General features: G+C 41.0%; 4 protein-coding genes, 2 long non-coding RNA genes and 1 other non-coding gene across 19 annotated transcripts; 3 read left to right on the top strand and 4 right to left on the bottom strand.

The window, feature by feature from the left end:
- Positions 1-114,819: 114,819 nt before the first annotated feature.
- On the top strand, positions 114,820-165,193 carry WDR41 (WD repeat domain 41). Of its 7 annotated transcripts, XR_008957551.1 has the most exons (15): positions 114,828-115,170; positions 117,410-117,525; positions 128,488-128,536; positions 129,689-129,820; positions 132,290-132,352; positions 136,350-136,461; positions 140,781-140,843; positions 145,661-145,771; positions 151,604-151,788; positions 154,893-155,014; positions 155,944-156,044; positions 156,817-156,950; positions 159,389-159,591; positions 160,983-161,056; positions 164,999-165,193. XR_008957551.1 is itself a non-coding variant. In XM_057307259.1 (13 exons), exons 1-13 carry the CDS (start codon positions 115,120-115,122, stop codon positions 159,539-159,541), a joined length of 1,392 nt encoding a protein of 463 aa, XP_057163242.1. In that variant the 5' UTR covers positions 114,820-115,119; the 3' UTR covers positions 159,542-165,193. The 7 variants fall into 7 exon arrangements, 4 of the variants coding, with proteins under 4 accessions (XP_057163242.1, XP_026354530.1, XP_026354531.1 ...); XR_003316193.4 differs by having other exon boundaries at positions 160,983-165,193; XR_008957550.1 differs by having other exon boundaries at positions 159,389-161,056.
- On the bottom strand, positions 162,211-493,091 carry PDE8B (phosphodiesterase 8B). 5 transcript variants are annotated; one of them, XM_044384105.3, is made up of 23 exons: positions 493,011-493,091; positions 475,598-475,676; positions 283,912-283,971; positions 271,605-271,795; positions 268,175-268,234; positions 265,880-265,937; positions 259,405-259,493; positions 252,977-253,055; positions 249,405-249,545; positions 247,814-247,902; positions 245,663-245,723; positions 192,541-192,583; positions 188,674-188,751; positions 178,996-179,072; positions 177,428-177,592; positions 175,015-175,060; positions 174,457-174,592; positions 173,385-173,583; positions 170,861-171,078; positions 169,107-169,227; positions 166,849-167,016; positions 164,541-164,670; positions 162,211-163,971 (listed from the first exon to the last, which is right to left on the bottom strand). In XM_044384105.3, exons 1-23 carry the CDS (start codon positions 493,073-493,075, stop codon positions 163,862-163,864), a joined length of 2,463 nt encoding a protein of 820 aa, XP_044240040.1. In that variant the 5' UTR covers positions 493,076-493,091; the 3' UTR covers positions 162,211-163,861. The 5 variants fall into 5 exon arrangements, with proteins under 5 accessions (XP_044240040.1, XP_044240041.1, XP_044240043.1 ...); XM_044384106.3 differs by lacking the exons at positions 475,598-475,676; positions 493,011-493,091 and adding an exon at positions 409,603-410,051; XM_044384108.3 differs by lacking the exons at positions 475,598-475,676; positions 493,011-493,091 and adding an exon at positions 409,603-410,051 and having other exon boundaries at positions 283,912-283,968.
- LOC130542761 (uncharacterized) lies at positions 419,913-441,302 on the bottom strand. Its single transcript, XR_008957552.1, has 3 exons — positions 431,550-441,302; positions 430,634-430,773; positions 419,913-423,291 (listed from the first exon to the last, which is right to left on the bottom strand). It is a non-coding gene; the product is annotated as an uncharacterized LOC130542761 (long non-coding RNA).
- On the top strand, positions 490,394-490,531 carry LOC113255382 (small nucleolar RNA SNORA47). The gene has a single exon (XR_003316263.1). It is a non-coding gene; the product is annotated as a small nucleolar RNA SNORA47 (small nucleolar RNA).
- Positions 493,047-505,012, top strand: ZBED3 (zinc finger BED-type containing 3). Its single transcript, XM_026498749.4, has one exon. It carries the CDS (start codon positions 493,047-493,049, stop codon positions 493,746-493,748), a length of 702 nt encoding a protein of 233 aa, XP_026354534.1. The 3' UTR covers positions 493,749-505,012.
- AGGF1 (angiogenic factor with G-patch and FHA domains 1) lies at positions 498,304-540,006 on the bottom strand. Of its 3 annotated transcripts, XR_007190419.2 has the most exons (16): positions 539,412-540,006; positions 536,617-536,719; positions 535,401-535,609; positions 534,076-534,237; positions 532,445-532,633; positions 528,207-528,537; positions 526,473-526,581; positions 525,437-525,488; positions 520,626-520,727; positions 519,560-519,725; positions 517,899-517,981; positions 512,593-512,720; positions 510,612-510,711; positions 508,868-509,070; positions 506,155-506,317; positions 498,304-498,736 (listed from the first exon to the last, which is right to left on the bottom strand). XR_007190419.2 is itself a non-coding variant. In XM_026498748.4 (15 exons), the coding sequence occupies exons 1-14, from the start codon at positions 539,619-539,621 to the stop codon at positions 508,870-508,872; spliced, it is 2,145 nt and encodes a 714-aa protein (XP_026354533.2). In that variant the 5' UTR covers positions 539,622-540,006; the 3' UTR covers positions 502,984-506,317; positions 508,868-508,869. The 3 variants fall into 3 exon arrangements, 2 of the variants coding, with proteins under 2 accessions (XP_026354533.2, XP_026354532.2); XM_026498748.4 differs by lacking the exon at positions 498,304-498,736 and having other exon boundaries at positions 502,984-506,317; XM_026498747.4 differs by lacking the exons at positions 498,304-498,736; positions 506,155-506,317 and having other exon boundaries at positions 506,883-509,070.
- A 1,638-nt stretch (positions 540,007-541,644) lies between these two features.
- On the bottom strand, positions 541,645-565,298 carry LOC130542762 (uncharacterized). The gene is made up of 5 exons (XR_008957553.1): positions 565,218-565,298; positions 562,853-563,764; positions 559,044-559,208; positions 548,384-548,575; positions 541,645-543,802 (listed from the first exon to the last, which is right to left on the bottom strand). It is a non-coding gene; the product is annotated as an uncharacterized LOC130542762 (long non-coding RNA).
- Positions 565,299-576,716: the final 11,418 nt, after the last annotated feature.

The following is a 576,716-nucleotide window of genomic DNA, read 5'->3' as shown; positions in this document are numbered from 1 at the left end:
CCAGTAGTTTATTTTTGCTTTTATTCCATTGCCTTGGGAGATAAACATCTAGAAAAAGGTTGCTGTAGTGTTACATTATTACTTTTTGTTCTTTTCATCACCAAGTGCCATAGCCTTTTTTTTTTTTTTTTTAATCCTTCACCTCCCCTCCTGTGATGGGACCCTGTGTTTTGGAAGGTTTTCACTACCATATAGTATTTATTAAATAAATAATTTTCTCATTTGGAAAATCAGTCAAGGATATCTGTCTAGCTGTCTAGCTAGCTATGTATCTGACAGGAATCTGAGCTTCTGATTAGCAAGAGATAACCACTGTTAACTGCATAGAGTAGATACAATTTCTACCAGCAGCTAATATATTTATGTTTTAGTTAACCTCATTGAGGGAACATATGTAACTTGCTTTACTCTTTTTAGAAATACTAGTAATAGTTTGAGGTTGCTCATTACTGCATTTACACATCCATAAATGTCTAGAGATACTAGGTTTGAAATTACTATATGATTTCTTTTTCAGGAATGCCTGATCTAAATATTAACCAAATGTTTTGAGAACCTGAACTTATGGCTTACTTAAGACCATAAGAATTCTGAAGTCCTAAGGACAGGCATTGACATTATGCTTCAGCCCTCATCAGCAGCATTAGTGTTGAACCATAGTTGTGCAAATCTAGGTTGGGCCTTATGGAAAAGAAAAAATAATTACATCAGACTGGACACTTCCTACTGTTGAGGCCAGGAAATGCAACCCAAACTAACATAGGAAAAAGGAAATTCATTGACTAACATAATTCCAGAGACTGGGTTGGCTTCAGGAGTTACTTGATTGGAGCTCAAGCGTTGTTCACAAAACCTGGTTCTTCTTGTGTATCTCTCAGCTCTAACACTGCAGTGTCAGAATGAACCCATTACATTCTTAAGCGGCTTCTTCCCTGTGGTTCTGGGTAATAGCTAATGCAGCTCCTGTCTGCATCTTTCCAGGTTCAAGTCCAGTGGGAAAGAGAAAGGCTCTTCTTCCCAGGATTCCTAGCAGGAATTTGAGTCTCATTGGCTTTGACAGAAATACATGGTCATCTTATACAAGGGACTATGCTCAGAGAAATGATGCACTGATTGTTTAAGCCACGGCCAGTAAATCTAGGTGTGAAGCTCCATCCATGGGCTGAGAACTGGGGCGGGGCATTCTGCAGAGGCAACTTGGGATAAAGTTAGGAAAGGAAGGAGGGGTAGGTGTATGGTAGTCTGATACCACATGGCTACACTCTAGCACTTAACATGTACTTGTCATTTCCTATTTGCTAGGCACTGATCTAGATACCTAAACATTGTAGTTCCATTTAATTTCGTTCTCACGGTGTCTCTGTGAGATAGTTATTTCTCTCTCTGCTTTACGATTAAGAAGGTTATCTCAGAGAGGTTAAGTCATTGCCCAGTTTCTTATCAGTGGTAATTTCTAGAACCAGACTTTCTAGCTAAAGTCTTTCTGAATCCAACTGTAGTGCATTTCCCACCGCTGTCTCTTTGGTGTGCAAGCAATACTCTCAGCAGTAGCTGCAGTATCACTGGAAAATGACTGTAATCTCTCTTAGTAATGATTTGAAAGATTGAAACCCTCATTTGGATGTGTTTATAAAATGATGAATTATATTATTTTTAGTTTTTCCTCGTGTAGGCCCATGTGGGCTGCATTTATTGATCTAACAAATATTTGTTGAGTGCCTGTTTTGAGCCAGGTAGTGTTCTAGGAACTGAGGATAAAGTAGCGAACAAAACAAGTATCCCATCTCAAGGAGCTTATATTCTGGCGTAGACGAAACACATAAAGAGCAATATAATATGAGATCAGGTCATCCTGAATCTTCCCTTTTAATTTAGATTATTGAAGGAGCTTCAGCCCTCACAGACATTTGCTGGGTCAGGCAGAACCATGAAATTTCATTCATAGTTTGTCTAGTATTGACTCATAAAACTACTCATTGAGACCAAACTCAGATGAGGGCCAGAAGCAAGTTTAGAGGAATAAGCTAAGTATCTAAAATCAGTCAAGCTATAAGGAAAGCCAAATGAATTAAACATTCATTTATATTCAAAATGTCTTTTCCTCAGTTTTCTGATTTTTTAGAGTTTTTCTCTCCTTCCAACCACTGCCTTCCCTCCATACGCACAGAATTGTAGATTGGTTAGAGCAACGATTCTCAAAAGTAACTAACCTTCACTCTCTAGAGTTCCCTTTTAGGAGGTTTGGGAGATTAAAATCATTTTTATTATAAGACTAAGATGTGATTTACCTTTTTCGCTGTGTTGACATTTGGTCTGATGGTGCAAAAGCAATGATGGATATAACTGCTGATGTTTTAGAGTGAATCAGTACAATGACACCGAACTGTACTGGCAGTCATGGTATTCTTACAGTAAAAAAAAAAAAAAGAAAGAAAAAAAATTGCACTTAACATTTTAGATTTTAGACACTTAAGAACATTTTGATCAATAAAAAATTAATTTTAAATTTAATTTTACTATGTTTCAACATTTGTGGCTCGCTTCTATGACGAAGTTACATGTGGATGAAATAGGCATCTGCGGGCTTGCCTGGAAGCCTTAAGTGCCTAGGTTCCAAATGAAATGTTTGGGATTTAACGTTTTCATAGTTGGGAACTGCTTCTACTTTTTAAAATATTTTACATTTTAAATCAGGGTAAATATTATTATAAGGACAGGTAGAATTAAGAATGGTCTTACCGTAGTGAAATGGAGTAATTTTGCTCTTTAGAAGACTGAATGATGGAATTCGAACCATAGGTTATGAAATTAAGCCTACAAGCCATATGTGGAAACACAACAGGGGCATTGAACAAGAAGTGCCTGAATCCCCAAATTTTATAAAATGGCATCATATGTTTCTGGGCTGTTGGCATTCAAAGAAAAAATAAACATTCCATAAAATTGTCTATTTTCTAGTTAAACTGATGTCCTATAACTGTATCTGAAAAAGCTAAGTTGTAATTTTGAGGACACCGTGGATGAAAGAGAAAAAAAAATTACTACCACTAGTAACAGATGTGAAATTACATTAGATAAATATAATCATTAGTTTCAGTCTCACCCTGGTTAATTTGTTTGTGGAAATGTGCAACCCATTATTCATTAGATAATTTTTCACACATTGATTAGAAAGCCATGTCGGATTGTGACCCTGCGCATTTGGGCTTACCTATCTTGCAATGAAGTATACCACTTACAATAGTGGAAATGGGGGACAAAATGTTTATCTCAAGCTGATTTTGTGCCAATAAATAAAGTAAATCAATAGCCAGTGAAGTGTGAACAACATTTCTCTGCTGTATAATATGGTTTTGGGGGCAATTTGACATGCTACAAGGGGAAACAAGGGTCTTGAACAGAAAGGTAATAAAAGCAAATCATGCTGGTAACTGTTATTGAAGTCCTGTATTTTTCTATACTTGGGCAGCTTTAAGATGTGAAAAATAACACACATAAAATTATAAAAATATTGAGGCAACTTTCCCCCATATTTATAAACATTCTTTCTTATAGCTGAACTTGATTTTATTGGTCATGCATTCTATGCCTGTGACAAATCTTTTCTATTTTCTATTTGATCTAATTTAGTGCACAAATTCAGATAACTTTAATATATTTATAGCAAATACAACACAAAGACCTTAAATTTCAAATAGACTTTATTAGCACTCAGTAAGACTTCACCTGACTTTTACTTTCTAATATTCAGTTAACTACATACAGTAATCAGAAACCTCTCAAATTAAAAAAGTTGTTTTCTGCCCTGCAAAAAGCTTCAAAGAGAAACCCCCATTTTATTATCTTGCACCTTTCTTACCATTCTGAGCACCACAGAACCATAGGAAAATGAAGCTCTTTTCTAAATCTCTGAAGAATAATGATATAAGTGCATTTGTAAAGTGTATCTTCTTGCCAGTTTGAACCTCTGATGTTGTCTTTTAAATTAAGATGAAAGTAACACGTTTTTCCACATAATGCAGGCTGCATTCAAGTAATTAATGGTTAATTAAAAGCAGTTTTTTTCTCCTGTACGTCAGACAGTGAAGGGCTACATATGCTCTGTTACCGTAGAAAGGAGAAAAGGCTGTGTGGTTTCTAGAAGAAGCATTTTGGCCCTCTCGGTCTAAAATAAAATCCTAGCCAAGGAAGCCTGAAGTTTCAAAGGAGAAATGGTTACTGGCATCATAGAAATTGTGTTTTGCCACCCAGGAATGTTACTTCCTTGACAAATTCTTTTGTACTGTTAGAATTTCAAAAAACCATTGGCATTTTGATAATGAGTGCTAACAGGGGCACCTGGGTGGCTCAGTTGGTTAAGTGTCTGGCTCTTGATTTTGGCTCGGGTCATGATCTTGGGGTTGTGGGATCAATCCCTGCATTGGGCTCCGTGCTGGGTATGGAGACTGCTTGAGATTCTCTCTGTCTCCCCCATTCTCCCTCCCCTCCTTCTCACTCGCTCTCTCTACAAAAAAAAAGAGGGTGCTAACATGTAGTATAATTATTTATAGTCAATGAATTCATGTGAAGCGTCCTACAAAAAAATATACACACACACATATGTGTTTATATATTTATATGTGGCTTATTTTGGGGGAAACAAGGATCTTGAACAGAAAGGTATGTGTATATTTGTGTGTGTGTGTGTGTGTGTGTGTATGCGTTTGCGTGTATGCGCCTTACTTTGAGATTACCCTTTCTCCTCTACCCTTTTTATTTGAAAGGGGCTTCAGTCTACTGTAGATGAATTTTAAAAATCTAGATTTAAAAACAACTGATGATGAGGATGTGGAGAAAGGGGAACCCTATTACACTGTTGGTGGGAATGCAAACTGTAGCATAGTATGGAGCTTCCTCAAAAAGTTAAAAATAGAACTACTGTACAACCCAGCAATTGTACCACTAGTTATTTATCCGAAGAATACAAACATAGTGATTCGAAGGGGCACATGTACCCCAGTATTTATAGCAGCAATGTCCACAATAGCCAAAATATGGAAAGAGCCCAGATGTTCATCGACAGATGAGTGGATAAGGAAGATGAGGTATATAGATATACATAGGAATATTACTCAGCCATCACAAAGAATGAAATCTTGCCATTTGCAATGATGTGAGTGGTACCAGAGGGTATTATGCTAAGTGAAGTAAGTCCATCAGAGAAAGACAAATTCCATATGATTTCACTCATATGAGGAATTTAAGAAACAAAACAGATGAATATAGGGAAAGGGAAGGAAAAATAAAATATGATGAATATAACAAGGGAGGCAAACCATAAGAGACTCTTAACTCTAGGGAACAAACTGAGTGTTATGGGAGGTGAGATAGTTGGGGGGATGGAGTAATTGGGTGATGGACATTAAGGAGGGCACTTGATGTAATGAGCACTGGGTATTATATGCAACTGATGAGTCACTAAATTGTATCCCTGAAACTAAAAATACGGTGTATGTTAATTGAATTTAAATTTTAAAAAAATCTAGATTTAAGCAGTAATGGATCCAGAGGGTATACTGCTAAGTGAAATAAACCAGAGAAAAACAAATACCTAATGATTTCACTCATGTGTGAAATTTAGGAAACAAATGAACAAGTCAAAAAAGACAAACACCAAAAAAACTCTTAAATACAGAGAACAAATTGGTGGTTGCCAGAGCGGAGAGGTATGTCGGGGAATGGGTGAAAGAGGTGAAGGGCCTTAAGAGTACGCTTAGCATGATGAGCACTGAGTGATGTATAGAACTGTTGAATCACTGTACTGTACACCTGAAACTAATGTAACACTGTACATTAATAACACTGGAATTAAAAAATAATATGTTAGTAATAAAAGATTGTTTTGATTTCTCATTTGAATGTCAAACTAGAAGTATAAGTATTGTGAGACCATGGGTGAGATAGAATAACATTAGATGGAAAATCAGATCCATATTCTAGGTTATTGCTCTCAGTTAAGACCTGTAACTTTTCTGGTTTTGGTAGACAAGGTGAGCTCTAAGTCTTTTCCAGGTTTAATATTCAATGCATGGAATACATTTATAAAATACCATCATACTGTATATTGATGAATAAACTTTATGATTCAGATAATAGTCTACATTTAATACAGACATTTTTCTATGCCCTTATGTATTTACACCACTTATAGTTGACACTGCTTAATACGGCTGCATCATATTGCACTATATAGATTTATTGTAAATCATGTAACAATCTCCCTGTTCCTGGACACAATCAAAGCTATCATCATATCTTTCTTATAATGCTGCCATAGTTTATTAACTGACTTGCCTTTTCTGCTCTTGCCCCTGTATCATCTATAATCCTCACAAGATAATTTATTTTCCTTTTAATGGCAATCAGATACAATATCACCCCGATCAAAACTCTCCAACCATCCTTAGAATAAAATCCTAAATCATTACGTGGCCTATAGGGCACTGTGTAATCTAGCACCGGCCTACCTCTGGGACCTTACTTTTATAGTCTACCTCACTCTCCGCACTCCACCCACTGTTCTCTTAGCTGTTCTCCAATTCTCCAAGCATGTCCCAACCACAGGGCCTTTGTTCTTGGTGTTTCCTCTACCTGAGACATTCTTCTTTCTGATACTTGGATAATTTGTTCCTTTATTCCTTTAGATCTCTGCTTAAATGACACCTCCTTAGATAGTTCTCTGGATATTCTCTCTAAAATAACATTCCTCCACCATTCTCTATTCTTTTGCTGGGGTTTTTTTTTTTCCTCCTAGCACTCATTACTACTTGACATGATGTTATGCATATCTTTTGAAAAATTTTCTGTCATCAGTTCATAAACTCCGTGAAGATAGGACTGTATCTGTTTTTTTTTTCATTGTTACATCCCTAGCACAAAGAACTATGCTTACCTCATGGAGGGCACTTGAAAAATATTTGTTGGGCGACTTGAGGCTTTGGTATTCTTCTGTTACGGATGTAGTAGGATGAGGAAAGTTTTTTTGTCAATTATCTTTGTTGGGAAAAACATCTTGATGAGCTTCTATTCATGGGATATGTGGCTCTGGGGAAATGAATTGAAAGAAAAAGACAAAGACATAGTTACATTACCTTAAATTGAATAGTAATTATGGGTAGAAGAGCGGAGAATGAAGAGGCAAGGGGATGAGTGTGGAGAGAGACAGTCAGACTATAAGGCAGAAAGCTAAAGCATGACTAGGTAGAAATGACTGAGATTTTTAATAGAATGGGAGTATGTCATATTTATATTATAGTAATTTGGCAATATAAGCCTTCTCCCATTAACCCCTGAATCTCCCTGGCACACAGATGCCTGATGTCAGTGGCAGTGTTTTATTGGGGGAAATCAAGAAAAGCCAGGTCTTATATTTGAGTCAAAACCCAGATGGTGATAAAGGAACAGTTTGTACATGGAGAATGAGTATTCAACAGAAATCAAAACGAAGCCAGAAGTTACAGGGAGGCCACTGGATTGTTCACTGGAAGTAAGAAGGGGAATTAAGTAGAACTTATATAGCTCTCAAGGCTGAGTTATAGAAACAACACAGTGGTAAATCTTTGTAATTCTTTATACCATGTCCATGATTTACTTAAGATAAGTTTCTAAAACCGGAATTGCTGGATTAAAGTTTTTTGGCATTTTTAAGCCTTTTTAAAAATTTTTTTTAAATTTTTTTTTATTTTTAAGCCTTTTGATATGTGATCATACTGTCTTCCAGAAAAATGGTACCAATTTAAAATCTGAAATGTTTTATAAAAGCAGGAGTTATTAAAAGAAACCTCAGGGGCTTCTGGGTGGTGCAGTTGGTTGAGCATCTGAGTGTTGATTTTAACTCAGGTCATGATCTGAGGGTCATGAGATCCAGCCTTGCATCAGGCTCTCTGCTTAGTGGGGAGTCTGCTTGAGATTCTCTCTCTCCCTCTGCCCCTCTCCTTCATTCTCTCTCTCTCCCTCCCTCTCTCTCTCTCTCTCTCTCTCGCTCATATAATCTTTTTTAAAAAAGAAAGAAACCTCAATATTATAGACCTACCAGGCTGGCTATAATAAAGAAGATGGAAGGGGTGCCTGGGTGGCACAGCGGTTGAGCGTCTGCCTTCGGCTCAGGGCGTGATCCTGGTGTTATGGGATCGAGCCCCACATCAGGCTCCTCCACTAGGAGCCTGCTTCTTCCTCTCCCACTCCCCCTGCCTGTGTTCCCTCTCTCGCTGGCTGTCTCTCTCTCTGTTGAATAAATAAATAAAATCTTAAAAAAAAAATAAAAACATTTAAAAAAAAGATGGAAAATAAGTGTTCATGAGGGTGTGGAGTGATTGGAACTCTCACCTATTGTGGAAGAGAATGTAAAATGGTATAGCTGCTTTGAAAGATAGTTTGGCAGTTCCTCAAAAAGCTAAACATAGATTTACCATATGACCCCAGCAATCCCACTCTAAATTATATACCCAAGAGGGATAAAAACATATATCCACATACTAATACATAAATGTTCATAACAGTGTTATTTATAGTAGCCAAAAAGTAGAAACAAAACAAATGTGCCCAATAACTGATGAATGAACAAATAAAATGTGGTTTATCTATACAATGGAATATTATTATAACATGAATGAACCTTGAAAACATTACCCAAGTAAAAGAAACCAGTCACAAAAGCCTGCATATTGTATGATTGCATCTGAGATTTGAAACAGATTTGATGTGATGAACACAAGGCTGGAAGAAGTAGAGGAACGAGTAAGTGATATAGAAGATAAAATAATGGATACTAATGAAGTTGAACAAAAGAGAGAAAGAAGAATTATGGAACGCGAGAATAGACCTAGGGAACTCAGTGACTCCATCAAATGTGATAACATTCACATTATAGGAATCCTAGAAGACAGGAAAAGGGGGCATAAAATTTATTTGAGGAAAATAACAGCTGAAAACTTACCTAACTGGGGAAGGAAACAGATATCCAGATCCAGGAGGTACAGAGAACTCCCATCAAAATCAATAAAAGGCCAACATCAAGCCATGTTGTAATTAAATTTGCAAAATACAGCAATAAAGAGAAAAATCTTAAAAGCAGCAAGACAAAAGAAGTCCCTAACATATAAGAGAAGACCTGTAAGTCTAGCTGCAGATCTCTCAACAGAGACTTGGCAAACCAGATGGGAGTGGCATGATATATTTAAACTACTGAATCAGAAACATCTGCAGCCAGGATTACTATATCCAGCAATGCTATCATTCAGAACAGAAGGAGAGAGAGAGTTTCCCAGACAAACAAAAGCTAAAGGAGTTAATGACCACTAAACCAACCCTGCAAGAAATACTAAAGGGGACTCTTTGAGTGGAAAGGAGAGACCAAAAGTGGTAAAGACAAGAAAGGAGCAGAGAAAATGTCCAAAAACAATGACAAAACAAGTAATAAAATGGCACTATATACATATCTGTCAATTGCTCTGAATGTAAATGGACTAAATACTCCAATCAAAAGACACAGGATGTCAGAATGGATAAAAAAACCCCCACAAGACCCATCTATATGCTGCCTACAAGAGACTCATTTTAGACCTAAAGACACCTGCAGAGTGAAAGTGAGAGGATGGAGAAACGTTTATCATGCAAATGGACTTAGAGCTGGAGTAGCAGTTGGACAAACTACACTTTTAAAAAATTTTATTTATTTTTTTGGACAAACTAGACTTTATTTATTTTTTAAGATTTTATTTATTTATTTGACAGAGATAGAGACAGCCAGCGAGAGAAGGAACACAAGCAGGGGGAGTGGGAGAGGAAGAAGCAGGCTCATAGCGGAAGAGCCTGATGTGGGGCTCGATCCCATAACGCCGGGATCACGCCCTGAGCCGAAGGCAGACGCTTAACCGCTGTGCCACCCAGGCGCCCCCAGGACAAACTAGACTTTAAACCAAAGACTGTAATAAGAGATGAAGAAGGGCACTATATCGTAATAAAGGGGTCAATCCAACAAGAACATCAACAATTCTAAATATTTATGCACCCAACATGGGAGCACCCAAATATATAAAACAATGAATAACAAACATAAAGGAACTCATTATATTCTATATTATAATGATATAATAATAGACTTTATTTAGCACCCCACTTACGTCAATGCACAGATCATCATCTAAGCAGAAAATGGCGTTGAATGACACACTGAACCAGATGGTGATGAACATAGATGCAATAATCCTCAAGAAAGTAGGGTTAGGGTGCCTGGGTGGCACAGCGGTTAAGCGTCTGCCTTCGGCTCAGGGCGTGATCCCGGCATTCTGGGATCGAGCCCCACATCAGGCTCCTCTGCTATGAGCCTGCTTCTTCCTCTCCCACTCCCCCTGCTTGTGTTCCCTCTCTCGCTGGCTGTCTCTCTCTCTGTCGAATAAATAAATAAAATCTTTAAAAAAAAAAAAAAGAAAAAAGTAGGGTTAGAGGGAACATACCTTAATAGAATAAAGGCCACATATGAAAACCTCATAGGGTAATATCATCTTCAGTGGGGAAAAACAAAGCTTTTCCTCTGTGGTCAGGTAAAAAACAGGGATGTCCACCCTGACCACTGTTATTTAACGTAGTACTGGAAGTCCTGGCTGCAGCAGTCAGACAATAAATAGAAATAAAAGGCATCCATACTGGCAAGGAGGAAGTCAAACTTCCACTATTTGTAGATGACATAATACTTTATATAGAAAACCCAAAGACCTCACCAAAAATTGCTAAAACTGATACACAAATTCAGTAAAATTTCAGGATACAAAATCAACCTAAAGAAATCTGTGACATTTCTATACATCAATAATGAAGCACAGAAAGAGAAATCAAGGAATTGATCCCATTTACAATTGCACCAAAAACTGTAAGATACCTAGTAATAAACCTAACCTTTAAAGAGGTAAAAAAAAAAAAAAATCTGTACTCTGAAAGCTATAGAACACTTAATTATGGGGGCGCCTGGGTGGCTCATTCGTTAAGCGTCTGCCTTCGGCTCAGGGCATGATCCCAGGGTCCTGGGATCAAGTCCCTCATCGTGCTCCCTGCTCCCCTGGGAGCCTGCTTCTTCCTCTCCCACTCCGCCTGCTTGTGTTCCCTCTCTCCCTGGCTATCTCTCTCTCTGTCAAATAAATAAATAAAATCTTAAAAAAAAAAAAAGAACACTTAATTATGAAAGAGATTGAAGAAGACACAAAGAAATGGAAACCCATCCATGCTCATGGATTAGAAGAACAAACATTGTTAAAATGTCTATATGACCCCAAAACAATCTACACATTTAATGCAGTCCCTATCAAAATTACCACCAGCATTTTTAACAGAGCCAGAACAATGTTAATATTTGTATGGAACCCATAAAAGACCCCAAATAGCCAAAGCAACCTTGAAAAAGAAAAGCAAGATTTATTTTTAAGTAATCTCTACAGCCACCATAGGGCTTGAATTTACAACCCTGATATCAGAGTCTCATGCTCTAATGACTGAGCCAGCCAGGTGCCTTGGTATTAAGTTTTTTTTGAAATGTTTGTTAGAATTCACCTGTGAACTCATCTGGTCCTGGACTTTTATTTTTTGGTAGTTTTTTTGATTATTGATTTAATTTCATGACTTGTAATTGATCTGTTCATATTTTTATTTCTTGTTGGGTGGGTTTTGGAAGATTGTGTGTTTCTAGGAATTTATTCATTTCTTCTAGGCTGTCCAGTTTGTTGGCATACACTTTTTTGTAGTATTCTCTTAAAATACTTTGTATTTTTGTGGTGTCCCTTGCTATTTCTCCTCTCTCTGACCCTTTCTCCTTTCTCCTTTTTTCTTGATAAGTCTGGCTAAGAATTTATCCATTTTGTTTATCTTTTCAAAGAACCACCTCTTGGTCTTATTGATTTTTCTCTATTATTTTTTAGTCTCTATGTCATTTATTTCTGCTCTGATCTTTATTATTTCCTTCTTTCTCACCTTGGGCTTTGTTCTTCTTTTTGTAGTTCTTTTAGTTATAAGGTTAGATTATTTGAACTTTTTCTTGTTTCTAGGCCTGCATTGTTATACATTTCCCCTCAGAAATGCCCTCGCTGTGTCCCAAAGATTTTGGACCATTTTGTTTTAATTTTCATTTGTCTCCATTATTTTTTTATTTCTTCTTTGATTGCTTCATTGACCCATTGTTATTTAGTATTACATTGTTTAGTCTCCACATGTTTGTGTTTTTTTCTGAGTTTTTCCTTGTGATTTATTTCTAGTTTCATACCACTGTGATTAAAAAAGACGCATGGTATAATTTCAGTCTTCTTAAATCTATTGAGGTTTGTTTTATGATCTAATATGTGTTTTCTTTTGGAGAATGGTCTATGTTCACTTGAAAAGAATGTGTATTCTGTTGTTTGGGGATGGAATGCTCTGTGTATCAGTATGTCCATCTGGTCCACTATGTCATTGACATGTTTCCTTTTTGATATTCTGCCTGGATGACCTATCCATTGATGTTAAGTGGATGTTAAAGTCCTTTACTATTATTGTATTGCCATCATTTTCACTCTTTATGTCTATTAATATTTGTGTTATGAATTTAGGTGCTCTAGTGTTGTGTGCATTGATATTTAAAATTGTTATGTCTTCTTGTAGTGTTGATCTCTCCATCATTATGTAATGCCCTTATGTCTTGTTACAGTGTTTGTTTTAAAGTTTATTTTGTCTGATAAAGGTATAGCTACTCTGGCTTTTTTTTTTTTTTTTTCGGTTCCATTTGTGTGGTAAGTATTTTTCTGTCCTTTCACTTTCAGTCTGTTTGTATCTTTAGGTCTGAGGTGAGTCTTTTGTAGGCACTGTATAGATGGGTCTTGGTTTTTTAATGTAATTCGCCATTCTGTGTCTTTTGATTAGAACATTTAGGCCATTTATGTTTAAAGTAGTTAAAGTATGTACTTATTGACATTTAAAAATTTATTTTCTGGTTCTTTTTGTTTCTGTTTCTAGTTCTTTTTTGTTCCTTCTCTTGATCTCTTTGTGTCTTTTTCTTTTTCTTTATTTTTATTTATCTATCATAGATTCTGGTTTTATAGTTACCATGAGGTTCACATATAGCATACTAAATAAATAGTCTCTATTAATTTGATGGTCTTTTAAGTTCAAACATATTCTAAAAAAAAATTTTAAAAAAACAGAAAAAAAATCCTCTTTCCTTTTTTTCTTTGCCCCTTCTTTTGCATTTTTAGTCCCTCTTCCATGTTTTATGTATATGTTGTCATATTTTACAGATTTTCATTCATAATTTTCTTATGTGTAAGTATGGGCATTTCTTTTCCACTTAAAGAAGTCCCTTTAACTTTTCTTGTAAGGCTGGTTTAGTAGTGATAAACTCCTTTATCTTTTGTTTATCTGGGAAAACCTTTACCTCTCCAATCTGGATGTTAATCTTGATGGAGTACTCTTGGTTGTAGGGCTTTTTCTTTCATCACTTCAGTATATCACTACACTTTCTTCTGGCTGCAAAGTTTTTGCTGAAAAATTCACTGATAACCTTATAGGTTTTCTCTTGTAGGTAACTTTTTCTCTCTGGCTGCTTTTAAGGTTCTCATTCTGTCTTTAACTTTATTATTACATGTCATGGTATGGACCTTCTTTGATTAATCTTATTTGGAATTCTGTGTGCTTCTTGGACTTGGACATCTATTTCCTTCCCTACGTTAGGGACATTTTCAGCTATTATTTCTTCGAATAAGTTTTTTATCCCTTTCTCTCTTCTTCCTCTGGGACCCATATAATGCGAGTGTTTGTTCACTTGATGTTGTCCCAGAGATCCCTTAACCTATTCGCATTTTTAAAATTCTTCTCTCTTTTTTCCTGTGCTTTCCATTACCGTCTCTTTAAGATTGAAATATGTTTTTCTGCACCTGCTAATCTAGTGATTCCCTGTAGTATGTTTTTTTAAAATTTCAGTTACTGTATTCTTCATCTTTGATAGGTTCTTTTTCATATTTTCTATCTCTTTATTTAAGGTCTCACTGAGTTCCATTCTTCTGTCCAGCCCAGTGAGTATCTTTTTTTTTTTTTTTAAAGATTTTATTTATTTATTCAACAGAGATAGAGACAGCCAGTGAGAGAGGGAACACAAGCAGGGGGAGTGGGAGAGGAAGAAGCAGGCTCTCAGTGGAGGAGCCTGATGTGGGGCTCGATCCCATAACGCCGGGATCACGCCCTGAGCCGAAGGCAGACGCTTAACCACTGTGCCACCCAGGTGCCCCCAGCCCAGTGAGTATCTTAACAGTCATTACTTTATATTCTTTATCTCCTTTATCAATTAGTTCTTTTTCTGAGGTTTTTTTTCCTTTCCCTTCCTTTCCCTTCCTTTCCCTTCCTTTCCCTTCCTTTCCTTTCCTTTCCTTTCCTTTCCTTTCCTTTCCTTTCCTTTCCTTTCCTTTTCTTGGATCACATTCTTCTGTCCCCCCGTTTTGCTTGACTTTCTGTGTTTGGTTCTATGGCTTAGGCAGAACAGCTACTTCTAAATGTGCAGCGATGGTCTTGTGTTTGATTGCCTCCTATGTGGATGTGTGGGCTCAGTGACTTTTGCTGGCTGGCTGGGGCAGTGGCTGACATGATGTAGGGTCTGTGGGCTTTCAACATAGTGAGCATCTGTCAGGATAGCTAAAGCTGAAGTGAGTGCAAGCCAGGGTGTTCCACGGAGCTTTCTGCAGGGTTGTTTTTGGCAGGGTGGCTGGAGTTGATGCACTGTGTTGGCCAGGAGGTCCCTGAACTCTGTGCAGAGGGTACCTTGGCAGGATAGCTGAGCCTAGAGTGGGTGCAAGCTGGGGTGACCCGGGGCTCTCCACACAGAGGGCAACTTGGTAGGATAGCAGAAGCTGAAGTGTATATAAACCAGGGTGTTTCTGGACTCTCTGTGCAGAGGATACCCTGATGGACATCTGGAGCTGAGGTGCAATATAGGCCAAGAGGTCCTGGGGTGCTTTATGCAGGAGGCGACCTGGTGTGATAGCTAAAACTAGAATGGTCAAGGAGTAGTTTTGTCCCTGGGTTCTGCACACAAAATGTGCCCTGGCAGGATAGCTGAAGCTGAATTGGGTGCAAGCTGGGATATCCTAAGGTGTTCACAGTGGGTACAGGCCAGGTGACTAGAGCCTAGGCTGGCATGGGCATGAATGTTCCAGGGTACTCCACACAGGGGGTGCCCTGGTGAGGTAGCTGAAACCAATGCAAGCATGGGCCTGGGGTTCTCAGGACACTGTGCACAGGGGTTACCCTGGCAGGATGGCCAGATCTGAAGACATCAACTGAGAGGTTCCAGTGCGCTCTGCACCGAGGTGCCCTCGCAAACCTTCTGAAGCTGAAGGATGTGAGCCTGGAGTGTTTGGGGAAGCTTTGCACCCGTGTCAGCTTGGTGTGAAGCCTGGGGCTGCAGCGAGCACTAGCCAGGGGTGTCGCAGTGTGCATTGCCCTTTGGGTGCCCCTGTGGAATGGCTGGGGCTGGTGTGGGCTAGGGGTGGGGCTCACTCAGGTGGCAGGCCGGTTAGGTTACCCAGACTGTGTACTGGTCTGTGTTTTGAAGATGAAGGGAGAGTGCAGACCATGTCTGTTTGAACCTCCCACTGGGTGAAGATTCCAGCAGCTCCCCCACTGTTTGGCAGAATTCTAAGGCTTATTCTTCTGTATGCTAGTTGATCTTTTAAACCATAGCTATTTAAAATTTTTAGTATTTAATTTATTTTAATTCCAGTGTAGTCAACATACAGTGTTATATTAGTTTCAGGTGTACAGATTCAACATTTCCATATTTTACTCAGTGCTCATCAAGATAAGTGTAATCTTAATCTCCTTCACCTGTTTCATCTATCTCCCCACCCACCTCTTTTCTGGTAACCATCTGTTTGGTCTCAACTAATAGTTGTCTGGTTTGTTTTGTTTGTTTTTGTCTCTTCTTTTTCCTTCGTTCATTTGTTTTGTTTTCTAAATTCCACATATGAGCGAAATTGTATTTTTCCTTCTCTGACTGGCTTATTTCTCTTACCTTTATACTCTAGCTCTTCCATGTTGTTACAAATGGCAAGATTACAGTTTTTTAAAGTTTTTATTTAAATTGCAGTTAGTTAACACACAGTGTAATATTAGTTTCAGGTGTACAGTTTAGTGATCTGACACATGAAACACCTGGTGCTCATTACAACAAGTGCCCACCTTAACCCCACCACCTATTTAACCACTCCTCCCACACTCCTCCCCTCTGGTAACCATCAGTTCTCTATAGTTATGAGTCTTCCTCTTGGTTTGCCTCTCTCTGCCCCCCGCCCCATGTTATGATCATTCTTTTTTATAGCTGAATAATATTCTATTACACATACACACACACCCCACATCTTCTTTATCCAGTCATCTATCAGTGGACATTTGGGCTTCTTCTATAATTTGGCTGTTCTTAATAATGCTTCAGTAAACATAGGGGTGCATATATCCCTTCGAATTAGCATTTTCCTATTCTTTGGGTAAATTCCCAGTAATGTGATTCCTGGAATGTAGGGTAGTTCTGTTTTTAATTTTTTTGAGGGAACTCCATACTGTCTTTCACAGTGGCTGCACCAGTTTGCATTCCCATTAACAGTACACGAGGGTTCCTTTTTCTCCACATCCTCATCAACACTTTTCTTGAGTTTTAGATTTCAGCTATTCTGACAGGCGTGAGGTGCTACCTCATTTTGGTTTTGATTTGCATTTCTCTGATGATGAGTGATGTTGAGCATCTTTTCATGTGTCTGTTGGCTGTCTGGATGTCTGTTTTGGAGACATGGCAGTTCATATCTTCTGCCCGTTTTTAATCTGATTATTTGTTTTTTGGTGTTGAGTTATATAAGTTCTTTATATATTTTGTGTACTACCCCTTTATTGAACACATTATTTGCAGATATCTTCTCCCATTCCATGGGTTGTCTTTTAGTTCTGTTGATTGTTTCCTTTGCTGTGCAGAAGCTTTTTATTTTGATGTACTCCCAATAGTTTATTTTTGCCTTTGTTTTCCTTGCCTTAGGAGACCTATGTAGAACATTTTGTTACAGCCGATGTCAGAGAAATTATTGCATATGCTCTCTTCTAGGATTTTCACATGTCATATTTAGATCCTTAATCCATTTTCAGTTTATTTGTGTGTATGGTATAAGAAAGTGGTCCAGTTTTGTTCTTTAGCATGTAGCTATCCAGTTTTCCCAACACCATTTATAAGAGACTTTTTTCCATTGCATATTCTTGCCTTCTTTGTTGAAAATTAATTGACCATATAATTGTGTGTTTGGGGTCTCTATTCTGTATTCTGTTTCACTTATCTATGTGTATTTGTCCCAGTACCATACTGTTTTGATTACTATAGCTTTGTAATATAACTTGAAATCTGTGATACGTCCGGTTTTGTTCTTTTCCAAGATTACTTTGGCTATGGCTATTTGGGGTCTTGTGGTTCCATACAAATTTTACAATTATTCGTTCTAGTTCCATGAATAATCCTGTAGGTATTTTGATAGGGTTGCCTCAAATCTGTAGATTGCTTTTGGTGGTATAGACATTTTAACAGTAGTTTTTCATCTAGTCCATGAACATGGAATGTCTTTCCATTTCTTTGTATTGTCTTCAATTTCTTTCATGAATGTTTTGTAATTTTAGAGTACAGGTCTTTCGCCTCTTTGGTTTAGTTTATTCGTAGGTATTTTATTATTTTTGGTGCAATTGTAAATGTGATTTTTTTCTTAATTTCTCTTTCTGTTGCCACATTATCAGTGTTTAGAAATGCGGTGGATTTCTGTACAGTCATTTTTTATCCTGTGACCTTATTGAATTCATTTATTCTAGTTTTTTGGTGGATTCTTTCATGTGTTCTATATATATTACCATGTTCTCTGCAAATAGTGAAAGTTTTACTTCTTCCTTACCCATTTGGACCTTTTATTTCTTTTTTGTTGATTCATTGCTGTGGCTATGCTTTCCAGTACTATGTTGAATGAAAGTGGTGAGAGTGGACATCCTTGTCTTGTTTGGGAACTTAGGGGAGAAGCTCTCAGTTTTTCCCCAGTGAGTATCATATTTGCCATGGGTTTTTCATATAAGGCCTTAGATATGTTGAGGTATGTTCCCTCTAAATCTACATTGTTGAGGGATTTTTTTTTTTTTAATCATGAATGGATGTTGTGCTTTGTCAAATGCTTTTTTTGCATCATCTATCAAAATGATCGTATGGTTCTTATCCTTCTGTTATTATGAGTTGTACCATGTTGATTGATTTGTGAATATTGAACCACCCTCGAAATCCAGGAATAAATCCCACTTGATTGTTGTGAATGATTTTTTAAATGTATTGTTGAATTTGATTTGCTAGTATTTTGTTGACGGTTTTTGCATCTGTGTTCATCAGAGATTTTGGCTTGTAGTTGTCTTTTTTTTGGTGGTGTCTTTATCTGGTTTTGGTATCAAGGTAATGATGGCTTAATAGAATGAATTTGTGAGTTTTCCTTCCTCTTCTATATTTTGGAATAGTATGAGAAAAATAGAACTCCCCTTTAAATATTTGGTAGAATTTACCTGTGAAGGTGTCTGCTCCTGGACTTCTGTTTGTTGGGAGGTTTTTTTGTTTTTTGTTTTTGTTTTTTTACTAGCAATGAAATTCACAGTAATCAGTGTGTTCGATTTTTCTTTCTTCCTGCTTCAGATTTGGTAGGTTATGTGTTTCTAGGAATTTATCCATTTCTTCCAGGTTGTCCAATTTGTTGGCATATAGTTTTTCATAATAATCTTATAATTGTTTGTATTTCTATGGTATTGGTGGTTGTTTCTCATCACATTTGTGATTTTATATGGGTTCTCTCTCTCTCTCCTTTTTTAATGAGTCTGGAGTAGAGGTTTATCAATTTTGTTGATCTTTTCAAAGAGCCAGCTTCTGGTTTCTTGATATAGTCTATTGTGTTTATTTTTTCATTTCTATATAATTTATTTCTGCTCTAATCTTTATTATGTCCTTCCTTTTGCTGAGTTTGAGATTTTTGTTCTTCTCTCTCTAGCTCCTTTAGGTGTAAGGTAGGTTGTCTGAGACTTTACTTGCTTCTTGAGGTAGGCCTTTATTGCTGTCAGCTTTCCTATTAGAACCGCTTACTTGTATCCCATGGATTTTGGAGAGTTGTGTTTTCATTTTCATTTGTCTCCATATATATATTTTTTTTGTCTCTTTGGTTTCCTAGTTGACCCATTCACTGTTTAGTAGCATGTTACTTAATCCCCATGTATTTGTGGTCTTTCCAGATTTTGTCTTGTGGTTGATTTCTAGTTTTATAGTGTTGTGGTCAGAAAAGATGCATAGAATGCATAGTATGGTTTCATACTTTACATCCTTTTATTTTTGTGAGTCCTTTGACTGATTTTATAGATATATTTACTTTTGCTGCTTTCGTATTTCCTACTTTTCATACCTTCGTATATGGTCTTTCCTTTCCACTCCAAGAGTTCCCTTTAGTATTTCCTGTAGGGCTATTTTAGTGGTCATGCACTCCTTTAGCTTTTGTTTGTCTGGAAAACTCTGTTTCTCCTTCTATTCTGAATGATAGCCCTGCTGGAAGGAGTATTTTTGGCTGCAGATTTTCTGTCTGCTCTTTGAATATATCATGCCAGTCCCTTCTGGCCTGCAGAATTTCTACTTAAAAATTCGCCTGTAGCCTCATGGGCTTTCCTTTGTGTATGGCTGTCTTTTTTTCTCTTGCTGCTTTTAAAATTTTTTCTTCATCACTGCTTTTTGCCATTTGAATTACTTTGTGTGTCTTTGTGTGGACTCCCTTGGGTTGATTTTGTTGAGGGATCTCTTTGCCTTCTGGATCTGGATATCTGTTTCCTTCCCCAGATTAGGGAAGTTTTCAGATACTGTTTCTTCAAAGAAATTTTCTGTCCCCTTTTCTCTTCTTCTTCTGGGATCCTTATAATGTGAATGTTACTCCCCTTGATGGAGTCACTGATTTCCCTAAGTCTATTCTTATTTTACATAATTCTTTTTCTCTCACCTGCTCAGCTTGATTACTTTTCTTTTTTTCTTTTTTTTTCTTTTTTTTAAAGATTTTATTTATTTATTCGACAGAGCTAGAGACAGCCAGCGAGAGAGGGAACACAAGCAGGGGGAGTGGGAGAGGAAGAAGCAGGCTCATAGCAGAAGAGCCTGATGTGGGGCTCGATCCCAGAACACTGGGATCACACCCTGAGCCGAAGGCAGATGCTTAACCGCTGTGCCACCCAGGCGCCCCAACAGCTTGATTACTTTTCATTACTCTGTAGTTCACATCACCAATTCGTTCTTCTGCTTCCTCTCACCTACTATTTATTCCATCTAGTGTATTTTTAATTTCTTGTATTGCTTTCTTCATCTCTGATTGGTTCTTTTCCTCTCTTTTTTAAAGGTCTCACGGATGTCCTCTTGCTCTTTCCTCAAGTCCAGAGAGTGTATTTATGATCATTACTTTATTTTTTATTTTATTTTTTTTTAAGATTTTATTTATTTATGTGACAGAGAGACAGCCAGTGAGAAAGGGAACACAGCAGGAGGAGTGGGAGAGGAAGAAGCAGGCTCCCAGCGGAGGAGCCTGATGTGGGACTCGATCCCGGAATGCCAGGATCACGCCCTGAGCCGAAGGCAGACGCTTTAACGACTGCACTACCCAGGCGCCCCTATGATCATTACTTTAAATTGTCTATCAGGCATATTACTTACAACTGTTTCTCTTAGGTCTTTTGCTGTGTTTTTGTCCTGTGTCTTTCACTTGAGATACATTCCTCTGTCTCATTTTGTTTAACTCTGTGTTTCTCTGTTAGGAAAGTCAGCTTTGTCTCCTGCTCTTGAAAGTAATGGCCGTATGAGGATGTGGTCCTGTAGTGCCCTGCAGTGCAGTGTTCCCTGTTCACTGGAACCTGATGCTTCAGGGGTTCTCCTCTGTATGTTGCATGAACCCTGCTGTTGTGTCTTGGCAGCTTTTTCATTTGGTCCAGTCATCTGCAGTGGCTTTTTCTGCCTGCGTTGTGGGCAGTGTTTGGTCCCTGTGGTGTTAGTCTGGGGCCACTTTGGACTTGAGTTTAGTCAGACCATGCGTTTGCCAGAGATGCAATAGCCGCCAGACTGCCAGGCACCCTCCTGTGTTGTGGGAGCCACGGATGAAGTTGTTCATCTTAAAAACAACAAAGAAAAACCTGTGTTGTTCCCTGAGTAGCTTTTGTTGGTGGGTAGTGCCTGCAATGAGATCAGATCAACTGTCTGCCCCCAACTCTTTGCTGGGACCACCTTCTGACTAGTAAGGTTATCTTCACCTCACCCCAGGGCAGGAATCACTTGGGAGTGGTGCTGGCCCCTGTCTGGTCTGCAGCACACTGTCAGGCTTGTGAGCCTTGTTCAAATGGACTCCAGCCCAGAGCTTATTAGAGGGGGCAGGGCATATGATGCCAGCAAGGTTTGCCCTGAGACCAGACCCACCAGGCTGGGGCCACAGTTTTAACAAGGTGTGGGCAGGTCTTCTGTGGGAAGGGACCTGCAGTGCTGGGACTGAGGCAGTGGAAGCTAACAACTCTGACTCATGAAGCTAGATGGTGGAAGCTAGAAGATAATGGGATAACATCTATAAAGTGCAGAAAGGGAGCACTGGTGTGGCTCAGTTGGCTCGGGTTCTGATGTCAGGGTTGTGAGATTGAGCCTTGCCTCTGGCTCCGTGCTGAAGGCGTGGAGCCTGCTTAAGATTCTCTGTCCCTCTCTGTGCCCTTCCCGCGTCTCTGAAAAAGAAAAAGTGCTGAAAGAAAATAGCAACCCTAGAGTCCATACACAATGAAAATTCTTCAGAAATGAAAGTGAAATAGAGACATTTTCTGATAAAAATAATTGAATTTATTATCAGCAGACATGGATTAAAAGTGAGTTCTGTATAAGTACTGCACGATGACCGTGCCACTGGGGTACTTTATTTTATTATTATTATTTTTTAATGATTTTTTATTATATTATGTTAGTCACCATACAGTACATCCCCGGTTTCCGATGTAAGGCTCGATGATTCATTAGTTGTGTATAACACCCAGTGCACCATGCAATACGTGCCCTCCTTACTACCCATCACCGGTCTATCCCATTCCCCCACCCCCCTCCCCTCTGAAGTCCTCAGTTTGTTTCTCATAGTCCATAGTCTCTCATGTTTCATTCCACTGGGGTACTTTAAAAGGGAGTTCTTAAGCTAGAAGGCAGATGATGACTGAATGGAAACACAGTAATCCAGGAAGAAATGAAGAGCACTAGGAAAGGTAAATACGTGAACAAAATTAAGTGGCTTTGGATTATTGAAAATAACAATATAGGGTTTAAAATGTTTGTAGAATTGAAAAAAAAAATATATATATATTTATCTATTTCATGGGCTGGGTAAAATATATTTTAAAAATAGCACAAAATGGGGGCACCTGGGTGGCTTAGCTGTTAAGCATCTGCCTTTGGCTCAGGTCATGATCCCAGGGTCCTGGGATCGAGCCCTGCATTGGGCTCCCTGCTCAGCGGGAAGCCTGCTTCTCCCTCTCACACTCCGCTTGCTTAGTGTTCCCTCTCTTGCTGTCTCTCTCTGTCAAATAAATAAATAAAATCTCAAAACAAAAAACAAAAAAATAGCACAAAATGTGATATGGGGTACATAATGTTGAAGTGTTGTAAAGTCCTTGCATGGTCTGGGTTAATGGTAAAAATACTAATTTGTAGTCGATTATTAAGGACGCATGTTCTCATTTCTAGGGAAACTGATAAAAAATAATAAATGAGTGTATAACTAATGTGCACTAGAAGGTTAACTCATCAGGCCTGAGTTGATCAAACTCTGCACATTGCAAGGTCTTCAGGACTGGCCCTTGACCAGCTCCTGAGAAATAACCTCTAAGCCCTTGGATATCCTGTCTTTGCTTACCTGGGGCTGTGGGCCATGCCTGCTAGTTTTTTTTTGCTAACAGTGTGAATTATGGTAAACACATGCTTTTGTTATCTTTGTTGCTGGGCCATGCTTTATCAGTTTGGGGGTGGTGGTGGTGGGAGGGGCTGCACTGGAGACTGATTGACTGTAGTCGGTCATCCAGGTGCTCCATGCCTGTGTGTGATGACTGATCCCCAGCTCTGCTCCCTCCCCTTTTTCCCCCCCTCAAAAAAACCCCCTCTTTATATGTCAATAATACCTCCATAGAGCTGGGATAGACCCCTGGATACTGAGGCCTGGGTGAGCTTCCCTGGCCCTACCTCTGTTGGCAGTTGTTTGCATGTGTTGTTATACATCATTGCTGGGAGAACTAAGTGCTGTTATTACTTTGACTCCATTGGGAAAGGTCACCTGGAAAGTTGAGCCTGGTTTCTTCTGGATTCCAGTGTGCACCTTTTTCCTTTGCTGATTTTAACCTATGTATTTCCATTGCATTAAATCATAATGGCGTGCATAAGTTTTTCTAGGTTCTGAGTTGTTCTAGGAAATCATTGAACTTGAGAGTGGTCTTGGGATCTGCTGACACAACAAACAAGTTGTTGATTAACAGCTAACAAATTAACACTAACAAGTCAATAGAGGGGAAAAAATGGAATAATAATAAATTCTTGATAAAAAAGTAAGGAACAAACAACAGATGAGGCAAGTGGAAAATATGAATTAAGCTGGGAGATTTAGATTCACATATAATTATACTCAGTGTAAGTGGGCTAAATAATTAAAAGACAAACTGTCAGACTCAATTTTTTAATCCAACTGTATACTGTTTACACTGTCACATCTGAAATATAAGGACATGAAAGATTTAAAATAAAAGGATGGGAGTAGATATTCCAGGCAAACGCAATCCACAGGAATGCTGTTGCAGCCATACTAGTATAAGATGAAGTAGATTTTACTGAGGTAGAGACTTTTAATGTTAAAAAGGTCAATTCCACAGATAGGTAACAGTCCTATATTTAATAACATGTCAAATAAAATTTACAAAAAGAAAATTGACCATTCCACAATCATAGTTGGCTCTTAATTTATGTCTCAGTCACCAATAGAAGTAGGAAAAAAATAAGTAAAAATGTAAAAGATTTGAACAATCTTAACCCAATGGACATAGTTAGAACCCAGCATTCAATAACTGAAGAATACACATTTTTTCAAGTGTGCATAGAACATTCACTAAAATTGACTATCTGCTGAGATATAAGACAAATTTCCATAAATATCAAAGGACTGAAATCATACAGCGTATGTTTCTTGGTCACTGTGGAAATAAGGTAGAAATCAATAAATGGAAAATAACTAGTAAGTGCCAAAATATTTGGAAATTAAGCACCACTTTATGTGTAACTCATGAGTGAAAGGAGCAATCATATGGGAAACTAGGAAATTATTGAGCTATATGATAATGAAAATACAGCATATCAAAATGTGAGATACCTCTATGGCTGTTTTTAGTGGAACGCTTATATCTCTAAAGGCATTATACTGGAATGAAAGGGCTGACTATCAGTAAACTAAATATACATCTTACAAAATTAGTAAAAGAACACTTAATGAAACCCAAAGAATGTAGAATAAGGAGAATAATAAAAGAACAGAAAGCAATTGAATAGAAAACAAAGGTACAGTAGAGAAAATCCACCAAAAGCAGTTCTTTGAAAAGACTAATAAATTTGATAAACTTATACTGATGAAGAAATCAGAGAAGGCACAAATGACCAATAACGGTAATAAAAGTGAGACGTTGCCACAAATCCTAATTATTAAAGAGACAACAAAGAGAATGTTATTTACTCCTTTTTTACGTATAAATTTGAAATTTTCAACAGAACAAATTGAAAAAATAAAATGGAACCAAGGAGGATTAAAAAAATTCAACTAAATTTTCTGTTGCAGAAATTGAGTCTAATCAGAACAAGCACTCAAAAAGAAAACTAAAGTTTCATATGATTAACTAGTGAATTCTTTCAAACATTAAAGTAAGCAGTAACTCCAATACATTAACTTTTCCAGAAAACAAAAAAGAGAGTGCATTTTCCAACTCATTCTGTAAGACTAGAGTAACTTTTATACCAAAACCCAACAAAGACAAGAAAATACAAGAAAAGAAAGTAAAGGCCGATCTCTCTCACGAACATTGTAGTGAGGAAATACTTTCTTGACACAGTTACTACAATGGCGTCTGTCAGGGGTCAAAAGGGAAGAATGGACTTAACCTAGGGGAGACTCCTCTCTTTTATCACAGAGACTACTAACCCATACTAGCAGCTCTTTCTCTTTGCTGTCCTACTAAATAGAATTCCTTATTGTCTGCTTTTTTATCTAAAACAACCCACTGTCAGTTCCTCTCTGCACTTCTTAGTCTTTCTTTTTAAAGATTTATTTATCATTAGAGAGAGAGCACAAGTGTACACACACACACACAAACGGTAGGGGGAGGGGAGCGGGAGAGATAATCCCAAGCATATTTCATGCTGAGCATGGAGCCAGATGTGGGCCTCGATCTCATGACCCTGAGCTCATGACCTGAGCTGAAACCAGGAGTTGGTTGCTTAAATGCACCACCCAGGCACCCCACTTCTTTTTAGTCTTGACCTAGTTTTCCAGCTGCTTTCATTCAAACCATTCAGTTTAAGCGTGTTGATGGGGAAGCCCCCCCCTGAAGGTCATATAAGGCCTCAGACTATTTCCAGCTCTGTTTTTGTTTTCTACTCTTTCACCCCTATGTGACACCTGTGAGGTCCCTCAAGGTGTGCTGTATTCTTCCTCCATGGACTTGTATGTCTTAATAAATCTGACTTGTTTCTTCTACATCCAGTCTGGATGTTATGTAATCAGTTATCTGAACATATTGAAAAAGGAGATGCCTGCCAAACCACTGTGGGCATTGATAAACTAATGAAAACAAATACGGACATGTAGACCTGCAAATCCAGAATAAAATATTAGCTAATCGAATCCAGCTATATGTAAAACTAATAACATCACAGTCAAATTAGGTTTATTCCAGGAATGCAAGATTAGTTCAACATTAAAAAAAATAATTGAAATTCATGTTAACAAAATAAAAGACAAAAAACCCCAAATGATCATCTCAATAGATAAAGAAAAAACATTTGATAAAAATCTAGCACTTGTTTATAAAAGCTTTTAGCAAACTAGGAATAAAAATCTACATTCTTAAACTCATACAGAATATTTACACAAAATAGTGTAGTAAACATTAAATTTGATATTGAGATATTGAAAACTTCAGATAGAAACACAAGGATGACAACTCTCACCATTTCTATTCAAAATTATACAATGCTATACGGTAAGAAAAATAAAAGTTATAAGAATTGGAAAGAATATGTCATTAGCCATATATGACATGATTGTATATGTAGAAGATAAAAAAAGTATAGATAAGCTGTTACAAAGCTAATTTAACAAGATCAAAATACAAGATCAATTATATTTCTATGTGTTATTAGTGAACAGTTATACATTTTGATATGATAGCTTTCCATTACCATTGAAAACATCAAAAACTTAGGAATAAATCTTAAGAAGAAATGTAAAAGATCTCTACAGAGAAAACTGTAAAACATGGCTGGGAGAAAGACATGAATAAATAGAAAAATATACATGTGTGGGGTTGGAAGATGATGTAATTTCCTTCAAATTGACCTGTAGATTCAATGCAATCCCAATTAAAATCCCAGCAGTTTTTTCTTTTTTAATAAAATGCAATATCTGTCAAAATGCTAGAAGCCTTTTTAAAAAAAACTTGATAAGCTGATTCTAAAATGAATACCTCTGAAAATCCTGAAAAACAAAATTTAAGCATTTATGCTACTAGATATTAGATTATAAAGCTACAATAAATAGAATGGAATTGGCACTGTGGAATAATATTGCCATTAACATTCCTGTGCAAGTATTTGTTTAAGTTTTTTTGGATATATACCTAGGACTGGAGTTGTCTTTGTCTGGCTTGTTTTACTCAGCATAATGCCCTGAAGGTCCATCCAAACTGCAAATAGCAGAATTTCCTTCTTTCTCATGGCTGAAGAATATATTATTGTGTGTGTGTGTACCACATCTTCTTTATCCATTCATCTGTTAATGGACACTTAGGTTGTTTCCATATGTTGGCTGTCATGAATAATGCTGCAATGAACGTGAGCAGATATTTCCTGACTCCCTGTTTTCATTTCCTTTGGATATATACCTAGAAGTGGGATTATTGGATCACATGGTAATTGTGGCTTTAACTTTTTGAGGAATGCTCATACTTTTCCATAGAGGCTGAACCCATTTATATTCCATTTCTTCTTTGTTTGCTGGAATTCAGTGGTGAATCCATTTGGGCCTGGGCTCTTCTTTGTGAATAGCTTTTGATTACTCATTCAGTTTCTTTGTTATTATCCATTCAGATTGTTTACTTTTTCTTGATTCAGTTTTTGTTGTTTGTGTCTTTTGGGGAATTTGTCCATTTTATCCAAGTTATCTAATTCATTGGTATACAGTTCTTAGTATTCCTTTGTAATCCTTTTTACTTCTGTAAGGTTGGAAGTAATGTCTTCTCTACCATTTCTGATTCTACTAATTTGAGTCTTCTCTCTTTCTGGTTAATCTAGTAAAGGTTTGTCAATTTTGTTGATCTCTTCAGATAACTGGATTTTACTTTTAGTGATTTTTCTCTATTGCTTTTCTATTTCATTTATCTCTAATATTTATTATTGATTTCTTCTGTTTGTTTTAAGTTTAGTTTCCTTTAGGTTAATGATTTATGGTGGGAGATTTGGTTACTGATTTGAGATCTTTCTTAATAGATGCTTTTGCCACTGTAAATCTCCTTCTGAGCACTGCTTTAACTTTATCTCATAAGTTTTGGTATGTTGAATATTTTCAATCATCTCTAAGTATTTTATGATTTCTCTTTGATTTATGTTTTGACTCATTGGTTATTTAGGAGTGTGTTGTTTAATTTCCATGTATTTGTGACTTTCCAAGTTTCTTTTTCTATTGATTTCAAACTTCATTCCACTGTGGCCAAAGAACATACTTTGTATTACTTCTAACCTTTTAAATTTATTGAAGTTTGTTTTATGGCTTACTATATGATCTATTCTGAAGAATGTTTCACACGCACTTGAGAGGAATGCATGTTCTGTGATTGTTGCGTAGATTATTCTCTAGACGTCTGTTAGGTCTAGTTGGTTTGTACTGTTGTTTGTGTCTTCTGTTTCCTTATTGATTTTCTGTTTTACCCATCATTGAAAGCATAGTGTTGAAGTCATTTGTTGACTTGTTGAGAATTGTTGAGTTGTCTATTTTTCCCTTCATTTTTGTTAGGTTTTTGCTTTGTGTATTCTGGAGCTCTGTTATTGGAGGCATGTACTTTTATAACTATGTTTTCCTGATGAGTCAACCCTTTTGCGATTATGAAAGTCCCTCTTTATTGAATTATATGTTTTTGTTTTAAAGTCTTCTGTTTTGTTGTTAGTATAGCTGCTTCAACCTTCAAGTGGTTTCTGTTTCCATAACATATATTTTTTATTCATTTACTTTCCGTGTGTATCTTTGAATCTAAAGTGTTTGTGTAGATCATTTTTTTTTTTTACTTTAACCTGGTAATCTCTGCTTTTTGATACATTGCTTAATCCCTTTACATTTGGTGTTATTATTGATATAGTTGGATATATATCTGTCACTTACGTTTTGCTTTCTATATGCCTTATGTATTGTATGTTCTTCTATTTCTCCTTTACTACTTTCTTTTGCATTATGTGGATGTTTTCTAAGGTAGCATTTTAATTTCTTTAATGATTTTTCTTTACTTTACTTTTTTGTGGTTTCTCTAGAGTTTACTATATCCATCTTATTAGAATAAACTTCAGATTTATACTATTTTAATTTCAGTGACATATGGAAATGTTATTCCTATATTGCTTTATTCCTTTCCCCCCATTTATGTGGAAGTATTATACATAGTATATCTGTTAAGGTCATAAACACAATAGTACATTATTTTAATTATTACTTTACCATCTGTAGTAATTTTTTTAGTCCAATACAGCATTACTCCCACCCACCTCCTTTTTGCTGTTACTACCAAATACATTACACATATATCGTATTTATATGTTATAGAACCAACAGTACACTGTATAGAGTGTTTTTTATTTTTTATTTTTTTATAATTATTTTTTATTGTATTATGTTAGTCACCATACAGTACATCCCTGGTTTTTGATGTAAAGTTCCATGATTCATTACTTGCATGTAACACCCACTGCACCATGCAATACGTGCCCTTCTTTTTTTTTTTTTTTTTTTTTTTAAAGATTTTATTTATTTATGTGACAGAGAGACAGCCAGCGAGAGAGGGAACACAGCAGGCGAGTGAGAGAGGAAGAAGCAGGCTCCTAGCGGAGGAGCCCGATGTGGGACTCGATCCCGGAACGCCGGGATCACGCCCTGAGCCGAAGGCAGACGCTTTAACGACTGCGCTACCCAGGCGCCCCAATACGTGCCCTTCTTAATACCCATCACCGGCCTATCCCATTCCCCCACCTCCCTCCCCTCTGAGGACTTTCCCAGAGTCCAAGTCTCTCATGGTTCATTCCCCCTTCTCTTTACCCCCCCTTCATTCTTCCCTTTCTTCTCCTACCGATCTTCCTACTTCTTATGTTCCATAAATGAGTAAAACCATATGATAATTGTCTTTCTCTGCTTCACTTATTTTGCTTAGCATTATCTCCACCAGTCCCGTCCATGTTGCTGCAAATGTTGTGAAATCATTCTTTTTGATGGCTGAGTAATATCCCATTGTATATATGTACCACATCATCTTAATCCAGTCATCTGTTGAAGGGCATCTCGGCTCCTTCCACGATTTAGCTATTGTGGACAATGTTGCTATGAACATTGGGGTGCATATGGCCCTTCTCTTCACTACGTCTGTGTCTTTGGGGTAAATATCCAGTAGTGCAATTGCTGGATCATAGGGTAGCTCAATTTTTAACTTTTTAAGGGACCTCCACACTGTTTCCAGAGTGGCTGTACCAACTTGCATTCCCACCAACAGTGTAAGAGGAATCCCCTTTCTCCACATCCTCTCCAGCAATTGTTGTTTCCTGCCTTGTCAATTTTTGCCATTCTAACTGGCGTAAGGTGGTATCTCAGTGTGGTTTTGATTTGAATTTCCCTGATGGCTAATGATTTTGAACATTTTTTCATGTGTCTGCTAGCCATTTGTATGTCTTCATTGGAAAAGTGTCTTTTCATATCTTCTGCCTATTTTTTGATTTGATTATTTTTTTCCCGTGTATTGAGTTTGAGAAGTTCTTTGTAGATCTTGGATACCCGTCTTTTATCTGTAGTGTCATTTGCAAATATATTCTCCCATTCCGTGGGCTGCCTCTTAGTTTTTCTGACTGTTTCCTTGGCTGTGCAGAAGCTTCTAATCTTGATGAAGTCCCACAAGTTCATTTTATCTTTTGTTTCTCTTGCCTTTGGGGATGTGTCATGAAAAAGGTTGCTTTGGCCGATGTCGTAGAGGTTGCTGCCTATGTTTTCCTCTATGATTTTGATGGATTCCTGCCTCACATCTAGGTCTTTCATCCATTTGGAGTTTATTTTTGTGTATGGTGTGAGATAGTGGTCAAGTTTCATTCTTTTGCATGTAGCTGTCCAATTTTCCCAGCACCATTTATTGAAGAGACTGTCTTTTTTCCACTGGATGTTTCTTTTTTATCAAAGATTAGTTGCCCAAAGAGCCGAGGGTCCGTTTCTGGGTTCTCTATTCTGTTCCATTGGTCTATGTGTCTGTTTTTGTGCCAGTAGCATGCTGTTTTTGTGATCACAGCTTTGTAGTATAGCTTGAAATCCGGCAACGTGATGCCCTCAGCTTTGTTTTCCTTTTCAACAATTCTGAGCAGATCAACAGAACTAGAAGCTGGTTCTTTGAAAGAATAAATAAGATCGATAAGCCACTGGCCAGACTTATTCAAAAGAGTAGAGAAAGGACCCAAATTAATAAAATTATGAATGAAAGGGGATAGGTCACAACCAACACCAATGAAATGGGAAGGATCATTAGAAACTTTGATCAACAGCTTTATGCCAGTAAATTAAACAACCTGGAAGAAACCTATAAACTACCAAGACTGAAACAGGAAGAAATTGATTATTTAAACAGACCAATTAATTATGAAGAGATTGAAGCAGTGATCAAAAACCTCCCCAAAAACAAGAGTCCAGGGCCTGACGGATTCCCTGGGGAATTCTACCAAACATTCAAAGAAGAAATAATACCCATTCTCCTGAAGCTGTTTCAAAAAATAGAAATGGAAGGAAAACTACCAAACTCATTCTATGAGGCCAGTATTGCCTTGATCTCCAAACCAGGCAAAGACTCCATCAAAAAGGAGAATTACAGACCGATATCCCTGATGAATATGGACGCCAAAATTCTCAACAAGATCCTAGCTAATAGGATCCAACAGTACATTAAAAGGATTATCCACCATGACCAAGTGGGATTCATCCCTGGTATACAAGGTGGTTCAACGTTCACAAATTGATCAGTGTAATAGATCATATCAACAAGAAAAGAGTCAAGAACCATATGATCTTCTCAATTGATGCAGAAAAAGCATTTGACAAAATACAGCATCCTTTCCTGATTAAAATAGTTCAGAGTGTAGGGATAGAGGTTACATTCCTCAATTTCATAAAAACCTACAAGAAGAGCCTACAGCGAATATCATTCTCAGTGGGGAAAAGCTGAAAGCCTTTCCCTTAAGATCAGGAACACGACAAGGATGCCCACTCCCGCCATTATTGTTCAACATAGTACTAGAAGTCCTTGCAACAGCAATCAGACAACAAAAAGGGATAAAAGGTATCTAAACTGGCAAAGAAGAAGTCTAACTGTCTCTCTTCGCAGATGACATGATACTCTATATGGAAAACCCAAAAGACTCCACTCCCACACTACTAGAAGTTATAGAGCAGTTCAGTAATGTGGCGGGATACAAAATCAATGCTCAGAAATCAGTTGCATTTCTAGACATGAACAATGAGACTGAAGAAAGAGAAATTAGGGAGTCCATTCCATTACAATAGCACCAAAAATCATACGTTATCTCGGAATTAACTTAACCAGAGATGTAAAGGATCTATATTCTAGAAACTACAAATCACTCTTGAAAGACATTGAAGAAGACACAAAAAGATGGAAAAATATTCCATGCTCATGGATCAGAAGAATAAACATAGTTAAAATGTCTATGCTACCCAGAGCAATCTACACTTTCAATGCCATCCCAATCAAAATACCTATGACATTTTTCAAAGAACTGGAATAAACAGCCCTTAAATTTGTGTGGAACCAGAAAAGGCCCTGAATCGCCAGAGTATTTTTTATGATTATTTTTTAAATCATTTAGGAGAAGAGAAAAAGTCATTTATATTTGTTTTACAATTATATAATTACCTTTACCATGTGTATGTATTTGAGTTACTATCCAGGGTCACTTGTTGTCAGCCTGAAGAACTTTCTTTAGTATCCCTTGTGAGTCTGCTAGCAACAAATTCTCTGTTTTCTTTTTTAATCCAGAAAAGTCTTTATTACACCTTCGTTTTTGAAGATAGTTTTGCTGGTTATAGGATTCTTGTTTGACAGGTTTTTGGAGAGCTCTTTGAATATTCCACTGCCTTCTAGCTGCCATTGTTTCTGCTGTGTAGTTGTCTGTTAGTCTTACTGGAGTTTTCTAGTAAGTGATGAGGCATTTCCCTCTTGCTGCTTTCAAGATTTTCTCCTTGTCTTTGACTTGAGCATTTATAATATAATGTGCTTGTGGATCTTTGCATTTATTCCTCTTGGAGTTTGTTGTGCTTGAGTGTGTAGATCTCTTTTTTTCCATAAATTTGGGAAGTTTTAAGACATTTCTTTTTCTTCTCTCCTCTCCTGCTATTCCCAGTATATGCGTGCTGGTGATTGTGTATTCATGCTCCACATTTCTCTGAGGCTCTTTTATTTCACTCTTTTTCCTCTGTGAGCTTTGGTCTACATGATTTCTATTGATTTATCTTCAAGTTCACGAATTTTTTTTTCTGTTCAAAATCTATTGAAGTCCTATAGTAATTTTTTAGAATTCAGTTATTGTACTTTTTAAACTTCAGAATTTTTGTTATTTTATAATTTCTGTCTCTTTTTGATATTCCCTATTTGATGAGACCTTGTAGTCATACCTTCTTTCTTTAATCATGCTTTCCTTTACTTCTGTGACTATGTTTATAATGGCTACTTTGAAGTCTTTTACTGTTAAATCCAACAGCTGATTACTTTCACCAGCAGTGTCTGTGTCCTGCTTTCTTTCTGGTATATGGGTCATATTTCCTGTTTCTTTGATATCCCTGTAATTTTTTGGAAAATGGATATATTAGATATTGTATTGTAGTACCCTGGGGACTGGGTCCTCTCTTCCCTGGACCTTGTTGTATTTTGTTTGTATATTTAGTGACTAGCTGGATTATTTTAGTGAATTCCACTTACCCCAGCCTCCCTACAGTTTTAACCCTCTGATGCAGCTTCTCAGAGTTGCAGCTTCCGGTGTGCCCACAGTTATTCGGAGATGACAGTGGTATTGGTAGGGTTCTTTTCTCTTTGCCTGACCGCATCCAGCTATGAAACTCTACTAATTGCTGGCTGATTTCTCTATTGTTTTCAACAATGCTCTGGAGAAGTAAATTACTTTACAAAGGTATCCAACAATTTACATCCCCTTTGAAGGAATAGTTTCTGAAGTTAGTGTTTTATATTTATTCTGATACCAGGGGGGCTTCATCTGGCTGTTTTATTCCCCTGTTCTCATTTGCAGACTAGTTACCTGCAGTCTAGTTTGTATTTTGTTAAATACATTAGTCTCCCCCCAATTGCATTTCACCACAACTTCTGCTATTCATGAGAATGCCCTAAGGTTGAATCTCTCATACTCTGTTGCAGATGTGAGTTCATTTGGGAGGAGATCAGGCTTGCTTCTCTCCACAGGCAAAATCTCTGAGGCAGCATTCTGCAGCTGGGGGTAGGGACAATGGAAATCTTCCTGAGTGTTACCTCTGCTCTAAGAGCTGAGCGCTCACTGGAGGGGGGCCATCAGCCTGAAATCCTCTTGGCTTGCCTCTCCTGTCATAGTACAATCACCTTTTGAGTTGAGGCAGGGGTAATCAGGTCCCCACTATTCTCAGCATACCATGCCCAGATGGAGACTCATTTCCATGAATGGGGGTTGGGTCAAAGAAGGGAGGTTTCACCTCTTAACCACATTTGCTCACTATGTGGCCTCAGCAATAGGTTTCTGTGGGCAGGATGAAAAATGGCAAAGTTATTCTCCAGGAAAGCAAGCCATCCAACTGGTAGATGGGGGCAGAGGGAGCCCTGTGTTCTTAGCTGCAGCAGTCTTGAGTCTCTGCCTCATTAAGCTGGGAGTGGGAGGGAGGGAGCAGTCTTAGTTTAAATACCATAGACTCTGGCGTTTCTTAATGAATTTTCATACATTTTTTTGGAATAGATGTTTCTTCATTTGCTGTTTTCCCTTAGGACCATTTCCAGAGGCCCTCGAGGTTGCTTTTTAATAATTTTCACCAGTTTCACTGGAGAGTGAGTTAGTGGAGCTCCTCATGCTGTCATTCTAGAAGTCATTATTTGAATACTCTTTTTCTCTCTCAACATTATTTAAAAAATATTTATCTTTATTGACACATACTTCTAGTTAGTTCATTTTCATTATACTATTTTACTGCTACTGCATACTGTTCTATTCCATGAATAAAGTACGGTTTATTTAGCTATTTCTCTAGTCAGGGATAATCAGGTTGCTTTTACCCTTTCATTAGAAACAATGCTGCAGTGTGCCTTCTTATATGTATCTCCTTGTGCACTTGTGCAAAAGCCTCTCTATGGTAAACCCCTGAAGTAAAATTTCTAGGTTATTGTATAATGCTATGGCCAACTTTATTTAGTATTGACAAAGTATCGTCTGGAATATTTAGATGAATTTATACTTCCTCCATTCTTAGCAACATCTAGAGTTACCCACCTAGTAATTATTGTAATTCTAATTAATGTAAAATGATTCTCTTTGTTTTATTAATTTGCGTCTCTTGATTACTACTGAGATTGGGCAACTTCTTACATTTTATTGGTGATACTTCTTTTCTGCTTTGAAAATTATCTATCTATATACCCTTTGCCCATTTTTCTGGTTTTGTTTTGTTCTATTTGATGGGGCATGCTGGGTGGAATGGGGATATTGATTTGTAAGAGAGATTTTTATATTGTGGTACCAATTCCTTTTTGGCTCTTTGGGTTGCAAATTAATTATTCCGATTGGGGAGCCATAGCTGATTGACTTACAAGTGACACATGACCCAGGGTGGGCCAGTATAGTTCTTTCCTTAATAATATGAAGGAGATTTAGAACATGGAGAGACAGAGATCAGGAATTCTGTTTTTAATTAGGCTCTGGAAAAAGGATCATCTCCTGAAGTCCCCTGTGATGTCCTTGTTCCATCATTTCCAGTGTCATCTCTTCTTTGAGTCAATATCCCAGTATCCTTTCAATACCCACCTACTGTGCAATCTTGGGTCAATTTCTTGTGGCTTATAACTGCAAAAGCAAATTTTAAAAAGTAACTTTAATACTAATGACACATTTCTGGCTTGAGTAATTTATCTGTTAGTTAACAAAGTAGGGATCATAGGAGAGGAGGAGGGAGTAACATTTGAGGAAAGGTAATTGGTGCAGTTTTGGACACGCTGAGTTGTGGTACCTGTAGAGTACCTCAGTACAACTGCCCAAGAAGAATGTGAGGTATGAAAAAAAAGACTAAGAACAGAAATCTAGCCAACAGTCACTCTTAAAGGATAGGAAAAGGAAGAGGGGTAAAGTTAAGAGAGGTATCCAGAGCTCTAGGAGAACTCAGAGCATCTAGGGATAAAAGAGATTCAAGAAGGAGTGAATAGTTAACAGAATGATTAAGACGCTGGAGTTTCAAGGAGGAAATAGTTACGATAGGTGGAGTAAGATTTGACAGTGAGGAATCATAAGTGACCTTGGCCTGTCAAGGGCTAGAAATTAGACTGGAGAAAGTAAAGGAGTAAATGTGATGTTAGAATGTTAAGACTAAGGGTAGAGTATTCTTTTGAGGAACTTGATATAAAAGGAAGCAGAGAGATAAGATGATATCCAAAAGGGGATGTAAAGTTGGGGAAGGGGTGATTAAAGATACGAAATACTGTACACATTTACATGTAAAGGGAAGGGACTAGAAGGAGAAGCAAGAAAGACAGAAGAGAACGTTATTTCCAGGAGACAGGAGGGAATGGGGCAGAACACAGACAGAGGGGTTCTTCTAAGAAGGAAAGAGAATAAGGATGTGTTTTGTCACATGGCAGATAATTACATACTGTTTAAGACATGCTATGAAGTATGTGCAAAGTGATCAGAGCTATAAGGGAGAGAGCTACTACATCTCTGTCTGTGGTGTCAGGAAGACTTCATCCATTTGATGAAGCTCAGTTTGATCTGCTACAACTGCCTGCCTGCCTGTCTGTGCAGCCCGAATACCCAGGGAACCGCAGACATGAGCTCCGTCACTCCACGGTCCTTGGGATCAAGGATTCTGTAGACCTGATGCATTTTTTAGGTTCTTCTCTAACGATATTAAAATATGGCAGGTGATACAGGAAATACATCTTGCTAACCTTGCACTTTTTCCGTATCTCTATAGATATGCATTCCTTGAGGAGTCTGTTTTTCAGCCAAGTTACTGAGTCCAGAAGGTTTTCTTGCAGTACTTCCCTACTTTTTCTATGTGGCGACATACAGGAAGAACACTCACACACACACACACACACACACACACACACACACACACAGAGCAACAACACCACCCCCCAAAATGGTAATACTAATCCTGCACACTGGGATGAACATACTTCTCACAGTTGGTGCTGGGGACTCCTGCCTGTCTGCCCTAAGAGCTTCGCTGTCCTGAGCGCACCTGAACACACCTGGAACTCCTTTGGTGTACTAAGGCGTACCAGTTGAGATCTCTGCTTTAAGATGCATTCTTCCACACTTTTTTTTTTTTTTTTTTTTTAGTTTCTTCTGTGAGGTGAAGGACTTTTCCCTTCTGCCATTAAAATCCTTACCCAAATGATTCAACATGTAATTTGGAAGGATGCTTAAATGATAGTTTGCTGTTCTGTTATATATCTCCTTCATAAATTAAAGAACCATACACATTCAAATATATTTCATAGGTCTGTAAATTATCTCACTGTGAAGTTCTTTCCTGTTTCTCACTATATGAAACCTAGTATAGGTGTCAAAACTTATTCTTTGAGTCCTTTTTTTTTTCTTCCAGAAATTACAGATACTTCTTTCACAAATTAGAGTGGCTGGGAGAAACTGTTCATTACACCAGACATTATACCACAATATATGCTTAATGCATTGATAAAGAAGGTTCAGTGTAATAAAATCATTCATATATCCTAGTAGGAAATAAGTTATCTTTGTTTTTTAATTTTCTAAATGCATTTTAGGCCGTTCTGCCATGGACAGAGGCTTGTATGGAGTGTGATTTTTGTAATTAAAAAATTCCTCATTTCCACTTGTGCATAATGTTATCTTTGAAATCTGGAGATTAAGAAGTATCATTAATTGTATATGCCCTTTGTATTTAGGAAAGTTGTGGGAAGATAAGAACTTGGCCTTTCTCATTTAAATTGTATCAAGAAGAAAAATACAGGAATTTTTTATGCAAGGAAGTGTTGAGTTGTGTGGGAAATTGTGTTTTAAGACCTACTGTAGATGTATGTCGGTGTCTGTGAAAGAGAGGGTAATTAGTGCCTGCACTCTCAGTCATATCAGACTAAAGGTAATGGGGTGTAAGAAATGGTTCATTAGGCTCTCTGAAGTACTTTTACTGTGTCCATACTATTTATACCAGCAGAAAAAATTCAGTCTTTAAAATCAAGTCAAAGCATTAGCCTTAGATTCTTCGGTATGAGAAATAACATTGAGTAATGTTCCCTTAAAGTCAAATGAAAAAATATACATAAAAAACCTACACAGTGTTTATTGGCTTATATGTCATCCACACTGACTAGTTACAGTGTTTGACCTCCTCTCTTTTTGACTGCTGGCTCTGTACCTGCCGTGTCTCTAGGAGTTTGGGGTGTAGGAAGAGGTGAAGTCAGAAACCAGTTAGCTAGTAAACGCAATCAGTATATGGGAATTTTAATTGAAAAGGAACTTTATTGTAAAATGTCTCCTTACCTGAGGTGGGATGGGGAGTATAAATGAGGAAACAAGCAATAATAAGGCCTTGATTCTCAGTCCTAAAAAATGGCCTCTGGTGGTAGATAGGAAAATAGGGTTAATTAATAGAGGTTATAAGTATTTATCCACTACCTCATTCGAATGCTGCTCAGAGAGGTGTTGAGACAGAGGTGTAAGAAAGGGGAAGGGTAGTGTGTTTGGTGTTGTGTGGACCACGTCATCTAGTTTTAATGGAAATTTCTCAAATGTGTCTCTTTTAATCCACCCCCCGCCACGTCAGCCATCCTTACTACTTCCTGAAATACTGCCGAGATGCACTTCTGAGTTTTGGAGCCCATGCTGGGCGGGCATTGGTTGAAAATCCTGTGCCTGCATGCAGAACAATTTCTCATTTTTTGGAAGAAGAAGGAACTCCCAGGAAGAGTTAGTAGGGGGAAGATCTGTCACAGTTAACAACTTGGGATAAATTACATATTTAATTCTTCTGTGATTCCCTTCTGTAAGTTTAGAGAATAGGGATAAAGTTGAATAAGCTGTAATTTCTGTGCTGACTGGGGTCTATGAGTGTTCCGGTAATGCTCTGAGAAACTCATCAGATGGGGAGAATCTTGCAGTAGATGACGACAGGCACTTGACTAGTGCCCGGTTTAGTCTTTTAAGATCTCATGAGTTTCTGGACGCCCTAAGCCTTGCAGGTAGCTAAGCAAAAGTCGTGGAAACAGCTCTATCCCAAATAGGAAGGGAACTTTGACTGTAAATTCTTTGAGGGCATTGACATCTGAACAGTGGCTCTGTGGCACCAAGTGCAATTGTTAGTAAATACTTTTTTGGTTTGATTGATATGATAGGAGAGGAAGATTAGTAAAGAGGAAGAAAAAAACCACAGGAAATACACAGGAACTGCTTACTACTTTGCTCACACAGAGACCCTGTTTTATATATCACTTTTGGGGCTGGATTAATCTAATCAAAGAGATACGCAGTGAAAATCAAATACTGTTACTGAAAACCTCAATTGCCAGCAGATACTTTGGTTAAATAAATGTCAAGAAACTAACTTGAGGGATTTTTTTAAAAATGAAATTGGCTGCTTTGAGAAACTTTGCCTTGCTTCAAGTAAATGTTTCTGAAATGTAAAATTTCAGCATAGCAGGGAATATGTTTTTTGATAGGCAAAATTTTCAGTACTTTTGATGACTGACTTCTTACTACCTCATTCTCAAGACTGGTCTTGTCTTCATCTACTCTCAAACTGTGTCAGAAAATTGGGAAATGGTTAGGCAAAAATTGTCACTGGGAAATGCATATAATTACTCAATGCTCTTTATCAGATATTAGAAGTTTCAAATTGGATTGAAAGTCTGCAACATGAAACAAGAAAATAAAACCATCTTGAACTAACATTTTTAATGGTTATAGCTCTTACAAAGCAGCAATGACTACTGAATACTTTTTTATATAAATTTTCCCAGTTTCATTGAGATAGAACATTGTATAAATTTAAGCTGTAAACTATGTTGGTTTGATATGTGCACATATTGAGAAATGATTACCACAGTAAAGTTAGTTAACATATCCATCACCTCACATAATCACCATTTTTTGTGTGGTAAGAAATGTTAAGATTTACTCTTGCAGCAACTTTCAAGTATACAACACAATATTGTTAACTATAGGCACGATGCTGCACATTAGATCCTCAGAACGTATCCATCTTATAACAGGAAGTTGTACTCTTTGATAACTATTACCCATTTCCCCCATCTTCCCTGCTCCTCAAAACTACCAGTCTACTCTTTCTTTGAGTTCAATTTTATTGTTGTTGTTACAGAGAGAGTAGGGAGGGACAGAGGGAGAGAGAGAATCCTTAACAGGCTCCATGCCCAGCGCAGAGCTGGTCCCAGAGCTCAATCTCATGACCCTGAGATCATGACCTAAGATGGACACTCAACCTACTGAGCCACCCATATACCCTGAGTTCAGTTTTTTTAGATTCCATATTTAAATGAGATCATACAGTATTTGTCTTTCTCTAATTTATGTCAGTTAGCATAATGCCCTCAAGTTTCATCTATGTCATCATAAATGGCAGGATTTCCTTCTTTTTTATGGCTGGGTAATATTCCATTATATGTATATAAACCACGTATTCTTTTTTTTTTTTTTAAGATTTTATTTATTTATTTGACAGAGAGACAGCCAGCGAGAGAGGGAACACAAGCAGGGGGAGTGGGAGAGGAAAACGCAGGCTTCCAGCAGAGGAGCCTGATGTGGGGCTCGATCCCAGGACTCTGGGATCACGCCCTGAGCCAAAGGCAGACGCTTAACGACTGAACCACCCAGGCGCCCCTAAACCACGTATTCTTAATCCTTCCTCCATTGACAGATACTGAAATTGTTTTCATGTCTTGGCCATTGTGAATAATGCTGCAATGAATATGAGCTGTAGCTATCTCTTCAATATAGTAATTTCATTTCCTTTGGATATATACCCAGAAGTGGAATTCTTGGACTGTATGATAGTTCTATTTTTAATTTTTTGAGGACCCTCTATACTGTTTTCCATAGTGACTGTACCAATTTATATTCCCAACAACAATGGACAAGGGTTCCCTTTTCTCCACATTTCTTGCTCACACTTATCTCTTGTCTTTTTAATGACTGTTGTTCTAAGAGTTGTGAGGTGATATAATGGTTTTATTTTGCATTTCCCTGATGATTAGTGATGTTGAGTGCTTTTTGGTATGTTTCTTGGCCATTTGACTACTGAATACTCTTTGAGAGTTTTTTAAGTTGTTATTAAATCATGTATCTAGAGCAGATACATGTAAAAAAATTTGAACACAAGATTTCAAATTGGAAGAGCTGAATTCACATCAAATGCCTTGCTGCTTCCTCACTATCTCTGTCTCTTAATTTCTGAGTATTTCACTCATCTGTGAAATGGGTAGAATAACAAATAACAAATGAAAAATAGTACGTCTCACAGTGGAAGTACACTGTTGATTCTAATGTGCTGTAAAAATAGGAATAGTGGCTGCTGTTACTATGGTTTTATAAAGTGAACTTTCTCATCTTTTTAGCTTGTCTCGACAGTTCTCCATATTGTTTCAAGTTTCAATATCCATTTCATCTCAAGCACACTAACCCAGTGAACTTAAAGAGACTTGGTTTTTAGGCCTTCCATGGTTGCTTGCAAAACCGTGTGACTGAGAAGCCTAGCATTTTTCTTGCTTATTCAGGCACTAAAAATGCAAATATTAACCCAGTTTTTTCCATTGGTAAAACATTGTTCTCCCTTTCACTGAGAATTGGGATTTCAACACATTAACGGCAATTAGTACCTGAGCCAAGAATTCAGGTTTTGATAAAAACTATGGTTGACATTTGCTCCTGGAAGAGAGAGTGAAAAATGGTCCATAAAGTTTCTATTAACTTCAAAAGCAGCAACATCTGGTCGGGTCCACAAAGCTTCAGGGTCTACCGTGGAGGAAGAGAGTGCTCTTTGCAAGCTGAGAATCCAGCCAGCAGTCCAGTCCACAGTCTTTCCAGCTTGACATTAAAACAGTGAAGGGGAAGAGCATCATTTCCACCAAAAACTTGGAGAAGACTTATAAACCAAGATGTGAATCCAGTATTCTGCTGTAGACTGAGGAAACACGGACGTGCCGCCACCTGAAACAAGTACTGCCAGATGCGTTTATTTCACAAATGTTACTCCAATTTCTCCTATTCCTCCTTTTTTTTTTTCCTTTTTGCTTCCTACTACAAATGTTTGCATAACTCATTTTAGAAGTGGGGCACCTGGGTGGTTCAGTCGGTTAAGTGGGTGCCTTTGGCTCATGTCATGACCCCAGGGTTCTGGGATGGAGCCCCATGTCGGGCTCCCTGCTCAGCGGAGAGTCTGCTTTTCCCTCTGGCTCTCCTGCTCATGCTCGCTTGCTTATCTCTCTCCCCACCTCTCTCAAATAAATAAATAAAATCTTAAAAAAAAATTAAGTTTAGAAGTTTATATCCTATAACTTTCTGGCTGTTTGCTGATGGAGGCACTGACTATTAAAAACAAACACACACCTTTTCTAAATAACCTGTGGTTTTTCTCAGTTACATAGGTTCCCCCCCCCCCCCCAGATTCAGGGGAATTCCAGACCGTTTTGCAATTAGTTAAGGATTATATTTCCTTATTTTTATTAATTTTATGTAAAGTGGGATTTATCAGCAGAGCATTCATTGACACTGACTTCAATTTATTCTGATGAAACTGACTGACATCTGTGTGTGCTGTTCATCAGTCATAATTTAAACCATTCTTAATTGCATTAAATGTAAATTAAGACATTCAATTTCAGCCATTATTTTTCATAAAACACTGTGAACTGAGTTTTAGTGGGTCATGAGATCTTACATTCAAGATAAATAGGGTAAATTCAAAACCTACCACTGATGTTCATATTTCACCCTTTGTCGACTATTTCTTTTGTTGCTTACTAGATTGGAACAATTAATTTACTCTCCAAAGAGACGGATGGCTAAGGAAGATGTAGCTGAAGTTTTTAACAAATGATTTTATTATTTTTAGAGCTTGCTTATGTTTTAAATAATGTGATTTTTAAAAATCCTTAACTATTTATGTCAGCCAAGTTATAATTTGAATCAAAAGTGCCAAACTAAGTTCTCCTATTTGGAATTCGTATCTTTAAATCCTTAGATTTTAAGAATTTAGGATTATTTTTTTTAAGAATGGCTCCTTTATACTTATATAAAATTTTAGCACTGTGAATTAGAGATACTAATGTAAAATTAGCAATATCTGTGATATATGACAGACTATATGACATAATACAGTAAAGTACGCCCTCTCCTCTCCCACCTTCTTGATAAGTGTTGCTTTTTCCAAGTAATACATTTTGGTTTCATTTGTAAGCAACTGTCCTCAATGCCTGTACTTCTCCGCATTGAATGAAAACAATCGTCTTTTAATCATATAATGATTAGAGTGACAATTATAACCATTAATAGTAAATAATAATAGGCATTTGTATTATGTATTTTCATGAGAAAATATATAAATCTGTGGTTAATATTCACCCTCAAAGAAACATTGAAACAGCACAGCTCATGATGAAGAGCCTGAGAGAAATCAGGCCCAAGTAAAAATCGTGTTGTTAGCAAGTAATGATTTTCAACAGAATTAAATATCCAATAGCTGTGCCTGAGAGGTTAGGTTTGGTTAGGTTCCTGTTTCTTATTTTTATCTAGGGGGATATGGGAACACTTCTATGGATTGGGTTTTGTATCATTTGTTTTGTTTTTTTACGTTGTTGTCTCTACATAGGTGGCTACACACTGGGTAATTCAGAGATGGAAAGGAAGTTCCCAAGATCTCTGGATCTGCACATTAACTGAAGCTGTACTGTACTGTGCAGCCCACCACCCACCCAGGATATGTAGATTTATTTAAGAGAACACTCCTCTGCTGTTTAGCCCAATTGATAGTAAGAGATTTCCTGCAATAACAAACTAGCTAGAGCTCTGCGATGTCATTAAACCTTTTTGCTTTCCAAATAAAAGTTGGTCAACAAAGAGAAGGAAACTGTCACACTTGCCTTAGTTACTCATGTAGTAAAATTTTATATGACTATTATATACGACATTTACATTCCCATGTCAGTTCAACTGATGGAGAATGAAGTGTTGCAATAAGTCTGGAGATGGGTAGTGATGCAATCATCCTACCCGTTTCTTGCTATTAATATATGTCTCTTATTCATTTTTAAAGATAGCATAAATGAGAGTACTGAATATAAATGGCTTTTGTAAGTCATTCAGGTCAGTGAAGCATGTCATTGTTTGCGACCTGAGTTCCATGAGAGCCCTGGCTGTTGATAGGCACACCATATATTTTTCTCATAAATGAAAAACACAAACAATATTCACAGTGTTTAATGAATAATATAAAATAATACGAGTTTCCATAGAAAAAATAGTTGCATGTATTTAATAGTATGACCTTAGTGTGTCATCTTTGGAATAAAGCCTATATAGAAAGGCATTGTATAATTTATTTCTCCAGATGTAACATTAACAAACATTTTATTATGATTTATTTTTGGCTCCTTGAAAGATGAAGTAAGTTCTTTAGTATTAGCATTGCTAATGATTTTAATGAGGCATTAAAATGTTGCAGTATTGTAGGAACATTTTTCTTTTTTAAAACATTATTTCATTAATATTTCACAGGAGTTTTAATGTTAAATTGATGAAAGAACCTGAGACCATAATCCACAACACGTCAAAGTGCTTGAATAGTGGGAAAGAACCAGAGAAAGGCGGGGCACAGTGATGTGGGGAGGTCTGATGAGATGCCCCTGCACTGGAAACACTCCATGACATTACAGTCTATTATTGCCGAAATGAAAAAAAATTTATTTTCTTGCTCAGGGTTTTTCTGCCACAATGCACAGAAATCTAGTACACATAACACATACTGTTACATTCCCAGATGAGGTGTAGGGAAGCCAAGCACCCAAGGAGGAGTTTTTCTTGTAGAGGACAGTCTGTTGATGGACTTCTGTGGTAGAGTAATCTTCCTCGTTGGACACTGACATTTCAATCCTTTCTGCTACATACTGTTTAATAATTTCTAGTGCTTTCATGGCATCCGAGAATATGCAGAATGCTTATGGGCATTACATTATTTAATCCTCACAAAGACCCATGTGAACTATGGGAATGTTAAAGGCAATCATCTTTTATCCCAAAGCATAGTACCTGTGCAATGAGTTACTATTTGGATAACTTACAGTTCCTACAAAGTGACTTTTCATAAAATATATGGACCAAAAGAAATGGGGTCACAAGATTTTGTTCCCAGGTAGCAGAGTTCTCATTACAAGTCCATACTAGGAAGAATGACCGGCTTTATTTTAGGCATTTGAGAAAGTTTAAACAGCAGGTGAACCAAGGACTAAGCAACCTTTGCAGCTGTACAGTGAAAATCCTGGCACAAAGGGGAACTGTTCTTGAATAAATTCTCCAATGTCACAGGCAAAAATAGCCCTTGTCATGGTTTGGCCTCAGCAGCTCCTTGTTCTGCCTGAATCAGAGCATGGCAGAATCATATTCTGGCTGGACAGTATCACTGTCTTGTACATTTCATTATCTATAAGCCTGATCCTGCCCTTAAGGAGCCCTCAAGGCTACATCTTAAACCTCCATACGCCCCGTGAGCAAACACTTTTTATCACCTCTTGCTTTAGAGGAAGTGTATATTGGATCTTTAACATGGTCTCTGTGTCAGCATAGCTGATTTAGACTCAGCTCACCTGGGGGGCGTGGGACCTGAAAAACAAACAAACAAAAGATCTCTTGGTTCTGGAACCAGGTGCAGGGATATCCTACTCTATTTTCATGCCCCAGACAGTGACTTTCAAAGTGTGGTCCTTGGGTCTTTCATACCTGAGTAACTGGGGTAGGAATTGGGATGAGTAGGGTGGAGTAGTGGGTGAATAAAGGGAGACGGTGAGGGTACTTCTTAAAATGCAGATTCTTGGGCCCAAACCTGTAGAGTCAGACTCTCCTTAGGGAAAATTTGGGAATCTTTATTTTAAACAAGAGTCTTAGATGATTAAGAATAGCAGTCATTCTGGGGTGCCTGGGTGGCTCAGTCATTAAGTGTTTTCCTTTGGCTCAGGGCATGATCCCAGAGTCCTGGGATCGAGCCCCGCATCAGGCTCCTCCGCTGGGAGCCTGCTTCTTCCTCTCCCACTCCCCCTGCTTGTGTTTCCTCTTTCGCTGGCTGTCTCTCTGTCAAGTAATAAATAAAATCTTAAAAAAAAAATAGCAGTCGTTCCTAGTCTTGAATTATTTCTCTTATTTCTTGATAGCTGGTTTATGGTAAATCTATCATATTTACTTCAGTACATAATTAGTTTGTAAAGATGCCACTTATAAGTGATAGAGAGTAGTTCCATTCACAAAATATTTGCACTACTGCTTGGAATGAGGGGTTTGCACTAACTGTAATTTTGCCGTGTGTTATGGGTCAAGTAGCTTTGTGAGGATGAAAAGTGGTGGTCCTGTTTCAACTTCAGCATCAACCAGCTGTCTTGCAAATGCGTAAACAGTAGTTTGTCATGGTGGACAAGCTGGAAGTGCAGATCTCTTTTTTTCTATTTTCTCTCTTTACCACCTTCCCTAGGACCCTCGAAGATGTACAGAAAAAACTAAAAGCTGAAATGTAAGCCAGTCAGTGATGCTGTTTGTTAGCTAATATGAAAGCTTCATTGAGGAGGAGATGGCTTAATACCTTGACTAAAATTAAATTTTTGTATTATCTGTGGATTTTCAATTATTCATGCTATTCCAAAACTCCAAACCATGAAAAATCTAGAGCTGGTTATTACCTGTTCTAGTAGAGCCACCAGTAAGTACGTGGAAGCCATTAGCAGTGTAAATAGAGCAATGGACTCTCTCTCTCTCTACCTCATTTGTTTTTAGCATTTTAATAGGGCTCAAATTTTCAAGTGTCTGGCCCAAGATATGAAATTTGGTTCAGTACTACCATATTGGACTCTCTTCTAAATGTTGGAACTTATTTTTTTTCCATTGACATGAGCTGATAGAAATGTCTTATTCCATCATATGGAGTGCCATTTAACTCTGGTGACTTCTGGTGCCCCTCAGATCATGCTGACTGTCAGGAAAACCAGACCCCCAGGCCTAAGCACATCATGCACAGACTTTGATTGCATCCAGTTCGTGCACCCGAAGGTATAGCAGGTTTGTGTGTCAGAAGTATGTCATAAGTCTACAATGTATAAACAAGATAGAAAACAAGTCGCTATCCGGACACAAACAAATTTTGATGTCTATTCTTTTTTTAAAGATTTTATTTATTTATGTGACAGAGAGACAGACAGCCAGCGAGAGAGGGAACACAGCAGGGGAGTGAGAGAGGAAGAAGCAGGCTCCCAGCGGAGGAGCCTGATGTGGGGCTCGATCCCGGAACGCCGGGATCACGCCCTTAGCCGAAGGCAGACGCTTTAACGACTGCGCTACCCAGGCGCCCCAGATGTCTATTCTACTTTCAAAAGCATATTCTTTTAGCCCCTAGGTTCTCCCTGCCCACTGCCAGCTAACTGTGTGTGTGTACACACACACACACACACACACACACACACAGAGAGAGAGAAAACACCCCTCATTGAATTAACAAATCCCATTCCTTAAAAAAAGGCAGAAAAGACCCAGAAATACTGAAAAGGATAACCTCAAATAAAATGTGTTTTGGCCTGCTTTCGTGCTCTTCAAAATGGAAAGTTTGGTTCAGAGGGAGTTTTTATTTGCTTCCTCTTTGTCATAGTATTTTGGTAGGTACTCATCACTGCAACTAGTATGTGTGCATTTAGAGTCATCTAAAGAGTTTTATAGTATCAACAGAAATAGAACTCCAAAGAGACCTAAAAGACATACAGGAAAGTGAATAGAGAACAGGTACCTTTAAATAAACAAACATATGAAGATTAATAAACAGAAAAACACCCTCTTAATAGTAAGTGGAAAAGCTAGATGGCCACTAAAGCCCCTTCTGGTGCTAATGATCTATGGTTCTGTGGTGCACTGGTTAAGAGAATGAACTTTGGAAAGACTGTCAAGATGTGAATTTCAGTTCTTCCACTGTGAACTGTCTGAGGCTGTTAAGTTATTTAACCTTTCTGTGTATTTTGTCATCTAAAATGAGTTTAGGGTTGTTGTGAGGATTAAATGAATTAGTACATACATCTGTTATGTAGTAAGCACTCAGTGAAGTTTTATTAATTATAATAAGCTATTGAGCACCTATAATGTACCATGAGATACTATGAAAAGAAACATGGAAAAAATATTTGACATAGTTTTTTCATAATAAATTTACAATATATGCCTATGGACTGAAGATTTATAAAAATGTGGTTCAAGAAAAATTATGAAACAGCAAGGTGCTGTTTCATACATCACAATAAGAGACAGAAGGGAAAAAGTATAGGGGAGTAGTATGGTCAGAGGACATGTGATGAGAAGGCCAGATGGAGCTCATCTTTGAAGGATGGGTGGTATTTATGTTGGTGGGATGATGAAGAAGGAATGGTTTTAAGCAGTGAACCGAGGAATTGAAGTGGGAATAAGATTGAGGACACTGTAGTTGTCAAATTAAGAATTCAGCCAAAAAGTAGGGTAGGGCTAGATTATGGAGACTTGGACATTGGCAAAGGAATTTCAGTAGAAATTCCGTTAGAATTTCTAGCAGTAGAAAACGATTAGAAAGTTCCAATCACTTAGATATAATCACTGATGTGCCATGATGAAATTTAAATACACCTTGGCTATTGAAATTGGAGAGACTAGAGACACGGAATCAATTATAACAGTGGTTCCAAATCTGTTGTGCATGAGAATCAATTGGAGGGCTTTAGCCTGGGGTAAGGAAGCCTGTGCTGGTCTGAGAATCTGTATATGCAAAGTTTTTTTTAAAGTATTGTAAATATATTGAAGTATTGTGATATGAAAGTGTTTTAGCACCCAGGATTTGAGAAGCACTGAAGTAGGAGTCTATCTATTCATTCTGGGCAGAAGGCCCTGGACCAGAGTCATGGCCATGGGAGTGAAAAGGACTATTTGGATTTGAATGATGTCTTAAAGAAAGAAATACATTGGTGGTGGATTGACTAGAGGGAATTAAAAAAGAAAAGTCTCAAAGATTACTTTTAAATTTCTACTCTGATGGACGAGAGAAGAAAGGTAGTTTGAAGGAAGGCATGCTGATATAAGTTATGAGCCAGTTGAGTTTGAATAGATGGCAGTTTGTTCAACAGGGCATACATATCCTGGAGGCAGGTAGAACTTGAAGGCTGGAACACAAATCAAAGGTCAGGACTGGAGACAGGATTTTGGGGTCATTGGCATAAAGTTGGTTGCTGAAGCCATTAGAGTAAATACACTCACTGGGGGGAATAAGTGGAGAGATGAGAGATGAGAGACCAGTGTTAGGAGAAGAACCTGGGTGTGATACCATCCACTGGAGAAAGAGACAGTAAAGGGGCTTAAGTCAGCAAAGGAGACAAAGAAGGTAGGTCATTCAGAATGTGAGATGATTGAACTGGAAGCTCTTGAAAGTTTTAAAAGTGGTAATAAAACTCTGTAGATCATCTGAAGGGTTTCTATGAAGTCTTAATGGGCTTTTTTTTTTTTTTTAGATTTTATTTATTTGACAGAGAGAGACAGCGAGAGAGGGAACACAAGCAAGGGGAGTGGGAGAGGAAGAAGCAGGCTCCCAGCAGGGCAGGGAGTCCGATGCGGGGCTCAATCCCAGGACCCTGCAATTATGACCTGAGCTGAAGGCAGATGCTTAATGACTGAGCCACCCAGGCGCCCTAGAAATGGATAAAGTTTATATTCTGTGAATTACTGTGTGGTCCCGTGAAGGAATATAAGGATATCATACATAGAAGGGATCTGAATAGTATGTGTAGGGGACTGTTGGTTTGGTGAGCTTGGATGTAGAGTTGTCTTAGATGAGAATAAGGTCTGGCATGTGGTTTTGCTGATGGGAGGCAGAAATCAGAAACTCCAAAGTGAGATTTCTGAACATTAGAGGGGCCATTGACTTGTATGTAGTGATTGAAGAAATGAAGGTTTAGGAAGTCATCAGGCATTTATGTTAATGAAAAATCTGACAGCTTTGAGATTTCATCAAACAGGAGACTGTTACCATGTTGTACTCATGTATTTGTCATTTATTAATTCATTCAGCAAACACATATTGAGCACTTACAGTGTGTCAGGCACAGGGCTAGGTAAGGAGATGATTTTAAAGACAGAAGGGGACATGTGGCTGGCTCAGTTGGTGGAGCATGCAACTATTGGTCTCCGGGTTGTGAGTTCTAGCTCCATGTTGGGGGTAGAGAGTACTTAAAAGATAAATAATAAATTTAAAAATTTAAAGATAATATGGGTGTGGTACTTGCCCTTAAAGAGCTTAGAGTCTGTTGCAGGAACTGAGAGAATATCTATCATACAAGGTAAAGAGCAATAATAACGGTAAGAAAAGCATAAATCAAATATCAGTAAGTTCAAAGGAGGAGAGATTTCTTCCTGGGAGAATCAGGAGTTTCTTCTGGAGGAGGCAGCATTTGAGTTGTCTCGAAGGATGAATAGGATTTGGTCACTTACAGATGTACTACTCATATGCTTACTAGCCTCTTGGCATGAATTACTCTCACCTAAGTGAGAGCAAGTAACATGTAGGATTAGAAGGCAAAAATTCACTTTTTTTTTCTGCATATGTGGAACACCTTTCAGTAGTCAAAATTCCTAAGCAGAATGATACATAGGCCAAGATGTTATATTTTGTCTCTAAATTCATCTCTTTCTATAACAATTATCATACCATTTTGTGTTTTCTTAGGAGGAAAAATTTGGACATACACAATTTTCTGTTGAAGACATCATTAAGTAGCAGAATTTATTAACAACTATGGTTGAACCAAAGGACACATCAACTGATTGTTAGTTCCCTGGCACCAAATGAAGATATATTATCAGTATTTGTGTTAAACATTCCATTTTAACAGTGCAAATACATATTCATTAGCAGGCAGAATAACCTTAGAGCTTGCACTTTGCATATGCTTGTTATTTTCATGAAGTCTGAGCAGGTTTTAAAACTTTGCGTGACCTCCCGCATGTAATCTCAAAGTCTGTCATTCACATGTAGAAAACTCACCTCTCTATTTAGCCTGTGGTTGGTAAGAGATAGACATTTACAGGGCCCCTCTGCCCTTGAGCTGTTCCATTAGTGCATGGAAAGCACCTTGCAGCCTGTGACAAGCGCAGCAGATCGGCACTAAATCAAAAATCAGTGCCAGCCAGGGATCTAAGCCACCATGAAGGTCACAGCCATCAACTGCATGCCATCTCAATCCAAACAAAACACATTGGATACAGGGGGGATTTTCACAACTCACAATAGGTGACAAACACTTCATGTTAGAGTAATCCATAGCAGTGAAACTGGGAACTGACCTTTTAAGTACTTTTGAGTATTTAATCAAACTTTGAAAAAGCTGGAGGTAATTTTTAGTAATATTTTACATTTAAAAACAACAAAAACAAAATAAAACCTTCACAGCGTAGTGTTATTGTAATGGGGATTTTGATGAAAAATATTTTTTGTTTTGGTATTCATGTGTGCTTTTAAGAAACAAAATCATCAGAAACTGTATATAAAATTTTTCATTTGCTTTCTTGAAAAATGTGCAGTTGAACTATTATGAAATGAACAATTTATGCTTTAAGCTGCCCAGTTTTGCTTATTCTGAGAGTTTATAATTAGCATTTATATTAAATAGGAAATATTAAGACTAGCCTGACTTGAGTACAACTCTATCAGCAGTGTAATTCAACTGAATTTGGTGAATTTGAGTCTACACATTCTAGAATTTCTATAATATCTAGTGAAGGTTTTAAATTATATTACATTATTTAAATGTTATGGATCAAATTCCCTTTTCACCTATAACACACACACACACAAATCCAGAAGGTAAAAAAATGTATGAAAATTAATTTATAAATCTTCTACCTACTTGATGGGTTTTCTTTTAAAGCATTCTGAGAATTAATTGCATAGGTTAATAAGAAGAATTGGATAGCCAAACGAAATAAGCCAGATTTTGCTAAATTAACTTGGAAAATGCCTATGCTTTACAAAATGTAAAGCTTACATGCAAAAGTTATTTTCAAAATGGAACTAACATGTTAATGTGACATGATTGAATTATATCACAGTGCCTTGGGGGTGGGATGAGGCAAAGGTTAGTTCTTCTACCTTTGATGTGATAACTGACAAGGGGCTAACATAAGAGATACATACATTATTCTTACCAACATTAACTTTTGTAAATGATAAACAGCAAAGCAGTGGATGCATAGCAAAAATGAAATTCTGTTTATAATCTAACCAGGTTCACAGTGACCAAGACTATTTTGAGAATATGCCATTTCAGTAACCCAACTATCTCTACCGTTGAGGGATTTCATCGTTAGTTTACACTAGCTGGTAAAGTTTCATGAAACTAAAATCAACAGTCCAGCAGGAGGGTATGTAATGGAAGAATGCCATCTGCTGGTGAACCCTGTCAAATCTGTATTTAATTAGGAAAACCGGAGGACACATTCTTCGCAGACCAGGAAGAATCAAAGTTTGTGGAAGCATTTTTTTATTTCTGACAAATCTGCTGTCATTAAGCTGATACATACCTTTGATATACATTATTCATTTTTAATTAACTTAATTACTGATTTCATGGAGTCACTAGTCAGGAAAGCCTTTAAAGGAAATGGGCGCAAAGGGCTTTTTTTTTCCCCTTTTTACCAATTTACAAAGTTTTTGTGTTCATCATTCATCAGTAGTCAGCCAGTGAGTCTGTTATGTTTAAAAGCTCTGGCTTTTCACTTAATGCATCCCATCTGTTTCTGAAATAAATTGCAATAATCCGTGTTTAATTTTAATCAATGTATTACTAAATATGCAAATTATATTAAAAGCCATGGTTTGAAAAAGCTTTCATTTGTAAATATGGTAGCTTAAAACAGGAAGCATATCTAAAAGCCATTTAGCTACAGTAGCCTAACTCTTACACTGTAGCTGATTTATAAAGCAGATCACAAGTTGATCTTTCTCCCACAAGGGGATATGTAAAACTGTTGCATATCAGATTTTGTTAACATCTGATGGGCTAGTGCTAACACTGTAAGAGACTCATCCTTCAGCAACCATGTCTTTGACATTTAAATTAATTCTTATTCCATTCTACATCTTTTTATTATTATTTTTTTACACACCCTAACATATGAATTTGCATGATTGGTATATGAATCACAGTTAAAGCAATTTGAGCAAGCCTTTCAATCAATCTTAAATTTTTAGTGTCTAATTTACTTGTGATTTGCATAATTAATTGTGGAAGGGATCCTTTGGGAATCTCTCTTTCCCCTCTTTTCCTTTCCTACCTTGTATCTTGTTCACTGACTAGACAGAGTGGGCATGATATTGGAGTTCTTTTAAGGCCTGCTGGATGATTTCGTTAGGAATCTAGAAATTACATGTTACATGCTGTGGCTGATGGGGCTGGAATAAGGGGTAAATTCTGAAAATTGTATCTGTTATCTGCAGAGCAGTCTATTAACATAGCTGTCACTGAATTGTATCTGTAATTTATCAAGCAATTACCTTAAAGGAGAGTTTTGGAATTTTTTTCTATATGCAGGTCATGAGTTTATAGGAATATATATAATCATGTTAATATACTGAATTCTTTTTTTTTAAATTTTATTTATTTATTCGACAGAGGTAGAGACAGCCAGCGAGAGAGGGAACACAAGCAGGGGGAGTGGGAGAGGAAGAAGCAGGCTCATAGCAGAGGAGCCTGATGTGGGGCTCGATCCCAGAACGCCGGGATAATGCCCTGAGCCGAAGGCAGACGCTTAACCGCTGTGCCACCCAGGCGCCCCAATATACTGAAGTCTTTTACTAATTGTTGTACTGGTTTGGGACATTACCTAGAGTGCAGTCTTATCAGTCATAGGCTGGAACAGAGTTTCAACTGTGTTCTTAAACACAGTCATTAAAAATAAAATTACTTAAGCATACATTAAAATATACAAAAAACAAAGGTAATAAATGCTCAAACATCACTTCTTAATTACTGTGCTATATTTTCTTGTTATTTATGCTCTTAAGGTTTTTACATCTGTTTCTTCTATCTGTATGGTGAAAATACTAGATAATGATGTGCTACTGTGCATTTTTCTGAATTCCTATTTAGTAACATCAAATTGGTACCTTGAAATAGGCCTTGGTGAGAGTATTTACACCACTGAAGTTGGCAAATGCTACACATCAAGGCTTTTTCTCCTTTGTGCAGCTAGTTGTTCACCAGCACATCACTCTCTCTAACTATAATACAGGCACAGCGACTCAGTGTATGTTCTCTGTTATTTATTCTTGGGCTCTTCTAAGAGAAAAACAATAGTTCTCACAGATCCCTTTACAAAAAGCACAGTATGTATTTGACTTCCTATGGAATCTTAGCCCCAACTTGTTAAACTTTAAAAATTAAGTTTTTCTTCCTATGATAATAGATAATATGGAAAATACAGAAAAATATTTTTTCAGTGACTGCATTATTTTGAAAGGAGTAAAGTCATTCCATATTCAGAGTTTACTGAACAGTTTGTGTCTTGTTTATTAGTTTACCAATTTATTGCTGTTAAGCAATCCTGAGATTAGAATGCGTTATAAAAATTGTTTGTGAAGTCAACTCACTGCAGCAGTATAAATAGTAGAATTATGCCAAGGACCATCTTTGTTAGCGATAAACTTATTTCTCTATACAGAAGATTTATTAATCATACCTCAGGACACTTAATAATCAGTGTAAACAAATTAAAAACCTCAGCTTGTGATCCAAGGTCATTTTCAAATTGGAAGTGACCTCAGCCCATCCTAAGAGGGCTAATGATGTAAAAATCAGTAGGGCCAAGTCCTCTGGGGAACACAGCGCAGGTCTGCAAGGCTCTTCTGGTGAATGCACCAATCTGCTCTGCTTCCACAGGCCCTTTGTGTAGCCAGACTCCCTGGGAAAGGTGGGCTGCTTGCTGTTGCCTAGCACTTACATAAGAATTTTGTTTTCATTTTCCTTTCCTCTTTTCTGTTCTTGCTTTTATACTCACTGAAAAGAAGTCATAATCCACTAAAAATATAACCACAGTTAAATTTTTCTCTCCTGAACAAAAAGAGAATTCATATTCAATGATTTTCTTCTTGATAAAAGTTTTTTAAGTTAAATATTAATTAAAAATATGTTAAGACCTGAAGAATAAAATTTTTATGATTACCTATGTGCCTACTCTTATATATGTTTAAATAACATTTGAAGTATCTTGTGTGCCCATCCCCTCCCCATCTACTTAAGGTCGTCATTATACTGACTTGGACTTTTCTTTTGCTTTCCTTTACTCACCATTTTGGCATATTTTTTCTTCTAAACAACATATTGATTAATTCTGCATGATTTTGATATTTATATAAAGAGAAGTATACTTGTATATATTCTTTTATGACTCTATGCCTTCTACCATTACTCATTAATTTTCACTGTCCTATAGTACTCCACTGTATGAAGATGCTACCATTTATTCTATAAACATATAAACATAAACATATCTGGAAGAGTTTCTTTAGGTAGTGTCAAATTGTTTTCTGAAGTGATGATACTAATTTATACCACAATAGCAGTGCATGTGTATTAGTGCCTCACATCAATACTTAATATTGTCAGCATTTTCAATTCTTACTAGACTTGGCGTATTTGAAATTTTATCTTACTGTGAACATCTTTCATCTGTTTATGCTATGGCTACTTGTACTTCTTTGTGAAATGCTTGTTCAAGTATTCTTTTTTCTGTTGGGTTGTATGTCTTTTACTGATTAATAGTAGCTCTTTATATATTTTGGGTTCAACTTTTTTTGGCCATTTAGAGGGTATTACAAATAATTTTTTCCAGTGGTTGTCTATTCTTTTTTTTTTTTTTTTAAAGGGGCACAGAGGGAGCAAAGGGAGAGAGAGAATCTTTAGCAGGTTCCATGCCCAATGCAGAGGCTGACATAGGGCTCGATCTCATGACCATGACCTGAGCCAAAATCCAGAGTCAGATGTAACTGACTGAGCCACCCAGGTGCCCCTATTTACTCTTTTTATGATATCTTTTGGTAAACAGAAGTTTGTAACTTTTCCCTACTGTGTGCAGTGCCACTTTAGTCAAAAATCAAGTCTGTTTCTGGGATATTTTATTCTGCTGGTTATTTTGTCTATTTGTGTGCCAGTACCACTGTCTTAATTGTTGTAGCTTTATAATATGCCATATAATACCTGGTAAGGGTAAGCTTATTTGTTTTTCTTCCTTAAAAGTGCCTAGGCTATTCTTGGCCCTTTTAATATAAAATTTAGAATCATCCTGTTTCCACAGAGAAATCTTGTTAAGATTTTGATGGGAATAGCGTTGAATCTTTATATCTTTATGAACTTGTTTTCCAGTTCAAGATTATAAGAAATATCTCTATTTAGTAGTTCTCTAGTCTCAACAAAATTTTATAATTTCTCTATAAGGATCATATACATCGTTTGTTAGAATGATTTCTAGGCACCTTACATCTTTTATGTCACTTAATGTCTCTTTTTGATGTTAGATAATTGTAGATTCACATGCGGTTGTATGAAATAGTATATAGAGAGGTCTCTTGAGCACTTTGCCTAGTTTGTCTAACCTTTCATAAAACTGTAGTATATATCACAACCAAGAAATTAACATGTTACTGATTTTATTCATATTTCCGCAGTTTTAATTGTACACGTGTGTGTTAAATACTGTACACTTTTATCACCTATGTAGCTTCATGTATCTACTACCATTGTTCAAGATACTGAACACTTGAAAACACCCATTTGAAGAGACATATGCACCGCGATGTTCATTGCATCATTGTTTATAATAGCCAAGATAGGAAAGCAACCAAAGTGTCCATTGATAGATGAATGGATAAAGAAGATGCAGTGTATGTATATATGCATATATATGTGTACACACACACACACATACATGATGGAATATTACCCATCCATTAAAAAATAATGAAATCTTGCCATTGGTGACCGCATAGTTGAACCTAGAGAGTATAATGCTAAGTGAAATAAGTCAGAGAAAGACAAATACCATATGATTTTTGGAATTGGCTTTTTTCACTCAGAGGCTCATCCAAGCTGTATGTATCAATAGTCTGTTCATTTTGATTGCTTAGTAGTATACCATGGTATTTGTTTATTTATTTATTAAAAAATTTAAAAAGATTTTATTTATTTATTTGACAGAGACAGCGAGAAAGGGAACACAAGCAAGGGGAGTGTGAGAGGGAGAAGCAGGCTTCCCACCGAGCAGGGAGCCCGATGGGGGGCTCGATCCCTGGACCCTGGGATCATGACCTGACCCGAAGGCAGATGCTTAATGGCTGAGCCACACAAGCGCCCCTACCATGGTATTTATATACCACAGTTTCTTTAATCATTTACCTGTTGATTCTAGTTGTTTAGCAATTACAAATAGATTTGCTATAAACATTGTTGTTTAGGTTTTTGTCTGAAAATAATGTATTTTTTTTCTGGCATAAATGCCTAGGAGTACAGTTAGTGAATTGTGTGGTAGTTGCATGTTCAGTTTTTAAGAAAATAGTCAAATTGTTTTCTAGTAATCGTACCATTTCACATTCAGTAATGCATGAGTGAGCGTTTCTCTGCTTCTTTGCCAGCATTTGGTGTTAACATTTTTTATTTTAGTCATTTTGATATGTATGTAGTAATCGCTCATTTTGGTTTTAATTTAAATTTCCCTAGTGGTTAATGATGTTGAATATTTTTTGTGTGTTTATTTTTCATGTCTATATCTTCTTAAGTAAAATGTTCATTTTTTCTGATTTTCTTACTGTAACTTTTGTTTTTTACTGTTGAGTTTTGAGAGTGCTTTATATATTCTAGATAATAGCCCTTTGTTAGAGATATGATTTGTAAATATTTTCTCCTGGTTTTTAGTTTGTCTTTTCATTCTCTTCCCCTGGGCTTTCACAGAACAAAAGTTCTTAATTTCAATGTGGCCCATTTTATCAATTTTTCCTTTTATGTCAAGTCTGAGAACTGTTGGTTTAGCCCCAGATCCTGATAATTTTCTCTTAGGTGATTTTCTAAATGTTTTATAGGTTCATATTTTATATTTAAATCTGTGATTCATTTGGAGCTGATTTTTGTATAAGGTATGCAGTTTAAGTTAAGTTTCTCTCTTTCTTTGTTTATGGATATACAGCATAGATTATTGAAAAGTTGTCCTTCCTTCATGGAATTGGTTTTGCACCTTTGTCAAAAGTTAGTATAGTGTATTTGTATGGGTCTATTTCTGGGGTTTCCATTTTGTTCCTTTGATTTATGTGTCTATTTCTCTGCCCATATCACACTGTCTTGATTACTCTAGCTATATAGTAAGCCTTAATATAGACAGAATAATTTTTCCCAGTTCTTCTCTGTCAAGATTGTTTTAACTACTCTAGGGCATGTGCCTTTCCATATTATTTTAGAATAATCTTGTCTTTGAAAAAAATCTCGCTAGTATTTTGATAGGAATTACATTAGACTAAAGACCAATTTGGGGAGAATTGACATTCTGGCTATAATGAATGTTCCAATTCATGAATGTGATATATCTATTTTAGTTTTCTTTGACTTTTTAAAATCAGCATTTGATAATTTTTAGCATATAGGTGATATACATGTTAAGTGTATAAGCAAGTTTTTCATTTTCTTTGGAGTGATTATAAATTGTATTGTGTTTTTAATTTGTTTTGACATGTTTATTAGTATATTTGATTCTTGTGTTTCCTTTATATTTATTTCAATTACTGATATAGTTAGATTGATTTAAAGTTTTATTTCGTGATTTCTATTTGTCCTACCTATTCTGTGTTTCTTTTTTTTTTTTTTTTTAAAGATTTTATTTATTTATTCGACAGAGATAGAGACAGCCAGCGAGAGAGAGGGAACACAAGCAGGGGGAGTGGGAGAGGAAGAAGCAGGCTCATAGCAGAAGAGCCTGATGTGGGGCTCGATCCCAGATCGCCGGGATCACGCCCTGAGCCGAAGGCAGACGCTTAACCGCTGTGCCACCCAGGCGCCCCTCTGTGTTTCTTTTTATCCTCTGAATCAGTAGCATATTTTTTTCATTCAGTTTCTCCCCTCTTAGGGAATTTTATGCTCTATTATTTTTATTTTGATAGTCATGCTAAAATTAGCTTTTGAATTTTAACTTATGAAAATCTAACATTAATAAATATTACCCCTTTTTAAACATACAAGGTTCTGTTAACATTTTAACTCTAATCGCATCACTCCTGGCTTACATGCTTTGACTTATATGCTATTGTTGTTACAGATTATAATTTTATTTATCTTTTTTGTTTAGCTCCATGAAACAGTACTATTGCTATTTTATAAGAAGCAATGTTTAAATCTAATCACATATCTACCATTTTCTCACATGGAGATGACTTTTCTTCTATCTGAAGTGTATACTTCTGAAAGAAACTTATCCTTTTGTCATTATGACCACGTGCATGTTAGACCTTCTTTCTCCATGGTCCATGTCTCTTAACCTTTCTTTTGTATTTTCTATATCTTTGCTTGGTTTGTAGAAATATGATTCTGCTGCATTTTGAATAAATTACTGTGATCTGTCTTCTAGTTCACTAATTTTCTCCTTATCTCTTATTAACCTGCTATAGAATTTATTCATTGAATTTTAAATTTCAATTATTGTATACTTGTTTCTTTTTCAAATGTTTAGTTATAGTTTACTTTCTCATTTTTTTACTCCTATCTTAATTCTTTTTCACTAAATATATTAAAATACTTATATTCTGTGATTGATTTTCTAATATCTAAAGTTTTCATACATTTGATCCTGTTCTTTGTTATATCTGTTGGTTCTTATTCATAGCAGTTTGTGTTCTTGTGTGTTTTGTGAATTTTAATGACCATGAGTTGACATTTCTTAGAATAGTGGAAATTCTTCGAAGCTTGCCTTGGAGGGAGTTACACCAGAGAGGACTTAGATTTCCTTCTGTTTTATGTCTGGGACTGCTCCATTCTTGGGCTGAGGTCTTTTTAGACTACCCAGGATACAAACCATAACTTACTGCCGTTTATAATACTTGGGTGGTTTTTGTTTTGTTTTATTTTGTTTTGGGGTTTTGTTTTATTATGACTCTCCATTTATTCTGCACTAAGGTCAGGCAATTTTCCCTGCAGTTCTTTTTGGGAGCCTGAGGGAAACAGATTAGGATTATTTTTAATATAACTTTACACAGAAGGTGTAACGCTCTGTGTCTCATCTTTATTAAAGGAATCACTTATTATGCTTTATAACTTGAGCAAGCCCATGTTTTTTTTTCTTCCCTTTCAACTCCTGGGAGGCTGTGGAAATCTAAGATCAAGTCCTTTAAGTAGGTATGTGCTCTCAAAAGAAGAGTAGATTGCTGTGCTGCATTTGCCTCTCTGGGCTCTCATATTCACTTAGTTTTGACTTCTCAATATTCTTTAGTATCTTGCCAGGTCACTGATGACTTTAAAAAAAAAGAGGTTTTAATAACCTAGCATTTTAATATTTTCATTAGGAGGTCAGGCAGGTATCTAGTTCACCACACTTCTAGAAATGGATGTTCATTTTTCTTTTGAAGGCAATTAAAGTGAAGGTTATAGTTATCCTTAATAGTACTCACAACGACTTAAAATCATTTCTGTACCTAAGATAGATACTTTGGTTCAAAATTAACAAAGGGCATATAACTAAATAAATCATCTATCACATATAGATATTCAGTGTGGGGGGATTTCCTTTATTGATAAATTAACAAAAGTAAATGTTAGAACAAATGGGAACATTTGTACTGTTATGGCCTCTCTTCCATTTTTTTTTTTTTACAATTTTTTTTTTTTAAAGATTTTATTTATTTGACAGAGAGAGAGGCAGCGAGAGAGGGAACACAAGCAGGGGGAGTGGGAGAGGGAGAAGCAGGCTTCCCATGGATCAGGGAGCCTGATCTGGGGCTCGATCCCAGAATGCTGGAATCATGACCTGAGCCAAAGGCAGACGCTTAACAACTGAGCCACCCAGGCGCCCCCCCCTTTCTTTTTTTTTTTATAATTTTTTTTTATTGAGATGGTATGAGATGTTTTTTACAACAATCCTGTGAAGTTGCTATTTTCATTTTGCAATCAAGATGTTCTAAGAGTTGAAGCTTGTCATGAATGAGGATCATAATAGCTGCATTATATTTCATTGACTTAATGTATTTTTCTTTGTTTTAAAGTTTTTATTTAAATACCAGTTAGTCAACATACAGTGTAATATTAGTTTCATGTGTACAACTTAGTTATTCAGTACTTCCCTACAACACCCAGTGCTCATCACAAGTGCACTCTTTCATCTCCATCCCGTTTCCCCCATTCTCCCCTCTGCTAACCATCAGTTTGTTCTCTATAGTTAAGAGTCTGTTTCTTGGTGTGCTCCCCTCTCTCTTTTTTGTTCCTTTGCTTATTTGTTTTCTTTGTTAAATTCCACATATGAGTGACATCATATGGTATTTGTCTTTCTCTGACTGACTTATTTCGCTTAGCATTATACTTCCTAGCTCCATCCATGTTGTTGCAAATGGCGAGATTTTCATTCCTTTTTACGGCTGAGTAATACTAACTCTTCTTTATCCATTCATCAGTCGATGGACATTTGGTCTCTTTCCATAATTTGGCTATTGTTGATAATGCTATGAACATTGGGGTGCATGTATCCCTTTGAGTTAGTATTTTTGTATCCTTTGGGTAAATACCTAGTAGCACATTTGCTGGATCGTAGGGCAGTTGTGTTTTTTTTTGTTTTTTTGGTTTTTTTTTTTTTTTTTTTTTTTTGTGAAGTGAAAGTGTATTAAGGGAAGGTGAGAACAGAAAGGAAAGGAAAAAAACTCTCTAAAGTGAGAGGGGTCCTGAATGGGTTGCCACTGTGGGCTTTGTATTTTTAACTTTTTGAGGAAGCTCCATACTGTTCTACTGCAGAGTGGCTGCACCAGTTTGCATTCCCACCAACAGTGTAAGAGGGTTTCCCGTTCTACGCATCCTCCCCAACACCTGTTGTTTCTGGTATTGTTAATTTTGGCCGTTCTGACAGGAGTGAGGGGGTACCTCATTGTCGTTTTGACTTGTATTTGCCTGATGATGAGTGCCGTTGGGCATCTTTTCATGTGTCTGTTGGCCGTCTGGATGTCTTCTTTGGAGAAATGTCTATTCATGGCTTCTGCCTACTTTTTAACTGGATTATTCATTTTTTGGGTGTTGAGTTTTATAAGTATTTTTATGTATTTGTCTTTAATTGTCACTTGTTAGCATTCTGGTTAGTTCCAGTCTTTTGGAGGTTTTTTTGTTATAAATACTAAGGTCATAAATATTATTGATACACATTTTCATCCTCTTTTTTTGTTTATTATAGCATTCTTAGAAAAAGGGTTTTTGGGTAATAGAGTATGAAAAACTTTAATTATTAAAAAGTCTCGTTAAGGTATGGTGACGAGATACTACAGTTTTCAGCTGTCGTGCAATAACCCTCAGACAATCATGAAAACTTTATGTTGTGGTTGTAGTGTAGTGATCCTCAGGGATCTTCACTAGTAATTTTTTTTCCAGGGCTTTGACTGCTCTTGCATCTGCTCATCTGTAAAAAGACTCTTTCCTTTTGTTGTCAAACTGTCTCCTCCATTATAGATGCCCATAGACCTTAGATCTGAAACAGGTTTATACAAGTTGATTTCAATACAACATTTTGAATTTAGACAAAAAACTGTTTGAAATGGAAGAATGATACAAATTCTTAGCACTATATTTAAAAAAGGTTATTGGTTTCCTTGGGCCTGGGCTGCATGGCTGTAACCAGGGTACAGAGATACAGGAGCCCCTGGCTCCAGGGGCCCCAAATAGAGCAGGTTCAGCCACTTGCCACTGACAAAATCCAAAGGCAGAGAGATAAATGAGGGTGAAACAGGAAGAGAATTTATTTCAGTGAAGCTAGTACTGGGTAAACAGTAGACTAGTGTCTCAGAGACTGTCTCCAAAGTGCTGAAAATACTTCCACGTTTATATAAGGAAAATGCAGGACGAAGGTCTGTGGATACATGCGGGTGGGCAGTAAAGGTCAGGTCAATCATTGTCTTGGAGTTTATTTCTTGGGGTCAGTTACTCATGGTATTGTTGGCTCAGGGTAGTCCTTATTGCCTGAGAGGGTAGTTTCGTTTCCTGTAATGGGACGCTTTTCCCTCTGTGTCTTTTTTTTTTTTTTTTAAGTAGACTCCACGCCCAGTGTGGAGCCCAGTGTGGAGCCCAGTGTGGGGCTTGAACTCATAACCTCGAGATCAAGACCTGAGCTGACGTTGAGAGTCAGATGCTTAACCAACTGAGCCAACCAGGCACGTCTGCCTTCTGTGTCTTTTGCCCGAGTAAGAGACAAGCTGGAAAGAAGAACTTAGTTAGAAAGTACAGACGCCTCTAAATATCTATCCACTCTTGAAAAGTTGTGAAAATTGAGATTTAAAAATTGAGATTCTTTGACCGTTTCCATTAGTTAGCTTGCAGCAACAAGACCAGCTGGGGGTCTTGGTGCTTGTACCTGCTAAGCTATGTCCACAGAATTAACAAAGTAAGACTCATTCCATAGGGTCCTGCCAGCTGCTAGAGTGACACCCAACCCCACTCCCACCTCCTTTTACAGAGTATGGAGAATATGAGATACCATAACCGTTTCCCTCTGAGGTGAGTATCTTTCCTTTTTCCTCCTCTCTGGGTTGAGGGAGGCTAGGAAATAGTCTTAAAGATTGCTTAGGTTTTACGTTGTGTTTTATCTTGTGACTCTGTGTTCTCTTTGTAAAGGCCTAGTTATGTGAAGGGAAAAGAACATCGTCTTGTTTCCCCTCCAGGGAAGAAAAAATAATCGTAATCAGATTAATTTAAATTTTCTTTTTGGGGACTGATGCGGTGCCATTTTAAAGTCCTGACCAACAAGCTGTCAGGAAATCTCATTGGATCCAAAGTTGGTTTATGAGGATATCCTTCTATCCTGAAGACTATCATTGTTATTATTGCTGCTCTAATTATTATTATCATCTTTTTTATATTGCTGTATTTTTTTCTGGGCTGTTGTAGAAAGTAGCATGCGAATTTTAGACCAGCTCTTTGAAACCAGTGCTGTTATTATCCTCATTTTACAGGAAACTGAGGCTTAGGTTAAGTATCTTTTCCGATGCAACGGAGCTAGGATTCCAACCCATTCTTGCTCTTAGCCAGTTCTATGTACTATAATTATATTGCCCCTCTATTAATATTAGAAAATAATCCATCTGAAACCTCTCAAGCTTTCAATTCAAAGTGTAACCCACAGACCCGCATCAAAGGCATTACCTGGCTGCTTATATTTAAAGAGGCAGGATCAGCCCTACCCCACACCAGACCTACTGAGTCATAATTTGCACTTTTAACAAGACAGCTCACTTGATTCTTATGCACATTAAAGCTTGAGAAGCACTACTCTAAAACAGTACTGCAGAGGTAGGTTAGCTTGATCAAGGAAGACATTCTGGAGGTGGGACTTTAATTGATACTTGAAGATGGGTAATTCCAACTTTTGTCTATAGATGGTATGTAGTAATACTGAAAACTACTTCTGAAAATAGGCAAACAAAAACCTCTTCAGTTTTCTAGTCATTACTTGATTGGTCAATGTATTTATCCTGATGTCCTTATAAGACACATAGTAGATATTCCATAAATACTTTAAAATGTGTTTTTTTTTAAGATTTTATTTTTTATTTGACAGAGAGAGAGTCTGCGAGAGATGAAATGTGTTTTAAGACTCAGCTTCTTAGTGTGATATGTAGGCCCTCTCATCTGACTTCATTATACATTTTTAGTCCTCATCCCACTACACATTCCATCTGTTTTATATTTCCGTCACATTTAAATAATTTTTCATTCACGTATTCATCCATATAGCATATAGCTCCATATTTGTTGAGCCTCTGTATTTACTGGGCATTGCAGAAGCAGTATATATTGACTCTATATATTATCTCGTTTTCTGTATTCTTGATCCTCTGGCATTTGAGACCTTGATCCTGAAAAATCTGTCCCTCCCAGGGCTATCTAATTCCTAGAGGTAGGAAACACCTGGCCTGTGAGCATGCTTTTGATATGCAAGCCAACCAGTGCGGAACCCACATCCAACATGAGCTTTATCAAACTCACATACACGAAGCATATATTTCCCCTTGACCTAAATCACTTTAGGACCAGGTACTAGACAACTAAGGACTATCCCTGTAGCCTAAAGCCCTCTGAAATTATTCAAACTGTCCAATCCTAAATTTACTCAGAGGACCTACCCTGCTGTGTCCTTTCCTTCCTAAGACCGCTCCACTAAAGACACTGGGCCATGCTCTCCCCACTTCCCCATCTGCCAATCTTAGTACTTCCCTTTGTGGTCCTGTGGACCATGCCATGCCTTCTGTTTTTAGGTATCTGTGAGTATCATCTCCTTCCTTCATCACAATGATTTATGTGTTTTTGTGTCTGAGTGTATCTGATGAAAACAAATCCCTAGTGCATTTCTAGAACAAAGTGGTTAACAATGGTTATTCTCATGGAAACTGCATTCTAGGTAGGGGAAGAGAGGGGAGGCAAAAGATGTAGGTAAGTTGGTATTCACTCTATATGCACCCAAATGTACTGATTATTATAGCCAACATTTGTTTTGATTGGTCAGTCGCCATACCAATCATTAAAGATTTTGAATAACATCTCTATTAGGTCAACTCTAATCCCATTTTTCTTACCAACTAAGTTTCTTTAGAGAGTAAGAGATGAGGCAGGAATGAAAACCTTAGTCTTGGGATTTAAAATCCTATGTTCTTTCTCTTTTAAAATATAATTCTGAACTACTTAATGCTTAAGCCCCTTTTGACTTTGTTGGTAATGCCCTTTTCCTTCTCTTCTCTGAGTTTAGACATCTTATTTCTAACTTAACTGCTACATCTTCCGTAGAGACTTTTCTGGTATCCCCAGGTAAATTTCACTACTTTTTTTTTTTCTTTCTTTCCCTTTGCTTATGCATCTTTTAGAGTTCTGCTTTCATTTTGCTTTGTTTACATATCTGTCTCTTCTATTACATTCTCGGCTCTTTGAGCACAAGGGAGATATTTATATTGTTATCCTCAGTACCTAGCACAGCACTGCACACACAGAGTAGAAACTCAGTAAATGCTGAAATGAAAAGACTAATCATCAGGAGACTTGTAGAAGGGCTTGCTCCTTGGAACCTAAGTCTTCAATATAACTTTCCTCATCAACTGGCATAAACTTGTATTTATACTTGGTAAAGGAGGATATTTGAGGTAGGCCAACAAAATAGTGAGGTGTTCTTTGTGTATTCCAAGGAATGGGAAACTTACTAGACCAGTAACTCCAGGTTCACTGTGATAGTGAAATCCTTGGACAAGATTTTGACTATGGAATTCATACTGTAAGGGCAGATGAAAGAAAAAAAGAATTCACTGGCCCATTTCTCAGTAGAACTAAGCTGATCTCATCTGAATTGGAAAGGCAAATTCTAGCAAGTAAGCTTCATTTGTTCTGATTTTCATAATTCAAACTTCTGCTGATGAGCCTATACCATAATACTCTAATCGAGGAGCAGAGACAATTTTGTCTTGTCATCTGGTAGCTATTCATTAATATTGGTGGCTGATACAAGCTAGATAAATTAATAAAAATAGTTTTTGTGAGTCTAGGATAAACGTTGAAGCTAGACCAACTGTTCCTTTTTCTGTAATTATGGTGTTAAGCACCTTATATTTCTGTGACTCAGGTAACCACCGTGGGAACTACTTCACTGGTGAGATATGGCAGAAAATAAAATCTTTGGTATTAGCCCTCTGGGCTAGTCATCCTTGCCTCTGAGCTCTGCCTACATGGAGGCGTTCGTGTACAATACAGACATAACTGACATCAAAGCAAACATAGTGCGATAGCTTTCCGAGAGAGAAAGCTTTGTCGTTACCTTAGGGCCTGACATTACTTCTGACATTCTAAATCTCAGCGTTTATGAGAAACATCAATAATAATAACCACCCTTTGCATGGGTACAGCACCTTTCTCCCCAGGCTCTGAGTGTTTCACAAACATCGAGTGTTCTGTGCAGAAGGGGGGGATGGAGTGGGAGAATCTGGCCCCAGACAATTAGGAGCTAAAATCTTTCTCTACAGTGAGCATGGAACATAAAGAGGACAATTTAGGATAGGAAATGAAGGACATTGGGTCCAGCTGAGACTGTAAGGGGAATTTAGCAAGACGGTAATGACCTGACTCAGAGTTTGTGCAGCTAAAATTCACCATGACTCAAAACAAAACAGAACAAAACAAAAACTAAAAAACACCTCAGAAATAACTGGATCCATAAGTATCTCTGGTATTTGCTCATAACAAAGTATCAGATAAAATATAATCATAACTACTGGCTTCACAAACTCATCTAATGTAACTTCAAAACTATTTTGTCTTAAATTGTTCACATTTTATAAACACAGTCAAAATATTCCTTTTGTTTTGGGGAATTAAGACATTAAAAACACCACCACCATGTATCATTTGCTGTTTTTAGACGTTGGTTGTTGAGGACAGGATCTATGTCTGTCTTCGTGTTGGTATCCCTAGCTTCTAGACTATGCCTTTCCATATTAAATGCATAATAAATGTTTGCTTAAACTAAAATTTTGCAGGTGCTTTATAAAAACTTTTCATAGTCTTTGCTCATTTACCTTTGGTTTTCAATTTTTTTTGTTTATGGAAGAAAAATTTTCACATATAATGGTACAGATGTAAATTTCTTCTACAATGTCATCTGGAATTTTATGTTTTAAATATAATTTTCACAGAAGATCTACATAAATTATTAAGCAAAAATTACATTTACTTTTAAAAGAAGTAAAGAGTTTTTCAAAACTATTTAAACTTCTTTTCTTGGAATAGATTTAGATTCAACTTTAGATTCACCTGGGGTGGTTGAAATTTTCTCCAGAAATATATTTTGTAGGTTAATATTTATGTAATAGCTGAAATGGTAATATGCCTTTCAAAGTTGCACACAGATGGTATTTGTAGAGCTCATTTCTTTGGTGCAGTTTAACAGCCGCACAAAGTGATTCTGTAACTTTTGCAAAGAAAGATGCTGTGCTGGTGAGAACAGCTTTTTAATATTTTGGAAAGCACAGCATAGTATAAGAAGTAGCCACTGCAAAGGGAACCTTAAGAAATAAATCTGGTAGGTTTTAAAGATATGGGTGGGGTCCCCACACTTTCTTTTTTCCCCCCACATCTTAGCCAACACTTGTTATTTCTTGTCTTTTTGGTAATAGCTACTCTAACTGGTGCGAGATGTTACCTCAGTGTGGTTGAGATTTGCATTTCCCTGGTGATTAGCGATACTGAGCATTTTTACATGTGTTTGTTGGCCATCTGTATGTCTTTTTGGGGACAATGTCTGTTCAGATCCTCTGTCATTTTTTTAATTGGGTTGTTTGTTTTTTTGCTACTGAGTGGTAGGAGTTCTTTATATTTTGGATATTAATCCTTTATCTGATAAATGATTTGCAAGTATTTTCTCCCATTCAGTAGGTTGCCTTTTCATTTTTGTTGACGATTTTCTTTGCTGTCCCAATTGTTTATTCTTCTTTTGTTGTCTTTGCTTTTGGTGTCAAATCCAAAATACCACCACCAAGGCGATGACAGAACGCTTATCATCTTTGTTTTCTTCTAGGAGTTTTATGGTTTCAGGTCCTATGTTCAAATCTTTCATCCACTTTGAGTTGATTTTTGTGTATAGTGTAAGACAGTGGTCCAGTTTCATTCTTTTGCATGTGGCTGTCCAGTTTTCCCAGCACCTTTTATTGTAGAGGCTGTCCTTTCCCCATTTTGTATTTTGTCTTTTTCGTCATAAAGCAATTGACCATATATATGTGTATTTATTTTGGGGCTCTCTGTTCTGCTCTGTTGATCTATGTGTCTGATCTTATGCTAACATCATACTATTTTGATCATGATATTTTTGTAATATACTTTGAAATCAGGGAGCATGAGGCTTCCGGCTTTTTCTTGCTTTCTCGAGATTGCTTTGGCTGTTCAGGGTCTTTAGTGGTTCTGTACAAATTTTAGGATTGTGCAGTCCTTTGGGTCTCCTGGACATAAGCCCTGTTGATTTTCAAAGCCAGACATTTTGGGACTCCACTATCCAATGCTGGTCCTAAAGCTCGGGATGTCTGATGCGGTGTATAAACCTCTCAAGGAGAGGTTTGTGTTTGTGAGATCCTCCCTGATCTGGGGATTGCTACACTGGGGATGGGGTATTTGGTGAGACTACGTGTCCACTTCCCCCATCTACTTTTTTGTTAATTTAAATTTTAGGTAGTTAACATCCAGTGCAATATTGGTTCCTGGAGTAGAATTCAGTGATTCATCACTTACATACAACACCCAGTGCTCATCATAACAAGTGCCCTCTTTAATGCCCATCACCCATCTAACCTATCCCCCACCCACTTTCCTCCACCAACCCTCAATTTGTTCTCTATCGTTATGAGTCTCTCGTGACTTGATTCCCTCTTTTTTTTCCTTTTACTCCTTCCATATGTTCTTTTGTTTTGTTTCATAAATTCCACATATGAGTGAAATCATATGGTACTTGTCTTTCTATGACTGACTGACTTCGCTTAGGATAATACACTCTAGTTCCATCCATGTCGTTGCTGATGGCAAGATTTCATTCTTTAGATGGCTGAGTGATATTCCATTGTACGTTTGTGTGTGTGTGTATATCTATATATATCTCAATCACATCTTCTTTATCGAATCATCAGTTGATGGACATTTGGTCTCTCTCCATAATTTGATTATTGTTGATAATGCTGCTATAAATATTGGGGTGCATGTATCCCTTCGAATCTGTATTTTTATATCCTTTGGGTAAACACCTAGTAGCGCAATTGCCGGACTGATATTTCTTGTGTTGTTAATTTTAGCCATTCGGACTGCTGTGAGGTGGTATCTTATCATGGTTTTGATTTGTATTTCCCTAATGATGAATGATGTGGAGCATCTTTTCATGTGTCTGATAGCCTTCTGGACATCTTCTTTGGACAAGTGTCTATTCATGTCTTATGTCCATTTCTTAACTGGGTTATTATTATTATTTTTTAGGTGTTGAGTTGGATAAGTTCTTTGTCGATTTTGGATACTAACCCTTTGTCAGACACATCGTTCACAAATATCTTCTCCCATTCTGTAGGTTGCCTTTTAGTTTTGTTTATTGTTTCTTTTGCTGTGCAGAAGCTTTTTATCTTGAAGTCCCAATAGGTCATTTTTGCATTTGTTTCCCTTGCCTGTGTTGATTTGTCTAGTAAGAAATTGCTTGTCAGAGAGGTTGCTGCCTATATTCTCTTCCAGGATTTTGATGGTTTCCTGTCTCACATTAAGATCTTTCAAGCATTTTGAATTTATCTTTGTGTATGGTGTAAGAAAGTGGTCCAGTTTCACTCTTCTGCATGTGGCTGTCCATTTTCCCCAACACCATTTATTGAAGAGACTGTCTTTTTTCCATTAGATATTCTTTCCTGCTTTGTTGAAGATTAGTTGTCCATGGAATTGTGAGTCCATTTCTGGATTTTCTATTCCATGCCATTGATCTATGTGTCTGTTTTTGTGCCAGTACCATACTATCTTGGTGACTACAGCTTTGTAATACAGCTTGAAATCTGAAATTGTGATGCCTCCAGTTTTTTCTTTTTTAGAATTGTTTTGGCTATTCGGAGTCTTTTTGGTTCCATATAAATTTTAGGATTTTTAGCTCTGTTAAAAATGCTGGTGGTATTTTGATAAGAATTGCTTTAAATGTGCAGTTTGCTTTGGGTAGCAAAGACATTTTAACATTTTTTTTTTCCAGTCCATGGGCATGAATGTTTTTCCATTTCTTTGTGTCCTCTTCAATTTCTTTCTTTTTTTACATTTAAATTCATTTGGTCAATGTATAGTACATCATTAGTTTCAGATGTAGAGTTCAGTAATTCATCAGTTCCATATAACACCCAGTGCTCATCACATCACGTGCCCTCCTTAATGCCCATCACCCAATTACCCCGTCCCCCCTCCCATCTCCCCTCCAGCGTCCCTCAATTTGTTTCCTGTATTTAATAGTTTTCCATGGTTTTTCTCCCTCTCTGATGACTTCCTAGTTTCTCTTCCCTTCCCCCACGATCCTCTGCACTGTTTTTTATGTTCCACATAAGAGTGAAACTATATAATTGTCTTTCTTTGATTGATCTCTTTCGCTCAGGATAGTACCTTCCAATTCCATCCGTGTAAATGTAAATGGTAAGTATTCATCCTTTCTGATGGCTGAGTAGTATTCCATTGTGTGTGTGTGTGTGTGTGTGTGTGTGTGTGTGTGTGTGTATGCCACATCTTCTTGATCCATTATCTGTTGTTGGACATCTTGGCTCTTTACACAGTTTGGCTATTGTGGACATTGCTGCTATAAACATTGGGGTGCAGATGCCCCTTCGGATCATTACATTTGTATTTTGGGGGTAAATACGTACTAGTGCAATTGCTGGGTCATAGGGTAGCTCTATTTTTAACTTCTTGAGGACCCTCCATACTGTCTTCCACAATGGCTGCACCAGTTTGCATTCCCACCAACAGTGTAAGAGGGTTCCCCTTTCTCCACATCCTCACCAACATTTGTTGTTTGCTGACTTGTTAATTTTATCCATTCTGACTGGTGATATCTCATTGTAGTTTTGATTTGTATTTCCCTGATGCTGAGTGATGGGCATTTTTTCATTTGTCTGTTGGCCATTTGGATGTCTTCTTTGGAGAAATGTCTGTTCATATCTTCTGTCCATTTCTTGAATGGATTATTTGTTTTTTGGGTGTTGAGTTTGATAACTTCTTTATATATCTTGGATACTAGCCCTTTATCTGATATGTCTTCAATTTCTTTCATAATTATTCTATTGTTTTCATAATACAGATCTCTTACTTCTTTAGTTAGATTTATTCCTAGGTATCTTACTGATTTTGATGCAATTGTAAATGGGCTCAATTCCTTGATTGCTTTTTCTGTTACTTCATTATTATTGTATAGAAATGCAACAAATTTCTGCACATTGATTTTATATCCTGTGACTTTGATGAATTCATATATGAGTTCTAGCAATTTTTTGGTGGAGTCTTTTGGGTTTTCTACATAGAATATCATGTTGTCTGCAACTAGTGAAAGTTTGACTTTTTCCTTGCCAATTTGGATGCCTCTTATTTCTTTTTGTTGTCTGTTTGCTGAAGCTAAGACTTACAGTACTGTGTTAAATAGTAATGGTGAGAGTGGACATCCCTGTCTTGTTACTGACCATGGGAGAAAGCTCTCTGTTTTCACACTGAGGATGATACTAGCTGGGTCTTTTGTATATGGCCTTTATGACGTTGAGGTATGTTCTCTCTGCCCCTACTTTGTTGAAGATTTTATCTGGAAAGGATGCTTTATTTTGACAAATGATTTTTCTGCAACTATTGAGAGGATCATATGGTTTTTATCCTTTCCTTTATTAATATAGTGTATCACGCTGATTGATTTGAGAATATTGAATCACGCCTGCATTCCAGGAATAAATCCCACTTGATTGTGGTGAATAATTCTTTTAATGTACTGTTGAATTCAATTTGCTAGTATTTTATTGAGAAATTTTGCATCCATGTTCATCATGTAATTCTCCTTTTTAGTGGGGTCTTTGGTTTTGAAATCAGGGTAATGCTGGCCTTATAGAATGAGTTTGGAAGTTTTCCTTCCATTTCTGGTTTTTGGAGCAGTTTCAGGAGAATAGGTATTAACTCTTCTTTAAATGTTTGGTAGATTTCCCTGGGAAGCCATCTGGTCCTGGACTCCTGTTTGTTGGGAGATTTTTGATTACTGCTTCAATTTCCTTGCTGGTTATGGGTCTGTTCAAATTTCCTGTTCCTTTCTGTTTCAGCTTTGGTAGTTTGTATGTTTCTAGGAATTTATCCATTTCTTCCAGATTGCCCAATTTGTTGGCATATAATTGCTTATAATATCTTTTATAATTGTTTGTAGTTCTGCAGTGTTGGTTATGATCTCTCCTCTCTCATTCATGATTTTACTATTTGGGTCTTTTTTCTTTTTGTTAAGTCTGGCTTAGGGGATTAACAATCTTGTTAATTCTGTCAAAGAACCAGCTCCTAGCTTCGTTGATCTGTCCTACTGTTGTGTGTTTTTTTAAAAATTTTTATTTCTTTTTTTTTTGTTTTTTTTTAAAGATTTTTATTTTTATTTATTTATTTGACAGAGATAGAGACAGCCAGCAAGAGAGGGAACACAAGCAGGGGGAGTGGGAGAGGAAGAAGCAGGCTCATAGTGGAAGAGCCTGATGTGGGGCTCGATCCCATAACGCTGGGATAACGCCCTGAGCCGAAGGCAGACGCTTAACCGCTGTGCCACCCAGGCGCCCCTAAATTTTTATTTCTGTAGCTTTTATTTCTGCTCTGATCTTAATTATTTCTCTTCTTCTGCTAGTTTAGGCTTTATTTGTTGTTCTTCCAGCTTTTTTAGGTATAAGGTTAGGTTGTGTATTTGAGACTATTCTTGCTTCTTGAGAAAGGCCTGTATTGCTATATACTTCCCTCTTAGGACCACCTTTTCTGCATCCCAAAGGTTTGAACTGGTTTTCATTTTCATTTGCTTCCATGTATTTTTTAATTTCTTCTTTAATTTCCTGGTTAACCCCTTCATTCTTTAGCAGGATGCTCTTTAACCTTCATGCATTTGCAATCTTCCCTAATTTTTTCTCTGGTTGACTTCAAATTTCATAGCATTGTGGTCTGAGAATATGCATGGTATGATCTCAGTCTTTATGTACTGGTTGAGGCTTGATTGTGACTCAGTATATGATCTGTCCTGGAGAATGTTCCATGTGCACTAGGAAGGAATGTGTATTCTGCTGCTTTAGGATGAAATGCTCTGAATATATCTTTTAAGTCTATCTGGTTCAATATGTCAGTCAAAGCCATTGTTTCCTTGTTGATCTTCTGCTTAGACGATCTGTCCATTGCTGTGAGTGGGGTGTTAAAGTCCCCTACCTTTATTTTATTATCAATGAGTTTCTTTAAGTTTGTTATTAATTGATTTATATATTTGCTTCCACGTTGGGGGCATAAATATTTACAATTGTTAGATCTTCTTGTTGAATAGACCCTTTTATTATATAGTGCCCTTCTTCATCTCTTAGTATAGTCTTTCATTTAAAATCTAGTTTGTCTGATATATGTATGGCTACTCTAGCTTTCTTTTGATGTCCATTAGCATGATGGTCTCCCCCTCACTTTTTTAAAAATGGTTTTTACTTATTTATTCATCAGAGAAAGAGAGTGCACAGCAGGGAGAGTAGCAGGCAGATAGAGAAGCAGGCTCCCCATAAGGAGCCCATTGTGGGACTTGATCCTAGGACCCTGGGATCATGACCTGAGCCGAAGGCAGACACTTAACCAGCTGAGCCACCCAGGTGTCCCTCCTCGCCCTCACTTAAAATCTGAAGATGTCTTTGGGTCTAAAATGAGTCTCCTGTAAGTAGCATATCTAGTGGGTCTTGTTTTTTTTTTTTAATCCATTTTGATATTCTGTGTCTTTTGATTGGAGCATTTAGTCCATTTACATTCAGAGTAATTATTGATAGATATGAATTTAATGTCATTGTATTACCTGTAAAGTCACTGTTCCTATAGATTGTGTCTGTTCCTTTCTAGTCTTTGTTGGTTGTGGTTCTTCTTTCCCGCTCAAAGGATCTCCTTTAATATTTCTTGTGGAGCTAATTTGGTGTTCATGAACTCCTTTAGTTTTTGCTTGTCTTGGAAACTCTTTATCTCTCCTTTTATTCTGAATGACAGCCTTGTTGGGTATAGTATTTTTGGCTGCATATGTTTCCCATTTAGCATGTTGAATATATCATGCCACACTTTTCTGGCCTGACAGATTTCTGTGTGCAGGTCTGCTGCTAACCTTGTGTCTACCCTTGTAGGTTTAAGGACCTTTTGTCCCTAGCTGATTTCAGAATTCTCTCTTTATCTTTGTATTTTGCAGGTTTCACTGTGATATGTCTTGGTATTGACCTGTTTTTGTTGATTTTGAGGGGACTTCTCTGTGCCTCTTGGACTTGCATACCTGTTTTCTTCCCCAGTTTAGGGAAGTTCTCAGCTGTAATTTGTTCAGATAGACTTTCTGCCCCTTTTTCTTGCTCTTCTTCTGGGATTCCTATGAAATGGGTATTATCATGCTTCGTGGAATCGCTGAGTTCCCTAAGTCTGTGTTTGTGATCTGCTAGTTTCCTTTCCCTCTTCTTTTCTGCTTCTTTATTTTCCATGATTTTGTCTTCTATATCACCTATTTGTTCCTCTGCTGCTTCCTTCCTCGTTGTGATTGCATCCAGTTGGTTCTGCATCTCAGTTAAGCATTTTTTATTTCAGCCTGACCAGATTAGGTCTTTCATCTCTGTAGCAAGGGTTTCTCTTGTGTCTTCTATGCTTCTTTCAAGCCCACCTAGTATTCTTATGACTGTTGTTCCAAATTCTTGTTCAGATATATTGCTTATATTTGTTTTGAGTAAATCCCTGGCTGTGATTTCTTCTTGATCTATTTTGGGGGTGGTTGGGGGGTAGAAGATGGCATCACCCCACCCTCTCATCCCTGGGGTGGGGAACTTGAAACTGCAGCTGTTCAGGAGGCCCTCACTGAAAAGTGAATGATCTTCTCTTCTGTGTCCTAGGCTTTTGTCAGATCCCTGTTCTCCCCATGTCTTTGCTTAGCCATTGGTATGCTCAGTGCCACAGTTCTCCTGTGTTTTATTTCTGGACAATGGCTGGGATTCAAAACAACAAATCTTAAAAGTACCCATAGGACTCAGACCCACTCCCTTGCCCTGGCGGAGAGCCTCAAAGCACTGTGCCCAGCACCTTTCTGTCTCAGAAAAGCAGTCTCATGCCTGCAGGAGTGCCCAGAGTCTATGTTGAAACACAGCAAAAAGCTGCAACCAGATTATCCATGCTCTGTGTGTGCCTCTGTTTCCAGCTGTTAAATAGCTTCTCAGACCTGGGAGGTCTTTTGTCCTTGGAGAGGCAAAATACCCTCCTTCACATGCACTCCAGGAAGGGGAACATTCTCTCCCTGTGCAACCCAGGGGATCTCTACACCATGGCATCTTGTGCAAACCTGACACACTGCTCTCTCACTTTCTCTCTCCCTCTATTCCTGACTTTGTTCCATGGAAAGGATTACCACCCTTTCATAGCACTATGGCTTTTCTCTCTCCCAATTCACATCTTCAAACCTTGCATCTGCCATGTTCTCTTCTTCCATTTGTGTAGATTGTTTTCTTAATCCTCAGATTGATTTCCTAGTTCAAAATGATTTGATGTTGATCCACTTGTGTTCGAGGGACAAGATAAGCCCAGGGTCCCCCTACTACTCTGCCATCTTAACTCCTCCTAGTAAATTGTATTTTTAAAAAAATTATCCATTTTATCTAAAATTTCAAATTTATTGTTATGTCTTATTTAAAATAGCCTTTTAATATCTTTTTAATGGTTCATATCCATAGCTATTTCTTCTTTTGCATTACTATGTTGAAATCTGTGCCTTCTCTTTCTCTCTTCCTTTATCTGCGTTGATCAATCTTGTTAGAGGACTGTCAATTTTGATAGTGTTTTCAAAGGATCAGTTTTTGTTTTGTTGAGTTTCCGTTGTAAAATCTTTACTGTTTTACTAATTTTGATATAATCTTTATTTCCTTTTTCTCTTAACTTTAATTTTCTATTCTTCCCTTAATTTCTTGTGAAAAATTCTTACCTCATTAATTTTCAGTTTAACTTCTTTTCTAACATGTATTTAATGTTAAAAATTTCTTTTGAAGCACTTCTTTAAACTGCATTTCATGAGTTTTGATACTTCATATTTTTAGTTCAAAATATTTCCATGATTTGTCCTTGGTCCTTGCATCACTTAGAGATAGATTTCTTTCTTTCCTTCTTTTTTTTTTTTTTAAATGTCAAACTCCCCATAAATGTAATGTAGTTCAAATAAAATTCTTAATAGCATTGTACATTGACCCAAACAAACTGAATGTGAAACTTATATGAGGAGATCATGGTCTAGAATAATTCTGAAAAAGTAGAACAGGTGGGGGGGGCTTGTCTTAGCATAACTGTGATAATATAAAACTTTAATAATGGGAACAATATGATATAGATTTAATGCCAAGTATCTATGAGAACTAAGGCCTTAATAGAGGAATGATTAGAATTTAGTTGGAAAAATAAGGTGTTAGTAAATAAATGATATTAGGAAAAGGGATCATTTATACAGGAAAAAACTTGACTTTCATATGAATTAATTTATCTGTTTTCATTTATATTTCCATTAATAATATTTCATAGATAGCTTCTAAAGTATTTTTTCCACTAAACATTATCTTTTCTAAAGCAGAAATTTACTTAAACTTGTATCGTCCAATTTTGTTTAACCAAAGTGTTTTTTGTCAGAATTGAATAAGATCTAAATGCTATTTTGGTTAATGTCTGACTTAATGAAAGGGAGTACCTGAAATTCTGGCAGAATTAAACTAAACAAACCATATTCAGATTTTCCATATCATTTTATTATAAAGTTCCGATTTCAATGTTGACGTTTCTTTTGATGTTTTATATATTTGCCTCAGGCTATCACATACTTTTATAGTTTAAAATATGTTTAATAGTTTAAACAGAAGGGAAGTATTTTAAAACAACATGGTATTTATTTCAAAAGCCAATTCATACTCAAATCCATTTCTGGTAAATTAAGTATGAGATAGAAAAAGGCAAAGAATTATAGTCTATGATTCATAATGACTTAAATACAGACCCATTTATTGGGCTTTGTAAGCAAATTATATGATATTGAAAATGCTGTTGATCACATAACTTTAGCATTAGTACTTTAATATGTAAGGCCGACCTTGGCAGTGAGTAGTAGGCAGTGGTCCTTATACATTAGCATGCAGACTAACCACTTGAGAAGGCTGTTAAAAATGAATATTCCCATATACTGCCTGAGAAATTCCAGGTACAGATTTTATAGGCAAGGCTAGAGCTCTTCATTGGTAACAAGCATCCACATGACTCTGATGCAAGAACGCTTTGACCACGTTTTAGGAAAGGTGGGGATCTCCTTTCTGGTTCTTCTTTTGACAAGCAGCATTTCCATCTTCCTCTTCCTCCTTTTTTGCTCCAAAAATTCGAAGAGGGAGGTAGTTGAAATGGACATTGGCTAGGGTAGATAGGGAAATACCAATTCCCTTTATACTCTTTTATCCTAAGGTCCTTTAAAGTATATTTGTCTGTTAATTTGAGGTTCTCTGTCATTTTATGCAGTGACTTGATCCAAAAGACCTGGGTGTTTGGTGTAACTTTTCAAACATGATCTCTGAGTCTTGAATATCAAAACTATAAGTTGGTGTAATTCACATCAGTGCAGTAATGCTGAAATAAAAAAGCATACATACAGTAAGTGTGATATAGTTGGAAAATCATACCTTTCTTCATTGTTAGATTTTATTTATTAAATATAATTAAAATATCCTAAAGATAAATTATATTCCTTGAATACAGGTAATTAAAAATTATTGAAAAGAGAACCCTATTACTGTAAACTCTAAATAAGAATTTGAATTCAAATCTTCTACCTGAACAGCGTATTCGTACATCTTTGATTGCTTGATGAACTAGATATAACCAGAAAGACCCACTTCTCCAGCCAGAACAACAAATAGGTTGATATCTTTTCTGTTTCTTTAGTTAATCACTTGATCACTCCTCTATATCCATTAGTCATATAAGGTAGCAGTCCAGAATACTCCTTTTAGGATACCTTTTGGCCAGTTGTCCCATATTTCTGGGGATTATTCAGGTCCAGAGTTGTGGAGCTGCTTCCAAACATGAGGTGGCGAGCATTGGGACATTTTGATCAGTTCACTGTTGGTTGCTGATTCAGGGTTGCCATTGTGTCTCTTTCTAGAGGTCGATTGCTTATTTTCCAAAAACTTGGGAATTTTCAAGTTATCTCTTTTTTAATATTGTCATTTAGCTTAGTTATATTGTAGTCATAGAACATCTCTCTGTGATTTCATTTCTTTGAATTTATTGAGACTTGCTTTGCAGCACATGCTCAATTTTTTGAAAATGTTCTATATGTATTTGAAAATGTATTTGAGTTGGTAGGATAATCTGATTATATCAGTCAGGTCAAGTGTCTTCTTTTTTATTTAAATTTTATATATATATATGGTCTATGTATTAGTTTCTCCTCATGGTTGTCTATCAATTTCTATTCATGATTTTGCCTCTAGTTCTATAACTCTTGCTTTATATATTTGAGGCCAACAAATTTAGAATTGTTTTATCTTTCATATGAGTCAAGCTTTCTATTCTTACAAATTATCCCTATTTCTAATATTGCTTTTTTGCCTTAAATAGTATGTTGCCTGATATTACTCCAAATACACCAGCTGCTTCTTTGCAAGTGTTCGTATGGTATATGTTTTCCTTGCATTTTACTTTTTATACATTTATATCTTCCTTAGCATATGTCTATTTGGAATAGCATAGAGTTAGGCTTTGTTTTTTAATCCAATCTGACAGTATTTTTGCTAGAGCCTTTATTCCACTAATGTTTATTTCTCCCAATTATGGTATCTCTGCTTTGCTGGGGTGATCTAGAGTTAGGCTTTTATTAAACTAAGGCTTATGGAATGGCCTTTCTGAGATGTTTACAGCAGACTCAAATTTTCCAATTGTGTCCTAGTCATCTTGACGAAATTTCCTTATTTGTTTAAAATACTCTGTGAAAAAGGAAGGAGACTGTGGATGTGGTTTCAACCTGAGAGTTAAAGAAATTAGATTCCATAAAAGGGATTGCTATTAGAAGCACTGGCCGAGAAAGGAGCCATATTAAGTTTACAAATACAGCTGAACTCAATCTTCACTTTGGCACTGACGCAGAGAAGAAAGTATCTAGGCTTACTGAGTTATGAATACAGCTGTATGAATCACATACCACGATATATATAAATATATACATGCGCACACACACATATATACGTAGCAAATGTGGTTTTATCTAATATAAAAAGGGTCTTTTTAATGGGACTTTACTGTAATTTTAATAGACTGGAGAAAGTAATGAGAGAGCCATAACTTATGTGTATTGGGGTGAAAAAGCAGGAAGAATATCTGAAGTAATCATTGAAGCGTTAAAAATATCTCAAGGCTGGGATAAGGATTGGGGAGGTATGCCTCAAGTTAATGACTTTCATATAAGACCCCTGTAAGTAAGGTACAAGTTCAGAACAGAAGTTGTAAAAAGCAAGAAAAATAGTATTGCTAAATCTAAATGTTGAATACTTTTTTGTAGTGAAGTAAAAATAACTATTTTAATTTTTTAAAGATTTGTTTTATTTATTTGAGGGGGGGGGCAGAGGGAGAGAATCTTCAAGCAGACTCCTGGCTAAGCGTGGAGCCCAACGTGGGGTAATCATATGACCCTGAGATCACGACCTGAGCTGAAATCAAGAGTCCGACACTTGGGGTGCCTGGGTGGCTCAGTTGTTAAGCATCTGCCTTCGGCTTGGGGCGTGATCCCAGGGTCCTGGGATTGAGCCCTGCATAGGGCTTCCTGCTGTGCTGGGAAGCCTTCTTCTTCCTCTCCCACTCCCCCTGCTTGTGTTCCCTCTCTTGCTGGCTGTCTCTGTGTCAAATAAATAAATAAAATCTTTAAAAAATATTAAAAAAAAAAAGAGTCTAACACTCAACAAACTAGGGCCAACTAGGGCCCCCCAGGTGCCCCTAGAAATAAATATTTTAAATGAGTGGAAGAACTGTAAAAAAGACGCTTTTTGAGACGAATAAGGAAATTTAAATATTGATTGGATGTTAGATGTTATTAAGAAATCATCATTGAGGCACCTGGGTGGCTCAGTCCGTTAAGTTTGGGACTCTTGATTTCAGCTCCGGTCACGATCTCCCAGGGTCATGAGTTCGAGCCCTGCATTGGTTTTCGTGCTCAGTGGGGAAGATTCCCCTCTGCCCCTCCCCCTGCTCATGCTCAGGCGCTCTCTCTCTCTCTCTAAAACTAACAAATCTTAAAAAAAAAAAAAAGAAATCGTTGTTAATTGTGTATGTGTGACCATATTATGGTGATAGAAAAAATTGTCTTTACTTTTCACATATACATATATAAGAATTTAGGATTGAAATGACATAGACATAATGTCAGGAATTTCCTTTAGAATTTTGTCCTAACAGAAACAAAAAAAGGAGATAAAGCACATGTATCCAATGTTAAAAACTATTGAATTTGATCAATAGGTTATATGAGAGTGTATTATACAATTTTCTCTAGTGTATGTTTGGAAATGGTAATTAAATTTTTTTGAAGATTTTATTCATTAGAGAGAGAGAACTAGCAGTGGGGAGGGGCACAGGGAGAGAGAGAGAGAAGCAGACTTCCCCCTGAGCAGGAAGCCCAATGTGGGGCTGAATCCCAGGACCCGGAGATCATGACCTGAGCCAAAGGCAGATGCTTAAACCAACTGAGCCACCCAAGCACCCTGTAATAAAATTTTTAAAGAAAAAATACATTCCTGGGAAGGCACTGTATCACCTTAATGTTCAAAGAAATTTACATGTTTTCGTGATGGATAAAATTGTTATAAGATTTTAAAAATTACTGGGGTCTAGAAAATAAACTAGAGAATGCTAAGGGATTTTCTATTTCATTTTTGTATCTTGAGTACCTAGCACACAGCTAGCTTCAAAGGGGCGTAATACATATTTGTTGAATGAACAAATCCATGAGTGAATGAATAAAAGAAACTAAAGGAATCTTGTGGCATTTAGTTTAATTTCATGGGACATATGAAAATAATATGAATCCATCCTTACTGTTAAGTTTAGAAAACTTGGGCTCTTCAGTGGAGTTCATTTACATTGGCCCACTCACTTTCCCTGTTCCCTCCTTATTCCGTCCTCAGCAGTTCATCTCCTGAAGGTTTAATTTGATCAAAAAGCGTTAGTTTATGTGCTCCGCTCATTACCTGGGTTCCCATAGCTGTAGTTCTAAAACCAGGACTGAGGGAAAGGGAGTTTGGGAAACTGTTGCTGAATTGTGGTGTATTTTCCAAGAGGGTTGATTTTACCTAAATATTTAGGAAAACAGAATGTAAATGGTAGAGAGTTTAGGGCAATGTTTTATATTAAAACAAACACAGATGTTTTATGGAGTGGGACGTTCAGTTAATACAAAATTCTAAGATGTATCTTAAGATTGAAGGGAGCCTTTTGGGCTGTGACTGTCTATCCTACCCAATCTGCTGTGTCAGTGACTTATTCTTTGCTATGATAGAATTGCTGGGTAGAAAATGCCTGAGTTGGACTAACCTAAGACATATGTAAAAACTCTAGAGTAATAATAAGGAAAAAATTTATTTTTAAGCTGTCACATTTTCTTTTAGGAGTAACTTGATAGTTTTGTCCCTTTGTATGAACACATGTATCCTGCTGTTTTGAACTGTGAAATATAATTTATAAAAAGTATAAGAAAACACATTGAGTAAAATATGTAATTTTTAAAAAATAATTTGAAATAATTGTGAATTCCCCAGATAATCAGATGCCATATTGCTCTTTAATAAAAGGGTTAGATAATTCAAGTTCTTAGTTCATTCAGATCCTCTTTTTTCCCCCTTGTTCACTTAGGCTTCAAATGAATGGGGGTTTAAAATCTTCAGTCAGTACAGTGAATATTCAATGTTCAGAGTCCTTACTTAACTGTAATTTGATCTTTATTCTTTATGTTCTTTTTTTGTTTTGTTTTGTTTTGTTGGTTTATATGTGGGTATATCCAAATCTGTTTCTCATCATTTCTAAGACTGTTGAACTAAGAAAGTGCGTGGTACTCCAGAGGTCTATATTGGTTATAGTGACACTAAATTCAGATATTCCTAATTCAACTCAGTTAAAAAAATTATTAAGCACTGAATAAAACCAGGCACTATAATAAGCAGGGCACTCGAGTGGCTTTCTGTAGATTGTAGGTAATCAATAAAAGCTTACTAACTAGAAATAGTAATAGTAATGCACAAAGTACTTAAACTCTGTGCCTTTGTTCTACCATCTGCAAAATATAATTACTTCTTATCAAAGTTATAAAGCAGAATAACAAACGAGATGCTTTCCAACCCCCTGATAAATATAAAATTGATGCTGTTAGGGGAGAAATGTTTAGATTATTCTAAAAATTATTACTCCATTTTATTTTTCAAAGGCATAAAGTGTTTACCATTTTTCTAATTTTCCATTTCCCAAGTAACTACTGCCATTGTTGTGTATTTTTTCTCAAATGAGTGCTCTGCATCTGTCACCTTCACTCCTTCACTGCACATCATACATTCCCTTGTTGCCTTACTGAAACTACACTTTCAAAATCTCTAGTGACTTCCGTCCAGTCAGAATGTTTACCCTTTGGTCAGACACCTCAAAATCCCTAACCTTTTTCCAGCATATAATTTTTCTGGTTACACCCTTTAGGAAGTTATGTCTTATCTTGACTTTGATGGTGCTGTGGTTTTTGTCCTCTCTTGGATGTTTTTTCTGTGTCTTTTAAAGATTCCTTTTTCTCTGGAATTCTCTGGGACTATCTTTCTTGGATTTTTTTTTCCCCTCTGTAATTAGCTGCTGTCTCAAAGTTCCAATTTTTAGTTCTCTTTCCTATGGCTCTTGCCCCAGTACCCAGCAGAACTGCAGTCTATCTGTAAATCTGCCAGGTGGGCATCTTCACTTGTCTCAAACGCAGACTGGTATGAAATTGAGTGCATTTGAGGCATGCTGTTCCTCCTAACCTTACCTCTGATGTTCTTAGTCACCTGTAGGTCATGAAGCTCTATTGAGTCTTCTGGAAGAATAACTCTTGTAATTATCTAAAACTTAGTAGGAACCAAGTAACTTATTCAAAGTCACTGAGCTAGTAGGTGGACCCAGGAATAAAGCTGAAGCCCTAGAACTTCAACACTGAAGGCCTATTGCTTATAAGGCTCATGATGCCTTATCTGAAATTCTTGGTACCAGATGTATTTCAGAAAATAAACCTTTGGGCAGCACAGCAGATGTAATCAACATTTCTGCACTAATATTAGAGGTCTTTTATGAGTCTATGTAGTGAGGAAGTAAGAAAAGACATCAAGTTATAAAATTGAACAAGTAATGGATTACAACTTCAGTTCCCTGGTTCTGGGTTCGGTCATAATATAATTTCCTTGTCTGTGGAAAAGGAGATTCAGTGAATTATTACAAACGCCTTTTTTAGTTCTCAAGTGCTATGATTATGTCCTGTCATTTTATTCACTAATTTTTCTTTACACTTAGCCCATCTGCCTTATCAAAATCCCTACCTCAAAGTCCTGAATTTTGGTAGGCTGTGGTTGCACCAGGCTTATAATTTACGTAGGGGGCAATGAAATAAGGGCATATAGAAACAGGGAGAATTTGAGTTGACTAAGAGAGTACAATTTTGTGATTTTTTTCCTCACTGGAGAATGGTTAGAACAACTACCCATTTTTCTCCTGTATAGATAAATGGGCAGAAATAAGTTTATAACAGTAATAAGTATATAGGCTATATAGTAAGATCTACTTTAAGAACATCAAATCGGAAACTAAGTAATTATCTAATTATTTGGGACACTGTAAGATAGTCAAATATCATGACTCCAAGGATTTTGGTCCAAATAATTCCATTTGTTCAATTCTCCTGAGAACTGTTTGCTTTTTAAATTAAATTTCAACAACATCTCAGGTATTCTTCATAATCCTCATGCTTTGTATAATCTTTTATAATTATATTAACAAACTTAGAAAGAAATGCATTTCCATATTATAGGTGTGGAAGCTGAGATTCAAAGAGGTTAGGTAAATTGTTTAATTTAGACTAAGTGGCAGAAATGGCTTAATAACCATTTGTCAGAATTTAAACTCTATTCATTATCAAACCAAATTTTCTGCTTTTTTTTTTTTTAATAAAAACTATTGTTAGGTCTTGCTATGTTAAATACTACCAAGTATAATCCCCACAAGTATAATTTGAATCCACTTACCTACGAGTGGCTTTATTTATTTATTTATTTATTTATTTATATTTTAAAGATTTTATTTATTCATTTGACAGAGCACAAGCAGGGCGAACGGCAGGCAGAGGGAGAAGCAGGCTCCCTGTTGAGCAGGGTGCCAACCTGGGGCTTAATCCCAGGACCCTGGGATCATGACCTGAGCTGAAGGCAGATGCTTAACTGACTGAGCCACCCAGGCGCCCCTCTAGTGGCTCTTTTTAATAGCTATAGTGGTATTCCATAATGTTTGGGAATAGGGAGCAAAGTGACCTGCAGTGTTATGGGGTTCAGGTGTCAAAGGAAGTTCCTTTCCAGGATGGATCAGCAGCAGAGGAGGAGCAGGAGGGGAAAAAATGAGGAAAGACTTGATTACATGGGAATAAGGCTAGTAAATTTGGTGATGGAGATGGTCATTCTGTGTACACCAGTGTATAAAGCACTTCCTACTTATGCAGTTGAGTTTCCAGTCTTTGAGCTCTGTTTCTTTGCATGAGTGACTTTGAGCAAGTTCATTTGTTGTTGATTTGTTGTTTTCATTTGGACAATTTAACTAACTATACTTATATCTTACTGCCTCACAGAGAAAGTGTGAAAATTAATGGGTTAATGCTGGAAAAGAGTTTAAAGATCTTTAGACAGTAGTACTGTTATCAATCCTAACATAGAAGCATTTAGACTCTAGAATAATGTTAAAGCAATTACTGAGATATTGTCAATGCACATTTATTAAAGTAGATATTTTTTCACATTATATCTGTGGTTTCTAATTTACAAATCTACTTTTGTTTAATCAAACAATTCTAAATGGGCATGGAACCCAGTCAGAGAGTGATCTCACACCAGAAGGCCAAGATAGATAATTATCCTGGCTTTCTCATCTGACTGTTAGTTTTGTAATTAGGCATTTTTTCCCCAGTGAGGCTATGCATGGGCTCTCTGAAAACAGCACTTTAAGTGACTTCAAGGAAAGTAATTTTAGAGACTTAAATTTTTTAAGTTATTTTTCTTTATGAAAAACTAAAAAAATTTACATACTAGAAAAGCATATTGAAATATTGGAAAAGTAATGTCCTTTAATATTTTCAGTGAATAATACAGGGTCTTAGATTAATCTTCTAGAATTTTGAATGTAATTGCTTTCTTGTATGTATCTGTGTATGATAGATAAGAGAAAAGATTTCATACTTTTTGTTACCATGAAAGTTGTAAATAAAAACTCATGAAAAAATTTAAGTGCATGCCTAGAATTGGAACACTTTTGGCACGGACTCCATATTTAACATAAAAATACAAACCTATGTAATAAAGATGAAAAAGGAAAGATTTAAAAAGCTTGAAATTTACCTAATCTAGATGCAAATGAGACTGTCTGTCAATATTGCTGTGGAAAAAATTTTCAATCTGGTGTAAGTTTTCACAAGAAGCTGTTTTCCAGTTGAATCTTAAATAATTATGTCTCAATAAATATTATGTTTGAATATCTTAGTACATTAAGTTGGAGATAATTTGATACAGCAGTGGGTAGGTTAAATTTGGAAATAACAAGAACTAAGTACTCAGAGTTAGATAGCAACTTGAACTTTCAATTTAAAATTATGTTGATTACTTAGTAAGTAAAATGAATACAAGATTTAATGTCCTATGGATAAGAAATACAAGACCTATCTATATGCTGCCTACAAGACACTGATTTTAGACCTAAACACACCTGCAGATTGAAAATGAGGGGATGGAGAAACATCTATCATGCAGATGGATGTCAGTAGAAAGCTGGAGGAGCAATACTTCATATGGGACAGAATAGACTTTAAAACAAAGAATGTAAGAGAGACAAAGAAGCATACTATATAATAATAAAGGATACAATACAAAGAGAATATATAACAGTTGTAAGTATTTATACAACCAACATGGGAGCACCCGAATACATAAAACAGCTAAAAACAAACATAAAGGAACTAATAGACAATAATACAATAATAGTAGGAGACTTTAACAATCCACTTCTATCAATGGACAGATCATCTAAGCTGAAAATCAACAAGGAAAGAATGGCTTTGAATGATATATTAGACCAGATGGACTTAAGATATATTGGAACGTTCTAAAACACAGAATACATATTCTTCTTAAGTGTGTGCAGAACATTCTCCAGAATAGATCACTTATTAAACCTATAAAACCAGACTCAGTCAATTCAAGAAGATTAAAGTCATACCATGCATTTTTTCCGAGCACAATGCAATGAAACTAGAAGTCAACCATAAGAAAAAATCTGGAAAGACCACAAATGCGTGGAAATTAAATAACATGCTACTGAACAATGAACGGGTCAACCAAGAAACCAAAGAAGAAATCAGAAAGGACATGGAAACAAATGAAAATGAAAACACAATGGTCCAAAATCTTTGGAATGCAGGAAAAGTGGTTCACAGAGGGAAGTTTATAGCAACACAGGCCTATCTCGAGAAGCAAGAGACATCTCACATAAACAACCTAACTTTACACCTAAAGGAGCAAGAAAGAGAACAAACAAAACCTAAAGTCAGCAGAAGGAAGGAAATACTAAAGATGAGAGCAGAAATAAATGATATAGAAACTAAAAACACCAATAGAACAGACCAATGAAACCAGGAGCTAGTACTTTGAAAAAATCAACAATATTGATAAATCTCTAGTGAGACTCATCATGAAAAAAGAGGAAGGACTCAAAATCACAAATGAGAGGAGAAATAACAAGTAACACCATAGAAATATGAGCAATTATAAGAGAATATTTAGAAAAACTATATGCCAAAAAATTGAACAACCTAGAAGAAATGGATAGTTCTAGAAACATACAACCACCCAGAACTGAAATGGGAAGAAATATAAAATTTGAACAGACCAATAACCAGCAAACAAATTAAATCAGTAATCAAAAAACAAAAGTCCATGACCAAATGGCTAAATGGGTGAATTGTACCAAACATTTAAAGGAAAGTTAATACCCATTCTTTTCAAACTATTCCAAAAAATAGAAAAGGAAGGAAAACTTGCAAATTCACTCCATGAGGCCAACATTACCCTGATACGAAAACTGGGTAATGACACTATGAAAAAAAGAGAGAACTACAGGCCAATATTTCTGATGAGCATAGATGCAAAAATCTTCAATAAAATAGTAGCAAGCTGAATTCAACAATACATTAAATAATTCACCATGATCAAGTGGGATTTATTCCTGGATTACAAGGGTGGTTCATTATTCACAAATCAGTCAACGTGATGTATCACCTTTACAAGAGAAAGAATAAGAATCATATCATTTCAATAGACACAGAAAAAACAATTATCAACATACAACATCTTTTCATGATAAAATAACCTGCAACAAAGTAGGTTTAGAGGGAACATATCTCAACATAATAAAGGCCATGAAAACCCCACAGCTAACATTATCTTCAATGGGGAAAAACTGAGAGCTTTCCCCCTAAGTTCAGGAACAAGATAAGGATGTCCACTTTTACCACTTCTATTCAATATAGTACTGGAAGTCCTAGCCATAGCAGTCAGGCAGCAAAAAGAAATAAAAGGCATCCAAATTGGTAAGGAAGAAGTCAGAGTCACTATTGGCTGGTGACATGATATTTTATATAGAAAACCTGAAAGATTCTACCAAAAACCTACTAGAACTGATAAATGAATTCAGTAAAGCTGCAAGATACAAAATCATTGTGCAGAAATCTGTTGCATTTCTATATACCAGTAATGAAGCAGCAGAAAGAGAAATAAAGGAAACAATCAAATTTATAATTGAACCAAAAAAATAATAAGATACTTAGGAATAAACCTAACCAAAGAGGTGAAATGCCTGTATTCTGAAAACTATGAAACACTGATGAAAGAAAGTGAAGATGACACAAAGAAATGGAAAGACATTGAGTGCTTATGATTTGGAAGAATATTGTTAGAATGTCCATCCTACCCAAAGCAATCTACACATTTAAAGTAGTCTGTATCAAAATAATAATTAACAGCATTTTTCATAGAACTAGCACAAATAATTCTGAAATTTGTATAGAACTACCAAAGATCCCAAATAGCCAAAGCATTCTTGAAAAAGCAAAGCAAAGCAAAGCAGGATGCATCCCAATTTTGGACTTGAAGTTACATTACAAAGCTGTAGTAATTGTGCAGACTTTCCAAGATGGCAGAGTAGTGGGAGACCTTAGTTTTGTTTGGCTCCAGGAATTCAGCTAGATAGCTATGAAATCATTCTGAACACCTGTGAACTCAACCAGCGATCTAAGGAAAGAATAGCTGCAACTCTACAAATAGAAAAGCAACCACTTTCTGCAAGAATGACAAGGCAGAAAAACTCACCTCAGAAAAGAGAATAAGAAGCAGTCCTGACTGCCAGGGACCTAATCAGAAAGGATATAAGTAAGATGTCAAAACTAGAGTTCAGAATAATGATTATAAAGATACTAGCTGGGCTTGGAAAAAGCATAGAAGACACTAGAGAAATAAAAGAGCTAAAATCTAGAAAAGTTGAAATCAAAAAGGCTATTAATGAGATGTAATAAAAAATGGAGGCTCTAACTGCTGGATAAATGAGGCAGAAAAGAGAATTGTGATATAGAAGACCAAATGATGGAAAATAAAGACACTGAGAAAAAGAGAAATAAACAGCTACTGGATCATGAGGGGAGAATTTTAGAGATAAGTGATACCATAAAGCGAAACAATATTAGAATAATTGGGATCCCAGAGGAAGAGGAAAGAGAGAGGAGGGCAGAAGGAATACTGGAGCAAATTATAGTGAAGAACTTCCCTAATCTGGGGAAGGAAACAGGCATTCAAGTCCAGGAGGCAAAGGGAACCCCCCTCAAAATCAATAAAAATAGGTCAACACCTCAATATATAATAGTGAAGCTTGCAAATCTCAGGGACAAAGAGAAAATCCTGAAAGCAGCTCAGGACAAGAGGTCCTTAACCTACAAGGGTAGAAACATTAGACTGGCAGCAGACCTATGTGGGCCAGAAAGGACTGGCATGATAAATTCAGGGTGCTAAATGAGAAAAACATGCAACCAGGAATACCTTATCCAGCCAGGATGTCATTCAAAATAGAAGGAGAGATAAAAAGCTTCCAGGACAAATGAACTAAAAGAATTACTAAGCCAGCCCTGCAAGAAATATTAAAGGAGATCCTTTAAGTGAAGAGAGAGCCCAAAAGTAACATAGACCAGAAAGGAACAGAGACAGTATACAGAAACAGTGACTTTGTAGGTAATACAACGGCACTAAATTCATATCTTTCAATAGTTACTCTGAATGTAAATGCCCCAATCAAAACACGCAGGGTATCAGATTGGATAAAAAAGCAAGACCCATCAATATGCTGTCTGTAAGAGACTCATTTTAGACCCAAAGTCATCTCCAGATGAAAGTGAGGGGGTGGAAAATCATGTATCATGCTAATGGACATCAAAAGAAAGCTGGGGTGGCAATCCTTGTAATTGTATTAGACCAATTAGATTTTAAACCAAAGACTGCAATAAGAAATGAGGAAGATCACTATACCATAATTAAAGGGTCTATCCAACAAGAAGATCTAACAATTGTAAATATTTATGCCCCTAAAATGGGAGCAGCAAATTATATAAATCAATTAATAACAAACTTAAACATATTGATAATAATGCAATCATAGTAGGGGACTTTAACACCCCACTCACTACAATGGACAGATCATCGAAGCAGAAGATCAATAAGGAAACAAGGGCTTTGAATGACACACTGGACCAGATGAACCTCACCAGTAAACTCAGAGCATTCCATCCTAAAGCAAGAGAATACACATTCTTCTTGAGTGCACATGGAACATTCTCCAGAATAGATCACAAAATAGGTCACAAACAGGCCTCAACTGGTACCAAAAGATTGGGATCATTCCCTGCATATTTTCAGACCACAATGCTTTGAAACTTGACCTCAATCACAAGAGGAAATTTGGAAAGAACTCATACATGGAGGTGAAGGAGCATCCTACTAAAGAATGAATGGGTCAACCAGGAAATTAAAGAATTTTAAAAATTCATGGAAACAAATGAAAATTGTTAAAAACCTTTGAGATGTGGCCAAGGTGGTCCTATGAGGGAAGTATATAATATATAGTATATAGAATATAGAAAGGTCTCAAATACACAACCTAACCTTACACGTAAAAGAGCTGGAGAAAGAACAGCAAATAAAGCCTAAACCCAGGAGGAGAAGAGAATTAATAAAGATTAGAGCAGAAATCAATGAACTAGAAACCAGAAGAACATGAGAACAGATGAATAAAACTAGGACCTGGTTCTTTGAAATAATTTATAAGATCAATAAACCCCTGCCCAGACTTATCAAAAAGAAAAGAGAAAGGACCCAAATAAATAAAACCATGAATGAAAGAGGAGACATCATAACAAACATCAAAGAAAGTTATAAGATTATATTATGAGCAACTATATGCCAACAAATTAGGCAATCTGGAAGAAATGGGTGTATTCCTAGAAACATATAACCTACCCAAACTGAAACAGGAAGAAATAGAAAACCTGCACGGACCCATAACCAGCAAGGAAATTGAAGCAGTAATCAAAACTCTCCCAACAAACAAGAGTCCAGGGCTGGATGGCCTCCCAGTGGAATTCTACCAAACATTTAAAGAATTAATACCTAGTCTTCTGAAGCTGTTTCAAAAAATAGAAATGGAAGGAAAACTTCCAAACTCTTTCTATGAGGCCAGCATTTCCTTGATCCCACAACCAGACAAATACCCACCAAAAAGGAGAATTATAGGCCAATACCCCTGATGATTATGGATCCCAAAAGTCTCACCAAGATAGCCAATAGGATCCAACAATACATTAAAAGGATTATCCACCATGACCACGTGGGATTTATTCCTGGACTTGGAAGTGTGGTTCAACATCTGCAAATCAATCAGTGTGATATACTACACTAATAAAAGAAAGGACAAGAACCATATGATCCTCTCAATAGATGCAGAAAAAGCATTTGACAAAGTGCAGCATCCTTTCTTGATTAAAACTCTCCACAGCATAGGGAGAGAGGGAACATACCTCAGTATCATAAAAGCCATCTATGGAAAGCCCACAGTGAATATCATTCTCAATGGGGAAAAACTGAGAGCTTTTCCGCTAAGGTCAGGAACACTACAGGGAGGTCCACTATCACCACTGTGTTCAACATATTACTAGAAGTCCTAGCCTCAACAACCAGACAACAAAAAGAAATAAAAGGCATCCGAATTGGCAAAGAAGAAGTCAAACTCTCAGTGTGGAAAACCCAAAAGACTCCATCCCAAAATTGCTAGAACTCATACAGGAATTTAGCATTGTGGCAGGATATAAGATCAATGCACAGAAATCAGTTGCATTTCTATAAGTAACAATGAGACAGAAGAAAGAGAAATTAAGGAGTCGATCCCATTTATAATTGCACCAAAACCCATAAGATACCTAAGAATAAACCTAACCAAGGAGGCAAAGGATCTGTACTCAGAAAACTGTAGAACACTCATGAAGGCAATTGAGGCAGACACAGAGAGATGGAAAAATGTTCCATGTTCATGTATTGGAAGAACAAATATTGAAATATCTGTACTACCTAGAGCGATCTATACATTCAATGCAATCCCTGTCAAAATACTATCAACTTTTTCCCCAGAGCTGGAACAAATCATCCTAAAATATGTATGCAACCAGAAAAGACCCTGAATAGGCAAAGGAACCAAAACCATGAGAGACTCTGGACTCTGGGAAACAAACTGAAGGTTACAGAAGGGAGGGGGTGGGGGATGGGGTAATGGGGTGATGGGTATTAAGGAGGGCACGTGTTGGGATGAACACTGGGTGTTATATGCAATTAATGAATCGTTGAACACTACAACAAAAACTTATGTACTATATACTGGCTAACTGAACATTAAAAAAAAACAAAACTCAAAGCAGGTAGCATCGCAATTCTGGACTTCAAGCTATATTACAGAGCTGTGATCGTTAAGACACTATGGTACTGATACAAAAACAGGCACATAGATCAGTGGAACAGAATAGAAAACCCAGAAATGGACTCACAGCTCTGCGGTCAACTAATCTTCGACAAAGCAGGAAAGAATATCCAATGGAAAAAGTCTCTTCAACAAATGTATTGGGAAAATTGGACAGCCACTTGTGGAAGGATGAAACTGGACCACTTTCTTATACCATACACAAAAACAGACTCAAAATGGATGAAAGACCTAAATGTGAGACCGGAATCCATCAAAATCCTAGAGGAGAACACAGGCAGCAACCTCTGTGGCTTTGGTTGCAGCAACTTCTCGCCAGACATGTCTCCAAAGGCAAAGGAAACAAAGGGAAAAATAGACTATTGGGATTTCATCAAGATAAAGTTTTTGTATAGCAAGGGGAACAGTTGACAAAACCAAAGACAACCGACAGAATGGGAGAAGATATTTGCAAATGTCTTATCAGGTAAAGGTCTAGTATCCAAAATCTATAAAGAATTTATCAAACTCGACACCCAAAGAACAAATAATCCAATCAAGAAATGGGTGGAAGACATGAACAGACATTTCTCCAAAAAAGACATCCAAATGGCCAACAGACACATGAAAATATGCTCCTCATCACTCGGTATCAAGGAAACATAAATCAAAACCACAATGGGATACCACCTCACACCTGTCAGAATGGCTAAAATTAACAAGTCAGGAAACAACAGATGTTGGTCAGGATGCAGAGAAAGGAGAACCCTCTCCACCTGCTGGTGGAAATGTAAATTGGTACAGCCACTCTGGAGAACAGTATGGAGGTTCCTATTAAAAATAGACCTACCTTACATCACAGCAGTTGTACTACTAGGTATTTACCCAGAGGTTACAAACGTAGTGATTTGAAGGGGTACCTGCACCCCAGTGTTTATAGCAGCAGTGTCCACAATAGCAGAGATATGTAGAGAGCTCATATTTCCATTGACAGATGCATGGATAAAGAAGATGTGGTATATATGTACAATGGAATATTACTCAGTGATCTAAAATGAAATCTTACCATTTGCAAGGATATGGATAGAACTAGAGGGTATTCTGCTAAGTGTAGCAACATTACTCAAGATCTAGAAGCAGCCCATGTGTCCACTGATTGATGAATGGATAAAGAAGATGTGAGATACGCACACACACACATATATATTCATTTATTTATCAAAGGAATATTACTAAGCCATAAAAAATGAAATCTTCCATTTGTAGCAACATGGGTGAAGCTAGAGATATACATATAATACTAGGCAAAATAAGTCAGGGAAAAACAAACACCATATGATCTTACTCATATGAGGAATTTAAGAAACAAATGAGCCAATGGGGGATAAAAGGGAGAGAGACAAACCAAGAAACAGACTCTTACTAGACAACAAACTGATGTTTACCAGAGGGAAGAGGGTTGGGGGGTTGAGTGAAATAGGTGAATGGGAATTAAGGAGGGCACTTCTTATAAAGAGCACTGGGCGATGTATGGAATTGTTGAATCACTATATTATACACCTGAAACTAATATAACACCATATGTTAACTAAATGGAATTAAAATAAAAACTTAAAATTGTTTCTAAAAATTTTTTTAAAAAGTACAAATTCTGTAAGGGGTTAAAGTCCTTAGAAACTCAAACAGTGGAATTGATTACAGTTTCTAATACTCAAATACAGTTTGGTAAGTTCGGCATTATATATTTTCAGCATAATTTATAGAAGATTGATGTGTGAAAAACTGAAGTGTACAAGTACATAGAAAAGTAATTTAAACAGATTTATCTTGCTGAATATAAGTAACTGGGCAGGACATTGTAATAAAGATTATTTTCATTTTAGTATTCATTACAGTAATTTACTATTGAATTCATGTGCCTGAAATTAATGAATATACAATTTCCATTATTTAATACTCGCTGAAAAGCATACTCCCTGTACCAACTCCTAGCATTTAGATAACATTCTTAAAAGTGTTTTTCAGTTCAATAAACGTGTGTTCTTTGAAATCAGAGAAACAATCTAAGAAAATTAATAATTTTCAGAAGTCACAAAGAAAATTAGTAACAGTTGCAAATGAAACTCTCCTTTGAGATTGTTCATTTGGGATTAAATTTATACTGTGCATATATATTTATTTAAATATACATTATGGATTCTTAAAGATAAAGTAGTATCCCCGAGAAAAATTTTCATATTTTGATTTTGTTCTGGAAATTTTGGTTTAGAGACTATCTTATTTGGAAAATGTTTTCTCTTATTTTAATCAAAACACATTTTAATTTCAAAGCTACTTCAGAATTAAGAGAACTTATTTAACGTAAAGAAGTAGACAAATTAAGAAAATAGTATTTTTCATATTCACATTTATCATTGGAGTAAAGGGAATTTCTTGTTGAAGTAGTTTCTGATTTATGCCATAGGAAAACAAATGACTTGGGAAAAACAAGGCTGTAATGCCATCTGGGGGCTTTTAGGGACATCACACTTCACAGAACTAAGAATCATATAGGGTAATTCACAGCTACCTTCACTTGCCCTTCATAATAATTACCATTTACAGTAATTACATGGAAGGAATAATGGTTCAAAATATCCTGTCCTCCACAATCTACATTTCCAAGATACTTCTTTCCTGTAGCCTGGCAATCTTTTTTTCCTCTCAAGAGGCAGGATATGTACTACATAAAATGTCTAAAATTTTATGTTACATTATGAGATTCAATAGGATTACAAGGTAAAACCAAGTTAGAACAAAGTTAACAAAAAGGCATATACTTACATGTGTCTCTGGCAGTGGAAATATGTCCCTTTTTGGTGGGGAGTTAACCTTAAAAACTCATAGAAGGGTTGGTCATACCAGCAGAACAATTTTATCAGGGTAGCATTTGAGAAGTGGTTACAGTGCAACACCTGTTTCTGAGGGAGTTCATTTGCATTCATCAATTTTAATAGTCTTAATGCGTATTGTTTGCTAAATATTGTTAAGGAAAAAGAAAGATTCTTTGTGCCGTCAGGAGGTAGTATATACAATACATACAAGATAAAAACATGGAAGAGTTGTTGAAATGTCCTTACAGTATTTTTATTTGTTTCGTTTTACAACAAAATGTTTGCTTTCAAGAATTATGAAAATGAGTTTGGTGATCTGATACTTTAACTGTATCTTTCGCATTGGTTGATTTCCGAATCCCTGCTGCTATAAGAAATGTCATATTTAATGAGAAGCTCATTATTCTATTTGCCAATTTATGCCCATCCCTTTTTCTTCTTGTTAATTACCAATTAACCTAATATATAGTAGATGTTCAATAAATGTGAATAAGTAAGTCAATATTTTAGAGTTTTTCTAGTTGTCCTAACAAAAAATACATCATAATGGAAAAGAAGAAAGTGGCTATTTGTGGGATGAAGGATTTCGTCCACTGTATGTAGCCTGACTCTATTGCCATATATGCACATGTTCAAAGGACTCAGGTCGAGCTTTGCAGGGGCATTTAAAACAAGCAGAATAAACTTGCAATGAAATCTGATAGATTTTTAGGCAGTTGGTCACTATCGCTCTCTTAAAAGCTCTGATTAGAGTGGATAAGGTTGGTCATCTAAAAATGGATATCTGTAAATTATTTGTAGACTGTTTGAACTGTATTACATTACTATGGCAGAGGCTAATAGTAGTTCTTCAGTACGTCCATCTTTGTCATCAACAATAGAGTTTTTATCTGGGCATTAAAATAGTGGCTACGGTCAGCAATCAGACAACAAAAAGAAATAAAAGACCAAATCGGCAAGGAAGAAGTCAAACTGACTCTTCACAGACGACATGAGACTCTATATAGAAAACCTGAAAGACTCCACCAAGAAACTGCTAGAACTGACACATGAATTCAGTAAAGTCACAGGATAGAAAATCAATGTACAGAAATCTGTTGCATCTCTATACACCAATAATGAAGCAGCAGAAAGAGAAATCAAGGAATTGGTCCCATTTATGATCGCATCAAAAACCATAAGCTAGCAAGGAATAAACCTAACCAAAGAGGTAAAAGATCTATATTCTAAAAACTATAAAATGCTTATTCAGGAAATTGTAGGCGACACAAAGAAATGGAAAAACGTTCCATGTTCATGTATTGAAAGAACAAATATTGTTAAAATATCCATCCATCCAACCATGGCTCAGTTTTAAGCGTCTGCCTTCCACTCAGGTCATGATCCCAGGACCCTGGGATCAAGTCCTGCATTGGGCTCCTTACTTGGCAGGGGGCCTGCTTCTTCCGCTGCCTCCCACTCCCCCTGGTTGTGCTTACTCTCTCTCTGTCTCTTTCTGACAAATAAATAAATAAAATCTTTAAAAAAATACCACTGGCATTTTTTCACAGAGTTAGAACAATCTTTAAATTTGTGTGGAACCACAAAAGACTCTGAATAGCCAAAGCCGTCTTGAAAAAGAAAAGCAAAGCTGGAGGTATTTCAATTCTGGACTTAAAGCCATGTTACAAAGCTGTAGTGATCAAGACAGTATGGTGTTGGCACAAAAACAGACACACATTCAGTGGAACAGATCAGAAAATCCAGAACTGAACCCACGAAGATATGATCAACTAATCTTTGGCAAAGCAGGAGGGAATATCCAATGGAAAAAAAGATAGTTTCTTTTACAAATTGTGTTGGGAAACCTGGACAGTCACATGCAGAAGAATGAAACTGGACCATTTTCTTACACCATACACAAAAATAAATTCAAAATGGATGAAAGACCTAAATATGAGACAGGAAACCATCAGGATCCTAGAGGAAAACACAGGTGGCAACTTCTTTGAGCTCTCTCAGCAACTTCTTTTTTTTTTTTTTTTTTAAGATTTTATTTATTTACTTGAGAGAGAGAGACAGAGCTAGCAAGAGAGAGCACAAGCAGGGAGAAGAGGGAAAAATAAGCTCCCCACTGAGCAGGGAGCCCACTGCTGGGCTTGATCTCAGGACCCCAGGATCATGACCTGAGCTGAAGGCAGACACTTAACCTACTGAGCCGCCTGGGTGCCCTGCTGCAGCAACTTTTTGCTAGACATGTCTCCAAAGGCAAGGGAAATAAAAGCAAAAATGGACTATTGGGATTTCATCAAGATAAAAAACTGCACAGCAAAGGAGCAATCAACAACAACAAAAAAGGCAACTCACAGAATGGGAGAAGATATTTGCAAATCACGTATCTGTTAAAGGGTTAGTATCCAAAATACATAAAGAACTTAAAGAACTCAACATCAAAAAAACAATTGTCCAGTTTAAAAATGGGCAGAAGACATGAATAGACACTTTTCCAAAGAAGGCATCCAGATGGCCAACAGACACATGAAAAGATGCTCAACATCACTCATCATCAGGGAAATGCAAATAAAAACTACAATGAGATATCACCTCATGACCATCAGAATGGCTGTGGTTAACACAGGAAACAGCAGGTACTGGTGAGGATGCATAGAAAGGGGAACCCTCTTACACTTGGTAGGAATGCAAACTGGTGCAGCCACTCTGGAAAACAGTATGGAGGCTCCTCAAAAAAGTTAAAGATAGAACCACCCTAAAATCCAGCAATTGCACTACTAGGTATTTACCCAAAGGTTACAAAAATACAGATTTGAAGGCATACATGTTCACCGATGTTTACGGTAGCATTATCAACAATAGCCAAACAATGGAAAGAGCCCAAATGTCCATCAACTGATGAATAAAGAAGAGGTGGTATGTATATACAATGGAATATTACTCAGCCATCAAAAAGAATGAAATCTTATTTGCAATGATGTAGATGGAGCTAGAGAGTATTATGCTATGTGAAATAAGTCTGTTATAGAAAGACCAGTACCATCTAATTTCACTCATATGTGGAATTTAAGAAACAAAACAGATGAACATAGGTGTTGGGGGAGAAAAAGGGGCAAGCCAGAAAACTGACTCTTAATTATAGAGAACAAACTGAGGGTTACTGGAGGGAAGAGGGGCAGGGGGCTAAGTGGGTGATGGGGATTAAAGAGGGCACTTGTGATGAGCACCACACATTGTATGTAAGTCATGAATCACTAAATTGTACACCTGAAACTAACATTACACTGTATGTTAACTGGAATTTAAATAAAAACTTGAAAAAAATAATAAAATAGAGGCTTTGGCTACCTTCCCTAGCTTCCCTTGCACCTGCCTATGTCCATATGACTAAGTTCTAGCCAATGGGTTGTAAATGGAAATATCTCGTGGCAACTTTTAGAAAACATTCTTAAGAGACAGGTGGCACATGCCACATACCTCTTCTTAATCTCTTCATCTATTCTGCTGCCTAGAACCAAGATGCTACTCTCTTGGGCCGTAATAGAGAGGTTACACAGAATAAAGCTATATGCAAGGAGCGAGGATCCTTCGAATGCTATAACAACCCTGAATCACTTACCAGGGAGAGAAGTCAACTGTTATTATGGTACTTGTTTTAGGTTCTCTACAACTTACAACTAAATCTAATATCAACTAATTGCCATGGAAGATAGAGATTGATTTGTTGATGACAGTAAGAATGTATTCATGTTTTCATATTTTTTATAATATCTAATATGCATGTTTACTGCATTAAATTTGTCCATCCTCTCAGCTTAGAAGTATCACGATAGTAGAAGTATTGATGGAAAAGAAATGCAAATAATAAATATGAAAATTCAACCTAAAACAAAAATTGCAATTAAAATAATAAATTATCCTTTACTGGTAAATTTAAAGCACTTTTCAAAAGTAAATTGGAATATGAGTTTATTACTTTTGGCTTATAATGCCAAAAGTAAATTTGGGAATAACATGTATTGGGAACCATAAGAGAGGTGCCTGGGTGGTTCAGTCAGTTAAACATTTGCCTTCTGCTCAGGTCATGATCCCAGGGTCCTGGGATCCAGCCCTGCGTCGGGCTCACTGCTAAGTGGGGAGTCTGCTTCTCCCTCTGCCTCTACTCCTCCCCCTGCTCGTGCTCTCCCTTGCTATCTCTCAAAAGAATGATACCATTAAAAAAAAAAAAAGAACCATATGAGTATAGTTGCCTTTTGATCCAGCAATTCTGTTTCTGTAAAATAATCGTAAATACTGAAAATGTTATGTACAGAAAGATACTCACTGAAGCATTATTTTATTTTTATTTTTATTTTTAAAGATTTTATTTATTTATTCAGCAGAGATAGAGACAGCCAGTGAGAGAGGGAACACAAGCAGGGGGAGTAGGAGAGGAAGAAGCAGGCTCATAGCGGAAGAGCCTGATGTGGGGCTCGATCCCAGAACGCTGGGATCATGCCCTGAGCCGAAGGCAGACGCCCAACCGCTGTGCCACCCAGGCGCCCCACTCACTGAAGCATTATTAATAATAGTAACAAATTGGAAAAAATCTAAGCGTCCAACAATAGGGAGTGGTTAAATTATGATAATATATATCAGACAGATTATCAAATGACCATTAAAAATGAGGATTACTTATTCAAATTTATATTTGTTGGCACTTAGTGGCATGTCAATAGATATTTGTTGACTCTGAATACCTACTATGTTGCAAGGTTTGTTCAGACTATATAATGATGAAGAAAAGTAGGTAGACATGGTCTTAGTACTCATGGAGCTTTTATATTTTATAGCCTTATGAAAAAGACAGGTGATGAAATAATTACATTTATAGTTAGTGCTAAATAGGAAAGGAACATGGTTCTATGAAAGCAAATAGTAAGATAACCTGACCTGGAATCATATGTTAAGATAAGCATCATTCATTAAAGATGTGACATCTGGGGGCGCCTGGCTGGCTCAGTCAGAAGAGTATGTGACCCTTGATCTTGGGTCATGAATTCGAGCTTGGGTGAAGAGATTACTACGTTAAAAAAAACAAACAAATTTTAAAAAAATGTAACCTTTGAATTGAGGTCCAAAGAATGGATAGAAACATTATGTAATGACATGAAAAGTGCTTACATTATAGTAACTGGAAAGCACCAGGTACAAAAATGAATCTGCAGTATGATTATGTGCAGAAACAAATGTACAGAAAGATTGGAAAGGAAACATGAAAATGTTAAGAATCATTTAAATGATGGTAAGATTAGAGGTGATCTTCCCCCTCGTGTATTCCCAGTTTTCTATAATCGTGTCATAATTTTTGTGAGATTTTTTAAAGAAATGCTATTTTTCCATTATGCTAACATATAAAACTATTAGCATAACTCATCTAGGGAAGCTTTGACTCTTACAGTACAAGAACGAAAAAAATGAAAGTTTTTATAAAGCAAGATAAAATAAATGATTAAGTAGTCATTGATAAAAGCTGTCTGTGGGCATGTGTGAAGGGTAAAAGAATTTGGCTATTCCCAGAGTAAAGGGAGGAAAGTTTTTTTACCATTCATAAGGTCTTTTGTAATTGAAGGAGCTAGAAAAAGAAATTGGGCTCATGAACATTTAAAAGGCATACTTAAACTCTGGCAGATACTATGTGGAAATGATTAAGAATTTTTGGAAAGTGTTCTTTTGGTGTATGTTTAAATTTTTATGAAGGAAAAAACTAAGCACCCCTTTTAAAGGGCTAGTTTAGGAAAAAAACTGGACAATTGCTTTATGTCATCTCTAATATTGTGTGCAAAATAATTTCTGTTCCTTCACTCAGTACCAAGAGGAAGAAGGCAGATGGATGAATGAGGAATAGTAATTTAGTTCCCAAGGAAACCCTTTGCTAATTGGAAAAAAAAAAAAAGGCTGTTTCAGGATCTGTGACTATGGCGATGTATCTAGACAGCTGTGAATTTTCCTGCTGTTATTTTCTAATCTTGAAAGGAAGGAGGTTGCATTGCAGATTTTAAGTTTAAGAGCTAATTTAGTTGTATGGTGAACGCTGACCACTAGCAACACGAGAAAGGCAATGCCAATGAATTCAGGTTACTTCTGTTAGGAGCACAGACGTGTAGAGTGCCAAGCAGTAATAAGACACTGGAGTCCATGAATTAGGCTCAGGAATCTTTATAAAATTTCATTAAATGGGGGTTAACAGAAGAAACTATGTAAAAAAGTACATACGGCATGTACTTGACATGTATTCACCCAAGAATATAGAGGTGGAACAAATCCATATATATTATATATATGTTATTATATACATATATATTATTATACACCAATCACTTAAGTATGTTTTAGCCAGCATCTGTGGAATAAAATCATAATTATTTAAAGTCAGCCTTTAGCCTTCAATCAAGTAGGAAATTTATAAGCCTTTTTATTATGCCTTAATCAAAAAATTTCCACTGCTACTTGAGATTCCCTGGGGGCTTGGCACGTAGTAAGAATATTATATGTGAGTGTTCGATATGATAATGCACTTATATATTAATTACTAACTTCTGTTTTCAGAATTTTAAAAATAATTTTACTGGCAGGAAAGTTGAGGTCTCCAGCTCAATTTTATGTCCTGAAGACTTCGCACTGTTCTTGGTCTCTTTGTGACTACTCCCAGCCTGCATACTCATGTACATAGGCATACAGGCACACACATAATAACAGACCAGGGCTTTTCTTAACCTTCAGTGCATAATATAATCATATGGGGAATTTTAAACATCTGATGCTCGGATTTCTCCCTATACTAGTTACACATATTGTGGGTGGAATCTGCTATGATTTTTTAAAGCTCTCCAGGTGATTCTAGGGTATAACAAAGTTAAGAATTACTGTAATTAAAAGGGATTATAAATAAATAAAGAATTATTGTTCTAGGTAAACAAGTAAACCAGCAAAATTATAAATTCATTTTAGCTTTTTCCCTTTTTAATCTAGCTAAAGATATAGTACTTTTGTTCTGTATTGACAGTTCCTGGCTATGTATCCCAATGGAATATTATATTCATTGATTGATTAACTTTTTGAACCATAAGGATGGTAGAAGTGGAATAGATGGTAAAGTAATTAAAATATACATTACCTATTTACTGATTTATGAAGTGTCTGAAGTGTGCTCATCTGTAGTATTAATAATTAGGGTGGCTTATGGGTAAGAATCCAAACTTAAGTAATTCTTCTTCGTAACCTAAGTGGAGATTTAGTATCTCAGAAGTTTTATGTACCAGAATTCTAAACAGGCACAGTGATAGTAACAATAAAGCAATTAAGCTTATGTATTCTTGCAACTTTCTAGCTGCTGACAGTGAACTAACCTAAGCTGACCTTTACTAATAGAACTGCAGATGTGATAGAACTGTGGATGGATGTTTGAACAGATTCGTATTGCTAAAGATTACTCCACGGGCTACTCGGAGAGCAAATAAAAATTCTTTGCTTGTGTTGTGCAGAGATTTAATGTGATACACTATTGACTGACTGTGGTTGATTAATAAGTCATTAAATAAGAGTCTGAAGCTAATTTACACAATGGAAAATGTTATGGTGGATTTCTGTCATCACCAATGCACTCACTACAAATACTATAATTATGAATGAAAAGCCATTAGAGTTAGAGACCAAGAACTCAATTTAAAATTCTGCATTCTGTTTAATCCCATAAAGTATACAACAATTTCTTGAGTAGGAATGCAAAGTCCTTAGCTGAACAATTCCTTGTTTGAGCGGGAGCACAGGATATATTGGTGCAGTGGAGTGTGTTGAAAAGAGGTCACCCGGAGAAAAAATGAACTGGTTGTATTTGTTAAAGGGGAAAGTGAAAAAGAGCTTTAAATAAGAATTATGATCTGGAGGGTCTTTCAGTGGGAAGTTATGGAAATTATAAGTAACACTTGGTTTAGTACAAATCCTAATTAGTAGTAAGGGTATGGTTTTTAAAATTCTGATTTAAAATCTTGAGTCAGAAAAACTTGTGTCTACTTCCATCATTTACCAGACCATATAACCATGATTAAGGTACTTCACATCTTTGTGACTCAGTTTTATCATCTGTAAAATGTAGGTCTTTCTCCTGCTAACCTCATAAGGTAGTTATGAGGAAAAATTAGGACCGGTAGAAAGGGATCGAAACCTGATAATTTTAAGTAAGTGTGTAGCAAACGTTGTTACCCTATACTAATGGCCATTACCTTCTTTATTCTTTTTGGCAAAACTCTAATTTTGTTTAGGTATTTACCCATCTCCCATGAGGTAAATCATGAACTAATTTAATGTGGTGATCCCAGTTGCATACTGGTGATTGTTTTAAAAAGCAGAAGGAGAACCAATCCTGGTCAATGAGATGTGAGGGAAGTTTCTCAAGAGGTTCTGTTAAACAGTTACTCTCATGTGTTGGTAGAATACAAGATTCTGTGACAGCTATAGATTGCCAGTAGATATCTTTATTAACTTAAATTTTTAAAATAGCTTGATTGAGATATAAATCACATACAGTTCACCCATTTAAGGTGTACAGTTCAGTGCTTTTTAATATATCTATAGGTAAGTGCAAATATTACCATAGTCCATTTCAGAATGTCTTTATAAACTTCAAGGAAAAAAATCTTGTATCCTTTAGTTACCATTGCTCTGACCCACTTTCCCCAGCCCTAAGCAACCACTAATCTTCTTTTTTTTTTTTTTTTTTTTAATGATTTTTTATTATATTATGTTAGTCACCATACAGTACATCCCCGGTTTCCGATGTAAGGCTCGATGATTCATTAGTTGTGTATAACACCCAGTGCACCATGCAATACGTGCCCTCCTTACTACCCATCACCGGTCTATCCCATTCCCCCACCCCCCTCCCCTCTGAAGTCCTCAGTTTGTTTCTCATAGTCCATAGTCTCTCATGTTTCATTCCCCCTTCTGATTACCCCCCCTTTCTTTATCTGTTTCTTCCCCTACCGATCATCCTAGTTCTTATGTTCCATAGATGAGAGAAATCATATGATAGTTGTCTTTCTCTGCTTGACTTATTTCACTTAGCATTATCTCCTCCAGTGCCGTCCATGTTGTAGCAAATGTTGAGAACTCGTTCTTTCTGATAGCTCAGTAATATTCCATTGTATATATGGACCACAACTTCTTAATCCAGTCATCTGTTGAAGGGCATCTCGGCTCCTTCCACGATTTAGCTATTGCGGACATTGCTGCTATGAACATTGGGGTGCATATGGCCCTTCTCTTCACTACGTCTGTATCTTTGGGGTAAATACCCAGTAGTGCAATGGCTGGATCATAGGGTAGCTCAATTTTTAACTTTTTAAGGGACCTCCACACTGTTTTCCAGAGTGGCTGTACCAACTTGTATTCCCACCAACAATGTAGGAGGGATCCCCTTTCTCCACATCCTCTCCAACAATTGTTGTTTCTTGCCTTGTCAATTTTTGCCATTCTAACTGGCGTAAGGTGGTATCTCAGTGTGGTTTTGATTTGAATTTCCTTGATGGCTAATGATTTTGAACATTTTTTCATGTGTCTGTTAGCCATTTGTATGTCCTCATTGGAAAAGTGTCTGTTCATATCTTCTGCCCATTTTTTGATTTGTTTATTTGTTTCTCGTGTATTGAGTTTGAGAAGTTCTTTGTAGATCTTGGATACCAGTCCTTTATCTGTAGTGTCATTTGCAAATATATTCTCCCATTCCGTGGGCTGCCTCTTAGTTTTTCTGACTGTTTCCTTGGCTGTGCAGAAACTTTTAATCTTGATGAAGTCCCATAAATTCATTTTATCTTTTGTTTCTCTTGCCTTTGGGGATGTGTCATGAAAAAGGTTGCTTTGGCCGATGTCGTAGAGGTTATTGCCTATGTTCTCCTCTAGAATTTTGATGGATTCCTGTCTCACATCGAGGTCTTTCATCCATTTGGAGTTTATTTTTGTGTATGGTGTGAGAGAGTGGTCAAGTTTCATTCTCTTGCATGTAGCTGTCCAATTTTCCCAGCACCATTTATTGAAGAGACTGTCTTTTTCCCACCGGATGTTTTTTCCTGCTTTATCAACTAATCTTCTTTTTGTGTCTATAAATTTCCCTATTCTGGACTTCCATATGAATGGATCATACAGTAGATGGTCTTTTGTGACTGGCTTCCTTCACTTAGCATAATGTTTTCAAGGTTCATCCATGTTGTAGCATGTATCAGTTGATTCCTATTAATAGCTGAATAATATTTTATTGTATGGATTTACATTTTATTTATTCAATTGATGGACGTTTGAGTTGTTGCCCCTTTTTAGCTGTTATGAGTAAGTGCTATAAACATGCATGTACACATTTCTGTAGGAACATGTATTTTCATTTTTCTTGGTTATATACATAGGAATGGAATTGCTGGGAACCCTGAAAAAAATGGAATTTCAGGAAGATGGCAAAAGATACTTCAGGGTGACAGCTGTGCATTGGGCCTAAAACAACCAGCTCAGATGGGAGCAGAAAGTCTGATGTTTTAAGGAGGAAGGTCTCTAGGAGTAAAATGGAACTGGTATCTTACAGGTTTGATCAATCGGAAAATTATATTGAGAGCAACAAAGTAAATCATTGGTCACTTAGCTCACTAGAAAGAACCAGGGAAAGAGACAGTAAAGAAGAGCCTTCCTGAGAACAGAACAAACCTTAAACAATGACCTCAAAAACTGCCCCTGTCTGAATTTTATTGGATCAGACTGTGAAATAAATTATACCCCTGGGGCCTTGTCAAAAACAATCAGCCAGCAATTAGTGGAGAATGACTGCTGGTTGTAGTATCAAAAGGGGCAGAACACTTAAAAGAAAAATCAGGGTGGGAGGTCTGGGTGGCTCAGTTGGTTAACCTGGAATTGAGTCATAACCGGGCTCCTTGCTCTGCGAGGAGCCTGCTTCTCCCTCTGCTTGCCTTCCCCCTGCTTGTGCTCTCGCTCTCTCTCTGACAAAGAAATAAATAAAATCTTAAAAAATAAAGTAAATTTTTTAAAAAAAGAAAAATCAGGGGAAGAGAGATCTCTGCTGAAACCATTCCTGCCATGGTGACTGTTGCATACCCAAGGCTCTATCCTGTGATGAGCTACAGAAGTTCTCATACTGTGTTTGTGTCAGGAAGAGGGGGGATAGACCACTAGTCTGTTAGAGTAGCCACAAGTCAGTTACTTTAATGATTTAGCCAAGCCACTAAATTAATACAAAGCAAACAACAACAAAAACAAGCACTAGAGAAAAAGAAATCTGTATCCAATGTTTATATAGTACATTACCTGAAAGTCCATTTTTCAGTAAAAAATCATGGCACATGCAAAAAAAAAAAAAAAAAACAAAAAACAGGAAAGTATGACCCATACACAGGAAGAAAAAGCATGTAATAGTAACTCCCTGCGAGGGATGCCAGACACAGGATATAACAAAGAGTTCAAAGCAGGCTTTATAAATACGTTCAAAAAGCTAAAGGAAGCCATTGCTGAAGAAGTAACAGATTATGTGATGACAACATCTCATCAAATAGAGCATACTCATAAAAAGAGATAAAAAATTATAAAACAGAATGAAAAGGATAATTTGAACTTGAAAAGTAAAATAACCAAAATGAAAAATTCACTAGAGGGGCTCAACAGTAGATTTGAGCTGTCAGAAAAAAACAATCAGCAAACTTGAGGATAGATTGATAAAGATCTTGTAAGTTAAAAAGAAAAAAGAAAAATGACAGAACCTGAGAGAAATGTGGACACATTAAACATACCAACATGCATGTAATATGAGTAGCAGAAGGATGAGAAGGAAGAAAGGAACAGAAAAAAATATTTAGAGAAATAATGGCTGAAAACTTCCCAAATTTGAGGAAAACCATTAACCTATATCTCCAAGCTCATAAATTCCAAGTGGGATAAATACAGGGAGATCCACAACTAGTTACATCATGGGAATGAAATCCTATTACCCTACCTTACTCAGTAGTGAGTAAACATTTATATCAAATGTTATAGCCATTAGACTGTAAACACTGAATATTGATTTAATCAAAAATTTGTTATACTTTGAGAGGATGGTGAGAACTACAGTTGGAGTAGTGAGGTGAGGAAAGTTTAACATGAAGGCTTAATGGTGAAGGTTTACATTTAGTGTTAATCCTCACCTAACAAAAGAGATGGAAGATCTCAAAATGACGCAAAGAGAGCAAAAATAAAAGCAAGTGATAGAAGTATATGCATATTTTCAGAAATATGCAGGTAAATTGAAAAAGAAGCAGCTAAAGCCTTGGAAGTGGTTGCCTTTGGAAGCAGCACGGGGAGGGGGATTGGGTGGGACAGTGTGTTCCTGTTTTTCATTGTAAGCCCTTAGTATAATTTGACTTTATGTATGTACATGGTTTTACATTCATAAAATACAAATTAACTTTTTTACCTTACCATACTTTGGTGATATTTTTTCCCCCAGCTTTGTAAAGTGAGGTATAATTGACATACAGCATTCCTCCTTTTTTTTTTTAAAGATTTTATTTATTTATTTATTTGACAGAGACAGCCAGCGAGAGAGGGAACACAAGCAGGGGGAGTGGGAGAGGAAGAAGCAAGCTCCCAGCGGAGGAGCCTGATGTGGGGCTCGATCCCAGAACACCAGGATCATGCCCTGAGCCGAAGGCAGATGCTTAATGACTGTGCCACCCAGGTGCCCCAGACATACAGCATTCCTTACGTTTAAGGTGTATCATGTGATTATTTGATACATGTATACATTGCAAAATGATTATCACTGTAAGTTATCACTCGTATCACCTGATACAATTATCGTGTGTGTGTGGTGAGAACATTTAAGATCTACGGTCTTAGCTACTGTCAAGTATATAACATAGTTTTGTTAACTGTAGTCACCATGTTACACATAGATCCCCAGAACTTAGTCATCTTATAACCGTAAGTTTGTACTCTTTGCCCAACATCTCTCTGTTTCCCCCAAGCTCCTGGCAAGCACTGTTCCACTCTGTTTTTATGAATTCGACTTTTAAAAATTCCATATATAAGTGAGATCATATGATACTTGTCTCTGACTCATTTCACTTAGCATCATACACTCAGGGTTCATCTATGTTGTCACAAATGGAGGGATTTCCTCCTTTCTCATGGCTGAGTAATAGTCCATTGTGTGTGTAGGTGTATGTATCATGTTTCTTTGTTTAATCATAGTTGGATGGACAATTAGGTTGTTTCCATGTCTTGGCTATTGTGCATAATGCTGCAACGAATATAGGGGTGCAGCTGTCTCTTCAGTGTAATGAAAGTGGGATTGCTGGATCACATGATAGTTTTTTTAAAGTTTTTGAGAAACCTCCATACTGTTTCCATAGTAGTTGCACCAGTGTCTATCCCTGCGACAGTATACAGTGTTCCCTTTTTTCTGCATCCTCACCAACACTTGTGATTTCTTGACTTTTTGATAATACCCATTCTAACAGATGTGAAGAGACATCTCATTGTGGTTTTGATTTGCATTTCCCTGCTAATTAGTAATGTTGAGAATCTTTTCATGTACCTTTTGTCCACTTGTATGTCTGCTTTAGAGAAATACCTATTCAGGTCCTCTGCCCATTTTTAAATTAGGTTTTTTTGTTTTGTTTTGTTTTGTTTGTGTCGCTGAGTTGTATGTGTTCCTTGTATATTTTGTATATTAATCCCTTATCAGATGATTTGCAAATATTTTATCTCATTCCATATATTGCCTTTTCATTTTGCTTATTGTTTCTTTTGCTATACTGAAGCTTTTGATATAGTCTCACTTATTTTTGTTTGTATCGTTTGTGTTTTTGGTGTCATATCCAAAAAAATCGTCACAACTAATGTCAAGGAGCTTTTTCTGTGTTTTCTCCTAGAAGTTTTGTGATTTCAGGTCTTATGTTTGAGACTTTAATTCATTTCAAAGTAATTCTTGTGAATGGTGTTAGATAGGAGAACAGTTTCATTCTTTTGAATATGGTTATTCATTTTTCCCAGCACCAGTTATTGAAGAGACTTTTCTTTCCCTGTTAAGTACTTTTGGCTCCCTTGTCAAATACTGGTTGGCTTTATATGTGAGGGCTTACTCTTGGGCTCTCAGTTTTGGTGCATTGGTCTGTATCAAGTATCAAGCTGTTTTGATTACTCTAACTTTCTTATATAGTTTGAAATCAGGAAGTGTAATGCCTCCAGCTTTGTTTTTCTTTCTCAGTATTGCTTTGGCTATTTGGGGTCTCTTGAGATTCCATATGAATTTGATATGATCGTTCTATTTCTGTGAAAAATGTTCACAATTGCCATTTGAAGTTTTATAGTAGTTCTTTAAAGTTTTTGTCAGATAATTTCAGTATCTCTGTCATCTTGTCATTGGCATCTGTTGATTGTATTTTCCCATGTGAGTGGACATTTGTGTATTTCTTCATATTCCAAGTAATTTTGGATTGTATTTCTGGACCTTTAGACTATGACACTAAGAAACTGTTTTATTTAACTCCTGGAAGAGAATGTTGGGTTTTTGTTGTTGTTGTTTGTTTGTTTTTAGCAGTTTACCTGGCTTGATTCAGGCAGGAGTTCCAACCTTCCTTCTGTGACTGTGATTCCACTGTTGATTCAGTTTTAAAGTTTTGCAGTGTTATTTGAATTTGTCCCATATGTGTGCCACCTAGTAATTAGTCTTGGACCCCAGTGAAATTGTTACTTTAGTTCTCAGTGTCTTCAGTATGCTAATTAGGATAAGAGCCAGGCATATCCAGGGGAGAGAGGTGAGCCCAGGAGTTCATACAGAACTTTATGGAATTGTTTTCCCTTTCCACTATCTCTGTAATAGTTTCAGGTTTTTTGAGATTTCTCTGTTTGGATCTCTGGTCAGAAACCACCTGCTTCCACAATTGTTCCCCCTCTAGTGCCAGTTGGTGGAAGAGTAGACAAGGGAAAAGACTGATAAGAGACTTGGGATCCACCATCTTGCTGCCTTAACTTCATCAAATGAAGAAGGTTCTTTTCCTTTAGGATTTTGGCTCCTGTGGTCTCCTGTTGGTAGCCCCTGTTGCTGCTACTGTCGCTATGGGAGATCTTGGAGTCTGACTCCTTCAACCAGAAAGAGGGGGATTCTTCTGCATCTTTCTCTGTCTGCATGACAGTGTTCACTTCCAGATTCGAGGCTACATTGGATTCAGGCTGGAGAGGTATTGGACGTAAAAGAAATGCAGACTTGATGGTGTATGAATTATAGTTTTCTTCCCTATTCTACTTTTTTCTCAGGTGGCTGAACTGCTTTATCCTCGGGTAGCTGCATTATCCATTCTGTCCAGGTTTTTACAGTGGTCAGTTGGAGAAAAAAGGTATTGTGTGTTTATTCCATCTTACCTAGAACTGGACCCCTGCTACATTTTGAGAATATAGTGGATATAAGCCCTTTATCAGATAATGATTTACAAGTATTTCCCCTGGTTTGTGGCTTATCATTTCATTCTCTTACAAGTGTCTTTTAAAGAGCAAAAATGCTGATTTGATGAAGTGTAGTGTATCTTTTTTTACCATTTGTACTTTTGAGATCATATCTAAGATATCTTTGTCTAATGCAAGGTCACAAAGATTTTTTTCTATGCTTTATTCTAGAAGTCTTATAGTTTGGGGTTTTACATTTATGTCTGTGATCCATCTTGAATTTTGTATATGGAGTGAGATGTAGATTTAAGTTCATTTATTTGGATGTGGATGTCAAAATGTTTCAGCACCCTTCACTGTAAAAACTACTATTTCTCCACTGACTGCCTTTATACCTTTGTAAAAAAAAAAATTGGTTTCCCTGTATAAGTGGCTCTCTATTCTGTTCCATCATTCTACTTGTCTTTTGTGGTAAAATATACGTAATATTTATCATCTTAGCCATTATAAGTATCATCTTAGCCATAATTCATGGCATTAAGTACATTCACAATGTTGTATAATCATCACCATTATCTGTATCCAAAACTTAATCATCCTCAGCATAAACTCTTTATCTATTAAGCAATTTCTCAAATTATCTCTTCCTCCCAACCCCCTTTTTTCCATTTTTTCTGTATATGAATTTGCCTGTTCCAAGTGCTTCATATAAGTGGAATCATACAATATTTGTCCTTCTATGCCTGGATTATTTCATTTAGCAAAATGTTTCAAAGTACATCATGTTGTAGAAATACAAAAATTCCATTCCTTTTTATAGCTGAATACTTCCATTATATGCATATACTTGGAAATCATTGAGTTTCTTAGTTTTGTAGATTGATGCCTTTCATCAAAATTAGGCCATTTTCAGCCATTGTTTCTTCAAATATTCTTTCTGTCTCTTTCTTTCCCTGCCTTCTAGGACTCCCACAATTCATATGTTGATCCATTTGGTGGTGTCCCTCAAGTCCCTTAGATTCTGTTAATTTGTCTTTGTTTTTTGCTTCTGTTCAATTATACTTTCTTCACTACTTCTTTTTTCTGTTTGTTCAAATCTGTTTTTGAACCTCTCCAGTGAATTTTTCATTTCAGTTATTGTAACTTTCAGCCTCAGAATTTCTTTTGGTTCCTTTTTATAATGTATTTTACTTTATCGATATTCTTATTTCATTTATGCCTTGTTTTCCTTTGTCCTTGTCTTCCTGTAGTTCTTTCAGCCTCTTTAAAGAGGCAGTTTTTAAAAAGCCTTTGTCTAGTAATCTCAGTGGTGGGGCTTCCTCAGGGTCATTGTCTGTCAATTTTGTTCCTTTGAAAGGGCCATACATTTCTATTTCTTTGTATGTCTGTGATTTTTTTCTTTTTTGAAAACTGGACATTTGATAATGTGTAAACTCTGGCAATCAGATTTTCTTCCTTCTCCCGAATTTGGTGTTTTTTGTTTTTTGTTTGATTGTGGTTTGGTTTTGGTTTGCTTTGGTTTGGTTTTTGATTGTTAAAGAGTGTCTCTGTGTTGGGGGTTAGCCTGAGTTGAAAGCTCAAGGTCTCTTCATGTCTTTTCGAGCCAGTATCTTTCCTTGGGAGGGTGTGATGGTGGCTTTCTAAATTCCTCTATATGTTTATTTGCTTTTGAACGACCTAATCCTTAAATGTGTGACTCCCAAAAGAAGAAAAAGGGGCAGGGAAGAAAAACCAAACATGTGTCATTCCTTCAAATGCTCTGGATGTAGCTGCAGTCAATAGGGGTTGAAACAATGGTGACCAGACTCTGTGCTAGCCAAGATTTCCCCCGAAAGCTGCAAACTTTTAAATAATGAGAGCTCGAAGATAGTTAATACAGTTCCTGCCAGTACAGTTGTTGTGTAGCTAGAGAAAGGGATTCCTGGAGTAGAAAAATGTATTTGATTATTTGTTCCACAACAAACTATTATGAAACTTTTAAAAATTAATAGTAAATACCTCTAAATAGAGTGCATGGCCCTCTATTAGTGTGTTCAGAACATTCTGCCTTGATCCTAGAGAACAGCAATTTTATTGTTTTTTGCATCTCAGTACATCTGTACCCAGCACATATTTGTTGAATTAATGCATTGGGTGGAACAGCTGGATAGGTTCTCTGTACGAATTTACTGATAGGACCCTCATTTGCACCTAGTAATCACATATGCAAATATAAGTATGAACTTTTATAGGCTTAAGTATAAGTAGTCCCTAGACCGGTTATTGTCAAACCTTGCTACTCATCAGAATCTCTTGAAGAACTTTCCCCAAATCCTAATTCCTAGGTTTTAACCATAGAGATTGTTTCAATAAGTCAGGGGTGGGAGCCAGGAATATGTATTTTTCAAAAAACTACCTGCATTATTCTGATAGGCAGCCAGAGTAGAGGACCACAAACCTTTGACTGCCTAAGACAATCTAGTAGTTACAGTAGAGGATATAAAGTGCTTTCTATTATTTAGGGAGATTCTGGGTTAGACATTATAGCATACAGTCAAGAGCAGTAGTTTTGGAGTGTGGAGATTGTATTCCATTCTCCGTGTAGTTACTCCCAAGCTGCTAGTCTTAGACAAACTAATCTTTCAGAGCTTTGGTTTTTTTTTTGTTGTTGTTGGTGGTGGTGTTTTTTTTTTTTTTTTAATAGAATAGGGACTACAGAGTTACCATTAGAATTTATGTAAATCCTTCCTTAGCACAGTATCTCAACTACAGTACACAATAAATCTTGGTCAGATTTATTCTGGTGTACACATGTGCCACTGGATTAGTTCGTATGCAGAATATACTGAAGTACACCTTCTCCAGTCAGTTCTTTAGGAAGCTGGCGGGGGTTGGGTGCTAGTTTTCCGGTCCCCCAGCCAAGTGAAGGTCAAAAGCCAACCAAAAAGGTGGGGACTATTGGTACTGGTTGGTTTCCGGGCTCCAAGTGCTGTGCTTCACATGTCCACCAGGGGCCGCTGAAGCTACCTAAGCTCGGAGCGCAAACTAGGCAAGGCCTCTGCGCGTGCTCATTGGGTGCTGCGCGCGCCTCTGAACCCCCTGCGCCACTCTAGATTTCGGCTGCTGTTTTCGTGGTGGCTGCCCCAAACCAAACCTCTGTGGCTGAGTACGGCAGCGCTTTGGGGACAAAAATCTTTCTCTTCTGTGGGCTCTACCTTGTACTTAATCCTTCCGTGGGCAAATTGGGCGAAGTATTTGTGTCTCCATTGCGCAGCTGTTCAGGAGGTAGGGGGAGGCTGAGCCTGGCGCTGAGTTTGGGCTGACTGGGACCTGGAACCAACGAGTCAGTGCCGCTGCGCGGATGTTGCGATGGCTGATCGGGGGAGGCCGAGAACCCCAGGGACTGGCGGAGGTAAACCCCCAGGCGACCCTGACTGCCCCTACAGCGGTTGAACTTGCCCGAGCCCGTTCCCGGTCCAGACACTGGAGACCCATGCAGAGGCGGGGCCTCAGGGTTCGGAGGCCGTCGAGGGCTTGGTTGGCGAGTGGGTGGGGGAGGGGGTGTGCGGTGGCAGGGGCGGGTGGGGGACGCTCTGACTAGCTAGTCTGAACTGATTCCCCTAAGACCTCGAGAATTAAATATCCCCATTTCAAAAGGAGGAAACGGAAGCTGATATGATTCAACAATAGGCTCGAGGATTCGTCTTCGTGCTTAAACTAGCTTCGTTTCAATTATAAAAGTATCTGACTTACTAGAAACAAGTGACTGCAACTTTCTAGTTTATTGGTGTCACTTCACAACATCAACTCATGTTTGCTCAGGGAATAGAAAATCTATTTGATTATTTATCCAACAACAAAAAAATATAAAATTATTTTAAAAAATTAATTTGCTTCAAAGTCAATAAAAGAATTTTGTAATTAACTCCTATTTTTGGTTCCATAGTCAGGCTTGCTTAGTGGGCCTGAATAATTGGATTGACTGTAATTTACCTTTGAAATACTGAGAATAAAATAATTTTGGAATCTTAAAAGGATTGAGGTCTGGAATTTATTTCGGATGCCACCTGAGAATTAGAATTTGTATTTGGATTCCCTTTTATTTCTCATAGCAAATAGTTGTTTTGATTGTTAAAAAGTTGGGGTTGTTGTGAGTCAGCAGCCTTACTTCTTACTTTTAACTTCCTCATAACCTTTGCAGTTGGGGCTTACTGTCTATTAAAAGAAATTTTCAAATCAGGTTCATTTCAGATAGGCTGAAATCTTAAACATTAGGGAATAGTTGTAGATAATTATGTATGTGACATGATAATTCTGTATTAACCTGATTATTGATTAATCATATAATTTCACTAACTAATTCTGCCATGCCTGGTAAACTTTCATTTGAGGGAAGTGGTATGCAGTTTTCAAATTTCTCACTTTTGCTTTTCTCATCAGAACCACCGCTAGAAGTAAGATGGGATAAGTAAAAAGTACCCACTGCTTTGGGGGTGACTTTTTGGGGAAAACATTTATGCATATTACGTTACACATTTTTCATGTTAAAGTATTTCACTTGTATAACCATTGTGAATTTGTACTTTGTCAGAACCAATGATTTTCCTTAATTTATGCAAGAACTGCTTCTAGTTTTAGCAGCATTTCTCTGCAGGGATGATTTTGCCCTTAGGGCATATTTGGCATATTTGATTTTCAGGATGGGGGACATTAGATTTCTGTTAGCATCTGTATGTAGAAACGAGAGATACTGCTGAATATTCTACAGTGCATAGGATAGTCCTCAACAGCAAAGAATTACCTGGTCCAAAATCTCAATAACAGCAGGTTTGAGAAATTGCAGTTTAGAGGTAATAAATTATTTATCATGAAATAGTACTGGGTTTGACTACAGAAAGGGGGTTAATAAGACCTTCCTTACAGAATAGTTGAGTGAATTATATGTCGTATGTGCTTTGCACAGTGTCTGGCATATGGGCTGTGACGTAATTCTCTGTAAATATTAGCAATTATCTTTATCAGTATGATTGTCCAAACTCGAATTTATTGAATTTATCTGCTCTGAAGGATTTCATGCCTTTGTTTATTCAGTCAGCAATCATGTATTGCGTGCCTGTAGTGGTTTGGGCACTGTTGTAGTCTGTATTTATCCTTTTGACCTGCAGTTTTGTTTCTATCAAGTTTTAATTGAGAAACATTCTAAATACTGAGTTGGATTGGCCCATTGATTTTTAGGTTGATTGAGGTATAATTTCTTAACATAAAATTCACGCTGTGTTTAAATTTATGGTGATTTAAAAATACTAAAATTTATGGCAAGAGTGAGATTTTTTTCCCTCTTTTACTTACATTGTTTTTAGTTAATCTGAAGAATGATGATCTGAGTTTAAGGATATTTAGATCAGTTCTAACAAAGAGGAGAAAGTTCATGATGTGGATTCGTAGTAAGAGAAATGTATGTTAAATTGGTAGTTAATTGATATTAGGGAAAATAGTATATGGTATTAGAACACGGTATCTTACAGCTTTTTAAATCTTGTATTCTTAGATGTATACCATGCAGTTTTATTTCAGTATGGTCTTTTGTTGTAAATCATTTAATCTCTTTCTCTTTTATTTCTGTTTTTCATTTCTTTTTTCTCCAATACAAGAAGTCTCCTTTACAGACAATAGGTGAAGAACAAACCCAGAACCCCTACACTGAACTGCTTGTACTGAAAGCTCATCACGATATTGTACGATTTCTTGTGCGGTTAGATGAATACAGGTAAGCTCTAATTGTCCAATTGCCTACTGTTTGGAAAGAATTTTTAGGGAATCGTATATTTAAAAACAATGTCATAATATCCTTCCTAAAAATTTCAAATCTGATCATTACTAACATTTACTAGAAATCGACATCTGCATCTTGATCAAATATGTGGGAAGTCATTTTTTGCCCAGAAGTCAGGGTGTCATATTTGGTGACTTGATGGTTATTCTTGTTTGAGGTTTTTTGTTTTCTGTTGTTAGTGCTTAGAAATATTTGTTAGTTTTGAAGAAGGGATTGACTCTAAAATTTGAGTGAGAGTTATGTTAAGGTGAACCTAAATTTGAGAAACAAATACAGGGAATGTTTACCTATGAAGTACCTACCAGGAATGTGCTATTTTTAGTGAAAGGTAAGTAATCTGAATCTTTTGTTATTGAGGAAATGTATTTAAAATATGCATTATTTACTTTCTTGTCAACATGTTCAATCTTGTGTTTAATTACAATAGAGATGAGGTTTATAGGTCTTAGGACTGTAGATTTAGCTTATTACTGATCTTTTTATCTGTTGATTAAGCCCTTATTCAACTAAATGCTTATTCTTTGTAGCATATAGCATAAAAACAGAGTTAATTTTGTAACTATTTAATATTTATCTTCTCTGGAATCTAAACTTCATGGGGGAGGCGTGTTTTTCGTAGTCATCACAGTATCCTTAGTAACTGGCACAGTGCCTTACATGTAGCAGGTAATTAACAGATAGTTGTTAAATGAATGAATGGCTCCCCAGACTATTAGGTGTGCATGTTGCCTGCCATCCTAACTCCCTAACCTCCTGTCTGTTTTCCCTATCAGTTTTTCCACTCTCATCTCTAATTTTCTCTTTTACCTTTGATACTTTTTTCCCCCCATTTTTGACTCCATGGGTGACTGCTATTGTGATTATTTCTAATTCTGACCATCACTTCTAATGTCTATTAACCTTGTCTTCTCTCTGCTTTTTTTTATGTCTTTGGTATTGCTTTTCCCATGTGTAGTGCAAGTCTGACACTACCTGGAGTTAGGTCAGATTTTACAGGTTAGGGGCATAGTTCTGCACAGCACTCCTCTCACCTCAGTCATCAGCTGCAGTCTCCAGGGGTGCCAGGCCACGACCACTTCTGATCAGCTGGCTACAAATTCCCACTACCCTCAGGCTTGATACTTACTAGAAGCACCGACGGAACTCCAGAATGCACTATTCTTAGGATTACAATTTTATTATAAAGGATACAGTCAGGACTAGCCAAGTGCAGAGATGCGTAGGACCAGGTCTGGGAAGGCCTCAAGTGCAGAGTTTCTGTGTCTTTAGAACATGCCTCCCTTTCAGCACATCAGTGTGAATTACCATCAAGGGAGCTCACTCAAGCTCTGAGTATCCAGAGTTTTTATTGGGGTTCATTACTAGGAATGATTGAGTCATTTGCCACCTGATTGAACTCAATTTCCAGCCCTTCTCCTTGCCCTGTCCCCATACTCCAATGCCAGGTCGAAAGGTCAGGCTAATATCTGTGGCTCAACCCTCTAATTACATGGTTCATATTTCCCACATGGCCAGATCCTATCCTTAAATTGTCCAGAAGGCCCACCCTGAATCATCTGATTTGCATAAACTGAGGAGAGGTCTGAGGAGCCCAGCTCCATTCTAGAAAGCAGGGACACAATCCAGCCAGATTATTTTGCAACAGTATGTTTCTTAACTTTTGCTTGAGAAGATTGATTTCTTATATATATTACTGGCCTATCAACACTGTTTTGTTGTGATACGAGCCAGCCAAATCATAACACGTGAACAATAGTATAATAATCTTTAGCCTTTTTGGTGGTATTCATTGTTGATATGTTCTAAGAGACATTGTTTATTTAGTCAGCAAGGCAGCAAGTCAGATCTTTGAAACTAAACATTTCTGGAAATATAGAATATTTGGAAAGCTGAAGTTTTTTGTTATTTTACCATATTAAGTTACTAGGTAGGTTTTAAAAAACCCAAATAATTTTTTAGGCCATAATAACTAATATTTGGGTCTTAAAGAATCCTCAGATCATATTGTCTGAGAAAGTTAAATAAAAAATATATAGCATACCTTTAGGATGCGATCTTTAAATTTTTATATAGAATAAATGTATATAGAATGAAATTTCCATTTTCATTGTTATCCGTCCTGTGAAATGTCCTGTTGGCTGTTATTACATAGAGCAAGAATCTGCAGAAAAGGCCGTCTCGTAGAGTGATGATCATTGTGCAAATGCTGATATTTGATTACATTTTCCCCACAGCGATGCTCCTGCGTAAATCAGTTGTTTAATGAGGTAGTAAATGTTCTGTAAACAGTAAAAAATTATGGACAAGTGTATCAGTTCTCTGTTGCTCTCTGATATACCACCCCAAACTTGGTGGTTTAAAACAACCTGCTATTTACTTAGCTCACTAACTGCAGGTAGCTATTGGGTGAGACTCAGCTGGGTGGGTTTGTTTTTTTTTTTTCCCATCTGTGCCGGGATCAGCTGATCTTGTTGAGGTTTATTTAATGCGTCTCTGGTCAGATAAATTGGCTGGGGCTGGACGGTTCCTACTGGACTCCGCTGGGATGACTGGGCACGCTCTTTGTGTGGTTGCTCAGGGGCTTGTGCACACAGTGATCATGGAGTTTGAATACGAGCGAAGGGGCGAGCCCTGATGTAAAGCTCTTCTCAAGACTCTATCCTGTTTGCTGCTGTTTCATTAGTCAGAGTGAGTCAGGAGCTGGCACAAATTCAGTACGTGGATAAGTAAACTCTACCTCTTGAGGGGAGAAGCGACTAAGTCCTGTTGCTAATGCTGGTGGACATAGGAAGGGAGAATAATTTGCTACGGATCACAGGGAATTTGAATGTTTAGAAATAGATGAAAAACCTACGTTTTGGCTTTTGCAATAAAGTGAAGATATTACTACATGAGTCACATTTAATTCTTTGTGCTCAAGTCATTACTATGTCCAAATTTACATCTCGTTAGATACAAGGTTTTCTGTCAAACACCTGTAGAAGTTTTGGTGTGTTTTGTTTTAAAAAATTTAATTCTGCACTGAAAATAAAAAACTCTGGAGGAGTCAGTACTGGTAAGAAAGATACAAGAAATCTACAAACTATATAAATCTTTATTTAAATAGAAATAAGAGCATGGCATTTTCATTCTTAATTTAGTAGTTCAGGTAATTTAGAATTCACCATTGCTAATGTACATTATTTGTATATAGTCAAATTATAGAAATATATATTATACTTTTTATGTTTTTATTTAATTTTTGTGGACTTTACATTCTGGTTTTTTGGTCAGCTGTTGTAATCCAGGTTTCACGCTTCATGTCTTTAGATAATATCATTTTATTGAGAATTTTGCAGAAGGATTTTCTTGTTTTCTTGGTGGCTCAGCTAAAATCAGTGAGTGGAAAATTTTCACAGATTGGTTTTTGAAGATACCAGATAAATCCTGTATAACCTAACAGACAGCTGCCTTTTCTTTTCTTCTGTAGTGTTTTTTGAACATGAAGTGAGGGTCATATTGATTGGGAGATCACTAAAGAAGGCTAAGCCTCAGCTAGAGTCTTCCAAAAAATGGACTGTGCTAAAATTGCATGTAATACTCCAGCATTTGACATATTAAACTAAACTGAGTTCATAACACATTTTAAGAATAGTTTTCTTGGTTGCTTATTTGACCATTCCTTGCTCCTCCAGGAAACAGACAAGGTTATGTAGGATGGGATCATGACTGGAAAAGAATCAGGTGACCCATGAAATGCCAGACTGGAGAATAGAATGTACCCCTAGGATAGCTGGTGAAGCTGTACATTCATGAGACACTAAACAAACTCATGCAGGTTGATAATTCATTAACAACAAACAGTATGTTAGATCTTTAAAGAAATACTCCTAAGCTAAAATTCTCTTCCTAACATTCAGAGAATAGAAATCTGTGGTCAAGGTGATATAGACCCTTTTAGTACTTGAGTTCCCTGCAAAGCAGGTAGCAAAATGGAATTAAGCACACAAGTGGTTTAATTAGAAACATCAATGAAGGGAAAAGGGAAGAAACAGGATCAGACAAGGGGAGCTATCTCAGACTGTGGTATAGATCTGACAGTCTCTCTAGGCCCAGTGGGGAACTCTGGAGGAAAGAATGCCCGTTAGAGGAATTCTGTGTTGGATAGAAATAACGGGGACTTTTAACCCTGCCTTGCTTAGTCACTGGCTGAGGGTCATCCAGGAACGTGCTTCTGGAGTCCACCACCTTGCTTAATTTCCTTTGTCTGGGTGCCAACTAAGATACTATGACTTTGGCTTGAGAGCTGAAATGGACCCTGAAGTCAACAGCTGGAGGAAGGTAACCACATTCCTCAGAGCCTGGGCAGCTTCCTCTCTTGAAGGGATGTCTGCGAGATGTATATTGCCTTTCCTGTACAAACTGTATCTCGGGATCAGTAATAATCGATGAGAGGAAATTTCTCTTTATGGAAGAATTCAAGCTAGGAAGGATCATGAAATTGGAATATTGTAATTTTGCAACCTCTAATAACAAATTTAGACAGTTTATTAACATCACATCCTCACTAAAGAAAGACTACCAGAAATTACATTTCCTGTTGGAGTATATGAACTTCCTGTGAAGTGGCCCTACCAAAAAGTCAGATTTAAATCTGATTAAGTCTCTAGATCTATCAATTTATCAGAAATACAGGGGACAGAGGTGCACGTTGAATGACTGCGTAGGAAGGAAGCTAGCAAAATCCAGACTGAGAACTCTATGAGACAAATTTTTTTTTTTTTTAAAGATTTTATTTATTTATTTGACAGAGATAGAGACAGCCAGTGAGAGAGGGAACACAAGCAGGGGGAGTGGGAGAGGAAGAAGCAGGCTCATAGCAGAGGAGCCTGATGTGGGGCTCGATCCCACAACGCCGGGATCACACCCTGAGCCGAAGGCAGACGCTTAACCGCTGTGCCACCCAGGCGCCCCGAGACAAATGTTTAATTGCAAGGAGAAAAATAGGAAGAAGGAATCAATAGAAGACACTTCATAGATATATCAACCCCTGCAATTATGAACTTTATTTAGGTCGTCCTCATAAACTTAAAAAAAATCCTGAGACAGGGAAATTTGATCCTTGAGTATGTGGTGACATTAAGAAATTAAATGGTAACTTTAGTCCTGATGTAAAGGACCTCTAAAAGATCCATACTGAAATATTTACTGATGAAATGTAGTTACTGGATTTGCTTCAAAGTAATCTGCTGAGGGGGGCTTGGGTGTGTACAGATGAAACAGTATTGGTTATGAGTTGATAATTATTGAAGAGAGATAAAGAGTACTTGGGATTTTTGTTATACTGTTTATACTTGAATGTATATTTAAGTTATCCATAATGAAAAATTGAAAAATGATACATATTTGATATAGAGGAAATAAGAATGTCAATTTAAAAGGTATTTTTGTTTCAGAATAAAACTTTTTCTTAGATATTAGGTGCAGGAGTCACACAGGTGGACCTGAACATAAAAACTAATAACTGGCAAAAGGCTGGGTTAAAGGATGTTGGCTTTGATATATAACCTCAGTGGGATTTCTTATACTTCATCCTGAGTTAGGTAGACTTATTCACTCAAATCACTGGTACACACCTGGACATCTGCAAGCCTCCCACTAAGATGTAGACTTACCTGAAAAATAAGAGCAAAGCAGAATGTTTTCCCTATAGAAACAGATAAATCCTTAGAGAAAACCCCGTAGGGTCTAAACTGAGCATGCTCAATTCATTCTCATTCACTCATTTATTTGACCAGCGGGGCAGAGAGAGGCCAGGGATGTTTCTCTAGTAGTAGAAATTCTTTTACAGAAACTTGAGCTCAGATGAATGGAGGTTTCCCCTACCAGAAGTCCTAGGGAGTTTTGGTTTTTCTAGTATTTGTAAACTTTGATGTTGTAGTTTAGCTTTCTGTTTGTGATTTGGGGGAGGGGAGAATTTACAAAGGTATACCTTTCCTAATGACCATGAAAATTATGGAATCATCCACCTTCATTGTATATGAGCAAAAAAAGGACCTTAGACATTCAGATATTAGAGTCATGTTAATATATGCATTTTTCTTAAGCAAGAAAAAAAGTTTGATGTTCCAGTAAATCTATTGAAAGGACCAGTGACATCAGTGTCTATGGCTCATGAAAACGCTTTCAAGTTCCCTTCTGCTTCTCTTACAAGTTTCCACGTACTTCTCTGATTTTCTTCAAGTAGTTCTAGCATACAAGATAAGTAAAAATCTATTTTAAATGAAAGTTTTGTATTTTTTTGGTTTGGTTTGGTTTTTGGTATTGTACCATTTTTCATTTCTATTTTATTGTAAAAAATATATTCTGTTTTAGTTGTACCATGCATTAGAAAGTACTTCTGGATTAGGTGGGAAGTTAGTTAATCACAGGGATTTTTTGTTTTGCCATAATAGTGTTCTATTTATTTTTCCAGTGTTTTATGGTAGATATTGAATGCAGGAAGTTTTATGGATTGTACCTTTCATTATGTCCTCTAAGGTTATATTTGAATCTGTAGCACCTTTGACCTAATGGAAATAAATTCAAATAAATGAGAACTATTAAAAATCCCTTAAGTAGGGGCGCCTGGGTGGCACAGCGGTTAAGCATCTGCCTTCGGCTCAGGGCGTGATCTCGGTGTTATGGGATTGAGCCCCACATCAGGCTCCTCCGCTATGAGCCTGCTTCTTCCTCTCCCACTCCCCCTGCTGTGTTCCCTCTCTCGCTGGCTGTCTCTATCTCTGTCGAATAAATAAATAAAATCTTAAAAAAAAAACAAAACAAAACCAAAAAATCCCTTAAGTAATAGACATAGGAATTACTTGTGAAAATATTTTGTGTTATACAAATCTTTGTGAAGCTTTGCTGTACTTTTCAGTTCACAGTTGGCAAGAATGAGAGTACTTTCTCTGAGATGTTCAAAGGGAAGGTGTTTAAAAAGAATGATTTCTATAAATTGAAATGAGTACAAATGAGAATTCTCAATGGATTCGTGATCTGGACCGTATAGCATTACTTAGTAATGTAGACTGGGTTCTTTAAGGGCAAGAACTATCCTATTGATCTTTACTTTCAGTATCAAATATACATATAATTATATTTAATGCTTAATATATGGTTAGTGTTTAATATGAGCGTGAATCAACTCTCATGATAAGCTTAGTTCTCATAATTAGGGTAGGAGAGGATGGAACATTCTAGAAGCTCTGCTCTAGGTCTTCATTAAATCATGCTTCACCTTGTTACACTTCTTTCCATGCGTGTAGTTTTTGCTGGGTCATTTAATTGTACACTCAGTATTTTTGAAGACATGGTTTCAAGTTGAAGGATACTCATAAGTATGGGACAGGATCATGAAACAAAAAGGAATTTTTTTCTTTTTTAAAGATTTTATTTATTTATTTGACAGAGAGGGAACACAAGCAGGGGGAGTGGGAGAGGAAGAAGCAGGCTCATAGCGGAGGAGCCTGATGTGGGGCTCAATCCCATAACGCTGGGATCACGCCCTGAGCCGAAGGCAGACGCTTAACCGCTGTGCCACCCAGGTGCCCCAACAAAAAGGAATTTATTTGTGTGTGGTTTGTTTCCACGTTTTAAATTTTAAATTTTAATTTTGACAGTATATTGATAACAATGATAAAAGGAAAAAATGAGTTTACATTAATACACTTAATGGTTATCTCTTTTAAGGAGCCCTTGCAACACTTAAATGTTTGCTTATTCATTAATTTATTCATTGAAAAAGCATTTCTTTGGTGCTTTAAACCTGCTAGAGATAATCAGAGATTTGTTGGACTAGAAAGTGCCACATCATAAACATCACTAAGTATGGCAATTACTATATTTCATTGATTCTAAGAAGCCTGTTTTTTCCTATTTTAAAATCTTTGAAATTTGGAGACACGTAATTGGTGGTGTCTTTCAGTTATAATTGGCCGTATTTTTTCTTTAATAGTACGTAAAATAATAGAATGTCTTACACTTGATAGCTTAGATTTGATGAAATACATTTCTAAACAACCACTGAAGATCTTGAAGCAAGAACCACATGTAATTGATCTTGACATTTCCCTGTCATCTAGCATGAATCTCACTAAGTACATTTTGTACTAATCAGTAAAGAAGCATTTCTCCTAAAACCTTAACTATAAACTTGAATCTTTGGATTCTACGAATTTAGAATGTTTTACAAAATTATATGTAATTTTAATGCAATACAGCCACAATTCTTCCTTCCATTGAATAGTTTAAACATTCCTGGCATTTTAATTACTCCTTTTTTTATAGTTCATTACTTCTTTTTAGCAATTACAATGTATCTTACTATTAGGAATTCTTGGGTTGAATTATAATTTCTGATTTGCAGATGGGTGAAGTGTATGCTTGACTGATTCGGATGAACTGATTATAGTTTAAGATAAACTGATAAAGTGTAGCTAGTTTTCAATTATCCATCCTAATAGCATGGATAATTGTAATTTGCGAATGATCTCCCAACCCTTTAGTCGTTATTTTATGGGAGATACTAATATGTAGCAAAGTTAGAGTGATTTGCATTTCTAAGTTTCATGTTTTCTCTTTAGAGAAGGTAATAATACTGAAATGGGGGGGAAAAAAGGCAGCAATAGGATATATAAGAAAATTGAAAGGCCTGAATAATCCACCAACTGGGTAATTGACCTCTGAGCAATAAAAAATTGGCTGTGATTTCATGCATTACTTTTGAGCATTGTTTAGATTTAACTTTTGTTCACTACTGATTGAATTAAAGTTTGAGGTGAAATGCTCTATATCTCATTTCTAAACTCTCAGCCGTTCAATCGTCTTTCATTGTGAACTCATGAGATTCAGACATGATAAAACAATAATGAGAAGTTAAAAATCAGGGTTGGAAAAAAGTATGTATTTTAAACCTGCAGTCTTCTAAAGGGAGAAAAGCAATTATAAGAGTTTCAAGAATCAATAGAAATTGATGTTTTATACCAAAGAAAACTTAAGACCTTGAGTCCTGCCTCCCTACCATCACTATACAAATAAAAAGAAATCAATAGGCCTAGAAACATAAGCTATTAAAGATTGACGTCCAGCAGCTGTTTTTGATACTTAGGCATTGTTTAGTATTCTAATTCAGAAAAATGTATGTTATTAAATAATAGATTGTATTTTTAATTTAAAAATGAGTGTTTTCCTTTAAATCTCCAGATCTTTTATATACTTCATTTTGAACTAAGAATAAATGTTAGGCATGGATTTAAAAAATAATTCTGCATGTGATTTCTCATTAGTTACATAGGAAGTTCTCAGGGTCCTTCCATTAAAAAGATATGTAGTTCTCTATTAAAAAATTGTTAACAGACTTCGGTGAGGATGTGTTTGACCAATTTCCCATCTCCTGAATAATCTCTTAGCTCCTATAGGAGGAGATATAATTGAAGGATTTAGAAAGGAGTACTGAAATGAGTATGGGAATTGTCAGAGCCAGTGAGGACAATAGTTACTTATGGGACTCTGAAACTGAGCATGAGAAATTAGAACTTGAAGCTCAGTTTGGAGTTTTAAGAAAATTGTTATATGACTGAAGTAGTGAGATTTTATGAATCTCATATAGTGGTAAAATTCGTCAGAACAGATAATCTCAGGAACAAGTAACTTTTGTGTCCTAGTGTATCAATTCTGCAGCGATAGACCTGGATGGCTAACAGTGTTTCCTGTAATGAAGACATTCACGGTGTACCCAGATTTTGTGAAACCCACTCACAGTCTTGCAAGGAAGAACACATTTTTTAAATGTCATTGCTAGTGGATTATCATTTTAATGGTTGTTAACTACAAGGGGCCAGTTATACACAGTTCATAGCTGGCTTTCTATAACACCACTCGTTTCTCTCCTATTCAAAAAACAAACCTTGAATTTAAGTGAATGAAAGTGATATGGGAACAACTTTGGGTCGATTTTGATTCATTAAAGAATCATTTACAAACTCATATACTACGTTATTAATAAATTACTTGACATGCTTGTGGTGTGATTGCTGTATACCACTGTGTTGGTATATTGCTTGAGAACAGTGCTTTCTTGATTTTACTATGATGCATTCACTGTGGTGAGTAATCGTGTACAATAAATTATTTTTCTTGGCACTCTTTGTATCATGGATATTGTCTACTCTACAAAATGTATATGATTGTTCCTTTATGTATAGTGAATGGGAAGTAAACAGGAGAGAGAAGCTATAACTGAGTTCATCACAGCTTTTTTCATGGCAGGAAATAAATTTTCCTTTTCGTTTTTGTGTTTCAAGTATTTTCACTAAAAACAAGCAGAAACCCTCAAAAAACCTGGAAGCTTCCGAACTAAGAACACAGTATTTACATGAAAAGACCAAGAGCCACGTGGAGCAAAGGAGAGATCTTGGCTTTAGATAGTAAAGTTAAAATCTCTTTACAGAGACAGATAATAGAAACAATGAGCTGCTCTAAAGACATGATTCCTTTGTTCCACACTTAGAATATCACTTCCTATCAGTGAAGCTCTTCCTCAGTTTGGTGTCATATCACCTAAGTAAGGGTTTAATCATATTTTTAAAGCCAGGAAGGACTTTAAAGAGTATTTATAGGTCTCCCCCTTTCTTATGGTTTTAGCAGTTGATCATCGTAAAGCTGTGAATGGTTTTGTTTATCTTTGGATCTCAGTACCTGGCACAAAACCTAGAAGGTAGTCCATAATTATTTGTTGAATTAGCTTAACTTAATCAACATTAATATTAGTCACGATACCATTAATAAATTCTGATAGTTCTTAGTAATTTCAGCATATAAATGTCACCAGATTTTTTAAAATTTATTTTATTTTTTTTACCTTTTTTCTCTACCCAGATTTGCCTCTGCTGGTGATGATGGAATTGTAGTTGTGTGGAATGCCCAGGTGTGTATTAATTCTGTGTGAAGACTGTATAGTTGAGTTTGTACTCATAAACACTGTCTGGGTATATACCTGCATGTAAGTATACTGAAAGTAATTAATACTTGAAAAAGATTACTTAGGATGAATCCATTTAAAATGGGGACCAATATTTCATAATAGGGAAAGTTTTAATCTTACTGAACAAAATTTTAAGTTTGTCAGCAGCTATGCACTGACTCCGAAAATGAATCAAATGTTGATTTTTGTGGGAGATAGAATTTTTATTTCAAAATTGTACGATAGTGTAATATGATATTCTTATGTTTGACTTTAATAGTCAATGTAATAAAAGGCTAATTTTTTTTCAAAAATATTTAAGGCTTCACCAGATTTTTAAGGCTGATTCTTTTGATACTCAAATTATTCTCTTTTGAAGCATTTATCTTCTGTTGCTTGGATTGTTATCTAGTCTGACTCTGTCAGGTCCTCATTTTTCAATGGCTTTGCCATTGATTAAAGCAGTTATTTAACATTATATTTACCACGTTCATGAAATCCTGCAACCTTGGAAGGATTTGCAATTTACGTTATATTTACATTGGATTTTTATATGTTTACTACTTGGGAAAGTCAGTGAGAGACTGATAGCTGAAGACACTGGATAGATAGGGATAGCTGTTGGTGTTAGACATGGAGTTGAGACTGACTTTATGAGTGGTTGAACTACTGTTGGGTATGTACAATATATGTATTGAGTTGTTATGCTAACTTTTATTTCCTTCAACGACATTTTAATTTTGGAGATTTAGATAACAAATACTTGGCTAATGAGGACTCCCTGTTTTTTTTCGTATAGATTAGTTACTTATATTTTTATGCTTAATTTACACAATTCTTAAAACCACACGGTATAGTTTTAAGAATATTCCTTTAAATTTTCACATAAAATATGCTAAAAATTAATATTTTCTATTAGAAAATAATTAAAATTATTTATGGCTACCCTTTCAGTACTATTTAGATTCTATTTGATTGCTTGAAGTTATAACATCTAAGTAATTAAAAATGAAATTATGTATTTTCTACATGGTGATTCTTCTTAATGTTGTCATTTAAGGTTATTTAGGTTATAAATATGATATGAGCCTATTAAAATGTTTATTGGTATTTCAGACAGGAGAAAAACTTCTGGAACTTAATGGACACACTCAAAAGATAACAGCTCTTATTACATTTCCTTCCTTGGAAGCTTGTGAAGAAAAAAATCAACTGATCTTGACAGCCTCTGCTGATAGAACAGTTATTATATCCTTAAATCTGGAAGAAAGTGAAATAGCTATAGTGACCCAAGGGACTAGTACATACATTATTAGTTTTTAGCCTTTGGGGGCTTCTCTGTACCTTCATTTTAGCAAAAATGATTTTGCTCTAGCCTCCATAACACACTTCTTAAAAGTATTAGTCATCTGAAAAGTATTAGACTGGAATAGGTTAAAGGCTTATTATTGATGGAAACCCCATGACTAAAGCTGTTCTTTCCAGAGTTACTATTATATCAAGTTATAGAAAATGGAGAATTTGGGAGAATTTGGGCTTAAAAGTACTTATCTCAGTTCACTTTTCAATTTAGAAAAACAAAGATGAGTTAGACTGGAGAATAATTCACATTTTTGTCTGTACAGCATTGAATAGCAAAAGAAATATAACGGCCCCAACCCATAAGAACCTTTTGAACTGAGCTTGGCAGAAAAGTGAATTACCATCTGCTCAGTGTTTAATATTTAGTATTTAAGAACAATTTTAAAAGAGTAAATTCTCCCCTCCCGTACTTTTAGGTAAAAATTTAAGGTTTAACAAAATGGTAAAATTTTTGAGAGAGCACTTATGTGTGCCAGGCATTGTTCTATTTAACATATATTACATATGTTTACACATATATTCCATATTACATATATTAACATGTTTAATTCTTATAATAAGTATTTTTATTCTCATTTCCAGAAAAGAAGAGAGGCACAGAGAGGTTAAATAACTTGCCCTAGGTCATATAGCCATTAGAGCGCAGATGGCAAGCAGTCTGACTGCAGGATCGGAATTCTGAACCACTGTTTAATACTGCCTTCATAAAATACTTTCCTTAAACAAATTCAGCCTTTAATATTTATATGAGGAGTTAGATTTGTGAAGGCCTTAGCCAAATACTTAATTGAAACTGTAATCTTACTTTTTTTAAAAAAAAGATATCAGATTTTAGCTTTAAATAGTCTGTGCTTATCTGAGAATTCTGTTTAAATAGTTTGAAGCATTAAGGAAGTAAGTTTTAGAGTATGCCCAAAGGAGTAGGTGTTTCTTGGGCTTATGCAGAACCAGAACAGACCTTATTATACACTTTTTTTTTTTTTAAGATTTTATTTATTTATAGAAAGAGAAAGTGCATGCCTTAGCATGAGCAGGGGGAGGGGTGGAGGGAGAGGGAGAAGCAGAATCCCCTGCTGACCAGGGAGCCTGACACGGGGCTTGATCCCAGGACGCTGGGATCATGACCTGAGCTGAAGGCAGATGCTTAACTGACTGAGCCACCCAGGCGCCCCATAACACACTTTAAATGAGCTCAGTAGCTCAAGTGATTTCTGGACACATTGCCAATAGGTGAAAAAATTTGAAGGTAAGATTTACATGCGGTAAGCTGTATTTTGTGGTGATGACAATGTTGCATAAGCAGTATTACACATATTTGAGTCGGAATAACTATTACTACTGTTCCATTGAGACAAATATTATTTTAGGACCTAAGCTTTTTGTTTGTTTTCAGTATCAGTATAATCCCCCAAAAAAGAATTTTAAATACTTTGTTTTTATTAGAACATTCCTGAGGTACTATAATAATGCTTAGAGGCAATTATTAAATTGCTATTATAGTAGAAAGTAGTTGAGACGATATCCACATGAACTTTACTTTTAAATGATGGTATAGAGTCATTTTCTTTGTTGAATTTTCTTGTGAAAAACAATTCCAGGCTGCTTAAGCCTCCACTATTAACAAACTTCATTAATTAAATGTTGAAGATAAATTTTTAATTTTTGTCAGGTGATAGTCTTAAGTCTATCCATATACGTGTGTGTATGTATTTATATATTTGTATGCATGTATGAAAATGTGTGCTCAGACATACTGTAAAATGTATATGTGACCTTAGGAAATGGGGTGAAAAATTTGAAAATCATTATGCTCCTTAAGTCAGACTAAGCTCGGACACTTAATGGAGGTCTTCTAATTATTTTAAATATGCTTAGAAGTAATACGCTGTAACTGGCTTCTTTGAGTTAGTGTAACAGTAGCAAATCAGGCCATGCGTGTTGAAGGAGGTTTCAAGTAAGAATTAATGGAGTTGATAGTTTTCAGTATAAATACTTTATGTTCAGTGTTTATTTGATTTTGGTGGACTATTTTGGAGTATAAGTCTTAAAATTTAAACACTTGACGCATTTAATGTCTATAAATATTCAGTATTCAGGCCATTCATTCTGTTGACATTTTCAGATAGTTTCATAGTAAAATTTGCCTCGAACTTAGTTTAAATTGTAAGCTTGCTGTGCTAAGTTGTAATTCACTGTATGATTTAATTTTGGTGGTAGTATAAATGCTAAATATTTTATGCTTTATTTCAAGATTTTTCTGAGTGTGTAACATTTGTAATTTAATTGTTAGAAAAGTTATCTCCTAATTGAGATTTTAATGTTCTGTTTAGAAATTATTTCTTAACGTAAGTGTAGTTATGGGATTGTGATACTGGCAGACAAGTTCAGAAGGTATCCTGCTTCCAGTCTACTGTAAAGGTAAAATCTTAAGTTGTTATTTTATGGTAATAATGTTTTTGTCTCAGAAAAAATGTTTAATAAGTTAGATGAAATTACTTTTGTTGGTTTTAAGAATTATTTCTTCTACACATACCTACAGTCATTTGATTCTTCTAAGACTGGATTTGTGAGAGCTTGTATATTAAATGTTAGAATGTTTGAATTTGAAATTAGATCAAGGGTTGAATATATAGCAACATAAGGAAAAGGATAGTATGTTTCTTGTAGGTCATTCTAGGAAGAGATGTTACTTGCAGAATGACTATACCAGTAGCTAGTCTGGGGTTTTTTGTACTTTGAGCTAAAAACATGGATTTATTTGTCCCTCAATCTCTGCTTTTTATAAAGTCATAAAGATGAGACAAATCAGTTACTTAGTTCTAAAGAAATGTCATGTGGCTAACTGGCTGCTACTATTAGGTTCATTCATTTTACAAACAAATATTAATTGGAGCTTATTACATGATAGGAACTCTGCCCCAAGTTGGAGAGGACTTGGTTACTTTGATTCCTACAGAAGAAATTACCTTGGATGTTCTTAAGAAAGTGCCACTGTTTTTCAATAATGTCACCAAGTTTGGGGAAAGAGTCTTGTAAAATACGATGTTTCCTTATTTGTTTTAAAGATAATTTGTCTTTATATTGGAGCGAACACTTTTTTTAATGTAGAAAGAATTGCTCTGTACCAGTAATGGAGGTATTTGATTTTTTTCCTAAAAGGCAGCGTCTGTGGTAGCCATCTGATGCTACTATTGCTATTCTTATTATCAATTTAGTAGTTTCAGGGGAAGAAAGTGCCCAGAAATGCTTGTATCCAATTTAACAGTGGACTGTCTTTGAGGAAGTTATTAAAGTATTGATTTGATGAAAATGTCTATGCTTTATTCGATCTGAAAAGATGCTGTTTTGAAATTCCTTAAAAAATATTCTTGCTGTTTGACAGAGTTCATAAGGTTTCAAATGAAAATACATGAATTGAAGAAATAGGGACTAGGAACAGGAGAAAAAGTTTGGTGTATTTTGGACAAATTCCTTTGGTGAGCTATTAATAGGAACTGATCATTAAGAGGTATCTTCTTGCAGTATGGTCAAAGTATGTTTTAAAGAAGTTATAATGTTAGTTAGATGGTTGTATTTACTCCTGCTGTGATCATGTGTCACATAAGACATTGTTAAAAATAGTATTTCACTCATTTTATTTCAGTGGTTCAGTTCGTCTTGAAGAGATAATTTATCAAATTCAGATCCCTAATGTGAGAAATATTATTTTTTTTAGCTAGTAAAGTTTTCATAAAGGTTTGTATTAGCAAGGAAATGGTGAAGTTGGCATTTTTATTGTTGGTGAGAGTATAAATTGATGGTATTCCTAGAAGGCAGTTTGACATTATTAATGAAAATTGTAAAATGATTACATGAATTGACCCAGAGATTCTACTTACAGAAAACTCTTTAAAGGAAATAATAATAATAATAATAATAATAATAATAATAAAAACTTAGAGATTTATGAACAGAAATGTCTACTGAAGATATATTTTATAAATGGATGATTGACAGTATCCTAAATGTCTTACTTAAATTGCAGTAGATACATATGCTAAAAATGGTATTTCAGAGAATTCATAAGGAGTTTGGAAAATTCTAATAAGATGTTAAGTGCCAAAAGAAGTATATCATCCTTAAAGAAATACTAGCAAGCCAAATCAACAACATATAAAGAGGATTATACACCATGATCAAATAAGACTTATCTCAGTTTAACATCTGAAAAATCAATAACTGTAATATACCGTAGTAAGAATAAAGGACAAAAAACATGATCATCTGAGTAGATGCAGAGAAAGCATTTTGCAGACTTCAGCACCCTCTCATGGTAAAAATAGTCAATAAACTAAGAATAGATGAGAACTTCCTCAGTGTAATAAAGGACATTTGTGAAAACCCCAAAGCTAACATCATATTAATGGTGAAAGACTAACTGGATACTTTTTCCCATGAGATCAGGAAGAAGACAAGGATGGCACTGTTCAGTGTTATCGGCAATAAAAAAGAAATAAAAGGTGTCCATATTGAAAAGGAAGAAATAAAACTGTATTTACAAGTGACATGATCTATATACTAAATCTTAAATTCATAGCCAAAACAATTAGAACTAATAAACAAATTTAGCAAGGTTTCAGTATACAATATCGGTATACAAAATTAACTGTATTCCTATATACTAGCAATGAATATCCAAAAATGAAATTAAGAAAAAAAATTAAGAAAAACTAAGAAAATGAAATGAATTCATGGTAGCATCCAAAAGAATAAAATACATAGAAATAAATTTAAGGAAGAAATGAGAGTTGCACATGAATAACTACAAAACATTTTTTGAAAGAAACTAAAGACAATCTAAGGAAATGGAAAGTCATTCCATATTCATGGATCAGATTTAATATTGTTAAGATTGCAGCACTCCCCAAAATGATCTGCACATTGGACACAGTCTCCACCAAAATCCCTGCAGGCTTCCCCCCCCCCCCAAAATTTTAAGAGAATATGTGAAGAACTCTTAAGATTCAGCAATAAAAAGACAGTCCAATTAAAAATAATGTGAAAGATATTTCTCCAAAGAATATATGCAGATGGCCAAAAGCATGTGAAAAGAAGCTCAGCATCATTAGGTATTAGAGAGGTGCAAGTGCAAATCATAACGCAGTACTATTTCATATACACTAGATGGCTAATATCTAAGACAGGTAATAACAAGTGTTGATAAGGAGACAATGGAACCTTCATATGTTGCTGCTGGAATTGTAAAATGGTATAGCCACCTTGAAAGTTGTTTGTTCATCAGAATGTTAAAAAGAGTTATCATTTGGCCTAACAATCTCGCTCCTAAGTGTTCCTATTTCATTGTCAAGAGAAATGAAGATGTATGTCCACACAAAAACTTGTACGGGAATGTTCACGGCAGCTCTATACATAATACAAAAATAACCTAAATGTCCTCCAACTGAGAATGGACAAATGTGCTGTGCCCATACAGTGGAATATTATTTGGCAAAAAAAGGAACAAAGTACTGATATATTAAACATTCAAAAATTAGGTTAGGAACTCTTGAAATATAAATGCATTATTTTCAACACTTTTTATTCCAACAGCTTTAAAAGCAGCCCCACCCTCTGCCTAGACAAGACTACCAGACCTTTTCCTTTTCTTTTTTATTCTTCTCTGTCACTCTTACTCTTGTGCTCACTCAGAGTCATGGGTGGGCAGAGTACAATTAAAGATGTGGACTTTAAAGTACTATTCAAGGTAAAGCACTTCTAGAGACTTGAAACACTCATTTTCCTAAGTTAAGGATTAGGAGATATTAATTTGAGAATTACATAAGAACTAAGGTCATATTTCCAATTTTATTTTTAAAGGAAGTTTATTTAAGCCTTGTGTATTAATTATCTATTACTGAGTATCAAATTCCTTCAAAACTTAGTTGCTTAAAACAATAAATATTACCTCACAGTATTTGTGGTCAGAAATAAAGAGCAGCTTAGCTAAGTAGTTGTGGTTCAGTGTGTATTATGAAGTTGCTGTTATCTGAAGGCTTGACTGGGATTGGAGATTCCTAGGGGACTCACGTGCTTGGTAAAGTAGTGCTGCCTATTGTCCAGAGGTCTCACTGTTTTGCACGTGCATCTTTCTCCATATGGCTGCTTGGATGTGTTCGCCCTAGAGCGAGTGATCCAAGAGAGAGCTAGGAGGAAGCCACCATGTCTTTTATGACTTAGTCTTATAACCACATACCATCCCTTCTGCCACATTCTGTTTGTTAGAAGCTAGTCAGTTAGGAGAGCCCGCATTCAAGGGTGGGACACTTAAGCTTCACCCCTTAAGAGAATAGGAGAAAAGAACTTGTGGATATATTTGAAAACCACCAGTGAATGCTTGAAATTCTAAACTGATTTACATTTTGCATGAATTTTGCAGTGTTTAATTGTTCTTCAGAGACTAGATGTTTGGCTCTCTGGTGGGAATGACTTATGTGTGTGGAACCAAAAATTAGATCTCCTGTGTAAGACCAGTCACCTTTCTGATACAGGTAAGAAAACAAATTAAAGTAATTATGAACCATGATTGATAGGCCTTAAAAGACAATGAATGTTCCAAGAGGCTTTCCATGAATACAGAGGCTAATATAGGGGATTTTTCTTTTCAATTCTGACTATATCCTGTAACCGTATTTCTCCAACTCAGGTTCATGGTTGTGTAAAATATTTTTCCATCCCAAATTGGAGGGAGAAGACCCTCCCCCTCTGGCCTTCCCTCCCCTTCTACAGCATTTCTCAAAAGTGGTCAAGAAAAACCTTATCATTTATGCTCTTGGGCTCTGTTCCTAAACTGAGTTTGATGAGCACATTGACATGTGGAATTAAACCTTTCTGACTTTATAATAGCATTTCCTTCTTTATTTGTGGGGCTATTGGACTTTGAATAGATTCCAAAGGATGACTTCATTTTATAATTGGTTTTGCTATGAAGTTCATACATTTTGCAAACTTACTAATAAAATTCTTTTTTCTCAGAATTTGGTTGATACTTTTAGTTTTAACAGAAGAAAATCAGTTTTGACTTCTGATACCAAGGATCTTAAAAAATAAAATTAAAAACCGTTCAGAGCAAAAATATTTAAGTATAAATGAGTGAATTTGAGTAATAACTTTGAAGTCATGTGATATACTGTTAACTATGTTTCTGAAAGTTATCAGATACACCCATGGACAGTGTAGAAAGAACATTATTAAGCATATTGATGTCTTAAAGGTAGCAGGAGCCCTGTGAATTGAATTTACAGTTTGTAATTGGAACTAACTCATCTCCACATAGATACTATAAAATGTCAGAAAACTAACGTGATGTCTTAGCAAAACTAAATCCATACCGTTCAAGGATTTACAATTTTACCTCTCCACTGAATGTTTGATCAATAGTAATCTTGGTGATACCTAGATTGTATTTTCATATTTCCTATTTTTTTTTAAAGATTTTATTTATTTATTTGACAGAGATAGAGACAGCCAGCGAGAGAGGGAACACAAGCAGGGGGAGTGGGAGAGGAAGAAGCAGGCTCCTAGCGGAGGAGCCTGATGTGGGGCTCGATCCCATAACGCCGGGATCACGCCCTGAGCCAAAGGCAGACGCTTAACCGCTGTGCCACCCAGGCGCCCCTCATATTTCTTATTGATGAGGTTGTGGGATATAGGTGAGGTTCAGTGGGGTAGAGTCCAGAGCCGATGACCAAGAAAGAATTCTTGAGGCGTCTTTGGTGCAAAATTGGTGGTTTATTAAAGCTCGGGGACAGGACCTGTGGGCAGAAAGAGCTGCTGCCCTGGGGTTGTGAGGGGTGGCTGATTATATAACATGGGGTTGAGGGAGGTAAGGAAAAAGGGAGGTTGAGAAAGTACTTTCATATGTTAAAGAAGACTTGCAGGATACTGGAGGCCTTGCTATTGTCAAGTTAAGGTTGTTGAGCCCTCTAGAAGGTGTTAACAGTACGATAATTGGGAGCTTCCTTGGGAGCTTCCGGGGAGAATGTTACTTTCCTCCTATCACATGTCCTTGTCAATGGGCTGCAGGTTTAAAAGAAATTCCGTTTTATTTACATTTCCTTCTGCCTCAGCATCCCTCAATTTTATGGAGGGGATGGTAATGTTAGGGCTTCAGGAAACTGAATTATGGGTCTCTGGAAGTTAGGCTATTGATAAGAAAGCTTCTTCCTTGTAAATCACTAGGACGTATAAACTGAGGGAGACTCAGGTCTTGCAGGATTGTGATCTCTTTTAGTTAACCATTTGTTTTTCTTTTCCTTAGCTTTTGGGCAGCCAGGAGTGCCTGGGGACATCCCATTGGGGGGGCGGGTTGCAGGGTGTCAGCCTCTGCCCTGTCCTCAGCTTGCCCTCTGTTCCCTCATCACTATTATCATGAGTTCTATTTATTTACATGTATATTTTCCTTTGTGTTTCTTACACTAGCTTGTGGCTACCTCTGAATTTTATTCCATGAATTATTAGTAACTCTGTTGTGAGATACTGAAAGCAGGGCTAACAAGAATGTTTTACATGTTAATGTAAGGAACTACCTATTATTGTAGTCTCCCTTTCTTTTGCAAGTTACCTTTGAGTACTGCCAGGTAATCACAGTATTGCCCTATTTATCAGTGTCTCAAGACATAGTGGAAACCTTTGAGAAAATCTTTTAGAAAGCTTTGAGAAGACCACAGGTAACCATTGGTGAGCCTTCTGTGATTTGGGTTTTCCAAATTACAGGATGCCGTTGAATTAGCAATGCTCTTAGACCTTTAGCTCAGGAAGCTCCTTTCATAAGTCTGGCTTGATTTAAGGTTAGCAGGGCGCCTGGAGGCAGTTATTCTGTACTTGGAAATAAGCAAAGATAGTCCTAGTACAATGCAGTGGAAAGAACCTTGGCCTAGAACACAGGATATCTTCCTTTTCCAGCAGCTTGTTCTGTGATTTGTGTATTAAATTGCTACTTCTAGATTGCTGAGTTCCCGGAATTTTCGTTATTTGAGAAACTTTTTTTTATTCGAGTACAGTTGACACAATGTTACATTAGTTTCAGGTGTATAACCTAGTGATTCAACAATTGTATGTTATACTGTACTCACTACAAGTGTAGCTACCATCTGCCACTGTACGGTGTTATTTAATACCGTTGACTGTATTCCTTGTGCTGTACCTTTTATTCCTGTGACATTGTTTTAACAAGCTGTTTTCTGTATCTAGAATTCTCCTCTTGCTACTCCCTCACCTGCTCTCCTGTCTCCTCCGCTTCTTTAGCTTGTACCGCTGCTCCCCCTCTCTCCTCCTCCACTATCCCCACCTCCTTGAACATGGAAAAGTACAAAGCATACTGTCAAAACAGCCCTACATGGAGAAAAGATTTAGGTTAGAAATATTCCCCATATCCCCAGAGTGCCAGTTTTTTGATGGGTGGGAAGTTAAAGCAAACGAGTAGAATATTTTCCAAATTTGTATGTTTTAAATTACATATATATTTATGTGTTTGTGTATATGTGTATATAGATCTAAATTACATATATTTCATAATGGAAAATTTAATAAGTTTTTTTTTTTTTTACCACCTTGTGGTAGTTCTGAATCTGATATATCAATTCTTTAAATCTTGCTGACAAAGTTATAATTGTAACGTCTTTACAGAAGTTAAGGTTACCCTAAAATCGTTTCATGATTTAGTTATAAAAAGATACTCCGAACTCTCTTACTCTTCCAGTAATACAAGGAATTTTGTGAAGGTACTAATTAATTATAAACATGCTATTTGAGGGCCGTGTTCTTAGCTCTTCACTGTTGTGACTTAACTCATTTACTGCCAGGGAGCCTGTTCAGGCTTTTTAAATTTACATTGAGAAAAATGCCAACTTTACATCTTACTTGAGCTAGCCATCTTGTAAATGGTAATGATGAGGGAACAGAAGGCAAGCTGAAGACAAAGCAGAAGCTGACACCTCACACCCCCCCCCCCCAATGGGATGTCCTGGCTGAAGGGAAAGAAACAAATAGTTAATTTATGGAGATCACAGTCCTGTAGGACCTGAATCTCCCTCAGTTTTACAAATGTCTTAGCAATTTACAAGAACAAAGCATTTCTATCAATGGCCTAGCTTTCAGAAGGGAATGTAGACACAGTTAAAGGGCCTTATAGTCTGCAGCCCATTGACAGATACTTGAAGCAGGCAGAGTCTAATGTTCCTCCAAGAAGTTCCCAACTATCTTCATGTTAACACCTTGTTAGAGGAAAAAACAACCTTAACTTGACAATAGCAAGGTCTCAGGTATCATGTGAGTTGTCTTTAACATATGAAAATCCCTTTGAAACCTCCCTTTCCTTACCTCCCCCAACCCCATAGTATATAATCAGCCACCCGTCACAACCTGGGGCAGCAGCTCTTTCTGCCCAGGAGCCCTGTCCCTGTGCTTTAAGAAACCACCATTTTGCACCAAAGACGTCTCCAGAATTCTTTCTTGGTCATCGGCTCCAGACTCCACCCGAGTGAACCTAACCTCACCGATATCCCAAGACCACATCAATAATGGTGATTATCTTAAGGGATTCCTGGTAAAAAAGTTGACCACGTTGGTAAAAATGTTCAAAGAGCATGTCTTGCCCTTAGTAAGTCAGTGTCTTCTTTAGGTCTCACATAGTTTTCACAGAATCATTTTCCATGTGTAGGTAAGCATGGAAATGTGGTGTAGCAAACTGTCACCTTTGTTGTTACCACCCCTTTTATGGGAAATGACTGACATGAATCTGAGAATGTTTTTATTTTTGATGTCATCCTGGAAGAATATAATTTGACCTTTGTTTTATATATTTTTTAAGGGATCAGTGCTTTGATTGAGATACCTAAGAACTGTGTTGTGGCAGCAGTTGGCAAAGAACTGAGTGAGTAGGACTCTTTTGCTTTTATTTCTTTTTTAAAAAATTTAAAACTAGACTTGTATACACATTTTGGAAAGACACGTAAGTTTTTAATTTAAGGGACATCTGCCCCTGCCCCAGTGTTGGCCTCCTGCCGATTGTTGAACTGATGTGGAGACTGAGACATTCAAGCCACTAGCGGGTTTTTGTTCTGTGCTTGATCTAACTTAGCCAAATGGGGGCAGGATAACCCTACATGTCTGATGGTAGAGAAGGCTGTTTACATCCCGTAGTCCTCTCTGCTGCTGATCCATAGTCATACACTTAGCAGACATTTTAACCACATAAAGCAGCTATCAGCATTCTGGAAACTAAAAACTTGAGTTGGATGGTTGGAGGACAGTCTTCGTGGGAATTCGCTAAGGCAGCCACTATGGCGTTTTTGCCTCTGGAAGCTAGAGTGGGGCCCGTTTTCTTGGGAGGACTTTATATCGTTTCCTTCAGAGCAGAGGGAAGAGGGTAGCAAGAGGAACTTTGTAAATGTATTACTTGATTATAAACATGTATTTGAGGGCCACTTAACTGTTGACCGATGGCTCTTTTACTGCTGGGGAGCCCAGAGTGAAAAAAACCCTTTTGTTCCCACTGCCTTTTGAATGGAATTTGGGTGCTGAGAAGTGATAAAGTAAGCTTGCTGTTTGAAGGCTGCTTTTTTCTAAAAGAATTTTTCTTATGTGGGCATTTGATGTTGCTTGTGCTATTTTTTCCACAGACCAGACCTGAGACTTGCAAATGCCAGTACAACCTGAGCGAATTATTTATCATTTATTCAGTGCTGTTTGCAGCCTCCATTGCTTTGCAGCCAAGTTTGTCTTTCTTCAACTGACCTTTCACATGTAATCATGTCAGAGAACTAATTTTCTGGGCCCTGTGCATACCTTTCTTTCCATAGTTTAGAAAGATATGATAATTCTGTGTTTAGTTTTTTCTTCTCCTTGCAGAAATTTAGTTTTCCCATATTTTTGATGGAGCTGGAAACCTTGCCTAGCTTTTCCCTGCCTTTCTCCTCTTGGAGCCAGCCAGTCACTTTGAGTTTTGCTGATTTGCTACCTAACTCAGTGGTTCTCAGCTTTTACTGTGCGTTAAAATGACCTGGAGTGCTTGCTAAAAACACCAATTACTGGGTCATATCCCTAGAGTTTCTAATTCAGTAGGTTTGGAGTGGGGCCTGAGCTTCTGCATTTCTAACGGGTACTTTGGTGCTGCTGAGGTTGCTGGCTGGGGGCCATATTTTGAGGACTGCTAATTTTGAGCCTCTTCTTTCTGTCTCACTGCTGTTGCTCTGTTCAGGCTCTCATCTCTCCCCTCTTGCCTGTTCTTTTGTGCTAGTCTCCTAACCTACCTTCTTTCCTCTCCTCTACTGTAGTAGTTCTCCAGTGCCTTTTCCTCCTCTAGTTTAGGGCTTCTCAGAAACATTTTCCAGGAGGTGCCAGAGATGTTCTGTCTAAAAGGCTGGCTACTCCCCTGCTTAAAACCTTCATTGGCTTCTATTGCCTACAGCGGTCATTTCTACACTTTCAAATTTCTAGTAGTACAAGAGTTCGGCTTTTTGGAGATCAACAGAGAGTTGCCAGATTTGTATTTTGCTTAGTAAAAACATTAAAAACAAAACCAAAAAACTATCATTTACCACCCTCATTTTGTAAAATTATTTTTTAACAAAAAAGTGTGAAGAACATAATCTCAGCAAAGAATAGGACTTTAAATTGAAATATTTAGTTTCATACAAAACTTATGTGACCCTTTTTTCTCATTTTTGCCCTAGACGAATGAAATCTTTGCCCTAGAGGACCGGTGTGAGACACCAGTAAGATAAAGTCTAGACTTTTCAACATGTCAGATGGAACCCTTTGTCCTCTTCCTCCTGCCTCCTTTACTGTATCACATGTTCGTCAACACTGAATTGCCTGCGGTTCCTACCTGAGCTGTTTCTCACCTCTGTGCCTTCGCTTCTCCTGTCAGTCTGTATCAGGGCTTTTCCTCCTACTCATTGCCCGCTTTGATGTTGCTAATTCCTACTTACTTTTTAACAGCTCAGCTCCAATATGACTTTTTTTTTTGAAGATGAAGGCTTGCTTACCTAATAATCTCTGCTCTCAAAAGTTTCTGCTCTCAGAAGTTTTTCCTCTGTATTCTCATAATCCCGTATATGTCATTTCACTTACTACTTTATTTTTTATTTTAATTTTTTTTAGAGAGAGGTAAGGAGGGGCGGAGGGAGAGGGAGAGGGCTCAGTCTCACAGCCTTGAGATCATGACTTGAGCTGAAATGAAGAGTCGATTGAGCCACCAAGGCGCACTTTGCTTACTACTTAAAAAAAGACTTTTGGCAGCTGCCTGACTGGCTCAGTCAGAAGAGCGTATGACTCTTGATCTTGGGGTGTAGAGATTACTTAAATAAATAAATATTAAATAAATATTTTAAAAAATAAAAAAATACTTTTGTTTACTTTTTCGTTCTCTCCTTGCCCCTCCCCTTCAGAATGTGAGCTCCTTGACCACTAGAGATTTTTATTCATCTTTCTGTTAACAAATGAGAGATTTTTATTGAATGGATGACTAATTGAGTCAGTTCATTGACAGTAATAAAAACAACAGTAATGCCTCATTGGAAGTTAGAATATCATCTTAAAAAAGGGAAGGAATTAAAGTGGGTTTTATTCAGAAAATAAGTTGTAAAAAATATGTAATCTTAAAAATAAGGTTCTGCGTTTTGTTTTATCAGAAAATACAGTGCCATTTTTCCTTATATAAAAAGAAATTTCAGGGACATCTGGGTGACTCAGTTGGTTAAGCCTCCGACTCTTGATCTCAACTCAGGTCTTGATCTCAGCGTCATGAGTTCAAGCCCTGCGTTGGGCTCCACGCTGGGTATGGAGCCTACTTAAATAAATAAATAAGTAAAAAATAAAAATAAATTTCATTCTCATAGAGTATCTTTTCTATTTCCAAGACCCAGGTTGTGCCCATGTTCTTGGTTTTAGATGGTCCATACCAATTTCTCTTTTTCTGTGTGAGGGCATGCTCCTTTCAACAGGAAATATAATTTCTTTCTGTATTTTTTTTTTAAGATTTTATTTATTTATTGCGTGTGTGCACGAGGCGGGGGGTGGGGCGCAGAGGGGCAGGGAGAGGGAGAGAATCAAGCAGACTCCGCACTGAGTGCAGAGCCCAGTTCAGGGCTGGATCCCACGACCCTGAGATCATGACCTGAGCTGAAACCAAGAGGTGGATGCTTAACCGACTGAGCCACCCAGGCACCCCTCAATAGGTGATAACATTTCTGAGTGCACCGTGTGTTTCAGTGACTGAGGCTTTGCTAGCTAAGCAAGGCTGTCAGCTCAGAGACTTCATCTTGGTTTAGAAGACCAGGCTATTTTTTCTTAGCCATTTTTTAGAATCGACTATTGCTTGCCTTTTGTCCTTGGATCTAATTTATATTTGTTTTATTTCCTTGAAGTTATTACATAGGTGACCCTGTAACTACTTGTCTGTAGCAGCCATTATGGATTCACTGAACAGTTTCACATTATATTTAGTACTTGGTAGTTTGTAGAAACCTACTTGGTAGGTTTCCTTTTTTTGTCAGTATTTCAGGTTATTATTTGTGTAAGTTTGATTAAATAGTACATTGCCTGTTGTTCCGCAGTCCCAATCTCAAGGTGACTTAGTAGTCTTCCAACTACAAGTAGAATTTTTACACAACTTTGGTAGGTCTCAGGAGGCGTTCCCTTTGTATTTACTGAAAGTCCTCCTTTTGACAGCCATAGTTTGAATGTGAATGGTTGTCAGGATGAAATAACTTGGCTAGAGATTTGTCAGTTGGTAACATATTGTCCAGAGACAGAAAAGGAAATATGGTATGACCTGTTTTCCGGAGAGGAATGTGAGAAAGAAGAGAGATGTTAGTAATTAGCCACCACATGGAAAGGAAATGACTTCTGAGACCTTCCCACTTCTCAGGTATCAGTCATCGTGATCCGTGAGCATCCATAGCACGGGGTACAGTGGCTTATCTATAGTGCTTAATACATTGATCCTAAGCTTGTTTATGAGTCTCACTCCCGCTCTAGACTGTACTTCAGGGCAGTGACTGGGCCTTCCTCACATTTGATGTCTAAGTTGCTAGAACATAATAGATGTTTAGTAAATATTGATAGAATCATTCCCGTTGATTTGATTTTTGGGTTTTCTGTATTGATTAAAGTTAGGATTTATACAAGTGTAAATAAAAGTATTTGTTAAAGTTAGATAATGAATAAAGCAATGCACTGAACATCTATTATAGTCAAAAATATACTAAAGGAACACATTGAATATCTGACACACAAAAACTATAAGGCGTGTTCTCAATTTATAATTCAATAGTGTATGCCTAAGTATCAAGAAAAGTTAAATTATTAGCAGCTTAAAGTCTTCACTAAGGTGAAGTTAAACGTGAATTTGTTGCTTATTTTGTAGTGGTGCTTACTGACCTGAGAACATGAGTAGAGAAAACTGATGATGGAGATGATTCTAGGTTGTGGACTAGTCCACTGACCAAGGAGAGAGGGAGGCGGGATAGCCAGACTTGCCCTGAAGCCCTAGATAGGATGGAGACTTCTGCGTTTAGAAGAGTTTTAATAAAGGAAGAGTTGTAAAGACACACTCACTTGGGATTTTTGGAGATGGGTCTTTCAGTATTTTAGATCTTTCTCACTTAATGAAATGCTAGCTTTTTGAGCAGAAACAGAATTCTGTCTTCTTTGACCATGTGAATAAAATTCTATATTTTCATTTAGTAATTTTCCAGCTGGTAGCACCCACAGAAGAATCACTAGAATGGGATATTCTTGAAATTAAGCGCCTCCTTGATCACCAGGATCATATTCTCTCACTGGTTAACGTCAATGGTAAGCTGATTGTGTACAGGTTTATATTGTCAGATTTTGCACTTGTTAACAGAACCTGTCCTGAACTTCAGTCTTGTTTTGTTCTAGGGTTCTGTAATTACCATCATTAAAATAATGCTTGACACTAGTAGGGGTCAGCAGTCTAATATACTCTGAGGTTTAAACCAGTGGAACTGATCAAGTTTCATAGGTTGGTCGGTCTAAGGTGTAGACGTAAGAAGAATAGAGTGAGGCAGAGAAAAAAGATGACGGAGGGAGCATGAGTATCTCAGGTCCTGCATGGTAGCTGTGGGATGACTGTCATAGGCTAGAAATACTAACCCTTTACTACGCGTTTCAGCTTTTTTGGCAAATGTTTCTGTCTAGTTTTTCTTCTGTAAACCACACATTACAATATCCTATAGCAAGATATACACTTAGAGCAGAAGGAGCAGGATTCAAGCGCGTCGTAATCATGATTGAAGACTGCCAGAGAATACACCAAGATAAAGTAAAGGTCTGCAGAAGTTGGGTCATATCTCATGGTTATATGCTTTGACTTTCCAGACATCTTATTTGGAGTCACAATAATGTGAATCATTATCTCCTGTGAGCTGACTCTGTCATCAGATGGCAGGGTAGGATCACAAACCACCAGTCCTGGGATTTGTTGGCTCACTTTCAAATAAAGTGATACCTTGTATCATCAGACCTCCGCGGGGGGGTCTGTATTCCAAAGTCACGTGAGAGGAGTCCTGGGTGGCTTTAGTTTGATGGTAGTCTGAAGGAAACCCTAAGAGAATTGTGAGGATGCTGTGAATGTGATGTAGTGGGAGGACTGGACTGCACTCCTTGACCCGAGACCTGGGTTGGCTCTTTTTTGAGCAATACTTTGCATAACCATGAAGGAAAAGGAAAGAGGGGTACAGACAGCACCAAATGTAGTCTCCATTTTTATGCCATTGAATCACATTTTCAGATACGTGTGTGAGAATGTCCTTTCCAGCTCCATAGTTCTCTTCCCTAATAGCCATCTTCTTAGACAACCCAGCTGCAAGTCTTTCTAAAGACCACATTGTGGTGATAGAATTGTGTTTGGAGCACCCTTTTATTTTTCTCTGGGGTCTCTTATTTTCTCTAGCCATGGATGGCAGCACAAAAGACAAGCTCTTATTTGGGAGACCCTCTGACACCAAGCCCTTAACTCCAAGAAGCTGCTAAGCAAACCACAACAGTGTCCTGGCCCCTTACGCTGGTCAGGCCTAGTTGTTCTGTTTTAGTGATGAAGCATTGGTACCATTGATCCAGCATGGTTCCTTTAACGGAGGTGATGGGATGTTACGTAAGAGGCCTTGACCTCATGGCATTTCTCATGCTGAGTGATACATAAAGAAGCTTGTAAGAGTTTAACCAAGAAAGTGTTCTTCAAGTATTTCTTTGCTAACTTCTTAAGGGAAGAAAAATGGAAATCTAAAGCAGAAAAATTGGTAATGAAAATGACAGGGAACCTCTAGTACTTTTTATTTTATTAACTCCCTGACTGTAAAATTACACTACATAATAAGCCAGAAGCATATTGAGGAATCATATATGGACAAAGAGTCTGTTAGAATTTGAAAATGGGGGCGCCTGGGTGGCACAGCGGTTAAGCGTCTGCCTTCGGCTCAGGGTGTGATCCTGGCGTTATGGGATCGAGCCCCACATCAGGCTCTTCCGCTATGAGCCTGCTTCTTCCTCTTCCACTCCCCCTGCTTGTGTTCCCTCTCTCGCTGGCTGCCTCTATCTCTGTCGAATAAATAAATAAAATCTTTAAAAAAAAAAAAAAAGAATTTGAAAATGATATTGTGATAGTCTTATTTTGTACGTAGGCATGTTTGCTATACTGCAGATTTCAGTGATCCTGAAATGATTCTGTTGTACAATTCCCGGCTCCAGTCTCAGCCCTGTATCTTCTCCCCACAATTACCAGTGGACGATGTGGCTAGTTACTGGGTTTGCACTTCACAGGGGAAGTACATTTTCATTGAGGCGGCCCCAGGCAACCTTAGGATGGTAGGACAGGATTCCCACAAATGTGGGTAATGAGTAACAGGTTTGCCAAAGATACCTGAATGCCTGAGCAGAAGGTTTTCTAACACAGACGTACAAGATAACCTTGTTTATGTCTTCCAGCACAAGGCTCTGGCGCTTCTTCATTTTATTCCTTTTCTTGTTTTGACAGCATGATATGGTAGTCACAAATTATTAGTACTTGGAGGGAAGGATAGGTACAAGAATAAGATTTCACACTAAGTGACTTTTGATACTTATAGTGGATGAAAATCCATCCATATATAGCATTGAGGTTGTTTTGTGTGAAACATTTTGACCTGTTTGTATATATTATACAGTGATAAATTACACTGACTTAGCTGAATGCCAGTATTTTTTTCTAAGTGAAAAATTCCAACTGGGCACAAATACTTTGTTTCTAACGCATAGATGAATGACAGACAGTTGGGAGGATTAAGGCAGAGCAGGCAGCTGTGTGCTGTCAGGTTAGCTGTTATGACACATGCAGAGTCAGTGTCAAGAATCTTCACTACTGAACTTCTCTGGTTCTTTTTTAGTTGGAATGAAATTGGAAAGAGGAGGGAGAGGAATGGAAAAGAAGGTCATGGAAAGAGTAGTATCACCTTAACTGTCCCACTATTAAAATTAGAAACTTGTTTCTCTGCACAGATGAGAAGTGAACTTGTTTTTTCACATAGCGAATTCTGTAGTCTGTTAATAAACTATAGAAGTTGGACTTTGAACCAAGACAAAATAATGTTTACATGTATGATTGTTGGTAATTTTTTATTTCTGAGAGAGTGTTCATCTGGTTATTAGATATTTATGTCATGGTTCATTTGATAAATGGAATAATCAAATCATAATTAACTCATCTTTGTATTCTTAAATTACAAATAACTGGATATCTAATACCATTATTATGGAATAATACTGGGGGCTCAAAGTAATCCTAGGGACTCAAAGATAACATTTGATGTCTTCTTAAAACGGCTGTACATTTATTATTGGATTTTTACAATCATCCTCATTTAATGCATGAGAAATCCAAGATAGAAGTTAAATAATTTTCTGAGGACCAGGTAGCTAGTAATAGAGCCATAATTAGAACTTAGGTTTTTAGACTCACATTGTATTATTCTGTTCTACCTTACCAAAAATATGTAAGGATTAAAACAAGTTAATTTCTTTAAGATAATTTTTAGTGTCATCAGTTATCCCTTTTCTATTAAATATATAATTTATAAGGTTTCTTAGTTGGCTCACTTAAAGTTATAAAAACTTGTTATTACACAAGTAATACATAGTCGTAGTAGAGAAATGAGAAAATAGTGAGAAACATGAAGAATGTAAAAATGAAAATTGTCCCACACTGCAGATGTAAGCACTGGTCATCCATATCCTTGTAGGCATTTTGCTGAGCATATGTATATGTATACACATATGGCTTATGGTTTTATAATAGTATGTCCTGAGTGTATTTCTTTTTTTTTTTTTTTAAAGATTTTATTTATTTATTTGACAGAGATAGAGACAGCCAGCGAGAGAGGGAACACAAGCAGGGGGAGTGGGAGAGGAAGGAGCAGGCTCATAGTGGAGGAGCCCGATGTGGGGCTCGATCCCAGAACGCCGGGATCACGCCCTGAGCCGAAGGCAGATGCTTAACCGCTGTGCCACCCAGGCGCCCCCTGAGTGTATTTCTAAAGCAATAGAAACATACTTTTACAACTTAATTTTTAATAATAGCATTACTGTTTTATTTTGTAGAGGTCTTATTTACTCAGACCCCAACTGGATGTTTAGATTATCTTCACATTTTTAATATTATGTATAATAACCTTGTTTTACATATATCTTTTATCTGCTTTCCTCAGGATAAATTCCTAGGAGTGGAATTGTTGGATCAATGGGTTTACATTTTTTTTAAAGGTTTTGATGCATATCAACAAACTTGAAAGGATTGTGGTAGTTTGTACTAGGACATTAGTAGGACCAAAGTATGTTGATTTCCTGTGCTGTTGCCAGCATTGTGTATTTTCCTGTTTTTTTTAAATCTTTCCCAGTTTTAAAGTCAGTAAGTAGTATCTTACTGCTTTTAGATTTCTTTGATTATTAAGGAAATTGAACATCTTTTCACATGATTACTGACCATTTATATTTTTTGTTTTGCCTGTTCAGGTCTTTTGCCCATTTTCTCTCCTGGAGTATTTATCTTATTTCTAGTGGTTTCTAGGAGTTCCTTATGTATCAAGTATAATAAACCCATTTTGACACCTGAGTTGCAAATGTTTCCCAGCCTTTTGTCATTTAAATGTAATTTTTTGCTAAGCAGATATTTACACATGTATCTTTCCCCACCCTGCTTCCTTTATAGCTTATTTTAGCACTCCACATTTATAAAAGCGTTTACCTTTATTTTTTTCATCCTTTAAGCACTTTTTAAAAAGGATTTTATTTATTTTAGAGAGAGGGAGCGAGCTTGCCTTCAAATGGGGGGGGCGGGGGGGGGAAGGAGGGAGGGAGAGGGAGAGAGAATCTCAAGCAGACTCAGCTCACAACCGTGAGACCATGATCTGAGTTGAAACCAAGAGTCAAATGCTTAACCGAGAGAGCCACCCTGGCGCCCCTCCTTTAAACACCTTTAATGTTCTAATATATTTGAAACTTACTTTGGCATATGTAAAATAATAGAAAAAATATATTGGTCTTTGCTCCCAGTTCCTGGCACAGAGCTCCTAAACCCCTGTAATTTCCTAAGTGATAAGAGCACAAGGAGCAAATTTTGTGCTAATATTTGGTCTGATATTTCCTGACATAAGAGCTCCTAAATCTCTTGGGATTTTCCGGGTGTCTTGTTGTAATGAGACCATTGTTTCTTAGTGGGCTTCTGGATGGGAGCTGGTCACCAGAAAGACCAAATGGTGATTAAAAACTTGGAATTTTTAGCTCCACCCCTCATTGTCCAGAGAGGGGCTGGAAATGGAGTTAATAATTGATCGTGCCTACATGATGAAGCCTCCATAAAGTCCCAGTGCTGGGGGGTGGGGGTGCTGGGAGAGTGGCACACTTGGAGAGGACACGGAAGCTCCACAGCCCTCCAGCCCTTCCCACACACCTTGTCCTCCACATCTCCTCCGTCTGGATGCTCCTCTCTGTCCTTTATCATAGCCTTTTGTAATAAGCTGGTGGAACCGTTTTCCTCAGGTCTGGGAGCTGCTCTAGTAAATTAATTGAACCTGAGGGGGAGCTGTGAGAACCTCTGACTTACGGCTGATTGGTCAGAAGCACAGGGAACAACCTGGACTTGCAGTTGGCATCTGATGCTACCTGTAGGCAGAGTGTCAGAATGAGTTAAATTGTAGGACACTCAGCCGGTGTTGCAGAATTGCTTGGTGGGTAAACGCCCACACACATCTGGTGTTACAAGTGTCGTGAGTATGGTAGTAGTGTGACAGGAAAAGAGAGACACAGGAGAAGGGTCCATTTTCTAAACGGTATATGATCCAAGGTAAGGTTCTTTTATTTCTCTTCTCTAGTTAGTTAACTAAATAATCCAGTGTGAGGCATTTCTTTCCTCACTGAATTGAACTGCTATTATCACATACTAAATAACCAAGTAGACTTGAGTCTCTCTCTGTCTCGATGTTCCGATATAGGCAGCTTTCTGTTTGGCTTGTCTAGGTACCTCACTATTCTAAATATTGTTGTTTTATAGAGCGTTACGACTAGGCAGTCCATTCCTTTTTTACCTTTAGCCTACATAAAATGAAAACTGATGAGACGAATATGAACTCTGCCTAGATGTGAGTTTCGTAACTGGCTCCCATGTTGGAGAAATGATCATCTGGGATATCCTGGACTGGACTGTGCAGGCCTGTGAATGCAACTTCTGGGACCCATCTCCACAGCTGGACACCCAGCAAGAAATAAAACTCTGCCAAAAACCAAATGACATTTCTATTCATCATTTCACATGGGATGAAGAGGTAAAAAAAAAATAATAATAATAATAATGAGAAAATACCTGTAAACTTGGCTTTTTTAGTAAACCCAGTTTCTATTTTTTTTTAAACTTAATCTCTTGGATATAGAAAGGTATCATTCCCCACGTTCAGGTTGTGCTTTAAAAAAAAAGGGTCTGTTTCTTGGTTTGTCTTTCTCTGACTGAATTATTTTGCTTAGTATTATATACTCTAGTTCCATCCATGTTGTTGCAGATAACAAAATTTCATTCTTTTTTATGGCTGAATAATATTACATTATATATCAGGTTGTGCTTTAAAGTGTCCTGATATTTTTCAAAGATTGCGTAACTTGCATTAAAAAAGCATTTTAATCTTAGCTCCTCTCTGTGAGGCAAGGAAGTGATTAAATAGTCCATAGATTTAAGAACACTGTTGAAATTTTTGGTTGGATTAAATAATCCCATAGGATTTGAGGATAGGGCTTAAAATGGGCTTTGAGAACCACTTTGGGAAAGGATCCTTTTGACATGCTTGTGCATTTCCTGCAGAGGTAAAGGAAATTAAAAATTTTAGGAATGTTTTTCTCTTAGTGTACTAGCATCCTGGGGCAAGATGATTATGTGAGAATTACTAAATTCATTCCTTTAGACCTTGGTGGTGATGCTGTTGAAACACTTTACATCTTTTTTACAGTGAGAGATTGGTACCAACGGATTATTGAATGTTGGCTCTGATCTGTACATTTCTTCTTTTGCCCTCACTGGCTTAGAAAATGTGTGCAAAGAGGGCTTACTTTTCTAAATGTAATCACAAGACATATATTTAAGAGTTGTGACCCTTGAGTTACAAAAGGGGGAGGCTTTTTTTTTTCCACTTTATTTTGTGCCTTTCTATACTGTTTACCTTTTGTAATCATATGCATGTTTTTTTTTAAGTTTATTTATTTACATAATCTCAACACCCAGTGTGGGGCTTGAACTCACAACCCCCCCCCCCCCCAGATCAAGAGTCACATGCTTCTCCACCTGAGTCAGGCAGGCAGCTCTGCATGTTGTCATTTTTATTTTAAAAACTCATTGATAGTGTTCTGGATGGGGAGAGCATGGTCCATTTTTTGTTTTCTTTGCACCTCTCTTATTGGAAAACAAAAGCAAAACAATACTAATATGCCCAAAGATTTTTTTTTTTTAAGATTTATTTATTTAGATAGAGCAAGCTTGGGGAGGGGAGGAGCAGAGGGAGAGAGAGCATCCTGAAACAGACTCCTTGCCGAGTGGGGAGCCCAATGTGGGCCCAATCCCAGGACGCTGAAATCATGACGTGAGCTGAAAACTAGAGTCAGCTGCCTAACCAACTGAGCCACCCAGGCATCTCCAAAAATTGTTTTTTCAAATCCACACTTTATTTTGGAAAAAAAAAAATATGTATGATAAGCACGGAAACTACATTTCTAAGAGTTGTGGCCCTAAAAATTATGTATATTTTTTTCATTTGATAGCTCTTCTGTTTGTAAAAATTAATGTTTAAGGTGTTTTCATTTTGTATTTTTAATCTCAAAAATTCTGATTAATGCTTATTAACTGCTATAAATTCTTAATAAAGCATTACTCAGTTTTCCCTAGTATTTCTTCTTTCTGGGAGGTTTGTTTTTTCTACAGGGAGCCTTTTTTTTTTTTTTTTTTTTTAAGATTTTATTTACTTGAGAGAAGAGTAAGCATGAGCTGAGGGGAGGAACAGAGGGAGAGGGAGAAGCAGACTTCCCGCTGAGCAGGGATGTGGGGCTCCATCCCAGGACCCTGGGATCATGACCTGAGCCAAAGGCAGCCGCTTAACCGACTGAGCCACCCAGGTGCCCAAAGGGGCCATCGGTTATTGATGATAGGTGATTGATGCCGTGAATCTGTTGAGTAATAGCTGCCCAAGAGCTCATTAACTCTCTAGTTGTGTTTATAATTTTCTTTGTGACCTTTGGTAAATCATTTAAACTCTACACAGATTTCTTGGTTTGTACAAGTTTTGGGGTTTCCTTTGCATTTGTATTGCTACTTATAGGGCTCTAGACTTTAGCAAGTTGGCCAGGTTTCATCAGTGTCCCTGACACTGGTCCTCAGTTCGTCTTGCTAAATGCAGAGTACCAATCCCTAGGGTCAAGGGGATCATTCCAGATTGAGACTCTGATAAGCCTTAGGGGCATGCTTTGGCCCAAATACTATAGGTCTGAGTTGGGTTTGTAGCCTTTGAGGCTGCATGAGAAGATTTTTTGGGTATAAAACAGAGAGGCAATGTAGAAATTTTTGAAAGGGCTGCCTTACTGGGGTACCTATTGCATAAGAGAATGATTCTTAGGAATGCAAAATAATTTCAGAAGCTAGGTGGTGTGGTGTAAGGCAGGAGCGAGGGACTGGAGTAACTAACCTTGATTCTAGTATCTGCTCTGTGTCTTAACTTTCTCTGTGACTTCAATCTTCTTTTAAAATTTTAACTTCCTTATCTGGAAAATGGCAATAGTACTTGCTTTCCCTACCTTAATGAGATGTTGTGGGGTTGTAATAAGATAAATATTGGTGAAAGTACCTTCAAAAGGTTAAAGTTGTTTTAGTAAAAAGGTACTTCTAATAATACACTTGGAAAATGTTTTTGCAGATCCTTCAGAGGATCCTAAGATGATAGTTCCCCTATAGCATATGCTTGTTGTGTCCTTGCATGCTTGACGGTGTGGAGTGCAGGTAATTTTGCTCACATTGTCCAGGCAGAAGAAACTGAGTCGTTTCCCAAGGATAGAGTGTTATGTGAATGAAAACCTAGCTTCCGCTGTAGGGCCCGTCTGCCAGCCGTGGTTGCTAGATATAGTTGTCTAGCTGTCATATTTCAGTGAGGCAAGAGGGTGGTGCTGAGGGGCGTAATATGCAGAACTTCCTCTGGGGTAGTGGTTGTGTCTTTCTACATTTTAAATGCTCTGCGCTTTCCTTTGTACTTCAGGGGGCAGGACGGTAGTTAGGACTAAAAGCTAGGGATAGGGAAGGTAACAGTGGCTTTCTGATGTTACAGCCGGGCTGGAAGTCTGTTATACTGTGTAGTGGTAAGTACTAATTTTATGCCCATTTCTGAACTTTTCTCCCAACCAGAACGTATTTGCTGCAGTCGGAAGGGGTTTATACGTATATAACCTTCAAATGAAGCGGGTGATTGCTTGCCAGAAAAGCGCCCATGACTCTAATGTCCTGCATATTGCCAAACTTCCAAACAGGTATGAGTTCCCATCTGTTCTGTGACAAATGAAGAAACTCACATTTCCCTGCACCACCAGTGTAGTTTCTCAAGTGGCAAAGTTATCTGGCTCCCTGGTTTGCCATGGTAGGTTTTTTGGGAAATGGAGACTACCCACGGCTGTCTCTAATGGAAGAGACGTATTGTGGCAATACGTTACAACGTTTACAGGGAGCAGGGCTCAAATTAATTACATTGAATTTTATTATAGGAAGAGATAATGTTAAAATTTGATATTTATTTAAAAAGATAAAGACTTTTGGGCACTGTGTGCTCATTTTTCTTTTTATATTTTCCATAAACTCATCTCTTTGTTGTGGTAGTTGATGTCCAGGAAGAAATGGTCATCTCCTTGTGTAAGGCTGCTGAGCAAGGGCTTTCCTGTCAGGATCAACTGCCTGCTGAGTTTCTGGGGATGAAATTACAGGAAGGGAATACTGTTTTCTATGCAGGATACTTTTAGCGTGAGCCACCCTGAGAAGAGATATAGTGAGAGGAGGGAAGGGGGGACGGGTCAGGATATTGTGAAAGTGTAATTCATGCTGTTTTCCTAAATGGGTTTTATAAAATGGGATGAAGTATTTATCACATTTGAGCCAGTTTAACAGTATAACGGGTGCCCTTCCCGAGGACTGCTTTTACTTTGCATTGTAAAGCCACGTTAAACTGTGACTTTTATCTGCTCCTGCCCAGAGCTGAAGAGAAGCGGTTGAGGGCTCCACTGGTTTCTTTCACTGCAAATTTAGCATTGGCCCTCCATGGTGCACTCTCTTTTTATCGCTGATTTTCTCTTCTGACAGGCAGTTAATCTCATGCTCAGAAGATGGCAGTGTACGCATTTGGGAGTTAAGAGAAAAACAGCAGCTTGCCGCTGAACCTGTACCAACAGGTATGTGTCTTTTCTCACAGGAAAGGCAGAAGGTCGGCAGTTACGTGCAGCCACAAGAATCATGTCCAGTATGCTCCAAATAGGCACGTGTACACGAAGCCTCTGCGAATTGGGATCTCAGGTTCATATCTTAGTATTGCTCTACTATAGAACTGCCTGTTTTTTTCACTTCAAGTCAACTCGTGTTTTATTGTTTTAGGGGAAACTCTTTTCTGGTAATCTGAACAAATGGCCCATTGAAGTAATTATTCATTTTATATTGTCTGTCATAATGCTTGATACACAAAGAGGGTTTGTACCATCAGACATCAAGTTACAGTGTTCTTTCAGCCTTGAAGCATTAATATTGAACTCAGTTTACGGAAAAAAACACTTTTGTGTTTATATCCTAATCTCATGATCTCTTGACCTGCAGGTGTTTGGTTTGAAAAACAAAATCCTGGTTCATTAGCAGCCTTTGCGTAAGCAGTCAGATGCTGGTACCTCTGGAGTTTGTTCCGGTTCTGTGAACTGCTAGGATATTGTTTCTGGATACACATGTTACTTTTCCTGTACCCTTTTTTGGTCTGTGTTGTGACTTTTGGGGCGGGGGGACACTGAGATTCAGGCCTTTTACTGCTCTCCTCTTTCATTCCCAGTGCCTTTTTGTTGTGTTAATACACCCTCACCAGTGGGTGAGTAGGGGCAGTGAAAGAGACAAGCAGCAAACCTGGTGGTTAAAATGAAGTAACAGATGTACAAAAACCCTAGCTTAGTGCTTCATACCACCCCTTAGCCCTTGACTAAAATAAACACAGAACATCTTTGTATTTAAGTTTTCTGTTTTTCTGATCTTATATTCTCAGTAAGGAGCACAGTAATTTTGGAAATGACCAAAATGATTGTTTTTCTAGGTTTTTTTAACATGTGGGGATTTGGAAGAGTGAACAAACAAGCCAGCCAACCTGTTAAAAAGCAACAAGAAAATGCCCCTCCATGTTCATTGGAGCTTATTGGAGATTTGATTGGACACTCCTCATCCGTGGAGGTATTATTTTTAATAGGCATATAACGGTTTAGGGCAATCCTGCGTTTGCATCTTAGCGCTCTTCATTCGTTGGTATCGTAGAGACCTATAGGTTTTTGTTTTTTTCCCTGTATGTTTTTGCTGAATCTAAACGTGCATAGGTTATAGTATGTGCGGTTAAGATCTCCCTTTACAGAGACACGATGTGAAGAAGCAAGGAATGTGTTGCTTCTAAAAATGGGCTCAGTCACCATTATTTATGAGATGGAGACAGCCAAGAATCGGGCGAGGTGAATCATGTTGAGTACCTACCAGTAGTAGAGGGTGCGTGGGGGGTTGGGTTATCTATGTAGAGTTAAAGCCTCGCAGAATCGAATTCCAGGGACCTTTGTCACACTTGTGAACAGAGCACTGGTTTTACCTCCTTTTGAAGGATATTTTGTTAGCTTTCCTAAGACTTAGGGTCTTGGTTATTGTGCATATATGAAGATATTAGTTGAGAATTGTAAGATGTATACAGTTCTCACTTGCGGAAATCTAGATACATTAATATTTGCTATATGCACTATGGCCTATAATGAAAGGAATATGATCAATCAAGACAAAGAGGTGATTGGGACTGGTAATAGTATAAGCAGAGCCCTAAGTAATGAATTTCTTAAATTGTTCTTCCCTGTTTCACAGCCAGGGAGGAGCACGTTACTTTTCATGCGAATGTGCATCTATGCTTAGGGGTAGCAGCCCCGCACTCCTCAGTCATTTCCTCTGTTTTAGGCAGTATACTAGACACTGGAGTTTACCAAGAAACATGTAATATAATCCTTGCCCTCCTGCATCTTATAGAGAGGAAGGATACGGCCCAAAGAAGTTGTTAACCTGAGTGGCTAAGGACAGGCCCAGAGGATTGTAGACCGAGAGTGCTCAGGAATTAGAAGGTTGGGGAGGATTAGATAGCCTTGTGACCCTAAGTTCCTAATGTTGGGTCTTGTTTATCTTTGCTTTCCTCTAACACGTAGCCCAGTTGTTTGCTTTTGTGGCTGTGGTGTAGTTTGGGGCTGTGGACAGAATGTGGTAGAAGTGCGAAGATTGTACGTGCGTAGTGGCTGGAGCAGCGGTTGTCTGTGCACAGACACTAGTAGGAGATAAAGCCTGGTTTTGCATCAGATTATGAATGTGCTTGCATGTAAGGCTGGGGAATTTCGGTTTTTTAAATAGTAGGTACCCAGTGAAGGTTTTTAAATGATGGGGTAGGGGCACCTGGGTGGCTCAGTCTGTTAAGCATCTGACTTCAGCTCAGGTCATGATCTCAGGGTCCTGGGATCGAGTCCCACATCAGGCTCCTTGCTCAGCAGGGAGTCTGCTTCTCCCTCTCAAGTAAATTAATAAAATCTTAAAAAAAAAAAAAAAATAAAGGGTGGGGGTAACCTTCAAAGTGGCATATTTGCCATAAGGTAAGCCTGAGGAATTTTCCTGAAAGTGTTGACATTGAAGCTTTTCTTTTTAAGTATCTCTGGCTTCTTTGAGAAAAATCCTGGCTCCCTTTTAGATGCTACCTCCTGAATTTCCTCATTCCTTTTATGTTTTTACCCTTACTCTGTAGCCAGCCTTGTTACCTGTATTTTTCTCCCCTCTTTCCCCCTTTTCCCTTACAGATCATCAGCCGAGGCCTTATCCTGCTTTGTTCAAAACTGTTACTTCAGAGAAAACGCCCATTCTGTTCTTTGATATTGTATTTCTCTCCTTCGTTTCACTCTTGCTCTGCTGCCCTCTTACAACACTTTATTCTTCTCTTCCAGCCTCTTTCTTCACCAGGCAGGACCTTCCCTTCCCTCCCACCAGGGAGGAAGTTTTAGGTTTTTGAAGCTTAGGTGACTATTTCAGTGGTTACTGATCTAGGTCCTCTCTTTCGGTGACAAATCATAGTGTGAACTGCAGTTTTTAGTACCTGGTTACGTAGTCTTCGTTTCAACTACGATATGGTTTTCACAGCTGACCTAGAACCTTCTTCATGGCAGGGACCAGAGCATATATAGATGGGGATTCTGTAAATGCTTACGGATTAGAGAGCTCAAGCCAGTGTTTATCTTGCAGAATTTGGAATTTAGTCATTTACTGGTAGCCATTTGTCCATAAATAATGAGGGAGGTATAAACGATCAAGTGCTGGCAGGACTTCTGACCTACCCTTAAAGCGAATGCCTGAAGAACTCTAGTCAAACTGAGAAGATGCTGTAGGAATTCATGTGCTTCACGAAAATAGATGTTATAGTTCTGATTATTAAAACAGGCTATTAGTCATAAATGTGAGACCATTATACAATTTCTCATGAAAAATGAGTTTTACATTCAGATTCAAGTAAGTTTGCTAGTTACCTATCTTAACAAGCACGTTAGTCTAGTATTAGCCTCGCCTTTTCGCTTTGAAGTTCCTATAATCAGTAGCTGTAAATTTCTTTACAGATGTTTTTGTACTTTGAAGATCATGGACTAGTGACATGCTCTGCTGACCATCTCATTATTTTGTGGAAAAATGGAGAAAGAGAATCTGGATTGCGCAGTTTAAAGTTATTTCAAAAGTTAGAAGAGGATGGTGACTTGTATCTTGCCGTCTAGTTGAAGGAATTTGGAATACACGTGCGTGAACCTCGAACATCAAATATAGGGTAATACTCAAATTTGTAGTGCATTATTTTTTCTAAAGAGTTCATGTTTCAGTAATCTCCACACCCAGTGAGGGGCTCAAACTCACAAGCCCCAGATCAAGAATTGCAAGTTGTTTCTCTGGTATTAGTACAAAGTATACATTGTAAGTTTTTGTTTGGCTTTTCACATAGCAGTAAACTGAAACCACTGCGGAGATGGGTCTAATTTCAGCAGTGAATTTTCAGAAAGTATTCACATCAGAGCACAAATAATGATGATAAAGAATTTTAGCATAGTGTCCGTATAGAAAATTTTTTAAAAATTACACTTAAAAAAATCCTATACCAGAGATTGTATGAACTTATGTTTAACGAGAGAAGTGCTCAATCTAATTTCATTGCCTCTAATAATTACATTCTTATCACGAAAATTTTTTAAAGTTACCTTTGTGAATTTTGAAGTACCTGCCTTTATTCTCAAAATGAGTATTTTTTTTAACTATACCTGTTGTAAAAATTTAACGGGCCTACTTTTAAGAAAAAATGAAAAATCCACTGAATAACAGGTAGGATGTAGCAGATCTCGAGACCTCCAGGAGCTGCTTGTTTTATGCTGGGTTTGATCCGCTTCGTGTGAACCTAGACCCTGTGAGGAGGTGGAAATAGAACAGCAAAACTGTGGCAAAGTTTTTTTGTTCTTTGGTTTTCCTTAGACCCCGTTAGATTAAGAATCTGTGTGATAAATATATCCTACCTCCTACAGATTCGCTGGTCCTTAGAAACCAATTAAGAACGTTCTGTGAGCAAACTTGAGTCTCGCACTGTTCAACTTTTTTTGTTGGTCGTGCCAAGTAATTTAAGTCCTTTTGTTTTGTTTTAGTTTAGCTGCTGTAATTTCTGTAAACTCAGATCGGTAGGAATCTTACCAGGGTGTATTTTCTTTCCCCCATGTGAATTGGCCGAGTAGCTATTCACTAGATTGGGACTGGACCAGCACTTAGCCCTTACGTCTGCCGGGGATGAGAGCTAGGTCAGTAAAGAGGTGCAGTGTTTCCCAAGTGCCTGATTGATCCCGCCATTCCTCCGATAGGAAGTACTTGAGGAAGGCTTCACTTGTGTAGTTACTTGCAGTGACCACTCAGATTTAATCCTCTTTATCAATCACCCCACCAGCTGTAGAACAGGATCCTCTTTCTCCCCTTTGGTACGAAAGAATAGAAATTAAGAAAGTGGAGATAATTGAGTTATTCTTGAAGTGCTGATCACAGAATCCTAGTACGCGGTCGGAGAACGGATTCTTCTCCTTTGCACTCTGCCGACGCACTGTTAGCCCACTCGTCTGTAACAGAATCTTTGTGAATCGTTGTTCTTACTAGTTTACCTTTGACCATTGCTTCCACAACTACCTCCAGACTGGAAGAGCTGAGGTCATCTACGCCAGACTGATGCCCTCATGTTAGGAGTGAGGAGACTGAGGCCCAGGAAGGTAAGGCCTTGCGGTCCGCCCTCTTCCCCGGCCTTAGTGCGTCAGATGGTTGAGCACGTCAGTTAGGCATCGCAGTCACTGTCAGGCTTTAACATTTTCCTCGCTAGCCGGACGTTAGCCAGCTTTTTCATTTTACAGGAGGTCTTTTGAGTTTTTCAAGTAGTTTTCTTGAGTTGTAGGAGACCTCTTCTATGACTTATATAAGGAATTCATAGATTTTTAACCGCCTTATTTCCTAATAGTTTTGGGTTAGTATTTGCACGTAGTACTCTGTCCCCACGGAGTGACAGAGCCCAGAGGTGAGTTTTGGGAGCAACAAGTACTGTAAGTACCACCATCAATCCTCGTATCTGTCTGGAGGGACGCCCCCAACAACTCAGAAAGCTGGGAGATTCTAAGAGGGCTCAGGCGTTGTATGCAGACTCCTGCTAGAGGTTGAACTGGAAGCACCAAAAGTAACACTACGTAGTGGGCCTTGTCATTTTTATTTACAAATCCCCTCTTCCCTCCCTCTCTGGCTGTCTTCACCTAATACAAGCAAGAGCCTGAATTGCAGGGGCACCGTGTCATTCCTTTCTCAGCCTGAGGCTTGTTCTTTGCTTCCAAGACTAACCAGCCCTGACTGAGGAAGCAAATTTTAAAATCTAAAATTGGAAGTAAAACTTAAAACATTGTTACCTGTACAAGAATGACCTTATAACTAACTTCTAGTTAAGTAGTAGTCCTGATGTGACTTCCACCTCTATTAGATAGCATTCTCTGAATTAATTAATAGGGGTCTCTAGTAGTTTATACCTTCAGAAAGACTATGGAAGAATGCAATAGTTAGCAATTCAGAGAATTACACACTGATTAAGATCATAGCCGTGCTAAAGCTTTGGTACCTGGCAGTCTTAAAGCCTTTAAGTTCTTATGAAATTAATTTGACATTACAAGGAATAAGCTGTAACATTCCTACAGAAAATGTCAGACATCTGATAAATGTTACTTACCGAATGGAACTGAAAGCGACACGGCGAGGTAAAGCTTGTCCTTGTCTCGGGCAAGCTTCTGAAGCCTAGGCAAGTTATTTAAAATGGGATTTTGACATCCTGAATTTAATGTGTCTGAAAATGAAGTGTGTGACTCATGAAATAAAGGACACTAGAGCGAAATTTTGAAATGAAAAGTTTAGGCCAAAGGGATAAAATAAAAACAGCTGTTGGGAATGAAAAATGGCTGTAGGAATTTAGTTACAAGTACTTCACAAAAACATTTTCGTCACATTTACATAATGCAGCATTACAACACAAAGCTAGCTGCTGTCCTGACCAAGCACATTCGCCTTTCTAGCAAAAATAATTTAGATACGTTTCTTTGCATGGAATTGTCATATATGATTTCATTTTTTGGTACAAAACATAGAAAAAAACATTGGCACATTATGTAGTGATAAGTCATTTTCTCCTTCCCATATACTGATTTCAAGTGTTCTGCATTCCAATTTTCATTTGAAAAAAGTACTATTCAACTAATTCAGCCTCTGTTTATACCTCTTAAAAATGCAGCATGGAGTACAGAGGATTTGAAAAGGAAAACGAAGGTACTTTGATATTTACAATACATAGAGAAGGGTTTGGTAAAAGAGAAAGGAAAATCTCAAGTCTGACTTTATGTAGATCACAGAAAGTTTTCAAAAGAGCTGTATAAAAATATGCACTTGTGCTTTAGAAGCTTTTAGCATACAGTTAAGAGCATAAAATAGTATTTACTGCTTCTCCTTACGCCTATTTTCTGATCTATTTACACATCTTGCAGTCTTGTCTTTTTTACATCATTAAAGCAAAATGGCAAGGTCTCAAATATAGATAGGTTAAAAACATCTGAACCTTGGAACTTCCCCGTCCCTCCCCAAATATGTACGTATAGATGGTACACTGCACAACCTACCCCACGGACTTACACCCAGTAAATTTAGAGTGCTTTAATAAAAATTTTAAACAGCAAATGTATATAAATTTTCTTTAAAAAAAGCTTATCCAAGGGCATTCAAATTTAATGGCTTTTATGTACTCACTGTAATGCCTTGTGACTGCCTCTGTAAACCAGAAGGAAGGGAAGCTCTTGGATTCCCCCCAGGCAAGGTGTCAGTCCCGTCCCCATCATGAAGGGCTTTCTGTTAAGATGAATTCCTTTTCTGGGAAAGAGGGCTGCTGCCGCCAGTCTATGGCAGGCACGGGCCGAGGCTGTGGGCTACCTTGGGTGTCACACCACTGAGCAAAGGAACTGCTTAGCCATCGAGGTGGTAAAACTAACTAGTTTATCAGTAATTTGGTCCTAGTTGTTTTGCTCGTTTTTTTTCCTTAGGTATTATGAACCCTTCAGACTGAGACTCTTGAGGAAAATAGTCAAGCTAAACAAACAGTGACAGGGACTTTTATGGTACGAGACGAGCGGCACGCTAGCTAAGCTACTTTGTCATCCAGCAAGATGGGCTGACAGGCACCAGGTCTTTGCTGCTTGTGTCCTGCTAGTTAGAGTAAATGAGCTCTATGGTTTGATGAGGACACACAGGATGACAACAGGACAAAGGATTTTGCCATGTGTTTGTTCTGTCACTAAGTGTTCAAAAGAACATGTGTTTTTCTTCATGGAATGTAACTCTAAAAATGCAGTTTGGGGACTTGAATGATTCCAAGTCCAGTATTAAACACCAGCTCCTTAATCTACACCTGTCCTTGTCACTAGAAAGGAATGCCTCTTATTTACATGACTGGATTCACAGTGCCCTTCGCAGATCACGAGGTCCCCTTCTCTGTCTTGGCTTTAGCTGTCAGATGGAAGCCTCAGACTTTTGCACTTGAGGTCATCTAATGTCTTCCAGTGTTTGTAGTTATCAGCCAAATGTTGCATCAGGGCTGGCAGATGGGCAAAGGCTGCAAGGACAGCAAAGAATCACACGTTAGGTGGCCGGAACGTGTGTAAGACCGGGGCTCTTGGGACAGAGTGGGGTTCAGAAGTGGAAGAGAGGTACCCTAGTGCACATACTAGCATGAGAAGGTAAGTTACTGATACTAGTTTCTGAAATACAAACAGGACCATCTATTTAAAAATTGAAAAGTCGCTTAGCAGCAAGATTACAAAATGTATTCAGTCTACTCTGATTCGAAGATTTTGTTGGTGTTCTTTCTTGAATTTCCTCCAGTGACAGGCTAAACCTGCTGCAGGCTGTGGAAACCTATGCTTCCCAGAGGTTAAGACTTGTTGCTGCAGTTGTCAAGCATCCGTTGAGTTTTCTGTACAGAAGGTTCTCTGCAGAAAGTACACACGTGCCCCTCCCTACCTGGCTACTGCCAGCCCACAGCTAGCTTTTCTCACACACACACACACAACCAAAAGTAACGTTTCACTTACACCTTCGGGCCCAACCTGTGTCACTGTGGGTTATCATCATAAAGTATAACAAAGTATTCTGTGGGGGGTGACAAAACACCAGCTCCCTTACCATCCCAAGCATCAAACATGTCTGTTATGAAGTAGTCAATGAAGGAGATTTGGGATTTGGGGATGCTGCAGGTATTCCGGTCAAACACTGGCATCACCACAGGGAGCCCCTGTCTCTTCTCTTCATCAGTCTACAAGAAATGAGAACACACAGAGGGGTGGGGCACACGAGGAGCTGTCACAGTGGCATCTCATTTCTCAGAACAACTCAGAAAATGGGTCCTCATGTAACTGTAGGTACGAAGACAGGTTCAGTAAGCTCCTGAGGCTTACGTAAGTCAACCACCTGACGGGCTGGGGTGACTCAAGTCAGGTCTGCTGACTCGGAAGGCTCTTGTGCTATACCAGAGCCCCTCCTGAGGCACTGATCTCAGGGTTCTTACCCCCTTGCCGGCGATCTGTTTCCAAGGTCCTAGTTGTACCACTAAGTACTGACACTGGTAATACTGCCATTTACAGTGAGGGTGCAGAAGCGATGGTGGGTGAAGTACTTATGCCTCAGCATGAATCCAGACACTGGCACCAAACTGTACCAGGAGTCACCGTAGTCTTGACTGCCATGAGCCTGAAGTTTTAAAAAGCCAAGTTTACTTACGAATATCCTCATTGAAGCAGTAGAAATTGTTAAACTTAATAAATAATTTTGACCTTCGAGTATGTGTCCTTTTAAAATTCCGTGTTTTGATAAAATGGGAAGTACACATAAAGCCCTTACACTGCGGACCACAGCATAATTCGGTTGTCTTGAGGAAAAGCATTTCTGCAGTTGAGCCGCACCAGCCTCTTTGTGACGGCACACTACTTTTACTTGAGAAACTGGCAGACTGTGATTGTTCAAGTTTGGGTACCTGTCATGTGGCTCTCTCAGGGAGTGTGTCAGTCTGAGTATTTATACATGAGCGTGTATGTTTGTGTAAGGCCGTCGTGTCCTGAGCTGAATATTAAGATCCTCCTTTTCCGGGTGATGTGCTGAACCAGAGGCCAGCTTGAGGAGAGGCCTCGTGTCTAACTTTAGATTGTTAGGCCACAATGCTTGTGAACATCAGTACATTCCTTTTAGGGAGAAGGACACCTGAACGAGGAACTTACATTAAATAACTTAAAAGTGCTTCTCTCCCATTCCCCGTTCCCGTACTTAGAGAATAATTAGGAGTAGGGTTTTAAGCCCTCTCTGTGGATCCTGGGAGGCCCATTAATGGCCTCCTACCAGCTTTCGGCTCAGCTTGCTCATTTCAGGTTAATCGATGAGGCATCTTTAAAATGTCCACTGTTCAAGGAGTAGTTTGGGTTTTTTACTCTTACCCCCTTCTCTCCGGCAAGCTCAGAACTGCCTGTCCTACTTTTCTTCAATTTCGGAGCTCCTCTTCCTGGCCTTGAAAGCTGCAGTTAACTTACTTAGGACTTACCTAGTCACCGCCCGCCCCCCGTCCAGCCCTTTGGGACATGACGAGCCATTCTTTATCCGGCCTTCCTGGTACACTCCACCATAGCGGCCCTCCCACAGTGCAGGACTTGTGGCTGTGTGTATGTTTCCGTTTCTGTGACACACACACGCACCTCAGTCCTCAGAGCCTCTTCCCTGGAAGTAGGCCTAGATTTCAAAAGGCATCTTGCGGTCTACTAATTTCTGGATTTTTTTCCTTCAATTCCTTCACCCTGGCAAAGTGAACTACGTCTTGCTACTCTCCTTCTATAAAAATTCTGTTTTTCTTCCTTACTAATTTTACACGTGATACTTTCTCTTCCAAAAGTCCTTTCCTATTTCCATATATCTAAATCTTCTCAAAAAACAAAAACGCAACTTTAATACCAGTTCCCTCAAAGCTCCTTTTAAATCATCTAGGAAACATATCTGTTTGAACTCAGATAGCACTTAGCATACCTCCTTTAGTGATGTGTGGACCTATCCATGTCTACATCTCTCCCCTCCTGTTTGTGAGCTGCCCATGCGTGGGAGTGTGTCTTGCTCCTATCTGTGTCCCCACAGGGCTCAGTGGAGAGACGACCTGGTAAGTGAGTGGATGGTAGCCCAGTTTTTGTGGAAGTTCAGGATCTAACATTTTCATGCTGAAAAGATACTTCCAAAGGCTCAGTTTATCCCCTTTCCCCCAGAATGACTTTGGTCAGTGACCAGTCACATCAGTCACTCTTGAAGGAACCAGAAGTCTACTTCTGGCCGGGTGAGCCATTTCTTTCCAGGGAGGATTCATTTACTAATGGATGGCTACTCAACTGGAAAATCTGCAGAGTTCCATGACCTGGAGCCATTTCCAGAAGAGAAGTAGAGCTTCCCTAGGGAGGCAGTGTACCTGTGCAAAGTACTCCTCCGAGATCCTCCCAGCCCATTCGATGCACAGGTCCAGGGGGCGACATGGGTTGGCTACATCAGCACACTTTATCATCATACGTTTGATCAGGATTTGGTTTTCCGGAAAGTTCTTCCCAGTAGGGTTGCATTCACAGTCGCTGCCCTCGCTCTGGAAAACAGATGGTCATATGAGGGTTAAAATGATGTTATGACCACAGTGACCTGACATCAGATGGTCAGCACCCAGGCTCATTTAGACCTGACCGGGACTCAAGTTTTCCCACCCTTAATTCCATATATAATACACTGACCTCTCCTCGTACTAAAATAACCTCAGTCAAGACAAAAGCAGTTAAAACATCAAACTCCCTATCGCCATTCATCCAGTCCTTTGCTGCCATCCTCTTCCCCAGAGGTGATTGTTACAAGCAGGGTTTGGTTTTGTTTTTAGTAGTTTGGTATGTCGTTTTAAAGGAGGGGTTTCTCCCAATTTTATCAGGATGTGTAAAAACAACTTCCAGGTTTAAAAAAATATGTTAAAGATAGGAAAGAACACATACATATGACCCTTCAATCATTTCTTTATCTACTTCTTATGCCTGCCATCTCCCTCTCCTATGACCTTCTGTCCCACCCCTTCCTGCTTTCTTTCTCTTAAAGCATCCGTCCACTCATGCTTTCCAGGCTGCTGTTCTGAGTGGTGGCGAGTCATGAGCCGTGAACATTCTGGGGCGGGGTGGGGGGACTCGGAGCAGAAAGTGGCCCAGGGCAGGATTGGGTGTATTCAGTCATGTTTACAAAGGCCAGTTGCACAGGAGTACAGACCTAGTGATGGATGTCAGGGGTCCTGAGCCAAGTGGCCAGCTCTGTGAGGAGGCTTACATAAATGCAGTGACAGGCCAATGGCACAAAACCTGGAAGACTGCTAGTTTCTGCTTGCAAACACATCAAATTGAGATTTCCAGAGCTCTGCAAGCTGCAAAACTGTGTGACATTTTAAGAGTTTTTGTTTTGAGACTAGACCTATCTATTAAACCATCAGTGGACAGAAAATTAAGTTCTGAGGGTTATTCTTTTGATACTGCTTACAGTAGACACTGGTAAATAATAAATCTTGACACAGAGTTGGGAGCTTATTTTGATGGGTGACTTTCCTCAACTCTAAATTCTGTATAAATTTTCCCTCCTGATTCCCCAGATCCTTACCCCCAAAGTCAGTCCCTGGAAAGAGAGGGCCCTGGCATTACGCTGTGGGACCGTTGGGGGATGAAGTAGACCAGGTGAGGTGGACACTGTCCCTCCAGCTACGCTGGTCATGTGGTGGGTCCTACACAGTCTCCTTACTGATCACATTACTTTTAAGACAGCCATTCATCATCCAGCTACACATGCAACCTCTTCTCAATGGAAATGAGCAGAAGGCTTTCCTGATTTCACACGGCTGGAGCAGCTTCATGGTTTCGGAGGTCAGTTGATACCACTTTAAACAATAGAGACGTGAACCTTCTGTGCATGTTTCTAAAACCCAAGTTTGGAGGGCCTTAAGGCAGGACTAGGGTGTATCAGTAAATTTTGAAAAGGAAAAACGACAAGTGTTTTGTTTTCAGCTAGCACTCACCATTGGACTCTGGAGTCTTTAGGTACTGATGTTTTTAATGCAAGTCAGCAGCAATGTAGTTCTTTAAAACATCCACTTTTCCCCCTAATATTAAATTTCAGCTTCTATTGTATTTATTGATTTGAGTTATTCTAATTCCAGTATAGTTAGTAGACAGTGTTGAATCACTATATTATACACCCGAAACAAACAGTTGTATACGTTGCTCTTTTATCCCCCTTCCCTATTCTCCCTTCCCTCCACCCACATCCCCTCTGCCCACCACCAGTTCGTGCCCTGTAGTTAAGAGTGTTTCTTGATTTGTCTCTCTTAAACTAGCCGCTTTTGAGGTCTCAGATGACAGAGAATTAGGGCTTTGGATCCTCTAAAATACCACCATTTAGGCTAGCCTCTGCTGTCTGCAGGCCTCTCTCATTCTTTGGGCCTACCTCCTCCTGTCACCATGGGCCTTATTTCAGGACCTTTCTCCCAAGGAGCTCAGGATAACTGTGGACACTGTGGCCAGTATTTCCAGCCCTTCTTTACCAACTCTGAACAGATAACTACCTTGTATTCAGGACAAAGAGAAAGTGCGTTGAGGCCAGAGTAGCCTCTAATGGAAATAATACTCTGATGTATCTTATTTCGGAGGAAATGCTTACCTCAGCTGCCATTGGCTTATTGATGCTGTTCACAAATTTGTTCACATGTTCAAAGTGTTTGGTCATCTCCGTTGCTAACACCATGTCAATAATAGCCTGGCGCAGTGTCCGATAATGGTTCCTAAAATAACCAGAAGACAAAGAGCCTTGTTCATATCAGGTCCAGAATCAGAACTGTTCTGCCACCATTTCACCACACTTCCACAGTGTGGGTGGAAGCTGGGAGCACGGAGTTGAGAAAGGAGTGCAGATCATAAAGCAGTTTACCTGCTCCTCTTCCCGGTAAGCCGGGACTCCATGCCATTCCGTTGTCCCCAGTGCAGCTGACCCTTCCTTGTAGGACGTGTGTGTGTGTGTGTGTGTGTGTGTGTGTGTGTGTGTGTGTGTGTGAGGGAGGGAGAGATGTCACATAGTTGGCACTTACTTTACAAAGTGGTTTCCTTCTACCTTCCCGTGGCAACATAAAAACAGCGAGGTGGGAGGAAATGACAAGTTCCTTCCCGGCCAGACTGGCGCAGCAACCTGATGACTGTCCCCACTGCAGTCGGCTCAGACACTGGTGATTTTATTACAGAGAATTGTCAGTACTTCTTTAGATGATGGCATTGGAATAATGATTTCCCATGAATAAGTAATTCTCTAAATTAGATAGAAGTTGTAATGCATGGAGCAATAAACCTGCCCAAAATTACTCTCCAGTTCCTATAATCTTTTTCTAACTTCCAGCAGCCAGAACGGAGAGCTGAGTAAAATTGCTCTTAGAGAAAATTCTTCCAGTTAAAGTTCTAAAAACAGTCCTTGACACTGATGAAACTTCCTGAAGGTGGACTAACTGGTCTCCATGTTTTCTCAGGTTTCTGGAAACCGAAGTGTTAGGTTCATGTTGAGGCATGGTCCCTGACGCCAGAGTGAGCTCCGCTCTGTGTATACTTGCCCCTGGAGAAGTCTGCTCTCCAGCCTGGCTGCTGCTTTGTGGGAAGCAGCCGTAGCCTGACTGCAGGGTTAGGGCAGCCAACAGGAATTGCTCCTGTCTGTTCCCAGCCGGCCCCCTCTGCCCAGACCGGAGCACAACAGCCAGGAAGGGGGAAACCTGCCCAACCTTTTGGGCTCTGACAACTCTGCTGGGACCTGTAGAACAACACTATCTCCTCATGAGTTAGGTTTTTAAGTGGCAAACATTGAACTGGGGAAAGATGAGGAAGGATGCATTTTCCTTGAGTTATACAAAAGGTGGGATGTCCTCCTGGGAGGGTAAAAATATCTGTTGCACTTACTAGTAAGACCGTCAACATGTGTAAGTATTTTGTGGTTATGTGAAATGTGCCCATGAACCCACTGAAAACCAAATGAAAGAAAGATAGGGGCGCCTGGGTGGCACAGTCGTTAAGCGTCTGCCTTCGGCTCAGGGCGTGATCCCGGCGTTCTGGGATCGAGCCCCACATCAGGCTCCTCCGATGGGAGCCTGCTTCTTCCTCTCCCACTCCCCCTGCTTGTGCTCCCTCTCTCGCTGGCTGTGAAATAAATAAATAAATAATCTTTAAAAAAATAGAAAGTCAAAGATAAAAGTCTGAAAAGTACAGGTAAGCTTATAAGGGCAAGATGAGTATTTTATCGTCTGATACAATGGTCCAACTATTGATATATCTCCTTTTCCTTACCCCACGAAGCAGCTAAGTACTTGGAGAAGTTAGGGAAAATGGAATTTCCCACTTACACTTCACAAAGCTGAGCGTAAGAACCCAAGCGCAACAAACCTGTCGATATTCTTGAAAATGTTGCATTTGCTGTCCTTGACTGTGAGCTGGAAAGCCAGGGCGGTGTGGTGACTCTCCAAGACAGCAGTGTCGTTATAGAGCACAGCCAGTTCACTGCCTGCGTTGCACAGGAACGAGTTGGTCCTCCCCGGGTGATCCACATCGTGGACTGTGGCGGCAATCAGCGCTGCCACCTCATCCAGCTGATCGAGGCTTCCCTGGGGCCGCGGGGAGGGAAGGTGGAATGTTATCCACCGGATGTCAGAGACCTACACTCATCTGTCCCTCGGGAGGGATGGGATTATCAGAATATTTTCTTAGCCTGATGAGCCTTCTCTGGTTCCCTAGAAGTTGAGGGGCCACCTAGGATACATCAGACACTCCGCAGCCTAGCGCAGGGAAACAGAAATCTGAGCTGTGATACGTGACAGGTACATTACAACGGATGCCTACGTTCTCTTCCCAGCACCCATTCACTCCAGTTCTTTGCAGGAAGAAGCCAAACAGGCTTTTTCAAATGCTTGCCCTGTGGTATTGCTATGACACTTTCCTATGAGCGGAGACAGCATAGAGCGGCCTGTGATCACAAGTATTATTTTATCTGCTTGCTTACAGGAAGAGTGAGAGAATGGCAGTAAATAGCACAAATACATCAAAACTCTTCATACAAAGGTTAAAGGATTAGCGCCAAGCAGAACAAGAGAATCAAGGATAAGAGAAAGAATTTTCCCAGGACAACTAAGGTTAAGGCAGCTCTTGCAGTTAAAAACAAAATTCAGCTCTAGGCTAGCAGATGGCAAAGGCAAAGGGAGACCTTTCGTGAGCTCTTGTTACGTAATCTGAGAACACAAACCAGAGCGTAAGGGCATACAGCTGTTTTCTCAGATTATGGTTTTAGGAGGTTATTAAAGGGCTACTAGCATGTAAGAGATCGTTCAGTAATCATTGAGTGTGGGCTTACTGGGTTCCAGCTAGTCGAGTGCTGGCACTACACTGATGAACCACACTGGCGTGCTTTCCGCACTGATGGAGTTGACAGTTTACTGGGCACGGCACAAACCACACACACACACAGAGAAGTAAAAGTAACTAAATCTCTGAGCTCAAAAGCCCCCCTTCCAGCCCAATTCTCCAAGGTTTCTTGCAGTTCTACATTTTCTGATTCTCTGGCAAGACTGTCAGAATTAGAATATGTCTTTTGAATTTGAAGTGTATTAAAGTCTTAGCCTTGTTTCTTTTGCTATTTGAGAAATTCATTCAGATTTTGAAGACGCTAGCAGAACTCACAGTTTAAAGAAAAATTCTTAGGGGAAGGAGAGTAAGAGATGATAAAGTGACCGAGAACTCCCTGACTTATCAAGCATTTAATCTCTCTTTTTCTAGAGTGGTTCTGCTTAAGTGAGGTTCATCTCCTACTCTAGGCTGCAGGGGCTGCCATTCTTTGGTCTTGGCATTAATGCTGCAGGTCTTATCCTCCACTGGCAGGGTGTGGCCTCGGCAGTGCTGTGTCTCACGCACCGTATCGTGGAGGACCGAGAGCCTGGAGGAGGGATCTGGAGGTGCCATGGCTCCTCCAAGAAAGGGCTATACAAACATAGGCTCATGTCACCTTTTTTAACCGTAGGTGATAAAGATCTTCAAAAGCATCACTCTTGGACCACATTCCTTACTTTGTTGATGATTGAAGTGAATACCAAGATCAGCTTTGGCAAACTCTCCCCATTTTGGTGCCATTTTTGCTCCCCCTATAGCTGACCCACTGCCACTCTTCTGTGTACCCAGGGTCTTCAGAATAAGGAAATGATCTCATGTCAGGCCATTGCAGATTGATATGAATTTCAGTCTCTAAATAGCAATTCTCCCAGGGGCATCTACGTTTCAAGCTTCAGTTCTAATTGTAACAAAAGAATTATAAGCTTCACTGTGCAAGTGAGGGTAGTTGGGAAGGAGGGGAGAAGGGGAACTCTTGCCAGCTGTATGTGGGGTGTGCATAGGGCTGTCCTATAAATCAGCACCTGTACATGACACTACTGACGTCTAAGTAAGATTAAGGGACATGGAACTCTCTCAGAATTCTGTAAGTCATCAATATATGATACACACATTCACACCTACACAACACACACACACACATAAATATATATGATCAGTAAAATGTGGGATGGCTCATTACTGTCTGGATTATAATACGCCACTGGCCAAATTCGGATCCTAAAATGTAACCTCTAGACCGAGTAACCATTTGCTGTAATAATTAAGTTCTGTCCTCCATCCCTCAACAAAGGGCTCCTTGTGAATACTTGGAGAATGGGTTCATGAATCGACCAGGCATGCAAAGGAGTCTCTGCAGTGACATCAATAATTACTTTAGGCATCTGGGGGAGGGAAAAGGCCCTGTCTTTACACCACCAACATGACCAGTTAATCTGATAACTCAAAACTGTCAGATTGGTTGCAGTTTATATATATAAATCAATGAGCTATTTGCCTCATATATTTAGTAAGATTGAGCTCTTGGATGTACCTTCACTCGTTCCTTTCCAAGGAAGAAAGCAGTGGCGTGCAGGACATCGGCGGCATGGGTGGAGTTATGGTAGGCATTGGAGGAGTGGTAGTTGGCTTCAATCACTTGGAGCCAGGCCCGAAGAGTAGTTTCAGAGCAGTGTAAAAATTCACATACTCCAAACCGAGAAAATACCTTTAAGCCCAGGTAAACCAATGGCCTGGAAAACAGGAAAACAAACCCTGATTCATTGTGTTCACTGGTCTAGAGACTGCTTTCTTTGATGACACTGGGGAATAGAGACATTTTTCTTGAGCTGTTTTACTTCACATGCATGAGGGCATAAAGATATCCCCTCCCCAAATTAGAAGGGGATAGGACATCTCATCGGTCATTTCTTTATAACTAGGTGCCTCCTGGCGATCAGTACATACAATTTCTAGATTGTCTTTAAGTCGTACGGCCTTCAGTGAAGGCCAGCCAAGATAGATCCCGGATAGTCTCTCTCCATCTCTATTTCCACATAAGCTCTGCACGTCCTTTGCATCTACTGAGTCTAAGGACAATGGTCTCTGCAAAGTGCTATCATTTACAGTCATGTTACTTCTGTACAGGTGAGAAGCACTCACGTCCCATACACCAACAGCCCCAGGAGAAAGCCGCCTTCTACTATAGAAGACGTCTGAGTTAATCAATCTTTCCCTGCCTCCCGGACAGATCCAAAGTCCAGTCTGTGGTGCTCTCAAACTCATTTTGTAACGTGGAACTTCAACAGTTTGGGGCTGAGAGTACCTGGAACTCTTGGGTCACTAGCACAAAGGAATGACCTGGATAAATCTGAAAAGGACACGTGATAAGTCCTCATCCTCGGTCATCTCCAGGCTAATCCCACATCTTACCCACTCTGTCTCCATAAAGGAGCTCACTCAGGGCCCACAGTCTCTGCTTGTTCGACATTCCAGCATGGCATGACAGGTAGAACCTGTGAAGTTTCTTGTGGCAAGAACTCACGTCTCCCTCAAAGTTTCCAGATGTGAAAGTCTTGAGCGTGGCCATCAATCTTTCCCCACCTGCAGCCAGAGAAGCCACATACCTTTTATGTGTAACAGCTTCCAATTCAAAGATGTTGAACTCCCAACTTTCCTCATTATCAAGTAATTGAGCGATACAAGGGGGGACATCGTTGATGGTTATTGGCATCGCAAGGTGACTGTGACTCTGGTGCACATCTGAGCAAACAGACGGGGTTGGGGAGGCTGGTTAATTGCAGAATCTTGAGTGCCCCTGAGCATCTGTCATCATCTTCATGGTTACTACTAGAAAGGAAGTCTTGAACTTCTACGGGTAGGAAGATTTTTCACATCGGGGTTCTTCTCTTACATTATGAAACTTCCAGATCCCCCAACAAGAAATGAAAATAAATTATTCCATTTAACTGTGTTTAAATGTACAAAGATCTGCAATTCTCAGTGCTCAAAGAAGTAATTTTTATGAGGAGACCTGGTTTCAAATGCAGACCACAGAGGCCGTGAACTCCAGTGAGACCAACAGAAAGTAACACCAGGACCCTCCCCAAACAATACTCCCAACACAGTGGAAGGCCCAAGTTGGAGACCGGTTATCACCGTAATGTGGACAGATGACAACTTACTCTTAGTGAATACATACTCGTTTCCTGACAACCTTCTCAAGCCATCCTGGAATGAAGAAAGCTACTGTTAGAAGTGTGCTTTCCATGCTCTTAGCATTTTTCTTTCATTTCTTCCATTAGTCTAAGAGACCTGCATCCTTAACAACCCAATCTGGAACTCCAAGTTGAAGCTCAAAATTAAATGAGAACAGTTTCTACAAGACAGAGGATATTCTCCCTTCCACAGCTATTAGCCCCAGGAGATGGAGAATTGAGAATAAAATAGATAGGACTTCATTCAGGTTTCACACCTGATGTCTCGGTTGCCTTTTGTCTCACGCCATCTTTGTCTTCTGGCATCTTGAAGCACATTTGTGCAATTACTGAAGGGGCCCTGCTTTTGGATGTGGGTTATTTTGAAGGGACCCCACTTACCCTTAAAGGAACTGTGTTATTCTTGTGTTCTCACATTTACATATTGGGGAACCAAAGTCATGGGCCACATTTTGGGGGATGATTTAATGTAAAGATGACTTGAAAAGCGTGGGCTGATATTTGACCAATATCTACATTTTTTCCCAACTGTATTTTCTGTTTTGCAACAAGGGCATTGCAACTAGCCTTTTAAAGAAGAGTTTCTGGATTTGAGATCTTTGGTGGGGAACAGCCTAAGAGAGTGGAAAAAATTCCAATGATCTCCATTTACTAGGCTCTTAAACTAGGCCCCAGATGTTCCTGCATCTCCTTTTCCTTCCCTCTGATTTCTACCCTTGAGAACCTAATTATTTAGATCTTTGCTTAAAAGTAATTTATAATTGTTTCTCTAGAAAGTGCGCTAAGTTTTAAAGTATTATTGAAAAGGGGTGCTTGGGTGGCTCAGTCACTTAAACCTCCAACTTTTTTTTTTTTTTAAAGATTTTATTTATTTATTTGACAGAGAGCAAGAGAGAGCGTGCACACAAGTAGGCATAGTGCCAGGCAGAGAAGCAGGCTCCCAAGGGGAGCCCAACCCAGGGCTCTATCCCAGGACCTTGGCATCATGACCCAAGCCGAAGGCAGATGCTCAACCAACTGAGCCACCCAGGTGCCCCAAGCCCCCGACTCTTGATTTTGGCTCAGGTCATGATCTTAGGGTCCTGAGATCGAGCCCCACGTAGGGCTTTGTGCTCAGTGGGGAGTCTGCTTCTCTCTCTCCTGCCCCCCGCACTGCTCGTGTGCTCCCCCTCTTTAAAGTAAATAAATAAGTCTTTTAAAAAATTTATAAGTATTAATGAAGGACTCCCCTAAATTCACTCCTTGGATCTTTAGGCCAAGATCTTAATTTTTAAAACGCTATCAATAGCTAAGTAACAATGGCTACAACTGTCTTGCCTGTAAGGTGGTATCACAAGGTACTGTTTTTGCTTTGTCTTTCTTTTTCTGGTTCCCTAAAACCAAATAAAAGTAGGTGGAACCCTACACTGGTTCCTCACAGCCTTACCTGCAGAGGAACCACAAGATGGTACGCCAACAGGGGGAAGGAGGGTAGGTAACTCTCAGTGTTCAGTGTTCTCCAGGGCTGAAGTCTACACTGCATTGGGATGGGACAACCAAGGCCAGCCCGGGGACAGGAAAGCAACAGGAGGTCACTCAAATTACAGGCTCATTAATGACCTTCACAGCAGGAACAAGGAGAATGGACTATAAAGCCAGTCAACCCAGCATTTGGTGACAGGGCTGGACAGAACCTTCCAAAGTAAAACACATAGATGACTCCTGGAGTCACTTGCTGAGAGATGATGATTACTACCAAATAGATCACAGCAAACACATGAGAACACAGGAGTCCTTAGAAATCAGCTGCTCTCGGTGGTTAGAGATGGTGGTCTTGGCGAGCTGGCAGGGGTACATCCCTCCTCCCCTCACCCTTTGTTGCCAGAACAGCTCAGCTCTGCCTTTATGGATTCTAAAGGGAACTTCTATATAAGCTTTGATTTAAAGAAAGGATTCTATAGGATTTTTGGGAACTAGTGCTGTGGTCTAAGTACAACAGTTTCGTGATACAAAGAGCCTGCAGTCCAAGGGAACTCAGCTATCACCCTCAATCCAATACTGCCCCAGGTCGAGGGGAAGACATCAACACCGGCTCCACTGTGCCTACCTCACCCTTGATCAACTGCCTACTGCTCTTTATGGTAACGAGGATTCTGAAGGACTGTCTCCCATTGCTGTGGCCAGTTAGCTTCATGGAAAGATAAATTCAAGAATTCCTTGAATTACACCGCACATATTACCCATAAATTCTGATGCAGATGCTTCTGGTTATACTGATGTTAGCCCACACGACAGGTGTTTCTGCAACTATAAGCACCAGTTTCTGTGTTACATATTCTGTGTACCCTGGAGGGCACTTCATGTCTTTCCCCTGCATTTCTGGGTTTTCCTCCTCACTCACAGTCATCAGGCCTCCAACAAGATCGCTGGTGTGGGGATCTTCATCTTTGGTACCCAGCTGAGGGGAATACAGTTCTGTGGTCCGTAAAATTTCTAAAACTCTGTCCAAGGCTTCTGCTACTGTGACGGGGCTGTTCTCTTGGGCTGCATTGATTATATTTATAACCTAATGAAGTAAAGAGAGAAAGAATAAATTTGAGGATATTAGGATTCTAATTCCCAAAAGTTAAACGTATGCCTGTAAACAGTAAGAAACCAGTTGGTAACACATTTTATTGTTCAAAATGATCCGTGTTTCCATGGAACCGGTCCATTCTTCCTGCGGCGAGCCATTCATCCCCCTCTCCTGGTGGTGCTCCCACCTCGGAGGCTACATTTTCTCCCACTCCTTTGCCGATACTTCTCTAGCTCTCTCTACAGGTTGCAGCTCCTTGGAGACTGGTGCTGGGCTTCTCTCTCTCTCCAGTCCTTCCAGAGACAAGCTGTTTCCATGATTTGGGACCCATATGACCCACATGCCAAGGACTCTCAAATGTGTATACAAACTATACACGTTTGTATAGTCAACTGCCCACCCAGCTGCTGAAATACCTAACTTACGTGTCCCAAACTAAATTCATGATATTGCTCACTTCTCCCCAAAGTAAGCAAGTGAACAAACAGAACGAAAAATCAAAGACAAGAGCTCCTTCTCTGGTTTCTACACTGGAGCAAAACAATACTCGTGTCCACTTGTGCTCAAAGCCAAAACCTGGAAAGTCCCAGCTGACAAACGGTTTTCCCCATTTCTCTGTCCACTTTCCTAATGTCACTCATCACCAAGTTAAATTGATTCTACCCCTAAATATTTCCTCATCTATTTATTTTTATCTCCACTGCTGTAACTCTAGTCCAATTAACATCACTTCTTGGCCTGGAATTCTGGAAAAGCCTGTAACTGGCCTCTTCTCTTTCATTCTTGCCATTTTCTAGTCCATTCTCTTCATGGCAGCTGGGTGTTCTTTTCAATAAACTTACTTGATCATGTCTCTCCCCCACTTGAAACTCTTCAGTGATTTCTTCTGCACAGAACTAAAATATGAACCCTTCCTGGCAGCTTCGTGTCACCATCTTCTCTCCCCCCCCCCCCCCGCCAAGTCTCCAAGCTCTAGCCACCCACACTTTCTTTCAGGTCTTCAAATACTCCAATCCCCCTTTTCTTATCTCTTTGCTTCTTCCCTTGATGTGCTTGCTGTCCAGAATTCTCTTCTCCCACCTCTTCTTCTACCATCCTTGCATGCTTCAGTTCTTACTTCAAACATTATTTCCTCTACAGAGAGTTCTCCCTAATCACCTCACCCAACATAAATAGGGCCGTACTCTAATTTTCTTTTAGAACCCTATTGTTAGAACCCTAAGAACCCTTACTAACAGTCATTGCAATTTATAAGTACAAATTTATTTATGTGTTTATTTAATATCTGTTTCCTCTCTATGGTGTCAGTAGTAAGTCATTCATCACTATCTCCAGAAATTACCCCAGCGCCGGGTAGCCCTGATTGCAGAGTGGAGGCGGCAGCTGCCACTCACCTTTGTGATGGGAGCCTCGATGGTCATGGAATGGATCCTTGCCATGGATGGATAGCGACGGTTCTGTAGGCTTGGTGCTGAAGAGAATAAAGAAAGTTGTGTCTGGTTCTGGTGGCTTAGCTTGGCTAAATGCACCAAAGGAGCCCTTCATGGACCGGGGACCTGATTCTCATAGGAATACTCCCCCAATGCCTTCCACAAAGCAAAGGATTTGCCCATCTTTTAATCATAAAACGCTGAGAGATCAGGCACTACTTGCCAAAGTCTAGAAAGGGTGTTCTGGCCTGGAACCTTATTTGCAGGCAGGTTTTATGAGTCCCAGTTCCAGAAGGGAAATTTCAGAGAAGGTTAAGGGGATCCTGAGCCCCCATCTCACTTTCCCATTAATCACTGAAGCCCAACTTTGGCAGCTCTTAACTTTCAGTCCCCAGCTGTTGGCCGTGTAACTGGATAACTGCAGTGTGGGAGAGGAAGCACAGGCCACGGTCAGAGTGGGGTGCAGATGAATGAGTCCACTCTCAGTAGTAATTAGGGCCAGGCGCTGGACCTACTTGAGCCCGTAGGTTCTTAACACCCAGAACCCAGTAATGGTTCTAGCTCTAATTTATAGAAACATTTTAAGTTAATTTTGAAATTACTTTTTTGTTCTTTTAAAATTCCAGTACAGTTTTAAAAAGTGTTAGTTTCAGGTGTATCATATGGTGATTCAACAATTCTATACATTACGCAGTGCTCATCATGGTAAGTGTACTCTTTGTCTCCATCACCTGTTTCACTCATCCCCCCACCAGCCTCCCCTCTGGTAGCCACCAGTTTGTTCTCTATAAGTAAGAGTCTGTTTTCTGTTTTTTGTGGGTTTTTTTTTTTTTTTGGATTTGCTTCTTACATTCCACATGAGTGAAATCATACAGTGTTTGTCTTTCCGACTGATTTATTTCACTTCGCGTTATACTCTCCAGATCCATCCACATGGTTGCAAACAGAAAGATTCCATGCTTTGTTATGGCTGAGAAATACTACATTGTGTGTCTATGTGTATATATATACATATATATCAATATCAATATCATATGATATATATTACATATATATTACATCTTTATCTTTTTACTACATTGTGTGTATATAATGTATATTATATATACACATAATATACACACACATCACACATACACATTACACATAATATACACACATATTACACATAATATACACACACATTACATATACACACATTACACATAACTTACATATTATGTATGCACACAATTACATATACACACATATTACATGTAATACACACATATATGTATGTGTGTGTGTATATATATATGTATGTGTGTGTGTGTATATATATATATATATATATATATTACATCTTTTTAAATCCATTCATCTATCAATGGACACTTGGGCAGCTTCCATAATTTGTCTGTTGTAAATAATGCTGCAATAACCAAAAGGGTGCATTTATCTTTTTGAATCAGTGTTTTTGTATTCTATAGGTGAAGACCCAGTAGCGGCATTACTGGATCTTATGGTAATTCTTTGAGGAACCTCCATACTTTTTTCCATGGCTGCATCAACCTGCATTCCCACCAACAGTGCACAAGGGTTCCTTTTTCTCCACATCCTCACCAAAACTTGTTACTCCTCATGTTTCTAATTTTAGCCATTCGGACAGGTTTGAGATGATATCCCCTGATGCTGAGTGATGTTGAGCATTTTTTCATTTGACTGTTGACCATCTGGATGTCTTGTCTGGATAAACACCGTCATGTCTTCTGCCCATTTTTAATCAGATTATTTGTGTTTTTGTTGTTGAGTTGTGTTTTTTTTTTTTTTTAATGTATTTGGATACTAACCTTTTATTGGATAGGTGCATTTGCAAACATCTCCCATTTAGTAGGTTGTCATTTAGTTTCTTGATTATTCCTTTTACTTTGCAAAAACTTTTAATCTTGGTATAGTCTGAATAGATTACTTTTTATTTCCCTTGCCTCAGGAGACATATTTAGAAAAATGCTTCTATGGCCAATGTCAGAGCAATTACTGCCTCTGCTCTCTTCCAGGATTTTTATGGTTCGAGGTCTCACATCTCTGTTTTACCCATTTCGAGTTTGTGTGTATGGTGTGAGAAAGTGCCCAGCTTCATTATTTTGCATGTAGCTGTCCGGTTTCCCCAACACTATTTGTTGAAGAGACTTTTTCTCATTGCATATTCTTTCCTGCTTTATCAAACATTAATTGACTATATAATCAAAGGTTTATTTCTGGGCTCTCTATCCTGTTCCATTGATTAATATATCTGTTTTGTGCCATACTATTTTGATTACCACAGCTTTGTAGCATATCCTGAAATCTGGGATTGTGATACTTTCAGTTCTGTTGTTCTTTTTCAAGACTGCTTTGGCTACTTGTGGTCTGTTATGATTTCATACAAATTTTAGGATTATTTATTCTACTTCTGTGAAAAATGTTGGTATTTTGATAGGGATTGCATTAAATCTGTAGAATGCTTTGGGGAGTATAGACATTTTAATAATATTTGCTCCCCCAATCCAGGAGTATGCGGTATCTTTCCATTCATTTGTGTCATCTTCAGTTTCTTTCATCAGTGTTTTATACTTTTCAGAGTATAGATCTTTCAACTCCTTGGTTAAGTTCATTCTAGATATTTTATTTTTGGTGCAATTATATATCAGTTTTCCTACTTTCTCTTTCTGCTACATTAGTAGTGTATAGAAATGCAAAGGATTTAGATACATTGATTTTTTTATCCTGTGACCTTGCTGAATTCATTTATCAGTTCTAGAATTTTGGGGGGTGGAGTCTTTAGGGTTTTCTCTATGTCATTTGCAAATAGTGAAAATTTTACTTCTTCCTTACGATTTTGGATGCCTTTTATTCCTTTTTCTTATCTGATTGCTGTGGCTAGTATTTCCAGTACTAGGTTTAATAAAAGTCACAGTGAACATCCTTGTCCTGTACCTGATTTTAGAGGAAAAACTCTTCTGCATTGAGTACGTTGTTACCTGTGGGTTTCTTATATGTCCTTTGTTATGTTGAGATATGTTCATCATGAATGCAGGTTGTACTTTGTCAGATGCTTTTTCCCAATCTTTTGAAATGATTACATGGTTTTTATCCTTTCTCTTGTTGATATATCATGTTGACTGATTTGCAAATATTGAACCTCCCCTTGCATCCCAGTAATAAATCCCACTTGATTGTGATGAATGATTTTTTTAATGCACTGTTGAATTCATTTTGCTAATGTTTTACTTGGGGATTTTTGCATCTAAGTTCATAAGAGATATTGGCCTGTAGTTCCCCCTTTTTTTTTTTTTTGTAGCATTTGTATCTGTTTTTTGTTTCAGGGTATTACTCTCATAGAATGAATTTGGAAGTTTTCCTTCCTCTTCTATTTTTCTGGAGTCATTTGAGAAGAATAGGTACTAACTCTTCTTTAAATAATTGGTAGAATTTACCTGTGAAGCTGTCTGGTCTTGAACTTTTGTTTGTTGGGAATTTTTTGATTACTGATTCAATTTCATTGCTGGTAATTGGTCTGTTCAAGGTTTCTATTTCTTCCTGATTCAGTTTTGTGAGGTTCTATGTTTCTAGTAATTTACCCATTTCTTCTAGGCTGTCCAGTTTGTTGGCATATAATTTTTAATAATATTCTCTTATATTTCTGTGGTTTTGGTTGTTACTACTCTTTCACTTCTGAGTTTTGTTTTGTTTTGAATCTGGGTAGAGGCTTATCAATTCTGTTGATCTTTTCAAAGAACCATATCTTGGTTTCATTTATTTTTTTCTTTTTTAGTTTTCATTTATTTCTGCCCTAATCTATTATTTCTTTTCTTCTACTGGTTTTAAGTTTGATCTGTTCTAACTCCTTTAGGTGTAATGTTAGGTTGAGATTTTTTTTCTTTCTTAAGGTAGGTCTGTATTGCTATAAACTTCCGTCTTAGAACTGCTTTTGCAGTACCTGAAGATTTTGGACCATTATGCTTTCATTCTCATTTGTCTACATACATTTTCTTATTTCCTATTTGATTTCTTAATGGACCCATTCATTGCTTAGCAGCATGTTATTTAACCTTCATGTATTTATGTTCTTTTCAGCTTTTTTCATGTGGTTGATTTCTATTTTCAGGCCTTGTGGTTGAAAAAAGATGCATGGTGTGACTTTGATCTTCTTGAATTTGTTGAAATTTGTTTTGCGGCCTAATTGGTGATTTTTTCTGGAGAATGTTCCATTTACACTTGAAAAGAACGTGTATTCTGCTGTTTTCAGATGGAATGTTCTGAATATATCTGTTAGATCCATCTGGGCCAGTGTGTCATTCCAAGCCACTCTTTCCTTATTGATTTTCTGCTTGGATCAGTCTGTTGATGTAAGTGGGGTGTCAAAATACCCTACAATTATTGTATTACCATCAATTACTTCTTTGTTATTAACTGCTTTATGTATTTGGGTGCTCCCATATTGGATGCATAATTATTTACAATTATTCTATCTTCTTTTTGGATTGTTTCCTTTATGATATAGTATCTTCGTCTCTTGTTATAGTCTTTGTCTTAAAGTCTATTTTTTTTCTAATATAGGCATCCTTACCCCAGCTTTTTTTTTTTTCCACTTCCATTTGCATGATAAATGCTTTTCCATCCCCTCACTTTCCATCTGCATGTGTCTTTAGGTCTGAAATGAGTGTCTTATAGGCAGCATATAAATGGGTCTTGTTTTTTTATCCATTCCATAATCTTATGTCTTTTGATTGGAATGTTTAGTTCAAAGTAATCATTTATAGGTATGTACTTACTGCCATTTTGTTACTTGTTTTATGGTTCTTCTCTGTTCCTTTCTTCTCTTCTCTCTTCTCTTATGGTTTGCTGGCTTTCTTTAGTAATATACTTGAATTCCTTTTTATTTTTTGCATATTACTGGGTTTTTAAAAAAGATTTATTTATTTTAGGGAGAGAGAACATGAGCTGGTGGGGGGAAGAGCAGAGGGAGGGAGAGAATCTCAAGCAGAGATTACTTAATGTAATCTATTTATGATAGGGATTTCATCTAAAATCAATTCAGTCTAAAAAAAATATATCTACCCACTGAGCACAGAGCCTCACCAGGGGTGGGAGTATGTGGTAGTGTGGGCTTTATCTCACGACCCTGAGATCATGACCTGAGCTGAAATTATGAGTCAGATACATAACTGACTGAGCCACCCAGGCACCCCTATTACTGGTTTTTGATTTGTGGTTACCATCAGGTTTATATGTAACATCTTATACACACAGCAGTCTATATTAAATTGATGGTCACTTAATATGAACCCATTCTTTTCTCCTCAACTTCACTCCCATGTTTTAGGAATATGGTGACGTCCTTTTATTTTGGGACTCCCTTGACGGGGTTTTACATGTATACTTAGGTTTGCTGCTTTTGTGCTTCCTACATTTCATACTCTTGCTTATGGTCTTTCCTTTCCACTCAAAGACTCCCCTCTAACATTTCTTGTAGGGCTGGTTCAGTGGTGATGAATCCCTTTAACTTTTGCTTGTCTGAGAAACTCTCTCCTCCTATTCTTAATGATAGCCTTGCTGGATAGAGTATTCTTGGCTCCAGGTTTTTTTCTTTCAGCACTTTGAATATATCAAGCCACTTTCTTCTGGTCTGCAAAGTTTCTGAAAAATCAGCTCATATCCTTATGGGGTTTCCCTTGTATGTAATGGTTTTTCTTTTCTCTTGCTGCTTTTAAAATTCTCCCTTTCTCACTACTTTTTGTTATTTTCAATTAATATCCATCTTGGTGTTGACCTCCTTGGGTTGATTTTGTTGGGGGCTCTCTGTGCCTCCTGGATCACTTTTTCTGTTTCTTACCCCAATTTAGGAAGTTTTCAGCTATTATATCTTCAGATACATTTTCTGCTTCCTTCTCTCTCTCTTCTCCTCCTGGGATCCCTATAATGCAAATGTTATTAGGCTTATTGGTGTCACTGAGTTCCCTAAGTCTGTTTTCCTTTTTAATTATTTTGTTGTCTCTCCTCTTCAGCTTGATTGCTTTCTATTACTCTGTCCTCCAGGTTGCTGATCTGTTCCTCTGCTTCCTCTAGTCTAGTATTTATTCCATCTTGTGTATTTTTAATTTCAGTTATTGAGTTCTTCATCTGTGGTTCTTTTTTATGGTTTTTATCTTTTCTTTAAGGGTCTCAACTGAGATCTTCCGCTCTTTTCTGAAGTCCAGTGAGTATCTTTATGACCATTACTTTAAATTCTCTATCAGCCGTATTTCTTTTCTCTGTTTTGTTTAGCTCTGTTGCTATGATTTTGTCTTATTCTTTCGTTTGGGACATATTCCTGTCTCCTCATTTTGTCCTTCTGGGTCTGTTTCTATGTATTAGGAAAAGTCAGTTACAACTCCTGCTTTTGAAAGTAGGAGCCTTGTGAAGGAGAGGTCCTCCAGTGCCCTGCAGTGCAGTGACTCCTGTTCACCAGAACCTGGCACTTGAGGAGTCTTTCCTCTTTGTTGTACGCACCCTACTGTTGTGGCTGAGCTGCTTTTTCCTTTGGTCCAGTTGACTGCAATAGCTCTTGGCCTATTGTGGGTGGGGTTTGGTCCCTGGTGTTGTTAGTGGGCCAGTCTGGGGCTGCCTTGGGCTTGAGTTGAATCAGGCCAGGCATATGCCAGAGAGGCAGGATCACGGACTTTCAGGGCACTTTCCCTGTGTTGTTCCCAGAGAAGCTTTTCTTGGCAGACAGGGCTTGCAGTCAGACCAGATGTCTGCCCCTAGCCCTCTGCTGGGGCTGCACTCAAACTGGTATGTGTGTTTATCTTCCCCTCTACCCAGAGCAGGAGTCACTTTGGAGTGGTGCTGGTCCATGTTGGGGCTGCTTGCACCTGCCAGCCTTGTAGCACTGCTTTGGATGGGCTCTGGCCAAGGGCCTACTGGGAGGCAGCAGGTTCACAGGAGAATAGGAGGTCCACAGTACAACTAACCCAACCCAGCCCTCCTTTGACAGCACCTCAAACCCTGGGCTGAGGCTGAGCTTGCTCAAGCCTCTGATGGCCTTCATTTGCTGAGTGCCCTGGGGGCCCACAAAGCTGAGCCACCTCTGCTTCCAAATCCCTGGGGTTCAGTGTGGCCTTGGGCAAATCAAGCCGCTTGGGTCCATCACCTGTGCTTAAAATGGCAAGGCTTAGGGGGCTTAGGGCTCCAAGTAAGGGCCCCCTCCAACAACCACATCTGTCAGAGATGGGCCCTAAGGCCTGGTACTGTCCTTCCAGTTGTGCCACCAGGAATTGGGAAGAGGCACATCCCTTTCTGACTCGGGTGGACCCTACGTTTGAGTTTGTGTGGGTCTGCTGTGTGAAGAGACCTGGAGCTGGGGCCTGGCTGGAGAGGGCGAGTTTGCCAGAAAACTCAAAGGGGAGATGCACCGTTAGCGAGCTAGGCAGTGAGCGTGGGCGCTGCTCTGGTTCCCGCAGGTGTCCACGTACCAAGGCTGTGGACTGGGAGACGAACTTGGTGCCTGCCACCTCTTTTGTTTCAGGAGAAGTCTTCCAACGATCCCTGCCGCTCCAGCACACTTTCTGAGGTTAGTGAACAACCTCTTTCATGTGTACCCCAGGCATTATTCAAGCTATTATTTCTGAGCGGCTGTTTGTTATGCTATCTCTTTAAGGGCAGGGACTTGGTTTCCTCCCACCCTCCTGGCTATCTCAGCGTCAACTGATTTTTAAAGTTCCAGATGTTAAGCCCACTAATTTTAAGAACTCACTAAATTTTGCCCTTTTGTTTTTCAAAGCCAAATGTTATGGGGATTCCCCGTGCCTGGGGTGCCTGGCATGACGGTCTTTTCTTTTCCCTATTCCAGTTCTGTGCCATCCTTCCCTCCCAGGGGTCTGTTTAACTCCCAAACACGTCTCCACCCTTCCTACTCTCCTCTATGCGGACCCTTCTCTACATTTAGCTGTGGAGTTTGTTCTGCCAGTCTTTGAGCTGTTTCCTGGGTTATTTGCACTGGTAAAGGTTTTATCTAGCTATATCCATGGGAGGCGGTAAGGTAAGGGTCATCCTACTCAGCCATCTTAATTTTTTTTTTTTCTTTTTGAACAGGTAATGCTTACTTGTTGGGTGGAAAATTCAGAGGAGAGAAGCTCTCATCAGATCTTCCTACCACTGCTTGTGAGGCAGGCAGGAGGGATAAAATCCTCATGCTACAGATGTGGTGCCTTCATCTAGCCAATATCAAGAGAGCCTTCCTGCTGCTCCGCCATTGCTGCGGCCCTCCTCTGCACCCTGCAGCCCCGCCTTCTCCATGTTCTGCAGAGATGATGATCCCATCTCAAACTCTACGCTGAAAATTGAGATAACCCAGTTCAAATTCTCTCATCCATTATCCTCCCCATCTAAAATGTTCTATGTACATCTTGCTTTACATTCTTCACCCCAGTCCTGTGCACGCCCTGTGATTTATCCATCTTCCTCTATGAATTATTCATCTTGTCTCTAGAGTCTTCGGTCCTAGTTTCGCCACTTCCCCCATACTCAGGTTTCGCACTGTGACCCAAAGGATTGAAAAGTCCTTCACTTGCCCTTCCTGTTTACTCCCTGAAGTTACCACCCTACTTCTCTCCTCTCTACCTCAGTGACTAACCACCCCTCCTCATGCCCCTAGAATGAACATGTGAAATTCACTAGTTCTCAGTTTTTAAGCTCGCCGATCTCTGCAGCATTTCTACTGCTGGCCATCTCCTTTCTCTTGCTCCCCTCTTGTTCTTGGGTCGCCGCCAGCTCTCCTGTGCTCTTCACGGGCCCTATTTCTCCTGCCTCTCCTCTCACTGAAGGTGTGCTTTCAAGTCTTGGACTCAGACCCTCTTTTCTTTTCTCTCCTCTTTCTCTTCCCCTGTCTCCATCACACACGCACACACCCCTTAGAGATTTCCCCCTACTCACAGCTTCATCTGTCACCTCTAGGACTCCTGAATCCATATTTCTAGCCCTGAATACCTGTCTTATATTTTACCTTCCTTCCCATCTCCACTAAAATAAAACTCATCATTTTCTCAAGTCCCCATCCTAGCCATACATGGAGACTCCTGTTTTTGAAACTTACTCATTTTTCCCAGGTACCTAGGACTGAAATTTCAGAGTCATCTTTGACTTTGCCATCGCCCTGCAAATCCAAATGATTACTTAGGCCTGCCTGAACTCACATAATGTTCTGGTAAATTCTGCTTTGCAGGATTTCTGCAAAGTTCTGTCTCACAATTCTTCTGTGACGTTTTATGAAGGGTTAGGGTATGTAACAGGTACACTGCAAACTGGGTTTGCATTGAAGTTGGGAAGCCAGGACTCTAGGGTTCCCTCTCTGCCGCTAGAGCGACCTAGCTATCAGAACTCTGAGCTGCTTGGTGGTTATGTGGCTCAACACACTTTAGGCCATCAAGGAATAAGCATGGAATCATTTCAAAGAGAAGACAGACTGTAAAAAGTAAAGAAAGAATAAAAAGGCCTAAGATTTTTTAGTTTATAGAGACAGAAAGCAAGTTCCATTAAAACCCTACTATTTGGGGTTTTGTTTGTATGCTGACAAGTTCTTGAGTGTATTCCTCTGTCATCATCTTATACTTTAAAAAGGTCAAGGAAATCTGAAAAACTTCTTACCATCACTGCCTCGAGAGGATATCGATTTCACATCAATGGACTCTTTCCTTCTGTTCTTGTATCTGAGTGAATGAGACTCTAAGGATTTCAAATTAGTAACAGAAAGTGAGTAGTTTTCCGCTTATTTACAGGTGAAATTTAGACATATTTCCCCCTCATTATCTAAAGAAAATGAGGTTCCTTTCTAAGCACTACAAAATATTCTCAAGGAACAGCAAACGACTTTTTCTTCAAAGCATCCGCACAAAATTATCAGTCATATTAATTGTAAAACGATACTCTTTTCTTGTGGCATGCCATTATATCGTGGTAACAGAGCTTATTAACAAGGGCTTTTTAATTTCATTAATAAAATACATTTTTAAAAATAAACATTAAAAGGGGTGCCTGGATGGCTCAGTCGGTTAAGTGTCTGACTCTTGATTTTGCCTCAGGTCATGATCTCAGGTCATGAGATCCAGCCCTGCACTGGGCTCCACACTCAGTAGGGAGTCTGCTTGAGATTCTTTCCCTCTACTCTGGCCCCTCACTTGCACACGTGTGTGCGTGCGCTTTCTCTCCCGAAGATAAATAAATAAATCTCTAAAGAAATAAACATTAAAAATTGGAGTAAATGTTGGGGGCGTTCATTTCAACCAGAAGGACAATGTAACCAGGTGGGGAAGGCTTTTACGGGGATATCTGTGGATATAAAATACTAGTGAAATGCAAAGAAAGTTGAATTTATTTGAGAAACTAATATGGAGTAATTTAAGGGCCCTCCGAAAGTTCAGACCTCCAGATGGTCTTCTAGGTTCCCCTGAGGATGTCACTTCATCAAATGACATACTGCCAATCCCAGGAAAGAAGAGAAGGCATGTTTTCAATCCCAACAATTTTCATAACTTAACTCTTGCTTTTGTCCCTATTTTCTGAGGGGGCGGGGGGAAGCAGTTAAATTCTACCTAAGTCTTTGCTGACTTTGAATTTAACACTCAGAATGTGCTGTCGTATTAATCCAAGACGGAAGCTCACAGTTGCACGCTACCAGTCAGGACCAAGAGATCTGGCTTCAGACATGTGCATCTTTAGGGCCCTGGATGCTATGGAGTAACCCAGTGGTGAGGAGAGAAACTTAACCTACACAAATTGCTCCTTACTGGGCTAAGACAGGAGGCAGACGTGCAGGTTCAGCAGGGAGAACATGTTTCTCAGATACCAATATTCCAAGAGAGAAAAAAAAATTTCCAATGTTCATATTCCAAAAAAGAAAGAAAAAAAAAAAGATGCAATAATGCTCTTTTAAGGATTGTCTATTAGCACCGAAAAAGGTACAAGAGAGAACAGTAAAGAAAATGACCTCCAGAGCCCAACTGCCAAAGTTCAAGCCTCCACCATGCCATCTACTAGGTGTGTAACCTTGGGAATGTTATTTCTCTGTGTCTCAATATCCACATCTCTCAAGTGGAGACGGTCACAGCACCTCATTCACAGGCTGTCGGGAGACAGAACGGAGTTAATCCACGGTAGCGGCTAGCACGGCACCTGCCATGCAGTAAGTATGTGGTGCGTGCTGGCTAGCCGTGTTCATTACATCTGTTCATTTGCAGCTATACCTTCTTTCTAGGCACACGTGAGATCATGTTACAATATTGTTCTACTATTTGCTGTTTTCACTTCAAAATATGTCTTAAATACTTTCTTTTGGATCACGTTTTTAACCATTTAGTGTCCTAAAAACTGATTCAATTAAAAAAAGTTAAATCAATAACTAAACCTAAATTATATTTATACAACATAAAGTAAAAACCGGAACTATTATGAAGTTGATCTGAACACCATAACCATACAGCCTCGTCTCAAATTATATAACTTACAATATTTACACTGTCCGTTTGCCTCATTTTGTCTTCCAGATTCTGCCTTTGTAATTCTCCTGGTCTTAGATAGGAGTTTCAGTATTTATCAAGACATCCATGGGTAGCAGTACTTTAAATGACACTGTTAGGATCACATAGCATCTTTCAAATCCTGAAAAACTAACAGTGGTCACTCACAAGACCTCTTCAAGGACTTTAAGTCCTCTTGAGGGACTTAATAATCTCATGCTCCTGACACTCATTTACCATATAATAAATTAAATCTAACTTAATAAAGATTTAAGATTACACCCAAGATTTTTAAAACTCAAGAATTCCTTAAAATTTAGTTTCTAAATAAAACTAAAGTAGGGAAGTTAGTCTCACAGCTGGCTGGCTGAATTCTAAATCATTCACTAGAAATTATTCAAAGATATCTAATGCTTATTCTTCCTGATTTTATCTCAGCTAAAAACTAAGAGAATATAGCAATAGAAATTATTAAAAGTTTGGAGAAATTATTCTTCCCTAAAGGCCATTTAAATCAAATAATTCATTATTCATTATCTCTACAGATGCTTGATCTTGTGGAATGAATTTAAAAACTAGAGAAAATAAGGATAAAGGAGATTCAAATAAATTTATTCAATGACAAATAGGGATATAATATCACAATTTTTAAAAGAATAACTATCATGGACTGAGCCCCTGCTCTGCACCAGACATGGTGTTTCAATCTCTAAGTATAGAAGTTATATGATCATTACAACAATTCTGAAAGCTACATAGTGTAATCCTCATTCTACCCGTGAGAAAACGTAAACTAGGAGAGACTGCGCAGGTAGCTCAAAGTCAAAGAGCTAGTCAAATGGTGGAACCTCTGTCTTGTAAGATGGGACAGTTTCAACTTAGCCATGTTCCGTGAGCATGTTTTTGAGTCTATTATGTGCAAGGCAATGCTGGGCCCTGTAAAGGGTATGAAAATGCAACCGTTTTTGGCACCCAAAAGCTCATAAGTTAGTTAAAATATTACCCTTGCTATAAGCGATACAAGAAATAAACTAAAACATCAAAGAGTGACAGAGAGAGACAGAGACAGAGAGACAGAGACATACCCTGAGGGAGGGAATGGGAAGGGGAGAGTAAGGAAAAGGGTAGGGGAATGGAAGGACGATACCCATCAGTTAAATGTTAGGTACTGTTAGATATTATATACACTTTCTCCTTCAGTCTTCCAAGCAACAACGAGATGGACACTGTTAATTCGTTTTACAAGCAAAGACACTAAAACTCAGAAGGATCAACTTAAGTCTGATTATGTTAAAATATGGACCATCCCAGAATCAAGGAGAGGGACTAAACTGTAGCCCAGGGTCTAACCTTATGCATTAGTGGCTGGGAAAACCACTAACAGAGCAAAGAAGATCATGTGTGTATGCAGGAACAAGAATTTGAAATCTTTGAGAGCAGACTGTTTTTTCCCCTCTAATAATCAGAGAATTCCAGACCTTTCAAATGCAATAGTCATCTGGTGTAACCTTCATTTGAGGGTAGAGGAAACAAAGGGTCAGACAGAGCACAGCCTGAGGTATAAAGCGAGGGAGTGGGGACTGAAGTGGTTCCTCGGTGCTCTTGACTTCCCGGACAGGGCGGTCGTGCCTTCTAACCACCTGGTCACCGAGAGCTACGAGGGCAGGGTGGACGGGCCAGGGTTTAACAACATTGGGTCTCCCCTGGACTTCTGGGCCAGTCTCTCTTCTGGGTTTATTTGCCCTACAAATTCTCTAGCCAGCGAAATGAAACTAGGAAGGGGAAGGCATTCCGTAGGAAAGGCTGCCGTGCGTCCAGAGTCCGCAGTTCTGAAAGGCCCTGCTTTTGTTGCGGCTCTCCAGCCTTCCAGTGTCGGCACGCGGGTTTTAGCAATCCGGATGCCGGCGTGGTGTCAGTCTAGATTCCTTCAGAGCAATTTACAGACTTGAACCCACCAGAGCCCCTGGAGTGTGTAAGAGTGAAATGGAAGTATTCTCACCTGTCTGAGAATTGTCTCCTGAATCACGATGAAGCTTGTGAAGCTAAAGTTGTTCAAAAGTTTGGTGAAACAAGAGAAAGAAATTTTAAATATGGCATTGCTACATTTCCAGCCAAACAATTTCATTAAAAAGCTCTGAAGATTCGAGGAATCAAGAAGTGACACAGATAATATGAACAGATGAAAGATTTACACCAGGTGATAATACTACAAATGCTCTGTTACAGTCAGACACTTGGAGACTGCCCGCGCCGGACGGCGAGGAGACGCCCACGGGACGTGCTTTCTACCGAGGACGTCGCATCTCCACTCAGCTGCGGCCATTTTGACCACTGCAGAAATGCGGAAAGACAAAACGCTGTAACAAAATTTTTTATAAGGCTAATATATAACCTATTTAGATTTCAGACATGTTATAAAATTTTTCGGTAGTATAAAAGTAATCTGAATTGAAGCCTAGGATTTTTAGAAACCTCTCTAAAAAGCTCAAGTGTTCCTCAGTTATGGACAGAGTCGATTTACAAAATATTTATTCACAAAGAGATAGGAACTTTGGATGCAGCTTAACACCTAGTCCCTTCTCATTATCAAATTTTTGTGTGTCCTAATGATTTTATGCTAATGTTCAATAAATGTCTGTCAAATGATCAAGTTGTGAATACTAGAAAGTAATAAACCTGCTTTGGGATCTTGCATGTTTTCTGTTTATAACTAAGACACTGTTATTGGGGTGCGTCTTGCTATGTCACGCTTAAAATCATGTTCCTTTGCTGCTAAATCATCCATTTCCAGTTGCTTGGACAATCAAGTCTTTGTACACAGTCAACGAATGGGACAAGTTGAACAAGACAGATGACTGTGCAGGGCTCACTCTGAAGGAGGTTAGTTTGGTTTAGCGACACCAACTGTAATAGCCGCAAGCTCCCTATGCATCAGATGACAGGTACACCGCTCCAGCTTGACCCAACCACAGAAAAATAATCACGTAACACTGAAGTGTTAAAAAAGGGGGGGCTTTCTATTGTCTCATACCACGTAGTCCAGTCCACATAACTACAGAAACAATTACACGGCCTGTGTGAGATCTTGGTCAAAATGTGAGTAAGGGCTCTGACACATTTTTCCCATAATTATGGGACCTTGTTAGTTCTGTGCACAATGGTTTTATGTTTTTTCTTTCCAGATAAAGGCCATTTGCTACAGAGTTGCTAAGTGCAGTGTGAATTTCTGATACTGTGCCAAATGAATAGAACTTTGCCTTGCAAATTATTTTCTCAGTCAGCGTTGGCTCAGAACCAAGTAATCTTAAACTACTTAGCTTTTCTCTCCGAATCACAATACAGCTCTCCTTTAGGAGAGATGCGCTAGGCTTTCCCAGAGCTCAGGTTCTCTCCGTTCCTCTTCTGAATACCACCCCCTCCCCCACCCCCTTTACAACTGAAGATTCACTTGGATGGAAACATTCTTCAACAATTCCAACTTTTTTTCTTGGAGGTCTAAACCCACCAATCATTTACAACTTGCCATGAATGATTCCACTAGAATTATTTTCTCACATTTCTCATCTGCGCTCTCTGAGGAAGTCATCAGGGAAAGAGCTGCTCTGTAGTCGGCTGTTCTCCAGTAGGCAAACTTGGCGGGGGGGGGGGTAACCTAGGCCTGAGGACTGTGGCGCAGGGAGAGAGATGGAGTGGCTATCCCGTCACAACAGCACCATCTCCTACACGTCTGCCGTGTGCTAGCACCTTCACACGTGCCATCAGGCTAGTCAGGACAATACCCTGCAAAGGAGGAAGGATCCTCATTCCTCTGACAGACGGGGAAACTGAGGTTTCACTTGCCTGAGCCTCCCAGCCAGTACTCGACAGCACGCAATTTCCAACCCAATCATCTGGCTCTAAAGCCACTTTCTCTTTGTCACAGTGCTCTCTACAGGGAGAACCCAGAAGGGAAGCTCTGGGCCCAGGCCTGTGAAGCTGGGGTCTGAGGACAGCAGCCTCTGTGTGAGAGCAGGGCAGCTGTTTGGAATATAATTTCCCTTGAAATTTTGGGGAAGGCTTGACTCTCTGCTGTCGATGTTTTGTCACATCTATGCTAAAGCAAACAATCATAATTCAATGTCCCCATGTCAACAACTGTCTGGGGAGTTTTTGTTTTTCCTTTTGTGAAAGAAAGCTTAAAGTATAAAATGTGTCCATATGAAGTCATGACTGGAATTTGGGATCCGTGTGTCCCCGGGGACCCCAAAGCTTTAGCACTAAGCTCCTACAACGTAAATACTGCTGGCCTTGGCCTGCACTGCTCCCGCCAGAGCTCAAAGCTGAAATCTTTTAGCAAGTCCTTGGAAGCTTACACCTTGTTTTGGTGGGGTGGGGAATTTATCAATTCAAACCTTTAATTATTTAAAATATTATAGGTTCCCACAAATGTTGCTGTCCTTGTGCTAAATGCTCTGTTTACAAAAACCTGATTATGCTTGGCTCTAAAAGGCACTAATAATTCTGGGTTTTGTGTGTATGTGCATGGGAGAGAGAGATTTCAGGGTCATCTGATTGTTTTCCTCTTCAGGAATAACCATTTAAAAATTTTATTGTCTCTACACACCCACCACAGTGTCTAAAACTAAAAAGAAATTCTGTCAAGGCTGTGGAACAACTGGAACTCTCATACACTGCTGGAGAGAACAGAGAATTGTACATTGCTCTGAAAATAGGTGTGGCAGTTTCTTATAAAATTAAACATACACCTACCCTATGACCCAACTCCTCAGTATTCAGTTCGACTCCTAAGTAGTTACCCAAGATAAACAAAAGCACATGTTGTTCACAAAAAGACTTCTCTAAGAATGTTCAAAGGAGCCCCAAATTGGAAACACCCCAGAAGTTCATCAACGAGGGAAACACACTGTGGTCAGCTGATACAATGGCATACTCTTCAGCAATAAAAAAGAAAAACGAAAAACATTACTGCTATATACAACATAGCTGCATCTCAAAGCATGGTGATGAATCACAGAAGCCAGACATAAAAGCGTAGCCACTGTATGCAACTCTAGGACAGGCGACACTCATCTGTGGTTAAGTATTCAGAACAGGGGCGCCTGGGTGGCACAGCAGTTAAGCGTCTGCCTTCGGCTCAGGGCGTGATCCCGGCGTTCTGGGATCGAGCCCCACATCAGGCTCCTCTGCTATGAGCCTGCTTCTTCCTCTCCCACTCCCCCTGCTTGTGTTCCCTCTCTCGCTGGCTGTCTCTATCTCTGTCGAATAAATAAATAAAATCTTAAAAAAAAAAAAAAAGTATTCAGAACACTCTTCCCTTTAGGAGTGGGCAGGGTAGGAGCAGAGGCAGGGATAACTGGCAAGGCCAGGAGAGAACTTTTGGGATGGTAGATTTGGGACCTTGATGGGGCCTGGGTTACAGAAGAATGTGCATTTGTCAAAACTCAAGGAATGTCACTATATATAATTTTCACCCAAAAAAATGAAAAAACCTGGAAACAAACTTTAAACTCTAGTTAATAATACACATGGTAAAGTGCCAAGGGGTGAAATGTCCTGATATCTGTAACTTAGTTTAAAATCTATCAAAGAATGAGATGGACTGTTGAATAAATCAAGGATGGATGGACAGATAGATGATCAAGCAAAATGGTCATTACAGAACACAGGTGGTGGCTGTGTATCTACTTACAATTCTTCTGACTCTTATATAGGTCTAAAAAATTTCATAATAAAATGTGGGGAGATTATATATTCAGCTGAGAATATGGAAGGAATATGGAAGGATGGCTAAAAATTACAAGTCTGAACTATAATGTAACAATCTGTAAAAAGAAATAGGATGAAGGAAATTGAGAACAACTTGAAACTAACTGAGCAAGGTGAATTACATGTCATGGTCCCTGGGACTCCTGACCTACCACGAGCCTGGGCATGAAAATGATGTTCCACTTCAAACCGTAACGAGTGAATTGTAAAGAGCAGCTGTTTTAGAATCATAGATTTACCCAGTTAACTACTTAATAGATGGATTTTAATGATTTCACTGGCTGATTTTATGGATTATGTAGTTATGAGTGAACCTAAATTCTCTTACATCTTATGGGGGAAAAACCTTGAGAAATAATTATATGAAAACAACACTCTTAATCCAATATGTTAAAATTAATTTTTTAAAACTGTAAAACCATGAGACTTTTTAGCAGTTAAAAATGAGTCAAGGCTAGGATCAGTGCAATAATAAGCAAGCAAGCAAGCAAGCAAGCAAATAAACACTAGATAACTCCTTCAACCTTCATTTCAGAATCACCCTGGGAATGTGAACAGCATTTGATAGAAATGTCCAAGGCTGCTTTTGTCATTACAGAATGGCCAAGTCATCAAATGCATCAGTTTCAATTAAAATCACCAGACTCCCAGTATATAAGCCTGGGGGGTCCATCTGTGATGCTTCCTTTTCTCTCCCCCCTGCCTAGTCCATCATCGAATCCAGGAAAATCTCCCTTCTCAATACCTCTGGGATTGCAACCTTCACCTCTCTCTACTGCCCACGTGCAGACGATTGTCAGCTCTCAACTCACCTCAGCCATGCCCCCCCCCCAGCCCAGTCCATTCTCAACTCTTCAACCAGTGTAACCTAACACATTTAATGCTAGCATCCTCCTGCTTAAAACTCGCACCTCCCACTGGTCTTAGAGTCAGCCTCATGGAACAGCCTGGCTATGGGGCTCTGCACTGTAGCCTGGTCCCTGCTGCTCCACTGGGCTCCTGTCTTGCAGGCCACACTGGCCTCCATTCCACCCTGCTAGTTTTCCCAGGCTCTTCACTACCACAGAGCCTTTACACATGTGACTCCTCTGCCCAGGAGCATCTTCCAAATCCACTCTCCTCCCTTTGCCTCTTTGCTCTCTAGATCTTCACCAAAAGGTAATTTCCACAGGGAAGCCTTCCCCTCCTCAAATAAAGAAACCTTTAAATAAATAAATAAATAAATAAATAAATAAATAAATAAATAAGTAAATAAGTAAATAAATAAATAAAATGTCAAAGTTTAAAAATAAAGAGTATTTTAAAAGCTGGAAGAAACAAGTAGTTACATAAAAGGGAAACCCCATAAGGTTATCAGCTGATTTTTCAGCAGAAATGTTGCAGGCTAAAAGGGAGTGGCATAATATATTCAAAGTACTGAAAGGAAAAAACCTGCCACCAAGAATACTATGCATGGCAAAATTATCATTCAATATTGAAGGAGAAATAGAGCTTCCCCAACGAAAAAGTTAAAAGCATTCATCACCACTAAACCTGACTTAGGAGAAATGTTAAAAGAACCTCTTTAAGTGGAAAAGAAAGGGCCATAATTATAAGAATACTATGAAAGGAAATGAGATTCACAAAATAAAAATTTCTAAAAAGATGTACACATACATAAAATGGCAAGTGGGATAGTAAAATAAAGTTCTCTCAGAATATGTTCAAACTTAAGTGACCAGCACCTTAATATAGACTATTACATACTTCGGAAACCTTGTACTAGATACACATACACAAAAAGAGAAAGTCAAGCATAACACTAGAGAAAGTAAAAAACATAAGGACAGAGAACGAGATAAGAAAGGAATAGAATACTAACAGAAAAACGAGAAAACGACAAAACAGTAGTAAGTACTTATCAATAATTACTTTTAAATATAAATGGTCTAAGGGCTCCAATTGAAAGACACGGGGGACTGAATAATAAAAAAGAAGAACAATACCCATCTACATGCTTCCTAAAAAGAGATTCACTTCAGACCTAAAGACACATACAAACTGAAGTGAAAGGGTGGAAAAAGATGTTTCATGTAAATGGACGTGAAAAAAAAAAAAAAAAAAGCCAGGGTAGCATACTTGTATCAAAGTAGACTTTAAACGAAAGACTGTAACAAGAGACAAAGGAGGACACTATACAATGATAAAGGGATCAACCCACCAAAAGGATATAATTATGTTAAATATCTATGCACCAACAAATTTAAATATCTATGCACCCAACATTGAACCACCTAAATACAGAAAGCAAATATTAACAGGCCAGTGATGGGTATGAAGGAGGGCACATACTGCATGGTGCACTGGGTGTTATATGCAAATAATGAATCATGGAACATTGCATCAAAAACTGGGGATGTACTGTATGGTGACTAATGTAACAAAATAAAAGAAAGCAAATATTAACAGACATAACGGAAGAAACTGACAGAAATACAGTAATAGTAGGGGACTTTAACACCCCACTTATATCTATGGATAGATCATACAACAGAAAACCAGTAAGAAAACTGCTTTTGAACAACACATTACACCAGATGGACTTAACAGATACATACAGAATAATTCATCCAAAACAGTACGATCACATTCTTTTCAAGTGTTTATGGTACATTCTCCATGATAGATCACATGTTAGACCTCATAACAATTCTCAATAAATTTAAGAACAGTGAAATAGTATCTAGCATTCTTTGCATCCACATAGTATCAAACCAGAAATCACTTACAAGAAAAAAAAACTCGTAAAAACCACAAAGACGTGGAGGGTAACCCAACGAACCACCAATGAGTCAACAAACAAATCAAAGAGGAGACCAAAAAAATACCTAGAAAAACTTGAAGATGAAAACATTGGTCTCAAATCTCTGGGACACAGTGAAAGCACTTCTAAGAGGGAAATTTATAGCGATACAGACCTCTCTCTAAAAACAAGAAAAATCCTAATAATCTGACCTTACACCCTAAGGGACCTAGAGAAAGAAAAACAAATGAAACCCAAAGTTAGTAGAAAAAAGGAAAATATGAAAGAGCAGAAATAAAAGAAATAGAGACAAAAATACAGTAGAAAAGATCACCGAAACCAAGAGCTGGTTCTTTCAAAAGATAAAAAAATTGATAAACCTTTACCCTCATTAAGATAAAAAAGAAGACCCAAGTAAGTAAAATCAGAAATGACAAAGAAGTAACAACTGATACCACAGAAATACGAGAGCCCTATTAAAAATTATATGCCAACAAATTGGACAACCTAGAAGAAATGGATAAATTCTTAGAAACAGATAATCTTCTAAAATTTAATTAGGAAGAAATAGGAAATCTCAACAGATTGATAACTAGTATGAAATTGAATCATTAACTAAAAATTCCCAACAAAGAAAAGTCCAGGACCACATGGATTCACAGTGAATTCTACCACCCATTTAAAGGAGAGTTAATACCTATTCTCAAATTATTACAAGGAAACAGAAGGAGGCACCTGGGTGGCACAACGGTTAAGCGTCTGCCTTCGGCTCAGGGCGTGATCCTGGCGTTATGGGATCAAGCCCCACATCGGGCTCCTCCGCTATGAGCCTGCTTCTTCCTCTCCCACTCCCCCTGCTTGTGTTCCCTCTCTCGCTGGCTGTCTCTATCTCTGTTGAATAAATAAATAAAATCTTAAAAAAAAAAAAGAAGGAAACAGAAGGAAAGCTTCCAAATACATATACAGGGCCAGCATTACTCTAATGCCAAAACCAGACAAAGGCACTAGACAAACAACAATAGAAAACAACTATAGGCCAATATCCCTGATAAACACAGAGGCAAAAATCTTCAACAAAATATTAAGAAACTGAATTCAACAATACATTAAAAGAAGCATGCACCATGATGAAGAAGGATTTATTCTGGAGAGTCTAGGATGGTTTAATACCTGGTGAAATCAATAAATGACACATCAACTAAATAAAGGATAAAAATCACACGATCGTCTCAATAGATGCAGAAAAAGCATTTGACAAAATCTAACAGCCGCTCATGATAAAAACTCTTGACAAGGTGGATATAGAGGGAACCTCAGCTTAATAAAGGCTATATACAACAAACACAATTAAAATTACACTCAGTGTTGAAAACCTAAAAGCTTTACCTCTAAGATCAGAAACATGACAAGGATGTCTGCTCATACCATTTTTATTCAACATAGTAATGGAAGTCCTTGCAGCCACCAGACAAGAAATAAGATGTATCCAAAGAATAAGAAGTCAGACTGTCAGTCTTGGCCAAGGGCATACTATACATGGAAAACCCTAAAGACTCCATGAGAAACTATTAAAAGTAATGAGTGAATTCAGTAAAGTTGCAGAATACAAAATACACAAACATGTGTTACATTTCTACACACTAATATCAAAGTAACAGAAAAAGAAATTAAGAAAATAATTCCATTAACAGTTGCATCAATAAGAAAAAAAATATCTAGGACTAAATTGAACCAAAGAGATGAAAGAGCTATACTGTGAAAAGTATAAAACACTGATGAAAGAAGACAAACAAATGGAGAAGCATTCCGTGCTCATGGACTGAGAGAACAATGCTACACTGTGCATATTACCCAAGGCACTCTACAGACTCGGCACAATCTCTATCAAAATACCAACAGCATTTTTCACAGAATTACAACAGTTATTAAAATTTGTATATGGAACCACAAAAGGCCCTGAATAGCCAAAGCAATCTGAAGAAGCAAATATGAAGGTATTACAATCCCAGATTTCAAGACATGCTACAAAGCTATAATAATTACAAAAGTATGATAATGGCACACACACAAAAAATAGATACCTAGGGCAATGGAACAGCATAAGAAAGCCAGAAATAAAGCTACACTTACATGGTTGATTAGTCTATGACAAAGGAGGCAAGAATACACAAAGACGGTCTCTTCAATAAATGATGCTGAGAAATTACACTACTAGGTATTTACCCAAAGGATACAAAAATACAAATTTGGAGGGCTACATGTATCCCGATATTTATAGCAGCATTATCAACAATAGCCAAACAATGGAAAGAGCCCAAAAGTCCATCGACTGATGAATACATAAAGAAGAGGTGGTAATATATACAACAGAGTATTACTGAGCCATAAAAAAGAAAGAAATCTTGCCACTTGCAATGACGTGGATGGAGCCAGTCTATCATGCTAAGTTAAATAAGTTGATCAGAGAAAGAAAAACACCATATGATTTCACTCCTATGTGGAATTTAAGAAAGAAAACAGATTAACCTATGGAAATGGGGTAAAGAAAAAAAGGAGAGAGGGAATCAAACTGTAAGAGACTCTTAATGGAAGGAGGAGAAAAGATGGCAGAGTAGTAGGGGACCCCTTTCTCAGCCGGTCCCGAGTCGAGCTGAATATTTACCAGACCATCCTGTACATCCACGGAATCATCCTGAGACGCAGGAAGACACATCTGGATCTCTACAAACGAACATCTCCAGCGCCGAGTATTGAGGTACAAAGCGCGGAGCCGCGAAACCGCGCACAGATATCGGAAGATAAACGGAAGGGGGAGGGAGCTGCCACGCGTGGGCGCCGGGAAGCGGTAGCCACCTGCACGGGGGAGCGGGCGGACCAGCACCTGCGAGAAAACAGACTGGGGCCATGTGCCGGGAGCGCGTGCGACCAGTCTGAAAACTGGAGCTCTGGAGTGCACAGTCGAACTAGACTGAAACCGGGAGCTCAGGAGACCAGAGGTGGCTGGCGGTGTTAGAAGCACAAAGGACTGAGACGCGCCGGCCCTGGAAGTGAGGGCTGGGACAGCGGCTGTGGGGCGCACAACCCGGGACACTGCAGGGTTTTTAGCAGCACCAACAGAAACAGAGTTAAAGTGGCCAGAACCCCAGTGGAGAGCGGACTGCGATCTCTCTGTTCTGAGACAGACGCTGAGATTCGGCCACTGCTGCCCTGACTCTCAGAAGAGGCACAGCAAACCGCCAGGGAAAGCCGCCAGAGAACAAAAGCCTGGAAATACCGGCTCACAGTGTGCCCATCCCCATCCCCCCTCGCAGGGGACACGGAGACTCTACCCAAACAGGGTGGCCTGAGTATCGGCGCGGCAGGACCCTCCCTCAGAAGGCAGGCTGAAAAATCAAGAAGCCCACATCCCTATAAAACAAGGGCGCACTGCCTGGGTCCTGGTCAATAATTTGGGCTCTGGGCAACCCCGCAACTTCTCCTCATCAGAATGACGAGGAGGAGAAATCCCCTGCAGCAAAGAAAAGATAATGAGTCTGTGGCCTCTGCCACAGAACTAATGGATATGGATATAACCAAATTGTCAGAAATGGAGTTCAGAGTAACAATGGTTAAGATGATGTGTAGGATTGAAAAAAAATTAATGAAAATATTAACAAAAATATAGAATATCTAAGGGTGGAAATGAGAGTGAATCTGGCAGAAATTAAAAATGCTATGAATCAAATGCAGTCTAAACTAGATGCTCTGATGGCCAGGGTAAATGAGGCAGAAGAATGAATTAGTGAATTGGAGGATGGGATGGTAGAAGAGAAAGTTAAAACAGAAACTTGGCTCAAAAAAATCCAATCTCAAGAATGTAGATTACGGGAGATAACTGACTCAATGAAATGTTCCAATGTCAGAATCAGCATCCCCGAAGAGGTGGAGAAAGAGAGAGGTCTAGAAGAGATATTTGAACAAATTGTAGCTGAGAACTTCCCTACTCTGGCAAAGGAAACAAGCATTCATGTCCAAGAGGCAGAGAGGACCCCTCCCAAGGTCAATGAGAACAGACCTACACCACATCACATCATAGTGCAATTCACAAATATTAGATCCAAACATACAGTATTGAAAGCGGCCAGGGGGAAGAAAATCCTTACATACAGAGGGAAAAATATCAGAATAACGTCAGACCTGTCTACAGAGACCTGGCAGGCTAGGAAGGGATGGCAAGGTATTTTCAAAGCTCTATCTGAGAAGAACATACAGCTAAGGATCCTTTATCCAGCAAGGCTGTCATTCCGAATTGATGGAGAGATAAGGACCTTCCAGGATTGGCAGAAACTGAAGGAATTCGTAACCACCAAACCAGCCCTACATGAGATATTAAGGGGGGGTTCTATAAAAGTAAAAAGGCCCCCAAGAGTGACACAGAACAGAAATTTACAATCTTTAGAAACAAAGACTTCACAAGCAACATGACATCATTAAAATCATATCTCTCAATAATCACTCTCAATGTGAATGGCCTAAATGCTCCCATAAATTCCACAGGGTTGCAGATTGGATAAAAAGACATGACCCATCCATCCTGTCTACGATAGACTCATTTTGAACCTAGAGATACATTCAGACTGAAAGTGAAGGCATGGAAAACCATTTTTCATGCCAATGGACCTCAAAAGAAAGCTGGGGTAGCAATTCTCATATCAGACAGTTTAGATTTTAAACTAAAGACTATTGTTAGAGATACAGAAGGACACTATATTATTCTTAAAGGATGTATCCAACAAGTGAATATGACAATTATAAATATCTATGCCCCCAACAGAGGAGCAGCAAGATACACAAGCCAACTCTTAACCAGAATAAAGAGACATATAGATAAAAATACGTTAATAGTAGGGGACCTCAACACTCCATTCTCAGCAACAGACAGAACACCTAAGCAGAAAATCAACAAAGAAACAAGAGCTTTGAATGACATACAAGATGGACCTCATAGATATATATAGAACACTACACCCCAGAACAACAGAATACTCATTCTTTTTGAATGCACATGGAACTTTCTCCAGAGTAGACCATATACTGGGTCATAAAACAGGTCTCAACCGATACCAAAAGACTGAAATTATTCCCTGCATATTCTCAGACCACAATGCTTTGAAATTGGAACTCGACCACAAGGAAAAATTTGGAAGAAACTCAAACACTTGGAAGCTAAAAACCATCCTGCTCAAGAATGATTGGGTAAACCAGGAAAATAAAAATCAGTTTAAACAATTTTTGGAGACCAATGAAAATGAAAACACAACGGTCCAAAACCTATGGGACACTGCAAAGGCGGTCCTAAGGGGAAAATACATAGCCATCCAAGCCTCACTCAAAAGAATAGAAAAATCTAAAATGCAGTTTTTATATTCTTACCTCAAGAAGCTGGAGCTGTAACAGAAGAACAGGCCTAACCCACACACGAGAAGGCAGGTAATCAAGATTAGAGCAGAGATCAATGAATTAGAAACCAGGAGCACAGTAGAGCAGATCAACAGAACTAGAAGCTGGTTCTTTGAAAGAATAAATAAGATCGATAAGCCACTGGCCAGACTTATTCAAAAGAATAGAGAAAGGACCCAAATTAATAAAATTATGAATGAAAGGGGAGAGGTCACAACCAACACCAATGAAATAGGAAGGATCATTAGAAACTTGTATCAACAGCTTTATGCCAATAAATTAAACAACCTGGAAGAAATGGATGCCTTCCTGGAAACCTATAAACTACCAAGACTGAAACAGGAAGAAATTGATTATTTAAACAGACCGATTAATTATGAAGAGATTGAAGCAGTGATCAAAAACCTCCCCAAAAACAAGAGTCCAGGGCCTGACGGATTCCCTGGGAAATTCTACCAAACATTCAAAGAAGAAATAATACCTATTCTCCTGAAGCTGTTTCAAAAAATAGAAACAGAAGGAAAACTACCAAACTCATTCTATGAGGCCAGTATTACCTTGATCCCCAAACCAGGCAAAGACCCCATCAAAAAGGAGAATTACAGACCAATTTCCCTGATGAATATGGACGCCAAAATTCTCAACAAGATCCTGGCTAATAGGATCCAACAGTACATTAAAAGGATTATCCACCAAGACCAAGTGGGATTCATCCCTGGGAGGTAAGGGTGGTTTAACAGTTGCAAATCGATCAGTGTGATAGATCATATCAACAAGAAAAGAGTTAAGAACCATATGATCCACTCAATAGATGCAGAAAAAGCATTTGACAAAATACAGCATCCTTTCCTGATTAAAACCCTTCAGAGTGTAGGGATAGAGGGTACATTCCTCAATTTCATAAAAACCATCTATGAAAAGCCTACAGCAAATATCATTCTCAATGGGGAAAAAGCTGAAAGCCTTTCCTTTAAGATCAGGAACACGACAAGGATGCCCACTCCCGCCATTATTCTTCAACGTAGTACTAGAAGTCCTTGCAACAGCAATCAGACAACAAAAAGGGATCAAAGGTATCCAAATTGGCAAAGAAGAAGTCAAAATGTCTCTCTTCGCAGATGACATGATACTTTATATAGAAAACCCAAAAGACTCCACCCCCAAACTACTAGAAGTTATAGAGCAATTCAGTAATGTGGCGGGATACAAAATCAATGCTCAGAAATCAGTTGCATTTCTATATACAAAAAATGAGACTGAAGAAAGAGAAATTAGGGAATCCATTCCATTTACAATAGCACCAAAAATCATACGTTATCTTGGAATTAACTTAACCAGAGACGTAAAGGATCTATAGTCTAGAAACTATAAATCACTCTTGAAAGACATTGAAGAAGACACAAAAAGATGGAAAAATATTCCATGCTCATGGATCGGAAGAATAAACATAGTTAAAATGTCTATACTACCCAGAGCAATCTATACTTTCAATGCTATCCCGATCAAAATACCAATGACATTTTTCAAAGAACTGGAACAAATAGTCCTTAAATTTGTGTGGAACCAGAAAAGGCCCTGAATCGCCAAGGAATTGTTGAAAAGGAAAAACAAAGCCAGGGGCATCACATTGCCGGATTTCAAGCTATACTACAAAGCTGTGGTCACCATGACAGCATGGTACTGGCACAAAAACAGACACAAAGACCAATGGAACAGAATAGAGAACCCAGAAATGGACCCTCAGCTCTTTGGGCAACTAATCTTTGATAAAACAGGAAGAAACATCCAGTGGAAAAAAGACAGTCTCTTCAATAAATGGTGCTGGGAAAATTGGACAGCTACATGCAAAAGAATGAAACTTGACCACTCTCTCACACCATACACAAAGATAAACTCCAAATGGATGAAAGACCTCGATGTGAGACAGGAATCCATCAAAATCATAGAGGAGAACATAGGCTGCAACTTCTTTGACATCAGCCACAGCAACTTTTTTCATGACATCTCCAAAGGCAAGAGAAACAAAAGAAAAAATGAACTTGTGGGACTTCATCAAGATAAAAAGCTTCTGCACAGCCAAGGAAACAGTCAATAAAACTAAGAGGCAGCCCACGGAATGGGAAAATATACTTGCAAATGACACTACAGATAAAAGACTGGTATCCAAGATCTACAAAGAACTTCTCAAACTCAATACACAAGAAACAAATAATCAAATCAAAAAATGGGCAGAAGATATGAACAGACACTTTTCCAATGAAGACATACAAATGGATAACAGACACATGAAAAAATGTTCAAAATCATTAGCCATCAGGGAAATTCAAATCAAAACCACACTGAGATACCACCTTATGCCAGTTAGAATGGCAAAAATTGATAAGGCAAGAAACAACAAATGTTGGAGAGGATGTGGAGAAAGGGGATCCCTCTTACACTGTTGGTGGGAATGCAAGTTGGTACAGCCACTTTGGAAAACAGTGTGGAGGTCCCTTAAAGAGTTAAAAATTGAGCTACCTTATGATTCAGCAGTTGCACTAGTGGGTATTTACCCCAAAGATACAGACGTAGTGAAGAGAAGGGCCATATGCGCCCCAATGTTCATAGCAGCATTGTCCACAATAGCTAAATCATGGAAGGAGCCGAGATGCCCTTCAACAGATGACTGGATTAAGAAGCTGTGGTCCATATATACAATGGAATATTACTCAGCCATCAGAATGAACAATTACACAACATTTGCAGCAACATGGATGGGACTGGAGGAGATTATGCTAAGTGAAATAAGTCAAGCAGAGAAAGAGAATTATCATATGGTTTCACTCATTTATGGAACATAAGAAATAGGAAGATTGGTAGGAAAAGGAAAGGAAGAATGAAGGGGGGGGTAAACAGAAGGGGGAATGAACCATGAGAGACTATGGACTCTGGGAAACAAACTGAGGGCTTCAGAGGGGAGGGGTGGTGGGGGGGATGGGCTAGCCCAGTGATGGGTATTAAGGAGGGCACGTATTGCGTGGTGCACTGGGTGTTATACGCAAATAACGAATCATGGAACATTGCATCAAAAACTGGGGATGTACTGTATGGTGACTAATATAACAAAATAAAAATTATTAAAAAAATAAAATTAATAAAGTAAAATTAAATTAAATTTAAAAAAAGAGACTCTTAATGATAGAGAATAAACTGAGGGTTGATGGAGGGCGGTGGGTGGGGGGTGGGCTAGATGGGTGATGGGTAGTAGGGAGGGCCCTTGTTAGGATGAGCGCTGGGTGTTGTATGTAAGTGATGAATCACTGAATTCTACTCCAGAAACCAATAGTGCACTGTATGTTAACTACGTGAAATTTAAATAAATTACTTTTAAATTAAGGTATGTATATTGCTTTTTAGACATAATGCTACTACACACTTAACAGACAACGGTATAGTAGAAACGTAACTTTTATATGCTCTGGGAGACCCAGTAATTCGTTGGGCTTGATTTATTGAGATACTCACTTCATTGCAGTGATGTGGAACCAAGCCTGCAGGGTCTTCAAAGTATGCTGCGTATTGTTTGTTATGTGTCACTCTCACCCCCAAGTATTTCAAAAAGGGGGAAAACTCTGGTTACCATGAAGACAAGTACTATTCTCTAAGATAATTAGTGTAGCTTGCTAAGTCAACGTATTAAGAAATGTTTTCTTTTTAAGATTGAACATACCTGATCAACAACTTCAAGACAAAACCGAAGGCTTTTGTGTACGTGACAAGACTTCAGTGATCCAGTGAAGTCTGAGAGCCGGAGGAGAGATGCGATCACAGGGACAGAGCCATTTGAGAGCCACCCTTCATTTACACGTCATAAGAAGGACAGTGCGAGTGGCATGACACAGAATTTCTTTGATCATCTTTCTTCACTGAAGATACTTTGATGAGTATTTCCTCGGGTGCTAAAAGTATTTGATGCATAGATCAAAGATGTTTTCTGTCTACTCTATTTTCAAAAACTATTTGATAATACACTCCTAAAACTCCCCCCCAAACGGCAAACCAATACCGAACAGTGTTCCCCAGACACGGCAATAAAATACCCCATACAACATTCTGGATCCCTGTCCTCAGTGATCAGCTTTTCACAGCTGCTAAACCATGGGCCGGCCGCTGCCACGGTTTTCATGTAGTCCGAGTCTGGGTTCTCAAAATACTGCAGCACCAAGACAAAGGAGAAACTGCATCCATGATACTGGTGTCACCTCTCTACTTCAGTTAGTTTTATGAGCCTAACATACTCAATACGACATCATCCCTCCCCTTTTAGCTTAAACTTAAAATATTACTTATGTCAAAGCAACATGCATGGATCCGATATAAGTGATAGTGCATATGAACTTCTCAGATTATACAAAATTAAAAAGAAAAATCCCAAGTTGTTTTTTTTGTTTTGGTTTGGTTTGTTTGTTTTTAGGTAATCTGCCATATGCCAAACTGGAACAGATGATCTCTCTCTGCTGTTTGGTATTTTCTGGGAAAAATCTAAGCGTCCCTCTTCTGTGCAATGCCAGATCTAGTATGTTCCGGTATCACTGGTATTTGTCAGTCAACATTTTCTTCGCTCAGTGTTAGTGCCCCCCGGCCCCACCGCCAGCGTGCCCTGGTAAGATCCATTACAAAGCAGCATTCAGTAGAAAGCCAGTGATAATTCCCCTTTTTATCTGTACCTCATGGAGACACACTTAATTCAAGGTGCCATTCTGGTTTACATGTTTTATCTTTTTTCCCCTTGTCCAGTTTCTCTTTTAATGGCTTTGAAATACCTACAATATAAGCACCACTATACTTCAAACCCGGCAAAGAGTGAGTTTTCTAATATGGAAATATGATCGTGCTTTTCAAACTTCAGCATGAATCAAAATTGCCTTAAGGGCTTGTTAAAATAGGTGGGGGGGGGCACCCCTAGAGTTCCTGATTCACTGGGTCCGGGTGGAGCCTAGAATTTGGCTAACAAGTTCCCAGAGGAGGCCCAGGCTCTGGATGCGGGGGCCATGCTGTAATACCTGGGACTCCTTACTCAGAGCGCACCGGGCACCGGCAGCTTTGCTGACACCCAGCAGCCCGTCAAAACGACCAACTCGCAGACCCACTGAATCGGAATCTGTATTTTAACAGTTAATCTCCAGGTGATTTTAACATCACAGTTTGAGAAGCACTGATTTAAGTGGAAAAATCTCAGGCTTGCCAACAGATGCTTTTTTTTTTTTAAAGATTTTATTTATTTATTCGACAGAGATAGAGACAGCCAGCGAGAGAGGGAACACAAGCAGGGGGAGTGGGAGAGGAAGAAGCAGGCTCCTAGCAGAGGAGCCTGATGTGGGGCTCGATCCCAGAACGCCGGGATCACGCCCCAAGCCGAAGGCAGATGCTTAACCGCTGTGCCACCCAGGCGCCCCCAACAGATGCTTTAATACCTCCGTTTCCAGTTGTATGAACCTGGGTAACTTACGAGCTTCACTGAGTCTCAGGTTCCTAATGGGTAGATGGGAGCCAATGCCTACTATTCAGGACCTACAAAGATCAAATGAAATAGCGTGTGCAAGATGCCAAGCCCAGCAGCTTCCAGGCTTGTCTTTTTTTTTTTTAAGATTTTATTTATTTATTTGAGAGAGAGAAAGAGAGAGAGCAAGTACAATCAGGGGGGAGCAGCAGAGGGAGAGAGGGAGAGGGAGAAGCAGACTCCCCGCTGAGCAAGGAGCCCGAGGCAGGGCTCCATCCCACCACCCTGGGATCATGACCTGAGCTGAAGGCAGACACTTAACCGACTGAGCCCCCCGGGCGCCCCCAGGCTTGTCTTTTAGCAGAATCACCTGGAAGGTTTGTGAAAGCACATTGCCAGGCTCCACACCCATAATTTCTGTTTCTGTAGATCTGGGTTGGGGCCCAAGAATTTGTGTCTCTAACAAGTTCCCTGTGAGGCTGAGGATGCTGACCCAGTGGACTTTCTTCAAGAACCACTGGAATAGCCCCTGGAGGGCACCCGGATGATGCTGGTTCCCTCAGCCGTCTCTCTCACAGATGTATCCTGTTTGTCGAGAATCTGGATTCAGGGAGATTTATATTGCTTATTATTTCAGTACTGATTTTAGTTTACAAAATCATTTCCTTTAAAGCCTACATCGAGCATATGTGGTGTGTTTCTCACTTTTCTGCTCTCATTCACTTAGCCTGTGTCCTCTCACTGCTCAGTGACAAAGAGAAACATATCATTAGCTTCAGAAAGAAATTTCATTTGGCTTAAAGTTTCCTGCTCTTAAAGAATTGTGATGGACTGATGGCACTTTTGTAAAAACACTTTTATATGTAAACTCCTATGCCTGCTAGATTTTGTCAGGAGAATGAGGGAATTGCAAAGATCCCAGTTTCCCACTCCTATTCCACTAGTGCTCAATGGAGAGTCGTTCAAGTGTTTAGTGACACCGGGGACGCATTTGCACTGCCATTAGCCTAAGACAGAAGCAATCAGCAGGACCTTCGCTTCATAAATCAGGCCCTTTGATAGCTACAGCAGAGACAGGACAGCACAGAGGAAATATTAGTAATAATGAGAGAACAGAGGAGTAAAACAGCTTTATCGTTGTGTGTCCTGAGGTTCTGAAAATGCTGTTCAGAATCTTCGTTTACATTTTGTGATCACCTCAGAAGAAAAAGGGCACGGCTAATTGCTATCACACTTTCGAGTTCAACTCAAGAAGTATTTGTTGGGCCTAAGAGACAAAGATGGTTAGAACACAGGCCCTGCTTTCCAGTGATTCACTGTGTCACAGGGGACAAAATACAAATACTGCCACACCGCCATCTATTCATTGAGAGTTTGTTGAGTGTCTACTATATGCCAGGTCATGCTTTAGGCACTGGGGACGTGTCAGAGAACAAGACAGGGTCTCAGTGAGCTGGTTCAGACGTGCCGAAGATAAGGGCGCCTGAATGGCTCAGTCGTTAAGCGTCTGCCTTTGGCTCAGGGTGTGATCCCAGAGTCCTGGGATTGAGCCCGGCATCGAGCTCCCTGCTCAGTGGGAAGCCTGCTTCTCCCTCTCCCACTCCCCCTGCTCGTGTTCCCTCTCTCGCTGTCTGTCAAATAAATAAATAAAATCTTAAAAAAAAAAAAAAAGAAAAAGAAGTGCCAAAGATAGTATTTTGTAAGGGGTGGGATGCTGACAGTTAAAAAATAAGTTGAGGGCATTCCGAAACATGACACCAAGTAACAACCCACACCACGGAAGTATAATTGTAAGAGGATATTATGAAAAAGTATACTCCAAAAAACTGGACAACTGAGAAGAATGGATAAAGCCCTAGAAACATATAACCTTCCAAAACTGAAGCAGGAATACAAAACATGAAGAGACCAGTTACCAGCAAGGAAATTGAATCAGTAATCAAAAAACCTCCCAACAACAGGGACGCCTGGGTGGCTCAGGCGTTAGGCGTCTGCCTTCGGCTCGGGGCATGATCCCGGGGTCCTGGGATCGAGCCCCACATCCGGCTCCCTGTTCAGCGGGAAGCCTGCTTCTTCCTCTCCCACTCCCCCTGCTTGTGTTCCTTCTCTCGCTGGCTGTCTCTATCTCTGTCGAATAAATAGATAAAATCTTAAAAAAAAAAAACCCCAAAAAACAAAAAACTCCCAACAACAACAACAAGTCCAGGACCAGATATCTTCACAGGCTAATTCAACCAAACATTTAAAGAAGAACTGGTACCTCTTCTTCTTGAACTACTCCAAAAAATAGAAAAGGAAGGAAAACTTCCAAATTCATTCTATGAGGACTGCATTACCCTGATACCAAAACCAGATAAAACCACCACAGAAAAAGACCACTATAGGACAGTATCTCTGATGAACACAGATGCAAAAATCCTCAACAAAATACAAGCAAACCAAATTCAACAATGCATTAAAAAATTCAGGGGCATGTGGGTGGCTCAGTCGGTTAAGCATCTGCCTTCGGCTCAGGTCATGATCCCAGGGTCCTGGGATTGAGCCCCTCATCGGGCTCCCTGCTCATCAGGGAGCCTGCTTTTCCCTCCTCTGCTCTTGTGCTCGCACTCGCTCTTTCTCCCTCTCAAATAAATAAATAAGATCTTTTTAAAAAACTCAGTTGCCACGATCAAATGGGATTTATTCCTGGGATACAAAGGTGTTACAATATTCACAAATTAATGTGATACAGCACATCAGTAAGAGAATAGATAAGAACCATACGATTATTTCAATAGACTCAGAAGAGCAGTTGACAAAGCACCACATCCATTCATTATAAAAAACCTCAACAAAGTAGGTTTAGAGAGAATATACCTACACAATCAAGACCGTAAATAAAAACCCACAGCCAAAATCATCTTCAATGGGGAAAAACGGTGCGCTTTTCCCCCAAGTTCAGGAACAAGAAAAGGATGTCCACTTTCACCACTTGTATTCAACATACTACTGGAAGTCCTAGCTGCACAATCAGACAACAGAAGGAGATAAATTGTATCCAAATTGGTAAGGAAGAAATATAATTTTAACTATTTGCAGATGACATGATACTATATACAGAAAACCCTAAAGATTCCACCAAAAAACTACAGAACTGATAAAGGAATTCAGGAAAGTAACAAGATACAAAATCATTATGTAGAAATTTGCTGCATTTCTATACACTAATAATGAAGCAGGAAGAGATATTAAGAAAAAAAAATCCCATTTACAATTGCACTAAAAATAAGATACCTAGAAATAGAATTAACCAAAGAGGGGAAATACCTGTACTCTGAAAACTATAAGAACACTGATGGAAGAAATTGGAGATGGCACTAAGAAATGGAAAGATATTTCATGCTCACAGATTGGAAGAATATTGTTAAAATGTTTATACTACCTAAAACAATCTACACATTTATTGCAATCCCTATCAAAATACCAACAGCATTTCTCACAAAACTAGAACAAACAATACTAAAATTTGTATGGCAACACAAAAGCTCCTGAATAGCCAAAGCAATTTTGAAAAATGAAAAAAAAAAAAAAAAGTCGGAGGTATCATAATTACAGACTTCAAGTTATATTACAAAACTGCAATAACCAAAACGGTATGGTATTGGCACAAAAGAAGACACACAGATCAACAGAAGAGGATAGGAAACCCAGAAATAAACCCACAATTACGTGGGCAATTGCCTCTTTGACAAGGGAGGCAAGAATATGCAATGGGAAAAAGACAGTCTCTTCAACAAATAGTGTGGGGCAAACTGGACAGCTACATGAAAGATAATGAAACTTACATCATACAAACTCAAAATAGATTAAGAAGCTAAATATGAGACAGGAAACCTAGAAGATAGCACAGACAGAGAAATTCTGTGACACTGGCCATAGCATCGTTTTTCTAGACAGGTCTCCTAAAGCAAGGGAAATAAAAGCAAAAACAAACTATTGGGATCCCATCAAAATAAAAAGCTTCTGTGCAGCAAAGGAAATGATCAATAAAACTAAAAGACAACCTACTGAATTGGAAAAGATATTTGCAAATGACATATCCAACAGTTAGCTTCCAAAATACATAAAGAACTTATACAACTCAACACCCAAAAAAACAAATAATCCAAATAAAAAATGGGCAGAAGGCATGAACAGACATTTCTCCAAAGAAGACATACAGATGGCCAACAGACACTTGAAAAGATGCTCAACATCACTCATCATCAGGGAAATGCAAATCAAAACCACAATGAGATATCACCTCACACCTGTCAGCATGGGTAAACTGAACAATATGAGAAACAGGTGTTGGTGAGGATGTGGAGAAAAAGTAACCCTCTTGCACTGTTGGTGGGAATGCAAACCGGTGCGGCCACTGTGGAAGACAGTATGGAGGTTCCTAAAATATTTAAAAATAGAACTACTCTATGATCCAACAATTGCTCTACTGGCATTTACCCAAAGAATATGAAAACAGTAATCTGAAAGAATGCGTGACTCCTATGTTTACAACAACATTATTTATAATAGCTGAGATATGGAAGCAGCCCTAGTGTCCACCTATAGATGAACAGAGAAAGAAAATGTGGTATATATGCATACAGTGGCATATTACTGAGTCATAAAAGAATGAAATCTTAACAACTGTAATGACAGGGATGGAGTTAGAGTATTATGGGTGAAATCAGAGAAAGACAAATACCATATGATCTCACTCATATGTGGAATTTAAGACACAAAACAAATGAGCAAAGGGGAAAAACAGAGAAAGAGACAACCAAGGAAGAGAATCTTTGCTATAGAGTACAAACTGATGGTTACCAGCGGGGAGGAAGATGAGGGGATGGGTGAAATAGGTGACAGGGTTTAAGGAGTGGACAGGTCATGATGAGCACTGGGTGATGTATGGAATTGTTGAATCACTATATTGTACACCTGAAACTAATATAACACTATATGTTAACTCTACCAGAATTAAAATAAGAAAAGAAACAGACTCTTAACTATAGAGAACTGATGGTTAACCAGAGGGGAGGTAGGTTGGGGGAGGGGATGGGTGAACTAGGTGATGGGGATTAAGGAGAGCACTTGTGATGAGCACAGAGTGATGTAGGGAATTGCCGAATCATTATATTGTACACCTGTAACTAACATAATACAGCATGTTAACTAGTGGAATTAAAATAAAAATTTATTAAAAAAATAAAGAGAAAATGTTACACCACCACATAAATACAAAGAAGTATAAGAGACAAATCTGAAAAAATGCACACCAACATAATGGATAACCTAAAAGAAATGGACAATTTCTAGAAAAACACAATCTTTGAATCAGGAAGAAATAGAAAATCTAAACAGACTAATTACTCGTAGCAAACTTGAATTTGTAATAAAAAAAACTCCCAACAATAAGTCCTGAACCAGATGGCTTCATAGGGGAATTCCTACCAAACATTCAAAGAAGAATTAATACCTCTCCTCAAACTATTCCAAAAAGTACCAGGGGAAGGAACATTCCCAAATTCATTCTATGAGGATAGCATTACCCTGATACCAAAAGCAGATAAAGACACTACAAAAAAAAAAAAAAAAAAAATTACAGGACACTATCCCTGATGAACATAGATGCAAAAATCCTCAACAAATATTAGGAAACCAAATTCAACAATACTTTAGAAAAATCATTCACTACAATCAAGTAGGATTTATTCCAAGGATGCAAGTGTGGTTCAATATTAACAAACCAAAGTGATACACCACATTAACAAGAGGAAAGATAAAAACAATATGGCCACACTACTAGCCATAGAGAAAACATCTGACACAATTCAACATCCGTTCATAATAAAAACACTCAACGAAGTCATTATAGAGAGAACATAAACTCGACATAACAATGGCCATATATGAAAAACTCACAGCTAACACCATGCTCAAAAGCTAAAAATAAAAGCTTTACCTCTAGGAACAAGGCAAGGATGTCCAGTCTCACCACTTCTATTCAACATAGCACTGGAAGTCCTAGCCACAGCAATCAGACAAGAAGTAAAAGGCATCCAAATTGGGAATAAAGAAATAAAACTTTCACTATTTGCACATGACACGATACTATACACAGGAAAGCCTAAAGACTCCACCAAAAAATTATTAGAATAAATGAATCCAGTGATGTTACAGGATACAAAATTAATACGTAGAAATCTGTTGTATTTCTATATACTAACAATGAAGTAGCAGAAAAAGAAGAAAACAACTCCATTTACAATTGCATCAAAAAGAATAAAACACCTAGAAATAAATTTAACTAAGGAGGTAAAAGACCTCTATTCTGAAAACTCTCATACACTGATGAAAGAAACTGAAGACGAAATAAACTGTAAAGATACACCATGCTCATGTATTCAAAGAATACTGTTAAAATGCCCATACTGCCCTAAACAATCTACAGATTCCATACAATCCCTATCAAAATACAAAGAGCATAATTCACAGAGCTAGCAAAATTATCCTAAAATTTGTAGAGAGCCACAAAAGACCTCAAATAGCCAAAGCAACCTTGAGAGAAACGAACAAAGCTGAAGGTATCACAAGTCCAGATTTTAAGATACACTACGAAACTATAGTATTCAAGACAATATGGTACCGGCACAAAAACAGATACACAGATCAATAGAACAGGATAGAGGGCGCAGAAATAAACCCACAGCTATACAGTCAATTAATCTACGATAAAGCAAAAATATACAATGGGAAAAAGACAGTCTTCAATAAATAGTATTGGAAGAATTGGACAGCTACATGCAAAAGAACGAAACTGGATCATTTTCTTACACCATATGCATAAAGAAACTCCAAATGGAGTAAACACCTAAACATGAGTCCTGAAACCATAAAACTCCTTCTAGAAAACAGGCAGTAATCTCTTGGATATCACCCTTAGTAATGTATTTATGGATAGGTCTCCTCAGGCAAGGGAAACAAAAGCAAAAATAAACTACTGGGGCTTTACGGTAATACAATGTTTTGCATAGCAAAGGAAAACATCAACGAAGAGGCAACCTACTGAACAGAAGAGGAATTTGCAAATGATATAGCTAATAAAGGGTTAATATCCAAAATATATAAAAAATGTATACAAGTCAACAGCACAAAACTGAACAATCCAATTAAAATATGGGCAAAGGACCTGAATACACATTTTTCCGAAGAAAGCATACAGATGACCAAGAGACATGAAAAGATGCTCGGCGTCACTAATCATCAGAAAAATGCAAATCAAAACTGCTATATCATCTCACACCAGCCAGAATGGCTAGCATGAAAATGACAAGAAAAAAATGTTGGTGAGGTTGTGGAGAAAAGGGAACCTTCATGTGCTGCTGGGGAATGCAAACTGGGGCAACCACTGTGGAAAATAGGATGCAGATTCCTCAAAAATTTCAAAATAGAAATACTGTATTACCCGGGAATTACACTTCTGGGTATTTACCCAAAGAAAATGAAACCACTAATTGGAAAAGCTACATGCACCCCTATGTTTATCGCATTATTTACAATAACCAAGATGTGGAGGCAATTCAAGTGTCCATCAACAGATGAGTGGATAAAGAAGAGGGAGTATATAAATTTGTACAATGGGATATCACTCAGGCATAAAAGAATAATGAGATCTTGCCATTCGTGACAACATGAATGGACTTGACATTATGCTAAGTGGAGTAAGTTACACAGAGTAAGACAAATACCATATGATTTCACTTATATGTTGAATCTAAAAAACAAAACAAATGAACAAAAAAGACTCCTAAATACAGAGAACTGGGGGTCACCAGAATGGCGGTGGGTGGAGGGATAGACAAAATTGATAAAGAGGATTAAAAGACATAAACATCCAGTTGTAAAATAAGTTTCAGAGATGAAAAGTTTAGCATAGGAAGTACAGTGAATAATACCGTAGTAACATTGAATGGTGACAGTGACTACAGTTCTCATAGTGAGCACTGACTAATGTATAGAATTGTTGAATCAATATGCTGGACCCCTGCAACTATTATAACACTGTATGTTAATTATACTTCAATAAAAAATGAAATAACAAAATAATAAATTTTAAAAGAGAAAGGCATAGACTCTGGTATGATTTGAGGAAAATATGAAGTCATTACATGACAAAGCAAAAGAAAGGTGAGGGATCTGAAGCTGGAGAATTTAATGTCAGCCAAGGATGGTTTGACATTTTAAGAGGCTTGAATTTTAAAATGCCAAGGGAGCAGGAGAAGCAGCTTCTGCTGAGCAAGAAGCAGCAGACAAGTTCACAGACCTCATGAAAATCACTGAGGAGCAGAGATACCTCTGTGTACAGATTTTTAATACAGATAAAGGGTTCTACTCTAGGAAAAAAAAATGCCACAAAAGATATTAGTAAAGAAGAGAAGAGAGCACCAGAATTAAGGCAGTAATGGAAAGGCTAACTCTACTATTCTGTGCAAATAAAGTCAGATTTCATGATCAGGACTTTTCTATCTCTGCCACTGCTAGCCTGAGTCTTGAAGGCAGAGAGTGATACCAGCTGCCAGCTCTCCAACAGCTCTACCCCCAGGAGGACTTGAGCTTACTTGACTGTAGGAATACAATACATAACACATATAAATACGACTAGGTGTTCATTGATTATTTTATCACAGTAAGGCCTCTGTTCACCAGTAAGCCACTAGTAGTTATGTTCTGGGGGAGTCAGAAGTTTTACGTGCATTTTTGTGTTGGGGGTCAGCACATGCAACCCCCACACTGTTCAAGGGTCATCTGTGTTGGTCACCTCCCTTAAGGCCCTAAAGGAAGGAGAAGACACTGGAAGCTCCTTGGAACGGTGACCGCAGTGGGACAAAACCTGACCTAACCACGTGCTGGGCTCTGTGATGTGGCCCGTGCAGCAGAGGCTCAGAAGGGACAGAAGGCCTGTGGAGGGGACATTCCGCAGGAGGAGCTGGATCCTAAGTCTGCCTTCGAATATGTGTCTGGAGCTTGGGGGCCAACACTAAAAAGTGTGCCAAGAAGCTGAGCCTTCCAGAGTGGACGGTCCATGGGGGAAAGCATGCGCCATGTCAGAGGAGGGCCAAGGGGCCCCGTGCTGGGACAGTAAGTCACCTGGACAGACCTCACAGGCAACAGGGAACCAGTGAAAGTTTTTAAGATGAAAATAAATGATCCGAGTGGCATCCCGGGAAGGTGAATGTGGCACGGAGGCAGGACTGATGGGAGCAGAGGCATGGCTTTAGCTCAGCGACGCTGGAGAAAGTTAACATTCTTCTGGAGGAAGAAAAGATGGATCTGAAAGCCCATCATGAATCCCACTTTCTTCTCTGAATATGCTACCACAAATGCGATGCCAGAAGTCAAGATTTCGCCAGGGAATCAGACGATTTCCACGCTTGAGGAACTCTATCCTCCCATGGGGAAACATTACGAAGGCCACGCCGGCTTCCTTGGCCCCTGCTGAGGAGCTGGACGTGGCAATCACACTCCAAAGGGATGCCCAGTGGAGCCAGTTTATGAGAAGTGTGAAAAAAATAAGTAAAAAGAAAAAGAAGTGTGGGCTGTTTGTGCCAAGATGCATGCACAGACAACTCACTCAGCTCTGTGACTCAGTGACGTTAGAACCTTAGCAAGATGGAAAACTTCCCAGCTACCATTGGTACTTTGAGAATCAAAGGTCAAGGACACTGCCAGCAAGACAGGCTGGCGACTGTGCTTTGGGCCAGAGATTAGTTCAACCACAAGAGGGGGCAGCTCTTCCACGCAGCCCGCCGCACAGAGCCAGGCGCTAAGTGCTCTGCACCACCGGACCCAGAGGAACGCGACCAAGTCCCAGGACATAAAACGCGGGCTCACCTCCGGCTGCTGCAGGAGAAGCAAAGTCATTATGAAACCAGTTGCTTTTCCTTTCATTTTTATGGAGAGATACTTGTTTTGTGTTTTCTTGGGAAACCAAATTTTATATGCCCTCTTCTTTCTAAGTTTCCAAATAGCTGTCAGTATTGTCTAAAAAGAACTTTAGAAAGGTCTTTTTTTCCCCAGCACTTTACCCTCTTGCTCCAATAGAAGCTGAGGAGCCCCAAAGGGGCTTTTTGCCTATGGAAGGGCGTTGTGGGCTGACTCACGTCCGCCACCGGCACAGATGTCCTGAGTGGACACCCTGCCCTGAAGAGCCCCTGCTGGCCACCAGGAGGCTGCCAGTCAGGAGCAAAGCCTAGAACCCTGAACCCCCCACGCCCCGTTTTTAAAGATGCTGCAGTTTTCATACCACTTTAAACTCCTAATCCAGGAAACAGGTCCAGAGCCGCTGCTCCAACAATCCCTGTTAACGGACTTATCAAAAGTAGGACGACGTGCCCAGGTGCCCACCCCAGGCTACAGCCCTGCCTCTCGACGGCCTGCCAGTCATCATGGAGCTGCTGCGCCCCGAGAGAGCTTCCAGTCACCCTGAAGCCTGAATTTCCATAGCGACGAACTCCCCAAGCATGGGCACAGAGGCTCTCCAGGCCCAGGGCGAGAACCAATCACTGGCCACAGGGCTCCTGACCTGCCCCCTCGCCGCTCTGAAGCAAAGCTGCCCCTGCCTGAGCCTGGCCAGTCTGCACAGCTCAGCCTCCCCAGAGCCCAACCAGGGGACTGGGACTGTGCAATCCAGGGACAGGGTTAGGCTCCCACCCCTCACACAGCCCATGTACAGAGAACACTGTGCTTCTGTGGCTCGGAGCAGCCAGGCCACCACCTCAGTGGGGGCCCCAGCGACAGGGACAAACCAGACTTGCCATCTCAGCCCCGGACAGTCCCAAGGACAATAATTGATCGAAAATTACTTTTAAAAAAATAGATGTTCTCATGGCCTAAAGGGTGCTAGACGAATTTTTCAAATTTAAATTGAAACAGAAAAGTTAATAAATCCCACCTACACTACTGCTTTCCCTTCCAGATCTCATAGCCATGAAACATTAATGCAGAAAAGAAATGGAAAAAAAAAAAATACCGTCCGCTGAAATGGATAGCGGGGCCTGGGAGGTAGACTGTGGAATTTCTTTTGTTGCATGTGTCCCAAATCTGACTGTAACTGGGAAGTCAAGTGCCTTCAGGTCAGGCCCTGCAGAGAGAGACACTCCCATGCCTGGAACCAACCTCAGCAAGAGTGACAAGCAGGCAGAACATCACCCACCATCCGGGGAGCGCCCCCCACACGCCGGGCTTGGGGCTGGGTGTTTCCTCAGGAGACAGGCAGGGTGCCCTCTCCTCCCAGAGCTCACAGAGCCAGCAGGGACGGCAGTTTTTCCCAGTCAGCTTTCTCGTAGGCCAATGCCTGTCCTAGAAGCCCTTCCCGCCCACCGGCTGGAACAGAGTCCGTGGTCTGCTCTGTGTTCCTGTGTCCAGATGCGGACTGTGGATAAGCACACACCGGAGCCACTACTACCCTAACCCCGCAGCTGCCCTTCCCCTGGACGCGACCGTTCACTCCCACGTGTTCTCTGTGTGCCCTCTGTGGACCAGGGCTCAGGAAGGAGTTCTTAAGGATGATGAAGACCTGGGCTCAGCTCTGGCAGTTCCCACAGAGGCCTGGCCATCCCCGTGTGAATTGTACACACGCTGTCCTTCCATTTGCCTACCCTTTTGTGGTTCTTTGGTCAAACATACTCCTGTCCCTTCGTAAAATGTCCAGCAGGAAACTTCCCGAGACTCATCTAACCCATCACGGCAGATCCAAAGCGCTCAGCGGTTCACTCTACAGCCTGTGGTTCTCGACCCTGACAGTAGCCTGGGATCTCCCGGGAGCTGTCTGCAGTGAGCATGCCCAGCTTCTACCCCAGACCCATTCCATCAGAGCCCCCAGGGCCCAGGAGTCACAGTATTGTTTTGTTTCCATTTTGTTTTGAACTCACCAGTTAATTCCAGTGTGCAGCCAGGGCTGAGAAACACTGCATTAGCCTTTCACAGCCCTCACCTTTTAGTCCAAGAATTTACGGGTGCTGCTGCTCTCTGCAACTGGTGGGCAGATGAAACATTCCTCCCACAGGGATTTCCAGGGCAGAACAGGCCCAGTGTTCCTCCGGGGATACAACTTGCTCATTAGGAAACTGGCTTTTACTTCTTTTGTAACTCCAAGGCCAAGGCTCTGTATTTCAGACGTCAACTCCTTTTGACAGTTCTAATGACCTAAAAACTTCTCACAAAACTCTAGTAGACTCCAAGCCATGTGAAGGGAGGCCACGCCCGTGATTTCTCCGCATAGTACCGTAGTCCCGGCTCACACTCAGAATGAAAGATAAACAAGCACCGGTGGGACGAACGGCACCAGTGGAGACCAGGCCCTTTGCTTCCTTCCCTCTCAGCCCAGGTACAAATGTCTCACTTGTTCAGTACCCATTCTACAGCTGTGTGGTTTCAGATAATCAGGAAAAATATCATTTAACCCACTCCTTACATTGTAACTCTGGGCTTAGGTACAGAACGGTCACTAAGAAGAGGAATCAATGCAGGTTTTCTCCAGTCTCCTGGAGCTCAGCTCCAAAATCCTCACCAGAAACTCAGGAAATCTGAGCAAGAAGTTGACTTCAAGACTCAAATTTCTCCCGAATGGGGCAGAACAAGTTTAATGGAAAACCTTCCAAATTCCTCCTCCACCCCACTTCCTTTACCAGTGATAGCACTGGAGGGGTCCATCCCTACTGGAATTCTGTTCTTAACAGTTCTCTAAATAAGGCACCACATAAAGGAAGGCCCAGAAGATTGAGTAAAATCCTCCAGGATGAACACTGCTCTGACTACAGTCGAAACAACAGATCCTTTCAGCAAAGATGCTTGAGTTACTATGGTTAGGTTTTTGTTGTTGTTGTTAAGTAAGCTCTAGGCCCAATGTAGGGCTTGAACTCATGACGCCGAATCAAGAATCGTATGCTCTACCAAATGGGCCAAGCAGGAACCCCCCACGTTGGCTGGGTTTTAAGTTTTGACTGGCTGCGTAACTCCAAGATACAGCGGGGAGATAAGTTGTGAGATGCCACAGTGAGAGCTGACAACGCACAACGCGCACCGCGGCAAGGCTCATGGCCACCCGGCCACAGCAGGAGGCGCTCCAACGGCCCTAGACAAACAGCAGAGGCCTGAGGCTCCAGCGCTTCCAAAGAGAGGGCAACAGCTCCTCTGCACATTTTGCTACATCACCCTCTTAGCATTCTACACAGACCCCCAAACCATCCTGCTGTAACTTCTTGCACGGCTTGTCAAAGGCTCACATAAACTTGGTTTTATCAGTCAACAGGCTGGATGGCAGCAGGGAGTACATGGTATCATTTACTCCAGTCCAAACACCCACCAGGGTGGCGCTGGACCCTGAAGCACCTGGAGGAGGATATGGATTGTCAGAGGAATCGAGACACAGGCGGGCGGGCAGCTGAGCCCCAACCTCACCCCTAGCTTCATCTCCCCGACACTATAAGACATCAAGGGATCAGGCCAAATCCAACCATTCCTGCTTCTCCTGTCTCTGGTTGCCCTTTCCTTCTGCATGGGATTCTTCTCTCTATGAGGATAAATTCTATCTCACCTCTATCAACACCTTCTTCATTAAGTGGTCCCCAGCTTCCCGAGTACGGATAGCCCTTCTCTCCTGTGACTGCTCAGACATGTACCTAATACTTCTTTGAGAATTTCTTTTATATATGTTAACTACTTAGAATTTGAATCCTGGCTCCACCACGTATGACCAGCGTGAAACTTGGACAGGTTGCTTAACCAGCTCAAGCCTCAGTTTCTTCATCTGTAGAATGGGGATCATGGTGTCTACGTCACAGAGGTGCAGTGATTATTACAGGAGCTAATGTATGAAAAGTACTTACAGAGTAAGGGATACAAAGTGTTCAATACAGGACACATCTTATGATTATCGAAATGTAAGATCTTCTGCAAGCTCCACTCATCAACTATTTCCTGGGTTCAGACAGCATCAGTGGGAGACGGGGACGTAGGGGCTGGCAACATGTCGCCCTTCATGAGCTGGGCTCCAGCGTGGGAAGGGCTAGATGTCCTCATAGACCAGAAGAGAGAGAGGTTGGGGAAAATCTTAGAGAAACATGACCTGAATTAGGTGAGCAAGGGTTCTCAGGAGGACAGGGGGAATGAAGAGCAGGCTAGACGGATGGAAAAGTACAGTGACCGGAGGGACAGAAAGGCTGGGTTTGTTGAAGGGAACTACATGGAGTTGGTGTGGGAGATCAGAGTGGCAGTGAATGACACAGGCAGTAGGCAGAGACAGATGACAGAGCACTTTGTGCGCTCCTAAAAGACGTGCGTGATTTTGTTTAAATAGGGTCCATGCCCAGCATGGAGCCCAATATGGGGCCTGAACTGATGACCCTGAGACCGAGACCTCAGCCAAAATCAAGAGTCGGACACTTAACCGACTGAGCCGCCAGGCATCCCTATTTTTTATTTACGTTTTTTTATTTATTATTTTAGATGATGATGAGCTACTGGGAGATCCTTCAGAATGGGGACTGTGGATGGGATGGCATGCCAGTCAAGATTTAACAAGTAGCGCACTGAAAAATACATAAATATCCACACCTAAGTTTGCTGTAAATACTACTGATTAAACAGGCCAGTAAACTATGGCCCAAGGACTTTGTAAGTATATTTTTACCTGGTTTTGTAACTATAATTTCATTATACTATAGCCTGGATCATTTATTTACATATCATGATTGGGTGATGGCTGCTTTCCTGCTACAGTGGCAGGGCTGAGTAGTTGTGACAGAGGCATAGACAGGGCCTAAAATATATACCATCTGATCCTTTAAGAAAAAAATTTGCCAACTTGACATAAAAGATGTGCAGCAATTCCTAGATACTAAAATATAAAATATTCTTACCATAAATTTTACACAGCCAATTGATTCTCACCAAACACTTTTGTTGACTTTTTGCTGACCTCTTGTATGAGAAGCTTAGCGATGGTTTCAGCTGATGAATGAGTAGAGTTTCAACGTGAATAGGAGTTGACATTTTCACGGACATTAAGCCGTAAGATGAAAGCACAGTAAGAGCTGCATAGGAACTCCACTCATTTGTTAATGATGTGAAGAACTTCTTCCCTGAATCATGTAATAGTTTCTCAATACTGGAAGGATATTGCTTTAATTTTTTCTGCTATTCACAATGACACTGCTACAAATTTAATGCACATTTAAATTTAATGTGTATTATTAACATTTTCTCCACCACTTTTTTAAGTCTAGAAAATCAACCAAAAAATAAGTCCTGGGAATTTTTAGGTTTAATAAGGTGACGTAGGAGACTCTAGAACTTACCTTCTCCCATACACACACTAAATCTACGACTACATATCACCTCTGAAGGAAATCCAGAAGTGAGCTGAACAACACCTATACATCAGGCAAATGCAGAGAAAAAACCTACATCAAAGTGGGTAGGAGAAGCTGAGAAAGAATCCTGCCATAAGCCCCACCCCCAGTGGGTCAATACACAATCAGGAGGAAATTCAATTTCCAGCTTATCTCTGTGCAGTGACAGTTCTGAACCCCAAATCTGGCATTCCACTTTTAAGACTTCCACCTGAGAGATGGACACACAAAAGATCCAGCTTTGTAAGCCAATGGGGCTTGCATCCTTGAGACCCACAAGGCTAGAGAAAACGAAGGGTTCTTAAAGGGCTCATGCAGACTCACGGTGGCTAACATCTAGGACCCAGAGCATAGACAGCAAACTGAAAGCACCCAACCTCTCTGGGAAAGAGGCCTATTTGCTTATCTTAAAAGCTTTGGCTTGAGGGGCAGGTATGTATGTATGTATGTATGTATGTATCTATTTATTTATTTAAAGATTTTATTTACCTTAGAGAGAGACAAAGAGAGCATGAGCAGGGGGAAGGGGTAGAGGGGGAGGGAGAAGCAGACTCCTCACTGAGTAAGGAGCCCGATATGGGACTCAATCCCAGGACCCTGGGATCATGACCTGAGCTGAAGGCAGATGCTTGACTGACTGAGCCACCTCGGCGCCCCAAGTGGCAGGCTTCTAATTTAACACATGTCTATGGGCTGACTGCAATACTCTCCAGAGACTGGGAGGCTGGCAGACACTGTCTTTCCAATCTTCCTCTGTCCTGCCTCATGTCACTGGTATCGCCCAGAAAGGCACTTGTGCACATATACAGAACCCTGGTTTTTATGGCTGTCACCCAGGGACACCCCTTGATCACCCAGCTCCAGTGGCCACTGGGACTTATTTTTGCAAATCCTACAGGACTGTAACGAATAGACACAGTTCTTAACACGCTCCCTGCCCCCTTTATCCCCCTATCAGCACACAGTGCAGAGATAGCAGAGGGGCATGTCTATCTTCTAGTCCTAGCCTGGAAGAGGAACATTTTCATACTTTAAAAGCTGCTGCCTGAGGGTCAAGGCTTCCAATCAGCTTGCGTCTTCCTTCTGACCAAGATCCTCTCTTTTGGGACACTAAGAGGTCTTGGCACACCCTAAACTAATGGAACCACTTTTTATTCAACATAGTACTGAAAGTCCTAGCCATAGCAATTGGACAAGAAAAAGAAAAGATATTCAAATTTGAAAAGGAAAAAGTAAAATGGTCACTATTTGCACATGACATGATCTTATATATAGAAAACCCTAAAGATCTTATATACAGAAAACCCCAAAACCTGTTACAACTAAAGAATTAGGTGAAGTTGGAGGATTTCAAAAATAATATACAAACATCAGTTGTGTTTCTACACACTAACAAACACACCAGAAAGAATTATCAAGAAAAGAATTCCACTTACAATTCCACCAAAAATAATAAAATACCTACGAATTTAACCAAGGAGGCTCTTTCTCTTCAACAAGGTGGCCAAGTTGTTTGGTGGTGGTGGCCCTGTAGCAGACGCAGAGATGCAGATCTTTGTGAAGACAGTGACAGGCAAGACTATCACCCTTGAAGTGCAGCCCAGTGACACCATCAAGAATGTCAAAGCCAAAATCCAAGACAAGCAGGGCATTTTGCCTGACCAACAGTGTCTGACTGTTGTAGGCAAACAGCTGGAGGATGGCTGTGCCCTATCAGACTATAATATCCAGAAACTGTCCAGAAACAGCTTGGGAGGTGATGTCATCAAGCCTTCCCTCCACCAGCTGGCCCAGAAATAGGGCTAAGAGCAGACGAGATCGGGCGCGTTCAGGGTGGTATGGCCATAGACAAAATCGGTAGGAGAAGAAAGGGAAGAAGGGGGGGGATAAACAGAAGGGGTAATGCACCATGAGAGACTATGGACTTTGGGAAACAAACTGAGGGCTTTAGAGGGGAGGGGGGTGGGGGATTGGGATAGGCGGGTGATGGGTAGTAAGGAGGGCACTTATTACATGGTGCACTGGGTGTTATACGCAAGTAATGAATCATGGAACTTTACATCAAAAACTTGGGATGTACTGTATGGTGACTAACATAATAAAAAATTATTATTAAAAAATAAAATAACTAGAGTTAAGATGGCGGAGGAGTAGGGGACCCCTTTTTCAGCCAGTCCCCTGAGTCGAGCTGGATAGGTACCAGACAATCCTGAACATCCACGGAATCAGCCTGAGACGAAGGAAGATACATCTGGATCTCTACAAATGAACATCTCCAGCGCTGAGTATTGTACAAAGCGGGGAGCCGTGAAACCGCGCACAGATATCAGAAGATAAACGGAAGGGGGAGGGAGCCGCCGCGTTCGGGCGCCGGGAAGCGGTAGCCACCTGCACGGGGGAGCGGGCGGACTTGCGGATCTGCACCCGCGAGAGAGAACAGACTGGGACTGTGAGTGGGGAGCGCGTGTCACCAGACTGAAACGGAGCTCCGGTGTGCTCACTGGAACCAGACTGAAACCGGGAGCTCTGGGAGTGCGATGGGCGGCGGGCGGCTGGCGGTGTTAGAAATACAAAGGACAGAGACGCGCCGGCCCTGGAAGTGAGGGCTGGGACACCGGGCATGGGGCGCACATCCCGGGACGCTGCAGGGTTGAGCAGCACCAACAGAAACAGAGTTAAAGTGGCCAAGAGAGCTCAGTGGAGAACGGTCCGTGATCCCTCTGTTCTGAGACAGAGGCTGAGATTCAGCCACTGCTGCTCTGACTCTCGGAAGAATCACAGAAAATCGGCAGGGAAAGCCGCCAGAGAACAAAAGCCTGGAAATACCAGCTAACAGTGTGCCCACCCCCATTCCCCCTGGCAGGGGACACGGAGACTCTACCCAAACAAGGTTGCCTGAGTATTGGCGTGGCAGGCCCCTCCCCCAGAAGGCAGGCTGGAAAATCAAGAAGCCCACATCCCTAAGATCCCTATAAAACAAGGGCGCACGGCCTGGGTCCTGGTCAATAATTTGGGCTCTGGACAACCCCGCAACCTCTCCTCATCAGAATGACGAGGAGAAATCCCCCCCAGCAAAGAAAAGATAATGAGTCTGTGGCCTCTGCCACAGAACTAATGGATATGGATATAACCAAATTATCAGAAATGGAATTCAGAGTAACAATGGTCAAGATGATGTGTAGACTTGAAAAAAGTATTAACGAAAATGTTAATGAGAATATAGAATCTCTAAAGGCGGAAATGAGAGCAAATCTGGCAGAAATTAAAAATTCTATGAGCCAAATGCAGTCAAAACTAGAGGCTCTGACAGCCAGGGTGAATGAGACAGAAGAATGTATCAGCGAATTGGAGGATGGGTTAGTAGAAGAGAAAGCTAAAATAGAATCTGGACTTAAAAAAATCCACACTCATGAATGTAGGTTACAGGAGATTACTGACTCAATGAAACGTTCCAATGTCAGAATCATCGGCATCCCTGAGGGGGTGGAGAAAAACAGAGGTCTAGAAGAGATATTTGAACAAATTGTAGCTGAAAACTTCCCTAGTCTACAAGGGAGACAAACATTCATGTCCAAGAGGCAGAAAGGACCCCTCCCAAGCTCAACCACGACAAACCTGCGCCACATCACGTCATAGTGCAATTCGCAAATATTAGATCCAAGGATACAGTACTGAAAGCGGCCAGGGCAAAGAAATTTCTCACGTACCAAGGCAAAGATATCAGAATTACTTCAGACTTGCCTACACAGACCTGGAATGAGAGAAAGGGTTGGGGGGCATTTTTAAAGCTCTTTCAGAGAAAAACAGGCAGCCAAGGATCCTTTATCCAGCAAGGCTGTCATTCAGAATGGATGGAGAAATAAAGACCTTCCAGAATCGCCAGTGACTGACCAATTTCGTAACCACGAAACCAGCCCTACAGGAGATATTAAGGGGGGTTCTATAAAGGTAAAAAGGCCCCAAGAGTGATACAGAACAGAAAGTCACAATCGATAGAAACAAAGACTGTACTGGCAGCATGGCATCATTAAAATCATATCTCTTAATATTCAGTCTCAATGTAAATGGCCTAAATGCTCCCATAAAACGCCACAGGGTTGCAGATTGGATAAAAAGAAATGACCCATCCATTTGCTGTCTACAAGAGACTCATTTTAAACCCAAAGATGCATTCAGACTGAGAGTAAGGGGATGGAGTACCATCTTTCACGCAAATGGACCTCAAAAGAAAGCTGAAGTAGCAATTCTCATATGCTGGGGTAGCAATTCTCATATCAGATAAATTGGATTTTAAACTACAGACTATAGTTAGAGACGCAGAAGGGCACTATATTATTCTTAAAGGAAGTATTCAACAAGTGGATATGACAATTATAAATGTATATGCCCCCAACAGGGGAGCAGCAAGATACACAAGCCAACTCTTAACCAGAATAAAGAGACATATAGATAAAAATATGTTAATAGTAGGGGACCTCAACACTCCACTATCAGAAACAGACAGAACACCCATGCAAAAAATCGACAAAGAAACAAGGGCTTTGAATGCCATACTTGACGAGTTAGACCTCATAGATATATATAGAACACTACACCCCAGAACCAAAGAATACTCATTCTATTCTAATGCCCATGGAACATTCTCAAGAATAGACCATGTTCTGGGACACAAAACAGGTCTCCACTGATACCAAAAGGCTGAAATTATTCCCTGCATATTCTCAGACCACAACGCTTTGAAATTGGAACTCAACCACAAGGAAAAATTTGGAAGAAACTCAAACACTTGGAGACTAAGAACCATCCTGCTCAGGAATGATTCAATAAACCAGGAAATCAAAAATCAATTTAAACAATTTATGGAGACCAATGAGAATGAAAACACAACGGTCCAAAACCTATGGGATACTGCAAAGGCAGTCCTAAGGGGGAAATACATAGCCATCCATGCCTCACTCAAATGAACAGAAAAATCTAAATTGCAGTTTTTATATTCTCACCTCAAGAAGCTGGAACAGCAACAGAAGGACAGACCTAATCCACACACGAGGAAGCAGTTGACCAAGATTAGAGCAGAAATCAATGAATTAGAAACCAGGTAGAGCAGATCAACAGAACTAGAAGCTGGTTCTTTGAGAGAATCAATAAAAGTGACAGACCACTGGCAAGACTTATCTAAAAGAATAGAGAAAGGACCCAAATTAATAAAATTATGAATGAAAAAGTAGAGGTCACGACCAACACCAATGAAATTGGAAGGATTATTAGAAACTTTTATCAACAGCTTTATGCCAATAATTTAAGCAATCTAGAAGAGATGGAGGCCTTCCTTGAAGCCCATAAACTACCAAGACTGAAACAGGAAGAAATTGATTTTTTTTTTAAAGATTTTATTTATTTATTTGACAGAGATAGAGACAGCCAGCGAGAGAGGGAACACAAGCAGGGGGAGTGGGAGAGGAAGAAGCAGGCTCACAACGGAGGAGCCTGATGTGGGACTTGATCCCAGAACGCCGGGATCACGCCCTGAGCCGAAGGCAGACGCTTAACCGCTGTGCCACCCAGGCGCCCCAGAAATTGATTTTTTAAACTGGCCAATTAATTATGAAGAGATTGAGTCAGTGATAAACAACCTTCCAAAAAACAAAACTCCAGGCCCAGACGGTTTTCCTGGGGAATTCTACCAAACATTCAAAGAAGAAATAATACCTATTCTCCTAAAGCTATTTCAAAAAATAGAAACAGAAGGAAAGCTACCAAACTCATTCTATGAGGCCAATATTACCTTGATCCCCAAACCAGGCAAAGACCCCATCAAAAAGAATTACAGACCGATTTCCCTAATGAACATGGACGCCAAAATCCTCAACAAGATCCTGGCTAATAGAATCCAACAGTACATTAAAAAGATTATCCATCATGACCAAGTGGGATTCATCCCTGGGATGCAAGGGTGGTTCAACATTCACAAATCGATCAGTGTCTTAGATTTTATCCAGAAAGAAAAATTCAAAAATCATATGATTCTCTCAATAGATGCAGAAAAAGCATTTGACAAAATACAGCATCCTTTCCTGAATAAAACCCTTCAGAGTAGAGGGACAGAGGGTACATTCCTCAATCTCATAAAAACCATCTATGAAAAGCCTACAGCAAATATTATTCTCAATGGGGGAAAAGCTGGAAGCCTTTCCCTTAAGATTAGGAACGCGACAAGGATGTCCACTCTCGCCATTATTATTCAACATAGTACTAGAAGTCCTTGCAACAGCAATCAGACAACAAAAAGGGATCAAAGGTATCCAAATCGGCAAAGAAGAAGTCAAAATGTCTCTCTTCGCAGATGACATGATACTATATATTGAAAATCCAAAGACTCCACCCCACACTGCTAGAAGTTATAGAGCAATTCAGTAATGTGGCGGGATACAAAATCAATGCTCAGAAATCAGCTGCATTTCTATACACAAATAATGAGACTGAAGAAAGAGAAATTAGGGAATCCATCCCATTTACAATAGCACCAAAAACCATACGTTACCTTGGAATTAACTTAACCAGAGACATAAAGTTTCTATATTCTAGAAACTATAAATCACTCTTGAAAGGCATTGAGGAAGACATAAAAAGATGGAAAAATATTCCATGCTCATGGATCGGAAGAATTAGCATAGTTAAAATGTCCATGCTACCCAGAGCAATCTACACTTTCAATGCTATCCCGATCAAAACACCGATGACATTTTTCGAAGAACTGGAACAAATAGTCCTTAAATTTGTGTGGAACCAGAAAAGGCCCCGAATCGCCAAGGAATTGTTGAAAAGGAAAAACAAAGCTGGGGGCATCACAATGCCGGATTTCGAGCTGTACTACAAAGCTGGGATCACAAAGACAGCATGGTACTGGCACAAAAACAGACACACAGACCAATGGAACAGAACAGAGAACCCAGAAATGGACCCTTGGCTCTTTGGGCAACTAATCTTTGACAAAGCAGGAAAAAACACCCGGTGGAAAAAAGACAGTCTCTTCAATAAATGGTGCTGGGAAAATTGGACAGCTACATGCAAAAGAATGAAACTTGACCACTCTCTCACACCATACACAAAGATAAACTCCAAATGGATGAAAGACCTCGATGTGAGACAGGAATCCATCAAAATGCTAGAGGAGAACATAGGCAGCAACCTCTACGACATCGGCCAAAGCAACCTTTTTCATGACACATCTCCAAAGGCAAGAGAAACAAAAGATAAAATGAACTTGTGGGTCTATATCAAGATCAAAAGCTTCTGCACAGCCAAGGAAACAGTAAAAAAAAACTAAGAGGCAGCCCACGGAATGGGAGAAGATATTTGCAAATGATGCTACAGATAAAGGACTGGTATCCAAGATCTACAAAGAACTTCTCAAATTCAATACGTGAGAAACAAATAAACAAATCATAAAATGGGCAGAAGATATGAACAGACACTTTTCCAATGAGGACATACAAATGGATAACAGACACATGAAAAAAATGTTCAAAATCATTAGCCATCAGGGAAATTCAAATCAAAACCACACTAAGATACCACCTTACGCCAGTTAGAATGGCAAAAATTGACAAGGTAAGAAACAACAATTGCTGGAGAGGATGTGGAGAAAGGGGATCCCTCCTACATTGTTGGTGGGAATGCAAGTTGGTACAGCCACTCTGGAAAACAGTGTGGAGGTCCCTTAAAAAGTTAAAAATTGAGCTACCCTATGACCCAGCCATTGCACTAGTGGGTATTTACCCCAAAGATACAGATGTAGTGAAGAGAAGGGCCATATGCACCCCAATGTTCATAGCAGCATTGTCCACAATAGCTAAGTTGTGGAAGGAGCCGAGATGCCCTTCAACAGATGACTGGATTAAGAAGTTGTGGTCCATATATACAATGGAATATTACTCAGCTATCAGAAAGAACGAGTTCTCAACATTTGCTGCAACATGAACGGCACTGGAGGAGATAATGCTAAGTGAAATAAGTCAAGCAGAGAAAGACAATTATCATATGATTTCTCTCATCTATGGAACATAAGAACTAGGATGATCAGTAGGGGAAGAAAGGGATAAAGAAAGGGGGGTAATCAGAAGGGGGAATGAAGCCTGAGAGACTACGGACTCTGAGAAACAAACTGAGGGCTTCAGAGGGGAGAGGGGTGGGGGAATGGGATAGACTGGTGATGGGTAGTAAGGAGGGCACGTATTGCATGGTGCACTGGGTGTTATACGCAACTAATGAATCATTGAACTTTACATCAGAAACCAGGGATGTACTGTATGGTGACTAACATAATATAATAAAAAAAAAACATTAAAAAATAATAAAATAAAATAAATAAAAAAAAGAAATAGGACTAAGAGAAGATGATCTGCTGCAAATATTTTGCTCACCTGCACCTCTGTGCTGTCACCTGCTGCGAGAAGTGTGGCTACACTAACAATCTGTGCCCTCAAAAGATGGTCAAATATGGCCCCTCCACCAGCTCTTCCTTTGCCCACAGGGTGGCCTCTGGCTGAGCCCAAGGCCCTGAGACCTTAATAAAGCTCCTCTTTCATTTAAAAGAAAATTTAACCAAGGAGGTGGAAGACCTTTAATCTGAAAACTGTAAAAGGTAAGACACTAATGAAAGAAACTGAGAAAGACACAAATATTTGGGAAGATGTTTCCTGCTCATGGACTGGAAAAATTAACACCATTACAATGTCCATACTACCCAAAGCAGTCTACAGATTCAATGCAATTCTTGTCATATTCCAATGGTAATTTCACAGAATAGAACCATCCTAATATTTATATTAAAGCGCAAAGGACCCCGAAGAGTCAAAGCAATCTTGAGAAAGAACAAAGCAGGAGTCATCATACTCCCCGATTTCAAAGTGTATTGCAAAGCTATAGTATTCAAGCCAGTATATTACTGGCATTAAAATAAATACACAGATCAATGGAACAGAATAGAGAGCCCAGAAATAAACTCACAAATATATAGTCAATTAATGTATGGCAAAGGAACCAAGAATATATAATGAGGAAAGGACAGTCTCTTCAATGAACGGTCTGTGAATACCGGACAGCCACACGCAGAAGAATGAAACTGGATCACCATCTCAGACTATAAACAAAAATCAACAGAAAATGGATTAAAGACTTAATTACAAGATCTGAAACCATAAAACTCCTAGAAGAAAAAACAGAACATCAGGATCTTGACATCTGTCTGGATGATGGTGTTTTGGATGCGATACCAAAAGCAAAGGCAACAACAGAAAAACAAACAACTGGGACTACAGCAAACTAAAAAGTTTCTCCACAGCAAAGGAAACCATGAACAGAATGACGAGTCAATCTACTGAGTATTTCCAAGTCACATATCTGATAAGGGGCTAACATGTAAGAACATATAACAAACTCATACAACTCAATAGCAAACGATCTGATTTTTAAATGGACAGGGGCGCCTGGGTGGCACAGCGGTTAAGCGTCTGCCTTCGGCTCAGGGCGTGATCCCAGAGTTATGGGATTGAGCCCCACATCAGGCTCCTCTGGTATGAGCCTGCTTCTTCCTCTCCTACTCCCCCTGCTTGTGTTCCCTCTCTCGCTGTCTCTCTGTCGAATGAATAAATAAAATCTTTAAAAAAAAATAAATGGACAGAAGATCTGGACAGACATCTTTCTAAGCATGACATACAGATGGCCGACAGGTACATGAAAAGATGCTCAACATCACCATTCCTCAGAGAAACATAAATCAAAGCCACTGTGAGATATGAACTCACACCTGTGAGAAGTGTAATTACCGAAAAGACAAAAAATTAGAAGAAATTTGAGAGGATGTGGAGAAAAGGAACACTTTTATGCTGTTGGAAATGTAAATGGGTTTAGCCACTATGGAAAACAGTGTGGAGATTACTCAAAAGATTAAAAATAGAACTACCATATGGTCCAGCAATTCCACTTCTGGGTTTTTATTAGAAGGAAATGAAATCACTCTCTGACAAAATATATGTACCCCCTGTTCACTACAGCATTATTTCCAATAGCCAATATAATGTAAAAAATCTATGTGTCCATCAAGTGATGAATGGATAAAGAAAATGGGAAATATGTATACAATTGAGTAAAAGAAAGAAATCTTGCCATTTGCAACAACACGTATGGACCTTGAGACAGTATGGCACATGAAATAAGCTAGAGAGAGAAAGAAAAACTCCATATCACCATATTATCTCATGTGGAATATGTGGAATCCACAAACCAAACCCCTATCTCATAGATACAGAGAACAGACTGGTGGCTGCTAGCAGCAGGGAGTGGGTAAACTGGGTGAAGGTGGTCAAAAGATACAAAGTTCCGTCATAAGATAAATAAGCCCCGGGAATGTAATGTGTGGCACGGTGACTATAATAATAGCGTATTGCATATTTGAAAGTTACTGAGAGAGTAGATTTTAAGTATTCTCGTAAGAAAAACTATTTTAACTGTGTGGTGAGGGATGTTAACTAAATTTACCGTGGAGATCGTTTTGCGATTCATGCATGTGTCAAATCATTATGCTGCACACCTAAAACTATACAACGTTATGTGTCAATTCTACCTCAATGAAACAAAACAAACTCAACCAATACAGATGTACTGTGATCTAGATTAAGCCACAAATATTGGGGCACCTGGGTGGCACAGCGGTTGGGCGTCTGCCTTCGGCTCGGGGCGTGATCCCGGCGTTGTGGGGTCAAGCCCCACATCGGGCTCCTCCGCTGGGAGCCTGCTTCTTCCTCTCCCACTCCCCCTGCTTGTGTTCCCTCTCTCACTGGCTGTCTCTGTCTCTGTCGAGTAAACAAATAAAATCTTTAAAAAAAAAAAAAAAGCCACAAATATCGATTAAAAGTTTTTGGGTTTTGTCCACTCCAACATGGCTTTCCTGATCCTATTTCTCTACGAGTTTCTCTGTTCAGAATTTACAATGGGTTCCTGTTGTTACAGAAAGAATTTTTGTAGACATGAATAGCTAACATATACATACATAAACATTGCTTGGAGAGCGAGGGGGGTTCCCATTCATTGTCTTCACTGTAATGGCATTAAAAGGAGCACTTCTAATAAACCAAGCAGGTTTTATCTAAACACGCAAAAAAAGTCCTGATTTGTAGTGTTTGCCAATTTCCCTGGTCTAAACATACCCCCAGCCTGGCTGCTGGAAGCTACCAACACGACTTGTCGTTGACCGCGGCAGCTCAGCTTCCTGTGGTATTTCTGTCCCACAGAGGAAACAAACGTTGATGTCCTCACAAGCATAGGTAATAGTACAATGTCGTAACACACTCAGGAAGTAAGTGATGGCTTTTGAGAACTTAGTTTTGAAAAAATGGACTGCATGTTTCCATAGTTTAAGTGTTTAATAATGGGTGGTTTAACAACTTGCTCACACAGAAAATAAACCATCAGCCCTACTGAGCCTGGATGAGCTGGTGCCAGGACACCCCTCAATGGCGGCAGACAGCAGACAGGAAGCTGGAGCAAGACAACCAGAACGCACAGTGGGATGAAAAGAAGGCCATGGAGTCCAGAGCTGTGAGGAGGACACACTCTTCAGACTAAGTGGCTTCTGGATGCGGGGGACGCAAAAAAGGAAGTGTGCTGAAGGGGGTTCCCAGGTTTAGGGTGAGGGTGACTGACTGGGTGCCGGGGTCCCATTAGCCACCCAAGGATTTCAGTGGAAGCGGACGTGGGGAGACACCTGTTACCTCAGCCTCGCCCGGCCTTGTGACTTCCACTGGACCACAGCGCCTGGAGGCAACTGATGCCCACTCCATGGACGAGTGAATGCTCGGCTTAGGCCCAGCCTGCCCAGAACTGAGACCTTCTCAATGTGAAGTGAATTCCTTCTGAGGAGTCAGTCACCAGCTGTTGCCTCAGAAAACAAAAAATTTCCAGATAGTGCTAATATCCATAAATGGCATAAAAAATGGTAAGTAAATACAACTTTTAACAATCAGGTCTAAGATAACGTGAAAGTCTCTTGGGCTCCATTAGTCTAAGTCTGCACAGTGAGCAGAATCTTCCAACAGCCTGAATGACAAATCAATAAAAATGCAGCCTTTAGAATTTCAGTTAAAGTTAGGAGAAAAAAAATTCCTTCTCCTCAAAGGCCAACATAGTATCCCTTTAAATCCTAGTGGTCTTAAATGTGTCTATGCCTGTTTACTGCCGTTACCAAACCTATCTTTCTTCAGTCAAACTGGTTTTTCTGCAAGCTGACACTTCCCCCTGGAGCGGCTGAACACCTCTGTGGTGGCAGAGAGGACAATGCTATGGAACCCCATCACCGTGCACAGCGGACAGCCCCGGGTCCGGGGTCCTGTGGACCACACAGGGCCAAGCTGCTCTGACAGGGTGAGGGCACCTGTATCTACCTGCTCCCCCACAGTGCTCATTGTAGGTGTGCACGTCCAGAACATTCCGGGTTCACCCTCCCCCTCAGCAGCCAGGTAACTCCCTCTCAGTTTCAGACCCCAGCGGCCCTTCCCGAAGCCTGTCGTGATTGGCCACGGCAGCCACCCGCTATGCCAGCCACGAAGCTGTGTGTCTCCTCTCCTCTGACCCAAGACTTCCCCGCACATGTAAGCCCATCGCTGCATCCTCAGTGTCCCTGCCTGTCCTTGTTCCCTGCTGGGACCGCCTACTGAGGCTCCGTGCCCTCAGACACGCAGCAGGTACTCCATTCAGGTCTGCTCAGGGTTTGGCAGTTCCAACTTAGTTCTCAGGAAAAATTGTGGTTTTGCAACATCAGAGGCCTTTCTTTAAATAGCTTCATGTAAATATGTACTAAAGCTAACCGGAAAAATTATGTTTACTTAGCGGCTTTAGCAAATACATCGACAAATATTTGGAGCATCTACTGAGTCACGTCCCCGTGCACAAACTCAGCATCATGCTAACACGCTGATGGCACAAAAAACATTTCCAAAGGTGAACAGGCGCTTCCAGGGATTACTGAGGTCATGTTTCCAACTGCATTTCCCTTTTTCTCCAACTTCCCTTTAAGAAGTCAACCTTGGACGTGTGCCTTGGAAAAACATGGAAAATAGTTAACGGCGCATGAGACTTATTAGCTCCCGAGAGATCGACACTCTACGCATAATACTAATTCGGGGCTAGACAGAAGCTTCCTCTTCCATTTCCTAGGCTTTCCAAAGGTTGCTGTGTTAGGGAGTAAAAATCAGTTTTCAAAATAATTTCTGGATGTCTACAGGGCACACATGGTGGCGTCCCTGCCCCAAGGTGAGAACTGATCCAAGGCAGCCTAAGATTAACAGTCCAATGGGTGATGCAGAAGAGAAGCCTCCCCATCACCTCATGGCAGGTACGGGCGAGACACGGCTGGCAGGTTCTGGAAGCTTTCTTGGAGGAGAAGCTGGGTTGAGTCCTGAAGGACAAGGAAGCTGCCAACAGTTGATGCCATTAAAAACATGTGATGTATATCAAATATTGGGCATTTAGGACAAATTTAAACATTTTTATCACTAGGGATTAGCAATGAGCAGAACCCATCCTGTGATTTGGTGTGCCTGTCTCCCCTGGTTCCCTGCGGCGGCCACTTCTGTTTTGTAAAGAATACCATGAGCTATGAGATGGTCTCAGTATTAAGGACCCTGTTCTGCCATACCTAGAGGACAAGTCCAGAAATCAGGAAAATACGGGGTCCTCTGCAAGCCAACGTCCTGAGCAGTGTGGGTCAGGGTCCCCGTACTCAGGAGGGGAGGGCTGGATGGCCAGAAGTGAAAAAAATCTTTTCTGAGTAGCTTTAACCCAGAACAGACCCTGTCCATGAACCAGTGATCCGAGCTCACAGTACCAGAGCCTGGCAGCCATTCGTCTTGTCCGGTAGCTCTGCAACCTCAGAGTGAGTCAGCATCACGTGGAGGGCTTGTTAAAACAGACTGCCCAGGCCCTGTGTTGCGGCTTTGATTCTCTAGGTCTGACTTCGCACTTCTAACAAATTCCCAGGGCTGCTGCTGCTCCAGGGAACCACACTTGGAGAACCACTGATCTAGACTGACGTCTGGCCAGTCAGTGACCTCCCCAGACAGCTTTTCCTACTGAGTCCTCAATATACTATTTGAATACCTCCCTTAGTGATGAACTTACTACCCACAAACTACATAGGGGTCCGGTCCATTCTAATAATTCTTTCCAATGTTGAGCCTAATCTGATTCCTTTAAAATTCCCACTGTTTTTGCCTTCCTTGGGGCCCAGTCCCTCCTTCCCCACACGAAGTCTTAGCAAACTGAAGACCTGTTCTTTCTCCTTTCTTACTTGCTACTATTCAATACCCTTTGTATCTTGTTTTAGGTACTTCTGACAGGCTTAGTCATATGCATTGTTACTGTAGTAAAGTTTTATTTTTTTTCCTAATCTTCAAAAATTTCAAGATTAAACAGCAGACTATGAAACAAAATATAAATGAACCCCCAAAATTGAGCTCAAAGCAAGTTTCCATCACAGCAAATGTAGAAAATTCAGCTCCTACTTCTGCTCCTACTGTTCTCAAACAAGTTACATAGGTGAACGTGCTTTTAAAGCAATGACTCCCAGGGGTGCCTGCGTGGCTCAGTCAGTTAAGCAACCAACTCTTGATTTCAGCTCAGGTCATGATGTTGGAGTTGTGAGGTGGAGCCCTGCGTTAAGCCTACATTGGGCGTACTAAGCGCGAAGTCTGCTTTTTCTCTCCCTCACCACTACCCTCTCTCTCATAAATAAATCAGTATTTAAAAAATAATAAAGCAATGACCCCCAAACATCCATCTCCACGCTGATGTTAAGCTCTGACGATGCTCCCATCAGTTTGCAATGGAAGAAGCAAGTTTATCCATTAAGTCAAACTTATTCAAGTTCAATAGCTGTTCTTCATTCAGACATTATGTCCTTCCCACTTTTATCATTGCTGAAACAACTTTTCTTCCCTAAAATGAGGAAGTAGAGGTTGTCAGTGGAATTTTAAAATCAGGTACTTCTCCCCACCCCTAGCGCGCCCCGGGTCTGGAAAGTCCCGTGAAAAATGCAGGTCCGACTGCTCTCATTCTGTTCTCACTCGGCCCTTATCTCGGAACCTTGGTTAGCCAGACAGCACCACGCTCCTCGGAGCCTGCTCACGACCCTCCCCTGCTCTATCGCAGTGCAACACGGAGGACTTTCTGCAGCTGTTCATTGGTGTCTGTGCTCCCTAACTTCACAAAAACTAGCGACTTCCTCTTCCCGGACAGGCAAGCTCTGCACCTCTCTGGGGCTTCTCCATGGCCTGGGAGCCATCCATCCACGAGAAGAGGGCCCAGTGAGCCAACGCTAAGGACGCAGCACTGACAGCCGCACCGCCGCCCTCTGGCCCGCTGGCCGTCATACTCCGCCAGGGCTCTGCACCCGCCACTGGCATGCTGGCTTCTGGAGCGCTGTGTATTCTCACGGCCAAGGCTTGGAGGAAAAAGTGGAAATGGGGGATGCACTAAGGGTGGGCACTGTTGGGACACCAGTGGGGAGGCCCCGCTGCTTTGTCCGGGCCAGCTTAGGAGAAGCTAGTGTGAAGTCGGGATCTGCAAGTCTCCTTTCCCTGTACGAGCCTGACTCCTGGACCATAGTAGCAGATCTCTGAAATTCCACTTTGAGTCATGCATTTGGATTTGGTTGTAGACCCCATGAAAAGGCGAAAGCCTTAAAGGACTAGGTCCTCTTGTCTTACCGCATGAAGGGGTTGAGACAGGCTCTGCACCAGGGTGCACGGGTGGCACGAAGGCAAAGGGCCCCAAGAAATGTGTTTGCGCATGGAGGGAGCCATTTCTGGGATCCCAGAGACTGTCCCAGGCCTAGCAGAGTGGGTAGTCCAATAAGAAAATTATCCTCTGGAAATGGGGTTGGCAGACTTTTTCTGTGAAGGGCCAGACAGCAGACATCTTGGGCTTCGTGGGCCACGTAGCATCTGCAGTAACTTGTCTGCTGTTGCAGTATAAGAGCGATAGAACAAAGCGTGTGGCTGTATTCCAACAGAGCTTTCCACACAAAACAGTCCACATTCAGCCTGCAGGGTGCAGTTTGTTGCCCCTTGTCCTAGATGACACCTAAAAAAATTCTAGCCAGTCTCCTTTGGTCCTTTATTCTAGCTTCTCCTGCTCTTGGCTCCTACCTCCCCTGCACCATGCTCTAGAAATCTATCTTGTTTATCTGTGACCCCCACGGCTTCTGGGGCAGAGACTGTGCTGGGCACATTTGGGGAGCAAGTGTGTGTGCGGTGGAAGACAGTGTTTACAGACGACAAACCTCACCGAGCACTCCCAGCCCCTTGGCAAAAAGCTACAGGGTTCACACAGGAAAAGGGATGTTTTCTGATGACAGGCACTACCCGAAGATAGCACCCTGGCTTACAACCTCATTCCTTGTTAAAATGCAAGCCCATGGGCGGATCCTGACGTCAAGGCTAAACCCCAGAAAGCAGCGCGGCCAGAACCGCCTTCAGACAGGCTGCTCCCACCCTCTGGGGAGCCCTTCCCGTCACAGACCCATCACCATTCACCTCAGCCTCCTTAGATGAGGAGGAAAAACACTGTGGCTAGCCAGAGACATAAAAATTCTTTGTTATTGGAAAATCTAAGTGTCTCTCCAGGCCTGTGCAGCACCATTAGGTGACGTCAATGGCTCAGGGTATCTGAGCTCTACGTTTCCACTCTTCTCAGAACAGCAGCTAATTCACGGCAATAAAGACATTTCTATTTAGAGCATCAGAAAAGAGGTGGCCCTGCGATGCTGCATCCCTAAGTCCTGTACTAGGGTTTGCCTCCTTTCTCTGTGAAGCAGGAAGGGTTTGGAGGTGGCAGGAAGCCAGGACCTTGACATTCGATTCCAGTCAAGCTAACCCACAGTGGCAGGACCGACTATGCACCGGGCAGGACAGCCTCACCAAGACAAGCACAGGCAGGGGGCCCCACGGGAGAGGGAGGCCAGTGAGGCACACAAATGGCCACGGTAACAGTGGGGGTGATACACAGCGAAGAAGGTACCTGCGGGCTTGAGGCGGGGGATGGCGCTTGACATTCCCTGGGATGGACCGTGAAGGATGGGTAGCATTGGGGCACATGTGGTTGCAAGGAGACTGGTGACAAGGAGACTGCGGTCCGACTGACTGATAAAGACAGGAAGGAGGAGGAGCAAGCCTAGGTTGGTAGGGGAAGGCTGTGCTTAATTTTGGACGTGAACTGCCCTGGGCTCATTTCTGGTCTGAGTGTGAATGAGCCCAGGGGCATCTACGCTTCACCGCCTGTGACAGGTTAGCTTGCCCTGCTTGGGTTCAGTAGTTTGTCTCTCAAGAGCCACCAGGATGCCCTCCACCTTCCCCTCCACCCACGTCACCTCTCACGTAGACCTCATCCTTCCTCCTGGAATGTGTCAACTTCGCTGCTGGGAGAATTTGTTTTTCTATGAAAGCTAAATTCCCTTCCTTTCCCCCAGGTCCCCAAGAATGCGTCTTTCTATGTGATGATAGAAGTGAAAGCTTCCTGATCCTCGATGAAATTCTCAGTGTCGAAAGAAGCATTTTATGTTGGACTAAATCTTGGACGATTCCCTTTGCTGTTCTAGAATATTTTGCTTGAGTAGCCAAATCAATCTTGAGAAAGAAGAACAAAGCCAGAGGCATCATGCTCCCTGACTTCAAACTACATCACAAAGCTATAGTACTCCCAACAGTGCGGAGTTGGCATAAAAACAGACACATAGATCAACAGAACCGAATAGAGAGCCCAGAAATAAACCCACATATATGTGGTCAAATAATTTATGACAAGCCAACAATATACAATGGGGAAGGTATAGTCTGTTCAATAAATGGTACTGGGAAAACTTAACAGCCACATGCAAAAGAATGAAACTGGGCCATTATCTTAGACCATATGGAAAAATCCACTCAAAATGGATGAAATATTTGAACATATATAATATCTGAAACAATAAAACTCCTAGAGGAAAACACGGGGACTAAGCTCCTTGACATCAATCTTGGCTATGATTCTTTGGGTATGACACCAAAAGCAAATGCAACAAAAGAAAAATAATTGAGTCTACCATCAAACTAAAAAGCTTCTGCACAGCAAAATAAAGGCTTCTGTCAACAAAATAAAAAGGCAACCTACCAGATGGGAGAAAATACTTGCAAATCATATCACATTAGGGGCTAACAACCGAAATATATAAAGAACTCCTGCAACCCAATGGTGAAACAAACAAACAAAAAAATCCGACTTAAAAATTGGTAGAAGATCTGAATAGACATTTTTTCAAAGAAGACATAAAGATGGCCTACAAGTACATGCAAAAATGCTCAACATCACTAGTCATCAGGACAATGCAAATCAGTAACACAATGAGTTATCAACTCACCTCTGTTAGAATGGCGAGTATCAAAAAGATATGAAATGACAAGTGTCGGCTAAGATGTGGAGAAGAGGGAACCCTCATGCACTGTTGGTGGGAATGTATCCTGGCACAGCCACTATGGAAATTCCTCAAAAAAATTAAAAATGGAACTACTGTATGTGCTAGTAATTTACTCCTGGACATTTATCCGAAGGAAAGGAAAACACTAACTCCAGGAAGATAGTTGCATTCCTAGGATCATGGCAGCATGGGTTTGCAACAGCCAAGACACAGAAACAACCTGACTGTCCATTGATGGATGGATGGACAAAGAACATGTGGAAAATATACACAATGGAGTATTACTCAGCCACCAGAAAGAAGGAAATCTTGCTATTTGCAACAACATGGATGGACCTTGAGGTCACTATGCTAAGTGAAATTAGATGAAGAAAGACAAATACTACACGGTATCACTTACATGTAGAATCAAAAACAAAAACAAAAAACCGATCATATAGATACAGAGAACAGGTTGGTTGCAAGAGGCAGGGTGGGGGCAGAAGGGTGCGGGGTGAAATGGGTGAAGGGGGTCAAAAGTACAGACTTCCACTTATAAAATAAGTCATGGGGATATAATGTACAACATAGTGACTATCCTTAACACTGTAATGTAAATTTGAAACTTGCTAAGAGAACAGGTCTCAAAAGAAGATCTCATCACAAGAAAAAATGTTGTAATTATGTCTGGTGATGCATGTTTACTTGACTTATCATAGTGATCATTTTGCAATATATACAAGTATCAAATCATTATTTAAAAAAAAAAAAAGTATGAGGCACGGGTACCTTTGATGGACTGAGATACCAGCTGAAAATCCTGCACAGGGTCACAGCACCCAGGCCCGCCTCCCCTCCGGAAGCGGTGTACTCAAGGGGGGTGAGCCCAGGCGTCCACGGTCCTATCACCCGGCAGTTCCTCTCCTTGCCTGGTCAGCCTCCACCATCTGACCCCACACTCTCCAGCTCCCTGACATGCTCCCCTAAAATGTTTTATGCCCCCAAAACCTTCCCATCCTTTGAAGATATTATCTCTTCTTTTAAAACCTCCATAAACGTCAAAAGCTACATTTAGTGTTTTCACACATAGATCACTGATAATTACATTACCTCAGAACTTTTTAACCAATAAATTTTAAAGCATGATGCAAATACACACAATCCAGTATCAAAAGCATAATGAAAAAAGAAAATATAGGAGTATCAGCATTGCTCTCTATGATAAAACTATCCTCAAAAGTTCTTCAACATAGCAACATAGCAACTAAAATTGTTACTCCCAAAAACAAGATTCTAATGTCTTGTCCTACATGATGTAATGGTAAAAACCAATAGTGCTCAGAGCACTAATTTTTACTAACTTGGAACAATTGTTTTTGATAGGAATTTGTAGGAGTGAAATGCTCAAACACATATATGCTTTTCATTCGTTTAAGAAATTAAGACAGAAAAAATAGAACAGTTTTTATTTGGAAGAAGAATTTTCTGCTCTCATCAAATACATTAGTCTTCAGTTGCACGGCCACGAGCTAAATCGTAACTGACGTGCCTTTCTAATAAAGCAGCAGAAGCTTGCAGCAAATTTTTTTTTTTAACTATTTGTTAAAGGAGCCTAATTTTGCCATAACCCTCCTAAATGGGCAACTACAGGAAGCTACGGAGAAAGACAGGCAGAGAACAGTGGTGAGAAACGTAACGCATGGTCAAGGTGACAAGGCGAAGGAAGGAAACGGAATACCGTACCTGCTTATTATTGTCAGTGGTACAACACAGTTTCTTGAGGGAGACAAAATGCCTAATTTTCCTAATAACATAAATGATCAGTTATTAGTGAGGCAGATAGGAGATGATTCAACAAACCAGCAAATGAAAACATCAACAGAATTTCTTAAAGCAAAATCCCAGGGTGCATTCTAGGGCAGATTTAAATTTCAAACAAAACGCAGTCTATGGAAAGCCCATTTTTCACGCGTAGGCCACACATGCCTTTGGAAACTTGGGCTTCCCTTTTAGCCACACTTGGCTCAGAAGCACTTTCCTAATGGGTCCTTGGTCTTGCAACAGACTCCTGAAACCGTCTCCCAGGTATCTTCAGTGATGGCATGAAATGCTACTCCAGACAAAATTGGTTTTAATTCCACTGACACTAATACTTTTACAGCTGATGTAAAAAGCAGAAGACTCATTGGGACAATAACCAAATTACATGGCCGCTGTTTTTACATTAATATTCCATATTCTTTCACGGCACAGTCATCGCAATGATGGCATTTTTCAGGCAGAGAAAACTCGTCTTAATTCAAGGTTATGGATGGAATCCCAGAACGACCTACAGTCTTTCTCATGACCACGAGGGAGACCAGAAAGAGACTACAGCTGCCTCCGCCTGGCACAAAAATCAGTTCAAGGTAGATTTTTCTACTGACAGTGGAACCAGGAATTCTAGAGGGCTATGTGAGATTTTATAGCAAAGAGTCTCCTCTCTGTTTCTCTTCCTTTGAATCAACTTTCTCTAGAAGACCCTGAAGAGAGCATAGAAAATACCGTTTATTCTGTAACGAGCTTCACTAAACAGGAAGAGGTCAAATTTACCTACTTTTAGTAAGAATTTCCTCTGATAGTACACTGCCCACAAGTGGGGGGGGGGAAATAACACTGTGTCTAGACAAAGGAACTTCTCTCTTATCTGTAAAATCAGATCAGAAAAGTTCATTCTGACAGAAATTACCAAGCAATAATGTCTCCTCTGCCTTCATTACCTAAGAATTCTGGTCACACACACACAGTCCATCTTAGCTCAAGTTTTCTGAGAAGACGGTCGAAGGATGATGATAATGTGTGACAGTCATCATGGCCTCTGAGCCGGACGGCTGGTGGAAATGGCCATGCCAAGGGGGCCCGGGAGGCTGCTCTCTGTGCTCATGACCCTTGTCAGGCCTGCCAGGGGCCCACCACCCTGAGGGAAGCTAAATGGCAGGAAATACAAGACAGTGGTCTCTGAACTGAGGGGTAACAATTTCAAAACTTACCACACAAGGAAAACTGGAGAGGGAATGACATACAGGTATTTTGCTCACTTTACAGAATGTTTTGTTTTCTAACCACCCAAAATTTGGAAGGAACTCAGGTAGTCCTAAGAGTCACAGGCAGGACTTTCCACTTCCGGTTACTAGGCTGACAACTCATACCTCTTCTTCCAAAACATCACAAGACAGCATGTGTCCCTCGTAAACTGTGCTGTGAAGCTAGTGTCGACCTTCAAGCCAGTTTACCAAAGGCTCGTCTGTGATACACTGTTTGGGGATCCTGCCTGGCTTTGTAAACCCTCTCACAAAATTTAACTGGGAGAAGGAAAAGAAATCACATATTTACCTTCTTGAATAGTCTTCTCTGATAATCTGAGGTTAAATGAAAACAGATCACCTCAGCTTCTGGTCAAACACACCTTTCTCTATGAAACCATGACCTCCAAGGCTCTCTTGGCCCAGAGCCAGCCCGGAGAGAACCACTACAGAGCCAGTGCCTCAAGGAGAGAAGGCTGGCTCCCAGGACAGGGCAGAGGCCAGCGAGCCCTGTTGTTTTGTTGTTGTTACGACAGGGGAAGGCCTAGACACAGCTCCTTCAGAGGGTAGTCAGGAGAAGGGAACCACAGATGATCAGGTGAAGGTGGGCAACTGGGGAGATGCTTTGTAAAGCCCATCAACAGGAGCAGGGAGGGGGAGGGCAAGCCACATTGGGGGCTGTTGCCAGCCACGTGGAATTCTCCACAGTATATTCTATGCACAGTACATCCACTGTATTTGGGGGTCTAACGCTTACATTGGCATTTCGATATGCAGACCCAACGCCCACATGAGCCCTTCAACTAAACGAGATCAAGAAGTTCACGCTCACCCTCCTTGGCCAATCACCGGGGTGATCTTCACGTGCTGTTGGATGCTGTCCCCGGATTTCCGTCTGGCATAGTAAACCCCCTGCCACTCCTACATAGACAAAGAGAGCTCTTAAAATCCTTCCACCGAAGCTTATGGCTGCCTCTCCAGACACTCTTGCCAAGCTGAGCAATACCATTCCACTAAACACTGCTCATCATTGTACCCATTGTGATGCTTACCACCTAAGACTTGCGGTCACGCATGAAGACCCCAAAGACCAACGTGTCCGCCTCCAGGCTGGCCTTCCAGGGTCCAAGGACAGTTGAGGAGTGGGCGGAGTTGCCCCTCTCAGCCCTGTGGGTGTAGGGGCCCCACGTCAAGGGATTCTTAAAATGTCTTCCTTAAAATCTTCACAGCAATCTCTGAGCTTGATATTATTATCCTTGCTTTATAGAAGGGGTAAGCCAAGGCTCAGAGAGTCTAAGTAATTTTCCCACATTAAGGAAGTGGAGAACGTGGTTCTAAATTGTCTCCTAATTCTCCTTGAAACCTGTCCTCTTCCTACTCTCCTACGGAGCATCCTACCGAGACTTCTCTGGCATCAGTGTGGCTCCTGGCAGTTTCCATGGATCAAGCAAAGGGGAGTATGAACATTCTTGCTGCCTCTGGACCTCAGGGAACCAGCTGGGACAAAGAGCCTGGTGCCCTCAAGGGGGATCCAGTGGTACCTCCACCATTTCTGGAGATTTTCTCTACAGCCTCTTCTTGCTCCCTCTGTCCCAAGAGTGGCTAACTGGTGTGCGTATGGGGTCACCAGGTGCATGGGAGTACTCTCCTAGCAATTTTTTTTTTTTTTTAAGAGTACTTGATAACGTCCTGATTCCATTTCAGGCTTGCTGCCCCTAGGGTTACAAAATTGATGTTGCCTGTCATATAAACCCAAACTTATTTTATTCCTAAAAAGTGGTCCCTAATTAAAAGAATACAGTGCTTATCTAACTACTTCCTATCAGAGAAAACAAGATGAAGGAAATCCTATGAGCAAGCATTCTGAATGCCTAGAAGAAAATGCACAGGGACTTCCTGCTGGAGGGGAGGGCTTGAGGCAAGGTGCCTATGGCACTCACAGCCCTGTCTTCAGCTTCTGGACACACTGACATGACGGGGAGACGCGAGGTGTCGGTCTCTACCCAGCTGTGATGAGGAAAGAGAACAGAAAAGGGAAAACTGACCAAGAACTGGGCCCACATGTAAATCCTGGTTTTACATACTTTGAGTCCCCCCAACACTGGACACACTAACAACACGACAGCTGTGTGGGGGGAGCCCTGTCCAGAGACAGGAATGACGCTGCCGCGATGATGGGTGGGATATATTCACCCCAAGGGTAAACTCTCCTGATGCAAATTCAGCAGATGCTATAGCATCGTGAGGACCACATTCGTCTGGTATCCAAAATTAACCCAACAAGTCACTCATTTTGCAAACAGAAGAGATCTTTCACTTAATGATCATGTTGGGAAAGCAGCTAATCTTAAGGACATGACATGGGGCTCACAGGGAAAGAAAAAAAAAGCATTGGGAGGGGTTTGCAGATCTGTCTCACCAACCTTGCCCTTCTTGATGCATGTGTTGATGGTGTCGAGAAGGTCGGCCCGGTTCTTATCACTTTTGGGCAGCTCAGCGAGCTCTTTCCCCAGCAGCTCGCCTTTGTGGTAGCCCATCATCCTTTCAAAGGCTGGGTTGACGTACTGTGAACAGGGATTGGTTATAGGTCAGTGCGGGTACGCTGTGTGCCCCCAGCGGTGCTCGCTGGCACACAGAGCAACACGTCAGACTAGCAAGTACGAAGTTCCCTGGCCGAGCGCTCTCCGAAGCAGGTGCAAGCTGGCCCCCCCATATCACTACGCCCCCCAGAGCAGGTGCCTCACTCCTGAGCAGCCATGTATTCATTCAGCAACCAGCGTCCTAGTTCCCTCTGGGACTCTGGAAGGAACTCCTTAGCAGACCGAGAGCAAGAAGCCCTCGTCTAGCAGAGCCAGCTTCGTGGGGGCCTTATTCATCTTCAACTGCCCATGAAATAAAACACTCAAAACATAAAAATGAGTTAGAATAAAAATTCATGAGCTCAACGGGTGTGGGTTTATAGTAGTCACATCTCTGCAAGGCCGACATTTGATCTCTCCTGCCTCCTTTCTAATTGTCACTACCTACCAACCAACGCTATGGCTTGGGGCCCCTCCCCAGCTCAAGTGAACAATAAATCTAGTTAAACAGTTTGTGCAGAAAGCAGCCCTTTCCATGCTGGGCATGTGTGGGCGTTAGAAGAGGCTCCCTTAGCACATTCTGAGGCCAGCAGACTAACGGGTTTCTTTCCCAAATTCTGCCCGGGGCCCTGGAATTCAGAGCTACTTCCTTGCCTGACTCCCAGCTCCCGTCTCCAGCTCTTCTCAAAGCTGAGCGAGGGGAACGAGACGAAGAACACGGGGAAAATAGGAGCACGTGGCCACTAGGTCGTGGATTTCCTTGGGCATCACGCACATCCGTCTGCTGCAGACACGTTCTTGCAAACTGTAATCACAGCTGCTCTTGTGCTCCACTCTGAGGACAGCAGTAAGGAGCCCAGTGATGCGGGGACACTCGGGGAGCTAGTCCCTCGAGAGCAAAGCTGCTACAAACACCATGAGATCCGGGAGCTGGAGGGATTGGGGGGCTGCTCTGGAGCCATAGCAGCCGGCCTTGTACAAAAGAAGAGGACGGGTGGTGACATTGTCTTCACGGACCTCCCATCGCTGACATGTGGCGGTCGCCTCCATTCTGGGGCTGGGCAGCATGGCCCCTGCTCAGCAGGTCGGCCTGCCCGTGTGCCGAGCTCCCTGTGCTGTCCTCTCACCTCTGGGCCTCCGCCCGTGTGCTCTACTTACAGGGTCCGTGCCATCTCCATGCCTTGCCAAGCCTGGCTTGTCCCTCCCCTCCTCTAGCAAGCCATGCTTGTCCCCCTGCCTAGTCTGAGCTGGTGCCACTCCCACAGGCTCCCACTCTCGCCTGCGCAGGCGCCCAGTGACTTCTCACGCTCAATCCCGGGTTCTGTTTATTTTTCTCTCTCCCCAACTAGACATAAAAATCCTCAAGGGCAAGGCTACTTGGGCTAGATCTCTTGTTGCTCAGGACTGTTTAGTAAATATGGGATACACGTACTGTTTTCCTTGATGGCTAAATTCTCATACATTTTCCTGTGTGTTTATTCTTCCTTCACTACTAAGTTGAAAATACGGGTAGGAGTCATGGCCCTTTGCTCACGCTGGGGTCGCTGGAACCTCAGAACACAGCAGGTACTCTAGGACATGGACGCTGGAGCCGGAGCTCCCAAGTTCAAATCCCGGCTCTGCCATTTCCTAGCGCCATGACTGTGGGCAAGTTACTAGTCTTCTCTCTCAGTATCCTCATCTGTACAATGGCTGCAACAGTAGTTGCCTGGTTCATAAAATGGTTTTAAGAAATAAATAAGAATGTCTAAAATGCTGAGTGAGGACTGTGCTTGGCACACAGTAAGCTTCATGTAAATGTCGTAAAGTAAATAGTTTAGATGGAGGGACGAATAGGTAAATATTTTTCCTGAACTTAACGGCTACCCCCTAACCTCCGCAGCACAGCCACATGGAGGCCCACATCCTTCAGCAGCAGGGCCCTGAGAAGGACTCTGGTATGGAGTAGGAACACACATGGAACGTTCCGTCCATGAGGCCTCCTCTTGAAATCCAGAACACAGAGGTCATTTTACTTCCCCCTTTACACATAACGTCCTCTATTCAACTTTCTCCTTGCTTTTGAGTTTTATATTCAGATCACCAGCAGATTTTAAAGGGGAAGTCCATTCCTTCCTGTTCCCGGTTAAGGTGGGGAGAGACGACACCACCGCAGGACCGCCCCAGAGACAGAGGGTTTCCCCCCACCTTAGAATGCTCACTCTAGAAGGACGGACTCTGTTCCCTGCTCAAGGGGTCATCAGTTCGACTACCAATGGGGAAGACAGGGAGAGCAGGGAGCCCCTTCTGCTCGTCACCGAAATCACAACCTGGCTGCCGGCTGTCGGAGGGCAGTGCAAAGCAAACGTGTTTCACGAATGGAATTGCTCGGTCCCGTCTGGATGTGAGGGGAACGTGAGATCTGTACTTGGTCGGTAGCAAACATGTCTGGTTTCTCTTCAGTCCAGGATGCAGATCTGTGTGCGTGCCGGTAGGCAGTAACAGGTAGCATCATGAGGAAGCTTCCAGACCCACATCACGGAACAGCCAGAAAACGTCTATATATACAGCCAAACAGGGAACCAGGAAGGATATGGCTACATATTTTGGTTCCAATACTTACTACCAGGGTATTCTTTGAGTAAATTCCTTGACCTTGCTGGGCCTCAGTTTCCCCAGCTGTATTATGGGGCACCCTCTTTCACAGAGTTGAATGGAAAGGAGGTAACGTTACGGACCTGTTTATGACAGGACCTAAGCAGGGTAGGCTGCTGATGGCTGGGTACGAGGGCAGGGTCTGTCTGTGTGCCGTGGGGGCTCTACTGTGGGGCATGGTCTTTGGTTTCTACTGACGACCTCAAGTGCTCCAAGTGTAAACTCAGGACCATTATGCAAACCCGCTGTGGGCAGGCTGGTATCACCAACGGCTGAGTCTACATTTCAGAATATTATTTAAGCGTAAACCTCTTACCTTCCAACAAATACAGTAAGATGACTTTACTTCAGAAAAGTTTTGTCTACTATACACATTTCCTTCGGAAGATAACTTTACAAGACAGCTCTAATTATAATACCAACTGTAGGCAAATAAATGAGTACCTTTGAAATATTTCATTCCCATAGGCATTTCTAAGCATTTACTCCATAATTCTGACATACTTCTGTGTCACGTAAACGCGGTCCTTACAAATGGTCAAAGAACTTACCCTATCTGGGTCAAAAAAAAAATCACAGGTTCTAATCTAGCTAATTTTTTATTCTTCTTGGCTATCTAATTCTTAAACGAAGTCCATCAGTTATATTTACATACTTTGACGTTCCTTTCTCCAAAGAAAATATACAAAAATGTAAGGCTTATGGCAAAGTTCCTTGAAAAAGGATGGCTCGAACTTGAAAGGTTCTATTTTGAGATCTCCAGATAAAAAGTGTCTCCCTACCTGAATCACATGGTCATCGCTTGTAATTTCTATGGCTTCATGACAGTGGTCTAATGCCGTAAACACCGAATTACAGGCCCTGCAAACAAAAGATTGACATTAGTGCAGCTGTATAACCATTAGCATTTCATGTGTTAATTTATCAAAGCAAACAGTTCCCCCGAATTAATTAAAACCGTGCCCTTTTGGAAGGAAAATAAACACCCTAGCCTTTCAAACTAAACTAGTTAGTTTGAATAAATAACAGCATATATTTCTGTGACTAAAACACAAAGAACGGTCATCCAGCCAACTCTTCATGTATCACGGCACGAAACACCCATGTGCCGAATGAAACCTTAATACTGACACAAGGGAACCAGGGCAGGGGACCATCTTCTAAGTCTCCTACGTCTATGTCAGCCCTGTTCTGTTTCATTCCTAGTGTGGTCATGGAAAAGTCAAGACCTCAGCAATTAGGAGAACTCAATTAAGCCCAAATTGAATCTGAGGTATTCTGTCTGCCCTTTTGCAACAGACACAGAAACATTTTTCCTCCTTTCTTACTTTCGTCATCTCTGATTAACAAGCCTTTATATGGTACTTGGCTTTCAACCACACCCACTGGCGGAAGGCAGGTACCGCAGAGTCCCCTCGCCTGGTTAACCCTACAGCCCTCCACGTAGGCACTATTCTTGGGGACCTTTCTTGTCTGAGTGGAATATTCGGAATCATTTCAACTTCTCAGTCTCTTGGTTAGAATTTTAAGTACCTTCTAATCCAGTGCAACTCCAAATACAGCAAGTTATTTACTACCTAACACGGAAAGGACGTAGCTAGTTACTAGAGCTTTGTTATCTGTACTGGCTGTTTAAAGAAGCCCAGCGAGGGCTTTCTTACCCATTACCAAAAAAAAAAAAAAAAAAAAAAAAACCAAAAAACAAAACAAACAAAAAAAACCAACCAACCAACCAACCGAAGAAAACCCCCCAAAACAAACTAACAAAAAACCCATATTTACTTGATTGATGTTGCTCCTTATGAAACATACTCTTAAGATGTTATTCATTTTTTCCACTCATAGACGCATCTAACTTTGCCATCCTGTTTTAAATTATTGACAAGGGAGAGGGCAGATAAAACTGAGTCAAGTCTGGGTCTGTATTTTGCCAGTTATGGGACAACTTTTTATCCTTGCTGGCCCCCAGCTCCCTCATCTATAAAATGAGGGTAACAACACCCATTTTACAGGTTGCTATAAAAATCAGAACAGTTTATGCGAGGCGTTTCTCAAAGTGCTTCGGGTAATGTAAGAAATGTAATGTAAGAAATCGGCACACAGTCCTTAGTGTCATTTGTAAGATCCCAGGGCAGTATTTCCTTACTCAAAGGCCAGTGGTGAAAAGAAAAGTGAATCACAACCTATCTTTTCTCATGAGTATCCCTGAAATATCTACCCAAAAGCGTGCTCAATAATAGCACGGTAACATGCAGGAGGAGGAAAAGATTTTAGTCCACCGAAGGGTACTGTTCCCATGCTGCAGAGACGAAGTACCAGTGTGGGCAGGTGAGTAGGCAATCGTGCTGGGGAGAGCAGAGGGTAAGCCTAACTCCTCTCAGATTCCTGATGGAGGCAATAGGTTTCCTTATTTCAATTGCTCCAGTCCAACTAATTTGAGCCATGGACTATCTTTTTTTTTTTTTAAAAAAGATTTTATTTATTTATTTGACAGAAAGAGAGACAGCTAGCGAGAGAGGGAACACAAGCAGGGGGAGTGGGAGAGGAAGAAGCAGGCTCATAGCGGAGGAGCCTGATGTGGGGCTCGATCCCAGAACGCCGGGATCACGCCCTGAGCCGAAGGCAGACGCTTAACCGCTGTGCCACCCAGGTGCCCCTGAGCCATGGACTGTCTTAATACCATCGTTGCATTTGTACACAATATCATTTAAGATTAGAAAAAAAAGAATAAAAGGAGGTTTTAAAATTATTACCGAAGTCACTACTACACAAAGAGGCAAGCAAGAGCTAGTCTCATCAGTAGTATCTCCCAGGCACGTGGGTCCCGAACCCGGCTGGGCAGGACAGGACAAGGTTTCCTGACCTCCAGGAGTCCCATGTGGAAAAGCACACTGTGTGCGGACTAGACCTCACACGGGAGAGCTGGATAATTAAGCTATAACACACTTCATCAAGTAATACATTCCTCTCCTGCCCATTTTCTGAAAGAGCCTGTCTGTCTCACCTAAGCATTTAAATGGGCACTTCAGGGTAGCAGAGTTTTTGTCAATTCGAGGGCTACCCTTACATAAGACTTGAGCCCCAACTGCTGAAATTTGTCTGTGAGATAGTCACTGTGTGAGGATGCACAAAGCATAAAACCTTCAGTGTCATGCCCGATGGAACAAAGCAAAGTCTTATCAACAGTTGAGGGAGGACACCACGAGCAGGACCAGTAGGCCGTTTTTCCCCCGGGACAGGCTGGATGGCACTGTTCAGACCTAGGCTTTAAACCAATTTGGTTGATGGTTCTATTTAAATAAACCTGCAGCAAAATGAGGTAATCAATTTAAATCATATTCCTAGAGTTTGGGAACTTAATTGCTCGTATTAATTATTAATACTCTCCATGCAGAAGAGCCTCCGCTGTATTAATTTTCTGTTCTCAGGAACCATGTAACTGTGCCTCAGATCTATTTTTGTATCTTTCAGGTTGAGAAGTTGGAAAATTGGAAACAGCTCAAAGGGAAGGTGAACTCGATGTGGAAACCCATGAAGTGCAGGCCATGGAATCACAACCCCTCACCTTCGTAAGGGCCCTTGAAGGTCCCGGGACACAGCAAACATTACAGGGGCCCTGGTGTGACGTCTACGAAGACCAGCAGGATGCCTGGATCCCGCCCCAACACAGCCACCGACATGCTGGGTAGCTGTGATCATGTCAAGAGTCTCCCTGCTCTGGGTCTTCCTCTGTCCCCATACTGGAGCTGGGACGGTCGGGCTGCAGTACCTTCTGGACCCCCACCAAGGATACGCTAGCATCTACTCAAAACACACACACATTCACAAACTGACTGCTGGCAACAAGGTAGGACTGCACAAGGTGGTGGCTTGAGGGAAACCTCCATTGGAACCTAAAGCCCCATCCCAGCAAGGCCCCGGAGGGGCAGGAAGAGGGAAGCAGAGGTGGCCAGGGGGTCACAGCCTTGTTCCGGGTCAGCACCAGTCCTGGGCCGCGAGGCCACAGGTGCCAGTTACTTTAAGGCTTCAGAGCTGGGCTCTACTCCTGGAGCACAGTGCCTGTCACCAGGGCCCATGCCAGGATAAGGCGCTCTAGAAATGTCTACGGGTAGTGAGAAGCATAGCATTCCATTGAATACAAAGTTCTAGCCCCTCAGAGACTTAGATTGTTGCTGAAATTGGGGACTGCTACTGTCTTAAGCTTGGGAGTAAACTAAACCTGATGGTTTGAGTCTCAGTCCTGGCTAACAGATCTCAAACTAATGTGAAATAATAGCTGGCCCTGCATTAGTATCAACGGATCAGTTTAAATTCCCACGAAGTAGCTAAATCTCATCTGCATTTTGGACAACACAGCTCTTTTCATGACAAAGAGACAGAAACATTAGGAGAAGTAAGCGGTCATCATCTACCCCGTATTTCCCCAGACCGTCCCCATGACTTGTCCTGTTTAATACCGTAATTCATCAAGCATACAAGCATAGCATTTATTTCTTCTCTCTAGAAGTTATTCTTTATCACGGAATTTTAAAATTATTTGATCACATGGTCCTTCTTCTGTCTTGGTTAAATTTCATTACCACGAAGGAAGACCTGGACAAAAGTTTCCACCTTTAACATCTGACATCATCCTTGCGGTACAGCCTGTCCTTGCAGAAAGCTAGTAATGTCACATATTTAGCTGCAGCTGGGGGAGGAATTGCAAAGAAAAGTATTATATAATTAGACTATAATTATTCTGGCATCATATAATAAAGAGCCTCATTTTCCCCATCTGCAGCGAGTGACAGAATGGCCTGCCTGTCTCTGGGATGCAGGTGGATTCTCTAGATGTCCTCGTGTGCGGAAGGAGCTGGGAGATCACAGAATGGGTCATCACCCTCTAGGGTCCCACCATGCACACCTACCCTGCTCCAAACAAAGGGGAAGGAAGTTAGAGATGCTTGAGGCAGAACCACCCAAAAAGCAATGGAAGAAACTGACCACTTAGTCCAGCCTTCTGTGAAGAACACTTGCTCTCCTTTTCCCACTGCAGGGGCTACTCAAGACTGGGAGGAGAGGCCCTTTACCAGCCAACCTTAAGCTGCTATGGAAAGGGATCTGCCCAGGGGGCAAACCTAGCCTCCTGACACCACTGCCTGCCTGGGTCAAGTCCATTCACCAACTTCACCCTGGTCTGTATTACTAACTTGAGCTTTTCATGATGACCTCCACAATGGGGCCAGCCCTCCGGCCAGCTCCAGTCAGGGAAGGGGGAGAAGTTACAGGATCTACGTAGCGCTATGTACTTAGAAACTTGCCAAGCTCTGAATCTGTGGAGAGCTTCCAAAGTATCCAGTGCCCTGGCTCTGAGCAAATTTCATCAGCACAGTAACCTGAGGCCCTTTCTTTTAACCCTTGGCTGGCTGAGGTTTATTTCAGATCGCCGGACCCGCCCTCGCCCTGCTGTGGACAAGGCAGCTTCTGACTTCCTACCCGTGCCATCCCATGTAAAGTTGCAGAAGAGAACCCGAAACACAGTGACTTAAGATTCAATGAGGGAATTACCCACCAAAGCAGTAAGGGGACTGCTGTTCATTTCTGTTGTCGATAATACACAGTTGAAGAATTGAAACAAAATGAAACCCCTCTTTTTCTAATTCTACCTATTTTGAAAACATCTAAAATCACGGTCTTTTTATCTCCAATGAAAAACAGCAGAGACCCCGAGGAATAAAAACAATGTACAATCAATATCAGAAATTGCTGCAGTAAAGGCAAGGAGTTTTCTCGAGACATTTTATGAAGTTCTCTGAAGCTGATAAATACAAGGATACAAAGAAACCAAGGGCTTTCAACTTAACATATATTCAAAAATCCTTAGCAATATTCCTCACTATAGACTGTTAAAATACCTGAATTTCCACTAGCTTGACTTTAAAAAAAAAAAACTTTCCCACCTAAAAAAGTGACTATTTATTCCCATACTGGGTTTTTCTTCTAAGATTTTATTTATTTATTTGAGAGAGAGAGAGCACAAGCAGGAGAAGTGGGGGCAGAGAGGAAAGGAGAAGCAGACTCCCCACTGAGTAGGGAGCTGGATGCGGGTCTTGATCCCAGGACCCTGAGATCATAATCTGAGCAGAAGGCAGATGTTTAACTGATCAAGCCACCCAGGCACCCCTCCCAACAATACTTCTTGAAGCTCTCTGTCCACCAAAAAGTTACTTCCCTCATCAGGGTAAACCCCAGAAAACCTGCCTTTGTAGGTTTATGTCAATCTATTTTACTTCAAAGGATGGCAGAAAGAAATTAGATTTATAAATGCTTTTGTCCTCTTTGAATGCAAATTAAGTAATCAAGATAAGTATAATCATTACACTGAGATGCAATCTTATTTTTCACTGAGCCTGAAATCATCATGACCCCTGGGTTGGCCAGAGGGAGAAGCCATGCCAAGGACATTCTGGCATCTAACAGCCCGGAGCTCTAAGGACGGTAGCGTGCACCCCACAGCCCCAGGGCTGTAGGTTGGCAAGAGCCTCTCTCTGCCCTCCTCTCTCTACTTGAGGGGGATAGGTTGAAGAAATCAGGGTCTGAGAATGTGGTAGAGTGGAGCCTGCACAAAACCAGGCATGAGCCAGGGCCCTAATATCTCCAGATGTCCCAGAAGCAGCTAGACGCTTACACAGTCCCATCTCAGAGGTGAGCGTCAGGAAAAGCCTACTTTTAAGGTACTATATGCCCGTAAAGAGACTTATGATTTCTTGAACATACTTCCTTGCATATTGAAATCACAAACAGACCTCATGAAATTGCTATCATGGTGACATAGCAATTATTATGGTTAGCATAATAAATATATAGCCATTGGTTTGGCCCTATTCATAACAATCCAAGCAGCATTTATAAATGTTAAAGTAGTAAATAGAAAGTAATCCTCAAAGGCTACTTTTAATCTCAATTTAAGTATATGAAAATTATATAGTACTTTTCCTTGAGTCTAATTTTAAAAACTGCTGTAAATAGAAAATACTGTGAAAACATGAAATGCTTTCTCGTTTATTTCATTGAAGCAAAGGGCTCCCCATTTAGACTCTGCCGTTTACCAGCTACCGTCACCTATTTAAGAGTCTCAGAATCCCTGGGATTCATCTAGGAGCCTGTGCACAGCAGCCTCCTGCCTGTACAACACTGGCACCCCTGTGTTCCTTCTGCTTTTGCTACATACCGTAGTTTGAACTGTGAGCGAACTTCCCCGTGTTCTATTTGAATCAGTTCATTATAGCAAGCAATTATGTTGCTATTCTCCATAAATCTCTGAAAAGAAAACAAAGAGAATATGTAAGACCTACAATCACTTCTTAGAGAGTCAAATGAACTTAGTTTTTCCCACCCCAGGTAACTCTGTTACATAAGACAACTTGAGAAGTTGAAATGAGTCGAGATGAAAAATTTAAAAAAAAGTCAAGCTGTTTGAAATGCTTGCTTAAATGTATGAGAGACAGCAGACCAGATTATACTGTATTTTTAACTCCCTTGCTGACAAAGGTGGGGAAAACCTTCATTACAAATACTCACAGGAAAATAAACACTAAGGGCACAGGCTAGTTCCCCAACCTTGTGAATTACTGCAACATGCTTACTTCACGTTGCATTAAGAAAAGTCTTCTAAAATCCAACCCTGAACGTGTTCAGTATCAATGACCCTTTTCGAGGGAAGAGACCCTTCTTTGCTTACTTCCCCATCTTCTGTCAAATGCACCCTCCTCTCTCTCTCACACACACATACACACACTCTCTCTCTCTCTTCCATGCATCTAGCATGGATGGCTTCTCCCTTGGGAAATACCTCTGGTCTCCCTCTATTCCAGGGGGAAGCTGCTAAGGGGGAAGCAAAAGGAGAAGCCATGAACGCATGCAGAAGAGAAATACTCTCTCTTTTTTTCGCAAACCAAAGCTAAACATGGTCAGGTTCAGGCTGAACTTCTGGATGGGTGAAGATTATGTAACAGCCTGTAGCCAAGCTCTGAGCATTGTTAGTGGATGCTTTTCTAAGATACTAAAAAGGATCGGTGATAAAAATAAGTTTAAAAAATGTCGCAATAAACACAGTTGGGCAGGTTTCTTTTTTTAAGACACAAACTTAAGTAGTTAACTTTTGTTGTCTGTTTTTAATTATAAAAGTTACTCACATTAATATAAGATGCATAAATTCAGGGGTGCCTGGGTGGCTCAGGTCATGATCTCAGGGTTCTGGGATCAAGGCCCCGGGGCAGGCTCCCTGCTCGGCAGGGAGTCTGCTTCTCCCTCTCTCTCTGCCCCCTCTCTACCCCCGCCCCCCACCCTGGCTCATTCTGTGTCTCAAATAAAATCTAAAAAAAGATGTATAAATTCAGAAAAATACAAAGAAATAAGACGCCAAGTCACTAATAATGTCGCTAGAGCTATCGTTACATTTGGTTTATTTTCCTTAGGCTCCAAAGCCTTTATGTACCTATAAATGTAATACATTAATTACAGTATATAAAATCAGTATATAAAGTCAGTATATAAAATACCGTATTTTCACTTTCATTTCTAATGACTTTTATTTTTCTTTAGCTCTGAGCACTAGACCCTGTAGTGTTTAGTGAACAGCTTTCTACAGGTGACGGTTTACTAAACACCGGAGCACCTGCTTTATATTGCAGTGGGTGCTTCACGCGTGTTTCTGTAGTCCAGAGGCAGGAGATTCCACCTCTCCTTGGAGGATTTCCTAAGCTACAGTTAACTCGTGTCACTGAAATAACGTGAGTGAATCAAAAGCAGTGGTCTTCAAACTTCAGCATGCTAAGAATCACCAGGCAGTCTGTCCAAAATGTCGATTCCCGGGCTCTACATTCAGACGCTTAAGCCTGTTTCTTTGCGACAGAACTTCTCAGAGCATTCGCTATGCTCAGGGGCCATGTCGCTTGTGTGCACTGGGTGTATTTCCAGGGGTGGCAAGAGCAAGAACAGTCTTCACCGATTTCCCAAGCTTCTTTGACCACAGACGCCTTTTTCCCGGCACTCCTGTCGGGAGCTTTTGGAACGCTAGTGCTCCACGGTACAGTTCGAGACCTCCTGCTTTATTGGACCCAACGTGGAGTTTGGAGTTAAATAACACATTGTTCCCTCTTCACTTTGTCATGACGAGGAGCTCTGGCAAGCTCTTTAGTTATTTTGAGCCTATTTCCTCCTCTGCGAAAATGGTGAAAATATTTAATCTCTCGAGTGTAGAGGAGAATTAAGCAAATCCCCTCAAACGGAGGCTGACCCACAATCCGTCTAGGCTCTGCTCCCCCCCCCCCCCCCCCAGGAAGCCTCCCCGGGGACAAGCTGTGTCCCAGCTACGTGCCCCGGCAGGCCCGGCCTGCTGTGTTGCCTAGTAAGTGCTCCACGAACACGTGGTGGCGAGTGTCGTTTCCAGTAGAAAAAGGGGCACACCGAGGTTCACAGAGACGCCGCTGCGGTCGCCCTTCGCTAAGGAAGGTGCTGCTCTGTGAGAGGCCCGCAGCGGACTGAGCCCCATGCGGTCGGCCGCCTACACGCAGCTACCGGAGCTTCAGGGAGGGCGGCTGTGAGGTTGTGATGGCACGATTTGTTCCTGGATCCCCATGCACGGACCCACAGACTGACGCCCCGGCCAATCGGCTAGCGACACAGAGCTGAGGTTCGGCAGATGATTTAATACACTCAAAACAAGCCAGCGATGAGAAACGACCTCAAGGAAGGCAAGAATAGCGGGCCTATTTGGAAGGGTGCTTGGGGAGAAAGCTGCCAAGGACGAGATCTTCCCCAAAAAAGGAGACTCGCCACTGGAGAGCAGCGTTCGCTGACCCTGAGCCACAGTAACCCAGGAGGGAAAGGCTCAGTAGGCGCAGCGTGCTCCCCACAAAAGCTCAAGCTCGCGGGGGCGCCCTGACCTAGCTGGCAAACGGCCTTGATCTGACCCAGCACTGAAGATGACTGGGTGCTCCCTGACAGGTACCATTTCTCACGCTCCCGTGAAGGGTGTCGTCCAAGCGTCTGCCTGCAAAAAGCAGCTGCGCATCCTGACACGAAACCTACTAGAGCCGCTGTTACAAGAGGGGACCGACAGGTTCTAAGAGAAAGAAGAAGGCAACCGTGGACTTCCCCTCCTCAACGTGCTGAGTGGTCTTTGCACCCAAAGAGGGCCAGGTGTTTCTCCTGGTAGTAAATGTGTCATCTCAGCCCTCCGGCCAAGACACCGATCTCTAAACCAGTCAGAGGCAGGATCAGTGAATTAAAAGCCGAATTCCAGAAGGACAGCTGACAGCACGTGGCTCCTCCCTGGCAGCACCTACAGGGTGTCGGGCCATTCTCTCAGCTGCCAGAGAACGAGGAGAACCCCTGCCTCCTCACACTCCCAGAGATCCCGCCTCGCAGGTCAAGAGCGATGTTGGGATGGGGGTCAACGTTTAACCTAAAATCCGGCAAACCTGTGAATAATTTTACACTATTTCTGAGTAAAAAAATGAGTAAGAGTTGGTCTCAACCAGATGGCTTGACAGTTTTTCTTTTGCAATTCTTCATTCCAAACCTCAGAAGCATGGTCTTAGGCATTCTCATTAAGACACAGCACCTAAGAACAGCATTCAGAACCAAATGCCAGCCTTCGAGAAAGGAGATGAACAAAACTGTCAGGAGAGTAGTGACCCTGCTGAGGAGGCACGCTCGTTTCTATGACACCTGTGAACCGCGATGCTACCTTTAGTATTTTACATCTACGACAAGGATCTTTTTAAACCCAGGACAGCAAAGTAGCATTACATATGTGGGTTCAACCTATTGGGGTCCTCTGGGCCTCATGGATCTGGATGTCCATTTCTCTCCCCAGGCTCAGAAGTTTTCAGCCATTATTGCTTTAAATATACTTGCGGTCCCTCTTTTTCTTCTTCTGGAATACCTGGGAGAATGTTTTAGGTATTTTTTTTTTTCCCCACTGTGTCCCATGGTTACCATAGGCTGTCTTCACTCTTCCTCATTCCTTTCTTTTTACTCCCCTATAATGGGGGTAATTTCCAATGTCCTAGCCACCAGGTCCCGGATTCTTTCTTCTACATGGTCAACTTTTGAAACCCTCTCCTGAATTCTTCAGTTATCGTGCTTTTCAGTTCTAGGATTTTTCTGTTTGGGTTTTATATTTTTTGTTTTTGTTTTTGATGGCTGCCATTTCCCTGTCAAACTTCTCATTTTGTTTGTGCAATTGTTTTCATTAGTTGTCTGTGTTTTCTTGCAGTTCACTCAACTTCCTGCAGAGGATTATTCTGAATTCTTTGACAATTCATCCATCTCCGTTTCTTTAAAGTCAGTTATTGGAGCTTTATTAATTTCCTTTGGTGTTGCCATATGGACCCGATTTTTCATGATCCTTGGTTCTTCACGTTGGTATCTGTGCATACGCGTAACCGGGCTCATGTTGCAGACTTCGTAGGTTCGCTTTGGCAGACACAGTTCTTCACCCGTCAGCTTGGTTTGGACTTCTGAGTGTGATTTCTGGTACTGACCTTGGGCAGTCGGAGCATGCTATTATGGTCTCTTTCAGGGCAAGGCAAGTATTCAAGCTCTCAGGAGGGGGTAGGGACGTGTGCTACCGGCTGAGTACAGTTGGACAGGACTGCCAACTTGGTTCCCTACCCTAGTGAAGCTATAGGATGGGTTCTACGGTTGACTGAAGTTTCTGGTCAGGCTTACTAGATGGTCAGAACTGGGGACTATATTCAGTAGATGAGGCTAGGAACGAGCCTTCTAGCCCTGGCAGGGCAGCAGGATGGGACCCAAGGCCTGCAGAGCTCATTTTTTAGCGACCCAAATTAGGCCAGAGGGTGCAGTAAATTTCCTGGTCAAGTGAAGTCCCCAGTCCTGCTCTATACTCTCCGTTCTCGCACCACTGTGTGTAGGGCTGCCGAGTGGGCTAGGCAGCTTCCAGTAGGCTCTGGTTCGGTTCCCTGGTTGGACAGGCTGAAGGCTGTATTCAGTGATGAGTGGGGCTATGAATTACATTTCCTGCCTCAGCACAGTGGGGAAAGAATCTCTAAAGCTAGTAAAACTCTTTGTCTTAACTCAAGCAGACCTCGCCAAGTTCCCTGACTGAAGAGAGCCACTGGCTTTGTTATGCTAACTATCAGTTCTGCTGGCCTCTCACTCAACTGGGCCACACAGCTTCCAGGAGTTATCCCTAGCCCTTCTGGGCAGTAGCCACTCTCTAGAGCCAGTGTGGCTAGGTCTCCCCTTCCCTCCCTGTGCAAGAAGGGGAGGTGTCACCCAGGCTACTCTCAATTTTCTAAACAGGCTCTGCAGATTGGGAGAGGCTGGGAGCTACTCTCAACCTCGGCTATGAATTAATCCCTCTGCCTGTGCCAAGTACGTAGCACAGAAACACTCCCGGCTGGGTATGGCCTTGACTCTGGGGACCGTCAGCTCTGCATGCCGCCCTCCTGGCTCCAGAGCCACTGGGCTGTATTGCTTCCAAGAGCTGTTGCCAGCCCTTCCGGTCAGACAGGGCCTGAGGACGCACTCCGCAGTGGCTGGCGCTATGATTCCATTCCTCGCCTGGGCGAACCAGTTCCAGGGCCAAACTCCTCAGCTGAGGACGAGAGTCAGGTCGATCTGCACCCTGCAGCGTTCCCTGGTCAGGTGTGCTCGTGGCGGGGTCCTGAGAGGAGCAAAACCACTGCTCGGGGCGACTCCTAGGGCACTGCCGGTGTGACCTTGGTCTGCCAAGACCCACCCCCCTTGCAGTGGCGGGAGGGGGGGGTCAGACTCCCAGCGGTAGAACCACGCACACTCCCCTGCAATCCGTGGTGCAAGATCCCAGTAGGGGCTCCCACGAAGCAACCCATAATGCTGGAGCGGGGGAGCTTGTTGCCACCACTGGGTTCTCTTTCCACTACAAGACGAGGGAGCCCTGTGTGGTGCCACGGTGGCCGGGGGGCAGTGGCCAGGGGTCTCCGGGAGCTGCTTCCCGCACCTCAAACAGCCCGCCTGGTCTCTGTGATTCAGGGGTGCGTGGGCCTCACCTCCATGTCCGACGCTGTCCATTCGTTCAGCAGCCTCTGGTTCCTGAGAAGTTGTTCTTGTGAGGAGCGAAATCAGGAACCACCCGCGTCTGTCTTGGTGACATCACCCCTGGAGTCACCCAGCTTCGGCTTCCCCTTGAACACCGGCGTTACTCCTACGCTTGTCACCCAAAGAACTTGTCCTTGCTGACGTTTATAGTTTAAACGTAGGAGTCCACAGACGCCAAAGCCGTTGGGGCCTATCCCTGGGGTATAGGCTCTGGCGAGGCCCTGATCCACACAGAATCCTGGGGGCCGATTTGGTGGACTTCACGGTGTCTATACTCACATACGTGTGTTGAGTCTCACTGACAGGACTCACTGAAGTGAGGTTACTCCGGGACGACAAAATTTTGACCTGCTGTAGTAAGAGGAGTTTTTAGGTCATTACACTTCTGTAACTGGGACACATGAAGTTATGAAGGAAAAAGCTTGACTAGCAATTGCTGGTTACCATCCTGTGAGAACAGTGACTTCCTTTCCCTCACAGTCCTGGGGCTCAACTCTCTTAAAGCTCGCGTGCGGCTCTATGGCTGTGCTGTTCCCGAGTCACAGGGGAGGCACCCATACCACGGCGAGATGCGGAGTCTCGTACATACGTACCCTGTTGAAGCCTGCATGCAGGAGAGGGAGGACTGAGGCCTCTTCACGGTCACCCAATCTGCAGCAAAGCAGAAAATGCAGTCACTCAGCAGATACAAACCAGGGTTCCTCACACTGAAACACGGAGAGAGAGCAATGAGGCAAGCATGGCACTCGCTCTAACAGTGGCCTTCTGACCAGCATGTGCCCACGGGATGCACCGGCCTTCCGGGACCCACACCTGCCTTCCAGATGCAAAAAGAACACCAACAGTAGAGAAAACTCCAGCAGTGTGCCTGAAAGCATCGCCACAGGTACACATGAGCGGCCATCTCCAAAGCGGGGCTACCCTTGAAAGCTGCAACAAACGGATGGGACAAGGTAGGTGCAATGCTCATCCCAGACACCACTGCCCTTCAGGCTGTCCCCAAACCTTCTGGAAGCACAACTGCCACCCCAAGACCTGGCTGGGTCCAACTCTCAATGTGAGTAAGACAACGGACACTACAGACTACAGGACCCCACTGCTAATGCAGAAGAAGGGGTCCTCATCTCACAGGAAGGTTTCCTACACGGAGCCTACAGCTGGATCTCGGAACTTTAGTCTGAGCAGAGTGTCTGCTCGTCATGAGGACAAGCTGCAGCTCTGCCTCTGTCACTCAGAGAGAAGGGGCGTCCCTGAGATACCCAGCAAGTCACATGGACTGTATACCTTGGGAAACAGAGAAGGGAAATGGAACAAGATGCTGGGGGAGGAGCAGGTGGAGAACAGGAAGGGAAATGCCGGGGCTTGTTTGTGGCATGGCCTGTAGCTCACGCCTTCCCTCCAGAGAAAAGCAGCCCCCCCTCGCTTCTCTACTCAGGACCCATGGGTTCGACCTTCTTTGACGGATAAATGAGGAGGGGCACAGTAAGAGCCTGAAGGTCTTGACATTCTATTTCATAAGCTGGGTTGCACAAACTCAGCATTCATTTTATTACTGTTCTCTATCTTTATAAAATATTTTATTTTAAAAATAGGGGGGAAAGGGTGGAAAATAACAAGCCATAGAAGTCCTTATTTGTCAAGGGTTTGTGAGCTTTTCTGCTACATGACTAGAACAAAAAACTGTTTCACTTTTGGGTCCGTGGAATGAGCCAGCCTTGGGGAATATGGCGTGTGGCCTGGTATACTCCTGGAATCCATGCACAAGACTCGGACACCCTAGTAACCCCACACAGTGCCCACAAGACGAAATATAAGCAAGGGGGTGAGAAGGCTAAATATACCTTGGTCCCCCTCACTTGTTCCCCCTGAGACCCCATGTCCCACCAGAATGAGATAAGGCACCAATGGAAACAATTTCTTTCCATTCCTTGGCCCAGAGCCCACGGTAGGAATCAAGTGAAGTGACACAGCTCTTAAAAACAGACTCAAGGAATAGGGAAGGTAGAGTCTTTGGTTGGGGTAAGACTTTGAAGCCACGATTTCCTCCTATACCAATATGGCTTTGGAATGTGGTATTTCAAATCTCCCCTGGGCCAGAGACCCAAGTTCTCCTGTCTCTGGTGCTGGCTTGTCCAAGAACCTGTGCCAGCTCCCACAACGAGGCCAAGTCCGGTAGGTCTTAGGCCCTCATCAAAGGCCTTATTCTCTCCAAAGTGAAGGATGGCCATTAAACAAATACAACAATTTAGATACTGCAAGAATTCCAACGACTGTAGCTTGTACAAGCAACGTGTCTTCCTTTCATTCTAAGGGGTGGCCATTCAGACAACAAACCCAGCAGAGCAGCTTCTCATCCCACCGTCTGGTACCTACAGCCCAATCCCCTTCTTTTGCCCTCCAGTGTGGGCATACATCCTACCGCCCTGCTTCTAGACACAGAGCAGTCCTGACCCCAACTATACAATCCTTTCCTTCCAGTGTATTTTGTGCTACTTTGTTGTAATTTCTTTGCTGTAATTTGTTTCTTCTTCAGTGAAAAACAAGCAGCCTCACACCTCCTTTCTTCCAAGAAAAAAGATGAGCGGGAAAAAATTCTCCCCAGACATCTCCCTCAGATCTTCTCTTCATTTCTAGCACGTAACGAGCACCCATTTTTTTCCTCACGCGTACTAGTATGGGTTAACAGCAGTTAAGGAAGACAGAGAGAAACCTAAATATATCCAGAACCTTGCAACGCAAAGAACACCCCCGCAAAGCGAGATCTAGAAAGTTGGTGCTGTAGAGCCAACGGCATGCCCACTGCTTTGCTGGCTCAAAGACTGGATTCCATCAGACACACGTTCAGAATGAGCAGTCCTACTGCCAGCTGGGGGTGGAGGTGAGCTTACGCTTGTGAAACCACCGCAAGGATCACCGTGTGCTCGGAAGGATTTGTGGCCCGGATCGACCTGCAACGAGAAGGCTCCAAGTCAAACCAGGTGATCAGGGCTTTGTGACAATGAACGAACGAGGAATTTCACATTGAAAAATGGCACAAAACCCAATCTTCCTCTCAAGACAAAGTCTGAAAACATATGAAGACAACAAAGAAAGATGCCCTTGGAGATTAGGACAGTCTCTTTGTTTTAACAAAACAAAACAAAACAAAACAAAAGCTTTTTTTTTTTTTTAAATGCCTGGGCAGTTGTCCAATGGGTCAGATCTGCCAATTTTCCACTTCAAAAACTGGCAAATTCCACTTAAATTCCATGTTTTCTGACTGAAATTCCACTCTGCAAAGAAACTGGCAGTCCTACAGCTCTTCGGTTATCGGTTTGTACTTAGGGAGCTAATTGCATTGCATCTTTCTTTCTTTTAAAATAGTAGACAGCTCAGAAAGATGACCTATAATAGAAATTAAAATACTTGCTGGCAGCTGGACATAACTCGGGTTGAAACCCATAAGAGTGGTGCAAAGAGCCGCCTAATTTGTTTTGGTCGTGCTGTTGTGTGAGCTGAAATGCTTTCACCAAGTGGGTCAAGAACAAGGGCTGCGCAATGCTGTGCTGCGGCCACCGTCCCTGCTGGCCCCCCTGCCCCGTACCATGACCACCTGTACGTCATTTATTCCGCAGGACTGCAATAGGATTAGAATACGGAAGGCTCTAGTATTTTGAGGTCCATGCGTCTTCTTACAACATGTGCTATTATGTGCTACAGCCCCAATTCTGGATTATCCTGGTCAGGGCTCATGAATTGGATGGACTACTAATAAAGGGCCATGTACTTGAATCTTAGTACAAATAAGCATGCTGGTTTTGACCCATTTCCTCAATCTGGACTCTGTTTATTTCGAGATCTCTGGGAAGAGAACAACCATCTCCAAGAACAGAAGGCTCAAGGCTGCTCTTGAGGACTTTGGGAGACAACAGGTGTTTGTTGATCTTTCTAGCTATTGGCGTCTCAGCTCTTCTGCACTTCAACATGTTTGCCCTGCTGCTCCCTTAGAAAAAACCAGCTTGTATTGCTTCATTTCCTTCAACTCTCACGTTTCCTGACCTTTCTCAGAAAAGGTACTTCCCCCAATTTCCTATTCCTGGAGACCTCACTCTACGTAGGTGGAAGGCTCAAGAAAGTGACCAGCTCTTGTCTTCCTGGGAAGTAAAGGTTCCCGTGGGAGATAAATGGTATTTGAACAAACTTCTTAAGTTAAGGGCCTTAACTGACTGCGGGACAGGAAGAGTCAGTCAAGACCCCCTTTTAAGGCTAGCACAGACTACTTCCTTCTCAGCCACCCAGAGCACAGGCCTTGGGAAGGCCAAGGTACCATTTCTTTTCTACCTAAGAGCCTACTGAATTCTCAGCAGAAATACCAGTTACCACCTAATTAAAAACAAAAACAAAAAACAAGCAAACAAAAAAACTCCCCGCATAGCAAGTCAGAGGTGTGCCCTCCTCTCTAGGGAGATACTAAGCACCTCTCGGCCTTGCACAGCCCTTCCAACCTTGACTGAGAAGTCCAGGCTCTGCTGCTCAACTGTGTTCTCAGGGGTGGGCCTCAGAGACTCAAACACGGTTATGAATGTAATTGGGCTGGAGCCCATGCTCTCTTCTTTTGAAGCTGGCTTCCAGTTTGGGGGTTGCTTCCTGCTCCTTATCTTGTCTTTCTTATTCCCCAAAGGAACTGGTATGGTCAGGGAGACCTGGACCTCTTCCTGGTTGAGAGGAAGAAAGGGGACTGCAATGGGTGGGGCTGAGGTCCAAGGACATGTTCAGCTAAGGTCCAGTCTAGCTCAAAAATCCCGGGATCTTGGACCATGGGTGATAGTAAGGGATGCACACCTGCCAGGAGGGGGACAGGTCCTGGCGGCCGTGCAGTCAGAAGTCTGGCTGCTCTGAGCATAACCAGTAACAGTAAACACACCCCCCTGTACACAACCTGACTTCTGACCTACACAGATCCCCCACTGTTTTTTTGTGCAGCCAAGATAAAAGTACATTTATTAGGTTAAAAAAAAAAAACAACAAACCTAAGTTTCCTTACATACAAGGAAGATTGTAAAGCTTATCTGCTAAATTTCATCTTCACTGAATAAAAAATTTCTTTCTACACCTGAATCTTGTCTTAAATCATTCTGTGTATGCACAAAGGACTGTGGTGTTTCTACTACAAAATCCTTTAAGAAAAGTCAAGACCAAGAAAAAGTAGATCTATTTATAAAGGACCGAATTCTATCCCATAGATCATTTAAAAAGAAAAGGTATTTTTTCTTAGCATTTCTTACCTAATATTTCTTAGTATTTCTTTTAATACTAAAAGTACCATCCAAATATTTTATGATACATTTATTGACATATATAATATTTTAAAAAGAAAATATTTCTATGAACAGTAAGATTATTTCAGGCCAGTAAGACATTTTAAAATAGGTTCTGCAAGAAAAAATTCTTCTTTGAGAAATTGAGAAGGATCAAAGAATAACAGGGCAATGCCTATGATGAGAAATGTCTCTTAATCCGATCATTTCTTGTCAGGGTGCCAAAGGATCTAAGAAGCCACTTCTTTACCTTTCATTTCACTTACTAATATTCAAGAAAATTCCAGCTCCATATGTAATTGAAGTCTGTGCTGGTCTGGCATTTAATTAGTGACCTCTTGCTGTCTAGCTTCAAAGCATTCCGCTTCTGCTAAATGGATCAGTTCATCCACAGCGAACTCATGACTGCATTTATTTATGAACAGGCATGCGTTTCCCCCCGGAGTGCAAGCGTTTCTGTAAACAAGTGGGGAGTTTGGATCCCTGGAAGATTCTCTGTTGCTGCAAAGTGGATGCTTTTGCTCCACGCAGGCTGTAGGCTCTAGCCATCTGGGTCAGGCAGGGAGAAACGTATACTTCACACATTGCCGATGTTCATTTTGGGACGGAATAATGAAGTTTAAAATATCTGGTTTAAATCCAAACCCTATCTGTGTAATAAAAAACTGTGTAAATTTAAACGTCTCATGTGTGTGTGTGTGTGTGTGTGTGTGTGTGTGTGTGTATGCACACCCGTGAATGATGACCAATACTTGGGGGAAAAAAACACCTTGACATTTTCAGAGGCACCCAGCTCACACCTCTAAATTCACTGGAACTCCAACGTGGAAAAACAGAAAAGGGGAGATGGGTCCACAGGAGGAGCTATATAGCTTCCACCCCAGAAATCGGCCAGGACCGCTCAGACACAGCAACACACATCTTAGAAATGCTTGGGATGGAACTAAAGACATCTCTAAGTGACGGTCATTTTAGGCTATGAAGTGAACGTTTAACGAGCATGTGACATGAGGGAAGGTACCTGCACACCGCTTCTGCATCAAAGTTTCGAGTCTGTCTGTGATCTATTACGATAATTTCATGATGTTTATCTAGAAAGCATTCAAGGGCTGACTCTGGAGTCCGAGCAATATTGCATCTATAACCAGCTCTGTCACAGGCCCACCAGAATCCATCACTCTGACTATCTTCCTTTGCAAAGATCAGCAAAACCTGAAATACACACAGAAAGGCATCTTACAAGCAATCATCATCCTTACAGGCTGTATTAAACACAAGCCTACAGTACTGGTTTAAAATGCGGCATCTGGAGAAGAGCTACTGGGTTCAAACCCCAGCTCCTGCAACTGGTCCCAGTGTGTCTTTGAACAAGGTATTTCATCCCTTTGTGGTACAGCTTCTCCACGGTCAGATGTGCCACCCTAGCCAGGTGCGACACCTGCATGAGCACGGAATAGGTGCTCGGTCATTCCGGGGGGGCTGTTACTCATTTTTCAGTTCCCGATTGGCTTTGTTGTTAAATATATTAAGCAGTGAAATTATTAACAGGATAATTAACACAGCTTGGACTACGGGTTCCCACCTATGCATGTTTGGTTCCAGTGCAGGTGGTATTGGTCTCCCAGTACCTGGAGGCCAGCTCTCTGATCTTAGCAATTAAATCCCTGTAAAGACACAGGAAATGGAAGGAACTCAGAGCAACTTCAAAAACTAATTCTAATGCCCAAGCCCTGCGAGAACCTGGAAAGAATGACCATGCAACAAGAAGTTGATGGAGCTAAATTGCTGAAAACGTGTCTCTTCTTGCCTCATTGAGAAGTGCAGTCCCACTGGAAAGAAGGTGGCCGGACCTCACCCTGCTCGCCCTCACCAGCCCCTGGGCTCCAGCACCCAATGCCCTGGCAGAAAGCCACAGACAGCCTTATCACCACCTGAAATGGTTCATGTGTTTGCTTGATCATGGTCTCTTTCCCACCGCGACTGAGCTTCAGGACCACAGGGAACTGCCTGCTAAGTTCCCGATTACCCCCCGACCCCCCTCCCGCGCTCAGCACCAAGCCGGCACTTACTAGCTGCTCAGTAACTATCTGGTGAGGTAAAGGTTAACTACCTGCGGAGTTTCCTGCAAAACACAAAAGGGTTTTACTACTATTAGAAATAAGAGGTGCAATGGATAGACCTAATTATCTCAAGACACGGATAAAACGTTGAATGTTCTTCCAGCATCCACTCCTGGTTTAAAGAATTAGCAACAGAAGGGTTTTTCTTCCTCAGCAAGAAAAGCCTTTAAACCAATAACCAGTATCATTCTTGATGATGAAATATAAAATGTGTTTCATTTAAATTCAGAAAGACAAACTGTCCAACCAGCATATTTTTAAAATATTTTATTAATTGAAAATTGGCAGTATACTGAAAAATAGACACAACCATCTAATAAGCCTAACGCACCCATCACCCAGCTTCAGCAATAACCAATCCCGGGCCAATCTGGCTTCATTTCTATCCCTGCCCACTTTTCGACCCCGGCATTACTTTGCGGCAAAGCCTGCATATCACGTCATTTCAACCGTACAAAGCTATTGAAGTTAAAGACTGTTTAGGAGGATCTGGGGGGCTCAGTCAGTTAAGCCTCTGCCTTTGGCTTAGGTCATGATCTCGGGACCCTGGGATGGGCTCCCTGCTCAGGAGGGAGTCTGCCTCTCCCTCCCTCTCTGCCTGCTGCTCCCCGTGCTTGTGCCCTCTCTCTGACAAATAAATAAATACAATCTTCTATAAAAAACAAAACAAACAAACCCCACAATACCATTTCATTCCTAAACCTCCCCCATAGCTCAACATCATTAAATATCTGAATGTACCATAAATGTCATTTGTTTTACATTTGTTCAAGTCATTTCCTGTTTCCCAAATGCCACATTTCCAGAAGGGATAGAGTATTTTTCAACAGAATTTTGCCAATTTCGTCTTAGCACATGGGTTGAAATCACACCCTAAGAACGCATAAGGCAGCCATACTTATTAAGAGCTCACCCTGGTCCGTCACTCCTCAGTCCGGAGTGCTTCTAAGAGTTTTTGACCACACAGCTAACTTCTAGGAAGAAGTGGGAATGGCTCTTCCAAGAGAACTGAAGGGCATCACCTAGTGGATTTGATAATGAAGAGAAAGCCTTCAAATCAAACTATTGATAAGAGAGCTACAATAAAAAGTCAGGTAGAATCAATTAGTTTGCGTGTAAAGTCAATAGCCCTCTACTCGGGGTAGCTATGGTGTCAACAAGAAAAACTCCGTATACAGAGCCTCAGAGTCAGCAATGGTGAGACAATTTCTTCTCTGGCATCTGTCTGGCTAAATGAGGGATTGCTAAACAATAATCTCACCGCTTTATATTTCCTTTATACCACTTGGCCTCAGTTGACTAGTACCGTAAGAACCCAACTGTATTCCCATGTTGGACGTTGCTACAGATTAATCTCATATACCTTACATATCTTCACACTAGACTGTACTACTTTTGGAAAAATAAGGTCATTATTGAACAAAAACTTCCCAGGCACCTGTTATGTTCCAGGCGCTGTTTTTAATTGCTTAGAATACACTGATGAACAGAATAAAGACCCCTCACACTATAGAGGTAGAAGGACCAACAGCACGTGTAACAAGCAAGCAAACGGTACAGCAGGTTCGAAGCAGTAAGGGCCACCTTCAAGCAGGAGGGAGGGTGAGCAGCAGCCGGACCGGGCACCGACTGCAGCACTCAGGCCAGTAGGCCTCACTCACACAGTATCAGAGGCAAACAAGGAAGAAAACAAAAAGGAAGCCAAGCTGCTCTCTGAAGGGCATGTATTCTTAGCAGAAGGAATGGTTCTATTGGCCCCTACAGTGGGACGTGTGCCTGAGGTATTCAAAGAACTATAAAGAAGCCCGTGTGACAGAGGGGAGGGTGAGAGGGAAAGTCTAGCTCACCGCAGAGGGTTACATCAAGGCAAGGCCATTTCAGCAACTTAAAGTAGATTTCGCATGAGAGCTCACACAACTGACTCAAAGGGACAAACTCTCTTCATCAGGTCTTGTTATTTTCCCGTAGTGCTGACGCTTTGACATCTAGAGCCTTCTGACCCTGCGGAGACTGTGCCTCTGAGCGTTGGTCAATTTGTAGAGGTAGCAGAAGACTTGCCTAGGAAAGCACCCTTCAAAGGCAAACCAATCCAAAGCCCACACTCCTACCACATTTTTTGGTCATGCTTCAACGCATGGAACCACTCTCCACCTGGCCTCATCACTCCAGGGCTAAGTACTGAACAACTAGGGACAACGGTTATATGCCAGATTGCCCTGCAATGCTTCATACCAGCCAAGCCTGCTTACCCTCCCTTACCCATTCCTTCCCACAGAAGTCGGGGGGAGGCTCTTGCCCCTATTTTCCCCTTGCTCTCTCTGCCTCCTGACCAACCCTGGTGCTGTGTGTGTGGTCCTTCATGGCAAGGCACGGGCCCTCCACTGAGTGACAGACTCTTTAATCATAGTCCTTTCCTGATCTGTTGGCCTCACCGTACCTGAATATTAAAATCTACATTTTAGAACAGGACTATTTATATTATAAAAGCACTCAGAGGATTTCTTTGGGTAGTTTTTAAAATTCTTCCCATTTAAGGATGATGTGTGGAACTTTTAAATTACTATACTATACACCTGAAACTAATCTAACACTGTATGTTAACTACCTGTAATTAAAGTAAAAATTCTAAAAATAATATTCTTCCCGTCTATTTAAAAAAAAATCAGAAAAAACTAGTTTTCAATAATTAAACTCCAAAGTGAAAAATCTACAGGAATAAGAATATATACATTTTGGAGTAGAGTACTATAGTAATTGCCTTTTTTTTGGATGTAACCAGGCTCTCACTCTCCATCCTTATCTCCCAGCACAGCTGGGCTGATGATACTCTGTTTACAGAAATTTGGAATTTGAACAAAAGAGACACAAAGGCTGGGAACCTCATGAGACCTGTGGCTCGGTAATAGTAGAGACAATAAAAAGCCTTCAGCTCCTACTGCGAATGTACTCAGAGATGGCTCACTGCCACAGCTTCTCAACTCCGTCTTGAAATCTAAGAAGGAAAAAAACTGCACGAATATGTTTAATTCATTTATTTACTTGGTAGTCTAAGGCCGCTCTCACTTGTAACCAAAGAACAAAACCAAGAAGACCTTATTAAGCACTACAGTCCCTCACTGTATTTAACCTTCTACATAGCAGTACTTCGTCTGTCAGAGATGGCCATTTTTAAATATTTATTGGCCATTCAGAGGCAAATCTCTAAATTTCAGAAAATATACTTTAAAAAATCAGTTTTAAAGCATATAAATCAATTTGATTTGTGAAGAATAAAGGTAACGGACTCTCTTTATTTGCTCTAATACGCAGACCATTCATTCAATGAGTATGTACTGATGATCTATCAGATAAGACCTGGGAGTAAAAAGCTGATAGGCATGGACAGTCTAGTTTCTGCCCCTAGGAAGCAAGCAGGTCGGACAGTCGGGTAAAGATAAACACAATAAATACACTAGTGAGTGGTGACCACACCAGGTCACGGACACGACGCTTGGACAAGAATCTAGGTACAGGGGAACGGGCAGAAGGAAACAATTTTGTTACATCAACTTAACTGCACTGCCATAAACACAACCAAAGAGGAGAAAATCTTATCTGGGGTGAAGCCTGGGACAAGGAGGCGACACCTTCCTTCTGGAACAGAGCTGGGTCTACTTGGGTCCTGTCCAGGATCAGAACACAAGTACAGGCAATCCTTGCTTCACGTGGTAGGGCCAGACTCTAAAAACCACCACAAAAGGCAATCTTAAACAATGGCAAAAATGACTGTCCTAGGACCTTAGAAATTTTTTCCAAACATGAAAACTTTCTGTTGGTTATAACTGTATGAAATCAAGTAAAACATTTTTTCAGGATGCTGTAAACTAAAGCATTAGAAACTCTGAAAACTAAAATATTTTCTTTTTAAAAAGAACTAAGAGTAGCTTCAACAGTGTATGCCTTCTCCAAATTGGAGAAATTAAGGATACAGAGTGCAAGCATCTTTTCTATGGCTTGGTGTATTATAAAGCCCTAAGCCTGGGTCAACTCCAATGTTCTAGCCAATATTTTGTCCGCCCTACTTTCAGTGCCATGAAATATCCGCCTGAGTTCCATTAACATATAGTTTTCTACTTCCTCGGTGATGTTTCATTCTTTTCACCGCAAGCACTTGCTGATTTTGACCATCACTGCAAGCTGAGCTGCTCCGGCTGCAGATGGAGAATCCCTCCACGTGACGGCATGCACATCCTCACGGCCAGCTCTCTCTCCTCTAACCTCATTTAGTCAACCTCAACTTCCCTCTGGCATTATTACTTTGCATTTCTTTGATGCACTTTCATCTCTGTTGGCTACTTCCTTCCCTCTTTTGATGATCTATTCGAGTGTAATGCCATGTAGGAGACCAGACGGCAACAGCTACACACTTCGCTGTCTGTGCTTGAACGGAAGAACAGGTGGGCAAAGACCAGTCATGAAGACTTGGAAAAAGGTGATGTGATTGGTTACTGATGGGGCTACACATCGGTCACTACCATCGTGGTATGTGGACTCAGGCGCAAGCCACAGAATCCGTATTTACTGCAATTGCTCAGTTAGAACCCCAATGTAATTGCCATCTAAAACATGTTGTGGGGATCTGGCATGACTTAACTCCGAAATCTGTACATATTAAAACTGTACAAAGCAAGGGCTACCTCTACTGCTTTTCAAATATAACTCCAGAGACCCCAAACTCCAAGGCCCCTCTCTTCCTGCAGAGAGAGTACTACCTAAAGATTATTAGAGCCGCGGTGTTTTATTCATCTCTCCATCCTAGCTAGAGTGATGAAGTAAGGGCTGATCCAGGGCAGGGCTAAGAGAATCCAGTGCAGTGGTCTGGTGTGAGCAGCTGCAGAGGGGTAACACAGACCACAGGTAATTAGGGTGTGGGTGGGGGGTGTCCCAGTGGCAATGACAAGAACAGAGGCCAGGGCTCTCTGGACTCCTCTGAGACAAAGCGATTCTGGGGGTGATCCATCACCCCCCATTCCACAGATGAGGACAACACGTTCCCAAAGCCAAGCATCAGCGGAGCTGGGCCCCCATCTCCCAGCCCCCGCTTCAGTGAGCTTGCCATAGCTCCAGGGGATGTTCTCTTGCTTTGGGGGAACCCTCATAACCCTTCCTTTGACAAATTTAATCCACAATAGTATCTTTGAGGAGAGCAATAATCGGTCTAGGATAGTCAAATTGGAATGTGACTATTTTCTCTGGTGAAGGCTACTTATGAAAAACATGAAGATAAAACTAACTTCTCAACCTGAAGAACATAAACGTTCATTATCAGTATTTTTTTATCAGTAAGAAGGCCTCGACACATTTCCCCGTGTATTCCCAATGTCTGCTATTATGCATCGATTTTCAAGATACTTGGTTTGGCTTTAAGCAAATCTTGCTAACAAACAGCTTCTAGAATAGATCACATGTATAGATTATAGTAGTTGTACCCACACATTAAACCATTGTCAATGGGGGCGGGGGTTCAGTAGGAGCAAATGGTTTGAAAACTTTCTTTAAATGTCCCTAGAAAAGTGATGCTAATAGCAGTTATAGTTTGATGAGCATTTAAGCGCCGCCATTATACCAAAAGTACTTTAAACACAGAATCTTATTCAATAACCCTTTAACAATTCTTGGAGGTGTGAATTATCCCCATTTGTAAATCTGGAAACAAAGGGTTGGAGTGGATAAGAGCCTCCCCTACAGCCACACAACTATCAGTATATGAACTGCAGCCTCACTCCACCGGCTGCTGCGTAATCACGTTAGTTTTTGTTTGTTTTGTTTCTACCCCCTCAAATACGGGACCAAAATTCCTACCACCTCTGTAGTTCCATGTAGGTGGCGGGGCTGGCTGGAAGCTAGGACTTGGCGGTACAGTTAAGGAGAGACAGGATGGGGATATGTAAGGATAGCCCCCCATGAGGCCACCTGAGCTCTAATAACAGTTCCAGACAATCTGTATCCGTCTAACATGGAAGAGTAAAATTTTAAAGCTAAGTACTGCCTTGGTAGGAAAAGCTTAGGCCACAGTTCTGAGTATCATTTGCAAATCCAGTTGAAAAGTCCAGTTGGAGTGGCAGGAGAGGGGAGGACGGCACTCTAAGCAGAAACATGTCAATTCTACACACTCAACAAGTAAATATCCTCGAGGCATTGAAAAAAAGTCCACTTCATTTTGAAATGTCAATATGAATCTATTGCCTCGTAACATTTCCCCTACTTTTAACTTTCTTGCCGAGACTGGAAAACAGGACTTTTACTGTGAGGCACAGCCACTCACCCAGGAGAGATGTCCTCTATGATACCATGCTGTACTTTTCTCCAACACCCTCCCCATTCCCCCTCTCACGCTGCTCCTGCCAGCTCACTGAGGGTGAGCGGAGCCCCATGTTCCATGTCCTGACACGGGAGCAAGTTCCCCCTAGTGAACTTAGAAATGCACTCTCAAAAGCAACCCTATCCTCAAGTATTCTTATCAACACGTACCTTCCAAGCCCTAAGGACCCTGGCTGATGTAGCTGACTAATACTTTCAGCATGCCACTGCACTCACAACAGGTATTTTTTGTCAAGTCAGGGGAAAACAAAAATCAAATACAAAGGCGCTAGGACATAGGATTTTTCTATGACAGTTGCAGTATCAGTAGCAGAAGCACAAAAACACTTAACTAGGTGTCACTGTCCCTGCAGTTGGAGTGTTACAAATACCGCAACTGACTGAGCAGACCTGTCGGGGTGGTCAGGGAGCGCTGTGCAGCCTCTCTTCCGTTGCGGCCCCTATTACGGAGCCTTGAACATACAGGTGCTCTGTCCAATGTTTTTGGATGGATCCACAGAACTACATTTCAACACGACCAAGTAGGAATGGCATCCTTAGTTCTAAGGTGAGCTTGCGATCTTTTTAAAAACATTATTCTTTCCCTCACTCAGAGAGGGACTGTTGACCACTTGCATCTGCTGTCATTTGGGGCCAAACTCATGTGATGCGAATCAGGCAGGGTACACAGTAGCTCTAGAAAGATTCCAGGTCTTGCACTGGGTGAGGAGTTCAAGTATTCATTTTGTTATTTCATAGCTTATGCATACAGGCTAACAATAAATCCAAAAGTATGGACAACTGTTTTTCAGTAATGGAGTATAGTAGAGCTGTTAATGGGAATTCAAATTCTACCAAGGACTAGATCACATTTGGTAGGACAGAATACAGTATCTGTTATAAAATTTGACTGGCAAGCATGCATATTAAAATATTACTTAAGGGTAACCAACAAAAAGAAAAAGAACCACCACCCAAGTTTAAAACAAAAAATTCTGAAAACTGCCAATTTGACATAAAGCAGAAATATAAAGAAAAATGTTAAGATAGCAAATATAAGACTAATTTTATCAGTATTCACACTCGATGTAACCAGACTGAATTCACTTATTAGAAGACAAAAAAATAGATTTTGGAAAAATAAAAGCTATGTGCTGCTTATAGTAGGCATATTTAATATGAAGTTATAAAGCAAAACTGAAAATGAATAGCAAAAACATACCAGAAAAAATGAACCAAGAAAGGCTGGTGTGGCAACTTACCAACAGATACAACAATGTAAGGCAAAAGTTTAAAAAGACACCTCATAATAAAAGGGATGGTCACCAGGAATATATAATAATCAAGAATAAACAGTAACACCAGACTCATCATCAAGTATTAGCAGATACTGATAACATAGCCATTGCCATAGAAACTGAAAAAAATTAGTCAAAAAATTAAAATATAGTTTGAATAGCATAATTGGTAAGGCTGAATTACTTCAAGTATGTAGAATCTCCTATTCAAATAGAGAAACATCTTTAAAAGCTTTCTGTTGAATATTAATTTCAAAATTGGTTACATTATTGCCCAAACAAGTTGCAACAAAGAATCAGTAACAAAGGCATCAAATGCAATGGAGGATTATATAGTCTTTTCAACAAGTGAAGCTAGAACTAGACATCAATAGGAGGATAAAATATGAGCTTTTAGCTCCTTATCATTCCATATCCCAAAATGAACTTGAGATTGATTATATATCTAAAATTGTTAAACAGTAGTTTCTAGGAAAAAAAAAAATAACCCTAAGAAATTATCTTCTCAACCTGGGAGTAGGTAAAGATTCTTAGAATACAGCAAGCTATAACCATCAAAGAAAGGATTAATTAGGTTACATCAAAATTAAATTTTGCTCAAAAGCCAAAGTTAAGAAAATTTATAGAAGAACCAGATTGGAAGAAAATATTCTCAAAATCTGACAAAGGGCTTGTGAAAAGAGTAAATGAAGAACCACAATTCAGTAATGTTTTAAAAGTCAATCCTATTAAAAATAAAGAGACTTAAACATTCACAAAAGATAAAAGAATGGCCAATAAGTCAATAAAGTGCTCAACATTATTAGTTATGGAGGAATGCAAATTTAATTCACAAGATAAATGGCTAAAATTAAAAGACTGAAACACCAATTATTACCAAGGATTTGGAGTAACCAGAACTCTCATATTGCTTGTAGGAGTATAAAACATTAACAGCCCATTTGATAGGACATATGGAAGTCCCTTAAAAAACTAAATACATCATTGTTTTGGAGTTTCTAGCAAAACAACTAGGCTAGTAAAATGAAATAAAACTTATTCAAATTGGAAAGGAAGAATTAATGGCATGACTTTATATATAGATAATTCTAAAGAATACACAAAAAAGTCTAAGAGCTAATAAAGGAACTCAGCAAGGTTGCAAGATACAACATAAATAAACAAAAATAGTGTTTCTATATACTAGCAATGAATAACCCAGTAACTAAATTAAGGAAATGATTCCATTTGCCACAGAATCAAAAAAAAAAAAAAAAAGTAGTTTAGGAATAATAACCAAGTGTCAAAGACAGACATTGAACACTAGAAAACATTATTGAAAGAAGAAAATTCAAAGAAAGGTAAAAACCTCTGTATTAACAAATTGGGAGACAAAACTGCTAACAGGGTAATACTTGCAAAATTAATTTATAGACTTAATGCAATCACTTAGGGGACTCACACTTTGAAGCACAGCAATCAAGAAATAGGGCAGACATATACACCAATGGAAGAGAAGTGAGAATCCAGAGATAAACCTTCACAGTTATGGTCAGTTGATTTTTGACAAACATGCCAAGACAATTCAACAGGAAAAGAATATTCTTTTTAACAAATGATGCTGCGACAACTCAACATCCACATGTGGAAGAATGGAGCCCTATCTCACACCATATCCAAACAGTAACTGAAAACGGACCATAGAGCTAAACGTGGGAGCTAAAACTCCTTGAAGAAAACAAAGCAGTGTATCTTTGTGATCTTACATTAGGGAATAGACGCTTACGTAAGACAACACATGATGTTGAATAAAGAAAAACTTCCTAATGGTGCCTGTAGCTTGATGCCTTTCAAATAAATCTTAAAAATACCCCAAACTAATTATGAATGGACACACACATATGTAGAATAAGTACACAGACACCTAGCATAATAAATTTCCAAGTACTGGTTACTTCTAAGGGGTGGGGGATTTCGGGGTGGGGGGGGAGGGCAGGAGGATAATTAAGGGTAATGTTGTTTCTGAAAAAACAAAAAACAAAACTTCAAATAGAAAAAGTATACTGTTAATATTTGATGAACGTAGTACGGCTATACCCATGTACCTTTATGAATATTTGAAATACTTTACGATTTGACAAATTACATCTTTTTTTTAAAGGAAAAAGACATCCTTATCATGATCATTAATTTCCAGTACAGCACAGGGCAAAAATTAAGGTAAATTAAACTAATTGATCTAAAACTCCATTAATCACAAGAAATATTCAGGAAATTGCTTTGGGAATAAACACTATTATTAGATCCTTTGTCATTGCCTTTATTCAAAATGGAGAACAAAGTACATGCCCCCAGAATAACTGGAATTTTCCACTTGTTTGTATTCTATACAAATAGTTGTGGCTTAGGTTTATTTTAGTAAATTCTTTTTTCCCCCTCTACTCCTAAATTTGTTTTCATCAAATTTTCCCAAGCTTGAATTTCTTCCTTTTGTTTTTTTCCTTTCCCTAGATTTGTATTTCTTTTCCTAAGCAACAATAAAACATTATTTTCTTTTCCATTTGCTCATAAATCAAACAGTACATTTCCTTGTTTGGTTTTTCACTTTCAACTACATGTTGGGTTGCTTACATTTTTTTCTGCATATTCACTTTTCCCAAGTACAAGACATGCTTCCAGGTGTTAACAAGCTACCTTTTTACAGGGAGAAGGCTCACTGATACAGGCCCATCAGGAAGATGGGTATGCAACAGGGATTTAACAATAATCACTTTTCACTTAAAAGGGTACAAACCCCTCCAGGCCTGTTTCTCTGAAGGGGCCATTGGATGCTGAGGGCTGTAGAGAGGACAATTGTCAAGTTGCTGCCATTATTACAGTGAGGTGAATCCCACAGGCACCCAGCCTTCTCTTCCTAGAGCCAGCCCCCTCCGTGTTACAGAGTCTAGACCACTGCCTGGCTCAAGTCACAGGGGACAAGAAGGGGGAGTCTCCTGTCATCTTTTTGACCCAGCCAACAGCAGTTGTCATTACAGAGACGGTCCACTGCCAAGCAGTCTCCTGGGCACTTAATACAATTTCATTTAACCCATCATTCCCCAAGCGAGAGGGCAATTATCTCTACTTTACCGACAGGACACTGGGTGGAGAAGTCAAGCAATACAAGCGAGATCCCACAGCTTTGTCACCTGGCTGGAAGAGCCAAGGTTCACATCCAACCGTGGCTCGTGGCAAGTGCCCTGCCGTCTGCCACCCACAGCTTCTTCACTCTCCAGCTACTGCAGGGTGTGGAGTAGACCAGTTTTCTGGTGCAAGAGTTGCTCTCCCTCCCAACCACGCACCCTACCTACTGTATTTATGCTCACGACAAGTCAATGTTTAAGTCCTCAAGGAAACAGTTTGATTCGTCAAGCATGGCATTAACAGAAACAAGCATTTCCACAGAGGCATCGGTACACAGGAGTTCTGTACGCACAGGCGGGTTCGCAGGGGCAAGGCTGGCTACCTGCTGGAGTACGGACAGCGCCCCTCCGAGGGTGCTCCTCTAACCACGTGCTCCCGAAACAAAGCCCCACGCATAACGCAGGCCTACCTGAATAGGATCCTGTGTCAGTCTCATGGGCCCAATGCGCACCTCCGCAGATGAGACCTGCTAAAGAAACGACACCACGTGAGATGTGCCACGTCGAACTACAAGAACTGACCGGTTCTTCCTTGCTTAGCATACTACATGACGCTGCTTTGCAGACATGAACTACAAGGATCCAACTTACTGACACAGAGACCGTTTATAAAACACATACAGCATGATCCTGGTTTCGGGTAAGAATACATACATTTATATGCATTGAAAATGTCCTGGAGGATAGCCAATACTAAGTAGTGGATTTCAGGTTGTTTTTACTTCGAGTACATGGATTTTTATAATAAGCAAGTACTGCTTTATGGGAGAAAAACCCATCATTACTTTCTGCACACCTACTATGTGTTCAGCACCGTGCTAGACAGTTTTTATTCAAACATCCCCAGTAAAGCTTTTTCTCAAATGTGAAAGCTAAAACATGTGAAGAGCTGCTCTTCTATTTACTTAATTTTCTTATCTTCATGCTTTTGTATGAGGCATACCCATGTTTACCATGAATAAAGTCATTTGAATTGCACTTCCTCCAATAATCCGAGCAAGCCCATACCATGACTGCAGAGGCCAACCGTGCCCCACGACTCAGTCCAGGAATGAGCTTAGGTGTTCAGTGGCCAACAGCATCTAACTGCCTTCAGCTCCGAGCACAGAACAAATATTTGTCAGTAATAGCTTAGTTTGGATTTCTAGAAGTGACTCTTACTAGGTAACTCTATGGAGGCTCTTGACCTCACCTTCAAGGATCTAATTTTGTTTTTCTCCAAGAGGAAGCAGTCAGTTTGCACCACTTGGAAGCTTATCCTGCGTTCTACACACGAGTTTGGCCCCTGTCAGTCAGACGGTACACCTTCAGCAAGCATAGAAAGTCACAGGACTGGAGGTAACTCAAGAATGAGTCAAGGGCCAGAGGAGGCATTTATCAGTGAACAAAAGCAGAACTTCAAGTTACGATTTTGAAAACTAAAAATTTCCCTTTCTCCTTTCTTCCCTTTTCTCTGTGCTTAATTCCTGGTGGGCATGGTGTGAATCTTCTCCAAAACATGACTGAATGGATGACATTTTTTTCCTCTTTTAGGTTAATCCCTCAACCCTGGCTTCACTGCGCGAGGCCATGATGCTGGGGGCTCTGCCTCTGACCAACCCAGACAGCATACAACTCAAGTCCTCCAGTGACTGCTCAGCAGAGGCTATTGGTCTTCTGTGCTGGGCTCTGCTGGGTGAGGCAGCCTCCAGACAGTGGGCCCTTTTAGGAGGCCTGGCACAATTCATACCGACTTGGGGCCTGGAGTCCCTGAGCCCGTGGACCAGTGACGAGTTCTTTCAGTGTTTTACTGCTGTCTTCAGGCAGAAGAACACGTGATCCTATGCTTCTTTCCTTCAAACAAAACCATATCCAGCCAAGTGTTCTTGCTGACACCAGCACCCAGCACATAAGCACAGCCTCAAGAATGATTCCACAGAAAAACCAGCAGTACCTGCCTCCTGTGTCACCGGCACTCAGCACCCCAACGAGCACCCCGGCTCTACTACAGTGTTTATTTCTCTGAAACAGACATGGTCCTGCAAAAGCAGTGTAACTGCCAGAATTTTACTAAAAAGTTCATAATTAAGAAGTGAAACCAATTTGATACAGTAAGATCAAGTTGACTGATTATCTAGGGCATCTTTTCATGGTCCCTGTGATCGCTCTTGGGTTCACTGCACCCACCACACACCTAAATCCCGTCCAGTAAGGCTATAGGTTTTCTCCAGCAAAACTGGCTCCCCAAGGGGTCATCCAGGGGAAGGAAAAACAACAACAAAAAAAAAATCAATGAAATATGTAGTATAAAGTTTAAAAGGAATAAAATAAAAAGTGACTCACTTTGGAAGGCTAAGGGACAGGGGGAAGGATCCCTGCTAGAAGGGCACAGACCACCCAAAAAACAATTCACTCTTAACCACTACTTTTCTGTCTAACTTCGTAAATAACCAAGATGTGCACAAAGTAATTATATAGGTACTTGGTGTGTGTGTGTTCGTGTTGATTGAGAGCTCACAATACTTTCCTGATGAAATCTCTCTAAAACAAATACCGTGAAACAGTGTAATGACTATTGGCACACAAATGGTTGGATTCTCTTAAAGAAAATAATTCTCATTATTGCCTCCTATCCATTTAGGCCCATAGGATCCTACTGTATTTCAGTTTTTTATGTAACTGAATTTAGACAGGACCAAGGTCGAGTCACTTTTTATGTAGGTCTCTTGGTGGGATAAAAGCCCTGAAAGGCAGCATTTATGGGTCTTTATTACCAACATTAAAAAGGAAGTCAATTCCATTTTCCTTATATGTAAGGAAATAATGACTAATTTGGAGTAATTCTGAAATAACGTCCTTGCATTGTTGACAACACTGGGAAATCTCTTCAACGATGAGCAGTTTTTGTCATGCATTTTATGTCTTTAGAAAACATGACCTTTTGTTGGAACTATCAAGGAAGCTCAGCATGTTAGCTTCCCAGGAACTGTGAAGCTCTGAAGAAAGAGGAAGAGGAGCTCTGATGGGAGGAGAAATACCTTCCGAATCGCTTCTGATCACAATTCAGAAGAAGGGGGAAGAAAAAACCCTGAAGTTTATTACCTCATTGGTATGTGGTAAAATTTTTCAGGTACTTTTCTTATTTTTAGGATGTAAATATTACTCTTTTTTAATTTTTGAGCTAATAAGGAAACAGGCCCAGAGTTGGGAAGATGGTGAAAAACTGACATGTTAAAACTTCTATCACAGGTTAGATACTGCGGTAGAATCTTAACATATATTTTCTCATTTAAATCTCAAAATTCATGTCATTATTTTAGCTCTGAATTAGAATAGGCTCAATTATACTGTGGGATCAAAGAGACCCCAAATCTCAGTGGCCTAATAACATAAAGATTTTTTTTTTATTAAAGATTTTATTTATCCATTTGACAGAGATAGAGACAGCCAGCAAGAGAGGGAACACAAGCAGGGGGAGTGGGAGAGGAAGAAGCAGGCTCACAGCAGAGGAGCCTGATGTGGGGCTCGATCCCACAACGCCGGGATCACACCCTGAGCTGAAGGCAGACGCTTAACCGCTGTGCCACCCAGGCGCCCCAAAGATTTTTTTATTCATACAAAATTCACTATGGTTCCAGGTGACTTTCCAAAGCAATTCCTCCTTGTGCTTACTTAGAGGTCCAGGCCAAGACAAAGCCAAGGGGAAAGTCACAGGAGACTCAAGCATGGGTTTTTAAAACCTCAGCCTGAAAGTTACACACAGTACTTCCCCTCACCCACTGGCTGCAGGTAGTCACATGGCCCCACTTCGCTCTAAGGCGGTGGGAAATTGAAGGGAGCCAAAGGGTAGTGGTTACATAGGCCTTTTTAAACTTAGCCAGGAGAACATCTGAGGATCCTGTGAACACTCCTCATGCCCCCTGCTTTTGCCCAGGGACTGTGATAGGCACTTTCACAGGAGTGACCTTAGTAGGAGACAGGCAATGGCCACTGAGTGACAGCATGGAAATTTCAAAGTGACACCTGTCCTAGAACATACCCTTTTCCTGCTCAACAGCCAAGACACTACATCCTTTTTCACAATCATGAGCCCCCTGCTTGCAGCCAGTCCTTTAACCCCTGCCTGACCCAGCTCAGCAGGAAGCTGCCACTGGAGGCAGAGCCCAGGAGACAGTACTGCAAGTTTGGTCAACCTTCTCCAAGACCCCTGCCTCTCCCGACTCTACCCACTTCCTCCCAAGCCCGCTTCACTGTGCCACCTCCCAGGTCACACCCTCCACCTCCACCACCCAGCTTGGGGCCTCCGTTCACTAGCTCCTTTACTCCTGACCTACACCTAGCTTCCTATCTCTGCGCTTCCCTCATCCTTCTTAGGCTGAGCTCCCATTCATCTGACCTTGGCTTCCATGTTCAGGAGAGGCCAACTATCTCAACAGACTGGTGGCACTTCTCCTTGCCGGCTCCGCGGGCTGGCATGAGGCAGTGACCAGCAGAGGCCACGCTGTAGCAGGTCCGCTCACAGGAGCAGCCTCCTGCAGAGCTGGGTTTCTGACACAGGAGCCGACCGCCTACATGTCATCAATCCATGAAAGAGTATTCATGAACAAGAACAGGAGACCATTTACTGATGTCTCTGGAACCAAGCCAAGAGTCTCTGCTTCAAAGAGTGAACTTTGAGCAACTGCAGACGCACAAATCCCCAGTGAGTGGATGAGCTCTGATTCCAGGAAGTAAAGAAGTTGGTCAAGGTCACAGAAGGAAAGGATGGGGTCATAGATAACCTAATTCCAGTGCCCAGGGGGAGAGGAGGATGGGACAGGAATGAGCAGAGACACACTTCCTAGCCACTCTGACCACACAGCTTTCCCCAACAGCCCAGCGAGGAAGGACTGCCGACTGACAGTGCAGTTTTAACTGTCCCATCTTTCCAGTGTGTCAGACATTCACACGTACACACCTGTATACAGGGAAACACACGTATACCGCAGCAGGGTCACCAATTCACATTCAGGTGAGTTGGCTCTCTAGGGAAAAGTCTTATTTTGTAGCATTTGCTGATTCTCTGGCATAAATACCTTCACTTTAGTTAATCTCAAGCTAGCAACATAGATCCCTCAGTGTGCAACTGGGACCGTATCTTTTCATTCTGAGTGAAAAGGGTCTATGAGTGGCAGACTCATTGAGTATTTTTTGGTCTATGAACGTCTACCCTTCACTTTTGATAGTTTAATGAAATACACAATTCTGGTTGATAGATATTTTCCCTCAAACTTTAAAGATGGGAGAAGGGAGAGAGTATATCTGGTTTTCAAGGTAGGGAGATCAAGGAAGTCTCCATTAAGGCAAACAGGTCATGAAGAACAAGAGACTGGCCTGGGGGAAGAAATTCCAGACATAAGAAACAACAGAAGCAAAGGCATGGAGGCAAAAATACGAAGGTACAATGGCAGAGAAAGTGAAGACTGGGAGGACTGGGGGCAGTCCCTCAGCGCATCTTGGGAGCTATGTGCCATCTCCCCCCTGCCCCGCTTTCTTTCCTGTAGGCACAAACCACACTGTGGGTTTCTGAGTGGAAAACTAACAGGATCCAATTTAGGACTTAGGGCATTAAAAAAAAAAAATCAACATCTGGTTTATCTACTTTCTGGATAGTTAAGAACAGATTAAGCAAAAACAAAGCAGACACTGCTATGAGTAGGAACTAGAGCAGTGAAATCGAGTGGGGAAAATGTCACAAGAAACAAGAAGACAGTGACCAAAACCCCCACACAGCTTGGCCTCATTTAAATGGAGAGGAAAGTCCAGGATGAAAACTGGTGCGGGTCAGGCGGATGAAAGATCATCGGGAAAGAAGTCCAGGTAGCAGAGGCTCGTCTGCCGGTCTTGGCACCACACTTCCTGCCGGTGACTGCCACACCTCTGGGTATTTCCAGCTTCAGGAATTTTGCTAGAGAGCCTGGACTCGGGGTGTTAGAGCTTCCCTCAAACAGGAAGGGAGAAGTCCAGAAGAAAAGCAGCGAACCTGGGAGAGCCCTTGCTAACCCCTCTGCCCGGCCCAGCTTACTGCCCCTTCCAGCGGCCGCTCACGGCCCCCCCACTCTCTGCGGGCTGGCCGAACCCAGCTGCACCAAGGCACCCCTAACGGCTCTGCTCAGCGCCCTCCTCTACGGCAGAGCTACCGACTTTATCACTCATTTAAGCCTCCTCCTCCTTGGCAAGACCCAGTTTCCTGAGGACGTAGCGTCAGTCCTCCTCACAATTTCATCCCCAGCCTCTGCAACGGAATTCAACTGCCTAAAATCACATGGGTTTTAAGCAACAGAGTCAAGAACTGAGACCTGATGTTCCTCCCAGCACACCCAGTGCAATGTTCTTCGGTTACGCTCTAGAATTCAGAGAACTCTGACCGCTTTCTTCCCTGAGGTTCTGGGCTTCATTCTGATTTCGCCAGATGATCCGGTACCCAGCAGTCCCTGCGCAGGCCCTGGTCCTCTGCACTACTGCTGACGGGGCTGCCACTAGGATTAAGCAGCAAAAAGTAAGGTGTGTGTCTGTACCTGTGTCAGGGCCACCGTGGCGGACTTCGGCCTTCCAAAAAACAAGCTCCAAGTCTGACTCTTCCCACTTCAGGGACTTCCTGTTTGGAATCCCATCCTCCCCAGCTGCCGCAGACGGGAGCATTCACACAGGTGTGTATACACGCACAGCTCAGGGCAAGGGGGAAGGACGACTGCACGGTGAAGATCACGGCAATCACAAAAGGCTTCAGCTGCGGGCTCAGGAGCAGGCATTTTTAAATACCTTAATCAACTCTGCCTGCTGCCCGGTTGGCTCTGACTTTAGTATTTAATTCTCTCAAGGTGTCCCCTGCCCACCCTCCATTAATGGTCAGGCCAAAATTCTTTATTCCTCTGAGCAAGCAAAGGTTGTGTTTGACTTTGGCTTGCCAACCCCCACCCCCTTTTTTTTTTTTTTGAGTGCGTGTGCACATGCAAGCAGGTATGGGGGTGCAGAGGGAGAAGGAGAGAGAATCTGAAGCAGACTCCCTGCTGAGTGCAGAGCCCTATGCCACGCTCAATCTCACAGCCCAGAGATCATGACCCGAGCCGAAATCAGGAGTCTGATGCTTAACTGAGCCACCCAGGGGCCCCTACTTTTGCCTTTTTAATAGGCCCATGTCAGCCCTCTGGCTTTCAGTCCCAAAGGCACCAGCCCTGACTAGGAGGCCGCACACCCCCACCACGCCCTGGTCTGCCCTCCGCAGGCCCCCTGCCCTCAGCCTATCTAGCACGCTTCCTTCTGTCTCTTTGTCAGCCTCAGGGCTCTGGCAGCAGGCTCTGCTGTCACACCAGCCTCCAGCCCTCCCCTCGTTTTGCTTTTGGCCACCCTAGACAACCTCCTGTCAACTCAACTGCCCCAGACCTTTCAGTGCCCAAGAGTGGTTCTGACACTCCCCTCCCCTTCCTGCTGCCAGTTCGCTCAGAGACCTTCTCAGCCTGTGCTCCCTGTTCCAAGTACCTGGGACTTACTAAATGCATCAATGCCTGGCTCCTACTTCAAACCACAAGCATCAGAAACTCTAACGATGAGGCCCAGGCATCAGCATTTTTAAATCACAGGTGCAACTGGGGTTGAGAACACCGGTCTATTCTGAGCAGACAGGTCTGTTGTCAACAGCAAACTCAATTACTTCATTAATTTATTCAACAAATGTCACCTGAGCACTTACCTTGTGAAGGGCACCAAAATCCACCCAGATACTCCCCTCCAAAATCTCACGATTACTTAGGCAAGAGAAAGATACACTCCTTCACATTTGCTGATTTCCCCAAATCAGTATCTCTAAATTAGTATCAAAAAAAAATTGTTTTTAAGTCTGTTACAAACATATGTATGGAAGATTACTCATAGGCATCAGATACCCCCAGTGGGTGACAGATGTACCGTGTTTTGTGCTCTGTTACTTCCTATTAGTATAGTACATTCATTTGCAACATGAGGTTTCATCACAAATACCAACCTACAGATAACTACTCATCAAAATAGACTACCATAAAAGAGAACAACTTGACTCTGAAACTTAAAACTTCTATTAAACAAAAAATTAACCAAAAGCATAAAACACTCCAATAAAAAACAACGGAGAGCTCAAGAGACAGAAGATCTAAAATTCAGGAAACAATCAAGTATTAGTAAGCAGAACTTAATAAAAACGCCTAAAACCATCAGTGAAAAGACAACCAAAAAGAAAGTTCAGCAGAAGACAGGAAACGTAAACTCAGAGAAGGAAATTAAAGCATGAAAAGATGCTCAATCTTCAGTAATCAGGAAAATAATTTTCAATTGCAATGAGATACTATGTCACACCCAGCCATTTATTAAAAGCAACAGAATGATAGAATTAAGTTAAACAGTGTCATGGGCCAGAAGGTTGACCCATAGGAACTCATTCATTGTTGGTGGGTGTGTGAATTGGTTCAGCCACTTTGAAAAATATTTTGGGGATTTCTAGTAAAGATGAAGAAGCGTGTATCCTACAATCCAACTCCTATGTGATTTCTGCGGGTTTCTCTGTGGTATACAAGGAGGCATTTACAAAAGTATTTGGAGCAAATTTTTAACAAAAAATTGGAGACAGCCTAATCCACAATCCATGAGCATCCATCACCAGAAAAACTATTTTGAGGAATATCTGTCCAATGCATTACATTATACTATGAAAATATATCAACTAAGAGCTACCCATTCAAAATGGATGCATCTCACAAGCCTCAAGGAAAAAAAAGATTTGGAAAAATACAGACCTTAGAACACCCCTGAAAGTTTTAAATGATTTAAACTACTGAATAGAGGGCAGCCTCGGTGGCTCAGTCAGTTAAGCATCTGCCTTTGGCTCAAATCATGATCTCAGGGTCCTGGTATGGAGTTCCCCCCCTCCCCCCAGTCAGGCTTCCTGCTCAGTGGGGAGTCTGCTCCTCCTTCCCCCTCTGCCCCTCTCTCCCTGCCGCACTCATGCTCTTTCTCTCTCAAAAATGAATACCACAACAAATAACTGAAGATAGTTTAGGAATATTTTAACAGTACAGAGAAAAGCTTAAAAATTCCCAGTTAAGGCAAGAGGTCCCACTGGTGGAAAGGAAAGGGGGATTTATGTAGGGAAGGAACTGCCAGGGGCTTCAACAGTGGTTGAACAGGGTTTTTTTTTTTTTTTTTTTTAAAGCAGTGAGTATTGACTACATAGGTGTTTATGGAATTATTTTTTCTCATTTGTTGTCTATCTTAAATACTGCAAAGTAAATGTATAATGTATTTCGTTTTACTAGAAAAGTCTTTTCTATTTTTGAGTTAACATTAACTGAGCAGTAACCACTAGACAAATAGCCAACATGTACATTTCTTTCCTACTATAAAATCTTTATTTGGTAAAATAAGGTAGTGTGTTTAAAATTCCTCAGAATATGGATAAAATTTCCTTGAAACTCAATAAAACGAAATCCTAGAAAAGTGGGCTGGGACTCAGGGGTCCTTGCTCAAAATAACTGTACCTTGCTTCATTATGAAGGGGCTTCTGAATCCCCCCAAGCACCAGCTCATGTAATGGTCACAGCAACCGCACTTCTTTAACCGCTGAAGAATTTAAATCTCTGGGTGCCTGGGGGCACAGTCAGTTAAGTGTCCAACTCTGTTTTTGTTTAGGTCATAATCTCATGGGTTGTTAGACTGAGCCCTGTTGGGCTCTGTGCTCAGCGCGGGGGTCTTCTTGGGACTTTCCTTCTGCCCCTCGCCCAAGCTTGCACTCCCTCCCTCTCTAAAATAAAAACTCTTGGTGGGGGGGAGAAGGGGAGACTTAAAGCTCCATCACAGTTAAGCACTTCACCCAAGGGGCTCGAGTTGAGATTTAAGCCCAGACCCAACTTACTTAGAAGGCCATGCTCTTATTTATATGTTCACTTACATTTTGATTTGTTCTAGAAAAGTCTTAAGATGCTACGAAACTTTTAAAATGATTTATAATTAAATGAACGCTCTGGCTGAAAAATAATGAGCATAGGGCAAATGAAGTGGGGACATCAGTATGGACAGTCTACGCCACAGCCAACATGGCTGTCAAAGAGGGAGACAGGGCCTCATGCACAAGATGAGACAGTGATGGACTTCCCAGCACTCGGTCTTACAATGCCCCCTGCCCATGCCCTCACCTCCATTCCCCAGTCCCTGGTTAACAAGGCTGTTCTTTGTCAACAGGGAACATGCTATCTCAACTAAGTGGAAAAGACGATCACCTACCACACTGTGCCCGGCAAACACTGCAGTGAGAAAGGACAGAGGACATTGAGGCCATCCTCAGGTTAGCACTGAGGGGGTAAAAAAATAAAATAAAAAAATAAAAAATCAATGCTAAGACACCTGGATACCATCAGATCCTAACACAGAAAACATGGCCAGCATAGTCTAATGGGGGAGGCATCCACCACAACACACGAATCAGATGAAAGAAATTATTTAAATGGTATAGTAGCTTCATCTATTGCCAAGGGCAAAGAACTCTGCCTGATACCAATTAGATGTTAAAATGAAAAGAAAAAAAAATGATCAAGAACACAACCCACGAAATGGGTGAGTACCCAAAAAAGGTGAGTGCAAAGAAGCCTTACGGAAAATCGGCTTTGGAGGAAAACAAAAAACCCTAACTGCACTCATATTAGAATTATGTCAAAAGGTTTCACATTATACGTGCAGTCCAAGAACCAAGGCATCACCGTTCATAGACTTAACCATTGTGCCAGTATCACCAGGTTGAGTGTTTATAAGCATAACACTATTCCCAGATCCCAGAGGTCAAACCCAGAGTCTGACATGGAAAGCAGAGGAATTTAAAGGGAACCGCAAAATGTGACATCCCTCAACAAACTTCCTTCCTTTTATTAGGGATATTACTGATAATAAAGCTGCCGGATGGCTTCAAGCATTTACAATTACATTGCGTAACAGAGGACGAACTAAGCACAGTGGATCTCTAATTATTCAGGAGGCAGTTACCCAGACTGTGGAAAAACCCAAGCATTTCTGACACTCTTCCAGCCTGCTGCATGCCTTCTCGTGAACGTTAAATGAAGGCAAGAGAAAGTGAAGGGGGATGATATTCCAATCAGTCAATTCTGCTACATGGTCAGCAGTTCTGGTAAACAGATCGGATGGGCAAGGGAACAGAAACCATCCGCTAAAAATGAGTTTGAGATTTCCTGTGGGTTTCAATTATCCATACTGCCTCTGTCCTAAATTCTGTCATTGGTAAGCTAGAGTTGCCTTAGAGAGCCAATAGCAAAATGTCTCCCCTGCTCAGCTCCAGGACAATCTCACACTAGGGCCCCGGTGACCCCGAAACAACTATTTTTTCCACAACACCTAGTATTGCATCAAAAATTCAACCACATGTACTTTCCTGACTCTGGTGTGTCAGGGCCACTCATACTGGTATAAAGCGCAACCATCAGTCCCTGAGTCCATGGATCACGTGGACATCGGGATTAAAGAATCAGTGTCAAGCTGATTCCCAATTTAAGACAAAATCCCATTTAAAGTTAAGTAACTCAGGGGCGCCTGTGTGGCTCAGTTAAGCGTCTGCCTTCGGCTCAGGTCATGATCCCGGGGTCCTGGGATCTAGTCCTGCATCGGGCTCCCTGCTCAGTGGGGAGTCTGCTTCTCCTCCCTCTGCCTGCCGCTCCCCCAGCTTGTACTCTCTCTCCCTCTGTGAAATACATAAATAAAATCTTAAAATTAAGTAATTCATGAGAAGTCACTCACAAAATACAAATGCCCGCTTTTTTGAAGAACAGTTTGACTTATTTGGTAGAATTACTTCTAAACAGTTATTCATAAAAAGTACAATTCATATCCTAAAAATGTAAGACTTAAGTGAGACACTACACGATTAAAACTGCAACACAATTATTAGTCAGCAAGCAAGACAGCCGCCCTGAGATTGTATCCCAAGGGCCCTGTGACCCCTCCTCTACCTAAGATTATGGCCAGTCAAGTCCCCACCGTACCCTGGCCCTCTTGTTCCACTGGGGCTTAAGTAAGAAGTCAACGGGACAGCACCCACAGTCTTATTTCTTCTTTTCCGAAAATATTTTTAAGATTCAGAGACAAGGACAACGGAACACCATAAAGGTGGAAGCAGCGTCTTCAGGGGGACGTGGCTGAGCTGAGGAAGGGCCCCTACAGCAGCACTCTCCTTTCCCCCAGAAACCCAGAGATTTAGAAAGGGGTATGGAATAAATGTGTCCACTGGTGGAGTAAAAAACAAGAAAAACTCCAAAGCATGCACACGCGTGCACACATACACACACACACACGATTAAATCCCCAAAGACCACTTTCGACTTAGCCAAAGTACATTTCCTTAAAAAAGTAGCTCAAACTTACAGTCTATCTTGGATCCTCACATCTTCCTCTTCCCTTGGCCGGAAAAAAGACTGAAAAACTCCACTCTCAAGTAAGAGAGGAAGGAGAGTGAGAAGCTCCCTTTTATTCTTGTTCTAAAGCTCTGCCCACGTGCTCATTCTGGTGAGTCTCGGGCTCTCACCTTGTAGCACTCAAGGCATTAAAATACCATCATCAGAGAGCGCAGCGCTCTGCAATCAGTTCAATAATGGTGGTAAGTAATAAGCCAGAAGGACCTACAGGGTGCTATGAGAACCCATGCAAGATGCATTTAGCTTCATCTGGGAATTCAGGCAAGCTTCTAAGAAAATCACAACAGACCTCAATGATGAAGGAGGAGTGGGACCTAGTCAGGTGAAAACCATTGTAAGGGGCATTTCAGGCCCCTGGGAACGCTATGAGGCATGTTAAAGAAAAGCAAAGCAGTGGTCTGTGGAGGGGCGAAACTGAGGTTGGAGAGGGTGGAAGGAGCTAGGTCAAGGGGTCATGGTCTTAATGTGCTGAGAAAGGTGACAAAGTTTTAGTATGTTGCATTAATATTTAGCTGAATCCCTCTGGTTGAAGTTCATAGATTAAGGGGCTTAGGACTGGAAAGCCAGAGATCAGAAAGGAGCTTCTGTGACGGTCTAGCCCAATGGTTCTCAAAGTATAGTCCTGGAACCACCAGCTTCATCTGGGACTTACTAGAAATGGCAAATCTCAGGCCCACTGTAGACCTGCTGAACCATAAGCTCCGGACGCAGCAATGTGTGTATTGACTGGCTCTCCAGCTGATGGGACGCCGCTAAGGCTGGAGAACCACTGGTGTAGATAAGAGATGACGAGCACCTGCATTAGAGGCAGCGGTAGGAGATACAGATAAGAGGATGAATTAGAGCCCAATATGGTCATAGAATCAACTGAGACTTATGTGGGCAAGGAAGAGAAAGAAATGGAAGTGTGAGGATTTGGTCTGAGCAACTGGGTGAGGCTGTAAAGAATCCAGGAGGTCAGGTATGCTTACGGGGGATGATGAGTTAAGGGGGGACATGCAGAGTTTGAGATGCCTCTCGGACATCCAGCTTGCCATGCTGCAGGATCCATGAGTAGGAAGCTCAGAGACAGAGATACCAGCAGAGAGGAGGGGCAGATGAAACTACGCCATCACTAAGAGCAGGAGACGAAAGACAGAGTTCTGGAGACACCAGTATCACAGGGCTGAACAGAGGCAGAGAAGTCTGAATCAGAGCTGGAAAAAGGAAAAAAGGAAACCAGCTGATGCCCCCAGGACCTCAGTTACTTCCACAGGGCATAGCTAAGTACTTTTTCTCCCCATAATTCAAGATTAGGGTATCTACCTACGTAACTCGCTATAACCAGTAAAAGAAAAATCAATACGTGATCATCTCAAGAAATGCCAAGATGGCATTTTGATAAAATTCAACATTCATCTTACAAATCCCTTTGTTAATAGCTTCCCAGCATCCATTTCCTCTCTCTTGCATCCCAGGCCTTACTGACTCCTGCTTGGGGATCTACATAGTTCTGAACAAAACATGTGAATTTACATAAATATGACTAAGCCTTTAATTTCCCTGGCTACAGTGATTGGTTAGGGATAGTCAAGTGACTTAGGCTGGTCCAAAGCAATGCTGAGAAAGAGCTCTTCTCTCTCTCCCTCTCTCGCTCTCTCTTCATTCTCACTGGTAGTCAAAAGAAACATAGCCATGTTGTTGCTCCTAACATTTGGTACCATGTAAGAATGGACACGACACCACTGGAGGGCAGAGTAGAAAAATGGAAAGAAATCAGATCTTTTGTGGCACCGTCAAACTACCAGATTACGTCTTGGCCAAAGCCATTTCTACCTCTGAACTTTTCAGTTACGTAAGCCAAGAAATTGCCTTTTATTGCTTATGTAATAAAATTGCTGGAACAAGGCTGAATGAGTTTTTCTGTGCTTAACACAGGAAGAATCCCAGTGGAAACAAATGACTCCCTCCTGTTGATATTAGAATGAGATCTGATCATAGATACCCTTTGGGTGGAGAATGCCACACAAGTTACACATGTAATGGTATGTGGCTTCCCAAAAGCAGGGATATGAAACCATCATAACTCAAACAACTAGAATCAAGACCAACATCTGAGCAGAGGAGAAATGGTATTCCAACTGAGGGATAACAGAGCTAATTTCCACAACTATCTCTGGGTCAAGAACACTTACAGAATTCCAGGAAAACCAGAGGTCTGAACAAAAGCTACCACCACCCACGGTCTCACACGCCAACCACCAGTCCTTAAACCAAAGCTTCTCTAGTCATACATGTTGTCAGAGGATTTCTCAAGAAGGGTTTATAGGAAACTCATTCCCTGAGTCCTGGCATGTTGAAACTCTTTGTGATTTTTATATTTGAAGGTAAGTTTGGCTGAATATAGAATAATTGCTTCCTTCTTTCTTTTCTACATTATCTTGAACATATTCCTCTATTGTCTCTGACTTTAAGCATTGCTGTCAAGGTCCAATACCAATTGGATTTTCTTTCCTTTGAAAATGACTTGGTCTTTTTGCTTGGATACCACCCCCCAATTTTTTTTTCTTTATGGGCAATTATATTACTAGAAGATGTATTGGTATTGTCTGTTCTGGGTCAATGTTCCCAATAGGTTATATTCCCTTTCTGTAAGTGGATTCCAGCCTTTTTCCAGGAAGATTTTCTTTATTTGATAATATATGTTCTATTTCATTGATTTAGCGTTTATTTTTTTCAGAGACTCCTATATACATATAGATCTCCTCTGCCTATATTCCACATCTCAATTTTCTTTCAAAGCTTCTATTTCCCCTTTCATTTCTGTTTTTCCTTCTTCCTTTCCCACTTCTGTTCCCCCACAATGTGCTCTGTGTTGTTTATTCATTCCTACAGTGCTTCCAGTTGGCTCTTCATTCCTTACTTTTTTTTTTTTTTTGCTTTTATTTCTACTTTTCTGAGTTATTAACTCTTTTTCATATGTCTGTTTAATCACGTAATCTGTGTTTTTCTAATTTGGATTTCTGCTGTTCTTTTGTAGCTTTTGTTTTCTTAATTTCTTTTTCCTAATTTTGAAATATTAGGTTGCAGTTTTTTCTCTGTTTTATGAGCATATTTTCTCACATGCCTCCATTGTCTGCCACTTGGAGCCTGTGAAGCACCCTTCACTTTTGGCTGTTGTTCTCAAACCAACTCTCCAAGCCTTCCACTCCTTGTGGGACCACCCCCCCCTTTCTTGGGACGAGTGCTTACAGGCCATATCTGGGCTGCCGGCCCCCAGGACCAGTAGCCCTTCCATCTTTCAGCCATTTCTTCCAGGGAGCTCCTTGTTACTGTCGGTAGTTTGGTCCCAACTGCTCATATTGTAGAGTTTACAGACATACTCGGACACTTTGCTTTGTAAAAGATGCTCCTTGTGGGTTACCTGATTCACTAATAATACTGCTCTGTCTTTCTTTATGAGGGGAATTAAGGGGCCAAAAAAAAAAAAAAAGGAGATTGTAAAAGCAGGATTCATGAAAGAAAAAATTGGTAAGTTGCACTTTATTAAAGCTAAATCTTCTAAAAGCTGTGAAAAAGACTGAAAAGTTAAGCCACAGATAGTGAGAAAGTATTCTCAAACATTTATCTAATAAAGGACGTGTATCTAAAATATACAAAGAACGCTTAAAACTCAACAATAAGAAAACAAACAACCCAACTGAAAAATGGGCAAAATATGTGGACAGAAACCTTGCCAAAGAAGATACACAGATGCAAAGATGTTCAGCATCATTTGTCTCTAGAGAATTGCAAATTAAAACAGTGAGGCTACCACTGCACACCTATTAGGATGGCTACAATCCAAAACCCCGACAATGCCAATCACTGGACTATTATTCACAAGGGCAAAGACAAAACCAAAGAATTTTAGAATGAAGTCTTTCATTCAAACACTTCTTCAACAAACATTTATTTTTTAAAATTTTAATTAAATTCTAGTTAGTTAATATATAGTGCAATATTGGTTTCAGGAGAATTCAGTGGTTCATCACTTACAACACCCAGTGCCCACCATAACTCGTGCCCTCCTTAATACCCATCACCCATCTAGCCCATCCCCACCACCTCCCTCCAACCTTCAGTTTGTTCTCTATCATTAAGAGTCTCATGATTTGTTTCCCTCTCTCTTTTCCCCCCTTCCCATATGATCATCTGTTTTGTTTCCTAAATTCCACATATGAGTGAAATCATATGGTATTTGTCTTTCTCTGACTGATTTATTTCACTTAGTATATAATACACTCTAGCTCCAACCACGTCATTACAAATGGCAAGATCTCATTCTTTTTGGTGGCTGAGTATTATTCCAGAGTGTGTGTGTGTGTGTGTGTGTGTGTGTGTGTGTATACACCACCTCTTCTTTATCCATTCATCAGTAGATGGACATCTGGTCTCTTTCCATAGTTTCACTATTGTTGATAATGCTGCTATAAAGATCGGGGTGCATGTACCCCTTCGAATCTGTATTTTTGTATCCTTTGGGTAATACCTAGTACTGCAATTGCTGGGTTGTAGGGTAGTTCTATTTTTAACTCGCTGAGGAAATTTCATACTGTTTTCCAGAGTGGCTGCACCAGTTTGCACCCCCACCAACAATGTAAGAGGGTTCCCCTTTCTCCACATCCTTGCCAACACCTGTTGTGTCTTGTGTTGTTAATTCTAGCCATTCTGACCATTGTGAGGTGGTATCTCATCATAGTTTTGATTGCATTTCCCTGATGATGGGTGATGTTGAGCATCTTTTTACGTGTCTGTTGGCCATCTGGATGTCTTCTTTGGCAAAGTGTCTGTTTGTGTGTTCTGCCCATCTCTTAACCATGTTATTTGTTTTTTGGGTGTTGAGTTTGATAAGCTCTTTATAGATTTTGGATATTAACCCTTTATAAGATATGTCATTTGCAAATATATTCTCCCATTCTGTAGGCTTTTAGTTTTGTTGACTGTTTCCTTCACTGTGCAGAGGTCTTGATGAAGTCCCAATAGTTCATTTTTGCTTTTTTTCCCTTGTCAACAAACATTCATTTACTGAGCACCCACTATATTCCAGTCACTAGGGGAAAAATTGCTCACTGCTATGCAAGCTAAATAAAAGGCTTGATTTGGATTTGAACTCAGACTCTTTGACTTCAAAACCTATCTTCTCACATAACATACAATACTACATGCCAGACTACCTGAATGGCATCGAAGAGACTGAAATAAATGGAATGTTATACTGCCTTCCTGGATGGGAAGCCAGTATTCAAAAGACATCAAGTCTCCCCTTAATTAATCAATATGTTAACTGCTATAACTATCCTGGCACAACTTTTTTGTACCTTGTAAAATATTTCTCACATCCATGTAGAAGAATCACTACCAGTAACTGACAAAATTATAAAGAAAGAGTTATAAGTATTTTGCTCTGACAGACTTAACAATAGACTTCAAAGATACAACCACCAAAACATCATGGTTGTAGCAGATATGAATGGAAGACAACAGAAAGCCTAGGAATGAAATACATAAATATATCCATATATACATTTGTGTGTGTGTGTGTGTGTGCACAGTGCATGTGTGCATGTGTGTGTTCCTAAGCTTTCTGTTATCTTTCATTCATCTCTCCACTAGAACCATACCATTTTGGAGGTATGATTTTAGTGAACAGTAAAAGTATCACTTTATATCAATGAAGAAGTGAATAATTCAATAATTTCACGAACTAATGATAGGATAATTGGTTAACATGTGGAGAAAAATTACGTTAGCTCCATATTTCACGAGACATATCCAAATTATTTCCAGATAGTTTAAAATTTTAAGTGGAAAAAAACCGCTCTAAGAACACGGAAGAAAAAGTATAGATGAATACTTATATCATTCAAGGGCCTGGAAGGCCTTGCTAAGAATAACATCAAATACATAAACGCTAGGAGCACATGGGCAGCTCAGTCGGTTAAGCGTCTACCTTCAACTCAGGTCATGATCCCAGGGTCTGGGATCGAGCCCCATGTCAGGCTCCCTGCTCAGTGGGGAGTCTGCTTCTCCCTCTGCCTCTCCCCCCTGCTCATGCTCTCCCTCTCTCCCTGTCTCTCTCCCTCTCCCAAATAAATAAATGAAATCTTAAAAAAAAAAACCCTCAAGGAAATGATTGTTAGATTTTTACTAATAAAAATAAATATATAAAAAGTATAATAAATATAGAAATACAAAAGGAACTGAGAAAAAATATTAATAATGTATGATAGGAAAGAAAGTGCCATACTTATCAGAGTTCTTTAAAACTCTAGTGGGATAATGACTTAAAAGGCAGGCAACCCCATTAAAAATGGGACAGTAAAGGACAGGCAATTCACAAAACAAACACACAAATAGGCTATAAAAATTCTGCAACCATGCTCAGTCACTCTGGCAACCCAAAACTGTAAATCAAAACTAGATTCTACTTTGACTCATCAAATTCCAAAGATTTGATAATGATGATCTCCAATGCTGTTGAAGGTCTGGGGAAAGAAGTATTTTCTTTGCTGGAGGGAGAGGAAAGCTGTCCCAGTGACTCTGGATCCCTTAACACACACCAAACGCCTTCCTGGGCTACAGTAACGTACACAGCTAGAGCCTTCAAATGTGTTTGAGACTCTTTCAATTGCCAACACTTTTCCTGTTTATACATCCACCATGATATTGATCGTGTAATAATTTTGCCACCATAACCACAAACTGTCTGGGGCAGGAGGATCCCCGGAGACAGATGACAACTCCACCCAACCACAGGCAGAGAACCAGTAAATGATCAGCTGTGACACGTGTATCCTGACACCCAGCACCCATATCCATCTGCTCCAACAGGACTCACAGATATTTGGTGAGTGGGTGTTTAATTTAATACATGATGAAAATGCCAAAAAAAAAAAATCCTTTGTAAATGGAAGATTATTCTGCTCCTTGGCACAAAATGCAGGATGCTGGAGAACTAAAGCTGCCAATGTTGCTATTCGGTAAAAGGTTTTTAATACGACACCAAATCTGGAATTCCTTTTCCCCACGTGTCACTAAGGGGCAATAACACGTGCCCCTGGGAGGGCAGATGCCAGGTCTGTATTATTCTCGGGTGGATCTCCAGTGCGTGGCAGCAGGCATTTGGTAAATGATATATATTATGATGATGATATCTCATTCATTCTTTGGGAAAATCCTTACTGAGCCCCACAGTGAGCCAGAACCTAACTAGATGCCTTACATTTATAATCTAAGTTCATAAGCTGCATCATCAAAGCATAAGCTCTTTCTTTAGCTTGCATCAAAATGTAGTCCCAAAACACTTGACTTGCTTATATGAAAACACAAATGCCAACTTCTAGATCAGCTAACTTTACCCTCCCCCCCATACTGCAGAAAATCAAGAATCGCTTTACAGTCTTACTTGTATTATTACAAAATATTCTTCCGCATATTACCTCCTCGGTAAACAATAATTTCCAAGAATTTGGGAATTGGAAGGCTCCAAAGGGATCATCTTGTTTAACCCTTTCATTTTACAGATTGCCAGATAAGGCCTAAGAGGGTTGGGGGTGTGTTCAAAATCATACACAAACAAGATGTCACAGTGGATAAAATCGAGGTCTCCAGGCTTACGGACCAGCGATACCTCCACCCTGCCCTGCTGCTTTTTCCTGGTAATTACCAAAATGCCTTGCCTGTAATAACAGAAGCACAGAATACCACATTCTTAAGGCCTTGCAAAGAGAAGATGTTGGAATAGATTTACTTGTGGTCAGCTTTATTCCCAATCCCAAACTCATGATTTTGCTTATAATTTAATGGAAGAATCTATAAATACATACCATGTACTTGAGCAAATGGCAGACCGACCACAAAGGTTAAAAGCCTTTACTAGCAATTCTGGAAGAGATTATGGATTATTTTTTAATGAAAAGGCTAATCGTGACTTTAAAAATGTCCTCAAATGTCTCATTTTATCAATTTCCTCTACAGCTTATTTTCCAAAGCGTTCTACAAAATCTGACCTGCTACATCCAGCCATAAAAGAAGACAGACTAATTAAGCAGTGTCTGAAGCCACTCTACTAGAACACATGCCTTCCGGTGTGGACTCACCTACTAGCCAAAGACAAGATATAAATGGCAATGTAAAAATCCAGAGAAGAAAAGGAAACAGACGGAGGTAAGGGAAAAGCAGGTAAGAGCTGACATTCATAAATGGCTAGGTAAATTAAGGACAAATTTCCTATAAACTGAAAGGATCCTCTTAGACCACTGAGATGTCTTACTAAAGCTGAAATGTACGCCTGGGTCCCTGAGTAATAATAAAAACTTATTGGGGCCAGCAAGGTGTAATAGGGAAAAACTTACTGAGGATCAAAGGCCTGTGTTCTGTCCCAACTCATACATTAACTAGCTGTGTGATCATGAACAGACATCATGACATCACTCTAGGTATCAGTTTTGTAAAATGAGAGTTAAACTCAACGCTTCCCAAACTTACCCACAGACATACCCTAAAAACAAAGAATGATGATGGTTGGGAATGTAGGCTGCTTGCAGCCCCAGATTTCTCTAGTCTGTGTCTTCTATTTAAAAATATTTAAGGAGGGGGTGAAACACATGGGTGGCTCAGTCAGTTAAGTGCCCAACTCTTGATTTTGGCTCAGGTCATGATCTCAGGGTTGTGAGATCAAGCCCTGTATTGGGCTCTGCACTGAGTATGGAGTCTGCTTAAAATTCTCTCTCTCCCTCTTCCTCTGTCTTTCCCCCCACACTTGCTTGCTCATTCTCCTTCTCTCTCTCAAAAATAAAAATAAAATAAATAAAATAAAATAAAATAAAAATATTCATGGAGATTCTACTTCTAGGTCCTGTATGACCTGGAGCAACTTATGTAGCCTCTGTGAACCTCCATTTTGTTGGACTAACTCTCTTACAAGAAAACTAGAAAATGTGGACAGAATATTTTTTAAAACATCAAAGTATTAGAGACACTGCAATACAGTGAGCCTTTGTGAGGCCAAGATCTGGAAGACAAAAGGAAGGTGAGAAGCAAGAATGTGGCTTTTGGTCCCCATACCCCCTCAAAGTTATCAACAATGCTGATGGCAGCAGCTGACTAGATGAGCAGAGCTTTCATCCATCTCACAGAGACAGAAGGACAAAACTAGAGTTCAGGGCCTGTTAGGGAGCAAGGACCTTTGTAAAAACCTTAGGTTTCCTGTTAGGACCTCAATGCTCTACTGTGTAAAAATAGAATTGACCTTGAAATAGATCAGCCTTCACATGGGATAAAACCCTCTGAATCATTTCAAGCACTGATTAAATTATTATCACCTGTCCCTTGCCCAGCTGCCAACTAGATGTAAAAGTAAATTCTGCCTGGAGGAATATGCCATCACATAAAGTATCAAACTATCTCTGAAGCTGCTCACATACATTGCCCAACACTCAATAAAAATAACTAGGATATCATGGGGGGGAAAAAGATAGATCAAAAATCAAAAAGGGAAAATAGGGGTGCCTGGGTGGCACAGCGGTTAAGCATCTGCCTTCGGCTCAGGGCGTGATCCCGGCATTATGGGATCGAGCCCCACATCAGGCTCCTCTGCTATGAGCCTGCTTCTTCCTCTCCCACTCCCCCTGCTTGTGTTCCCTCTCTCGCTGGCTGTCTCTATCTCTGTCAAATAAATAAATAAAATCTTTAAAAAAAAAAGGGGAAAATAATTAAATAGACACATCGAAGATCCAGATAGTGGAGTTACAATATACAGAATTTAAAATAATCACAGTTAATATGTTCAAGGAATTAAAAGACAAGATACAAAATTTTGGCAAAAAGCTAGAAACTATTTAAAAAATCAAGTGACAATTTCAGTTCTGAAAAATACAGTAATTAAAAATAGTCACTAAATGGGTGAGTAAATAAGGATAGGAGGCTCAGTGAAGAAAGAGAATTGGGGGATGGAATATATGTCAGAAAACAAAGATCTAGACTAAGGTAGAGCAAGACAAAGGACAGAAAATACAGGAAAGAGTTCAAAAGACATGTGGAACACAGAGAAAATGTGTCATGTATATACTTGTAATGTCATTCCCAGTAAAATTAGAGAGAATGGGGCAGAAATATTTGAAAATAGCTGAGATTTTCCAATACTGAAGGAATAAGTCAAGCCACAAATTTAAGAAGTACAATGAACCCTAAGAACAAAAAATACAAAGAAAACAACACCTACTCATATTATAAGAGAATAATTGAAAGCAAAATACAAAGTGAAAAATATTTTAAAATAGCCAAGGAAAAAGACATATTGCTTTAAAAGAGCAATAATAATAAGACTGATATCTAACTTCTTGATTGAAATAATGGGAGGCAGAACACAATGCCATGTATCTTCAAAATGCTGAAATAGATTACAGGCCAGCCTAGAACTCAATACCTAGTAGTGTGAATATGCTTCAAAAATAATAACAAAATAAAATTTTCAGATAATCAAAAACTGAGAGAATTTGTCACCAGGAGTCCGGCACTAACGAAAAGACTAAAGGGAGAACTTAACAGGCAAATGATCTAAGATGAAAGCCGCAGATGAAGAAAATAATGAGTGTCACTGGGAAAGGGAAATATGTGTGTAATTCTAAATGAATATTGAGTGTAGAAAATAAAAGAAATGTCTTCTTCAACTTAAAAATGTAAATAATTAAAATACACAACAACAAGAGCATAAAATTAGTAGGGAAATGTAAGTATTCTAAGGTCCTTCTGTGGTCTGGAAGAGGGGTAGAGTTATTAACATTAGACTAATAAGAGTAATTTTGCAATTTCTACTAATTACAAAAGAATATTAAACAGATTAAGTAGCTAAGAAGCTACTATACTGGAGAGATAGAATAAAACACTAAAACTCACAGTAACCAAGAGAATAAAAATACAAAATGCAGGACAGGTGGGGAAAACAAAGCAAAGAGTAAAATAATAGCATTAAATGCCAATATATTACTAATTGTATTTAATATCAATGAACTAGGTTCCTCTTCCAGTAAGAAAGAGTGAACTCTGAAACCACCAACCCTCTCACCGATAACAGTGATAAATTCTAGACAAAAGTAACAGCCTGAGGGCTCTGGAGAATGAACAAAAGCAGGCAGTTTAATGAAGAGGTCTCTAAGCTTGGAAGAACAGTCCAACACCTGTTGAGTTTCCCAGTTTTTCAGTTTTGCCTTGAAGGCAGGCCACAGTCACAGCATGGCACGGGAGGATCAAACTCTAACAGAGACTTTACCATCCGCCTTGCCTAAGGAACCAGAAGACGGAGTGTGGGGCCGCAAGGCTGCTAGACAGTGAGGGAGTTTTCCAGTGAAGAGGAAACCAGACGGGGAGAATGCTAAACTCTGCCCAGATCTCTGGCTGAAGCTTGAACCACACATGCACAGGGCAGATTCCAAGGAGCCCAGCTCCAGATAAAAAAACTTCACTTATATTTGAACTGCCATCCACCTCAGATGAAATCGTGTTTACAGTTTGAGTCCAGTCAACTTAATCACCTGCTAAAACAAACAAAATCAACGCTCTTCATGAGGCTGTGACAGAATGGGGAGTCTTGCCAACACATCATTCACGACGTCCCTGATACAATCCCAAATCACTGCACATAAGAAAAATCATCCAGGTGCTGGAACTATCAGACTATTTTGAAGCTGCTATTATAATTACACTGAGTGAGGTAAAGAAATATATGCTGGTAACAAGTGAAAAGAGTAGAAATCTCAGCCCCAAATAGAAAATATAAAAAAGACGAAATGGAATTTTTAGAACTGAAAAATACAAATCAGAAATAAATATTCAGGGCACCTGAGTGGCTCAGTCAGTTAAGTGTCCAACTCCTGGTTTCCACTCATGTCATGATCTCAGGGTTGTGAGATCAAGCCCCGTATGGGGCTCCTGGCTCCACACTCAGTGTGGAGACTGCTTGAGATTCTTCCCCTCTCCCTCTACCCCTCGCCCCGTGCGCTTGCTTCTGCATGTACTCTCTCTCTCTCCAGTAAATAAATAAATAAATAAATAAATAAATAAATAAATAAATAAATAAAAAAAATCTTTTAAAAAAGAAAGATTTATTCCCCAGATGAGATAAATATAATAGAGATTACAGACAAAAGAATCCATGATTATGAAAGAGATCAAGAGAAATTATCCAATCTGAAGAAGAGAGAAACAGATTGAAAAAAAAAAAAATAACAGAGACCTAGGGATTTGTGGGCAATATAAAAAGGCAAGTGGAGTCCCAGGTGGAGAAAAAGAGAATGGGAAATAAAAGTATTAGGGGAAAAAACAGGCTGAAATATTTCCAAATTTTCAGAAATATGTTTACAGGTTTGAGAAGTCAGCAAGATCACAAGATAGAGATGAAGAGAGCTCCACGGAGGCACATTATATTCAATCCGGTGGACGTTCAAGATAAAAGCAGCCACAGGAAACCACACACTACACACGGTGAGACAAGCCAAGCGACTGCTGAACTTGCGTGAGACACAGCGGAGACAGAAGACAAAGGACCAACAACTTGAAGTAAAGACAGTTCTAGACAAAGGAAAACTAGACAATTCACTACCCACAGACCCGCAGGACAAGAAATGCTAAAATAATTCTTTTAGGTTTGAGGACATGACAGAAGGAAGCATTACTGTTGAGGAGTAACTAAGGAGCATCAGAAAGAGTAAATATAAAAGGTTATTTTAGCTTATCTAAATGGTTATTTAATGGTTGAAAATAAAAACTCTTCTGAGAGATAATATGGGAAAGTAGCTGACCTACCTTGGGGTAGGTAAAGATTTCTTGAACTACACTGTAATTCTATTCATTGAAACAATTACATATTTATTGTCAAATGGGGATGATTTTGAGAATGAAAGGCAGCACAATTAATCATTACTCTGGAAGACTGTGCATAAAATGGGACAGTTGGGCATGAACTTAAAATACAGAGACATTACCTACCTGCTCATAGATAAATAAACAACAAGACTGGGCCCATACGTGCACCAAAGATATGTACCAGAATGTTCAGAGCAGCGTTATCTATAACAGTCCTAAATGGAAATTTACCAAATGTCCATTAACATTAGAACACAGAGTGGTACAATCATGCGAAGAAATACTATACGACAATGAAACATATGAAATACAGCAACACACAGCAACACGGATTCATCTCTGAAAGGTAATACTGAGCAAAAGAGGCCAGACATAAAATAATACACTCTGTATGATTTCATTTACATAAGACTCAAAAACAGGCAACACCACTGTATAGTTTTACAGATCCAACTAGTAAAATAGGGAGTAATGATTAAGAGGTGGTTTCTGGGATACTGGTTCTATTTCCTAACCTGCATGATAATTACAAATATGTTTACTCTGTGATAATGCATCAAATAGTATACTTAGGATTTTTAAACTTTTCTGTCTGTATATTGTTCTTCAACTAGAAAGTTTATTTAAACAAGTAACCTAGGTCTAAATATAAAATGCAATGCTATAAAACTCCTAATAGATACCATAGGGGAAAATTTGCATGACCTGGGGTCTGACAACAGCTTTTTACATAGAACACGAAAGGCACAACCCATGAAAGAAATAATTGCTAGGCTAGACTTCATTGAAATTAAAAACATCTGCTCTGCAAAAGACAATGTCAAGAGAATGAGAAGACAGCCACAGACTGAGGGAAAATATTTGCAAAAGACACATAAAGGACTGTGGCCCAAAATATAGAAAGAACTCTTAAAACTCAACAATAAGGAAACACCCTAATTAAAAAATGGACCAAGGACTTTAACAGATGACTCACCAAAGAAGATATACAGATGGCAAATAAGCATATGAAAAGATGCTGCGCATAATTCATTATTGCAAATTAAAAAATAATGTACACACATCTGTGAGAATGCCAGAAGTCCAAACACAAACACCACCAAAAGCTGGCGAGGATGTGGAACAACAGAAACTCTCATCCATTTCTGGTAAAAATGCAAAATGGTACAGCTACTTTGGAAGACAGCTTGGCGGTTTCTGGCCAAAGTAAACATACTCTGACTATACGATCCAGCAATCGTGCTCCTTGGTGTTTATCCAAAGGAGTTGAAAACATGTCAACATAAAAACATGCACCTGGATCTTCGCAGCAGTTTTATTCCTAACTGCCAAAACCTGGAAGCAAGATGCCTTTAGTCGGTGAATGGATGAAGTAAACTGTGGTGCAACTGACAACAGAATATTACTCAGTGCTTAAAAAAAAAAAAAAAAAAAAAAAAGCTCTCAAGCCATGAGAAGGCCTGGAGGAATGTTAAATGCATGTTACTAAGGGACAGAAAGCACCCTAAAAAGGGTACATACTGTAGGATTCCAACTGCATAACATTATAAAAAAGGCAAAACTATTGAGACAGTAAGACCAGTGGTGGCAGAGGCTGGGGGGAAGGTGGGACGAGCAAGGCGGAGCACAGATGATTTCCGGCCCAGTGAAACTATCCCGTCTGATGTTATAATGGGGGATACACGTCATGATACACCTGTCACACCCAGACAAGGTACAACCCCCAGAGCGAGCCCTACTGTAAACTACGAACTTGGGTGATTCTGATGTGTCAGTGTGGGTTCATCACTTGTGACAGACACACTTCTCTGGTGCAGGACGCTGATAATGGGGGAAGCTGTGCACTTTATGGGAAATCTCTGTATTTTCAGCTCAACTTTTCTGTGAATCTGAAACTGCTCTAAAAAGACACTATACTAAAAAAATTAACTACCTCAGTGCTTACGAACATAATGTGAAAGATATCCAAAATTCATAAACTCTCATCAATAGTGTATATCCACCCTTTTATTACTAAAATATATTTAAAATACATGGAATTTAATAAACTCTTAGTCTGGGAGAATGTACAGTGTACCTGTGGTGTCCTGGTGCAGCAGGCCCAGGTTGGAAAGCTCTGGAGGAGACACTTCCCCCCAAAGGAAGCCCTGGGGAGCACTCCCGAAGGTCAGACTAGGGGTGAGGTTCTGTTCTCATGACACCTTCCTTTGCTTGGCATTTTATGGTTCCATTCAGGGGGATTCAGAACAGCCTTACCCAGGAAGCCTTCTGAAGCAGCTCAGATCTTCCGACCCATCTGGCACATACTGCCACATCGGGCTCCTGCCTCAGGCCGCCAGGCAGAGAGTTCTCGATGTCCAACTTTCCCGAGTCTGCGGGACCTTGCTCCACCAGGACACAGAATCTTCTGTCGGAGAAGATGACTCAGAGCTTAACAGCCTTTCCCCAAACTCCAGCTGCTGTCCTCCAAATGTGTTGCCGGCACAGCTTCCACAGTGGAAAGAGAAGGCTCCAGAAGGTACCAGGGCCAGCAGAAAGAAGGAAAGGTCTCCAGGTAGCATGGGGGTGTGAGGATGCCCTCCAGTGCACTCTAATGCCTGACTTCTAGCCTGGAATGTCTAGTGATATATCACGACAGGATCAGCAAAATTCAAACTCAGGCAACGTTTGCTAATTTCCAGCTCTATTCTTGTCCAAGGGGCAGCACGACGTAGGGGTGAGAGCCAGGCTACCTGAGAGAGTCAGCTGGTTCCTTAGAAGCTCTCCCCAGCTGTCCCTCCTTGGGAAGGTGCATCCCCCAAAGCCAGGAGGGAAAGGAAAAAAAGCTGGGACCATAGTGCCAGCCTGGGGCGGTGCTTGGGGGATGGAGACATGCTGGTAGTCCAAATCTCAGGGTCTGCCTCTGTCCAGATTAAGGAGGCACGGGTGACATAAGGATTGTCACTCTCACTTTACTGAAAATGCAAAGTTAGTTCAGAGAGGCATGTTCAGGGTAAGGAGTCAAGGGCAGGCTTTGGATGCAAGACCTGTCTTCCCCTGACACCTTTGTCACCACCTAGATGGGCAACCCTAAAGTGACTCACTCTTTCTGAGTTTGCATATTTGTAAAACATGAATACTAATATCTGCATCACAGGGTTCTTGTGATAATTAAACAAAGCGATGTCTGGGAAACACTTGAGACACAGCACCTTGCCCAAAGTCCCCAATAAATGATGACTTTAATAAAAGGGGGTGGGAGGGGCACCTGGGTGGTTCAGTCAGTTGAGCATCTGCCTTCGGCTCAGGTCATGATCCCAGGGTCCTAGGATCAAGCCCCGCATCGGGCTACCTGCTCAGCGGGAAGTCTGCTTCTCCCTCTCCCCTGCTCGTGCTCTCTCTCTCTCTCTCAAATAAATAAATAAAATCTTTTAAAAAATAAAAATAAAAAAGGGGTGGGGGGGGGCTACAGTAAGGTGAGAAGGAGCTCCAAGGACGATTGTTCTTTCAGTGCCCGTGGCGCACACCCATAGACACTGGGAAGCTGAGAGCTGCAGCAGCGTCACGGACTCCAGACGGATTAAAGGGATACCACATCAAGAACATCAAGAGGGAAAAATACAGTATCAAATAAAAGCAGCTGACATGGGAATAGCAGCTCTTGTTCAAGTCACACCTCACCTTTTTTTTAAAAATTTTTTAAAGATTTTATTTATTCATTCAACAGAGAGAGAGACAGCCAGCGAGAGAGGGAACACAAGCAGGGGGAGTGGGAGAGGAAGAAGCAGGCTCACAGCGGAGGAGCCTGATGTGGGGCTCGATCCCAGAAAGCTGGGATCACACCCTGAGCCGAAGGCAGACGCTTAACGACTGCGCCACCCAGGCGCCCCACACCTCACCTTCTGTAAACGCAATAAAAAATTATCCTGTTTATAATCACATCATCAAAGAATTGGAAATACGGAATTAAACAAGTTTATTTTTTTGGTGATGTCCCCACTGAATCTAAATCCTCTTTTCTTATTTTTATTACATATATGCACTCATCAGAACTACACATAATCACCAGTAGTTAGTGAAATGTAACACAGAAATATAGTTATGGATGCAACAGAAACAATAAAGAAGGCAATTAAAATGATTCCATAAGCTGGTTTATATTTATTTCATTTCAGAGTTTATAATAATTAAGGTACTAAACCAAGCACTGTCACAACCAGGAGTAACAGGAGCCACAAACAGTGGGTGAACTTGGAGCATTTTTTGAAATACTGACTTAAATTAAACTGGTGTTTATTGGAAAGAGAGAAATTAAAATGATGAAGATTGAGTTTATTCTGCTTTCAGTGTTAGTATTAATATGCAAAACTATCCACTGAAATATTTTTAAAATGTATCCCTCTTGAAAACAGCATGGAGTCTTGCTGTGATCTCAAGTAGAATTCTTCAAAGAGACTTGTCCCTGGGATTTCCATCTCAGGGGAACTCAGTGGTTGAAAAACTAAGATGGATAGTCTCGAGCGAGGCCATCATGAGGGTGGAGGATGTTTAATGACAACTTGGGATGATATCACACTCTCTTCCTAGCCAGGAGTCAGGTTCCTACCTACCAGGACCTAGCCAGAGCACGAAGTGCAAGACAATGGCCCAGGTACTGAACAGAGGATCACCCAGGGGGCTTTTTTCTCTAGAAGAGGTAGAGGTAAACGTGGGCTCTAACTCAGCTGATTATATGTACAATGAGGACAAAATCAGAAGCCACAGAGACCCAGCGGTGGTCCTAGGAAATGGCAGAGAGTGGTAGGCAGAGACAGAGAGAAATGTAAGAGCATTTGGTGCCCAGGGAAACAGCTCTGCTGACCTCAGCCTCCAAACCCTGGCCTCCTGGCCTCAGACAATAATGGAGGTTCATGAGGCTGGCCTTGACTCCAGAAGGATGTGTTCTGCAGAGTTTGCTTAAGAAATGAGAAACTGTGCGGGGCGCCTGGGTGGCACAGCAGTTAAGCGTCTGCCTTCGGCTCAGGGCGTGATCCCGGCGTTATGGGATCGAGCCCCACATCAGGCTCCTCTGCTGTGAGCCTGGTTCTTCCTCTCCCACTCCCCCTGCTTGTGTTCCCTCTCTCCCTGGCTGTCTCTCTCTCTGTAGAATAAATAAATAAAATCTTTGGGAAAAAAAAAAAAAGAAATGAGAAATTGTGAACTGTATTTCCAAAAGGATTAAAATGATAATTACTTTAACGTTTTTAGTGGTTAACAGAGTAAGTCTCACCCATATGGAAAATGTGCTCACTGGGAGTCCTTGGTGTCCGACTGCAGCAAGTAAAAGAGGCAGGAGAGAGCTGTGATGTGGGGGACACTGCACTGATAACTCAGCGTCTCTCATCTCCAATTCCAGGAAAATAGATGGAAGAGAACAAAGAGAAATAGCAGGCAAAGTACCAGATATAATAAAAACTAGGCACAAATTTCAGAAATACAGCTTCTGGAAAGTAAGCCTAAATTCTGGACAAGAAGCAGAAAGTGTGTTTTTCTTCTCAAGAGGAACAAATCCGGAAGTAAAATCGCACCAAATACACCTAGGACATCCTGCAACATTTGATGCTACCACTATTAGGAGATACGCTGTGACGGGGGTTAGGATGGAAGCACGGAAACAGGAAGCACCAACAGGGAACCCAGAGAAGAACTTCCTGCACTGAAGACGGTCTGAGCTTTTGCTCAGAATCTCAGGCATAGAGATTCTCACAATCGCAGGCATAGAGAACAGCTATTTCCTACACACGCACTGACAGAGGCCATCTGAGCAATACCTCATTAATATAAATCTCACCTCACAAAGATGACTTCAGAAGAGTGAAATACACAGATGACTTTATAATAAGATTTTTAGAAGTTCGTGATATTTTTTTATAAATGCAACTTTCTGAGAATCTCCTGTTTTCTACCATAGCGCCCCTCAGAGAAATCAGTCTTACTTGGATAACGTCAGTCGCTCACACGCGGTAGGAAACCTGGGAGAACAACCACCCTAACTCTCTTGCTTTGGACCCGGGAGAGCAGTGACTAGCACTCCCGTATCTAGAGACCGGGAAGGGGCTGTCACTGGAGCGACTGTCGGATGACGGCACGGGAAGTGGCTGCCCTGTGGACGTGGAGCAAAACTGAAATGTGCATAAAAGAACACCGTAAGGGCACTTCATAATGAGAACTGTGCATTGACAAGGCGAGGTCTTTCTACTTGAGAAAGAGATGTACACATAATATGTTTAAAGGAGATTGTTGTCCAGTATCCTACCGCTTTATCTTTTATCCATTCATTTCCAATATTTGCTTTTGGTATCTGAGGGGCTAAGTACCAATTATCTGAGAATTTCACTGAGCTCACTTGCTGAGCCCCACCTTCTTGCCATCCCCAGAGCCCAGTACAGTGACTGAGACACTACAGACACGTGGTCCCGGTGTTTCCGATGCTGAACGGATTAAGGATTAACAAAGGAGTGAAGGAAGGAAGGAAGAATGACCAGTGAAGCCCTTTATTCATTCAACAGGTATTTACCGAACAATCAACTATGTGCCAAGACGGAGGGGTAAGCAGACAAACATGATAATGACAGACTGTGACAAGTGCCATAGAGGAAATAAATCTGATAGTACGATACAGAGTAACTAAAGGGAGAAGATGCTCTAGGTAAGGTGATCTGGGATGTTTTCTGAGGAGGAAGCCTTTGAGCCGAGACCTAAAGTGTACAAAGACATTATTCTGCCTTGAGGGGGTAGGGAAGTGTTAGCAGTCAAGCAAAAGGAACCATAGGTACAAAGGCCCTGGGGCCAGAAAAGACTTGAATTATTTACAGAACAGAAAAGAGACCAGTGTAATACCACATTTTAAATGCTAAATGGAGTAGTGCACATGGAAATGTCATACCCAAGAAACCACTTTCAGATAATTTTACTAAGCTCCACAGAAGTCTACAAACAAATGGAGTGGAGGCTTAAACAATCACTCGAGTAATTCAGGCAATTCATCACACGATTACTATACCCATATTTCAGACTTTATTATTTCATGTAATTAAGTTGAAACATAACATAAACACACACATGATATTTGCTTCAGTTTAGAGGATAGTAATATAGATATTTACACCCCATTTATATCATTTTTAAGTTCCCTTTGGTGTGTTCATAGGATAATGATGACTTTTGAGCTTTCCAGTCCCATGTAGTTAGATTTTTTTTTTCCTTATTGAGATACATAAATGAAATTCATCACAGTCCACACGGTCCACACGGCTTAGGTGTGGTATGCCCTTGGGCACTCAGGTATACCAACTGCTAAAATCCTAAAATCCTGATGTTTTCATAAGACACTTACACTGTAGTTTTTCCAGCTAGGGCATTTTAAGAAATATCTTGTAAGCACTTTGCACTTCGAAGACAAAGACTTATAATCCTCATAACAATTTCTCACAATTTGTCAAGTCTGACTTGTAGCGTGGGTGGATTCTTACAAGTTCACAGAGTAAGAAAAATTGCATAGCAGTTAGAAAGCAAATCCACAACTGCTTCAGACTCTCTGGTAGTATTTTAGTCAAGTCAAGCTGTTCTTCTCTTACTCCAGGCTTCACGGGCTGAAGAATGCTGCCCCCAAACTGACCACAGGCCGCCTTCACAGCCCTGCCCACAGCTTGCTAACCCCGTTGTGTTTGTGCCTTCGTCAGAGCAACCTTAAGACTTTCCCTTCAGAGTCAAAGAGATGTTAAGTAACAGGCCCAAAGCTATGTTAAATTTTTAAAAAGCAAATGGCAGAAAAATGAAAATAAAGTAATGGCCCTGTTTTTGTAAAAGAATCAAATAAAGAGTGTATACAAAAACTTATATAAATCGGCCTGTCACTATGAGTAAGGAGTAAGTCTGAGTCACCATTCAGTAAGGAGAAACTACATAGCTACCAGGGCTTACCTCTGGGTGGGGCTGGAGGAGTAGGCTATCAGGGAGACAGACTTTCTTTCTTTCTTTTTTTTTTTTTTAATATTTTTTTAAAGATTTTATTTATTTATTTGACAGAGATAGAGACAGCCAGCAAGAGAGGGAACACAAGCAGGGGGAGTGGGAGAGGAAGAAGCAGGCTCCCCAGGGAGACAGACTTTCATATATGTATGGGACAAATGGAGAAACAAATATGTCTGTGTGTGTGTGTGTGTGTGTGTGTGTACATATAAAATAAATATATATATCTTTTGACTGGTGATATTATGGGTGATTCTTACTTCACTTCTTGTTTCTCAGTATTTTCAAAAGATTAAAAAAAAAACAAAAAACAGGCCAGGGTGCACCTGGGTGGCTCAGTCAGTTAAGCGTCTGCCTTTGGCTCAGGTCATGATCTCGGGGTCCTGGGCTCGAGCCCCCCATCGGGATCCCTGCTCAGTGGGCAGTCTGTTTCTCCCTCTCCCTCTGCCTCCTTCCCTCTGCTCTTGCTCTTGCTCTGTCTCTGTTTCTCTCTCAAATAAATAAAATCTTTCAAATAAATAAATAAATACATAAATACATAAATAAATATTTTTAAAAATAAAGAAACAGGCCAGTAGATTAAATTTCTGATACATAACTTCATCTAGTTGTCAACGAAATTTCTCAAACACTTACATGGGCTTTTATCTATATCACAATCTGCACAGGTGAAGTATGCTCTTGGGCACTCAGGTGTAACAACTGCTGAAATACTAATGTTTCCATAAAATATTTAAGTTGTAGGTGTTCCAACCATGACACCTAAATATTCTCTATTTTTCCATCTATTATTTCTCAGAACTGTGCCTTTTCTAATGATTTGATGAGGGTAATCAATTAAGATATTTGATGAGATCAATAAAACAAATCAGTCCTCTTAACTGGAAACCGTAATGTACCAGAAATGTCAAGATGTTATTTGCTTCTCCATGTGTCCCATACATTAAGCAAGAAACCTGGCACAGCATGGCTGTGTTGCCAGGGAACCTACAACTTAGCTCACGGCAGCAGCCCCTGTGCCTAGCACAGTCCCTGAAACACGTTAGATACTCGACAAATATTTGTGGAATGAATGAATGAATAATAGTCAATGTGTGAACAGGCCCACGGGAAAGTAGCCAGAAGTAGTAGAAAGAGCATGAGCTTTGGAATCAGACCGATCTATGCCTGAATCCCAGCCCTGCCACGTACTACATACATGACCGTAAGTGAAATGATTCACTTCTCTGAACTTCAGTTTCCTTACCTGTTAATGGGGATAATAATACCTCCCCACCTCATCAGGTTTTTGAGACAGTTGATTGAGATAATATACACGTACCAATGGTGTTCGTTAAATGGTAGTTCCTCCTTTTCATGGGTACTTAAACTTTTGTCTAAAAATGGAACCACGTGCAGTCCTCTCTTTTCATCACAGTGTGTTTGTGAAAAATAAAAACTTATTTTTATAAACTATTTTGTCCACCTAGAATGTCGCTTACCTTATTTATTCCTGTCAAGCCCAGACTCAACCTCAAGGTCAAGTTGAACAACAACCTTTGCTTCAAAGCTTTTATCACCTACTCCTACCCCCAGCCAAAAGCGAATTATTCTCCCTCAATAAACATATTATCCCACCTCTCTTAAAGCATGACTTACATAGTTTACAGTCATGTCTACCGGGGACGTCTCCCCTCCTAGGCTGCCAGCTCCCTGAAGGACAAGGGTAATTTCTGTTTCATGACTGTATCCCTCAAAAGCATTGTTCATAGTGCTTTCCAGGTAACAGATGTTTAGGGAATTTTTTAAAACTAAATTAAGAAACTTGATTATATTTTCCCATGGGAAGAATGATATAATAGGCTATTACATGCCTGTTCAAGAAATTGATTTGAAATAAATTAGAGATAGAATTAACAGGATAGGAGCTCAGATTCAATAACTATAAAAATAACTATACAAATGGTAAAATTAGGCTCCAGGTTCTATCAAATGTGCATAAATGGGAGCTGTGCACAGTACCTTGATCACAAAGCTTCAATACAACACAACAAAGTATCTATAACCTGAAAAAAACCACTCTGCCACGTCATAAATTTGTCCTGACTCCTGTAACAAATACAAAGCTTTCTTAAAAGTAGGATACATTGGATAAGCTACTTTGTTTTGATTGATGCCTTTTTTCTTCCTCACCTTGTCAGTGACCCTGTAGCAAACAGATCCATTCAAAACCATTCCACTGCCTCTCTCTTGCCTTCTTGCCCTTCCTTTCTCAGCACAGAAAACTCACAGTCACCAGATCGATATGCGTCTTGCTAGGACTTTGGTTATTTTTGCTCCCTTTATACAGTGCCACTTCTTATCAGCCTTGGGTTCTTCTACTCTCAGCTACCCCCGTGCCTGTTCCGGGGCCAATAGCAGATGCTGGTGTTCATGAGTACTCTGTGTCAGGCATCACGCCAAGGCCTCCAAAGATCCCATACCAGCCACAACCTTGCAGCGTGGCAAATGGGACCATGGAGAGTGGGGGCTCTCAATCACACCGGGGCTGGGGGGGGGGTCCAAGGAGGCTATTCAGAAGAATAGCTCTCTAACGGAGGTTTTAAAGGACAAGCCAGACAAAGAAGAAAGAAAAGTAACTGCATGTACAAAGGGCACCAAGCTATGAAAAAGCAGGTCATGCTCCCTTTATACAGTGCCACTTCTTATCAGCCTTGGGTTCTTCTACTCTCAGCTACCCCCGTGCCTGTTCCGGGGCCAATAGCAGATGCTGGTGTTCATGAGTACTCTGTGTCAGGCATCACGCCAAGGCCTCCAAAGATCCCATACCAGCCACAACCTTGCAGCGTGGCAAATGGGACCATGGAGAGTGGGGGCTCTCAATCACACCGGGGCTGGGGGGGGGGGTCCAAGGAGGCTATTCAGAAGAATAGCTCTCTAACGGAGGTTTTAAAGGACAAGCCAGACAAAGAAGAAAGAAAAGTAACTGCATGTACAAAGGGCACCAAGCTATGAAAAAGCAGGTCATGCTCAGTGCACTGCAAGTCCTTTCACACCAGATCAGCCAACTGTGGTAGGACACTCCCAAGAGACTGGGGAGCTGTGACTATGAGAAGAAGCAGAGTCAGCTGAGGTGACCTGGGCGTTCTCTCTGGAAGGCACAATTATATCAACTCATTTGAAGCCTTTACGCAGTAAAACCTTAACCTGTGACTTAATAGGTATCATAACCTTCTAGAAAGAAGCTTTCTCTCTCTTTTTCAAAAAGATTTTATTTCTTTGAGAGAGAGAGGACACGAAAGAGAGAGTGAGCGAGCATGAGTGTTGAGGGGGAGAAGCACAGGGAGAGGGAGAAACAGGCTCCCTGCTGAGCAAGGAGCCCGATGTGGGGCTCGATCCTGGGACCCTGGGATCATGACCTGAGCCAAAGGCACTTTACCGACCGAGCCACCCAGACACCCCAAAAGAAGTTTTCTCTTAATACAGCCCATTATATTCCTGTGACTGCTGTTCCAATCCATCCTCTTGCTCCTGCCCTCATCCTGCTCCCCTGATTTTGCCAAAACCAGAGCACCAAGCCAACATCCTATCCTCCAGGGACAGTGAGGGCATTGGTTCAGACCAGGGTTCTCAAGCTTTCACATGTACACACACCACCTGGGCATCTTGTTACAATGCAGGTTGGTTAGTCTTTTTGAGGATGGGGCCTAAGAGTCTGCATTTCTAACAGGCTTCCAATGCTGCTGTTCCTAGGATCACGCTTGGAGTAGCAAGACTCTGAGAGAGCAGATTCTCCAAGTCACACCGACTGGATTGACATTCTTCCTCCCCCCTAAGATCCCCCTGCTAAGATAACCTGCTCTAAGCTCCAGTTTTATCATCGTAAAGTGGCTGCTGAGAAAATTAGATGAGGATGTATAAGACGCATCTGGCACCGGTTCGGCCTTCCAGAAATGGTGGCTCTTATTGGCAGTAGTGAATACCTTTGGGAACTGTCCAAATGTCCACTTTCATATTCTCAAAAATAAACTGTCCCTGTGACTTTGTCACTACCTTAATTTCATAGTTCAACTTGAAATTGGAAAGATTTTTCTCCATGCCTTTGGCTGTCCCGTCTACACCCCTAACCCACCACATTCTCCACTGTCCATCATTGATCTGGCAACAGGGAAATCCTATGGTCTCTTATAAATTGTCATTTTCCTTTACTTCTTTTTAAAAAAAAAAAAAAAAGATTTATTTATTTCAGAGAGAGAGAGAGCGTGCGTGTGTGCTGAGGGAGGGGCAGAGGGAGAGGGAGAGGAAGAGGGAGCGAAGCAGACTCCCTGCTGAGCACGGAGCCCAGCAGGGGGCTTGATCTCGCAACCCTGAAATCATGAGCTGAGCCGAAATCAAGAGTCAGATGCTTAACCAACTGAACCACCCAGGTGCTTTTCTTTACTTCTTGACGTTGGTGGCCCATCACTGGAGTGACTCAGGAAGAGGCAAGACAAAAGCAGGGCCTTGCCATTTAAATGCAGTTATACCACAGCCCCTTACATTTTATAGTCCCCTCTATTGGGAGTTTGGTCGATGTTTCCACAATGTCCTCATCTCAGGAATTCCATGAATAGTGATGCCTCCCAGGGCCAACTTGATTCCTGAGCAAATGGGAGGGCTGAACCTCTGCTCTACACTGGGAAGGGCACTGTTTTCAGGAAATTTTTGATTTCCTGTGTGACTCCGGAGCCCACCTGACTCCCGTCCAGCTGGTGAGGAAGCAAGGCCAAGAACGTAGCCACGCCGAGAAAGCGTGGACCCGGCCAGCCCTGCTGGACACCTCAGATGGGAACGGTATCTCTGGTTGGCTCTTCCTTCTGCCAGAGGAGTTCTCCTCATGGTCCAGTGGAGGGAGATTTCTTGGTCCCAGATTTGGATGTGGAGCCAAGGTTTAACATCAAGAGCCATCAACAGTCTCTATTCTCTGTGCCAGGGTGACTAATTAAGATTGAGATTCAGAAGCTCCAGGAGCCCTCATCCAAGCACCATCATCACATCTGCCCATCTCTTAGCAGGTGCTAGCTCCAGGGCTAAGAACACAAAGTAGAGGCAGGCATGAAGGTTTAAGAGGAACCATGGGAGGAAATGAGACATAGAAAGCACAAAGGTCAGTGAAGCTGTTTAATGATCAGTGGCAGTCACTACCCTTTAGCCAAATCACCTCTCCCATTGCTAGTGCCCAGTCACCCTTCCACCAGTTTTGTTTTGTTTTTTCTTAACCTGGTAAACAAGGACAATCACTAAGACAATTTGGCATGTAAATACACACTGTTCTGTAAGGAGATCTCTTCAAAGATTCTGCTCACTGTTGTGTGTTACAGGAAACACTCTAATCTCAAACTAAACAATTTCCCAATTCACCTGGAGACAATGCATTTGCTCACTAAAGGCACTGCCTTCACCTGAACTCTGCCTTCTGACTGCTCTTGTAGGGGATCTCCTTGTTTCAGGTCACTCTGCTTCAATGTCATACAAGAAACCCCATGAAAGTTGGGGTGGGGTCCCACTTGCCTGGGGATTGCATTAACATGATGCCTGATGAGGCGTGTGAGTAACGTGATTAAGATCTTGGTTAGGATCCCCCCTGCTTGTGTTCCCTCTCTCGCTGGATGTCTCTATCTCTGTCAAATAAATAAAATCTTTTAAAAAGGGGGGGCACCTGGGTGGTACAGTCGCTAAGGTCTGCCTTCGGCTCAGGGCATGATCCCTGTGCTCTGGGATCGAGCCCCACATCAGGCTCCTCCGCTGGGAGCCTGCTTCTTCCTCTCCCACTCCCCCTGCTTGTGTTCCCTTTCTCGCTGGCTCTCTCTCTCTCTCTGTCAAATAAATAAATAAATAAAATCTTAAAAAAAAAAGATCTTGGTTAGGATGAAGAGCAGGGAACAATGCAAGTTAGAGAGGGAGGAGACTCAGGGCAGTGGTCTCCAAAGCGGGTGGGCACCAGCAGGGCAGCTCCACCTGTGTCAGCCTCCAGAAGAAAGACTCATCCCGCCACCCTTGCTGAGGTCTGCCTGGGGTGGGATGTTCAAGGCAGCAGTCCCCCCCCCACACCAGGGCAGGGGCAGCAGGGAGCGAGACACACACTTAAAAACGAGGCGACGCCCTCACTGCTGTTCAATGTTTTCCTGCTATTTTTAGCAGTGGTGCTAAACCTCCATGAAGTGGGAGTCCGTGAATGGATCAAATGACCGACAAGTAAATCGGAACGCAGGAAAGTGTGCCAAATGGGCTTACAGGAAATAGAATAAATCAAATTCTGTAGTTAATTTTTGAAAACTCATGAGTACACATATTTTGATGTTTTCTTTTTTCATCAATATTTTGTACTAATTATTAGCCTACCAAACGTTCTTGTTCAGGAAAACTCTTCAGAGAGAAAAGTAAGAAAATAAGAACTAAGACTACAGATTGCCCTATCAAAATTTGTGAGGGAATATTATGCTCTCTTATTCAACACATTCAAAGCCCTCTACACTGGAGACTGTGAAATGATTTGTTTGCATGAAATTCGTTCACTAAATATCGTCTTTCAGCATTTGAAGTTTTATTGTTAATAATCTTCTCTGGATTTACAACGTTGTGTAATCCGATGCTCAATAAGTCATTCTTTCCTCAGTTCTACAGTGACATGTATTTTTCCACATTATGAATGCCCAGTATATGAACAGAAACACGTCCTATGCGCTTACCCCATCCCAGGAAAACAGTACTGAGAGAAGCTTGAGCAAAGGCTAAGTTCTCCATTTGGTTCAAGCCTGGCTCAACATTTGGAACGAAGACCTTGCAGATGACTTTGACGAGGTTTTCTTTCTTTTTTTTTTTTTTAAAGATTTTATTTTATTTATTTGACAGAGATAGAAACAGCCAGTGAGAGAGGGAACACAAGCAGGGGGAGTGAGAGAGGAAGAAGCAGGCTCATAGCGGAAGAGCCTGATGTGGGGCTCGATCCCAGGACTCCAGGATCACACCCTGAGCCGAAGGCAGACACTTAACCGCTGTGCCACCCAGGTGCTCCTGACAAGGTTTTCAAAAGCTCAGTTCAACACCCTATAGTATTTATAACTGGTCAAGTGGAATTCTCCAGAGAAACAGATCAACAGACCCAAGAAATCCTAAGCCCCGTGCACTTCACCCTGGAGGGCTGACGAGGACTCGCAAACTCGGAACGCCAAGAGGGGAGGAAGAGAGAGCTGATTCTCGTTAGTCACAGTAGTTACGTTCTACGAGTCCCCGCAAACAATGAATTAATACACACCGAAGCACTGTGCCTAGGACAAACACAGGGCTAGGTTCCTGCAAGCCTCTGTTTACAACATTCTTGTCATCTCATCCAAATATAACCCTGTTTTCGGTGTGTTTCTGTTGAAACACATCTCGTTTACTAAGGTGATTCATTAACGGCGAACCCACGGCCTCCAGCACTGTAACTCTTGCCTGAACGAAGCTTCTCTAGCACGTGTGCTTGCTTCATAAGGCACATCCCAGCCTTCCTGCACTTAGAAACACTAGACACCACTCCAGCACGGTGCTGGAGGGCTACGCTAACCAGGGAAATCACCAGCGGAAAGCGCAAAACTGTCACAAACGCGACAGTAAGTAGACAGGGAGAAAGCATGCTCGTGTGCAGTGTGAGAGCTGCAACAAGAAGGCGGAGCCTCGCCTTGTTCAGCCGCAGCTGCGGACAGACCCGGCGGGTGACTCACATTTTTCACCGCGCTGCCTGTGTCCACAAGTGACCACAAAAGCACTGTATTGATTTTAGGGGTGCAGATAAATTTTAGAAAGCAAGCAAATTCTCAAATACAGAAAGCACAAACAATGAGGGTTGACCGCACGTCTCTTCCACCTCGGGGACAAGGCTGCTATGCAGCAGGCTTCCCAAAGGCCGGAGGCCCTTCCCAGGCCCACCCCAACATGCTAGGGCCATGTCCCCTTATTCCCCGAGCAGCCTGGTCAAAGCAGAATTTGAGCTGAGCTCTCCAAAAGGGCTCAGGAGCAGGGCGGTTCTCATTCGGGGTTCACAGGCTGTGTGTACTCTTACCTGTTCCCTAGAAAAGAAGAACAAATAAAGAGACTACTCCATATCTATACATCTTAATCAAGGACAATGTGAATTATCTCAGAAGAGCTTGCAGCTTAAACTTCAGCCCATTTTCCCCACAGGATATTTAATCTTGAGAGAAGAGCCTCTTTATCAAGCATTTTGCCTTTTCTAATTAAATTCTGGAAGAACACTCAGAAGAGTTACTCTCCTTACATGTCCCTGGCACAAACAAACAAGAGGTGACCTCAGGTGGTAGAGAGCCCCGAGAAGGAAGGCACCTCTTAGAAGAGCTACTTAACTAAATCAAATCATGAGATTTTCAAGAGGCCTATCATTCTGGAGAGAAGACAGTGATATTTTATGGGTAAGAATTTTTAAAAGTTCAAAGGTAGCTTACAATTAAAAAAAAAAAAACAACCTGTAAGATCAGGACAGTTAAAAATACAACTTAAAAATCGAAAGAAGAACTGTAAATGTTATATTAAAGATATTGATGAATTGAGTTACTTTGGTGAAACCAAAAAGACCCCTCAGCTCTGGGCTTTCGGGCAGCAAATGGGAACAGGCAAGATTTTGATAAACCGTTTTCATCAATAGATAAAAGCTAACATAACAGCAGTTCATCTAATCTAGAAAGAAGATATTTTGTGGGCATTCAAGTCCAGCATGTATTTATTGTGCCAACACCACCATTATTCATGCTGTCTCGGTTTCTGGGCCAGCTGATGTGCTCTAGGCATGGCCGCAGCCGGCCCTCAAGAGGACCGTGAGCTACGTGCCAGCCAGACGAGTCCACGGCCAGAACGACAGATTGCAGGGCTGGAGGCCCCTTCACACGACATCTTATAAGAACACTCTCAAGCCGGTCACTAACAACATAGAAAAGGAATACGTTGACAAAAATCCGTGACACCTGAAGGTCTAATAACCTGCATAAACAACCAGGAGACGGATGCACTTCAAAGTCCAAAGAATGTCCCTGGTAACAACCTACAGTAAGAGTAGTTAAAGGTCTGATTAGATTTCCCGTTACATATTTGCCACTGGAGCCAATTTTGGACAAAATGGTTTATACTTCTCCTGGGTAGGGTTGTTTCACCTACTGAACAGAGCTGATCTACCACCCTATCCTACTATTAAGAATAATACACTTGTGGGGCGCCTGGGTGGCACAGCGGTTAAACGTCTGCCTTCGGCTCAGGGCGTGATCCCGGCGTTATGGGATCGAGCCCCACATCAGGCTCCTCCGCTGTGAGCCTGCTTCTTCCTCTCCCACTCCCCCTGCTTGTGTTCCCTCTCGCTGGCTGTCTCTATCTCTGTCGAATAAATAAATAAAATCTTAAAAAAAAAAAAAAAAGAATAATACACTTGTGGCCTAGAAAAATGATTTTAAGGGCCTTGATTTCTTTCAAAATAAATATAGATTTGATCATCACAAACGGGAATAACTACCCTTAGGACATTATGATAAACCTGCACATGTCCTTCTTGCTGACTACGTCCAGTTGCTACTACTTCCTGGCACTCATCTCCACTCCCCTGAAATGCCCTCCCACCTTCCCCGCTTCTGCTCCTCTGAACAGGACTCCATTCCCCAGAGTTCTCGAATAACCAAACTTCCTGGTTAGCTTGGGATATTCACACCTGGTTCATACCCGATGTAATTAATAAGCCCTCACTTTCACTCTCAAAAGTGTCCCCACTATAAGAAAATAATACAACAACAAGTGTTGGTAAAAATGTAGAGATTTTGTAACCTCGTATACTGTTGATTGATATAAAAATTTGTGCAGGTGCTTTGCAAAACGAGTCTGGCCGTTCCTCAAAAGGTTAAACATGGAAGCAATTCACTCCGCAGTTCACGCAACAATTCCACTTCTAGGTTTACACCCCACAGAAATTAAAATACGTGAATATATAAGCTTGTGCATGAATGTTTGTATCGTCATTTTTCATAATAGCCAAAAAGTGGAAACAACCCACGTGTCCATCAACTGATAAACGGATAAATAAAATGGTATATAACTCAGCCATAAAAAGAAACGAAGTATTGATATACACCACATGCATGAACCTTGAAAACGTTATGTTGAGCGAAAGAAGCCAGTTACAGAAGGCCACATACTGTAGGAGTCTCTTTATATGAAATGTCCAGAATAGGCAAATTCATAGAGACAAGAAAGAGTTGTGTTGTTCCGGGGCTGGGAGGTGGTAGTGAGAAGGAACATGGTAGTGACGGCTGATGCATCTAAAATGGGTTACGGTGATGGCTGCACAATCTGGAAATACACAAAGTACCGCTGAATTGTACACATTAAGGGAGTGAATTGTACGGTAGGTAAATTAAATCTCAATAAAGCTGCTATAAAAAGTAATAAATAAGTCACATGATAATAATAACCCCCATCAGGAAATTAGTTATATATCTCTACACAGCACCAAATACCAGGTAATCAGAGGGGATTTGGGAACCTTTACCAGTGACCTGGTAAAACCTGCTCAACTTTAATAAACCATGTGAATAAGCTCATTACGATATTTTCATATCATCCTATTTTAATGGGGTGGGGGAGGGAGCAGGATGAAGAGTTCCTGTAATTTAGTCTTTCCAAAGAAAAGAATCAAATTTGTTGTCTGTGAAAAATTACCAGAATTTATAACGCCATTTCAGAAACAATATATCAAATATAAAACTGTTAGTACCAAAGAGTAAAAACCTTTACTCACTTCAATATGATCCAAGAAACAAAGGTTTTTATTTATTTAAATATGTTCCAAGACATATGTTCCACTGAGACATTCGAACATATTAATTTACCCACGGCAAAATCAGCATTTGAATAAAATTTCCCATTGCTCTTTACTCACTAAAGACAAAATATTCCCTGTCTCCTGGACCAAAGAGTATTCTGTCCTCAACTCTCCCTAAATCTTTGCCCCCCTGTTCTACTTGCCACTGATCATCCAAAATGCTCCTAACGGCCTCTGTATGACCCACTATTCCTTACGCTTGGTTTTCTCCATTTGCTTCTATTTTGGTGAAAACTTACAACACTGTCTACAAAGCACATGTTACAGTCGACTTGATCGATTTCTGTGAAGCGACAACCATGCCCATTTCAATTAGTCTCCAAGAGAGCCTTTAAAAATTACTATTACATTAAAAAAAAAGAATAAAGTCTTCTGTGGAGGATATTCTACCTCATGTCAAATAAAATGGAAAAACAGATGAGTACTAATCCTCTTGAAATCAGGTAGGAGAGCCTGAGTGGATGGGGAGGGCACCTACTCCTAAACAAAGAGGGTCCTTAAATCTTGTGGTTCACAAAACAGATTTTGGGAAAGAAATCAAGAGTCTCCTTCAAGTCCCTCTGGCGTCCTCTCTAGGACCGGTCCTGACAGTGGTATGTTATAAGTGCAGTCAAGACAAAAGTAGAAAACCAAGGGGGCACAACCAATTCCTTATATGGAATAAGAAAGGGAACACAAGGTGCCAAATTAAATATAACCAAAGAAATTTATTTTGTGCACGAATACTCGATACAGACACGAAATGCACACACCTGATAATAAGGTAGAACTATAAAGTATGGAAATCAATTTTTGTGCAAGGGGTACGCAATCAACCTTGTTACTTTCTACTCTTATGCAATCATGTGTTTTAAAAAACGAACCCCAGCATGATGCCTCTAGCAGAGATTACTTATTCAATATTTCATTAGGGGTACAAAGTGATAGGGACGCCTGTTTCCCTCTCTCAGTTCTATTTTTGAAAAATAATACTGATTATGCTTAATAACCCCATGTGGAGATTGTGGACAAGCAAATCAATGACCACTTTAATACTAAAGAACATGTTAAAAAAACACGGAGGCTCCTCTGTCCCCTTTTGTCTCCGTGAGCACTTTGTTTCATCTGTCCTCCTATTGCTCTTCATTTTCTGTCTTTTTTGGCCCTTTTTTCTCACCAGATGTTTTCACCAGCCCCACCCCCATTTCCACATGCAGGGTTTCTTCATCTTTACCACCCACAATATAGACATGAAGTATACTGTTACCATTTATGAAGTGAGTAAAGATATGCATTTCCTGCCACTGTTTTTAATACATAAGTATTATCACAGAAAATGTTTTTCGTGTACAAGAAATACAGCCCAACTTATTTGATCCTGGGCAAAGACGCAGAGAGGAAAAATGGAAAACAGGAGGTTGTCAGTAAGCTGCAGAGGAAAGCCCTCCAAAGTTACACAGGAGGGGCACCTGGGTGGCTCAGATGGTTAAGCTTAGGCTCAGGTCATGATCTCAGGGTGCTGGGATAGGCCTCCTCCCGGCTCTGCACTCAGTGGGCAGTTGCTTCTCCCTCTCTCCCTGCCCCTCCCCTTGCATGTGTGCTCGTTCTCTCTCTCTCTCACTCTCTCTCTCTCAAATACATAAATAGACCTTTTTTTTAAAAAAAAGTTACACTGGAATAAAAATGATTTCTTTGTGAACACAAGACACTTTTCTGAATCCACACATGGCAAATCCCCTTTCTGCTAAAGGCAAAGTAAGGGAAAACTTCTAAAAGTTAGGTGCAGGGCCCAGTCAGACATCTGGATTTGGAAGAACAAGACAGTCCTTCCCCTTTCTCCCTCTTGCATATCCTTGGAAAGCACATCACTGGACTCTCTCACACATCCACTAGCACTTTACAGACCTAGCTGTGTTGAGCAAACCCACTGGCCAACAACCTGGGCAGCTCCCATGAAACACAAGGGGTATCTGGCCATGAACAGACAGATACCCTCTGATGTGGGGAAAAGACTAAGAGTCTAACTATCAGTTACACTATTTTCTTAAAATGCAAATGACCAATTAGAAACAAAATGGCATAACTGAGAGCAAAACACAGAGAAATATATGTGGCTCCCAGAGTCTTGTCAAACTGTTATCAATCAGTGTTTAATTTCATGTTAGTTTCCAATATACCTTGATCTGCGTTAAAGAGACATTTTTAACAACCACTTCACGTCCACCTCTCAAAAGGCCTTGGGTTTCCACCCAGGTGCTAAAGGATTAGAGTTCCTTCTTAGCATCTTTCCCCCTCTCCATGGAGACGGCATTCCTCACCATCACATCTGTATGTATAGTACAGTGAGATCTTTTCAGGAAGACTACAGGTTGGTATTATTACCTCCACAGGAGAATTCTAACAAGCCATTAGACTTTTCCTAAACTTTTTAAAGATGTCAGGCCATTTTTATTTTTGGACATTTAAAAGTAACAGAATACAGCAATCTTTCAAATATTCTTAATCAATGGTCTCTCCACAATCCCACAGAATTGGAGGGTGGTCTTGATCAATATTTCCTACTGTGTTTCTCTGTCTACAGCTGGTATTAGGACAGTCATGATTTTATTTTTCATCACTTTTCCAATAAAGAAACTGGGTACTTTGGGGAAATGGACCAACAATTGATTAAGAAGTGAGCCTCAGGGGTTCCTGGGTGGCTCAGTCGGTTGGGCGTCTGCCTTTGGGTCAGGTCATGATCTTGGGGTCCTGGGATCAGGCCCCATGTCAGGCTCCCTGCTCCCTTTTCCTCTACCCCTCCCCACCATTTGTGCTCTCTCTCACTCTGTCTCGCTCTCTCAAATAAATAAAATCTTAAAAAAAAAAAAAAGTGAGTCTCAGTGGAAATCATCAATAAAATGCCTGAGAATATATATTTATTATGAAATTAATATTCAAATTCTATGAAACTGATGTCTATGGATGTACTTAATATTTCCTAATTTATCAAATCATCAAATTGTACATAAACATTTTCCAGGAGTATTTACATAAATGGTAGCTAATTTTTAAATGTCACTTTTTAGGGGCGCCTTTGGGTGGCTCAGTCAATTGAGCATCTGACCCTTGGTTTCAGCTCACATCAAGCCCGGCTCTATACTCAGCAGGGAGTCTGCTTGAGATTCTCTTTCTCCCTCTCCCTCTGCCTCTGCCCCTTCCCAGCTTATACCCTCTCTCACTCTCTCTCTCTCTCAAATAAATAAATCAATCTGTAGAAAAATAAGTAAAATAAATGTCACTTTTAAAAATGCCTCTTCCAGGAAGAGGCCTCTTCCTTTCCAAACCAGACTGTAAACTGATGAGCTGATCTCTGAGAAACACTCTTAATTTAGCAAGGTCTTAAATTTCTACTGCCGTATTAGAGTTTTTCAAAATAATCTTGAATGACCAAATTAGCTGGTCCTTCACATTTCAGTTAATACAATTAACTGTAAATGATAGCTTTATACACATACTCAAACATTTTTCTACATGTAACAGGATATTAAATGGCCAAAAGCTGAAATAAGAGTCACCGTACCATACTTAGCTACAGAGGAATTACTAGGATAGGGCTACGCACTACCTGAGCTCATTTGAGAGACTCAGACCATTTGAGAAAAGGCTGGAGATTTGCTGGCTGAATGAGGAAGAATGTTTAAACAGTTGTTGGCTTGGTAGGGATTGCAGTGGAGTTTCCCCTCCTTCTTAGAGCTCGGAAGCAAGAGAACATCCCAGGGAGGGCAGCAGCAAAAGAATTCCCCCCAAGACAGCAGAGGTGCGGAAAGAAATCTGGTGTCTCCCTTCCAGGCAGAATTCTTGCTGAGCTGCAGAAGGAAATGCACAGACTTCCAAATGCTACCAGCAGAAAAGCTGTGGAGCAGGGGCATATACGATAGCGACAAGGGTTCCGGAGAGCTGCCCCTGATGGGAGAGGGCGAGAGGACAGTGGGAGAAGCCTACATTTCCAGTTTGGTGGAATGAGGGTTTGTAATCTGTCCTATGAGCCAAATAGACAACGGAGAAGGCAGCAGCAGACTTGAATCACCTTGAAGGGACCTATCCAAGATGCTGGAGCTGTACTGCTCAGAGCAGGACCCAAGAGAGAAAGGCATGATCAAAGGTCAGCTGGAGGGGGGGCCTGGCTGGCTCGGTTGGTGGAGCCTGCCACTCTTGACCTCAGGGTTGTAAGTTCAAACTCCACGTTGGGTGTAGAGATCACTTAAAAATAAAATCTTTAAAACAATTATTAAAAAAAAAAAATAAGGTCAGCTGGAGAGTACTTTCCCCCAGGCAAAAAATGGAAAAAGGAAGAGCCAGAGGGTAAGACAAAAAAGTGAAAAAGTATTCCACGAGAGAAGGTATTCAGCAACCAAAAAAACCTTAAAAGACTAAAAAAACCCCACAATTACCCCCATCCCCCCCGCCTTTTATCTCTTATTCTCTCTGCCCAGAGCCTGAGGAACCGGAAGCCTGTGCGGTAGTGGCGTGAAGTAAGGAGAACTGGTATAAAAGGCCACACACACCTTCCCTTGCAGCAGGTTTTCAAGACAAGGTCAGCCTTGAGCGGAAGGAAGCATTAGCAGCATTGCTTTGGACGATGGGTGGTGGGAGTTTCCATTTATATCAGATTGGACTTTTTTTTTTTAACGATTTTTTATTATATTATGTTAGTCACCATACAGTACATCCCCGGTTTCCGATGTAAAGCTCGATGCTTTATTAGTTGCGTATAACACCCAGTGCACCATGCAACACGTGCCCTCCTCAATAACTGAAAATAAGACTCAAAGCTGCGACAGATCCCTGAGATGCAGTCCAATGGAAAGATTTGATAGAACAGGTTTCAAAGACAGAAACAAATCTGTTTCTGTATCCTATCAAGTCAAGCCTATCTTTTAAAGTATGAGGTTCACTTTTTGTCAGTTATTATTTTCAGTTTTAGGCCACAGAGAAATTCTAAGAGCTACCTAATGATTAATATGTATTAAATCAAAGTTAGAAATCGAGGCAAACACTTTTGTTCCCAAACCTGCTTTGTGCTTTTGTAAACCCCTTATCATGGTCCACAAGATCTTATGCAGCCTAAGCCCTGCCTACTTTTGTGGCCTACCATCGACCATGCTCTCTCAACTCACCCTGTTCCATACATATTGATGGACTGCTTTGGGTTCTTCCAAAACAAACTCTTCCAGACCTCAGGACTTTTGCACGTACCTTTTTTTTTTTTTAATTTTTTAAATTTATTTTTTATTATGTGCAATTAGCCAACATATAGTACATCATTAGTTTTTGATGTAGTGTTCAATGATTGCACATACCTTTTCCTATGCCTGGAACATTCTTCCCCAAGTCCTTATTGAGAAAAAGGTGCTAAACCTCTGACTACAAATGTAGATTCATCTATTTCTCCTTTAAGTTCTATCAGTATTTCTTCCAATATATTTTGAAGCCCTATTATTGTATTTTAGTATTCTTTCCTCTTGATTCATTGACCCCTTTTTTATTATAAAATGATAATATTTATCACTGTTAATATTCTCCATTCCAAAATTTACTTTGTTTGCTATTACTGTAGTCACTTCAGCTTTCTTTTGATTAGTGTTAGCAGGATATGTCTTTTCTATCATTTGACTTCTAACCTATTTGTGTCTTTGTATTTAAGGTGGGTGATTTGTTATCAGCATACAGTTTTCCATATTCTTTTCTTGAATCCAATCTCATAATCTCTGCCTTTTGAGGTGTTTAAAACACTGGCATTTGATATAATTATTGATATGGTCATGTTTAGATCTATCTTTTCACTCCTTTCCACTTGTCTTCTCTGTCCTCACTTGCCATTTTCCCACTTTTTTCTGCCTACTTTTGGACTTACCAAGTATTTTAAAAATATTTAGTGAATTTTATTTTCTATGTTGTTTTATTAGGTGTAACTTTTCTCTTCCTTTCTTTCTTGCTTGCTTTCTTTCTTTCTTGCTTTCTTTTTTTTTTTTTTTTTTTTTGGTGGTTGATTTAACTTGGCATATTCTATGTTCACTATGATTCAGTTCACTTTGTTATCCTGGCACCTGGAAAAATGCCTCAAATCTACATGAAGTTCAGTAACTTGTTGCTGAAAAAACTGATAACAGAGTTAAGCAATATACCAATTAAACAAAATACTGAAAACATGGAATATTCCTGTTAACTGAATTTCTAAACAAATGAGCGTTGTTCAGAAAACTACATGCTTCTACCTTTTTCTGGTTTGATTTTTTTTTTCTAAAATGTAATAGTTGGGTCTCAGGCTTTACAAGTTTAGTGTACTGGAAATAAGTTTGCAGTACCTCATTTTCACCATTGTGAACACCAGTGAAACTGATGTCTGAACACAGAGATGGAAGGGAAGGTATAGAACAGAATAAATCAGTATAGAGCTCAGGATACGTCCTAGAAGTTATTTATTTAGTTTCTCTTTGTTTGAAGAAAATTGTAATGTGGTATGCTTTCTCTATAATCTGACCTTATCCTCAACACAAAGAGGGAAAAAATATTCTTCTTGTTGCTGAAGACTAAAAGAGCATATTTACTGTATGGTTAAAAAGAGTAAAAGAGAAAAATCATCTCTATGCCAGACTCACAGAAACCACTATAGAATTTTAAAAATGAAATTGAATCAAATGAGATTACAATAATAATGTACTAGTAAATGTTGAATTTATAATAAAATTGCCCACACATTTAAATGTAGTCACGACATGATAAATAGACCAAACAATGCATTAGAACCGCTCCCACAAGGGTTACATTTCTTTTGTGGTACATAAAAATATGACTCTGTCATTGCTTTCACATATTATTTCCAGTTCACAATCCTCTAGGGCAAAAACTATCCTGAAGATGTGAAAATAAATTGATTACTGTAAATAATAATTAAATGATGATAAATTGCAAATAATTGTAAATAACCATTTCTACAGAGATAAAGGACGCTCACAAATTTAAATTACACCTTGTCTGAACTAAATCCTTAAATAGCGATTAATAACAAATACAGATCACATTCTAAATCTGTAAGTCCTTGTTACAAAGAGAAACCCCCCAAAACTGAACAAGTTCAAGTAATCAGCTGAACTAGCATTTTCTGTATAAAGCACAGCAATGATAAACATCTATTAGCCAGAAGGTATCCTCATGCAACTTCTAGAAGATGGGATAAAGGTTATCAAACAAGGTCCTTGAACAATTGGTCTCTTTGGAGTTTACTTCTCCTTCATGTTTGGGCTCTGTTGGTGTAACCATATGCAGTACTTGCTCTCTAATACTTTACGATCAACATTGGGCCTGTGATGTGTGTCTGCGAAGGGGTATACAAGCGCATATGTACATACACACAGACATATGCATAACATACACGAGTGTAGTCCTTCACTTGTGGGTGGAAATACAGAACACCTCCAAGAACCACTCGCCTCCTAACCGAACACATGTCAGGTCCCAAGCTGATCTATACTATAAGCACCCATATCACCTATTCCTTCCCAGCATAGTCAGACGGGCAAAAGAACAAAATAAATACCTAAATTAGAAATCAACAAGGAGGTCTCCCAACTTCCTACGTCTGAACTCACTCAGTGACTCTAAAATGGGGAAAACAAGAAAAAGCCTTTTGCCGAGGCCTAGAAAGCGTGGGGCAGCTGAAGCCTAAGAGGCTAGAATAGGTCCTAGTTCTATAATCTGTGGTATACAGCATCTGGGGCTAATATTTGACTTCCCAAGAAAGCCAAGGAGACAGAATACGTGCATCCACATATGCGGGGATGTGCATACACACGTGTATTCTGGGAAGAGGTGCTACAGCTCCCAGTTTACTGTGAAAGGCCCTATGGATAGAGGACTCACAATCCCTCTGGACCTGAAGAACTAAAATATTCTTTTTTTTTTTTTTTAAGATTTTATTTATTTATTCGACAGAGAGAGACAGCCAGCGAGAGAGGGAACACAAGCAGGGGGAGTGGGAGAGGAAGAAGCAGGCTCATAGCGGAGGAGCCTGATGTGGGGCTCGATCCCCTAACGCCGGGATCACGCCCTGAGCTGAAGGCAGACGCTTAACCGCTGTGCCACCCAGGCGCCCCAGAACTAAAACATTCTTAATCCTTACAGGCTGGAAAAGGCTGGTTCACCCCCCCGCCCCCACTGCCTGTCAGGTTTGGAGAACTAAGGCCTTCCTCAATCATCACGGGGACAGGTACAGTTCCTTCTCCTTCTCCTTCTCGCCCCCGGCAAGGACGGCCTGGTCTTCTATCCCCTCCAACTGCGACCCTACATGGACAGCTTCCACGGCCTCAATGCATTGGTGCTGAGGGCATCCAGCCTACAAGCAGGCAAAGAAAATCTGCAACCCCTAAAAGGGACTTAGTCCGGGCGGGGGGGGGGGGGACAAACTGAAATTGGATGAGTCTCACCAATAAGAGACCAAAGAAAGAAAAAAAAAAAGATTAAAAAATTAATGGACAAGGAAATGCAAATCCTCAAAGTGATGTAATTAGGACACAAAAAATATTTTCTGAAACTAAAAAGATTTGGGAAAATTTTTTTAATTCCATAACCTAACTGAAGGAGAATATTCACTCCCAAGAACAAAATAGAATAGGACTTGGCAACTTTTCTGTAAAGATCGAGTTAGTAAATATTTTTTACTTTGTGGCCGTATGTTCTCTGTTGAAATTGCCCAACTTTGCCACTGTAGTATGTAAGCAACCACAGACCATACACACATAAATGTGCTTGGCTGTGTTCCAATAAAACTTTATTTATAAAAACAGGCAGCAGGATGGATTTGGCAAGCAATCCCAAGTTTGTAGATCCCTGGCCTAGAAGGTCAAATAAAAAATCTATCACAGCACAGAAGACAAAAAAGAAAAGAACTAGATCCAGAATATTTAAAATGCAAAATCGGTAACTCTAGAGAAAAAAAAGATCCAGATGAAAACATAGCTGAAGAACTAACACAAGAAAACTTAGAAAACAAAGAAAGCCTTAAACCTTCAGGCTTACACAGACATACCCTGCTGAAATATTTGAACTACCAAAATGAAGAGAAAATTTTATTAATTCACATTAAGAAAGACAAAGGTACCTAGAAAAGAGAGAAAATTAGTATTAGATTTTTCACCAACGTCCACACTGAAAGCTACAAAATGGAGGAACAATTTTTAACAAGGTGATAACACAAGATAAACACATCAAAACTAGCAATCTTCCTGTCTACTAACACTAACCTGAAACAGAAAACCGATTCCATACATGAAAGCGACAACAGCTATAAAAACCAGAAAGGAAACAGATAAATATTTTAAAAATACATATTTTACAATTAATATTGAAATTTTATTGAAATTGAAACTTTAATTAATATATAAAATTCTGATCCAAATCCCAAGAGAATTTTTAGAGTAAATGGAAGAAATTATTTTAAAGTTCATATGAAAGAGTACATTAGAATCGACAAGAAAATTTTGTAAAATAAAGAACAGTGAAAGGAGATGTTCTTCACCAAATATAATGATATGATAAAGTCCTTATATTTAAAACATGATGTTATTGGCATGGGAATACACAAATTTATTAGCAGAACAGAATAGAGAATCTAAAAATAGATCCAAATATATGTTGGAACATAATAAGTGATGAAAATGGAAATGAAGGAATTGTTTCATAAATGATACTGGCTACAATAATTAACTATCTGAAAGGAAACAAAAGTTATATGAGATAAAATATATAGAGTTCAAATGGATTCAAAATATTTTTTAATTGTAAGAAACTTAGGACACTACGTTACAACCTCAGCATCAGAGATAATTTCTTAAGTAAGTCAGGAAATACAAAACCAGAAAGGAAACAACACATTTAATTTTAATAACTGTATGGCAAAGATATCAAGTCAAATGACAAATGGTAACTAAGGAAAAATCCTGCCACACAGATGACATATGAGGCTAATTTCCCTAATACACAAAACTCTTCCAAAACTGATAAGAAAAAGGCAAGTATTCCAACAGAAAAAATCTACAGGGGATGAAGAGAAAATTCACAGAAGAGGAAATGCACGTGGCTAATAAATACATGATAAGATACTTGACCTCACAATAATTCGGAAAATATAAATCAAGACCAGACATCATTTTTCACTGTTCATATTAACGAGAACGTACAAGACTGGTAACTTCAGTGCTGGCAACAGTGTAGGGAACCAGGCATTCATATACTGCAGGTGGGAGTGTGAATCCCTCTAGTCTTTTTGGAAAGTAAGATACCCTGCATCTACAACTTCCACTTTGGAGAATTCATCCACATGAACTATAAGAGCACAAACTATAAAGAGAAAAGTAATAGGCTCATTTGCTTATTAGCTGCCTTGTTTATCGCACCAAAAAAACAACTTAAACATTCATCATGACGAGACCAGCAAATGAATTATGACAAATCTACACTATGAATATAGAGCATTCCATGTTATTAAAAAGAATGAGTTGGATCCATATGTACTGAAACAGAGGGACTTTCAGGATGTCAAGATATAAGCATTTCTGCCACTGGCATGACTCTGTGTGTGTGTGTGTGTGTGTGTGTGTGTGTGTGATATGATCGTGAATAGAAGGCTGAGACGATCACATATATACACTCAATGTGAACACTGGTTACTTTGGGAGCAGGGGAAACAGAATGTTGGCTTTTACTTTGTACACATTTATGTTGTTTGTTTTGTTGCAAAAAGTATTAACTTGTTCTGTAACTTGAAAAAAATTCAATAAAGTTAAAAGAAATCATGAACTTCTGGTTTCCCATGAGATAATGACAGTTGACTAAAGGACAGTTGAATCTCTCCCAAAACCATAGAGATCAACTGGGAAAGCAAATGAAACCACCCATAACTCCTATCTAGAGCCAAGGCTCAAAAGAATAATCGGCAGGGCCCACCACAAAATGAAAATGAGGGGCCCCAGCCAGGGCACAGATACCAATCTCCCCTTCCCAGGGGCCTATCACTGCCAACAGCCCCAGACTGGCAAGCTGCCAGGAATTCTGACTCTGTGCTAGGATACACTCTGCGCTTGGATCCGCGGTAGACTCGAGGCCCCCGCTGAGCTACCCACTGAATGTACCGTGACACTGACAAACGGGGACGAGGACAGCCGCCGCTTTGCCCTGATCCCAACCTCTTCTGATCCCGCTCCCCTGGTGGGTCTGGAGGACTGGACAGAGCACAGGCCTCCACCTGCCCGTACAATTGGGCTGCCCCAGCCAGAGAGGGGCAATGGTCACAGACCAGCGGCAGGAGCAGGTGGCTGAACTGATCCAGGAAAGGTAGAGAGATAAGGAGGAGGCAGAATGAAAGAAGGAGGCAGAACCATGCATGAATTGGGGATTCAGGGCCCTGATGCGTGTCCAGCATGCCATCAAACTTCATTAACCAAACCTTAATCCAAAGATGAAATTATTAAGAATTCCAAGACAGTGACTACAGAGCATTCAACCCCTTCTGACAGCAGGGCCCTATGGAAATGCATGGTGGCATGCCCATGAGGCCAGCCCTGCCTATGGCATAACCAGGAGGTGGAGCACACTAGAAACTTCAATTTATCCGCAGGGAGGAAACAAATATCTGAAATCAGCAGAAACCTGGCCAGAGAAGAGAGGTGGCAGCAGAACAGATGAAGATCACCTCCAGAAAGAGCTTTCTACCCTGAGTGTGGAAATACTGGAAAGAAGCCTGAGACTTAGGTGCAGGGGAAACAAAAGGGGGGGCTGAAAAGTTCACAGGACCGAAGATGGCTGTCTTGTGTGGGCACCATTTCCAGAGGGAGGATGGTAACTTGGGAGGTCACATCCTCCCAAAGCTTGATGGTTAAGGGGGAAAAAGAAGAAGTCCATTATAGAAATTCAGGGTCCTTTGGAAAGCAAAGAGAGCCACAAAATCAGAAGACACATCAACCCTCCCTCTCTCCCCAAAAGGCACCATTGATGAAAGAAGCACTTCCCTGAACAGACAGAGGAAGGCACACACAAACTAAGAAACGTAGTGGGCTCTCACTTCTGTTGGCAAAGTCACCAGTCATTGCTTGTCCAGCCAGGAAAGCAGAAGATATTTCAAGATGAACAGAAAATGGCAGATGCGAAAGAAATCAATCAACCTTGAAGAACTAACAGTGAGAAAAAGAAAATTAATTCCGATTATGATTCCTTTCATTTCAAGTTACAATGAATGTTCCAACCATTTTTCAACTGTATTTCAGAAGTAGCAACTTGATAGAAAAGAAAAACAAAACAAAACAAAAAACAAAGACTGGAAGATCAGTCCCGTTCTGAGAAAGGCAAAAGGAAACTAAGTGCATGCGTCATTACACACCTGGTGTTGGGGGTTTGGTGTAAAAATACACTGCCTGCAGAAAAGCAGCAATGAAAAAAACCATGAGAGATGGGGATCTTGAAAGATAGCACCAGCCTATCATTCTTCAGAGCAATTATTTCCATTTTTTTCTTTAGTGACTAAATTTTCTAAACTGAAAAGCATTTATTCAAATAGTTCTGAGATCTTTTCTACATTTGAGACTGTTTTTCATGTGGCTGCTTTCTGAGCACAATTCATATCTACTTTAAAATTAAGAGATTCACAATGTCCAAGGTATCTCTCAATTTCTGAAGAGTTAACACACAAAGTTCTTTCAAGGAGTCCCAGTGTATGTAATCTGGTTGCTAAGCAACAGAATTCTTTTGGAACTGCGACCCACAGTGGATAAGGAATGGATCCGAAAGGTATATTATAAAATTTTCCAAGTAAAGATATAATCATAAAGATCACATCGATATTAACAAAAACACATAAAATACAAAATACTCAAACTTCCTTATAGTCCACTCAACAATCACATTAAATCTATCCACTTACGAGTTATGTATATATCAATTTAAATGAGAGAAAAATACCATCTTTTCATATAATGCATTTGTGACCAATGATGCCCCCTAAGATTGCCCTTCTGTAAAGGTCAGTTTCAAGTTTCACCTCAGAGCTGTACAAAGAAAACTTCAGGTTACAGGTTTCCCCCAATATCTAAAAGTAGAGCATGTCTCTAAAACCTTTAGAAAGCCAAAACGGCATAGAGTGAAGAAGCAATTATCATTAATTTATATGGGAATTTTTTTGAGCATCTCCAGACGCCAAACATAACCTCTCTTAGGCTTTCCTGATACCTTAGGACACATCTTGCTAACAGATGCACAAAATAAATCACAATGCAACACAGATGTTCACAGACACAGTTCAAGGCCACGGTGGCCTGATGCTCAGATGCTGAGTGTAGTTTCCAGGGAAGGAGATTGCCCCCCGCACCCGGGCTGGAGGTGCGCGCTGTCTCTATAAGGGCTGGCTTCGGAACAAACACTGAATGCTGTTTTTGTCTTTCACCTTCTTTTCATAAAAATGAAAATCCTCTTTGGATTTCTTTTGTTTATGGAAGACAGGGACTAATGCTGGTCTTTCATAAAAGGGAAGTGGCCTAATGCAAACTTTGGAAAAGCAGGGATACTTGTATCCTAAGCTTTTACTCCAAAACTTGTGCTCCAGCCTTCTAGGCTGCCTTTAGAAAATGATGTCAAATAAAGAATGCTGAAAGATAACTATATTCAGAGTAAGTTGTCTTCATGCCAACAAAATGTCAAATGAATAGAATAAATATATACGTGGGGCAATCTTCAATTTCTTTCTCTCTCATACTTGGAAAGCTTCTCTAAGAAGCAGAATGAAAATGTTAAAATTTTGAGAGGCTTTTACCAGTCCTTTGGGGGCCAATCCTTCAAAGATGGGAATTTGGAATCTAAGGATGTACAGGGGGAAAACTGCTATAAAGATACACATTAATAACATGAAATGGGAGTTATCACAGTCAACTATTTTTCTCCGCAACCTCACTTGCATTAACAATTAGGTGTCTCCAGGTAAAGAACATATTTTTCAAGCATTACCTGATTACTGCAATGATTTATCCTTTAAAATGTATACCTATCCATACTAACATTGCAACATACTTGGAACATTGTTTTCTTCATAATTGCTTTGAGCCAATATATTCCTATATGAAAACACAAGCTGCCCTCACAAGAGTGCTTCATGTCTCCCTAAAACAAGAGTGTTCCCTCCTGTTCCTTGTACGCTGATTAATGTTCTTACTGCCTTTTTACTGAGTTGCATTTATAAGGAAAAAGTCAGTTCTATCATATAAATGGTATTTGCTCTCCAAAAATATAATGCTGTAGGATAGGATGTGAAGTCATAAGAGACTAAACTGGTAAATTGGAAAATGGAAAGGTTGAAATAGGAATTATCTACTCAAACTCTAATGCTTTGAAGATGGTAACAGAAAAATTAATGGAAATGTTGATCTGAAATGTTTTTTTTACCAAAGCACCAGCTATTAATCACCAAAAAAAAACTTCTCACACCTCAAAGGCTACCTCTTGCAGGAGGGAGGATGAAATAGTTATGGCTATCCCCTTCCAAACAGAGTATCAACACCTTTCTACTCATTCCTAGGAAAGGAAATAGGCAGATACGAAAGTATCTTCCTCAAACAAACACCAATTAACAGGGCCACCAATCTTACTGCATCCAAATCAGAATAGGGAATTGCAACTCTAGTAAAGGGACACTAGGAAATGAGGACCAATTCCCAATAAGGACAATGAAAAATACCAAATAAGATACTATAAAACATCCTCTCAAAGGCCTCAAAGAAGTATCAATATAGTGAGGAATTACCGGGCCAAACTCTAGAAGATCAGAACCCAGCTGGGTAAGTGTACTATCAAGGAGTATTTCCTAATGTAAAACAAAATTGTGAAACTGAGCTTCTTATTTTAAAAGATTCAAGGGGAAAAGAAAATTAAGGCCAAGGCCAGGGCTCCAAAGGTGGAGAATGTAGTGAATAACCAGCCCCAAAGGGGAAAAGAGTGAGCTGAAGCAAACCTGCCGTTGGGCCGACTCGAAGCCTGCTTTGCACCAACGAGGTCATCCAGGGAATCTGAAGCCTTGAGCTCAGATTAAGCCAGTCAGCACCACAACCACCGACCCTTAGTGGAAGCAGAAGAAAGGCTCTGAAGGATGATAACTTGGCACGTGTAACAAGATAAATGAGAACCCATACACATAAGAGAAATAGAGACAGCCTTCACGTTTTCTAATTATTAGATACAGACAGTAACGCAACTATACTTACATCATTTAAAGATATTGAAAGCAAAGCCTGAAATTTTCAGAAGAGAATTGAAAATTATCTTTTAAAAAGTGATTTGGTAGACCTAAAAAAGAACCAAACAAAAATTCTAGAACTATGGAAAAAAGTTATCAAAATTAATAAATCAGTAGAAAGCTTTAACAGCAGATAAGCTACAAATGAACAGAGAATTACTAAGGTAAAAAATGCCAGAGAAACTACCCAGAATATATCACAGGAAGACAAAACGATGGAAGAAGGAACAAGAGATGTGGCAGAGAAAGTCCAACGTGTATTTACTTGGAGTTCAAGGACAGGGGTCAGAAAATGAGGGAGAAGCATCACGTGAAGGGGTCAAAGTTGAGGCTATTTTAGAACCACTAGAAGACATCAGTACACGGACTTAGAAGGACTAACAATTCCCAAGCAATCTAAATAAGAAGAGATCCACGCCTACACACATCGCAGTGACACTGTAGCAAACCAAAGACAAAAAAAAAAAAATCTTAAGAGCAGCCAGAAGAAAAAATACAGATGACCTTCAAATGAATCACCCTCAGAATAGATACTTCTCGGCAGCAAGAGGGGAAGCCAGGAGACAGTGGAGTGATATCTTCAGGGTGCTGAAAGAAGATAACCGCCAAACCAGAATTCCATATGCAGTGAAAATATGTTTCAAGAGTGATAGTGCAATAGGATATTTTTAAACAAAAATAGAGTTTGCCAGTAGGGGCCCACACCAAAAGAGATAGGGGTGCTCTTCAGGTGGAAGAAAAATTGTCCCAGGTGGAAGGAATGCAAGAAGTAACAAACAAAAAGGGACACAGGTGGCTGGACCTCAGTAACATTGACTGAGTAACATCTCAAGAGGCTTAACATGTCCAGGGAAACAACACGTAGGACAATAGCGTGTCAGCCAAACGGAGATAAGCCTTCTGTGTTACTGGAGGCAGGAGCGCTGCTGACTCACTTTTACACTTTGGTAAGTTAGAGGTGCAAACTCTATTTTCTCTGGTAACCAAGAAAAGACGAGAAACACGTTACTGGGAGGGAGAATCAAACGACTAAAAAAAAAAAAAAAAAAACCCAAAATGAAATCCATCTACAAGAAGGCAAGAAAGGAGGGAAACAAAACAGATGGAACAAACAGGAAACCAAAAAAAGTGGTAGATTTAAACCCAAATATATCAGTGATTACATTAAAATATAAATAGAAGAAAAGAAAGTTGGTAATGGAATCATAAAGCTTTAGAATTAATAGGGGCTTTAAAGCTGTTTTAAACTCCAGATTTCACCTCTCTCTCCTGCTTAACCCTACTGCTATTAGGATAACATCTAAATGCCTAAGCACTCCTCTTGTGCAGGGCTGCCTGCCTTTCCTAACTCCTTTTTTACCCCTCTTGGTGTCCGACAGGACTATCTGAGGGGCTGTGAAATGTTCAGTAAAATCTAAAAGGCAATGCAAACTTTGATGATATTGTATGTTTTGTGCTTGCCTTGGTAAATTAAGTTAATTAGTTAAAATATCCTGATACTGGATAATTAACCTCGACCACTTATTGTGCAATTCCACAAGACCAGAATCACGTGCATTTCATTCATTTTGTAAACTTGATACCAGAGTGCCTGGCACACAGTAAGTACCGAACAGCTGACGAATGAATGAACTACATTAATGTGGGACGCTGCCCAGCTAATAAGTCTCGTTGGCCCACATTAGCTTGCAAGTTATATAGATTAGAGCTAATGCCCGGAAGGCCTGCAAGTGCTAAAACCAATGTTCTCATTCACCTCCTATGTGATCATCACCATGACCATTACCATCCTAGCTAATCGTCCATACATCTCATTATGGGTAAGGGCCTGTGCCTAGGAACTTTTCATATATGAAATTGCTGACTACTCCTAACAACCCTGTAAGGTAGGTACTGCTACTATTCCCATTTTATAAATGAAGAAACCAAGGCACAAATAAGTTAGGGAAACTTGCCCAAGGCTGCAGGACAAACAAATGGCAGAGCTGAGCTATGAACCTGGGCAGTCTGACTCCAAAGTCCACGCTCTTAGCTATTGTTCCCAAAAAGCTTCCCTAGTTATCAAACTGTCTGTAAAAACCCATAATGTGGCTGAATGATGCCACTAAAGATGGCTATTTACTCAAGAGTACCTGTATTACGTACTTTCGTAACTTGACCGAGAAGGAAATGCACCTCGTGATGTTCAGCCAAAATGCACTTGTAGAATCATGCTACAGCACCCGTAGCCTTTCCTATACTCTCCCTGCACCTGCAAAGAGAGAACTCAGTGGCCCCAGAAACATGTCTTATTCTCTGGAGTTGTCCGCCAAGCCCAAGCCCACCAGCGACCCAGGCTGAGAAGTCAGTACAAGATGATTATGAATCATCCAAAGCTACGAAGAGGCTGAGCCCTCCCCAGACCCCACCCCACTGTTGGGTTGGAGAGGGGGCTATCACTGGGCAGGCAAGGGTGAAGTCATCGTCACGTGGGAAAGCAACCTCTGCTTCCACCCAGGGAGAGCCACGCTGATGAAGACGGGAAGGAATCCAGCACCTCCAGAGGACTGGCTCTTTACAAAGATGGACGCTTCACACAGAAGCACAGGACGCAGGGGAAGTGTGACCCAGGTCCCCCATCTGCACACAGCTCAGGGGCAGGAGGGCCTCACCCGGTCCCTGAATCACCAAAGACAGAGAAAGGCAAGGGCCCCATCAACAGTGAGCAAGGATTTCTGAATCACATGACCTCGTCTCTACTCCCAACTTTCAAAGAGAAAAATCTTCAACAAGGTGTTGAACCACTCTATTTGTTCCTTTGTAAAAGTTGGTTCAGGGGCGCCTGGGTGGCACAGCGGTTAAGCGCGTCTGCCTTCGGCTTAGGGCGTGATCCCGGCGTTGTGGGATCGAGCCCCACATCAGGCTCCTCTGCTATGAGCCTGCTTCTTCCTCTCCCACTCCCCCTGCTTGTGTTCCCTCTCTCACTGGCTGTCTCTATCTCTATCAAATAAATAAATCTTAAAAAAAAAAAAGTTGGTTCATTTCCCACCTAAGGAGCCTAGCTCAGAGCCTGACGAAGAGGAGACGTGCCATGATCGTGAGCTTCTCATTCCTCCTTCCAGTTTGCCAGCATGTCCACAGGTGCAGGCTTGTCCCCTTAAACATTAGTCTTCTTGTGTTGTTTGTGCTTATTCTGTTCTTTTTGAAACCGAGGCAACTGAGAACAGCAGCAATGTCATAATTGTGTAACGGGGACGTATGCACGCAGCCTGACCACCAGAAGGAATCTCTGCACACTTCTTCTTATACGAGGCCTGCACCAACCTGTAATTGCTGTTTTTGTTTTCACAAGCCTTCCTGTTCTCCAAAGAATCAAATCCAAGCCTGCAGACGCTTTAGCCACATGACTTCTTACGTGCTGGAAAACTTGCCCTAAAAACGTAATTCCTTTCGTTCTCACCAGTGGATAACCAAGTGCCTCTCCAGTGGCGTGCTTCAGGTGACCAAGAGCAAGCAGCCTCGACTGTTGAGAAGTCTGGATGCTGCCCAGGCCTCCCCCAATTCTCCTTACTCTGCATAGTAATTGCTGCAAATGCGGCATGTTGCATCCCACACATTTCTGAGACATCCATTACTTCAGAAAATGCTGTCAGGTAAATTAAGGACAAAGACGAAACTTTGGTTCTAAATTTTCCTGCTTTCTCCTGGAGTTACAGCACTTTCTTTTAAGGTGTTTTTTGCCACTTGGTAGATGTGGCCATCAGAGGATGTGCACTATGGCCCGGAGCCAGGACAACCTCGTCTAAGAGTCAGAGGCCAGGCTAGTGCTCGACTTTGCCACTTACAAGCTGTGTGCCTTTTCAGCCTCTCAACTTCTCGGAGCACAGATTTCCTTACATCTCACAGTAACACGGAACAACTGTGATGAGTAAGTGAAGTGTTTATGGTGTTACCTTTGGTAAACAGAAAAGAATTAAATGCAGTTTTCCCTGTGATGAAAATATGGGCCATTCTACATGCTACTTATTTGGATAGAATTTATTAACTACTAGGGGCACCATCTGGAGAATTCTGCTTGTGCTGTTGAAGATGTAAAGGTCTTAGCAGCCAGGTCCTAGGTATATTGACAAATGAACACTGGGAAGCCAAGTGCATTAGTCAGTGCAGGCTGTGTAACAAAAACCACAGCCTGAAGGCTCAAAACACAGAAATTTTTCTTGCAGTTCTACAGGCTGGAAAGTCCAAGATCCAAGTGCCGGTACATTTGGTTTCTGGTGAGACTCCTCTTCCTGGCTTGCTGCCTTCTTATTGTGTCCTCGCAGGGCAAAGAGAAGCATGAGCTCTCTGATGTCTCACTGATATGGACACTAATCCTACCTGATCAAGGCTCCATTTTTAGGACCACATGTAACCTCAATCATCTCCATAAAAGCTCCATCTTCAAGTCACGGTAGGGGGTAGGGTTTCAACATATGAATCTGGGGGAGGGGCACATAATTCAGTGCCTAGCACTACGTTTGATGTGTCAGTTTCCAGAGGTTTTCCGGCATAGCTAGAGATTCCTTTCCCCACAGATCCCTGAGCTTCTACAAGTGCACCTACCATGCTGTCTGTGTGGCCTTCACACCTTTACTTCCTTACGGTAGATGCACATGGAATCTTTTCCTGTAGGGGTGATGGACACTGGGGGGAGGACGTTTTTGTCACCCAAGGCCAACGGTCATGTTGTGGATGAGGAATCGATCGAAGCTCATGAAACAAGCGACTTTAATTTGGGGTTTTGATTTACTCCTTGAAGATCTGAAGCACACCACTCACCGGCCAGTTATGCTCCCTCCTTGCTCCCTGTCAGAAAGGAGGCTCCTGGTGCCTCTGCACCTGGGCCAAACAATACCCATTGACTTAACCAATATTTTCTGGGAACTGACCACAAGCCAGGTACTGTTCTGGGCCGTGGGGACCCAACAGTGAATGACACAGGCAACAATCTCTGCCCTCTGGCAGAGCTGGCCGTCTAGTTCACGCTGATTACCCCTCAACTTTCCGTCCTTGTGCTCAGTTTCAGAGTCAGAGCTGGGTTTGGAAGCCCAGCTAGGGACTGGGTGTGACTCTGGGACATCGCTTCACCTCTCTGCACCTCTGTTTTCTCAGATATGCTACGGGGAAGGGCAGGCATGGCCCAGACATGCTGTTAACTCCAACAGTACCATGTGAGTAACAGGCTTTGGATTTTTCTATTTGCCTACTTAGAACCTCAGACTTTCCTGCATGGGTCCCTGGACAGCATATTTTGGGAGAGGGGCAGAAAGGACCTATAATGGTCAGACGCAGGATATAACTTCCACCTTTCTTGAGAGAAACAAAATCTCTCCAGAATGCTGGCCCCCAAGGAGGAACAGGGACACATTTTACCCTAGATTCAGGAAAGGGACTCCCCCAGATGTATAGGACAACTTTGCAGGGATTTCGTAAGGATTAATGATGCTAGCAGAACCCCTAGCAGAGGCCCGGCATGTGGTACATGCTGCATTAAAGAGATACTGATGAGGGGCGCCTGGGGGGCTCAGTTGGCGAAGCATCTGCCTTCAGCTCAGGTCATGATCCTAGGGTCATGATCCTAGGGTCCTGGAATTGAGCCCTGCTGCGCAGGAAGCCTGCTTCTCCCTCTCCCTCTAACCCTCCCCCAGTTCATGCTCTTTCTCTCCCTCTTTCTCAAACAAATATATAAAACCTTAAAAAAAAAAAAAAAAAAAAAAGAAAGAGAGACAGAGGTACTGATGAATACATGAGACAGTCTCACCCAGGACACATGAGTTCCCCAGAGCATGGCTCTACCTCCCCAGTGGACTAAAAGCCATGGCTGTGGCCCCATATGGTCGTTGGGAATGCCATCATGGTGACATGACACGCAGGGAGGCCCACGTGAGAACGACACAGCCCGAGTTTGGGATCCTGAGGGCCCAGGCACCACGGCAGTGCCGGCGTCATGGCTCCCGCGTGGAGCCCTGGAGTAGAGGCAGGAGCTTTGCAAAGAGGCCGGGGTAGGGAGCTGATGGCCCAGGAGAAGGAAGGGAAATGTATGCCTGTGTGTCCCTATGCTGGGGACGGAGGGTCTCAGGAAGCCACAGGTCTCACAATTCTGAGGGTGGGATGTTACCCAGAGGCCAAGTTTTGGGGGCTACTAGGGCTCTGTAGTACCTGGCCTAGAGAAAATTGTCCACAACACAAGGATGAACACTAACTATCTTTTCTGGGCATTATATTTATATATAAAGCACCGTTCACTTGTTTTACACATAAATATAATCCTTATAACTACCTACGAGGGGGATACAGATGTGAAGGCACAGACAGGTTCAGTAAGTTGCCCAAGGTCACACAGGTGGTAATCAGCAGAGTGGAAACCAAACCCGGAGCCCGAGAAGCCCTTACTGGGAAGCACCTCATCCTGCTCGCCGCCTCCCTCTCCTCAGTGAAGCTCCGAGCCGTCCGCAGGAGCTCACGGTTCCCCAGCCTCTGGCGGAAGAGCGCGGGCTGCCTACATGTGCCTGTAAAGGCCCAGAGAGTCAGCATTTTTGGCTCTGCGGGCCACTTGGTCTCTGTCACAACTACGCCACTCAGCCACGGCGGCGTCAAGTCACCGCAGACGATGCGGAAATGAATGAGCGCGGCTCTGTTTCAATAAAACGGTATTTATGTTCACTGCGATTCAAATTCCATATAATTTTCACCTGTCACAAAAAAAGGTTCTTCTTCCACTTTTTCCCCCCACTATTTAAAACACGGAGAAGTCTTTCTTCAGCTATAAGCCATACAAAACAGGCGGCGAGTCAGATTCGTAATGGCCGAAGCCCGCACCTCCGCGCAGCCGTAGATGCAACTAAGGGTGACTCTGCCTTTGTTTCCCCAGCCCTGGCCTCGGAGCGGGGGGGGGGGGGGGGGGGCGTCCCCACGAACAACCTGACTTCCCTGGGCCCTGAGAGGCACGAGTTCTGTGCAGATCAACAAGGTCGATCTGCAGATCAAGCATGCCGCGTAATGAAGCCACCAAACAACCTAGAACACGCTCCTGTTTTTATATTATGACCAGTTGAGGAGGAAACCAAACAGGTGGTGGGACAGAGAAGGAGGGATATAAACTACACGGTGGTAAAAACACAGATTTAGTCAGAATGAATACTAGGTATCCCGAAGCCTCCGTTTCCTTTTCTATACTCTACCATCTCCCGGGGCTGCCTTGAAGACGAGAGCAGATAACCCGTACAGGACGGAAGCACGCACAGCCTCCCCCATGGGATGAAGACCAAAGAGAAAGGGGAGATGAGGCAGGCATAGGAGGCCCAAGGAGGACCACCTCACTCCGTTGTCTGAGCTCCGACTTCCCAAAGGACAGGCCTTGTCGGAAATTCAACGAGTAGTCGGTGGTAGTACCGATGAAGAGGAGGAGGAGAAAGAGGAGGAGGAGGACGTTACCCACCTGCCTCCTAGAAGAAGCTCATGCTTTGCATACAAAGTCATTGAAAGGTTACAAAGCTTTTTGATGGAGATGCTCTGGTTTCGATTTGACTGATATTTTAATAGAAAACTTAAAACAGAAGGGGTTGCTGTCTTTCCTAAAGTCTCACTAGTAAAATCTAACCACGATAAACCGGATTTCCAAACCACACTTTATTATTTTGCCAGATTAGAAATGGATCTAGCTTCTTTCAAGGGTTTACACGTGGCTGAATTCCAGACAGCTCTGGACCCCCCACTATTTGGTTTGTTTTCATCTACTAGCCTCCACAACTAGTAATCCTTGTAACAAACATACTTTAAAACACGGGGATGTAGATGAAATACCTTTAGCTCATATCTGTTATCTTCTCCTTAGGCACCTTTGCTGATGATACCTGGTCATCTCTCCTTTCTCTAATTCTCTCTGTAATTAAAGGGTCTGCTCCAGTGTTTTCTCTCCTTCACTGGATAACTGTAGTGTGGGAAGTAACATCCTATCTTTCTGAAATTAAAATTCCCACTGTCAATGAAAATAGCCCCGTCTCTTATGCCTGTGTGACTTAGAAACTTTCCACCTGTCTTTGTAACGCACACAGGCTCCTCCAGCTTCAGATCTTTTGTGAAGGTCTCAGGGGAGGTTAAGCATGTTCCTGTTCAGAACTCTCATTCCTGTAATAACCCAGGCTCGTCTCTCCTGAATGCTCTTCTACTTGGGTGGCTTTTCAAGCCTGTTTATTTAACGCTGCTACTGGTCCATTATCCCCTGGGAACACAATGTCTTGAAGGGGGGTCCTCGAGCTAGAGAACAAAATGCAGCACTTGGACATCAGTCTATCCAAGTCCATCCAAATTTAAGTGGTTTTGTTTCCTTCACCAGTACTTTTCCTGTGATTCTTCCATTTCACAAGCTCTCCAGTGACAGCACAGAAGTTAAAATGAAGGCTTTTTTTTTTTTTTTTTTTTTTTTTTTGCATTTTGTTTTAGTCATTCAACTGAGAGTTTTTCAGAAGGGCAATTTAAGTTTTAATTAAAACTTGGGGCTCACAGAAGGACTTGTAGACTGGATTCTACTCATGTATAAATAAGCTTAGCCCACAGTATAACGTAGCGTACTTCTGCCTTTTCACTGGTCAAATAATCCTATACCAACATCTTTGCATCACGGGAGGCAAGTTATTAAAAATTTCCAGTCAAGTACGCACTATAAAATGTTATGCCCACATTTAAATTATTCAAAAGCATCTGAATTTCAATTAACTAAGCAAACAATTACTTAGTGCCCATTTAATGCAAAAGACCAATAAGCATGTAAAAAGGAATAAAGAGAAATATAGAATTCTTACCTTCAAGAGTTTCCTCATTTGCATTTTTACAAAATAAAAATATTTTGCCTTTCAAATACAGATTTCTAAATACGGAGGAATAAAATATTTAAGAAGACTTTTGAATAATATATAATTACAACCAGACAGCATTTTGATAAATATGTTTACAAAACTTCCTAGGAAGTGATCAGACTGTTATTCATTTCAGTAAATACATACTGATTTTTTAAATATAAAAATGAAGGATGAAAAAGAGAAGAGTAAGACAGCTGCAAACAAGAATTGCAATTAACAGGGATGCCTGGGTGGCTCCGTCGGTGAAGAGTCTGCCCTCAGCTCAGAGTGGTGATCCCTGGGTCCTGGGATGGAGTCCTGCATCAGGCTCCCTGCTCAGTGGGGAGACTGCCTCTCCTTCTGCCTGCCACGCTCTCTCTCTCTCTCTCACACTCTCTGACAAATAAATAAAATCTTTAAAAAATAATAAAATAAGCTATTAAAAAAAAAAAAGAATTGCAGTCAACAGAGGAAAGAACAGCCCTTGAAAAAAAAGAAGTCTTTGTCCAGGGCGCTCACTAGTAGGCCACCTTTGGAGGGGCAGCTCTTGGGTGAAACATCCAGAAGACCGGGCGAGAGGCTTACCATAACTCCACCACCTACACGCCACTGCTATTCTTCAGTAAGTACTGATGGTAACTCATGATAACATTCATTCTTTTTTTTTTAATGTTTTTTTATTAAATTATGTTAGTCACCATACAGTACATCCCTGGTTTCTGATGTAAAGCTCGATGATTCATTAGTTGCGTATAACACCCAGTGCACCATGCAATACGTGCCCTCCTTACTACCCATCACCAGCCTATCCCATTCCCCCACCCCCCTCCCCTTTGAAGCCCTCAGTTTGTTTCTCAGAATCCATAGTCTCTCATGCTTCATTCCCCCTTCTGATTACCCCCCCTTTCTTTATCCCTTTCTTCCCCTACCGATCTTCCTAGTTCTTATGTTCCATAGATGAGAGAAATCATATGATAGTTGTCTTTCTCTGCTTGACTTATTTCACTTAGCATTATCTCCTCCAGTGCCATCCATGTTGCAGCAAATGTTGAGAACTCGTTCTTTCTAATGGCTGAGTAATATTCCATTGTATATATGGACCACAGCTTCTTAATCCAGTCATCTGTTGAAGGGCATCTCGGCTCGAGCCTTCCACGATTTAGCTATTGTGGACACTGCTGCTATGAACATTGGGGTGCATCTGGCCCTTCTCTTCACTACGTCTGTATCTTTGGGGTAAATGATAACATTCAAATACCTATTCAAATACTTTCATTAGCAGAAATATAGTTCAAAGCATATTGCTCTTGAAACTCAAGAAAGAACATTAATGGATGTTCAATATGAACTGAAATACTGAGAGGAGGAGAGTGGTTAGATGCCACTTTTAAAAAAGATTAGAAGTAATTGGAGGCAGTAAATAGGCATAATCATTTACTTATGTCACAAAACAATCCTAGTAAGAGTAATTGCTAATATTTAGTAACCAGCATATGAAGAACATTACCTACATTACCTCATTGAATCACACAGCAACTGTGTCATGGAAACACTATGATTATCATCCATTTACCCATGAAGAAATGGGGGTTGGGGATGTTCAGTAGCTTGACCAAGGTCACACAGTTACTAAGTAATGAAGCCAAGACTGGAGTTCAAGCATGTCTAATGGCAAGGCCAGCTCCCAACCACCTTCCCTGCCTCTCTCATGGGATAAAGCAAGTTCACATCAGCCATCTGATGATTTCTCTGGGGAAATGGGAAAGCTACATTGATTTGCTAAAGAAACCACAAGCATCTGGCCAACTTGCATTTCAGATTTTGCTTTTAAAGTTTCCAAAGTTATCATTTAAAAAACAGAGCTGCTATAGCTGCTAAAATGCCTCTGGAAAAAACACCCGCAAGAACCCACCGCCTTGCTCGCTGTCACTACAAACAGCAACAGAACACTTTCTTACAGTTCAAATCCTTCCTTAACTTGATCCAACACCAAACTCATGCATGGCGCATACCAACAAGCCTCCCAGAAAACAGCTGGAGGTTCTGGTTCTGGGTAAGAGGGAGTAAGCACACTGCATCTTGTCTCTCTCACCTAATGCAATTACAGAACCTGGACAGAACGCATGCAGCAGTTACTTGCGCACTTTGAAAAGTAAACACTAGCAGGTGGACTGGAGAAGACAACCAGAAATCAAAGTATCATCAAACTCGTGATGAGGTGATCATTTTCTCCTCACTGGTATCCGTTGGCCTGTATTCAGTGCAGTCTGAAAACCATTAGTGCTCTCAAAATCAGCTCCAGAAGACGCTCTAGTTCTGGCTCAAAGAATGGGAAAGGGGTTTCCTAACACTTGCAGGAAGGTGGGGGAGAGACTTCCCATTTTTTAAAAATCTTCCTCCATTTTCTCATGTCCCAGCCTTCAAGTGATCCTGCGAAAGCAGCAGCAGGAATCCACGGGAGACTAAAACTCTAAAGGAAGAAAACGTTTCTCTCGAATCAGAGAAGCTGTGTCTAGAGAGGGTGTTATCATTGCTCTTTTTTCTCCCTCCACCCTCCCATCACTTGACTCCGAATGTGGCCACAGTTATGGCAAATGTGCAGCAGAGTGAGGTAAAGAAAGGCCCAGAGCTCAGTCCAGAGGACCAAGAAGGGGAGCCCTAGAGAGCTAAAAAAAGAAAAGAAAACAAAACAAAAAACTAAGCATTGCAAAGAAGGAAGAGCTTGGAAAAGCAAAACCGTAAAGCTGTTTATGTACTCTTGGGGTCACCTCCACGTTGCACACACATGGATCTCATGCTAAAGAGCATACCATGGACTTTGGCAAGTAATTTATGAGACAGAGCCCCTCCCAGGTCACAGACTGGCCACTGGGTGGCATCCACACCAGACTATGCAAAGAGCATTGTAAAGTCTTTGAACATGGAACTCACATGGAAACCACAACTTGCTGAAGATGAATAGGAATTTGTAGCCTGTACCCAACTGGGTTGATTCTGTGCTGAAGCAAAAATATCAAGATTCACCATAAGATTTAATCAAGATACGAAGTCTGATAATACAATCCAAAATTCTAGACATAAGAACCAGGGAAGTGACAACTTGCATGGGAAAAGATAATCGAAAGATGCAAACATCTAGATGGCAAAGATGCTAGAATCATCTAACAAAGGCTTTAAAGCAACTATTACAAATACAGTTCAATAAGGGTTAACACTTGAAGCAAATATAAAGGTAGAAAGTCTCAGCAAAGAACAGAAGATAAAAAGAAGAACCAAATGAAAATTTTAAAAATGAAAGAATAACCAAAGTGAAAAACTAGCTATATTGGTTCGATATTAGAATGGAGATAAAGGAAACAGTCAGTGAACTGACAGATAGATCAATACAAATTATCCAATCTGAACAGCAAAGAGAAAAGACTGAAAAAAAGATGAATAGCACAGGGGTGCCTGGGGGGCTCAGTCAGTTAAGCGTCTGCCTTCGGCTCAGGTCGTGATCCCAGGGTCCTGGGATCGAGCCCCGCACTGGGCTCCCTGCTCAGCAGGGAGTTTGCTTCTTCCTCTGCCCCTCACCCCCTCCCTGCTCATGCTCTCTCTCTCTCTCAAATAAATAATCTTAGGAAAAAAATGAATAGCACAATAACACACAGAACATCATGTCATTGCAGTTTGAAAGGAGAGGAGAAAAAGAATGTGAAGAAATAACAGCTGAAAGATTCAAGAAGCTTAGCAAACAACTACTACACAGAAAAGCAACAAGGATATGGAAGAACTGAACGACACCATCGAACAGCTGAACCTAACTGACGTTGGCAGAACAGGTGCCCCAGCAGACATCATCCCGTTTCTTTCCTTTCCTTTGCAGAAAAACTTCTCAGTATTGGTCTTCATCTTACTTGATCTACTAGCAGCACACTGCATGGTTGATCACTCACTCTTCTTTGCAACATTACTTCTCACTTGGCTTTCAGGTCACCATACTCTCTTCCTCGTACGCAGTGGTCACTGATTCTCAGGCACTGGATTCCCCCTCATTAACCCCATCTCTAAGTGCTGGGCGCCTCTGGCCATCGTCTAGCTCCTGGATCTTCTTTCTGTGCACACTCACTCCTTTGGTGACTCCATCCCAGTGCATCTATGTAGCGACCAGTCTCAAATTTATGTCTACAGGTAGGACTTTGCCCCTGAACCCCAAACCTATATATTCCACATCTCTCCACAGAGATGTCCAAAAGACAACTCTAATTTAACATATTCAAAACTGGTCTAGACATTATCATCTCTGCTTTAAAAAGTCCTAACCACCACCTCAGTGATTTTGAATTACTCAAGGCAAAAACTTTAGTTTACCCATGGCTCTTGTTCTCAGCATAGAGGCAATAAAATGTAACAGTCAAAAATAGACTCTGGATCTGGACCACCTCGATTAGAATCCTATTTTCATCACTAGCTAGGCTGTGACACTGCACAAATTACCTAAACTTTCCGTGCCTCGGTTTCTCGCATCTATGGAATGGGGATAGTAATGGTACCTACTTCCTCCTAGATACGTTACAGGAATTAACTGAACTAGTATGGGTAAAGTGCTTAGTAAGCATATTCAAACATTGGCTATTACTTTTAATAACGTCATCATCACCATCTTATATTCCCACATTTAATCCATCAGAAATTATGCCACCTGTGTCTTCGAAATATATTTGGCATTTGACTACTTCTTACTACCTTTGCCGCTACCAATGTCAACCAAGCCATTGACATTTCTCTCCCGAATTATTCCAAGGAGCTCCTAACTTGTCTCTTTCAGACTATTTTCAATGCAGCAGGCAGAAAAATCCCAGCAAAATAAATCACTCCTCCGGTCAGAACTCTCTAGTGACTCCTGTCTGGTTTAAAGCAAACATCAGAGTCCTTAGAACAGACAAAACTGATACACGATGTGCCCACCCTTCACCTTTCTGCCCTCCCCTCCCTATTCCCTCTCACGTGTTCCACTCACCAAACACAGGCCTGCTTGTGGCTTCTCTGCAAGTGCAAACACATTCTAGGCTCAGCCACTCTGTCTAAGACACTTTTCCTCCAGGTATCCACATGGCTTTCTCCCTCTCCTCTTTCAAGTCTCATCTCAAAAGTCACCTTCCTGGAAGACCCTCTCTGGCAATACTTCCCAGCAGTTCAGAGCCCAGACTCCATAGTCAGCCAGCCTGGGTTCCAATCCTGACATTGCCACTTCCCGGTGGGGTGACTTTAAGTATGTTACTCACTCACTCTGGGCTTCAGGTTCCTCGTCTTTAAAAGAACAGTTGTGGCGGCCTAATACGGTTGTGAGGATTCAGTGAGGTAGCTAAGCAGCTAAACTGCTTACAACAGTGCCTGGTACACGGTGAGGGCTGTCATATTTATTAATCTAAGAAGCTATGCATTATAAGACACACCATTATTTTACCTGCCACTGCATGAAATAGTGTCAATCGAAGGAGCAGAAATACTGCCAATTATAAGGTGCATCCCAATTTCAGAGCTGCAAAAATGTGTTTGAACAAGTGCATTTTGACATCAATGAAATCGATAGCTATTTTGGAAGGACATGTCCTTCCCCTTCCCGCATCGTCTTCCTCCCTGACACAGCTCACTGACATATTTGTCTTAGTCAGCTCAGGCTGCTGTAACAAAGGGCCATGGACCAGGTGGCTTTACACAATAGACATTTCTCACGGTGCTAGAGGCCAAAGTCCTAGAGCAGGGTGCCAGCATGGTCAAGTTCCAAGGAGAGCGCCCTTCCAGGTTGCAGACTGCACTCTTCATTATGTCCTCATATGGCAGAGAACAGGGGAGGGAGCTCTCTGGAGTCTCTTTGATAAGGACGCCAATCCCTTTCATGAAGTCTCCACCACCGGACCTCATCAACCAACCAAAAGCTCTATCTCCCAATACCATCACACTGGGGATTAGGATTGCAACACAGGACTGGGGGTGGGGGGGCACAAGTATTCGGTCCACAGCAACATTTCTGTTACTTACTTCTTTTTTTATTGGTAGTCTCCCCAACTAGAATGTGGGCTCTAAGAAGACAGGAACTTTCACCTTTTTTTTTTTTTTTGCTGCCGTAACTCAGTATCTTGAGCATTACCTGACACATATTAGGCCCCCAGTCAATATGTGCTGAACAAATAAATGAATGAAAGTGTAAGTGAAAAAAGAGAAGACCATGAAGGAAATGTTTCCTACTAATAAGAAGATAAGCACAGAATTTCCAGTTGTGTTTAATGAATGGATGAAAGTGGTGAATGGATGACGGCACAAGCTGCGTAAGATTAGGGACTCTGTATTCCCTGGACTGGGGACATAGTCGGCACTCAGCAGTTACTTGCCGCATAACAGACTGACTGAATGAACGCACTGTTTGCAGTCTTCTGGTCCTTGATCTGTAAGACAGTGAGTCCCCAACAGGAAGAGCATAAGCATAGCCCAGAGAATTGGATTCCCATGCTGGCAGGCTGAGTGCTGAGGAACACGTGGGAAATGGGGGCAAAATGCTAGACAGTTTAGAGCAAAAGCTACTCTGACCACCTCTTCAATTGAATAATATACTAAAAGGCCCATGAACATAGCCAGTTTTTGGTCTATGCCCCAACTTGGAGTTCACACCAGTGCGCGCGCGTCTGCACGCGCGCGCGCACACACACACACACACACACACACACACATCACCACATACGGGTAGATACTGGAAGGAAGGCAGGGACATGCGTTTATTCTGTGATACAAGAGGGGCCCCCAGGGCAGCTGTGGTGCAAGGTCAATGACAGCCCCTTGGCTTCTGTGGGGTTCCTCTGAGGCTGTTGTAGTGAATGCTGAGGTCAGGAGGACTAAGGGTGATCTTCAGACATGGGGGGGAAAGGGGGTGGTGACTAGAAGGGGGGGTCTTTCCAATGGTGGAATGACCACAGCATTCACCAAGTGTCAGGCGCTACGCTGAGCATTCGCACATATGCTTTCACCTAATTCTTACTCCTCCCAGAGCTAACAGGTATTACTCTTACCCCATGAAACAGAGGAGAAAACAGCCTAAGTAGGCCACTGATTCTTAAAGATAACATATACCCTGGGATGGTCTTAGCCTCACCTGTCTGGACTTTAGGGGTCTAGGAACCTGGAGGAAGACTGCGGAGGAAAAGGGATAAAGGTCAAACTACTGCAGAGAAGCATGGGGTAGGGAAGGCCAGACCGAGGTCTCCAGGAGACTGGACAAGAGCTGCCAGCGCCTGAGGACAAACCAGAGAGTCCAGCTTCAGAGTGGTCCCCCTGCTTGTTCTCCTTTGTCATCCCTGAGTCTTCGGTGAAGTCCTCCTCAACCTGACAGTCTTGTCTCATCTCTGCTCTGGGGAAGCCCAGACAGAACCCTAGGTGTGCGGGTCAGTCAGACTATTAACGTAGGGAGGACGGCCCCACTCCCACCCTGAGGCGTGCCTGGGAACAGAAGTAGTGAGGATCAAAGCAGAAGCCAAAACCCTGTGGGATGGAGCCAGGAGCCACCCAGTCCTTCCAGGGCTAGGTTCTGGGGGCATTTTACCAACGAAGGTGGTAGTCCCAACCGAAGGTCAATACCGGAAGGTCATACAGAAACAATAAGCATGTGTACCATGTTGTCACCAAGAACTGGATTCCTACTCTAAAATTGGGGAAACAGCCAAAGGTATAAGAAGCAATGCACAAGAACACAGGGACCGCAGCAAGGGGATCCCAATATGGCTGCAAGACGTCATTCTCCTAGTTGTGGCCATTCTGGACAGCCTAGGGTTCAGCTCCTTAAAGGTACCTCCTGGCTCCTGACAATTCTTTTCTACATGATAGGTGTACCAGAAGTACCCTGCACAAAGCAGGCGTGCAGTAATACGTACTAAATGAATGAATGAATGAAAACAGATTTGGGCCTTAAATACCGCTCAGTGAAATGCTGATTTAAATTGGCTTGTTTCCATTATCAATCTGAAGACTCATGGCTAGAGTCAAAGTTTTCCCCCCTTAAATGCAAAAACACTCAAACATACATTAAACTTGGAATTATTCATACAAAATATTTTGAAAGGTCTAAAACAAATGAGCAGATTTAATTCAAGGCAGTATGAGTCTACTTCACGTGCAGAGGCGCTCACGCGTGCACGCACACACACACACACACACACACACACAGCTGGAGGGTGAGAAATGAAACCCCAGGAGCTGAATTTCCATGGAAGCAGATGAACCACGAAATACAGTATAAAATCTCCGTCAAGTTCAGTTCTTCTATCCTGACGAAGTACTTCCATTTGAATTGATCCTAATAAGCTTGCAATCGAGATATAAGCAGCATTCACCATACCTACAGTGCTAGAAAGTTTTGTCCTCCCTCCACAGAAGAGGGAAATATTTCTTCCTTAAGGGCCCTTAGAACTACCCCAGGAAGTCAGGGCAGACTGCTCCGACATCTGCTCCGAGCAACTTGGGGTGTATGCATGGCTGCTTAACAGAGAGAGCAAGCCTAGGGCACCATTTCCACATGACGGGCCCTGTGAAAGAGCCATCCCTGTCACCTCTCGGCCTGCTCGTGGTGGAGGGGGCGTCCTGCGGGGGGTAGAGGAGAAGCAAGCCCAATCGACCAATCAGCTAAACCGGGGTAACCTTGCTGAGACTCACGGTGTGGGTGTGCTCCCTTCTGCTTCACTCAAGAGCTCTGGAGCTGGGGTCAGTAATAACACTCCACAGCAGCAAGCCACAGGGTGAAATCATGGTTTTCTTACTCCGAACACAAGCAGGAAAACAAACTGATTAGCTCCCATCGCTACATACAGCCAAGCCCCCGACCAACGTGAATTACATTGCCAGGGAAATCTTCCCATACAGAAGATTTGCTACTTACAGCAATATTCCCCTCTAAGTTATTGGTTTTTTCATTACACTTTCTTACTATTTTTTTAATCCATTAACCCTGGATTACAGTTTTTTTTTATCATTAAAAGATAAATTAGTCAGACAAGGCAATGATGCACTTGGTTTCCATGACAACGCTTCACAAAAAAGTTCAACCTACTGCATCACCACAAAGCACTTTGAAAATCATTTCCTAGCAACCCCATAGGCACCCAGAGACACAGAGCTTCATCTGCCCTTTCCTCGGACCTGGGAGAATTACACACACGACGACAGAGAAAACAGGTCACTCGGTTACCACAAACATTTCAAGTGGGTGTATTTCATCAGTGTGTGGCACAAAATAATTCCCAGCTGTCTGCGGGAGACGTGCGGCTCTCTGGACGTCTCTAACACTGCATCTTCTCCTCGGTGGCAGGCTACAAAAATGCTCAACTAAACTCCACCCGGACTAATTTGACGTGAAGACAAGTGACCGCCTCGGAATAATTCACAAATATCTATGCACTATTCAGAAAAAGAAGAATTTAAAAATCACGCTCTGCCAGTCTGGAAGACACAGTCTAGCTCTCTGTGCTTCAGTGTCCACGCAGTGCTATGTACTGTACGGTGGAAAATAAGGGGGCAATGCAAAGTTCAAGAGACTTCATAATGAAGTTCATCGCCTAAAAGATAAGACGTTTTTGCATTAAGTAAATGTGAAAAACAGTGGAATTCTTTAAAACTGACAAACGAACACGTTTCTCTACTTGCAATATTTCTTGAAGTCCTCCAAAATAACACCTTCTAAAATCACAGAAAATAGAATGTGCTTACTGTAAAATATTTGGTTATTGTACAGATTGATTCTCCAATTGCAAACCACCAGCCCCATGCACTGTCTGTTCTGCTCTGGGCCCTGCGAGGCTCACCTCTAGAGTCCGTACCACAGGCCTCCCTTCCCAGCTGGCTTCACGGGGGCTGCACCCCGTGGGAGGCACTGGCAGGGCACTGGGGGGTGGAGAGAGATGGAGGTTGGGTCCTTCCTTCCCCACTCCTCCCTGCCTCAGTACCCTGTCCTGGCCATAACTTGTGCCTTCGTAAACAAAGCTCTTTCCTCTCCCGGCCCCTTCGGCTGGAGGGCCAGTAAGGGTTTCACGCAGTTGCCAGGCGGGGCACTTCTCTGTCCCTTGTCTTTCCTAATCTCTGCTCACACCCCGGTACCTAGAATCTCCATGTAAGTCTCTTCATGAGAACCAGCTGGGGTAAACTGTTCCCCCTGGGACCCTGACTGATGCAACTTTAACAATTGCAATCAATTCTGAATTAACATGTAGCAAAATCTTTTGTCACACAGCTCCCTTTTGACATTATTACTATTATCATTCCTACCTTCTCTGATTATCATACAAAAGAAGCTAGTAAAGAAGGTTTGAATTTCTCATCTTATTTTAAGACCAAATCTGACTCATTTCACTATAACCTGGGAGGAACAGCCTAAAGAGAAACAATGTTTCCTTAGGAACTTTAGGTCCATCCACAAAGCAATGCTCTTTAGTCAAAATAAGCAGCAAGAATTGGGTAAGTAGGAAGGGAAGGTTTCCTCAGACCTCCCCCTAAGTCCTTTTGGGGGCGGGGGGGGGGGGGGGGGCTTCATAGACTGGCTTGTTTTGTTTGTTGTACTGCAAATCTCCATACCGGCAGCTGCATCCGCGTTCACAGCAACACGTAAAAAATGCATTCCAAAAAACTACGCATGAATTTTGCATGAGCCACCATTTGGGAATTATCTTTACCACCATTCCATCTAAATTAGCAAAACAAATATCAAGACCCAACACACGCTGTGTGACTCATTGTGCCCAAACCAGAAAACCAGCCCCACATTTAATTCCAGTGTTTCCAATGATTTCATATTCGTATTAAGCTTCTGAACCAAACCTACGCCTTAGTTTCTGGTTTGTAAAACTGGTGACCTCTCAGTCGTCGCTGCGAGATCTGAACCGCATTCGCTCAGTAGCGCCCCCTCCGGCAACAAAAGAAAGTGCCGTGAAACTCCAAGTCTCTTGCCTTTCCTCCAGATCGTACCAATAATTAGCTTCTCTTAGACTGGAGTCAAGGCGATGACTCACACAGGTAGCTTTTCTTTTCTTTCTTTTCTTTCTTTCTTTCTTTCTTTCTTTCTTTCTTTCTTTCTTTCTTTCTTTCTTTCTTTTTTTTTGTTTTTTTGTTTTTTTGTTAAAGCACAATCTGGGGCCCATTAGATTGTGATTCTAGAGCTCTGGACTAGGACTCCACAGGGAACTCTGGCATACACGGGTATATGGCTGTACACATGAGTGTAAGGCCAGTGGGGAATTTTGCCTGTGATCTGCCTTCCTGACATAGGAGGCTGCAGTGTAAATAAAACTGACTAGGAACAATAACACACTAATTCTGGGGGGTGGTCCCTTGGATCTAGCAGAGAATTGAGAACAAAATTCATGTCAGACTTCACCTATGGTATCCATTTAACTCTTAAAAACAACTCTGAGTTAGCCACCAGGGACATGTAAATCAAAACCACACTGAGACCCAACTTCACACCCACCTGAATGGCTAGAATAAAAAAGGCAGATAATATCAAGTGTTGGCAAGGATGTGGAGAAACAGGGACCCTCCCACATGCTAGCAAAAATGTAAAATGATGCAGCTGCATTGGAAAATAGTTTGGTGGTTCCTCAAAAAGTTAAACATAGAGTTACCATATGACCAAGCAATTCTACTCTTAGAATTACCCATGAGAAATGAAAGCATATGTCCACACAAAAACTTACACGAGACTGCTCACAGCAGCATTTTGCATAATAGCCATAAAGGAAACAACCCAAATGTCCGTCAGTGGATCGATGGATAAACAAAATGTTGTGCAATGAAATATTATTTGGTAATAAGAGGGATAAAATGCTGACACCTGCTACAACCTGGATGCACCATGAAAACATCAGGCTAAGTGAAAGATGCCAGACACAAAGGGCCGCATCCTGTATGAGTCCATCTATATGAAATGTCCAGAATAAGCAAATCTGTGGAGTCAGAAAGTACATTAGTGGTTGCCAAGTGCTGGGAAAGAAGAGAATTGGGACTGACTGATAATAGGTATGGAGTTCCTTTTGGGTGTGATGGAAATATTCCAGAATTAGACCGTGGTAATGGAAGCACAACATAATGAATATACTAAAAGCCACTGAACTGTACACTTTAAAATGGTGAATTCTTATTTTTTTTCAGATTTTATTTATTTATTTATTTGACAGAATGAGAGAGAACACAAGTAGGGGGAGCAGCAGGCAGAAGGAGAAGCAGACTCCCCGCTGAGCAGGGAGCCCGATGCGGGAGGCTCCATCCCAGGACCCTGGGATCATGACCTGAGCTGAAGTCAGATGTTTGACTGGTGGAGCCACCCAGGCGCCCCTAAAATGGTGAATTTTATGTTATGTGAATTATATCTCAAAGAAAGTCAGTGATATGACACTTCATACCTAGTGTTTATAGTAGGACTTGCACTCAGGGACCACATTACAAGATTCCAAGCACTAGACAGGACTGGTCAGGGGCTCCCCACCTGTGGTCTTAGCTTACTGAGATTCTAACACCAACTTTTCTTTTATCAAACTGTTTGTAAGGAAAATGAATTCTGTATTTGATTCTATCTCCTATCACTGAGGCATATGGTTTGCCTAGAAAGTAAATTTACATAGTGACACTGATTAAATTATGAACATAAACATTGTAAAGAACACTTCGCGTTAAGCTGTAGTCAGTCAATAAATTTACAAACCTACATGCACACTTACAGATCTCCTCCTTCCACTCTTCTTCTCCCTCTCTCCCCTTCTCTTTCCTCTGATCCTGAACAAGGATGTTCTGCCAAAACTAAGCCAAAACCTGGGCATCATTCCAAATGCTTCCATTTCCCACATCTGCCTTGTCCCAACATCAAATAACTTCTTGATTTAAAAACACGAAAATCGATTGCCTCTTCTCTATTGCCACTACTTTAATCCAGGCTCCCTTCATCTCACGCCGTGAATTATTGTAGAAACTATCGAAATCAATCTTTAATCCAGGCTGCCTTCATCTCACACCGTGAATTATTGTAGAAACTATCGAAATCAATCTTCCACAATCTTCTTCAATCAAGTGATGACATCATTCCCCTGCTAAAATCCTCCCTATAATTCCCTTGATAAAGTCCTCATTTTCTTTTTAGTCTAGCAAAGGAAATATCCCCCAATGTGACCTTTGCCTTATATTTCTGACTTACGTGTCTTCCACACACAGTTTACACTGAACTATTGGATGGTGGTCCACAGACATCCTATCCTATTTCACCCCCTCGGTGTCTGCTCACATTGTTCCCTCTACTTAAACATCTCCCTCCCCTATCATGTTAATACACACCAAATTAATCTTTATATGTCCTTCAAGAAGATTACACTCAGACAATGCATTACTTGAGAAGCCATTTCCACGCCAGGCTGAGTCAGATACTTTCCCTTCATGTTCCTGTGGAACCCTACCTCTTTCAGACACTACAGAGCTATAGTAAACACCAGTATAGCAAGCAGACTCTAATATTGCCCCCAGTGATTCCTACCTCCTCATATTCACACCTTTGTGTAATCCCTCTCTCTTGAGTATAGACTAGCCTAGTAACTTGTTTCTGGTCAAAAGAATACAGCAAAGATGATGGGATGTCACATCTGCAACCAGGCTACACAAGATTGTGGCTACCATCTTACTAGCAGACTGTCCCTCTTGCTGGCTGTGATGAAGCATGCTGCCATGTCTAGGAGGTCCAAGTGCCAAGGAACCGAGGGTGGCCTCTGGCCAACAGCCAGACAAGCAATGAGGCCTTCGGTCTAAAAGCCATTATGGAATTGAATCCTGCAAACAGCCATGCTACTAAGCTTAGAAGAGGATTCTTCTCCAGTCAAGTCTGCAGATGAGACCTAGCCCTAGCCAATACATTGCAACCTTGTAAGAGATGCTGATGGAGAGGTCCCAGATAGGCTATGTACAGATTCCCGACCCACAGAAACTGACCATAAATGAGTGTATCTGAAGCCGCTCAATCTGTGGTATTATGTTACATGGCAATAGATAAATACTTATGTGTGTATCTCTCTCCATCCCAACTAGAATAGAAACTTCTATAGGGAAGGAGTCATCTTATCCATCTTTGTACTCCTAAGTTTAACACAGGAGTTCAGTATGCAGTTAGACCCACAAAAAATATTTGTTGAACTGCTGAACTGAACCAGTCTACCCCAAAATTTCTCCATGTTTGACAACCAAGCTGCCTTAGTCTGACAGCACCACTTGATGGCTAACACAGGGAACTGAGACCCCACCTTGATTCTCCTTAGCTAGGGCAGATAAGCAATTCTGTCTTTCTTCTTTAATGGCACACAGTGAAGGTACCCCACTTTTAAGAGTGTCTCTTTTGGACATGCAAAGGTGTATATCCACTCTATCATTTTCTCCATCTTTCAGTTTCCAATCTGCACCCCCCCAATTTCTCTCTCATTCTTTCTTATTTGCACACACTCTCTGCTTCTCCCTATCTTTCCCTCCCGCCCCGCCCCAACTTCATTGCACCTCCTCATTCCTACCCATACATAACTCGTAAGCCCAGAAACTATATTGAGCATTGCTAATTGATAAAGTTGATATATCTCTATAAGGGGAAAAAAAAACAAGACCCATTTATAAATGATATTAAACATGAGAGAGCACTTTAGGAAAAGTATCCATAGATCAGACATGTGGTTCTACCACAAAAGTAGAATCATATATTTTCCTAAAGATTTATTTATTTATTTTAGAGAACGAGCGAGGGGAGGGGCAGAGGGAGAGAGAGGGGAAGAGAAACAGACTGCCACTGAGTGTGGAACCTGATGCACGGGACTTGATCCTACAAACCTGAGATCATGACTCCAGCCGAAATCAAGAGTCAGTCGTTCAACTGACTGAGCCATCCAGGCGCCTCTAGAATCATACTCCTAAAACATAAAACAATATATATCCATGAATTGAATTTCTTAAACTAAAAAAAACTCCTTGATTTTAGGTCTTAATGACTAAGATTAAGATAAAGAATTACTTATGTTCTAAGTCCTTACGGAGGCTCAAGGAAATTCTTTCAAACAATCTATGATGCTGAGCCCCCCGTGGCACTCCATGGATGTTGACAGGGTTGATGACAGTGTCAACGCACAGAACTTTCTTTTTTTAAAGATTTTATTTATTTATTTGACAGAGAGAGAGAGAGGGATAGCATAAGCAGGGGGGAAGGGCAGAGGGAGGGGGAGAAGCAGGCTCCACAATGAGCAGGGAGTCCAGTGCAGGGCTGGATCCCAGGACCCTGGGATCACGACCTGAGCCGAACGCAGATGCTTAACCGACTGAGCCACCCAGGCGCCCTGATCAGAACTTTCAAATAAGTGAAGATGAAATGGCAAACCATTTTGCTGCCATGAAAAAGGTGTGTTTACCACTGTGGGGACCAACCTTCTCTAGGAAGCTTGTCTCCAAGATCCCACATCTCCAAGAAAACGAAACTGTTGCTGGGTTAAAAGCAGGAAAGAGCAGGTTGTACACACAGAGAAGCTTCTGCTAGAGATACTAAGCAAAACCTATATTACTGAGCAAAACCTATATTACTAATTTATAATTCCTAGAGAATTAAAGGGCCCAATGATAGTTCTCTATGTGATGGACAGAGGTTAATGCCCCAGATTAGGTAAATATGGCCTTTCTGGAAAAGAATATTTCACTATTGTACTAAAAACAATTTAGACTTTGTAATATAAAAAAAGATATCAGCACAGGGCCATTCTCTGCAGCAACACTTATAATAGCAAAAAAATAATGGAAATAATCCAACAACTATCAACGGGGGCTGGTTGAATAAGGTATAGTACAGCTTATAATGGAACATTATGCAGCTATAAAAAGGAGCGAGGAGTATCTACTGATTATGATGGAGTGGTCTCCAAGATATATTGTGAAGTGAAAAAAGCAAAATGTAGAAAAATGAGTGAACACGTTACCATTTATCTAAGAAATGAAGTCTATAAACATATCTTTGTGTGTAATTAAAACAACGGTATGAAAACTTTAAAAATTTTAAATATATTTACCTATTGATGGGAGGCATAGAATATAAGCAATAGGGATTAAATCTAACCATCTCTGAATATGCCTTATTGTAAAGATTTGATGTTGTAACATGTAAATAACTTACATTATTATAACAAAATTAGATTTTAAAAAATTTAAAACTAAAAAAAGACCAAAGCAAAAGCAAAATGAAATAAATGAACACAACTGTTCATAACTGTGCATTAATCACTAACGATTCCACTGTTAGGATTGCTACATACAAAGGAACTGATTTAAATGACTTAAAAACACAATAATTTGGGGCGCCTGGGTGGCACAGCGGTTAAGCGTCTGCCTTCGGCTCAGGGCGTGATCCCAGCGTTATGGGATCGAGCCCCACATCAGGCTCCTCTGCTATGAGCCTGCTTCTTCCTCTCCCACTCCCCCTGCTTGTGTTCCCTCTCCCGCTGGCTGTCTCTATCTCTGTCGAATAAATTAAATAAAATCTTAAAAAAAAAAACACAATAATTTTCCCGGTTCATCCCTAGTAGAATATACTCTAATGTCAAAAATAACTGGAAAAAATACTCAGCTGTTTTCAGTGATGAATTTGAGACTGTTGTGGGTATACTAAGGATAGAACAAATGAGGAATTATCCCCAGTGTTGCTAAGAATCAGTATTTATGTCACAGGAAGAGGAAATAGAAATGTAAGACTGATGAGGTTAAAGTAAAGCCTTGTGGTCCTAAATTTGAATTGGAAGTGTAAGTATAAACTTGTGGTGCATTTTAGCTCTAAAAAATATTTATTTCCTGGCTGTATCCACTTAAAAAGCCAAGAAACAATAACCAGCCCATTAGCAATGACCACTCCACTGCCCAGATCATGTCTCTAAATACCATCTTTCAATAAAAAGAATTAGGTTCCTGAGAGAAATTACTGATTCCAGATCAGGGAAAGAACACAATGAAACTGGAACATCTTGTCATACCATCAGGCAAAAAAAAAAAAAAAAAAAAAAAAAAAACTATCAAAAATAACTAGGAGCCAACGAGGCTACTCCCAGTAGCCAAAGATAGGACAGTTGAGCATCCGTAAGGACAATAACCACAACAGACTGGGACACATCTAATATTCATAAACTTACCAGTTTATAACAATACCAATAACACCACTGGAGGATGGTAAAAATCAAATCACTATTTTAAAAACTGGTAAATAATAAAATAATCAAGCATTTATCCTACCTGTCTCATACGCACTGTACTTCAGGATAATCAAATAGTTGATGAAAGGGAGTTTCTCTTTATAGAAGCACTCCAGAAGTATTGTAGGAAAAAAATGAATGATAGACTTTTGCAATCCCCAATGAATTAAGAAATCTAGGCAACAATCATCAAACATTACAAAAACAGAGGGAACCAGACATTATGTGCCTCCTGATGGAGGTACACAGCACTACCCATAAAGTAGTCTTGCCAAAATAAATACGTAAATAAGCCTGAATCTTACCAAAATACCTCCAGATGGAAGTACCAATATTATAGGAAATATAAGGCCAGAAGAACATGGTACATGATACCGCAGGGATGTAATCAGCAAAATCCAGACCACGGGAAACTCTGCTGGACAAATGACCCAGTTTTGTCAACACACAAATTGTAAGGCAAAGAGAGAAAGGAGGGCCTATGGATTAAAAGATACTTAAGAAACGCATCAATGAGTGGATCTTATTCCAAAGAGGATTCAAACAACAATTTTAAAAAAGACATTTATGAGACAATTAGGGAAATTTGAACATTATCTTGGTATCTGATGATATTAAGGAATTATTTTAATTTTTAGGATGTTAATAGCACTATGGTTATTTTTTAAACAGTCCTAATCTCTTAAGGTTACATGCTGAAATACTTACAGCTAAAATAATATGATATTTTAGATTTGTTTTAAAATAATCCCAGAGTAGGGGGGAGAGTGGGTGGTGTAGATAAAAGAAAAGGCTTAATTTTATAACTGTTGAAGCTGGGTAATATGTACATGAAGTTCCATTATACTATTCTCTCTATTTTTGTATGCATTAGAACTTCTCCGTCATAAAAAATGTTAAATGACAAGCCTTCAAACATGGGTTTGTATATTGTTACCAATTGTAGACAACAATTAACTGAGAGTGAGGTTGAAAGCTAGCAGTGATGTTTATATATACACATATATGTAAATTATACCAACAATTCTATGAGGCGGTGACTTTTATTATCCTCCTTAGACAAGGGAAGAAATTGAAAATGAGAAAAGTTAAGGCACAGAGCAAAGTAAATGGCATGCATGAGATTATAACCTAGTTCTTTCTGACCTCAGATGCCAAGTGTCCAGTGGGAAAAACAGAAACCACGGTACATATATTAAGCAGAGAGGGATCAACGTAAAGAACTATTTACAAGGTGTTGGAAGGTATGAAAGAGCCAAAAGAAGATGGAGGTGAGCTGGAGAAACAGAACGTGAAAGAGTAACATCCAGAGGTCAGAAACCCTGGCCTGGAACCCATCAGCCCTCCCTCCTCATCAGAGACGCTGGCGCCGGCGTTGTTCAAGTTCTCCCGTTGCTACTTCGCTGGAGCCACTGCTGATACACCTGCCTTTCTCCCACTCCCAATTTCCCACCAGGACCTCCTACCTCCGGAATCTAAGAGGAGACCAGTTGGCAACAGGATCTGGAAGATGCGGTTTGTAGATATACAAAGGAGAATAGGGAAAAGCAGGTATGGAGCTGAGAACCAAGAGACAAAAATAACCAACTACCGTGCTACCCTTCCTGTCAAGTTACAAGGTCAACTTGTAATTCCTCAACTTAGAACTCTTATGTGAGGTTTTACTCTCTTCCTCCCTTCCTCCATTATAATTCTATATTCCTCCACACAGTAGCTACCATGCGGCCAGTAAGCACTTGGAACGTGCTCGTCTATACCGAGATGCCCTGAAAGTGTAAAATACATTCCAGATCTCAAAGACCTAGTTACACACACACACACACACACACACACACACACACTCGTGGGAACTGAGAAGGTTTACAGGGACTGTGCATCTGCTATACTTGCACCAATCTTTTTGATAGCGCATTATTCCCACCTTAGGAGAAGTTACGCAGCTTCTCCAAGGTCACAAAGCTTGTGTAGGGCAGAGCTAGAAATCAAGCCTGGGCAGTGAATATCTTCCCATAACACCAGGTTATCTTTTTGTAACCACAAAAATTACATGAAAGGAGCTGCAGTGGGGCCTTGCACAGTGGATTGTCTCAAAAGCTCCATGATATTAGGGGTTCGGTATGGCTAGGAACTGCTAGGCAGGCACCAAGACAGACCTTCACCTCCAGGTGCTCGGCAACCCTCATCTACAAAAGAACGTTTTCAGAATAAGGACATAATTTAATCAACTTAGCTGAAACTATTTCTTCAAGGAAAGTGCCTTACTAATTTGAATTCTCTCCCTCCGGTCTAAAATGGGCAATGTGGACACTCGAATTGTATAATCACTGCAACGAGTTAACACACATCAAATAAATGTGTGATCCACAGTGATTCATAATGATTCTAAGCAAGCAAAGAAAGAAGTAAAAAAAAAAAAAAATCCTTATCACCTTAAGAGAATCAACTCATTATTTTGAAAACTGGAAATAAGAAGAAAAACTGACGCATTTAACCTGCCTTCCCTACATAAACTGTATCCCAGGGAAACCAACTAGTTGGTGAGAAGTTTTCCTTCTTAGAGACATTGTAGCTAATAAGAAAAAATGATACAATGAGAATATCACCATTTTACACCCCCTAATGTTGAATGAATGTAAGTAATGATCACTACTACTGGTTAGCATCACAGCAAAACAAAACAAAACAAAAACAATCAAACCATGTGTTTCCTGCTGTGAAAACACAGTATCACTGAAAAAGTATTCCTGCCCCACCCCCACCCCCCAAAATTGAGCATAATTTGATCAAACCTGTAAATCTACCTGCAAGTGTCTAACAAACACAGAAAGCACAAAAACACATTAGATCCACTCCAGGAATGCAAAAAGTTAAATGCAGATGGGGGAATAGCCACAGGACAAACAATCGAGGGTCCTCAGCAAATTAAGAGCAAGTATAAAGATAGAGGCCTGGGGAACCTATGGATTAAGAGAGGCTTAAGAGATAGATCAGTCAATCATAATGAGTGAATTTTATTTGGATACCCACAAACTGTAAAAACTAATAAAGCAATTAGGAAAATCGAATGATATTAAGCGGTTGCTAAAGACGGTCAAGTGTTTATGTCCCTGCCGAATTCCTGTGTTGAGATCCAAAGCCAGTGCGACGGTATTAGGAGGTCCTGCGCAAGACCGGAGGGTGGAGCCCTTGGGAACGGGACTCGTGCCTCTACAAAGAGATTCCAGAGAGCGCCCTCCGAACTCCGCCATGTGAGGACATGGTCAGACGTCTGCTGAGGAACCAGGAAGCAGCTGCTCACCAGACGCGGAATCTGCTGACGCCATGATCCTGGACTTCACAGCCTCCAGAACTGGGACGAGTGAACTTCTGTTGTCCATAACCGCCCAGTGCATGGCATTTTGTTGTTGTTATGGCAACCTGAACTAAGGCAGTTGTCCTTCAACTTTTTGGTGTATAATGGTTTTGTCTTTGCTTCTTTTTAAGAATTCTTAAGAGTTAAAAGATACAGACAGAAGTATTTGTAGGTAAAACAGAAAGTAAGCACCTAAAAGAAACAAGATACACCCCTTTAGTGCGTTTGGAGATGAACTAGCCCAGATGAAACGAGGACAGTGTCACAGCATAGCTCTGAGTCCCTAGGGGTGAGATCCTGGTCCCTGCACCCCAGCTCTCTCTCTCACCTCCTCAGAACACCAACCATCAGGCAGGAGAACCACTCCCTGAGGTGATCGCCTACAGGTTCTCCCCCATCTACTTCATCGCCCTCTAATTAAACTCGCTTCTCCCAAAGGACATATGTACAAAAGAAACACTAGTTCTAATTCAATTTTACGTTTCTCTCACAACATTGTAAATATATTCCAGCTACATAATGGTCTGAATACTTTTTTGGGTTAACCTAGAAACCTAAATGCCATGTATAACATTGCTTCTATATGAAAATCCATACCAACTAGATGCCTTACAAAGTATTTTTGTCACATAATCTTCATGTAAAAGTGAGGGTTGTCTTTTTTTTTTTTTTTTTTTTTTTTTATGTTCTCACCTTTGACACACAGAAGAGGTTCTGGCCTTTTCACCGTCTCCTTCCCCCTTCCTGAAAAGCTCCACAAAGGTGAGGAAGAATGTGTCTGCAACATTCCACCCTGTCAATACCCTTACAGAGGTGAGAATGGACCACACCCCCTTCCCTCTACCAGCTCCTCCCAAAAGGATGAAGGCTCCCTCATCTATCAACCAGTCCTGAAATCTCGAAGTAGTCTCATGGTCCTAGGGGGCCAGATCCCTGCAGAGAGAGGCTCTGGGCTTTGGAATGCTCACCCGGGGTAACACTTGTGACTCAGTAAATGGACAGAGAAGCCGACCACAGGGACAGCAGGGCCTGTGTGTATGTGAGTCGGTGGGTGGGGGGATGTCCAATGTGTAAGGGGTCCCAGAACTGGCTTTGCAAACTCAGCCTTAGAGATTTGGGGGAATAGGGCAGGAAGCTTCAGGCAAAGCCATCTGCCTCTGCCTCCTGTTCCAGCACCGCGTCCCAGAGCACGTACGTGGTGGACGCCCCGGAAGCCAGTACTAACCAGCGCTTGGCCATCACTGACAAAGCCCATCCTCTGCTCTCGTTTACCTTTGTCTGGCCATCATTGTTTTGGGAATCACTCTCTTGAGGGAACTCTGGAAAGGAGATAGGAGATATTGTAGCCCAAGTTTGTATTCAATTGTGAGGAAAAGAAAAACTTTCAGTTCCAGTTATGGCTCAGATCAAAACATTACTGAGGCTTCTGAGGCATCGACAGATGGAGCAGCGTTTGCTTTCCTCGCAACCAGCTTCTAGGCCAAGACCGTCCATCAGTTTCACAAGCTGAAAATGAAGATGAATCTCAAACGGCCTCAAAACTACTTGTTAAGCGTGGTTTGGGCCACCAGGTGATTACTGGCCTCCATAAACTAGTACTGTCCTCCTCATTTGGCCATTGCTCTTGCTTGAAGCTCCCTCAGCAGGAACCCTCGAGTGGACAAAAGCCCCAACTACTCTGAACTCATCACCTTCCAGGTCTAGAGCTTTCATGTTATTTGTGGACCTGACGTCAGAAAACAGCACTTTTCTTTTTATACACATTACCCTGCATGATAGGTTGCTAAAAAATCTCTCATGTGTCTTCCTGTAGAAATTTCCAACACTCAGGGTCTTCTCTGTTTTGTGACTCACACAGGCAACGCCATCCCTGTAGCTAATCCTTACACCTTCCTCTCTGAGGGAAAACTGGCCTTACGTTTACAATGTATCATTTTCCCGAGCAGTGTACATCCGACGCCACTGAAATGCAGGGGTGTAAAAACCCACAGTGCTTACGCAAAGTGGCTTTAAGCCCAGGTGTAGACGAACACTTTGGGTTATAGATTTACGCCAAAGAATTCCACACAGAACCACCTCAAGATTAACACCAAGGCCCTGATCTTGAAAGGCCAAGCTCCGTGCAGGTGCAATGCTCATGGAACACTCAGCAAACCCCAGCTTCCACCTCCAACTGGCAAGATTCTACCAATGCCGTCACCTTTGGAAATTCAACAGATGCAGACCAAACCCATGTCTGTGGCAGCAGTTTCCAGAGCTTCCAGATATCACATCTATATTTAAACCCAGTTAGTCACCTACATTGGCCAAATCAATCTACTTGTAAGTGGAATACATTTTCCAATAAAAGACAAGTATGTGTCTCAAAAATGTCAAAATCGAAATAACCAAATTCTCATTTTAACTACCAAAACAGAAATCATAGCAACTGCAGGATTATTAAGAGCTAATATTTGTACAATACTTACAAAGTGCCAAGTACTGTGTTCAGTTAAGAACAATGACAACAATGACAAAGTTTCTCCAATTTTGTATGCATTCTGCATTCTCCACTTATCTCAAAACAACACACCAGTTCAACCGAATAGAAGGGGTGACAACAAATGCATAAGAGGAGAAACCTCGCCCACAAGGCCCCCCGCCTGTCCTCCCCCCCACCACCTGTTTATCACCGCTCTGCTCTAAGTCACGCCCCAGTTCCAGCAGCAGCCACGGCTGGGTCTTCAGGCTGGTGTGAGCAGCAGTAAAGCTCAGTAGCTGGATTTGGAGTTGGACTCAGACAATCGCACATTCAAATTTCAGCCCTCACCTTGAGCAATTTGTCCCCCCGCTTGGAGTCTCCTCTTCCTCATTTGTGAAATGGTAATGACAATTTGTAGCTCATAGTGTTTTTATGTAGATTGGGTGAAACGGTGTATATGAAGGGGTCCGCAAATAGCAAGGACTTGAATAATACCTGATATTATTATATCCATTCTACATCCCTTGTTGCAAAATGTACAAACCATACACGAAAATTTGAATCATCTTGGAAATAAGAAGCAACCATGAAATATTCTTTCATTGATGGATTATCCAAAAGTAAAAGAGTCTCTTGATTTTTATTATAGCAATCACGAGCTTCTCAACTACTTTTCTGTGAACTGTCCCTAAGGGGGCAGAAAGGAAGAGATGAAAGAAGATAATGGTAAAGAGGAAGGCATTATAATCCTAAGCAAAACCTGGCTTTTATCCACCAGTAGGAAAAGAGAGAAAATGGAGATGAAGCTATCAAGAGCCAAATCTAAACTAATCTATATTGCGACTTGTTAAAAAGGTGGTATTTTCTAACAAAACGTAATAACTACCCAGACTTCCACTGTGTGAAAGGTAACCGCTATTTCTAAAAATGAAGTCCTGACCACATTTAAACATTTTTAAGTGTGTCCGAAATATAATATTCTTTATTGAGCACATCAGCTTGTAAACACATAGTAAAACTCATCGATCAACTTTTTGAGGCTGTGGGGAAAAAGGTTCAGAGTGGAGGAAAGTGCAAACCGAGCAAAAATGTAATAAACTGGCTAAGCTGTGTTCCCACTTAGGGAACTTTGAACTTGAGAAAGAGTACTTTCTCCCCCCACTGCCTCCTGCTAGGCTTTGAGATCCCAGGGAGAGGCGGCGGTGTGCAAGGGGCAGGGGAAATGATAGAAACATGTCTTACAGACCAAATATATGTGTCCTCCAAAATTCCACTGTAGCCCTAATCCTGGTGGTATTTGGAGGTGGAACTTTTGGGAAATAATTAGATTTTTTTTAAAGATTTTATTTATTTTTTTGAGACAGAGAGAGAGAGAGAGCAATGGGTGGGGAGGGGCAGAGAGGGAGGGAGAAGCAGACGCCCCCCCTGAGCAAGGAGCCTGATGTGGGGCTCGATCCCAGGATCCCGGGATCGTGACCTGAGCCCAAGACAGGCACTTAACCGACTGAGGACCCAGGTGCCCCTGGAGGTAATTAGATTTAAATGAGGTCATGAGGGTGGGGTTCTCATGATGGGATCAGTGTCAAATGATAGGAGGAAGAAACACCAGAGTTTGCTTGCTCTCGGCCATGTGAGGACAAAACAAGAAGGTGGCCATCTGCAAGCCAGGAAGAAAGCTCTCACAAGGCGTGGAATCTGGCAGCACCTTGATCTTGACTTCCCAGCCTCCAGAACAGTGTGACATAAACGCCCGTTGTGTACGCCAGGCTGTGGATGCTATTTGTTTAGCAGCCCAAGTCGACTAAAAAAGTGCCTGAGCAGAGTCAGGGTAGGGAGTGAACTGAGGAGGAGGGGATGTTTTCAGCAATAACAAAAGGTCTCCAAACAAGGTAATTGGACATATTTTAATATTATTAGTCATTCAATAGGAAACATGAACAACACATTAAGTGGCCATTTAAAAATGCCATCATTTCAGAAAATCATCAAAATCACCCATCTCAATTTGAGCTTACCAGGGTGCCTCCAATGATGTCCAACATCTTTTGACACTTGTTTCAGGGAGGCTTCCGGGGTATGGTCAGGATACTCTCTCTATCCTGCTCTGGAAAACCTCAATCAATGGGCTCCTTTGCCCTCTGTTCTCCAGGTGTGTTTGGACAAAAATGGTACTGGCTGGAGATCAATGGAGGGGAAAACAATAGCCTGGAGGTATTTACTCCTTGGCTCTCCATGCCAGGCCCAGACCTCCAATGGCTGCAGCCCTCCTTAAGACCACAGCTTCTGGGGGCTTCCCTGACCAACAGGTTTGGTTCTCAAATTCCCATAACCATTCCCTACTGTTACCTCTTCAAGCTGTGACAGTATCCTCCTCTTCTAGTCTTAGGGGGCTTCCGCATCAGTTCTTGACCTCCTTTCATCTGGCCAGCATGCGTGAAATGGTCTCTTAGTAGATGAATTTTAGTTAAATCCTTGTCATTTGCAGTCTGTTTCCTGCCCAGATACCATCTGACCAGGTGTGAGGAAGACCTGAGGAGTTAGTCCTGCCTCACCTACGTGCAGGGTTTAATTACAGCCCTCTGACTGGTCACTGGCATCTCCTGTGGGACCTGAACTCTTTACACTCAGCAGAGAACCTCAAAGAGAAGAGAAAGTAAACACCTGTTCTCCAGTCAGAGGTCTCAGCCTAACGTGACAGCCCCTGAATTCCAGATTTGACTTGCCCGCCTAGCCCTGAAATGCTCACCTGGTCCTCCAGACTCTGGACTCTACCTTCCTGCATGGTTCCAGAGTGTTCACTCCCTCCTTCCCATTCTGATTCTCAGCCTTAACCCCTCACCAGCCTGGTACCGTAGGTTCTGTTCTGCCCTCACCAGCATGTCCCATCCTGCTTTTGCCCAAGTCCTGCCTGGTGGTCACCACAGGGGGGTTTCTATAGAGAGGGATCACCTCTGAAAGTCAGCATCTTACACTACCCTATACTTTCTGGTTTGAGGACTTAATTAGCAAAATCAAATGGGAGAATTACTTGATATTTCCTAAAAATTAGTTTAACTACTGAGGAAAGCAGTGAAAATTAGAAAAATTTGCTCACTGACTATAATTAATATGTTGGAAGAAAGGAGAGGAACTAAATTGTGATGAAATGAGCTATGGCAGAAAATAAGTCTGAGTTTTACTAAATCAACTTGCAAGACTCACTTGGGCTTACTAAACTTTACGCTCCATTTTAAAATGAAAAATATGGTGAAAAGGACCAGCAAGAACTCCAAAAGCTGAGAACTGAATACGAGCCTGTATCATGTCACACCAACCCACTGTAAGCTCCTCTTTGCCTTGCAACTTCCCGTGATGCAGGACACGGCCCCAGAAGGGCAGAGGCATGGGAGGGGCTATGATGGCAAAGCAAGCTACGAGGACTTGCAAACCCAGTGGATCCTGAGGGGAAGTCAAACCTCAAGAAACCGGAGTGGGCTGGCTACCTGGTCCACACTCTCCCCACTTGGAGACTTCCCGGCTCATCTTGGATGCTCAGAGTTTGACTTCATGAATGGAGATGTCAGGTTGCCCTACAGAAGCAAACGACGATGAAGGCAGGGCTATGACTAGCACCCCAAATACACGCAGTACTACCCACTCCGCGAGAGGTGGCCTCAACCTAATTCATTTGGTCAACGGTCAATTCAATTCTTTTAAAAGCAACACCAGCCTATTCCTAGAAGCTTGTTAAAAATCCAAATCCTCAGGCCCCACCCAAGGCCTACCAAATCAGAACTCTGGGAGTGGGGCCAAGCAATTCACCTTTTAAGAAGCCTTTCAGGTGATTCTGATGTACACTAGAGAATACTGACTTAGCCAACAAATGAAACTGACTTTTTTGTCATAATAGTTCTACCCCTACCCCCCCCCCAAATTATTACCAAAATTATTATTATTAATTATTTACCAGAAGGTTGGGAAAATATTTATTGTCCTTTTATATACAATCAATTTGGGATTATCCTCACTGATTCAGAAAGCCATGGAATGGCTAACACAGAAGTCATTCATCACCGACTTAGGCACACCTTCTTACAAAAGATTCATTCTCCTCATTAGGCTTTGCTTACCAAACTTCACAGATATTCAGTGAATCCCCAGCATCTACAACAAAGTCTGGCACAAATACTGGCTGAGTGAATAAATGAGCACAATGAAGGGAGGAGAAAGAGGGAGCTGGTGATGCTGCCTATCAACACAGAATGATCTGGAAACTACCAGTGTCCTGTGCCTGATGCACAAAACAGTTAACCCACCCAGAGATGGCTACAAGTCTGCTGTACTGTCAATGCTGCCGAGTCCCGGCTGCCTCCCAGCTGCAACAGCTGGTATGAAAAAAGAAGACTTGTAAGAACCCCCCCCCAATCTTCCCAGAGAGAGGTTCGACCACCCCCCCTGAGGATTTCTGAAGAAGAATTATACAACTGGCACAGTATGAGGAGTGAGCATTCTGCAGGAGTCTCCTGTTGGAGTACTATTTTTAAAAAGGCAAACAAGAGGGAGACAAATTACAAGGAAGTTGCATATCCACAGCAATTGGGAGAAAAAGCTAACTTCTTACCAGAAATGGAAACCCATATGATATCACTGTACTGCCTATGAATTATTAATGTTTATAATTTTTTTTATAAATTAGGTATTCAGGAAGGTTCCTGTTGACGTCATGTTTGACATCATAATGCTTCATCATTCTAAAAGCTTAATGAGATGAATTATTGCTAGAAAAAAGGAGAGAGAGATCAAGCACACATTTTTGCACCCTGGGGAATACCAGAGACCAAGTAGATAATGAGAATATGGTTTATAATTGATGTACAAAGAGGAAATTAAAAAAAAAAAACTATTATGACCCACTACCACTGTAAACAGGACCAAATGGTAAGGACTTTATTTTTTCCCCTGAGCATTTTGGAAAAGGGGGTTGGGGGGTAGGCATGACTAGCAACTATCTCAAACTTTTAAGGCAGAAGAATTCTTATTCTAAAAAGAAATGCAAGCAAAGTTTTTATAAAATTACCTCATCCACAAAAGAGTATGGAACATGTTAAGATTGAAAAAGATAATATAACACTGAGTCACAAATCCTAAAAGGATACTATTAAATATACTAAAGCAATTCTGTGATAATAATTCTGTATGACTTGTATAAATAATAATTCTGGTCTCAAACGTAATTTCAAATATATAGTTTCTGAGATCTACATATGCAAATTAGTGTTCAATCACTGAACCAGCAGTTTCATTCCCAACATTCTTAGTAAAAGGTTGGAATGAATTAAGCTCTTATTTGGAAATCCTGTTGATAAAGCAATGTGAGTTAAATTCCTATTCAGGTCAAGCCTTTAACACTTTAGCCAAGTAGCAATGATATTTCTACAAGTTTATACTAGCTGCTAATAATTGGGACTCATTTTCCCTCCAGTTTTTCCTCCATTTGCTAAGTAGCCTCTTGAGGGAAGTATTAAAACATAGAGAGTGATTTCATTCATTATTCCTTCTTTCAATAAACATGGAATATCTAGAGTTGCCAGGTATTAAATTGGGATTCTTGCTACTCTAAAAGGCAGAAATAATACAATTTCTCTTACACGACCCCCCAAAAAAATTATCACAGAGTTCATAAGTTGACACCATTCTGAACTGCTTCAATATCTTCAAACTGCCTTTTCAACAAGAAGGCAAAAGGCTATTTTTTAAAATAACATCACTATTTATTCCACCAAATATATCATTTTAATCCCCTGAAATTGCTCCTGATGTTTTATTCTTTTTTCTTTCTTTCTTTCTTCCTTCCTTTTTATTTTTATTTATTTATTTATTTTTTGTGAACCAGCGTGGGGGAAGAAAGCTTGACAAAAGAAAAATACAGTGCTCGGCACATGCCTCTATAACAAATGTTCGATCGGTAAGTTGTACTGTCATGGTTGCAGGGCTCCAGTCTTTGGCTATTTTATCATCACACGGTTAAGATTCAAAAGCTAGAAGAGAAAGCTTATACCTGGTACATAGTAGGTGCTCAGTAAATGGTATTTTTTTATTATCATGATTATTATATTATCGTATTATATGACTATTACCAGAGAAACACTACAAGTAAACTTGGTTAAGCTTCATGTTACAAAAACAGATAGTTGTAAGTTCCCTAAAAGAAGCTCTTAGTCTTCCAGACTGAAACCAACTCATGCTGTCCTTCTCTTCACCTCTTCACTGAAGGCTGACTTGATCCAATAAAGGCTAGGTGCCTGTTCACGCTAGGCCAACTGTTAAACAACTTTTCAAGTACTAAACATACAATTTTCTTTGCCAAACAATCAACGCAAAGGCTTCTGGTCATCTATTGACCATGCAAAAGCTGTGATTCTAACATTCAGAGTCATAGGGATGTATTTTGTTTCCTGGGCACAATGGGATGTGCCATTATCGTCCCGTTTGCTACAATGATAAAAGGCCCAGTGACCAGACTTACACAATGAAAACCCTCTTAAATTTAATAGTATTTTGAGGACATACAGGAGGGCACTATTAAAACAATCGTTTTTCTTCTATCATTAAGAAATTGCTAGTGACTGCTTTAATCATTTAAACACTTCCCCCCCTCCTCAAAATTCCACTCTCCTGTGAGATGAGAGGTATGTTCAGAATCTTCATCCTCAGACAGCTGCACTGCCCTGGAAACCACTTCCCCTCACGGTAGCTCAGCTGACCCTCCAAACTCACAGCCAGGTGCCTTCAATTATGTCCAGGATGAGGCTAACCCAAAGAAGTGACAAACAACAGGTTCCACTCTGGTCCTCTTCCTCTATTCCCTTCCTACATCTCTCCACACGACACAAACACCCTCATTCATTCACAAATCCCCACGCTCGGTGCCCGTGGCTGAGACTCCGTGCAGCCTGGCTGGCTTTCCCAGGTAAAAAGCTGAGTACGAGGCACTATCAATACCCTTGCACCAGGTCTGCACCATTCACCTACGAGACAGGCAAACTGCAGCCCGGTGCTCAGATTTCATTCAGCCAGCCACAGGAGGCTCTCAATGATACCCAGCCCACCTCCTGAGTTAACGCAGCCGCAGCCTTCCTCCCCTCCGTGAGCAACGGGGCCAGCCCACGGGCTTCCCACCGCGCTCCCTTCTCCACCGGGCCCCCAGAACCAGCTCCCAGGACCCCTCCAGGGGTCTCTTCTGCTCACATTTCCGGGCCCTCATCGCTCCCACACAGGAAAAGTAAACTCCTCCTTAGTGACAACCTCCCAAACCAACCGCGTCACGGCCGCTCAACTCCGCCGGAGCCCCCTACTCATGCTAGCCCCGCCCGGACGGGGCGGGCAGCCCCCCACCAGCCTGAGCCGTTTACCTTGACGCTGGTGTAGCTGGTCTGGGTCTCGGCCTCCGCGCTGCTGCAGCAGTGGCGCCTCCGGCCCCTGCAGGTGGTCGCGGCGGGGGCTGCGGAGCCCGCGCTGCTGCTGCTGCTGCTGCCGCCGCTGCCCAGCTCGGCGCGGGCCCTGCGGACGCGGGCGGCTCCCGGGGGTCCCGACGCGCGGCTTGGGGGAATAACGTCGGCGGCGTCGGTCTGGACGAAGAGGCCGTGCAGGGGGGCCGCGGGGCCCTGCGACACACTGGTGGTCTGGCGGGGCGAGTTGGACTCGTCCGAGTCCCGGCAGTAGATCACGCCGCTCTGCGAGACGTGGATGCTGGGGGCGCAGCCCATCCCTCAGCCGGGCTCCCCCGCGCGCCCGCCCGCGCCCCCGGCAGCCGGGACCCGGGGCACCCGCGGCCACCTGCAGTGAGGGGGCGGGCGCCTCGGCTGCGGCGGAGGCACCCGGACTGCGCGCCCCCCGGCCTGCCTGGCCGCCGCTCCGTCGGGCTCGCCGCGGCGGCCCCCGCCGAGCCTCCGGGGGCTGCGCGCGTCACCCCAACTTTCCCTTCTGGGCCATCTTCCTCCGGGAGCGGGAGAGCGCGCACACACAGCGCCCCGCGCGCACCGGCGGCCGCCACCCTCCCTGCCGCGGCGCCCCAAACACGCTCCCCGCGCCTCCGCCTTCCCCTCCTCCCTCGGCTCGGCCGGCGCCGCCGCCCAGCTCGACCTCGTCGGGCTCCTGCGCCCGCGGCCCCTGGGCCAGGGCGCCCGCCCGCCTGCACCTTCTTTCCCCACTTTCGGTCCGCGCCCGTCCCCCTCCCGCCCTCGCTCCCACCCTCCTTCCTCTCCGGGTGCCCCCGCTCCGCAGCCGCCGCCGCTCGGGTCCCACTGCGCCCCCCGGCCCCGCCCGGCGCTCCCCGAGCTCTCCCCGGCTGGGCGAGTGTACCCGCCGCTCGGCTCGGCCCACGGGGCCCCAGCGCGCTGCAGCTGGCACCACGCCTCCGCGCCCGCCCTCCTCCTCCGCGGTCCGAGGCCTCATCCCTTCTGCCCCCGCTGCCCCTCGCAGCACGCACCCAGGCCGGCCCTGAGGGCTGGGGAGCCCTGGGGACCCTGCAATACGCCTCTCGCCTTTCACGAACACATTTTACCACACCCCTGAGCAAAAGACCAAGACGCCCCCCACCCCAACAGCCCAAGCCCACCCAAATGACTGGCTCTCCTCTTGGCACACTCAGGGAGTGAAGGAGAGACCTCATGCTTCCGTAGTCCGCCCATCACTTCCCTCACATACTCTGTGGGCTGAGTCTTTAGAAGTCCGTTCCATATCTAACCTCAACGTTTGGAGGTTCATGCCAAGGGATGGGAGACCCTGCAGAGGAAGGAAACTTTAAACACACAAATTCCCCTAAGATCCATGCAAGGAACAGAAAGAAGCTGTCCGTGTGGTTCTGGGCTTTCTCCTCCAGAGTTTTCACCTCCTGCTTGGATGTCATCTAATTTGCCCTGGCTTCTACCCTATCCAGCCTCCTGCTGTCAAGGCCTCTTCTTCACACTCTGGGCTGGGTATTCAAAACAGCCTTCCCTTACTTCCCCGAGTGAGGCATACATGGGCCAAGCTTCATCCAAGGAGAATCAGCATACCTTTAGAAGCAAGGATGCCATTCAGCCTCCCCATGATGTGAAATGGGGGTTAGAGATGCGAGACACCACTGCCATTCATTCATTGGCTCTTTTAGTGATTCCTGCCTGCTGCCACAGCGGCAGAGGGGAGAAAAGGGGATTCAATCTAGGGTTGTTTACAAGAGCAAGGGCAAGAACACGGAGTATAATGCTAAGTACAAAGAAGTAAGTATTCAATTTGAAACAATTTCTTTGCTTCTTCCCTTCCTTTCTCTCTCCATACCACCAACTTTTAGAGTGGCTGAAGACTTCATATGACAGCTCCTAACCTTTGTAGAGAAGCAGATGTCACTCCACATCCCAAATGCAAAGATAGAGAGGAAAAAGAACTAGTCTAACCTAGTTCTATCTTTGCTTCTCTGTTTCTCAGGTCAGTACTCCAACTTTCCAACTTTCTGTCTTTTTTTTTTTTTTTTTTTTTTTTTTGATGGCATGAAAAAGTCTGTTTCTGTTTGGGATGACAGTTCAAAGTTGTCCTGAGGTGAGGCTAGGAGGATGGGCGTTTATATTCCCACAATATGACTTGTAAGCCACCTCAGCAGCTGTGGGCAAGGTGGCTCTCTTCAGCCGAGCCAAACCCCTTATGAAACCGAGAGCTGAACTGAGGGCTTTCTGCTAGCTGCTCTCCCCCAGCTGCAGTGGTCTGTCTTTCCCGGCATCATGGCGTCTTCCGCAGTTCCCTCCAGGCTCCCCAGGTCCATGCTTCCTTGGCCCTATCCATGCCTATATGAGCACAACATTAAATGGTCAAGACAGATACAGAGATAGTCATTCATTTGAAAAAGGCCCAAGTCTCATGGCTGCCATCTGCTCTGCTTCCAAGTGACTGTTCAGAATCTGAGCAAACGCCATCAGAGCTAACTTCCAAAACTGCTACTCTCCATACAAATCCCTGATTCATGTTAAGTCAGGAGTTAATCATTCCTAAAGCTATGATTCTCTTATACGTCCCCATTTCAGTCATCCTTCAAGGAGCTACCAGTGGCAGCTTTTTGTGAAACTTAGAGCCATGTTAATTCTTATGTTACGGGGTCCACTTCAGAGTCTCCTCTAGGAATGTGGTCACTATGATGAAAGCACCCAGGGAAGAGAAAAGGGCCAGTCACTGGCTGAGGCTTTTGAAGACAGGAAGATAAAACAGAAATTACAAGCGGTCTTCTGGTGGAGAACATTGGAGGCTGAATCATGAAGGGACAAGTCACCCAGAAACCAATTTAGGTTGAACTTTGTACATTAAAAAAAAGAAGATTAAGCCTTGAGAGAGTAGATGACGTCAGGGTAACTATCAAACAGTACGGAGCGGCTTTAGCCTTTGTACTGCGACCAGCGCCTTTCCCTGAACGCAGCTCTTCCGAGAAGATGGAATGCACTAGGTGTACATTTTTCCTCCCATTCCCAGAGCAGCAAGAGTTCCAATATCTTCCTCATACACAGCTCCCACTGCCAATTCTGACCTAGTAAAAGGAAAAAAAAAATAATGCATCCTAATCATCTCCACCAAGTGTTCTCGGGGAGATGTGTAACCTGCCCTTTTGTGGGCACAGTTCTGGTTGCTGAAACATGTGCAAGTATGCAAGTGCAGAAGAAACGGTTGACCTGAAATCATTCCCCAGCTTCACTCTGAGGCCTGAGTTCTTGCTTGTGTTCGTGATTTCTGAACTGATTCCCAAGCCACAATTTCAATGTGTTCCAGGACAACAGCAAAGTCTACCAGCTCAGACACTGCAGATAACATTTAGGCTCAAGTTACATAATAGGGCCAGAGAAACCAACATTATAAAAAAATTAAATTAAGTGGAAAAAAAATTTAGTTCCAGTCAATGTCCAAGAAACGAATCAAAAGAAAGCAAACGAAATCAGAAATTTCTTCAAAAACTAAACCTTAGATATGTCCAGGGTCAGTTGAGTGGCCTGTATATTTTATACTGATGTCAAATAAGAGCTTATTTCAGAATTATGACCCAGAGGCAGTGCAAGATCATGAACAGTTAAGGTCTTTCCCATTCTAAAATGGCACGACTCTTCCAGAACTCCTCTAAAGAGGCAGAAAATGTGATTAATACATTTTGAATTGTTCTTAACCAAGAAGGTTAAAACAATAGCAGCTTTCTGATTGGTCTTTAGATAACCAAACATTTAATCAACCAATGAACCTTACAGACCTTCTGGATTCAAACTACATTCTTAATGGTGGAGCTTATTGGAAATCTAACCACCTGACACGAGAAATGAGAGAGTGCATTAAGTAGCCTGGTACAGGGGAAGGGTCACTGAACTCAGAGTGAGGAGGGCGAATCCGAAACCTACTGCTGCCTCTTATTGCTGTGTAACCTCAGGCAAGTCACTTAACCTCGGGGCCCCCATTTCCTAGATAATCTCCAAAATCTCTAAATCACCAGCATTTGGGGATGCTATGAAATTTCTACTTCCTTTTACTAAATTACTTTTAATTTAGAATAGTGGACTCTTTGAACGGAAGGAGTGGTGTTAAACCTGACTGCACATCAGAATCATCCTAAAGATTTTGTCAGAAATAAAAACAGTTCCCTGGTCCCATCCCAGAGACTTGGATTCAGGGGTCAAGGACAGGTCCAGCATCTGCCAGCAAAGAAAGCAAGTCCAGTGTACCCTTTCCACAGACTCCTTTGGGAACTAGAGTAGAAATCACCGTCCTTACAAGAGCCTACAAAACCCTACCTGACGTGGCCCCTGCCTGGCCTTTCTCAGCCCTCTTCCCTCTGGCCCTCGCTCTCTCTGTGTCAGCCACACTGGCCTCCTTGCTGCTTCTCCAGGAGACCTAACATTATTAGCCAGGAGCTCTTCCTTCTGACTCTTCTTCTGTTCCATCAAATATTATGTGGCTTATTTTCTCCCCTCCCTTAAGTCTCTGCTCAAATGTCGCCTACACAATAACTCCTGTTTAAAATCACAACCCACTTCCCTCCATTGTCTCTCCATCACTCCTGATTCCCCTCAGCCTGCTCTATTTTTCTTTCTTCATGGCACTCATCACCTTCCAGCTTATTATATAATTAGCTCATTTATTATTATGCTGATTATCTACCTTCTCCCACCAGAACACAGGCCCAACTAGGGCGGGAATTTTTTGGTTTCTTATTTACTAAAGGATCCCAAACTCCTCGAACAGTGCCTAGCACACAGTAGGTGCTCAAATATTTGTTGAATAAGTGAATTTTTTTCTCCTATTTCTTCCTCTTTTGCCTTTCTCTTAACTGTTCGGACTCAAAGTTGGGTATTTTTTTTTTCTTTTAATGAGTAGAATTTGATGTTCTATGCTCTTAGTTTTCTAAGTCACTTTGATCTGTTAATCCTCCTTTTGGTAATATACATCAGAAAAAGCCAACAGAATAAAATAATAACTTATACAAAGATGTTTGTAACACTCTTGGCAGTAATGACAGTGGAGATAATACAAACATCAAACACTCAGGGAATGGCTCAGCAAACTATGCTAACATGCCAGAATACCACTATTTAAAAGTGCATAGATGAAATAATGTTAGGTTAAAAATATATGGTATATATAGACTGATTACGACCGTGGAAGATGTGTCTCTATTTGTCGAGGTTCCTAAGTGGATGTAAAGTGACACAGATGAGAAACAGGAGCTTCACAGATCTCGCTTTGGGAAAAACTGAACACAAAAGTAACATAAATGAATAAGCATTATGTTTCCTAATACATCCTCAAAACAACTTAGCTCAGTATATTTTCTTTTAGGAACTTCCACTGATTTTTGTCCTTTAGACAGAAGATGGAAGATGGAAAAAATTAAAGAATCAGAGAGAGATGGAAACGAAGACAGAATTTAAATGCATACCCACTTACAAAGGAAATACTGAGCCTGACACAGTACAGAAGCAGAAAGCGAAAGATAATGAAAGACACAGGGACCCACTGCTGTGGCAAAATATTCCTACAAAGTAATAAAAAATTTTTTTTAAAGAATAACAATAAGTAATACATTTAAGTATAGGTGCATCACTTCTTGAACCTTTTGCCACAGACCAAATGAAATTGAGGAGAAGGTTTGACTAGCCCATAGGGCCCTTTTCCCATGCCAGCTGTAAAAGATGCAAACAGAAAAAATGTAGAAAGAGATTCAGCCAACATCTGACTTCCTGTGGTCAACGTCACCGAAATGGAATCCACTGTGCACTGCGCCCTGAATCCACGTAATACAGAAGTGATCTGTCCTTCCCATTAACAAGGACATCCCAGGAGGGACTGGGTCAACCCTGGAGAGACACTCCAGAATATGCTCGCCACTCACCTTCAGAATTCTCCTGGAATTCTCAAATAGGCCATGAGAGAGAAAACACGCACTGCCAAAAACCTTGTAAATACATTTCATAGGAGTATCAGGCATTAAAAAAATATACAAACAAAACACACAGTATAGCCCTACTCCAAAGGAGCTTATAGAGCGATCAGGTACGCGGGACTTACGAGAAATGACAGAGCATGATACATGGGTGTGGAGGTGTGACAGCAAAAATGAGTGAAACTGTCCGTTCTTTTTGGTACTTATGATGGCTGGGGAAGGCTTGCTGGGGAAGGGCCATGACAGCCAGACCTTTTGGTGCATCCAGAAGACAGTTAGCAGATGAGCTAACTAGAGAGTGTCTCCTGGGGGGGGGGGGATGGTAAAATTAGAGGGGGAAGAGAAGACGGAAGATCCTGAAACTCCGATGTGTGGGTTCTACCATCTGGAAGGAAACTCCCATATGAAAATCTAGATTCACAGAACAAATCCATTGTGATACACAATAAATTTGTGTTTGTCAAGTGATTAAATGTTGGCTTTTTAAAACAGTACACTGCATGGCTTCATAAATACTCATATAGCACTTTGAATTTTGGGGTATTTAAAGTCAGGGTACAAATGATTAATTCACTAATTCATTAATTCAATCTGACTTAAGATATACAATATATAAAGCAAAGCACATTTGTTTCCAAATTAGTGTACAATTTCCTAAATGCCTCATGGGTAAGAAAAAAATGGTCAGATTTCAAAGCAGGTCCTCCTCTGCCCGTGTGCCCTTTGCTAGGCATACAATCCACTCCAAAAAATTTCATTCCACGATGTGAGGCAAAGTCATTCATTCATTCATTCATTCAGCAAATATTTACTGAGTGGCTACCATGTATCAGACAGTAATGAGCACTTGGAGAACTTGACAGAAACATTCTCATACATCTATGGAGTTTAGAAGGTTATGGAGGATTGGGATGACAAACAGTGGTGAAGGTTATCCAGAGACCTAAAATGCGTTGCTGTGAGAAAGAGACTGGGGTAGGGTTATGGACCTTTTCTCATGTAAATTAATATTCTCAGAAAACCTTATCAAAGGAGTGTCATTCTTTTTCATCCATCCATCCATCCATCCATCCACCCATCCTCAGTGAGAACACTGTTTGAGTACTCACCCCTGTACCAGGCACTATGAGGGACACACAGAAGTAACAGCCTTGGTACTCACTCTCAGTTCCATCAGGAACACAGACATACACACAGAGAAGTGTGTTCACACTTGCTTTGAAAAAATAATCCAAGCCCAGAGAGAAAGATCACTGTGGGTGGAAGTGATGGTGAGGAGATGGAGTATGGCACTTGAAAGAAAGGGCAGGATTGAATAAGTGGAAAAGAGGACATTCCAGAAAGGATAATGTGAGCAAAGACCTAGAAGTGGGAGGGAACGCACACCGAATGCTCACAGAACAATAAAGCAGATTATTCAAAAGGTGTGTGGTGTAGGGGAAGAGAGTAGCATTATTTTGGCTGTGACCAGGGAATCAAACACCAGATCAAGGAGTTTGGTAAAATCCTAGTTATTGGGGATCACTGAGGTTTTTCAGTAAGACTGTACACTAAAAGTGCTTTTTACTTGAGTGAGCCTGGCTGCATATTCAAGAAGAACTGGTGAAGGGGGTCAGGCATGGGGATTAGCAAGAAGCTATAATGAGCCAGGGGTGACATAAAAAGGACTGGTATGAACTGAGTCGTGTCCCCCCCCCCCACCAATTTGTATGTGGGGGCCCTGACCTGCAGTGTAACTATTTTTGGAGACAGGACCTTTAAGAAGGTAATTAAGGCTAAATGAGGTCAGGGTGAGACCCTAATCCAGTAGAATTGGTGTCCTTACAAGAAGAGGAAGAGACACCAGAGCTCGCTCTCACACACGTGCTCCCAAGCCCGCACGCACAAGCGCGCGCGTTCTCTCTCTCTCTCTCTCTCAACACACACCCAGAAAAGGCCATGTGAGGACACAGTGAAAAGGCACCATCTGCTCCAGAACTGAGAAAATATATTTCTGTTGTTTAAACCACCCAGTCCATGGTACTTTGTTATGGTAGACTGAGCAGACTAATACCAAGACATTGAGTTGATGGAATTTGTAAGAATGGAAAAGAAGGGAAATTCCAGAGACCTTACTGAGAACGAATCCCTGGGATGAACTGCCGACTCATTGAGGGGCCAGGAAGCCTGTGATATCAAAACCAATTCCAAAATTTCCAGCTTGGATATCAAGGTACACATGAGAACAGGGAGCACTCCCAGGAAAAATAAGTCTTGTTTATAAAAGGGATTCTTTATCAGGATTTGCACTCTCTAAGGCCCAGAATCTTGAGTCTATAAATCAGAAAATAGCCATCCAGCACCACCACTGACATTTCACCATCGCCAGAACACAGCGAGAACATGAAGGACATAAGGCCTGGATCCCCTTCTGTGTTCACTGCTGGATCTCTAGTGCTCAGATCCAGAGACAACACGTGTTCAATACATGCTGAATGAATCATAGACTTTCATGAAGATGACAGATTTGTCCACCTCTAGGTCCTCCACCCTAAAAAGTACATGCCCCCCTTCCCTAGTGTGGCTAAGAAACCAGGCTCTTTGTCAAGACTTCCTTGGGCTTCCCTACGGTACGGTCTACACAGGGATAGGAGTTTCCCGCTTCATGTTCAGATTGCTAAATTCAGTCTTTTGATACTTCTGTTTCAAGAACAGCTTTTGAGCCTTGGGATTTTACTTCTTAACTAGCTAAAGGTGCCTCAAGGCTGCAGCTCAGCCTGAGGGGCCTGTATTAGCACCTTCCAAGGTTTTGATGTCTTAATCCTCTCCCTTTGGCTGCTAGGGCTGTGAAAGGAGGTGTTCTAGAAGGCTTTTGGCAGAAAGTCTCTTCCTTCTCAGAGTTTGACATTTGCTTAGCAGCATGGCACTTCCCGTGTTACACCATTAAACATCTCCAAGGCAACAGTAGCTGGGGACATGACTGATTACATCTTCATATCTCATATGATGTGGCTTATAATAAATTAAGTCAGATATAGGAGATTTTCTGGGGTTCACACCAGCAGCCGTTAAACTTTAGCATACATCAGAATGATCTAAAATAGAGATGGCAGGGCCTGAGAATTTGTATTTCTAACTAGGTTCCAAATGATGTTGATGCTACCGATCCCAGGCCACACTCTGAAAAGCACCGCTATGCATAAAGATATTGAAAAACAAAAGCAACGACCAAGAAAACCCCTCACCTGTGATGTTTTATTTTCTGAAGCATAATATAACTTGAGCTTGAACATGAATGATTTGTTACAAAAAGGAATGTCACAAAGCACTATCACCCACAAACTGATCAGAACTGTAAGGTGGTAGATCTCAAGGATGTCCCTCTGAGGCGGAGATTTTTAAGGACATGTTTTCAATAGTCTTCACTCTCCCTGAGACAAGGGAGTAGGGATGGGGGGGTTACTTACTTATAGAAGTAAACCGAATGGTTAAAAACACACCAGCAGAACTATATAACTTTCAGTGGGGTGATTTTCCTTTTCTTAACATACGGTGTTCAAGCTGAGGATGACAAAAGTCCACTCACTTTTAAGAGCACTAAATAAAGTTCCAGGAAGCAGTGGCCTGGGAGCAGGGGCAGGGAGAGAGTATGAATTCAGTCCACTGTAAGTACACAAAGCAGACAAAATTGTTTTCAGAACATTGGTTGAGTAAAAATAATAATAATAGTAATGTCTACCACTTGGGAGGAAGTTTACTATGCAACAGTCTATTACTTTAATGTTCTCCCTTTGTACAAAATCTCTGGATGCATATCTCCATATGCTTCTCTTCTTTGACCCTTTGGATATAAAATCTCTCAACATCTCTCTGTTTATATTAACCTGAACTCCCACCTAGCATGGCTGAGTAATCACTTGCTTTCTCTTGAGCAGGGAGCCATCAAACTTTTATAGGTTATAAAAGTCCTACATAACCCTTTTAAAAAAATATATGGCTGAGGCTATATATATAGCATTTCTCCCAGAGATCTAGAAGGTTCAGATCCTTTTTAATGGGGGATTTTAAAAAATCACCAACATAAACATCGGCTTTAAAAGAAAAAAAACCCTCCATAGACTTTAGAAATAAAAATGACATGTTTTTACACATGGGGAGTATAGTATAAGAATCATCTCTTGTTGTTAAATTAAGAAATCAAGCCAGTATTTAAGATTTTCCTTCTCTTAACACTTTTGTGAAAGCTGGCCCAGCCACGAAGTCATACATTTATAAGGCATGTTAACCACTCAAACAGAGAAAGTTCTGTGAGAAAGTCACAGCCCGGTACAATTCAGATGGCATAAATATCCACATTAATTATATATTTACTATCTTCTGTTTCTCCTGTACGTACAGTGAATATAAAACATATATAATAATTTTCCATTCTTGGAAAATATAAGAAGTAAGCCTTGAATGGTCATTCCTAGAACTCTAGCCACGAAAGGCTTAGAAATTCCCCGGGAAAAGGTCTGAGAGCCATTTCAGAAACTAAATACTATATCAAGAAGTCACGTGAGTCCTAGTTGGAGTGGGTGTGTGGGTGAAGAGAATAAGGCATAGGAATCACTGTGGGAATACACACAGTTCTGCAATAATAAACATAAACAATGCAGTGCAGTTCTTTAAATGTATTTAAAAAATCCATAGTTTATTTTTTAATTATGGAAGAAGAAAAAAGAACACAAAACATCTCAGATTACATCTTCAAATTGAATAGTATTTTAAGATGGCAACTTTTGTGTAGGATGATGAATAAATATTTGTAGAATGGACTTGATGATGAAGAAACAGAGACCAAAATTTGCCCTCCTTCCACTAACAACTAGAAAAACATAAAATATATGAAACAACTATTTTCAGACATTGGACAATAGGTAACTTAGGACTGTCAGCCCTAAAAGAAGATACAATATACCTAGATAAATAGATAGATAGATAGATAGATAGATAGATGAGATATAAAATATTACCTCAGCTCTCACCCTGGAGGCACATTCCCAGGCAGGGACGAAATCCCAGGCAGAGTCCAGGGTTTTCACTGAGTTGCAGGGAAAGAAATCAGAATCTGGAAAGGCTTACATGGCTAGGGTTTATAGGGCAGTTTCAGAGAGAGGAAGCTATATAGACAAGACACTCTGAGGAGCACTTGAGGAGCACTTTTCCTCTGAGGAGGAAAGTTTACTAAATACTAAGACATGCATGAATAGGGTGAAATTCCACACACCAGGAAGAGAGTGACTGGAAAGCTATAAACTGAACAATTCACAGTGCTCACAGTGAACTAAGAGCCATCAAGTTCTCACCAGCCAGAGTGGAGAGTTCTTACTGATTACTCAGGGCATTCAGTAGAGAACCCAGTGGGTCATGCTTTAAGAGGAAGGCTAAAGAATACTTACAGAAAAGACTATTCCAGACCCACCTTAAGAAGTTTAAAAATAGGCCTTGAAAGGATCGTGTTGAACCAAGATTACCTTAGTCGTCTCCCAGAACAAAATCCAACATTCTTCAAAGAAAACAAAATCTAAACACAACAATGTAACATTCAAAATGTCTAGCATACATTCAAAATTACTAGGTATGCCAACACGCAGAAAAATATGAAAAATCCAACGAAAGATCAGGAAGTGGAAGTAGAAATAAGAGAATTAGCAGATAAGAACAATAACCATTATCCAAGTATTGAAAGGAACACATAAGCACTGTAAGAGGAGAAATGGAAGATCTTTTAAATGGAGCATCTAGAAATGAAAAAGACAAGTTCTGAAATGAAATGGTCACTGACTAGGACTAAGAGCACATTAGACATTGAAAAAGAAAAGATTGGTGAACTAGAAGACATGTTAATTCAAACTATTCAAATTAAATAAAGAGGAAAAAAAAGCTAAAAGAAAATTAACAGAGCCTCAGTGATGCACAAATCTAAGAAATGCAGCAAACCTCAAGCAGGATAAACCAAAAGCACACCACACCAAGGCACAAGAGAATATAATTTCCGAAAACACTGATAAAAAGAAGATCTTAAAAGGATCCAGAGAAAAAGGACATGGCAAGTAGAGATATAAGAGTGCCAGACTTTTCAGGGGCACCGGGTGGCTCAGACAGTTAAAGCAACTGCCTTCACCTCGGGTCATGATCCTGGGGTCCTGGGCTCAAGCCCCACATTGGGCTCCCTTCTTCTGCCTCTTCCTCTCCCCTTCCCCTACCGCACTCTCTCTGTCTCTATCGTGCTCTCTCTGTCACTCAATCTCTCTTGTGCTCTCTCAAATAAATAAAATCTTTAGGGAAAAAAAAAAAAGAAAGGAACTATGAAAGTCATAATTAAATGGAGAAAAACCTTTAAAGTACTATAAGACTAAACTGTCAACCTATATGCAGGAAAAATATCTTTCAAAAAATGAAAGTAAATGAAGGTTTTCTCAGACAAACAAAAAGTGAGAGAATTCATCACTAGCAATCATTCATTACAAGAAAAATTCTAAAAATGCTTCAGGTAGAAGGAAAATGATATGAGTTAGTAATGTAACTATATGTAAATGAATGAAAAGCATTAAAATGGTAAATATGAAGGTATATATAGAGACTTTCTTCTTATTTTTATTGCTTTTAAAAGATAATTAACTTCACAGCAAAAGTAGTAACAATGTATTGTGGTTTTTTGTTTTGTTTTGTTTTTAGAGGCGGGGGGAGGGGGACAGAAGGAGTGAGAGAATCCCAAGCAGGTTCCGCACCCAGTGTGGAGGCTGACGCAAGGCTCAATCTCACAACCCTGAGATCAGGACCTGAGCTGAAACCAAGAGTAAGATGCTCAATTGACTGAGCCACCCAGGCCCCCCTGTATTGTGGTATTTATAAAACATATAGAGGTGAAATGAATGCCAAAAATAGCACGGAGGATGGGAGGGGGTACACAGAAGTATAACATAAGATTCTTACATCATACACGAAGGAACAGACAGATCAGTGGAACAGAAGAGTGTCCAGACATAAACTCACAATTTTAGGGTCAATTAATTCTCGATCAAAGTGCCAAGATAATTCAATGGAAAAAGCATAGTTTCTTCAACAAATGGTGGTGGAATGACTAGAATCCATACGCGAAAACAAAACAAACAACCCTCAGTCCTTATCTCTTGCCATACGTAAACATAACTGGAAATGGATCACAGAATTCAAGGAGTTAAAGCAAAAAGACTTCTGGAGGTAAACTGAGGAGAAAATCTTTATGAACTTGAGGTAGGCAAAGATTTCTTAGGAAGAATGTAAAAGACATGAATCATAAAAGCAAGAAAATGGATAGACTGGAATTCATCAAACTTTTAAAAGTCTTCTCCTTTAAAGATAACTTTAAGAAAATAAAGAGGCAAGCCATAGACTGGGAGAAATATAATATATTCAAAGACTTATATCCAGAATATGTGAAGAAGTCTTACAGCCAATAATCAGAAGACAACTCAAAAATTGGGTCAAGGGGTGCGTGGGTGGCTCAGTCAGTTAAGTCTACCTTCAGCTCAGGTCATGACCCCAGGACCCTGAGATAGAGCCCCATGTTGGGCTTCTGGCTCAGTGGAGAGCCTGCTTCTCCCTCTCCCTCTCCTCCCTGCCCACCCCCCAGCTCATGTTCTCTCTCTCTCTGTCAAATAAATAAAAAAAATATTTTTTAAAAATGGGTCAAAAGTTTGGAATAGATGCTTCACAATATAAGATACTAAAAGGACTAGAAAGCACATGAAAAAAAAGGCACATCATCATTAGTCATCAGTGAATTGCAAATAAAGCCACAATGAGATATCACTATACATCCACTAAAATGGCTAAAATGCAAAATACTGACCATATCAGGTTAGCTAACAAGGATGCTGAGTAACTGGAACTTTGATGCATTGCTGATGGAAATGTAAATTAGTACAGTCACTTCTGGAAAACAATCTGACAATTTCTTATTAAACATACACTTATCATACAACTATGAAACTTCATTCTAGGCATTCACCCCAGAGAAATGAAAGCACATGCCCCAAAATTTGTCCCTAGCAGCTTTTTAAATAACATCCCCAAACTGGAAACAAGCCAAATGTTCACTAGCAGGTGAATAAATACATCGTGATACATCCATAAAATGGAATACTATTCAATGATAAAATGTGACAAATTATTAATACAAAAAGCAACAGGGGGAAATCTCAAAATCATTAAACTAGGTGGAAGAAGACAGACAAAGCCTACATGTATGATTTCACTGATATGAAACTCTAAAAAAGATAAATCCAGTCTACTGGAATAAAAAGATTAGCTGCTACTTAGGGACTATGGTAGGGGCTGAAAATCGACTGGAAGGAGCACAAGGGACAGGACAATAGAACTGTTCTCTATCTAGACTGTGGTAGCCAATATATGGCCATATTATGCGATTATCTACTTTGTCGAAATGCACACTTTAAAGGTGTATATTTTACACTAATAATGAAGCAGCAGAAAGACAAATTAAGAAAACAATTCCATTTATAATTGTACCAAAAAGAATAAAATAACGAGGAATAAACTTAACCAAGGAGGTGAAAGATCTGTACTCTGAAAAGTATAAAACTAATGAAAGAAATTGAAGAGGACACAAACAAATGGAAAAATATTCCAAGCTTATGGATTGGAAGAACAAATATGGTTAAGCTGTCCTTACTACCCAAAGCCCTCCACACATTTAATGCAATCCCTATCAAAATACTGACAGCATTTTTCACAGAACTAGAACAAAGAGTCCTAAAATGTGACAGAAGCACAAAAGATCCTGAAAGCCAAAGCAATCTTGAGAAAGAAAAACAAAACTAGAAGTATCACAATTCCGGATTTCAAATTATACTACAAAGCTGCAGTCATCAAAACAGTATGGGGGTGGCACAAAAACAGACATACCTAGCAACAGAACAGAGTACAGAGCCCAGAAATAACCCCATGATTACATGGTCAATTCATCTTCGACAAAGGCACAAGAAAGGAACAAGAATATGCAATGGGAAAGAGGCAATCGCTTCAAAAAATGGTGTTGGCAAAACTGAACCACTTTCTTAGACCATACACCAAAATAAATTCAAAATGGACTAAAGACCTAAGTGTGAGACCTGAAACCATAAAAATCCTAGAAGAGAGCGCAGGTAGTAATTTCTCTGGAATTGGCTGTAGCAACTTTTCTCTAGATAGGTCTCCTGAGGAAGGGAAATAAAAGCAAAAATAAACTATGGGGACTGTGCCAAAATAAAAGTCTTCTGCGCAGCGAAGGAAAGAATCAACAAAACTAAAAGGCTAACTACTGAATGGGTGAAGATATTTGCAAATGGCATATCTGATAAAGGGTTAGTATCCAAAATATATAAGGAAGTTATAAAATTCAATACCCAAAAAACCAAATAATCCAAATAAAAAATGGGCAGAAGGCATGAACAGACATTTCTCCAAAGAAGACATGCAGATGGCCAACAGACACATGAAAAGATGCTCAACATCACCCATCATCAGGGAAAATACAAATCAAAACCACAATAAGCTATCACCTCACACCTGTCAGAATGGCTAAAATCAACACCAGAAGAAACAACAGGTGTTGGTGAGGATGTGGAGAAAAAGGAACCCTCTTGCACTGTTGGTGGGAATGCAAATTGGTACAGCCATCGTGAAAAACTATATGGAGGCTCCTCAAAAAGTTAAAAATAGAACTACCCTAAGATCCAGCAATTGCACTACTAGGTATTTACCAAAAGGACACGAAAATACGAATTCAAAGTGATACACGCACCCCTTTGTTTATAGCAGCATTATATGCAATAGCCAAGGTATGAAAGCAGCCCAAGTGTCCATCAACTGATCAATGGATAAAGAAGATGTATGTGTGTGTGTGTGTGTGTGTGTGTGTGTGTGTGTAATGGCATATTATTCAGCCATAAAAAAGAATGAAATCTTGCCATTTGCAGTGACATGGATGGAGCTGAATAGTATTGTGCTAAGTGAAATAAGTCAGAGAAAGACAAATACCATATGGTCTCACTCATGTGGAATTCAAAAAACAAAACAAATGAGCAAAGGAAAAAAAAAGAGAGAAAGAGACAAATGAAGAAACAGACTGCTAACTACAGAGAACAAACTGATGGTCACCAGAGGGGAGGTGGGTTGGGGGGGATGGGTGGAATAGGTGATGGGGATTAAGGAGGGCGCTTGTCGTGATGAGCACCAGGTCATGTGTGGAATGGTCAAATCACTGTACTGCACACCTGACAGTAATATAATACTGTATGTTACCCATATTAATAAAATTAAAACAATTTTTAAGGTGTATATTTTATTGTATATAAATAATACCTCAATACAGGTTTTTTTTTTTTTTTTTTGCAGCATTTGCCTGATATTATGAACCGAAATGTGTCCTCTAAAATTCTTAGGTTGAAACCTTAACCTCCAACGTGACTGTATTTGGAGATAGGACCTTGAGGGAGGTAATTAAGGTTACATGTGGCCATAAGGGCCAAGAGGACTGGTGTTCTTATAAAAAAGAGGAAGATACCATTGAGTTCTCCACGAGCACACAGAGAAGACACCGTGTGAGGACATAGTGAGAACGCAGCCATCCACAAGCCATGAAAAGAGGTCTCACAGAAACCAGCCCTAAAGGCACCTTGATCTTAGGCTTCTAGCTCTCAGAACCGTGAGAAAATAAATACCTGTTTCAGCTACCCAGCCCGTGATATTGTGTTACGATAGCCGAACAGAGTAACACAACCGAGCATCAAGCACAAGACGATATAAACCCATCATTCCTTCCTCATCATACTATTCTTGGGCCTATTATATCCTTAGCCCACGAAGCTTTTCTAGAATACACATTGAGAGGTCAGAAGGTGTTGTAATTCCATAAAAGGTCTTCACCAACAGGTAGCCAACATATCAGAGAGCTGGTTTACATGTTAGACCCTAAGTGATGATGGGAACACGACTTTTAGGTCTGTAAGAGCAAACACTGAAACCAGACAGACATTCTTGGGGCAAGTGAGAGGGGGGAGGTCATCACAGCATCTCGGTCACATCCCAGCTGTGGGTCAGATCTGATACTCGTGAAAGGACTGCTTCCTCTCGGCTTTTCATGGAGCCTCACTTGGCACTGGCACCAAAACCAGGGGTTGTGGGCTTCTCTTTTTTTTTTTCTCTACCATCTCATTTATAAGATGAATTTCTGCAACCAGTGATTCCATTGGTTCTCATCTTTCCACTGATTATGGTTCAGTTATCGAGAACAATAATTTTTAGCAGACAAACTATAATCCACCCTTCTCCTTTAAAGCTATCTGAGGGGAATTCAAATCTGGTTATAAGAAAGGCTTCTAAAGGGAGGTGAGCCTTTATTCTAACCTTGGCTTATTGAGAAGATCTGTCACAGTCAATGCCTGACCTTTGTATCTCCCTTGAAAGGTTTCTCTTCCAGGAAAACCAAAGGGCAAAAACTAAGCCAGACGTGGTCACTCCTGATATCAGCCCTGACCATCAGAGTCGATTCACGAAGAATTCGTTAGAGTACAAAAGGACAGGGGCCGGTGGCAAGGACCAAAGACTGATGACAAAAACTCATACCATGTTAGTGCTGCAAGGGGTCTGAGAGATATCCTCAAGGTTTCTTAGAGTCTTTCTCACCCCATGTCCCACCTGTCTGCAAATCCTGTCAATTCCACTTAAAACAATTCAGAATCTGACCATCATTCACCATCTTCGCTGCCATCATGTTGGTCTAAGCCAGCACATCTCTCACCTGTGATGCCTCCTCGCAGACGCCCTAGCTTCATCCTGAGTCCCCTCCGGCTCTTAGCGTGGCAGCTGCTTGGGTGACCCACCCACACCCGAAGTCAGCTCCCATCACTCCCATCTCCCTAGCCCTTTACAGCAGACAGCAAGGCCCTCAGCTGTCAGGCCTCCATGACGTCCCTGACATCAGCCCCTGCTGCCCTCCCCTTGCTCATGCGCTCCTTGCCGCACTGGCCTCCTTGCTGCACCTTGAACTTTTGGACAGGCAGGGCCTCTGCATCTGGTATTCCTCCTGCTTGGAATGTGCTTTGAACCAGCCACATGGTTCATTCCCTACTTCCTTCAGGCCTCGGCTCGAAGGTTCCCTTTCCCATGGAGGCCTTCTCTGACCATCTGATTTAAAAAAGCAACATTCCCCATCCCGTCCTGAGGGTCCTTAACGCCCCTTCCTGCTTTATCTTTCTCCCTTTCTTTCCCTAGTTTCTCCCCAGCGCTCTCTCTCCCTGGCGCATATGGCCAGCTGACCTTCTTTCTAATTTTCATTCTTTACCCTCCCCCCACACCAGAAAGGAAGCTCCAAGAAGGGAAAACTCGGTCTGTCTGGCATGTGCTGGATGCTCAGTAGTTTCCTGCTGCATAAACGGTGCAAAGCTGCTCCGTCTACAGATGAGAAGTTAAAGGGAAGAAGTGACTGCTCTTGCAGTGTGCATTCTCCGCTGCTCACCCTCTTCCTGACCTCCCGGGCTTGCATGGGCAGAGCCAGAGAAAGGCCTGCAGACCAAGCATGTCCTCCTACACATGTGCCCTGTAACCCTGGGCCAGGGTTAGAGGCCAACTAGGGACGAGCGGCAGGCAGGGGCCTCGACGCAGTGGTGTCTGAGCTCTGCCCCTCCCTCCCTCCTCCCAAGAGCTACACCCTCCAGCAGGGCTTCTCACCAGTGCACTGACCAAACTGGTACAGCATGACAAGATAGTGATTCTCTCGGCCCTCAGGCCACCCATGCAGGGCCTTGAGCAAGCCCAGAGTCTCGTCTACTGACTCCGGTACCTGAGACAACATTGCCGTTGTCCTGTGTGTGCTGTGATGCCACAGGACTGGGAAGCACTGCTTTAGCCTTCCTCCAAGCAGCCTTCCCCCTCTACTCCTTCCACCGTCTTCTCCCACCTTCTTATTTTCCTCTCACTCAATTCCTGAAGCCACAGGATCTTTTCCGCTGCTGCAGAGACCAGTGCGTGAGCTATGGCCTGACAGAATTTATTCCCACAATGAGTGACAGTCCATTGAGAACTCCAGTGCATGCCGTATTAGAAGGTGTGAAATGCCCTTCCTTAAACAGAAAAGCCTGCTCACAGATGGTGAAAATACTTTGGTGGCCACTGTCCCTCTGAAAATGCTATTCTGGGGTAAAACTAAGTTCCTCCTCTTTGAAACATGAAAACAGGTATTGCAGAATGATGCTCTTCAGGCAGAAATGATGTCCAATAGGCCGTTGGACAAAGATGCTCGTAGTAAACCCTTCGTCTATATTATGTATCTTAATCTTCTGAATATAATTCCATCACCAGCCAGAACAGGATCTGGAACTCCTCAACCTTCCAAAGCACTCTTAAGTTACTAAGAGGACCTTCTGTCCCGATTTCGAAACAGAGGGGATTTAATGAAAGCTACCTGAGGAATTTAATTTCCTCTTTATATTCCAGTCCATTGCAAGGAAGAAGGTCTTGAATGTTCTTTTAAAAATCACTAAAAGGAACTAGAAAACAGAACCTAAAAACCTAGAGAAAGCATTTGTTTTCCTACTATTTAATCAGCCGTGGCTAATCGTACATATGTACAATTGTAAAAAACACAAGTAAATGTGTTAATACACTTACTAGGTCACTTTCCTCACAATGTCCCAACTGCTTTCTTAGTAATGTTCTCCATAGATCTCATCCAGAAGGAGTAATATTTACACTGGAGTATCCTGGCTGGCCATGTGTGTTAGATGATTGCATTTTCATCTGCTTATATCTCAGTTCAATTTTCTTAGTCATCTAGAAACTGATTCAAAGATCAAAACCAGGGCTGGGACTATGGTAAGGGAAGCAAATCAGGTAAGCCACAACATTTTTTTTTAAGATTTATTTTTATTTGAGATAAAGAGCGAGAGCACAAGCAGGGGGCAGAGGGAGAGGGAGAAGCATGCTCCCCACCAAGCAGGGAGCCCAACGCAGGGCTCTTTGATCCCAGGACCCTGGGATCATGACCTGAGCTGAAGGCAGACACTCAACCGCGTACAAGACTGAGCCATGCAGGTGCCCCTAGGCCACAACATTTAAGGAAGTCCTCACTCTCGCATGCTGACCCTGCACTTGGGGGCCTCCTTAAATTTTGCATGCTAGCCTCCTCACTCCTAAGGAGGCATGCACACTCTGGGTCATGCAAGTGACTTATGTCACCAATCTGGATGCTGGGGTCAGATAACACTTGGGTCAGGGATGTTTACCTTTTCCAGGCAAGAGACCTAGATTCCAGTCTCTTCCTTGCCGCTTCTGCCACATTTCACCAAACTAAGACGCCACTGATTATACAAAACACCATCACTCTGTGTACCACTAAGAAAAACACGCTGCCCATTGAACTATAACATAATGGTCTAATGCCAGTCCTATAAGATGCACGAATTGGTCCCACTAGCCTCTTGCAGCTTTGAATTTTTTCATCTATGCTGATAGATTAGGCAATTTCTCCTTCCTTCAGTTTAGTTACTTGGCATGTGATTGGTAATCCTTCTGCATGCATCTCAATAAGAAAGCATAAATCTAGCTTTATATACTTGTGGGTATGTTTTCTTTACTGAACACCCTTGGCTGGTACTTTGCAAAAACAAACAAAACAAAGCTGAAATTGCATCATCCACCAATGACAAATAGTTGCTCTATCAATATCAAATTTATGCCCCATTCTCTATTTCCTTGACTCTCTGTGTAACTGTGTAAACAATAACTTTTTTGTTTCAGTGCTGAATCATAGTGTAACCTTTTTGAAGTCATCTTAATCAGCAATTAAACTCAACCCATGGATTGACAACAATGCCCCCACCTCGACTGAAAAGTTGAAAATATCAGAAGTTAAACCTGAGTAAATACATCCACAGGTGATGACAACTACGTCACAATTACGGCCTGGCTGAGAGCAATTTATAAGGTGCCACGCCCTCCCACCCCCACCCCCACCCCCACCCCCACCCCCACAAATGGTGGTCACAGATTCAGACTGGTAATCGACACACTCTCGGCTTTAATCCAGCACTGCCTCTACTTGGCTTTAGAGTAGGAAGCACGACGGGAAATACAAATGACAGTGTCTGCCATCTCGTGGGAAGGCTGGCAACTACCCAGGACGCAGAGTCTTGGCCTCCCCTCCCCACATGGGGGATGCACACGGTGGCTAGGGATGAGGTGCGTGGCTCCCTTGACCCAGAAAAGCCACTGCCCTGGTTTCCCAGTGGCTCGGCTAGGGCTCCAGCGCCACAGGCGCAGGGTCACGTGACAGCCCCAAGCTCTCCGGCTCCTGGTGCCGGCCCAGGAATCTAGACTTTCCCAGTAATCCAGACAGATCATCTACTCCAGGTGTAGAGCAATCTGCACTTATCTTAACTCCTTATGTTTCCAAGGGAAAGATGCTGTCAGGAGGAAAGTTGGCCACTGTCCTTCGGGCCCGTTAATGGGAAATGGTTCCAGGCCTAGCTCTCAGGCCCCACGGACTGAAAAGCACACCCTGATTCTAGGAGCATTAGAATGGGACAGGGAACATCTCAGAAAAACTGAAGTGCTGCTTTTACCTTTTACGTACTGCTTTAACTGCCCACCCTAGCTGCCTCAACTGGAATGGGGGGAATAACTTACTACTTAGGGAATAGTCCCTTGGGTTCCCTTTCGGCTCACAGATCTAACTGTGAACCTATGACCTAAATGTGTGTGAGCTACTGAGAGTTTTCAGGTGGTCATGTGATTCCTTTCCTCCGAAGGCACACACGCCTCCCCGGGCGGCCTGGAAGCCCTGGGAGCTCAAGCCACAGAGCCGCTGGGCAGTCTGAGCCCCCAGGGTGCAGCCTGGGACCCAGCGCACTGTGCCTGGACAGCTCCAGGAGCCTCTGAAATTGCAAATAATAAAGGTCATCACTTTGACGCCCTGGTATATGCCAGGCACTCTACATATGTTAGCTCGTTTAAGTGGCACCCTAACCCTGTAAGTACTACTCTTCCCATTTTGCAGATGAGGAAACATTGCTGGTAAGGGGCAGGGCTGGGATTGGAGCTCAGGGGGCCTGCTTCAGGATTCACGCTTTTAGCCACCACGCTCATCCCCGACTACAGCCACTGTGTCATGTGAAAACCAGCGCCACTAGTAAAGGTTACTTGATGCAAATAGTAACATTGGGCCACTTTAAAACAACACCCAGGGAATTCAGGAAAACAACACTTGTTGTTGGTCATTAGATGAGGATGAGATGTGAGGAGAGAGATGATTCTGTGATATGGCTTCAGAAACACCCGGGGCTCCGCAAATAAAAACAGGGTGACTACACCTCAGCATGGGCCACATACTGACAGAGACAATGCATTATGGGCTGCATTGGGTCCCCCCAAATTCCTATGATGAATTCCTCACGCCCCTCCCCCACCTCAGAATGCAACCATATTCTGGTAGCGCCTTTAAAGAGGAGCTCATTAGTGTGGATCCCAACCTAGAAGCGCTGGTGCCTTTACAAAAATAGATTAGGGGGGCGCCTGGGTGGCTCAGTCAGTTAAGCATCGGACTCTATTTTGTCTCAGGTCAGGATCCCAGGCTTGTGAGATCAAGCCCTGGGTCGGGCTCTGCGCTCAGCCAAAGTCTGCTTGAGAGTCTCTCGCTCCTTCTCCCTCTGCGCCCTCCCTGTCCACCTGCACCTGCTCTCACGCACGGGCTCACTCCCTCCCTCTCTCCCTCAAATAAATAAATCTTTAAAAAAATTTTTAAAGAGATTATAACACAGACACACAGAGGGAAGATCACGTGAAGATGCAGGGAAAAGATGGTGAGGGGGAGCAGAATATGCTACCCCAAAACATGCCTCTTTAGCATAAAGATTATTCTGAGCTGATTATTTTTTAAGGAACTGCAGACACAAAAGCAGCTCTGAAAACAGGGTAGCGGTTACCTTAAGGGAAATTTACATTAGAAAGGGATCTTGTACCAGGAAGAAAGCTACTACCAGAGATCACTTTTCCTCTGAAAGACTTATCTGCAGGGCAGGGCAACCTTTGTTGACCAAACATTCACTTTTCCTACCTTCCCTGGAATTGCCTTTTCCCCTTGGAAACCCCAGACCCCCTTCCCTTTCCTTAGCTCAGGATGATCTATAAGCTGCAATCATGTGGCTGCATTTTGACAAATTGCATTATCTTTGTGGGACTCCGGGATGTGCCTAAGTACGTGTACATAATTAAAACTCGTCTTTCTGCTGTAGATCTGTTTTTTATTTCAGGGGGCGGGGTCTCAACCAAGAACTTAGGATAGAGGGAAAATTACGGGTCCTCTTCTACAGTGCCATCTACAAGCCAAGGACAGAGACCCTCAGAAGAAATCAACCCTGCTGACATCTTGATCTAGGACTTCTGGCCTCCAGAACTGTAAGAAAATAAATTTGTGTTGTTTAAACCACCCAGCCTGTGGTACTCTGTCATGAAAGCCCAAGCAAACTAATACACAGTGCTCTGTATTTACTATACCATTTCCTCTTTCCGGACATAGGAAAACAACATTTTCTACCCTCCCTGCATTGGGGTGAGGTCCTCGTGACTAGTTGTGACTGAAGGACCATAAATAAAAGAAATATGCTTCATTCCTGGCCTGAGGCATTTAAGGGCAGGTGTTAATTACCCATGGTCTTTCTCTCCTCTTCCTCCACTGCCATGGGACCAGGGAGACAGTATGTTCTAGATAATGCAGTTCCAAGATGGCAGAGCTCCTGTCAGCCTGACTCCCTCAGTGACTGTGTGGAACAGGGTACTCTGTTAACCTGCTTTGGACATATAATACGAGAAATAAATAAACTTTTTTTTTTTTTTTAAGCCACAAGTTTTCAGGGTTAATTTCTGACTGCAGCATAGCCTAGCCTCACCTCACACACAAATCCACCTTAGAAAGGACGGACTACCAAAAACCTATTTCAGGACCTCATGTGCCATCAGGTGAAACCATATTAAATTTCTGTTTTTGCAGGTAAAATGCTCACATATGAACGATTTCATTTGTTCACCCTCTAATTGTACATATTTGCAGAAACGACCTTAAAACCAACAAGTTCTACCACCTCTAGTTTACAAATCATACATGTGAGACTCATTCAGTTCCAGGTTTGCCAAAAGCCCAGAAACATGCTAGTGGAGGACCTGGACTCCAAACCAAAAATTATAATTCTTTTTGTGATGGCAAGTTGGCAATATCTATTAAAAAGTACATATCAAATGGTAACCATGCTCTTTTACCTAGCAACTCAACCCCTAGGATTTTTCGACCAGAAATAGCCAAACAGATGTGCAGAAATATATAAATAAGATACACTATGCTAGCACTATATGTGATTGTGAAAATTCAGAAATAATCTAAGTGCCCACTTAAAGGGAATTGGTTAGTTATGGTTCATCCATCTGCACTCAAATCTACAGAGGTAAAAAAAATGGTTCAACTTTCTAGTCCACATGAAAAGATACCCAAGTCATATTACAGAAGCACACTGATAAAAAGTAGAAAAAGAAAAGTAAATTAGCACTCGTGAAAGATTTCTTAATCTCCATGGACTAAGGTGTATCAAGTACCTGACATCTGGTAGACACTTTTCGCCCTCCCAACCCTCTCTTGCATTTTGCTTGAATCATTGTAAATAAACCCAAGCAGGTGATCCAACTCTACCATGTACCAGCTGTGTGATCGCAGGCCGGAAGTTTCAGCTCTCACGCCGATAAAACTGAGAGAAATAATAGCACTTCCTTCGGAAGGTGTTGATAGGATTACATTAGACTAGGTACATAAGGGGCTTAGAAGGATGCTTGGCACATAACAAGTGCTTAGTAGATATTCACCATTATGGTAATGGTAATGATGATGATACTCATCTCTGGAACCGGAAGAAACAAGGTTTCTTGGAGTTTGTGTTGCATTTACTTCTGCTTTTTATCCCTTTTAAAAAAATTATCTAGTAAGAAAACATAATAAATCATTCTGCTATTTCCCTTCCTGAAATTAAATAAAAAGACAATGCTTTTTAAAGCAGTGCTTATCCCAATAAACTCTAGCAATGTTAGGTATTCTAATATTTAATGTGGCTTCTAAAGACAATTTCATTATTTAATTACCAAACTGATAAACTGCTTTTCTGGGGAGTTAATAATAGTGGAGTCATTCCCAGATAAATAAAGTACGTATCAGGGATAACCTAAAGTACCCCCCCTAGATGTGACCCCTTCTTCTGAGGGGTCAGCTTGGGGCTTCTCCTCTACTGATTTCTGTAACACTGTACTTAATGGCAAGGATCTTTCAAATGCACAGAAAGGACCTTTTATGTGACCACACTCTAACTTAAACAGGACTTTTCTACTTGGGGTCCTACCTAATGCATTCTAAGTACTAACTCAACCAGCCAGGCTTATTTCCACACACCTTATGCCTGAAAGACCCGGGCGGCTCTATATGCTCTGTGGAGCCAAGTACGCTGCAGAATGCAAACAACTAGAGGGCATTTGTAGGCTCTCTAAGCTTGGCAAACTGCTGCTGCGGTAGACCCCAGAATTAAAGGTTCTTCTTGAGCCTTTTGTAGCAGCTGAGTCCCAGCTTTTGTGTGGCTTGCCCGAAAGTTCCACAGCTGGTCAGTGATACAGCGAGGGCTGCAACCCGAGGACCGGCTTCCCGGTGAACGCTCTTTGCACTGCTGCTGGATTATCGTTATTCCGGTTTTGCCTCTTGGAAAACCAAAGAAAGTTAAAATAGCTCATTCAAGGTCAGAGGTGGCAGTCAGGCAGAACTGGCAATCCCAGCCGGCAGGTTATAAAATCCTAGAGGGAACATCCTCGCACCTCACCTAATCTCAAACTCCCGGTGTAAATGTTTCGGTTGACTGTCTCCCAACGCAGTTTAGAGGACGTTTCTCTTCTAGCTTAGTAGTAGGTGTGTAACTTCAGGTCCTGACACACGTGTCTGTTACCGGCAGAGTGGGCACACACGCCCCGTCCCCCCCGTGCCCCCACCTGGAGGCGGGCAAAAGTTGCGGGGGGGGGCGCAGATGCCCACTGTTGCGCTGCAGTGGTCGCGCAGCCCCAGCAAATCGCCGCTCGCCCATTCCAACTATTCAGCGACTATTTCCCCTGGGGTTGGCAACTTGGAGACTGCAAACTAGTGTCAAATTGAGCCGGAAGCAGAATTGAGCAGGGCGTCTTGAGGGTACGGAAGAGCCTGTGGCAGATTTAAGACCGCTAGCCAAGCCTCATCGGGGACCCGCGACTACTTGATCCTGGTAACTAAGTGCACTCAGGTGACACTTGGACGCCCAGCAGAACGCCCACAAGTTCAGAGCGGCAGCTCGTGGGTGCAGCTTGCCCCTGGGACGAAACGCCCCTCCCTGAACTGCGGACTGTTCTCACCTGCACTTTCCTATGCCCCACGGCGTGAGAGCCTTCTTCGCACCCACGTTCCATCTCCCCCACAGGAGGCGGGTGGTTTAAACCTCACGCTCAGTCTGTGCGCCCAGCGAGCGCCGGCCGGGGAGCCGCGCGCGCGGGTGAGAGCGGGTCCCCCGGATCGTAGAGTCCGGGACACCGAAGTGAGGACACGGAGGCTTCCCGCCCCAGGCCGCCTACCCTTGCTTCCCCCTGCCCCTCCCCGCACCCCTGGCTGGGGCTGGTGGTGGTTCGCGTCCCGAGCAGGGGAGAAGCTGCCGCAGGAAAGCAGGGGCACAGCGGCCGCGCAGAGAGGCGCGGGAAGCTCGAGGTGCAACAGGAGCAGGGGGACCTGGCCCGTCGCGGCACCAGCTCGGGGTAACGCCAGGAAGAGCGCCGTAGCAGCTACGCAGCGCCACGCACGAGCGGCCGGCTGCTGCTGGTGGGCGGCTGTTACCATTCGGAATTACAAGCCGGGCGGTTACACCAGGCACGCCAGGTGCTCGCGTCCTGGGAAGGAGGAAGGCAGTGGGGCACCAGGACACGCGGAGACCGGGGGGGGGGGGGGCGCGGGAGGGGAGAAGAAACATCCCTCCTCAGCCGCGCGGGTGTCCAAGAGGGGCTGTGGGGGACAGCTCTGGCCTGGTGCCTGCGCACCCAGCGCACCCAGCCCGCCCAGCCAGCTCGCCGCCGAGCCCGGGCGCCCGGGGTTGTAGGGAGGGCGGGGGAGGAGGCGGCCTCGGACGGCGGCCGGGCGCGGTGCCCGTGGGACGTGCGGACCCGGCGCGAGGGGCTCACCTGGCGGGCTCTCGGCCGGCCGCGCGTCTGCTCCATGCCTGCGGCGGGCACGGGGCTGCCGCACCCCGCGCCCCGCGCCTCGCGCCCACGGCAAGGGTCTGGTCGTTCCGAGGGACTCTGGCCGGGAGCCTGAGCCTCTTAGAGGCTTCACTCCCCAGGCACGTCCCGAGGCCGGCCGGTGCCTGGGTCCTAGCGCCCCTCCCGAGGTGTGGAGCCCCGACTTTGAGCCCGCTTAGCGCCCCCCTAACTACTCCGCTCCCCGCAAGGCCTCTCCTGCCCCTCGAGGGAAGCCGAGTCTCGCTAGAGCTGCCCAATCTGGTGCTGCTTGAGACTCGGGGTTTGGGCACCCAGCTTTCTCCTCATCGTGCCCACCTTTCTCCACTCTCTTCTGGCGTCTCTACCCTCGAGAAGGATCAGATTTGCCTCATTCCTCAATTCAAATTCGTATATGTTATTATTTTAAAGAGATTCTAAAGTAAGAGACATTAGTCATTATTAATACATACAATATAGCATATAAAAGATCATTCGCCCTCAAAGTGAAGGAGAACTTTTGTATTTATATGAATATGTAACCGATACCCTATTGTGTTTGTGTTGTGGGGGGTGGAGGGTGGGTAGGCTTATCCCTCAGTCTTAATTAGTGCAGACAATTTACACCTGTGGATCAAGCCAAGGGTGCTGCCACCCTTTCTGTCCCCCCACTCCCAAATGCGTTTGAAAAGCTGGAATTAAAGGTGTGGGCAGATACTGCTATGAAGCTTGCAGACATCTTTTTAAAGTAATAAATTGTATCTACTTAACTGCCTCAGCTGTAAATAACCCGGGCTTCTTGCTTGTGGTTATTATCACGCCTGCCCCATACCTGCCTCCTTCTGGGTGGGGGGATTTCTAACAAAGACCTGGAGAGCATTTGCAAAGACCTTTCCTTTCTCAGCTGCCCACAGGGCTGAGTCAGTCCAGTTAAACCAAGATCAACAACAGCAATCTTCTCCTGCTGACTTTCTCATCCAGACAGGATGATGAGATTTCTAATGACAGAAAAGGAAAACAAATAGTATGACACTAGTCCATAGGACATGGAGAGAGGCAAAGAGAAACATTATTATTTTGGTGTTAGCCATATTCTATAAAGGGCAACAGTAAGGCATGACAGCAATATGAATATAGCCTTCATAGTCTTTTTCTAAGGAGCTCAAAGTGTTTTCCCTCAAAAGCATTCCTCTCTGTGTGGACAGACTCTAATATGGTCACCGACTATCCCCATCTCCTGGTGCTCATGCATTTATGGAATACCCTCTCCTTGAGTGTGCGGGAGCCCGTGACTTGCTTCCTACCAGGAGCAAATGGTGACAGGATGTCATGTCAGTGATTATGTTACATAGCCTTGCTAAGAGACTCTCTCTTGCTGGCTTTGATAAAGCAGAGAGCCACGATGAGGAGGCCCATGTGGCAAGGAACTGAGGGTGCCTCTGGCCAAGAGCTGGTAAGAAACTGAGGCCCTTAGTCCAATGGACTAAAAGGAACTAAGTCTTGCCAGCAACAAGGAGAGCTTGAAAGACAACTCTTTCCTAGACAAACCTTGAGATGAGACTACAGCCCCAGCTAACACAGGGGACCCAGGGAAGCCATGATCACACTTCCGACCCACAGAAACTGAGAGCATGTGTGCTTTTTTAAGCCACTAAATCTCTGGTAACATGTTACACACAATAGCAAAACTAATACACTTCCTCCTTCCACAGATGAAAAAAGGAGGCAAAAGGTAGAAGGGCTAACTAAGGTCATTTAAGTTGGCAGCAAAACCCCCCATTATGTCACAGTCATAGCCTTTCCAGGCCCTGTACAGACAAGGAAAAGCAAAACAGCAAAGACACCAGGAGGTGAGAGAGCAATTTCAGCCTGCGATTCGGTGGCGGTGGAGCAACAGAAGAACTTGAAGAAAGTCTGAGGCAAAAATAATCCAGCAGGTAAAAAGATGGTTTGAAAAGCTCAGGGTCAATTGACCCAAGCAAAAAATACACACGTTTTCAGAAAGAAAAGCAAATAAATTAAAAGAAAAACAAGAAAGAGAAAACTAGTAACAAAGAGACAAGGAAAAGCAAAGATAGTAAATCCTCTGAATCCTTTTTCTGATTTTCTATAAAAGAAAAACAAAGCCATACTTTCTCCTGCGAGGGTGGGGATTTTCCAGAAGAGCTGCTCAAGAAGTCCTAGCAGGCTATCTACACACAGCACATGCCCGTAGATTCTTGGGAATCGCATAAAATCAGATGGCATCTCGAAACTATTAGCCAGGGTTTGGAGGGTTTGCACCTACTTGTTAGATTTTAAGTGTCTTTGAAGTTTAAAAATTTTCTATTTCACCCCAGCTGTAATACAGCACAGTCGAGCCCAACACTTAAACTTCTGGACGTTTCCTGTCATGTACCTTGAAGGGTATTATAGAGTGGTGTATGATTTTCAAAGAGAGGAAGAGGAGGAGGGGCAGAGAGAGGAAGAGGAGGAAGAAACAGAAAGAAGTTAGGAGGAGGAGAAGGATAGGAGGCAGAAAGAGCAGGAAAGGGAACTGAAAGGGAAGGAAAGAAAGAAGAAAGAGAAGAAAAGGGGGGGGGAACCCAAGGCACAGAGTTCCCTGAAGCATGGTGTACCATTTAGGGTCCTTCGAGCATGTCACTGGTCATTCTTTAAAGACCAGCTGCTGACAAAGCTGGTGCCTGTGTGACTGTCGCCATATGGAAGCCCGGTACAATCAGGTGCTACCAGCGTTTGGTAATTTCTGGAGAAATTTAAGTCCATGGTTTACCTTCCATGATCATCAATGTCACTGGCAGCATATGTATTAAACTCCTCTTGTAATTCTTCCATCTAGCTGGCACGGCACTATCCTGTTCCCCCATCCCTCTCCTGAACCAAGGGAATACACAAACAGTGTAAAACTGTCCTCCTGACAAGAGAGGAACAGACTCTGAGAAGCCGCTTGGTGACATCCCTGGCCTCCCTCACTCCATGAGTGGTTTGAGGATCTTAGCCACCCCAGTTTTTCCTAATCATACTGCAATCTCAGACAAAACCAACCAAAGCTACTCTGAGGAAACCAAACACACCTCCTACAGAATTCAAGTCCAGACATCCTCCAGCATGGATCCCTGCCCTCAGGATGCCTCAAGACAAAAAGAGAAAGGAAAAGCAAGTTACCACGTGGATAGTCATTAGCCCTGTGGCCTGGAATTACAAATTTGCAAAGAGTAAATGTGAACTGGAAAGTTCAGTGTTATCAGTAAAATATCTCATTATTATTTATTAGCAGGGAGTCATAGCATTGATGATGAGAGCCTTGCCCTTGTATCTGAGGAGAGGCCCCAGTGTCAGGTGGCTGTCACACATTCCTTGAAGTGTGTTTGAGAACTGACCCTCTCCCACTCTTCATTGATACTTACACTATACCCAACATATCTATCTGACTACCAAGGTATTTCTGATAGGGACAAATTTGTTCAATTTTACAGTTTACCCTTGAACAACATGGGTTTGAACTACGGGGGTCCACTTACACATAGCTTTTTCTCAATAAGTACAGTACAATATACTATAAATGTGTTTTCTTTTCCGTATTATTTTCTTAACACCATCTTTTCTCTAGCTTACTTTATTGTAAGAATACCGTATTTAATACATAGACAAAATTTGTGTCAATCAACTATGTTATCAGTAAGGCTTCTGGTCATAAGCAGCTAAGGTTTTAGGGAGTTGAAAGTTTCCAGTGCAAGCATGACGGTGTAGAGGGAGGGAGGGGTGTCAGTGCCCCAACCCTGCACTGTTCAAGCATCAACTATATCTTCGTTCATCCACCAAAAGATCTTTTTGAGCAACTACGACATGCTAGGAAGGGTTTTAGGTGCTGAGGATAGACTGTAAATATGAATTGAATCCATACTGTCATGATGCTTACATTCTGGCGGAGGGAAGAGAGACAAGAATAAAAGGAAAACAAAAGATCATTTTATTATGATCTGAAGAACTGAAGGGTAGGCCACTTTAGTTTGGGAGGTCAGAGCCGGCTGCTCTGGGGAGGGACGTTTGATACATGCTGTACCCCATGGAGCTGGGAATGCAAAGATGGGGGGAAGAGGACCCCAGAGAGGGGAATAGCACATGCAAAATCCTCCTGGCAGGAAAGAGCTTGGTAAATTCAAGAAAGACACAGGAACTTAGTGTGGCCAGGTACAACAGGAAGCCTTGAGATGGTTTTAAGCAAAGAAGAAACGCAGTATGACGTTTGGAAGTCACTCTGGCCACTGTGTAAAGAATCCATCCTAGGGGATAAGGGTGGATGCTGGTAGGACGGTAGAAATCTGCCGCAGTGAGCCAAGTGAGAGATGGGATGACCAGAGAGAAAGCAGTGCAGACTGCTAGGGGTGCTGGCTTTGGGAGGCATTCATTTTGAAAGTCAGGCTGACAGGACTTGTGATGAAGTGCATGTGGGGAGAGGAGTGAGGCGAGAAGACACGAGGATAGTCCCTAGGTTTCTGGCCTGGGCAGTTGAGTGGATGGAGGTGCCACTTACTGAGACAGGGAAGGGTGGGAGAGGAGCAGGAAAAGCACGGGTGGGAAAGCAAGAGCCCCACTTTGGTCTTGTTCAGTTCGAGTCCCTGTTAGACATCCAGGTGACCTTGTCAAGGAGGCAGATGGATCTGTGGGTCTCGAGCTCAGCAGAAAGGTCAGCGCTAGAGTCATAACTGTGGGACTCATCAGTGTGTAGCTGCCACCAGACGCCATGGGCTGGATAAGGTCACCGAAGAAGGCCATGTAATCAGAAGGGAGAAGAGGGCAGAGAACCCACACTGTGGGCCTGCCGAGTGTTACAGGTCAAGCAGAGAAGCAGATGCCAGCAAAGAGCCCCAGGAGCCACGGCCATATAATAGGAAGAAAACCCACCAAAGAGTACGAAACTTTTTTTTTTTAAGTATAGCTAACATTTGAGAATGAAACTATTTAAATGAGTTAGTTGTCCACCGATATGATGAGCTAGAAAATGGAAAACCCCGGAATGATTTGACACAAGGAACAGACATGGAGATTGCACATTATAAAGATATATCTGGTGGTAGAGGAAAGCATGGGTTGCGAAGACTAAGAGGGATAGAGAGATAATTAATAACAATCCAGAAGGAGCTGAGGAGAGCCTGGAGAAGAGCACTGGCCTTAGGAATGGAGGGGAGGAGGAGAACAGGAAGGATACTTGGGGATGGACTAGGCCTTGGTAATGGATGGGCTGTGAGTGTGACTCCCTGATGCAGCAGCTCCCACTAAGACAGGCGCCGCTGGGTGAGAGCAAGCACTCTCGGGGGGAGCAGTTTGAGTCTGTTAGGTCTGAGGTGCCCATGGAACACGCACGAAAGATGTCTAATCGGTAAGAGGAAACAGGTCTGCTGGTGGTGGGAAATATTTGGGTTGGAGCTAACAATCCAGCCATCATCAATACACGGATAAGAGAGGAAGCGCTAAGCGGGAGAGTTAAGCATCCAGCCTCAAAGGGTTTCCAGAGGAGAACACAGAGAGGATTGGACAAAGGAGACTCCAGCAGATGGAACGTAAGATAACCTGCCCTCCAACCAGAGGTTGAGTCCAGCCTGACTTCTTCCAGGCAAGGACATCAAAACCCTCAACACCTTAAATGGAGAGTTACTCCCTAACAGAAGTGAAGTTCTTACAGAAGATGAAAGACAGCTCTGCATGCACGCGCGCGCGCGCACACGCTTAACCCAGCCAAACTTTCCAGGGCTGGAAGTTTTTTCCTCCTTTAAAAAATGAGATGGAGAGAGGTGGTAGTTTTAAAAAATACTTCTGTTTCCCAAATTTATCTAAGAATTAAAATGCATTTCAATCAAATTCTTACAACTTGAGTAGGCTTTTAAAAATACGGATATAAAAGCATAGGTACAGATAAATTAACAAACGCCTGCCTTTAGATTCTGGCCAATGCTCTATTTCTGCGTCCCCTGCTCCACCCTTCCTCCTCCAACTTATGTTTTTCTCCTATCGCTAGTCAGTCATAATACTCAAGTTAATGACAAGAAATGTCCCAATTAACAAAACCTCTGGGAATGAAGCAGTTTTGTGAGAGAATCGTCCATGTTTTGAAGCCAGCCGTGCACCTTGGTAAATCAGACGGATCCGTGTTAATATGGGTCATGCAAGTCTATAACTACACTTCCGAGACTGTGACCCTACGTCACGTTGCTAGAGGCTAAAAAACAAACATGCAAAAGCACAAGTAAACAAACAAGCCTCCTCACTTATTTTCCACTGGTTGGCAAAGAGTTAAAGGTAAATAGTACTGACCCTCCCCCAAATTCTGGTCAGTGAGGCTGGTCTAGGTGGCCCCTGCTTCCCTTCTTTGCCTGTCCTCTCCCCTTCCCCAATCCAGTTGTCCACGTTGTGCCCTCCTGACCTCCTGCTTCTCTTCTCCAGGTTGAGGAAGGGCTGTACCCTCCACTCCCACCCCTGCTCACTGATTGGCTGACGGCACTCGTGTGAATGTGTCCAGGTCAAAGTGTTACCTCAGGAATTTGCATTACACATCATTTACTTACTACTTTCTTACTTATCGGGGGTTGGGGGGTGGGGAGGGATGCCAGAGACAAAGTAAACTGGTGGAAAAGGGCTTCAGGACTCAGCTCACCCGGGCTGAGAGCTCCAGGCCGTGTGGGGTGTCTGCCTATTTCCCCCACAGTGGCCTGCACGTCCCACAGCGGCACCAGCGCTGTACTTTCCCCATGGCGTGTCTGTAGCTCCCACCAGACTAAGCTCCTGGAGGGCTGAGTCAGTATCTCTCCTATTTTTGGATTCCCAGGCACAAAACAAGCACTCAGTAAATGTTCACTGAACGAACAGATGAATTAATTGAAGTTGGATTGTAGGAGTTAGAATGTTGTCCTTTTAAGTGACTAAAAAAGACGGAAAGATTGTTTAAAAACAAGTCTATTCTTTATCTCCCAAAACCACGGGAAGGCCTTTGTTCCCTGGCTGGTGTTAGAAGCGGTGACCTAAAAGGTACTAGAGGCAGAAAAATAAACACTGTCCTCCCCTGCTTCTCCTAGGTCCAAGAATGTTAGCTCCTGACCCTAACTTTGGATTCTCCTGTCCTAAGACTCCCAGAGGCACCTTTTATGTTGCCTGGTGTTCTTGATGTTCCATCTATCACGTCATGCAGATGAACATTTTTCGGGGTACGCTAAGCTCCGGGCACAGCGCTGAGCATTTGACAATGAACAAATCCAGCCTAGTCCCTGTGTTCACCAATCTTGCAACCTGGTTGAGTTACTATTCAATGAACTTTCTCAGCTGAAGACTCCATCACCATCCACCATTCATCTATCTGCCCAACCTATTACCTATGTTTCTTACTCTTTATCAGTTTCTGAGAACAACAGTACAGTAAATGAAGGCTTACTATAGTTTGGGTTGTTCTGGAATCAGAGAAATAGTAAAGCTAAAGAGGACTGTGTCGGAATCTCTCTGTCTGCTTCTCCAGATGGGCTCTACATCCTCCCTCCCCCACCCTATGCCCTGGGGGGTGGGCCTGTACAGAATACAGCAATGGGCCCCTTGCCCTCTGGCTCCCAGTCAGGTGGGTTCAGCCAATGCAGGGCATCAGCACAGGGTGAGAACGTGGGCAGTAGCTATGTGATTCCATGGCAGCACAGAGCTCTGTCCAAGCTCCAGTGTTTGCTGTGTCACCTGTTCTAAGGGGGTTACCATCAGCCTACAGATGGGAACCGCTTCTGGACTCTCACTGGCTCATGGATACTGGACCATCCCTTGTGGGTTTCCTTACACCTATCCACACTTAGTAGAACAAGCCCTCATCTGTTTCCTGAAGGGACTCTGATATAAAGCCCTTCTCTTCCAACCTCCAGACATGGAATTATAAATTCCTGAAGAAAAAGACCTACTTTTAATCCCTGGCATTTGGGGCAATTTGGAGCCACATTGTGATGATACTTCTATCAGCATACACAGACTGGTTTTTTTAAAACATATTCTATGGGTTGAACAAAATTATGCCAAGATGAAGGTCAGGCCTGAGATGCCAACTAAAACAAGCGTATAAGAAGCCAAGGGACAGATGCTTGGCATTTCAAATTCCAAGAAGTCACAACCAGGGGAATAAAGTTCAAACTTGGCTGTGAGGCTGACATCTACCTACTCCAGTTCTTTCCCCAAGTCATACCCCTAACAGGCCAAAGTGCCATTTCTGGGTGCGCTCCCACCCATTTTGTTCACAAACCTACCTCTGTCTGGAAGACCTCCCCACACCCTGGTTTCTGTATGTCCAATCCCTTTCCATCCTCTCAGGCCTAGTGCAAATGGCTTCTCCACAGATGGTCAAGCTTTCCATGATTATCCCAATCAGGAAATAGCTTGTTTTCCTCAAGATACGTGGAGCGTGTTGCTTGTACTCACTCATGTTACTTAGCACCGCTTATGTTAGAATTATTTGCATTCAGGTGTTTTTCTCACTCCTAAGCCCTGAAGAATCCTGAGGGCAGCACAGTATCGTATAGGTCTTTGTTGCCCCTAAAGGACTTATTGCAGGGCTTCAAACATCGAACTTCCTAACTAAATATTTGTTGACTGACTAAATACATGAATGAATTAACAACCAAAATTATTTTCGCTTGGGATGGCGATAGAATCTCTTCTGCATCTCAGCAGACCAAACCGTATTTCACTTTTTCATCCAGAAATAGCAAATTCATAAAAGCAAATGGCACTATATTTGGGGAGAAATATTTTCAGATTGTTTCCATATGTGTTTCTATATATACCAGTTTATGCAATATTTTAAATCAAATTCAACACCATGTGGCCATGTATCTTCTAGAAGCTCATAATGATGATTTAGGTCAGAGCTTAAAACAATAACAATGAAGTTCTTAAAGGAGGTTTGTTCATTTATCCCTCAGTTCTGCTCATTCTCTAGATGTTTCCCTTCTAGGCCTGGCTCCAGTGTCACTTTCTGTCTGTGACCTTCTCTGACTTCCCCGGGCAGAACTCTGCTGCCGGAGCTTCTACTGCCCTTTGTACAGTCCTTTGTTGTGGCTTTCATCCCACTGCTCTGTGTTACTTATGTGCCCATCTCCCAGTGAGAGTAGGAGCTCAAGAGCAGGGACCTTGCCTTGTTCACCTTCTTTGGTCTTCCCAACACCTAGAATAGCACCTGGCACAGAGTGAGCACTGAGTAAGTGTGGTCTAAATTGAGTTGGCGTCATGTCAACTGTGCACTTTGGCACCGAAACCCTAGCCCGTGCTTTCTTTGGTTTAAAACCCGTGACATTAATGAATTACAGGAGATGTTAGAGAACGAACACACACACACACACACCTGCTCTTTGGAAGCAGTATCCAGATTTCTTATCTATACCCAACTATTTAACCTTACCCCCATTTAGATAGCATGGATCACTTCCACATGAAGTCCTTTTGTTTGCAGCTCTAGGTTAGTCCCTCAGCACCCATTCAGGAACATGTCTTCTTCCAGCTAAACTATAGACAGGGCCATGTTTCAAGTCAGGGAGAGCGGGAGGAAGACTGAGCATTTAGTCTGTGCTCAGCACTTTGTATACCTTACCACTTAGAATCTTCACGGTATCTCAGGGTCGGCACTATTCCATTAGCCCCACGTTGTAGCAGACCTCTCTCAGGGTCAGTGGAACCATTCACCGTAGACATGCTACCACTAGAGTATGTCCTGTGGAGTAAGTATCAGGATGGGGAGAAGGGTCAGATCCACCTCTAACATCAATTCATCACCACTGGTTCACTAATTCACTTGCAGACACACTGACCTTTCTATTACCAGAACACCCCAGATCTCTTCCAGATTGCGGTGTTTATACATGCTGCCCCCTCTGCTGTACTGGTGTTCCCCCCCTCCCCCAACTCTCTTTACCTGGCTAGTTCCTACCAATCCTCCAGCCTCATGGTTCTCAAAGTGTGGCCTCCAAACCAGCAATCTCAGCATCAACCAGGAATTTATTAAAAATGCAGAGTCTTGGACCCACCTCAGACCTAGTGAATCAGAAACTCTGATGGGGGGTACCCAGAAATCTGTTTTTTGGTTTTGTTTTTTTGTTTAACAAACTCCAGGTGATTCTGATGCACATTGAAATTTGAAAAGCCCTGTTCCAGGCTTTATCTGTCAATTCCTCAGAGAGAAATTTCTTGACCCCAGCTCCCCAATCTGTATCCTAACCCCACTGTTACTTTATCATGGTAGTTATTCATTTACTACAAACTGCAAATTATGCAACTGTTGTGTTTATTTGTTTAAAAATCTACTTTCCTCAGGGTGCCTGGGTGGCTCAGTCAGTTCAGTAACCAACTCTTGGTTTTGGCTCAGGTCGTAATCTCAGGGTCTTGAGATTGAGCCCCTCGTTGGGCTCTGTGCTCTGTGGGGCATCTGCTTGAGAGTCTCTCCCTCTCCCTTTGGCCTTCCCCTCCCCCCCTCCATAAAATGATAAATCTTTTTTTTTTTTTTTTAAATCTACCTTCCTCACCAGACTCTAAGTTCTGTGAAGGCAAGAACCATGTTTACCCAAAGCCTTACACCGTGCATGCCACAGAGTAGGTACTCAATGCCTTTTGGTCAGTTTTTCCTAGCCAACCTGGTGTGAGACCCCAGTGTTTCTTGAGTTCACTGTGTGAACTTTTGCCTCTAGTCATAAAAGGCATAGCATGAAAGACAGCCAAGTCTCATTTATTTACCATCTAGAGTAAAGACCATTATGACTCCCTGTGTCTCAGACTTCCTCCCCTGCCCATTGCTAAGAAATCACATGTATAAATGGGGTGGGGGGATGGCGATTCAGGCAATTAATTGATTATCAGTAACCTGGGTAAATAATTTAGTGAAGGAGGAGAGCAGAATCTCAGCTATATTTTCAGATTCTCAATGGATTCTGACCACTCGAGCTTTTTCCTCAGAACTACTCTTCAGCCTGCACAGAAGCCTCAGTCCCTGTTAACCCGACCACTCATTCTTCTCTTCCAGGCCTAATGTGTATAATATGGAATCAAGATTCACTTTCCACCTAAGCTTGGTTAGACAAATATTTGGATTTTAATTTCCTCAGAAAAAAATTTTAATATACATATTTTTCTCTCACTGGCCAATGGGACAGCCCTATAAGATCCCTCTTGACAAGAGTGTCACTCAATGCTTTTCCTAGTTGAGTCTTCACCTTACACAGGAACACCCTGAGGATTGTGGGTAGCTGGCAGCTGGGGGCCATGATGGGCGATGGGGGTCAGGAAAGGGGGCTACGGTCTTGTCCTGGGTAAAGTGTGCTAGGGACACTCTATAACAAACCTCAATGTTCCCTTCCTGAACCCCAAGACTAAATCAAGTTCACTTGAACCTTCAAGGCAGACTTAAGGCAGAGACAATCCAGGCAGACGCAGCCCCACCTGACCCAGCTCTACATTGGACAGCATGGCAAGGATCATGCCAGCCATGTTTCTGTGTTCCTCAGCTCTGCTCTTCCAACATTTGTTCACTAAGATAATTCTTCTCTCCACACTGTGTCGCTGAGTCAAGGGGCTCACTTTTCTCTTCACCCCAATATTAATCAGCACCATCAGTACAAGTCAGTATGCTGTTCAGTCAGCATATGGATTCTCAACCTTTGCATCTGTCACAAAGCAAACAGAGAACTGGAACCACCTGGCTGGGCTAAGACTTAAAAGCAGACCTTCTGTGCAGTTCTCTGATCTCCAGTCCATGGAGAGAGTCCCTACTATGGGTTCGATGTTCATTTTCCTAATCTCATTCAACCCCACATTAATTCTATGTGACAGGCTTAGTTTCTCCCTTTTATAGATGTGGGAACTGAGGCCTAGAAAACTTCCAAGATCACCGAGCTAAGAAGGAAGCATTTGCACCCTGGGACTATCTGGCAACAACTTTCACGCACTTGTCCCAAACAACCTTCCACTGAGCCTTGGGAAAGGGACTAGGTGACACCAGCACCCCAGTATAAAACCAAGAGCGTGTCTAGTTAGTGGAGTCCACTTAGTGTTACTGTACCACCAAACTTGTATTTCCTGCAGCCTTGTGTTACTGCTGTACTTTTTGGCTGATGAAAATGGCCCATGCCTAATTCACACCTCCTTTGCCCTTGGACCTCACCTCCACCTCAGCACTTGATGTAGTCACCCATGGGAAGGGGAAGCATGTGAGATGGGCTGATAAAACAGACACGGGCTTTCAGCATTGGTGTACGGTGGGCTCTGTTGCAAATGGAATTGTGAAGGTCTGGCCCCAGCTGCCGCCCACGAAGACAGCCCTTTCCTCCCCAAGCGCCTCTCACACCGATAGGCCAGTTAGGGGTGAGATTCCACGGCAGCTTGGAAGGTGTTCTCTGTTTTCCTACACTGGATTTCTACACAACAGCTTACTCTGTGGCAGAAAATTGACACAGAGGTAGAAAGCAAAACCAAGCCAAGCATAGGAGCTAGAGTAGATGCAATAAAACACAGATCGGATTTTGTCAGCGCTATGGGAAACTCTCGTTCCAAAAACAAGACAAACAAGACATCCAAAGTAAATGTAGTGAAGTCCCACTAACACCCATTTCTCAATATCCTGGAAGATTTCAGGTGACAGGAGCTGGCGCTGGGCCACCTCTCAGGGTGTGGCTGTCCTTACACTTCTCAGCTTTCAAATCCTTGGACTCTGCTGGTTTAGGAACTCCGAAGGCCCGAGGCCTCTCTTATCAGACCTCTGCATCAGAATCCTGAATAGCAAACATCTTCTGAACTGAGTACAAGGAAGTTGAGATTACTCTGGGGTCAGAGGCTGAAAAACACGGTTGAAAAGCTGGCGGCAGGAGGCCTACTGAAAAAGACCGGTTTGCGGGGACCCAGGTAGAGCTCTCACTTCAGGGCAGGGAGAGGGCCCCCCATTAGAGACACTGCGTCTGGATTTGAGGCCCTGGGGGGTCATGGAGGGATGCCATTGGTAGGGCTGAGGGCCCCAGTCCACCGCAGAGCAAGGAAGCGGAGGAAAGCTTGCTCTGTCCACTCGCTAGACACACATCCATTCTCTCCTCTTTCTCAGACACACCCCCAGAGGCTGTCTCTCTGCGTGGAGACATTCCTTGCTTTTGCCTCGGCATCCTCTACTGGCTTCTGCCATTCCTTCCAGATCCATCTCTGCTCCCCAACCTGCCCTGCCTGAGGGGCAGAAGGACTGGGCCCCAGGACAGGGCCTGAGAGGTGGGGTGGTCGCTGCACAGGCAGTTCTGGGTCAGAGAGCTAGAACCACGCTCCTGGTGCCAGAGCCCAGTTTCATGCCCAGACAGCAGCCAGGGCTCTGAGCCAAGGCTGCCTCGCGGCCCCACTGCTCCCTGGCCTCCCGCCAGCGCCCATGCCAGGAGGGAACAGCCTGTCACCAGAAGGGAGTGGGCCACTGGACGCCTTGAGCTCTGACTTCTCGGGCAGCCCTGCCCAGTAGGAGCATGATGCCTTTTGCCCAATTTGATGGTCAGTACAGAGGTTCAAGGGAGGGGCAGGCGGGTAGTAAGATAGAGACAGACACCAAATCCTGCAGGATCCCAAGCTTCGAATTTGAAATGTTGTTTTCCAGGCCCAGGCACAAAATCATTTGTCATCACTCGGGTCCTAACAGAGGAAAAAATACAATGGAAAATTAGATCCCGTGTCACAATGTCATGGGTATAAATAAAATGAAAGGCAAGCTTGACGTCAGTAATGAGGATTCTCACATTCCACTTCACTTCCTCATCATCAAATATGCAGCTCAATTTACCCCCTCGGGGGGTGGAAACCAGTTAGTGAAAACAGGTGGGGGCTCTGACATTGTGGGGGCTGTGTCTTTCTCCCTCAAAATCCCCCAGGAGCCCTGGGCAAACAGTCCCAAGGGTGGGCCTCACTCCTGTGCTGGGCGTCCCCTGGGTATGCAGTGACATTCTTAGCAGATGTCACAATCCTTCTGCCCATCCCCTCTGCTTCCCCAGTCTATATTCTTGCACTCAAACTTTCCTTCTGGGAGGCAGCCAGCTTGTCCCTTCACCAGACTTCCTGAGATTAGTTTAAGGGACATTTCTCTACTTGGAGAAAAGAAAAGAGAACGAAGGAAAAAGAGAGCTGAGTGGTCCTTTGCACAGGGACAGGGCTGGCCTAGATGGTGGCTTCAGCCTGGAGAACGCTGACTCACATTGATTCATATTTTGAACACACTCTGGAATATGAGGCTTTAAAGGAACCCCATGGTCAATAATTTTGTAGCACAAAATTTCTCCCCCCCAACCCCACCGCCAACTTCTATCTTCATAAATCTAGCTATTCTTCTGTTAGGTTTTCTCAGAGCGTTAAGCATCCCTGTACCCCAAAGCCAAAACCAGAACGGCCTGGTGCACAATCTAACACACCTTTATCATCAAAAGTCACCTGACTTCAAAGCATGCTGAGGAATTCTGACAAGCAGTGCCGCTTCCGGGAAAACCAGCAGCTGTTCATACAACACAGGGATTGGTGTCTGCCATTATCTGGTTTTACGTCCCCTCAAGGGGTACCGCTGGACCTGGGACAGTTGTGGAGTCTCTTCCCAACTCACACGCTGCCAGGCAAACCCTCAGATGTTAACTTATTGTTCTGAAATCACCACATCCAACAAGCACTTGTGGACTCTCCTCTGTGCCGGGGACCACTCTGGAGTTGGGCAGAGCGCTCTATGAGTATGACCCAACCCCGGACATCCCTGCTCTGATCTGTGAAGGACGGGGCCAGCAGCGGCGGGCATAGGGTCTTTGGTTTCTTTTTTCTTTTTTTTTTTTTTAAGATTTTATTTATTTATGTGGCAGAGAGACAGCCAGCGAGAGAGGGAACACAAGCAGGGGGAGTGGGAGAGGAAGAAGCAGGCTCCCAGCGGAGGAGCCTGATGTGGGGCTCGATCCCATAACACCAGGATCACGCCCTGAGCCAAAGGCAGACGCTTAACGACTGCGCCACCCAGGCGCCCCAGGGTCTTTGGTTTCTAGCAGACCTGTTTAAAACCCAGTTCCAGTGCTTCCTGGCTGTGTGACTGCCCACCTCAGAGGTTCTCAAGCACTGTGTGAGGTAAGGGATGGAAGGGGCTATATGCGGTGCCTGGGTCCTGATGAGTACTCAGCAGTGCCTGCTTCCTTCTCCCAACTCCCTTGCTCACCAGCATTGAATCTGCTGCCCAGAACGAAAATACGAAACGAGAAAGAAAATTACTGTTGCATATATGCACAAGGTAGTATTCATTTCCTCATTCTAGCCTGCACACACATGCTCGCTCGCGCTCTCTCTCTCTCTCTCTCTCTCTCTCTCTCACACACACACACACACACACACACACACACACTTTAACCTGGCTTTTGATAGGTGTGATTATTACAAGCCACAGATTACAACGATATTTTTAGAACTAGATTTCTACTCTGCAGCCACTCAAGAAGTAGATTGGATTGATAATGGACTGAAATGGCATTTGGTCATTTTCCTCTCCATGTGTCCTCAGCAGGGCAGGATTTGGTAACCCCTAGGCCTCAGGCACTTCTCATTTTGTGTGTCATTATGGCTGCTGAGGACAGCTCTGTGGCCTGAATTCTGGGAGACCTATTTTATAAGATGTGTTTCTGAGACCACATAAGGTTTTTTCCCTTTACCGTAAGAATCTCGTGAGGAAATGTTCTTCAAAATTAGTACCAGAACCGGCCCAGGGCAGAACTGTGAAGAGCAAGGAATTAGTTTTTCCCCATTATTCTTCCTGCTTTCTCTCACCAGCTGAAGCATCCAGTATCCAAATACCATACCTGGCTTCTAGAACCTTCTATGATAGTCTCTGTCCATTCTGACACCACCCAAGCTCTCCTCTTCCTTCCACCTCAAAACTTCCCTTCCTATAAATCTTCCCTCCCAGACCTGCTATCTGCTAGATGGATATGGGTTAACTATGAGGTAGGATGAAAATTCTGTGCCAGCAGGTAATGGTTTTGGGAGTTTTTTTGTTTTAGTTCTTGTTATTGTGATGTTAAAGGAGCCCAGTTGTTTGTCTCACACCCATTTTAGGGCTCTTGTCCTGCCAGGGTAGGGGAAAAAGTAGGAGACAGGAGCCTTGTATTCTCCTTGGAGTTTGGATCTTCCTCTAACACACTGAGCGTTTTGTTCTTCTCCTTTGGACCCAATGTCCAAAACCAGCTTGTATGGACTCATGCGAGCTGAGTGTCAAAACTTCAGGAATTTTGTCAGATGATTGTTGAAACACTGCCATCATTAAAAATTATATAGGCGTACAATTAAATAAATTATATTAAAAATAAAGGCAATAAATACTTAAACCTCATCACTCCCCAATTATTTCATTATGCCTACTCTTATCTATGCGCTTGAAGATATTTATGTCTCCTGGATCTCTGTGTGGGGATACTGCATATGGGGTGTTACTGCTCGTTTCCTCCCAAATCCATGTTCAATGACGTCACACTGGTAGCTGGAACACAGCCATGTGAACCCGAGAATTCAGCAAACACTACCAATCAGGGCTTCATTTATTGCCCCTTTCCCCGCCAAACCAGTCGTTAAGCACTCATCAACATACCACTATTTCGCCCCCCACTGGGCTCAGGAGCCAGGCGTGTAGTCATCTAAGAGTGCTAACATCCAACTTCATGGGTGTGGAGAGACATCTGCAGAGCCTCCCCAAAGCTCTGCCTGTGTCTTCCCAAAGCCATTTTCCCTAGAAAGCTTCTACCACTCTCAAGTCATTCTTGCTATATCCCCACCGCCACCACAGAGACACACGTGCCCACCACGCAGGCACCCTCGCTTCTCTGTCTGTCTGTCTCTCATAGTCAACACAATCTGCTTGGGGGTGAATTCTGTTAACTCCAACACAATTCTAGAAAATTGGAGAGTCTGCAGCCGGGGGCTTGGGGGTTCTGAAGTATGAGAGGGTAAAAAGCAGCAACAAATGGAATATTTTGGATAGAAGATTACTGTGCTGGGATGGCTGGGTGGCTCAGTTGGTTAAATGCCTGCCTTTGGCTCAGGTCATGATTCCAGGGTCCTGGGATTGAGTCCCTCATCGGGCTCCTTGCTCCGTGGGGAGCCTGCTTCTCCCTCTGCCTGCCGCTCCCCTGTTTGTGCTCTCTCTCTCTCTCCGGTAACTGAATAAATAAAATCTTAAAAAAAAAGGAAAAAAAAAAGGTTACTGTGCATACAGTCTCCTGTCATTCGGTCCTATAGGTTGACTTCAAAACTGGGAGGTGAGTGGTTCTCCTTAGTTCGCCACTGTAGACAATTTTTTTTTTTTTTTTTTTTTTTTTTTTTTTTTTTGCGGATGCATACTGGAACTGGAGCTTTTATAAGTAAACCTATAGCTCTGACCTCTGATTTTCAAGGCACTCAGCTTTGTTTACCCCCAGAGTGAATGGGGTCAAAAAGTATCACTCTTGGGGCGCCTGGGTGGCACAGCGGTTAAGCGTCTGCCTTCGGCTCAGGGCGTGATCCCGGCGTTATGGGATCGAGCCCCACATCAGGCTCCTCCGCTGGGAGCCTGTTTCTTCCTCTCCCACTCCCCCTGCTTGTGTTCCCTCTCTCGCTGGCTGTCTCTATCTCTGTCAAATAAATAAATAAAATCTTTAAAAAAAAAAAAAGTATCACTCTTAAAAGAATACACAGTGTTTTGCACTCTGCAGAGCCCCATCACACTGATTATTATACATAGCTTTTAGAATAACATGAGATGGAAGCAACACACACATCCCTGTTCCCATTAAGAACAAAAGAGGCCCAAGACACCTAACTTAGCATTGCCCACCACTAGTTTGTGAAATGGCTGCGATTAGGTCTCACAGTGCCAAGTGGATTTGGAAATCCCATAGTTTACAAAGATCAGAAACACAACACACAGTTATTTTAACCTGAAGTCAACCATGTCAGCCCATGTGCTATTCTCTCTTCCTCCTCCAAGGACTCTCATGTCAGCTTTCCACCTGATTCCATGGCATTGAGCTATTTAGAGATTCATCTTGGCCATGCAAACCATTTATTTACTAGAAAATGAGATTAGGGGTTGACCTTCAGTGTCCTTAACAGATGACACCAGAGTACAAAGAAGAAGACCACAAGGCCGTGGCATTGCAAGGCCGCCACACAATCAGTGGGGGAAGCAGTAAGTGGCGAAAACGCCCTACGACTAAAACAGAATATGGGGGTCTTAAAGTGTGAAGCCATGCACTGTCAACATCTGAACAATTTTTTATGACACTATGGTTTATTAATTCCTGGCTAAAAGACTGAATGACATTAAGCCTTATTAATTTGCTGGCCAATTGGGCAGAGTCTGTGAAGGGGGGAAAGGAGAGAGGCCAGTTTTTGCAAAACAGCTGCTTACCCAGTCCTTGGGCCAGACCCAAAGAACCGGGGAAAAGAAACTCCTTATTATATCCTTGTAAGTGAGAGGTTTTGTTTTACAAACTGTGACTGGAAAACTTTGTACCAAACTGTTAATGGCGGTGATTCAAGGAGAAATGAAGACTTTTAAAAAAAAATTCCCACTATCAACATACAGTTTTTAGCAGATAATCACCTTTTCCCAGACTTCCTTTCAAAAGCACAATAATAACACCTTAAATTTATAAAGCATGTCAGCCTTTGCGAAGTGTTCTTGTCTGTTACTTCAAATGAGCCATATGAACATCCTATATCAGAATTCCATCCTTAAGCAAACCAAACCAAAACCTCCCAAAGACAAAAGAAAATGTAGAAGGGACTTCAGAGCGAGGGGAGGGATTGCTATGCCGGCCATTCCTCCAACTCCCTCTCCTAAATTGCTGTGCTTCCTTAGGGTCCACATAATCTTACTCCTAATCCTTAATCCTACCACGAAATTGAGTTCAGAAGATACGCTGTTTGGTCTTCTTTTGGTTTTTATTTACATGCCTGCCCCCTGGTTAAAATCAATGACAAACGGCTACTTCGAAAAGTAACACAGAAATCAATTTCATGTAACTTTCCCATGAATAAGAGGAACACTCCCTTTTCACCTGTCTTCTTAATTTGAAGCCAAGCAGATTTAGTCTTTAGGTCTGATTAAGGCAACTTTGGGATCAAGTCTTTGTGCAAGTAAGAACTACTGTGAATGGTTAATAATTCTTTGGGAGCCCACCTGTAGACTTGTACCCTGGGAAAGGCAATTTACCTCTGTGATTTGAAAGAGTGGCTGATTTTCTTTCACTGGTAAATTCAAAGCCACTGAATTATTGGTTAGTAATGAGCGAGCTTCTCAAGAACTTCAATACTCCTGTTTTGCATCACTCTCACCAAAAAAACATGACTTCAATATTAAAATCAAGAATATTTCATAGGCGATAGATGTACTAATTATCTTGATCTTGATGATCATTACACAATATATATGTATATCAAACCATCACGTTTTACATTTTAAGTATATATACTTATATTTGTCAATTATTCCTCAGTAAAACTGGGAGGAAAGAAGGGGAAAAAAGAATATTATCACTAAACCCAAACATCAAGATGATTTGATGGAGAAAGGTGTCTGCCTTGGAGAACATAATCATATTTCAACATATCATTGAGGAAAAGAGAGAGAAACAGAAAAGGAAAGGGGGGAGGGGAAAGAGAGGAGAAGAGAAGTCAGTATTCACAGGGCACGAGACAGAAAAAATATTACCACTAATAAAACTGTTCCCATGACTGGAAAATAGAATAAAAAGACCAGAACTGACTCATGTGTCTTTAAATATCTTAATATTCAATAAACATGGCATCTTAAATAAGGGGAGGGGGAGGATAGAATATCAATAAATGGTATTGAGATAATTTGTTTTTTGTTTTGTTTTGTTTTTTTTTTAGAGATAAAGAGAGATAGAGAGCGAGCAGATGGGGAGCTGGAGTGGGAGAGGGAGAGAGAATCATAAGCGGGCTCCATGACCAGTGTGGAGCTTGACATAGGGCTCAATCTTGACGTAGGACCCTGAAGTCATGATCTGAGCCAAAATCAAAAGTCAGACATTTAATTGACTGAGCCACCAAGATGCCCCACAATTTGCTAATATCTTTTAAAAGTAATTCAGATAGAATGAAAATTCTGATTTTATTTTAATTTTGGATTAAAATTTTAATATTATAAAAATGCCAGAAAATTATAAATGAATAGTTGTCTAATGTTGGGGATAATAATGTCTTTCTAAAAATAACACTAAAGTCATCAGCATAAAGAAAAGACAGATACATCTGACGTCTTAAAAATTTAAAATTTTTGCATATCAAAAGCATCCACGATACTAGTCCTTTGTCAGAAATATGTATTAAAAATATTTTCTCATATCTATGAGTTATCGTATCATTTTCTTATTCATTTATTTTGAGAACACAACAGCATGGATGAATTTCAGAAACACGTTTTGTGGAAAAAGTATACTTTGGATGGTTCCATTTATATGAAGTTCTAGAATAGGAAAAATTAATCTAAAGTGATAGAAATTAGATCTATGTAAAATGGCACAAGGGAACTTTTTGGGGTGACAGAAATGTTCTATAATTTGATTGTGGTCATGGATACATGGGTATATACATTTATCAAAACATTATATTGCACACTTAAAGTAGATGCATTTTGTTGTATATAAATTATATTGCAATTACAGAAAAAAGAATCCATGGTAAATATCAAGGAAAATGACAAACTGAGACTATTTGCAACATCTAAGACAGATAAACTTGTGAGGCCCTCATACATAAAGAACTCTTAAAAATCAAGAAATGAACATGAAAAAATGAGAATGATAGGAAATAAGAAAAAATGAACATCCCAATAGAAAATTGCAAAAAGACCTAAAGGAGTAATTCATGAAAGGAGAAATATAAATGGACAGTAGATATGAAAAAGACTCCAACTCTTTGGAAATCAAGCAAACATAAATTAGAAAAACAACAATAGGGGCACCTGGGTGGCTCAGTTGATTAAGCGACTGCCTTTGGTTCAGGTCATGATCCTAGGGTCCTGGGATCAAGCCCTGCTTTGGGCTCCCTGTCAGCGGGGAGTCTGCTTCTTGCTCTCCCTCTGTCGCTCCCCCTGTTTGTTCTCTGTCAAAATAAATAAATAAAATCTTGGAAGGAAGGAAGGAAGGAAGGAAGGAATATAATTTATTAGATATCTAATTGACATTTTTAAAAAATATTAAATACTTAGTTTTGCTAAGGGCAGGAAGAAAAAGATATTTTCAGATCCCTAATGGGGTATAAACTGGTACAATATTACTGGAAGAAAAATTGTCTGTATACAGCCAAAGTCTTTTTGCTTTAACAGAATGTCTAGCTGTAGGAACTATAGGGGCACATGCCTATTTTGCTTCTTCAAATCACCGCTAGTGCAAAGATCCTTAGGTTTACACCTCTGTTACGTATTTCCGTCCCAGGAATTAAAATATAACCTTAATTGAGATAGCCCAGAATAAACACTGTGCAGACCCCAAAATAATTATCAGCTAACACTCTCTGAATGTGTACCCATTAAGGGACCAGAGGGAACTGACTCTTCAAATCATAGGTGGGCCCCTGGTTCACACGAGTGATGGCTCCCACAGCGTCCTGCCACTGTGAATGGCCCTCTCCTGTAGCTCAAGGCTAGCAGACTCGAGGACAAGGGGCCCACCTGTCCCCAGGCTTGGCCTAGTCACCATGGCCAGGAGGACGGAGTCATCTGGTTGGCCATCTGGGTTATAGCTGTCGTAGAGGATAGCGTATTTGACTGAGTCTCATTTAGATCAAACAGGGTAGGAGAGGAGTTCCCAAGGGAAGGAAGGATGACCGGGCTAAAAAGATAGAGATTTTATTCTGGGGACAAGCAGGCATTCTTTTACCTCCGTGCTCAGACTCTCCAGCTTCCTCCTGCTTTGAGGCCATTTCTCCGTGTTGCCGAAGGAATGAGACATCAGGTGAATCAACTTAAGTCTTGTGTGTGGGATTTGTCTTCCCTGCTGTGGCCACAGGTGATGTGTGAAAAATAGAGTGGGAGAGGCTACGTCTAAAGGGAAAACTGGAGTCATAGAAAAAGCCTGTCTCAACCTGGGAATGTGTGTGTATGAAATGAGTCTGCTATGGGGTATTGGGCAGAGGAGTTAGTGAAACGTATTCCGCACATGGGCTATTCATACTATTCTACCCACAGGTGCTCAGAGCTGGAAGATTAACCAGATGCCTTTTCCAGTCAATACTAACCTCTTCCCTCTTTAATTTCACACTGCAGTTTGCATCAGCCCACTAGTGACCTTCAAGTTGTTCCTGCATTGTTTCAAAGGAATTCAGTATGTCTCCTTAAATAGCAGGAAAACCACAAGACAAATTCTAGCTCCTTCCTGAAGCATCTCCTGATTACCCCAGCCAGGGATGATCTCTCTCTCATTATCCCTACCATCATATTGGCAATAATCACATTCTGGTTTGTGGCAGCTTTCCTTGTGTTGCCTTGAATTACTATCTATTTTTAGCATCAAGGTTTACTCTGTGTATATTCACACCTTTCCTCCCCCCAGATCTGTCTGATGTGTCTTTAGGTCCCCAACTGCACAGAGCCCACAGTACCAGGCAGTACAACCCAGTGGCTCAGAACCTGGGCTCCAGAGCCAAATACCTAGGTATGAATTCCAGTTCTGCTAGTCACTAGCTGTGTGACCTTAACAAGTTACTCAGCCTCTGTGTGTCTTCCTTCTCTATAAAATGAGGGCAAAAGTGGCACCGACTTCACTGGGCTGTTAGAAGGACTGAGACAAACTCATGGCAAGTGATTAGCCCAGTTCCTGATGGCGTTGTAAGTGCTCGGTAAATGTCAACTATTAGTATGTAAGTGATTTGTAAATACCTGCTGATTGAATGGCTCTAGTGGGGAGGAACTTTAAGGAAAGAGAGGGCTATTCTAGAGTGGCATGAACCCCTGAAAGGGGCAAGGAAAAACCTACAGACCTTGTCCAACAGGCTGCATGGGACAGGTCAAATATTATCATGGCACAGAGGGTTCCGGATGAGGTGGGAGAAATGCAAGGAAGGAAGGGCACACCTGAAGTTTTATAGCACAAATAAATCATTAGAAAATTATTAATTCATTCAACAAATATATATTGGGCACTTGTGGTATTGCAGGAAAACAGGAATTTCCTTTCTTGGGCCTAATGGAGAATGTAATATCCAGGATGCATCCTCTCCTCTCCACGTCTGCCCAGCAAGCTGTTACAGTTCAAGCCTCGACGGCTTCTGACCTGAATCACTGTCAGAATTAACTCGGTTCCATGTCCACCCTGCTCTTTTCCTTACCAATCTACTGAGCAGAATTAGTCAGATGAGTTTTCAAAAATACCTGAATACCTGATGCCCTTTCTGAACATCTTTACAGGCTCTCCGCTGCCCGAGCGGTCTGTCCCTCTTGGATGCCATATTCAAGCTTCTCGCACTTCCCAGTGTGTTTGGAATACTTCCCTGGCTCTCCATCTACGGAACCCTTTCTCTCCCTTTAAGAACCAGCTCCAGTATCAGCCCCCCTGGGAAGCCCTCCATATCCATCAGAGCCCAGCCAGAAATACAGAAACCAAAAGGGACTGATTTCCAGGTGATGGAAAAACGGAGCCACCAACCGGGGGACAGTGAGGCAAAGCAGAGGTTAGCACCAGCAAGAAGCGGCTACCACTCCCAGGCTGGAGGTACAAACAGAGGTTACCAGATCCCAGGGCCTGTGATCACCCTGCTGAAGCTGGGCCCCAGTGGGCCTGTCCCGTAGGAGATGGAGTTATGGCAGAGACCCAGAGGCTTTGCAGATTTTGAAGACAGCACTCCAGGCAGAGAAGGAAAGAGAGATAGTCTGACTTTCCCTCTCTCCTATCCTCCAGTCTGTCACCATTGCCTCTCATTGGCTGAACCAGCCAGAAGCCAGCTGACACTGGTCTGCAGGAGTTCCCCACTCCCAACCTCAAAACGGAGCAAAGCCAAGGAAGAGTGAGGGATGGAGCTGCTCCCCTTCCTGACTCCCTTAGGCACATCGTCACTGTCTCTCCTCTGCTCCCTTAACTCTGCTCCCATCTTTTTTACAGCCCTAATCTACTAAGTTGTGACTTCTGTGTTTATAAGTCTGTTTTCCTTAATAGATTGTGTAATTCCAAGGGGAAAGACAATGGCCTTATTCATCTTGGTATCCTTAGCTGCTGGCATAATGCATGGTACATAACAGACATTTACTGTTTGTTGGATTATCCGTTAAAAGGAAACTCCTGGAGTCACCTCCAGCTAGCCCTTCTTTCCCATCTCCTTGCTTGATTTACCTACCTTGACTGAACTTCCAGCACGAGAAGGAGCTTGGGGGTCCACTGAACTCTCTGGCTCTGCAAACCATAGCCTTATATTTAAATACACCCAACAACAAATTAGCATAATTATTTATACTCAGAGCATCATCAACATATCAACCCTCTACCTTCCCATCGCTACATGAAAATCATCCATGGAAATTCCCCCCAAATCTCAAGATACCATCCCTCCACCACCCAAGATGTTTCTAGGCCACCTCTCCCTGCTGTTAATCAGTGTGTGCTCAGGGTAAACAAACTAATTTTAAAATCAGCTTAAGCAAAACATAATTAGGAAGATAAATTAGCTGCTCCCCAGATTGCATAATGAATGCCCAAGGAGAAATTATTTTTATTGTCTACCATTTTTATGATCTGTGTAACATTTTCTCTGCCATCATCGGAGATGATACTCAGCTGACAGCGTAGAGAAACACCACAGAACTTAACTTCTGACCTTGGTCATCTGGACAGTGATTACCACAGGAGAAAAACGAGCTGTTTTTGTTTTTGTTTTTCTTATCTTGCATTTACAACACCAGCCTTGTTATAGAGGAAAAGAAGCCTGTAATGACAGTCAGACAATCAGGGTTCAATTCCTGAATCTGACTTACTGCTGTACAACCACGGGCAAGTTAGGTCACCTCTAAAAAATCGGTTTCTTCACATGTAAAATAAGGATGATGACAAAGCCAACCTCAGCAATGAGAGCCCACACATGCTTCCTATCTGGTCCTAAGCACTTCATACCAACTAACCCCTTTCATCTTTGCCAAGAATTACCTACTGTTATTCTTATTTTACACATAAGGAAACAGGCACAGAGATTAAGTAACCTCCTCAAAGGGTTGTTGTAGAAATTTAGTGTGATTTTATACACTGAAATCATTAAGAAATTGTCTGAAACATAGTAGGAGCTCAATTAATTTTTTCCTTTACAAGCCCCCCTCCCCAACCTATCCCCCACCAAAATAATTAGTGTTTATAGAAATCGGTTTGTTATTAAAGCTTCTTTGTTAAGAGGCCTGGCTCCTTCATTCCTAGCTCTGTAGTCACTGTGCCTCAGTTTCCCTCTGTGTAAAATGAAATATCAGACTATATCAGCAGCTGCCAATCCATGGCCTGTGGGAGGAACTTGGCCTGCAGTTACATTTTGTTATCTTGCATAATATTTATATTATTCAAAAGTAGTTGCTAACATTTAAAAATCAGTAGGTGTCTCTCTCTCTCTCTCTCTCTCTCTCTCTCACACACACACACACACACACACACACACACACACACACACTTACTTCAGGCTTCTCTTGAAAAACTGACCCATTCGGCCAAATGGGCTCGTATTCCCACAGGTCAACACTCATTCCTACCTCCTTCTGCAGAGGACACCTACTCCCCAGCATGCGGTAGTTCCCATGCCTCACGGCTTCGTGCAGACACGGGAGTCTCTCCCTCTTACATCGCTAAGGGTCCACAATTCCCTGACACCTGACAGCATTTCCCAGAGGAAGTACCCACTGTACGGCACCAGAGTTTTTCACTAAATGCTCTTATCCCAAAGGGTGACCAATTCATCCCAGTTTCATTAGGACTTACCCCTTTTTGGAAAGTCCTGCATCCAGGAAATTCCCTGGTCCCAGGCAAACCAGGTTGGCCATTCTATGTCACAGCACAAAACAACCCCACGGTGGCCACTCCCATGTAGGACAGGAGGACACCACGCTGCATGCTCTTGCTCCAGACTCTCCTTGGGCAGTTCTGCAGTGTGAGAAGGGCATGTATCTGTGTACCTGTGAAGGGAGCAGGGACAGGAATCAGAGAGTCTAGACCTCATTACACGACTGGTTCCCCTGATGGGGCTCTGTATGACCTAAGATGGCTCACTGAGTCTCTGGGCCTCTCTGTTCTGCCATTCATTCATTCAACATATACTTATCAAATGTCTTCCATATGCCAGGCACCATTCTAGGCACCGAGGACACAGCAATGAATAAGCAAGACCAGGGTCCTTGCCCTTAGAAAACTCACATCTGTAAGAAGAAAGAGATATTAAAAACAAGTATGGTGGCTAAATGCACATAATAAAAAATAAATAAACTTAAAAAAAAACAAGTAAACAATATCTGATAAAATTTCAGGTGGTGATAATGCCATAAAGAAGCCATTGACCACATGAGAGAAGCAAAGACCGTGGGGGCCATTCCCAATTTTGGCGGGTGCCAAGGAATATCAGAAATCTGTCAAAATTCCACTTGGCCTCCTGTTTTGAACAATATGTAATTCTTAACTTTGGGATCTTCTGGCGGAAGGGATATATGTAATAATTTTTCAATTACAAAATATTCCTCAGTAAAAAACTGCTTTATGGCGGCAATCCATATCAATTTCAAATCTGGGTCTCATGCGGATGGATTGGAAATGCACCAAGTCAATCCACCCAAACAACAGCACCAGGGCTGGGAAAAGAGAGAGGCCCAAGCTAATTAACAAATCTGACAATATTTTATTAAACAACGTGTAGCTGGAGTCCGGGGCCCATGTGCTAACACCAGAAGCAGAAAAACGAATGAATGAATGAATGAATGAATGAATGAATGAAAAGACAGACTGTCCAATACCTGTCTCTCTCCCCTCCAAAGAGCTGCACATTGCCCTAAAGAAGGAAGCAACGACTTTATAACAAATTCAGTAAGGGTTGCCACTATAGTATGCCACACATTCATTCATTGCATACATAGATACGGAGGACCTGCTATACGACAACATTGTTATTATAAATAATGAAAGAAGGTGACACTTGGGAAGCCCAAAATATTTCTCTAGATTTAAAATAACCCTTATTGGGGGCACCTGTGTGGCTCAGTCTGTTAAGCGTCTGCCTTTGGCTCAGGTCATGATCCCAGAGTCCTGGGATCAAGCCCCGAGTCGGGCTCTGCACTCCTCAGGGAGCCTGCTTTACCCTCTCCCTCTGCCTGCTGCTTGTTCCCCTTGCTTGTGATCTCTCTCACTCTCTCTCTGTAAAATAAAGAAAGCAAATCTTTAAAAAATAAAATAAGCCTTATTTGATTTTTCTGGGTATAAAATCATAAATTGCTTTTTATAATTTTGAAGCTCAAAAATGTAATACAAGCCATCGTTTAATAAGCCAGGGTTTTTTAACCTTGGCACTAGTGTCATTTGGGATGGGAAATTCTTTGTTGTGGGGGCTGTCTTGCATGCTTCGTAGGGTGTTTAGCAGCATACCTGGCCTCTGCCCACTAAATGCCACCAGCCCCCCACACACAGACCAGTTGTTAACACTAAAAATGCCTCCAAGCTTTGCCAATGCCCCTAGGAGTCAACATCAAGTGCGTGAAGAGTGATACTGGAAGCAATCCACTTTGCTCACACAATAGGGAGCTCACAAACGAAGGCGTATGGAGAGGCCCCTTTATCCTCCAGGCAAATAAACAGGAGATTTCCACCTGGAAGAGTCTTGGCACTACCCTTCCCTCCTTGATGCCAAGACACCAGCCCTCTGGAGACAGGCAGCACTGCCCCAGTGGGATGGCAGGACAGGGAAGGGGGTGGGGACGTGCAGGCAGGGGCCCTGCTAAGGGGATCAGCGAGCTTCTGGAGCTTATGCTGTGTGCGTCATGCCTGCTGATCCAGGCCATGCCCCAGACCTGCACTCCTCCAAATGAGCTTTGCTCACAACCCTGGGAGAAAAGCTTCTCCTGTTTGAGGCTTACTCCCATGTAAGTCCAGCGGTCTGCGGCTACTCTAAACCAGGCAGATTAAAATTGTGCCTGTCTATCTTGAGCACTGTTAAGAGCAAGTCTCCAAAGCAGGAAGCAGGGCACGCCTGCCCGTCCTCGCCCTTCTACAAAGACTTGACAAAGAGTCCATTGTGCACAACCTAATCTGAGATAGAACTAATGCACCTGCCTGGCCATTCACCCCCACCTTTGGCTGGTTCTTCAGAGCAAACGCTCGTTGTATAGAAGCAAACGTTTTCAGTTGATCGAGAATGTCAACACGAGCCCAAGTCAGGCACAATGTAAGTTGTAAGTACCTGTAATCTGAGTCCTGGCTCTTAGAACAAAAGGGACATTAGTCTTGTGTGTCACCACTTAGCGTCTCATAGTCAACAGTTCCCAGTCACAAAAAAGGAGGAGAGTTGAAGAAACAAGGAGAGGGTAAGAGAATCCAGGTTCTGCTTTTGCTCATTAATTTCCTAAATATTTGTTGAGTCCCTGTCATATGCCCAACGCTGTGCTATACACTTGAAGAGAGCTTGGCTTTAGGTGGAAATTTTAGGGACCACTCTTCAGCTCCAGCTGCTCCTTGCCATAATCGTCTATCAGCCAGTTTTGTCAAATCTTCTGACTTTCCAAGAGAAACTGGAAAACACGACTTTCATGTAAAATCTTTCAATTTTTAAGCATAGGCTGATATTTTAAAATGAAAACAAAATAAAAATCCTTGCGTGGACAAAACCAATCCAGTTTCCAAGGCTTCAAACTATAACTTCTGCTTCAGAGACAGTGAGAAATAGTGGTTAAGAGTAGGCACTCTGTAATGAGCACTGAGTAACATATAGAATTGTTGAATCACTATATTGAGCACTTGAAACTAGTATAACACTATGTTAACTAAACTGGAGTTAAGATTAAAAAATTAATTAAAAAAAGGAGGTACTCCGGTTCTACCTCTTGCCAGCTGTGTGACTTTGGGCAAGTTATTTAACTTCTCTGTGCCTGTGCCTTACTTCCCTCATATATAAAATGAGTATGATAGGGGGCGCCTGGGTGGCTCAGTCGTTAAGTGTCTGCCTTCGGCTCAGGGCGTGATCCCGGCGTTCTGGGATCGAGCCCCGCATCAGGTTCCTCCACTGGGAGCCTGCTTCTTCCTCTCCCACTGCCCCTGCTTGTGTTCCCTCTCTCACTGGCTGTCTCTCTCTCCATCAAATAAATAAATAAAATCTTTAAAAAAATAAAATAAAATGAGTATGATAAAGCATATTGTAGATTTTTAAAAATTTATTTAAATTCATTTAATTAACATATAGTATATTATTAGTTTCAGAGGTAGAGTTCAGTGATTCAGTTGTACGTAATACCCAGTGCTCATTACATCACATGCCCTCCTTCATGCCCATCATCCAGTTACCCCATCCCCCAACCCCTTCCCTTCCAGCAACCCTCAGTTTGTTTCCTACGATTAAGAGTCTATTATGGTTTGTCTCCCTCTCTGATTTCGTCTTGTTTTGTTTTCCCCTCCCTTCCCCTATGCTCCTCTGCTTTGTTTCTTAAATTCCACATATAAGTGAAATTGCATATTGTAGATTTAAATGCGAGAATACATGTACATGCCCAATCTATAATATCTCAGTAAATGTGAACTATTATTTTTGTAGGTCATCCGGTCCACTCTTCCAGAAATCTCTTTTACAACAGCCTTGAGAGTTGAACATTTAATCACTGATTGCACACATCCTGAGACAGGAAGCTCATGACTTCTTAAGAAACGCCAGTTGTATAATAATCCCCAAATTCAATGGCTTAATCCAATGTATGTTCACTTACTGCTCATGTCCCAATCCAGTGTGCTCAACACGGAGTGCTCTGTTCTACTCTAGGCCCTGTGAATCCAGGGACCTCCTATCTGGTGGCTCTACCATTCCTAAGGACCTTCCCAGAATCCTCTACTGGGTTCTCTGCCTTCAGCCAGCTAAGAGAGAGAAAGAGAAAATGAAAGAGAGAAATTGAGAGGCTATCGGATGTATCACATCTGCACATTCGCATTTGCTAGAACCCTGTCACGTGGTCCCAATCGAACTGTAAAGGAAGTTGGGACATGAAGTGTTCCTCTGCATCCAGGAAGAAAAAATAGCATTGGTGAACTTCTAAACAATCTCTGCCATGCTCTGCATTCATATAGACACAGTTCTGCGGACTTAGAATCTCTACCTGTTGGTCCCAGTCTTGCCCTTCAGGGCAACGCACACATGACAGCAGGAGGACACAAGCTTGGGGACAGGCAGGTTTGGAGAGGAAACTCTGCACTTGCACAATCCAATATTTTGGACCTTGGGCAAATTCCTTTAACTCTCTGGGCCTCAGTTTCCTCATTCAAAAAGTGAAGATGGTCATTACGTCCCTGGGTTTTTGGAAGGACGGAATAAGATAACGCATGTGTTAGCACACTGTGTAATAGCTAGAAGGTGCTCATTTAATGCCAGCACGTCCTCTTTCACATGAAAGATTTCCAGGCACCTAAAGACGATTATGATTATTTCTGTAAGCTTTCTCTTCTCACAGTTTCGTCATTATTTTCGCTATTTTCATTATTTTTATATGATATCATTACCAGCCCCCTCACTTGCCTGATGGCCATTCCATGGAAATATCCCAGTTTGTCGAGGGACCAAATATGATACCTGCCTTGGTTTTCTCCAAAAGCAGACCCTGAAATAGATTGGTGCAGATAATTTGGGGTGCAGATAATTTTGTAGGGAAGTTATCTTAGGAAACACAAGTGAAGGAAAGGAGAAAGGGAGAAAAGTCAGTAAATGAGTGGGTTACAGCTTTGGCAAACAGGTTCAAGCCCAAAGGGGGCTCTAAGGAACCACGCAGAACTCATCTTAGAATTTCCCCACATTCTCTGCCCTGCTGGATGGGAAGATTGGGACATATATCCAGGACATCCTGTTCTTGTCGGTTTAGGGCTGCCTCCAACCAGGGGGTGTTAACTTGAAACTTGAAATTATGGGTTGTGCCTACATGTAGCTGAGCAGGCTTTCCAGACTTCTAGAATGCCAAGGCAAGAGATACTGTGATGTGATCTTGTATGGACACTGGCAAAGTACATGGCACTGTTCGTGCCACAGCTATGTTGAAATCTGGGGGGTGAAGGATGTGGCTCAAAACATCATAATCTGTGCTGACAGTGCCGCTAGCAAAAATGTCTGGGAGAGTCGACCCCACATGTTCATAAAGGTTGTGCCTGGATGTAGAGATTATAATGATAGGTTTTTTATCTTTTTAATTTTTTTCCTCAAGGAACATGTGATGGCCATGAATAAATACTATGATCCAAGAAAGGTTTTGACCAGTGTAGAACAGAAGATATAATATTTCATTAAAAGCAGACTGAGGGTAGGGACGCCTGAGTGGCTCTGTCAGTTAAGTGTCCACCTTCAGCTCAAGTCATGATCCCAGGATCCTGGGATCGAGTCCCACATCAGGCTCCCCGCTCAGTGGGAAGCCTACTTCTCCCTCTCCCCCTCTCCCTGTTTGTGTTCCTTCTCTCTCTCTCTGTTTCTCAAATAAATAAATAAAATCGTAAAATACACACACACACACACACACACACACACACACACACACACTAAGCTACAGACCAGGAGAAAATATACAGAATCATGAATATTATTAAGGACCATATACAGAAGAAATTTAAAAAATAAGAAATTAAACTCACAAAGGCAAACAACCCAATTTTTATTTTTTAAAAGATTTTATGTATTTATTTGACAGAGAGAGCACAAGGGGGGGGGTGGCAGAGGAAGAGGGAGAAGCAGACTCCCTGCAGAGCAGGGAGCTCGATGCGGGGCTGGATCCCAGGACCCTGAGATCATGACTGGAGCCGAAGGCAGATGCTTAATGACTGAGCGACCCAGGGGCCCCAACAACCCAATTTTTAAATGGGCAAAAGATTTGAATAGATATTTCACTAAAGAAGGTATATAAACGTCTAACAAGCATATGGAAAGATACTTAAATCATTAGTCGTTAGGGAAATGCAAATTAATACCACAAATGAGATTACTATACCGAAAGAGCTATGATATAAAAGAGAGAAGATACCAAGGGTTGATGAGGATGGAAAAGAACTGGAACCTTCATACACTGTTGATAGGTATATGAAATGTTACAGATACTTTGGAAAATAGTTTGGTAGTTTCTTTAGAAGTTAAACATACACTTACCATACAACCTAGTAATTCCACCCCTAGGAATCTACCACGAGAAATTAAAACGTACGTCCACACCAAGACTTGTACGTGAATAGTTAGGGCAGCGTTATTCATAACAGTCAAAAAACTGGAAACAACCCAAATTATGTGTCAGCTGACAAATGGATAAACACAATATAGTACGACCACACGAGAGAAGACATCACTCAGCAGCCAGGGTGAACTTCTGAAGGTGCAAATTACACTTGTGACTTTTAAGGTTCAATATGTAAGAGAATCGTGCTAACTTTGTTAACAGTCTAAAAATCTGCAAGACTACCTAAGTTTATATGATGCTATACTTCAGGACCCGTATAAGACCTTGCGGAGCTGACGCACACTGGTGCTGACCTGCTGACTCACCCCACTGGCGGGAAGCAGCATCTGGGCTTGCAGCTACTGTACTTCCTTGGACTCCCTTCCAGTTTTCCTCATTCCTGTGCACGTGTTTAGGTATGTGTTTAGATGAAGGACGCCGGCTTCTATAGGATACCCAGGTGGACAAGGTCAAAGGCAACAACGACAAGTTCTAATCTGTCCCAGTGGGACAGTATTCCTTACGTTCACGAGATACTAGCCTGCCTGTGATCTTCCCTTCCTGCCCATAGACTTCAAAGGTTTGACTGGGATCGGGTCTGCTTCCAAGTTCGTGTAGCTGTTAGAGCACTTAGTTTCTTGCAAGTCGTCAGATTGAGAACCTCATTTTCTTGCTGACTATCAGTTGGAGGCTGCCTTCAGCTCTTTGCACTGTGGGCCTCTCCAGGTGGCCGCTCAAAAGGTGGCAGCTTGCTCTTTCAAAGTCAGCAAGCGAGAGGGGGTCTTCTAGCAAGGTGGATTACAATCTTAGATAATATAGTCATGTGCAAATAATCACATACATTCCATCGTGTTTGCTAAATTCTACTAGTTAAAAGGAAGTCACAGGTCCCATTAACACTCAAGGGGAGATCGCACAAGGGTTTAAACCAGGAAGTGGGAAATGTAGGGCTACCCTGGAGTCTGTCCATCACAGTCCACCCTCTGGTCCCCAGTGATGTGTGTTCCTCCCACATAAAACATATATATAATTACTCCCTCCCAAATTCCTCAAGAACCTCATACCATTACAACATCTGCTTAAAGTCTAGAATTTTATTATCTAAATCAGGCCCAGGTATGGATGAGGCTCTTAGCCATAGTTACTCTCAATCTAGAAAACTAAAGACAAGCTATCTGGCTCCCAACACACCCGACATACGACGGAGGAACAGATACAGTAAAATAGTGACAGCCATTCCATTTACAAGGGGAGGGAGGAGTGGAAGGTGAAAGGAGTTAGGGAGTTACCAGTCCAAAGTAGTTCTTGAGATCCAGCTGAGCAAACTCCTGCCAGAGCTCCTTGATTAGATTTCAGGGCCTGGGAATAATCTACTCTTGGTTAATAGCTCTTGGTTCTGCTCTCAGTCATCTTTCCTTTTTCATGAAAGGTAGCACATGTTTGCAGCCCAGTAGTTTTACCATCCTGCTTCCTGCCAGAAGTTTGGAGATCTAACAGCCTCCTTTGATTTTGTACTCTTTCTGTCCCTTTCAGTTTAAGTTGGCAGTGCTTTTGCTGACACAATGCATTTCTTAAATGCACTGTGGGTCTCCTGTCAATTTCCCTTTACACAAAAGTAACATTTACCATTCTTTCTGAGACAGGCCCTCCTTTACCTACAGTCAGGATGCTGAGATGGTTAAAGGACAGCTCCGATGTGGAAACGTCCTATTGTTTGAAGAGTAGTAAGAGGCACATCCCTTAATTTGTGGAGAGGGTCCTTTGTGAAGGATTACTATTCTGGTCCTCTGATCTTCCTGAGGTTTTAACAAAAGCTTGTATAATCACTACTTGGCTTTTTCTCTAGGCCAGGGCTTTTCTCTATGCCACAAGCTTGAAAGTCATTTCTTAATTTTAACATCTTTTGCCATTTGGAGAGATTAAAAATTTTCAGTCTTCAAGTCCTGGTTCCTTTCTGATTAATAGTTCTTCCCTCAGTTTTTCACTCTCCCCTTGCATTTTACTACATGTAGCAAGAAGGACCAGGTGGCACCATCAACATTGCACTTGGGAATCTTTGCTAGACGACCCACTTCATCACATACCTGTTCTGCTTTTCCCATAATTGCAGGAGACAATTTTGCTACACTTTCTGTTACACCCAAAGAGAAAGCCTCTTCCTTCAGTTTCCAATGACATGTTTCTTATTTCCTGTTGAGCCCTCACTGGCAACAGCCTCCAAGTTTGAGTTTCTGCTGACAGTCTATTCAAGGCAACTTGGGCTTTCTCTACATTGCTCCTCAAAATTCTTCTAGACTCTAACCAGTGCCAAAGTCACTCCCACTGTTTTAAAGTGTTTGTTACTGCAGCACTGGACTTTCAGTACCAAAATATAACCTTGTGTTTATAAGTGTCATTGATTGGATCTATTAGAATTTTAACTGCATGGAAAGATTTTGTATGTTTGTAAGAAATTTCAAAACCCAGCAGTGCCTTCCTGTGCTACTCAGAAATGATATTGTTCACTTCTGATTTTGAGAAAATTACTGTGTCATCAGGAAAGTAAAGATACGTATTTTTAAAAGATACCCTATCCTCTGGAAGAGGACAAGAATACTTTTAAGAATAAGTATAGAGGGGGGGGGCGCCTCGGTGGCACAGCGGTTAGGCGTCTGCCTTCGGCTCAGGGCGTGATCCCGGAGTTATGGGATCGAGCCCCACATCAGGCTCCTCCGCTATGAGCCTGCTTCTTCCTCTCCTACTCCCCCTGCTTGTGTTCCCTCTCTCGCTGGCTGTCTCTATCTCTGTCGATTAAATAAATAAAATCTTTAAAAAAAAAAAAAGAATAAGTATAGAGGGATGCCTGGGTGGTTCAGTCATTTAAGTGTCTACTTTTGGCTCCTGGGTTTGAGTCCTGCATCGGGCTCCTTGCTCAGCGGGGAGCCGCTTCTCCCTCTGCCTGCTGCTCCCTCTGCTTGTGCTCTGTCTCTCTCTCTCTCTCTCTGATAATTAATTAATTAATTAATAAAATCTTTTTTAAAAAAGAATAAGTATAGTGAAAAAGGAGAAATAAATTTAAATATCTAAGTACTTCACAACAGTTTAAGTTTAAATATAATAGTAAGTTTTGTAATTCTTGTGATGTTTCATTTGTGTGTGTTTCTGCTTTTTAAGGCCTTTGTAGCCTTTAAGAGATTCAGATGTGGGATATTCGTGATTTTAGGAGAATTCAATTAGTCTGGAAATCAATGTTAAAATGTCTGGAAAATGTATTTGTTAACTTCATAAGATTTAATTTTTTTAGTTCTATAATAAGGAGAATTTGAATTTTTAGAGAAGTACTGCTTAATCTACTTATATAATTAATAAATTAAGCATAAAACAAAGTACCAGATAGCAGCGACTGTGCCTCTTGTGGACACTAAAGAACTTAATCAGATGTAAGCTTTCCAGAAAGATTCGTGGAGGAGACACGGAAAGCAGCAAAACGCAGGAGACCTGAGCAGGAACCCGACACCAGCCGCTGGTGGGCCGCAGGGTGCGGAGGGCAGCTCTGCAGCCGCTGTCCCGACTCCCTCTAGCGGCTCAGACTGCAAAGCCCGCCTTTCCTGCGCACCAGGAGAAAGATGCTTGAGGCTAGGTCATCTCGCTCTCCAGGAAGTTTCATTTGATTAGAGAGACGACGACGACGACGACATCATCATCATCATCGTCATCATCGTAAGCAATAATAAAAGCTCCAGAATTTCTTCCACCAAGCTTCTTGTGAGGCATTCATCCAGCCTTTGCACAAACGCTCCCTAGTCACCAGGCGCTGCACTCCGCTTGGAGTGACCCTAATGACGACAAAATGCTTCTTCTCAGCCGACACTCTCTCCGTGTAACCTGTACTCACTGGCTCTGCGTTTGCTTCTGGACCTGCACAACACAATTCTAATCCCTCGTCCGCCTGACAGCACTTCAAATATTTAGAAACAACTTCTTGTCACCCCCCCCCCACCCCCTTTAAAAGGCTTATCTTCTCCCGGCCAGTGGAGCTAGTTCTTTCAACTCCTCTTCCTTTGACCCAGTTTCCAGTTTCTGTTCCAGTTACTTCCCTCTAGAGGCATTTCTGCTTTGTCAACATCCCCGGAAAACGCACTGACAGTAGGGACCGCATTCACTCCCTGGGACATGACACACCTGTCCCACCTGTGGTGGGGGCTGCCACAGCCCTCCCCACACGTGCTTCCTACTGTGGTTCTATGTTCTTTGGAGAAGCTTTGGCAAATGATGGACGGGAAGCTGAGACTTCTCCTGTCTGGATTTTTTCCATGTGAGGCAAGTTCACACGTGGCTTACTTTACCCTCTTTGTAGTCCTGACGCATCTTCTAAAGCTGCGCAGAACCCCTCAGTTTCCCAAATAACAATGTATGCAAACAATGGAAGGCAGCCGACCAGGTCTGGGTGACCTCTGCCCGCCACTGATCAGAGAGCTCAAAAAACCCCAAGAATGACCTACTCCCCTGTGAGACTGAAGCTTGGCAACCTGAGAATGGGTTCTGATCCTCAGGCTGGGGACATCTGAGCAGCCCAAATCCCTTCTGTTGTCACTTAAACTCATTTTTTCTTGTACTGCTCTGTGGGGACACCGAAGGAAAAAAAGACTTGGTGTAAGTAATGTAATGTGTCTTTATAGTTTCAAGACTGATACTCAGTCTACTCACACCTCTCTTCTCTGAACTAATGGAGACTTTTCCCTGAAGGGCTGTTTTTCAAAACCTTTCATCATTTACTTTGTCTCCTCTGGCTCCTTTCCAATGTCTCTGTAACATCCTCCACTCATGGGTCCCAGGACTGAACAGTATGTTTTAATGACTGATATTGGCTATAGATGAAGAATTATATCTGTGAAAATATTTCCATTATAACATAGCTCATTGTTACTAAGATTTATATACCTAAGGAGTCCCTGGCTGGCATATATAGCTTATGTTTCCAAACTTTCTTTGTAGATCAGATATCTGGCCACATTTTTCCACAGAAACAATGTTATATCTGGTACTTGGGCTCCCAGCCCAGCCAACAAAAGCCAATTTAATTCACAGAGCAATAATGATATCAGGCTGAATTTACAGAAAAAGAATTCTCTGATGTTAAGAATAAGAGACACGGAAAGATAGAATGGCAATTTCTTCTTTAGTTTCTCAGCAGAGGCCCCTGCATGGCAGCATTTTTAACTGGGAGACTCTTAACTTTGGGTATTTCCCTCATTCTTTTCTGGCCTTCTCCCACCTCTGTGGGTCCTTATCCCAGTAGCCTAGTGTTACCCAAAGTCTCCTACTGTGCTGCCACACTTAGATCTCCCCACACCCCCCAATTCTCCCTGCTTTCTACATCATGGTTCCCCTTTCCCACAACACAAGCAACCCATTCTTCTAGTGAAGCTGAACTCAGGCAGGTATAAGGATGACAGGCATCTCACTGAACAAATTGCCATGAATGAGTTCTCAATAAGGCCTCTGGTTTTCAATGGGTACGTTAGCTCTCCACAAGACTCTCATTTGTGGACTTTCAGGCAGGGTCAGGAAATGAAAAACTACAAGCATATGAGGGAAGATTTTTATGAATATGGATGCCATTATATTAGGTTTGCTTGTTCTGTCTACTTGGAAGTCTATTCCAAATGGTACCTGCTTTCCACAGATTCCCTCCTCCCTCCACTTCTGAATCACAGATCATATGTTCCAGATGGTTTTTCAGCAGTTACAAGATTTTTAAAATTGTTTTTGAGAAGTTGCTATTCTTTGGAGAAAGTTAGTGAAAGCAACCAGACCAAAAAAAAAAAAAAAAAAAAAAAAGGAGATACTGTAGGATTCCATTGGTATAAAATTCTAGAAAAAGCAAACTAATCTACAGTGATAGAAAGCAAATCAATGGTTACTCAAATTCAAGGGAAAATGGAGAAATGTATTACAAAGGGGCATAAGAAAAGTGTTGGAGGCGATGGAAATGTCCATTGTCTTGATTGTGGTAAAGGTTTCATGGATATACACCTGTCAATTTATCACACTGTACACTTTAAATATGTATAGATTATTATACAACAATTATGCCTCAATAAAGTTGTAAGAAAAGGGAAAATGCAAAGAGGCTAATCTGTATGCACATATATATTTTCCCTGTCAGAACTGACATTTTTTGTTTATCATATTTGCCTCAAGTGTTGTTTACAGAAAAGAAATGAAATAAAAAGGATGACAGTGAAATCTCTGACCACAGCTCCATTTCTTCACCCCAATCCCTAGAAGCAACTATCAGGAATTTAGTATATATATCCCAATCAGTCCATTTGTAATAACTTCATATGCATACATATGTATTCTTGAACAATATATATTATTTCTGTGCTTTAAAATTTACATAAATGACAGCACATACATTTTTTTCCACAAATTTTTTTCTTACAAGTTGACATTATGTAGAGATAGAGATATTTTATATATGGATATACTATGTTATGGTTAGGTAAAATCTATTCCTTCTAATGACTATTATAATAATTCATATATAATATAATGGAATATTATAATTCATATCACAACATACTATGGTATTATGATCATTCCTATCCAATTATAATGTGACTATATCATATTTTATTTACCCATTTCCTCTCTGATAGGTATTTCAGTTGTTTCAATTTTTCATAATTACAAGCAATATTTCAATAAACTGCAAGGTTTTCAAAACAAATCTCATGGTACTGGCAGCAGCAATTACTGGGTAGTGACCACCAGGCAAGTGTACAGATAGGTTTTCTATGAGTCAGGTGTTGGTAAGGCAAATGCCCTGCTTCAAGGATCTCCGGACTGCACAAAAACAGCCAAAGTTGGATATGATGCTGTCTCCAGATTGCAACATACCAAAGCAGCTCTGTGAGGTATCCTGCAGAGTTGAAGATGATTCAGAGGACACTCCAGTGGCCAACAGAGTTTAAATCTGACTTGGACACCCTAGGAATCCAAAGCGGATGACCTTCCATGAAGCAGGTGGGGCAAATGCCTTTAGCAACAAGCCATGAGCAATTCAACTGTATCCATTGCTGCTGAAATTCTTGAGAGTTTTAATGTTAAGTGAGCATCAGAAAGCGTATATTCAGGGGTGTCTGGGTGGCTCAGGCAGTTGAGCGTCCAACTGTTGGTTTCAGCTCAGGGTCGTGAGATCCAGCCCCACGTTAGGCTCCATGGTCAGCATGGAGTCTGCTTGAGATTCTCTCTCTCCCTCTCCTTCTGCCCGCCCGCCCTGCTTGCACACTCGCTCTCTCTCTCTCAAATAAATAAATAAAATCTGAAAAAAAGAAAGCATATATTCACTGCTTCTGGGTTATTAAGTTTGATATTTATGTCTTAAAACTAAGTTTTTCATAGCAGCATTCGGATCCTTCTGCTGTGCTTAATTTTTACTTTCTTAATTTGGTGAAGTCTCGAATGGAGCATGTTAAAGCCTCCATTACAGGAGCACCTGAGTGGCTCATGGGTTAAGTGTCCTGGCTCTTGATGTCAGCTCAGGTCATAATCTTGGGGTCGTGGGAGTGAATCCTGTGTCAGGCTCTGTGATTAGCAGGAAGTTTCTACTTGAGATTCTCTCTCTTTCTCTCCCTCTCCCTCTGCCCCTCCCCCATACACACACTCTCTCTAAAATGAATAAATATTTTTAAAACATTATTTGAAAAACCTCCATTGCTATTGCGTTTCTAAAAATTACTGCTTTGTATATTTTGATACATAGTGATTCAGAAGGTACAGATTCCCAAATGTTATATCTGTGTTGTGAATTTTACCTTTCATTATTATAAAATTATATCTCAAGAATGTGAAGGGAGAACATCCAGCAATTCAGTGGACTGAGATGACGCATATATAATTGAGAGAGAGAACAGGAACTGTCCAGATTACAGAAGCGAAGAAGGAACTCAGAGACTGGCAGTATGCAAGGACTAACACCACCATAGCCTCTTCAGGGTTTGGGCCAGCCCTAGGCCAGAGTTCCTGGGATTTTCACACCCTTGCAAGCCAATATGTTGTTGTCTGGTGTGAGCAAGGAAGACAACTGGAACTGAGCACTCTCCAAAATCTGAGTTCCTGAGTCCTAGGCTATTGGCAAAATCAAGGTCAGACAAATTCCTATGTCCTCAGGCTACCGGTGAAAACAAAAGTTCATCCAGAAAAACATGAAACCAAGCCTGTGCCATATACTGACAAGAGTTCTGTACTTTCACTGTGAGGCAGAAATATCAAGCTGAGAAAAAAATATAAAAGCTGATTGAGAACTGGTGATATCTCTAGGACCCAAGCAGGAGCAAACTTACAAACACAGTCAAGGGACAGTCTAACAACCCAAGGAACACAGTTCTTCACAGGGGGAAATATCCACTCTGACCCTACAAGCTCATAATAAAAATTACAAACCACAGGAGGAAAGCACCTTGAATGTGGGATCACAAAATTAGGTCAGATCAGGAGAATTAATCCCCCCCCAAAGTTAGAGAAAATAGATCTACAGATGGTGATACAATAGGTATATTTTAAATGACTTACAAGATTTTTTAAAAAGGGAATAGAAAATACAATAAAAAATAGGAAAATATGTAAAAAGAAAGGTAGATTTAGAAAAGGACCGAACAGTTCTTTTACAAATGAAACTTAGAGTCTTTGAAAGTCAAAACTAAAGATATTTAATACCTGAATAGAAAATAAGGAAACTGGTACTAAGGAAATGACTTAGAATGCGGCAGAGAGAAAAATGGAAAAAAATGAATGAGAGTTCTAAGAATCACAAAGGACAAAATCACAAATGATAAAAGGATACGCAATAAGAGTTACGGAAGGGGTGAGGGGTGCCTGGGTGGCTCAGTCACTTAGGCGTCTGACTCTTGATTTTGGCTTAGGTTATGATCTCAGGGCCTTGAGATCAAGCCCCATGTTGGGCTCCGTGCTGAGCATGGAGCCTGCCTAAGATTCTCTCTCTCCCTCCCTCTGCCCCACCTGCCCCAGCTTGCACTCTCTTTCTCTCTCTTAAAAAAAAAAAAAAGTTACAGAAGGGGGGAATAGAAAATGGGAAGGAAAGAGGTAATACGTGAATCATGATTAGTTTTTTCAGAACTCACAAAAGACAGGGATTCTTCAATGGACGGGTACACTATATTAGTATCTACTGCATAACGAACCACCCCAAAGCTGAGTGGATTAAAGCAACAATCCTTTAAATCATAACTCTATGGAGTTGAAACAACCCTTTATTTAAATCATAGTTTTGAGGGAGAACAACTTGGGCTTGGCTCAGCTGAGAGGTTATGGGCAGATGTGGTCAGTGGGCAGTGGCCTCAGTCACATTAGCTGACTGAGAAATCAAGGCAAAGAGAATGCAGCTCAGCTCCCTGCAGAGCGCTCTGTTTTACTTGGCAGCTGTCATGCCAAAGGCAAGTTAGCAGCGATCGAAGGCCTCTGTGTTCTGATTTAATGTTTTGCAGCTGGGTTTTCAAATGTGCTGTTGTATACATGCTCTGCCCCTTTACACACATTGCGACAGATGTTGACTTACTGGGAACAACCTGGCTTTAAGAGGGGAGTTGGAGTCACTTTCATTAATAACCGGGTGTTTCTTTGCCTCGCTCTGTTGCAAGGTTGAGGTAGCTAATTGTTAGTTTTACCTATGACCACTTCGCCTTCCAAATTCAGTTCAAAGGAACTAAATAAAAAATCTCTTTGGTCGGTGTTAAAATTTGCTTTGCTTGGACTGCAGTACTAAGATTTTTTTTTTTTTTTTTGGATAATGGTTAATGTTTATAAGAATCAACAGAAATTATATTTACATAGTCTTGTAGATTGATGGATGTGAAAAATAGGAAAGATGGGTCTGAACTATGGGAAATAAAAGGAGGTAAAAAAAATTGGACGTACAGATCAATTAAAAGGAGAAAACAACAAGATTTTCCTACTTGGGATTTCCTAAACCATACACCACTATTCCTCTCAGCCAAGAAGTGGAAGCTAGAAAGTAATCTGTCTTTCCTAAATAAACTTCACACTCGAGTCTTCAATACACTCATAGGAAATAAGGAACTCTTGTTAAAATCACAATAGATTTCAGAGTGAGATTAGCCTATTTACGTCTGTTCTGGAAACCCTTCTCAGGCAAGTAATCCTCACACAATTGTTCTAGTCAAAATATATAGGCTATTGGGCAAAAAACTGAGTGGCAAGAGATAAGGTGTCACCAATCTTAGCAAATCACCAATGTAATCCATTTAGGATTAAGGCAGGACCAGAAGATGAAGAGTTAGGGAACGGTGGGGACAAGAAATCATTGAGGTGCTTCAGGATGAGAGGGGCTGGGGATACGGCACTCCAGGCTCCAAATTTCCCAGGATGGTACCTGTTTCAAATATTCAGACTGGAGTGCCCTTGTACTTGTCATGTTAGATGTTCAGATCTATGGTTTTGAAAATTTGGTCACTATCAACACAGGGAGTCTAAGGGGCTGCGGAAGTGCCAGGAGCCTTTCCTACTGCCTGGGCAACCATTGCTACTTTTGATGATTCTGGGATGTCTGTGCCTTTGCTCTTATTAATCTGTAGATTTGGTGTCCCCCCTTGAACTTTTCAGACTTTGAAGTCTCCTCTTAGCTTTAATGACGATCAATCTCCAGCCATGTGACCCCACACCCCCCATACCCTATTTTACTCCTGCAGAGGAAAACACCCAAAGTAGACAAGATTCACGAAGTGTGAGGACAGAGTCGAACTCATAACTAGAACACGAGTGTGAATTTTTGAAATTTCAGTAAGAAGGCCTTTTCTGCAGGGTACACAGAAAGCACGTGGTGAGCACTTGTGCTTCTTCCTTTGTGTTAAGACACTGAGAACCAGAAAATAGTCTTCCCTGGGGCAGTGGCATCAAGGCAGGCCTGACATGGCCACTAGGAAAGCTTGGACAGAAATGCAAATAAGCTGCTTCAACTTTGACTCTGCTTTGCCCAGCCCATCAATACTAGTGCATCTCACATCTGTTCCTTCTTCCACATGACTGAGTCCACTCTCAACCCAATTACCAATTCCCATTCCATTTTTTAAAAGATTTTATTTATTTACTTGACAGGGAGAGAGAGAGCACAAGCAGGAGGAGTGGTAGGCAGAAGGAGAGGAAGAAGCAGGCTCCCCACCAAACAGGGAGTCTGATGTGGGGCTCAGTCCCAGGATCCTGGGACCATGACCTGAGCTGAAGGCAGACACCTAACTGACTGAGCCACCCAGGCACACCCCCCCCCCAATTCCATTTTTGAACAGGTCATTTGGAAAAGTGCTCTTTCCCAGCTCATTTTCCTGCTTTTTGCAGTCCAGCTGCACCTATGGACACCTCCACTGCTGGACTCCCAGTCCTCCTAGGCCAGGACCCTCTGGGATAATCTACACAAGCTAGTGATGAACTAGGCATTTACTCTTTTAACATGAAAAGAGCGAAGACTTACGGTTTTAAGATGGTAGGAAAAGACATTTTATTCTCCTTTCCCCTCTCAACAAGATGAAAACAGACACACACATGCAGCATTGATGAAACTAAGAGGCACTTCCTGTTCTCAAATCATAATATATGAAGACAGAAAGTAACTGGAAGATTCCAGGCTTAGCAGAGAAGAGAAAGGTAGAAGACCTGTACCTGCAGAGAATGAAATCACCAAGAAGCAAATGGGTTTTGTGCTGTACAAAATTCCCTGAAAAACGCAGGTTTTGAGGTACTAGTTGGGGTGAGGCAACTGATGAAAGATGGAGATTTGTTCCAAATCTACTTAATGAGCATTTGGTCCTCACTTTCAACCTAAAGAAAGGGATAAAATCTTTTCCTATATATATCTTCGTCTGGAGATCTCTCGGCAGAAATCCAAATATTTTTAGGTGCACATTCTAACTTCAAAGTTACCAAATATTTATAAAGCAGTTCGTCGCCACATAACACACATCATCATTTTCTTTCCAGCCTATTTGGCCTTCTTATGTCCACTACCCAGTCCCCAAACCTATGTCCCTTAGGTTTTGTTCTTCTTGTGCCTCTAACCCACTACAGACAACAATCCCTAATTCCAATTAGAACCAATTTCTGACACAGCTATTGCCACAAAATGTTACATGGCAAACATCCAAAAACTCGGTGCCTTCAAAGTAAATGTAATTTATTATCACTGATCTGTGAATCAGCTGAGGGTTGGTAAAGCTCAGCTGGACTCCGCTGGCCTCTCTGCTGATCTAGGTTGAACGTGCTTAGAACCAATTGGCTTTGTTCTTTGTATTATTCATTCTCCTCGAATCGGTGGGTTAGTTATCAACATGTTCCGCTGCTTCTGATGGCAGAGCATGAGACAGCAAGCTCAACCACGTAAATGCTTTTCAACCTCTGCTTGCAACATAGCTGCAATATCCCATTAGCCAAAGTCAGTCACATGGCAAGGCCTAGAACTAAAGTGTATCCCATACAAGTGGGAGGAGGACAGAGAACAGTGAATACTTTTGAGCAATAATCTAATCTATCACACATGGTATTGTGGAAATTTAGATCACCTCCAAAGAGGATAAGTTGTCAGACCCAAAGGATTGGGAATTAGAATGGCAAAACTTCTCAGAGCAATTTCAAAAGTTAGAAGACAATGGAATGCCTTCCTAATTATGAGTGAGATGATTTAAATCTAGAAGCCTATATTCATCTAAATTAGTCAATTATAAGGCTAGAATAAAGACATTTTAAGACATTCAGAGTCTCAGTCAATTAATTACCTCTCATATATCTTTCTTCAGGAAGCTATAAGAGAGTAAGATCTGCCAAAAAGAGGGACTAAAACCAAGAAAGAGCAAGATGAGGAATACAGGAAAGGGAATCTAACATGGGAGAGAGATGAAGGAAATTGCCAGTGTGACAGCACATGGACGTTCTATACGGTTGCATGGTGAGAAAGAGCACTCCGGACCTTAAGGACGCTCTGTGGCTCTCTGCAGTGCGGGCAATTTAATGGTATGAAAAATATAGATAAAATGCTATTGTGCAGAATGGGAAAACTCAAGTATATGTACAATGAAAAACTAAGCAAACAAAAAATGGTGCAGAAATGTACATGAAAAATATAATCATAGTTCACTATGGTTCAGCTGTAAACTACTTCACGTTAAGGTAGTCGTAGAAATTGTACTATTGGAGGAATGGGAAAAAGAAAGTGAAATCCTATCCACCCCAATAGAAAGTGACTAGATAATATCCAACATGGATTCATCAGGAGTAAATAATATAATACAAATTATTTAGCAATATGGAAGAAATGTATTGACTCCGGAGAGTGGAATTAGAAAACATGAAGGGTGGGAATTGGGAATGCTATTTTGCGTTGCAAGTCTTTTCTCAATACTTGGTTGTTTTGTAAAAATGTGTGCATATATTATTCTGCTAAGTATTTTAAAGGCCTAGGGAAAGGTAATAAAATAGGCCTGTATAATACTTGGTGAGAGCCAATTTCATCCATTTTGTCATTTATTGAATAACCATTTATGCTTGGCTCTGGGCATCAAAATAATGATTAACAATGCACAATGTTTAGTGATTACAAAACAGGTTGGCAGATATTTAGTCTTGTGATTTGATTCTCACAAGTCTATGAGGTTGATACAGAAGCAAATTTACCATTAAACTGATCAACCATAAGCTTCAGGACCTCTCAGTGAATGAGCTGCTTCCTACCTCTGGGAAAGGTCACTAGCAATATGCTCACACATCATAAGTTTTTGTAAATTATAACCCCCCCCAAATGGCCTTTTGTTAAGATGACTGTTTCTTTCCAACTTCCAATGCATCACACTTCCCCTTATGTAGGCTTGGGCATTATTTCTAAGTAAATACACATTTTGTATACACCTAATGTATATTCACAATTTTGTATTCTTTTCTTTAAAAAGGGCTCCCCCCCAAGAGTATTGAGTTCAGGCTTCATAAAACCTGAATTAATCCCTGGTAAGTATTATGTATCCCATTTTACAAATTAATAAATAAGGGTAAGTAGCTTTGTCCGGATTTCCACATCTGGATTTAAATCCAGGTATTTGAATGTCTGAATTCATTTTCTTTCCATTAATTCACAATGTATCCCTAGATGATGAAAGAAAGGTTAAGAGGCATCAGCTACTTTCCTGGGAAAAATCAGTCCTGGAACATGGGTGGAAAGGGGGCAAACCTGAGCCATCAGGATTTCACGTGGTGGTGTTCTGGGTAACAGGTGGTGGCAAAAGATACAAAAGGAAAGGTCACCGAAGACAAACCACAATGACATATGACCTATCTTCAGCTGGCTCTGTCGAGTGGTGGGAAAGCAATTACACTAAAACACCTCCTGTGAGATAACACATACTTGGAGTAGGAAGTGGAGGTCTCTTTTTTTCCAGATGTTTCTCCTTTTATTTTTATTTTTTATTTTTTTAATTTTTAAGTAGGCTTCACGTCCAGTGTGGAGCCCAACATGGGGCTTGAACTCATGACCCTGAGATTAGGAAATCAAAGACTCGGGAATTGAAAGACATAGTTATGGGGATTTAGCCCAACTCCTCAATGAGGGGAGGAAGAATATGGTGAGAGGCAACACACATAGTGGTTAAGAGCATGATTGAGGGACACCTGGCTGGCTTAGTTGGTGGAATATGTGACTCTTGATCTCGGGGCTGCAGGTTTGAGCCCCATGCTGGGTGTAGAGATTACTTAAACATAAAATATTTTAAGAAAAATGAGCATGGTTGAACTTGGCTTCTGTCTAGAAGCTGTATGACTCTGAGCAAATTATCTAATTTCTATGCCTCAGTTCCTTCATTTATAATCTAGGGATAGCAAAATGAGTCCATATTCCCTTATATACAATTCAGAATCCATAACCCTAAAATTACTTCAAACCTTATTTGGTGGATAGAGCTGATCTGAACTAATTTGGAAGCAAAATCTAACCCAATTCATGTAAAAGTATTTATTCCATTTAAGGTAAAAATTCATATGCCTCCAACAGACACATGAAAAGATGGTCAACATCACTCAACATCAGGGAAACACAAATCAAATGTACAACGAGATATCACCTCACACCTGTCAGAACAGCTAAAATCAACAACACAAGACAGAACAGAAGTTGGCGAGGATGCAGAGAAAGGGGAACCCCCTTGCACTGTTGGTGGGAATGCAAACTGATGCAGCCGCTGTGCAAAACAGTATGGAGGTTCCTCAAAAAGTTAAAAATAGAACTACCCTATGACCCAGCAATTGCACTACTGGGTATTTACCCAAAGATACAAAAATACTAATTCAAAGGAATACATACACCCCAAGGTTTATAGCAGCATTATCTACAGTAGCCAAACCATGGAGAGAGCCCAAGTGTCCATCGACTGATCAATGATAAAGAAGAGGTGGTACATATACACAACAGAATATTATTCAGCCACAAAAAAAGAAGGAAATCTTGCAATTTACAATGACATGGATGGAGCTAGAGAGTATTATGCTAAGCAAAATAAGTCAGTCAGAGAAAGACAATTATCATATGATTTCACTCATATGTGTAATTTAAGAAACAAAACAAATAAGCAAAGGGGGGAGAAAAAGAGAGAGAGAGGGAGGCAAACCAAGAAACAGACTCTTTACTCTGGAGAATAAAGTGATGGCTACCAGAGGGGAGGGGGATGAGGGGATGGGTTAAACAGGTGATGGGGATGAAGGAGGGTACTTGTTGTGATGAGCACTGGGTGGTGTGTGGAAGTATACACCTAAAACCAATATTACACTGTATGTTAACTCTAGTCAAATGTAAATAAAAACTTTTTAAAAATTCATATGCCACACCACAGAAATATTAATTTATTTAATTATGGGGTACAATCCCCCGAGGGTGCTAACACAAGATAGCTGTGCCACGTGTCTTTTTAAATCCAAAGGTTTTTGAAACACATCTGGTCTTATGACTTTCTGATACACTACTATGGATCTGAAGTACCTCTCTCATAAGGTCAGTGCAAGGATTAAATTAGTAACATAGGAAAAGTGTTTAGAATAGTACTTGGCACAAAACAAGTACTCTGTACACAGGTGTGCTATTATTATTGGGAACCCCCTCTACGGGCATACTCCTGCGAGATGTTATCTGACATTTAGCTGACTCCTAAGGAGGAGAATTCACAAGCAAGTGTAAATGCTGGACACTTCTAATCTAATCTTATAATAGCTGAATTGTGCCTCCCTTGAACTGTCCCCACCGTTCACAGCTAGATTTCGGTACAGCTTTTGCAGAGAGCTGCTGCGTCTGCCCTGACTCTTCTTTTCTCCATGAGTAATTGTTCATCCTACACTGCTCCCAGACCAACCTGTTAGCTCTGCCCCGACACACTCCAGTTTGCCAATCTATCCTCCCAAATGCAGTGCCCAAAATAAAACCCAGAAATCCATATGGGTTCTGAGAAGCGTAAGTACAGTCCATGTTTTTTCTGTGCTCCAGACTGTGAAAAACAACGGTGCCTCAGTGTGAAAACAGAGTGAGATGGGAGGAGATGTGGAAAAACACAATCAAGGCCATCACGGAGTTTCATTAGAAAAACACACTAAAAAAATTCAATGTCAAAGCAATTTTTTCTGGTTTCCCTGAACGAAGATGGAAAACAGTGAGCAGCTTAGACCGATTCAAATACAAGAGTCAAACAGTGTAGAAGTAAGGTCAGTGACGTTACACCAATTCATTTACTGTGAAATACTACAGACGGTACTTCTGGCGCCTGTGTGAAGGTCATGGACCATAGCCCACAGTCCAAGAAAAACTAATGATATTCCAACAGAAGAAGAAGAAGAACAGAGCTAAAACAAAAACAAAAACAAAACAAAACAAAACCCCACCTCTGACAAGTATCGGCACCAATTTACAGTGAATTACTGAGAAACAGGACACTGCTTCCTCCCGTGGGCAGCTAGACCCTTCCTCATCACTGGCCTTGACCACTCTGGTTAAAAAGAACCTGAACAAATAAATCCACCAGAGGGAAAGAAATTCATCTCTAGGGCGGGCAATGCGATCACTCACTCGAGCTGTGACGGGGAAAACATTCTTCTCCTGCAGCGGCCATCTTGGCTACCTGCATAGGGTGCCCAGAATTCTAGATTCTTTGGAGTCTTGGTAAAAATCCCTAAGGGCTGGTTGGTGGGTACATGGGGATTTGTTATTCTATTCTTTCTACTTTATGTATATTTTAGATTTTCCTAGTAAAATGTTTTGAAAAATCCTCAAGCAATTACAGCTTTCTAAAACAAACAATAACAGTCTAATAATTCAATCTGTCCTTTTTCCTTTAAGATGCTTTTTTTTTTTTAAAGATTTTATTTATTTATTTGAGAGACAGAGCATGAGCATGAGCACAGGAGACGGGCAGAGGGAGAGGGAGAAGCAGACTCCCCACTGAGCAGGGAGCCTGATGGGACTCGATCCCAGGACCCTGAGTTCAGGGCCTGAGCCGAAGGCAGACGCTTAACTGACTGAGCCGCCCAGGCGCCCCTTGAAGATACTTTTTAAACCAGAAGTTACCTGCATTAATAAACTCATTGGGAAAATGTTGGTATTTTTTTTTTGTGGACCTATTAAATCATACACTAGGTTCTATAATAACAAAGCACAGAAATAAACTACCAGAAAGAGTTCTGACACTGAAAAGTGTATTCAAAGCCATATTGGTGAATGAAGGCCATGAGGTTCATGTCTGGCTGAAGGCAAGGACGTTGGCGTGAGAATGTCTAGCCTGGCTTGTCCTTTAGTCCACTGAGGAATGGCTTTGTGATCATATTCCTCAGACTCAGACCAAACCTACTACCAGAACCACCAGATAAAAGAGTAGTCAGGAAACTGATTAGGCAAATAGACTTTGACCTCCTTCTGCTCACGTACACCTAGGAATGGGCCTCCAGTTTACTCGGGCTCAAGTAAACGCTAAGAATGGCCTGACAATGTTTTGTATATGGACACTCGGCTAGAGGCGGAGCCTCCAATGTCCCAGAACTCTTGAGTAGCCTTTCTCACCCTGGCCCTGCCATTTACTCCAGTCGCTGCTGCAGCCAATCAGCTCCACATAGGCTTGGACCAGCTCCACACAGGGGTAATGTGACAGCACCTCGGGCCACGATGTGGACCTCTAGACTTGGCTTCAGGGCTTCTCTGACAACAAGATCTGTCATGTCTGTGGAAAGCTGCTCAGCAGTGACACTTGCACAATCCAAAAGTATTGAGCAATTACTACTTGTGAGGATCCCTTTGGATGGGATGTTGTAGGTGGACGGAAAGAAGGACCCCATTGCTAGTGGTAAGTGCAGATCCAGTGGCAACACAACTGGCTCTCCCTTGTGGTGAACTGGGATGAAGTACAGGTAGAAGGGAGAAGCTTCGGGTGCTGTGGTAGCTGTGCTCCTGAACAGTATGGAAGCAACGATAATGATAAAGAATGGGGACTTCACTGGCTTTCGTGAACTGCTTTGGAAATCTTAAAAAAATAAAATGATGAATTCAGGTTAGCCAACAATCAATTCAGGCACACTAGGAGCTTTAGGTCTCCATGGCAATGTTTAAAAACTTTATCTCCTACAGAGGGAGGGAATACTGTCTTGAACATTAAGCCAATGATCTAGTCATAAGGTGACAAAGTCAAAAAGAGAGAGAATGCAAAACCTTATGAGGTCTCCTATTTCAAAGTTAGGATCCTAAGATGATCCTAAGGCCTGGGATAGGATATACAAGTCTGAGAATATTGAGTCACTAAACTGATTTTAATGTAAGCAGGCAGAACCAGTCTTCTTCCCCTTGGGTAGAAGAGAACATCCTCGCCTAGCTAGGAGACCCTGAGAAGACTGCACCTGAATCTCGCCTTGGAAGGTGATGCTTGTCCTCATCAAGACCCTAACCCGCCTCCACTCACTATCTCCAGGATAACCGGAGCCAAGCTTTGGCTCAAGTAGGCAGGAAAATATATCCTTGCTCCCACAGGAAATAGTGTACTGAAGAACATGAAGGCCCTGGCGATTGCATACAGCTAGGAACCTCGAGATGCTAATAAGAGTGGAACTTGAGGATGCTGGACAAGGGTCGGTGAGTGGACAGCAGAGAAGTCACTGGCAGTGGAGCAATCTTCCTTGATGTCAGCTGACCTGGCAAAAACACCTGGAGCAATGCACTGAAAGGATGGTTTCTTGAGGTTTGCACAAAATAATGGCCTACAATAAATAAATTGCTGACATTTGCCTGCCAAAGCTCTGAAGAAGAACTTACAAAGCTCAGGCAAGTGGAAATATTAGACTAACCTTTTTTTGATTATTCGCTTAGGACAGATACAAAAAGTGTTGATTAGCAATTAATAGAGGTAACATGTAATTTCAATTTCTACAAGCACTTATGTTTTCAAAGGTTTTCAGGAAACACACACAGATGCCACTTTACATAACGAATTCCACCAAACTCTGATTTCTGTCATCATCATCGAATGACTGATACCGGCAAATAAAGCATAGCTTATTCTTGAACGGTGGTGAGTAACTTTAAAGAACGTATTGTGCTAAAACATACACATATAAAATTTACCATTTTAACTATTTTTAAGTGCCCCATTCCGTGGCATTAAGTCCATTCACATTGTTGTACCACCATCAGCACCATCCATCGCCAGAAAATTTTCATCCCAAACTGAAACTCTGAACACATTAAACAATAACTCCACATTCTCTCTCCCTCCAGCCCGATAACCTTTACTCTACTTTGTGTCCTTAAGAATATACCTATTTTGAGTACCTCATTAATATGATTCGTGGACCCATACAGTATTTCCTCCTTAAATTTGGTTTGTTTCACTTCGCATAATGTTTTTAAGGTTCATCCATATTTTAGCATGTTTCAAAATTCCATTTCTTTAAAAAGATGAATACCTGGGTGGCACAGCGGTTAAGCGTCTGCCTTCGGCTCAGGGCGTGATCCTGGCGTTCTGGGATCGAGCCCCACATCAGGCTCCTCCGCTATGAGCCTGCTTCTTCCTCTCCCACTCCCCCTGCTTGTGTCCCCTCTCTCGCTGGCTGTCTCTATCTCTGTCAAATAAATAAATAAAATCTTTTAAAAAGAAAAAGATGAATACTACTCCATTTTACATATACTACACGTCAGTTACCCATTCACCTACTGATTGACATTTGGGTTGTTTCTACCTTTTGGCTTTTGTGAATAATGCTTCTAGGGACATCGGTATACAAGCAACTGTTTTGAGTCCCTGCCTTCAATTCTTTGGGGGATACAACTAAAAGTGGAATTGCTACATCATGTGATAATTTTGTTTAACTTTTTGAGAAATCACCAAACTGTTTTCCACAGCAGCTGCACCATTTTACATTTCCACCAGCAAAGCACAAGGTTCCAATTTTTCCACGTCCTCACCAATGCCTATTTTCCATTTGAAAAAATAAAATAAAATAATGGCATCCTGATAGACGTGAAAAGTTAGACATTTTTGTCTCCTTTCCTTCTGATAATCAAATGCACAGATGGTAGACCACTAGATATTATTCCATACCTCAGTGATGCTTTGTTGTTCAGTCTTTTCTCACCGCACTTCAATGTGGATCGTTTTTTTTTCTATGTCGTTATGTTCACTGCTCTTTTCTTCTATAGTGTCTAATTTATTATTATATCCAACCAGTGTGCTAATTTTGGATATTTTATTTTTATCTCTAGAAGCTTGAGTTGAATCCTTCTTAAATCTTCCATTTTTTGTCTCATCATTTTCATGTTCTTTCTTAATCTTTGAGTATATGGAGCATAATTCTAATAGATGCCTTAACATTCTTGTCTGCTAATCCCATAGTCTTTGTTATGTCTGAGTCTGGATCTTGTGACTAATTTTTCTCTTGATTATCATTCATATTTTCCTGAGTCTGCATAGGTCTATTCATTTTATGTTGAATTCTAGCTATTGCAAATTGTCCATTGTTGGGTGCTAGACTTTGTTGTAAATCTTTAATAAGTATTGGACTTTTTCTTTTAGAGTTTTACTTTAAGATTAGTCTGATCCTTTTGAGGTATGTTTTAGGCTCTTCTAATATGGTTTAGAATAGCATTTGCTTGAGGTGCAACTTAGCCCCACTTCAAAGTGGTGTCTTTCTAGGATTTTTATGGAATTTCATGTGTATTCAACAAGGTCTCTTTACTCTGGCTGGAGGGAATTCAAATGGTTTCCAGCCCTGTGTAAACTCCGGTTATTGTTTGTCTCACAGCTGACACATAACTGGTCTTTCCTTAAAAGTTGTTCTCGCTGAGACATCTGGAATTTCACTGTATTCCTGAATAGACTGATATTTGGACAAAGACTAAAGGGGATTCCTACACAGATTGCTTGAGCTCTTTTTGCATAGTCATTCCTCTCAGGTATTCTGCCTTGGTCTTCTTATAGTTACTATAAATTATCTTGATCTTCTTGACCAAATCTCTTATCTACTTGACTCTCTATGGCTTCCTCTTTTTGTTTTTAAGATTTTATTTATTTATTTGGCAGAGAGAGAGCAAAAGAGGGAACACAAGCAGGGGTAGTGGGAGAGGGAGAAGCAGGCTTCCCGCTGAGCAGGGAGCCCAATGCGGGGCTCAATCCCAGGACTCTGGGATCATGACCAAAGCCGAAGGCAGACGCTTATCAACTGAGCCACCTAGGCACCCCCTGGTTTCCTCTTTCTTAAACACAGTCTTGGAACTACACGCAAGCAGAAAGTCTATATAATGGTAGGTCTTGCCCCATTTGTTTTCATTTTCTCAGGGATCACAATCTTGTTTAGCTCTTGTCCAATGTTTGAAAACAATGATTTCCTACATTTTGTTTAGTTTTGTAGTTGCTTATGTTCAAAAGGTAATTCCAGACTGGCTTGCTCCATCATGGCTGGAAGCAGAAGTTCTTGGAAGGTCATTTTAATAACTTAGCTGAAGTGTCAGCTCAGGGACAACATCCTGTTGTTAGGACACCATCCTCCAGAATACTGTATATATGTTCTAAAGCAACAGCTGGTATAGGGTGCCATGTTCGCCAATTTCTAGCAACACTGGTCCAAGAAATGTGAGGTGGAAGTAGATTGGCCCCCCTCTCCCCGTCACTCTTTATGACCTAAATAAAATTTTGTGTTTCCTATCCCCATAGTTGGATTCTGTTGAATTAACAGTCCTTCCTTTGAGTAGGAAAATACTTCCCTAGGGGAAATGGTTGGGCTTCCACTGAACTTGAGGACATTACTGCCATCTGTTAACTTTGGACTCCTCATGGCAGTTAGAGCAGCAAGCAAAGAAAGGTGTTACCCTATTGGAAAGAGTAACTGGCTCTGATTACCACGAGGAGCTAGGCTGCTGCTACATAGTGTGTGCAGGGAAGAGTATACCTGGAACACAGAAGAGTCAGCGGGACACTGATGATTCTGGGACTGGGGATGATGAAATGGGCAACTGCAGCAATCATGGCCTTACAAAGACAACTAAAGCCTCAGAGCCCTCAGAGATGAAGGTCTGAGTCATCCATCAGAAAAGCAACCTAGGGGCGCCTGGGTGGCACAGCGGTTAAATGTCTGCCTTCGGCTCAGGGCGTGATCCCGGCGTTGTGGGATCGAGCCCCACATCAGGCTCTTCTGCTATGAGCCTGCTTCTTCCTCTCCCACTCCCCCTGCTTGTGTTCCCTCTCTCGCTGGCTGTCTCTATCTCTGTCGAATAAATGAATAAAATCTTTAACAAAAAAAAAAAAAAAAGAAAAGAAAAGCAACCTAGATTGGTCAAAGAACTGACTGAGGACAAAGGAAACCTGAGCAGATAGTGGGAAAGGGAAATGACAAATTACAGACTTGGGACCTGTTACAGCAGCAAGGATGGTAACTTCTTCTACTAACCCTCCTGCATTGAATCTTTGTAGCATCTGGGTCTGGCCACTACCTCTAAGAAGACTCTGGCCAGACTGGACTAAATACAGAGCATAAAGTATCTAAAAAATAAGAGGTTGAACTCTATTAAAAACCTGTTGTAGGGGCGCCTGGGTGGCGCAGCGGTTAAGCGTCTGCCTTCGGCTCAGGGCGTGATCCCAGCGTTATGGGATCGAGCCCCACATCAGGCTCCTCTACTGTGAGCCTGCTTCTTCCTCTCCCACTCCCCCTGCTTGTGTTCCCTCTCTCACTGGCTGTCTCTATCTCTGTTGAATAAATAAATAAAATCTTTAAAAAAAAAAAAAAAAACCTGTTGTAGTTCTGGGGCGCCTGGGTGGCTCAGTCGTTAAGCGTCTGCCTTTGGCTCAGGGCGTGATCCCAGCATTCTGGGATCGAGCCCCACAACAGGCTCCTCTGCTGGAAGCCTGCTTCTTCCTCTCCCTCTCCCCCTGCTTCTGTTCCCTCTCTCACTGGCTGTCTCTCTCTCTCTCTCTGTCAAATAAAGAAATAAAATCTTTAAAAAAAAAAAACAACCTGTTGTAGTTTAAAAGTATGCCCTCAAATGCTTTGATGGTCCTTCCTTCAAAAGGTGAAAACTACTTCCCCTTAAGTGTGGACTATATTTAGTGACTCACTTATAAGGACTAGAACATGGAGGAAGTGACAGTGTGTCTCTAGACCTCTGAGACTAAATAAAAGGCATGCAACACACATCTGTCCCCTCCTATCCCCCGCCTACACACACACACACGCACACCCCCAACTATCTCTCCCCTTCCTCCCCCCGCCACTTCATCACTCACTCTGGAGGAAGCCAGGTGCCATGTCATAAGGACACCAAGTCGCCCTGAACTATGAGGCTGACAGAGTGGAGGTACCAAAGCCTCCTTCCAACAGCCATATTGTGAGGCACCTTAGAAATGGTTCTTTCAGCCCTAAATCAAGTTTTCAGATCAATGCAGCCCTAGCTTTAAAAACTGGATATAATATCATGGGAGGCAATGAGGCAGAACTACCCAGCTAAGCTGATCGTGAATTCCTTACCCACAGAAACTGTGGATAATAATTGTTTGTTGTAAGATACTACGCTTTGGGGTAATCCATTTGCAGCAATAGGTAACTAACACAGTCCTTCTGCAGCACGTTATATCCTCTTATCTGACTCTTAACTCCAGCCAATCCTGCAAGTGACCAGTTCTGCACAGGCTTTGACCAGCTGCACCCAGATGTAATCTGAAGCATCCCACCTTAGCCCATGCTGTGTACCTACAATGGGAATTCTCTAAGGGGTTGCAAGAGGCCATCCAGTACTCACATGATGGATAAATGCTTTCCCTTTCATCACCCACAAGCTAGGTTCTGACTAGATATCCTAAGACTCCTCAGAAGATTCCAATGGGCTTGAACACCATTTGCTCAGCTTTATGTAACTTGACCCTGTATTTTTTTTTACCCTACTCTTTATGAAGTTGAAGATTTTCAAACATAAAGAGAAGTTGAAAGAACTTCACAGCCAAGCCCATGTATTCATTACCTAGACTGTACCATTCACATTTTACTCTTTCTTCATTACGTGTGTATGCATTTATCTATCCCTCTATTAATTTTATTTTTAACGCATTTCAAAGTAATTTGCAGACAACAGTATAGTTCACCTCTAAATAATTCAGCATGAATATCACAGACTAGAATTCAGTATCTCTTTATGACTTTTTTCTTTTAAGGCAAAATTTACATTCAAAGAAATGCAACAATCTTAAGTACACCATTAAATAATTTTTGAAAAATAAATTCACCTGTGTAACCCAAACCCTCTAAAGATATAGAGCACTGCCTCATGCCCATTTTCTGTCAATCCCCATTTAAACACACATATACCACTGTTTTGATTTTTCTTCATTGTAGACTGCCTGTTCTAGAACTTCATACAGATGGAAATATATACTCTTTTGTGTAAATGGAAACATAGAGACTTCTTTCACCCAGCATATTTTAATATTTATCCATATCTTGTAGCAATAGTCTTCCTTTTTACTGCTGAGCAGTACTCCACAGCATGAACATAGCAGTTTGCCTATCCGTTCTGTAACTATGCTGTTTCTAGTCGTTTACTAATATAAATAATGCTGCTACGAACGTCATCATACAAGGCTGTTTGTAGCTGCGTATTTGATATTTGCACTGAGTAAATATCTAGGAAAGGAACTGCTGGGCCACAGAGATGTGTGTTTCATTTTATAACAATCTGCCAGACCTCTCTAAGCGGCTGCACCATTTTACACTCGTACCAACAATGTATGAGAGCTGCAACTGTTCTGCAGACTCGCCAACATTTGTTGAAACCAGTCTTGTAATTATCCATTCTAGCAGACATTCAGCAGGTATATCGTTTAATTTTAATTTCCCCAATGACTAGTGATATTGGGCACTTTTTCATGTGCTTATCGGTCACCTGTGTATTGAGAGTGCAATCTTGTATCGGTTTTTCCACCTTCCCTGTTACACTCCCCCATTCCTCACGCCTGGTGTCTAGTATCCTTTCTCAAATAAACTACCTGTTTATGATTCTTTGTCTCGACTTTACTTTAGGGATATCCGGACTAAGATATCAGAAAAAGCGGAAGAGCTAAGAGGATATGGCTCCATCTTATTCCCATTCCTGTGAAAACAGCTAAGGGGATGCTTCTCCGTTCTGGTGAAACTTCACCCCTTTTTTTACTAGGTGGGCTTCCACATGATGTGGGGGGGTATCCAGAAAAATGCACCTATGACTGGGAGCATTCTGTGTTGACCAAATGCAGATCGGTTTCTATAGATTGCACAATTAAAGAAAGCTTTTACGTTTTAACTTTCTGTTGTCATTGTTAGAATCACTAAGATGGTCATTCACACTAAGGTCACACACAAGGGACACTGGTCTAAGAAACAGGCAGAGAAATGGCTTAGAAAACAAAATTCTTCTTCTATTCGTCACGTGGGCTTCACAGGAGACCGAGGTTGGCCTTCACATGGTGGACGCCACCTTTCCCCTGCACCCAGAGTACCCTGAAGTACCCCACGACTCTCCAGTATCCAGGCCCAAGAGAACAAGGCTGAGAACAAGCCCCCCTCCACTCACTTTCTCCTTCAGCCTGCCTCCTGCTTGCATTCCGCCCCAAACAGCAGAAAAAATATACTAAAGTTTTACTGAGATTTCTAGACCTAAATACAGAACGACCATCCAGAATAGTGTCTTGTGCACATGCATTCAGTAACTATTGGTTGAAAAATAAGGAATCTATACATGAACAGATGCATATTTAAATAATAGGACGAAATGGTGTAGGGTAAACACACACATATCACACAGAATGATACAAAGAGCAAGTTCTATGGGGAGGTCCAAATATGGAAGAGGATGCTTCTCCCACCCCTCACCTGGTCTGGGCAGGGGGTAGCGATCAAACCTGCAAGCCTCCCTACTCCCAACCATGCCCAAGAGACCTGCATCGCTACCAGGGGCTCTGAGGAAGCTAGAGATACAGGTGATGGCAGACACAGGTGGTGGCAGCTTGGGGACCATTACACTCCTGCCACCCTAGCCCCCAGAGAAGGGGGTGCACCTTTGGACTCTGCAGGCTGTGACCACACTGCCCAGTTCTGAGTCTATGGGGGTCATAGTCACAGAGTCACCAACACAGAGCAGGAAGAGGCTTCACCCCTCACATGGGACCTGGAAGCACCTCTGCTTGGGTGGGAATTAACAGCAGCTTGGAAAATGACTCTCACGGTGGACATCTGCTAGGCCCTGCCACGCAGAAGGCTCTAGAAATACGTGGCACAGAGGGGCTGGGGTGTCAGGTGATGGTTGGGGGGAAAGGCATGAGAGTGACAACTAGAAAGTGTACCATCTTCTCAGTGACAGCGAAAGAGGAGGCAATGGAGGAGGACGACGCCAGTAGGTAAAGGAACGGATATGTCCAAACTGCGATGTGCTGGAAGTGTGAAATGTACACTGGACTTCAGAAACTGAGTACAGAAAGAAATGTAAACTTCCTCAATTTTTATATTGATTACATGTTAAAATGCTATTTTGATATATTGTGTTAAATAAAATATGCTTTAAAAATTTTAATAGAAGAAATCAGTAGGCAGGAATGAACAAAAAAGATTTATGAAAGACAAACAATCTGAACTGAGCCTTAAAGGGTAAGTAGGATTGAGCGGGGTGGGAGAAAGGGAAGCAGCCTCCGAGAGAAGACCCAGCCCGTACAGACCTGAATTCTTGCCGATGACTCTCTCCCTGGCCATTTGAAGATTTAAGTTTAAAACCCCCTTTCACCATCGATTAATACTGGACAAATCAATAAATCTGAGACTCCTATTCCTCATCTGAAAGCAGGTATCAGAAAAATCCTATCTCACATGACTGTGGAGATATGTAAATTAGATAGTACGGTAAAGAGCTTTATTATGAAGCATCCTGAAACAGACCATTCTCACTTCTTCTCCAGGATTTCAGAATCAGCGTATCTTTGCAACAATTTAGTTCATAAGACCTGTGTTTCTCCTTCAATGTCCGTGTGTAGTCAAGGAGGCCTGTGTATTTCAATATATTTTCATATGCTTGAAAATACCTCACTCCCCTTCCAGATACATATGTCTTCCACAGATAGCACACTCTTCTAATTGACTTTGAGGGGCCATGGAAGAGAGGGTAGGGTCCCTGCAGAAGAAAATGGCCATTTCCCACCTTCCAGATTTCCCTGCTCAATGAGTGACAGCACCATCTACCCAGGTGAGCAAGCTAATACCTAGGAGTTACCCTTGTAACGCTCCCTCAACCCCCATATCCAATCTGTGAATGAGCACCACCTATTCTGCCTGTCAAACGTCTCTCACTTCTCCGGCTGCCACCCAAGTCTCGGCTTTCAGCTTTGCCCGACCTACTGCTGTAATCTCCAAGATGGCATTCTATCCCTGACTTTTGCCCACCTCTCTACAATCCATTCTGCATTCTGCAGCCAAAGTGATTTTCTCAGTATTAAGGGGAAAAGCACTCAGTCATGCACCACTCAGTCTGCTGTTAGCTGTAAGTTTTTTGTATATGCCCTTTGTTAGGTTAAGGGAGTTCCCTTCTGTTCCAAGATGGCAAAGTCATGCATGGATGTCAAATCCTGTCAAATGTTCTTGATATGGTTAATTATAGGAACTGTCTGTTACCTAAGTACTGAAAGGAATTAGCTAAATGGGAGATAGAGTTGGAAGGACAGAGCAAGATGGTATTGTCCGAAATAACTGGATGCATTATGGCCTGGTAAAAGGGAAACAGCGAGAGGCCATCTGGCAGTCTCTGCTGCCTCCATGATTCAAAGGCAACGGGGTACACAGCATGAATATGAAACGACTGATTCCATCTCAGTCTGTGGTATACAGCTGGGATCCATTCTCCAACTCTCAGAGCACCATTTTGGGGTGACCCTAGAAAGTTTTGGTTAGTATTCATTTCATCTGCCTTGCTGTCCTTCAACAAATAGCAATTATGACATCTCCAACATGAAATTAGGGGTGCAGATTACTTACTATTTACAGGCAATCCTTGTAATTAGCTATTAAGTTGCAAGTGCAAAACCCCAATGCAAATCTACTCATCAGAGGACAATTAATTACACTTGACCTTCTCATTAGAAACCTATAGTTTTCCTAACCTTTCATTCAGGTCATGGATTCCATGTGATGAATGTCACCTTAAATTTTGTTCTATCAGTCAGATCACTCTATTTTATCCCACAGAATAGGAGAAATATTTGCAATACATACATCTAACAAAGAATTTGTATGCAGAATACATAATGAACTAATACAATTCAACTATAAAGACAGAAACCAATTAAATATAGGCAAAATATTTGAAAATGTACTTCACAAAACAAGATATATTAATGAACAATAAACACATGGGAAGACCTCCACATCATTTGCCATTAGGAAAGTGCCAATTAAAACCAAAATTAAAAAAAAAAAATGAGGTACTATTTCACACCCACTAGAATGACCAAAATGAAAGACACAGACAATATTAAGTGTCAGCGAGGATGTGGGCCCCCGGAACTCTCACACATTGCTGGTAGGAGTGTAAAACATGACCGCTACTTCCAAAAACATTTGGTCGTTTCCCACAAATTTAAACATATACTCACCATATTACTCAGTAATTCCACTTCAGGTATTTATCCAAAAGAAATTAAAATATTTATCTACACAGGGACGCCAGGCTGGCTCAGTTGGAAGAGCATGGGACTCTTGATCTTGGTGTTGTCAAAATACATACAATAACCCCAAACCAGAAACAACCCAAATGAGCATCAACAGGGGACGGATAAACAAACCTAACTCAACACTAAAAAAGAACCCACTGATACATCGCCACATAGGTGGATCCCAAAAGCATTATGATAAGGGCGCCGGGGTGGCTCAGCGGGTTGAGCAAGTGCCTTCGGCTCAGGTCATGATCCCAGGGTCCTGGGATCGAGTCCCACATTGGGCTCCCTGCTCAGTGGGGAGCCTGCTTCTCCCTCTGCCTCTGCCTGTTTGTATGTTCTCTCTTTCTCTCTGTCAAATAAATAAGTAAAATCTTTAAAAAAAAAAAAAAGCATTATGATAAATGAAAGAAGCCTTTTACATTCCATTTATCCGAAATTCTGGAAAATGCAAACTTTTCTATAGTGACAAAAAACAAATTAGGGATTGCCTGGGAGTAGGAAGAGAGGAACGTTTACTGAACAGGATATAAGAGAATTTGGGGGAATTATGGAAATATTCTGTATCTGGATTTAGGCGGTGCTTACAAGGCTTCATACGTTTTTCAAAACCCATCAACCTATACATTTTAAGTGGGAGCGTTTGATTGTACATAGGTTGTACTGTAAAATTCATTAAAAAACAATAACAAAAACGATAAAAAAAACCAAGTTCCTAAATGCTCAACTAGCTGCCCATTGTCACCTAAGGCACAGAGTTGCAAAGGGAGGCATCTACTATCCTGAAGCCCCTCTAGGCAAATACGTCCCTGGCTCCCAGGCCATCACGTAGTCTCTCACCATGGTGGAGAGAACTAGCCCCACGTAAACCCCAACACGGGGTCTGGGCCAGATGCAGGCTTGAGGGCCCTCCGTGCTCCTCCACCCTCAGATCCCACTTAGCTTTCCCAGGGGAATGACGGGCATCTCCTCCCAAGTAGGGAGCTCAGCTGGTCTCAGGAGGAAGGGGAGGAACGGTGTGAGGAATAGAAGATAACCTTGTCCTGTTTACAGCTCATTCGGGGACAACCGTCGTGGTTCGTTGATGACTCACGCTGGGCTGAACACTGTGGTGAGGGTCTTCCACACGCTAGCATAGTCAATTCTTGTCACAACCGTAAGCGGGACTCCTTCTGTTAGGCCAGTTTAGAGAGGAAAAGGCAAAGGAAGCAGAGAAGCTAAGAAACCACTCCAAGCTTTCAGAGCTAGTATACGGCAGAGCTGAACCCGAGCAGCATGATGTCAAAGCCTGTGTTCTTCACCACCGCAGTGCCTTTGCTTGTGAGCTAGCTCTGCTTCCGACTGCTTGTGCCGGGCCTTCCCCTCGTCAGCCTGCCCGAAGTGCACACAGCTGGGGGCAGGCCCAGAGGACAGTGTTCCGAACAAACAGGACCCAGGCCCAGAACACAGAGTCCTGTTCTCCTCCCTGCTCCAGCTACATCAAGAGGGCCCAAAGTTCAGAATCGTATTAAGTCATTTTCTCTATAATTCAAATACAGTAGTACTTTTGAGAGTCACACAGCATTCCGGCTATTCCTGTGTGCTATAAATATGTAATTTATGGGGAAAATGGGAACTCTGTGTCACATTCAAACTGAGAACTATCTGAAGAAAGGAGAAAAATATCCCATCCTATTGAGTCATGGGGAAAAATACAGTATATCATAAGAGTAAATAGGAATATAAAAACAGCTTCTGTTTGGAAGTGCAAATCAAATGTTAATGTGGCCTTGAGTTTATTTCAAGTATTTTTCCTGAAGCAGTTTCATTTTCACAACTCGGTAAGTCCCCCATATTAAATCAAAGTCAAATGATTTTAGATGCCTGCTTGAAAACCCTTAAGATCAATGCATTCAACTCCCTTTGAAAAGAAGAAACAGACTGCAACGGTTCTTTGAAAACAGATTATCATGGCATATAGGTCATTAGTCACTAAAGAATAAGATCCTTGAGGGTGGGGCCCCGGACTGATTTTTCTTTGTCTTTCATGAAGCTCAGTGTGGGGTGGACAACTCATTTTTCTTGGCCCAATGCCCCTTTTCCTCAGGAGGCAGAAGTCCTCTTCACTGGGAAAACTCTCTCCCCCACTCTGAGTCAAGTAAGAGTGGCCAAACCCATCCCCCTGACCACACAGGGGAGAAAGCCAGCCCAGCTGGGTCTCAACGTGTCCTGTTTCAAGATTCTTCACACTTCCACTAAAGAAAGAGCACGAACGGGGACCCGAGAGCCCAGGAGCTGCTGGCAGCTAAGTTTCTTTCTGGCTGAGAGGGGAAAGTCAGTCAGAGAAGGAGCCCTCAGGCCTTTCTTTCTGAGTGGGGACCCCCCCACCCCAGGCATCAGAAGGGTGCCTTCAGGGATTTGGCTACATGTGGGATCACACACCGTAGACAAGGCACTGTTGGTCTAGAGGGCACCTGTGATCTACTTTCATTCTTCTCAGATCGAAGCTAAAATCACAAAATCCAAGCATTCTTAGCTGCCATTTATAAACAAGTAGCCGTACTTTCTGGCTTATATTCTGCCTCAAGTACCCTGGGAGGCATTTCGGGCCATTCCTATCATGTCATCCTCCCAACAACCCTATAGGGAAAGGAAGCTACTATTATCAACCCCCTTTTACAGAGACACAAACCAAACAAAACTGGACGCTGAATAGTCTGAGATCTTTAGTAACTTGAGAACATTCACACCATCACTACTACCCTTTTGCCCTTACTCTGAGGGCAGCTGTAACACTGCGTGGCTAGATTTGGACTCCTCCTAACCTTTCTTGCGTACGCATGAATTACAAAAACAAATCTAAACTAAAAGCCTGGTACAAACGTTCTCATTAAAAAACAAAACAAAACATGGGAGATAGCAAGTGGGAAGCTGAACCCAGTGTCTAGAGCTGACCCACCAAGCCCATGAAACTGGAAATTACATTCACACACAGCGTTGATCCTACACACGGCCCCAGGGAGGGCAGCTGAGGGCAGAACTGAGGAAGAGCCTCAGATTTCTACAGAATGTGCCTTTTTGAAACTACTTTTTTCTACTGCGGTGAATATACATAAAACTTACCATTTAAGCCTTTTATTTGCTTATTTATAAAGACTTTATGTATTTTAGAGGGAGAGAGAGAGAGCATAAGCAGGGGAGGGAGGGATGGAGGGAGAACGAGAAGCAGACTTCCTGCTGAGCAGAGAGCCCTAAGCAGGACTCGATCCCAGGACCCTGGGATCATGACCCAGGCTGAAGGGAGACACTTACTGACTGAGCCCCTCCATTTTAACCCTTTTAAAGTATACACTTCAGTGGCATTAATACACTCACACTGCTGTGCCACTGTCCCCACCATCTGTCTCCAGAACTTTTTCAACTTCCTAAACTGAAACTCTATGTCCATTAAACATTAACTGTCATTTCCATCGCCCCCAACCCCAGCCCCTGGCAGCCACCCTTTTACTTTCTGTCTTTATGAACTTGACTACTCTGAGGATCTCCTAAAAGTGGTATAGTATACGCTTTGAATTTTCAACTCCTCCAAGTACTTACTGAAACCTCCTACTTGTCCAGCACTGTGCTAGGCTTTATGAAAGGAATATATAAAACACGAGACCCAGGTCCTGTCACTGAGATCATTACATAGCCGACCCTTGTACAACACGGTTGGTACTGCACAGGTCCATCTTTATGCAGATTTTTTTTTTTTTTATCAGTATAGTACCATAAATGCTCTTCTTTTCCTTGTGATCTTAATGTTTTTTTCTCTAGCTTACTTTATTGAAAGAATATAGCATATAACACACATAACATACAAAACACGTGTCAGTTGACTGTTTATGTTATTGGTGAGGCTTCTGGTTTACAGCAAGCTATTAGTAGTTCAGGTTTGGAGAAGTCCGAGGGGGGGTGGTCGAAGCCCCACCCCCTGTGTTGTTCAAGGTCAACTGTAGTTGAGCTGTGAAGGCAAGCCTACCTTCTAAGAAACAATGTGAACGTTTACATGCAAGATACCAACTGGAGGACAGGAGTAATCTAGGTGAGAGAGATCCTTATAAGCTGGTAGAGTCTAAGAAAGCTTCACAGGAGTGTGTGAATGGAGGAATGAGAATGAAGTTTCGCTGGGCAGAGAGGAAGGTTCTGGATTAATGAAATCATGCACAAATCCAGGGACTGGATCTTCTCAAGCAGCCATAGTCAAAGCCAATGGGCCACAGCATTCTGATCCAGTGTCTCTGAGGACAGGATGATAAACCCTAGGCAAATATCCCCCTGGCTCCCAGGCCATCATGCAGTCTCTTACCATGGCGCCTGGACCAGATGCAGGCTTGAGGGCTTCTGGTTGTATCCCCAAGACACACATGCAATGGTTTCCTTTCCTCCTATTGCAAAAGAGACACAAAAGAAAATCAAAGGTTCCTTGTTCTTGTTATTCTTTATAATTATCTCAGAAAATAGCCAAACCAGCTCTTTTGTGCAAGTTTGTCTTTTTCCCTTGGCAAAAGGAGTTGGTAAGGACTTCTGAAACTTGCGTGTCTGACAGCAGGGTCAGGTCCCGTCAACTCTGACCACAGCTGGGGACACGGCCCCCTGAAGCTGTGGTGAGATAAGCCTCCAGATGCTCACTGTCACCAGCCCCATGGCTGTTTAAGCAAGCAGTCCGCAACACCAGCCCAGCCCTGCCAGTACGTTGAGCAAGCGGCCGGAGGGGCAGCACCCAGCAGATCACTTTCTGAGCATAACCCTCGCTAGGCACTCTGGGTACGAACAGGAAGGCCTGCATCACTGCCTCCTAGCCCTTCGTCTTCTCTTGTCTGTTCTCTCTCCCCTTTAAGACGTGTCCGTAAAAGAACAAGGAGTCCTTACTTTAGGCATAAACATTGCTTCGTGCGTCTCTCAGCATACAGGTTTGAGTCTGTCCATTCAGTGGTTTGTAGGTTAACAGAAATTGCAAATGCGGGGCCAAGTGAAGCGGCCAGGAAGTGTACCGTGGGCCTTCATGAGGAATTTGACAACTCTGAGAGAAGAAAAATGTAAGATGGTGGCCAGTGGGTCCTGCAAGCCTCCCACAGTCACGGGCACGGAGCAGCGCATGGTGAACGGGTGCACACGAACTGCGACAGGATACGGGATGGGGAACTGAGGTTCCGAGAAGGTACTGAAATGCTGAGGTAGACGCTTGTACAATCTCTTCCTAAGAGTTCTGAGAACTAGAAATCAATGTCTAACGCCTCCCTGAGAATTCCCATAGGAAGGGCTGCTATCAGTGCTCTCCTCTCGCTCCAGTGACCTGGAAAAGGCCACCCGGGGGAGCACTACTTTCTAGAGGTGAGTACATGGGGGCGTTGCTATCTGAGCAGCGGCTCAGTCTCCTCCAGCACAGCGAGGCAGGTGACAGGTGCCAGGGATGGGGGAACTACAAACCACGGTGGAGCTACTTATTACTAACCCATCGTCCATTCTCTTGTTTATTACTTTCTGCTACACATTGAACAGGCTGAATCTCAAAAAGATCTCAGTTCTGACCCGCAATATTGCAACAGTCCAACTGGCCTACTGGTCTCTAGTGTATTTTCTTCAAACACGATCCCCCTACTTCCCCAGAGCGGTATTCTTTTTTTTTTTTTTTTTTTTTTAATGATTTTTTATTATATTATGTTAGTCACCATACAGTACATCCCCGGTTTCCGATGTAAGGTTCGATGATTCATTAGTTGTGTATAACACCCAGTGCACCATGCAATACGTGCCCTCCTTACTACCCATCACCGGTCTATCCCATTCCCCCACCCCCCTCCCCTCTGAAGTCCTCAGTTTGTTTCTCATAGTCCATAGTCTCTCATGTTTCATTCCCCCTTCTGATTACCCCCCCTTTCTTTATCCCTTTCTTCCCCTACCGATCATCCTAGTTCTTATGTTCCATAGATGAGAGAAATCATATGATAGTTGTCTTTCTCTGCTTGACTTATTTCACTTAGCATTATCTCCTCCAGTGCTGTCCATGTTGTAGCAAATGTTGAGAACTCGTTCTTTCTGATAGCTGAGTAATATTCCATTGTATATATGGACCACAACTTCTTAATCCAGTCATCTGTTGAAGGGCATCTCGGCTCCTTCCACAATTTAGCTATTGTGGACATTGCTGCTATGAACATTGGGGTGCATATGGCCCTTCTCTTCACTACGTCTGTATCTTTGGGGTAAATACCCAGTAGTGCAATGGCTGGATCATAGGGTAGCTCAATTTTTAACTTTTTAAGGGACCTCCACACTGTTTTCCAGAGTGGCTGTACCAACTTGCATTCCCACCAACAATGTAGGAGGGATCCCCTTTCTCCACATCCTCTCCAACAATTGTTGTTTCTTGCCTTGTCTATTTTTGCCATTCTAACTGGCATAAGGTGGTATCTCAGTGTGGTTTTGATTTGAATTTCCTTGATGGCTAATGATTTTGAACATTTTTTCATGTGTCTGTTAGCCATTTGTATGTCTTCATTGGAAAAGTGTCTGTTCATATCTTCTGCCCATTTTTTGATTTGTTTATTTGTTTCTCGTGTATTGAGTTTGAGAAGTTCTTTGTAGATCTGGGATACCAGTCCTTTATCTGTAGTGTCATTTGCAAATATATTCTCCCATTCCGTGGGCTGCCTCTTAGTTTTTCTGACTGTTTCCTTGGCTGTGCAGAAACTTTTAATCTTGATGAAGTCCCATAAATTCATTTTATCTTTTGTTTCTCTTGCCTTTGGGGATGTGTCATGAAAAAGGTTGCTTTGGCCGATGTCGTAGAGGTTGTTGCCTATGTTCTCCTCTAGAATTTTGATGGATTCCTGTCTCACATCGAGGTCTTTCATCCATTTGGAGTTTATTTTTGTGTATGGTGTGAGATAGTGGTCAAGTTTCATTCTCTTGCATGTAGCTGTCCAATTTTCCCAGCACCATTTATTGAAGAGACTGTCTTTTTCCCACCGGATGTTTTTTCCTGCTTTATCAAATACTAGTTGCCCAAGGAGCCGAGGGTCCATTTCTGGGCTCTCTATTCTGTTCCATTGGTCTATGTGTCTGTTTTTGTGCCAGTACCATGCTGTCTTTGTGATCACAGCTTTGTAGTACAGCTCGAAATCCGGCATTGTGATGCCCCCAGCTTTGTTTTTCCTTTTCAACAGTTCCTTGGAGATTCGGGGCCTTTTCTGTTTCCATACAAATTTAAGGACTGTTTGTTCCAGTTCTTTGAAAAATGTCCTTGGTATTTTGATCGGGATAGCATTGAAAGTGTAGATTGCTCTGGGTAGCATGGACATTTTAACTATGTTAATTCTTCCGATCCATGAGCATGGAATATCTTTCCATCTTTTTATGTCTTCCTCAATGTCTTTTAAGAGTAATTTATAGTTTCTAGAATATAGGTCCTTTACGTCTCTGGTTAAGTTAATTCCAAGGTAACGTATGGTTTTTGGTGCTATTGTAAATGGGATGGATTCCCTAATTTCTCTTTCTTCGGTCTCGTTATTCGTGTATAGAAATGCAACTGATTTCTGAGCATTTATTTTGTATCCTGCCACGTTACTGAATTGCTCTATAACTTCTAATAGTTTGGGAGTGGCTTCTTTTGGGTTTTCCATATAGAGTATCATGTCATCTGCAAAGAGAGACATTTTGACTTCTTCTTTGCCAATTTGAATACCTTTGATCCCTTTTTGTCGTCTGATTGCTGTTGCAAGGACTTCTAGTACTATGTTGAATAATAGTGGCGAGAGTGGGCATCCTTGTCGAGTTCCTGATCTTAAGGGAAAGGCTTCCAGCTTTTCCCCATTGAGAATAATATTTGCAGTAGGCTTTTCATAGATGGCTTTTATGAGATTGAGAAATGTACCTTCTATTCCTACACTCTGAAGGGTTTTAATCAGGAAAGGATGCTGTATTTTGTCAAATGCCCCAGAGCGGTATTCTTAAAATACAAATCTCACTATTAACGCTCTTGCTTAAAACTTCCTCCAGGATATGGAGGAAGCTTAGTTCACTATGTTTCAAGCAAAAAGAAATGTGCATTTATATGTAACTACAGTGAAAATGTAGAGTTTCAAAGATTTTTTATTTTTTATTTCTTCAAAGATATGTTTAAATAATTACATTAAGTCTTCAAGCAAAAAGCCATCCAATGAAATAAGCATAAAGTCTATGTTAACATGTTTTCTAACATGAGATGACAGAAAATGACAAAGATAAAAAATGAGAAAGCTGGGTCTGAAAAAGACAAGAGGTGAAGATTGAAAAATAGTCCACTACATGGGAATAACTCTTGTAACAATTATAATTACAAATATAAAATGAAGACATTATATGAAAGACACATTCATTGTTAACAAATCAAGCCTCTTCATTTTGCCATGCGTTTCTTTCTTACTCTCCCTGCTGCCCCAGCCCTGCTCCCTGTGATCACCTCTTAGACCAACTGCATTTAGCTCTTGTCTCAGTCCCTACATTTGGGGGAGCCCCAGCTAAGAAAGTAGCTACCAGAGTGGCTCCAGAAAGTAGAAGCTTAGAACCTCTGAACCTCCAAACCTCAGGATGGGTTTTTAGAACTGGATTATTTAGCCCTCCGGTGGTAACAAAGACCCCACTCCTATTGGTAAGGGAGTGATGATAACCCTTGGTGTGCTGTAACCGAAGGATAAAGATTCACAACTGTAATGGATTAAGAGGCGGAACAGATGAGAGAGGAAATGTTGGTTTATTCAGTAGCTTTGGCTGATCCTATAAAATCTTTACATCTAGAAGCAGCTAGCCTGATACACCATTAGAACAGTTTATCAAATTGTCAGCTAAGATGCCATTTGGGGAATGCTATCCTGTAAGGATAGGACACCGTCCTCTAAGGTAAACTGCATGCATTAAGTCAACGATATATGGGACTGTGTCTCCAATAACTAGAATACATGGATTCTGAACACTATATCAGCTTTCAAGCACCACAAAACCTGGATCCATATTGTGTCTATTAATATGGGTATTATAAGTAGCTAGATCAAACGAAATCTTGTCACTTGCAACAACATGGATGGAGCACTGCTAAATGAAATAAGGTAGTCAGAGAAAGACAAATACCAGGTGATTCCACTCATATGTGGAATTTAAGAAACAAAACAAATGAACAAAGGAAAAAAGAGACAAACCAAAAAATAGACTCTTAACTATAGAAAACAAACTGATGGTTACCAAAGGGGAGGTGGGTGTGGGGATGGGGGAAATAGGTGATGGGGATAAAGAGTGTACTTATCACGATGAGCACTGAGTAATGTATAGAATTGTTGACTCACTATACTGTACACCTGAAACAAATATAACACTGTATGTTAACTATACTGGAATTAAGTAAGTAAATAAATAAATAAATTTTTTAAAGGTAGCTAGATCATACCCTGATCCCAATCCTCAGCTCTTCAAACTACCTTCCACTTTTCTCTAGGTCGGCTAAGCTGTAGGCAGCTGCTAACCACTGCTCCCATCCCTGCCCCCCACAAAAGAGTAATTCTGAGAACACTTTCCCAGCCAATCTTCCCCACCCCATTGCCCATTCCTGCAACTCTGTTCCCCAAGTCCCAGGTTTGATTTTTCTTGGCAAACTTTTCTTCCTCCCTCCCTTCCTCTCCTTTCTTCCTTCCTTCCCACCCTCTTTCCTTCAGATTCTGCCAAGATGCATACAATTAAGAAACAACTAAGTAAACCAGGGAATGAGTACAAAAGGAAAATAAAAGATCAGCACAAAGAAAACTTAACCATATGGAACTGGTAGGTAAGGGTTAGGAGTTGACTAGTGTACCCCTCCCTGCAAAAAAAGATGTTGACATCCTAACCCCAGGTACCTGTGAATGTGACCTTATGTGGAAATAGGATGTTTGCAAAGGTAATCAAATTGAGACAAGGTCATTAGGGTGGTGTTTAATCCAATATGACTGGTGTCTTTATTTTTTTTTAAGATTTGATTTATTTATTTGAGAGAGAGAGAGAGAAAGAGCTCACGCTCCACCCCCCCCCCCATGAGAGAGCAAGGGTGGGGTGGAGGGGCAGAGGAAGAGGGAGAAGCAGATTCCCCACTGAGCTGGGAGCCCAACAGGTCATGACCTGAGCCAAAGCAGACACTTAACCAACCAAGCCACCCAGCCACCCCTATTTTTTATTTTTATTTTTTAAGATTTTAAGTAATCTCTATACCCAATGAGGGGCTCGAACCCACAACCCCAAGACCAAGAGTCACACGTTCCACCAACTGAGCCAGCCAGGTGCCCCCAATATGACTGGTGCCTTTATAAGAAGAGGGAAACTTAGACACAGACATACAAGGAGAAGGGCATGTGACAACAAAGGTAGAGACTGGAGTGATACAGCTGGAAACCAAGGATGGCTGGCCACGACCAGAAGCTAGGAATAGGCAAGGAAGGATTTTCCCTACAGGTTTTAGACAGACTATGACCCTGCTGGCACTTTGATTTTGGACTTACAACCTTCAGAACTGTGAGAGAATGAATTCCTGTTGTTTAAACCACTTAGTTTGTGGCAATTTGTTACAGGAGCACTAGAATATTAATAGAACAGGCATCCCATGTAGTTGACTCTTAGTCTCTTCCTAGCAGCTGAAGCGAGGGAACAGTCTGTTACATGATCCACAGTTCCCACAGGATTAAAAGGTCCTTATTTGTTCAGGGGTGCAGAGCTTTTCATAACAATGAGAGTTCAGAGCATGGTCTCCACTGGATCCTACAGAAAAAACACTGTGGGAATCAATGGACCACTATTGTGGATGACATCATGACACTAGCCCCGATAATAAATTTTATGCAGGTATTTCCTATAAGGTGCACATCTAGGAATCAGAAACAAAGGAGGAGACATTATTACCAACTTTACAGAAGTAAAAAGGACTATAAAGCAATACTAGGTATAACTGTATACCAACACATTAGATAATTTGGATGAAATGGACAAATTCCTAGAAAGATACAAACCACCAAAACTGACTCAAGAAGAAAGAGATAATCTGAGTAGACCTAAACAAATGAAAAGATTGAATTAGTAATCAAAAAACTATTCATAAAGCCCAGGCCCATATGGCTTCACTGTGGAATTCTACCAAACATTTTTTTTAAGATTTTTTATTTAGTTTATTTGAGAGGGAAAGAGTCAGAGAGCAAGCAAGCAAAAGGGGAGAGGGGCACAGCAAGACGCAGGCTCCCCACTGAGCAGCAAATCTGACACAGGGCTCATCCCAGGAGCCTGAGATCACGCCCTGAGCTGAAGGCAGACACTCAACCAACTGAGCGACCCAGGCGCCCCTCTACCAAACATTTTAAAAAGAATACCGATTCTTCACAAACTCTTCCCGAAAAGAGAAGAGGAAGGAATACTTTCCAACTCATTTTATGAGGCCAGTATTACTCGGACACCAAAACCAGACAAAAACGTCACAAGGAAACTACAGACCAAATGCACATATAGAACGTACCAAAAGAGTATGTTTCAAGTACAGAGCTCTATAATTTTATGTCTTTGAGGTAATCTCCATAAACAGTTTTCTCAAGATGGGTTTTTGGTAAGGTCAGACAGCAGATTTCAAGGCTATAATCTTTGGGAAGCATCTGGGGAGTAAATACTCTGTGTTACCAATGAAATGCACGTCTTCATGCTTTGCCAACTCCTATAGCAGGGGATAGAAATGAGGTCTTCTGATGAAAACTAAATGCTATTTATTTATTGTTAAATGGTTGGCGAAAGTTAGGGGAACTGCCACTACCAAAGTGAGAACTAAAGAGCATTTTTCTTGCTGAAACTTGAACAAAGAATGTGGGACAAAGAAGAGTTACTAGATATTTGAGATATATTTTATAATTTATTTAAAATTTAATTTAAAACTACAAGAAAGAGACTTTAGCTTATAAGAAACTTTAAGCATCGACTCAAACACAGAAAAGACAGGCTCCACTTCTCTGAACTTCAAAAATAAATCCAAAACACATCTTGCTAGGATAACAAACATGTAATTCCAGGAGCCCAAATCCTACACTTTTTCAAGTATTGCTTAAATGTTGCCAGTTTTTAAAAAATGTAGCTGTTTTCAAATTAGTGTGGCACTTGACTGTTTCCTCTTACATCATTTTCCATTTTCTTCTTGGAGCTGCATTTGTTTTACTATCTTAACTGAAGTGTAATCTTCTTGAGGGCAGGAATGATCTCTCTAATCTCCAGACTCCTACTCAGGTTTAGAATAGTGCTTTGCTCATTACCAGCACTTACTAGAAACTGTCCCATGAACTAATGAAAATATCATGTGTGTCATTACATGGTCAGTCTAAAGCCAAATGGATTTTTAAAGTATTCAAAGTAATACAGCCTCTGGTTAAAAGGATTGCCAGATACATCAATCTTTAAAAATCTGTTTATGAATTAAGCCACGAATAAGAGATGACTTAACCTAGATTCATTTATACTAGTTACTGTTCTTTTAATCAATGTTCATAGCAGTAAGTGTCCTTCTGAGAAGAAAAACGTCAACCTAATAGTATACCTTCACATTGCAAAATTATCCCTTTTAAGACACCCAACCAGTTTCTTCTGAAACCATTCTTGGAATGGTAAGGAGAAACTCCATTAATGGACTTTGACACTTAGACATTTTTCTAATTTACAGAAAAAAAATGAGATTGAAAAAAAATTACTTGAACAAAGCATGTAAAGTGGATTGTAATATTGTAATCAGTAATTCTCTGTCCTCCTTTTAAAAGGATTATATAATCTCTGCCCATTGTTATATGACTTGCAAGGCTTCTTTTTGAGAGTACACTTTCTGGCCCCATTGACAGCAAGCTTTGCCATATGACTTGCTTTGGCCAATAAAATGTGAACAGAATTGGGTTGCTCAGAAGGTGAGCTGTTTTGTTTTAAGAGCAGCGTATGCCAGTGGTATATAAGAGCTGATTGTAAAATTTCCAGAAATTTGGCAAGTCACTTGTTAAACTTGTTAAAAGTAGCTTGCAATCAGTCGCGGTGGGAGTATTTACATCATGGAAATAGCAAACACTACAAACACTACAAATCTTCTTCCCTCAAAGTTGGTTCCAGCACAAGGTGAAGTGAGTGTACCCCCCGCCGCCGAAAAAAGTTGATCTTTCAACCTGGAGCCTGGAGTGAAAGAAACTAGTGGAATAGATGTAGCAGATGTAGTCTGAGAAATGAATCTTTCTTATTGTAAATCACTGAATTGTAGGCGTTGTTACCTCAACATAATCCATCGAAAGCTGATACACTAGCGTTATTAAATTTTAGAACGCCAACGAGCCCTACCTTTACCTGTCCAGACCTTGGTTCGGTGGGTTTCTTTTAACAACCTGAACCATCAGATACCTTGAATCTGAAAGGATGCAAACTGCACTCAGACCAAAGACAGGAATCCAGGTCTTGGAAGGTTAATGTAAAAGTGTAAAATAAAAATTACATTTTTAAAAAGCACTAATCAACTGCATCATTTTTAAACCTCGGGAAACACAAGTCTGTCACTGGTGGACCTGGATGGCTAAGAAATGACTCTCCAGCCTTTCCCCCCACAGGTCACATGTTACCGTCCCCCCTTTTACCCCCAGATGCGTGAATTGAGCGCTGTGTCTTTAAGGGAGACGAGCGGAGGTTTCTGCACAGGACAAAATGTCTGCGAGGATCCTGGAGGGGACCGGCGATCCCAGACTTCTAGCCCGTCTCCTGCTCCCGCCGCGCTTTGGGGGTGATGGGGTGAGTGTGCGCCGCCACGCAGGCAGCCGCGCTCCCCGAGGCCAGGTCTGCTCGCGGCCCACCGGGGGCTGGGGGAGAAAAGGGGCCGCGAAGGGAACCGGGGCCAGTCCCGGGCCTCGGGGGCCGCAGGTGAGCCAGCAACCCGCAAACGCCTCTGTGCGGTATTATCACAGGCTGGCTTGTGCCCGGGCTGCCGGACGTGCCCTTCCCTCACGGTGCTCAGGTTGTTTCTCGTCTAAAAGACGCATGTGGCCCCGGATTCCGACTAAAGGCACTGTTCGGCTTCTTTCGGCACCTCAATTTTGCTCCTCCAGTCTCCTTTCAAAAAAGTTATTTGAGAATATCGAAAATCATCTGCTCTCCTTTTAGTAAAATTGCCTTTTTGCAGTCAGACTTAAACAGTGGCCAATGGTTGCGTGCCCTGTAGCGTGCTCTTTCTCTGAGACTTTCTTAATGTTTCTCATTTTGAAGAGGGAGAAGCAAAATAGGAGCCAAATGCTCAGACAGGAATCCCTGCCCCCATCTCCATGGTGCTCAAACAAAAGAATTTTCTGATCCTGAGTATAAAGGAGCAGTTTGCTATAACTACTTACAGTAGCCAAATGTCCAAAGCTTAACAAAATTGTTTTTCCTTTCTTGAAAGAAAAAAATAACTACCATCCAAAGTTCGAAATAGCCCAGACTACACGGATATGGTGTTAAACAAGCTGTTGCAGAAAAAGCTTAATAAATTGACATAATTAGAGTAATTATTTTATGCACTTTGCATTCATGTATTGTTTGTACACCCTTTTTGGCCAAAACTGGCTTGAGGCAAAGGACAATAAAAAGTATGCAACAATGTGTAAAATGGCCAAGAGCTAAAACAAGGTAATTCTCAATTCAAAATTCTTTGTATTACAAAGAACTTCAAAGTAGGACTGCTTTAAATTCCTGTAATTCATATTAAAGTATGCATTTTACAAGACAAAATTGATCAACACTCTTCTTTTTAGAAACATATGTATTAAAGTAATGCAGGCCTAAAATAAAGGTCCACTTTAGGGTAGAAACTTCTCATTTTAAAAAATGCATTAATAGAAAATACATCTGGCCTTTGAGCTAATGGTAGAGGTATCTAAGAGTTTGGCTTAACACATTCACAGAATTTCTCGGACTCACCATACAACTAGCTGTGGGTTCAATACCTTTTTTACAGTCCATGTATAACCTTTATCTAAATATTTTCACACCTACCCCTTTATTGCCTGAACTGAGTATCCACACTTCACAGTTTGGAGGCATTTTTTTATTTTTAACTTCATCTAAGTCTTCAGCCTCGTGATTCCAGACCAATTTTTCTGATTGTCTGGATCTATTTATAAATAGATTAATCCATGATACTAAACTAATATTTCAACAGAGATGGACAAGTAACAGGTGAATGAATTGTGGTTTCCTTGATATTTCAATTGCCAAGGCTAATTATTTAATTATGATGTTCTGCTTTAAGTTACTGGTGGATGAAGTAAATGAAAATGTTTTTAGTGTTTCCACCCAAGTCTGTGTGGATTTCACATTAGTGTGAATTTCTTACCTAAGATTCAGGTTCAGCCTACACATATTTGTTTATTACTCTGCCAGATTAATCCATCTGAAGTGATTAGCCTTGGCTGTGGAAGGACAAATAGGGCTATAGTTCCTTTGCTATTCTCTTTTGAGAACATTGCCTGGTTTTGGCCTTTAGCCTGTCTAATATTTTGTATGTGTTCAAGCATAAGTATAAAATAATAAGATTAACCTCCATGGGTGTTTTATAGGATGACTGGATTAATGTTAGTCATATATTATATGCATATACACCCATATTTACACAAATTATTCATCCAGGTTTTGATCTCCCTTATTCTCTATACTGGTATTCAGGGAGATGATACTGAAGAGTCTGGGTTTTAATTTAATAAATTATTAGAAGACAAGAGCTTTGGAGAACTGCAAATAAAACTTCAAATGCAGTTTGAAATAATCAATGTGAATTTATTATCTTCCATAGGCTTAAACTTATCACTCCTTCCAGATAATGGATACTCAAATCAAACTCACTATGGAAGGGTTCAGAGGTGTGGTACCAACAATACTATACTACCCTCGTCCATGAAATAACTAAAATCTACTTTTCTTTCAGTTTTTTCCCCTCCCCGAAATGGACTAAAACATTTCCACTATTAAATTAATTTCATGTTACCTACTTTCATTTAGCATCGAGAAATTTTATTTTAAAATATGAGCTTGGAAGCCTAGTTATAAGACTAAAGAATTGAAACTTTATGAGAGTCAGCACTAGTGGCAATGTGTTTTTTGTGAATTTGGGGCCCTAAAGGAGGTCGGGAAGGGAAGAGATGTTGAAGCAGGAATGTCTGCATGAACATTTGTGTTAGGGCCTCCAGGGCCCACCCTTTCCCCAGTATGGACATCGAGTGATGGAATTCACCTTCATGAGTGAACAGCACTCTGACCTTTACCACGTGTATCAGAATTATTGCTGGAAGTGTCTCCCCCCCCCCCCCCCCCCCGACGGTGAGCTTCTGGAGGGGCTGGGATATGTGGTTTTCCTGTTGGCATCCCGGACAGCAAGCCCTGGCCTGACCCTGAGGCGGTGCACAATGAGTAATTTGAATGAGAGTGGATGGAGTGAACGGATTGTAAGCAAAATAATCACATTCATTGGTCCCTTTCTGGTAATTTAAAAACTGTTTAAGAAAAAATTAAGGGAGCTCTTATTTTTCATTTCCTTCATGTTAGCTAACCATATAGTTAACAAATAGGTGTGCATTTTTCTTGGTTACTTGGTAAGGAAGTAATACATATCACAGGGCTCCAGTTAACCAGACCTCCCCAACATTTTCTACCTGAGAGAGGAGCGATGTATTTTGCACGAAGGTCAATTTACGAAGTAAAAATAAATTTGGCTGGGAAGGGAAGATGGATCTGTGATTCTTTTTTTGCTTTTTATAATCAAAAATCCTCAAGAGAATTTTTCCAACTTAAATTACCTACTCTATTGAATTACAATGTCAAAGAGAGAAATAACACACTTTAGCCACTAAGATCTTAATGTGGGTGTGTCTGAGCAATAAATACTGGTAGCTTCTTTTTGTTCGTGCCCTGAAATTACATAGCACTGGAGAGTCCAAAGGCGAGATAATTTGCATTATTTTATTTCAGCCACAGGTTTAGAGGCCTATAATCTTATCATTTTCCTTGACAGATGGAGAAATCGGGATTTGGTGAGCTGGGTCTAAGAAAAGTAGAGTCAAGTTCATTGCATTGAATACAGCATCCCATGAGTGCCTGCCTGTGCCAGGGAGATGAGAGGTGGGCAGTCCTCCCAAGGCACCTCTTTCTCCTGTGCATACAGAATCTCCTTCTGTCCAGGCAGGGCCAGCAAACCACCTGACGCTGAGCAACTTCACACACTGGGCTCCCTCCAGGGCCAGATGGCAGCACGCTATGCCCCACGGGACTGTCCCCCCCTGCCTCCATAGTTAAGGCTGCCTAGCCCAACCTGAACTCACATGCCTGAGACTGTTTTATAAAATTACTTTGTATTTACATTGTTGGGGAGCTACTCTACGAAGGGGTATACACAGGTTGTGTCTTTCCATAATGTCAGCTTTATTGAATCATAAAGCAAGGTTAACACAACTGTAAAAGCAAGTTTGGAATTCCAAACTCAGTGACATTTCACTATGCGTTTAACTTGGCTTTTTACACGACACACAAAACAAAATACAAAAGTCACAAAACAAACAAGATAAAATAGTGTAAGTTAATGAACCAAATGCAAAGTCAGTCCATGAGTGCGCAGCTGAGATGAGGTCTCAACCAGTGTGGGTCCGCTCAGTGCTTCCTGCTTAGTATGTTCAAGTCGTGGAGGATCTCTGTTATGTTCAGAGATCAACTGGGCAGAACCTTCGGTGGCAGCTGCCTTTCTGATGCGATCAGACATGGAAGGGTCAGCGTCTGAAGAATATGACAGTTTGCTGCAAAAATCTTCCCTTTTTATAAGAGTTTGATCAGGCTAGCCCTTCCAGACTTCTGATTCTACTGATCCTCAGTTCTCGGTCCATCCAGGCTCTCTTGACTTTGCTGGTTATCACCTCTGGGTGCCTCCAGGCTGTTAAGAGTTTTAGTGATATTTATTCTCAGCTCATCACCTTTGTCTGCTTTCCTGATGCATGACATCACTGCTTGACATGAGTGACTCCATCTCGCTCTCCACATATGTGTAGCCTCTGCCACTTACACAGTCTACCTAAATGTATCCACAAATGTGCATGCTTTCTTAGGACCTTTTTACTCTTCCTTTTGTGTTTACCTCTTCTCTTTCTCTTTTCACACCAGCTGCCACTCCTCAATCGACAGTGTATCTTCCTCATTTTTCTTCATCTATATATAAAATCTTTATATATCCTACACAGATCTGTATGTTATTTAAGAACGACATTATACATATTTTTCTGCATCTGGCTTTTCTCCCTGAAGAGTTCCTCCAGAAATCCCTCTAGGTCTTCTAGCAGACCTCCAATCCATCCTTTTTAGCGGCTGTGCAATATTCCCGTGTGAACGCACATTATTTACCCAGCCATTCTCCAGCTGACAGGTGTTCCCATGTTTCCGTTTTTTTTGCGATTCCAGATAATACTGTAGTAAACATCCTAATACATATTACTTTATGTATTAGTACTTACAGTTCTACAGAATAGATTCCCAAGAATGGGATCCCCAATTATATCTACTTTGAATGAACAGAAATTGCCAAATTGTTTTCCTTAAAGCCTCCACATCTCCACTAGTAATGCATGAACGTACCCTTTTCTTTGCCTCCCTTCTAGCTTTGGCTGACAGACCTCTTCATTTTTGTTAGTGTGATGGATCTAAAATGAGACCTTCCTGTTACTTTAAGAGCACTTCCCTGAATATAAGTGATGTGAATCTCTTCACAAATTTCTTGGCCATCTGATTTTGTTCTTAGGTCATTTGCCTACTCGTATTTCTTGCCCGTTCTTCTATTGGGTTGTTCGTCTTTTCTTGTCAGTTCATTAAGAGCTCTTTGTGTGTTAGGGTTGTGGCTGAAGTTGCTAAGGCTTCTCTCCCAAGCCAAGACAGCTGACTGAAAGCTGACTAGGTTTCTCTCCCTCTGTACTGTCGGGATAGTTGAAACAAGCCCAGGGGTTGGTTAGTAGAACTAAGAAGGCTAGTATGACCTGTGGCCACAGACTGCTGGTCACTGTTTAGATACTTAGTCTGAACAGAAGACTGTATTGAGCCAGAATGTCGCTGCGTGTGGAGGAGTGAGAAGGTGAGGCAGTTCAGTCCTGTGCTGCCTTCCACCGGTTAAGACCTCCGAGAGTGAAGGCCTGCCAAAGCAGAGGATGTCCCTCTGCCGCCCTTGGAGGGGCAGCGCTGTGCTGGCCGACATTTGCGGTGCTGCGTGTCCCTGGCTCAGATGAGGCAGTCCACTAAGTCTAAAGGATTAAGACATCAAAATCAGTGCTTCTCACTCTTGTTTCCACCTTCACTCTTACGACAGATGGCATTCATGTATGTGGCACTCCTCTGGGCATCCCAGATTTTGAAGAAACCCAGAGACATCTTGCAGGGAGGTAAAGCTTGACAGTAACTGGTCACCTCTGGCACTTTTAGGGGCACATCAGTAATGATCACTCTCAGACTCTGGCACAGGTAAGATAGTCTGAAGGTCATATACAGTTTTCAGCCCCCCAGCTCAAGAAAGCATATCAGAACGCAAAGTGATAGTCTCGATATTATAGAAAACCTTTAAATCCCTTTTAATTTATAAAAATACAAGGATTCATTATCCTATTCACTCCCCTTTGTGTATATCTAGTAATAAAAAAGGAACTCTGTAAAGAGAGGATTCTGATGTAGAAGAAATGAAATTCTAAAAAAAAAAAAAAAAGTAGAAAAAATTTTAGGTAAATTTAGGTTACCAAAAAACAATTTCTAAGGCTAAAATCTGGTCTGTTTACTAACCGTGATGTTATATAACCATAATGTTTACGAAGCATAAAAAAAATTATCCTTGAAAATGGTCTGTAACTCCCCTCCTCATCCTATTGGGGGCACTTCGGGGATTTGGTAAATCTCTTGAAGGAAATCTAGCCTTTTAATTTCCAGGGACTTTTTATACTTACGGGCCTTCACGAGTAACTATATTCAAATCAATGCCTGTTGTACCACAAAATATGTAAATAGCTATTTCTTTTGTTAGAAGAGGACTGGTACTTGTCTTTTTTGATGATTCTGGTAAATTCGTTATCTTTTTAAAAAATATGAGTGATATGTTAAATGTCATGCCTGATCCTGACTAGAACAGCTTGGTAGGGGGAAAAAAATGAGATTTAGAAAATTGTAATGTATCTGTAACAAGACTCTTAGCAACTGAAATAAAAGCTTACACTAAACACTACTACTATTATAGCAACTTATTTTTCCTGTTCCCAGCTGTGTCTTCTGTCATTCCCAGTTATGTTAAAAAAAGAGATTCTGGAACTTTATCATCTCCACTTCTGTCGGTTTAAAACCTGACAGTACGAGTGGACACTGGCTACCTCACTATGCATCTTGGCCTTGATTTTCCCCCTGAAATAAGTTCGCAGAAGACCTCTGAGTCTGCTGCATGTTCTCTTATTATTTTTGAATTTCAAAACAAATTTGTTTATAATCACACATGTGGTCCTTTGTGAAGTTACTTCCTGAAGAACAGACTTCACCTTTTCTATCCCTCGTTTGATAGGTTATTGCTGTGATAAACTGTTTTTAATAGGAATGACTTTACAATGATAGTCACTGGCTTGTGTTTGGATCCTTTTAACCACAGGTATTTGTAGGACAGAGCAAGAAGTTACTTTTTTTCCTTAATTAAAAGCATTGCCAAAGCTTTTTATCTTTTAAGCATAAAGAGGGGATGAGCAATACAGAAAACTGATTTTTTGTTTTATAACTGGAGCAACTATGACAGGGTGAGGGGAAAAAATGAGCACTAGGATAACATGGTGCTTAGTCAGTATTTCTAGTATCTGTTTAGGGGGCTGTTTACTGAATTTCTTTTACTCACTGTCTGTCCTCTGAATTTACTCCTAGCACTGCTGATGGTTCTTTAGAACTCAGGATTCATGCTGCAGTGTTTCCACCTGAGAACTGACATTGGCTGGAAACCCTGAGGCAATGACAGGGACCCCCCAAGGCCCACAGGACATGGCCTACCAACTAATTTAAAGGTAAAAATTTAGAAAACTGCTATGTGTATTTGTTTTCCTAAATATGTATGTTTTTAAAACATTTTAGTGGTTTTTAGCACTGCCATTTTTCTCACACGCACATTGTTTTTAAAGTCACAAAACAATGACTTGTATTTTGAAAAGAAAAAAAAAAAAAAACCTCATCGAAAGGTCTTTAAAAGGCTGTTTACCACTGGCACTTACACCCGGAAGATTAAGAAACAAATTGTTCGTTCCCAAGGCTTTCTTTTCGGCTGTCTCTACAGTTTGTTCCCTAACACTGACAGCAGAAAACAAAAGGAAGCTCTTATTCTGAAAAGAGTAACCGTTCTAAAAGAGAGCGAAGGAGACTAGTTAAAACTCATCTATACAGCACTCATTCAGCTGGTCCTCCCACTGAAGCAGCTTGGCTTCCCATTTCCTTAGTATCAGTACCTGTGAGCTGGGGACCCCTCTGATCTTAAAGAGAGTTCCTAGTTAAGGGCAGAAGGGCTAGACGCGGTGCACATTTCCTGAGGACCAAACCATTAATAATATGAAAAAGACCCAGGTACCACCCAAACGAACCGTAGGATTTTTATGTGTAACAAAAAGGCGGCTACCTCCGGCCACAGAAGTTGTGCGTGTGAGCGTGTGTGCAGTCGGGGGGGTTATCCTTACCCTTTTCTCCATCGGAACGCAGGCGCGGCGGAGAGAATGCGGAGTGACGAGCTGACGGCGCTCATGGAAGACACTGGCGGGCCGGACGACGCTGCGGCGCGGGGCGGCCCATGTCCCGGCCTGGCCCCGGCCCCTCCCGGCCGCCTGGGGGCGCCATACTGCGAGGCCTGGGGCTACTTCCACCTGGCCCCCGCACGCGCGGGCCACGCCGCGGGCCAGTGGGCCACCTGCCGGCTGTGCGGGGAGCAGGTGAGCCGCGGCCCGGGCTTCCACGCGGGCACCTCGGCGCTGTGGAGGCACCTCAAGAGCGCGCATCGGCGGGACCTGGAGAAGAGCTCCGCCCGCCGCTCGCCGCCCGCGGCCCCCTGCCCGCCGCAGCCGCCGCCCGGCCCTGCCGCGGCCGCCGAGGGCGACTGGGCGCGCCTGCTGGAGCAGATGGGCGCGCTGGCCGCGCGCTGCAGCCTGCGTGAGCGCGAGCTGGCGCGGCGCGAGGCGGCCGTGGAGCAGGGCGAGCGCGCCCTGGAGCGGAGGCGCAGGGCCCTGCAGGAGGAGGAGCGCGCGGCGGCCCAGGCGCGGCGGGAGCTGCAGGCCGAGAGGGAGGCGCTGCAGGCGCGGCTGCGGGAAGTGAGCCGCCGCGAAGGCGCCTTAGCCGCCGCTTCTGCCCCGCTGCAGACTCCGTTCAAAGAAGAGCCCGAGGGCGAGCGGGACGGCTACATAATCACCAAGGTCCTCCTGTAGGTGGTGGTCGCTTTCCGCCCCCAGTCCCTCCCATCCGGCGCTACTCCAAGTGTGGTCTGCGGACCGGCCTCACCTGGGAACTGAATCTCAGGCCCGCCGACATCTCCAAATGTGGGCCCTGGAGAAGCACTTCGGAGGCCAAAGCAGAACCAAAAATCACTAACACTTCATGTCCCCCCCGCCCCCCAACTAGGTACCTGGGAGCGCAAGCTCCAGTGGCCTCCTTTGCTGCTGACCTTTAGTGAGCACCGGTGCAGGAGCTGGTTTTCCTCCAACTGCCTTTGGAATGACAGCTCCAGCAACTTCGTGAGCCTAGGTCACCCGGAGTCTTGTACCCGATGACTTTGAAAGGACAGAAAATGCCTTGCGTACCAAAGACTATCATACTACGTGCCTGTACAACAGCCAGGGCAACCCAGGGTGGAGGATGCTTGGAAATGAGGATAAAGCGTTTTATCCAAGAGAGTTTTACTCATTTCCCAATGAATAAATCTTTAGTAACTGGTTTGCCCAGCACGCAGTTCTGAAAAGGGGGCCATTTAGCTTCCACAACGGCACTTTTCCCTCTGCCTCTCTAGTGCCTCATCAGAGCAGTCTGGGAGAACCCCTGTTTACTCCCCTCCCCTGCTTGCTGACGGTACCAAGTGCATCCTGTCTCACCCCAGCTGTTTTCCCTTTCACACCCACTGCCAGCTGTAGTGAGTTTTCCCACTTTCCTGCCTCACACTCCCTTGCTAGCAAAACATGACCTCCTCCCTCGTTGTTAGGAAGGGAACTTGGTTTCCCTCATCTCCACAGTCCTTGCTTCTGGGCCACAGTAGAAGGAAGGCATCCCTCTCATCTGAGGCCACCTCTGTCTCTCTCTTCTCATGCATTCCTCTGACACTGTTACTGGATCTTTGCTCCATTACTGTTTCTCCTTTCCTCTGACTTATTCCCTCCCTTCCCCAGACTACTCTTCCTCAGCAACACCCAGTCTGCCCTTGTACTAAAAAGAAAGGGGCCTGGCTGCCTGACTGCCCCCACTGAACACTGTCCAAGGGAGGCCCAGTTATCCTTGCTGCCTACACTTCCTCCCATATTTCAATTCTTCACCATCAGCTTCCCAACCTACCCTTAAGAAGCTGAATATGACAATTTATTTTCAGCCTTCATCTTGCTAGTAAATGAACACCCACATACACCCTCTACCTAGACTAAGCGATTAATATTTTGCCTTAATTTTTCGGCCCTCTCCCCCAAACATGAATAGCATTTCATCCAGAAGTATTTCAGTATGTACATCCTAATAGCCTCTAAAATAGTCCCTAACCAAATTCCCCAATTGTCTCAGAAATGTCTTATCTTTTCTAAAAAAAAAAAACAAAAACAAAACAAAAACAGGGTCCGATCAAGGTTCATTCATTACTTTTTGATTATAACTTTGTCTCTTTTAGTCTAGAACAGCTCCCTTATTTTTTTTTCCATGATATTTTTGAGAGTCCCAGCCATCTGTCCTTTATTCTGGGTTTGTCTGAATGTTTGCTTAAGCCAATTTACGTACTCATTCTTGGCTCATCTTCCTCTGTGCCAGTGACTCCTGACTACCCCCAGCCTTGCGTGTTCTTCCCAGTTCTGTCCTTCATGTCCAACCCCCTGCTGCATGTCTCCACCTCTACTTGTATATCCTGCCACTGCTGATGGAAAGGGCAAATCTATTCAGTTCCACATTCCCACCCCTTACCTAATAACTAACATTTACTGGGCTCTTAAAATGTACAGGTACATACTGCCCACTACATGCATTACCTCACTTTATTCTCATAGCAGCTCCCTGAGGAGGGATTAATACTACGCCCATTTACAGCTAAGGAAACTGAGATAGAGGTCTTAAGCGGCTTCTACAAAATCAAAGCTGGTAAGTAGTAGCACTGAGATCCAAATCCAGTTTCTACATCCAGATGTGCTGTTCCTAGATGCTGTACTGTCTTCCTTGCAAGTCACTGAGCTGACACCAAGTTTCCTCCCTCTCATTCCAGGTAATACTATCAGTGACATTAACACTAACATTCACCATGTACCAGCGCTGTGCCAAATGCTTTACGAGAATAACTGCCTACCATGCGGCAACCCCATGACATAATTAATCCTATGCCTATTTCACAGAGGAGGAGACAGGCTCAGGGAGCTGTAATGTTGAGACAGACTGGGATTTGAAGTCAGGTCGCTGAGTCCTAGGTCCCTGATCTACTGGGTCTATTTCTACAAAGTGTCACACCTATCTTCCTGTGCCACCTGCCAAGCTCAAGCCTCATTCATTCCTCTAGGGTTCATCTTCCCATCCTTGTCTTTCCCAACTGTCCCCTTCCTAACACTCAACTTGACCAACGGAACTGTTCTAAGCCCACATTGATTATATCACAATTCCTGCTCAAAGGCCCCCCCAAATCACCCATTATCAATAAGCTTCGACTTTGTAGCCGGACATTCAAGTGCCCCCACCCTGATACCAGTCTTATCTGTCCCCTCCCTTACCTATACTATATGCTCCAGCCCAACCCGACTCCTTATTCTTCCTCACATGCCCTTGTCTTGGCACATCTATGCCTGTTTGCCTTCCCTCCACTTAAAATGCCCCTTCAATCTCTGAATATGAAGAATTCCACCCATTTTCAAAGACGAAGCTCCAATTTGACTACCTGCATGAAGTTTTCCTTGATTACTCCTAATAGATGATTCTTTACTCCTCTGGACTCCTCAGCGTTTTATAATCTCATAACACTTAAAACAGGCCATCATCTGGCATATGACTCTATGGGTTCTTGTCTTCCCTCTCCTGCCAGACCCTGAGCCCTTGGGTTATCCTTCTATTCCCATAGTGCTTTTCATGTAATAGCTGCTCAATAAATATCTGAGGCATTGAACTCAATGTGTTGAGTTTTACAAGTTAGTTTTCCCACAGTTATTAAGATAATTATTCATTTATCTTTAATTCTGAGTAGAATTCACAGCAGAAAAAAAAATAGCCTAGAAAGAAACAGCAGTAATAATTTTTAAGCTGTTTAGTCAATAAAGGTTTAGTAAGTGTCCATTATTGCAGTTTGATTGGAATCCAAATTAGTATGTCATTACTAGTATGTCATTATCAGGAATATTTTTCTTAAAATGTTTTTCATTACACAAGTAACACAAATGCAATGCCCCGATCTAGGAAGAAATCAGAACAACATCCTCCAAAGTCCTGTCACCTTAGTAAAACTGCTATAAACATTTTCATGTATTTTATTCTTTTGTCTTTCACAATCTTTACATTATCCTAACAATAGTATGTTATTTCTATTAAGTACTGAAATAGAACTGCTTCATGTGGATGTATAACTTCAGCTATTAGAGGAATTTGAACTTTTTAGAAGAAAGAAACCTATAAATGTTACTCTTCTATTTCACCAACTGTTAGAACCACTAATACCAGCAAAGATTGACTTTCAGAATCTCTAAGTGCTCCCTCAAGAAAGATGACTAATGGGAGCACCAACAGCCTCTGTTTCGGGGACAGGAGGCATAGTTACCCTAATAACTTAGTGCTGGCTGTGGGAGTTAAGCAAAGAGATTTGACTTTCTGCTTTCTATACTTTTGCATTGTACTTTTTTATACCAAGCATGAATTACTTTTATAATCAAAAATGAAATTATTTACATTTCTCAAATGAGAATTCCTGACCATCAGCATTCCACTTTCTTAGGTAAAATAAACAAAACCCAACACAAGCACTGATGTAACCCCCACTTTTAGAAAAGCCTAGAAGAAAATGCAGCCCTTGTCCAGCCTAACACTATCATTTGACAGGAGAGAAAAATGAGCCCCAGAGTGGCTTGCTCACTACCAGGAGTTAGTGGCTATGGTGGTTCACCTGACTCCAACCTCAACAGATATTGTGCCTCTTTGGCCTTAAGGACTTCTGCTGGCTCATCTGTCAAAGCCCAAGGGCTGTCAGGACCAATAAGTCAAGCTGGCCTCCAGAGAACATAGGGAAGGTTATGGGGACTGCACTGGTCTCTCTGTCTGCGACACAGCTGGCTCACAGAATTATCATTGCTGATGCATGACAGTCGAGGTGGGTGACAGTCGAGGTGGGTTATGGCGACTGCACTGGTCTCTCTGCCTGTGACACAGTCGGCTCACAGAGAGCTGTCATTGCTGATGGGTGACAGTGACACACCTCACCTAGATCAGCAGGGCTTCCCTGACTTCTGTCACTGGGCTTGCTAATAGTGCCACCCAGGCAGCACACAGTGACAAGGTGGATGGCTGGACTGGGGATGCAGAATGCTCTGAACCTAACTCCTGAACTCCTGCCATGATGTCAAGTGATCAGTCACCTCTTTAAAATTTTGCAGAGAGGAGGGGGAAGCAAAGCAGGGTCCTGACAACCGAAGTTGAAACAGCTAGAACCCTTACTATACACCTAAGTTGTCATCCCTGGAGCTGGAGAGGGAAGAGCTGGTTTGGGCTGACTTTCAATTTTAAATAGCTGTCCGTGTCTTGAACATCTTAGAAGGGATTCATAAAAACTGGGCTCTTGTTTTGCTGCCACTCAATAGGGAATTCTATTTCTTTTTTTTTTTTTTTAAAGATTTTATTTTTATTTTTTTGAAGAGTTAGAGACAGCCAGCGAGAGAGGGAACACAAGCAGGGGGAGTGGGAGAGGAAGAAGCAGGCTCCCAGCAGAGGAGCCTGATGTGGGCTCGATCCCATAATGCCGGGATCACGCCCTGAGCCGAAGGCAGACGCTTAGCGACTGCGCTACCCAGGCGCCCCGGGAATTCTATTTCTAAAGGTTTGAACTTCTTACCTTTCCACAACCTAAATCTGCTTGTCTGCAAAACGGATGAGGTGATCGTTAAGGTCCTCTTTGGCTCCAGCATGGTATGATTACATGAAATACAGTTTAACATCAACTGACCTTAGAGTCAATGAGCTGCTTGGTTTAATTGGATTTTCTTGTTCACTGCAAATTTAGAAGTAAACGTTCAAAGTGAGTCTCAAAAATAACAGGAGTGTGATAAACTTCTTCCACAGTACTGAGGTACTGACTCCATCATTCACTCCCTAGAACTGACGATGCATGCAGCAGTAGTGAGTATGCTCTCTTGTACCCCCCCTTTTGTCCTCATGACACCCTGCAGGCAGGGCAAGTATAACTGTCCATATTTTACAAATGAGGCCACACACTTCAACAAGGTGAAGTGACCTGCTGAAAGACAACAGCACATTGGAGGCTGGAGGTCAATCCACGGATCCTGGTCATACCTGGGGCCAAAGAGTTGCACTTCCTCCCAGCCTTCCCTCGTGGCCCACCTCTTCACCACTGCTATCCTGGCTGGAGTGCCTACTGACACTTGGGTTGATGTTGGCTGCTTTCCATCCACAAGCTCTGGTGCTGGGGGTAAGCCAGACCTTCAGGAAGTGAGGCTGGCCATTATATTAGTTTGCTATTGCAGATGTAACAAATTACCACAAACCTAGTGGCTAAAAACAACACAAGTGTATTATCTTACAGTTCTGCAGGTCAGAATTCTGAAACTGAACTCAATGTCAGCAGAGCTATGTTCCGTTCTAGAGGCTCTAGGAGATGTTTTTTGGCCTTTTTCGGCTTCTAGAGCCTGCCCACATTCCTTGGCTTGTAGCCCCTTCCTATCCTCAAGGTCAGCAAGGGCCATTCTTTCTCACATTGCATCACTCTGCTACCCTCCTCCACATTAAATGGACTCTTCTTATTTTATGGTCAGCAGGTTAGCAACCTAATTCTATCTGCAACTTTAATTCTTCCCTGCCAGGTAACATATTGATACTTTCCAAGGATGAGGACATAGACATTTGCTTGGGGGCAAGGGTGGGGCATCTATTATCTGCCTACCACACAGCATTATCCTGCCTTGCTTAGGTTTGCAGGTATGTGACAAAGGCAAAGTGCTTGATGGGGAGCCCCTATTCCCCAGAAATCGATACTTTGATGGGGGTCCTAATCCCCCCCTTGTAAATCTGCCTAGTGCAGGGAGTGCTCATAGACTTTTCTGAGACAGATACCTGCAAGGTGGGTGTGAAGGATGCCTCTGGGGGAAATCAGAGGCCTCCACAGTGTCAAGAACTAAATATTTAAGTATCTGTGCACTAACTAGGATCCGGCTGACAAGGAAGGCCAGGTGGTGACGTGTGAGTTGTCAAGCCTCTGGAGTCAGATACGAATTAAAATTTAAGCTCCCCCCAAAAAGAGAGTACTCAAATATTATGATTAATAAACATGTTGAAATACAATTAAAAAATCCAAGCTTCCAACCATGTATGTTACATGTCACCATGGCAACCACCTTAACCGCTCTGAAACCCAGTTTCCTCATCAGTAAAATGGGGATAATACAGACCTTACAGGGTTGTCACAATGATTAAGATATTATTTGGGTAAATTCTAACAAATAGTTTAAACGCAGGAACAATGACTTCTTTTTCTCTTACTTAGCTGAATGGGAGCTCAAAATCAATCCAAAGGATCTCAGAAAGAGCAAGTTCCCTGGGATGATTCCTGAGAGCAGCCTCATAGGTTTGCCAAGTCATTTTCCTTCATGATAGATACCTGAGTTCTCAAATGAGCTAATCCAGTTAAAATTCTGTATGACTTGTGACTATAAATTACAAGTAAAATTTCCATCTAAGTACTTTTCCCTTCAAAGAAGTTATCTTGAAAGACTAAACAGTTATTCCAAAAATGCTTCCATGCTTAAAACATCCCTGGAACTCCTCTTCTAGAGTAGCACTCAGAATCTCTGGAAAATTCTTAAAAACATCCTTAAGTTGGCAAAAAATTTTAATTTTTGAAAAGAGCTGCCAGTTATTCAGAGCCCAGTCTGGTAAATATGGTAGACGATTAACCAGATTAACATTTCTGGTTAATAAGGTGTGATTATAATAAAGCAATAATTATTTTTGTGTGGCTCATAAATTGGCCTAGGTAATGTTATATATTAAGGTTAAGTAAAGGTAGCATGGTCATAGTAGACATTAAAGCCCACTTTAGTGGGTTTATGATGTGAATTAATTCCGATAGCACTGGGAGTCATTACATATTTAAATAATATTAAATGTTTCTTTTTATGAAAATTTTAATTATGACATTCTCTGAAACCTGATTTCATAGTATTAAAATAAAGGCTTTAAGGAAAAGCATTAAATGCTAATGAAAGCTTTATTATTTCAGTATATATTCTCCCGGGCCTTTGGTCAAGATAAGTAATGATCAGATGAATGAGCTGGCAACCTTCCTGGCCTCTGCAGTCTACTAGTAATTGAGGGCTAAGTAACACACTCACATGTTTAAATACATTTAATAATATTCTACCAACTTCTCCCTGTCTTTTGCATTTGGGACAATGAAATACCATGGCATCTTAACACAGAGGAAGAAAGCTGGCTTTTTGTTGGAAGAATTTCTGAAAAATCATTCTTACTCAAGCAGGCAGAAGTCATTGTTTGCCTCCATTCACATTAACTTTCCCAAGTGTGTCTGCTTCTCATCCTCCAGGGACTTTCTGATTTACATGTTCTCCATCAACTCCAGTTTCCAATGACCTGATTCATGTTGCTTTTTTTTTTTTTTTTTTTTTTGGTACTTCAGTAATCTACTGTTCAGACTCAGAACCACAACACCCAGTGTGTGAGCAGGCGGAGTCACTATCGTTCACAGGTAACTAGAGAAGATACATAACCGAATGAGGGGCTGCAGCATCAGGAAGGTTTTACTGTTGTCTACATATCCAAAACCCTGAATAAACATTTTTTCAAGGCAGAGTTTATAAGATACCCCTAAAAAGGTCTAGTTTAGGGACAGATGTGAAAACATTTGAAAAACACAAACTGTTCCTTTCCCCTCCCCTCCACCCCAAGAACTTCGGCTTCTGCAAAAACTTTGAAATGGACAGAAACTGTTTTGGATTAATACTCTGGACTATCAAGGCTTTCATGTGACTACTTGGCCTTTACATTCTACAAATACTATCTAAAAGTAAAGGTAAGTTCCAAGATTACAGGAGTCTTGTCCCGTTTACTACTGTATCCTGAGTGCCTAGCATAGTGCCCGGACTTTATTGAGTTCCTCAAGGCTATCTGCTGAATGAATGCATACTGTTCAAAGATTTTACTGTTTGAAAACTAGTCCCTTTTGCAGTTCTCCCTATAGTTCTCCTGCTCCTACAATGAACTGAGAGCCAGGGTGGCCCTGTTGGATGTCCCTATCACCTTCTCCAGATGGCTTCATTTCCAAAGTCATGCAGAATCCACCCCCTCTTTGAGGAGGACCTCAAAGGGTCACCTACGAGACCTTCCACCCTTTCTCACTACCATCTACTAGTCTCCTGCTCATTCTACAGTACTCGTTAAGTGTACCTCCTATCATCACCTGAAGGAATGAGGATGACACAACCACTTACTCACGCCACCCCTCACCCTTCAATAACCACCATACCTACCCCAGGATGCTTCTCCTACAACTGAGCCCTTGCTATGGGTAGCATGGCATAATAACACTAATAACTGCTAATATCTGAGGGCTTATTATGCACTGGACACTGTTCAGTACCACACGGGCCTTATCTTATTTAAACTTCCCAATAGCTGCATGAAGACATTACAGAGGTTTAAATACATTTTTAAACATCGCTCAGCTCAAGAGTGGTAGAGCTAAAATGCGAATCCAAATCAGCCAGACTCCCTAGCCTGTGCTCTTAGCAGTGCACTGGGATGAAAAGAATCAAGATTTAAACCCAGCTCTGCCACTGTGCCACAGAGACTTTTTGATTTTGAGCAAAATAAAAACCTCTCCAAACCTCAGTTTTCTAATTCATAAAATACTGGCAGGAATAAAGAAGATAATGTATGTTAAGTGCTTAGCACAGTGTCACATGCCACAAATGTGTGTTCCCTGATTCCGACCAACACACACTCCTAAACATCCAATGCTGTGACAGGCACTGAAGATACAACAGTGAACGAGACCAACAAGGTCCCTGCTGTCACAGGTCTGCACAACTCCTGATAGGTGCTCAGTAAGTAACTGATGGAAAAAGCCTTCAAGGAGGTGTGTTAGCCTCCACTCTGCACCTCTTCAATCAGCCAGTTATTTTGGTTATAAAGCAATCTAATGAGAACGTTTCACTGCTTAAAATCCTTCAGGAATTCCTCACTGTGGAAGAGATAAAATCCAAATTTCTTTTTTTATTATTTTTTTAAAGTAGGCTCCACACCCAATGTGGGGCTTGAACTCACAACCCCAAGACCAAGAGTTCTATGCGCTACCAACTGAGCCCAACCAGGAGCCCCAATCCAAATTTCTGAACACAGTATTATAGCTACAGGTACGTGGTTCAGTTCCCCTCCCCACCCGCTCCTCTTTAAGCGCTGAAACTCTTTCTCCATATGAAGCCTATCTGGAAGCCAAATCAATGTAGACCAGTTCTAGTAACAGCATGAGAACCAGAGTCACCAGTTTGGCATCCTAACCCATTCCCATCCCCATCACTCATTCACTCACTCTCTCTCTCTCTCTCTCTCTCTCTCACACACACACACACACACACGCACACACACACACAGCCCTACCTGCAGCTCCTCTAATGCAATGCCATAGGTTCTGTCAAACTATTTGAAAATCATGTTTTAAATCCGGATGTTTCTAATTATAGAACATAACCCATCAGTGGATTACGAAATCAATTTAGTGGTTGGAATCAGTGATTTGGAAAACAAAAGTAAAGAGTACATTAAGTGAACTAACAGCTAAGTATTGGTATATAAAACCCATTACAGGGGTGCCTGGGTGACTCAGTCTGTTAAGCAACTGACTCTTGGTTTCAGCTCAGGTCATGATCTCAGTGTCCTGGGATCGAGCCCCATGCTGAGCTCTATGCTGAGCATGGAGTCTCTTGTCCCTCTCCCTCTGCTCCTCCTCCTGCTCTAATAATAAATAAAACCTTACAAAAAAATAAAACCTGTTATAAATGTACATAGAACACTTTTACATTCTGAGCCATGATATAAACTGTATTTCTTAACATGGATCATGGTCAAAATGGTTTGAAAGCCATTGCTTCACACCCTCTTTGCAGCCTCAGTTCCTTCCATGTTTCCTCAGTCACAAAAACCCCATCTCTATCAAGCCACTTGCAATTCCCCAAACCACCCTGCTCTTTCACTGCCTGCCTGTAGGCTATAAGCCAGGCAAGGTGCTAGGCACTGGAAATACAGCTGAGAGGAAAAAGCAAGGTCTTGCCCACATGGCACTTAAGAATCTAGACAGACAAATGCTGTACTAATCACATTAATATCTGTGACCCAAAGTAAATAATCTAAATGAAACAAATATGGATTTCCAAGAACATTTATCAAAGGCAATCAATCAAAGGGACAAGGGACGCATCCCTGAAGAGAATCAATTAGCAGAGATCTAAATGTCAGAATTACCTACGTAAAAGGGCACAGGAAGATCAGTGGCCCTAGAGTGACAGAGGGTGTGGCATGTTTGAGGAACTGAAAAAAAGGCCAGTGTGCTGGAGCCTGACAACACGTGGGAGTGACAGAAGACAGGACGGGAAGAAGCTGGTGGTGCCTAGACCAGCTATGGTGTTACGGGCGAGGATTGTGCTCTGTCCTCAGAGTCATGGGAAGGCACGGGAGGATTTAAATAGGAGATGACAAAAGAGGAGCTGTGAAGACGCTGTGACCACACTGTGGAGGATGGACTGGAGGAAGGACGGGGTGACTGCAGGGAGACCAGCTGGGAAGTTAGTACAACAGTCCAGGTGGGTGTTGACAGCAAACTGATTTACTATATGGGAAACTGGGGGAGGGGATGGAGGGTGAGTGTATGAAATAGACACTGACTCCTAGGTTCTAGGTTACACAACTGGATAGATGGTGCTGTCAGCCGAGAGAACAAACTGGAAAAGACCAGGTTTGGAGAAGACTATGGATTCAGTCTTAAACATGTTGCATTTAAGGTGACTGAGTTGGAGATGTATCTTGGCTAAGAGAACCTGAAGTCATGGGCATATAAATGGTAAATGAAGTGCGGCACACGAGAGTGAGGAAAATGCCTGGGATGAGCCCTGAAGGCCTTTCCACTTTCAAGTGTTGTATTCCTACCTATTATAAATGTGTATGAGTACACATAGGTAAGTGCACAGTTATACCGACTTCAAAGGTCACATAGAGAAATAATAAAAGGTGAAAGTCTGCTCACTTCTTTGGCAATTAGTATTAACAATTTGATGTGTACCCTTGTATTTTTTAAAAAATGAGATCAGGCTATACACACTTTTCTACAAGTCAGTAATGTAGTAAGAATATTCTTTATCAGGGTATAGATAATTCTACCTTACACATCTGAATGGCTTCAAAGTATTACACAGGACTGCAAAACAATTTAAGCAACCCCACAGAATCCCCACTGATGGATAGCTGGGTTATCGGGCAGCCAGTTACCTATCCATTCAATATCCACTGTCCCCTTTCTGCCTTATTCACTGAACCCTGATTTTGTTCCAACAGAATATGTTCAGTCCCAGGTGATGGTTGATGATAGGCTGAAGCCAAGTAAGACCATCCTGTTGCCCACCTTTTCAACTTCCCTTGCAACTATGGGTAGTCGTGTTATCAGATTCTGGCTAATGACCCTAAGGAGAAGTTTGCTTTGAGAGTTTCTGAGTAAGCTTTTACCTTCCTGGTAAAACATAACTAACAAATACTGCTCTCTTTTCCATTTCTTCCTGTTTTGGACATGAATATAATGACAGAGGAGTTCCAATTCATTTGCAACTAGAAGGCCATAAACCAATGCCAAGATTAGTAAAACAGAAAGGCAGAAAGCAAGCCTGGGCTCTGATACACACAGACACACACATCAACACCAACTCATTTTAAAGAACCCAAATGTGTATTTCCACTTTAAAGCCTGAAAAAGTAAAATGAAGTGTTTTGGATTGAAGATGCAGAGCAGGGATATTAGTGATGTTCTACAAAAACAAGCAGCAGGCTTAAAACAAGATGACGGGGAAGCACAGGGAACACCTTGAGGTCTTGGGTCCAGAACAGCTTGCTGGCTCTCTGCCAAGCACATCCCTCTGTCCTGCAACTTGACTGGATGGCCTTTCTACACAATCTCTGGCACTTCCTGCTTTCCCTTATTTGAGATTTCTATCTTCATTTGTGTGCTCTTGGAAAATGTGCCAAATTAAGACATAATCTTTTACACAAGAAGTTGGAAGGTATCTGACTTGGGTGAGTTATTAAATTTCTCAAGTTCACAACCAGAATAAAAATGAAACATCAGAAATAAAAACTTTTAGAAGTTGGGGGCGGGGGGTGGTGGTGGAGGTGCACCTGGGTGGCTCAGTCGATTGGGCGTCTGACTTCGGCCTGGGTCGTGATCTTTGGGTCCTGGGGTCGACCCCGTGTTGGGCTCCACGCTCAGCAGGCAGTCTACTTCTCCCTCTTCCTCTGCCCCTCACCCACTCGTGCGCTCTCTCAAATCAATACATAAAATCTTAAAAAAATAAAAAATAAAAGCAGGGGGGAAAATATCATCTTTTTGAGAAAAAGTGCTACCTAGCTATTTAATTCTAGAAAACAATTTGTTAGTTTACTCTAACGTTTATGGTTTCTTCTGTTCTCAAATTTTGCCAGCTTTTCATATTCTGGCAAAAATGAAAGATGTTAGATTTCTCAAAATTCAGCAACCTGTAGCTCCACTTAAAATAAACCCTTAGGGCTTTCTCCCTTTCCCTCTGCCTCATCCCTCCTGCTCATGCTCTGCCTTTCAAATAAATAAAATCTAAAAAAAAAAAAGGGGGGGAGGACACCTGGGTGGCTCAGTCAGCTAAGCGTCTGCCTTCGGGTCAGGACATGATCTCAGGGTCCTGGGATCAAGCCCCATGTTGGGGAGTCTGCTTTTCCCTCTCCCTCTGGCTCCTTCCCCCTGCTCATGCTCATGCTTGGTCTCTCTCTAATAAATAAATAAAATCTTAAAAAAATAAAAAATGAAAAAAATAAACCCTTAAAGGCTACTATAATAATAAATTTATACTGTATAAATAAATTATAACTTAAAATGAGACACAAAACAATTTTATATGTAATCCAAATTGTACATAATTCACATATTTGTTTCTTAACAAATAGCAGCTCACATCTCTGTACTACTTTTATAGTTTACAAAGTGCTTTTATATACATCTTCTCATTTTCTATTCAAAAGACATGAGAGATAAATAGTATTATTTCACAAATGGAAATAGACCCAGACATTATTCAGTTCTTTAACCACCATATAGTATAGCCCTGAGACTTTAGATCTGCAAAGGGTTTTAATAACACAAATATCACATATATTTCAATTTTTATCACCCATTTTCAAGTCTCCATTTTCTTAACAAAAGAAAGCAATGAAAAAAGTCTTCCACAATCTAATAATAAAAATGGGAAATATTATATACACAGTTGTACACTTTAGTCAGTGAATGAAATCTACCACAATTCTAATTTGGGCCTCCTACATTGTTACCTATATACAATTCACCAGTACCGAAACCACATTTAAATGAGTAATTTTTTTTCTATTTTAGAAAAAAGAATGCAGAACACTCCTGTTGCCTTCAAGTTTAAGGTACATATGTAAGTGTCAGAGTGTTAAGTGGCTACGAAGGATACAGAAAATTCCTTTTTGCAGATTTGGAGTTATAGGACCTCTGATTATCCCAGCTTAGACCTACAGGGTTTGACAATTTGTGTGGTCAAAGGTCTCATCTTTAGTAATATATTTATTTTTCTTCCCCCCCCCCCACGCCCTTTTCTTCCTAAGTACCCTGTACCATTCAGAGTAGAAATTCCAGCAGGTAGCCTTTCTTTCTGAATTATCTTCCCCATTGTGTAATTTTTTTCAGAATTTTCCTATTTCAAAATCTTGAAGACATTTCTTTATAGTAGATGAGGGAGCTATAGCTTATATTTACTGCCAGAAAAGAGCCAGTTCCAGCATAATTTCCCAGCGAAAAGCTGAACAGAAAGGAAAAGAACAGTAACAGCCGGCAGAGCAGTGACATCCGGACTCGGAAAGCTGTACTGCAGCTCTCTCCGATACTCTAAGGTATCCTGTTGCCACTGCTCTGCCGGTTTAAAGAGCAAAATTCTGGCTGGTCCTGAGTTCAAAGCAGACCAATATGTTTAAAACATTGGTTCAATGAATCACTCTTTCTGATGTTATAATGTTTTTATTGCATTTGAAGACATTTTCAATATATATCTTGTGTTTGAGGCCTTGGCTAGGCAATCCTTTTGCAATAGAAATCAGATTTCTCTGGCACAACTCCATTGCCAGCAATGGGATTTATCAAAACTATAAATACCAGCACATGGAATATTTCAATACTGTACTCAATTGCTCATATCTAAATATTTCAACTATAAAACAAACCAAATGTAAATGCTTTATAGTACAAATCAACAAATTCTTCACAGAAGAAAACAATGAAAGACTAGTTTCCTATAACATATCACCTGTTCATTAGTTCTTCAATAATATTACTTAGAATATTACAAGAATAATAAAATTTATGCACCACTATCCCTGTGTTCTCAACATTTTTTACCTAAGTTCTAAAGGACATAAACAAGGATGCATATAATCAGACTTGTTTTTATAAACTTCTGATGTTTCCCTTGTTGTCTATCTTATAATAATGAACATATGGAGACAAGGACAAATGTACATTGAAATCATTACTGGTTATATGAATTTTGCTTAAATAGGTCTTATAAATGACAAGGTAAAATAACAAAGTTTGATAAGCTCAGCCATGCCCTGTGAACTTTAGTCTGCTCACAGCATAACCTAATTCAATTACTATTTATTAGTTTAAAAAAAATGTTTTTTAAAAGCTGCAAACCCCAGTTTATTACACATTTCTGAATCATGAGGGGGTAAACTGTGATACAGTTCCCTCACGCCAAGGACTCTTTTGGAGGGAAAAGTTCTGCAATAAAATAAGAGTTTCCAAACTCTCTTTTAAAAAAAGCTTGAATTGTGTTCTATGACTAACCTTCACTCTATGGTCCCTTTGACCCAAGGGACGGTTCCTGGCACATCTTTTTGAGATTTAGTTTCTGGGAAGTTTTCAGCAAACCTCTCTCGTGCTTTCTCCCAGTTCTTTTTGCTCTTGTTTTGGAGAAGCTGAACATCTTCGATCGAGGATGGTTTGCCTGTCCCCAAGCCCGCATGCGCTCGGCGAAGCTGAAGCTGGATCTGTTACCAAAAGTTGAAGAGAGAGGATTTACTACTGAGTCTAAATATGCTGAAATCTGCTGTACCCAACTTAGTACTTTAATTTAACTGACAAAGACTGCTGCAAAAGAAAAACCTGTCAGATCTATCAAATACATGCAGGAATGCACACGTGATTATACACAGAACTTCAAGTCACTCCTCTCCACTGTCTTGCCTACCAGTAAGTACAGCTGACTCCACAGAGAAAACAGAGTGCTCCTTAAATAGCGGCCACCAAATTTCACCGAGATGCCGCAGAGGCTGCCGTCCCACTCTAAGCAGAAGAAAAGGCAATGGACATACTTAAACCTATTTACTGCTGCTCTAGCCTTGCCTAAGAAAGTGAAAGGTAGATTAAACCTTAAGAGTCATAAAGAGAGGGGTGCCTGGGTAGCTCAGTCAATTATGCGACAGACTCGTGGTTTTGGCTCAGGTCATGATCTCATGAGTTGTGGGATCGAGCCCAGCACTGGGCTCCGCGCACCGGCTCTAAAATAAACCAATCAATCTTAAAAAAAAAAAAAAAAAGAGAGAGAGGCATAAAAAGAACTTGATTGTTAATTTTCTTAAAATGAGGGGGAGGACTTCTGATTATTTTGAGAACTATTAAAAGCTACCAGTTACTGAGTGCCAACTATATGCTGGGCATCATACTAGGGGCTTTATCTTCATGATACCCCTTAGACAACAATTCTTATAATCCCCATTTTTACATATGAAAACTGAAGTCCAAACCCGCCCCAAGTCACACAACTAGTAAGTGATAGAGCACCTACTCTAACAAAATAATTCTGTATTATAGGTTTGACTGTGAAATCCATGTTCTTCTCACTGTACCTCAGTAAGTAAGAAAATTCACATTAAACCTCACACTGATCCATCCTTAAGTACCAGGTAATTACCAAAAAGGTTCTTTAATCATGTTACTTTGTAAGGTTTTTGTAAAAGATAATCTAAACCTCTGATGAACCATGGGGACTGCAGAATTAACCACTGCATTGTTTTCCAGACATTATTCCCTCTACTGCTTGTTACATGACCTGATTCTTAAATCTAAAACAGATACAGGATCTGTCTGTTTGTAAAGTAACACTGTGGGGGCGCCTGGATGGCTCAGTCAGTTAAGCGTCTAACTCTTGATTTCGGCTCAGGTCATGACCTCAGGGTCGTTAGATCGAGACCCGTGCGGGGCTCTGCACTCAGTGGGGAGTCTGCTTGAGATTCTCTCTCTTCTTCTCCCTCTCTCCCACCCCCTGCTTGTGCTCTCACTCTCTCAAATAAATGAATAAATCTTTTTAAAAAACCAAAAACAAAAAACCACAAAACAATGCATGCATATATATATATATATATGTATTTATATTTTTTATAATTTTTTTTAGTAATTGTAAATGCCACAAAGACAGTAATCATGTCTATTTGTGCTTGATACTATATTCCTGGCACTAAGGTACTGTGTACGGTACACAGTAAATACATTTGCTGTAGGAATAAAGAAAGAAAGAAAACACACGTCTTACCGGAATTTTCATTCCTCCACCGTCCTTCCCTAGGCCCTCTCCTTTTTTCCAACCCATCTTCTCCAACATCTTCCGACCTTTGTTGCTATCAGTAATTTCACTTTAAAGGAAATTAAGATGATAGTTGATTTCGAAAAGACTATGTAGGTCACATTTATAATAAACTAATAAATTAAAATAACTGATACAAATACTATAGAAAACCGTTTGGCCTGACTAACACAGTTAAGATACGTAACTGTATTCCCCTGTATGTACTACCTAACAGAAAAGCAGATCCATGGTACACAAAAAAAATATACACAAGAATGCTTCTGCAGCAAATATAATAACTACAAGTTGGAAGTAACCCAGATGACTATCAATGGTAAAATGTATAAATTGTGGCATATTCATTCAAGAGATTATACAGCACTGAAAATAAAATATGCCCAACAAAATAATGTTGGACAAAAAGAATATAGACACAAAATAAATACTGAATTTTTCCACTTATTTAAAATTCAAAAACAAGTGAAATTAATCTATTCCTACTGGAAGTCAGGCAAGTGGTTGCCTTTAGGGAGGAAACAGTAACAGTGATCAAGAGGAGGGAACTAGTAGGTTTCTGGGGGTTACTGATCATTTTCTATTTCTTGACCAAGAATTGTATACTCTGCAGTGTGTTAATCTTCCAATATATTGACAGCGATACTTACATTTGTGTACTTTTCTGTATATGTTATACATCAATAGCAAAATAAAAGTAAAATGAAACTCTCATTCACTATTTGCATTTTGTTCTATGATTTTATGTTCTGCTAGTTTAAGGACATATTCCATCACACTGTATTTTCAGTTCTACAAAATATGTTAAATTAGCTCCTCAATAACAATAAACCAAGCAATGTCAGACCAATGTATTTCATTTTTTTATTTCTGCCTTCTAATATAACTCTAATGCAATCTTTATATTCTCCAGCAATTACATCAAAAATATTAAACTTTAAAAAAATTTGTCATGTTGCTTAGTGTATCTAATTCATAATGCTGTATTTCATCAAAGCTGATAGATGCAAGATGCACTGTTTTATGTACCATTAAGAAAACACTGCTGTCATATGTAACTAAAACTCAAACCAAGTAGTGTATCTTACAATTAACAAAATACATTTAATCCAAGTTTATGGTTAGTTGTCAGTCTCTTAAACAAAAGATTTAAATTCTAACTAAACCCCGAACTTATATTCTGAGAAAAAAATGTAACTAATATATGACTAAAGGCAGAAATACAGTCATATCATATGGGCCACAAAATTACATTGTTCATGTTATCAGTGTTACTTTACCAAAAGAAAAAAAACTGAATCAAAGAAAAATAAGAAAAACAGTATTTCAGAGTCAACAAGAACTAACCTGAGTATTAAAATAATTATAACAAATTGCCCTCCCCCCCAAAAAAAACCCAGTCCATACTAATTTCTTACTAGTCCAAACTTTTAGATATCTAGTATATAAAAATATGTTCACTCAGGGATCCCTGGGTTGCCCAGTCAATTAAGTGTCTGGCTCTTGATTTCGGCTCAGGTCATGATCTCGGGGTTGCGAGACTGAGCCCCACACTGGGCTAAATGCTGAGCATGGAGCCTACTTGAGATTCTCTATTTCCCTCTTCTTCTGCCCCTCTCTCCCCCTACTCGGCATGCACTCTCTAAAAAAAAAAAAAAAAAAGAAAAAAGTTCACTTAAGTGGATACCTAGAAGTTAGCTATGTGTATATAAGTCTGTTTAAGTATTTGTACTTTCATATATGCTAAGTAATTTTCTAGGGAATGGAATTCTAATATTTAAAGAAAATGTAAATAGAGATAATATTTCCATCTTGTTATGAACCATTCCTTTAAACGCTAATTATCAGTATATATAGTCCTAGAAGTCATATTACTCTACGAATGTGATTACAGTACGAAGAATGTTTTGAGCAATTAAAGCTTAGTACTCACGAATGAACAGATGCAGGAGCATCATCTCTTTGGAAAGTCCCTTCACTTCCAATCTGCTCCCTCCGTTTTCCAGCTCTATCTTTGTATTTTGGATTCTTCAATGCCTTTTCATCTTCATAGTCTGTATTCTTTATAAACATGAAATACTCATTGAAGAAAACGAAACTGATACATAAAAATGTACTGCCTGTATATCTGCTATACTTGGCAAAAACGGTTCAATGTAGTCTCTATTAGAACAATAAATTAAAACAGGCTACGATATAAATTAAGACAATTATGTTAGAGTATGCTATTTTCATTCTATCTCCTTTAAAATGTTTATATTATTTCCAGTTGTAAAACATAAACTGCATACAGAATATAAATCATATATAAATTGTAATATGTGATCATAAGAAAATAACCAACCGAAAATATGGTACATTTTGACTTAATACTGTGTACTCATATTCTCATGAACTGCCAGTATTCAAAGAAATATGTAGAGCCCCTGGGTTTGGCAAAAAATCTACTTCTCCTTTTTTCTAAGGAACTGAAAGTTCCAACAGACCTAAAAGTTTGGTGTTACTCCTTAGAAGGGAAAAATATAGAAAGTGTTTAAAAAATGGAAAAGAGTAGGTACTCTTTTGCCGTGGCAATTATAATAGCTTTTTGCTTCAATATAGCTCCATTTATATGATTAGTCAGCCACTCAAGAAATATTTACTGAATAAAAAGTGTGGTATGCAAAGAAACTTGTAATCCCAGAAGGCAGACACATCTGCTCTTCAGCATGCTACTGTCTGACTGGTTCAACAACAGAAGTATGTCTTCTGCATATGCAAAGAAGAGGTAGTCAATTTAGCTTGGGCTTCAGAGAAGGCTTCTCTTTCCCTCTGTTACGACTTGTTGATCTTTATATAAATTACAATGTTCCTGAAAGATGCTAGGGAATGCTAATACAATTCAAGGAAAGTACCACAGAAACTTTTACTTCATTTTGATTTTAAACAGAGAAGAAAAATATAGAACCACCAACCCTAATAGGTTTTCCCCCAGAAGACAAAAAGAGTTTAAACTTTTGAGAAAACATTTTATTCTCTCCTTATTATCTTCTATTTTCCTCCCAAATTAGCCCCTCAACATTTTTTCTATTATGATTTCTCACAGTATGAAAGTAACAAAAAACACAATTTTGCAGAAAAATATGTTATTCTGGCAGCATTTTCCCCCACATCTTCATGGAGTTTAAAACCACTGGACAAATCCACTTAAGCCCTAGATTCCAGAGGCATCTGACTGGCTCAGAGAAGCGTGCAACTCTTGAACCTAGGGTCGTAAGGTCAAGCCTCACATTTGGTATAGAGATTACTTAAATAAATAAATATTAAAAAAAAAAAAGAGACCTAGATTTCACATCTAATTCTGCCATTTAGCAGCTGAGTGACCCTTAGTTTAGACTGTCAAATGTACACGCAATACTAATTATCTTCCTGGTCTATTGATAAGATTAAATGGTAATGCTTTTTTAAAATGTTATTGCCATAATTAACAATATGTAATTAACATAAAATAAATGACACATAAAACATACAATTAGATACTTTGGGGATTTGTATACACCTATGAAACCATCAACACAATCAAGATAATACATATATCCATCTCCCACAAAAGTATCCTCACTCTTCTTTGTAATCCATCCCTATAGAGCCTCCCTTGCCCGCTTCCTCTCTTGTATCCAGGCAACCACTACTCTCTGTTATGATATGTTCGTTTGCTCTCCTAGAATTTTATATAAATGGATATATACAGTACATACTCTTGCTGTCTGGCTTTTTTTCTCTCAGCATAATTATTCTGAGATTCATCCATATTGCAGCTTGTATCAACAGCTCATGTTTTTTTATTGCTAAAGAGTATTTGACCATATAGATATGCCGTAATTTGTTTATCCGTTCATGATAGATACATGAGTTTTCCCCCACTTCTGGTTACTAGGAAAAAAGCTACTAATACCACAATGAAATACCATTTCACATGGACGAGAATGGGTAGTATGCAAAAGACGAGAAATAGTAAGTGCTGGTGAGAATGTGGAGAAAAGGGAATCCTCATGCACTGTTGGTTGGAATGTAAATTAGTGCAACTACTGTGGAAAACAGGATGGAGGTTCCTCAAAAAATTAAAAATGGAAATACCATTGGATCCAGGAATTCCACTACTGTATATTTGCCCAAAGAAAATGAGAACACTAATTTGAAAAGACATAAGCACCCCGATGTCTACTGCAGCACTATTTACAGCCAAGATATGGAAGCAGCCCAGGTGTCCATTAAGAGATGAATGGCTAAAGATGTGGTGTACACACATGTACACACCACACACACACAGAGGAATGTCACTCAGCCATAAAATATGAGATTTTGCCCTTTGTGACAACATAGACAGGCCTAGAAGTTAGCATGCTAAGTGAAATTAAGTCAAGAGAATGACAAATGCAACACAATGTCACTTATATATAGAATCTAAAAAACAAAAGAAACAAAAACTAGCAACAGACTCATGAATACAGAGGGGTTTAAGAGGTACAAATTTCCAGTCATAAAATAAGTCATGGAGGTGAAAAGTACAGCATAGGAATATAGTTAATAATATTTTAATAACATATGGTAACAGATGGTAATTCCACTTATTGTGTTATGTATCACATAAAGCACAGAATTCTCAAATCACTATGCTTTCCATCTGAAACTGATAAAACATTGTATGTTAACCATGCTTTGGTAATAAAAATTAAAAATTTTTAAAAAAGGTTTTCAAAAGAAAGAAAAAAACTGTCATGAACATTTGTTTATAAGTCTTTGTGTGAACATATACTTTCATTTCTCTTGGAGTAGAACAGTGAATCACATGGTAGGCATACGTTTAACTGGACAGAGCCACTTGCCTGTGTTTGCTCTCTCTCTCTCTCTCAAATAAAATCTTAGAGATTTTGAGAGAGGGAGAGAGAGAGAGAGAGAACAAGCAGGGAGGAGGGGCAGAGGGAGAGGGAGAAACAGACTCACCGCTGAGCAGGGAGCCCAATGCGGGGCTCAATCCCAGGACCCTGGGATCATAACCCGAGCTGAAGACAGATGCTTAACCAACTGAGCCACCCAGGCGCCTCTTTTTTGCTCATTTTTTTTTTAATTTGAAGATTTTATTTATTTGAGAGAGAGACAGAGAAGGAGAGAGCACAAGCAAGGGAGAGGGGCAGACGGAGAGGAAGAAGCAAGCTCCCTGCTAAGCAGGGAGCCCAAGGCAGGGCTCTATCCCAGGACCCATGGGATCATGACCTGAGCGGAAGGCAGAAGCTTAACGGACTGAGCCACCCAGATGCCCCTCTTTTGCTCATTTGTAAATTATTTTATTAATGGGCAGAAGACATGAATAGACATTTTTCCAAAGAAAACATCCAGATGGCTAACAGACACATGAAAAGATGCTCAACATCTTGAGGGAAAATCAAAACAAGATACCAACTCACACCTGTCAGAATGGCTAAAATTAACACAGGAAACAACAGATGTTGGTGAGAATGTGGAGAAAGGGGAACCCTCTTACACTGTTAGTGGGAAGGCAAACTGGTGCAGCCACTCTGCAAAACAATATGGAGATTCCTCAACAAGTTAAAACTAGAGCTACCCTATGATCCAGCAATTGCACTACTAGGTATTTACCCAAAGGATACAAAAATACAGACTTGAAGGGGCACATGCACCCCAATGTTTACAGCAGCATTACCAACAATAGCCAAACTATGGAAAGAGCTCAAATATCCATCAACTGATGAATGGATAAAGAAGAGGTGGTATTTAAAAAAAAAAAAAAAAAAAAAAAGAAGAGGTGGTACATATACACAATGGAATATTACTCGGCCATCAAAAAGAATGAAATCTTGTCACTTGCGATGACGTGGAATGAGTGTATTATGCTAAGTGAAATAAGTCAGAGAAAGATAAATATCATGATTTCAATCATACATGGAATTTAAGAAACAAAACACATGACTATATGGGAAGGAAAAAGAAGAGAGATGGAAGCAAACCACATGAGACTCCTAATGATAGAGAACAAAGGAAGGGTGACGGGGAAGGTGGGTGGGGGATGGGCTAAATGGGTGATGGGTATTAAGGAGGACACTTGTTATGATGATCATTCGGTGTTATACATAAGTGATTAATCACTAAATTCTATTCCTGAAATCAATATTACACTGTATGTTAAACTAGAATTAAAATAAAAATTTGAAATATAAAAAATGAATAAATAAAAAAAATTTTCTTATTCAGTTTTGGGATTTCGTTATATATTCCAGATATAAGATCTATGGTTTTTATCAGATAACGGATTTGTATCAAAAAAAGGATTTTTCCGAGTCTGTGGCTTATCTTTTCATTCTCTTTTAAGTAGGCTCCATGCCCAACATGGAGCCCAAAGAGGGACCTGAACTCACAACCCTGAGATCAAGACCTGAGCTGAGGTCAAGGGTCAGGCGCTTAACCAACTGAGCCACCCAGGTGCCCCCTATCTTTTCATTCTCTTAACAGTGTCCTTGAACAGAAGTTTTGGAGGAAGTGCAATTTATTAATTTGCTCTTTTATAGATTGTGCTTTTGGTGTTAGGTATCTTAAAAACCCTTTGCATAACATTTTTTAAAAAAGGTTTGCTTCTAAAAACTTAATAGTTTAAAATTCAATTTATGCTCCATTTTGAGTTCATATTTATACACGTCACAAGATGTAGATCAAAGTTCTATTGTTTCTGCATATGGCTGTCCAAGTGTTCCAGCACATTTGTTGAAAAACACCATCCTTTCTCCACCAAACTGCCTTCACACCTTTGTTAAAAATCACACACACACACACACACACACACACACACACACGCATCTATGTGTCTATCTGCAAATCTACTTCTCATTATTTCCCCCAACCTATTCATCTTTATGCCAATACTGTAATGTCTTAATTACTGTGGTTTTTAATAAGTCTGGAAATCAGGAAGTACCAGTACTCCAACAATGTTCTTCAATGCCACCATCTTAATCTAAGTTTTTTAAAAACCAGAAATGGCTATTTGAATGTTGGGTATTGTCATTTTTCTACTCCAGCCTCAATAGTAGTTGAAGTAAATAGTAACCAAATAACAGAAATTATATAAATCTCAAAATCATTTTAAATAGCTGTTTTATATATAAAATGGATTATACATATCTAAAGACATTTTTACTCAAAACCAGGTACATAATTAACAAATGTAACAATATTTAACATCCTTACCTGCAAACCATATTTTACTCGTATTTTCTTTAATTCTTTCCTCCTTTCCAACTCTTTTTCCTCCTTACTTAGCGTTGGACCAACTAAAAGGAAAAAGTTGAGTTTGATTAAAAAAAAAAAATACTAAGTCTGACAGATTTTATACAAAATTGTTATTTAATAATAATTAATACTATTCCATCTGCATATTAACTAAAAGCTCAAATTAATATATATTAATTAATATAAAAGAATCTTCATATAATTCATATTAAAAATCTTGGATTGTGGTGCTATCGTTTCAGCATTTTGGTAACTAAATCTACTTGGAAAGTAAACCAAATCCTAAAGACTATAGGAATGCCACAGTATAGATAACAAAAGAACACAACATCTTATTTTTTGATATGATTATTAAAACAGAATTTTGGGGTGCCTGGGTGGCTCAGACGTTAAGCGTCTGCCTTTGGCTCAGGTCATGATGTCAGGGTCCTGGGATCGAGCCCCGCATCGGGCTCCTTGCTCGGTGGGAAGCCTGCTTCTCCCTCTCCCACCCGCTCTGCTGGTGTTCCCGCTCTCACTGTGTCTGTCTCTGTCCAATAAATAAATAAAATCTTTAAAAACAAAACAAAACCAAACAAAAACACACACAGAATTTCAAATGCAGAAATACTGTTAACTTTCCGAAGGAATGTAGGCATGTAAAAATCACTGAATCCAAGATTCACATTACTGTGTAATGTACCATACTCATTTTCATAATCTAGTATCAGAAAACAAAGTATACAATGAACATGTATAGTTGGTATTTGGGGGAAAAATCTGATGTAAAAAAGTTTACTTCTTACTGGTAAAAATATTTAAAATTTAAAAAGCCTTTGATGAGTGGATTTAAGTAAGATAGCAACCTCTTACAGTGTTATTATAGAAAATAAAGGTATAGAGAGAGATGATACAGCAACAGAAGCTCTAAGTAGGAAAGCAAACATATTGGGGCGCCTGTGTGGCTCAGTCAGTAAGAATCTGCCTTCGGCTCAGGTCATGATCCCCAGGTCCTGGGATCAAGATCCACACTGGGCTCCCTCTCCCTCTGCCCCTCCCCCCGGTTAGAGCTCGCTCGCACTCTCTCTCAAATAAGTAAAATCATAAAAAAAAGAAAGCAAACATATCAACCAATAGCTCTTAATACCCCAGCCTATTATTTTCTATATTATTATATGACAGTTTAACCATGGATGACTTTTTCACATCCATAAATAGAAGTCAAAAGGAAACCAATCTTTACTATAATTATGTCACAAGTACCCTTTTGAAGGACATTTAGCTATCACTGCTGTGCTGCTTCCAAAACCTATTAAAATCTACTAGCAAAAATAGCTAATGATTACCTTATGGGTCAGAAAGCAACCTAATGCTGTAACACCACACCTAAATTGTTGCACAGAAAAATCAACTAAAATCATAATCTACTAGCTTAAAAAAATCAACTGACTAGCATAGATTTCAATTTTCAAATACATGTCATTTCTTAGTCTCCTGTGACAATATTTACTAAAATATAAATGTATCTCAATACAGTATTACATCAAATTCAAAGCTGGTAGCTGGTACTTTTTTAGAACACCCCAGTGAGTTAAACAAGAAAGTTATCATGCCTACGTGCAACAATACGCTTCACATACCAAAACATTCATCTTTCTTATCAAGACGAAGGTGAGCTCGAACCTGTCCTGGTTCACAGCCATCACAGGTATCACTGCCAGGGTGGATGTGAAAAGACAGCACAGTCTCTCCAATTTTCACTTCATCACCATGCTCAAGTACGTAAGGGTCACATTTAGTTTTAGGCTAAAGGAAAAAATTACAAAACAGAAACCCAAGAAAGTTACATAAGATTATTTTACGTCTACTGTAAGTAATGTCTGATTAAAACAAAAAGATATTTAGGATGGTTCTCAATGAAAGAGACACACATATGCACACACAGCACAAATTTCCACAACTTGAGGATGATATAATGTTCAACTAGTGGAGAAGATACCTGAACTGAGCAACTTCTTTTATATTACCAAAACCCGCTAATCTCATCTCCATGCATAATCCTAGAGAAATACCCAACCCAAACATCAAACAATCTATTACCAAAATGAATAACCATCACAGTCAAAAAGATAAAGTGTTAAGGGGCTAAATGCATATTTCCCTTTTTTCTTCTCTGATATTTCAGTTTTATTTCATTTTTTATTCTTACAGACTTAGAATAAGGCCTCCCCCACTCCCTTCCATTTATTTTCTTCCGTATGTTATATGTGCCAAGCACCTTGCCAAACGTTGGTGATAGAAGAGTTAAATGGATCGACCTGGCCACTGGCTTCAAGGAGTATCTAGTTTAGCAACATTTCCACTAAAAGAATTTTTTAAAGAACACAAAAAAAGGAGTGCCTTTTAAGTTACTTAAGAACATTTACTCTGAATAGCTTTAAAATGCATTTACTTCTAAAATAAGGCATAGATACATAATTAGAAGATAAAACTCAAGAGTTAAGTATGCACTTACATATATACTTTTTTCAGCCCTTTCTGGGAATCCCCTTCCCCTTTTGGGCTTGAATAGTAATCTGAACCAAATTATACATATAATAACCATGGCCTTCAGAATAAAAATTTCAGTTCATTTTTTAAGACTTACGTACAAGTCATTAATATATATATATATACACACACACACACACACACACACACACTTACCTGAAGAATCTGTTTTCCATTAACAATTGTACCATTTTGACTACCTTGATCCACAAGGACATAACTTTGTAAGTCATGGTCAAAATAAACTTCTGCATGAAACTTAAAGAAAAAAAAAAAAAACAAAACAGAACGAGGTAATTATAAAGTATACTTTTTTTAAAACCATAATTTCTCTCATAGGATGTGACAGACTTGTCTACGATAATTTTTATTATTTTATCCTTTATTTTTTTTAAGTAAGCTCTATGCCTAATATGGGGCTCAAACTCATGATCCCAAGATCAGGAGTTCCACGCACTATCGACTAAGCCAGCCAGGTGCCCCAAATTTTACTATTTTTAATACTTTTTTTCCTCAATACGAAAGTATAACAATGCCTCTGGTAGAAATGTAAAGGCTATAACTCCACCTATTACTGCCATTAATAATTCAGTGTGTGTCTTACACTTTCTACTTTTATAATATAGTTGAGATTATACTATTTAAAACATTTGAAACTATTTTTTTCACCTAATAAAAGTACTGGTCTTTATCATTAAAAATTCTTAATATAAAAGGTGATTTCAAACATTCAAGCTGAACTTTTTCTTTTAAAGATTCTATTTTTTAAATATACCCAACATGAGGCTCGAACTCACAACGCCCGAGATCAAGAGTCGCATGCTCTACTGACTGAGCCAGCCAAGTGCCCCTCAAGTTGAACTTCTCAGGGAAGTTTCCCAGATTTCCAACACTCAGAACCAATCATCCCCTCCTTGCTCCACAGTACTTTGTTTACATAACAATTACACTACACAAAATTACTGCACCTGTGATACTCACAATTACTGCTTAGTTTACATTTTTGCTTACCACTCAGTACATATAACACAGAGCCTCACATATAATGGCATATACTCAGTACCTGCCTATTTAAATGGATAAAGAACTGCAGACATTTAATTTACAATTTCATAAATAATACACTGCTGGGGGGAATGTAAAACTGTACAACTGCTTTGGAAGGGTACAGCAGTTCCTCAAAACGTTAAACAGAGTTACCGGAGGACCCAGCAATTCTACTTTTAGGTATATATCATGAGTAATAAAAACATACATTCAAATAAAAACTTGTACATGAATGTTCACAGCAGCATTATTCTTAGTAGCCAAAAAGTAGAAACAATTCAAACAACAACCAATTGATAAATAAACAAAATGCAGTATATCCATACACTGGTGTTATTATTCAGCAACAAAAAGAAATAAAGTACTGATGTATGCTACAACATGAATGAATCTTGAAGACATATTAAGTGAAAACGCTACGTAAAAACAACTACATACAGGATTCTATTTATATGACATGTGCAGAACAGGCAAATCCACAGAAGCAGAAAGACTGCAGCTGCCTAGGCCTGTGGGAGTTGAAAGGAAATGGGGAGTGACTATTACTATGTTTCCTCTAATGGTGATGAAAATGTTTTGAAACTGGGCACCTGAGTGGCTCAGTTGGTTAAGCGTTTGCCTTCGGCTCAGGTCCTGATCTTCCGGTCCTGGGATCAAGCCCTGAATCGGGCTCCCTGCTCAGCTGGGAGCCTGCTTCTTCCCTCCCCCTTTGCCTCTCCCACTTGTGCACTTCCTCGCGCGCTCTCGCTCTCAAATAAATAAATAAAATCTTTAAAAAAAAAAAAAGGAAATGCTCTGAAACTGTGGTGATGGCTACACAACTCTAAATACACGAAAAACCTTTGAATTATACACTTCCAATGCATAAATTGTATACAGGATGTGGAGTGTATCTCAATGAAGTTGTTCTTAAAAATTTTCATAAACAGGGGTGCCTGGGTGACTCGTCAGTTAAGTGTCTGCCTTTGGCTCAGGTCATGATCCCAGGGTCATGGGATTAAGCCCCACATTGGGCTGCCCGCTCAGCAAGGAGCCTGCTTCTCCCCCTACTTGTGCTCTGTCAAATAAATAAAACCTTTGAAAAAAATAAGAAAAAAAATTTTTCATAAACAAACTAATTATAAAGTGTTCCAAACATGCAAAATATACTGGTCCGCCCATGACCCAGCTTTAATAAATTTTGCCATATTTGACTCAGATATTTTTTTTTAGATTTTAATTTAGTTTATTTGAGAGAGAGAGGGTGTGAGTAGGGGGAAGGGCAAAGGGAGAGGAGAGGGAGAATCCCAAGCAGATTCCACGCTGAGCATGGAGTCCAACACAGGGCTCAATCTCAGGACCCTGAGATCATGACCTAAGCTGAAATCAAGAGTCAAGACACTTAACTGACCGAGCCACTCAAACCCCCATGCCCCAGATATTTAAAAGAAAACCTATTATTCATGGATGTGTAACTCACTCTGTCCATCCCACATCCTTTCTTTTCAAAGGTTCAATATTGAATCATGATATCTCTTTATTACTTTCACCCTTATGTATGCATTCATAAACAATTCATGTTTATTTTGCCTGGTTTGGAACTTGACATAAATGGGAATTACACTGTATGAATATTTTGAGACATAATTTATATACAGAAAATTCACAGATCTTAAATTTACAGTTTGATAGGTTCTGACAAACATATGTTACTGTACGTAGTTCTTTTATTTGGCTTCTTTGGCTTAATATTATATCGTGAGGTACATGAAGTGTGTACAGTTTTGCCATTTTGCTGAACGGTAAAACTCACTGTATGGATTCTTCAGCATATTCTTCTGATGATGGACACCCAGTTTTTTCCCCCCAAGGTCTTACTTTTTAAGATGTTTCTATCAACATTCTCATACATGCAACCTTCTTTAGACAATGCAAGGGTTTTTCAAGGGTATATTCTTAAGAATGAAAGTGCTGAGTCACAGTATGTGCAAAATCTTAAACTTTATTAGATGCTGCCATATTGTTTTCCAAAGTGGTTGTACCAATTTATATTCCCAAAAGTAAATTATAAGAATTTTTATTGCTCTATATAGTCTTAACCAACATTTGGTATTGTCAGAATCTTTAGTTTTTGCAAGCATCACAGGTATGAAATTAAACCTCAGTATCAGGATTTTAATTTGCAGTTCCCCAATTACTACGAAGATTGAAATCTTTTCTTGTATTTTTTAGCCACATGGATTTCCTCTTCTGTAAATTTTCCCTTCATGTCCTTCATACGTTTTATTCAACTGGGTTCTTTAGAATACTAATAACTGTAACAAAGCATTTAAATAGTTTCAAGTCTTTTGACTTGAAACCTTATTCAAAGAGCTGTTCTAAATTATGCTTCCAACAGAAGTGAAATTTAATAAATATGACAAATGAAAACTGACATCTGGACTTCATTTGTATTTCTTAAAATTTTTAGAAAGACTGAATGGTTTTCCCATAGTAACGATATCCCCTGCACTGTGAATTGTTTATTTATATCCTTCGCTCAGTTATCTATCAGTGTCACACTGGGGTTTGAAAAAAATGCATCTGTATGAGATTTTAGAATATAAAAGATAAAAAGATATATATTTTGTTGTATTTGTCTTACCGTCCTAGTTTGCTTTTTTTTTTTTTAATTAAGCAAACACGACCTCCAACATGGGACTCAAACTCACAACCTGGAGATCAAGAGTTCCACAGTCTACTGACTGAGCCAGCTAGGTGCCCACATACTCTGCCTTTCAAAGTTAATTACTCAAAATGATGTCTTCTGTGATTTTTTCCCCATTTTTTTAAACTTAGAAGGTCTTCGCCTATCCAGTGATAGATTCAAGTTTCCCCTAATATTGATATGAAGTATTTGGGGATTTTATTTAATTTTTTTCATCTACCTGGATGTGTGATAAATATCGTCAAACTGATGTCATACAGTAACAAACCATTTACCCCACCAGTGAATATCTTAGTTTTAAAGAAAGAAAGAGTAGAAATGCCACTACAGAACTACCTATATTTTAGACTGAATTGCTATTTAAATCATAGAGTGGGTTTTCTTTGGAGGCAGAAGGATCATAAGTAAAGTAAAAAAGCAAGATAATTTGGTTGGAGTTAAGATTATGAAAATTTCCTCCCTTCTGAATGAGTTGAAATAAAGTAAAAATAAGTGGACTTATAGGAAAACAAATTTCATCCCCAAAAGACAAAAATCACATGAAATTATACTTCTGATCCATATTATAGTCTATTAAATAGAAACAAAATGGGGATGATGAAAGGTCAGGAAAAGAAAAAGATAACCACCACAGAAGAGAGGGAAAAACTATAGAAAATACAGTAAAGAAAAAGATAAATAGCAAATATAAAGATTAGTAGTAGCAAAACCTTTTGTTTTTCTACTTGTAACTAAAGTTGCAACTATGTTGTTTGTTTTAAAAACCTAAGTATTCTTTTTCCTGAAACCATTAGAAGAAAAAATAGGAAAAGCTATAAATGGAGCCTTGGGTGGTAGAGGACAGATAGTTCTTGAGTTGTGAAATACTCTGGACTCAACAGTAACCATCTAATAAAATAGCCTAAATCCAGGTCTGATTCATTTTTGAACTGCCGTATCAAGCATATTTACTTCACTCAATAAATGTTTGTTAAATGGTATTACTTTAATACTTAATCTACATTTCTATTCCTGCTCCAGACTCTTAAAAATTAAACATCATTTAGTTTACTCTGATTTTGATAAAGAATTATTCTCACAAGCAGTGGAACAAACAAATCTGAATTGCTTTCATTTCCATTACTACCTGGACTATTAAACTTTCTACTAAATAAAAAAGGCCCTAGGCTTTGTTATAATGAGGGTTTATAAAATCATACCTAGGGCACTATATTTGAAAAATTAAAGAGCTTACCTTACTAACACCAACTTCAGGGATTCGGAGAGTATGCTCCATATCTTTTTCTCTGCAGAGTTAAGTAAAGTGTCTTTAATAATTTTTGAACCATATATAGATTGAACACAGTTAACACAGATATATTTTTTAAGATTTTGTTGTTGTTTTAAAAGATAATGTTAAAATGCAAATCCCTCTATCAGACTAAGTCATTTCCTTAATCCTATTCTAAATTTCCCATTTGAAAGAAGTTCCGGGATTACTTTTATTTTTTGATACATCTACCCCAGGTTAATAATAAACATCCAGGGGTGCCTGGGTGACTCAGTCAGTTAAGAGTCCAACTCTTGGTTTCGGCTCAGCTCATGATCTCCTGGGTCATGAGATCGAGCCCTGAGTCAGGCTCTGTGCTCAGTGTGGAGTCTGCTTGAGATTCTCTTCCTCTGTCCCTCCACACACATGCTGTCTCTCCCTCTCTAAAAAAAAAAAAAAAAAAAAAAAAAAATCTTTATAAAAAAAAATAATAATAAACATCCAGTAGGAGAGCATATCCTTTGCACTAACATCAATCATTTGAGATCTGTTGACTACATTCCCACCACTTCTATTACTATATGTAAAAGGACATACTATTCTTCAAGATTTTAAAACTAGGATACTGTACAGAATATGAATTAAGGACAGATTTTCTTTCCCGTTGGGTAGTAATGAAATCATCCTACTCATGATTAAAACCTACCACTCTACCAAGCTGGTTATGAGTTACAAAGGGGTAAAAGAAACAGAGGAAGGGGATTAAATACTGGACAAACACTAGATTTAACTAAGGAATTTAAACCTAAAAAGAGCAGTACAAAGTAAGAAAATGACAAAATTCCTGTGACAAAGATAAGTGTCAACAATATTTTCTGAGTGGGAGAAGGAGGAATATGGACATCATTCAGTGTCTGCCTCTTCACAAGTATCACGCACATTTTATGGTAACTACTTGAGGAATATACAATCTACTGGAATAAGATAAATACACAAATACAGTAACATTAAATATTTTTACCTTCCAATTGTAGCAGGGTTTACAGCTGTAATGATAAAAAGTGATCCTGTCTGCAATACTGGTGATCTAATAACAATTACTCTAATACATGGGGGCCAAATTTTTTCATCTGGTAAAGAAAGAAATGTGTAAGTATTAATTCAAATGCTATGGAAAAAAATTCTAGGCAGGAATAGGAAGCATCCATAAAATAAAATGTATTAAGGGACATCTGGGCGACTCAACCAGTTTAGCACCTGACTCTTGATTTTGGCTCAGGTTGTGATGTCAGGGTCATGAAATTGAGCCCGCGTAGAACTCCACATTCAGCATGGAGTCTGCTTGTCCCTCTCCCTCTACTCCTTCCCAGGCCCCTGCTCACGTGCGCTCTCACTCAAATAAATAAAAATCTTTAATACAAAACAAAAAAATGTATTGATCAAAAATCTTAATTCTGTTTGAAACAACCTTCTTAAATTCTGCTATATGACATCCTTAATAAGGCTTTAACACTTATCAATTTAAAATGAACAACTTAAAGAAATTCAGGGTCTATCACAATTACAAAATAAATAATTCTCTCTCTTTTTTAAGGTGTTGGAATTTGAAAATATCCTAAACAAGAATCTTTGTATTAACTTAGAAAACCTGAGTCCTGCTTAAAAAAAAAGAGAGAGAGAAACTGCATCAAGAACAAAATAAGCTCATATAACCTAATATAAAATCCTGGGCTTTCAAAGTATGTCTTTATGACTTCGCATTAAAAAAATGTAAGATTTGGGGCACCTGGGTGGCACAGTCAGTTGAGTATCCGACTCTTGTTTCAGCCCAGGTTGTGATCTCAGAGTCAGGAGACTGAGCCCTGAATCAGGCTCCACCCTCAGTGTGGAATCTGCTCTTGATTCTCTCTCTCCCCTTCCTTCTGCCCCTCTCCCTGCTCTCTTTCTCTAAAATAAATAAATAAATAAATAAATTTTTTTAATTGTAAGATTTACCATAATACCTAGGTAGCTATATTCACTGACTACACTTTTTTTCTTTTAAAGATTTCTATTTATTTATTTAACAGAGAGAAAAAGAGCATGCACACAAGCAGGAGGAGCAGCAGAGGGAGAGGGAGAAGCGGGGTGAGCCCAATGCGGGGCTCGATCCCAGGACCCATGCTCTCTCTCTCAAATAAATAAATCTTTAAAAAAAGTAAAATAAAGATCCAGACGTACCTAACGTAGCAAAGCTACAGTTTCACTAAAATTTAGTACTTTCATAGAGTTGGTCTGATTATACAAAACCACTAAAAAGGTAAAATGCTATGCCCTGGGATCGTAACCTGAGCCGAAGGCAGACGCTTAACTGACTGAGCCACTCAGCTGCCCCTGGACTACACTTTTTAAAGGCAATTTACTTTTTCCCTGTTACAAAAGTAGACTACAAATATCTAACCCACCAAATTAGCCTTAGTATGTACTTTAAAATGTATGCAACTTGGTTTTGTCGTATTGACTAGGCCACTCAATGTAATAAAACTTTAAGGTCCAACTATTAGTCATTTATTCAAATTCTTCCCTCTAAAAATAACCATAATGGTACTGGTGACCATTATGTTGGTAGCTCATATAATTTTCAACGATGTCATTAAAATAATCAGTTTAAAACAGGTTTTTTTGGCAGATAAACTAACATTTTTAACTCTGTTGCTCTTTTACAATGACCAGACTGGGTTATTTACAGAAAATTAAACAGTAGTTATTTACTCACCTTCATCCTCACTATCTTCTACAGTTACATTGTCTTCGCTGGTAATGTCTTCATCATAACTGTCCTCTGTCTGAGAGTCTGTAATTTCACCTTCTTCTGGCTCACTATCAGTCTCCATGATTTTCTCCTCTTTAAATGACGTCGAATTATAAATGTTTTCATTAAGAGAAGATTCTGTAGTCTTTCTGCTAACTGGAACAGTAAATTTGGGAGGACTATTTTTGTAATGAATGTCTATTTTGGCCTTCTTTTTCACATTTGCAAAATCTTCTCCCTCACTGTAGCTTATATGTTCAACACTGGATGCTTTCTGATCTTCTGAATTCAAATCCTATAAAGACATAAGTGGGGAGGTGGGAATAGGGGAAAATATCTTGAACATGACCATCTTCTAACGTTTAATGTTAAGTGTTTCAAAGAATTAGTGAAGATATATGTACAACTTTATATATGAAATACCCATAGCTATTACCTATAACCCCCCTTCCTTTCATGTCCCCTTTCTTAAAGACGTTACCATCCTCTTATCACCCAAATAAAAAATCTTATAGTTATCTTTGACATCCCCTTAACTACCACACGGAATCCATTCCCAAGTGCTACAGACTGCTTACTCTTTATCCCAATTCTCCCTACCTATTCCCTGTCCCAGTCCAAGCCCTTATCACATATTGCTTGGACCATGTGACGGCCTAGACCACTTTTGTCCAACAAAAATATAATGCAAGCCATATATATATATATATATATACATACACACACACACACACACACACTTTAAAATTTCCTAGTAACCACATTAAAAAAGTAAAAGCAGGTAAAATTTGTTTTATCTATCCAGTATTTACAAAATATTATCATTTATTATATATAAGTAACATATAATCACTGTAACACTATTAATGAAATATTTTACATGGATTTTCTGTACTTCAAGAATTTCAGTCTTCAAAACTGAGTATACCGTAATTTATACTTACAAACACCATAAGTTAGGACGAGCCTCATTTCAAGTGCTCAACAGACATATGAGGCTAGTGGCTGGCTACCTTACTGGACAGTGCAGACCTAGAAAATATATCTACCTTAAATTTTCTTCTTGAACTTTTAACCAATAATCAAGTCAAAACACATAAAATACAGAATCAGCTTTAATTACAAAAGCGATTTAAAGATTCAGATGTGGGGCACATGGTGGGTCAGTTGGTTAAGCATCCAACTCTTGTTTTGGCTCAGGTCATGATCTCTTGGACTGTGGGATGAAGCCCCAAGTTGGGCTCCATGGCCAAACTCTCTCCCTTTGCCTCTCCCCTGACTTGCGCACACTCACATGCATGCTCTCTCTCTCTCAAATAAATAAATCTTTAAAAAAAGTAAAATAAAGATCCAGACTTACCTAACGTAGCAGAGCTACAGTTTCACTAAAATTTTGTACTTTCATAGAGCTGGTCTGATTGTACAAAACAGTTTAAAGTATAGATGAATTAGTTACATCTCTTTTATTCTAAAATTCTAAATGAGCGGGCATAAGCCTTTTATTATTTATTATACATGTATAGCGGACATACCTTATGACAAATTTTTTACTTTAAACTTAAAAAAATCAGTTATTTTCCTTTTTCCTTTGGTTGTAACTTACTCTGAATTTTCTTTCTACCTAAAGCAACATGATGAAGTGAATTCATATGTTCTTTCGTTATTTTATAAAACATGAGAGCATCTTAAACACGTATTTTTAACAGTAACATAAATTCAGTTTGGAGACTACCTAAACACTCACAGTATAATAAACTATATATGCTCCCAGCAACATAAACTCATCAAAGGCAAGCACAAGGACAACAAGCTGGAAAACTATGACAAGCTTTAAAGGCCGCTGTGAATTATAGCCAAAAATTTCCCTATATATACTTAAAAAAAAAACACAACAGTTTCCAATCTTGTATATTTTATTATTACTGCTTTTGGCAAAACATATGTGGAGTGGGAATGAGTGAAAATGCCGGAGGTGCTACTTCTTAAAAACCATCTACCAGTCCAGAATGTTAGATAAATATTCATTAAGAGATAAGAAAGGAGACCTATATGTGGGCATTAAGGCATATATGCATATTTCAAGTTATTTACGCCAATCTCTTTCCACATACCTCCACCTGCAAAGAGTGACACTCAAGAGTATCTTAATTAAAAAAAAAAAAAAAAAAAAAAGATGAGGATGTCCTAAACAGTCTCCCATGCTTCACAGCTACCTTTTACAATCTTTGAGGAATTCTCAAAATCCCAACAGGATTGTTTTTAAGTTCCTATCCTAAAGTTCATCCCTGAAGAAGGATGGTAAAGATGAGCAGTTATGGGAGCTAACCTGGACTAAAATCTCACAAAAACACTTTCAAATTTCATTCTCTAGTTTGTCAGAAAAAGTTATTTAAGGACCCTATACGTTCTTTTCCATTGCTAGAAAGAAGTACTTTCACAACCTAATCTTTCAAATAGTTCAACTACTAGCAACAGGTCGAAGTCATTAAAACAGAGGTCTTGAAAGCAAACAGAAAAGTCACTTTTAGTATTTAGTCACATTCTCTTTTATTCCTAGGTACATCAGTGAAAATATGAGAAATACAAGCAAATCAAATAAAGTAAATCCAAAAGAAACTTAATTCCATATGTGAATTTTAGTATTAAGCATTAAAAAAAACTTTTTTCTTTGGTTAAGAGAAAAACCTTACATGAAATTTCAAGAGTGAAGTTGCCACAATTCACAAAATGCCAATATAACAAATAAGCCTCCTTTCCTTCATATAAACCACCAGCCTTATCTGTTTGGGGAATACACGTAAGAGCACTGGTAATGTTTTTTATATTTTCCTTCTTTAAATTTAACCTTGTATCATAAGCATTTTTTAAATTCCCCCCAGTCTTTATAAATTACAATTTTAAGGTCTAAAGAATGCTTTTTTAATTAAACATACTATCATTTTCTTACTCAATATCTTGCAGGCCATTTGAACTCTTAATTTCTTTCTGTTCTTAAAAATATTGCTATGTAACTACACAAAGGCATTTTTCTCTGGATTTCTTAAAAAGATCTGAGAGAGAACGCGCACAGACGCGTGCACGCACAGGAGCAAGGAAAGGGGCAGAAGGAGACAGACAATCCCAAGCGACTCCTCACTGAGCACGGAGCCCAACATTGCGCTAGATCTCACAACCCTGAGATCACAACCTAAGCTGAAATCAAGAGTCGGACGCTCAACTGACTGAGCCACCAGACACCCCTCTTTTTTTGGATTTTTAAAAAAATTACCTGAAATGAGATTTTCCAGTTAAAGAATATTAACATTTTTATGGTTACTGATACAAATGGCCAATCTATTTTCCCAAAAGACACCAACGGCACCTGGGTGGCTCAGTCGGTTGAGCGACCAACTCTTGCTTTTGGCTCAGGTCATGATCTCAATGTTGTGGGATCAAGACGCACATGTGGCTCCCCGCAATGCAGGGAGTCTGCCTGAGGATTCCCTTTTCTCCCTCTGCCTCTCCCCCTGGTCTCTTGCTCTAAAATAAATAAATCTTTAAAAAAAAAAAATAGACACCAATTTCCACTTCTAATAAATACATACCTACCCTATATTTGCTAGCAACTGATTTAATGTTTGCTAATAGGTAAGAAATTACTCAACATGACTAAGAAGCAGAAGTTTTATCTAAGTCTACTTACAATCTGTGCTATTCTTTTATTGTGAATTGTGCAACAACATCAACTTATTTTTTTAAGATTTATTTATTTGAGAGAGCGAGTGAGGGACAGAGAACAGAGAGGGAGAGGAAGAAGTAGACTTCCTCATGAGCACAGAGCCTGATCCCAGGACCCCAAGATCATGACCCAAGCCAAAAGCAGACCCTTAACCGACTGGACCATCCAGGCGCCCTGACATCAACTTATTGGTTAAGGGTCTGACTGCTCTTCTTTCAAATTACGTAACATATGAGTGAGTATTTCATTCTGCCCTAAATCTACCTCCTTCAAACTTTAAGAAATTCCTTTTACTTCTAGTGACTAAGATTTTGTGAAAAAGTCCATCTTTGCCCCCTGTGAATGCTCCTTGGTTGATAGACTCTGATATCTTATCTTAATGAAATACAGAGCTTGAAATAGAGTTACTGAACGATGATTTCCAGTTTCATCAAAAACTTTGACATAATTATATCACTAAGTAATAAAATTACGAAGACATTACCTTTTCCTCATTTGTTACGGAAGAATCTGGATCCTTTCTTTTCTTCTTCAATTTTTTATCCTTACTTTGTTTTGTGCCACATGTTTGATAAGGTTGCAAATCAACTCGAGAATGAAATTGATATCGACCGCTTTCCACATCACAGTAGTAATAAATTCCAGTGGAAGGATCATAATATAGTTGATTTTCCTTTCAAAGTCAAGACAACAGTAAGTTCTAGTCAGGTATGACAAAATAAAAAAATAAACTTAATAGAAATGCCAAATATAGTCAAAAGCAGTGTTTCTTGCTTTTAAGAACACTATTTTTTGAAGATAATGAGTAATCTTTAATACCAGTGATAACAAAACTTTTACAACTCAAACTTGTTTTATCTCTTATGTCTTTCAGTCCAAAATAATTTTCAAAAATTTAAGAAAAACTATTTAATTACAATAAAATGAAAACTAATACAATAAAAAGGGCAAAACAATGAAGTCCCTAATTTACTGAAACATATAACAACAGAATATAACTAACCACCTACAGAAGAGATGTCAGGAAGAAAGATACAGAAAGGAAGGCAGAAGAATGATGAAGACTAACATCATATACTTGTAAACTCTGTATTTTCCTCAAAACCAAATAAGTAACAGCTAGTCACTTTGGTAATAAGAGTTTAAACATTAATTTTCTGGGTATTAATTAGCATGGTCAATTAGCATACTCCTGTGAAAGAAAATCCTCTCTTTACAAGGGATTTACAAAGTATACCAAGTACAAACCAACAACAAATGAAATCCTTTCTCTAACTATTTAGTATCATCATTATGTTCCCTAGCTTCGTTAACAATAGTTCCAATGACCAGAATGGTGAACATCTGCTTCACTTTTGGGTACCACATTCTATAATTTCTGAGGACTAGATCACATGCCTAGACCACTGAGGCTGAGGTATATAGGTATGGAAGTTCCATCATCATTGTCATCAAACCCTGAATGAAATACAATTAAGTACGAATGTCAACAGCCATAACACTGAATTATACGTCAAAAGCTTTATTTTTAGGTTCTGTCCGAGTCAGTGGTCTGATTCCACACAAATTCCCTAGTTCTCAGTGCTAACATTGATTTTTTTAAAACTGAAATGCTTAAAAGCCAAAGAACTTCTAACTAATAATAAACATGCTATTGAGAATTCAAAAAAAAAAACTTCTTCTAGAGCTCGAATGGATTCATAAGAACTTGAAATAATTTTTAAAAATCTCATGTCAAGCCTAGAATTAACAATGTCACTTCTTTATAAATCCTATGAAAAAATGTTGAAGTCCTTAAACACTTTACAACAACGTAGTTAACTGTCTGCTTTTATTAATAAATGCTCTAACATTTTTGTGTTACTTTACATATAAAAGATCAGATCTTTCTGAAGTACTAATCTATAATGAACACAATTAACTTATTTAATTAAAAACATAGAAGTGTAGCATCATAAGCTATTTTACAACTCTTTACTCATGTCAAATAGCTTTAAATCAAATTTAATTTTTCAATGCAGTTTCTTGCTTTTCTTAATTCAGCTTAGGGCTTAATACTCGGTGTCAAGCTGCAAGTATACAACCATACAACAGTAAACAGTCCGAGATACTTACAGAATCATAATAGAAACCGGTGCTGTGATCAAAATACAGTCCAGTGTTCTCATCATAACTAAATCCAGTCTGAGACACAGCAGCTTCTGCTGCAGCTCTCAAACTTTCAGCTAATGAAGAACCTTCTAAGGACGTATCTTCTGCTAATACAGATGCTGGCTCCTAGGTAAGATACATTCATGTCAAATAAGACAAAAACTTCCTTTTACCACTTTAAAAGTTAGTAGAATTAGAAACAATAGAGAGACTTAAAACAATTTTAAATAATAAGACTTCAATTTCTGCAATGGAAAGAGATGGCTATCAATTGCAGTTTAGTTCACTTTAAAAAATAGTTATTAGTGTTTTAGTTAATTCAATTTTAACCTAGTTTTGAAGACATTAAAAGTGAGTGAGCAACCATTACTCAAAAGCAGATGCCTGATACCATAAGATAGTTATCTACAAAATACAGATTCCGAAATAGTCTTTAAAAATAATTACAGGTTCAAAGGGAAAAAAAAATTAAAAGATATGGAGAAAAAAGCTATAGATAATGTGAGATAACATACACTAAGAAGTTATATTGGATCTTGGGGTCCTGGAATTACTGGGATCTTGATTCAAACAAATTAAATAAATTTATATGGCACTCAGGCAAAAGTGGCAAGATATTTGACATAAAGGAAGCATTAAAAAATGTTAATGCGGTGGCACCAGGCTGGCTTAGTCGGTGGAGCGTGTGACTCTTAATCTTGGGGTTGTGAGTTTGAGCCCCATGTTGGATAGAGAGATTACTAAAAAAATAAAATCTTCAAAAAAAAATTAGTACGAACATGATATTGTGGCTGTTGCCCAAATTTTTGGTCGAGTGAAAATACAGTGACAAATTTTCTTTTAGTTTATATACATCATTAATTTTTAGAACACAACTTTTTAGAAAAAGTTACACATATTAATAAATTCTAATTTTTGTTTCTTAAAAACTGTAATATTCACTGTATCATTATACATAGAATGTTATATAAACCCTGTATACATTGTAATGGACTAAAAAGTCTCTTTCTCTATATAACAACAAAGGACACACTTTGGGGTATCAAGAGTTTCACGTTAAGGGGCGCCTGGGTGGCACAGCGGTTAAGCGTCTGCCTTCAACTCAGGGCGTGATCCCGGCGTTATGGGATCGAGCCCCACATCAGGCTCCTCTGCTATGAGCCTGCTTCTTCCTCTCCCACCCCTCCTGCTTGTGTTCCCTCTCTCACTGGCTGTCTCTATCTCTGTCAAATAAATAAATAAAATCTTTAAAAAAAAAAAAAAGAGTTTCACGTTAAGCATCTTATTACCTGTGAATTTGAATTTGAGGCAAAATGGTCCTCTTCTGCACATTTAACATGTTCTGTTGTATCAGTACCAGTGTAAGCATCATTTTCTATTTGTGACTGGTCTTCAGAATTAAAAGTAGAAGCTTCGATATCCTGATCTTGCTGAACTGAGAGCTCAGTCACTTTATTTGGAAGACTAACATCCTTATAGTATGTCTGATAATAATAATCTGTAGCAAAAGCAAATTAGGTGATATCATATTAGAAAAATGTATATAAGGAGAAGTTAATTCCAAACCACCAGCACTGAACATAATACAGCACACAATGCTAACATACCACATTCTTACAACTGTATACAATTTAACAGATTAAATGTGGGGTGCAGATAAATTGGCAGAAGTATATAACCTTGATTCTAATATCAGCTTCAGTACTAGTTGTCAAATTAAAAGTAAAAAAAAAAAAAAGGTAGATTTGGATTTTCCATAGCAAGAATAAAGAAAGAAAACAAGTAAATAGGTTGTGTTCTGTCAAAAAAAAAAAAAAAAAGAAAAGAGCAACTCTTAACTTCTAATCACATACTACCTGAATACTGTTGCATTACTAATTGACAATGGAAATAAAGATCAAGAGTTGTTTTTTCTGTCAAATTTCTCTCATGATGATGACTTTAAAAAAAAATTTATCATACAAATACGTAATGTTAATACTATTGCCATGTTTAACAATTTAGTTAAATCATATACTGAATAAAACAAGGCAAAACTTAGTGGAAAGATCATTTCTTCTGATCCCTATTTATTAAAACTCAGTTGCTCACTTATTTTGCCTCACACTGCCACTCATGAGGTCGTGGCTGTGAGCTCATCACTCCCATAAGGGCCTAAAACACTGACACTGAACACAATGCCAAGCGGAACGCATCAACAAGAAAACATATGTGCCTGATCAAAAGGAAGGCCAGGTATGAGTAGATGGTTCACAGCACGACAAACATTACTCAGTTCATGTGTCACCGAAAACACATTAGCACTATTATATATTTATAGAATGACATTTCTATTTTCCCACCAGAGGAACAGAGATAATCTCAAAATACCAAATCATATGAGAAGTCAACATAACAGTTCTTAGATTTATCTAGATGTATGCCTACTTTAAATTTAAAGAAAACTCCACCTTAGCATGATGTGAATGTAACAGCACTAAGATATCTTCACTATAAGCCGAATACCTGAGATTGACCAAGCAGGGTGGTTCTCTGTTTGTACTTCTACATCAGACTTCTTATTGTCTTCATTTCTCCCACAATGGAGTATTTTACTGAGCTCTTCTACCTACAAGAAAACAAGGCTTTAGGAAAATAGACCATTTAGAAATCTAGTAATATACACACCATTCTCCTGAAATTACAATAATTATTTTTCTTGGTTGAAGTTTTAGAGAAGTACCAAAGCAGCCAGTTTCCTTTTCAGAAAAATTAAAAATACTATAAATTTCTTTCACTTTTCACATTTGTAGAGGGAAATGTTTTTATTCTTATACTCTCCTGCTAAACCTCAAAATATTCCCAACAAAATGAATTTAGATGAACTAAATAGGACTTTGTGAAGATGATCCCTTATTTCTAACAGTAAGAATGTTTTTATACTAAAATTTTAATCACTTAGCAGTTGTTCCTAAAGAGTTAGTTTCAAAAACCATTAATTCCCATTCATCAGATTAAATTATCTAGTATCACTCAGTGTCCTCCACCTGGAATTATCTATTCACTTAAATATATTAATACTCACTTCTACCCTTTAATGCACTTCTTTTTTCTTTAAACAGAAGATAGTAGTCTTAGGACTAAACAACTGCAGCAGAAGGGAAGAGAGGTAACTGCCTCAGAAGGGCATCTGTCTCCCCTGTGCCTCAACTGAATGCCAGCGTCAAAGCAACAGTGTGGAAACACCCATAAGCAGATGAGGAACACCACCATAAATACATTTCATTCGGAAAGGATCTGGGTTTGAGACAATGTCTACTATAGTCATGAAACTAACTAAAAAAACAAGCTTTTAAATACTTAATGACACATAAAGCTTCAAAGAAGAAAGGTGGTAAGACTGACCATATACAGATTATCCAGGCACTTCATTAGTTACCAGATGCTATTAGCACCAGCGCTGGAGCTAGAGTGAAGCTAGCCAGGCACCTAGAGCACAAAATTTAAGGAGGCACTCATTCTCAGCTTCTCACAAGTACAGGGTCTCTACCAGAGAATGAGTACTCCTTAAATTTTTTGCCCTGGGTTACTGATTGCCTTGCCCCAGTCCTGGCTCTAGCTACTACCACTATTACTATAAACTTCATAAATTTATTATCTCCTACATGATAGGCACTAAGCTCTCATTAATTCTTCCAAACTCCTTACAGAATAGTGGCGCTAATCACCATTTTACATGAGAAACTTGAAGAGACAAATAATTTGCCCAAGGTTCTTCAGAGTCCAAAACCTGTTTTTCTACCAGCTCACCCTCAATTCTCCAGCCAACTTTTTACCACTCCAGGTAAAACATTATTTAGTGATTTGAGATGACAGTTAACCAACCCCTACCCACCACCAAGGGAGACTCACTAAGAAGAGGGTAAAGAGGAGTTACTACTATCACCAGTAGGGTCAAGCTTTTTATGCATTTCAATTTTCTTATTAGACCACTATCAAATTCACACTAATAACAAAATGCTGGCTCTTCAAGGCTAGCAGAAATGTTCTCTTTTAGATCTTTAGATTAAAAACTTAGTGGGGCGCCTGGGTGGCTCAGTCGGTTAAGTGTCTGCCTCTGCTCAGGTCATGATGCCAGGGTCCTGGGATCCAGCCCCACATCCGGCTCCCTGCTCAGCGGGGAGTCTTCTTTTTCCCTCTGCTGCTCCCCCTGCTTGTGCTCTCTGTCAAATACATAAATAAAATCTTTAAAAAATAAAATAAAAATTTAGAATAATAAATGGGTTTTTTAAAAGGTATTTTAAAGGAATATTTTGCTCCCCTTTCCTCATGATAGTTTAACCATATGTGTAGTCTCCTAGCACAGTCCTTATGCATTCATTTTAAGTGTTCGAGAACTAGCTACTAACTAAACACTAGTTTCTATAATGTCATATTAACAACCTATACAACACACAATGCACTACATCTCAGCAGTTATTTTCAGACACCCTTTGATAACAAAGCATAACAAAGTGCCGATTTTTCAGTATACAGCTTTTACGTGCAGTTTCAGGAAATATACCAATATATTACAAAGGACTACACAACAGTTTACATTAATAATTACATGGAAATAACTTGTTTGGAGAGTGTAACTGCCCAACAATCAAGCTGGGGAAAAATATGCTCCTTTTTAAAATTAAAAAAAAAAAGAAGTGACAGATAAATACTTATCCTTACTCCATTTTATGAACATGAAGTTAGCTGGTTAGTGTCTCTAACAAAGCCCCCCCTCCCCCACCACTTTCACCAGAAAATTCAAGCTGGTAAATGCCCAGAAAAACAACCTGACACATGCATAGTGTTCAACAGTTTGTAAAACTCTAAAACTGTTCATGCTTAATCTGATTTAACCTTCATATGTGTACTAACCCTCTCATTTTATGGACAATTGAGTCTCAGCATCAGTTCACACACCAAGTGAGTAATAAATGGAATTCTGCTTCAAGTCCAGAGCTTTAACAAACTCAAAAGTGATGCAGAAAAAATAATACAAATGTTCCTAATGCCAAGGGAACGTCACGAGTGAGAATAAAAGTAAGGTAATGAAGTTCACTTCCCACCAGCAGCTTGCGCACTTACTCTAAATCGAGGAACCCGAACTCTTAGGCTAGCTTCAAATGTACTTAGAATTATAATACTAGCGAGCTTTTATTTCTTTCAGATACTCTATAAAGCAGTTCTGGGGCCCTACCAGGGAGCCCTTCCGAGGCTATCAGAGGCTTCGGAAGCCACCCCTTGGGCTAGATGGGGCGCCGAGCTGGAAGCCGACCGCGCACCTGGGTGCGGAGCTCCTGGTTGTTGCTCTCTGCGCTCTGGTACAGCCGCTCCGTGTGATGCAGCAGCTTCTCGATCTCCCGCACCTGCCGCTTGCAGCTCCGCAGCTCGCGTTCCAACTTCTCCACCTTCCGCCTCAGCTGGGCCAGCTCAGGCTCAGGGGAGGGAGGTGACGACGGCGACAACGAAGGCGACGGAGCCTCGGAGGCCATGGGGTCCAGCAGACGGAGGTCCGTGGGCGCGGAGGGACCCACTCACGCTAAGGCGGACACCAGCGGGACCAAAAGCCATGAGAGCCCGCGGGCAACGAAAGCTGGCCTCAGACCGGCCGGGCCGAAGCGGCCCCTAGCCATGACGCCTTGAAACTCCTTGCCTGTAGCCTAGAAAGACTGCGGGCAATGAGCAAGGGGACAGAGGATGCACCTGGCCCAATCCGTCAGACTCTGAAACGGGGAAACTTTATTGGCAACTACCTTCCCCAGCAACCGAAAGACCTGGAAAAACGTTGGAGAGACGGTCGGCCCAGAGACGCCGGGGCCAGAAACACTCGGAAGCTTCCTGGGCTGAACCGGAAACGAGGGCGCTGGTGGTAGGCGGGGCCAAAACCTAAAGGGAAGCTACGGGTACTGGCAAGGGCCTTACCGCACATGCGCAGTCTCTCTACCTTAGCACTAGGGTCCTTGCGCGCTTGAAGAGTCGATTTGAAAGTGGCAGCTTAGCTCTGGGGATAGTTTGAAGGTCGCTGCCTCTGGCCTTGGGTTTTTGCACTTTCCTTTGTTGGGGAGCAAGAATTCTTGTCTCCTCAAAGGTCCTTCTAGCTGCACGAAGAATCAAATTCACATGAGACAGATTAACAAGAGAAAAATCAAATTTAATAGGCATAGGTATAAGGAACTCGCGTAGACATGGAAATTCCAAAGATAGGCACAATGAGGTATATATGTCATTCTGAACTAAAAAGGAGGTAGGCGTCTGGGACTTAAGATGAAAGGAATGCACTTTCATAGAGCGATAAGATGAGCAGATGTTTGGTAATTAGATGTTGGCCTTACCATGCAGATGGCTCACTCAGATAAAATTTATCTCTGTTAATAATCCTTATTATGGGAAAGACCCCAATTTAGATTCTTCTGTGTGGTTAAGGGAGGACAAAAGTTTCTTCTGAGCCCTCAGGGTCTAAAGTGACTTAAGCTCAAGATAATCCACACACCAAAGTGGCGTATGGGGGCTGAGGGAGTCATGTCCTGTAACCCTTCACCTACTAGCAAAAAGTTTTCACAGTTTTTGCACAGAGTTCACTTTACAGCTCTTCATTTTACAGCACTTTGCAGATGAGAACACTGAAAAATAATATGTCGAGCTTTCTAGAGATAATGCTAGACCAGGGCTAGAACACAGTTTCCTGATTCTCTTCTTATTGACCATCTCTGCTGATTTTGTGAGTTTAGGCCCCCAGGAAATAAAAGCAGATTCATTAGGCCTGAGTTGCAGAGAGGAGCATCCCTGGTGGGAAAATGAGCAGCTAGATTCTGTGAAAGTAGGAGAGAAAAATGCTCTGGTTCAGCGGATTTATTTGGTGTTTCACCTGTGTGAAACTGGCATTTTTTCACCAGCCTTTAAACTGATGAGGGCCTCCTGAAACGTCTTCCCTTCACCAAGGTCGATTAGAATTGTAGCCTGAGCTCAGAATGCTGTGCCTGAGACCTATGGAGGTCAGTGCCTATGTCTTGCCAGTCCTTTCCCAGGGTCCAGCACAGTGCCTGTCACAGAGCAGGTATCCTTAAATGTTTGCTGAGCACAGCCAAACAAAAGAATCATGTTTGGAGTCCTAGTTCAGTGTGCTTTTTGTCACTTGCCCACATCTTCCACAGGCAGTGAGTTCTGCAGTGGGGATCTTCCTTTTCTCAGTCCTGCATACATTATACTTTAGTCCCTAAGAGCCCTTCTACAAGGCACCCTATGTCAAGGCAACAATGATGTAGCCGTGAAAGGATGTTCAGTGAGAAGACACAGCATGTCCTCCCTGATGTAAAAGAGAGATGTGCTGGGAAAAAAAAAAATCAGACTTACCTTAATGCATTATGACTCTAGTCAAGAATTTATCAAAACCTTTTAAAATAAAAACTGTATTTTCCACTTTCTCTATCTTTGGGGGATAAGAAATGCCATGAATACCACCTATAAGATAACTTTAAGATAGAGTGTACTTCCTAGGTCCTCTTTTTACAAATGAGAAATTTCACATTTTAACCATTAATTATCAAATGAATAAATTCTTATTAGCTACTACTTGAAGCAGTGTTTCTTTGGCTTGTCTTAAAGGTAATCCATTTAAGCCTAAATTCTGGCCTCATCATGCTACTAGTCTTTAACCTCTGACTATTAGTCTGGAAGAAAAGAGTGAGAATTTTTTTTTTTTTTTGAAGAAAAAAGAGAAAGCCTTGTGTATGAGGAATTGCATTAAGGTTAGTAACACCAGTCAGTCTACAGTGGCTTATTAAACAAATTAGGAGGTTATTCTGTTACATTAAAGAAGTCCAGAAGTGGTTTAGTCCAGAGCTGGTTTAGTGGCTTCACCAGGTCTTCAGGACCCAGGCTCCATCTGTGTCTCCTCTGCTAGTCTCAGAGCATTATTTCCAGCCTTCAGGTCAATTCATTGAACAAGATAGCAAGGGACAAGAAGACTTTCCCATGGGGTGTCTGGCTGGCTCGGTAGAGCATGTGAATCTTGATCTTGGGGTTGTGAGTTTAAGCCCCATGTTGGGTGGAGAGATTACTTAAAAATAAAATCTTTAAAAAAAAAAGATTTTTGAAAGCCCCATTCAATGACTTCTGTTTATATCTCAATACCCACCCTTGCTACAAGTGTGGCTAGGAATTGTGCATGTGAGTATGTGTGTCTTTCTAAGCTGGACACATTATTCCCAATAATACAGGGTTCTATAAATATGGAAGAGAGGGAAAAATGCATGGTGAGTAAGTGAACATCAGTTTTTCCTAGAGGGAGTTTTCAGATCAAAAGTGACTCACTATAGTGGGCAGGGCCAGTGTCCTAGAGAAGCAAACTACCTGACACTCTATGCAATTTGATTTTGTTTCTGTAATATTTTTTCTTATTTATTATTTTGTACCTCAGATTGTAGTCATAGTTCTTAGTTCACAACACATTATTGACATTGGCCCATGAATGGCTCCTCTATCTTTTTGATTTGGCTTGGTTTTAGTGTCACTCTATAAACCCAGTCCCCACTCCCATTACCTCCTTTCTGCCAATGGGCACCCACTCTTACATGTCTGCTATATGTCTTTAAATATAAATCTATCCTTATATGTTTTGTGTGTGTATTCATTTTACATAAATAGTATTTGGGTTTTTAAAGATTTTATTTCATTTGACAGAGAGAGAGAGAGCACAAGCAGGAGGAGTGGCAGGCAGAGGGAGAGGTTCAAGCAGGCTCCCCACTGAGCAGACCCATCTCAGGGCTCAAATCCCAGGACCCTGGGATCATGACCTGAGTCAAAGGCAGGTGCTTAATCTACTGAGCAACCCAGGTTTGGTTTTAAATCTTACACTGTTTCTTATTTTTTTCCATGGGTAAAAAGATGTTTTTAAAATCCACATGTATTGCTATATATACATCTAAGTGCTGCATAGTGTTCCAAAGTGTAAGTATACCACGTTTAATTTATCCATTAGTTATCAACATCTAAGTTACCTCCAATTGCGACGTCAAGTATTCTCCATTGATACCACAATGAAAACCCTTATTCATTCCACTTCACTGGCCTGTGCATTCATTTCTTTTGAATATGTATCAACGCATGTGATCTCTGGTTTCTAGGGCAAACATTTAATTTCACTCTATTCCACTAGGCTGCTTTCCAGAATGGCCGTATGTTCCCTTCACTAAAGAGGCAGAATCTCCCCTCCACCTTTGAATCTGGGTTTGGCCATGTGATTTGCTTTGGCCAGTTGAATGAGGTGATTTCCAGAACAGTGCACCCGTTCTGAGCCTACATCTCAAGAGGCCCCAGTATTTCTGCTTGCTTTCTTGGATTTCTTCTATTGCCGTGAGAACACGCTCAGGTGTGACTGTTGGTCTTAAAGCGGGGGGGGGGGGGGATAACTGACACGTGGAACAGATCTGTTCCAGCTGAGACAGTCCAGCTAAGCCAGCCTATAGCAGAGGTCCCAGGAAACCCTCAGACAGTTGGCAATCCCAGTGAAGATCAGCCAGCCACCACCTCACCCCAGGCTTGGGAGAAATAAATGATACTTATGGAAGTTTGGGGATATTTTGTTTGTGGCAATATCTAATACTCAACCTGATCTCGAGCCACTCCAGGATCCTGTGAGTTTCAGCAGGCCGAGTACCATAGATTGTCCTATATTCTGCAACAGAGGAATATTGTCAATTAAATAAAACCTGATTTATATCCAGTTTCTTTTAGAATGTCATCAATTGTTCATTTAATGAACATTCACCTGCCATAATTTATGTTGGATCCAATGGGCAGCCAACACTCTCCTATCTGATCCTCCTGTTTGATGTCACACAAGAATATCTGGGAGCCACTAGCATTTCAATAGTTCTGATTTATTGCTCCATATTACTTTTGGTCAATTGACCATTACCTGTTTCCTTCCCCTGGAGACCTAAGGAAAGAATGGGTGGGTGTAACACTAAAACACTGGCGAGATGGTAAAGGAAGGAAGCCAAAGAAACAGGGCAAGCCCCTCTTCTCCACCCCCAGCTGAAATACTTACATTTTGCACTTTCATTTTATGATTGTATAATGATTTTTTAAAATTACTATATTTATATTATATTTATACTATATTGTAAAATTGTAATTACTATATTTGTAAAATTGTAAATTACTGTATTTATATTATATTTATACTATATTGTAAAATTTCCCATGCTACCCCTCCCCCCTCCATACACGCATCCCCGATATTGAGAATGCTGACTCTCTAAGGAGAATCTTTCTCCACTGGACTGATTCTAGGCCTTCAAGATGCAAAATCAATGCTTTAGACTGGAACAGTACTTTCTCAAACTCTATGTTGAAGGACCATTTGAAAAAGTTCCAATTCATTGTGGATTGATACTTTGGTAAAATACAACAAAATCTATGAGTGAATAGGAGAGAATAAGGGATGCAAGAGGTGTTGCTGGGTAGTATGAAATGATTCCCCTTGAATATTTAGTTTTCAAGAGATGCGAGTTAAAGACTGAGTATTTTGTTACTTGGCTACTTGAGCCACGCTTCTTTGAATGCCACTGGTCGTCAGGAATTTATTAGTATTAAAATTGGATAAAAAATGCAAAAAACTAGCAACCATGCATCATTGCTAAATTCTTTTGAGGCTGTTCATCGCTTGGTGGTGCCTTTTAGGCATCCTACAGCATAAGTGGGAAGGCCCTGACTTTTCTCTAAAAATCACCCAAGCCAGCCTATGTTGAACCATGTCTAACTGTCCAAAGCTGGGAACATAGATAATACCTTTGTCCTGAGACTGAGCCTGTAAGAAACTTTTGTTCAAGATGTTAACTTCATTCATTTTCTACCTCCAAATGTCCTGGGACTTACGCCTTTTCTGGATTTAATTTTAAAATGTGTGGTTTGTTTTTTTTTTTTTTTTTTGTGGCAGATTCCACTAGTTGTCAACCCAATCAATAGCCATTCTCTTTACTTCTTATAAGAGAACCTGAATTTTGTTCAGGGTAACAACACACCAAAGCTAGGTAACCACGTGACATAGTTATAGTAATTAGAAATCCAGAGGCAGGGTTCCTGGCAAAGCTATTGCTTTCCAATAAAAAAGGACAATTCAGCCTTTTGCCTTTGCTCTTCTCTTTTCTTTTTATTCTTCTTTTTTTTTTTAAGATTTTATTTATTTATGTGACAGACAGCCAGTAAGAGAGGGAACACAGCAGGGGAGTGGGAGAGGAAGAAGCAGGCTCCTAGCGGAGGAGCCCAATGCAGGACTCGATCCCAGAACGCCGGGATCATGCCCTGAGCCAAAGGCAGACGCTTAACGCCTGCGCTACCCAGGCACCCCTTCTTTTTATTCTTCTTAACTAGAAAGTGGATATTATGCTGGAGGTACAGCAGCCTCATTGTGACCACGAGGAAATCACAAACGTGAACGCCACACCTTAAGAAAAGCGAACCAAAAGGATAGAAGGATCCTGAGATATTGATGATACTGTGAAGTGCCTGTCTCTAGACTTCCTCTTAGGTGAGAAAAATAAATCCCTTTTAATTAAGTCAGCATGGTTGGATTTCTAGTTCATTCGGCCAAATATAAGGCCTAAATGACAGTCTTTTTTATGTAGAGTAGTTCATCTACTTGTTAGATGTCTTCATAATTTTAATAACCTTATTTTAAACGAGTAAAGCATTTACTACACTGGTCTCTAGGCACACTTTATAAAAGTTTCACTTAAGCAATGACTTTGATAAAATGACACTACATCTTAGAACTTCTGACTTCTGGTGTTGTTTTGACTAGCAATGGAAGATTTGAGAATAAGCAGGCTTTTTCTTTTGACCATCTTTTGTTTTTCCTCTATGTGACAGGTCTAGGAAAATTTCCAGTTAAGAAACATCTCTGTTGGCTCAGAGATGAAAGTTTTATACCTTCCAAACTTTTCTCGAAAAGTCAAGTATTGATTAACTAACAAGTCCCCAACAACTAATATCTAAATACTTGCTAGAAGTTTGCAAAGAAATTTTTGTGGATTTTTTCCACCTGATGTGACATAAATATGTTCCTGGTGTGTTTTGAAGTTTTTGGCTTTTCTTCTCACCCTTTGCTAAATATTAATCAAGAAATGAAGTATCGAAGTTGTAACCAGGGTGGAAAGAGGAGGCTGACTGTGTGCGTGTGTGTGTGTGTGTGTGCATGTGTGTGTGCGCGTGTGTGTGCGCGTGTGTGGGTTCAAAGTGTAAATTGCACTTTCTTACATTTGCAGATAACTTTGATTCAGGCTTTTACAAAGGAGTAGTAAATTTGCTGTGAAGCTAAAACTCCTCTTAAAAATAAATTCCATTTAAAAAATAAGTAGCAAACAGTATACCTGTGTACTGAGCACCACCAGCACACACTCAAGATAGCAAGTGTTCAGTATATGCTTGCTGAATAGAGGTAAAGAATAGGACCTGAGTTACGTATAGACAGACGGCTGGAGTGGTATAGAACTGCTGAAGTCAGGGGCGCCTGGGTGGCACAGTGGTTAAGCGTCTGCCTTCGGCTCAGGGCGTGATCCCGGCGTTATGGGATCGAGCCCCGCATCAGGCTCCTCCGCTATGAGCCTGCTTCTTCCTCTCCCACTCCCCCTGCTTGTATTCCCTCTCTCGCTGGCTGTCTCTATCTCTGTCGAATAAATAAATAAAATCTTTAAAAAAAAAAAAAAAAGAACTGCTGAAGTCAGAGTTTACAAGCTGAAAAGAGCTATGTGAAACATTGGAGATGTGGGATTATTCCACGGGCCCACTGCTTCTCAGCATGACGTGTGACCAGCATATGCATGGCGAGGATGCAGCCACTCTGCACTTGGCTCTTTCCGCTGAGCCCAGGCTTGACTTCATAATCCTCAACTCTTCCCTTTCCTCTTCTTCTCCCTGTCCTTCATAATCCTCAACACAACTACCCAGCTGGCCATGACCCCTCAATGAAGCGGCTGTGTGTGATAAAGCCTTAAATCATCTGCTTCAGAACTAGAGAGCTGGGAACACAGAAGAAGACATAGACCTTTAATATGGTTCTGCCAATATTCTTCTTCATCTTTATTTCTAAAATATGTACAAAATCTTCAAGATGGGCTTTAAAGGCAAAAATTTGGGTAATGTCTACTTGTTCAACAAATATTTATGGAACACCAGCTATGTTCCAGGCATGGTGCTGGGCTCTGGGGGTACAATGGTGAATGAAAATAGAGTCAATTTATTGTCATTTACAGTCTCATGTGGGAGAGAGACATGATTCAAGAAATCACACAAAAGTATAATAATAAAATGAGATTACTGTATCACTAGAACCGTATCATTCATCGAATGTAATTTGTTTCACAGAACCACAAGTCTAAAAATGTAATGAAAGTCATGCTTAAAAGACAAAAGTACTAATAAACAGTTATTAGAGAAAACAGAGTAAGGGAAATATCCTTAGAGATGTTAAGGAACTTAAAAAAAAAAAAAAGGACAGGTGTAGGGGCTGGACTGGGAGCAAGGAAACATTGCTCAAGAAGGGAGAGCACGCATTGCCCTGGAAGAGCCAGGCAGGTGGATCGGAGGAGGGACCACCATGAAGGCTATGGATGCAGGGCCCAAGAACTGCTTGGAAACTGAGCCATCATCACTTGTGGTTTGCCCAGCTTTCATTCAAGGGAATGTTTCCAGCACCTGCACCAGGGACTCTAACTGCCCTCCCTCGGGATCCATGAGGACTCCATTCCTCTGGCATCCTCTCCCATGGACTGCCTAGGAGGACTCACAGACCACCCCCTCTCCCCATTTGGCATTTCCCCAATGCACACAATACTTCAAGACACCCAGGAACACATAGGATAGGAAGAGGACTGATGGGATCCTGTACCGGACCCCCCAGCGCGGTCGGGGTAGAGAAGCATCGCACACTTGTACTTGAGGTGGGGGTTGCTGACTCAATGTATCTTGATTCTAGAAGAGCCTTCTTCCTCCCTCCCTGTCCTTTTCTCCACAAGATAGAGCAGTAGCTATTAACAATGCTCTTGTAATAATTAAAAAATATTTGAGTATAAAATAGAAAATTAAAATTAACCAAAGGAAGTATTAGAGTGCCAAGAAAACATATTTACCTTCTCGATGTTTTGAGGTAAGGCCTGGACGTGATCCTATCATTTACTGAAATACATGTACTTCTTGCTTCACTTGACTTTATGAGAATTTAATGTGAGCTCACAATGAAGGATTATTTACTTACCAAAGTCATGCCATTCATTTGTTGAAACCGTCTCTTAAAGAAAAAGGGCAGATTGTGGGCCTAACCACTTCTTTATTATCCTCATATGTTGATTAAATGTAGTCACGGTATTTTGTTTGGCATTAAATGTATCTTCCTTCATACGACATAGTTATAAATACATTAAGGTTCATCTGAATATATGCCAAAAACCTAAAAAAGAAACACAAAATTGGGAGTTTATGCAGCTCATTAGGGTTACAGAGGACATAATAGGTTAGAATTAACTTGATAAATTACTGAAGTGGTATAAAGCAACAGGGACACGTGCGGGTTAGTAAAGTAACTTTTTTCTTAGGATTTTATTTTTTTATTTAAAAGAGAGAAAGCACACAGGAGCGGCCGGGGGGGGGGCGCCCCCCCCCCTCCAGACAGACTCCCTGCTGAGTGCAGAGCTTGCCCTGGTCCAACTCGGCCAGGCGTGGAGCCCTGAGATCATGACCTGAGCTGATGTCAGACGCTTAACCCACTGAGTTACCCAGGTGCCTTGTAAAGTAACTTTTAGATAGAGACATGTTAACTGAACTTCAGCTCTGCTACGCACTAACTGTGTGACTTTGGGCCAGTTCCTTAAGCACACGGTGCTTCAGTTTCCCCATAAGCAAAACAGAGATTAAGTAGTACCCTTCACGTAGGATGGTGGGAGGATCAGAATTGAGAACTCAGAAATGGACCCTCAGCTCTATGGTCAACTAATCTTCGACACAGCAGGAAAGAATATCCAATAGGAAAAAAGACAGTCTCTTCAACAAATGGTGTTGGGAAAACTGGACAGCCACATGCAGGAGAATGAAACTGGACCATTTTCTTGCACCATACACAAATATAGACTCAAAATGGGTGAAAGATCTAAGTGTGAGACAGGAATCCATCAAAACCCTAGAGGAGATCACAGGCAGCAACCTCTTCAACCTCGGCCACAGCAACTTCTCGCTAGACACCTCTACAAAGGCAAGCAAAACAAAAACAAAAATGAACTATTGGGACTTCATCAAGATAAAAAGCTTTTGCACAGCAAAGGAAACAGTTGACAAAACTAAAAGACAACCTACAGAATGGGAGAAGATATTTGCAAATGTCTTACCAGATAAGGGGCTGGTATCCAAAATCTATGAAGAACTTATCAAACTCAACACCCAAAGAACAAAAAACTAGTCAAGAAATGGGCAGAAGACATGAACAGACATTTTTCCAAAGAAGACATACAAATGGCCAACAGACACACGAAAAAATGCTCAACATCACTCGGCATCAGGGAAATACAGATCACAACCGCAATGAGATATCACCTCATATCTCTCAGATTGGCTAAAATTGACAACGCCGGAAACAACAGATGCTCATATGTAGAATTTAAGAAACAAAACAAATATAGGGGAAGGGAAGAAAAAACAAAATAAGATGAAAACAAAGAGGGAGACAAACCATAAGAGACTCTTAACTCTAGGGAACAAACCGAGGGGTGCTGGAGGGGAGGTGGGTGGGGGGATGGGGTAACTGAGTGATGGGCATTAAGGAGGGCACTTGATAGAATGAGCACTGGTTGTTATATGCAACTGATGAAACACTAAAGTCTACCTCCAAAACTAATAATACACTATATGTTAATTAACTGATTTTAAATTAAAAAAAAATATTTGTAGGACAAAATATCTGTGAGGAAGTTTAAGGGCTCCTTAATAATTCCCTTTCTTAGGGGAGTGCTATAAAATCATTTTCTTGGGACACCTGGGTAGCTCGGTCGGTTGAGTGTCCAACTCTTGGTTTCAGTTTAGGTCATGATCTCAGGGTTATGAAATCGAGGCCCACGTCGGGCTCTGTGCTGAGCATGGAGCCTGCTTAAGACACTCTCTCTCCCTCTCCCTCGGGCCCTCCCTACCCTCTCTCTAAAAATAATAAGTAAAAATCATTTTTTAATCATCCCTACTTGCCTCTCAAATTAATAGAATGACCAGATGTGAAAGCATTTTATAAACTATTTTTTAAAAACCTGTAGAATAATAAGTTACGGTGATCAGGTTTTTGGACTTTCACAGATTCAGAACAGTATTCATTTGTGTGTGATATAAATAGACATATTCATGCATGCACATCCTTGGAAAGTTTCTCAAGAGTTATATACTATTTTTTTTAAGGTTTTAAATATTTATTTGACAGAGAGAGAGACAGCCAGCAAGAGAGGGAACACAAGCAGGGGGAGTGGGTGAGGGAGAAGCAGGCTTCCAGCTGAGCAGGGAGCCTGATGCGGGGCTCAATCCCAGGACCCTGGGATCATTACCTGAGCCAAAGGCAAACGCCCAACGATTGAGCCACCCAGGTGCCCCAAGAGTTATATACTTTTCTATCCATGTCGGTTGCTACTGGCAATGTGGGTTTGCTGATGTGACCGGGACTTAACTTCTCTCAAATCCTTTTTACCAAGACCAAAAAAAAAAAAAAACCGAAATGAAGAAATATGACAAAACACATTTTGGCCAGAAGGTGGCAGTAAAGCATTGGTACTTCCCAAAGATTCCAGGCACAAGAATTAACTTCTGGTAGGCGTGGTATATCCCAGGAAACAAAATATTGCCTGGAGGTTCTGATCTTTCAGATCCTGTGGGCACCTCCCTACCCCACCTGCCTCGTCCCTGCCCTGGAGGAGCCAAGCCTCAGACAAGAGATTATGCGGACACAATGTGATAAGCGCTGCCATGGGAAAAACACAGGGCCTCTGCAGCAATGTCACTTACTTAAAAAGTGTATCCCCAAGTTAGAACCTCATTTAAGTTAACTTTATTGCATATATGGAATGATTACTGGGATACTGTGACCATCTTATTTTAACTCTTCGATGAAGTTTTTCTATGTACCAATTTTTCTGCATCTAAAAAATGTGATTTCTCTTTGTCCTTCAGATAAGGAATGGCAAAGAAATACTGGAAGAAATGGTATACCCTTTAATTTGGCCCCCTCACCATTCACCCCAGTCAATCAAGAAAATCCCTAGAAGGCTCCCTGAATTCTGAGAAATGCACATCGGTGTTGTCTAGTATAGACTGGTCCTGGAGTTCATAAAGGAAAAAAGGTATCCTGACACTTATAAGCAAGAATTTATTCAGGACTGTTGCCATAAGTGTAGATGTCAAGACTACGCCAATAAGAGAAAGAGATGAGACTCAGCTCCAAATACAATGAGAAGTGAAAATTTAAAGCTAAGGAGCAGGTGGAGGGGGGCAATAACTTGGGGAGTCTGATGGAAGGAGACAAGTGGGGGTGTGGTTTGCATGTCAAAGGCAATGCCACAGGCAAGTTGCTTGCTGTCTCTAGGAATTAGCTAACCCTGGGAGGAGCAGCCACTCCCTTTGTCTCCAAGGCTCTAGGATGTTGAAGCACCGTAAAACACAGAAAAAAAGTTGAAACATGATTAATACAAAGTTCTTTGCTTCCAGCTTCTAAAACAGTATTTCTGTCAACCAACCAAGTAACCTCATGAAATTAGGAAGCACTGAATAAGCACGATTATCTAATTTCACCTAACTAATAATCATGATACTAACATTTACTTAGTTTCTTCTATATGCTACCTCTTGTGCTATGCACTTTAATTGTATTTAATCCACATATTTGTATCTTGATTGTAGTGATGGTTATATGTGATAAAGTGCCACTGAATTACACACAAAACTCTACCAAAAAAGAGAAAAAGCTTATAAGGGGTGCCTGGCGGGCTCAGTTGCTAGAGCATGCGGCTCCTAATCTTGGAGTTGTGAGTTCCAGCCCCACATTGGGCGTAGAGCTTACTTACGAAAAGAAAACAGAAAACAATACAAAAATGAGTGTATGCAAAAACTGGCAAAATTGGCATAGGAACTATAGTCTAGTTAGTTGTATTTACCAATTAATTTCCTGGTTTTGATCAAGCACTATAATTAAATAAGATTCCCCCATTGGGGTAAGCTAGATGATGGATACACGGGACCTCACTGTACTGTTCTTGCAACTTCTTGTGAATCTACAATTATTTCAAAAAAAAAAAAGTTAAAAGTCCTCCAAGGCCAATACTATTATTATCCCCATTTTACACTGGAGGAAACTAGGCTTGGAGAGGTTAAGTAGCCTGCCCAAGGTCATTCAGCAAGTAAGTGATGAATGTGTGTGATTCCAACCCAGAGCTAATATACCAACAACTTCCCTCCAACACAGATAATCTTCAAGTAAAATAATGATTCCTGCTACTCACAGAATGTTTCTAGGTTTCAGTAAGTTTTGAAAAATATGTAAAAAAACTTCAATTACCCTACACTGCAGCACACTTACAGGAATTGGGATGGGTCTTTAGCAAGAAACCATAAAATGACAACACTGCATTTTATAGGCTTCCTTCAGCAACATATTGTAGGATATCAATACTTTCATTTTTTTACTATTGTAAAACACCAGATATCAGATTAAGAGTTACATAAAGATTGTACTCATTTACCAAGAAAAATCTTAGACCCGAGTCATAAACAACAATGTATTTTGTACAATTCAGTCCTCTCTAATGGCAAAGAAATTGGCAACATATTTCTAGAATTCTAATTCCATTGTAGGTAGATGAATCATAGCATTTTCTATGACACACTTGTTAGAAGCCTTTTCACTTCATTTAGTCTTAATTACAGTGCAGGATATAGCACTGGGTTGACCGAGTACTCACATCTGATCTCAAGGTCTATAAAATGTCAGAAACACATGGTATTCAGAGACCCAGTACCTTTTCTTTAATACATTATGGGCCTAGAGAATTTAATTCATAAGGTATGAGTCAAGGATCTCTATAGGTTTATTAACCACTTTGTGTCATTTTCCAAATATTCTGAATTACTTTTATCTTTGGTTATTTCTTTTATTTGGTTTGGGGTGACATGGAGATATACTCTGACTAGGTTAAGGGACAGGAAGAGACTGTGATGTGTCTTTCTCAGCCCATCATTGCCATAGTCCCCAATTCCTCACCCTAAACTGTCTCTAGAGGGCAGGCTTTCCTGTAACAGGGAGGGGTGACCCAGTGTGGGGAAGGACTAGCCAGTAACTACCACCAACTCCACCCTGGCTTGCCTGCCTACCTGCAGTGAGGAAAACCAGCAGAGTTTTTGTTTGGTTTTGTTTTTAAACAGTTATTTAAGTAATCTCTACACCCAACATGGGGCTCCAGCTCATGACCGAGTTCAACAGGCACATGCTCTTTCGACTGAACCAGCCAGGTGCCCCCAGCAGAGTTTGTTTTCATCAGCCACTGACTAAAAAAAGAGTTGTTAGTGTGGGGTTTAAGTGTATTTATGTAAAATACTATACAGATTAACTGATGATCATTTTCAAAGGGGGGGAAGGAAAGAAACTAGTATGAAACCATTAACATTTTTGAGAATTTGGGGGCACCTTGGTGGCTCAGTCACTTGGCGCTGGACTCTTGGTTTTGGCTCGGGTCATGATCAGGGGCAGGGTCAAGGGATCTGTCCCACACAACAGGATCCTCGCTCAGCAGGAGTCTGCTTGGGATTCTCTCTTTCCCTCTTCCTCTACCCCTCCCCCCACCAAAATAAATAAATAAATCTTTTTAAAAAACACTTGAGTATTTGAATGAATTCCCACATTGATTTTTTTTATCCTGCTCATTGTGACTGATTTCGGTTTCATCAGTGTTTCTTTACAATTGGCCCAGAGTTTGAAGTTACTGAGAGACCTCTATGGACAATGAATCCCGTTCAGATACTAAGTGTCATAAGTTGCGAGTGATCATTTGTTTTAAAGATTTTACTTATTTATCTTTATTAGAGAAAGAGAAAGAGAGTGGGGCGAGGGGCAGAGAGAGGGAGAATCTTAAGCAGACTCCATGCTGAGCATGGAGCCTGACCGGGGTTCTATCTCACAACCCTGAGATCATGACCTGAACCAAAATCAAGAACCAGATGCTTAAACGACTGAGCCACCCACGTGCCCCAGTGAATGGTCATTTTAAGTCTCATATATTCCCAGATACATTTTCCTTATCAAAAGAATGAAGTAGATTTAATGAATTAATACAGTTTTCTTTACTGTAGTCCACACAATTTGGTTAAAGATACAAAAAAGATCTTATGCAACCAACCACTAGGTGACTCTTCTGGGTCGTGATGGATTTAAGGGTTGCTGTAACCACACAGGATACTGTGGGTCTCTTTGACGGGTGGACTTCAAGCTAACAAGATAGTTGAGGCCAAGAAACAAGATCTTAGCTGGCTTTGAAAAGTCAAAAATTAGAAAGGAATATAAATATAGAACCATAAAGTACATCTCTACAATGAAAAGCTCTGCAGCTGTCAAGATAGTAATATATGGATATATCGATTATGTATATTTTTGATTTTTTTCTTAAGTGGGTTCCACACACAACGTGGGGCTCAAACTCATGACCCTGAGAGTAAGAGTCACACACTCACTGACTGAGCCAGCCAGCTAACCCTTGATTATATGTAAATACATACAGATTACATATTTTTAGTGTGAAAAATCAGATTGCAAAACACTATATCTCATTTCTATATACATGTACACATGGAGGGAAAATAGCCTGGATAGATAAACACCATAATGTATATGGGTATTATATATGGTTGAGAGACAACGGGTAATTTCCCTTTTTGGGGAATGGGTAGAGTTCCCAGGCTTTAAAATTAACTTATATTAATTAAATTTTAAAGAATAAATGAAGGAAAAAAGGGGAACCTATAGCAGCTGCAGCTAGAGAAATCTGAAAAGTTAACACTTAATTCCGTTAGCACTATTCCCTCAAAAGATACTCAGCAAACGTTTATTATCTATCTACTATCAACACAGACCTTTACTATGTCCCCCCCTTTTTTTTTTAAGATTTTATTTATTTATTTGAAAGAGAGAGAGAGTGAGGGAGGGAGAGCATGAGTGGGGGAAAGGGCAGAGGGAGAGGGACAAGCAGACACCCCACTGAGCAGGGAGCCTGACGTGGGGCTCGATCCCAGGACCCTGGGATCATGACCTGAGACAAGGGCAGCCGCTTAACCCACTGAGCCACCCAGGCGCCCATCTATGTCCTTTTTTTCCTCTGTTTTTTTTAAGTAAACTCTTTGCCCAACATGGGATTCGAACTTACAACCCCGAGATAAGAGTTGCACACTCTATCAACAGAGCAAGCCAGGAGCCCCTAATTTTTGCTCTGTCCTGAGGGAGATTTAAATGTGAGTTAGCAACTTCTCTACTGGCAAGGACTTAATCTTAGTACAGGTGGAGGCATCCATATAAACAATGAAAATTAATCCAGAGGCAGAACAAAAGACACAGGAAAAGAATAGACAAGGGGCTGTGGGGAGACAGAGGAAGGGGTCAGTGACTGCTGACGAGACCCTTGACAAACACAAAACACAGGACCAGACTGAGAAGGTGACCCATTCACCTGTTAGGACAGGCTCTGGGGTGGGGCCTCAGCACTATGCCCAAACCAAGCTGGGGGGCAGAGCTAAGTCCAGTCTTCTACTTAAATAAAATGCCAACTTTATGCTCAGGCTCCTGAACTGTTTTAGCTACGAACTTATCAAACAAGCAAGAGCTCTTGCTAACGTCTGGTATTCGGCTTTCATTGGATGTTAGGCTTTCATTGGACATTGGGCTTTCATTGGAACCTATCGGGATGTGTTGTCATTTAATGGATAAAATGTATTTCTCATCACTTGAACCAATGTGCCCAGCGATATGTCCAATGTATCATGAAGCATAGGGTGAAGGCTAGCAGACACGCTGCAAAGAGGCAAGGAAGACTTATTTAGGACAGCTGAATAAGTAGCCTGGCTACTAATTTTGGGAAAGCAGGAAGATGAATCTCTCTGGGCGCTCCATCCTAGTTGAACTGTTTAGGTGCCCACTAGACGAAGAGAAAAAAGCAGTGGAATGAGACAGCCGTGGCTGTTGATAAGGGATCGATTGACTCACAAATCACACCACTGCCCTTCCATCAGGGGACTGACTCACTGTTGCTTAGTAGCATGCCCTCTGCACTCTCTCCCCTGCTTATCCACGTGTTGCATATGGAGATAAACCTCTTCTGCTCAATTTCAGACCCTGCTGCAAATTATCCTCTGTCCTTGGAGCTCAATCACACAGTTAAAAAGAACATGCAGGGGCGCCTGGGTGGCACAGCGGTTGAGCGTCTGCCTTCGGCTCAGGGCGTGATCCTGGCGTTATGGGATCGAGCCCCACATCAGGCTCCTCTGCTATGAGCCTGCTTCTTCCTCTCCCACTCCCCCTGCTTGTGTTCCCTCTCTCGCTGGCTGTCTCTATCTCTGTCAAATAAATAAATAAAATCTTTAAAAAATAAATAAATAAAATAAAAAATAAAAAGAACATGCAAATGGAATTGATAATTACAAAATCATCACAATCGAGAGGATTATGCTAATGAATGTCCTCTTATGAGTAAACGGGTACAGGGATTAGCAGATGAGTACATCAGGATATCAACAATATTATAAGAACCTCAGATAATCTCACACCTTGTCCTACCCTTCCTTCACGGCTCATCCTGCTCTCCTCAATGAAGAGGCTCAAGGACCCTCTTGATCATTTGGCTGATGCTAAATACATGCATATTTTGCAGCAAAACTTCAGGTTTGGGATCATTTTCTGATACGCATAATACTGAGTAGGATGTCAATCGCAGCAACTTACTAAGGGTTGAATTTTCCTGTTACAAGAGACAGAATTAAATTGAATGGAGGTGTGAACAGGCTAAGAGTTGTGAGGGCAGCACACTTAGAGTTTATCCTAAGGTGTCCAGTGCTTTTCCATCATTAACAACACACCTGTCCATTCTACTCAGCAGGATAAGCTGATCTCTTTCCCAAGCTGGTGGGAAATACTATGTTGCTATTCATCTTTAGTTAAGTATGTATAAATCATTTGCAACCGGAGATAGCTCCTCCATTTCTCTTATAGCTTAACTTGCCACTTCACTATAAAACATGCACAGATATGCCTTTCTTTACGCAATGGGTATATTCTTGGCAAAAGCCACTTGACAATTGGATTGTTTCCTCACTGAATGGCATTATAATTTAGAATTCAATGATTCTTTTTTGATAGACAATAATTTGCCTTTAAAATTTTTAACTTTAAAAATTTTCTAACAGGGGCATCTGGGTGGCACAGTCACTTGAGTGTCCAACTCTTGGTTTTGGTTCTGGTTGTGATCTTGGGGTGGTGAGATGAAGCCCCACCCATGTGGGGGCTCCCTGCTGAGCGTGGAGTCTGCTTAAGATTCTCTCTTCCTCTCCCTCTGCTGCTCCCTGCCTCTCTCTCTCTCTCTCTCTCTCTCTCTTTCTCTCTCTCTCTCTGAAATAAATAAATCTTTTTGAAAATTTTCTAACAAACTCTTCATTATGGTCTGATCACATATGCATATGTAGTTTTCTCAGGAAAGGACACAAAAAATGTAAAATACGGTCCTGGTCCTCCAATAGCCTAAAATCTAATTATGGGAAGCAAGACATTAGAGACTTTAAATAATTGAAAACCAAGGTAGGAAAGTAATGATTAAGTGCAGACAACACTTTGAAAAGAAGGGATTAGAGTAATCTGAAAGAAATAGGTCTCTAGCTGAACCTGAATAACCTAAATAAAAGGGAACGGAGGGGCGCCTGGCTGGTTTAGTCAATAGAGCATGTGACGACTCCCGATCTCGGAGTTGTGAGTTCAAGCCCCATGTTGGGTGTAAAGATTACTTAGAAACTATTACTCAGCTATCAGAAAGAACAAGTTCTCAACATTTGCTGCAACATGGACGGCACTGGAGGAGATAATGCTAAGTGAAATAAGTCAAGCAGAGAAAGACAACTATCATATGATTTCTCTCATCTATGGAACATAAGAACTAGGAAGATGGGTAGGGGAAGAAAGGGATAAAGAAATGGGGGGTAATCAGAAGGGGGAATGAAGCATGAGAGACTATGGACTCTGAGAAACAAACTGAGGGCTTCAGAGGGGAGGGGGTGGGGGAATGGGATAGACCGGTGATGGGTAGTAAGGAGGGCACGTATTGCATGGTGCACTGGGTGTTATACACAACTAATGAATCATCGAGCCTTACATCGGAAACCAGGGATGTACTGTATGGTGACTAACATAATAGAATAAAAAAACATTAAAAAAAAGAAATTAAAAATCTTAAATAAATATAAGGGAATGGAGAGGGCATTTTAGGCAGTGGGTTAACCTGGGAACATATCTGGAGTCACTACTGAACCTGATGTATATGGAGGAGGGAGGACTTTTTGACAAACAGAAATACCTTATAATGTATGCAGTCATTTACCGACTAGTTACATTACAGACTGACTAGTACAGACTGACTAGTACATATGTCAGTTTTCTAGTGCTGCTATAACAAATTACCATGAACTCAATCACCTACAACAACACAAATGGCGTCCTCTCACTTATATGTGAGATCTAAAACCACAACAACACCAAGCTCATAAATACAGAGAACAGATTGGTGGTTGACAGAGGTGGGGGTGGGGAATGGGTGAAATGGGTAAAGGGGTCAAAGGATATAAATTTCCAGTTATAAAATAAATAAGTCATGGGGCACCTGGGTGGCTCAGTTGGTTGGGTGTCTGCCTTCAGCTCCAGTCGTGATCCCAGGGTCCTGTGGTCAGTGGGGAGTCTGCTTCTCCCTCTTCCGCTGCCCCTCTCTCCAGCTCATGCTCTCTTGCTCTCCCGTTCTCTCTCTCTCTCTCAAATGAATGAATAAAATCTTAAAATAAAATTAAATAAATAAGTCATGGGAATGGCATAATTCATATTTGAAAGTTGCTAAGAGAGTAAATCTTAAAAGTTCTTAATCACAAAAAAAAAGTCTGTAACTATGTATGGTGACAGATGTTAACTAGACTTATTGTGGTGATCATTTCTCAATATATAGAAATATCAAATCATTATGCTGTGCAACTGAAACTAACATAATATTGTATGTCAATTATACCTCATTTTAAAAAATGTACTATCTCAGAATTCTGTAGGTTAGAACTCCAACGTGCGTCTCACCAGACTAAAGGTGTCAACAGAGCTGTGTTCCTTTCTGGACACTCAAGGAAACAATCTATTTCCTTGCCTTTCCCAGCTTCTAGAGGCATGCCCCATTTCTTGGCTTGTGGCCCCCTTCCTCCATCTTGACAGCCAGCAACATTGCAAGATTGCATTCTTCCATAATTACATCTCCCTCTCCCCACGACCAGGAAAACATCTCTATTTTTAAGAACTCATTGATTACACTGGGCTCATCTGGACAAACCAGGATACTCTGTCGTCCCAAGGTCCTTAACCTTAACTGCATCTGCAAAATTTCTTTTGCCATGCAAGTTACCCAATTTTCTCTAACCCCTTTCTTTCCATTCTCATTCCCATGGTTGGTTCGTATACCTTCACTTGGGATTATAGCAAAACCTGCGAATCGCTCTCCTCTACTTCAATCCGACCTATGCATCAATTTCAGACAAATCACCTTAAAGCACTACTAAAAAACAAAATTCATCTGAGTAAATTTTAAAGCTCTTAATGGCTTTATTCAGTGATTCATGAATTGGGCAGCACCCAATCTAGCAGACAGAAAGGAGCTCCTGGGAGCCATACAAAATGAAAGCCTTTTATAGGCAGAGGGAGGGGGAGCAAGCAAGAACGTGGGTTGGTTATACCAAGGGTCCTTTCCTTCACGGATAGCAGCGAGTCTGTCAGGCATTCTGACTAGTACTGATGAAGTGATTCCTAAGTAACTGGTTTAAGATTCCATTTCTGGAAGAGGCGAAACTAATTTCTGCAGCTATTCATATATATTCTGGATACACATGAAACATTTCTGAAAGGATACCCAAAAAACTGCCAACGGACTGAGAAATGGAACACAGTAGTGGTGGAGGAGGAGGGCATAAAATGTTCTGGAAGGATATACTAGAAACTAATAAAAGTGATTAGCCATAGGGATGGAGGGTAAGAACTCAGTCAAAAGGGGGATGAAAATCAGAAACGTACCATAAAAAAAAAAAAACCACAGCATACTGTATATGTTTTTATATATTCAAACTTTTTGAACTATATGAATATATTCCATATTAAAAAATAAACAAAAAATTTAAAGGAAAACAGGATGCTTGGATTAATGTTGTTTATGCCAGTTGGTGCTATGGTGCAATGTTAGAGGTTTTGTTTTGTCACCTTTTTGACTTGAATTTATTTTTTAAGATTTTATTTATTTGTTTGACAGAGAGAGAGACAGCGAGAGAGGGAACACAAGCAGGGGGAGTGAGAGAGGGAGAAGTAGGCTCCCCGTGGGGCTCCCATGAGAAGGGCCTCGATCCCAGGACCTCGATCCCAGGACCCTGGGATCATGACCTGAGCAGAAGGCAGATGCTTAATGACTGAGCCACCCAGACGCCCCTCTTTTTTCTTCCTTATTATTATTATTATTATTATTTTTTAAGTAGGCACCATGCCCAACATGGGGCTTGAACTCACGACCCCGAAAGATTAAGTGTCTCGTGCTCTACTGACTGAGCCAGCCAGGCACCCCAAGATGCATTTATTTTAAGAGTTCATTCAAATTCAAAATTCAAATGGTAAAAAAGAGCATATGGTAAAAATATTTCCTTCCCACCTTAGCTACAGAGCTCCCCCTCCCTCAGCCAACCAATGTTTAAAAGATTCTTGAACATAAAGATACTAGACATTTAGGATTTTAAAATGTATGTGCAGCTGTGCCTTCAAGGGAGATTATGCTATAGTGGTTTTGGCAAGTCAGGACTCTCTTATTAAAAGCTATCTCTTTTATTAAACCATCTTTTCTTAAATAGCAGACGAGAGGCTGACAGCTGCCAACACCACCAACGTGGTGATGTTGGTAACAGTCGGGCCAAGAGTGACCCCTCTGGAGGCCAGTGGAATACACAGGCAGAAAGGCTCAGAAGCGGGCTACCCTCCGGCTTTGGCCGTGCTCCAGGAAGCGGGGGCAGCCTTGGCCTTGTTCAGAATCCTTCTGGGCAACAGCACAGGACGGGGCCACGAAAGCCACCAGTCGTTGCCGGGTGCATTCTCAGACCGCAGTACGACTCCTGAACTCGGCGGGCCGCACGCATCCAGCCCACCCCCAGGCCTACCAGGGCAGTCAAAGGGCTGCCCAGGCGAAGGATTCCCACAGGGAAACTGTGCTGTTTCCGTCAGTGCTTCTCACAGTGTGCGGTCCCGGGCACAGCAGCCTCACCAAGACCGGGGACTTGTTAGACATGCGAACACTTGGGCCGCCCAGACCTTTAAAATCAGGAACTCTAGGGGGAAGGGGCGTTTTCACCAGCCCTTCAGGTCATTCTGAGGCGGGCTAGTCTGAAAATCACTGGTTTAAGTCTGCATCTTCTCCACTTCCCGGATAACAATCGCCTGGACGGGGAAAGAGGAGGCGGGACGCTTGTGAGACTGTACCCCCAGGGCCTACCTCAGACTTGCTAGATAAAATAGTCTGCAGAAGAACCTCAGAATCTACCTCTAGGGACCACTGAGCAACTAGTTCAAATGATTCCTAGTACCAGATGCACGATGTTAGCAAAACAAACTCGCCTTATGACTCCCTGAACATATCAGATGTTTCTTTTTCTCCAAGTAAACATCCAGCCTGCCTTACAGCTCAAACAAGACTCTTTCAGACTACCTAATAAGGAACAGCCTCTTCAGGGACATGCTTGTCATTTCCGACCCACAGCTGCGCTGTGGTCTACATCTTGGAATCCTAATTCGCCAGTCATCTGAATAAGGAAGTAGAGATCCTTTGGCTGTTTTGCTGACAACCACTCCCATAATAAATTCAATAAAGAAGACCCACTCCCCACTGTTATCACACGGAAGGGGATCCTAGGGAATGAGCCCTGAGATGATGAACTTAAGGAGAGGTAAAGGCGGAATTTGGGAACCCGGTGCTGCATGATGGCAGACAGCTCCAGGGAGAGAAGCATGGGAGGGAAATGTGACACCTTCCTCCACTGAGTCATATCCTGTAGGCGGTGGGCAGGCTGCATCACTCCTTAGTTCTAAAAGCAAGAGCACTTTCCCATGCTCAGCCCTGCATTCCAAACCCCCTCATCTCTGGCCCTAGGGTGAGGAGCAGGCAAGTGGAAGAGGAGCTGCGTGCACAATGTGTAGGTCTTAGGACTAGGTAAGCCCCACACTTTGAAAGCACTCTGAGAAGCTCCTTCCCAGAGCCTGGCTAGGAACCCAGGGGGAGAGAGTGATGAAGCCCACCAGGGTCCAACTCCCATGGGCAGCGGCTGCAGGAGAGGGCTTGAAGATGGTACCATCAGGAAAATGAAGGACAACCATAACTTCAAGAATAACTTCAGACTTCCTACTCATAATACATACTGTGACATCATCAGTGTCTCCAGCTGTTTCCTTCCAAGTCCAGCTAGGCTTCACAAGTCAGGCTGCAGCTTGCTGGTCCAGAGTGTGGGAGCAGAGAGATCACAGGTTCCAGGGACAAGACTGTCGTCTGTGACAAGGAAGAGCATCACTGTAGCAGGAGAAGGACCCACAAGAATTAAACGCAGCCAGGCTTTCTGAACAGCAATTACCGCCCAGAGTGTTTCCTGTCCACTGCACTGCTGGGCGCCACTCTGCAGCTCGGAAGGCTGGGGGCCTGTTTATTCTCTGCACATTCTGTTACACTTAGCTCCAACAGCGGAAAGGAAAGGGATGTGATGAGAAGGACAGGATAGGGCAAGAATGCAAGTGGAGAGGCAGCTAGCATACGATTACTTCAGGAGGAACTCCGACAGGAATCTCAGCCTCCACCTGCTGAGGGGAGCTGGCGTTTTGCTTTCATTTTTCAACCTGTACTTAAAATATCTCAGGCCACTTTTTTTTTTTTTTTAAGTAGGCTCCAAGTCCATTGTGGAGCCCAACGTGGGGCCCAAACTCACGACCCGGAGATCAAGACCCCGAGATCAAGACCTGAGCTGAGATCAAGAGCTAGATACTTAACTGACTGAACCACCAGGCACCACTGAGTCCATTTTTTAAAAATCCACCTTCGTCAGGCATTTCGTCCCGGGAAGAGGGAAGCTCCGAAGCTGAACCGGCAGCAGTACCCACGCAGACGCTGGCGATGCCTCGGGGCCTCGCCTCGTGCTCATCCCACCGCAGAGCGTTCCTGCGCCATCCATGGTCAGGCGGCCGGCGCTGTTTGTGGTGCAAGACCTTTGTTGCCTCATTTTATGCAGCTTGCTCCATTTTACCCTTTTACCCACGAAGAGGCTCAGAAATACAGAGAAGCATCTGAACAAAAAGAACAAAGCGTGGCTCCATCTAAAATGAATATGAACTCCGCGAGGACGAGGATCTTTGTCAGTTTTGTTGACACTGCTATTGACTAAATGTCTGGGTCCCCCTACATTCGTGTGTTGAAATCCTAACCCCCAAGGTGATGGTAGTAGGAGGTGGGGACCTTTAGGACGTAATTAGGTCATGAGGACAGAGCCCTCCCGTTTGGCATGAGTGCCCTTATGAAAGAGACCCCACGGAGTTAGCTCGCCATTTCCACCATGTGAGGTTATGAAAAGAAAGCCATCCATGAACCAGGAGGAGGACCTCACCAGATAGGGAATCAGCTAGTGCTTGATCCTAAACTTTCTAGCCGCTGGAACAGTGAGAAATAAATTTCTGTTGTGTATAAGCTATTTGGTTTCTGGCATTTTTCTTATAGCAGCCCAAATGAACTAAGACATACCCCCCCCCAATGTCTAACACAGCGTCCAGCGCATAGTAGGTGCTCTATAGGTATTTACTGTATAGGTCAGGAGGAGAAGCCAGCATTCCACAGGAACACTGACAAAGAGTTGTCATGAGCTGTGTCCTCCATGTTAATGCCTCTTGCATTGGTCATACCAAGGAGGACCAACAAATGCCTATATCATTTATCCATTTATATGGGTTTCATGAAATTTCTTTGTATTCCTTTCCATCAGTTGTGTCTTGTTATGTCACTACATATATGTGTTTTACATTATTGGCCTCTTGTCCTTCATACTTGCTTCAAGAGCAGCCCAGAACTGTAGATGAAGATCACGGAGCCCTGGGGAGTCACGGGCCCACCCCACATCCTTGGGAAACAGTGACAAGCCAAGGTAGGTGGTATAGGCATGGAAGGAACATTAGCCATCAGGTAGTCCAAATTCCCTCTCATACAGACAGGGACACTCAGCCCAGGAGAGAGAAACCATTGGAGCACCCCACTCATTCAGAAACACCGTGGCCCACTAACATCACGGTGATTTAGCACGACTTCTTTGGCTTTCCAGAGTCCTTGCTAAACAAAACGTGCTATTTGGGGAAAGCTAATTGCTACTGGAATCCCTTAAACTGTTGGCTTCCCATGCTCATTTGAGGGTGCGGGTTTTTAATGATAGGCTTTATGAATAAGCTTATCCAGTGAACTAGGAACGGGATGCAGGACAAATTAGTTCTGAACGGGTGTGGAAAAGGTCTTCATTCATTGTACAAGAAAAAAGAAACTTTAACAATCGTGTTGGAGAGGCAGTGTACCATAGAGAATAATGAGGCTGGAGCCAGACAGCCTGAGTTCAAACCCCAGCCTTGCCACTCACTGGCCTGGGAAAGTAACTCACTCGTTCTTAGTCTCGGTTCCTCCATCTGTCCTTATCTGTAAATAGGAGGCAGTAATAGCGGAATTTGTTTTTATAAAGAATTTAATATAGTACCTGATACTTACGAGTTCTCAATACATGGAGGCTATTGTTTCTTCTTTCCAGATCCGTTCAGGTAAAACTTTGCTTACATTGGTCACTCATTTCTAGAATAAAGCACATCCAGATCTGTGGTGTATGACCCCCCCACCCCGCCACATCCAAAATTGTTGTCCTTCTGCTTTAACCAAGGGTACAGGGAAGAAAGCTCCAGGGAGAAGTGGTGGTGTAATGCCACGGATGGTGTTCACTCTAAGGGCTGACTTTATAGAAATTAGATTTCCAGTTTAATAGCACCCCCATTTTAATCTATTTGAGGATAATGAGTTTAGTGTTTATCATTATTACTTTAGGTTTTTGGGGGGTCTACATCTAAAGAATGTAAACATGGGGTCTCACAGCACAGTTGAGTAATTCAATTAAACAACTATTTGTGGGACTCAAATATGAGGCCGTGTCACGTACAAAATTCTGAGGGATGTGGAGGCAACTAAACAGCTCTCGCTCTCGGGTTTAAACAATAAAGTCTATTGAAAAAGATAGTTGAATACATCTAATGACACTCCTATATAAAAATAGGCGAGGACAGAATTATTTATAAAAGATTATCACATTGTCACGAATTCCTTCCAAATGCCTCTTATCTACTTCGCCTCTAACGTCATAACATTATCCTAAACATCCATCTCTGAAGTTCACTTCGCTACAAATATCCTCTGGTGAACTGAGAAGTAAATTATATGATCAGAGATTATTCTGGATGTCATCAAAAAGGAATGAAGGTTTATTTTCTGAGGCAAAAAAGAAAGTGACAGTTCCACAGAACAGAATATGTTCCCTTCCCCGTGCATAAGGATATAGAGCTATAAAAGGCAGAGCAATTTCATGTTAGTTTTCTGACAAATAACCAGCATAATTTTATTTTAAAGTTATTTCATGAAATCCTTACAGGTCTATATTGTCAATATTCATTTGGGGGCTTTACTGTAGGCTTTAATTAGTTGCTTGAAACCAAACGTGTTAGTATGGAAAACTAGGGGAAATGCCTTTAAATGAAATGTTTTATTACCTATATTATAATTCTCTCGTGTTCATGCTGCAGAAGTTTGAACTTCATCAGCATTATACAGCTGAGTTCCAAATACAAGCCTTCAATGACAGGTGGTTAGCCAGGAGTCTTTCTAGAAACTTGGGAGTTTTGAGTGCAAATTCTAGTTTGGCATTAACTCACTGTACAATCGTCTACAACTCTTTCAATCTCGTGTTTGCCTATGTCTTTAAAAAAAAAAAAGATTTATTTACTTATTTGAGAGAGAGAGCACAAACAGAGGGAAGAGGCATAACAGGGAGCCTGATGCGGGCTTGATCCTGGGGCCCCGGGATCATGACCTGAGCTGAAGGCAGATGTTTAACCGACTGAGCCACCCAGGCGCCGCTCGCGTTTGCCTATGTCTTAAGTGAAGACACACATGTTCTCCTGGTTCACAGAGTTGAGTCCTTGCACACTGTAGGGAATAAATAAAGATACACAAAGTCCCTTATGAAGTGTTAAAAAAATACAAATAGTAATAAGTCATTACACCTGTTAAGAGTACAACTATGCCAAGCAACCCATGTCATAATAATACAGCATATACAAATATCATGCTGCACTGAGCAAAATATATCCACAATATGATTCTGCCTGTCATAGTGGCACCCAAAGAAAGCCTTGTTGATGCATATTATATGACCCACATCGTATAACATGTTTAACTTCCTTTAATAAGCAAATCCACTAATTCAACACATATAATTGCAGGTCTGATAGCACAGCACTGGACAAGATAGACAAGGTCCCTGCCCTACTGTAGTTTACAGCCTGGTGGACAATTCCCTGTGGATTTGTCTATCTCAAGCTTTAATGTGCACATGAATCATCCAGGAATTTGATTTAAATGCAAACTCTGATTCATTAGGTCTAGGTTTGGACCTGGGGGTCTGGACAGAAGAGGAAGAGGAGACGCATATGAGCAAATGGACTTCCTGTAACCTCTCAATAAAGAGGTTACTCAGGGGGCGCCTGGGTGGTGCAGTCGGTTGGGCTTCAACTCTTCCTGTTCAGGTCATGGTCTTGGGATCAAGCCCTGAGTTGGGCTCTGCACTCAGTGGGGAGTCTGCTTGGGATTCTCCCTCCCTCTCCCTCTGCCCCCTCACCCAGCTCAAACTTGCTCACGTTCTCTCTCTCTCTCTCTCTCTCTCTCTCAAATAAATAAATGAATCTTAAAAAAAAAAAAAAAAAAGACTGCTCGGAAGAACCCAGAAGGATAAGACCCCGGTGCAATGACCAGCCCCAAGTTTTCTGAAGGGAAACTTGACCCACAGGTAGCCAGCTCTGATCAGGAGGATTCATTTATCTATAGCAAGGACTTTCAACCCTGGCTGCACATAAGCAGCTCAAGACCAATCTTTGGTGGGACTAGCACCCAGACATCAGTACTTTTGAAAGTTCCCCAAATGATTCTGAGGTGCAGCCAGAGTTGAGAACCATTACCTAATAGGTATGGAACTTTAAGAATAGTTCTTATTTCAGAAATTTTTATTATTTTCTTCAAAATTGTTAAATTATAACTAATTTATTTTTATAGATTTTTATAAATCTTCAGATATATAGAAAAATTTGTAAATCAGGTAAACATCCTTTTATATAGCACTTATCCTAGTTTTTAGGTTGGGGAAAATATGACAACTAATGGGAGAATAACAGGTACTATATAAATGGCAAATGGTGTCATTAGCATATAAAGACTTCTGTAAACCCTTCAAAAAAAGACAATCACCACAATTAGAAAATGGGCAAAAGAAATGAAAAGGCAATTCAAAGGGGAAAAAAGTGCATGTGACCCATAAGCAGCTTTAAAAGGTTTAACCTCATAGTTAATGAAATAGAACCAAATTAAAATAATGACACTTATGAAAGATAGAGAGCAAACAAAAAATTTTGGAAGAAACAAACTATGGAAGGAGATGGAAACTAAAAAGGAAAAAAAATATTAGTATTTTTGGAGAAGGGGGAGAAGACACATTCTTGGAACAAAAATAAGGTAAGTCGTTGAAGGTGTTGCCTTATTCACTGGGCTCCTTGCTGTTAAAGCCTTCAGCCCCTACGAATGGCTCACTGCTAAAAGGCCACAGTGCACTGAGGAGAGACCAGATGGAGAGGCCTGGGACCACAGGTAAAGAGAGAGATGCCTGGCCAGCCCCCAGCTGCTCCATGTCCCTGCTATTCCAGCTCCTTCCATCATCTGACTGCAACCACATCAGGACCCTGAGGCAGAGCCTGGCAGTCAAGTCCTTCCCAGAATCCTTCAGACACAGAAACTCTGAGAGATAATAAAATTATTATTGTTGTTTGGGAAGAGTTTTAAGGCAGTAATAGATATCAGAAGAAGATTTGGTACCTGGAAATTGAATGCTGCCATAGCAAAATCCTAAAACAAGTGGCATTTGCCATTGGCATTGGTGGGCGGAAACAGAAGGGCCTTGAGAAGACCATTAGCAGATGTCTAAAAGTAAGGACCGAGACAGAGCTACCACACTAGCACTTACCAATTACCAAACCCACAGTAATCATGAGATTTAATAAAATGATTATTCTTGTTTTAAGCCAAGAAGTGTTGGGAAGTTTTGTTACACAGCTGTAGGTAACCAGGACACCCCACATCTGGTACCAGATTCTGGACTGGTTATTGTTCAACAGGAGAAACAGAACCACGGTGAGTTATACATCGGGATTAGACATTACACAATTGAGGGGGCTCGTCAGGGCTGCAGCATCTGCTTCCGTTTCTGGTGTTGGGCTTGAAATTGGCAAACCTATCCCTAATGGTTGTGTGGGAAATTTCCCAAGCGGTGGGTGGAGATTCGAACTGTGGAGGTTTGAAGAAGATGCTCCCATGGAAAGTCCTGACTTGAACCTTGAGCAAGGTGAGGAAATGGGGCCCTGTGAAGGGCTTCTCTGAGCTTTCTCTTTAGATCGTAAGAGAAGTCACACTTGCCATACACTTTTAAATTTTCCAGTGTACCTTTTAATTCCTTTCATTTCCCTCACTCATTGTTATCACTTTCCCATGGGTGCCGTGACAAAATACCATAAACTGGGTGGCTTCAGACAGTAGAAATTTATTCTCTCATGGTTCTGGAGGCTAGAACTCTGAAATCATGTTACTGGCTATGCTCCCTCTAAAGGCTCAGGGGAGAATCCTTCCTGTCTTTTCCTCACTTCTGATGGTTGCTGGCACTCTTTGGAATTCCTTGGCTTGCATCCAACCTCTGCCTCCACTGTCACATGGCCCTCTCCTCTGAGTATGTGTGTGTCCTTTCCTCTTAGAAGGATACCAGTGATTGGATTTGGGGCTCATCCTAACTGACTGTGACCTCGTCTTAACCAATTACATCTACAAAGACTCTATTTCCAGGCAAGATTCCATTCTGAGGTTCCTGGTAGAAATTAATTTAAGGGGACATTATTCGACCCAGGACACTCATTAATGAAAATTTCAACACAGTGTGGTGATGTTACGGAGGGAAGTAAAACAGAGAACCAAGAGGGGAAGTGAGAGCTGCACTGCCCTCCAAACCCACATCTCATCAGGTGTCAGATGGGACAACCGTCCCCGAGTCCTGTGGGCCACGACCAAAAGTGAAGTGAGTAGGGTGGTGAGGAGGGCGAGTGGCAGGGGACCAAGGTCGGGAGATGCCTCAGAGAGGGCTGGAGACAAACCTCCTTCCTTCCCCCAAACTGAGACTTCATCTGCAAGCATAAAAGAAGTTGCTAGAAGGGACGTTGTGTGCCCTTCTTATTTCTCCATCTGTAGTCAAGAGTCACTGAGGCATAACAAATAATGAAGAGTTTCAAACAATTCAGACCAGCTACACGTAGAAGGTCTGGCGTGTGCTGTGGGTTGGGGCTGCTGATGCGTAGCGATAACTGAGAAGGTAGTTCTCCATCTCAGGCAAAGTGTATCAGATGTTTGGTTATAAATGGTCAGAAAGTGTACTTACCAAGACAGGGGTATCGATCAGGAAATAATTGTTTGCTGGGAAAGGGGCAGTCTTTCCACGGGTAATTAAGATGCTGTCACTTGATACCTGCTCCAGGGAGAATCACTCTTCCAGCGCAGTCATTAACCTGGCGTCATGGCAACAGGCTGGTTGTGAGTTCTCCCTCTGGAGCTTCCTTTTATTAATGTGTCTGCTGTTCACAAGTTACAGCTTGCCCTTTCATTGTGTTGCTCCGAACACAAGTGACAAGGTGGAAAGAAAGTGAAGTAGCTTTTATTATATAGCACAAGCCTTCAGGAAAAGGAAAAACAAATAAGCCGACCATGGGCTAGCTACGTTGGAAAGGTAATCCCCCGGGGCGCCTGGGTGGCTCAGTCTGTTAAGCTTCCAACTGCTGATTTCAGCCCAGGTCGTGATCTCAGGGTCGTGATATGGAGCCCTGTGTCCAGGTCCACATTGGGCATGAAGCCTGCTTAAGATTCTCTCTCTCTGGGGCACCTGGGTGGCGCAGTCGTTAAGCGTCTGCCTTCGGCTCAGGGCGTGATCCCTGCGTTATGGGATCGAGCCCCACATCAGGCTCCTCTGCTGTGAGCCTGCTTCTTCCTCTCCCACTCCCCCTGCTTGTGTTCCCTCTCTCGCTGGCTGTCTCTATCTCTGTCAAATAAATAAATAAAATCTTAAAAAAAAAAAAAAGATTCTCTCTCTCTCTCCCCCGCCCCTTCCCCCTCCATGCTCTCTTGTGCATGTGCGTTCTCTCAAAAAACAACAACAACAACAAACAAGAAAAGTGATCTCCTTTCTCCATACATTTCTCCATAGGGGTTCAGGGACCAGTAGCATCAGCCTCACCCGGGAGCTGTTAGAAATGCAAAATCTCGGGGTGGGGGGATGGGCTAGCCCGGTGATGGGTATTAAGGAGGGCACGTATTGCACGGAGCACTGGGTGTTATAAGCAAACAATGAATCACGGAACACTACATCGAAAACTAATGATGTACGTTCGGTGACCAACATAATAAAAAAAAAATGCAAAATCTCAGAACCCACCCCTGAATCAGAATCTATCTTTGATAAGATCCACGGGAGAGTCACATTCACATTGAAGTTTAAGAAGCATTGCCAAATACAGAATTTTCCTTTAGATAATAACATCACCTGCAGTGGCCTACATTCTGAGACACCCCTTTTTTTGACGAGCTTAGATGGCCTGATAAGATTTTTTTTTTTTTTTTGAGTGGAAAACAGTCACTGTTTTCCACAGTAAGAGGAATTCTTGGTAATTCAGACTAAGTTTATCATAAATATAAGTTTCTAAGTGGTGCCAGGTATTTGGTCCCCAGGCTTTTCTTGTGCCCTGTCTAGTTTTAGGAGATCTGTCTCTTGGACTCTTGGCTCACCCGGTCAGCTGGGAGACTCCCGTCAGCGAACCAGGCACCATATTTCTGCAGCACCAAATGGAGGAGGCTTTTGTTCTAGAAATAGTGCTCGGAAACTTTGCCAAAGGAATGTTCAAAAAGCAAGTTTTACATCTTTCAGCCAGGACAGAGGGTCATGCTGTGGCTTCTTATTCATCAGTGATGACTTCTGGTCTACACCTTAACCTAAGGATCATTATGAAAATGTTCTGATAGTCAAAACACCCAGTTTGAAGGACTTTCCTTCATTCCTAGCAGACATATGAAATACCACAAACCAGGTCTTAAAATTAAGATGACATGAAAAGTGAGGGAAATGACCCAGATCTTTCCATTAAGAAGCAAATAATAAAATCAAACCCATTCAACCACCTAGATTTTTTTTTTTTTAACCAGACTTTGTGCTTTTTTAATTTAGGGGAAGGGAGGATGGAACATTGTAATGCATTGTAATGGAAGAGGAAAGCTGGGGCTGTAAAACAGGTTGTACAAAAGAATGATTGATAATTGATAATTAGGAATAAAATGAGTCATTGTTGCCATGAATTAACCTCGACAAAGGAATGTGAATTGTTTTCCATTATGAATGGGTAGCTGTATGACCTTGGGTAAATGTCTAAACCTCCTTCTTCCTCAGTTTCTTAATTGGTAAAATGAGGATAATAATACTACCTCCTCTGTGAATGTTTTAAGATGAAATGAGATAATATGTGAATGCCAACCACTTTACAATCAGTTAGTACATAATAAACACCGAATAATCTTAGATTCATTATTCTATAGAGAAGTAAATTCTGAGACTAAAAGAATGTGGGGCGCCTGGGTGACTCAGGTCATCTCTGGATCCTGGGATTGAGCCCCGCTACTCAGCAGCGGAGTCTGCCCCTCTCTCTCTCCCCCTCTGCTCCTCCCACCACTTGTTCTCTCTCTCTCTCTCTCAAATAAATAAATAAAATCTTTTAAAAAAATTTAAAAAAAGAATGTGCTAGACAAAAATCTGGGTATCATTTAAATGAAAATCTACATACATAAAGAAGTGAAATGAAGAACTGAGATACTTTACGAAATGACTTCAAGGGGAATTAGCAAATGGATCAGGCTTGGGAGAGCTGGTCTGCTTGGGCTGCTACAACAAAAACACCATAAATTGGGTGGCTTATAAGCAACAAACACTTGTATCTCACAGCGCTGGAGGCTGGGACCCAAGATCATAGCGCCAGCAGATTCAGGATCTGGTGAGAGCCACCTTCTCACTGTGACCTCATGTGGCAGGAGGGGCAGGCCACTTTTATAAGGGCACGAACCCCCATCACCTCCCAAAGGCCCCACCTCAAAGTACCATCACACTGGGGATGAGGATTCAACATACGAATTCTGGGGGGGCCACAAACCAGTCCATAGCAGAGGGGTTACCTGAATTGTTAGTTTTGTTCACCTCCATGCATTTAACTAATACAAGTGGTCAGTTCCTCACAGCATCTTTATCAACATCACTTTTTGAGATAGTAAATTTCAAGAGAACTATTTTTCAAAAATCCGCAAAGTATCTGAGAATACTAATCTTTTAGAACGAGGAGAAACAAAACGCCTAATATGCAGTGGGCCCCCACCCCAGATGTACGTCGGGGCATCCCGTTCCACCCTCCATACCTCCCAACTTCTTCCAGAACTGATTTTCTCAGCTTGTCCAAACTACTATCAAACTCACCCACTGAGCTTTATATTTTACTGTCTTTTCTTCATTTCTTAAATTTATTACATTTTAAAAAATGAATCTTCAGGGGCGCCTGAGTGGCTCAGTCTGTTGTGTCTGACTCTTGATTTCAGCTCAGGTTATGATCTCAAGGTCGTGACATTGAGCCCAGTGTCAGGCTCTGCACTGGCCATGGAGCCTGATTAAGATTCTCTCTCTCCCTCTCCCTCTGCCCCTTCTCCCCTACGCAGTCCTTCTGTTAAAAAAAAATATAAAGTATAAATTTAAAAAATGAATCTTCTGAGTTTTTCCCCCCATAATGTTCTCCTCTTATTATATACATCCCAGATGTTTCTGCAATCCTGGATAGAGCACATTTCATGAGTGGCCTGAGGAAACACATTGTTCATTCATGCATGAGGGAGTCCTTTCCAATTGAAGACACTGCTTTGAGTCTTCCGAATTGGTTTCATTGATAAGAAACGAAGGAAGCTAAAAGCTTTCACTTAAGATTTGACAACAGCCAGAAAACTTTTGTTAATCATGAATGTTAAGTGATAACATTTAATTACCATGGGTTATAATTAGAATATTGCCTGGAATTTACGTAGACATAATCTTAAGTGTCTGTGTAACTGTTGCTCTTTCTACAGTTCCTCCTAAGAACGGAACGATGACATCTCACGCCATTTCTATTTTGGACTTCCTTTTCAGAGGTAGTTTATTTGGGTGAGAACTGGGCTTTACTTTGGCCCTTGCCATCTTCAACACCTGCCTCTCAGGTAGGTGGACAGAGGTGATGTGGGGAAGGCGCTAATAAATCTGTTGGCATCCATTCCTTTGCCCTTTTGGGCTCCTGTATGTGAAAGTCAGTTTAATTGTGACTGGGAAGTCATGGGACTATGTGGAGGGAAAAAAAGATATAATCACCTCAGACCCTTTGTTGGTAACCAGTGATTTAACAACGGCTTTGCTTACAGCACACTACGGCTTCGGTACAAGGGAAAGATTTTAAAAGAAAAAAAAAAAACTAGTAGTATTCAGTGTGCTGGGTATCACTAGAAAAGTAGAACCAGTTGGTTCCCTCTTCCTCAGGGGATCTCCATCTTTTTTCTCTTAGGACCATCAACTGATTAGACGAGGCCCATCTGATTATGGAAAGTAATCTGCTTTACTCAAAGTCTACTGATTTAAATGTTCATCTCATATAAAAAAATACCTTCACAGCTACATCCTGACAAGTGTTTGACCAAATATCAGGATCCCGACCTAGCCAAGTTGACACAAAATATTAGCTGTCACATTTGGCCACTCTGAGAACTGGAACTGGGAACTGATTTGTTATAAAATCCTCAAATGCCTTAAAATCCATGTGAATGGTGTGTTTTATAAAGGATTAAGGATGAGAAAGCTTTCGATGTCTCTGCTACACAGGCAGAAACCCTCTGTGAAAGCAGTGTTTCATATTTTGGTCTAGTAACAGTCTCTAGCAGCGTGGTGCAGTAAAATGGTGGTCAAGCTTTGATACCAGACCACTGGAGTCTGCATCCTGGCTGCAGCACTTTCTGTGTGATTTGAGGCAACCTATTTTCACGTCTCTCTGCTTTGGTTTCTCCATCTGTAAAATGGAGATAGGTTTAAAAGTTCTATCTCATTGGAAGTTTGTAGAAGAGTGCAAAGTACATATTAAGTATTCAATAAATATTACCTTTTATTATTCCTTAAATTAATAATAAAGCCAAACATTTTCTTAATGCTTGCCCATCTTAGAGAGGTTTGTGGTTCCTTTGTTTTGTTTCTAAGCCTGTGGCTTTATAGAAAGTGATACCTGCCTCACCCCTTCCTACCGTTATCCTGGGGTTGACATTTCAGGGTCCCTTAATGGGCACTCAATGTAAGCAAGTTGTTTTTCACTAGGAAGGCCAGGAGAGGGAAGAATTGGAGAGGTTTCTGTAAGGACAGGATGGGTGGCGGATTGGCTTTCACAGAGCAGATAGCAACCTTTATGAACCTCACAAATGAGAAACCCCATTTTTTAAATTTGTTTATGTAATCTCTACACCCAACGTGGGGCTCAAACTCACGACCACAAGATCAAGAGTCACATGTTCTTCCAACTGAGCTGGCCAGGCACCCCTGAACCACCCCCTTTTTTTTTTAATTTTTTTTTTTTAAGATTTTATTTATTTATTTGACAGAGAGAGACAGCCAGCGAGAGAGGGAACACAAGCAGGGGGAGTGGGAGAGGAAGGAGGAGGCTCCTAGCGGAGGAGCCTGATGTGGGGCTCGATCCCAGAGCACCGGGATCACACCCTGAGCCGAAGGCAGACGCTTAACGACTGCGCCACCCAGGCGCCCCATGAACCACCCCATTTTAATAAATTGATGAATAAATACCGTAGCAGGAAGGTCATTCTAAGAAAAAAATATATATAACAATTTGATGTTATAAAAACAATCAGCTATTTTCCTTTTACCAAATACTCATCCCTTGAAAGAGGCACCTCTTGGGGTACCTGGCTGGCTCAGTCAGAAGAGTATGTGACTCTTTGTTTTTTTTTGTTAAAGATTTTATTTATTCATTTGACAGAGAGAGAGAGCACAAGCAGGGGGAGCAGCAGAGGGAGAGGGAGAAGCAGGCTCCCCGCTGAGCAAGGAGCCCAATTCAGGGCTCAACCCCAGGCCTCTGGGATCATGACCTGAGATGAAGGCAGACGCTTAACTGACTGAGCCACTCAGGCGCCCCAGAGCATGTGACTCTTGATCTTGGGGTTGTGAGTTTGAGCCCCATGTTGGGAGTAGAGATTACTTAAACAAAACTTAAAAAAAAATTTTTTTAATAAAAATAGAAGAGCCACCTCCTATTTCCTTTAAATAGCACACCTCTTCACAGCATCTAAGATGAAATTATATAGCCAAAGCCTTGACTGATAAACAACATTTCTAGGAAAGATATACTCCTAATGTCCGCCATGTGCCTAGAATGGTTTGACACTTACAGAAGCTATTTAAAGAGGTGTGTGCTTCTGTTTATACTTTACGTGTGAGGTAAAATGACTTGCTCAAGGGCACATGGGTGATTAGTGGTTGAATTAGAACTCAGCCTCAGGTCTGGTTCTGGAGTCTAGCCTCCTTCCCTCTACCCCCCATCACCATGCCTGCTCTCACAGGACTAGATCTTGTTTCTAAAGCCGCATCTCTGGCCTATCCATTCTCCATGGGCGAGACTGCACTCCAAGCTGGTCCTAGGCAAAACTAATGAAGGATACTACATTTGTCTTTGACAATATCCCCAACTCCCCGGCAAGCTTTCTTTGGCTTCCCCCTATAGATTCTCGGTCAGCTAGTGGTTTCATCAGTTCCTTTCTGGCTTT

This window comes from Ursus arctos, unplaced genomic scaffold, assembly GCF_023065955.2.
Source record: "Ursus arctos isolate Adak ecotype North America unplaced genomic scaffold, UrsArc2.0 scaffold_5, whole genome shotgun sequence".
NCBI classification, from domain to species: domain Eukaryota; kingdom Metazoa; phylum Chordata; class Mammalia; order Carnivora; family Ursidae; genus Ursus; species Ursus arctos.
Note: the sequence above shows the minus strand (reverse complement) of the source record. Positions and strands in the feature narration are given on the sequence as shown.

Excerpts from the sequence above, each read along its gene's own strand:
- WDR41 (XM_057307259.1), top strand. The coding sequence starts at position 115,120 with ATGTTGCGATGGCTGATCGGGGGAGGCCGAGAACCCCAGGGACTGGCG. Across the intron at positions 129,821-132,289 it reads CTGCTGATAGAACAGTTATT|TTATGGGATTGTGATACTGG; the intron begins ATATCCTTAAAT and ends ACGTAAGTGTAG. Across the intron at positions 132,353-136,349 it reads GCTTCCAGTCTACTGTAAAG|TGTTTAATTGTTCTTCAGAG; the intron begins GTAAAATCTTAA and ends TGAATTTTGCAG.
- PDE8B (XM_026498742.4), bottom strand. The coding sequence starts at position 382,651 with ATGGGCTGCGCCCCCAGCATCCACGTCTCGCAGAGCGGCGTGATCTAC. Across the intron at positions 245,724-247,813 it reads CCGGTGATTGGCCAAGGAGG|GAAAATTAGGCATTTTGTCT; the intron begins GTGAGCGTGAAC and ends TTATGTTATTAG. Across the intron at positions 167,017-169,106 it reads ATAAGCCAATGGCAGCTGAG|AGCGAGGGCAGCGACTGTGA; the intron begins GTAAGCATTTCC and ends TCTGTTTTCCAG.
- ZBED3 (XM_026498749.4), top strand. The coding sequence starts at position 493,047 with ATGCGGAGTGACGAGCTGACGGCGCTCATGGAAGACACTGGCGGGCCG.
- AGGF1 (XM_026498748.4), bottom strand. The coding sequence starts at position 539,621 with ATGGCCTCCGAGGCTCCGTCGCCTTCGTTGTCGCCGTCGTCACCTCCC. Across the intron at positions 528,538-532,444 it reads CCGTAACAAATGAGGAAAAG|GATTTGAATTCAGAAGATCA; the intron begins GTAATGTCTTCG and ends ATGTCTTTATAG. Across the intron at positions 519,726-520,625 it reads ATGGAAAACAGATTCTTCAG|CCTAAAACTAAATGTGACCC; the intron begins GTAAGTGTGTGT and ends TTTTTCCTTTAG.